This window comes from Mustela erminea, chromosome 2 (assembly GCF_009829155.1).
Source record: "Mustela erminea isolate mMusErm1 chromosome 2, mMusErm1.Pri, whole genome shotgun sequence".
NCBI classification, from domain to species: domain Eukaryota; kingdom Metazoa; phylum Chordata; class Mammalia; order Carnivora; family Mustelidae; genus Mustela; species Mustela erminea.
The window spans coordinates 78,477,168-79,053,883 of NC_045615.1; the positions used below are offsets into that span (position 1 = coordinate 78,477,168).

At 37.2% G+C, this 576,716-nt stretch overlaps 4 protein-coding genes, 1 long non-coding RNA gene and 1 pseudogene across 16 annotated transcripts; 4 read left to right on the forward strand and 2 right to left on the reverse strand.

Moving 5' to 3' along the window:
- The first annotated feature begins 25,061 nt into the window (after nucleotides 1–25,061).
- On the forward strand, nucleotides 25,062–84,952 carry FGF2 (fibroblast growth factor 2). The gene is made up of 3 exons (XM_032333350.1): nucleotides 25,062–25,348; nucleotides 75,734–75,837; nucleotides 84,670–84,952. Exons 1-3 carry the CDS (start codon nucleotides 25,171–25,173, stop codon nucleotides 84,853–84,855), a joined length of 468 nt encoding a protein of 155 aa, XP_032189241.1. The 5' UTR covers nucleotides 25,062–25,170; the 3' UTR covers nucleotides 84,856–84,952.
- An 88-nt stretch (nucleotides 84,953–85,040) lies between these two features.
- Nucleotides 85,041–134,656, reverse strand: NUDT6 (nudix hydrolase 6). 5 transcript variants are annotated; one of them, XM_032333342.1, is made up of 5 exons: nucleotides 134,146–134,656; nucleotides 130,585–130,788; nucleotides 126,368–126,423; nucleotides 90,085–90,139; nucleotides 85,041–85,723 (listed from the first exon to the last, which is right to left on the reverse strand). In XM_032333342.1, exons 1-5 carry the CDS (start codon nucleotides 134,381–134,383, stop codon nucleotides 85,326–85,328), a joined length of 951 nt encoding a protein of 316 aa, XP_032189233.1. In that variant the 5' UTR covers nucleotides 134,384–134,656; the 3' UTR covers nucleotides 85,041–85,325. The 5 variants fall into 5 exon arrangements, with proteins under 5 accessions (XP_032189233.1, XP_032189237.1, XP_032189234.1 ...); XM_032333346.1 differs by having other exon boundaries at nucleotides 134,277–134,365; XM_032333343.1 differs by lacking the exon at nucleotides 130,585–130,788.
- A 110-nt stretch (nucleotides 134,657–134,766) lies between these two features.
- SPATA5 (spermatogenesis associated 5) lies at nucleotides 134,767–472,228 on the forward strand. Of its 6 annotated transcripts, none has more exons than XR_004283282.1 (16): nucleotides 134,767–134,975; nucleotides 140,027–140,148; nucleotides 141,408–141,565; nucleotides 145,891–145,949; nucleotides 146,580–147,224; nucleotides 148,190–148,319; nucleotides 148,591–148,647; nucleotides 151,655–151,778; nucleotides 154,041–154,296; nucleotides 178,366–178,520; nucleotides 203,982–204,191; nucleotides 221,380–221,433; nucleotides 223,499–223,578; nucleotides 251,981–252,107; nucleotides 280,739–280,891; nucleotides 288,929–290,737. XR_004283282.1 is itself a non-coding variant. In XM_032333335.1 (16 exons), the coding sequence occupies exons 1-16, from the start codon at nucleotides 134,813–134,815 to the stop codon at nucleotides 472,116–472,118; spliced, it is 2,682 nt and encodes an 893-aa protein (XP_032189226.1). In that variant the 5' UTR covers nucleotides 134,767–134,812; the 3' UTR covers nucleotides 472,119–472,228. The 6 variants fall into 6 exon arrangements, 5 of the variants coding, with proteins under 5 accessions (XP_032189226.1, XP_032189227.1, XP_032189229.1 ...); XM_032333335.1 differs by lacking the exons at nucleotides 280,739–280,891; nucleotides 288,929–290,737 and adding exons at nucleotides 405,656–405,820; nucleotides 471,942–472,228; XM_032333336.1 differs by lacking the exons at nucleotides 280,739–280,891; nucleotides 288,929–290,737 and adding exons at nucleotides 261,837–261,907; nucleotides 405,656–405,727.
- On the forward strand, nucleotides 442,728–443,425 carry LOC116584684 (annotated as a pseudogene).
- On the reverse strand, nucleotides 468,874–485,624 carry LOC116584686. Its single transcript, XR_004283283.1, has 4 exons — nucleotides 485,576–485,624; nucleotides 483,422–483,562; nucleotides 471,580–471,743; nucleotides 468,874–469,309 (listed from the first exon to the last, which is right to left on the reverse strand). It is a non-coding gene; the product is annotated as an uncharacterized LOC116584686 (long non-coding RNA).
- A 72,690-nt stretch (nucleotides 485,625–558,314) lies between these two features.
- On the forward strand, nucleotides 558,315–562,625 carry SPRY1 (sprouty RTK signaling antagonist 1). 3 transcript variants are annotated; one of them, XM_032333351.1, is made up of 2 exons: nucleotides 558,315–558,416; nucleotides 561,302–562,625. In XM_032333351.1, exon 2 carries the CDS (start codon nucleotides 561,357–561,359, stop codon nucleotides 562,314–562,316), a length of 960 nt encoding a protein of 319 aa, XP_032189242.1. In that variant the 5' UTR covers nucleotides 558,315–558,416; nucleotides 561,302–561,356; the 3' UTR covers nucleotides 562,317–562,625. The 3 variants fall into 3 exon arrangements, with proteins under 3 accessions (XP_032189242.1, XP_032189243.1, XP_032189244.1); XM_032333352.1 differs by lacking the exon at nucleotides 558,315–558,416 and adding an exon at nucleotides 558,948–559,466; XM_032333353.1 differs by lacking the exon at nucleotides 558,315–558,416 and adding an exon at nucleotides 559,477–559,893.
- The last annotated feature ends 14,091 nt before the right edge of the window (nucleotides 562,626–576,716 follow it).

Sequence of the window (576,716 nt, forward strand, 5' to 3'; positions counted from 1 at the left end):
AGCCCCACGTCAGGCTCTCTGCTCAGCAGGGAGCCTGCTTCCCCCTTCTGTCTATGCCTGTCTCTGCCTATCTATGATCTCTGTCTGTCAAATAAATAAATAAAATATTTTAAAAAAATAGTCTGAACAGCCAAAGTCAAGGTCATTATAGCTATTCAATTAATTTCTTGGATTTTACATAAAAGAAAATGGATTCTTTTACAAAATAGAATTAAACTTACTCTAGATCAGAGGTGAAGAAATGTTTCTCCTGAGCTCTAGTCTGACAACAGGAAACTACACCCACATATACACTTAATAAAAGGTCATATAAATTAAATTCCCATTTAATGAGCTAAACATTGCCAGAGAACAGAAACAGATGTAGTATATTTCAACATAGGTTTCTTTGAGTCCAGAATCCCTAGGATAAGAGAGGTGGGATAAGAGCCCAAGGGGATGATGCTGACACTGTCCCTGCAAGGTAGGGTTTTTCCACCTAGAAGCATCATTCTGGCTATAATTCTTTTTTTTTTTTTTTTCCTTAAGATTTTATTTATTTGGGAGGGGTAGAGCACAAGTTGGGGGAAGGGACAGAGGGAGAGGGAGAGTCAGACTCCTCTCTGAGCAGGGAGCCCAATGCAGGGCTGGATCCCAGGACCCCAGGGTCATGACCTGAGCTGAAGGCAGAGGCTTAAGACCAAGCCACCCAGGAGCCCCTACAATCTTGTCCTTTCATACTGGTGCTCAATTTCCATGCTAGAACTTACACTAACACCATATGTCATTACATTCAATGAAAGACTCATAAATACCAGGTTTTCCTGGTTATTTCATCAAACTTAGCATCAACAGGACACATCAGTGTACAATCAGTGCCCAGGAGCCCCAGATAACAGCCCTACTTCTTGTTCTCAGTATCCTAGAAAGTACATTTCCTCTCTATGCCAGAAGTTATCTGGTGCCCCATGCATACCTTCTCCCTCCTGCTATGTGCCCTGGGAGGCAGATTAGTATGGACTGCATCAAAGGAATTTATCTTGCCTCCTCCTTGGGTTTAGCCATTGGGAAGAACTGAAAGGACACTGGAGTATATGGGGAGAATGAGGAAGGTCAAGGACTTATTCTCACATCTCTCTCCCAGAAGGGTCTTTGTAAGTTAGCTGCAGCCTTCCACCCAGACCATAACTCCTGGCAGCAGTTAGATCTAGGTTCTAGAAACTAACTTCCCCCTCTCCTTCAGAACTTGAATTTGTATTCATTCCCACTGTTAGTAACTCTGGGATATAGCCATTGTTGCTTCCTTAAACCCTACTCAGACTTCTGTAAATAGAATATTATACTCTCATCAAATCACCCAAGTTTGAGGTGCTGTTTATTTCTTGCAGGACTGGACTTCTACCACCATCCCATGGCAAGTAGGTTTCCGCTCCCATGCCAATTCTAATCAATTAATTGGAGCTACTTAGAGCATCTTTGGTGAATAATTCTGAAGACCACATCCAAGATTTTAGTGCTTGATGGGTAGTGATGACAAGTAGCTCTTGTTGTAATGGCAGTCCTTGTTCTAGATTTTCACAGTTATGATCACCTCCTGTCCAAATTCTTAGAAGATTTAAAACAAAGCATTTGTTACAAGTGGGTACACTGAGAACAGTTATAAAGGGTTGGTTGACAGACTAGTAGAAGAAGAGTGAAAGGAAAGCTCAAAAGCAGATGAACAAACATACGAGCAAACAGAACCAAATGTGTGGACAACGCGCAGATTGTAGGCCAATCTAGAGTTCACTCTGCCCCATTAACGACGCTCTTGAGCAACTATATAAAAAGCTAAATATGTTTGGCATCCTTCCTTTGAAAAAGACAAAAAGCATATCACACATTTGATAAAGATTTCTATCCCAAAGGGCTAAAATGTTTCTCAGTGATCTGAAAAGCTGTCTTATACCTCACTAGCTGGTTTGTACTCCATGTCAGTTCATCAGTATCTAAAGAGAGTTCATGAAGAGATTGCAATTACCCTTTTATTCCTCACTATTGCCATTGCCAAAGTTCCTAAAATTCTGGTTCATCACAATAGACACTGAGAGCTGATGATTCCAGCCCTACTGTGGATTAAAAGCCAATGATGCCAAACTAGTGACCAGGAGACAACGAGCTGTCTGTTCTTCCCCTATGGTACTTGAGGCCCTAGCTTACTCTGCACCCCCCAGATCTTGTTGTTACCATTCCCTTTTTCACACCATTGAAATGTATTGCTCAGGGCACACTCCGTGTTTTAGGCAGTGTAATACGAATAGTTTCAATTAGCAATAATCGTGCATCGGCCAACTCTCCTGATCTTTGTATTTTGGTTGGACACTGGAAACATGCCAATAAAATGGATGCTGTAAAGAAGTGCCAGCTGATCTGGACTGTGAAGGACAGGAAGAGCTCCGATGGGCGAAGAAGAAAAGTTAGCGTCTTCGAGAGTCAATACTTCATAGCATGACCTCTAGTGTGAAGGAATGTAACATTTAAAATTTTTTTATAACTAAACTTAGTCTTTACCTTTTGACATAAGAGTTACTTCGAGCTAGGGTGCCTGGGTGGCTCAGTCAGTTAAGGGTCTGAATCTTGATTTTGGCTTAGGTAATGACCTGAAGGTTATGGAATCAAGCCCTGCATCAGGCTCCTCACTAAGGGTAGAGCCTGCTTAAGAGTCTCTCTCTCTCTCTCCCTCTCCCTCTACCCCACACATGGTTGCTCATCGCCTCCCCACCCCAAATAGAATTACTTTGAGCTAGAGGCATTAGAGTTCCTCAACCCCATTATCTACCTAAAAGCAGAACCTCTCAAAAAAATTCAATTTTCATAAATTTCCCCAGGAGCAAATACATCTAATCTCTTCCCAGAGAGAAGCTGAAAATTTGACAACATATCCAAACATTGTCACAAACTGTCATATCTCCCATCTGTTCTCCTAAGTGTCCTTTCATCTTGTAAAAAAAAAAAAGTCATCTGTGTTTCCCTAAGTGCCTTCTGTCTTCCCTTCTGAGAAGTCATTTGTTCTCCCAGAAATGCCCGTCTGCCCCACTGCATCCCTTAGTAACATGGTATATATGCTCAAATCTTACCACTTCTTTAGATATTCATTTCTTTCTGTGATGTTCCCATGCATGTAAAATTTAAAATTAATAAATTTGTATGTTTTATCTTTTGTTAATTTGTTTGTTGTAAATTTAATTCACAGGCCCCCCAGCTATGAAACCTAAGAGGGTAGAAGAAAAGTTTTTTCCTCCCCTACATGAGTCACCTGATATCTCAAAACATAATCAGGTTGGCTCCAGTTAACATTTCAGTTAGTTTCTTACTTATTTCAAATTTAAACTTGGTCATTCATTCAAGAATTCACCCCCCCACCACCCCAATTCTCCCAAAGTGACAACTTTTTGAGGGAGTGTCTTAGATTTTCTCAAAGCAGAACCTAAAGTAGGGATTCTTCTGTAAGTGATTAATTGGGGGAATGCTCTCAGAAGAAAGTTTTAAGTAAGTGAGGTTAAGTAGGACTCCCCAGGAAGAAGCTAAGAACAGTGAGATTTCTGTTGAAATCTAACCTCAGCTTGCCATCAAGCCCTGGAGTGTGAATGACACCACAAAGTTGACACCTCTGAGGCAAGGGAGACAGGTTTTTGTACCCATGTCAGTCAGTCATTGGCTCCCTGGTTGGGATGGGGTAGAGGTAACCTCCCAGATAGTTTTGGGCAGTTCCCTGATGAGGACACTTCTCTGGAGAAGGGTGCCTCCAAAAAGTGAGTTATTATCAGCCAACACTCACAACAGCTAAGGGTGGTATACTGGTCAAATAAAGGGGATTGGATAAAACTAACAGTGTCTACTAGAAGGGACTTCTGAGGTGTCTAGGCATGAGGCCAATGTTCTACAAACTTGTTCTACCACTCTATCATGTAGTAGTCTCCGCTTATCAGCAGTTACTGACACCTCTGTATTACACAGATGTGCTAGAACATTCAGTTTTCAAGTGGCCATCAACTGAGATAAAACTGAGAATTCAACTGATTCCTAGATGTAGCCAGTGTAGAACATCTACATCCTAGTCCTGAGAGCCCTAAAGCATAGGCCTATAGCCCTGAGAGCTTTCCCTCCCATAATCCTTTCGTTCCTCCCAGAGCTTGGAGAGCATGAACTGTGCTCTCTGCACCTTGCTGGGTGAACAAGGTGTATGAGGCTGCACCAAGCTTATTGCCATCAGAGAACTACATCTTAGGACATGAGGCTCCCCAATCTTGCCATTCTGAAAACTTTTTGGTAGATTCTTTTCAGTTACTCTCCAGAGGTTCAACCCCATCAGGAAGTAGGACATGCCCCTTTTCTGACCCATATGAAAGCCATTTCCTCTTCTCTGCTGGGGCAATGCTTTTCTAGGTTGTGGCCTGGGTGATTCTTCATCTACTCTTTATATAAGATATTGTTTCTGTTAAACTTAATTTGGGAGATTCTTTTTATTAATACTCAAAGTCAGCCTTTTGGAACTAAAACAAAAAAAAAAAAATCTTTTCTCTCTTAAAAAGCCCTGATTGTTTTTCCTTTCTTAACTATAGTCCCAGCTATGGGTTTCACAATCTATTCTTGAATCACAAAAGCTGAATGGTAATTGCTTCTTTGTTTTTGCATTCCTGCTTTAAGAATTCTAATCCTCCTTGAGGCACTGGATGCCTCCAACCAAATTAATAGACCCTCTGGAAACAACAAGGTTTTCAGAAGAGAAGGCACAACCCTCCCACAGCCATGAGAAGCACAGAAAAATGCATGTCTCATCTTGGAGACACTTGAAGGATGGGAAGTTTGTTAAAGATGAGGAAGTGTGTCAGAGAGGCAAATGGAAAATGAATGTGGAAAGAAGTCAAGATGAGAGTTTTTAGAAGTTTTAGTTTCATGCTCAGTAGGGGAAATCCCTAGATCACTTCACCTCCCCTAGGGCTGTCCTCAGGAAGGCATGTCCAGACTTGCAGAATCTGGACCCTGATGAAGAGAACAAGATGGAAAAGAATAGGAAGAGAAACCATTAAAGTTGTTCAAGATATTTAAAACAGGCAGCAATGAATATTTGGCCTACTAATTCCTACTACTAGAGAAGAATTTAAAAGACATGAGAGTTTAATTCAAAATATGTGTGACCGCTAAATAAAGAGAGTAATATGGAATCAGTCAGAGGAAAATATTACTTTTCCTCATTCTAGGAAACACAGATGAAGATGGGATGTTATTTTGGTTTAAAAACCAAAATTAATGGCATGTTTGAAAATGGGCTTAGTAATTTAAATAAAAAATACAAGTATCCAGTGTATTCCAGAAACTCACCAGTGTAAACTAAAGCTTGGCCGCATAATTCTTCTTAGCTTCAGATATTTGGGTCAAAGAAATTTGGCAGAGGAAAAATTTTATCTACCTTTCAGGATTCTTCTAGCTGGTCTAAGAATTAAACTGACTTGAGATTGATTAACAGGAGAAAAAAAACCCAAGTTTAATTACATACTCATGGAGGTCCAATAATGAAATCAAGATCTAAATAAAAGACTAAGGCAAGCAGTTTTTATACTTTTTAGACAAAGAAGCAGTAAGTGAGGGAATTAAGAGGACCAAGAAAATATACGTTGGGAGCTCCAATCATTAAGGAATCCTAAACAAAATTTGGGTTGGGGTAGTAAATTAGTAAATTAGTAAAAGTAACAGGTTTTGTTTATATAGCCTTTTCAGCTCTAAATTCCCTATCTCTGGTGAAAAAGGATGGCTCTTTACCTTCTAGTATAAGGAGAGTACCTTTCATGTGGGATATTCACTTCTTGCTTTTTGGAGACAAAAGGGGGTCAGAGTGTTCCCCCCGTACTGGCTGTTTCTTAAGTAACTTTTACTTCAAAATAATCAATATGCCCAAGTGGCATATTTCATTTTTTTAATTTTTTATTTCATTTCATTTCACTTTCGAGAGCATGAGAGTGATTGGGTGTGGGGGAAGGTCAGAGGGTCAAGGAGAGAGAGAATCCCACGCAGGTTCTATATCCAGCACAGAGCTGGAGCTAACACAGAGCTTAATCTCAGGACCCTGAGATCATGACCTGAGCTGAAATCAAGAATGATATGCTAAACTGACTGAGCCACCCAGGCACCTCAGCACATTTTAGGGCTGGCTGCCCACGGCCCCTACAGAAACATTTGCAAAAATTTTAAAGCATTTTTGTCTATTTATAATAAATAGGAATTTGTCTTTTACTTTTTTTAACTGATAATTATCATTCAGCTCTGAATTGGTTTGTAGTAGATAATCATATTGTTAACATTTACTGAATATTTATTATATGCGCTTCACCTGTAATAACTCATTTAATCCTCACAAAAAGCTGGTGAGATGGATATCATAGTATGGCCATTTAATAGATGAGGAAAGTGGAGAAAAATTAACTAAAGCAAATACTATGTATAGGTACTGCATGCTTTGTATTTTTTCATTTACTCCTTTAAAAAATAGCTATGAGAGGTGCTGGGTGGCTCAGTTGCTTAAGCATGTACCTTCGGCTCAGGTCATAACCTCAGGGTCCTGGAATCAAGCCCTACATCAGCTTCCCTGCTCAGTGGGGAGTTTGCTTCTCCCTCTTCCTCTACCTGCCACTCCCCCTGCTCGTGCTCTTTCTCCCTCTCTCTCAAATAAATAAATAAAATCTTTCAAAGGTTTAAAATAGCTATAAGATTCTATTATTTTTCCTATTTTATAGATAAGGAAATTGAGATGCAGATGAATTTGTTTTGGAGTAGTTCAACTATTAAGTGATGGCAGAAGGATTTTTAACGCAAATCTACCTATTAAACCAAGTTCCTGGCCCATGTAATGTTGAAAAGCTAGAAACAATAATAACAACCCTTACTAAACAAGTCTTGGCTCCTGTAAATTTCCTAATTACCTTCACCCAATTGACCACCATTAGGAGCCCAACCCCCCTCTTCCTTTGTATGTTCACTGCTTCACAATTTATTGCCCTTTGTTAAAATGATATGTAAAGGGGTGCCTAGGTGGCTCAGTGAGTTAAGCCTCTACCTTTGGCTTAGGTCATGATCTCAGGGTCCTGGAATTGAGCCCCACATTGGGCTCTCTGCTCAGCAGGGAGCCTGCTTCCCCCACCTCTCTCTGCCTGCCACTCTGCCTACTTGTAATCTCTCTCTCTGTTACATAAATAAAATCTTTAAAAAAAAAATAAAATAATACATAAACACCCAGGTCTAACTGCCTCTTTGGGTTTTCCACTCTTTTCTGTGGAGCCCCTTTACACATAAGAATATTAACATTAGTGAAGAAACATGTTTTTTCTCCTGTTAATCTGTCTTCTGTCAATTTAATTTGCAGGCTTCCAGTAACTAAACCTAAAAGGGTAGAGGAAAGGTACCCTGCCCCCCATATACTTGTCAGCATTGTGTTACTTGTATACCTTGGTAATAAGAAAAAAATAATTAAAGTAGTAATAAAAGAAAAAATAAATAAATAAAAGGAAAAAAGGCATTGAATGTGGTGGGGAGAGTATCAGTATATATATATATATATACACGCACACACACACACACACATATATAGAGCCTTTTTTTTCTAATTGCCTGCCTGTCTTCTTTCTTTCTTTCTTGCCTAAATAATTCGGTCTCAAGGCCAATAGGTAGAGTCGATCAAAAGTAAGCATTCATACTGTAAAGTGGGTGTTAGTGGCCCAGCACAAAGAGGTGGAACCCAAGAGGGAAGAGAAGGGCATCCCCATGGGAGTAGGGTAGTAGCATGGGTATGGCAAGTAGAGCACAAGCAAGATAAGGACAGCATCCAGACAAGGGGAAAACCGTCCAACATGGGATACTGGTGTCAGAATGAGGTGAAGAGGGTGCCCACTCAGGGGGCAGTGGTGGTGAGAAGAGATTAATTACGGGGGGGGGGGGTGATCCAACAATCAAGTACATTGGGTTAATGGAAGTCAGGTTTCTTACTGCTAGAATAAAGAGTTATAAATATGGAAAGGGATAAAACTGAAATAAACCTTCTGGTTGTAAGATTAGAATGGATATACCAGTGATTTTGTGTTTCCCATAGGGTATGTGTCTGTACATGTGTGTGCACACATATATGTAGATGTATATTTCCTAGCTCTTTTAGCTGAGAAGTACTGAGAACTGTGTTGTTGCAATAATACTGAGCATACCTAGTGTTCAGATCTCAGTTTCTAAATAATAATGATAATAATAAAACAAAATCAAACAAAAAAGCAGAGGTCTTTGAAGAAATACTCGATTCAATGGCTGGGGCAAGAAAAGTACAAAGTAAGACTAACATTTTCATGTATATAAGAGAAAATAAAGAAGTGTTCAAAGATGATGGGAATGTGTCAAAAACCATGAAGAACAGTGGTGAGGTATAACAAGGAAGGTGAGGCAACCATCCTCCCACCCCAGCTCTAGCTGGATGTGATATTATATAGGGCCTTGTACTTTTTCCATAGCAGAGAAAATACGAGTCTCTATGTCGTTGGGTAGTTACACTGCATTTTAAATGACTCCTCTACAACATACATGAACAAACAATTCACGTAAGGACTATTGGTAAATTATGTTCATGAATTACTTTACCACAGTGGTAACAAAGGTAAAACACCATCTAAATGGCTTGAATTAGTGGATAGTGAAATGAAGTATCCGCATACCAACCTGATGACATTTAATTTTTAAAATATGAATTCTGTAAATAATGTAGCAAGATAGGAAATTACAACGGTAAGTAAAGAGGATAGAAAATAAAAGTATTCCTAGACTATGATTGCAACACTGGAAAAAAAAAAAAAAGGACACTAGCCAATGAGCAAAATAAGAAGGGAACACAAATCAAATGAGAATATCTGATGTATGAGACCAGTGGAATGTGGGTGAAGTCTTTTTTGTATTCATTACTTTGTTGTCATAGAGTTGCTTAAGCCATAGATGAAATCAAAGGTCTAAACCAGAAACAAATGGGTGGAAGTGCAAGAGGCAGCCATTAGATAGTTCTTTCGGAATTTTACTGTAGAGGAAAGCAGAAAATGGTATCTGAAATGTAGTGGTGTGGGGTCAAGGAAAGGGAGGGGCTTTTCTGAAGATAGGAAAAAGTTCTACATGTTTTTATGTTGATGGGAATAATCTACTAAAAAGGAGGAAAAGTGATGCTGGAGAAAATTCCTTCATCAAGGGAGAGGAATTGTGACCCAAGGCTTAGGGGGGAGTAGGGAGAGGGCGGGTCAGGGTGCAGGTGGAGTACATGAGAGCAGAGCAGATGCAGGTGAGAAGGTAAGGAAATTCTATTTTGATTGATTCCATTATCTTCAGTAAAATAAGAAGCAAGCAAGGTGTCATCTAAAAGGGAGGGTTGTTGGAAGTTCAAGAAAAAAGAAGTGTGAAATGGTCTTAGAGACTGAAAGAGTTAACGGATCAACACTATATGGTCAGATATTCTGAGAACCGAGGGTCTGTTGGAGGTTTGGGCAATTACAGGTCTTATTGACATATCCCAGGCAAGACAACCTGTCTCAACTATATAATGGCAATGCTTTGCACACAGGCTTTCTCTTTTCTATGACTCTTTTTTTTTTTTTTTAAGATTCATAGATTCATTTATTTATTTGAGAGAGAGTGAGCAGTGAGAGGGGCAGAGGGAAAGGAAGAGAATCCCAAGCAGACTGAGTGTGAAGCCCGACACAAGGCTCGGTCCTATGACCCTGAGATCACAAGTGCAGTCGAAATCAAGAGTCAGAAGTTGAACTGACAGAGCCACCCAGGCTCTTCTCTTTTTCCTATTGATTCTTAACGAAAAGAGTTCAGTTTCAGTATGATAAGTTGCTCTTATACTCCCTTTTCATCCTATGTGTGAGCAGTGATATTGAAAATACACTGTGAGCATTGTCTTGAGGTCTCAGCTTATATTTACTCTTTGAATGTTTGATCATTTTACAAGAACACCCTCTAGAGACATCAGAATGAGCTGGCCCCAGGCACTGACAATACCGCCCATCAGAAGCCATGACCTGTGATTTATGGGTGTGAATTAGATTGTAGATTCTCAAGAGAATTAATACCCCTCAGCAACTGCAAAAACATAAGGAGGTCTGTATCTATTTGCTTCATATGAATGATGTAGTTTTGGTTTTTTTAATTTGACGACTTTAAGTGAAGACAGGGCCACACAAATTGCATGACTAACCCCTCTCAAGAGTTAAGATACTTCTTGTAGCCTACGCACTGATGTCATTAAGAGTTCTTAATACCAGTGATGTAGATATGATTGCACACTGGAATTTATTCTAAGTGGATCAGGAAATGAAGAGAAATGAATAGGGACTCTGAGAGAAAACAAACACATTAAAAGAAGTAAATAAAGTTAAGATTAGATAATTGACCAGAAGAATGGTCGGTGTATATTTTATCTTTTGTTCCTTTAAAAATACCTGTTATATGGGGAACACAATGAGAAGAAAAGAACAGTTAAAAAGTAAATGTACCTGGGGGTGCCTAGGTGGCTCAGTGGGTTAAGCCTCTGCCTTCAGCTCAGGTCATGATCTCAGGGTCCTGGGATTGAGTCCCGCATCAGGCTCTCTGCTCGGCAGGGAGCCTGCTTCCTCCTCTCTCTCTCTCTCTCTCTCTCTCTCTCTCTCTGCCTCTCTGCCTACTTGTGATCATTCTCTGTCCAAAAAAAAAATAAAAAATTATTAAAAAAAAGGTAAATGTACCTGACTGGGATATCCTTTATATTCCCCCAAATGTCCAGCTCATAAGGACCTCTATGGTTCATCTTTGTGTAGAGATGAGACTCTTTCCCTTTCAGACTAAAAGTTAAAATTCTTGATGTTTATAGCATAAAGTTATTGCGTGTGAATCTGGCAATTTAGATCAGAGAGTGTTGCTTTGAACATTGGTGTTTTATGTACTTCTCAGATAACACTGAAATGACTGTGCCTTAGGACTTGTCACACTTAAAACCAACAAAATCAAAACAAAACAAATAAATGTTCAATAAACTCATGAAAATAGTGTTCAGTTTCTATAATAACTTTAAAATCCAAATTAAAGCAATAGTGAACTGTTATTTTTTTAATGCAAAGTTGTTCAATGATTATATTTAAGACAATACCTAAGATAAAGAGAATGTAGAAAAAGAGAGATTCCCACCAGGCTTTTGGGAAAAGTGTCAGTTGACACAACTTTTTCAGACCAACTTGATAAAATGTACCCAGTGTCTTTATACAGTCATCTATTCCATCAAAAGTACTATTAAGTGTTTTCTATATCAAAGACTGGAAATCACAGGCTATCAGTGAATTACATAAATTACATAAATAATTACAAGTACAAAGAGTATTGTGAAAGGGAAATCGAAAGGAAATAAAAGCAAGAAATTACTCCTAAAAAGTAGGCAGCATATTGCGTAAAGTATAATTGAAACAGTGAGAACAACTTAAATGTGCACAGTAGATTAAATACATCATGGTATATCCATGCAATGGAATAATGTGATGGCATGAAGAGCAAACTTACAGGAAAATACTTAATGACACATCAAAATGTTCATAATATACTGACAAATGGATAACAATGGTATAGAAGTGTATTCAGTATGACCCAATTTTGAAAAACAAAACAAAACTATCTATATAATCGGTATCATTATCCACTTATCTAAGAAGGATATCCCTGAGAAGTGTTACCAAATGATAATTGCTGTAATAGTATTTCCTTCTTTGTGCTAATTGTTATGAACATTCTTACAGTTTTAAAAAAATAATAAGTATTTACTTGAACTCAGGGTAACTGATATTTGCAAGAGAAGACTTAAGGAACATATTAATCAGCCACCCTTCCAAATTTTCTAAAATCTGACCTAATTTAAACAAAGTCAACATAATACAATGTTTCTGTAAGGCATTTTTAAATTTCCTACAGAAATGCTTTTACAGAGTTATGACTGAATGTTGAATTCAGCTTTATTAAGGTAATCTGAAGAACATTTTCTTAATCTTTGGCAAAATTACAGTCCATTTAAATTGACCCTTATGTTACTCACTGCTCCTTTTATAAGGAGCTGCTCAACACGTTTGTAAAGAATTCATGCTAGGAAAGCCTACTTTCCAGTAAGATTTGTTAAACAACACAGATTTTAGATTAATGTCTTGCCTTTGTTATTTCCTTATCTGCCACAAGACTAGAGCTAAATTCAATGTTTGATTAATGTAAAGTCCAACCCTGGTATAATTAGTTCTGTCTGCTTATTTTTATAATTTTGAATTCTGTCTTTTCATAGACAAATTACCTCAAATTATTTTTCAAAATAGACATGCTAAGTAGAGAGATGTAGAATTGGAAACCAGTACTCTTTTGCTGTTTGTATATGTGCAGCATGCTAAAGCTGTAAAATAGTTGTCCTTGTAATAGTCAAAATGTTTTTCCTGATTTGCTTAGCCTTTTACGTGGACAGTGAAAACACTAACTTTAGCTCAATTTGAATTGCAGTGGTTCTAAATTGAATCTTCACTGTAATTTCATTTTTCATTGAGTAAACTACTGGCCAAAACATTAGCTTTTCAGAAAGCGTAATGTTCTAGAGAATTTGAATTGGTAAGATACATTTTTTAAATTTATTTTTTATTTTCATTCCAATATAATTAACATACAGTATTATGTTAGTTTCAGATATACAATATAGTGATTCAGCAACTCTATACATTACTCAGTGTTCATCATGGTAAGTGTACTTATTGTTAATTCCCTTCACTTATAATGAAATGCATTTTTTTATTATAGAGGGAATATTGAGAAAACATTTGAAGATTTCAAGTCTAGTTAACTCCTGTTCCAGCTTTTTTTAAAAAATCATTACTCATTCTTTCTGCATTTCTTTTGTGAGAAGACCTTAACCTTAAGAATACCAATTTGAGATAAGATTTTGTATTCTCCTAATGACTAGGGGCTGAGGTGCTTAAATGACCTTTTTCATCCCAGGGGATGACTGCTGTAGGTCAGGCTTGAGGTCATTGGCCGAAGAGTTACAAAGTCATAGATTTGGCCGAGGTTATAGTAAACTTGGACTACAGACAAAGCTGATTCTTCCTCACTGATGAAAGAAAAAAATATTCAGTCCTGTTCTCTGAACACAAACCCTGGCTATAATCAGCCAGTTTTGGTGGGTTGGAGTTTATAATATTTCTAAATGTGGTATGCATTGATGTTTGACCATATGTGGTCAGGTTCAAGTTAAACTTTGGGAAGATTTCTGGGCAAATAGAATTTGGGCAAGTTAGAATCTGAGCAAATAGATTTCTCCAAGGAAGGAGAAAGACTCTTGTAACTGAAGAGATAGAAGAATCCGACTCTTGGTCTGTTCTACTCTTTTGTAACCAGACAGACAAACAAAGTAAGAGTCTGTAAGAAGATACTATATTTGGAGAACTGCAGGAAAAGTGTTCTTGTAACTTCCTGCTGTAATGCACCCTAATTCAGTCTTTGACTAAAAGAAGCTGATGATACATGGGAATTTGCAGGATTACCGCAATACCTGATTATGGTAATCAGAGTTGCCCAGTCTGGAAAACCATCTGTTGTATCGATGCCCCTTTAAGATGTGAATGTTTTCAGATGTGATCTGTTCAAAGTTCAGAGGAACTCTAACCTTTGATCATCTGATCACTAAATATCTAATAAAGCCCAGTTATTTTAGCTTTTTCTTTCTTTCTTTCTTTTCTTTTTTTTTTTTCTTTTGGCAATTATTTACCCTACTGGTTTCTACTAACCATGTGTTCTTATAGGGAGATAGGGGATATGGAAGTCATCCGAGAGCTGTCCCCTGAAATCCTGCAGGACATAGTCAGAGATGACTGACACAGCATCTTTACTTTCTGGACCCTCTTCCTTTACTTTTTGGATTTTTTCAAAAAAGGAATTTGACATCAAATTCTTATATTTTTCTTACTACATGTATTCTAAACTAAGTTATTTAACTGGAAAAATAATGCATGTAGTACATGCATGTGCATGCATGTGGTTAAAAAATCAAGGAGCACAAAAACAAGATAGTTGGGAGGTCTTTTGCAGTTTCTAGTCCCCAGCCCTCCCCAGAGACAGATAATTCCTGAAATACTCTAAGCCAATAAAAGCATATATATTGCGGATACATGTATGTTTTCCCTTTGTGAAAAATGGAAACATACAATACACATGGCAGCATGCCTTGTATTTTTCACTTGTTTTCCACTTTTTCAATGTATCTTGGAAATCATTCCATTGCCATACCTAAAGATCAACTTCCTTTAAAAAAAAAAAAAACTACAAAAACCTACAATAGTTTATTACAGAATTGCATCTGGTAGTGATAGGCTCGGAAAAAAATATTTATTAAATGAATGACTCTACCATAATTTCTTTTTCAGGCCTCTACTGATACCTCCTTCTCCCCTCTCTGCTTTTTTTCTTCTATCCCAGCATGGAGCCCAACAAGAGATCAAGACCTGAGCTGAAATTGAGCATTGGATGCTTAACCAACTAAGCCCTCCAGGTACCCCTGGTAACATTTTTTATTGCTTAATGCCAGGCTTTTGCAACCATAAGCAAAGCTGAAGCACATATATTCACATATCTTTGGACACACGTGTGAATATGTTGGTAGGATAAATTCCTAGAAAAGAAATTGCTGGATTAAAAGACACACTTACTTCAAATACTGAATGCTCTCTCGAGTTTGATCTCCCACCAGCAGTGACAGAGAGTACCTGTTTCCTCCTGTTCTCTGATGCTATATATTAGACTTTCTGACTATGTCCATCTGAAAAGTAGAAAAATATCTTTCATTCTAGTTTACTTTGCATTTCTTTTATTCACATGTTTGATTATTTCATTTATATATTTTATAAGATTATCTATGTAAAGATCATGTGCTTATCTACATATTTGGTCTCTATTTCTTTTTCTATGAACTACTTGTTCATATTCCTTTGCTCATGGGTCTTTTCTCAGTGACATTTAAGGCATCTTTACATATTTAGAAGGTTCACTTTGATGTCCTGGACACTCCACATTCTCCCAGTTTGTCATTTATCTTTTGAATTTGTTTAGAACAGGAGCAACACTGGTGGTGGGTACTTGTACCAAACCTACATAATCGAAGGCTTCATTCATAGTACTCTCCCCAAACCAAGGAGCAGTTTGTCCCAAAGATAAATTCAGGTTCCCGCTTCTTTCAAGGGTGCTTTAAGATGACAGGGTTTTTTGTTGTTGTCCATTTTAAAGTCCCAACTGCGAGCCATCCCAGGCTGATAGAATGTTGAGTCCTAGTGGTTCCCCCATGCAGTTTGTTCCTACAGTCATCCCCTCCGCTATCAAGCCCTCAGGACTGTTGGATAGGCCATGCCATAGCCCACTGGGACATCTTGGGAAAGTATTTCCTGCCCTGCACCCTTGATGGGTACCTTTGAATGCTGCTTCCAATAAGTCTGCATGTGTGGGATTAGTGGCCAGTCAGGCCATCTTGGATTCCCAGGTGTCTCCCGACTCACACAGTCCAATTCAGGCCCAGCATCTAAGACAACAGATATTTTTCTCTTAGTTTTGGCACATTAAAAAAAAAGTACCTTGATTCGAGGGTCAGGATGCTCCTTTAAACAAATGTCAAAAACAAAACAAAACAAAACAATGAAATTAGCATCTGAGCAGATTACACAGAAGATAAAGAATAAGAAGGCCTTCAAGTAAGGACCATCTTTGTATTATATTTATTACTAATAACAATTGTTTTGAATGGAATTAATATAAGGATGGCTGAGCTCCTCCTTTGGTTTGCTAGCTATTCCCACATAATTCTTACTCTAGAGTTGAGCTAATTAAAAAATAGAGACCATATGAATAAACCTATTCCTCCTAGCACCCGTCTCTTTAAAAAAGTAAAAGAAGAACAAGTCTTTGTGGTTGTCCATTGACCCTCAGGAGAGCCCCACAGGTAGTTTAAGAGTAAAAGACATCATGAAGCTTTAATTTTTTTGAACTTAGGGGTTGAAACTGGGAAAGCAAAATCAAAGAATCTAATGAGAGAAGACTGATTACTCAATTAATAGAGTCACACAGATGCCTGAAAAGAGTGAATGACTAGGTTGGCTGTTTAGTTAGGGTGACCATACAATATGTAAGAATAAAAATTGCCAAATGCACCATAATTAAGCCTTGACTATCTCAGGAACCCTTAGATGTTTATTGTTTGTTTGTTTGTTTTTCAAAATCAATAATACAATGTCAACATAAAGCATGGAACATTATTCTGGTGAGATCAGGATCTGCTAACTGGGCATAAAAGGTGAAAAGTAACTTTTTATTACCCCTTGTAGAAATAAAATAGAGTGGCTCACTGTATTATATCACAGCTGATATTCATAATGATGACTTGAGAAGCAACAAAATTATTTTTGATGTATAAGGTTTTAGAAGATAGTTATTTCTGCATTTTAGAGGGATTTCATAAAGAAATAAGTTTAGTGTTAATAAACCAGTTAACATTTAGAGTTCCACAGTCACTGCCACACCATACATAATGTAGATGAGGAGTGGACACCCTGTGTCTCTATTGATTTGCTTAGTTTGGACATTGTGTATACATTGTGTATGTGGACTTTTCCATCTGGTTTCTTTGATGTAGCATAATGTTTTAAGGCTCATCTGTATTTTAGCATGTATCAGTACTTCTTTTTATTGCCAAATAATATTCCATTGTATGGACGTACCACATTTTGTTTACTTATTCACCATTTGACAGGTAGACATTTGAGTTGTTTCTACTTTTTGGCTATTATGAATGATGCTGCTATAAACATTCATTGACTTATTCTTGTGTAGCCATATGTTTTCATTATATATATGAATAGAATTACTAGGTCATACGGTGACTCTGTGTTAATTTTTTGAGGAACTACCATACCAAACTGATTTCTACATTTTTATGTTCCCACCAGGAATGTACAGATGTTCCAACTGTTCCACACCCTTGACAACACTTGTTATTTTCTATTTTTCAAAATCATAATGATCTTAGTGGGTGTGAAGTAATATCTCATTGTGGTTTTGATTTGCATTTCGCAATGACTAATTATGTTGAACATCTTTTCATGTACTTTTGGCTATTTTTGCAAAGATTTATTATGTGTTCATTAGAGAGAGAGAGAGAGAGAGAGAGGAAGAGTGAGCAGGAGCATGAGCAGATGGGAAGATCAGAGGGAGAAGGAGAAGCAGACTCCTGACTGAGGGAGCCTGAGGCAGGGCTCCATCCCTGGACCCTGGGATCATGACCCAAGCTGAAGGCAGATGCTTAACTGACTGAACCACCCAGGCACCCCTGGCTATCTTTATACTTTGAAGAAATGTCTATTCAAACACTTTGCCTACTTTTACTTTTAAAGTGGATTATCTTTTTATCGTTGAGTTCTAAGAGTTCTTTATATATTTTGGAGACTAGATTCTCATCATATGATTTACAAATATTTCCCCTTATATTCTCTGGGTTCTTTTTCATTTTCTCAACAGTGTGATGCACAAAAGTTTTTAATTTGGATGAAGTACAATTTATCTTTTTTTTTTTTTTCTGCTTGTTGTCTTTAGTGTCACATCTAAGAAACCGTAGCCTAATCCATGGTTGCCCAGATTTACACCTATGTTTTCTTCTAAGATTGTTATAGTTTCAGCTCTTACATTTAAGTCTGTGATATTTGTTAATTTTTCTATGTGGTATAAGGGGTCCAAATTCATTTTTTTTTTCACGTGAATATCAGTGTTCCAGCACTGTCTGTTGAAAGGACTATTCTTTCCTCATTGAATGGTCTTGACATCATTGTTGAAAGTCAGTTGATCATAAACATCAGTTTATTTCCTGTCAATTGTATTCCATTGATCTGTATGTCTATTTTTATTCTAGTATTATATCATTTTGTACATTGTAGCTTTGTAGACAATTTTGAAATCAAGTATTTCAACTCTGCTCTTCTTGTTTAATATTGTTTGGGCTATTCTGGGTCCTTTGTATGTCCATATTAATTTTAGGATGAACTTACCAATTTCTCAAAAAAGAAGTTGGAAATTTTGACAGAGAATACATTTAGTCTGTAGATCAATCATCTTAACAATATTAAGTGTTCCAATATATGAATACAGATGTCTTTACATTTATTTACATCTTCTTTAATTTCTTTCAGACAATGTTTTCTAGTTTTCAATATATAAGTCTTGAACTTCTTTGGTTAAATTAATTCCTAAATATTTTACTCTTTTTTGATGACATGGTAAATGAAATTGTTTTCTTAATTTCATTTTTAGATTGTTCTTTGCTAGTATAAAGAAGTACAACTGATTTTAATATATTGATTTTCTACCCTGCAACCTTGCTGAACTCATTTATTGGCTCTGATTGTGTATGTGTGGGTGAATTCTTTAGGGTTTTCTATCAGATTCTATCATCTGCAAATATGATTTTACTTCTTCCTTTGTGTCTAGATGCCTTTTATTTCTATTTCTGGCCCAATTGCCCTTGTTAGAACTTCTACTATAATGTTAAGTACAAGTGGTTAGAAAAAACATCCTTCATTTGTTCCTGATTGTAGGAGGCAAGTTTTTTCTTTTTATTATTTTATTTTATTTTATTATTTTTTCTTTTTATTTTTTTAAATATTATGTTAGCTGTGAGTTTTTCATAAATGACCTTATCAAGTTGTGGGAGGCTGCAATAAGGCTTGGGACGAGGACCAAACCAGGCCCTGACTTGTGCCTCGTTTAAAGTCCGAATAACCTAACAGAAGGTTTAGGGCAGGAAAAGTTGAGTAGTACTGAGAAAGGGTCTGTGCTATGTGTTGCACGCTCGCCTACGTGACTTCCCACACGCTTGCTAAACAAATGAGAACAGTTCGGTTGGGGTCTAAAGTTCGTTGCTGGTCCTTGCTGCCCTCCTACAGCCCATAAATTACTTTCAGGTTTGCTGTATCAATACAGAACCATTGTACTGGCATCAGCCATTTGGCATCATGAGGTCTGCTTATAGTTAAATGTGAAACTTATTATGGGAACTCGTGGTTTAACTAGACACAGGTGTATTGCTTCTCCTATCATATATATATGGCCTTAGTGCTTTGAATAAACTTAGCACTGTTGGACATCCTCCTCGGTGCTCCTCCTGCCCCCATCTCTTTGCTTCTCGAGTTCTTTTCTTCATCCTCTTACCCTCACGTTCCTGGTTGATTTGTCGCGCCGGCCGCGACATCAAGTTGAGGAAATTCTTTTCTATTCCTAGTTTGTTGTGTGTGTGGTTTTGTTTTTATCATGAAACAGTATTAGATTTTGTCAAAGACTTTTAAAGTGTCCATTGAGATGATAGTGTTTTTTGAAATTTTAAACCTATAAACACCTATTAAAATGGTGTTTTACTTTGACTGATTTTGCTATGTTTAACCAACTTGAATTTCCGGAATAAAACCCACTTGGACATGATGTATAATCTTTTTTCTATGTTACTAGATTCTGTTTGATAATCATTTATTGAGGATTTTTGCATCTAAGATCATAAGGAATATTGGTATATAGTTTTGTATTCTTGTGATGTCTTTGTCTGGTTTTGGTGTGGGTAAAATAGTAGCCTCTTGAATGAGTTAGAAACTATTCCCTCCTCTTCTATTTTGTTCTTGTTTTTGGAAGAATTTCTGAAGGCATGGTGTTAATTTTTCCTTAAACATTCGGTAGATTCACCAATGAAGCCATTTGGTCCTGGGCTTTTTTCTGTGGGGGGTTTTATTACATGACTTGCAAATTTTGGTTGCTAATGACACTAAAATTTTATTTCTACTGTTGTTTCTGGTTGTTACTTTTTTTTGGTTTTTCTTTTTAATTTTAATTCCAGTATAGTTAACATTCAGTGTTCTATTTGTTCTATTTGTTTCAACGCTTCCATACATCATCCAGTACTCCTCACAAGTACACTCCTTAATCCCCCTCAACTATTGACACTAACATTTTAAAATATATTGTTTTCATTTATAATCCTTTTAGATACATCTGAAATCTTAATCCTTGCATTGATCTTTCAATCACTTCATGCATCAGTTCCCAATGTTTTATATAAAAGAGGTTTATAAACATATCCTCCCCCCCTTTCTTCAAGATTTTATTTACTTATTTATCAGAGAGCAAGAGAGAGAGCGAGCATGAGCAGGGGGAGAAGGAGGCTTCTCACTGGGCAGGGAGCCTGACATGGGACTCAATGCCAGGACCCTGGGATCACATGACTGGAGCCAAAGGCAGCCGCTTAACCATCTGAGCCACCGAGGCGGGACGGTATTCCCCACTTTTTGAAATTTCACATGCTACTGCACTTTTGTGAAAGACCTACATTAGTACTTGTTTTAGTTACTGAAGGAAATCTGAAGATGATTTTCACTTTCACAAAAAACGTGCAAATGTTGAACACTGCACTCAGCGCTGGTTTTGCAGCAAGTCCTTACAGAAGCAGTGCACACCCCTATCAACGGGAGTGGCCCTGCCAAGCTCCTTTCCAGAAACTGAATACAGTATGTCAGCATCGAGCTCCCATAGCTTTGAGCTGTGAGCATCTGCGCTTTATGTCCATTTATTTTCTGCATGTATTAGCAAGATGTGTCCTAAGGTATCAGAAAAGGCTTTACAAGGTTATTTATTTGGTCTGGGAATACTCAAAAAATTTTCCACATACATTAATGGTAATTGCTTCTTCACTTTATATCATTTCGACTTAAAGTTTTCGCAGAAATGGTCTACTTTTGGAGAGTGGAGGAAACCTGTAATACTTTTGGAAAGTGGAAGAAATCTGTAAAGGGCAAATTCTCCTCATTACTCTTACAATTTTAAAGGATAACATTTTTAAAAGATAAAATCATAACTGTCATGCAGACAAAAAGTGAATATTAACATTTATATCTTATAAAATATAGAGTTGATATTCTCTCATTAATTCATGAGGAAACCAGTAAGATGTGACAACAGGTTTGAAAGAGAATTCAGAGCCACACATCTCAAGGCAGAAGGAATGCTCAAGTGAATTTACGAATAGGTGCAGAGCTAGCTTATTCCATAGGCAGAAGAGGTATATTCATTAGAGTTCTCCAGAGCTATATAGATATAAGATATATAGATATGTAGATAGGGATGACATACATATATATATATATATATATATATATATATATATATATATATATATATCTCAGATTTTTATAGGACCTGGCTTACATAGTCATGAACACTGAGAAGTTTCATAGTTTGCCATTTTCAAACTGGAGGACTAGAAAGTCTGGTTTAACTTCTTCTGAGGCTGAAGGCCTGAGAACCAGGAATTTCAGTGTTTGAGGGCAGGAGAAGATGGATGTCCAAGCTCAAGGAAAAGAGAAATATTTCACATTCCTTCACCTTTTTGTTCTCTTCAGCCCTCAAGGGATGGATGATGCCTACAGCATTAGTGAGAGTGGATCTTCTTTCAAATGTTAATCCCTACTGGAAACACCCTCACAGACCTACCCCAAAACAATGTTTTACTAGCTCTGTAGGCATACCTTAGCCCAGCCAAGTTGACATGTGAAATTAACCATCACACAAGGGAACTCAATGTCCTTCATTAGATATACTTAATTTGTGTATTATTGGTTATTGTGTTAGTCTGCTCAGGGTGCCCTAACATAATGCCATCAGACTGGGAAGGTTTAAACAGTGGAAATTTTATATTCTCATAGTTCTGGAGGCTGGAAGTCCAAAATTTAGCCTCTGCATGCTTGGTTTCTGGTGAGGCTTCTTTCCTTGTCTTGCAAACAGCAGCCTTTTTCCTGTCCTCACATGGTGTTTTCTCTATGTGCACACTCCTGGTATCTTTCCTTTTTGTATAAACACATCATTCATATTGGATTAGGAAGGCCTTATCTCGAAATATAGTCATATTGGAGGTGAGAGCTTCAACATAGGAATTTGGGGGAGAGTAGGACACAATTCAGTCCAGGACAGTTATCTATAATTTATAAAAGTTGTAAAGTTGCTCAAAGATGATTAAACATATAGAGACCTTGTAGAATCAGATACTTAGATGATGCCTAATTTTCCATGGAAGATATTTAATAATCATTTTCATCCATTCAAAAGTCATTCACATTTTCCCCTACATGAAAAAAACATATTTGCTATTATGTTTATTTCTGAATGCATTTTATAATACTGTTGCATAGTTTTAAAAATTGTGCTAAAATTTAAACTAGTATGGTTTAAATTTTTAAAACATGGTGAGAGGAATTTTACATTGTTTTTTTTACTACATGTTTCTACCCAGGAACTTTTGAGAGTGTTTTGGTTTTTTTGTTTTGTTTTGTTTTGTTTGTTTTTTTTAAAGCTCTCATTAAATATTTGTATATAGGAGACACTCTTTGTATATAGGAATAATTCTTAATTTCAAAGTAACTCCTCTTGGTATTGTAAGGGAAATTCCTCTTTCCTTTGTAGTTTTGGAATAATTATCACTGGAACCTAGTGGTTTTTAAAAATGATGAGTTTTGTACCCACCATCTTACATTTATTTTTATATTCATCCTTATAGCTGGGAAATTGAGAATGTAGGTAATTTGACTACTCATGATTCCAGTAAGAGCAAATTGATTGCATCTAAGAATAGTGTCTATCTCTACATGTGTACAAGTGTGTGTTGGGAGGAGGCTGGGTGGGAACTTGAGACAACTATCTTAAGGAGGTCTTCTTGGAATTAACGCTATTTATCTTGGAGACAGTAGATTCCCAGAGCTGGTTTAACCATTTCCTGTAATGGCCTTTCCTGGTTTTGGAAGGAACTAGGAAACAAGGGGTTAATTGTACAAGTTCTTTGAGATCCTTAAGCCATTAGCATACAAATTACTTAACTGCATGTAACTCTTCCCCCAATTTCTGGATACTACTGTTACTTTTTTGTTTTTGTTTTTTAGATTTTATCCCTTTCCTCTTGGAATACTCAGCTTTCTCTGACATAGAGTTCCAGGCTTATTCAAGTCTACTTATGTCAAAGTAAGTGGCAACCTCAACCAAGTCCTACAGAGGCATTAAGCATTCCTTGGGACACCTACAGAGATCATCTGGAAGAGATTATTTATCTTAACAGATTTTCAATGTAGATAAAACCTGTCCATTTTGGAGAGAGAGGTCAGAGAATATATACCAGCCCAGGGAAGAATATTCTGGGTTTTAAAGCTCCAGTCCCTTCATACTTCTATTTAACATCCTAGAAATGCATCTAGAGTTAAACTCCTCACAGAGACGTATGAAAAATATTTTCATCTTTCAAAAAAATTTTTTTTTTAATTTTTAAGAATTTATTTATTTATTTGACAGAGAAAGAGAGAGCACAGGCAGGGGGGAGTGGCAGGCCGAGGGAGAAGAAGAAGCAGGCTCCAGGGAGAGTAGGGGGAGCCGGATCCCAGGATCCTGGGATCATGACCTGAGCCGAAGGCAGTCTCTTAACCAACTGAGCCACCCAGGAGCCCCTACTTTCATCTTTTGATGCACTATTCTTTTGAAACCAAACCTGTTCCCAAATAAAGGAACTACTGTGTTCTCGAATCTTCCTAGAAGCTTTTCCTAACAGTCAATCTACCCCCCAAACTGAATTACCTTTTGTCTGAAATCTTACAACACCTCATTTTATTCTTGTATGGCCTTGGCACCTCTCCCCGGTATTTGTGTTGTTCATGCTTCGGATCTTACCTCCCGCACTGTGTGGGACAAGATCCTGCCTGACTGAGCATCTCCCACCGCATTACCCAAATGCTTCGTATATAGGAGACACTCAAGATTAGAAAACTTTCTGGACAGATATTTTGCTCATCTCTAATACCTTTTATATTCCACTGAAAATTACCAATGTCCAGCTAACTTCAATTCTGTAGTTTGGGATTTTTAGAAAACTACCCTCCCTTCAAGAAACGCCCAACAGTTTAACCAGGGCTAGTGCCCGTTTAGGAGTAAGACATCAATGCACTTCTATCACATAAGAATTTGAGGCCTATTTTCATCTTTCCACGTCGTCTAATTCAAGTTAGGATGGTAAAAACTTTTTTTTTTTTCCCTTTTAGCTGTCTGGTCTGCTCCCCTCCTCTGGCCTCATACTTTCCTTTTGTTAGTCAATGATTTCAGCCTCTGCCTTCAAGTTTAACGGTTTGTGCTCCACGCATGCCCCTCTTTTGGTGCGTTCAGAACTTATTTTTGGGGCGTTCAGAAATTATTCTGACACGGAATCCTCCCTCATTTCCGATTCCTTTACTTCTTGGGGGTGGAAAGAGTTTCTTCGCTTTGAAACGCTGACAAGGAAAAAGAATGGGGGAGAAAGTTGCATTTAAAACGTTTAAAAGTTGAGTCACGGCTGGTTGCACAGCAAAAGCTCTGCCGTGTGGAGGAAGACTAAATGTGGCTTGGGTGGCGCAGGGCTGGGCTGGGGCGACTTCTGAGGGGCTTCGCCGGAGTCGAGCCCCTAGAGCTGCGGCGGCCTCCGCGGTCGCCTCCCCGCACGCCCTCCGCACCTCCCCCGCGCCCGGGTGCGTTCGGGCTCCCCCTCGGACTGATGTCGCGCGCTTGCGTGCTGAGGCCAAAGCTCCCGACCCAGAGGCCGGCCCCAGAAAGCCCGCAGCGAGTAGGGGGCGGCGCGCAGGAAGGGAGGAGGGCCGGGGGCGTGTGTGGGGGGGTGGGTGTTCGGGGGTGGAGATGTAGAAGATGTGACGCCGCGGCCGGGCCGGTGCCAGACCAGCCGACGCGGTGCCGCGGTTGCTGCCGGGTCCCGGGCGCTGCAGCTACGGCAGGCGGCCCTCCCGAGAGCCGCGGCCGCGGAGACACCCAGCCCTAAACCCCAGCTCCCGAGCCCCGCGGCGCCCCGCGCTCTAGGGCAGCGGGAGAGCGAAGCGGCGGAGCGGCTCCAGGCTGGGGGCCCGCGGGCGCGGCCGCGCGCTGCCGGGCGGGAGGCTGGGGGGCCGGGGCCGGGGCCGTGGCCGTGCCCCGGACCGGGTCGGGGGCCGGGGCCGGGGGGCGGCGGCTCCCCGCGCGGCTCCAGGGGCACGGGCACCCCGGCAGAGCGCCGGCGGGGCCATGGCAGCCGGGAGCATCACCACGCTGCCCGCCCAGCCGGAGGACGGCGGTAGCGGCGCCTTCCCGCCCGGCCACTTCAAGGACCCCAAGCGGCTGTACTGCAAAAACGGGGGCTTCTTCCTGCGCATCCAGCCGGATGGCAGAGTGGACGGGGTCCGGGAGAAGAGCGATCCTCACAGTGAGTGCTGGCCCGCTCTTCCTCCCCCATCCCATCTCCATCTCCTGGGGTTCTCTCCCCCGCGCCTTCATTCCAGCTTCTTCCTTCTCGTCACTCTGACCTCAGTGGGACCTGTGGTTTCTTTCCGCGCAGCCCTCAGCGGTTTCGGGTTCACCACTCGCCCCCACCTCCCCGGAGCTGCGGTGTCGGGTTAGACACTTCCCGGGGCTTCGGAGTGTGCCAGTTTCCCCTGGTAAACCAGTCCCCTGGGCCCAGAGCCGCAGGGTGCCTGGGCCTGGCCTTCGCGCAACCTGTTGCTTAGGGGATGCCCGGCGGCGGAGAGGTGAGCGGGCTCGCTGAGATGCCGTCCGGGTCCCCACCCTGAAGTTCCAATCCCTTTTGTGTTGGGGGCGCGCAGCCCCACTGACGGAGACAGAGGGACTAAACTTGAATTAAGTGTTCTTTTTTGGAAAAATACCTTCCCAGAGTTGTGCCCTTAAACTCCGATTTGGTAGGATTCGAGCCAGCTGGCACACTGCTCTCACCCATCTATTTCTAATTTTTTCTTAATTGCCGAAAGCTTTGAGAGCAATAGATATGGACTTTGTTAATAAAATGCGACACACTTCTGTTTTAATAGTGACGAGAACCGCAAAAGCTTTAATCACCCGCCTGCAATTGTTAGCTTTGGGACCTTGAGCCTGTTTCCTCAGATTTAAAGTGAGGGCAATGTCTATCTTGCATCAGGTTTGAGGCTCAAATGAGAGCTTATATACAGAGCTGGGAGGTCTCATTTCATTAGTGTACACTTTTGTGTTCAGTAAAAAGTAATCTATTAATGGTTATAGAAATAACCCTGGCCTACAGTCATTGGTTCTCAAACTTGAGGGGTGCATTAGAATCCCGGGGGGGTGGGGTGGTTATAACAAATTGCTGAACCTTGTCTCCTGAGTTTGAGTCCTTAGGTCTGGAGTGGGGCCTGATGATTTGCATTTGTAACAAGTTCCCCAGGTGGTGCTGACCTGGGACCACACTTTGAGACCAACTGGTCTATAGAAAACAGGAAGAAAGGGGTGTAAAATGGGTTGATTAACAACACTGGTGGAATCTGAAATGGGAGAAAGAAGATCAGAGTATATTTTAACTGGCATCCTGTAAGTGCAGGTGAAACAGCTGTTTTAAAAGACCTGTGTTTGGCCTTCCTTTCTGGGTTTCAGATGAAGACTCTGCTCTTCTATTTTCCTGAGAAAAGACCTCCCCAGGTACGGAGCTTCACTCCCCAGTAATTACCTCTTTATCACAAGATGCTGATGGAACGTCATTCACACCTGTGAGGTGACACAGGAAGAGGCCAAAGCTTTGCCACCAAACCTGGGTTGATGAATGGGAAATGTGCTTTTTATATTGGATCTTTATTGATTCCAAAATAGCAACCAGCAAAAGATGCAGCTCTTTAATTTTTTTGGGGTCTGATGTAATTTTTAAATTTTATCAATCACTTACATTATCCAGTAAAACTGCAAAGGTACTTGTAACCCAATATATATGGGTTAGTGCTGTTTCTCTATTTTAGTAACTTGAATAGGTTTCACAAAATCAAGTTTTGTTTTCATTTTTTTAAAGATTTTATTTATTTGTCCAAGTGAGAGAGAGAGAGAGCACAAGCAGGGGGAGCAGCAGGCAGAAAAAGAAGCAGGCTCCCCACTGAGCATGTAGCCTAATGTGGGTGTGGGGCTTGATCCCAGGCTCCTGAGATCATGACCTGAGCTGAAGGCAGAGGCTTAACCCACTGAGCCACCCAGGCATCCCCCAAATTAAGTTTTAAACTTTGTGCTTGAAGTTTGTTTTGCATTTTTCTGTTAGGCCAGCACAGCTGATTAGGGTCAGGTGCATGTATGTCCCACATAATTTTGTTCTTTTCTAGTAGCGCAAACTGTCTGTAATGATAAAGGAGCATGCTCTATGACTAAAAGAACTCTCCACCAGGCTTCTCCTATGCTTTTTTTTTCCTTGAAGCTTTTGATATTCTTTCTTTTAGAATAAAACTATATAGAGGATAGTGAGTTAGGATAATTCTGAATTGCATAGCATACTACTGCCCTTGTAATAACAGCTGTTAACTTTTTCTTCCCACCTATGAATTTTTCATCATCTTATTTAACTCACTGGTTCTCAAAGAGGGGGGGGTGACTTTGCTCCTGCCCGCCACCCTTAACATTTGGCAAGGCCTGAAGACATTTTTGGTTCATATTTGGAATGGTACTACTAGTACCTAGTAGGTAGAGGCCACAGATGCTGTTAACTGTCCTACAATGCACAGGATACCTCCATTATCTCCCACAAAAAATTTTCTGACCCCAAATGTTTATAGCGCTAAGGTTGAGAATCCTGCCAACTTGACAACAAGCTAAAAACAGCATGTTGAAACTGAAGAGTAGAAAGAATACTCATCCAGATTTGTGGAAGGTATGGATTTTTTTTTTAATTTACTTTTTACATTAAAATTTTTTTTATTAACATATAATGTATTATTAGCCCCAGGGGTACAGGTCTGTGAATCATCAGGCTTACACACTTCACAGCACTCACCACAGCACCACCCTCCCCAATGTCCATAACTCAACCACTCTTTCCTTACCAACCCCCCCGCAACCCTCTGTTTTGTGAGATTAAGAGTCTTATGGTTTGTTTCCCTCCCGATCCCATCTTGTTTCATTTATTCCTTTCCTACCCCCCCCCCAAAAAATCTCCCCATGTTGCTTCTCAACTTAAGTATGGATTTTTTAAAAATCCCCTTTTACCAGGCAATAGACTGAGAAGAATAAAAACCTAAAATGACGAATTTAGACCACTTCAGTGTAGCACAACCTGGAAATAAGTTTAAGTACAGTATATTTTTCTGGCATGTCAAAGATGTACTGATAGCCGACCAAACCAAGACAAGACTGATGGGAAAGATACAAGAAAAAAAATGATTATGAACATGATATAACAATATTTTCCCAACCACGTCTCCTCCATTACCTAAACAAACAAGACTGACCAGAAAACATGGAGAAAGGAAAGCAGAGTTAATGGTCGCCACAGTTTCCTATTGAATTATGGCTCAGATATGCAGACATACTTGAAAAGTTGAAAAACCCAGGGTCTCATTCCTCAAACGGTTTTGTCCAGTTGACCTGAAAATCTCCGATTTTGCCAATTACTTTGGAATTAGAATTTTCTGCCCAGATGTCTTCTAAAATGCAAATAGCTTTAGAAAGAAGAGTTCAGTCATTATCAGATGTTAACATTTAGCGTGAGTTAAATTGTGAGTTTAATTTCTTCCCCATACCTGAGTAGGACTGGAATTTAAGGAGGGTTTGTATAAACGTGAGGTGCCAGTTAGGTATGGGGGATGTGGCTCAGGTGCTAAAGGGGAGACAAGGCAGGGAGGTGTGGGGCAGCGGGCAGAGACAGAAAGGAAAGGGGAGGGAGATGACTGAACACGAGTTTTCCTTCTTCTCAGTGTTGTTGAAGGGCACTTTTGCTTCACACCTGAGTATCCTCCTGTGTTGTTTTCACTTGAAAGGGCTGATTTTCCTGCACGTTCCTCATAGTCCTGGAGTAACTTTCATTCGACATGAGGGTTTTGATAAAGGCAAGATGTGATAACAGAGTCTATATTTCTCCAGCATGTGTGCTGCTCACCCGGCTTCCTTTTGGTATCCTGGATGTTTTGATTGGCCTCTTCAAACACCTATGGGATTGTGGAACATTAAGTATATTCTCTAAAGTTGTGATGTAAAAACTTAGGAAGAGAGAACATTTTATCCCAAGGAGCACGTACATACACCCTGTGCTGGAGAGCAGTGAGTGAAATGTATGCTGCTTATGGAGATTTTAGCATTAAATGTGTTCCAGATGCTCTTATTTAGGAAAAAAAAAATGGCGGTAGTTAGCTGGGCCGTTTCTACCCTTGGGCTTCTCCTAGGAGGTGGCGGCCTGTTTGCTGTACTTCTCTGCTTCCAGGCCTAGAGAACACCGAGACTTGGAGAGGCAGAGGCACACAGGCCCACTCCTGTGTGGAGCAGAGATGGGATCCAGGCCTGCCTGACACCCATGCCCTTTGCCACGGCACGTATTCCAGGCAATTCCAGTCATAAAAACAAGGGCTTGTGAAATTCAGAGGGAGGCGTCAGACCTTGTAGTTCACCGATCTTGTTTTATAGAAGAGAGGATTGAGGTTCAGAACAGTGACTGATGACTTGAGTTCCTCAGCTACTTTCCCCGGTGATCATCTGAGTGAGCTTCTTACCCACCTGGTCCCTTGCCTTGTCTTCCTGCCCTCCCCCAGCCTCACTGCACTCTTCCATTCAGTCTCCAGAGCCCCCTCAGGGCCCCCCTTTGTGGGCTTCCTTTCTTAGCACTGGCCAAGCCAGCCCTGCTGTGTAGTGGAGTTTTTCACTAGTTCATAGGTTGCTTCTAGATGTATTCCTGGGATATTGGATAAAGTCACCTTTCTTCCCTCCCTTTATGTAAATGGCACCATTGATGCAGTGATACTAGACTCTTTCCTACCATCTCTTTTGGGTAATATCTGGCAAGTGGATCCCACTAATTTGCCTTATTAAGCACAATATTTACTGTAATGCTATTTACACGCAGTACACAAATGAAGTAAGAATCTAATAGCTCATTTAATCATGGCAATCATGTAATTGGTAGAGCAATGAAAGGACAATTCATGAGTCATAGGTATTACCACACCTTAGAAGCCTTTTAAGAAGAGTTTGATGCCAAGTGACTTCAGTGTAGAAAAGGCAGTATCCCCTGTGACACACCCTGAGGGCTCTCCTTGTATTTATAAAATGGCCCTTACATAATTAGACTTCGACGATGGTGTAACAATGGGGTTCTAAGTATTCTCACTTAGATTTATGATACTATTTTAAATGGATGGCCATGATTTTTAAGTTTAATTTGAAAATAAAGTATTACAGATACAATAAATGAGACACAAATGATTCTTTATATGTTATGAAATTGACTTTATTCATCCATGCATTGATTCTTAGAAATCACCGTCTGTGATACCGAAAGAGGTAAGTTTTGAGTCTCACATCATTGAAACTGTTGTTTTTCAACCAAAAGATGCCTGTACAACAGGATAATCACTACACATGTGCCATAGCCTTTGCTTGTTTTTCCAAATTCCAGTGTTTGTTGATTTTCCAAAAACCCTGCTTGGGCCCCTTTGTCCTGTAGCACGCATCTGTTAGAAGGCTGGTCTGGGGTAAGAGTCAAAGACATGAACTGGAACAAGGCAAATCAGCACATTCAGGGCAAAAACTTGAACCCTATGACTGTATTCTATCCAAGCAAATGTATTTTGTTCTGCTTGGTTTTGAGCTGGTCATTTTTTGCACTCTGAAATCCGAGATCCAGTCTCGTAAATGCTCTCAATGCTCAATAAATATTTAATGCTTGATTGTTTTCAAAATCATTTGGAAGATTATGTCATTAAGAAATGCGGTTGTGGCAGCATGATTTTCAGTGTTTTCTTGTTGTATCTATTGTTAGATTCACTATTGTGTTCTCTTTTGCTATAATACTCCTCCTCTGAGCTAGGTTATTTATAGCCCCAGAAATTTAGGCGAGGACTAAGAGTGGTGACTCCCAGAAAACCTCACCCCTTGAGCCATAGACTGGTTCTTAGAAGCCAGACTAGTCCCATTTTAAATTCCTGTAGGATATTTTTAGTTTGAAGAAATTTGGAGGACCTGGAGGCAACAGATAGCCAATATTCAGTGTTTAATTTATGTCTCATCCCAGCTGTTCTCTGTCACTCTTCCTGGGCAAGGTGACTTTTCAATTGACCAGTGTATGTTTAATGCTTGCTTATTCATTTGCAGAAATCTGTGGTGCATGCGTGTATTTTTATTTTCAAAGGGCTGCTTATTTCCCCATATTAATTTACCTTCTAAATGGAATTATTCTATAGAATCCCGAAGTGAAAGTTTTCCAGATTTTTAAGATATTTCAGAGATGATAAAAATGAGGAGGAAGTTCCTCGTATAATTGAGCTGTTGAAAGGAATTTTCCTGTTTAATATATAATTAAATTAATTAATTAATTTAGTTAATTTACTTCTCTGACAGAATGAGAGAGCACAAGTAGGGGGAATGGGAGAGGGAGAGGCAGGCTCCCTGCTGAGCAAGGAGCCCCATGCAGGGCTGAATCCCAAGACCCTAGGATCATGACCTGAGCCAAAGACACTTAACCATCTGAGCCATCCAGCTGTCCCTATTTAATTATTTAAATTAAGCTATACATTAATTTGCAGGTGAAATTTATAATTAAGCAATAAAATGAGTCAAGAAAGAAATGTTTGTGGTTTTTTTCCTTAAAGGAAATTTGTACAGAGTGGTAATGATCTGGCTCATTCTCTGAGTACATTGTTCTCTGTTTATAATTTAGGCACTTTGAGAAGATGCTGGCACCTTAGGGTAGGAACCATGAAGTCTCCATATAAATAAACATTATAAAGGCTTAGGACCTTTTCCTCAGGGAGTGCTTACTAATTATCAGTGGCCAAGAAAACATTTTGTGTGGACCACCCAACCCTGTGTAGTAACTACTCATGGGCCATGTGCTGTAGAAAGCTTAGTAAGGTTTCTTGCTCTCTTAGCTTGCTCTTAGCCTTTCTTAGAGTAATCTCTATAGAAAGTTAAATCATTTTTTGGGATTAATAGTTTAAACTTGTTAGGAATTCTGTTTTCTTCAAGAAGCATTTGGATTTTTATCATGTACTCTGTGGAACAACATAACATTTCTTAGTTGTGCTGTGCATTGTTTGTTCATTCTTTTGAGGCCAATATCCTGGAATCCTGTGCTCTCTTCTTCTAGTTCATCTTCTTTTCTCTTTTTAACTCTGGATCCTGCCCCCTGGAATTCTGTTTAATCATTGTGGGCCAGCAGCCTTTCACTTAAATCATGTGGCCTACTTGACGCTTGATACTTGATGCCCTACAATTCGGCACTTGATATTATTCCCTGTCTCTGTCTTCTTGAGAATTCTTTGGCTTCTCTTACACCCCATCAACCTGGTTTTCTCACCCATCCAATGGTCCCTTCTTGTGGGTTCTCCTATTTTTGCTCTTTTGCTAACATATTCCCCAAGGCTGTGTTTTGGGCCTTCTGCTCTTCTTTCTGAGTACTCCCATTTCTCCAGCAGATCATTGGTAGTCTCTATCTCAGTCCCCGATTTCCCATCTCTGTGTTAAGACTGTGTTGCCCTCTGCTTGAAGGACAGATAAACTGCCGTAGTCACAGTCTCAACTCAAAATGCGTAAAAAAGAACTTAACATCTTTTTCTCAAACTTACATCCCTTTCTACCAAACTTCTATTTGTAGGAAAATTATTCTTCTAGTCTTCAAAGCTAGATGCCTCAGAGGCTTCCCTGCCTTAGTGATTTTTCTTTGCCCTGTCTTTTGATTTCCCCTGCCCTTTACTTACCTACAACCAGACCCTACCTGACTTCCCTTTTCACATGTGATCTACCTGCTCAATCTTATTTCCAAATATTTACCATCCATACTCTCCTGATGCTGTTGACGTCTCTCATCTGACAGGCCGTCACTGTGAAAGTGATTGGCCTTTTCTCATGTGAGCTTGTTTTTGGAAAATCCTTTTTCTTATCAATTCCTCTCACACACACTCTTTCCGTTCCCACCTTTCTCTTCTTTTTAAGTCTTTTAAGACTTTAGCTCAGCAATCTTCTCTTTTGTGAAAGTTTTGTGAAAGTCTATCCAAGGAAGAATTGTTTGGATCTCTGTTTTCCCCACACTGCTTGGTACATATTCTGCTGCAGAACCTAATGATTTCTGTTGTCAGACATGGTTGATGTGTTTCTGTCCAGCAGTGGGACTGAGCTCCTTGCAGACAAGGACTGGGATGGATTATTTTTTATCTGACTTCATGCACAGTGGCCACTCAAAGAGTGTTTGTTAAATTCTGCATGTACCTGACAAATTAGCTGAGTGTTCTCACTTCCATTCTGACCTTCTCACATCTTCCTCCTCTTCGTTTTAATCCGCTGTTTACTTGAGTTGGAAAGTCCTCTCAATCATTTTACCTTATCCTAGTCTGAATCATGCTTTAGGTTACATTTCCTTCATATCACCCTGGACCATCTTTCTTTCCCTGTATGCTTCTAATAGGTTAGATGTGTTTTAATTTCATGTTCCCTAATGTTACTGGAAATTCCTAGTTGAGAAGGATTTTTTTTTTTTTTTAATCCGAACATTACCTAGCAATTTCTTATTCTCTTTTCTTGTCTGAGGGTCTGAGACTGAACTGACTCATCCCAGATCCTTTTGGTTCCATTTGCTGAATGAATGACCAGGCTGAAGCCTAAGAAGAGGTTCAAACAACATTTGTAGAACAAGTTAGAACTTCAAATAAATAAACATAAATACTAAAGTATGAGGCATGTAAAGAGGATAAATTGAATGCCCTATCACTGTAGTTCTTTCTTCAGACACATATCACATTATCAAAAGAAGTACTAAAGGTAAAACATAATCATTTGGGATTACTTTTTATGGTGGAAAGTTTTCTTTTCAGCTGTTGAATAACATTAACATTCCTCACCAATTCCAGAATTAGTTCTAATCCTCTAAATAAGGATTACTGATCTGACAGTTCATACTTGAATCAGACACTTTAATCCTTAAAGCTGTCTCTCTCAAGCTAAAACCAGTGAATCATTTTATAAATTAGGATTAAGAACTATCTGGTACCATTGCTAGTATCCTTTTTGGCTGTGAGGGAACTTCTTGGCAAATAGTTAAATCCTAATATTCAGAATTAAGAGCCAAAATTCATCACCACAATCTTAAAGCTCTTAAAAGGATACAAATTGTATGACAAAATGAGTCATAGTCTTTGTGATGTGATGTCTGTAAGGGTGGGTGGGAGAAATTGCTGAATGACCAGTCTTATTCTACTCCTTTCTAAGCTGAATCATTTTACAAACAGAAAACAATTCATAGGTTTTTCAGTGGTCATTCCGGAAATGGAAAATGGAAGAGGTTAACAACATCAAATAATACTTCCATTTAAAAAATGGCTTTTTGAAATGTATCACTTGATGAACAGTCTTTGTCTTGAATTAGAAATAAAATTAATTTACTGCTTGATAACATGTATCTTTTAATCTAACACCTCCAGTCTCTCTCTTTCTAATCTATTAATTGATTATATTAGTTTTCTTGCCTAGATTTTTTTTTTCATTTTCCTGTGTAATTTGACCTTTCTTCTCATAGCTATTTCTAGAGTTGACTCATTTGAAGATGGTGTATGTGTGTTGGGGGGGCTGTGCCATTTACTTACTGGCTTCATGGTTATTTGGATGGGGACTCAAGGAGAGAAGGTCTCTTTAATCTTGGAAATTATGATTTTGGGATGGTATAATCTTGCATTTAAAATGTTTGGTCCTCTTTTGTTACTTCTTATTAGAAACAAGTTTGAAGAGCCTTTTTCAGGTCCAATTTAGTCATTAATGTTCAAATGTAAGATTAATTAACCTTATTCCCTTATCTTCTTTGGGGATAGGGCATTTGTCCAAAAAGATATGTGAAAAAAGAAATAAAATACTCTATTTTGAGTGTGTTTCTAAGTTTTAGAAGTTCTTTTTACATACTTACATTTTTATATTACTCTAAACTGAATAGTTTATAGTAATGGGAATATAAAGCAAGTAAAATTGGGAAGATAGTCTTTCTAACTGGTTTAATAGAGATATTATAAATAAGACATATACAGTAAGTTTTGGATTTAAAAATAATGAATTACAGCAACTCTTGGCTGTTACACAGTTGGAAAAGTGAGGCACAGATTATTTTGTATGGTGGGTATTAAAGCCACAAAGTATTCATGGGATCTGTCCAGCGTTGGCCAGGTGCCTGGGGAGATTGCCATGTCATTGGCAAAGTCTCTGGACCAGGCAGTAGAGGAGAGGCCAGTTGTTTGGCCTTCACGTCTATATTCCTAGGACCTTGGTACTTATGGGGTATTTTTTGAATGAATGAATGAAATTCTTGAGAATATGCTGTATGTCAGCTGTACAAATAATGTGTTTAATCTTGATTACAAGCTTATGAAGCACAAGTGTTATTAACCTCATTTATAGATAAGAATAAAGTTTTGCTTCCCAAAAAAACAAGAGCCCAGGACCTGATGGATTCCCTGGAGAATTGTACCAAACATTCAAGGAAGAAATAATACCTATTCTTCTGAAGCTGTTTCAAAAAATAGAAACGGAAAACTTCCAGACTCTTTTTATGAAGTCAGCATTACATTGATTCCCAAACCAGGCAAAGACCCCACCAAAAAAGGAGAATTTTAGATGAATATCTCTGAATATGCATGCTAATATTCTCAACAAGATCCTAGCTAATAGGATCCAACAGTATATTAAAAAGATTATCCACCATGACCAGGTGGGATTTATCTACGGGATGCAAGTTTGGTTCAACATTTGCAAATCTATCAGTGTGATAGAATAAATCAATAAGAGAAGAGAGAAGAACCACATGGTCCTCTCAATTGATGCAGAAAAAGCATTTGACAAGATAGAGCATCCATTCCTGATTAAAACTCTTCAAAGTATAGGGATAAAGTGAACATTCCTCAAACTCATAAAATCTATCTATGAAAAACCCACAGCATATATTATTCTCAGTGGGGAAAAACCGACAACCTTCCTACTGAGATCAGGAACACGACAAGGATGCCCACTCTCATCACTGTTGTTCAACATAGTACTAGAAGTCCTAGCAACAGCAGTCAGACAACGAAAAGAAATAAAAGCTATTCAAACTGGCAATGAAGAAGTCAAACCCTCTCTCTTTGCACATGACTGATCCTTTATATGGAAAACCCAAAAGATTCTACTCCCTAACTACTAGAACACATACAGCTATTCAGTAATGTGGCAGGATACAACATCAATGTACAGAAATCAGTTGCTTTTTTATACACTAACAATGAAAATATAGAAAGGGAAATTAGAGAATCCATTCCATTTATTATAGCACCAAGAATGATAAGATACCTGGGAATAAATCTAACCAAAGAGGTAAAGGATCTGTACTTGAGGAACTACAGAACACTCATGAAAGAAATTGAAGACACAAAAAGATGGAAGACCATCCCATGCTCATGGATCAGAGGAATAAACCTTTTTAATACATCTGTATTGCCCAGAGCAATCAATACTTTCAATGCCATCTCGATCAAAATTCCACTGGCATTTTTCAAAGAGCTGGAACAAACAATCCTAAAATTTGTATGGAATCAGAAGAGACCCCGAATTGCTAAGGAAATGTTGAAAAAGAAAAACAGGGGAAATCATGTTGCCTGATTTCAAGCTTTACTGCAAAGCTGTAATCACCAAGACAGCATGGTACTGGCACATAAACAGACACATAGACCAGTGGAACAGGGTAGAGAGCCCAGATATGGACCCTCAATTCTATGGTCAAATAATCTTCGACAAAGCAGGAAAAAACATACAGTGGAAAAAAGACAATCTCTTCAATAAATTGTGCTGGGGAAATTGAACAGCTATGTGTAGAAGAATGAAACTCAACCATTCTCTTGCACCATACACTAAGATAAACTTGAAATGGATAAAAGTCCTTAACGTGAGGCAGGAGTCCATCAAAATCCTAGAGGAGAATGTAAACAGTAACCTCTTCAACACTGACCACAGAAACTTCTTTCAAGATATGTCCCCAAAAGCAAGGGAAACAAAACCAAAAATGAACTTTTGGGACTTCATCAAGATCAAAAGCTTCTGCACAGCAAAGGCAGTCATCAAAACCAAAAGACAACTGACAGAATGGGAGAAGATATTTGCAAATGACATATCATATAAAGGGCTAGTATTCAAAATCTATAAAGAACTTATCAAACTCAACACCTAAAGAACAAATAATCCAATCAAGAAATGGGCAGAGGACATAAACAGACTTTTCTGCAAAGAAGACATCCAGATGGCCAATAGACACATGAAAAAGTGCTCCATATCACTCGGCATCAGGGAAATACAAATCAAAACTACAATGAGATACTGCCTCACACCAGTCAGAATGGCTAAAATTAACAAGTCGGGAAACAACAGATGCTGGTGAGGATGCAGAGAAAGGGGAACCCTCCTACACTGTTGGTGGGAATGCAAGCTGGTGCAACCACTCTGGAAAACAGCATGGAGGTTCCTCAAAAAGTTGAAAATAGAGCTACCCTACCCAGGCATCACACTACTGGGTATTTACCCTAAAGATACAAATGTAGTGATCCGAAGGGGCACATGCACCTGAATGTTTATAGCAACAATGTCCACAAAAGCCAAACTATGGAAAGAACCTCTATGTATCAATAGATGAATGGATAAAGAAGTGGTTTTATATATATATACACACACAGACACACACACACACACACTATGGAATACTATGCAGTCATCAAAAGAAATGAAATCTTGCCATTTGTGACAATGTGGATGGAACTAGAGGGTATTGTCCTTAGCGAAATAAGTCAATCAGAGAAAGACAGTTATTATATGATCTCCCTGATATGAGGAAGTTGAGAGGCAACAATGGGGGGTTTGAGGGGTAGAAAAAGAATAAATGAAACAAGATGGTATTGAGAGGGAGACAAACCATAAGAGACTCTTAGTCTCACAAAACAAACTGAGGGTGCCGGCAGGAGGTGGGTAGGGAGAGGGTGGTTGGGTTATGGACATTGGGGAAGGTATGTGCTATGGTAAGTGCTGTGAAGTGTGTAAACCTGGTGATTCACAGACTTATACCCCTGGGCTAATAATACATTATATGTTAAAAAAATTAAAAAAAAACCCTATATTGAGATACCACCTTACACCAGTTAGAATCGCCAAAATTAACAAGACAGTAACCCTTAAAAAAGGTTTTATTTATTTGTGTGTGTGAGAAAGAGAAAGAGAGAGAACATGAGCAGGCAAAAGAAGAGGGAGAAGCAGACTGCCCACTGAGTAAGAAGACGGACATGGGGCTTGAACCCAGGACCTTGATCCCAGGACCTTGATCCCAACAAGTGTTGAAGAGGATATGGAGAAAGGGGAACCCTCTTACACTGTTGGTGGAAATTCAAGTTGGTGTAGCACCTTTGGAAAACAGTGTGGGTAGTCCTTAAATTAAAAATGGAGCTACCTTATGACCCTGCAGTTGCACTACTGGGTATTTACCCAAAGATACAGGTGTAGTGAAAAGAAAGGCCATCTTTACCTCAATGTTCATAGCAGCAATGGCCACAGTTGTCAAACTGTGGAAAGAACCAAGAAGATATGGTCCATATACATTATGGAGTATTATGCCTCCTTCAGAAAGTATGAATACCCAACTTTTGTATCAACATGGATGGGACTGGAAGAGATTATGCTGAGTGAAATAACTCAAGCAGAGAAAGTCGATTATATGGTTTCACTTACTTGTGGAACACAGGAATTACACAGAAAATATTGAGAGATGGAGAGGAGAAGTGAGTTTGGTGAAATCGGAGGGGGAGACAAACCCTGAGAGACTGTGGACTCTGAGAAACAAACTGAGGGTTTGGGAGGTTGGGTGAGCCTGGTGGTGCATATTAAGGGCATGGAGCACTGGGTGTGGTGCATTAGCAATGAATTTTGGAACACTGAAAAAAATAAAAAAAAAAAAGAATAAATGTTTGATATTACCTCTTCAAAACATGATCTCAAGGCGCCTGGATGGCTCAATCCTTAGGTATCTACCTTTGACTTAGGTCATGATCCCAGAGTCCTGGGATCAAGCCCTGCATTGGGCTCCCTGCTCAGAGGAAAGCTGGCTTCTCCCTCTCCTCTTGCCCCTGCTTGTGTTCTCCTCTCGCTGTGTTTCCCTCTGTCAAATAAAGAGAATCTTTAAAAAAAAAAAAAAAGAGAGAGAGCTCTTTGTGATAACAAGTAATGAATTATGCCTTCTAGACTTCTTGGTGTTTAGAATACAGATTCATGGTCAGAATTCTAGATAGACAATGTAGCAGAAATTTAAACAGAAAGAGCAATTAAAAAAAAAAAAAAAGAATTTAGACTTTTCCCAGAGGCTTTGCCATGTCCAGCAAACTTAAGGTCTTTGCCATCTTTGCGTTATTTTTGTTTAGGAAATATTAATCATTTAATATAAAACAATTCCTTGGGTGGCCAGATGGCCCAGGCAGTTGAGTGTCTCTTTGGCTCTGGTCATGATTCTAAGGTCCTGGGATCAAGCCCCATGTCCGTCTTCTTACTCAGTGGGGAGTTTGCTTCTCCCTCTTCTTTTGCCTGCTCATGCTCTCTCTCTTTCTCTTTCTCACACACACAAATAAATAAAACCTTTTTTAAAAAAGATTTTAATTAATTTATTTGACACACAGAGAGAGATCACAAGTAGGCAGAGAGGCAGGCAGAGAAAGAGAGGTAAGCAGGCTCCCTGCTGAGCAGAGAGCCCGGTGTGGGGCTCAATCCCAGGACCCTGAGATCATGACCTGAGCTGAAGGCAGAGGCTTTAACCGACGGAGCCACCCAGGAGCCCCATAAATAAATCTTAAAAAAAAAAATTCCTTAAAATTTAGGGGTTGTTTTCTGAAGAACTCAGAGGTTCTTAAATGGCACATACAAATATAGACTAGGAAATAATTAAAAGTAAATACTGTGTAAGAATAGAGTGACCCTTGAAGATAGGGTCTGGAAGATTAAAATGCAGAATAAACTGGGGCATACAGAAAGTGTAAAGAGAATAACTGAAAGGATGTTTTAAGAGTTAGTTCCTTTCAAGTAGATTTGAGATAGGCTTGCTATTTAAGAACATGTGGTGTAAGACCAAAAACCAACCTCCCCCGCAAAGCAGATGTAGTTGGACCTATTTTATTTTAATCTTCCATTTCATTTTAAACTTCTTTTAATCTGGTCCATTAGTAATTTTTTAGTATCTGCTATGTGAGGAAATAAAGACCAAGATCAATAGACGTGTCAAGAAAGCACTTATAACCAGACACATCCAGAAACGTGTCTAAAATTAAACAACTCTTTCCTTGAAATCACTTGCCCCCCTTTTTCGACTGCCCAATATTTTTAAATAGTGTCACCATCTTTCTTGCCAGCCCAGCCCATCTCTTGGAGCAAATGTTTACTCTTTGTCTTCCTCAATGCTCACATCCTCTTCTTGAGCCCTATGCATTTCAGTTACACAATGTCTTTTACATTCACCCTGGTCTCTGTACCCTTGCCACAGCTGTTCTGTCCCTGACTGTTGCAACTGCCTGCTAATGCATCCCATCTGTATGAGTCTGCTAGGATTGCTGTTAACAAAATACCACGGCCTGGGTGGCTCAAGCAATAGAAATCGATTTTCTCACAGTTCTGATGGCTACAAGCCTAAGATCAAAGTGTCTGCAGGTTTCATGTCTTCTGAGACTTCTCGTTTGTTAGCGGATGGCTCCCTTCTTGCTGCCTCTTCACTTGGTCATCCCTCTGTGCACACACAAAGTTTGTCTTGTAAAAAAGACACTAAGGTTGGGTTAGGGCTGTCTCTAATGACCTGTCTTTAATCACCTCTCTAGAAGACTGGTCTCCAAATACAGTCATTTCTGAGGTGATAGGAGTTAGGGCATAAACATATGAATCTGGGGGGAGGTTGGTGAGATATAATTCAGGCTGAGTAATCATTCTGAAGACCTACTCTGATCATGTTTTTCCTCTCCTCCATGAAGCTTATGGACTTGAAAGTGTCCAACCCCTGGTATACAGATTGCTTACAGATGTAGGCACTGTTGAAAGTCTGTAAGAATCCTAGAGAACAGGAAATTTACCAGCAGATGGGTAGTTATCTTAGATATCAAAAAGTGGAATAAAGATGTTTTCTGGAAACTAAAGACAGGTAGTAAGCTTAATGTAGGTCTTTGTTAAAAAATAAATCCCAAAAGACTTGAGAATACTGAGAAAATAACACATAATAAGTAGTATATATGGTAAAATAATAGAAGAATAGTAACATGTATAGGCTTGATATGTTGATTTCAATGGGCTATCTGACCAAATTTTTTTCAGGTTTTGCAATAGTTATAATGTTTTTTAAAGTTTTTATTTTAATTCCAGTAGCATACATTGTTATAATAGTTTCAGGTGTACAGTGAGGTGATTTAGCCCTTCCATACTTTACCCTGTGCTCATTACGACAAGTGTACTCCTTAATCTCCATTATCTATTTCACCATCCCTCTCCTACCTCTCATCTGGTGACCATCAGCTGTTTCTCTACACTTAGAGTCTATTTCTTGATTTGTCTCTTTTTTCCCCCTTGCTTGTTTGTTCTATTTCTTAAATTCTACACATGAATAAAATCATATGGTATTTGTCTTTCTCTGACTCAGTTCTCTTAGTAGTATACTTTAGCTTTATCCATTGTTGCAAACAGCAAGGCTGAATGATATTCCATTGTGTCTGTATACACACACACAGGGAGACACATACCACATTGTCCTTGAGCTGCTTTCATATCTTGGCTAATGTAAATAATGCTGCTATAGACATAGGGGGTTCAGGTATCCCTTTGATTTAGTGTTTTGTATTCTTTGGCTAAATACCCAGTACTGGAATAATAGGATCATGTGGTAATTCTATTTTTAACTTTTGGAGAAATCTCTGTACTGTTTTCCACAGTGGCTGCACCAGTTTGTATTCCCGCCAACAGGATGAGGGTTCCTTTTTCTCCACATCCATGCCAGCTCCTATTGTTTCTTGTGTTTTTTAGTTTTAGCCATTCTGACAGGTATGAGGTGAATCTCACTGTGGTTTTGATTTGCATTTCCCTGATGATAAGTGATGATGAGAATCTTTTCATTTATCTGTTGGCCATCTGTATGTCTTTAGAGAAATGTCTATTCATGTCTTATGCCCATTTTTTTTTTTTTTGGATGATTTGTGGGTATTAAGTTTGTAAGTTCTTTACATATTTTGGATACTAACTCTTTATCAGCTATGTCATTGCAAATATCTTCTCCTATTCCATAGGTTGCCTTTTACTTTTGTTGATTTTTTCCCTTTTTTGTGCAGAAGCTTTTTATTTTGATGTAGTCGCAATAGTTTATTTTTGTTTTTGTGTCCTTTGCCTCAGGAGATATATCTAGAAAGAAGTTGCTAGAGCTGATGTCAAAGAAGTTACTGCTTATGTTCTCTTCTAGGATTTTTATGGTCTCAGGTCTCACATTTATGTCTTTAATCCATTTTGAATTTGTTTTGTGTGTGGTATAAGAAAGTGGTCCAGTTTTATTCTTTGCATGTTGCTACCCAGTTTTCCTAACACCATTTGTTGAAGAGACTGTCTTTTTTCCCATTCATTATTCTTTCCTGCTTTGTCAAAGATTAATTGATCATATAATAGTGGGTTTATTTCTGGGTTTTCTGTTCTGTTCCATTGATGTATGTATCTGTCTTTGTGCCAGTACTGTACTGTTTTGATTACTACGGTGTTGTAATAGAACTTGAAGTTCAGAATTGTGATGCCTCCAACTTTGTTTTTGTTTTTCAGGATTGCTTTGCCTATTTGGGGTCTTTTGTGATTCCATTAAAATTTTAGGATTTTTTTGTTCTGGTTCCGTGAAAAATGTTGTTGGAATTTTGATATGGATTGCATTAAATGTATAGATGACTTTAGGTAGTATGGACATTTTAACAATATTCTTCTGTTCACTGAGCATGTATTGTCTTCTCATTTCTTTGTGTTGTCTTCAACTTCTTTCATTGGTGTTTTTTAGTTTTCAGAGTAACAGGTCTTTCACCTCTTTGGTCAGGTTTATTTCTAGGTATCTTATGTTGGGTACAATTGTAAATGGGGTTGTTTTCTCTCTTTTTTTTTTTTTTCTTAAGATTTTATTTATTCATTTGAGAGAGAGAGAGCATGAACAGAGGGGAGAGGCAGAGGGAGAAGGAGACTCCCTTCTGAGCCAGGAGCCCCACGTGGGGCTTGATCCCCAGACCTAGAGATCACGACCTGAGCCAAAAGGCAGGGGCTTAACCATCTGAGCCAGCCATGCACCTCAAAATTGGATTGTTTTCTTAATTTCTCTTTCTGTTGTTTCATTATTGGTGTATAGAAATACAACAGATTTCTGTACATTGATTTTGTATCCTGTAACATTACTGAATTCATTTATCAGCTTTAGCAGGTTTTTGGTGAAGTCTTTAGGATTTTCTATATATAGTATCACATCATCTGTCAATAGTGGAAGTTTTACTTCATCCTTCTGGATTTGGATGCATTTTATTTCTTTTTGTTGTATGAGTGCTGTGACTAGGACTTCCAGTACCATGTTGAATAAAAGTGGTGAGAGTAGACATCCTTGTCTTATTGCTGACCCTAGGGGAAAAGTTCTCTGTTTTTCCCCATTGACAATGATATTAGCTGTGGGTTTTTCATATGTGGCCTTTATTATGTTGATGTATGATGCCTCTAAATCTACTTTGTTGAGGAATGGATGTTGTACTTTGTTAAATGCTTTTTCTATGTCTTTTGAAATAATCATATAGTTCTTATCTTTTCTTTTATTGGTATGATATATAACATTGATCAATTTGCAAATATTGAACCACCCTTGAGAATAAATCCCACTTGATCATGGTGAATGATTTTTTTAATGTGTTGTTGAATTTGGTTTACTAGTATTTTCTTGAGAATTTTTGCATATGTTCATCACTATTGGCCTGTAGTTTTTTTTTTTGTTTTTTTTTTTTAAGTGGTGTTTTTACCTGGTTTTGGTATCAGAGTAATGCTGGCCTCATAAAATGAATTTGGAAGTTTTCTGTATTTTGGGATAGTTTAAGAAGAATAAGTTAATTATTCTTTAAACGTTTGGTAGAATTCACCTGGAAAGTCATCTGTTCCTGGCCTTTTGTTTGTTGGGAGGTTTTTGATTTCTGACTTCTTTTTTTTTTTTTTTTTTCTGGTTATCAGTCTGTTCAAATTTTCTATTTCTTCCTGTTTCAGTTTGTATGTTCCTAGGATTTTATCCATCTCTTGGTTGTACAATTTGTTGGCAGTGTTGTTATTTCTCCTCTCTCATTTGTGATTTTGAGCCATTTCTCTGTTTTTCGTGGTAAGTCTGGTCTAGAGTTTTATCAGTTTTATTGATTTTCTCATAAAACCAGCTCCTGGTTCACTTATCTGTTCTATTATTTTTTTAGTTTGTATATCATTTATTTCTTCTCTGATCTTTATTATTTCCTTCATTCTGCTGGTTTTGTTTTTGTTCTTTTTATAGCTCCTTTAGGTATAAGTTTAGGTTGTCTATTTGAGATTTGTCTTTCTTCTTGAGGTAGGCCTATATTGCTATAAACTTGCTTTTAGAACCGCTTTTGCTGCATCCTGGAAGTTTTGGACTGTTGTATTTTCTTTTTTATTTGTTTCCATGTACTGTTTTGTTTCTTCTTTTTTTTCCTGGTTGACCCATTCATTGTTTAGTATCATGTTATTTAACCTCCGTGTATATATGGTCTTTCCAGATTTTTTTCTTGTGGTTAACTTCTTGTTTCATAGTGTTGTGGTTAGAAAATATGCATGGTATGATTTTGATCTTCTTGAATTTGTTGAGGCTGGATTTATGAACTAATATGTGATCTATTCCAGAGAATGTTCCATGTACACTTGAAAAGACTGTATTCTGCTATTTCAGAATGGAATGTTCTAAATATATCTGTTAAATGCATTTGGTTCAGGATGTTATTAAAATCAATTGTTTCTTTGATTTTCTGTTTAGATGTTCTGTGTATTGATATAAGTGGGGTGTTAAAGTCTTTTACACTTATTCTGTTATTATTGCTTAGATCCTTTGTGCTTGTTTTTAGTTGTTTCATGTGTTTGGGTGTTCCTGTGTTGGGTGCATAAATATTTACAATTGTTGTACCTTATTGGATTGTCCTCTTTATTATTATGTAGTGTCCTTCCTTGTCTCTTGTTACAGTTTTTGTTTTAAAGTCTACTTTGTCTGATATAAGCCTTGCTACTCTGGCTTTCTTTTGACATCCATTTGCATGATAGATGTTTCTCCACCCTCTCTCTTTCAGTCTGCAGGTATCCTTAGGGCTCAAATAAGTCTTTTATAGGCAGCATATGAATGGATATTTTTAAAAAAATCTATTCTGTCACCTTATGTCTTTTGATTAGAACAGTCAGTCCATTTATAGTCAAAGCAATTACTGATAGAAGTGTATTTATTGTCATTTTATTATTTTGTGGTTCTTTTTGAAGATTTTTTCTGATCCTTTCTTGTCTTTCTCTCACAGTTTACTGATTTTCCTTAGTGATATAATAGGATTTCTCTCTATTTTTTGCATATTTATTAGAGGTTTTTGATATATGGTTACCATTATGTTTGTATATAATTTCTGCATGTAGCAGTCTACATTAAGTAGATGGTCATCTAAGTTTGAACCCATTCTTTACACCTCTCCTCTCCATGTGCTAGGTATATGCTGTTATATTTTATATCCTTTTATTTTGTGAGTTTCTGGAGTAATTTTTTTTTTACAGAAATATTCTCTCTTTTTTTTTTTTAACTACTTTTGTGTTTTGTACCTAATGCTGTCACATTTAGTTTCTCCTTTCTACTCAAAGATTCCCCTTAATATCTATTACAGTGTTGGTTTAGTGGCTACTTTAGTATTTGTCTGGGAAACTGTCTCTCTCCTTGTGTTCTAAATGATGGCCTTGCTGGGTAGAATATTCTTGAAAATAGTTGAAAAAAGTCCTGTTGAAAAAAGTCCTGTCAGCCTTATGGTTTTCTCTTGTAAGTTACTTCCTTTTGTCTTGCTGCTTTTAAATGGTTTTTCTTTATCAGTGTAATTTGGAAATTTAATTATAATATGTCTTGGTTTGGGTCTGCTTGTTTTTATTTTGATGGGAGTTCTCTGTGCCTCCTGGATTAGGATATCTGTTTTCTTCCCCCAGATTAGGGAGTTTTTCAGCTATTATTTCTTCAAATAAGTTCTCTGCCCCCTTTTCTCTCTCTTCTTCTGGGATGCCTATCATGCAAATGTCACTATGTTTGTTTGATGGAGTCATTGAGTTCTCTAGGTCTATTTTCATTGTGTATAATTCTTTTTTCTCTTCTTTGTTCAACCCGATTACTTTCTATTACTCTGTCCTATAGGTTATTAATTCATTCGTCTGCTTCTTCCAGCCTGCTGTTCATTCCATGAAGCATGTTTCTCACTTCATTTTTGTGCCCTTTATCTCTACTCTGTTATTCCTTATCTCTGTGGTATAGGTCTAACTCATGTCTTCCACTCTTTTGTCAAGTCTAGTGAGTGTCTTTATGATCATTACTTTAAATTCTCTATTTGGCATGTGAGTTATATCTGTTTCACTTTTTCTGTGGTCATGACCTTGTCCTGTTCTTTCATTTGGGATGAATTTCTCTATCTTCTTATTTTGTCTAATAAGTTTCTTTGCGTGTTTATTTGTGTTAGGAAAGTCAGCTACATCTCCTGTTTTTGAGGGTAATGACCCTATGAAGAGGTCCTGTGGTGTTCTGCCATGTAGTGTCCCCTGCTCCCCAGGGCTTGCTGCTTCCAGGAGTGTCTCCACTGTGTGCTGCATGTGCTCTGCTCTTTTATCCTGGCTGTTTGATCCTCAGGCTGGTTGTCGCAGAGGCTCTCTATGTCTGTTTTGGGCACTGTTTGGTCCCTATCCTGAAGGTGGTGTATTTTAATTAGGTGTGCCTGGTGTATTTGTGAAATGAGCCTGTCACCTCCACTGCTGAACTGAGGCCCTGCAATACTCCTGTCAGGAGCTATGGTGTGAGCAGGGGTTTCGGACGGTCTTCTGGGGGAGGGGTCTTCCGTGCTGGGACTGAGGCAAGTGTGATTGGAAGGGGTGGTTTAACTGGGGCGAGGTGGGGCTTGGTGTAAGCAAGTTAGGTAGCCAGTGTCTGAGCTGTGCCCATTCTTGCAGGTGGCTAGGGAGGGAAATGTTGTCTACCAGTTCCTTTCTTTCTTGAGGCAGCCCTCCATGAATGCTGCCTCTCTGGACATGCTCTGAGATAAGCAACTTACCTCCCCATGTGTGCTCCAGATGCTCTTAAGATCGCTGTTTCTGGGGTGCCTGGGTGGCTCAGTGAGGTAAGTGTCTGCCTTCGGCTTAGGTCATGATCTCAGTGTCCTGGGATTGAGCCCCACATTGGGCTCTCTGCTCAGCAGGGAGCCTACTTCCCCTTCTCTCTCTGCCTGCCGCTCTGCCTACTTGTGATCTCTCCCTCTGTCAAATAAATAAATAAAGTCTTTAAAAAAAAAAGATCTCTGTTTCCATGCTGTATGTCCATAGGCTGTTTGCGCTGCTTTTTGTACAAGAGCAGAACAATGCCTCTGACCTCTCCCAGAGCCAAGCACGCTGACCTTTAAAATTGTAGGCTTTAAGTCCCACTGGTTGCAAGAAGTCATGAAATTTGCTTTCCAAGCCAATTGCTGTGGTGATTCGTTTTCCCCTTGGGGCTCCCCTGTGTGTTAGTCTGTCTCTCACCCTTCTCTACCACTACGACTCCCTCCCCGCCCCACTGGACATGATCCATTTCTCTCCCAAACCATGTCTCTGTGCTTCCTACCTTCTTTTTATGTTCTCTTCCCTACCCTTAGTTGTAGAGTCTGTTCTGCTAGTCTTCAGGCCAATTTCTGGTATGATCTGATAATTCTCTGTTGTAGTCATGGGACAAGGGGAGCCTAGGGTCCTCCTACTCCACTGACACTTTTTCTGTCTCCTGACTGAATTTTTCATACCAGCCTTTTAAAAACAAGTGTGTTTTCTTTGGAAGAGAATCTAGAGATTTTCATGTTTGGCCTTGTTAGGCCAGGGCCCATGAACCCCTTCACTTTTAATGAACATACAGGTAAAAAAAATTAAAGATAAAGAAAATTGGTGATATGGATTTATTTTTATGATCTAAAGGTATTCTTAATAGACAGCTCACCCCATTACCTAATTACCACCAAAGTGATATTTTAGATTCTTATTCCAAATCAGAGTTACAATTTTGGTGAGACCCTTCACTCAACTTTTAACTGCAATGTAGCTCATCTCCCTGTGCAACAGAATAATTCATTTAGTTATTTACATATGTGTTTTGCAACAAGTGATTTTTCTTGGAAGTCACTTCAGGAAGTTATATTACTCAAAGTTAGATATTCTTTGAGTATTTTAATGAGATTAGAAGAAAAAATAGTTGGGGTATCTATGGTTACATCTACATTGCATATTTTCCAGACTTAAATTATTTCTGGTCTTGTTTAATGTTGTAGAACTGTAGAGCTCTTATGTTGTAGGATTCTGAAGAACTTTGGCCTTACCCATGGTCGCACCTCTGTTTTTCCACCTACCATGGCTGACAGTTAAAGCATCTGGTCCTGCTCTCTAGGTAGCACAGAGAGAAGAATCTTTTAAAAGGCCTGCTATGGTGAATAATATTTATGGAAGCCTGACTCAAGGATATATAGTATAGCTTTACTCCAGGTTGGAGAGTCTAAACTGAGGGGTTCACCCATGGACAAGCTTTAGGTTTCCATGATTCCTTAAAAATAAGTGCAAGATATTATGCCAGGGTGTTTTTCTGAGAGGATACATAGCATTTTATCAAGACTCTCAGAGTTGTCCATGATCCAAAATACGTTAAGAACAGTACACTAGAATCACTAAAGTATATCTTCTATTTAGCTTGACCAGCAGAGAGAGAAACAGTTTGGATGTGTTGGTTGGTGTGAACCTTTAGCTTATGGTGAATTATTTTTGAGTATAACAACTGTGTGAAATTCATCTCTGTGTTCGTTCTCAGATGTGTTAAAACTGCTGTTTATCTCATTTCGTAGTGTCTACTTTGAGGTCCTTTGGGAAAAATTTCTCTTTGGTAACTGTGTCAGGAGTACTTACCCTTCTCCTTAACAGCCAATTTGTTTTAACCTTGCTTTCTCTGAGAAACTTTTTCCTGCTATTGGTTTCTCCGACTATTGGTTTTCCTGCTATTGGTTTCTCACCGTAGGTCTGCTTCTCGTGTGTATAATGATCTCAATCCTGGCTTCACCAGTTTTCCACACTTGAATTTGTTTGCCTCATTTAAAAACCATTTTTAAAATTTTCTTTTTTGTCTTGGTGCATTGTCAATATTTTTGTAATTCATCTTACATATTATTTGGGACTTGACAAGTTTTATCTCAATAAACATAATGTATTTATTGATGTGTTATTTTAACCACAGGTGTCTAATATATTGTCATGTATAGCATTAGACACTGGAGTTAAAAAGTCCAATAAGATAGGTCCATACCCCCTTAAAACATGTTGTCTGGCAGGACAAGAAGAGATGTAAAATGTTATGCTTGTTTTGCTTCTATTTTGTCCTTGGGTTGTAATAGCGTGAGGTCATTCCAAGGAGAGATGATCAGTTCTGACAACAAAGTCGGAAAAGGCTTGGGATAGGACTGACTGCTGAACTGGGTCCTGGGAGGCAAGTAGGTGTTACCACCAAAAAGTGATGCCATAGACTTTTACTCTAAATCAAAGTTAGAACTTTTTGGTAGACCCTCACCCGACTTGTAACAGGGATGTGGCTAATATCCCCATTGAGCAGAAGTCATTTAGTTATTTACATTTATGTTTTGCAACTCAACTAATTTTTGTTGGAAGGCAAATAAGGGCATGAAGGCCAAGGAAACAGAGCCAGGTCTGGTATGTTTTGGAAACTGCAAATAGTTTGGCATGGCTGGAGTGTAGGGTTATGGTAAACAGCAAGGCCAGCCTCGTAGGAAGGGACTGGGTTTTGATGGGCCTTGTAAACCATGCTGAACAATTTGATCTTTATCCTCAATGCCTTGGGGAGTCAATGAAATATTTTAATTAGGGGATTGATAGTATCAGATTTGGGCTTTTATAAAATCACTGGGGTGTGTGGGATAGGTTGGAGGGTGAATGGCTGGGAGCAGGGAGGACAGTTAGTAAATTCTTAAGGTAGTCCGATTGAGAAATGTGAGTTTCACACCATTGCCTGGCACACTCTAAAGAATGTATGTGCTAGAGTGGAAGGATCTCCATTTTGTTAGGAGAAAAAAGGCAATTATTGGAGCAATACTGAAAATATTACCCCATTTATGAAAATGCATACACGGAAAAGGGTTAGATTCTTAGGGACTATATAAGACAAAGTTCTGAAAAGGATACATCCCGAACTACTAACAAGTGTGGAGAGAGGAATGAAATTAGGAGAGAAGAGACGAAGGGGGGACAGAGACAAATGAGACAGTGAGCTACAGGTTGCTGCTGTCTCGAGGTACAGGCCAACACAACACGTCACCACTTGGGAGCAGTGCTCAGGCCTCTGCCTTCCTATTAGAAGGAACCCACTTCTCATTCACCTGTCCCTTGGCTTCTCGCCTCTTCACTCCCACTCAAGGGATGAATGGCCTTGGTTACTCTCACTGTAACTGCTTTACTTTGCTAAGGGAAATGATGCTTAATTAGTACTTGAAAGCAGAGCATTATTTCTAATTCATTGTACAATCTAAGTCAAAGCACACCAGAAATCTATATCGGAATGTATTTTGCACAATACGTTTTATGTTTCTAAAGTGTGAAAATCATAACTGTTGTTTGGGAAACTCCTATACTGATGGAACGGTGGTTTGGGACATATACGAAGGGACTGGATCAGAACACACAGGGAGGGGCACGTCCTTGCACTGGGTGTGATGTATGAGCAACCGTTCACCAAAGGTCAGCCTGGCTTGGGAGTGCCGTCAGAGGCCAGCCCTGCTGGGGGAAGACGCTGCTGCCTAGGGCTATCACCGGACAGATGCCATCTCCTGAGGACATAGCAATTTGATTTTTTGGAGGCCTGTATGAGTGAGGGTTTTTCAGGAAAACAGAAGCAATAGGAGAAACACACGAGAGAGAGAGAGAGAGAGAGAGAGAGTGTTATTCTAAGGAATTGGTTCCTGGGATTATGGAAGCTGGCCAGCTGGCAGGCTGGGCATCCAGACAAGAGCCAATGTTGTAATTCAATTCCAAAAGCCATCTTATAGCAGAATTCCTTCTTATTCAGGGAAGGTCAGTCTTTTGTTCTCTTCAGGCCTTCGACTGATTAGATGCCTTCCCCCCACCCCCATGGAGGAGGGTAATTTGCTTTACTCAAAGACTAGTGATTTAAATGTAAATCTCACCCAAAAACACCTCTATAGAAACATCCAGAATAATGTTTGACCAAATATCTGGGTACCATGGCCCAGCCAAAGTGATACATAAAATTAGCAATCACAGGGCCCTTACGGCGTAAATTCTAGAATGGACTGAGGTATCCAACCCTGTCTTGGATAGGACCAACTTACTCATGTGATGCTCCAAGAATGTGAATCAGAGTGTTCCTGACAGAGGTCTAGACTGGCCTCCTGTTAATACCGAGAGGGTTAGTTTTGCCTTGGTCCCTAGCTCATCACTGAGGCCCTAAGGAGGCTCCCCCTCATATGACTAGTGCTTGCAATGGAGCATGGAGTCTAGCTTCTTTCTTCTCTCTCTCCCCCACTACCTTCCTCCTCCTCCTTTCCTTCTCCCTCTTGTTCATATTCTCTTTCTTCCTTCTCTCCCTCTTCCTCTTTTCCTCCCCACTTTTTTCCCCCTCCTCCCCCCCCCTTCTCCCATCTTCAAGAGTTGAGAATAGCATTATGTTAGTTTTAGGTGTACGATATAATGATTTGATATATGTATATATTGCAAAATGATTATCACAGTTTAGTTAATATCCATCATGTCACATAGTTACAGATTTTTTTCTTGTGATAAGAACTTTTAGGATCTACTCTTTAGACACTTTCGAATATATGATATGGTATCATTAATTATAGTTAACATGCTGTATATTATAACCCAGGACTTATCTATCTTATAATTGGAAGCTTGTACCTTTTGACCACTTTGACCCGTTTCGCCCACCTTCCCACCCCCTGCCTCTGTCAACCACTAATCTCTTAATCTCTTCCCTGTGTCTATGAGTTCATTTGTTTTTTAGATTCCACATACAGTATAGTATGTCTTTGTCTGTCTGATGTGTTTCATGGAACATAATGCTCTCAGGTTCATTCATGTTGTCACAAATGGCAAGATTTTGTCCTTTTTTAAAAAAATTTTTTAAAAGATTTTATTTATTTATTTGACAGACAGAGATCACAAGTAGGCAGAGAGGCAGGCAGAGAGAGAGAGAGAGAGAGAGAGAGAGGAGGAAACAGGCTCTCCGCGGAGCAGAGATCCCAATGTGGGGCTTGATCCCAGGGCCCTGGGATCATGACCCGAGCCGAAGGCAGAGGCTTTAACCCACTTGAGCCACTCAGGTGTCCTGATTTTGTCCTTTTTTATGGCAGAATAATAATTCATTGTGTGTGGGTGTAGGTGTGCAGATGTCTATCACATTTTCTTAATTCATTTACCCATCCATGGGTGCTTAGGTTGTTTCCATGTCTTGGCTATTGTTAATAATGCTGCAATGAACATGGAGATACGGTTACCTTTTTAGATGGTGATTTGTTTTCTTTGGATACATACCCAGACAAGGAATTGCTGGATCATATGGTGTTTTTAGTTTTAATTTTTCAAGGAACTTCCATAGAGTCTTTCAGTAGCTCTTCCTGGTTCTTTTTTCCTTTCCCGTACATGCATGGGTTACTTTGCTTCTTTAGGATTCCTGAAACCCAGAATGATGATCCTATTGTAGAAGAGAGAGTATATTGTTAGAGCAAACAGATTAACAGAGGGTTCCCAGCAAGATTACAGTGATATATGGGAAGCTGGTTCGGCTGTGATCGTGGAAGGACCACTGCTATCCCCGGCCTCTGTCTACCATCCGCCCCAAGGGCCGCCTTGCTCTTCTCTTTTCATACAACTGAACTGGGCCTCAGAGGCTATTTATGAAGACTGGTCAGCAGAGGGGAGTGGAGGCTGTAGTCTGATTAGGGAGGACAAGTGCTAGTATTTTTTTTTTCTTTTAAAGTCTTATTCTGGACTGTTACGGGGAATGTCTGTTGCTTCTATTATTGCATCATCCTCTTTTCTTGGAGAGGAAAATCACCATTGATTAGAAGCATAACTACATACATTTCTGCTCTAGGTTTTTGATGCTTATGGGAAGTCCAAGATGATCTCTCTCTCACTCTCTCTCTCTCTCTCCGTGACATTGCTGGGAGAGAGCTGGGGATGTAAGAGAGTGGGAGTAGGTGCTGGACCAGCAGCAGGGGAGTTCTTCCATGGTCTGCAGGTCTTCCTTACCTGCATCCTGGACACTTGGATGAGGGTTGGGTCTCCTTGACTGGCTCTCCTTATCTTTATGACCTCAGGAGCAAAGTGACTCTCCACAGGAAAGCTAAAAGGCCATAACAGAATACCACCAAATACACAGAGATTTAATTGTGCCACTTTTGTAGTAAAATGGCACAGCATGACCAACTCTCTTTGGCAGCTTAGTTGCTGTAAAAAAAAAAAAAATAATAATAATGTGTTCCACTAAGTTATGAGCCTAGCGTGGCTAGCACAGTGTGGGCAAATAAATTTTTAGTATGGGAACATTTAGAGACTTTATGTCTCTGATAATCAGATTTTTCTTTGAACTAAGGGGCAACATTATGTCCAGGAGAGAGGTGTGACTATGGGCTGAGAGCCTTATAGCGTGGTGTAAGTTTATACGGCTGCTGTAGAGAATGGGAGAGGAAGAGACCTGGGCCAGGCCCGTGGCGGCTGAACACTTGCCGAAAGCCCACCCACAGCTGGAGACCCCACATTTCTAATATCACCTAATGACACTAATGATTGTGTCATTTCCTGATTGACTTCCATTGTGTATGTTAAGTAGTTTGAGCACAGGAGTGGAGAAGTTAGATGGCTATACTGATCTAAGATTGGGGATGGCCTTTAGAAGTGCTAGGAAGAAAAAGCAGGAGAATTGAATGATACCTCACAGAGTTTAGACTGGTCATGCAATGAAGCCCAAGAGACTAAGAATTGGGAGATCAGTGGTGGAGTCTAGGTCAATAAAGTCAATGCAGCTGGAAAACTGGCAGAGGGAATTAAGGCTAAAATGTATTGAGGTGAAGATGAAGCAGCAACCCTCAAATGATTTCATGCCCACGGGAGGTGGTAAGTACAGTGTGCTGGTTTGATAAGCTGAGGATCTTTGAAGCTAGGTTGTTTGGGCTTCTGCATGGATGGTGAGGTCTTCCAGAGAAAAGATGTGGGGTGTCAAATCCCAAGGTTTTCAGTGAGTAACAGTGACCAGTCAATGGATGGCACCAACAAGAGGAAGTGAGGGTTTGAACCTTGAAGGAGGAAAGGCTTCATTCAGGATGGTGGCAGGAAAGTGAGAGTTGTAAATGCTGGCACATGTATGATGTACATTCAATAACTGTGATTTTAGGCTCCTTTTTGGGGGTCAGAAGTATAACTATTAGAACCTGAGCTCCATTTGCTTTACTACTTGTGTACTTTATGACTTTTTAAAACAATTTACAAACTGCAGTAATTAACTCTATGTCTTTTGATTATAAAGAATAAGGAGAGGTCATGTAAGATTTTCTGGGAACGTAAGACCAGAAAAAGGCTTCACACTGTAGGAGGGGAAAGTCCTGATCCCAGTTGAAAGTGGCTGTTCAGAAGAATTAGCTGGACCCCAGTGTGCTTAGCTTCCAGTGGTGTTGCAATGGCCTGTGGTAACTGGCTAGCCCTTAGGATTTGAGTGTCACAAGGGAGAAAAGCCTAGATGGCGTAAGAGAACATCTTCGGGTAGGGAGCCTATTTTCTGTTTTTTTAAAAACATCAGCATTGGAACAGGTGATCTCCAGGGTATGTTTCTGGCTTAAAAGTCCTTTCTGTGAATCTGAAAAAAATGCAAATCAGGAGTTTGATCCCTTGTATTGCTCAGCTGAAAGGCTATGGCTGGATTCTGAATAATAACTTCTTATGTGAAAATTACTGTTCCCAAAGAGGTAGAAATGTAGTGTACTTTTGAAATTTTTGGGAAAAACAGATGGTTATAGTAAGAGGTGTGGGTTGGGAAAAATGAGATATATTTGTGTCTGGTCATGGAACAGCGTAACTGGGAGGGCCAGACTTCTTCCATGCCTGAGATAAGAAATTTCAACTCAGAGCATCTCAAATGGGATCACTTTCTGTGCCTAAAACCTTTCTTTATTCCTCCAAAAATAATACTGAGATAAAGGTAGATGCCTTTATAGATGTCTGGGGTTTTTTGTTTTTTGTTTTTTCCTCGTGCAACCTCATATATCTTTTGAAAGAAGCAGAAAGAATAAGTCAGGGGAGCAGTCAGAGTAAGGGAGGTAGAAATTGGAAGAGGGAATGGAAGAAAGAAAAAACAAATACAAGCCCAGATGCCAAAGAAAAGATCTAGGCTGAAGTAGACTTCCATATCTAGAACTTGTAAGTAATGAGTTGTATAGGACTCTTGGTTCACTCTTTATAGAGGGGTTCTAAGTCTCACAAAGAGAAAGGAGCAAAAGAAAACAAAGTGACAGATTTGTAGCACAGGGGAAGGAAGTACATTGTGATTTTAGGCTCCTTTTTTTTGGGTTGGAAGTATGACTACTAGAGCCTGAGCTCTATTTGTTTTTCTACTTGTGTATTTCATGGCTTTTTTTTTTTTAACTTTACAAACTATTGTGATTAACTCTTTGTCTTTTGATTATAAAGAATAAGGAGAGGTCATATAAGATTTTCTTTGGGAACATAAGACTTCTTATTTCTTGGTATTTTTATCTATTCCCTGCTTTTCCACCACCCCCTTTACCCCTGCACATCTAATCACTTGGAACAAGGCACAGTTTTAGCATTATTTCAGCCATCTTCATTCCAGGCAAATGAAATAATGATAATGACACGCTTCACAGGAACAGTGTGGTTCAGCGTCCAATGACACGCTTCACAGGAACAGTGTGGTTCAGCGTCCAGCAGTAGACGAGGACGGGGACTGCTGATCTTTGGCCTTAAGTCACTACCAAACCAGGTCTCTGCTTCCTTATCTCTAATTGAAAAGTTTGGACTAGATGATTTCTATGGACTAAGCTCCAAGGTTTTTTGGCTCAAAATCTGCTGGAGGTTTAAAGAATCAGTTTCTGGGAAGGACTCATAACGTCATAAGAAACAGGCATGTCCAAAGGACAGGAATAGGAGCCCAATGAGGGCACTTCATTTTCTGTCCCCAGAGATGGACCCAGAGATGGCCAGAGTGATCCTGAAGTGATAAACATGTGAGATCAGACTCCCTGAGCCCAGAGGTAGCTCTGAATGTACCTCCAGGAGCCACTGTTATTATCAGAGTGGAAGTACAGATGTAGAATGACAAGCAGGAACTGACCTTCTAAATAGGGACTAAAATGGATTCCTTAGCAAGAATGTGTTGAGCAACTATTCTTGAAATTAGAGGAAAATTTAAAAATGTGGTCAAGTGATTGTTCTTTCCAGCCCTAGCCCTACCTTCCGTACTTGTCTTTATTCTCACTTCTTTGTTAAGGTCATTCTCGTGGATTCATCTTTCACATTTGTGCAGGTAACTGGTAGATCTGTGTTCATGTCTCTGCTCTGCTTTTTTTTTTTTTTTTTTTTAAAGATTTATTTATTTGAGAGAGCATGCCGTAGGGAGGGGCAGAGGTAGAAGAAGAGAATCCCAGGCAGACTTTGTCCTGAGCGCAGAGATGACACAGGGCTCGATCTCATGATCCTGAGATCACAACCTGAACCAAAACCAATAGTCGGACACTTAACTGACTGCTCCACCCAGGAACAGTTGTATGATCTTGGATATGTTGCTTAATTTCTTTAAATACCAATGCACCCATCTGCCTAATAGGGATCCTTGCTGCTAATAGGTACTGTGTTAGTACTGTTGTGAATATTAGCACCGAATGACACAGGCAGAGTATTCAGTATCCTGCTGCCACGTAGGAAGCCCTAATGGAAGTTAGTGGGAACAGGTTATTATTTCTGATTCTCCCTTTTACCCCCTTGTCTCTCTTCCACCTCCAGTGCTGCGATTAGCTACTGCTGTCTAACAAATGTCTCAAAACATAATGGCCTAAAAGAACCATTTTGTTATTTCTCATGATTATGTGGATTGACTGTGGTTCAGCTGGGTGGTTTTTCTGCTAGTATAGTTGGGGATTTCTCATGCAACTGGAGTCAAATGGTGGCTGGGTAAGGAATATCTAAAAAGGCTTTACTTACATGTCTGTCCCCTTGGCAGGGGTAGCTGGAGGCCTGGGGATCTCTTTATGTCTTCGTGTGGTCTCTCCATGAGACCATCTTGGGCTTCTTTACAGAGTGGCTGGATGTCATGAGCAAAGTTTCCAAGAGAGCAAGCTCCGGTGTGTAAGTGCTGTTTACATCATGTTTGCTAATGTCCCATTGACCAAATTCGGTCAGTGTGGGAGAGGCTACACAAGGTATGACTATCAAAGGTGTGGTTCATTGGAGCCACCAAAATAAGTCTACCACATCCAGTTTCAAAATCTCCGCTGTCTGGAAAACATCTTCATTTGGACGTCACTCTGTTAGCTTGAATCTAACTAACCTCCCTTCCAATCAAATGAGGAATTCATTGTTTATTTGCTTTTTTTTTTTTTTTTTTTTTGGGTGAGCTTAGAGCTGCTGCTAGATCATAAACTGGATATTCTTATTTTGTCAACTTTATTCCCAAATTATTTCATCTCACTTTTCATTTTTTCAAGTTGAAACCTAAACACAACTTTTCCCTTTCTTGTTTTTTTTTTTTAACCAAAATTTCATGAAACCCTGGCATTTATGTCTTTGTTCACCCCCTCATTGCCATCGTCATAGTCTACATCCTTATTATCTCATACATGAACAGCCCCAATAACCTTTCAGTTAGGTTTTCTTTAAGCTCTACTTTTAGTCTGAACTAAAAGTAGTTCAGACTACTTTTCAAGAACCTGCAGTATGTTTATCATTCTTGTTGTCTTTTTTTTTTTAATATTTTATTTCTTTCTTTCACAGAGGGACAGTGAGAGAAGGAGCACATCAGGGGGAGGGGCAAAGGGAGAGGAAGAAGCAAGCAGACTCCTGGCCCAGTAGGGAGCCCAATGCAGGACTCCATCCCAGGACCCTGGAATCATGACCTGAGCCGAAGGCAGATGCTTAACCGATTGAGCCACCCAGCCACCCTAGCCATTCTTATTGTCTTACTTATTATCTTAACCTAACCTTTTGCTTGTTTCTGAGGCCCTTATTTATCTGACCTTACTCTATTTCTATAACTTCTTTTTTTCTTTTTTACTATTGTATGTCATTCACACTCCAGAATCAGAGAGTGAGGAGGGAAGACACTTAAAGTATGTTTAAATCCATCTACACATATATATCTTAGAACACAGAGAGGAATGGAGGGAGCCGATGTGGAGACAGAAAAAAAGTTCTGAAAATAAGAGATAAAGTGGAAGATACCTTATTGTTGCCATTTGTATTTTTGAGTAGGAAAAGGGGGGAATCAAATCTTTCAGGGGACTCGAAATTAAATCCCTTTTAGTGGAATTCCTTAATTTAAAAAAACTCATGGACCGTCTTTTGGTCATTGCTCTGCTCCTAACTCCGTTGGGTCATACAGCCACAGTCTTTTCTATTGTCATCAATGGTGGCAGGGTGTATGTTCTAGTGCCGGGCTTGGTACACAGTAAGTGCTTGATAAATGTTTTTTAGATGCAGAATGTATATAAGACAGTTAAATCCAGACATGTCTAAACTAAATAGGCACCGACAAAGTCAAATAAAAAGGTGCATTTTTCATATATTAAATGAGGAGAGATGTAGAACCTAGGTTTATGAATTCACCATGAAATACAGACATCTGTTAAGCTCTCAATACAAATACTCCTGACACTGAGACCAAAGCTAGGGGGGAACGAAGTCTTCAGTAGTTAGACCACACAGTGAGCATACTTTTCTCTTCGGGCATAGGGCCCTTAAAACAAGTTAGAGTTAGGAACATGGGAAGAGAAAGCCATTGTATTTGTTTTTTTTTTTCTTTTTTAGATCTATGAGTCTTTGGATCAGATAACATTTTTAAAATGGGCGTTGATTGAATAGCTTCCTGTTCATTTGAGGAAATAATATTTTTAAAGTGATAAACATAGAAAGACATTAACCCTAAGGAGGTTTAACATATTCAGTTATTCACTGAATTATTTTGATACATTCATTTCCATCCCAGGGCATAGTATTTTTGTGCAACCAGTCAAAGTATTTAACTTCAGTAATTGAGATACTGTGTAAGGACATAAAGATTTATTTATTTATTTATTTATTTATTTTTATTTACTCACTTGACAGACAGAGATCACAAGCAGGCAGAGAGGCAGGCACAGAGAGAAGGAGGGGAAGCAGGGGCCCCGCTGAGCAGACAGCCTGATGCAGGGCTCGATCCCCGAACCCTGGGATTCTGACCTGACCCGAAGGCAGAGGCTTTAACCCACTGAGCCACCCAGGCGCCCCGGATATGGCAAACACTTTTGAAGAATTTTTCCCACTCTTCCACCTTTTAACCATTAATTTCAAATATCCTATTTTAGAGAACTCAACTGCAGAGTAGTCCACTTAACTTTATTAACCTGGACCTCAGCGCAGGGACATTCTTGGGGGTGGAGCCATGATCTTCTTTAACTGTGATCTGTTTTTTTTCTAAATTCTTAGTGCTGCTCAAGAAGAGGCCCTGTTTCTTCCTAGAGACTTTCAGGCAAAGGAGCTGTTTCCAGCTTCCTGCTAAATCCACTCAGCTATGTCATGCAGGGGATGCAGGGAAGAGTTTTCCTTGGGAGGGCCTCCTCAGAAGTTTTGGAGATGGGCCTTGAGCTCTTGGCTGGAATCAAGGTTTTCCAGAGCAGAGGCTGTAGTACTGCTCGTCACTGATTGGGAGACGTGCTGCCTGGGCTATTTTCATGAGAGTCAAATAAAACTCTCTTGTCTTAAGCCTGCTTTGAAAGGTGTTTTCCTAATGATTTTACCAGTCAAATAGAATGACTGTGTGGGAGAGCGTAGTTGAATAACTGGAACACTCTGGGCAGCTTCCCTTCTCCACCCTGTGCCCCTACTTGGCTCTCCTCCCCCTCAAGCTCCTCCTTTCCCAGGAACACACTTGCTACTCTGTTTTCTGTTCTGGAGCTGCCTGAATTGTATGATTTTTATAGATGACTGTGAACTCTTCAGAAAGAGGTGCCAGGAACACAAACAGCCCAGCTCACTGGTACTCACCCTGGGGGGCAGGGGAGGGGAGTGACCAGCCAAGCTGGTTGTGTTATCTCCATGGGGCGCTTAACTCTGAGAGAAACCTCAGGCTTTCTCACATCATCCAAGAAGCATTTCAAAAAGAGAAAGAATCACCAAGAAAAGGCTGTCATCAGGAGGTGCTCCATCTCTTGGGTATGTTGGATTGAGGGCAAAAACACTTGCTTGTGGCAGCTTATATTTTTACTGTGAATCTTATACGAGCTGTTTGTGATTTCTGGGTACTCCAGCCAGGCCAATAGCCTTTGGGAAGAGGGATTTCAAATTGGTGATCCACAAGCCAAATCAAATTACTGTCATAGACCATAGGTGTGGGGGGTGGGGAGCGGGGAGAGAGAGAGAAGGGAGATGGGAAGGAGTGAGGGAGAGGAGAGAGAAGGAGATGGGGAGTAGTGCAGATTCAAACTCTGTATTTGGCTGGTACTGAGTAGTGGCTGCCCTTCTAGCTGGGGACATGCGTCCTGTAGTCCATGGTCCCTGACCAAACCTACTCCTCACTGTTCTGTGTTACTTGCATGGTCCCTGTAGGCCTTTGAGTTGGCTACCCTGCTTTTAGTACAAGTATTTTCATTTTTCATAGTGTTCCTTGAATGCTGAACTCTATTTTTCTGAGACAAACCAAAGAGGTTAAGGACTTTTCAAGAACTGATTGGTATTATAGAACGAAAATTTAGGAACATCAGCAGTTGTTTTTCAGTGAAAATATTTCTCAGTTGTAGCAGTGGCCGACCCTGACTGAAGGTCTTTCAACTATCTGTTCCATGTTAGGCTATTGATTTCCTCCAGGGCCTGTCTGCTACTGGCCTCCCACAACAGAGCAGCTCTTCTAGAGCTTCCGAAGGCCTCTGCTAGAAAAAGTCTTCTCACAAATAGCACAGACGCCTGCCACAGGGGCCAGTGAGCTTCCTGCTAGCTCACTAGATGTTGTAGGAGATACAAAGAAATGTGAAGTGATCACATGTTCTGTATTCACCAGAGCAGTTCTTGGAGTTCTTTTGCGAATGAAAAATATGAAAATCTGTAGGCATTCAGCTTATGTGAGGCACCAAATATTTTTGTCTTGTCTTTGTACCTCTTCCCCCACCTAATGTTTTAATATGACCACAAACAAGTAGCACAAGTGAGACAGGAGCATATTTCTTTCTTCTGACCCTGTATCCTCACCTTTCAGCGGAAGTATTCAGAGGCTGCGAAGAAGAGAATGGAAGAAATGGAGAACCCGTGGTTGCAAAATAGGCCACAGGCCACATAATCAGCCTCTGAATAATTTGATAAGTAGTAAAAGCTAACAACAACAAAAAAGAATTTTCAAATACTGATTCCTCTTTGAATCATCTCATGTATTTTCCCCACGATTATTAGATTAAAATTAAAATTTAGTATTAAATGAAACTTTACATAAGGTTTTTATGTTGTAAAATGCAGTTGACATTGAACACCATGGAAGTTAGAGGTGCTGATCCCCCACCTGACAGTCAAAAACCTGCATATAACTTTTAACTGCCCGAAACCTTAACTACGAAGAGCTACGGTCAATCAGAAGTCTGACCGATAAAATAAACAGTCAATTAACACCCATTTTATATGTTGCATGTTTTTGTATACTTTGTTCTCAAAGTAAGTTAGAGGAAAGAAAATGTTAAGAAAATCATAAGGAAGAGAAAATACATTTCCAGTGCTGTACTGTGAAAACTCTGTGTGTAAGAGGAACCACACGGTTCAAACCTGTGCTGTTCAGGGGTCAGCTGTATCCTCTTTTATTCCATGTGCCCAGATAGGACTGAGCTCATAGTTGACAGTAAGCTGTAGAACGAAAATACCCATGTACTGTGGAGGCCAGTTATTTTGTCTATGGACTGTACTACTCTGGGTTCTCAATTTCTTCCGTTTCTGTTTTACCATAGAAATTGAAGTTATAGTAAAAATAATGTCTGGAGGCTTCTATCTTCTTGATATTCTTTGACTTTTATTTTTCCCCTCAAATAATTCTATGTATTTTAAAATACCTGTATCGTATGTTAATTATTAAACTAGATGAGATATTTAATTAAGCTGACATTTTAAAATAAATTTTACTTATTTTGAGGTAATGATAGATTCACATTCAATCGTAAGGAGCAATACAGAGAGATTCTATGTACTCTTCGCTCAGTTTTCCCCAATTATAATGTCTTGTAGTACCGCAGTACGATACCACAACCAGGGTATTAACTTTGACACAGTCGATACAGAACATTTCCACCATTACAAGGATTTCTTGGGTTGCCCTTTTATAACCACATTCAGTGCCTCAACCCCACCTCTGGAAACTACCAGTCTGCCCTCCATTTCTACAATTTTGTGGCCAAATTATTTTTTTAGAAACATTTCTCTAACTGTTTGGCTCTAGAGAGAAAAGACCATTGAGAACTTACATAGGGTTGATGACTTCTATAGGTGGAAGCGTACATTTCTAGATGTGTACTGTCTTGGATGTTTTGTGTTGCTTTGCCAGGAGGCAGTGTGGGCTCCTGAAATCCAGATTACTGAGACCTCAGTACTGCAGCTATTCTTGCCAGAAAATGCCCCTGCCAATGGTTGACAGAATTTTCCTGCCTGATTATGCTACCTCCATAAAGCCAGCTAAGAATTGCCCTTGGTGCCTGAGCAGTTCAGCCCTCTTGATGCTGGGATAGTCAGATACTGTCTGGAGGTGCTGGCAGCTGTGGAAAGGGTATGGGAAGATGTTTTCTCCACCTATCAACCTGTTGTGACTATTTACTGAGGAACACTGAGACTGCGCACTCTTTCCTTTTCCCTTCATCTTTGAAGTTACCTGCAGCTCTGCTTTGACCTTGTATTACGCTTGGAACTTCTGGAATGCCTCAGGATGCCAAGTAGTCTTTTCTTTCTTGCTGTCAGTCTGACTCAATTATCTGGTGCCACTATAGAAGTAAAACCAGTTGCTGTTCTTAAACTAGCAGCTGTGTTATTAGAAGAGCCAGTAATCATCTGACGTCCCCCACCTTTTGGGCCTGGTGTTACACTTGCTCTTACGTGTAGCTCAGCTAGCCTGACTGCTTCCATTTTAGGTCATGACATGAAGTATGACATCCAGTTGAGGAGATATTGGAAGAAATTGCTTTTTGTAGATTTTTATGGATTAGAATTGCTTATGATAACCCCCTCTTTGGCATAAATCAGCTGTACATTTTAAATTTTTTATAATTGTGGAAATTGAATAGTATAGTATAGACGCAAAATAATTATGGAAAGAAATTTGGTATTTTTGACATAATATATTTCACTTTTATTTAAATGATTTTGAATGTTTTATCATTATTGAACATAATAAAAACAATTTTTACTTTATGGATATAAGAGTTGATGTTATTGAGCTCATAAAGCCATGTCCTGACTGAGTAGTAATGAAGGAACTCAGATTTCTGAGGTTCTTCCTGCCCTTCTTTTCTTCCTGTTTTTCTTTCTCTCATATTATATTCCATTTAATCTTCTTTGCAAACTGAAGAGTTGCTGAGAATTTTAGTGAACCCTCTGTGTGCCATATGTTCTTATCTATAACTTTTATTTTTATTTTTTTAAAAGGTTTTATTTATTTGTCAGCAGAAGCATGGAGATCTGCAGAAGACCAGGCGGAACAGGCAGAGCAGGCAGAGGGAAAAGCAGGCTCCCTCCTGAGCAAGGAGCTAGATGTGGGACTCAATCTGAGGACCTTGGGATCATGATGGGAGCCAAAAGAAGAGGCTTCACCAACTGAGCCACCCAGGCATCCCATTATCTATTAATTTTAACATTCAGTTGAGTTGTGAAGAAAATGGAGTATGGGTTTTGGGTTCTGGGATGAAAGACAAAAGGAAATAATAGAAAATGAAAGTTTAATGAGAGTGGCTGTGTGGAATTTGTTAGTCGTTCGTGTTCACATCAAAAGGAAGAAATAAAATATAGGTTGCTGATCTTTGTTGACTGTTACCTCAAGTACTCCACATATATATGGAGATTTTACATTTTTCATTTTCATCAAATGAGTTTCTTGTGTTACCTAGGCTCCTTTGTCAGTAATCTACATTAAAAAGTTCTTAGTGCCTGGTCTTCAGCATTAAATTGGGTGATTCCAATGTATTTTTAAAAATATTTTTAAAATTTATTTGACAGAACACAAGTAGGCAGAGTGACAGGCAGAGGGAGAGGGAGAAGCAGGCTCCCTGCTGAGCAGAAAGCCAGATGCAGGACTCCATCCCAGGACGTGAGTCAAAGGCAGACACTTAACGAACTGAGCCTCCCAGGCTCCCCAAACAACATAATTTTTTGACTCAAAAATATATTTCTAGTGGAAAGCTAAAACATTCTATCACTCAGTTTTAAGTGTTAAAGTTGGTTTTGAATGAATAAGAAATTAAAATATGTTCAGTGTTCTGCGATGAGGATGCTGGGAAATGGCAGTACCTGTCATCTGCAGACAAGTAATACAGCATAAGAGAATCTGAAGCAGGCTTCATGCCCAGCACAGAGCCCAATGCGGGGCTCAATCTGATGACCCTGAGATTATGATCTGAGCCGAAACCAAGAGTCAGCACTTAATGACTGAGTCACGCAGGTGTCCTTAGACGCCTGCTTTTTGATTACCTTCATGTATTGAGAGTTTCTGTTTGCTTTCATTTCAAATTATTTAAATGAAAAATCACATTAATGCTAGCCCATCTAAGAAACACTGTGCAGTTGCCAATAGAAAACTTCTTCAAGAAGTTGTTTGCATTCACTGTTCCCAAATTCTTACTGTGGTTAAATCCAGTGAATTCTTTTCAGTCATGTTAGCCATCTCCTTTTGTACCATTTGACCTTATTTGAAGGTCCCACTTGAATTGTGTCTTCAGTTGGTTTTTTTTTTTTTTTGAAGATTTTAAAAAAAATTTATTTATTTATTTGACAGACAGAGATCACAAGTAGGCAGAGAGGCAGGCAGAGAGAGGAAGAAACAGGCCCCCTGCTGAGCAGAGAGCCCGATTCTCCGGGCTTGATCCCAGGACCCTGAGCCAAAGGCAGAGGCTTTAACCCACTGAGCCACCCAGGTGTCCCCTTTCAATTGGTTTTTACTCTTCCTGGTTTTCTACCACTGACTACTCCCTTGGGGTTTCATTAAATTTATGGACCATTTGAAGGGAGAAGTGACATCTTCATTATAGTGAATCTTCCCATTATTTATAAGCATTCATACCTCCCTTTTTAAGTCTTTTGAAAATGACTTTTGATAAAGTTTTATAATTTTCTCCATAAAAGTGTCCTAGGAACCTTTAGTTATTATCACAAATGATATCTTTTAAAGAAATAATTACATGTTGTGAGTTACAAAAACTCAATTGATTTTTATATATTTTCTATCAAGCTGTCTTGCTGAACTATTTCCAATGGTTTACTTGTATTTTATTTTGACATTTAGAACACATTATTTAGAACTAATCTTAGATTTATGGAAGAGTTGCAAATATTTTTAGAGTTCTCCTATACTCTTCCCTTCATCCAGCTTTCCCTAAGGTTAACTTCTTACATAACTGCGGCACTTTTGTCAAAAAAAAAAAAAAAAATCATATGAAACATTACTGTTAACTAAACTACAAACTTTATTTGGATTCTACCATTTTTTCCACTAGTGTCCTTTTTCTATTCCAGGATCCAGTCTAGAATATCACATTGCATTTAGTCTTTGATTTTTAATGTAGAAAATTTTATCACCTTCAAAGAATAAAAGTTTTGTCCCTTAGTTTCCATGTGCGTGTGCGCATGCATACATGCGTGGTATCAGGTATACCTTCCTGTACGCTTGGGCTGACCACTGTTACCCAGGCTGTACTTACTCTACACACTCTACTCCCCCTAGAAATGTTGATGCTTCCCAAGACTGTATCCTTTGTCCTTAATCCACACCTAATATACATGGTTCTGGAGGCTCTCATCCATTTTATATCTCCCTGTGTGGATTGGGTGTAGCCTCTGTGCCCCGCAGTCACTTGCTTGCTACAATTACCAAATCTTGATTTCTAGTATAGATTTCTTTTTTGACCTCTAGGTTCATATGACTGTCTTCGGAATATCTCTATCTGGATTTTCCACAGACTTCCAATATGTCTTAAGGGAGCCCATCTCATTGTCTTCTCTTGTCCCTCCTCTTGCGTTTCCCATCTACATAATCTCCCAGTTATCCAAGACAGAGAAACCTGGGACTCATTCTGAACTCTTCCCTCCCTTTCTTCCTTTCCTTCCTTCTCTGCCTTCTCTCACCTCCATTCCTTTCCCTCCCTTTATGTCTGCTCCTATTAATTCTATTTCCTTCATTTCTCACATATTTATCAGCTTCTCTCCATTCTATTTCATTAAAAGCTCTCATCATGTCACACTATCAAACTCCTTAACATATTATCCAGAGATTCTGGCCTATCCATCCCGTCTTGTCCCATGATGCCCTTTTCCACAGCACATACAACACCTCACTCTCTGTGCCAGTTCTACCTAATCACCTGACATCCCTTGGATATGCCGTGTTCTTCTCTTACTTCTTTGGAAGTTGTATATGGACTTTTTCTTTTTTTTTTTTGGTTCCTGCTCTCTTTTCCTGACTAACTCCTGCTAATTTCCTTGGTCTCCAGTCAGTTGTCACTGTTTCCAGGAAACCTTTAACTTCCTAGCCTGGGTTATAGCTACTTCTGAGAACTCTAAAGGTAGTTTGTCTGCATTTCTCTCCTGGCACTTAAAGTATGGAGCTTGTTTGGTTATGTCTGTATACCATTGCTCTACTCTTTGACAATACTGTATGTTCGACAAGGTCAAAGAACAATGTATTTTGCTTTGTACTTCCTATTGCTTAGCACAGTACCTGGCACATAGCTGTTACTAATAAATGTTTATTGAATGAATAAACAAACATATTCACCATTCTTGGAAACACAGACTTGACTGTTTCCAAGAATGATGTCTTTCAACAGAGAAAGAACTCTCTAAATGTCAGCTTCCTTATTTATAAATGAGAAGGGTACACTAGAAGATCTCTGAAGTCCTTTACAGCTCTAACAAATTGGTATTTATGATTTTAAGATTTATCATCCTTGAGGATATTCAAAAGAAAACAGTACAAATTCTGGGGGAAATTCCAAGGGAGTTCCAAAATATTTTGCCAGTGACAATAACCCTGGAATAATAATTTGGTTTTTTGGTTATATTGCGTAGATAAATTGTCAAGTGCTAATAATCCGAGCACGTGGACATTTGAGTGGTTTATTTAGGATAATCAGAGTTTCTTTTCCTTTGCTAACATAGCCAAATCATTTTAGGAAGACTATAAATTTTCCTTGGCTGAAGATTTTCAAGTGAAAGCAAGATGGCTATTTCTCTTGGATATTGTAGATGAGATTTAAAATGTAGCTGTATAATGATGGGACTAATTGACCACTAAGGTCTCACCTGGTGATAAGATCCTTTAATGTTGTGGTTTACAGCTTTTGGTTTTTTTGTATTATTTTGTTTTTTGGTATAACAGGAAAAATAAAAAAGAGTTGGATAGCACACTGTTTTTCCAAGTTCATCTTACTGGATTAATATCAACATTAGAAAGCCACCAAAAGTTTATGTTTATCAAAATTGTTGACTTATGTGTATCCAAAAACTTAATATTGTGAGTGGTCTCCAGCTTGCTGAAATGACCTGGGTTAAATCAGCGTCCAAGGCCCAGTTTAAAAAGGTCTCTTAATGTAGTGGATTTTTAAAAATAGCATATATTTATCATTGATATAGAAAACCACATAAAACAGGACCTTGGGATCATGCCCTGAGCTGAACGCAGACACTTAATGACTGAGCCACCCAGGTGCTCCCCTTATATATCTTTTAATTGAGAAATGTCCTCTCCCTCTTGGAACTCATGAACTCATGAATGTGATTATTTCCATAGTCGTGTTTACTATGGTACACACTTATATTTTATTCTAGATTATTTTAAAATGCTGACAATGCTAACATTGTTATGTTCCTATAAAAGGAATGAAGAAAAATTCTCCAATGAAGAAAAATTTCAAAATATCAAAAGTTATATGAAAATAAAATATTTTTGTTTCATTATTCCATAACTGTTAACTCTTTGGGATAGTTCTCTACTAAACTGTATATAGTCAAGTGTATAATTTTTACATAGTAAGTATTCCCTCTGCTGTTACTTTGGGCTTTTAAAAATTTCTAATTGAAATTAGAGATCTTAATTAGAAATCTTCTCATAGGGATGCCTGCGTGGCTCAGTTTGTTAAGCTGCTGCCTTCTGCTCAGGTCATGATCCCAGGGTCCTGGGACTGAGTTCTGCATTGGGCTCCCTGCTCAGCAGGGAGATTGTTTCTCCCTCTGCCTGCCTCTTTTCCTGCTTGTGCTCTCTCTGTCTCTCTGTGTCTCTGACAAATAAATAAAATCTTTAAAAAAAATCTTTTTGTAGTTGTTTCTCTTAATAATAGGGAACAATTTGGCTACCAGAGGGGAGGTGAGTGGGGGGATGGGTGAAGTAGGTGATGGGGATTAAGGAGCACACTTGTGATGAGCACAGGGTGATGTATGGAAATGCTGAATTATTATACCGTACACCTGAAGCTAATATAACACTATCTTAACTGGAATTAAATATATAATATAAAGTAGTAATATGGCAAAAAAAAGAGAGGTATTTTTCTAGTTCTCATCATAGAGGCTTTGATTCTCACATTCTTTGCTTTTTTAATATAAATACATAAAACTGTAGATTTCCCTTTAAGCATGTTGAGGTTATATTATCAGGCAATTGGGAAATGTTTTCTAATTTCCTTTGTATTTATCTGTGGTTATGTTTTCTTTTCTTTTCTTCTTCTTCTTTTTTTAATGTATTGCTTAATCTCTAACTATTAGGCGGATTTTCCAGATAACTTACTGTTACTTATTTCTAATATACTACTTTGTTTGATTTTTAATCCTTTTAAATGTATTGAGACTTGTTTTATGGTCAGTATATAATTTATTCTTGGGAGTATTCCTTAAAAAGAATGCATATTTTGTTTGGGTGTAGTGATCTTTAAGTGTCAGTTTGGTGGGCATATTCACATGTAAAAGAGTGAAGTTGGATTTTCATCCCTCATACAAAAGTTAACTCAAAATGAATCAAAATCTGGATAAGGTAAAACTAAACCTCTAGTGGAAAAGCTTAGTTGTAAATCTTCATTCATGACCTTGGATTATGCAGTGGTTTCTTAGGTTAGGACAATAAAAGCACAAATAATAACAAAATTGATAAATTGAATTTCATGAAAATTGAAAGTGTTTCTACTTCAAAGGACAACATCAAGAGAGTGGAAATTCAACCCAGAGGATGGGAGAAGATATTTGCAAATTAGATATCTGATTAAAGATTTGCGTCTAGAGTAATTGTGTCTTAACAACTCAATGATAAAAAGACAACCTAATTTAAAAATAAGCCAAGGATCTGAATAGCTATTTCTCTGAAGAAGATATACAAACAACCAAAGAGTACATGAAAAGATGCCTATTATCATTACCCATCAGAAAAATGCATTTCAAAACTATGAGGTATCACTTCACACCCAAGTAGGTTGGCTATAATAAAAACAGAAACAGAGACAGAAAAACAGGGAAAAAAAACCCTACCAAGAACAAAAACCCAAAACACAAACTATAACAAATGTGGTCTGGATGTGAAGAAACTGGAACCCTCAATTTCTAGTGGGAATGTAAAATGGTTGCTTTGAAAAGTCCAACAATTCCTAAATGATTCACCATAGTCACCATATGACTTAGTAATTTGAATTTTCAATGTATATCCAGAAGAAATGTAAATATGTCTACCCAAAATCTTGCTTCTGTAGCATGTTCACAGCAGTCTAATTCATAGTAGCCCCAAACTGAAGACAAAACAAATGTTCATCAACCAACGGAGGTAAATCACATGTGGTTCATCTATTCAATGGAATGTTATTTGGCAGAAAAAAGGAAGTAATGGCTACCACATGGATGAACCTTGAAAACCTTATGCTAAGTGAAAGAAGTCAGTCATAAAAGACCATATATTGCATGACTCCATTTATATGAAATATCCAGAATAGGAAAATCTATAGAAACAGGAAGTAGATTAGTGGTAGCCTAGGCCTGGGGATGGTGGTATCTGGGAACATGGGAGGTGAGTACTAAAGGGCATGGGTATGGGATGATGAAAATATTCTAAAATTGATTGTAGTAATGGTTGCACAACTCTGACTATACTAAAACCATTGAATTGTATGTACATTTTAAATGAATTATATATGCGTTATTATAGACTGTTAAAAATAAAGGAACCAGGAGCACCAATAGTTCAGGGTAAGAGCCTTTGATATTACTTAGTGTTATAGTGACTTTAGAAAAAAAACTTGTCAGCTGGAGTTAACTGATTTGAACAATTCAACTTCACTAGGCAATAAATAAGCCTAGAAGAGCTTACAATGCTGGCAGTTAAATATTTTTTGCACAATTTTCAAATGACTGTGATGTTAAGAGAATAAAGTCTCAGGTGAATGAAAGCTACATGATGTAAAAAGAAAAAGGTCAAGTTGGTAGATAACTTTTTTAAAGATTTTATTTATTTGACAGAGAGAGATCAAATGTAGGCAGAGAGGCAGACAGAGAGAGAGGGGGAAGCAGGCTCCCCGCTGAGCAGAGAGTCCGATGCAGGGCTCAATCCCAGTACCCTGAGACCATGACCCGAGCCGAAGGCAGAGACTTAACCCACTGAGCCACCCACGTGCCCTAGTTGGTAAATAATGTTATTCATACATTCCATATTCTTATTGATTTAGTCAATTTTTGCTTAAGATATTTTAGGCTTCTATTATTAGGTGCTACATATCTAAGATTATTATGTCTTCTTGGTGTATCTGACCTCTTATCATCTGCAATCACTTCTTCATTTCCATATTACTTGCCTTGAAGTCCACATTATCAGATATTAATATAGACATAACAGTATTCTTATACTTAGGGTGTGCATTCCCCCCCCCCACATTTTTACTTTCACCCTGCCTTTGTCTTTGTATTTAAAGTGCTTTTCTTATAAACAACACAGTTGACGGTTTTTTCCCTTAAATGTAAAGGTTTGTTTACATTTAGTGTAATTATTGATAATGTTGGGTTTAATCCGCCATCCTGGAATTTGTTTTCTAATTTCCCCATCTATTCTTTGTCCAGTATTTCTTTTCCTTCCTTCTTATGGGTTAATTGAATAGTTTTTGTTTTGTTTTGTTTTTTAATATTCTATTTTGCCTTATAGCCCAGCTGCCAACTGTTTGGGTAGGTCAGGAGTTAGTCTTGCTCTTGAACTGAACCCCTGCCTTGTCTTGGAAGATCTCTCTCTCTCTTTTTTTTTAAGATTTTATTTATTTGACAGACAGATCACAAGTAGGCTGAGAGAGAGAGAGAGAGGAGGAAGCAGGCTCCCTGCTGAGCAGAGAGCCCGATTTGGGGCTCCATCCTAGGACCCTGAGATCATGACCTGAGCTGACGGCAGAGGCTTTAACTCACTGAGCCACTCAGGCGCCCAGAAGATCTCTCTTGATCCTGCTTTGCATTTGGTGAAGGCTCAGTGCTTGTCAGAGGGATCTTATTCAGAGATTGTCCTGTTCCAAGCCTTCAAGGAACTGCTGCTTTGCACTCAGCAAAGGCCTGGGGGTACTTCAGGAATATTTCCCAGCCCTTCTGTTTTGTCCCAGCCTTTGATGTGTGGTGATTGTGTACTAGGTGCAAACTCTGTGCAGGGAACTCACAGGTGGGTATGGAGTTGTTCTTTGGTTAGAGCTCCTCAGAATTCTAATTCCTCACATCAACAGCTGTTAAAAGTTAATAAAGTTTTAGCTGGTTTCTCCATACTTCCCTTTTGGCAGGTTTATTCTTTCTCCTGTCAGAGATAAAAGCAGTTAGGCATCTCTTTTTTGGGAAGAGATCATTTGTATGTGAAAAATAGTTCATTTAGGTTACTTTGCATCTCAGCTTTAATGGGTTTTTAAAGACAATTTATGAAGCTTGTTTTAGGCTGTGGTTATTTTTAAAGTGTATTTTTTTTCATAATTATATGGCAATGCAAACATTTTTTTGAGCATCTACAGCTAATGTTTACTTTTTAGTGGCTTATTGAGTGATAATCACCTAGTGTGGAATACCCAAGGAATCTGTGAAAGGTCAATGAGTAAATGAATGATGGTATTTGCTTTAGGTATTAAGTCGCTGGTATTGGCCCCACATTAATATACATAATCTTTCTTATGGCCAGTAATACATACTTAATGATGGTGACCTACAGATAGGCTAGACTTTACTGATAAAGCATCAAAAGAAAGTATAGTGATTATGCAATCTTGCCTCATGAGCATTTATGTAGCCTTCTGAGTTAAAAAGAGATACAAATACATTCATAATTAATATGGCTTATCTGGATCACTTTAGAGCTGTATACAAGGTTTGGTCATACTCATTAAGATAATTTTGGTTTTATTTGTTACAAATAAAGCTTATTTTTTACACTCTGAGATGTTAAGAAAAAGACTTTATGCTCTCCTTGGTTTAGTTTTCATGTTTTGATTGTATTTCTTTTACCTTATATTATCTTTTAAGATTCTGTAGAAGAATTTTGTCTGGTAAGTGCAGGTTTACTTAATCCTATACTCTCTGAAATCTAGGAGTGACTGGTACACAGAGGAGAGTCAGGCATTGAATGTTCGATAGATTTTTTTCTTTATGTAAATTCTCAAACATTCATAAAGTAAGTAGTGCAAGTAGAAAAATAAACTCCCATGCTTCTAATAACTGTTGACATAGGTTAATCAAGATCTTTTTTATCCTGACCACTTTATAAAAACAGTTGAGCGTCTGCTAGAGTATTTATTTATTTTTGATTGCTAAAATATTTTATTTTATTTTACTTTATTTTATTTTTTTTTTTAAAGATTTTATTTATTTATTTGTCAGAGAGAGAGCGAGCGAGAGCGAGCACAGGCAGACAGAGTGGCAGGCAGAGTCAGAGGGAGAAGCAGGCTCCCTGCGGAGCAAGGAGCCCGATGTGGGACTCGATCCCAGGACGCTGGGATCATGACCTTTGTATGTGAGCCGAAGGCAGCTGCTTAACCAACTGAGCCACCCAGGCGTCCCGCTAAAATATTTTAAAGTTAATCCCAGATGTTATGTCTTGTTTTACCCGTAGATTGCTTTGCCGGATACAGAAAATTTTAAAACGTAATTACAGTGACATAATAGTATCTAACAAAGCTAATAATTTCAGAATTTTTCAAACCTCGCTTTTTCATGTCCTGTTTGAGTCCATTCCACTCATACCTGAAAATACCTGGGAAAATTAACTTACTTTGTTTCTAATCTTATTTGATTAATATTATAATTTCTAAACATTTGAATATTGACTGCTTCTTTTCTATTGCTTTCAAGAATCTCCTAGCTAGATATGTTCATAGGCCATATAATGGCCTATGAAAAAATTCATTCTGAGACCAGGTAAATTTTATAAACAATGTATACTTGACCCCTTTATGGTGATTTATAAGGTATATAATGCAGGTTATAAGTAGCAAAGGTCTGAGTTTGGCAATAAAGAGTTAACTTGGCTTAACCAAGAATTTCCTAAATTTATTTAGCCCCAGAACCCCTTTTTTAATGTAACCTCTATTAACTAAAATACATTTTGGAGAATATTATTTAGGCAGGGCATTGCTACCTCTGAATAGCAAAAACAGAAGCTGTTAAATTCATTTTTATTTGAATTAGATAATTATCCTCATGGAATAATCAGAATCATGTAATATCTGTTTTTTCCCCTATAATATGCTTAATATTGATAACACAGTATAATAGGTTATCCTCTTCAGGATCTTACATTCTGAAAATCTTTAAAAATACTGTAAAAGCAAATCAAGTATGAGCATTTTGTTTTTTCATGGGATAGATATTTGCAAAAAAATATAGGTATACCTCACAACCCATCTGTAAAGAAAGATAAATGCATTGGTATTGTATTAAAGGGGAAGGTAGAAACAATATGTGTAGAAACGCAAGGAAATAGAAACCAAAAGATAATCGTGATCAATTAGATTATATTTTATTTGTGAAAAATTAGTTAAAAATATCTTAAAAGGGGCACTGGGGTGACTTAGTTGCTCAAGTGTGGGGTCTTGACTTCAGCTCAGGTCATGAGCTCAGGGTCTTGAGATTGAGTCTGGGTCAGGCTCTGCACTCAGTGTGGAGTCTGCTTAAGATTCTCTTCCTCTTCCTCTGCCCCTCCCCCTACCCCACTATCCTGCAAGGATGTGCACTCGCTCTCTCTCTCAAAAAAAAACAAAAAAAAAACAAAAAAAAAACAACTCTTAAAAAAAGTTTAAACTCAGGCAGTAATGTGGAAGTTCTCACAAGTGGTTTACATTTTCATGTACTTTTATTTTTTAAAAAGATTTATTTATTAGAAGGAGAGAAAGCATGAGCAGGGGGTCAGGCAGAGTGAGGGAGAAAATCCACAAGTAGACTCCCCGCTGAGTGCAGAGCCTGAAGCCAGGCTCAATCTAGGACCCTGACAGTTTGACCTGAAGTGAAAGCAAGGGTCGGTGGTTTAACTGACTGAGCCACCCAGGTGCCCCTACATTTTTATGTACTTTAAAATATGTTCACTTTTTTAAAACATGTAAGCAGTTAACAGGGCCAAGTGGAAGCTAACTGCACAAGGGAAAACATTCTCCATTCTGCTGCTCTTCTCACTGATACTATTATACATATTATACAGTGAGAAGAGATTCTACAGGTACTCATGTTCTAAAGGTTCTGCATCTCATCCCGATATGATCTAATTGACACCCATCCCCGGCCCCCCACCTTGCCAACCCTCCCGAGTGGATTAGCTGGCTGCCCCTGTCTTCATATCATGTAAATGTGCAGACAGGTGTTTTTTCTGTGATGCCACAAAGGTGATTTTTTTCCATTACAGTCAAACTGCAACTTCAAGCAGAAGAGAGAGGGGTTGTGTCCATCAAGGGAGTATGTGCAAATCGCTATCTTGCCATGAAGGAAGATGGAAGATTACTGGCTTCTGTAAGTAATACTCTTTTTGTAAGTTTTTTTTTTCTTTGTGAGTTTTGTTGCTGTTAATTTGCTAGTATTGGTATTTATTAAGGATTTTGTAAGTATTATCTAATTTAATCTTCATATTCACCTTATAAAATAGTACCACTCTCTTTATTTCATGGATACAAAAACTGAAGTTCTGAGGGAGTAAGTAACCAGGGAAACACAGCTCACATGTGGTAGAACCTGGATGGCACTTGAGGCAGTCTTGACTCTAGAGCCTGAGCTCCAAGTCACTGCATTTCACTGACTTATATGCAAAGCTATTGAACTAGAGTTGTAAAAAAGAATTTTTATATTGTGCAGTTCTTTGAAGATCAGTGGGATGGATCTATATATACAATTTTGAGTATCAGTTTTTAAGTTTCTTCTTTCAGATTTCACGTTCAAAATGTTTGCAGTATAGAATAAAGCTGAGGAAGTGGATTCTTAACCTAGATACTGATAGTGGCACTGCCACATATTAGCTGTGTGTTCTTGAGCAAATTATTCTGAGGTAGTTCCCTTACCTATAAAACAGAGATAATAATGATCCTATCAGCATAACAAAAAGCATGGAGGACATGGGGAGTTAGAGAGGAGAAGGGAGTTGGGGTAAATTGGAAGGGGAGGTGAATCAAGAGAGACTATGGACTCTGAAAAACAATCTGAGGGGTCTGAAGTTGCGGGGGGGATGTGGGAGATTGGGGGAACCAGGTGGTGGCTATTATAGAGGGCACGGATTGCATGGAGCACTGGGTGTGGTGAAAAAATAATGAATACTGTTGTGCTGAAAATAAATTAAAAAAATAATGATTTTATCAATATGAGTTTTTGTGAGGACTAAATTAGATAATTTATATCAAATGCCAAAATCCAGGTCATGCATAATAAGTCCTCAAAAGTTTTACTTCCTCTTCCTTTTCTCCTTTATATATAAGCTCATTCAGGACAAAGACTGCACTTTTTTACTTTTTATCACAGCCAGTTAGGAGTATTAGCTCCTGGCTAGTATTCTTTTCACTATGGCATCCTCCCTGTCAACCCCACCATTGTCATTAGAAAAGGATTACATGCCTGTTGGGCAGACACAATACATGGGAAATACTGCAGAGAAATAAACCAGTCTCTGATGGAGTAGATGGGACACTTATGTAAAAATGTGCGCGCGTGTGTGTGTGTTTGTGTGTGTATACACAAACCACAGCCATGATACCAATACCAGTGGCCAGTTACCATTGGCTATAACTTTCTCCCATTAGAGATCCAATATTAGAGCAGTTGTGGTATTTTAAGCTATACAGAGTTTTTTTTTTTTTTTAAAGATTTTATTTATTTATTTGACACAGAGAGAGAAATCACAAGTAGGTAGAGAGGCAGGCAGGGGTGGGGGAGCAGGCTCCCTGCTGAGCAGAGAGGCCCATGTGGGCCTTGATCCCAGGACCCTGAGACCATGACCTGAGCTGAAGGCAGAGGCTTAACCCTCTGAGCCACCCAGGTGCACCTACAGATAGTTTTGGAAATATTTTCCGAGTGACAGCCTTTGGATTTCTGAAGGTACCAAAACAGACTTACAGAGAAAAAGAATATTTCAATCATCTGATTGATCGTTTGACAAGGATATATTTCTGTTGATATATCATCAATTTGTGTGACTTTTACAGGATAAATAACTCTGGGTATAATGGTGTGCACTCCCGCTTTGGTAGTAGAATAAACTTTAGAATCCTCTTCACGAATAGCCAATACTTACTGAGCATACAATGTGCCAAATGCTGTGCTATAGGCATCTGGGTTATAAAGTTGAATACAAAATTGTCTGTGCCCTTAAGGAATCACAGTCCTGGGGAGGCAGAAGTGTAAGTATTTGTAATAATTGTAAGGGTTTTGATGTGGTCCTTCTATACCTTGGTTAAATGCACAGTAATATTGGATAGGAGGTTAGAAGTATTATGACATAGGAAGTAATACAGGAAAGGAAATGATTAAACTTGTCTTAGAAGGGACCCATCAATAGGATTTTAGGTAATGTAGAGGAAGTAATTCATCAGGCAGTCAGGGAGCAGAGGAGTGGAGATGAGGATACAGAGAACTTTTAGAACATAATATGTGCAAAGACATGGGTGCAGAAGGCTTAGGAGGTGTTTCTGTAGCATTACAAATCACTACTGCAGGAGTCTAAAGTGCAAAGGAAATGCAAAGTGGAAGGGCAGAGAGAAGGCTGGAGAGGTAGATAGACTGCCTGCTGAAATGCATTCTACACCGTGTGTTACAAGCAGTGGAAAGCCATGAAGAGTTTTAAGAAGAGACACAATCTGTTTTGAATTTGAGAAACATCACTCTGGCAGCAGTGGAGAGAAGGGTCTGAGGGGGCTGACAGTGCTGGAGACAAACCAGTTACTTAGAAGGCCATTGTAATAGTCCAGGCAAGTCATGATGAAAGCCTGGCAGTGACAGAGCACAGGATTGAGTGAAGTATTAGCACTTGAAATTGATTGGATTTAGGAGTGAAGTAGAGAGAAAAATCCCAGGTTTCTGGTTTGGATAAGAAGGTAGATGAGAAAGGGGAAGGAGGAAAAGAGCAAGTTTTGGGAAAAGGTAACACAGGTTCAAATTTAGACTTACCTCTTTTGAGTTGCTGAAGAGAAATTCAGGTGGAGATGTTCACTACATAGTTGTAATTGTGGGTCTGGAACTTGGAAGAAGGTCTGTGTCCATATAGAGATTTGGGTGTCATCAGCACATAGATAATAGTCAAATTCAGGAAATGGATGTGGTTCCTGGGCAAAAAATACAGTCCCAGAAGATTGACTACTTGGGACTTGTACTGTTCTTGTCTTTTTTCCTACCAGTCTGTTGTCAACTTAAAGCATGATGTAATATGTTAGGAATCTACCAAAGGAGCATTTTAAATATTTCCAGGACAGTGAATCAGTAATTTTGGATGACCTTGAGTTTGTTGAGAGGAGAGTTTATTCCGACTCTTCTCACGTCAGGATGTGACAAAACACATGTAGTGTGAATCATGATGGCTTCCTCAAAGGCTTGGTGTTGTTTTGCCTATTGTCAAACAGTGAAGGTGGTGGAGAAAATAAAGGAGATGCATATCTTTGCTTTTGTTATGACTAACTGTAGACAGTACTAGTCAAGTGCTTTTAAAGCTCTCACTTTTTTTCTTTCTTAATCTGGCTCAGTGAATGATTTGAAATTCTTATCCTGTAGTTTTCCACTTACTGAGATTAGAAGATCCAGTAACCTGGTAATCACGGTGGCCTGTAAGATACTCATGAGAGGGATTCTTTATCTCCAGAACATAGGCTGGAATTTACGTTCATCTGTAATGATGAAAAGCTTCATACTTGTCAAAAGTGATGAAAACAGAAGGTGCTCTACTTTAAAGTGCATCTCTGAAACTACTGGGGTCCGTAAAAGAGGAGATGAATTTAGAACAATAGACATGAAAACTGAACTGTCTTCTCATTCTTACAGAATTCTCTCCAAGTTAGAATTAAGGGAATTGTGACTTCTTCTCTTGGTATATAGTCGTTAAGCTTTCCAAACTGTTTTTCCAAACTTTCGCAAAGTTTTTTTTCCCAAAATGTTGAATCTGTGCCATCAGAAGTGGAAAGTGCTCTGAAAGAAAGTGTTTTATAGTTTCTTCCTTAACTCAGTGGGACCTTTCACAAGCTTAAGGTATTTTATTTAGTCTTAAATATGTTTCTATCTCTTTGGATATATGCTAATTCATATATAATACACCAGATTCCCTTCAAGTTGACATATTAAGAGTTACTTTAGCAGTGCTTAGAAATTTATCACAAACTATGTAGGAACATATAAATAGAAAATTCGGGATTTATCAGTTTCCTTTGAGCATTGGCACCAGCCAAGATTCAGTTGTTGTCCTTCGCATCATAGGCTCTATTCTTGCCAAGTTCACAAGTTAATCTCCAGTCTTACCTAATTCAGTGTATGTGGCTTGCTTCCTTGACTTTTCAGCAGCAGTCCTCCCTCTTTCAAATTAGTCTGTCAGTTTTCAGGGGAGAAGTGCCCCTACCATCAAATCAAGGAGGTGATGTTGGTGGGTCAGTGACATATTTCTCTCTGAGTCAGATCCATAGGCAGGGAGCTGTTAACAACAGCAACTTTTAGGCAAAGAATTAAACGTCTTGACCCTTGGCTATTAGTATTATCTGTGCCAGACATTTAATTGGTTTAGACGAATTACTGATGGTAAAAGATACCATCACCAGGGATGTCAGCAGAGACCTCACTCAGGTGACAATGAGAAGAGACAGCTAGCTTATAAAAAGCCAAACAGAACAAAAAAACCCTAATAGCAACTTTTGGTATAAGTCCAGTATTGTGACCACTAGCCATCGTGGGAATGCAGATGCCCCTTATAACCTGAGAAACTGGGGTTTATGAACTTGCACTTGCCATAGGCATAATTCTTTCCACTCTTCTACATGGCCCCATTTCAGACTGTTGTGTTATGGCATATCCCTGGATTCCTCTGCCTTCTCCCCTGCTTATGATTCCTGCAGTGATTTGCAAAACATTCTCATTTCCTTTGGACACGTAAAATATTTTGGTTTCTAAGAGTCATGCTATGTCGATTGCTACCAATTGAGAGTATGAAAGAAGACGGGTTTTTTCCTCCAATACCTTCACATAGTAATTGTGAAGGCTAAGGAAACCTCACTGTTTGAAAACATTTCTGAAGGGTCTTTCCCCCACCCCCTTTTGAAACTAGAAAATCCAAAAGTTTAAAGAGTAACTATTTTTAACTGCCAAAGCCTATAGTTAGAGGCTGAACTTGAGTAGTTTTTTAATACACAACAGACTCTACTCCTTTCCATAGCGGGATAAACTTTGGTGCCATGAACAACAGAGGTCCAGAACAAATATTAGGATTTATGATTTCTTATGTGTTCACAAAACTGTAGGTTTTTAAAACTGCATATAGTGAGGTTAACTGTAGTTTTACATTAAAGTCCCCAAACAACATCATTGTTGGCATTAGTAAAGAAAGTGTGCCTGGTCTTTATGTGCTAGAAAACTGCCTGTTGATTTCTCTATAATGCTATAGATCGTGATATCCTGAACAAGATATCTCAATATAGAAATGTGTATATAACTTGTGTGGACCATAATAGTGAAACATAGAAAAAAATGTATTCTCTGAGGATATATACATTTAATTACTGTAAAAGTAAAATATATTTTTTTAACTATAGAATAACTTTCTTAGTTGAGGGGCCTTAAAAATGAAATGAGACCTACATATACAGCAAAGTAGGGAAAATAGATTTTTGAGGGCTTAGTTAGTGAGACTGACAATATATACTGATCAGGTTTGTCAGAAAAATACAGTAATTGAAGAGGAATGTATATTATTTTTGAGAGATAAAACACTAGGTTAAATGCAAAGTTTACTACTTAATGAGGATTATTGCTTTTAGAAACCAGTCTTATAAAATTTTACACAACCTATATGCATATACAAAGATTAAGGTCAAATTTGCTTTTAACTTTTCACAATTTGTGTGTTTTATTTTGTTCTGAAGTAATCAACCCTGATACTTACATCATGTCTGTTTTTAATTCTCAGAAGTGGTGTAATCAAAGCATTTTTGGATCCATGTTGAGCAAACTCCCTCATAAGCCAAAACTGAAAAATCAAAGTACTGTAAAAGAATAAACAATCCAAAAAACAGAACATGGGGGAAGGGCCATAAAGTTCAAATCTGACATTTAACAGAGGACCAGATTTGTGCAATTGATGCGTAAGTGGAAGAGATGGTAGTGAGGAGGAGAAATTACCCTGCTTCTTATTTCTTTTCTCATTGTGTCATGACTTATGTAAATTTTGATAATCTGGCTGAAGTATTATTTGTCTTTACTATGAAGTTATTCTTTTTCGCCTCTTTCTACCCTGTAATTCTTTGGAAGTAAGTCATTGTACATAGTCCACATTTAAGGGATGGGGCTAATGCTCCATGTCCATCTCCCTTGAGGGAGAAATAGTTACAAATTTGGAATTCTTTTGCATGAGAAATTTGTCTATTCTCCATTTATTTATTCAATCACTTATATCAGTATACACTCATGGGTGTTTATTTTATATTGTGGGTTATAATCCAATACTGTGTTATTCATTTTGTTCAAAATGTTTTTGCTACGGTCATTGGGAGCTTTTTTTTCAATTGGAAAAATTGGCTCCTATATTCTCTGACACACCCCCATCAATGCTGGGAGGATTTTGAGCACTTCCTAATGGCCTTCAAGATGCTCCACATTCATCCTCTATATTCCTTACTATAGTCTAGGATGAGCCATTTCTCTAAGGAGCCCTCATTGCTCTTATGGGCAATGGTATTAGTGCTCAGTTGGTACTCCCTACAATACCTGGTCTATTGGGATACATACCATACCAACAGGTTCTGCCTTCTCAGCCAGTTCCTAGTATTTCAGAGGAAAGCAATAGTACTGGTGATTAAGTGGATAATACATCATAAACCCACTTTTTCTTTTTTTATAGAAGTTACTTGTACCTTTACAAAACAAAGGGGAAGGAACAAAAACTTGCATCTGTGCTGAATGTTCAGATACGTAAATTTATTAAACTATTACACACTTGAAAACGAACTACATTTTCAAAATGGTTTATGTTCTAGAATGTGGATTTACCATCAACTAAGATAGAGAAGTCTATGAGTGGGAACAGGTTTTATGGGGAAAGATGAGGAAGTCATCAGTTTTGGACATGTTGCATTTGAGATGAATATTGGGCATTCTAATGAAGACAATGTGTATTGACCACATACTGTATGTGTCGGGCACCCTGGAGGCTGACAGAATATCCAAAAATCGACGTAGTTAGGTCTCCCTCTGGGGATTTAGCCTGTGAAGCTTAGTGATGATCTTTCATGTTATCTTTATGATCATCATGATTTTTTGACTCTTTACTTGTGCTTGCTTCTTCTACTCCTGATCTTAAACCTGGAATAGGGGAGAGGAAGATTTTTATCATTGGCACTGAAAAGTGACAAAGTAACACAGATTGACTTCAATTAACATGAAAAGCAAAATAAATTTCACCAAAGGTAAAGTGAAAGTATTGGCTACGGAATATCCACATCTTCCTAGGTATAAGTGTTTCATGTTATCACACTTTTATCTTTACTCCACATGGATCACATAGCTGTGTCCTTGTGCAATGTATGCTTCTTTGTAATGCTACCTGTCATTTATTTGCATCACAAAGACAAGTTGCTTTAGTAATTTCTTGCAAAAAGTGGGCAAGTTAGATAAGCTTATATATCCATTTTTAAAAGTTAACGGTGATCAAAACATTAAAGCCAAGTAAATATTTAGTAAAATTCTTATCCCTAGAAGCAGATTATAGGATCTAATACCACACCCTTTTTTTGGATGACTGAGATGCCTGTTACATTCAGATCATTTTCATTTTGGTTGTTATGCCAGCTCTTTTCATTGTTCTGTTCATTGATTTATGTTCTCACAGTTTGTGCCACTGTTTAGTTTATCTTAGAACTAAAGAATCTGGGAAAAGATTCAAGTCTTTTGAATGTGTGTTTTCCTAACCCTGAAGTTTCCTAGATTTGAGTATATAGAAATAAGCTGGAATCTGGTAAACTCATTAAGGTTTATGTCATATACCTATGTATACATGTTGTATTTATATATAGATATAAATAGGTATAAATTTATATGGTTTTCTATGAGTTTATAATTCTCTCTTCCTATCTAATTTAAAATGAAAAATTATTTTTCCTTTCTTCCCTTAGAGTAAATAATTTGTTGACAACCACCCCCCCGACCCAGCACATACCCCAGAGGCCAGTAACTATCATCAGTCTACCCTGTGAAGTTGATTTTTGAACATTTACTTGAAATAATGTAGCAGCCTACTAGACTCCATTACTTGGAAAAGTATTTCCAGGTCTAACTATTTGTAAAGCTAGCTACCCCTACCCCATTAATAGCCGAACTGAAATAAAAAGGGCGAATAGTCTCCTCTCCCGCAAGACACTGCCAGAAATCAATATGGTCTACGTTACTTATTTGCCGTTATCTACTAGTGTTTTGAGAATTCTAATCATATAATGTTCCAGTTTAGTTTTTGGGCATTATATACGTTAGCTATTTCCTATAAAATATTGTTTTTATGCCTTAGAAATGGTAACCACTAGAAAAAAATCGCTATAATTTAAGGAATTGGTTCTGTTTCTGTGCGTAAAGTATTAACAAAATCCTCTTCTTTAGGAAGGTTACCTCTGGGTTACTCTTCCATCACTGGCATGGAACCCTGATAAAAGTAAAAATGACCCCTGACTGGTAACCTGCCTGTGGACTGGGAGGAATGTGGATGCACCATGAATACCAAGCTGGAAGCCACAGCTGTGGGCTTCACCAAGTGTAGTGTGCTCTTTGTTAGTGGGTGTAACCCCCTTTGTGAAAGCTGTTCACGGGGTGTTTCAAGTCTGAGGCAGGGCGGCTCCCATCGAATCTGTGTGCTCTTGCTGCCTAAACACCTGGTCTGTTCCCTTGGCGGGGCTGGTGAACACGGTCCTTGGATTCTTCATCTGAGGAGGCGTTTGAAAGCTCTTCTGCTGACTTGCTGTGTTCCTTCCTGCACCCCACCGCTGAGCTGGTCTGTTGAATCTTGCAAACTAGTTTGTCCCTCTCAAGCGAAGAGCACTGCTGCTGGTTGAGCAGAATGGGCAGTATAGTGTCATAAGTATTTCATATGAAAATATAAAAGTAACTACTAATTTTTCCTTTATTTTTCAGAAATGTGTTACCGACGAGTGTTTCTTCTTTGAGCGATTGGAATCTAATAACTACAATACTTACCGGTCAAGGAAATACTCCAGTTGGTATGTGGCACTGAAACGAACAGGGCAGTATAAACTTGGACCCAAAACAGGACCTGGGCAGAAAGCTATACTTTTTCTTCCAATGTCTGCTAAGAGCTGATCTTAACGGCAGCATCTGATCTCATGTCACATGGAAGAAGACATATATTTTTGAAATTTGTTAATGAAAGAAAAGAAAAGAAAAATGTGTACAGCTATCTGCTCAGTTTGGATGAATGGTCAGATAACCTTTTTATCTAAGAGTAAACATTTAACCATTGCCTTACTAAAGAAAAGCAACAAAAATTCCCGGAAAATGTATAGACTTCCACCTTTTGTATTGCATTTTCCTTTACCCAGTGAAGCTTACTTAGTGCTACAATCTTTTTCATACATTTGCTTCCTTTGGAAAGAGGCTTTTAAAATTTGCATGTTTTCATCAAACAAGTTTTCTTATGAAAATTATAAACATTAGAATATTAAAGTCAGATATTTAGTTAACCCCAAATGTCCACTACTTTTTATAGTACGGCACACATTATTCTGCATGTGCAATTTACTTAAAATTTTTTAAAACATGTAACTATGGATTTAATCCATTCCTGTCATAGTTCTGTAATTGGCTGGCAGTTCCTTGTGATAGAGTTTATAGAACAAGCCTGTGTAAACTGCCGGAAGTTCTTCCATGGTGAAATCAATCTTGTCAAACCCTTCTCTGTACCCATAGAGCAGCAGCCTAGCAACTCTGCTGGTGATGGGAGTTGTATTTTCAGTCTTGGCCAGGTCACTGAGATCCATCCATTCACACCTTAAGCATTCATGCTGGCAAAAATCTATGGTGAATGAATGTGGCTTTAAGCGACAGATGATATACATATCTGACTTCCCAAAAGCTCCAGGATTGGTATGCTGTTGCCGAATGCTCAGGAGGGACCTGAATTCTGATCTTATACCAGTCTCTTCAAAAACTTCTCGAACTGCTGTGTCTCCTACATAAAAGAAAGATGTACAATTCAGTAAGAATCACATTTTTAGAATTTTAATCATCAAAGATTTTCAGATAAAGTAGCATTATCTAAAGGTTGAGAAACAAAAAACCATCCTAAGAAAGTGTTCAACATAAACTCTTTGCCTTCTGGACATCCTGAAACACCAAAGAATTTTCTTACCAGTGTACATCGTAGAAGCTTTTGAAATATTGAATATTTCTTTGGCTGCTATGTGCAGGCTTACCTACCTGTATACTTTGGGAGTCGTATTTTTAACTTCTTCTGGCTCTATTTCCCAAAAATTGAAAACACAGGTTCCTGCAGTTAATATTCCCACATATTTCATTATTGAAATATGTTTGTGATATGATATATATGATGATATATTTCATTATTGAAATATATCAGTTTGTGGTCATACATCAAAACCGCCCAAACTTATACACATCAGTATTGAGAAAAAGTGATTCATTCTTCCTCACAAGTCTGTAGAGCTACAGAATGTATTGAGCTGTGAACAGTTCAAATCCTTCCCGGTGATCCTGGTTGGGGCTGTCAAGCCTCTGACATCTAGAGCAGTTTCATTTATAACCATTCTGTTATGCTCCCCTAGTTATCCTGTCAGTAGAATCCCAGTATGGTAATTTTTGGCATTTCCTTTGTTCCTTGAGATTCCAAAGAACTATTTTGTAAAACTATTTGTAAAAACAAACTTGTATTAAGAAAGTTTGTAAAAACAAACTTGTATTAAGAAAGTTTGTAAAAACAAACTTTGTATTAAGAAAGGTTTTGTATTAATGTCTTGTAATTTACAGAATTTTATAATACGACAAAGGTTTCACATTTTATAAGGTTGGTTATTTTCAATATTATGCAAATTTCTGGAGCAGGATTTTGGTTGCCATTAACATTTTTGCGGTTGCTTTTCCTAAATCTCCAGAAGAACCCCCTAAATGGGCTTTCTCTAATTTTGGGATGTTCTGTCACTGTCTCCCAGAGTGGTCATGAGAAATTCTTTAAAAAGCTGTGTTCTTTGCTCAGTTTGCTAGAAGCTTTCCAATTTCACAATTGCCACAGGCATAGATTTTTGTTCAAAGACCTCTATTCAATGCTGTGTCCTTGTTTGTCAAATAGAAAATTATATTTGCCTTCTCAGTAGTCCTACTGGTGAAGAATAGGCAAGGAAGGGGAAGTCAAGGACAAAACAATCTCAATTTCCACATATTCTGACTATAGATTGTCTTAATTGCCTACATATGCTTGTGGGTGTGTCTCCTCCCTACCCCCACCCCACTAAGAAACAGCTCTGGAAATATGCACAGGAAAAGCAAAGTGTTCTAAAATATAAGACATTTGTCTGCCATTTTGAACTACATGCTGACTTCCCCTTCCCTTGAGGTTTGCCATAAATTAAAACAGTAAGTTCTAACCATGTTTAAATTAAAAACATGAAAGAATGTATGTGAATAAAAGGAAAACCTTTCTTAATACAAATAATTTTCAGCTTGGAATACAATATATGATTGTTATTAAATCTGGTAGATTTAATAAATCTGAGATTGTGGCACTAGTCTTAAATTTGCTGATTTCACTTAGCTATTGTTTAAATGTTTATTTTTTTAACACCTTGAAAAATGACCATGGGGGTTCTGTTAAACTTTTAGTACCACTAATCCAAAGTCTGGCATTTCATTTGGAGTCTAGCCTTTTTATGTATCATGGAGGCACAGGACAGACTAGTGAGTGGATCTACCCTACTAAGCAGTCACCTTAGCAGCTGATTGGAAGCCAGCACTGCCTCCATAGTTTGATCAGTTTAATTTGAATCAGCATATCATTGGCTGGACTAAAAACTGAATGAGTAGATAAGTGCTTTTCCAATCAGGGTATGAGTGACTCCTTCCACCTCAAGATGGAAATCTTTACCCCAAGGTTTTTTTGACAAGAATTAAAAAAAAAAATTTTATGCAGATAAACTGCTTTATTCTGTTGTACTTTTATTTTAATGTACTGTAAGCTGAACTGAAATAACATTTACTGTTTTATATGTTTAAAGAACCAAGAGGGTTTTGTTTTTATTTTTGCCAATTGAGAGCTATGTTTAAATATGTCACACAGTGTTTTGTTTAGTTACAGGACAGTGAAATGGAATTTATTTTGTTATTTCTATTTTGTAATATTTAACAATAGGATTAGGTTGAAAGAAAATAGGAAAGACTGTGCAGCTTGTGGGTTTTCCTGGCGTTTCCCTCAGATTCTGGTGCACTGATGAGCTCTGAGCAGCCCCCACTGCTTTATGGTCCTTTGACCATGCAGGAGATTCTCTTCCTGTCGATGGTAGTGAATTTTTTTAGGAAGGCAATTTCTCTGTTTTTAACCTTGCAGATACTTTCGTACTATTAGGGTATTATATTAAAGCCCGAAGATTGCATTCTGTTTTGTATGTGACCCCCCTTAGTTTTTTTAAGCATTATGGATAAGAGTGTTTCATTTACCTAGTATTATCAAAGAATGAAGGATTCCAAACAAATGCGTTTCCCAGTTAACTAGTGTTTCTCAGTTAACTAGTATTTACTACTTAAGAGCTAATATGAATGTGTGCACATTTGTGATGGCTCTATTCCTAAAGTATATTACATACTTTCCTAAATACGGAGTTTAAAGAAAATAATTTTGATAATTATTGGGTAATTTGACTTTATCCTTAAGAATAATCTATTGTGTTGGAAGACGGAAATGCTCTAATATAGACAGACATAATCCTTCAGAACTCTATTGTCAGTTATCATTTCTAGCTGTTTCAGGATTTTATCAGCTTTAATTAATAATACTCCTACACAATACAAGGAATGCCAGTGGCTGCTTTTCTTATAACTCCTCATGGCTGAGTAGGTGGGTTGTTGTACCAACCACAAATACTTAATTCAGAGTTCACTTTTTTTTTTTTAAATCTGGACTTGAAGAGTTCTGGAATATACTTAAAACTAAAACTACGCATACTTGGCTTGGAAATGTGCTTCTTTGTTTGCATTAAAATGTAAGTATCTTGAAAATTCACAAAATCTGAAAAAACTCAAAAGGAAAAAGTCAACTGACTTTTTGAGATGGCAAGATGCAGAGGAGGAAGCTAAACATACCTCCTGTAGCCTGATTTTTGCCTAATATAAATTGGGTAAGGATGTAAGACATAAATTTAATTAGCTCACACACACTCTCATATATCACATAAGGGTAGTGTGAGATTAATTAGGTGTTCCAAAATAAATGGCCCTCTCTTTTAGCACTTGTACCACCACAAAATCTTTCTACGGAAGACCCAAGCAATGGACTCTAAGCAGAAGATCCATAAGTACCTGAAAACCAAAATTTGCTATGGATATATCTCATTGTAGTAAATTTACTTATGGTTTGTTAGGAGTTGGCTATGTACTGTGTATAGGGCATTTTAATCTGTGTAACATTTTTAAAAAATGAAGTTTCAAGTATATATACGTTTTCAAATAAAATATTTAAAGATAACTTAGGAAGTTGACTTTATATATAAATGTTGGCTAAAGAGGGGACATGCATATGGAGGAAAAATCATGGAAAATTACGGTGATACCAAATGAGGCATCTATTGATTTCTTATGACGCAGACTGCATTTGACCCAGTCAAGGGTCAGGAATAGGGAGGACTTCGTTTTTATTCTTTCTTCTATTTATTGTAGATTCAGTAACATAGAGTTCTTAGCTTATGTCACATTTCTGTTTGAAATACTGAGCTCAGGAAGTTGCTTTAAGGAACTCTCAGTTGAGACTCACTTGTATGAGACATTTTATTACATTTTGGCTTCCTGACTATTTAAAATAAATAGTAGACAGAATTTTTATAAAGGGGAATTAAGTCACTACTGCTCTATAACTGAGTTTATAAATACTTATTTTGAAGTTCATTGAAAAGTTATTTAAAAGTTATTCATTTAAAAGTTATTTCATCCTTGTGTGGTGAAATGGTCAAGAATTTGTGTTTTCTTATAGTTTAATTCCAGGAACAATATTAGTCATATCCAAAATCACCCTTAATGCTAAAGTTTACTAATGTATATACAAAGCTTTTTATTTTCAAACAAATTACTCTAGAAGCAACCCTAAGCAAAATAGGTGGTATGCTCCTAATGGTATTTTTTTATACTAGTGAGATAAGTTGTAATATTACAAGTTTTGCTGCTAATTTTATATAAGCCCTGAAGTAACTTCTCTGAAATTTCTCAGTCTAAACCCATTAGAAAATTTAAAATCTTATTTTCAGCTATAGAGCAAAGTAAACATAAATTTCCAAACATTTCCAAGCCAATTAAAAATATGTAAGGTATACATACCAATATCTTCTCCGGGCTCTGACAGGCCTCCTGGAAACTTCCACATATTTTTCAACTGCAATATAAAGTCAGAAAATAAAGTTAACATAGCTTCATTCACTAACACATACATAGAGACCCCACAAAATCCACCCATAATTGGTCAATGCGTTGAGAATTTATCTTTTGGTAATGGCATGCAAATTTCCTTCACCTTCCTTTTTCTACCCTTCTTCTTCTTGGGTGGGGGAAACTTGTTACTTAAGAAATCTTTTCCTACCTTTTTCTTCAGGAAATAGAAGTGGTTTTGTTTGGTTAATGTGATAAATTCTGTATGAATAAAACAGTGGAGGGAAATATCTACTGAGTTTGTATAATTTTAAAAATTTTGCTGCTAGTTAACTATTAACAAATAGATGGATCTTACAGATGCTGCTATAAATAAGTAGAAAGTACAGTATAAATTTAATAACTAAAGTATGCTATTTTTAATTTTCACATTTATTTTCTGTATTGTGTGTCTAATCAGATTTCTCTTGTTCTGTGTGTTATGATTTTATATACATATGTAATTGCTTTTCATGGGTAGTATGAATAAATTTGATTAGTTTAAGCTTGAATTATTTTCTGTGTTTGTGTGTATCATTTCATATTTTGGTGGGGGGCAGGTGGGAAGATATGTTCTTAGAGTGAGAGCACATATGGAAAAAATGATTATAAATATCAAATGGCATGGGACAATATTCTGAAGGTGGACATGGCTTTCTTCCTGTTACAATTCTGTTTTATATATATATATATATCTATTAACATGACAAACTGCAGAATGAAAAATTATTATGTACTTGTAAAGGTCCTACAGCTTGGAAACTGTACACTTCAAGCTTCATTCATAAAACAGGTTTATGGACCTTTTACTGGTATGCTTTTTGACCCACTCATTTCCTGGATGAGTGCTTCATAAAGAATGTGTCATTTCCCAACTGTTCTAAATTGGAGACCAATGGCATGGTTCCCAGTTTCCACAGACTGTTGATTATGTAGGTATAGAATTCAGGCTTTCCATCCTTCCCCATCTGGCTCAGACTTGAGATTAATTTATAAAGCATATTTTATTAATGTATAAATATATCTCTATGCATATCTCTACATTAATACACTGTCTTTGGGATTTTGTTATGAAATCGTTCCAGAAGCTATTTCTATAGAAACTATCCAGTCTTTTTCCTGATACAATGTTAGATTTCACCACCATAAATTCTATTTCTAACAAAAGAAATGTTATAATGGGGGCGGAAAATGCTTCCCCCAAACAATAACTTAAAATCTTTATCTAGACTTGACTATAGAGACTATTGATTAAATTATGAACTTACTAGAAGGGGGAAAATTGTAGATATAAGGACTACAAACAGCTTAAATTAATTTCATTTTATTATTTCATAAAACACAGGTATGGAAAGATTAACTATATATTTTTGTGGTACTCTGTGGCATTTTCTGGCAGCACTTGGGTTTAAAGAGCTTATGTGAAAAAAGCTTTCTCCTCTCTTGCAGAAAGCTTGAGCCTGCACTTAGTTCAAAGTGGTAGATAGAAAGGCTTAAGTTAAGTGGTTTGGAAAACCTGGTTATGTTGCAGATATGATCAGTGGAGGGTTGAGTTTATCTTCTCACCTTTTTTAGTATTAAACTTCCACTTAGGTCTTTTTTTGATGTTGTTAAAGATTTATTTATTTGGGAGAGAGTCTGTGTGTGCAGGGTTGGGGGAATGGGGGTGGCAGGAGAGAGGCAGGGACAGGGAAAGAAGCAGACTCCCCTGAGCATGAGCCCGACTCAGGGCTTAATCTCACAACACTGGGATCACAACCTGAGTCGAAATCAAGAGTGGGATGCTTAACCGACTGAACCACCCAGGCACTCCTTCCCATTTAGTTCTTTAATCCATTTTGAGTCTTTGTATATAGTGTCAAAAAAGTGGTCCAATTTTATTCTTTGACATGTAGCTCTCCATTTTCCTAGCGCCATTTATTGAAGAGACTGTCTTTCTCCATTGTATATTCTTGCCTCCTTTGTCATAAATTAATTGAGCATATAATTTTGGGTTAATTAAAAAAATTCCCATTAACTGGGCTTAGCAATACAAATAATAATAACAGCAATTTCCAGGGAAAATGGTGGAGTAAGAGGACCATAATCTCATCTCATCCCAACCCACACCTAACTAACACATGAAGTACCCAGCAGTTTGATGCTATTGCACCTCTGATAAATCCCTGGGAAACAGAAGGACAGCACCCAGCAGTCTGATGCTATCACACACCTCTGGCAAATGCCTGGTCTGACTCAACTCAAGCCCAAGGCAGCCCCAGACTGGCGCAACAACATAGGGATCAAACTCTGCCCCCACAACAGAAGGAGAGAGCCATGCTTACACTATTGCAAAAGCCACTCAATTACAACAGCAGGGCACATGGCAATACACATAAGAGACACCCCTGAAGAGTAAGTTCCAGTGAACAGGGCCCTCCAGGACCTTCAAAAGGCCACTACTTTCAAGAGCAGGAGACATAACTGAATTTTGAAACACATAGATAGACACAGGAAGTCAGACAAAATGAGGAGAGAGAGGAATACGTTCCAAATGAAAGAACAGGCCAAAATCACAGCAAGAAACTAAATGAAACAGAGATAAGAAATATGTGTGATAGAGAGTTTAAAGTAATGGTCATAAAGATACTGGACTTGAGAAGAGTTGGGGACCTCAATGAGATACTCAAGAGATAAAAAACACATGAAAGAACCAATCAGAGATGAACAGAAGAACTGAAATTAAAAATACACTAGATGGAATAAATAGTAGACTAGAGCAAGCAGAAGAATGGATAAGCAGCCTGGAGGACACAGTAATGGAAAGCAATCAAGCTAAACAGGAGGGAGAAAAAGTAATAACAGAAAATGAACACAGGGAACTTAGCAATACTATCAAGCATTTTAACATTTACATAGATGTCCCAGAAGAAGTGAGAACAGGGGGCAGAGAATTTATTTGAAGAAGTAATAGCTGAAAAATTCCTGAATCTGGGGAAGGTAACAGAAATCCAGATGCAGGAGTCAGAGAGAACCTTTAACAAAAGCAAATTAAGAAGGTCCACACAGAGACACATAGTAATTAAAATGGTAAAAAGTAATGATATAGAATTTTACAAGCAGCAAAAGAAAGCAATTTAGAATTACAGAAATTAATGCACAATATAGCAAGACCAGACACTCCTTCTCCATGTACCACTACATTTTTCTTAGTAACACCTACTACCAACTTACATATTATTTATTCATTTATTATTTGTATCTTATTCATTTGAATTTAAGATGTAGAAATTTCACTTTGTTCACTAATGTTTGCTTAGTGCTTAGAACAGAGCCTGCAAAATAGGATATGTAGTATCAGTAATCTTTAGTGAATGAATGCATAGGCTCCTACTATTAACTCAGTTCTTTAGTCACTGTTAAGTTTTTTATTTCAAAGGATTGGCATATATAGATAGGAAAGGAGAAAGGATGAGTTTTAAGGGTCATTTTTGGACTTGTGTATAAAAGCTGCCATATGTATTTAACACAGAAGTCCTATTTCTCACTTTCCCTTTTTTGCTTGGGGTGAAGGTTAAACTTTCCTCTACAAGAAACACTTTGCACTATTCCTAGGGAGAATGAGGCACTTAAGGGAAAGGAGAAAAACTGGCTCAGATGTCTGAAAATAATGCTATTATTTATGGTTAATAGCTATCATTCATGCTTAAATTCCACTTAATACCACAATTACAGAACTGAGATATGATTCAGTGTCTCACTTTGCAGTTTTTATTACAATATTGAACTATACACAAATACTGTTTTTATATTTTATTGCTCAAAAGATACTGTCATAACTTAAAAAGAGGTAAAAACCCTAAGCAGGAGTATCATTCCTACTTAATTCGTAAGTCTTAAATAATTTGAATTTGTCCTATCAGCAGAGGGGGATCACAGATTCTGAAAAGTAGCACTTTCTCATTCTTAACCAATCATTAGCAAGTTTGAAAATCAGCAAATGAAGAGATTAGAAGCTCAGTGTTATCATTTACTGGCTCTCTAACTTGCTTGTACCTTAATCACCTGGGGGTGCTTCTTAACACAAAATTGCTGAGCAGCATCCCCAGCATTTCTAATTCATCAGGTCAGGAGTGAGGCCTAAGAATGTGCACTTCTAGTAAGTTGATGCTGCTATTGTCTCTCAGCTCCACCCTCCACGCTCTTCCTTCCCTCCTCCAATACTGGAGCTGGGACCCATCCAACCAGCCTCTGCTTTGCCAGCTCACTCCCTCTGAGGCTCCAGGAACAGACTGCAAGGCTGGAGCAGGAAGAAGGGACCAGCCCTTTCTGTCTGCCTCCTCCCGGCTTCCCATACGCTTGTGGCTCTGGATTGCCTTAGAAACGCCGCTTCCTTCTGGCAATAGCAGTTCCTTTCCAGAGCATCGGCCAAATGCAGTTTGCAATTCTCCTAGAATTTCCAACATAAACTTCACTGTGTACCCCTTCCCCAGAGCCACCAGGCAGCTGAAGCCTCCTTTTCAGGGGTGTGGATTCTAGGCCCTTTGAGTTCAAAGATACCAGCAGCAGCTGAATAGCATTTCTTATTTTGCATTAGCTATGTGTAGCCCCAAATGAAGGGACATATAACTCACCAGAATGGCATAAAGATTACTTTAAACTGAAGACATCTGAGATATAGCAAGATGAAGAAAGAAGCCTTTTCTGAGTTGCCCTTATCTGGTTAAAGGCAGAACTTTCTGAAAAGAAGCTGCCATACACCCCTTGCTGCCAGCTTCCAGCCAGGAAGGAAACAAATGTTTAGCACTCAGATGGGCCACAGCGTAATCAAACATCAGAAGCTGCCATATGTATTTAACACAGAAGTCCTATTTCTCACTTTCCCTTTTCCTGATATACAAACCCCTACTCCTGGTTGTTCAGGGAGTACTCCCCAAACTTTCATGTTAATCTGCTGTCAGTTAATTCACAGGCTCCTCAAGCACCTAAGCTAGTAGAGGAAAAGTTCTTTGTAAGAGTACTTTAAGACTTAACTCTGGTTATGTTTCCCAGCCCATGAAATGAGGATGATAATAGGTTGCTATGATGTTTAAAGTAGCTACATAACATAGAGCACAAGTCATAATCTTTTCACAGGTGTAGGGTCAAGCCTCAATTCTGATGACTGCTGATTAATCAGGGTGGTAGCTGCTGAAAACTGGGGTAGTTGTGGCAATTTCTTTTTCTTTTTCTTTTTTTTTTTAAGATTTTATTTATTTATTTGACAGACAGAGATTACAAGTAGGCAGAGAGGCAGAGAGAGAGGGGGAAGCAGGCTCCCTGCTGAGCAGAGAGCCCGATGCGGGACTCGATCCCAGGACCCTGAGACCATGACCCGAACTGAAAGCAGAGGCCTTAACCCACTAAGCCACCCAGGCGCCCCGCAATTTCTTAAAACAATAAAAAAGTTTGCTATATCTACTGACTCTTTCATGAATGATTTCTCTGTAGCATGAGATGCTGTCAAATAGCATTTTGCCCACAGAACTTTTTCCAAATTGAAGTCAATTCTCTCAAACCCTGCTGCTGCTCTATCAACTCAATTTATGTAATATTCTAAATCCCCTATTGTCACTTCAACATTCCTCAAAGCATCTTCACCAAGGGTCCATTCCATCTCAAGATTCAAGATGGCTACATACACAACAGATTTTCAATGTAGATGAAAAATTCTGATATTGGAACGTTTTCAATTTGTCCAGGTCTATCAGAGGATTCAGTAGCTATGGCAGCTGTAGCCTTAAAAAATGTATTTCTTAAATAATAAGACTTGGAAGCTGAAATGAATCCTCGATCCATGGGCTACACAATGGATCTTGTAGTAGCGGGCATAAAAACAACATGCATCTCATTGTACATTTCCATCAGAGCTCTTGCATGTACAGGTGCACTGTCAATAAGCAGTCATATTTCAAAACGAATCTTTTTTTCTGAGCAGCAATTCTCAGCAGTGGACTTGAAATTTTTGGTAAAACTATGTTGTAAACATTTTACATTTAGACTTTGTTGCTCCATTTATAGACCACAGGTAGAGTAGATTTAGCATAATTCTTAAATGCTTTGGGGAGTTCCACCAAGATGGCAGAGAAGTGGGGGACTTCTTTACAACCGGTCCCTGAATTTAGCCAGAAATCTACCAAGCCACCCTGAACCCACCCATGAAGTCAGCCTGAGATGTAAGATTATATGTCTGGATCTCCACGGGGGGCAGAGGATCATCAGTCAAAAGGTACACAAGATGTAGCTGGGATGTGCAGACAGATATCAGAGGATAAACAGAAGAGGGAGGGAGCCACCAGAAGCAAGCCACTGGAAAGTAATACACCAGTACAAATGTGTCCTGCACTTGGGGACCCACAATAGCTTGGAGACCAGAGGCTGCAAGACCGGAAGGGACTGATAATGGGGCTCAAACAGAACAAAGGGGCTTAAGGGGCAAATGCTGGGGACTGGGTGGTTGCAGGTACAGACCTAAGCCCATGGTACAGGGACCGGCTGCAGCCGTCACCACCAATCAGGGAGGGACTTGAGTCAGTGGTCCCTGGGGCTGGTGGCTGGGTGCTGCTGCAGCCAAGAGGATCCAGCTTGGACTGGAGCCCATGGTCCTGGGAACAGCAGCCACCTTGCCCACACCAGGATCACCCTCAGTTTTGGTGGCACGGGGTACAGAGACAAGTGGGGGCCTCGGTCAACAACTGAGAGGTTTGCTGGGGTGTGCACTGCCTGTGGGAGCTTAAAATCCATGAAAACACATTTATAGAAATAATGCCATGAAACATTCCAATGTCACAGTTATAGGGATCCCTGAGGGGGTGGAGAGAGAGAGAGGACTAGAAGATATAGCTGACCAAATCATAGCTGAAAACTTCCCTAATCTGGACTATGAAATAAGCATTTGTGTCCTAGAGGGAGAGAGACTCCTTCCCAAGATCAAGGAGACCAGATCAACCCCCAGGAATGTAATAGTAAAACTCGCAAATCTTAGGACCAAGGAAACCATTTTAAGGGCAGTTAGGGGGAAGAGATTCCTTGGGCACAGAGGGAAAAACATCAGAATAATGTCAGACCTGACCACAGAGATCTGGTAAGCCAGAAAGGGCTGTCAAGACATATTCAGAGTACTAAATGAAAAGACTATGCAGCCAAGATTTCTTTATCTGGCAAGGAGCTTCTAGGACTGGCAGAAACAGAAAGAATGTCACCAGTAAGCCAGTCTTGCAAGAAATATTAAGGGGGGGTTTACAAAAGGATAAAGACCCAAGAGTGATATAGAACAGAAATATACAGAGACAATCTATAGAAATAAGGACTTCAGAAACAATAACAATAAAATCTTATCTTTCAATAATCACTCTAAATATGAATGGTCTAAATGCTCCCATAAAATGGAATGGCTGATGACTGGATAAAAAGATAGGATCCATCCATATGCTATCTTCAAGAGACTTATTTTGAACCTAAAGATACATCTAGACTGAAAGTGAAGGGATGAAGAACTATCTTTCATGCCAACGGACCTCAAAAGAAAGCTAGGATAGCAATTTTCATATCAGACAAACTCAATTTTAGGCTAAAGACTGTAGTTAGAGATACAGAAGGACACTATATCATTCTTTTTTTTTTTTTTTAAAGATTTTATTTATTTATTTGACAGAGAGATTACAAGTAGGCAGAGAGGCAGGCAGAGAGAGAGAGGAGGAAGCAGGCTCCCTGCTGAGCAGAGAGCCCGATGCGGGACTCGATTCCAGGACCCTGAGATCATGACCTGAGCCGAAGGCAGCGGCTTAACCCACTGAGCCACCCAGGCGCCCTGACACTATATCATTCTTAAAGGGTCTATCCAACAAGAAGATCTAACAATTGTAAATATCTATGCCTCCAACATGGGAGATGCGAACTACATAAGCCAACTGTTAACCAAAATAAAAAGACATATTGATAATAATACATTAATTTTAGGAGACCTCAACACTCCACTCTCCGTAATAGATCATCTAAGCAGAAAATCAACAAAAAAACATAAGCTTTGAATGATACACTGGACCAATGGACCTCACAGATATATACAAAACATTCCACCCTAAAACAACAGAATACTCATTCTTCTCGAGGGCACATGGAACTTTCTCTAGAATGACCACATATTGGGTCACAATTCAGGTCTCAACTGATACCAAAAGACTGAGATCATTCCCTGCATATTCTCAGACCACAATGCTTTGAAACTGGAACTCAATCACAAGAAAAAGTTTGGAAGAAACTCAAACACTTAGAAGCTAAAGACCATTCTGCTCAAGAATTTTTGGATCAATCCGGAAATCAAAGAACTTAAACAATTCATGGAAACCAATGAGAATGAAGACACATTGATCCAAAACCTATGGGATATGGCAAAGGCAGTCCTAAGATGGAAATAACCTAGCCATCCAAGCCTCACTCAAAAAAAAAAAAAAAAAAAAAAAGAAAAATCCCAAACAGACAAAATATCTTTACACCTTACGAAACTGGAGAATCAACAACAAAGTAAACCTAACTCATGGATGAGATGGGAAATAATTAAGATTAGAGCAGAGATTGGGGTGCCTGGGTGGCTCAGTGGGTTAAAGCCTCTGCCTTCCAATATCCTGGGATCAAGACCCACATCGGGCTCTCTGCTCAGCAGGGAGCCTGCTTCCTCCTTTCTCTCTCTGCCTGCCTCTCTGCCTACTTGTGATCTCTGTCAAATGAATAAATAATCTTAAAAAAAAATTAGAGCAGAGATCAATGAATTAGAAACCAGAGATACAGTAGAACATATCAATGAAACTAGAAACTGGTTCTCTGAAAGAATTAATAAGATAGATAAACCTCTGGCCAGACAAATCCAAAAGAAAAGAGAAAGGACCCATATTAATAAAATTATGAATGAAAGGGGAGAGATCATGGCTAACACCAAGGAAATAGAAACAATTATCAGAAATTATTATCAACAGCTATATGACAACACATTAAGCAACCTGAAAGAAATGGATGCACTCCTGGAAACCTATATATGACCAAGACTGAAACAGGAAGAAACTGACAACCTGAATAGACCCATAACCAGTAACGAGATTGAAGCAGTGATCAAAAACCTCCCAAAAAAACAACAGTCCAGGGCCTGACGGATTCCCTGGGGAATTCCACCAAACATTCGAAGAAGAAATAATAGCTATTCTCCTGAAGCTGTTTAAAAAAATGGAAATGAAGAAATACTTCCAGACTCCTTCTATGAAGCCAGAATTACTTTGATCCCCAAACCAGGCAAAGACCCAAAAAGGAGAATTTCAGATCAATATCCCTGATGAATATGGATGCCAAAATTCTCAACAACAAGTTCTAGCTAATAGAATCCAATAGTACCTTGAAAGGATTATCCACCATGACCAGGTGGGATTTATCCCTGAGATGCAAAGGTGGTTCAACATTCATAAATCAATCAATGTGATAGAACACATAAATAAGAGAAGAGACAAGAACCACATGGTTCTCTCAATTGACACAGAAAAAACAATTAACAAAATACAGAATCCTTTCCTGATTAAAACTCTTCATAGTATATGGATAGAGGGAACATTCCTTAACTTAATAAAATCCATCTATGAAAAACCCCATCTATGAAAAAACAATATGAAAAAATATTATTCCCAATGGGGAAAAGCTGATAGTCTTCCCATTGTGATCAGGAACACAAGGATGCCCACTCTTGCCACTATTGTTCAAAATAGTACTAGAAGTCCTAGCAACAGCAATCACAACAAAAAGAAATAAAAGATATTCAACTTGGCAAAGAAGTCAAACTCTCTCTCTTCACAGATGACATGATACTTTATGTGGAAAACCCAAAATACTCCATCCCCAAATTATAAGAACTCATACAACAATTCAATAATGTGGCAGGATACAAAACCAATGCACAGAAATCCATTGCTTTCTTATACACTAACAATGAAACTGTAGAAAGAGAAATTAGAGAATCAATTCCATTTACAATAGCACAAAAACACATAAGACACCTTGGAATAAACCTAACCAAAGAAGTAAAGGATCTATACTCTAGGAACTACAGAACACTCATGAAAAAAATTGAATAAGGCAATTATCTTATTATCTTTCCATCTTAAAAAGATGGAAAACCATTCCATGCTCATGGATCAAGAGAATAAACATTATCAAAATGTCTATGCTGCCCAGAGCAATCTATACTTCCAACACCATCCAGATCAAAATACCAACTGTATTTTTCAAAGTGCTGGAACAAATCCTAAAATTTGTATGGAACCATAAAAAAACCTGAATCGCCATGGAAATGTTGAAAAAGAAAAACTAAGGTGGGGGTATCATGTTGCCTGATTTCAAGCTATGTTGCAAAGCTGCGATCATCAAGACAGTATGGTACTGGCACAAAAACAGACACATAGATCAGTGGAACAGAATACAGAGCCCAGATATGGACTCTCAACTCTCTGGTCAATTAATCTTCGACAAAGCAGGAAAAAATATCCAATGAAAAAAAGACAGTCTCTTCAATAAATGGTACTGGGAAAATTGGACAGTTATATACAGAAGAATGAAACTCGACCATTCTTTTACATCATACACAAAAATAAACTCAAAATGGATGAAAGACCTCAATGTGAGAAAGGAATCCATCAAAATCCTAGAGGAGAACATAGGCAGTAACCTCTTTGACACTGGCCACAGCAACTTCTTTCAGGACATGTTTCTAAAGGCAAGGGAAATAAATGAAAGAGAAAATGGGCTTTTGGGACTTCATCAAGAGAAAATGCTTCTGCATAGCAAAGGAAACAGTCAACAAAACAAAGAAGCAACCCACAGAATGGAAGAAGATATTTGCAAATGACACTATAGACAAAGGACTGATAGCCAAGATCTATAAAGAACTTCTCAAACTCAACATCCAAAAACCAAATAATCAAGTTAAAAAATGGGCAGAGACATGAACAGACAGTTCTCCAAAGAAGACATACAAAAGATGGAATGGCAAAAATTGACAAGGCAAGAAACAACAAATGTTGGAGAAGTTGTGGAGAAAGTGGAACCCTCTTACAGTGTTGGTGGGAATGCAAGTTGGTGCAGCCACTTTGAAAACATTGTGGAGATTCCTCAAAAAATTAAAAATAGAGCTATGCTATTAAAAATAGAACTACCACAAAGATACAGATGTAGCGAAAAGGGCCATATGTACCCCAATGTTCATAGCAGCAATGTCCATGACAGCTGAACTGTGGAAAGAGCCGAGATGCCCTTCAACAGATGAATGGATAAAAGAGATGTGGTCCATATACACAATGGAATATTACTCAGCCATCGGAAAGGATGAATACCCAACTTTTGCATCAACATGGGTGGGACTGGAGACGATTACGCTAGTGAAATAGGTCAAGTAGAGAAAGTCTATTATCATATGGTTTTACGTATTTGTGGAACATAAGGGATAGCATGGAGGACATTAGAAGAAGGAAGGGAAAAATGAAGAGGGGGAGAAATCGGAGTGGGAGATGAACCATGAGAGGCTATGGACACTGGAAAATAAACTGAGGGTTTTAGAAGGGAGGGGTGGGAGGAAGGGTGAGCCTGGTGATAGGTACTAAGGAGGGCATGGATTACATTGAGTACGGGTGTTATACATAAACAATGAATAATGGAACACTACATCAAAAACTAAGGATGTACTGTATGGTTACTAACAGAATAAAAATAGATAAATAAATAAATAAAAATAAAAACATGCCAAAGGCCTTGGGATTTTTATAACAGTAAATGGATACTGGTTTCAACTTAGAGTCACTAGCTGCATTAGCCCCTAACAAGAATGTAGGTCTGGTATTTGAAGCTTGAAGCCAGGCATTGACTTATCCTCTCTGGTTAGTAAAGTTCTAGAAGGCATCTTCTCCCAATAGAAGGCTGTTTCATCTACATTGAAAGCCTGTTTCTTAGGATAGCCACCTTCATTAATGATCTGAGCTAGTCTTCTGGATAACTTGCTGTAGCTTCTGTATCAGTACTTGCTGCCTCATCTTGGACTTTTATGTCATGGAGATGGCTTCTTTCCTTAAACCTATGAAACAACCTCTGCTAGCTTCAAACTTTTCTGAGGCTTCCTCACCTCTGTCAGCCCCCAGAGAACTGAAGAGAGTGAGGACCTTGCTCTGGATTAGGGTTTGTCTTAAGGGAATGTTGTGAATGCTTTGATCTTCTATTCAGACCACTGAAACTTTCTCCATATCAGCAATAAGGCTGTTTCACTTTCTTACCATTTGTGTGTTCACTGGGGTAGCACTTTTCACTTCCTTCAAGGACTACTCCTTTAGCATTTGCAACTTGGTTAACTGTTTTGTGTCAGAGGTCTAACTTTCACCCTGTCTTGGGTTTCAACATGGATTACTAAGCTTAATCATTTCTAACTTTTTATTTAAAGTGAGAGATGTGTGACATTTCATTTCACTTGAACACTTGGAGGCCACTGCAGGGTTATTAGCCTAATTTCAAATTGTTGTGAATTGTAGAATAGGAAGGCCTGAGGGAATAAAGAGGGAAAGAGAGAGATATAGAGAAGTGGGGGGTGCAGAGGAATGGCTAGTAGGTGGAGCTGTCAGGACACACACAACATTTATCGATTAGGTCTGTGGTCTTATATGGGCACACTTTGTGGTGGCCCAGAACAATTACAATAATAACATCAAAGATCAAAAATCACAGATCACCATAACAAATACAGCAATAATGAAAAAGTATGAAATATTGTGAGAACTGCCAAAATATAACAAGAGACATGAAGTGAGCAAATGCTGTTGGACAAATGGCACCGACAGATCTTGATGGTTGCCATAAACCTTCAATTTGTAAAAAAACACAATATCTTGGGAGAAAATAAAGCAGTACACTATAAAAGGAGGTATGCCTGTACATAGTTTTGACTAATTGTCCTATTTTAAAAGTATAACTCAACTCAATTCTTTCCTTTTGAACTACTGTAATACATATCACTCTAGAAACTGATTTCTACAAACTGAACCTGTTAAATCATTTTTCTCGGTAGGTTTTGCAAGGAAAAAAACAACTTACCTCCAAAAACATCATGTTGTATAGGTTTGGGGTAAGACAGTTCAGCTATAGCTGCCAGGGAAGCAGCTATATTGCAACCAATTTTTAAATAATTAGACCTAGGTTTGTTTATGAATTTCTGTATTTTAAAAAAACAAGTAACTACACAGATTCTATTTGATAGCTCAGCCAACTCTGAAAAACTGCTTAGAGTGGAGTAATCTTATTAGTCTGGCTTTTAAATAAGAACAAGAGATCAAAATTGTTGAAGAGGAAGGGAAGAAATTACTTTATCAGGGAAACAAGGTCAGAATGGCTAAGCTGCCATTGAATATCCCTTGGCTGGTCAAGTTGGCAGATGCTGATCATAATTCGGCTTTCAAATGTCAAACACAAACATACAAAGTAAAAAAAGTAGAATAAAGGATCAGAGTCTAGGTCTCCACATATAGAGCCAATTTCTTCTCTAAATGATATATCTTGTACCAAAATGGAGTATGTTTACATAATTAATAATTTAACTTCGGTCCAAAAGGTAACCTACGTACAGAGAATAAGAGAACTCATGTTCCCCCACATTCTATAAAATGTTAACTTTCATTACTACACGTAGAATTTGGGGCACAACTGAAGTTTAACATATTCTAAAACAATTAAGCTCAAGCTTTTCTAAAAAGGACACATACATATTCACAATCCATGAACTGCACCAGACAAAAAGCTCTCTGGGTGTTTATCTTGCATTCCTTTTTTTTTTTTTTAAGAGAGAGAGAGAGCGTGCATGCATGCACACACTTGTGTGCGTGACTTGGGGGGAAGGTCAGTGGGGGAGACAGAGAGAATCTTAAGCAGGCTCCATGCCCATTGTGGAGCCCAAAGCCGGGCTCAATCCCATGACCTAAAATCTAATCCCATGATCAAAGATCAAAAGTTAGACGCCTAACTGAGCCACCCAGGTGCCCCTATCTTCCATTCCTAAAGTGGTATCAGAGAAGTCTTCACTTCCAAATAGTTTACTTCAAAGAATGGTTAACTGATTCAGATCTAGACATGTGAAGAATATAGATTATAATGATTCAACTATTATCATGTCTCAACTCCTCCAACCTCTTTGGCCTATGACAGACAACAGGTGTGGTTGCTCTTCTTCTTTTTCAACTACTTCATCCCTGTCAACTATTTATACCGATGATGCCTGAAATTATTTTCCTTTTATCCTTTATGTTTTTAGAACATTGTGTTCAGTTCTCTCTTTCATATGTTTGGTATGTACTTATTTTTCCTGGAGTGGCACCGTGCTATATGGCATGACTCCACAGAGCACAATTTTATAGAATAGATAGAACTGTAGCTATGGAAGCCATGGAAAGTCCCCCCACAAAACCTCTTAAAGAGACCAGTGGGGGGGCGCCTGGGTGGCTCAGTGGGTTAAGCCGCTGCCTTCGGCTCAGGTCATGATCTCAGGGTCTTGGGATCGAGTCCCGCATCGGGCTCTCTGCTCAGCAGGGAGCCTGCTTCCCTCTCTCTCTCTCTCTGCCTGCCTCTCAGTCTACTTGTGATTTCTCTCTGTCAAATAAATAAATAAAATCTTAAAAAAAAAAAAAGAGACCAGTGGGGCTAGGCCATGCAATTTTAGACTCAGAATATCAATATCTTCCTTGTATCCACTCCTGTGAATGAAAGACACTGCTTAGAGCTTTAAAATACTGTGGGTCATGATGGTGGAAATTGTAAAAGAAATTCATTATTTAACATGTTTCAACTCACACACCTTTTTCGTACACAAAAACTCATCAGGAGGAATGAGAAGAAATGTCTGGGTACTCCCACTTAAACATCTCTTTCAACTTCACCTCATATTCTCTGTAATGAATTCATCATTTCCCCTCTACCAATATCCCTGTATCTGTAGAGATAGCATTACTCCAGTCCCACCCTCAACTCAAAAATACCAAATGATTTAAAACTCTTCTTTTTCTTAACTGACAAATTAGCTGTCATCAAATCTAACATTTAAGAGTGGACCAGATTTTTGCCATCATTTCATAAGGGTAAGAGATGGAGATGAGGGAGTGAAATTACCTTATTTCTTTTCTCATTGTATAACAACAGAAAGACTGTTGGGGTACCTGAGTGGCTCAGTCATTAAGCATCTGCCTTCAGCTCAGGTCATGATCCCAGGATCCTGCATCATGGGAAGCATGTCCTGCATTGGGCTCCCCTGCTCAGTGGGAAGACTGCCTCTCCCTTTCTCACTCCCACTGCTTGTGTTCCCTCTCTTGTTGTTTCTCTCTCTGTCAAATAAATAAAATATTTTAAAAAGAAAGACTTATAGACTGTTTTTAAAGGCTTTAAAGGCTTAAAGATTGTTAAAGATTGAGAAGGTGAAAAGAAAGCCAGAGTAGCAATATTCATATTGGGCAATTAGACTTTAAGGCAGACATTTTAACAAGAACAATATATAATAATAAAGGGGACAATCCAACAAGAAGATATAACAACTGTAAATATTTGTTCACCCAACATGGGACACCCAAGTACATAAAACAGTTAATAACAAATATAAGGGAACTAATGGATAATAATACAATAATGGTATGGAACTTTAACACCCCACTTACATGAATGGACAGATCATCTAAGCAGAAAATAAAAAAGAAACCATGGTTTTGAATGATACCTTCGACAAGATGGATTTAACAGGTATATTCAGAACATGCCAACCTGGGGAGGAGTCAAGATGGCGGAGAAGTAGCAGGCTGAGACTACTTCAGCTAGCAGGAGATCAGCTAGATAGCTTAGCTAAAGATTGCAAACACCTGCAAATCCATCGGCAGATCTAAGAGAAGAAGAAGAGCAATTCTAGAAACAGAAAAACAACCACTTTCTGAAAGGTAGGACTGGCAAAGAAGTGAATGCAAAGCGACGGGAAGATAGACCCCGGGGGGAGGGGCCGGCTCCCGGCAAGTGGTGGAGCAATGGAGCACAAAATCGGGACTTTTAAAAGTCTGTTCTGCTGAGGGACATAGCTCCAGAGGCTAAACCGGGGCAAAGCACACGCAGGGTCAGTGTGGCCTCAGGTCCTGCAGGGTCACAGAAGGATCGGGGGTGTCTGAGTGTCGCAGAGCTTGCGGGTATTGGAACGGGAAAGCCGGCTACAGAGACAGAGCCGACAGTGAGCTCACAGCTTGGGGTTGCCTTGAACCAGTCCCAGGCTCGTTGAGCTCGGGGCGCCGCCGGAGGTCAGGCAGACGGGAGTTACTGGGCGCTGTTCTCTGAGAGCGCACTGAGGAGTGGGGCCCTGGGCTCTCGGCTCCTCCGGGCGGGAGACCAGGAGGCCGCCATTTGTATTCCAGTCCTCCAGAACTCTACGGAAAGCGCTCAGGGAACAAAAGCTCCTGAAAGCAAGCAGATTACTCAGCCAGGTCCCTGGTAAGGGCAGTGCAATTCTGCCTGGGGCAAAGACACTTGAGATCATTACAACAGGTACCGCCCCCCAGAAGATCAACAAGAAATCCAGCTAAGACCAAGTTCACCTACCAAGGAGTGCAGTTTCCTAGGAGAGCAGCAGAACTCCAGAGGAGGAGAAAGCAAAGCACGGAACTCATGGCTTTCTCCCTGGGATTTTTTAGTCTTGCAGTTAATTTAATTTTTTTCTTTTTCATTTTTTTTTCTCTTCTTCTGCTAAAATTTTTTTTAACTTTTACCCTTTTCTTTTTTAACGTTTTTAAACTAGTTATCTAACATATATATTTTTTCTTTTATACTTTTCTTTATTCGTTTTCTTTTTTTAATTCTTTTTTTTTTCTTTCTTTTTGAACCTCTTTTTATCCCCTTCTCCTCCCTCACGATTTGGGATCTGGTTAAAGCATATTTTCCTGGGGTTGTTGCCACCCTTTTAGTATTTTACTTGCTCCTTCATATACTCTTATCTGGACAAAATGACAAGGCGGAAAAATTCACCACAAAAAAAAGAACAAGAGGCAGTACCGAAGGCTAGGGACCTAATCAATACAGACATTGGTAATATGTCAGATTTAGAGTTCAGAATGACAATTCTCTAGGTTCTAGCCGGGCTCGAAAAAGGCATGGAAGATATTAGAGAAACCCTCTCGGGAGATATAAAAGCCCTTTCTGGAGAAATAAAAGAACTAAATTCTAACCAAGTTGAAATCAAAAAAGCTATTAATGAGGTGCAATCAAAAAATGGAGGCTCTCACTGCTAGGATAAATGAGGCAGAAGAAAGAATTAGCGATATAGAAGACCAAATGACAGAGAATAAAGAAGCTGAGCAAAACAGGGACAAACAGCTACTGGACCACGAGGGGAGAATTTGAGAGATAAGTGACACCATAAGACGAAACAACATTAGAATAATTGGAATTCCAGAAGAAGAAGAAAGAGAGGGGAGTAGAAGGTATACTGGAGAGAATTATTGGGGAGAATTTCCCCAATATGGCAAAGGGAACGAGCATCAAAATTCAGGAGGTTCAGAGAACAGCCCTCAAAATCAATAAGAATAGGCCCACACCCCGTCACCTAATAGTAAAATTTACAAGTCTCAGTGACAAAGAGAAAATCCTGAAAGCAGCCCGGGAAAAGAAGTCTGTAACATACAATGGTAAAAATATTAGATTGGCAGCTGACTTATCCACAGAGACCTGGCAGGCCAGAAAGAGCTGGCATGTTATTTTCAGAGCACTAAACGAGAAAAACATGCAGCCAAGAATACTATATCCAGCTAGGCTCTCATTGAAAATAGAAGGAGAGATAAAAACCTTCCAGAACAAACAAAAACTGAAAGAATTTGCAAACACCAAACCAGCTCTACAGGAAATACTGAAAGGGGTCCTCTAAGCAAAGAGAGAGCCTACAAGTGGTAGATCAGAAAGGAACAGAGACCATATACAGTAACAGTCACCTTACAGGCCATACAATGGCACTAAATTCATATCTCTCAATAGTTATCCTGAATGTTAATGCGCTAAATACCCCAATCAAAAGACACAGGGTATCAGAATGGATAAAAAAAAACAAAACCCATCTATGTGTTGCCTCCAATATACTCATTTTAAGCCCGAAGACACCTCCAGATTTAAAGTGAGGGGGTGGTAAAGAATTTACCATGCTAATGGACATTAGAAGAAAGCTGGGGTGGCAATCCTTATATCAGATCAATTAGATTTTAAGCCAAAGACTATAATAAGAGATGAGGAAGGACACTATATCATACTCAGAGGGTCTGTCCAACAAGAAGATCGAACAATTTTAAATATCTATGCCCCCAACACGGGAGCAGCCAACTATATAAACCAATTAATAACAAAATCAAAGAAACACATCAACAATAATACAATAATAGTAGGGGACTTTAACACTCCCCTCACTGAAATGGACGGATCATCCAAGCAAATGATCAACAAGGAAATAAAGGCCTTAAAAGACACACTGGACCAGATGGACATCACAGATATATTCAGAACATTTCATCCCAAAGCAACAGAATACACATTCTTCTCTAGTGCACATGAAACATTCTCCAGAATAGATCACATCCTCGGTCCTAAATCAGGACTCAACCAGTATCAAAAGATTGGGATCATTCCCTGCATATTTTCAGACCACAATGCTCTGAAGCTAGAACTCAACCACAAGAGGAAGTTTGGAAAGAACCCAAATACATGGAGACTAAACAGCATCCTTCTAAAGAATGAATGGGTCAACCGGGAAATTAAAGAAGAATTGAAAAAAATCATGGAAACAAATGATAATGAAAATACAACGGTTCAAAATCTGTGGGACACAACAAAGGCAGTCCTGAGAGGAAAATATATAGTGGTACAAGCCTTTCTCAAGAAACAAGAAAGGTCTCAGGTACACAACCTAACCCTACACCTAAAGGAGCTGGAGAAAGAACAAGAAAGAAACCCTAAGCCCAGAAGGAGAAGAGAAATAATAAAGATCAGAGCAGAAATCAATGAAATAGAAACCAAAAAAACAATAGAACAAATCAACGAAACTAGGAGCTGGTTCTTTGAAAGAATTAATAAAATTGATAAACCCCTGGCCAGACTTATCAAAAAGAAAAGAGAAAGGACCCAAATAAATAAAATCGTGAATGAAAGAGGAGAGATCACAACTAACACCAAAGAAATACAAACTATTATAAGAACATACTATGAGCAACTCTACGCCAACAAATTTGATAATCTGGAAGAAATGGATGCATTCCTAGAAACATATAAACTACCACAACTGAACCAGGAAGAAATAGAAAGCCTGAACAGACCCATTACCAGTAAGGAGATTGAAAGAGTCATTAAAAATCTCCAAACAAACAAAAGCCCAGGGCCAGATGGCTTCCCGGGGGAATTCTACCCAACATTTAAGGAAGAACTAATTCCTATTCTCCTGAAACTTCCAAAAAATAGAAATGGAAGGAAAGCTTCCCAACTCATTTTATGAGGCCAGCATCACCTTGATCTCAAAACCAGACAAGGATCCCATCAAAAAAGAGAGCTATAGACCAATATCCTTGATGAACACAGATGCGAAAATTCTCACCAAAATACTAGCCAATAGGATTCAACAGTACATTAAAAGGATTATTCACCACCACCAAGTGGGATTTATTCCACGGCTGCAAGGTTGGTTCAACATCCGCAAATCAGTCAATGTGATACAACACATCAATAAAAGAAAGAACAAGAACCATATGATACTCTCAATAGATGCCAAAAAAGCATTTGACAAAGTACAGCATCCCTTCCTGATCAAAACTCTTCAAAGTGTAGGGATAGGGGACACATACCTCAATATCATCAAAGCCATCTATGAAAAACCCACCGCAAATATCATTCTCAATGGAGAAAAACTGAGAGCTTTTCCGCTAAGGTCAGGAACACGGCAGGGATGTCCATTATCACTACTGCTATTCAACATAGTACTAGAAGTCCTAGCCTTAGCAATCAGACAACGAAAGGAAATTAAAGGCATCCAAATCGGCAAAGAAGAAGTCAAATTATCACTCTTCGCAGATGATATGATACTATATGTGGAAAACCCAAAAGACTCCACTCCAAAACTGCTAGAACTTGTACAGGAATTCAGTAAAGTGTCAGGTATAAAATCATTGCACAGAAATAAGTTGCATTTCTCTACACCAACAAGAAGACAGAAGAAAGAGAAATTAAGGAGTCAATCCCATTTACAATTGCACCCAAAACCATAAGATACCTAGGAATAAACCTAACCAAAGAGGCTAAGAATCTATACTCAGAAAACTATAAAGTACTCATGAAAGAAATTGAGGAAGACACAAAGAAATGGAAAAATGTTCCATGCTCCTGGATTGGAAGAATAAATATTGTGAAAATGTCTATGCTACCTAAAGCAATCTACACATTTAATGCAATTCCTATCGAAGTACCATCTATCTTTTTCAAAGAAATGGAACAAATAATTCTAAAATTTATATGGAACCATAAAAGACCTCGAATAGCCAAAGGGATATTGAAAAAGAAAGCCAAAGTTGGTGGCATCACAATTCTGGACTTCAAGCTCTATTACAAAGCTGTCATTATATAGACAGCATGGTACTGGCACAAAAACAGACACATAGATCAATGGAACAGAATAGAAAGCCCAGAAATAGACCCTCAACTCTATGGTCAACTAATCATCGATAAAGCAGGAAAGAATGTCCAATGGAAAAAGGACAGCCTCTTCAATAAATGGTGTTGGGAAAATTGGACAGCCACATGCAGAAAAATGAAATTGGATCATTTCCTTACACCACACATGAAAATAGACTCAAAATGGATGAAGGACCTCAATGTGCGAAAGGAATCCATCAAAATCCTTGAGGAGAACACAGGCAGCAACCTCTTCGACCTCAGCCGCAGCAACATCTTGCTAGGAACATCGCCAAAGGCAAGGGAAGCAAGGGCAAAAATGAACTATTGGGATTTCATCAAGATCAAAAGCTTTTGCACAGCAAAGGAAACAGTTAACAAAACTAAAAGACAACTGACAGAATGGGAGAAGATATTTGCAAACAACATATCAGATAAAGGACTAGTGTCCAAAATCTATAACGTACTTAGCAAACTCAACACCCAAAGAACAAACAATCCAATCAAGAAATGGGCAGAGGGTATGAACAGACATTTCTGCAAAGAAGACATCCAGATGGCCAACAGACACATGCAAAAGTGCTCCATATCACTCGGCATCAGGAAAATACGAATCAAAACCACAATGAGATATCACCTCATACCAGTCAGAATGGCTAAAATCAACAAGTCAGGAAATGACAGATGCTGGCGAGGATGCGGAGAAAGGGGAACCCTCCTACACTGTTGGTGGGAATGCAAGCTGGTGCAACCACTCTGGAAAACAGCATGGAGGTTCCTCAAAATGTTCAAAATAGAACTGCCCTATGACCCAGCAATTGCACTACTGGGTATTTACCCTAAAGATACAAACGTAGTGATCCGAAGGGGCACGTGCACCCAAATGTTTATAGCAGCAATGTCCACAATAGCCAAACTATGGAAAGAACCTAGATGTCCATCAATAGATGAATGGATAAATAAGATGTGGTATATATACACAATGGAATACTATGCAGCCATCAAAAGAAATGAAATTTTGCCATTTGCGACAACATGGATGGAACTAGAGCGTATCATGCTTAGTGAAACAAGTCAAGCAGAGAAAGACAACTATCATATGATCTCCCTGATATGAGGAAGTGGTGATGCAACATGGGGGCTTGAGTGGGTAGGAGAAGAATAAATGAAACAAGATGGGATTGGGAGGGAGACAAACCATAAGTGACTCTTAATCTCACAAAAAAACTGAGGGTTGCTGAGGGGAGGGGGTTGGGAGAAGGGGGGGTGGGGTTATGGACATTGGGGAGGGTATGTGCTTTGGTGAGCGCTGTGAAATGTGTAAACCTGGCGATTCACAGACCTGTACCCTGGAGATAAAAATATATGTTTATAAAAAATAAAAAATTTGAAAGTGAAAAAAAAAAGAACATGCTATCCTAAAACAGAATACACATTCTTTTCAAGTGCACATGGAACATCCTACAGAATAGATCACATATTAGGCCACAAAATAAGCCACAACAAATTTAAAAAGATAGAAGTTATACCATGTATCTTTTCTGACCACAATGCTATGAGACTACAGGTCAACTGCAAGGAAAACTCTGGAAAGACCACATACACATGGAAATTAAATAGCATGCTATTAAACAATGAATGGGTCAACCAGGAAATAAAAGAAGAAACACAAAATTAAATGGAAAAATAATGAATACTGTTATGCTGAAAATAAATAAAAAATAAATTAAGGAAAAAAAGTAAATGGAAACAGATAAAATTGAAGACATAATGGCTCAAAACCTTTGGGATTCAGCAAACAAGGTTATAAGAGGGAATTTTATAGCAATATAGGCCTATCTCAAGAAGCAAAAAAAATCTCAAATAAACAACCTAACCTTACACATAATGAAGCTAGAAAAAGAACAATAAAAAACTGAGTTCACTGAATTAATGTTGAAGCCTCTTGCTCTCCTAAGCCAAAAGAAGATATTACTTTGTTTCTATTTTTAATTGTTACTTAGAAAAACAGAAATTGAATGACAAGCTCAAATGAATAAACCAGTGGCATATGGACCAAAAAAAGAAAGAAAGAAAGGAAGAAAGAAAGAAAGACCTAAAACCAGCAGAAGGAGGGCAACAATAAAGATTAGAGCAGAAATGATACAGAAACTTAAAACAAACAAACAAACAAAAAAACCAGAACAGATCAATGAAATCAGGAACCGGTCCTTTGAAAAAAAATCAATAAATTGATAAACTTCTAGCCAGATTTGTCAAGAAAAAAAAGGAAGGACCCAAATTTTATTTTAAATAAAATCACAAATGAGAGAGGAGATATAATAACCAACACCACAGAAATGAATATTATGAAAAACTAACGTCAACAAATTGGACAATCTAGGAGAAATGATTAAATTTCTAGAAACATATAACCTACCAAAACAGAAAACGGAAGAAACAGAAAATTTCAACACACCAATTACCAGCAAAGAAATGGAATCAGTAATCAAAAAACTCCCAACAAACAACAGTCCAGGTCCAGATGCCTTCACAGATGAATTCTACCAAACATTTAAAAAGTTAGTACCTATTCTTCTCAAACTGTTCCAAAAAATAAAAAAAGAAGGAAAAACTTCCAAATTCATTCCATGAGACCAACATCACCCTGATACCAAAACCAGGTAAAGCCCTAAAAAGGAGAACTACAGGCTAATAACTCTGATGGACATAGAAGCAAAAATACTCAACAAAATACTAGCGAACTGAATCTAAGAATACATGAAAAAAATAATTTATCATGATCAAATGGGATTTATTCTTGGGGTGCAAGGATGGTTCAACATTCACAAATCAACAAATATAATATACCACATTTATAAAAAAAAAAAAAAAAAAAAGAAATGATGGGGTGCCTGGATGTCTCAATTGGTTGAGAGTCCAACGTTTGGTTTCAGCTCAGATCATCGTCTTAGGGTCATGACACTGAGCCCCATGTTGGGCTCTGCACTCAGCGGGAAGTCAGCTTTGAGATTCTCTCCACCGCAACTGCTCTTCCCCTGCTTGTGTACGTCCATGCTCTTCTAAAATAAGTAAATCTTTAAAAAAATAGGGTAAGAACCATATGATCATTTCAATGGACAGAACTTCCATTCATGATAAAAACCCTCAACAAAGTAGGTTAGAGGGAACATACCACAAGATAATAAAAGCCATATAGGAAAAACCCATAGCTAACATCATCCTTAATGGGGAAAAACTGACAACCTTTCTCCTAAGGTCAGAAACAAGACAAGGATGACTCACCACTTACATTCAACAGAGTACTGGAAGTTCTGGCCACAGCAGTCATAAAAAAAAAAAAAAAAAAAAAAAGGATCTAAATCTGTAAGGAAGAAGTAAAACTACTATTTGCAGATAATATGGTCCTATGTATACAAAATCCTAAATATTTCACAAAAATCTGCTAGAATAAATTCAGTAAAGTTGTAGAATATAAAAATCGATGTACAGAAATCTGTCACATTTCTATACACAAATAATAAATCAGAAGGTGAAATTAAGAAAACAATCCCATTTACAATTGCATCCAAAATAATAAGATACCTAGGAATAAACCTAACCAAAGAAGTGAAAGATCTGTATACTGAAAATGAAAAAACACTGATAAAAGAAATTGAAGGTGACACAAAGACGTGGATAGTCCATGCTTACAGACTGGAAGAACAAATATTGTTAAAATGTCCATACTATCCAAAGTAGTCTATAGATTCAGTGCCATCCCCATCAAAATACCAACAGCATTTTTCACAGAAATAGAACAAATAATCCTAAAATCTGTATGAATAGTGAAATATTTCTTTCTCACTGAATAGTGAAAGAAATCTTGAAAAAGAGAAGCAAGGCTGGATGCATCACAGTTCTGGACAGGTTATACCACAGAGCTGTAGTAATCAAAATAGTATGGTATGGCACAAAAATAGACACATATATTAATGGGATAGAAAATCCAGAAAAAAATCCTACAATTATATAGTCAACTAATCTTTGACAAAGAAAGTATATCTAATAGGAAAGAGACAGTCTCTTCAAAAAATGGTATTGGAAAAACTGGTCAGCTACATACAAAAGAATGAAACTGGACCACTTTCTTACACCATATACAAAAATAAATTCAAAATGGATGAAAGACCTAAATGTGAGACCTGAAACCATAAAAATGCTAGAAAAAAGCATATGCAAGAATTTCTTTGGCATTGGCCATAGCAAATTTTTTTCTAGGCAGGTCCCCTGAGGCAAGTGAAACAAATGTAAAAATAAACTATTGGACCTTCATCAAAATAAAAACTTCTGCACGGCGAAGGAAACAACAAAACTTAAAAAGCAACCTAGGGAATGGAAGAACACAGTGCAAATGACAGAGGAATAAAGAGTATCCAACATACATAAAGAACTTATAAAACTCAACATCCAAAAAACAAATAATCTAATTAAAAAATGAGAAGACATGAACAGATGATTTTCTTTTCTTTTTTTTTTTTTTAAAGATTTTATTTATTTATTTGACAGAGAGAGATCACAGTAGACAGAGAGGCAGGCAGAGAGAGAGAGAGGGAAGCAGGCTCCCTGCTGAGCAGAGAGCCCGATGCGGGACTCGATCCCAGGACCCTGAGATCATGACCTGAGCCGAAGGCAGCGGCTTAACCCACTGAGCCACCCAGGCGCCCAACAGATGATTTTCTATAGAAGACATATAGAAGACTAACAGACATATGAAAGATGTTCATCACCATTTATCATCAAGAAAATGCAAATCAAAACTACAATGAGCTATTACCTCACACCTGTCAGAACGGCTAAAATTAAAAATACAAGAAACAGCAGGTGTTGCTGACAATGTGTAGGATAAGGAATCCTCATGCACTGTTCGTGGGAATGCACCCTGGAGCAGCCACTCTGGAAAACAGTATGAGATTCCTCAAAAAGTGAAAAAAAGAAGTTCCCTATGATCCAGCAATAGCACTACTGGGTATTTATCCAAGGAATACAAAAACAATAATTCCAAAGGATACCTGCACCCTGATGTTTATAGCAGCATTGTTTACTATGGCCAAGATATGGAAGCAGCTGAAGTGTCCATCCATTGACGAATGGATAAGGAAGATGTGGTGTACATACACACACACACACACACACACACACACACACAGGAATATTATTCAGCCATAAAAAAAGAAGGAAATCTTGCTATTTGCAATGATATAAATCAAGCTAGGTACTATAATGCCAAGTGAAATAAGTTAGTCAGAGGAAGAAAAACACCAAATGATTTCACTTTATCTAGGGAACTTAAGGAACAAAACAAATGAGCAAAGGGAAAAGAGAGAGAATGACAAACCAAGAAAACATTCTTAACTACAGAGAACAAACTGGTGGTTATCAGAAAAGAGGCAAGTGGGGGGACAGATGAAGTAGGTGATAGGGATTAAGGAATGCATTGGTCAAGATAGGCACTGAGTGACTGAAATAAAAACTTAAAAAAAAAACCTTTTATAAGCAATAGTAAAACTTTTGTTAGTTACATATAGTAAAATGTTCAGAAAAACATATGTCATTATAAAGTTTAGGTGAGCACTGGAAATGTTAAGGTATTATAGGCCTAGGGCAGAGGTTAAGTAATTAAATAGGACTCTGCCTCTCTTTCAGTAATTAGATATTTCTCTAAAAAGACATCTTTACTTATTTTCACATTATTCTTAGCAAGAAAACGAAGAGCTTTCTTGGCTTTTTGTTACACAAATTCAAAAAAAGAAAAACAAATATAGTGCTCATCACTCTGTTGTGTATTGATATAAACTGATATAAATGAGAGCACAAAGCATTAAAATTATAGTTAAGGTAATTCTACCCAGCATTGATTTACACTGCTATACATTTCTTGTGTTACACTTCTGTGTGTTTCAAGTATGTATGGATTCAGTTGGAAAAGAGAGCTAACGGATCCTTTCTACGAGAAAGGTATTTTTTTTTTTAAAGATTATGTTTATTTGACACAGGGAGAAAGAGCGAGAGCGTGCACATGAGCAGGGGGAGGAGCAGAGAGAGAGGGAGAAGCAGACTGTCTGCTAAGCAAGGAGCCCGATGCAGGGCTCAATCCCAAGACCCTGAGCTCATGACATAAGATGAAGGCAGATACTTAACCAACAAAGCCACTCAAGCATCCCACTAAAGGTATTATTATATAGATTTTAAGAGGAGGAAACTAAGGCTCAGAGACTTAGCCAAGGTACTAGTGGCACAGGGTTTGGAACTCAGGTCAGCCTGATTCCAAGTCCATTCTGTTTATACCAATTTCTCTCATTTAGCACATAGTTAACAATCTATTTGCATATTATTACTAATTTTATGTTTGCCATATATCTTCTTCATTACTTTGCCATCTCAGTCACAATCCTCAAGAGTTACTAGTTCCATGTCAAATCTAAACTCCCCTGACAGGCTCTCAGGCTCCCTTTTAATGAGGCCCAACTTGTACCACTCATTCATGCTTACTACTCTCCAGTCATTCCCATCAAATGGTCCAACTCAAATATAAAACGTACTAAAGAGAGGGAAGAGTTAAGATGACAGAGGGGTAGGAGACCCTAATTTTGTCTGGTTCCTGGAATTCAGCTAAATAGTTACCAAATCATTCTGAACACTTGTGAAATCAATGGGAGATCTGAGGAAAGAATTGCTATAATCCTACAAATAGAAAAGCAAGCACTTTTTGGAAGATAGGAAGTGCAGAGATGTGAATCTTGAGTGATATATTGGAAGATACGGAGGAGGGAGGGAGCTTGCTTAAAAGGCTACCACAGGGGCGCCTGGGTCGCTCAGTGGGTTAAGCCGCTGCCTTGGGCTCAGGTCATGATCTCAGGGTCCTGGGATCAAGTCCCGCATCCGGCTCTGCTCAGCAGGGAGCCTGCTTCCTCCTCTCTCTCTGCCTGCCTCTCTGCCTACTTGTGATCTCTCTCTGTCAAATAAATAAATCAAATCTTTAAAAAAAAAAAAAAAAAGGCTACCACAGGGACGCCTGGGTGGCTCAGTTGGTTAAGCGGCTGCCTTCGGCTCAGGTCATGATCCCAGCGTCCTGGGATCGAGTCCCACATCGGGCTCCTTGCTCAGCAGGAAGCTTGCTTCTCCCTCTGCCTCTGCCTGCCACTCTGTCTGCCTGTGCTCACTCTCTCTGACAAAAAAAAAAAAAAAAAAAAGGCTACCACAAAGTGTTATAAGCAGTTAAGTACAAAATTGGAACTTTTAGAAGTCAGGTGCAATGGGGGATGTCCCTGGCTTAAAGGTGCTCAGGCAGCAAAGTGGGACAGAATCCCAGGTTGGAGAGTGGGGCCTCAGGATCCCCGGGTTCACAAGAAGTATGGGGTCCCGGAGAGTGGCAGATTTCTCAGGTACTGGAGTGGAGAAACTAGCTGAAGACAGTGAGTCTAGGCACCAAATCTCTCCTCTGTGTTGCCGTAAACTGTGAACCACTACATGGTCTTGTGACTACTCTCTAGGCAGGGGCCCAGGAAAAGGCAGGAAGACTCCATCCCTCCTCTGGGAGGAATGGCATGGGTTTGTGCACAAAAGTCCGTAAAGTCTGGAGACTCGAAACTGGGTTACATGCCTCAGATAAAAATGCTCAGTCACATACTAGGTAAATACAAAGTTCGAATGGAAGCCAGCGAGACAATAGTGATTGCTTTTCTATGAGGGCTCACTGAAGAGTGGGGAGTGCAAGCTTTAAGCTCCGGGGCTAGAGAGCAGGGTGCCACCATTTTCATTCCCCCATTGGTGTTGAACGCCTTCAGGGAGAAAAAGAGAGCCATATAGAGTAATCTGGAGCTGTTTGCACTGAGCCTGGCTGCCTCACAAGGGAAGCTCAATTCCACAAGGGCAAGGACACTTGAGAATCAGTGCAACAGGCCCCTCCCCCAGAGGACCAGAAGGAACAACTAACAAGCCAAGTTTACAGAGAGAACTGCAAAACTTCACTCTTGGGATAAACAGTATATAGTTTTTTCATATTATTCTTTAGTCTTTCAGTTTTTTTTCAGCTATTTTATTTTTTCAATTTTTATTCTTTTAAAATTTTTATTTTTATATATACACGATGTACGCTTAAAAATATTTTGGTTTCCTTTCCTTTCATTTTATTTTATTTTTGTTTATATATAAAAGTTTTCCTTTCTTTCCTATTTTGAGATCTAGTTTCTTTTAACAAACAGACCAAAATACAGCAAGGATCTAGTTTAGTGTTTTGTCCTGTTTCATTTTTTGTTTGATTTTTTTTCTTATTTTGATTTTTTTTTCTTCTGGTTTGTTTTGTTTGTATTTTTCTGGTGTTGTTACTTTTGTCTCTTCTTTCTCTTTCTTCTATTCTTTTCCAGACATAATTACAGAGGGAGAAACTCACCCCAAAAGAAAGGAGGTAGTATCCAATACAGATAAAAATAAAATGTGAGAATTAGGGGTGCCTGGGTGGCTCAGTGGGTTAAAGCCTCTGCCTTTGGCTCAGGTCATGATCTCAGGGTCCTGGGATCGAGCCCCGCATCGGGCTCTCTGCTCAGCGGGGAGCCTGCTTCCTCCTCTCTCTCTCTGCCTGCCTCTCTGCCTACTTGTGATCTCTGTCTGTCAAATAAATAAATAAAATCTTTAAAAAAAAATGTGAGAATTAGAATTCAAAACAACAATTATAAAGATACCAGCTGGGCTTGAAAAAAAACATAGAAGAACTAGACAATCTCTTACTGTAGAAATAAAAGAACTAAAATCTTATCAGGCCAAAATTAAAAATGCTATTACCTAGATGCAGTCACAAATGGAAGCTCTAATAGGGAGGATAAATGAGGCAGAAGAGAGAGTCAGTGATATAGAAGACAAAATGATGGAAAATAAGGAAGCTAAGAAAAAGAGAAAAGCAGCTACTGGATCATGAAGGGAGACATGGAGAAATCTGCAGCACCATAAAGAAAAATGATATCTGGATAATAGGGGTCCCAGAAGATGAAGAGTGAGAAAGAGAGGCAGAAGGTTGTTTGAACAAATTATAGGGGTGCCTGGTGGTTCAGATGGTTGGGCATTTACCTTCAGCTCATGTCATGGTCCCAGGGTCCTGGGATCAAGCCCTGCATGGGGTTCCTTGCTCAGTGGGAAGTCTGCTTTTCCCTTTTCCTCTACCCTTCCTCCCAGCTTGTATTCTCTATCTCTCTCTCAAATGAACAAATAAAATCTTAAAAACAAACAAACAAACAAACAAACAAGTTATAGCTGAGACCTTCCCTAATCCAGGGAGGAAACAGGCACCCAAGTCCAGGAGGCAAAGAGAACCTCCTCCTTCAAATATCAACAAAAATAGGTCAAAACCATTACATATTAATAATAAAGCTTGTATATTTCAGAGATAAAGAGAAAATCCTGAAAGCCACTCAGGACAAGAGGTCCTTAACCTACAAGGGTAGAAACACAAGGTTGGCAGCAGACCTGTCCACAGAGACTTGGCAGGCCAGAAAGGACTGGCATGATATATTCATCGTGCTAAATGGGGAAAATATGCAACCAAGAATACTTTATCCAGAAAGAGAAATATTAGGAATTTTTATTAGGAATAAAATTTAGGAATAGAAGAGAAATAAAGAGTTTCCAGGACAAACAAAAACTAAAGAAATTCATGAACACTAAATCAGCTCTGCAAGAAATATTAAAGGGGATCCTTTGAGAAAAGAGAGGGCCCAAAGATAACAAAGATCATACAGGAACAGAAGGAATCTACAGAAACAGCAACTTTAAGATAATACAATGACACTAAACTCATATCTTTCAATAATTACTCTGAATATAAGTATACTAAATTCTCTAATCCAAAGACATAAGGTATCAGATTCGATAAAAAACAAGACCCAATGATATACAAGAGACTATAAGAGACTCATTTTAGACCAAAGACACCTCCAGATTGAAAGTGAAGGGGTGGAGAACCATTTATCATGCTAATGGATATCCAAAGAAAGCTGGAGTAGCAATCCTTAGATGAGACAAACCAGATTTTAAACCAAAGACTGTAGTAAGGGATGAAGGACACCATATTATAACAAAAGTGTCTATACAACAAGATCTAACAATTGTGAATATTTCTGCCCCTAATTTGGGAGCAGCCAAATATATAAACCAATTAATAACAAAATTAAAGAAACATACAGATAATAATACAATAATAGCAGGGGACTTGAACACCCCACTCACAGCAACAGATAGATCATAAGTAGACAATCTATAAGGAAACAAGAGCTTTGAATGATACACTGGACCAGATGGATGTCATAGACATATTCAGAGCATTCCATCCTAAAGCAACAGAATACACATTCTTCTTGAGTGCACATGGAACATTCTGCAGAATAGATCACATACTGGGTCACAAATCAGATCTCAAATTGTATAAAAAGACTGAGATTATATTATGCATATTTTAGACCACAATGCTTTAAAACTTGAACTCAATCACAAGAGAAAATCTGGAAGAAACACAAATACATGAAGGTTAGAGAGGTTAAAGAATAAATGGGTCAACCAAGAAATTAAAGAAGAATTAAAAAAATACATGGAAACAAATGAAAATAAAAACACAACTGTTCAGAACCTTTGGAATGCAGCAAAGGTGGTCCTTAGAGGGAAGTTTATAGCAATACAAGCCTTTCTCAAGAAACAAGGTTAAGTCTCAAATATACATCCTAACATCACACCTAAAGAAGCTGCAAAAAGAACAAATAAAGCCTAAATCCAGCAGGAAAGGAGAAATAATAAAGACTAGAGCAAAAATTAATGAAATAGAAACCAAAAGAACAGTAGAACAGATTGACAAAACCAGGAGCTCCTTCTTTGAATTAATAAGATCGACAGACCCCTAGCTAGACTTATCAAAAAGAAAAGAGAAAGGCCCCCCCCCCACCCCCAATCATGAATGAAAGAGGAGAGATCACAACCAACACCAAAGAAACACAAACAGTTGTAAGAGAATATTAAGAACAATTGTATGTCAACAAACTGGGCAATCTGGAAGAAATGGATGCATTCCTAGGAACATATAAACTACCCAAACTGAAATAGAAATAGAAAATATGAATAGACCCACAACTAGAAAAGAAATTTAATCAGGAATCAAAAGTCTCCCAACAAACTAGAGTCCAGGGCCAGATGGCCTCCAAGTGAAGGCCTACCAAACATTCAAAGAAGAACTAATACCTATTCCTCTGAAACTATTCCAAAAAATAGAAATGGAAGGAAAATTTCCACACTCTTTCTATGAGGCCAGTACTACCTCGATTCCAAAAACAAAGACCCCATCAAAAAGGAGAATTACAGACCAATATCACTGATGAACATGGATGCCAAAATACTCAACAAGATACTAGTTAATAGGATCCAGTAGGATATTAAAAAGATATTCACCACAACCAAGTAGGATTCATTCCTGGGCTGCAAGGGTGTTCACATCTACAAATCAATGAATGTGGTACATTACATTAATAAAATAAAGGATAAGAACCATATGAGCCTCTCAATAGATGCAGAAAAAGCACCTGACAAAATACAGCATTTTCTTGATAAAAACTCTCCACTGTGTAAGGACAGAGGGAACATACCTCAATAAAATATAAGCCATATATGAAAAGCCCATAGCAAATATCATCCTCAGCAGGGAAAAACTGAGAGCTTTTCCCCAAAGGTCAGGAACATGACAGGGATATCCAGTCTCACCACTGCTGTTTAACATAGTACTGGCAGTTCTAGCCTCAGCAATCAGATAACAAAAACTAATAAAAGGGATCCAAATCAGTAAAGAAGTCAAACTTTCACTCTAAGCAGCTGACATGATACTCTATGTAGAAAACCTTAAAGACTCCACTAAAAAATTGTTAGAACTGATATAGGAATTCAGCAAAGTAACAGGATATAAAATCAGAGCACAGAAGTCAGTCACATTTCTATACACTAACAATGAGGTAGAAGAAAGAGAAATCAAGGAATCAAGCCTTACAATTGCACCAAAAATCACAAGATACTTAGGAATAAATCTAACCAAAGGGGTAAAGGATCTGTACTCTGAAAACTATGGAACACTTATGAAGTAAATTGAGGAAGACACAAATAAATGGAAAAATACTTCACGCTCATGGATTGGAAGAACAAATGTTCAAATGTCTATACTAACCAAAGCAATCTACACATTCAATGTAATCCCTACCAAAATACCATCAGCATGTTTCATAGAGCTGGAACAAACAGTCCTGAAATTTCTGTGGAACCAGAAAAGACTCTGAGTAGCCAAAGGAATATTGAGAAGGAAAACCAAAGCTGGAGGCATCACAATTTCAGACTTCAGGCCACATTACAAAGCTGTAATCATCAAGACAGTATGGTAGTGACATAAACAGACACACTGATCAATGGAACAGAATAGAGAACCCAGAAATGGACCCTCAACTCTATGGTCAACTAATCTTTGACAAAGCAGGAAAGAATGTCCAACGGATAAAAGTCTCTTCAACAAATGGTGTTGGGAAAATTGGACAGCCATATTCAGAATAATAAAACTGGACCACTTTCTTACACCATGTACCAGTGACAGACTCAAAATGGATGAAAGACGTAACTGTGAGACAGTTCTCTTGCCTTTGGAGATGTATCTAGCAAGAAGTTGCTGCTGCCTGTGTTCTCTTCCAGGAGAAAAAGCAAAAATGAACAACTGGAACTTCATCAAGATAAAAGCTTTTGCACAGCAAAGGAAACAGTCAACAAAACCAAAAGGCAACCTATGGATTGGGAGAAGATATTTGCAAATGTTTTGTCAGATAAAGGGCTACTATACAAAATCTCTGAAGAACCTATCAACACCCAAAAACCAAAATATCCAATCAAGAAATGGGCAGAAGACATGCACACAGACACTTCTCCAAATTAGACATCTGAATGGCCAATAGACACATGAAAAAAATGCTCAATATTACCTGGCATCAGGGAAATACAAATCAAAACCACAGTGAGATACCACCTCACATAGGTAAGAATGGCTAAAATAAAAAAAACTTAGGAAACAACAGATGTTGGCAAGGATATGGAGAAAGTGGAACCCTCTTTCATTGCTGGTGGGAATACAAACTGGTGCAGCCACTCTGGAAAACAGTATGGAGGTTCCTCAAAAAGTAAAAATAGAGCTGTACTATGACCCAACAAGTGCACTACTAGGTGTTTACCCGAAGTATACAAACATAGTGATTCGAAGGAGCACATACACTCCAATGTTTATAGCAGCAATGTCCACAATAGTCAAACTATGGTAAGAGCCCAGATGTCCATCAGCAGAAGAATGGATTAAGAAGATATGATATATATATATATATAATCACTCAGCCATCAAAAAGAATGAAATCTTGCCACTTCAGTCATATGTGGATTTCACTCACATGTGGAATTTAAGAAACAAAGGAGACAAACATAAGGGAAGGGAAGGAAAAATAAAACAAGACAGAATCATAGAGGGAAACAAATCCTAAAATACTTAATTATAGGAAACAAACTGAACGATGCTAGACAGGAGGTGGGCAGGGGATGGATTAACTGAGTGATAGACATTACAGAGGGCACTAAAGTAATGAGCACGAGGTGTTGCATGCAACTGATGAATCACTCAATTCTACGTCTGAAACTAATAATACAACAATATACGTTAATATAAAAAAATAAAAAATAAATAAATAGTAAAAGTTCTTGCGGGCTAGGCACAATATTACTTCAGGTACTCAAAATATTTGTTGACAATCAATCTTCGTTTGAGTCAGAGATCCTGCCTTAACTAAAACTTTGAAAGTTCCTTATAAATATGAACATGCTTTTTAGATAGCAATTCTGAATACTTTTAGATATTGTTACAAATATTTAGTTTAAAATTTAAGAGCATATATATTGAGGAAAAATGTTTGACTCTGTCTATCAATATTACTGAAGTCTCAGAAAGTATCAAAATAATTATTCTCTTTCACTTTCAGTCCTAAATATGAAAACATCTGATGGTAACCATGGTACTTCTCTTAAAAGTTTTTGTTGCTTCTGGTTGACTAGACTTATTTTGTTGTACAAGGCTTTTTATATTCTGTTCTTAATCTACCACTCAAATAAAATATTTTACCACTCCCTATACTTCTAGCCACAATGAAATTCTTAACCATTATTTATACACTACATGGAATGGACCCAAATTCACATGCTGAAATCCTAATCCCCAGTGTGGCATCACCTATGAGAGGTGATGATGTCATGAGAGTGGAGTCTTCATGAATGGGAATAGTGCTCTTAAAAAGAGACCCCAGAGAGAACTGTTGTTCCTTCTGCCATGTGAGGACACTGAGAAGATGAACATTTATGAATTGGGAAGAGGGACCAACCAGACACTGAATCTGGTAGGATCCTGAACTTGTCGCAGCCTCCAAATAAGAAATAAATGGCTGTTGTTTAAGCCACCCAGTCTATGGTATTTTTGTTATAGTAGCTTGAACAAACTAAGATACCGTGTTAGGACATTTGTAAATTCTCTGTGCCTTTTTATTTGCCATTTAAATTTTCTGTTTTTCTCTCTCCCACTCCCCCTGCCACTTTTTTTTGGCCTGGTAAGCTCCTATTCATTCTTCAAGACCCAGTTTGAATGTTATCTCCTCTGAGAAGTCTTCAGGGATTTTCTAAAGGCAAAGTGAATGTTACTGTCTATTGTATGACTGCTTTCCCAAATAGGTAGTAAACTGCAGGACATGAGGGAAACTGTTTTATTAATCTTTGTATTCTCATCGCCTGGCTCAGAATGGGAGCTTACTGAATGCTTAATGAATGGAAGAATATCTTGTCAGTCTCTGAGAAACACAGTTGTCTTCCCACCTAAATATAGCCATTTATAATTTTTCTGTAGCCATAAAATAATAGTGAGGAACGTGAGGTTATCCTGACATTTTCAAGGCCTCCATAGTTATATTTTTGAATTAAAAAAAAAATCCTGATCCACAACTGCTTAGAAAGAATTTTTAAAGTATCTTTCTGTAATTCCTTGAGCATATAAAAATTTCTGTATTTTATTTTCCTCTAGAGAGAACTGAACATTTAGAAAGCAATTTACAAAGTAGAAGCAACTTAAACAAAACAAATGGTTGAAGGAAAAAAGAGGCAAACCAAACAACAGATTCTTCACTATAGAGAATAAACTGGTGGCTACCAGAGGGGAAGTAGGTGTGGGGATGAGTAAAACAGAGGAAGGGAATTAAGAGTACACTTACTGTGATGAGCACTGAGAAAATACAGAACTGCTGAATCATTATATTGCACACCTAAAACTAATACAACACTGTAGGTTAATTAAACTAGAATTTAAAAAAAATTTTAAAAAGAAAAAGCAACTTACTTTGTTTCGATCTTGTACAACCAATATTTTTCCAGTATTTTCATCAAATACAGCTCCTGTTGGGGGAAAAGTAAAAGATAATTGAGAAATATTTCTTTCACCTTCGACTCCTCCCATATGCCTATCTGTGGTCACCAAAATCGTACCCATCCTGGAAGGCCTGGATAAATTACTACCTCATCCATGGACACTTTTAAAATCTCTCCAGCAATAAACTGCTCAGCTTCTCAGGTTCTTTTAACAACCTGGAATACTAATGATGGTTCTAGCATATGCTTAATTGTAGGATAACCAGTCCCATAAATTTCTTCTCTATATCATCTATTCTTGATGGTACATAGATAAAGAAATTAATTTTTCTATCCTTCCGTAGCACTTATTTTAATGTCATATTTTAAGTGCTTAAAAACATTTATTGAATAAATGAAGTGACTTTTCTATTCTCATTTTTTTTTTAAAGATTTTATTTATTTATTTGACAGAGAGAGATCACAAGTAGGCAGAGAGGCAGGCAGAGAGAGAGAGAGGAGGAAGCAGACTCCCTGCTGAGCAGAGAGCCTGATGCGGGACTTGATCCCAGGACCCTGAGATCATGACCTGAGCCGAAGGCAGCAGCTTAACCCACTGAGCCACCCAGGCGCCCCTCTATTCTCATTTTTATTCCTTGTATAGAACATGGGTTGTGCCCCTGATAATCTAAGTCTCAAATATCTCAATATTCAGTTCAGGATCTCCCTGAAGCCACTTACATGTATGTATTTTTTTTTTATCATGTGTGTATATGACTTTTATAACATACCAATATGTTGCTTTGGGATAACTGTTTATTTTATATATGTCCTAAGTTCTAATCCTTTCATTTATTCATTCAGTATATACACTGCCAAGCATACTACACATTTGGCTAGATGTTAGGGACTCAAATAAAGAAGGTCTATTAGTTTTTTGACAATCCTGGGTCAAAAATATAAATGATACCTTAATGATTTGCATTAAATCCTTTAAATGCTGTAATTTAAAAATACTTATATTTACATAATATGAGGAAATATTGTTAAAAAGATATATTCTACACACCCTTTTAAGATTAATTAAGTTCCTATATATAATACTTATGGATTCTTTATATAGTAATTGACCCCTGTTATATGTCAGGCATTTATTGAGGTCTAGGGATATAGTGGTAAACAAAACAAAATATCCTAAGTGGGCTTACATTCTGGTGTGCGTATGAGAAGGTAACAAATTATATAGAACATGAGGAGCCAATGCTATGTAGAAATAAAATACAGAAAGGTATAGGTATATATAACACAAGGAAGGGCAAATTTCTCTGAAATGAAAACTGCACATTTTAGTGTTTAAAAAAAGGAAAACCACTAAGTGAGATATAATTAACATTAATGCTGGCTTCCATTAGAAAGCATAAACTATAATTTAACTGGACTTTATAAGGTTAGAATGCCAAAGAAATGTCAAGGAAACCTACTCTTAAATTTTAATAACTTGTGATTACTCAAATTGCAATTTTCCCTAATGAATTATAAACAAAAGCAAAATACTTCAAAGACAAAATCAGCAAAGCTAAAGTACAATGCGAGCGACCCCTGCTGGTCACAACTTAAAAGATAAATAAACACAAAGAGATCAGGGATTAAAGAGAAATTATTATTTTATTATGATTAGTCAGGTACTGTGCTAAGTGCTTTATGCACATTATCTCAGGTATTCCTCACAATACTCATGTGAGTGGTATCATTTTTAGTGCTTATATTCACACAGCCCTAAAACTGTCTGGATTCTGAGCTGGTATTTGCACTATGCAAGTGTCCCTTCCCTAGACAACCGTGCTCTCTGGGGACTTAAGTTTCTAAGAGCTATCTAATCATTCAAGAAATATTTATCTACTTTATGCCAGACACTATCTTGAACCTGACAAGACAGTGGTGGAAAAGACAGAATACCTGCCTTCACAGACTTTATATTATTGTGGGGGAAATTAAGTACATGGTATAATTTTAGATTGTCATGGGTGCTATACAGAAAAACAGACCTGGATAAAGGGGCCACGAATGATGAGATTGGCATGCAGGAGGACTGTATGTTAGAGAGGAGGGTCAGGAGACTTTTGAGATGTTGGAGCAGAAACTTCAGCTCTAAAGAGCTAGATAAAGCCCTGGCAAAGACCATTACAGGAAGAGGAGCCAATAGGTGTTAAAGTTCCGAGGCAGACACAAGCTCGCTGTGTCTGAAGAACAGTAACAAAACCATAGCTCACTCCATTCCAGTGTAGGGGAGGAAAGAATTTTCCTCTACCCGCTTAGGTTATGTATCTAGGGCTGTGAACTGAGCTGACAGAATGTCTTCTGTCAGATTAATGGAGAAAAAAAATACATATATTTTTAATTTATTATATTTACATATATATGATTTCATATTTACATGGACTGGCTGGTGATGGAAGATGATTAAAAGGAGTGAAAATCCCAAAAAAGTGTTTAAGCCCAGGGGTATATATATATCATTTTAACAAAGAGCAATGAATTATGGAGCCAAGACAAAAGAAAAAGGGGGTTGGGATAAGGGAGGTAAATGGTGGGAAAATGACTAGGACATATATGGGGGCAAATTAGGGATACAAGGGTTATTTTAATAAGGTTTATTTGTATAGACTCGACTTGGTGTCAGCTCGCCATCTTCCATAAGAATGTCTCCTCTTCCTGGTACAAAAAATTTATGCCCTGCTTTTAGGTTAAAAAAAAAAAAAAAAAAAAAAGACCCTTCCTGTATCTAGTGTTTCTCGAGCTCAAAATAATCAATATGGCAGATATTCAGAGTGGTGTATTTTATGGTGATATGTTCATCTGCTATACCTACCTCCTGTTGCTTAGAACAATAAATGTCAATTATTTTCCCTTCACCTAAAAAATGCTATACCTTTTCAAAACAATTTCTTATATGATTTCATTGCCACCCCTAATAGCCACTTCATATCCTAGTTATACTTCAAGACTGTTCAAATTCCAGATCTCTCATTGCCTGAACTCCTACGGTGTATCTTATCTATAATATATACTGTAGTATTTAGTTACAAACAAGGGCTTCATAGTATATTCTTTATGCATATATTACTAATTCTGTAGTAATAACTGGATTTAAAAATCTAATTTAAAAAGACTGTACCAATGAATTGATAATTGCATGACTTTCTAATGAAGTGTGAGGGTGTCATCAAATTGCCAAGTAGTCTTTTGAAGTAGAGCAGAATGGAAATTTCTATGTCTCTATTTGTTACAAGTGAGTGAGATCATGGATACAGAAAACATTAGGCATCTTTGAACAACTCCTTTTTAACCTCAAAGGTGCACACTACCTTTGAAAACGCTTGTAAGTTGTATGAAGGCAAATAAAATTATTAGTTAAGTTACTAGCTTACATATAATACTGTTTTCATCAGGAGTCTTTACTATTTCACTTTTCCTGGAAGTCTAAGAATTTTCTTAGTCCTGGTTCTCAAAGGACGGTCCAGGGACCAGAATTAACATTACCAGTAGCAGCAAAGAATTTATTAGAAAGGCAAATTTTCTGGCAACATCCCACACCAGCTGAATCAGAAACTCTTAGATGTGGGGCCCAGCAGGGTGTTTTCAGCAAGTCCTCCAGGTGATTTTGATGCACCCTACAATTTGAGAACTCCAGTCTTAACCTGGAGCGAATTTCTCAAGACCACATCTTTGGAGTTAATCACTGGCTTGAAAAATCCATAATATACTTAAATTGTGTATCTTAAACAACTGTTTCACATCATAACTTAATGTAAATATCCTTAAGAAGTAATGCCCAAATAAAAAATCTGCTTTCCTTTACCTTAAATTTCACTTAAAAGTTATCTTGTACTTAACACACTTACATAATTAGTACTAATATGTTTTACCATAATGACTTACTCCTGCTCCTAATTCAGTGTTAATATTTGAATACTGAAGTTCAAATACCTATGTAAAAATGTTGAAAATTATCCTCTGGAAAACTAAACACCAAACTTGCTTTGTGTGCTGCCCTCTGCTGATTCGTAAGACAAACTTCTGTTTAAAGCACTCCTTAATAATCCCAAAGATCAAGCTGTTCATTACACATGAATAAAATACCACTTAGCTGTAAGAAAAAATTGGGCGAAACTGCTAAAAGGTCAATTTTACTGTTAGTTTGAAACTGACCTGCAACTCCTACTTGATGTGTAGCATATCCTGGTAATCTGCTGGGTCCCTCTCCCAGCCACAGGGTCAGCGTGGATGAATCCGATTCTGCATGGTGAAAGCAGAAACCCAGGGAAGCAGCAGGGGCAATAAATCGGCTTTGGAGGATGGGGATGTGCAGCCATACTGCTATCCTACCTTCTGATCTCCATTGCTGTATTGCAGCTAAAATGCAAATGAGGATAAAAATCTGTAAACATTTTCTAGTGAAAAGAGCGGAAGAAATAAAAAACTCATTTCAGGTATCACCCCTTCCAAAAAGCCATCCTAAAACATCCACCTCCCTTTGCTGTTAGCTAGGAAGGGTTGGGGGAGGGGAATCCTAAATTGCTCTGCTTATATCACAGCACAGGAGCTATGTTTTATTGTAATTAGTACCGTGTTATGGGATTTTTCCAGCAGACTGAATTCCTTAAGGATAGAGTTAGTAATTCATATCACCTGACACACTGCGTGGCGCAAAACTGGTGTTCAATATTTGTAGAATGAACAAAAAAACTTGATTTAAACAAAATAAATTGCTGTTCCCTTTAACATCCTTAGTTTTAATCTTTATAAATGACTCTTATGGGCTTCTACTTACACTTTAAGAGTTCTGTCATAATTATTTTGGCTTATAAATTTCAAGGTGGTTAAAACTCTACGGTTTTTTTTTTTTTTTTAAAGATTCCATTTATTTATTTGACAGACAGAGATCACAAGTAGGCAGAGAGGCAGGCAGAGAGAGAGAGGAAGGGAGGCAGTCTCCCTGCCGAGTAGGGAGCCCGATGCCTGTGCCGATGCTGGCCTGGATCCCAGGACCCTGGGATCATGACCTGAACCGAAGGTAGAGGCTTTAACCCACTGAGCCACCCAGGCACCCAAACTCTATGTTTTTAATAACGTATACTAGTCCTAGAAAAAAAAATGAAAATATAATGAAAAAATCAAAACTTATCTTACTAGCATGCAGAGATAAAAACTTAAATTTTGACATTTTTCCATGAATATAATTTTGGAATTGACATCACACCATATATAATTTACAGCATATCTTTTACTACTTATTATAAACATTAAAATTTGTAAGGAACATAAGTTTTTAATGACAGTATAATTTTCCTCAGATAAGTACACCAAAAACTACTTAACAAACCTCTTACTCCTGGATAAATTATTTCTACTTTATAAGTAATACCAAGATAAACGTACATTTTTGTTTTGACTTCTGTAAATTCTCTTAAGATTGAACCAGAAGAAAAAGATGCCAATATTTCGTCCTCACTAAGCTCCAGACACTGTATATATATTATATATAATATATATATTATCTTGTTAAGTTCTCACAGCCTGAAAGGCAAGTATTATCACCCCTAATTTATGCGTGAAGAATACAGCAGTATTCTCAGATCATTTTCTCCATCAATCACCTCATTTAATCTTTACAATAATCTTGCAAATTGTGTGCGTGTGTGGTGGTGGGAAGGCTTGATTATTCATTTAATGGTTAATTTCTTTTTCTGCCTCTTCTCTTCTCCAGCTGTGCAGTGACTCCCTGTTAAGGACCATGTTCTCTACTTCTTTAAAAGGCAGTGGATCTATTACAGTGACAAACACATGGGAGCCTTTCACAAAAGCTGCTTGATTTGGGACTATGGAGTCAGATCCTTCTCACCCATCTCTTTCTGATTTAAATCTTTTTAAAATTGATGTACAATTACATAAAGGGCACAAATCTTAAGTGTACATTTAAGGAGTTCTGACACATACATACACCTGTGTAACACACTCCAATAAAGATTACAGAACATTTTTATGACCCCAGGAAATTCCCATATCCTCCCTAATCATTCTAATCAAGTGAAAAGCTAGTTTGACTTAATAACAAAATTTGCACTAGCTCTTAGAGGCAGCATAATGCATTAAGAACAGATTCCAGGGAGGAGGGTTGGGAGAAGGGAGTGGGATTATGGACATTGGGGAGGGTATGTGCTTTGGCGAGTGCTGTGAAGTGTGTAAACCTGGTGATTCACACACCTGTACCCCTGGGGATAAAAATATATGTTTATAAAAAATAAAAAATTAAAAAAAAAAAAGAACAGATTCCAGAGCCAAGGGAAATTAATCTCTCTGTGCCTCACTACCATCACCTTTAAAATAAAGGTAACAGTATTTACCTCAGAGTTGTTATGAGGATTAAATGAATTAATATTCGTAAAGTTTTTAAGTGTCTAGCAATAGGAATTCATAAATGCAATAGAATATTTTATTTAAAAAAACTATAAAAAGTATATAGCACTATGTAGATTATAAATTAGTTTCCTATAATTTATCTTTGATCACCACATGTATCCAGTAAAATAATTAGGGTTGGCATTATTCACCTAAGCAACCTAAGAGGCAAATATTTTTAGTGGTGGTTTGCCTAATGGCTAAGCACCCGTCAGAACCCGGGACCTGAAATCTGGATGTGTGACTTTAAACCCAACACCCACGCTTTGCCTTTTAGACTAAGGAAGTGCTTTAACCACCTGGCCACTGACAAGTAACAAGTCTATGCAATAAACACCTGTGTCTTCCCACACATCGGCAGATACATTAGAGGATGAACATTCGCTTGATTCTTCTATGGCGGATACTGTTGGAGTCAGCAATTATTCACAAGCAGGAGAGAAAATGCGGTGAAGAGGCAAGTAGTTTGGGAAGGAAAATGATTAAAGAATGAACTAGCTGAATTATATTTACATAGATGCTCATTTGCCATATTCCTCATTATCTGAAGTTTTGAGTGAAAGGATCTCTCCAATGCTGAATTTCCGTGCTAGGCCTTCAAGTCGAATAGAAGAACCTAATCACCGGCTTCTCTCAAAGTGAAAGCGCCTCCATCTAAGCTGTCTTTCCTATCTTTAGACTTAAGTTCAAGGAAAGCAGAGTTTTCTTATTGAAGACTGAAAGCGCCCACTACCCTCCCTGGTTAATCATAAAAGATTTGTTGCTTTGTCTCTAGCAAACTCCAGTTCTTGATGCGTCAGCCTGACCCAATTGGTGTACAAAAATGACCCCTCTGGTCCATTCATTGTTCACCACCCGTAGAGCTTTGTCTCGGGCAAAGAGCCCCGCAGAATTAAGTCCCGGTAAATATTAACACTATTGAGCGTATGTGGTAGAGGCCAAGCTACACACATTATATGCATTACCCTACGTAACGCCCCAGCAACCCTAACCGGTTACTAACCGGTTTTATGGAAGGGTAAATGATAGTTTCCAGAACTTGCCGAAGGTCACACACTAGGAAGTTGATCAGAAACTAGGGCTGCCGATCAGCAAGTCTGGAATAGTTACAATTTCAACCAAGTGCCTCAGAAACCTCCCTGCAAAGGGCCCAAGAAAGGAAACAGGGGAAACTGGTACGGGTCATGCCTGCCCTCTCTCCCTAGGACTCGGTACTTGATTGACGGAGACCGTGTTAGGTGGATGGGGGACCCGGTTACTTTATTAGAAAGGTTCCGGAGCCAGGGAACCCCACGGCCCAGGCACACTTGCCCTGCAAGCGCCTCTGGAATGAGGCGGCGTCCAGGCGGTCCAAGGCGCCGAGCCGTGCCAGGCGCACCGAGACGCCCCCGAATCTGTCCAGCTCTCCCCGCAGTTCTTCCGCTCCGGCGGGGGGGTCCCACCTGCAACGCGGACCGCCCGAAGCCCCGCGGTGGCCGGACAACAGCCTCGTGCTGCGGATTCGCAGGAGCACTGCGCGCCGAAAACTCCCGCTAGTTAGAAGCGGCATTTGCGCGTTGGCGTCCCACCGCTAGCTCGGCCCTTAAATCAAGTTTCCTTTGAGTTCCCAGAGCGGAGGTCGCTCCCGTAAATATTAGAAGAGTGCCAGCCAAAAGTTGTGCTGACGTTACAGCATTTTTTTTTTTTTTTCCGGCGCTATACGGAAGTAACCGCGAAGTCCTGTCCACCAGCTCCTCTCAGAAATTTGCCCGGTTCCAGGAAAGCCAGAGAGAAACTTTTCCACCACTTTCTTTTTCTAGTTTAAGTCAACAGACGTTTGTTCAGGGATAGGAAAGGCGGGACGAAGCACTGCGCTCCACTTGGGGGATTACGGTGGAGGGCGGAGTCTCGTTGACTTCTGCCCCGGAAGTTTTTCTTCCAGAGACACGAGCACGTTGAGCCGGCTTTGCTGCAGCCTTTCCTAGGCTTCCTTGTGATCATGTCTTCCAAAAAGAACAGAAAACGGCTGAATCAAAGCGCAGACAATGGTTCAACCTCGCCCTCTTCTGCTTCTTCTCTTTTGGGGCCCTCGGCATCTTCTGCTGGGCCAGGAGCGGCGGCAACGGCCGGGATTCTGGTTGTGACCAACTTCTTAGAAAAGGGTAAAGCGTTTTGGGTGGAGGCGGAGGGGCGGCAACTTAAGACGTAGACCTTTAGGTGATACCGCCTTTAAGGTGCTGAGGCTTTTGAAAATCGGGCGACACAGAGGTGTGACAGTGGCACGCAAGTGTGTACACCCGAAGTCGTGCCTGCAGAAACGGCTTATCCGTGGATAAGTCACGCCATCACTTTTGTAAATTGTTTTGAATTTGTAAATTGAGCTTGAAACAACTTTTCCTCGTTTAAGATTTACGACGCATTTAACTGCAAAATTACTTAAAACTACGAGCATAGGATATATATACCAGAAAACTAAACAGTTCAGTAAAGATGTGGATCCATCTTTCCTAAGAGAGATTAATGTGTCTCCAAGAATGAAAGACTTCAGGATTTGTTCTTTTACACAGATTCTAGTATTTAATAACAGCTACTGATTACATAGTATTGTTGTCAGTAGTTTGGGTATGTCACATACATATCTCGTTTAACCTTCATAGGAGCCCTGGAAGATGGATGCTGTATTATTATGCCTATTTGAGAGAGAAAGAATAGTTAATGTGATTGGCTCCAGGTTCCACAGGTGCCAACTGCCAGGCAGAATTTGACTTTAAAGCCTTTATCCTAGGTCAGAGCTCCCTTGAGTTAGGAGAACGGATTTATCTGAAAATTTAGTTGTTAAAGCTTCTATGTGTGGAAACGGTGTCATAGCTTTGAAAAAATGGAACACCAGCTAAACTGGGGACAAGAATTTAATGTCTAATATACACCCTAATGACAATCTTAGAATTAGCACAGTGTTTTCAGTCTCATTTAAGGATCAGAGGATAACTTGTTCTGGCCTGCGTATTTAATCTTACAACTGGATCCTTCCCATTGAAATTTAAACCTGCCGATTTCTCTAACATCTTAAAACAAAAGTCCCACATTTTCTTCTTACCACCACCCTACCTCTTTCCATTCTTTCATTTCCAAATTTCTTCTCTTTTTTTTAGATTTTATTTTTAAGTAATCTCCCAACGTTGGACTTGAACTCAGAACCTGAGATCAAGAGTTGTAGGCTCTGCTGACCAAGCCAGCTAGGTGTACCTCATTCCCAAGTTTCATAAATGGAGTAGTCTCTCTCCTCATCTCTCACCTACTCCTTAGCCTATTAAAATTTTGACGTTTAAGTTCTGACAGTATCCCATCATTCTATGGAAACTATCCCTGTCCTGGTCACTGATCATCTCCATGTTTATAAATATAAAGGACAGTTTTTCTTTACTTCCCTTACTTGACCTCTCAGCAACTTATGGCATTGTCTATCTACCCTTTCCTTTTTCTTAAAACACTTTAATTTTGGGGAGTGCTTGGGTGGCTCAGTCAGTTAAGTGTCTGCCTTTGGCTCAAGTTATGATCCCAGGGTCATGGGATCAAGTCCCTCATTGGCCTCCCTGCTCAGTGGGAGGTCTGCTGCTCTCTCTTCTCTGGCCCCTCCACCTGACTTGTGCTCTCCCTCTCACTCACTCTAATAAAATCTTAAAAAAAAAAAAACAAAAAACCCTCTTTAATTTTTGGCTATGTGCCCTTAACTTTCCTACTTTTTCTCCATCCTTTTCGTTGGTAGGTAGATTTTCAGTTTCCTTTGCAGGCTCATTTTCTACTTGGCTGCCAAATGTTCCTCAGTTCTTAGTCCTAACACCCTTTTTTCCCCTGTATAAATCTTTTTTTTTTTTTTTGGCAAGTTCATCCAATGTCCAGAGTTTTCCGTCTATACGCTAATCATTTTTGAATTTATATTTGTACTTTATACTATTTCTGAATCTTGGTTTGGGTACCTTCTAGGCCAATACTATTTAAACTCTGTAGGTAAAGTTGTGTGTGTGTGTTGTGTATTTGTTTGTTTAAAGATTTTATTTATTTATTTGGCAGAAAGAGACACAGGGAGAGAGGGAACAGAAGCAGGGGTGGGAGAGTGAGAAGCAGGCTTCCTGCCCAGCAGGGGGTCCGGTGCAGGGTTTTATCCCAGGATACTGGGCTCATCACCTGAGCTATAGGCAGTTGCTTAATGACTGAGCCACCAGGCACCCCTAAAGTTTTTAAAATACGATATGTAGGGGTCGGTTAAGCATCTGCCTTTGGCTTAGGTCATGATCCCAGAGTCCTGGGATCCAGCCCCGCATCAGGCTCTCTGCTTAGTGGGGAACCTGGCTTCCCCTCTCCCTTTGCCCTTCCTTCAGCTTGTTCTCTCTCTCTCTCACTGATATGTCATAGCACAGCACTGTTGTAAAATACAGTAAAAAGAAATTACTAGAAAAATAAGCTCAAAAATAGAAATTTCTATTAGATTCAACAGATGTAGGATTACTCTGCCCAGTTGTAATAAAAGCTTCTAAACCCTTATTTGTTGTACTTAACCCATCATGACAGTAACAAATAGTTTGCTGACCACACTTTGTATAGCATTGTGCTGTACATCTTTTCTTGGATTTTTCTTCCTTTTTTTTTTTTTTTTTAACATTTTATTTATTTATTTATTTATTTAAAGCTTTATTTACTTATGAGAGAGAGAGAGAGAGAGAACAAGCTGCTGCTTGGTGTAGCCTACTGCCCTGGGAGATCTTGATCTTCCTTACATGGCCCCTTCTTGTCTCTTGACATTTTGCTTATACTTGTTCCTCAGATGGACTATGCTGCCCTCTGTTCAGACCTCTCTGTACAAGCCAGGAATTATTTTCTTTTTCATCTTTGTTTTGTTAATTCCTACTCTTCCTTTGGATCTGAATTTTTAAACATTACTTCCTTGGAGAAGCATTCTGTTTCTTCCAAATTAGATTCCGCATAATAGGCTCTCTCAGCACTCTTAGTCATTCTTTTTTTTTTTTTTTTTTAGTCATTCTTGCATTGTATTAATTTTAGTTTAAAATTACACAGTTACTAAGTGATTGTTTAATAACTCTCTCATCCTATTAGATTTTAAGCTCTATGAAGCCTAGGACCATCCACTTCTGTTTACTTTGTATCCCTAGTGCCTAAAATATTATCTGCTGTGAAGTAGGCACATAATAAATGTTTGCTGGATGAACCAATGAAGAGGTGATGGTTGTTTGAAATTACCTTTACTAATCTGGCACATGAAGTGCTCAATTAATATATAGTTAACCAATGGGGAAAGTGGATGTTGAGATGTATTTTTAAAGTACAGTATTGGAGCAATGAGGACTGCTGAAAGGAATTGTGTGGAATACAGCTTGAGTAGATTTGAATGCTGTGAGAAAATACATGGAGATATGTTAGGAAATAGGGCCAGTGGATGAGAATTTGAATGTGATTTTCATAAGGAGGAAGTGGAGGTATTTAGAGAACTTGTGATTTGTCCAACCCTGGTGCACAGTGAATGTGCAGGACAGGCTGGAAGTAAGAGAAGAAAACCTAGAATCTTGCCAAGGATTTAATACATCTGTGAGGTACTTATCAAGAGGGAAGGGTAATTCATTAAGGTTTAGGAAGAGAGAAGTGGCAGAAACTGAACCTTATGTGATCACCAAAAGGATGCTTTGCTGTTATTGATGAGTAAACTTTGTAAGAGGCCTAATGCTCATAGAAAAGTTGAATTTCTTTTCAGCTTCATATTATGAAATATGCTTATTTTATAAATGCTCAGTCCTGTTACTTTTAGCTCCATGAGATGCTTTGTTTTCCTAGATTTGTTCAGCTGATGACAGAAGGAAAATATGTATATGGGGTAGTTATTTTGTAGTGGCAAAAAATAATTAAATGAGACATGGTTCTTGGTTTTGCTTTCATTTACTTTGTTCCTTTTAAATTACAAAGTAGTTGTGTATTTATTATTAAGGAACATTAATATTAGAGAACTATGATTATGGTATATGTGTCTAAAAATAAATTTTATGATACAGCTTGAGACGGGCTTAAATTTCATAAGTGTTTCATAGATTTTGTGCTGAGAAGAAAAACATTGTGTAGTTACCTACTATGTTCATTGATTTCATGGATATTTATTATGTAACTTCTTTTTTAAATTTTAAAAAGATTTTTATTTATTTGACAGAGAAAGACAACGAGAGAAGGAAAACAAGCAGGGGGAGTGGGAGAGGGAGAAACAGGCTTCCTGCTGATCAGGGAGCCCATGCGGGGCTCAGTCCCAAGACCCTTGGGATCACAGCCTGAGCCAAAGGCAGACGTTTAAGGGCTGAGCCACCCAGGTGCACCTGTTATGCAACTTCTATGTTTGATGCACTCCTGGGCATTGGAGATACAAAGATGAATTTGACCCAGTTTGTGCCCCAAAGCAGCCTATGGTTTAGGAGAAAGTCAGATTATAAAACAAATGTATATTATGATGATAAATGCTAATATTTGTCAGCATAGGGTGCTGGAAGAATCAGAGGAAGGACCAAATATGGACCTTGAGGAAGTGGAGGGGGCAGGGTGGACATGTTAGCACATCATTTTCAGAGGTGTTGCCAGCTGGGTCCCCTTTGTGGCCAAAAGTTGAAAACAATAATGGTCATTTTAGTCTGTTTGTGCTTGCCTAAGGAATAAGACTTGTGCTATTATTTTACCCATGTATTCTTGAGATTAAAAAAGAAAAATATCTGACGGTATCAGGTGGATCAGAAGTAGAAATGTAATTTTAACCCTCTAGAACTAAATGCCAGTTTCCCAGCTCAAGTCTTTGAATACCAGTAGTTGACTCAACTAGAATCTGTAGTACAAAATGTTACTATGTGAGTATGAAAAGACTATTGCAGGTATGTTCAGTTTTTAAAGAAATTAGAGTTTATTTTTCTTAGAGGGTGAAAACGAATACCTATCCCATAAGACATTTTTTTACTTAGCGCTCATATTGTCAGTCAGTGGACCCTCAAAAAGGTTTGGTTTTAAGTCTTTTTGGTAAAAAGAAGAAAGAATTGGAACTGGTTTCTCTAGGGTATGGTAAGTGCATTCATGTGGTTATGTGGTTAGAAGATTTTTATTTATACCAAAAGAAAGCAGGCTTTAACTTCAGCTATAAAATAGTATGAAGATAATTTTCTTTCCCTTTTGGTAGATGACAAAGTTCCTAAAACATTCCAGAATTCCCTTGTTCAGCTTGGACTCAACACTATGAAATCTGCAAATATATGTATAGGTCGACCAGTGTTGCTTACCAGTTTGGATGGAAAACAAGAGGTAAGAGTCTTTTTCATTTCCTTAATTTAGAAAGATCTGAGATTTTTTTTACTATGATTTTCAACAAAGCAGTAATAAATGAAAAACTATATTTTAAAAGATCCTTTCATCTATATAAACTTTTCCTTCCTTTGATATCTGTGAGTATCCTGGGAATAGTAGCCCGTAAATGTCATAATGTAGAGAGATGCCTTTTCTCCTGAGGTAGTGACACACATAGTATCTGCCCTATTCCCCCCAGTTTGTTAGTTATATTTTTTTCCCACAGAAATGCTGTTCGGGAGTATGAAAGTCATCTCTTCTGTATACAAATATTTGATTGCCCTTCCTGTTTTCAGCTGTTTGTTCTTGCTACTATTCATCATACTTGAGGCTGGAAGCCCAGAACCTTGCCTGGTTCTGCCCTGCTGCCAACCTCTGCCTCTGCCATTTCCTCTGCTGCTTCATTAGCCAGGGTACTCTCATTCAGCGAGGTCCTCTGAAAATGATTTGAAAGCTGTTATGTGCTGGGGCGCTTGGGTGACTCAGTTGGTTAAGCAACTGCTTTCAGCTCAGGTTGATCCCAGGATCCTGGGATCGAGTCCCACATTGGGCTCTCTGCTCAGCTGGGAGCCTGCTTCTCTCTCTACCCGCCACTCCCCCTGCTTGTGCTCTCCAGCTCTTAATCTTTTAAAAAAAAAAAACAAAAAAAAACCCAAAAGCTGTTTTGTGCTGATGGCACACCTTTCATTCTTTTCATTATTCTTAAAAAGAAAAAAAAAAAAAGTCCTTTGCTGTGTCTTGTGGAAGACTATAAATATATGAGCTCAGCCCACTATTTGGAGCTAGAAGTCTTTGCTTCTGTCCCTTAACATTTACTTCTGATGAAATCCAGGTTCTCATGAAGCTCTTGTGCCAGGTCCTTCACTATTTCCTGGATGTATTTTATGCTTCAGGCTGGATTACCTTACAGTTAGTTTGTCTCTAGTATTTTTTCCTATTTTCTATTTATTACGTGTTAATGCCTTTGTCTCTTTTCCTAAATTACCTTTCAAATATTCAAATCATTTTCACTGTGGGATCATTGCTAATCTTCACAAGAAGATATAATTTTTATCTTAAAAGTTTTTTTGTAACTTGTGAGGTTGTAACTCCTTGGGGTTAAGGACTGTGTTTTGCAGATCCATCTGATTAGCTGTGCTTAGTTTTCTGCTTTATAAATTAATGATAATCTGTGAATATTTCTTTTCTTGTATTTTTGTTTCCTGTGTTCTGGGCAGGTCTATACAGCCTGGCCTGTGGCAGGATTTCCTGGAGGCAAGGTTGGCCTGAGTGAAATGGCACAGAAGAATGTGGGCGTGAGGGTTGGTGATGCCATCCAAGTCCAGCCTCTGTTGGGTGCTGTGCTACAGGCTGAGGAAATGGACCTGGCACTCAGGTTTGGCTCTTTTCTTTGGTGACATTTTGAATCAGTGCTGCCTAGTAGAAATAGAACAAATGTGAACCATATATGCAATTTTGCATTTTCTGGTAGTCATATTTAAGAAGGAAAATGAAATTGGTGAAATAGTTAACATTTAATTTAATTATTATTTAAGTATTATTTAATAGTTAACTAGTTATCATAAACTTTTAACTTATAGTAACTATAAAAAACTATTAATAAGATACTTTTCAAACTAAATCTCGAAAATCCAGTGTGTGTGTTACACTTGTAGCACATCTCAATTTGGACCAGCCACATTTAAGTGCTTGATAGCCTCATGGTGAGTGGCTGGTGGTGTGCTGTATTAGCACAAGCTAGATGAGTCCACCTAATGTATGGACTATAGACTCTCTGGTATCCTGTGGTTAGAGTATGCTCTGATATTTTAGGCGAGAGGAGTTAGTATTAATGAATATTTAACAATGGTTTTCATCTTGTTTAACAGTGTAATTAGGGCTGTTGTGAAGGAGGGAGTAGAGTACTGTGAATAGGCAAGAAACAAGTTTTAATCAAGACTGTTCCAGGGATGCTGGGTGGCTCAGTCAGTTAAGCCTCCAGCTCTTGGTTTCAGCTCAGGTTATGATCCCCTGGGTCATGAAATTGAGCCCCCCACCTTCCCACGGGCTCTGCCGCTCAGTGAGGAGTCCACTTGAAGAGTCTCTCCCACAACTCCTGCGTGTGCTCATGTGCTCTCTCTCTCAAATAAGTAACTCTTTAAAAACACCAAATATCTTCAAGCAAAGTACCTGATTATATACTTTAACTCCGTGATGATTCATTCCAGTAAAATAGTTATTTCTATCAGTTTTTGAAATGTCCTTTACCAAAGGCTAATTGAATCACCTTATCAATATAGTTAACCTTTATCACTCATCCTCTTGGATACTCTATATCTAATAGGATTGTAACTCAGTTTGCATATGCAAGTCTTACCAAAATTTGTTCATAAAAAGAATCTTTTGATACTTTAATACTACCTTACTAACAGTTTTGAGGATGTGTTTACTTTATATGCAAGAATCACAAAACATTTAACAATCATTAACTTTATTTTATTTTTATAAAAATTCTTTTTATTGGGGCCCCTGGGTGGCTCGGTGGATTGAACCTCTGCCTTTGGCTCAGGTCATGATCTTGGGGTCCTGGGATCGAGCCCCTTGTCGGGCTCTCTGCTCCATGGGGAGCTGCTTCCCCCTCTCTCTCTGCCTGCCTCTGCATACTTGTGATCTCTGTCTGTCAAATAAATAAAAAAAATATATTTTTAAAAAATTCTATTTATTTATTTGAGAGAAAGAGCAGGCGCACAAGCCGGGGGGTGGGGTGTGGGGCAGAATAGGATGGAGAAGCAGACTCCACACTGAGCAGGGAGCCTCACTTGGGGCTCAATTCTAGGATGCTGGGATCATGACCTGAGCTGAAGGCAGACACTTAGCTGACTGAGCCACTCAGGTGCCCGTCATTAGCTTGATTTTGTTTTCTTTTGCTACTTTTGTAGATTCCAAGCTTGAGCTTCAGCATATATATATATATGTATATGTATACATGTATACGTGTGTGTGTGTATGTGTGTGTGTGTGTGTATTTATAAGCCAGGAAACTTTTTTCAGAGGAATTAATAATACTTTAACAATAAAATTAAAAGAGGAGAAGAGAACTCAACATATGTTGTGTACCAGCTGTGTACGAGCACATACGTGCACACACACTTTTCCCTCTTCTTTCATTTAATCCTCCTTCAAAATGCCCATATTGCCCCTTTCTTAAAGAGAGGAAATGGGCTCCATTATTATATGGGTTAGGTAGTAGTTCTACTCAGATTAAATAATATTAATCTTTAGACTGTTTTGAGGCAGTGCTGCAGGTTGCAGTCATCAGTTGACTGGATTTTTTTTGATGATTTTTTTGTGACCTCTTGAGGGCGCAGCAGTCTTAGGTGATAATGATTGTCTGCTGTAGAGGAACTGTATGTTTTAAAAAGAAGCTTGTTTTTTTTTTTTTTTTTAAAGATTTTATTTATTTATCAGAGAAAGAGGGAGATAGAGAGCATGAGTAGGGGGAAAGGGCAGAAGAAGAGGGAGAAGCAGGCTCCCCACTGAGCAGAGTCCAATGCTGGGCTCAATCCATGACCTAAGCCGAAAGCAGGTGGAAGCTTGGTTTTTAAAATTTTACTGAAAAAAACCCTTGTGTTTTAAACTTAGCGGCAGAGTTTAGGTAAGAAACTTAATTTCCAATAAGAAAAATCAGTTATTTTATTCTGCTGATTAAATCCTTCATTTGCTTCGGAAAAGATTTATTAGTGAGGTTAGAGCTCCTTCTAGTGGAAGTGATTTTATCTGCACCCATTCTTTTTTTAAAAGCAAAACTTTAAAGTTAATTTTTTACTCTTCTTATACACATTTGCAAGTATCTTCTATTCAGAGTTTAATAAATAGGAATGGTTTAAGTAAGTATAACTGGTTTCAGAGTTCTATAAACAGAAGTGAATTTAAGCATTTAAGGAGCTACAGTTTCCTAAATAGTCTGAATATATATTTGATTTGAAATTTCCTTCTTGTTCTGTTTTTCTCTCTCTCCTTTATATGAATATACAGTCAGTTTTCATTATTAGCAGTATGTTTTATAAAATTTCTGTGAACACTACATTAGCAAATACTGAACCGTTGCTCCTAGGGGTATGTATGTTTACACATACATGGAATATATGTTTATGTTTAATGTTACATGTTTATATTTAAATGCATATTTAATGTATATTATAAATAATATATTAATAACATTAATATATTTGGTGTATATTTAATATAGAAAAATATGTATATCTTATATACATTATAATCTTAAAACAACTCATTCTAATAGATTTTATCTTTTTTATTTTATAAAAGAGCAGCACTAGTTTTAGAAGTGTTATGTGACTTGCCTGAGGCCACCTCACTAACAGATGTCAAAGTTGGGATTCAAATCTCCGGCTGGTACAGGAGCTGGGACTTTTTGCTGTACACTGCACTGCCTCCTGCTCTCCACCCTCTAGTTATCTCTGAAAGAATTGAAATAAGAGTACTTTCTCGGTTTCAGCTAGGAAAGTGCTTAGTGACTTGAATTTTTTTTGCCTGTTCTGTGCATGTCTATGAATGACTAGGAAAGCTCTGCTGATACTGATTTTAGGGTTACAAATAAATTTTACCAAGTAGGTGAATCTGGAAATAACGAGGTTGGCTATATTGGTTTTGTTTTTGCTAATAAAGTGTTTGGAGAACAAGGCTTAGGTTTGGACTAGATGGGTCTGCTAATATACCTCTTTCTGAGCTAAACTATTACTTCTCCACTGATCTCTGGCAGAGCTCACAATTCTAGGCCTCCTGTGCTGGTATGGGCTACTTGCATGTGGGGAAGAAGGAAAAATGCTCATATTCTGAGAACTCTCCAAGAACATGTTTCTTTACAAGTGTAATGATTTTAGGATATAGCTATTTGTACTCAAGCAGCCTTCTAGGAAGACAGTCGTTAGTAGGAGAAGGAGTTCTCATATTTCTCTTTCTGGAGAAAGGTATGTCCTTTCTCTGGAAGTAAATTCCATTATACCATTACTCTCCTTTTTTCTTATCTCTACCTTTTCAGGTAATATCCTATAAAGGACTTAATTTTCCTTGAAGTTAATTTATAAATTATAGAAAGGAAATAAGCTATTAATAAAAGCCTTTCTCCAAGCTATGCAGTTTCAGAAAGGGAATGATTAATTTAGGCCAGTGTTTTTCAAGTGCTTTTTGGCTATGACACATAATAAAAAATACACTTTATTGTGATTCAGTGTATGCATACATCCACAGATACAGGGCACATATGCACTCACATGTGTGTAGCTGTATACATGAGTATATAGATGTGTGTGTGTAAGATGTGTGTGTATAAGAAAGTAATGCTTTTCTAAGCGGTATTTTCCCTTTTCATGTGTGATGTACTTTGACATTTTGTGTTCTATCAAAAAAAAATGCTGGATGGGATTGACTGAAATGATTTCATGATCCACTAATGGATAGCATTCTTAATTTTAAAGAACATTGATTTAAGTCATTAGGATACCAAATTGCAAGTGATATTTTCATGGCTATTAGAAGTATCTAAGAAGCATAAATTATTCCCAAATTGTATAAACGATTTCCAGTTTGTAAATTATTCTTTTGACTAGGTCTATAGTACAGCTGTGTACACATAATTTTATATTACATTTAGTCTCTGGTATGCTTAATTCTGATTTTTATTTCCTCCATCTTTTATAGTGACAAAAATGTGGACATTAATGAAGAACAGCTGGCTGGTTGTCTTCTGAGAAAGCTGGGTAAATAGTTTTTCAAATTGTAAAAAGCAAGGTAGCAGTAAATAAAGTAATGTGTCTTTGAGGTCTTGTATAAATCATACTTTTATTCAACATAATGTAGAGTGTTCTTCTCAATGAACTAATGCCCTTTTGGGACAGGAATTTTTTCTCCCCAATTAATTGATTGGCACTTAAGCAAATTTTTTCTCCCCAATTAATTGATTGGCACTTAAGCATTGAAGAGAATATTTGATTTATCTATGGATAAAGTCAGTGGGAGAACTGATACTTTTAACCCTTGAGTTCTTCCTCTTTCCAGTGAGAAATGTTATCTTGGAGTATTAGTTAGGTGTGCCATTTTAGGTTCGTTTATTATTGGATGTGGAATGCCAGTCTATTTGTTGATATAGTTGATAGAATCCTAGATATATTGAGTGTGGAGAATTTTAAAGAATTATCTTGTCCTTTTGTCCCCAGATAGTGCTCTATCAAATGGGAATTGTCTCCTTTTTATGGCAATTATTTTGTTAATACTCTTTGATTTAGTCTTTTCAGTCAGATAGTTTTGTTAACAGATGGAATAAGTTGCGTTTAAACATGAAGTGGATGAAAAGTTATGCTTACACATATATTTAAAAAATTATTTTCTAGATGGCAAGATTGTTTTACCAGGCAACTTTCTGTATTGTACATTCTACGGACGACCATGCAGACTGCAAGTGTTGCGAGTGAAAGGGACAGATGGCATGATATTGAGAAGGCCTCAGAATGACTCTGACACTGATGCCCAGGGAATGGCCTATGAACAGTCCAGCATAGAAACCAGTACCCTGGATGTATCCCTACAGCTAAGCCAGTTAGATCTGGAAGAGCCTCGGGACCCAACATCCAGCAGTACTCCCTGCAAACCAGCAGATGATAAAATGTTAGATAAAACTAGTGACATTTTGTCGGATGTTACACAGAGTCCTGGGAACAGCAGCAGACTTGGACTAGAGGAAGTCACAGGACTTAAGTGTAGTTTTAATTCAGCCAGAGGAGAAAATGAGCAACTTGTCAATGAAGAGAGATTGCTAAAGTCAGCATGTGTGGGAACAAAGTGCAACACTGATATTTTTTATTTTATATCTTCAACAACAAGAGTCAATTTTGCAAAGATTCATACAAATTCAAAAGTGCAAGAGGACCACTTCAAAGTAACTTACGGCATGATAGGAGGCTTAAGTAGTCAGCTGAAAGCGATTAGAGAGATGATCGAATTGCCTCTCAAACAGCCTGAACTTTTCAAGAGTTATGGTATGATTTCTTCAGTGTATTGCACCAGAAGTATTCAAACAAAAAGCAGTTGGCACATTCCACTTATGTAATAATTGCTCACCCTCTTTTCTTGGTTTTCTTTCCAAATGGTAGGTATGGTAGGAGGTGTGAGTTGCTTTGGGAGATGCCCTCAGTTAAGTGAGCCTTTTTCCGTGCTTGATCTCTTTAGGTTGTAATGTGAGTTAGTTGCAGCCTTGTCTCTTCTAATTGCATACTTCCACAGTTGTTTGTATTGGATCTAGAACTAGTATCTTGTCATTCTAGATCAGCTGTAATGACCAAAGAAGTAAACCAAACATTCAAATATGTTAGATAAAACTTCTCTGTTAGGAAATATAACTCTGTGAGGATTTCTTTGCATTGAAGCAAGTGGTTAAGGGAGTGATTGGCTTGAAGGAAACTCAGGGCTACTTCTTTATGGTAACTACCCAGATGCTCTGCATGTATTTGGTGCCTACAGTTTGGTGCTTCTTTTTCTGCCTTTTCATTTTTCATGAATCTTTATATATAAAAATATATGAACCCTTTGACTGACATTTTGCTAGTAATGCTTATATAATCTAGATGACTAGTTAGGTGAAAATTAGGATTGATGGCTTGCTTTGGGTGGCCTTGTTCTTGTCTGAGCTTTGTGTTCTGATCATTGAGCTGTGTTGTGTGGGATGGGGCATAGCAATTATGTGGCTGTCCAGCCAGTTTTTCACTAGTGTTCCCAGCCTGGTTGGGTCTAGAGAGAGGAAGAGAGAGAGAAAGTCATTTCTTGAGATCAGTGTTTGGCTAGTTAGTACATTTTTGGAGGAAGGGGGCAGGGGCAGGAGGTCTGAATCTTACTTTAGTTTTGTGATACAAGGTAAATTTATATTTTATAACTCATATTTGCAGTCATATGATAACACAAGAAACCTAGTAATGCTGAATCCATTGTTCTCTTCTTTTTCTTCTAGGAATTCCCCCTCCTAGAGGAGTGTTACTCTATGGCCCTCCAGGTACTGGAAAGACAATGATTGCCAGGGCGATTGCTAATGAAGTCGGAGCCTATGTTTCTGTAATTAATGGTCCTGAAATTATAAGCAAGTAGGTGCATAATTTAATGGAATAAACAGTGTTATTAAATACTTCTTAAAGGTGATTTAAAAAAATAACTGCATAGCATTCTGTCTGGATATTTCATATGTGAAAATAATTTAAATTTGCTTTTGGTTGTGTATACAAATTAAGTTTGGAAAATAATTTTCAAAAGTAAGTTTAAGTACTCTGGAAGTATTTGAAAAGTTAGATGAGCTTTTATAGACGAAACTTTAAAAACATTAAGCATTGATTCTTAAATGCATTTTATTTGTTATAGATTCTATGGGGAGACAGAAGCAAGGTTACGTCAGATATTTGCTGAAGCCACTCTACGGTATTTACATGTGGATTTGTAATTAGTAATCTAACTAGTAACTAATCTGTAATTAGTAGTCAAGGCTGTGTTTAAGTAGAGTTACTAACAGTTAGAGTTACTAACTGAGTTATTGAATTACCTGAAGTAGGAGAATTAAGACACTGTTGTTTGGTAAATCATATGATTTTACTTCAGATATGCATTTCTGATGTTCTTTCTTTAGAGTGCCTATAGTACTTTAGGATATTCAGTTTATCTAATTACTTTAGTAGATTGTATTATAGTATCTCTTTATGCTTTTTTCTTAAATTATAGTTTGCTTCAAGGGGACAAATCTTTTGCTCTTTAAAAACAATTTTTATTGATTATACCTCAGTTTAGGCTACCATATTACATTACAGTGAGTATAAGAATGTGGCCTATAACTTGGTCTAATATATTATTCATAATAAGGCTATGTCTTTGCCATTGTTTTGGCATTTAACTAGCAAAATTCTGCTCTCATCAAAAGAACTATTTTTTTAGAGATTTTATTTATTTATTTATTTGCGATAGAGCAGGAGCAAGTGAGAGAGAGAGAGAGCAAGAGAACACAAGTGTAGGGGGAGGAAAAGGAGCAGAGGGAGAAGTAGGCTCTCCACTGAGCAGAGAGCCTGACACAAGGCTCAATCCCAGGAGGGATCATTATCTGAGCTGAAGACACTCTCAACTGACCAAACCACCCAGGCGCCCCCAAAGAACTTTGATTTTTAGTTGTTTTTTCCCAGAGATTGTGTATGAAATAAGGTAGTCCCTTATAAGGTTTGTAGTCCCAATATTGAAAATTTGAGAACCAGTGGTATACTGTATTGCATAGTGTGTTTTCATTGTTGTTTTGTTTCTGGCAGTTGAATCTCTCTTTCGTGAGAGAATGCACATCTTTTTATGGGAGAACTGATCACTTTGAAAGTTCTTTTTTTAATAGACCAAAAAAAAAAAAAAAGAGAGAGAGAGAGAGCACCTTTGGAATTTCTGTACCTTGGACTTTACATCTGCTCCAGGGGACATTTCTGGCCTCAGATTCTGAATTGATGCAGTCATAATAATTTACTGGGCATTAGAGGGCAAGTTCTGTTTGGGCATAGACTTATCTCATGAGCCAATAGACTTTTCTTAGTACTCTGCTTTTTATTGTTCAGATGTGCTAGAATGTGATGAATTAATAATTTGGGCTAGAATTAATGTAAGGTTTTTCAGTTTAACATCCTGTTGCATTTGTCTTTAATATTATTACCTGAGTCCTGGGACGCCTGGGTGGCTCAGTGGGTTAAGCCGCTGCCTTCGGCTCGGGTCATGATCTCGGGGTCCTGGGATCGAGTCCCGCATCGGGCTCTCTGCTCAGCAGGGAGCCTGCTTCCCCCTCTCTCTCTGCCTGCCTCTCCATCTACTTGTGATTTCTGTCTGTCAAATAAATAAATAAAATCTTTAAAAAAAAAAAATATTATTACCTGAGTCCTGAATTTGATACATTGGATTTCTTTTTTTTTTATATTAAGTTTTTATTTTAATTCCAGTATTATTTATGGTGTTGTATTAGTTGCAGGTGTACAGCAATGATTCAACAATTCTGTGTGTCACCCTGTGCTCCTCATGACAATTGCCCTCCTTAATCCCTGTCATCTATTTCACCCTTCCCTGTGGTAACCATCAGTTTGTTCTCTATACTTAAGAGTCTGACTTTTGGTTTCTCTCTCTCTCTCTCTCTCTCTTTTTTTCCCCTTTGCTCATTTGTTTTATTTCTTAAATCCAACAGAAAATCGTATGGTTTTTGTCTGTTACTTATTTCACTTAGGGTTATACTTTCTAGCTCCATCTATGTTACTGCAAATGGCAAGCTTTTATTCTTTTTGTGGTTGAATAATACTCCATTGTGTGTATATACCATATCTCCTTTATTCACTTATCGGTTGGTGGACACTTGGGCTGCCTTCCTAATTTGGCTGTTGTAAATAATGCTGCTGTAAACACGGTGGGGGGCACATATCCCTTTGAATTAGTGTTTTTGTGTTTTTTGGGTAAATACCCAGTAGTGTGATTGCTGGGTTGTAGGGTAGTTTTATTTTTAACTTTCTGAGGAACTTTCTTAGTAGCTGCACCAGTTTGCATTCTGACCAACAGTGCGTGAGGGTTCCTCTTCCTCCACATTCTCAAATACACTTGTTTTATGTGTTTTTGATTTTAGCCATTCTGACAGCTGGGGGGTGATAGCTCATTGTAGTTTTGATTTGCATTTTCCTGTTAAGTGATGTTGGGCTTCTTTGCATGTTGCCTGTTAGTCATCTGTATATCTTCTTTGGAGAAATGTCTGTTCATGTTTCTGTCCATTCAGTTGGATTGTTTGCTTTTTGGGTATTGAGGTGTATCTGTTCTTTATACATTTTCGGTAGTAACTTTTACTGGATATGTCCTTTGCAAGTATCTTCTTCCATTAATTTTGTTTGTTTCCTTTGCTCTGCAGGAGCTTTTTATTTGATGTAGTCCCAATAGTTTATTTTTGCTTTTATTTCCCTTGCGTCAGGAAACATATCTAGAAAAATGTTTCTATGGCTTATATCAGAGAAGTTACTCCCTGTGCTCTCTTCTAGGATTTTTATAGTTTCAGGTCTCACATTTAGTTTTTTAATCCATTTTAGATTTTTTTTTTTAAAGATTTCATTTATTTATTTGACAGAGAGATAGAGAGTTTACAAGTAGGCAGAGTGGCGGGCAGAGGGAGAGGGAGAAGCAGGCTCTCCACTGAGCAGAGAGCCCGATGTGGGGCTTGATTCCAGGATCCTGGGATCAGACCTGAGCCGAAGGCAGCCGTTTAACTGACTGAGCCACCCAGGCACCCCTAGATTTATTTTTGTATCTGATTAATTTTCATTCTTTTGCATGTGCATTTCAATTAAAAAATTAAACGTATTCAGTTTCAACTGAAATGCAATAAATCAAATTTAAAAATCAGGTGTATTTTAAATAATTTATTTTACTTGTTTGTTTTTAGGCACCCATCAATTATTTTTATTGATGAGCTGGATGCACTTTGTCCTAAAAGAGAAGGGGCTCAGAATGAAGTGGAAAAGAGAGTGGTAGCATCGCTGTTAACATTGATGGATGGTATTGGTTCAGTAAGTATAGCACCAGTATCGACTCTGTGTAAGAAAGGGTTGGCTCCTAATAATATATGTATGTAGTAGCAAAAACTACTAAATATGTCTGAGTTTTGGGGTATTCTAGGATAGGGAATAATATTAGCCATAAAAACTAAAGGAAAGACCCAAAAAATAATTTTCTTCAGCAGATATCTTAGTAACTTCTAGGAGGATATACTGCCATGTTTTTCTAGCATATAAAATAATAATATGCATTGATGGATTTTTTTTTTTTTTTTTGGTAGTAATGGTATTAAAAACCTGAAGCAAAAATCAGTAAGGGTCAGATCAATAAGAAATTTTTTAAGTCTTATATACGCATGTAAAAATGGATTCTTTTAAGGCTTTAAGTTGGACAAGTCAAAGAAATGAGTGAGAATAATGGAAAATATGTTTGTACAACGTTTAAAAAGAATCTACCCATGTTACCAGATTCTCTGATAGGGATACACTCGCATATTAATAAAAACTATGTGCTGATTATGAAAGGAAGATCCATAGGAGTATGACAGGAATGAAGAAAAATTCTCTCAGACCCCTGACAGCCATTTGCCAGAATACATTTCTTATTCTGGATTGTAAATAATTCATTTTTTAGAGTCATGTTAGAACCAAAAGAAATTTTAGAACTCATGTGGTCCCAAACCCTTTTTTTGCACATCAAATGACTGGACAGTTGACACTTTCTGATTTTTACTATCTATTGGTAGAAACTAAACATGGGAAAATAATGTGAAGGTTGGGTTTTAAGTCTCCATTATTTGTTAACATGTGTTACCGTTTTTTAAAAATTATTTATTTTAGAGAGCATGCACAAGTGCTCATGAGCACATGTGCACAGGCAGGGGGAGGGGTAGGGGGAGAGGGAGAGAGAACAATGTTAAGTAGACTGCCCACCGAGCATGGAGCCCAATGTAGGGCTCAGATCCACAACGCATGAGATCATGACTTGAGCCACAGTCAAGAGTTGGCCACTCAACTGACTGAGCCACCCAGGTGCCCCAACATGTGTTACAATTTTAAGTGTAACAGAAGACTTGATACCTGAGGGAGGCTGGATGACCACTTGGTTCTCAGTCTTGGTGCAACTATTTGGTGTGATTATGTCCCAGGTTTGGTTCTCAGCCCTTAAAAATTGGAGACTTCAGTGATGCTAGTATGTTGGAGGTGGCAGGGCTCTGAGGACTGCACCTCCGTAACAACACTAACAACAGACATATGTAAATTGGGATGCCAGTTTGTCCATTTACAATAAGATGTAGAATCATTAAGCCAATCACATATCTTTGTTTATGGATGACTCTTTCCACCTTGAAGGCAAATATGTATGGAGAGCTATATCATAATTAGAAGAGTTCTGGTGAGTATGAGATCAGATGGAAGGCTTTATTTTGGAGGCTATTAATTGCTGCCTCTTTCTCTGCTGCCGGGATAGGTCTGCGGTGTACTGGTGGTTTTGCCTGTGGGCAGGACTGGAAGCATGTGACATGGATGTTAGTATGAAAATGCTTAAGGGCCATTGATTCTAAATTCATAACTTACAGATTTTTGTAATCCATGCATTTTCTGTTAGCACAGCCAATATAAGTGAATAGGTTTGAGTTTCCTTATTTTGAATTACGTGTCAGTTAAGTTTGTGCCTGTGCGATTATACATGGGTCATCAGAATAAAATGTCAGATAACTTTCACAGATGGCTGATCATTATCATAGTTCTTTATAACTTGTTCCAAATGTCATTCCTATGTGAAAAATCCATATGTATTCAAGGACGGCTGATGCTCAGGTGTTGGTTCCATTGTCGTCTATATTTCTAGAAATTTAAACATTTATCAGAATAAAAAAAGTACAGTCCACATGTTTATAATATTTTTTAAAACAACTGTGTAATAGAGCCTTGTTCTATTTGAATAATATGCAGGTCATAGTCTTTGCCTTCAAGTAGGGGAAAAGGCCAACTTAAAGTAAAACAACTATATGGTAGGATATTATGAAAATGGTGACGTTTAGATACCAAAAACGGGAGAGACATCACTTAGAGTTGGAAAGGTATGTAGTGGAAAACTTTCTAGGTGAGGGAGTATGTAGGCTGAACTTAGACAAATGGGGGATGAGTAATTAAACTGTGAAGGATAAGACTTAACAGCCTGGACACTTAGAATCTTGTTTTTGTAGCCAGTGCCTATATACATACTGCTTTTAGATGAATGTGTAATTTATTCTCATTTTATTTTGTAAGGAAGGAAGTGAAGGACAAGTGTTGGTCCTTGGGGCCACAAATCGCCCTCATGCCTTAGATGCTGCACTTCGAAGACCTGGCCGATTTGATAAAGAGATTGAGATTGGAGTTCCTAATGCTGCAGATCGTCTAGATATTCTCCAGAAACTGCTTCAAAGGGTACCCCATTTGCTCACTGAATCTGAACTGTTACAGCTGGCCAATGGTGCTCATGGGTACGTTGGAGCAGACTTGAAAGCCTTGTGTAATGAAGCAGGTGAGAGTGCTTTGCTACTGTGAGTCTGTATTGATGGGCTTCATAAATCTGGTTTATTTGCATACTTATTTCTTAATAGAAATAGCTGATATTTTTCCTAATCATAAGATATGTATTTATTGAAAACTAGATAATTCAGAAAACTATAAAAAAGAAATAAAAATCACTCATACCTCCTGAAGGTAACCACTATAATAGCACACCTCCTTTCACACTTTTCCTAAGTACACACAGACACACACATACACATATATCATCAGATGCATTTATGGCAGTACTGACGATGACTATTTATTGATACTGTGCTGTGGAAATTAGGGAGAAGAGCCTACAGGTGGATCAGAATTTCATTAAAGGAGCAGCTTTGTATTTTTTGAAGTGCTGAAAAAGTACTTAGCAAAATCCAAGAATTCTATGCTGCAGAGTATGTGATGGTGATGTTTAAGTCTGAAAGTGAATAAGGGCTGTGAGTTGACTCTTTGACTTTAAGAACGTCACTATGGCGTAAACAGTCTTTGCTTTGGAAGCCCTTAGGATCTTTTAACATTTTTGTAATTTTTCAGAGTAATTTTAACCATGAAAAATGTGCCCATGAAAAATCAGGGCAGTTTTTATAAGCTATTGAAATATTTCATCAGGTAAATAAGTATTTACTGAAAAAAAAAATCTGATTGTTGTTTTTGTTTTTGTTTGTTTGTTTTTTGGTCCTAAGAGAATGTGTTTATTTTCTGGTAATCTGTAAAGGCTGGTGGGCATATACCTCAAAGCATGCCTGGTTTGCCAGTAATCCTAGGTTCCTTAAATTTATTCCCTTGGGTATATATTTCTAGGCCCTTTTATACTTCAGAAGAAATTTTTTTCAGTTGTTGTGTTCTGTTGTTTCAGTTTGTGACCTATCCAGGATTTTCAAAAGGTTAAGTTTTAAAAAAAGTTTAGCCCCTTTAGGTAATGGAAGAAATGGAATTTTTGAGTTGGAGCTTTAGTTATTTTAGAGATTTAGTATAGAAATATGGTAACTTCTTCCAAATTATGGATTCATAGTTAATATAGTAGGCTTTAAAAACCCTTTCTTTAGTCCTTTCATCTTTCTAGTCTGGCTCGATATATGCAGAGAAGAGAATATAGAACAAAAAACAGGTTGGGAAAGAAAACCTGGAAGGGATATTTAGGGTTCTTTTTTTTTTCTTTCTTTCTTTCCTTTTTTTTAAAGATTTTATTTATTTATTTGAGAGAGAAAGAGAGCACGGTGGGGGTTGGGGAGGGCCAGAGGGAGAAGCAGACTACCCATGCTGAGCAGGGAACCTGACATGGCACTCCATCCTGGGACTCCAGGATCATGACCTGAGCCGAAGGCAGTCGCTTAACCAACTGAGCCACCCAGGCACCTGATATTTAGGGTTCTTTGAATATCTTACTCTTGGTGGAGAAAATCAATTTTGTTTTATTCTTTTTGACCATTATCACAGTTTCCATGTTAGAGGTTTCACAGATGGGGGAAACCATAGGTTATGTAGATTACAAGGCCAAAAAAAATTTTTGGTGCATTTTGGCCTAGGATTCATTCTTTAGTATCTTTTATAAGACATTTTTCTTAATTTCTCATATATTTCATGCACTCTGGAAGGCTCTGGGATTCTTACTGTTCAGAAACATACAGTCTAATGAAGGAAAGAGATTTGTGAATAACTGCTTACACAGTGAAATATGTACTCGTAAAACTTTGGAGAATGCAGTGACTTTCTCTATGGGGAAAGGAAATGCTATGGTTATTCAGAAATAGCCATATCTAAGAAGAAGCTTAAAAAAAGCTCTACATGGGGCGCCTGGGTGGCTCAGTGGGTTAAAGCCTCTGCCTTCAGCTCAGGTCATGATCCCAGGGTCTTGGGATCGAGCCCCGCATCGGGCTCTCTGCTCAGCAGGGGGCCTGCTTCTCTTCCTCTCTCTCTGCCTGCCTCTCTGCCTACTTGTGATCTCTCTGTCGAATAAATAAAAAAAATATTTAAAAAAAAAAAAAAAAAAAAAAAAAAAAAAAAAAGCTCTACATGCAGAATGAGGGGGGTGAGAATGTGGGAAAGGGTAAACATTTTTTCCACTGATCCTTACACCAGCCCTGTGATATAAGTATCAGATAGACTCGAGAGAGGTCTCACAGCTGGTAGGAGGCAGAGCTAGGATTTAAACTTAAGGTCATTTTATTCCAATCTATGCTCTGCATCAGAATTAAATCCTAAAAGAAATTTTTGTCAAAGTGGCGGAAGGCTTTTTTGATTTAATTTCTTATTTCAAAGGTAAGTATGTCTATAAATTTTGTCCTAAGACATTAAGGGGAAATGTGATAATGTAAATTTACATACCAGATGTAAATAAACCATCTGCTTTCATGGGCACTGTAGTACCCCCAAGATCTTTAGGAGCATAACAAGAAAAGTTGAAAGATTCTACCCTTTACTCTCTTCTATTACTTGAAAAAGTTGTGAAAGGATAAGAAGGAAGGATGGAGAGGGGCCTCCACCCTGAAGATAAATAGATAGATAGATAGATGGATGGGTAGGTAGGTATCTGGGGTATACTTGGCAAATACAAGTAGCAAATAAATATTAATAGTAATATCAGATTATCAATATTGAACTGATCTTCTTTTTTCCTCTAGTCTAGCAATGAATTGGTTTATGAGAACATAGTTTTTAAAAAGATTAGCATTATAATTAAAGTGTCCAGTAAGGAAAGTATGTGGTTTTGTGTATACTGTCTTAAATACTTACATATGTTGTGTTATGTAGCATCATTCCATATATATAGCAGAATACAGTTTAAGAACAGTGCACTAGAATTTTTTGCAAGGCATTTTTCTAAAGAAGCAGAGAATGTAGTAGAAAATGGAAAAGTGGAGTTGGACAGACCCGCTTTTAAAATCAGGCTTGTGATCCTTGGACATGTTCTTTGCCTTATCTGGGCCCTAGTTTTCTCTATGGGTAGATTTAGGTGGTTTTTGCAGATGATATGTAAGTGCCCTTGTAAATATGACATTCCCTAGATATAAGGGAGGATGAGAAAGAAAGGGGGAGATTTAAAAAAAAGGATAGGAAGGATTAGAAAAAGGAAAGTGGAAAACAAATACCCAAGTTATTTACTAAATGTGATCTGGCCTCATTAGCTACCTTCTTCATACACCTGGCCTTCCTGCCCTTTATTTTGTTCTCTTTTGTACCTGTTTTTCTGAATAACTTAAGTGACTCGTCAGGGCTTTCTCCCACAGCGTTCTTAGAGATAATGCCACAAAGCAGACTCATGTTAATTGTGAAATAAATTGCATTTTCTCATTGAAACAAATTTATAATTTCTGCCTATAGACTTGACATGAGTAAATTATAAATTTGGTAATAGTGCAACTCAAAAGGAAAGATAAACCAACTCTAAAACTCAATAAGCATTAAAAATAGTAGAATTATATTTCAGACACCCAGACATACCTGGGTGTCTCAGTTCATTAAGCAACTGCCTTCAGCTCATGTCATGATCCCAGGGTCCTGGGATCGAGCCCCAAGTCGGGCTCCCTACTCTGGGTAGGGGGAGGGGTCTGCTTCTCCCTCTCCCTCTGCTGCTCTGCCTGCTTGTGCTCTCTCTCTCGTTCTCTCTGACAAATAAATGTTAAAAAAAAAGAATTACATTCCAAATTCTATAGAATAGGCATAAGTGTATCCTACATATTGAACACACAGAGATATCTCCATATATTATGATGAGTATATTGAGCATAGGAAGAATAAACTCAGCTCTGTGGTAAATTTGAACTAATCTCCTAGGTATAAATAAAAAGAATTGAGGACTTAATATTGCATCCTACTTAAATTTAGAGGGGCAATTAGAAAATAATTGGAATGCGTCTCTGTCTTTTAAAATGACCACTTAGGGAAGTTTGAATTGTTGCCAGTTGTTGTTGTTTTAAGCATGTTAAGTTTTCTTGGGTAAGTAGAAGTAGTTGCAATCATTACATTGACCTTAGAATTATACACAAAGTTAGAATCACTGTTTTTTAAAAAAGAATCATGTTAATATCTTAATATTTGGAAGTAGCAGTAATAACTTCTGGCATGTAGTAAGTGCTCAATAAATATTTGATCTGAGAAATACATGTGAAAGCTGGGAGACATAATCAGACTAATTACCACCCCACTGCCCCTACAGATCAATAAAAATGTTTATTAACCTGAAAGTTGAATCAGTTTTGTTTTTAAACCCCTAGTGAGATTCATCTCTCTCTCTCTCCTCTGTTGCCTTCACAAGTCCCTGTCTGTGTTGAGGAAACAACTCCAAGTGGTTCTTGCTACCTTTATAGGTAGCAGTAAATAAGGTATTAGTGTTTTGTGATGCCTAAATCACTGCTGCTATTTTTTTTTTTTTTGAACATTCCAGTCCATTTTAGCTTTCCACTGACAAGATTTCTCAGCCATGGCTCTGACTGTAGACTTTGTATTTTGTTTAAAACCAGTGCTTTTCAGGAGGTGTTTTCAGTGTTAACCAGTTGTGCTGTGTTTACAGCTTGAGAATGTCCACTGGCATATCTGGGAAGGAAGGCACTTTAACTTCCAGATTTGTGAGGACAGTGAGGTAGTCTAGCTCCAGGAGATATATTTCTGAGTATACAAATCAATTCTGTCTCTATTATTTATTCTTCTCCATGAAATCCACATTCATTTCATATGTTCTCAATTCAGGGTGGATCATTTTGAGAAGAGGTTCTCAGACTTTATCATGTATCAGAATCACCTGCAGAACTCAGTAAAACAGATTGCTGGGTGAGCTCCACCTCCCAGAATTGCTGATTCAGTCTTGGCCGCTGCTTGTGAATCCTGACAAGTTCCCAGCTGATGCTATTGGTTTGGGGACCACACTTTGAGAGCCACTAACTTAGGACATTGGTTCTTAAATGTCATACATCAGGTTCTCCTGGGAAGCTACACGCACATTCCCTCTTCATATTAATTAAGGGAAGTAGGGAACTGGAGCCAGTATTTATGTTTCCCAGCTGATTTTGAAGCAGCCAGTCTTGCAGTTGCCTGTGAGCAAATTTTCTAAATTACTGGTTTAGGCCAGTAGTTCTCCAGTTTAAACCTGTCTAAGAAGTACTTGTAGAGCTTGTTAAAACACAATTCTGGGCCCCATCCTACTGGTTCGTTAAGTCCAGGTGGGACCCAAGGATTTGCGTTTCTATCATGTTATGGGAGATACCAGTGCTTTAGGTGCAGGGGCTATATTTGGAGAAGCAGTGATCTTGGCCCACAAACCCTAATTTTTGGAGACTCTGTAATGGATTTAAATAACTGGATAAATTTAGAGACTGTAAATCTCTGCCATCCTCTGATGGTGTTGAGTTTTTCCCAGAGTTTTTATGTGACAGTAATGTACTATTCTGAACTATAGTCATTCAACTCTCCTTCTAGGACAGTAAGTGTTTAGGTTTGTCTTGGAGGTACATTACCATATAATGGTTCTGAATAAAACTTAAAAATAATTCTGAAAGATAGGAAAGCCACAATTAAGGAAACAATTAAGAATTAACAAGCATACAAATAAAAATATAGACATATGTTTTTCCTAGAACATTTGCTTGCTTACGATTTGTGGACCTGTGTGTTCTTTGAGTTTTTTGTGCATTGACTGTCTGATGGTTTTCCTTCTTCCTGGACTGCCTTCTAGTCAGAGCAACCTTGCCCTTTTTAACAAACGGTGGGACACAGATGTCTAATAATAGCATACATTGAAGTGATTCAGAATTTCATATAATCGTGGATTATGTTTCCCATTTTTTTGTAATCTAATGGTTGTTTGTGGGATACTAATACAAAAGATCAAAGTCCCTATCGAATATATTTGTTTGTGCATGCTTTTTCAGAGTCTAGAAGGTTTACAATCTATTCCATAGTTTGTGAGAGTCGTACTACACTTGTACTACAATTGTGCTTATCTCAATTTTTCTAATCTTTTATTCCAATGTTACTAAATATTTTCTGTATTTTTTAACTTGTTTCCATATGAATGTGAAAATTGGAAATACTACAATACTGTTACTTTCAACACTTGGGTCTTTTATCTGAGCAGATATAATGTTTAATGTTGAGAGTTGGGTGTGAAAGTTATTTTCAAATGTTATTTTTTTTTAATCATTAATTTTTGAGCTAGAGTGTGGTATGATATGTTGTGACTTGTCCAAAAGCCTAATGTTTTGTAGCTCACCTTTTTAAGCAAAGAGCAGCTGCATTTTGAAATGTTTTATCTCAAGTGGACAAGTTGTTTACAAGCTCAACTCAGACACATCCTGACATTTAATATCTGTATTTGTATTCTTCCTGGGATTAGTCTGCCTTTCTAATTAATTAGTTGCATAGCCTTTTATTAATTCCTTCAAAATTTATAATGTTTTAAATTAACAGGATAGATAAGCATACCACACTTTTTTGGAAAACATGAAATGTTAATTATGTAGCAGAGACATGAGTTATATAAACTCTGCTGAATGTTAGAAGATGCTTAGCAACAATGTTTTCCAAATATAGGGATTTATTATAAACTTATCCTTCTAAGGCTGCCTGTGCCATTTCAGGAGGGTGAATATAAATAGAACTTGATTTCTTTAAGAAGTGGACTCACTCAGTCATTTTGTTTACAGTGAAAGGAAGTACTTGCTTCACATTCTAAGAATTTATCTTTAGCATCCTTGTTGATTACACATCATTTCAACATGTTCATACCAAATATTTGGGCATTGATAAGATAGCATCACATACAGGAAAAATTAAAAGTCTTATTTAAACAATGATTTTGTCATTATTACTGTTAAGTGGGGCTGGTCACAGTACTGAGTCTAATTACTATAACATAACTTTTTTTGAGGTGGAAAATTTGATCTGTCTTATACCAGAATTCTGAGTTATTTTTATCTTTTATTCCCCTCTCCCACCCTTCACTAGCTTATTTTAACAGGAATTTATGGAAGATCTACTATGTACGAAGTATGCAACAGTCCAGCTCTTATGAAAGGATTTTTCTAAAATTTTCCACCATTTTTTGAATTCTGCTAATGTTTTCTAAGTTAGAATTAAAATATTGATTCTGCAAAAATTCAGTATTTTTAAGTGAAGTTCAGGGAAGTGATGGTGTTTTGTGGAAAGCTTATGATGAGCTATGAGCTGTAGATTCAAATGCTACACTACTCATTTAATTTCTAAAATTCTGTTTCCTCACCCGCTAACCAGGGATACCATATTTTTTTAAGAGTTCTTACGACGTTTAAAAATGTAATATGGCTGCAGTAGTCATGATTTATACAGAATCTCATATTGTCACTTTCTCTCTTTTAAAAAAAATTCATATTTTGTGTGTATTTGTTTATTCCTCTGGTGGATGCTTATTTGAATTTTGGCAGTACTGGTAGTTTATGAAGTATTCTTGGTTATCCTAGTACAGGAGGTGTTAGGGAAGCTGTCAGGGTCCTTTACCTTGCTGGAAAAGTAATTTTTCCTGAATTTGTATCAGTAAAAGTCTGCAACAAATGCAAACTGTAGATAATTTGATAGGACTTGTTTTGGGGTCCTCCTCCCTGACAGATTTTTTTGCTGAACTTGGAAGCTCTCATGTCATACATAGGCAGGGTCATGGTTTCTTCCCTCTCCCCATCCCCATGTGAGTCTGCTGCAGGCCTGCAGTAGAGCAACAAAATTAAATCAGTGTATCATGATCATCACTCTAAGTAATGCATTTTGTAATGGATCATATCCTTATTCATTATTGTAGCTTGGTAAATAAGCAGTAATTATGCAGTATAAAATCTCATGAAACAATGAATTTTCTCCTCTGTTTTGTAATTATGAAATGTAGTGATAGTTTTGTGATGTTATGAATGACACTGCATAAATACTGATTATTTTTATAAGAGGTAAAATTTTTTTTTTTTTTTGTCAGTGAATTGGGTATCTTAATACTACTTTTGCTCGTCATTTGAAATGAGTGGAGCCGAATGGTTTGTTTCAGAAAAACAGGTGGTAGTTTTGATTCTGTTTAAGCTCTCAGTAATACATTTACTTCACTAGTGGAAACTTTTCCGAGTTGCCTTGCCAAGACTATAAAAGTAGGAAACTTGAGGAAAGGTTTTCTTCCTAATTAAAGCAATTACAGAAATAAAAAAATCAGTCTAAGTAAGTTATTTCTAAGAGCTATTTTTTTTTAAATTCTTTATCAGATCCTGTCAGTTTCATTTTGAAAATTTATTCAGAATTTGAGCTTTAAAAAAAAATTTTAACTGTTTCCATGCTCTTGTCTGGACTGTCGTGTTACTTGCTTCCTGCCCAGTCTGTCTTCCATGCCCCACCCTTTCTTATCCTTACATTGTCTGAGGTTCAGAACTTTGAACTGCAGACTTTGGAGATGAGGAGTGTTTTGGTTAGAGATAGGAACTTGGGAGTGGTCAACAGTTAGGTTGTGACTGAAGCCATTGAAATGAATGAAATCACTTAGCGTGAGTGACATTCAGACATTTAATCATTTATTGAGCCAGAGACTGCTCTGGGTGCTGGGGCTGCCTCAGGGAACAAGAAAGACTTGGACCCTGTCTTAGAGCTCAGAGTGCCCAGGCAAGTACTGCAGAGTAACAGGTAATCATGGTACCTGTGTGTGTTGGGTGTTTGTGAGTGATCAGGGAGGTCTTAGAATGCTGATAAGGAGAGTAGAGGAGTCCTGGGGAATACCACCATTCAGTGGTTGACTTGTTAGAAAAGATCTGGTATAAGAGACTGGGGAGGGGCCAGGAGATGGGAAAAGAACTGAAAGAAAGTGGTGACTCAAATGAGAGAAGATTGCAGAGAGGAAGCAATTAGAATTAATTTTGTGTTAGTTACCACTAATCCAATATGTTAGCCATTGCTTGAAGTGCCTTATACATATTAATGTATTTTTTACTCACCACAACCCTTATAAGGTTATTTTCATTTTATAGGTGAGGAAACTTAGGTCGGAGAGGTTAAGGAATTTTCCTAAACTCACATAGAGAATAAGTAGTGGAGCTAGGATCAACAATATTAGAGACCACAGTGATATCGATTGCTTAGTTTCTTACCTGGGAAATGGGGGCCTTGTAAGAGAGTAGTTCTAGTGGGGTCCTGTGGCTAGCTGCTAGACTGTGATAAATTGAAGGGTGATTAAAAGTGGAGAAACAGAAATAGTGCTTGTGAATTACTTTTTCAGTTTAGAGTTTTGTACCTTCCATAAAAAAGTCCTGAATATAGTTGGCCTCCCCTCTGCCTTTGCCACATCTGTGCCCCCTTTTCCTCCTCATCAGGTTATATTCCATCATTATTTTTCTGGTTCCTCTTCTCCGACCTGGGCCTTGCTCTAGTCCACCAGGCCATAAATCTTCAGCCTGTCTTGGCTTAAGAATTGTGCTGTAGTCCGCTATCTCTTTTTTTTTTTTTTTTAACCCAACAGGTTATAACGTTGATAAGCCAATTAAGTAAATAATTTGATATTAAAAATTTAACTGAACACAGTATTTTTAGGAAAGTTTGTTAAACCTGGGACTGGTGAAGTGAATTAATCTTGATGTTTTAGAACTAGAAGACCCTCTCAGAAATCATCACTACATTTCCTTGGCCCAGGGTTCAGGTCTTAAGACCAGTATTCCTTCTCTAGTCCCATTACTTTTTTTTTTAAGATTTTTTTTTTTTGACAGACAGAGATCACAAGTAGGCAGAGAGGCAGGCAGAGAGAGAGGAAGGGGGGCAGGCTTTCTGCCAAGCAGAATGCGGGGCTGGATCCCAGGACCCTGGGATCATGACCTTCGCCTAAGGCAGAGGCTTTAACCCACTGAGCAACCCAGGCACCCTGTCTAGTCCCATTATTTTTAAAAGCAACTTTGAAAGTAATAGTGGCTTTAGAATAGACCTGGCTTCTGTGATCAGCTTATGTTACACCAATCACTTGAAGTGTAAATAAAACAAGAGCCACAATACCCTCTTTGAGGGTATTTATTTGATTTCTATTAACGCAGTGAGAAATGGAACTCTCTCAGTGATATATCAAGTGATACTTATCACCTTTTCTGTACTTAATATTGAGTTGAGGGAGAGTAAAGATTCCAGATAAAATAGAAATTTTCTATAGTTTGAATATTTTGAAGAAAATGTATTTTGAAAAAGGAGACTTAGATTTATTTTAGTTGCTTTCAGTCTTCATGTGCCTGAGGAAATTTTACGCTTAACTTTTATAATTTAAATCTGACATCCAGATGCCATGTTTCATGTTACTTTGTCATATAACTAAATGTCTGTAGGGTAGGTAATATTCTAAAAAGCATTATTATTTCTGTGATCAGTCTAAGTTCATTGTTAGTTTCCAGTGAAGGAACTTAATTGCAGTCTCAAAAATAATTTTATTTAGTAAGCACTGGGTATAAAATTGTTGTATTCCATATGTGTAGGGCAAGATGATGTTTGTTGATTGAATTTGGAGCAGATGGTTTTGAAGAACATGAATTTAGAGTAATTGCTCTTATCCGGATGTGATTATCTCTGGATAGTGATGCAGAGCTTGAGGGGGAACATGTTTTAGACTGGAAAGAATGTGTTGGCATTAGGCTTGCCTGAGGCATTTTGACTTTTCTTCATTGTGTCTTGTTTTCCATTCTCAAACTTTTAAGAGCATTGGAAAATAAAATAATTAAAACAAAATGACAAATTTATTGTTTAATTAACTACACCTGTTTTTTGGTCTCAAAGTTGTGTTTTTTAAGAACATAGATGTACTGCTTCTGTTTTTGTGAAAAAGAAATGTCATAGATTGCTTGCCCTAAGCTATATTCGCTGATGGTGTACATGTGTCCAATTGCTCCTTTAGTTAATTGTGTTCTACTGGTTCATAAAAATACATGTATTTTAAAAAATTTAATTTCTTGTCATAGATTCTAGTATGGCCTCATTAGGAATGGTTGATGTCCAGTCATTTAAGCTTAGCATCATAGAATTTTAAAGCTGAAAAAATAATTTGGATAAAGTATATTTTATTTTTTCCATTTAGTAAGTGAGATAACATATGACCTAGAAGCTAAGTTTTATGTAAAGTGACACTCAAGCTAGTGGCAGACCTATGACCACAGAGAATTGGTTGCATTAATATGATAGCTCTAGAGATGTTTAAGTTTTGCAACCTCTGATATACATTTAACATTTAATTCATGTAAATTCTGTTTCAACTTGTACATTATTTTCAAAAAGCATTTGTGTAAAATACAGTAAGTAGCTCTATATAGAGTTAGAGTCATGGAACATTAGATTGCGAAAGAATTGGAAGGCCTATGGCAGGAATTTCATGGATCTCTTAAGTTTTTGTAGCTTTTGCAAATTTATTATTTTCCATATTTTTTTTTTTCCATTTCTGACAGTACAGCATGTTGTCTTAAATATCTGCAAACAAATTAATAAAGATGGATTTAGGTTTATTTAAACCACGTTTTTTTATATTTCTAGGTGTGAATTCTTTTAAGGTCAGAGATTTTGTCTTTTATTGTTCTACAGGGCCTTATAATCTCTAAAGTTATGCTCATTCTTGTCCCTGGGTTTCGTGTATAGTATTCCCTCTGCCTTGAATACTCTGTAGCCTCTGTGACCTCAAATTCTTACGTTAACAGTTTAACATCAGCTCATTTTCAGGTCTGCGTATTGAGGTAATGAGGTTGGACCCACATTTTAGTCTCTCTTCATTTGTGAAATAGAAGAATATACTAAATGATTTCTCTGAATGTTGTCTATCTCTGAACTGTTACTAATTCCACAAAACTGGGTTAGATATCCCTGATGTGTTTTTGTACCTCTTTGTTCTTTCCACTCATACTGCTCCACACAGTTTATAATAGTTGTTATTATGTGTCTTCTCTATTAGACTGTTAGACTACGAGAGGCTTATCTGCTTGTTGCTCTTGTGAACTCTTACATGAAAGAGCTCAATACATTTGTTGAATAAATTATGTTTAGGAGGTACTTGGTCAATGAATATTTTGAATGAGCGACTAGATGAATTAAAATTGAAGAAGAGTGCCTGTGAAGGGGTAACTTGTGGTTGATGGATGTATATTTTCTGTGAATATATGATATAATAAGTGAATTCATGATATAATATTTTAATAGTTGCCTTATTTTAATATGAACTGTAACTGAATTAGCAAGTAAGTAATGCAGGTATGGCATAGTGTTAGATGGAAATCAGCTTGGCTGCTTGGGTTTCTCTCTCCTTGTATTCTCCCACACTCACTCTCTGTCTCTATCTGTCTCTCTTTCTCAAATAAATAAATCTTCAAAAAAAATCAGCTTGGTAGGCTACCCCCACACCAAACTGGATTTCAATTAGAATTTTTAAGTCTCTTGATCAATTTGGGGAGAATTAGAAAGTTGACATCTTTGCAGTCCATGAATATGGTAGATCCCCTCACTTATTTTAGGTCTTCAATTTCTCTCAAAGTTTTTTGTGAAGAAGCCTTGCATGATGTTCATTATATTTATTCTTAGGTATGTAGGGTTTTTTGAATATGGTTATAAGTGGCATCTTTTAAAATTTTACCTCATAGGGGCATCTGGGTGGCTCAGTCATTAAGTGTCTGCCTTCAGCTTGGGTCATGATCCCAGGGTCCTGGGATCGAGCCCTGCATCGGGCTCCCTGCTCAGCAGGAAGCTTTCTTTTCTTCCTTTCCCACTCCCCCTGCTTGTGTTCCCTCTCTTGCTGTGTCTCTCTCTCTCAAATAAATAAATAAAATCTTTAAGAAAAGGAAAAAAGGAAAAATTTACCTCATAGTTCTGTTTTTTTCTTTCACTGTTACCTAGGGAAAGTAAATTTTTGTGTATTGACTTTGTGTCTGCCTGTCTTGCTAAATTCACTTATTAGTCTTAATAGTGTATATGTAGATTCTTTGAGTTTTTTATGTTTTAATTATGTTATAGCTTTACATGTGTTCAGTCTACTGATAATAAGTTTTATTTTATCCCTTTTAATCTCTATGCTTATTACTTATTTATTTTTTTAAAGATTTTATTTATTTATTTGAGAGAGACACAGCAAGAGAGGAAACATAAGCCGGGGGGTGGGGCGTGGGAGTGGGAGAGGGAGAAGCAGGCTTCCCGTCAAGCAGGGAGTCTGATGCGGGGCTCCATCTCAGCACCCTGGGATCATAGCCTGAGCCAAAGGCAGACGCTTAACGACTAAGCCACCCAGGCACCCCTATTTCTTTTTGTGCCTTATTGCACTGGCTAAGATTTTTAATATCATCTTTAGTGTAAGTAATAAATTATTCTTATCTCATTCCTGATCCTAGGGAGAAAGTTTCTAGTATTTTGTAGTTAAGAAATATATTCACTCTCTGTTTTTTGTAGCTACTCTAGTAGAGAATTTCCATCTAGTCCTGTTTGGTTTTTGTAACTAACTGTTGATTTTTTTATGATATACTTACCTGTGTCTTTTGAGATAATCATATTGTTATTTTCTAATAACGTGGAGAATGGTGTTCATTGATTTTTTTCACATGTGAAAACAACTTCATATTCTTGGAACATAACCATTTTGTCCTGATGTATAATCCTTTATTTATGTTTTTATGGATGTTTTGTTTGGGATATTTGCATGTATGTTCATGAGAGAGATTCACTTACAATTTTGTTTACTTGTAATGTACTCTTAAGATTTGAGGAACATGGCTATGCTGGCCTTATGAGTCAACTTGGGAATTGTTCTGGCTTTTATTTTTCTCTGGAAGAGTTTTTGTAAGCTTAGTGTTATAGTCATTCTTAAATACTTCATAATATTTTCCAATGAAGCCATTTGTGTTTGGAATTTTGTCTGTGAGAAAAGTTTTAATTACAGAATAAATTTATTTAATAGCTTTTGGAATGTTCAATTACGTACTCTTTCGTTTGTAGTTCTGATAAGCTTTTTTCTCCTAGAAATTTCTTCATTTCATGTAAATTTTCAAATTATTTGCTCAAGGTTATTCCAGGTATTCTGTTACTGGCTTTTCAATATCTGTAGGTTCTGTAGTGATGTCTTATTTTTCATTCTTAATATTGATAATGTGTCTTTTCTCACACTGGTGAAACCATGTCCTGATTCATCTGGCCAAAGGTTTATATGTTTTATTAGCCTTTACAGGGAATACAACTTTGGCTTTAATTTATAATTTTTTTTAATACAATTTAATACAATTTTAAAAAATGCAATTTTTTAAAATTGTATGTTTGTTTTCTATTTCATTAACTTCTTCATTGTTTCCCTCCTGCTATTTTTCTCTTTTGGTATATTTTATTGTTCATTTTATAGGATGAGTATCTCATTGACTGTCATTCCTAATATGTGCATTATGCCTGGCACTATGTTTTTAGTACAGCTTTAACAGCACATCACAAATTCTCATGTTATATTTTCATTATTATTTTAGTTTTTAAAAATTATAATGTTTTATTGGATTTTTTTCTTTGACCCATGAATTATTTGGAAATTAATTAATTTCCAAATATTTAATGTATTTTTTGGTGTCTTTTTGTTACTGATTTTGATATTAATTCTTACTGTGGTCCCAGAACATATACTTTGATTTCTCTACTTAAAATAATTTTTACAGACAGTTATTTTGTGTCTCAGCATACGTCAGTTTTGGTACATCTTCCAGATACACTTGAGAGCATGGATATTTTATTATTTTAGATTTTTTTAAAAATATATGCCAATTAGGATAGATGGGCTAATTTTGTTTTTATACCTTCTGTAGATATGTATATTTATGTATTTATAAATGTATATGGGAAATATGTTAAAATCTGTAAGTTGAGTTGCTCATTTGTCCATTTTTCCTTTCAGTTCTACTTAATTTTGCTTTTTATGTCATGAGACTTTTGTTACTAGGCATGTATTAATATAGAATTTTATATAGTCTTGGTAGATTGACCCTTTTATTATCCTGAAATGTTTAGTAATACCTCTTGCTTAAAGTCTATTTGATAGTCTGTATAGAAGCACTGTTTTATTTTTGTTTATGTTTGCATGGTAGTTTTTTCTCTGTTTTTTTTTTCAAGATTTTATTTATTTATTTGAGAGACAGAGAGAGAATGAGCATGAGCAGGGGAGAAAGGCAGAGTCTCCACTGAACCTGGAGCCTGATGTAGGGCCTGATTCCAGAACCCTTGGACCATGACCTGAGCTAAAGGCAGCCCGTTAACCAACTGAGCCACCCAGACACTGCCCCTCTCTATTCTTTTACTTTCAATCTTTCCATCTTTGTATTTTTAGAATACATCTTTTATAAATGGCACAAATTTGGGTTTTATTTGTTTATTTTGGGACAGGGTATTTTTTAATCCATCTGTGCTGTCAGTCTTAATTCACATACATAATACATTTAAATTTGGGTGATATCTTAAATACTTAGATTTAATCTACCTTTTTCAGTTTGTCCCACCTTTTCTATGTTCCCCCATCTTTGTTTTCTTGCCTTCTCTTGGAATAGGCAGGTATTTTTATTATTTTATCTCCCTCCTGTTATCTTTTTCATTACACATTTTAACTTGTTTTTCAGTGGTTATCCTACATATCACATTATGTCTCCTTGGGTTATTAGAGATTAATGCAAGAATAGTACAAAAACTTTGGGAATACTTCGATTCTCTTTATTCCCAAACATTGTTGTTTTATACAGTTGTCATTCATTTATATTTGTCTATATATATGGGGTCTCTATGACCATGCCTAAGTTTGATGCTTCACCAGGAGGAGTCACAGAACTTAGCATGTATTTATATTGACTGCTGTGATTCATTATAATGCAAAGGATACATGGTAGAGTCAACAAAGGGAAAAGGCATATGGGGCAAAGTGTGGAGGAAACCTGGTACAGATTTCTAAGAGTTCTCTCCCAGTGGCGTCACATAGGACATGTTTAATTCCTCCAGCAATGAGTTGAGACAACACGTATGAAATGTTGGCTACATGGATAATTCATTAGAGACAGTGCCTCCGGATCCACACAATGAATCAATTTTCCCATTATTCAGTTACCAACTACTAAATATTCTATGATTTCTTCACTGATTGATGATAGATTATCAGAGGTTTATTGTGTATTAAATTCCTATACATATGGATCTGTCTCTGAACCCTGTGTCCTGTTGTGGTCTCTTTGGTTTTATGACTTTTACATGCTATTTTTAATAGTATTAATTACAATATATCTTACTATATGGTGAGATAAATCCTATCTATTTACTTGCATTATTGTTGACTTAGCTATTTATAGATCTTTATTCCTCATTACTATTTTTAGAGAAAGTTTATTCTGATTTACCAAAAATATACAATTGGTATTTTGATTGGAATTACATTTAACATAAATAGTGTTTTGAATGTAACAGACATTTTTATAGTATTGTCTTCCCATTCAAGAACCTGGAATTTCACTCTTGATTCATATTTTTCTCTTTATTAAAATGTCTTCATAGAGGTCTTAAATGTTTTTGATTAGGTTAATTCCTAGCTAATTTATCAATTTTGTGATTATAGCAAATGGTGTCTTTTTTTTTTTTAAAGATTTTATTTATTTATTTGACAGACAGAGATCACAAGTAGGCAGAGAGGCAGGCAGAGAGAGAGGAGGAAGCAGGCTCCTTGCTGAGCAGAGAGCCCGTTGCGGGGCTCGATCCTAGGACCCTGGGATCATGACCTGAGCCAAAGGCAGAGGCTTTAACCCACTGAGCCACCCAGGCGCCCTGTCTTTTTTTTTTTTAATTGTATTTTAAATTTGCTCCTCTTGGTGTAGAGAAGTTTTATATTAATAATTTTTTTGTCAGTCTTAAGCCTTGTTTAACTCTTATTAATTCTACTAGTTTTCTTCTGATCTTTTTGGCTTTCTGGGTGGATGATTGTTATGTGCAAATAATGGAAGTTTAGTCTCTTTTTCTCACTTTTATTTTTTTATATTCTTAGTAGCCAGGACCTCCACGATTAAATTATCCATTCATAGTAATAGTGGCATCTTTGTTTTTTTGCCAATTTAGAGAGTGCATCTAGTCTTTTCATTAAGTGTAATGTTTGTTAAAAATTTCTGGAATAGAATATTAATCAAATACACTTTGCTAAGAGCATTTAAAATTATTTTTATCATTATAAGCAGATGTCGAATCTTAAATATATTTTTTCTATATCAATAAAAATAATAATTCTCAATTTAGTGAGTGCAGTGAGTTTATAGTTTTTCTGACGAACTGGCTTTTTATTTCAGAGATAAACTCTTTGTGAATATATGGATTTTTTAATACACTATTAGATTTAGTTAACTAATATCTTATTTAGAACTTTTCCCCATACCCATAAGTGAAAGACATTTTTTTCTTGTTCAAATTTGGATTTTGGGAGTCAAGTTACATTATCCTCCTAAAATGTTTGAGTGATTTTGCTCTTACTTACTAAAAACTTCAGTCAATATGTATAAATCAGGAAAGAGAAAAAGGATAATTCTAAAAACATCTCATGGGATTGTTATTCCTGTCATGATCGAGTTAGGAGATAGAACCTAAAAACTTCAGTCAATAGGTATAAATCAGGAAAGAGAAAAAGGATAATTCTAAAAAAATCTCATGGGATTGTTATTCCTGTCATGATCGAGTTAGGAGATAGAACCTATACCTGTTACTTTTACAGAGAAAATTTCATATAAAGAATTGATAGCCAATTATAAAATTGTGAACTAGGTAATTGAAAGGAAGGTAGCAACTACAGGAAGGAGTATCACTGCTGAGGCTGAGAATACAAAGGGAAAAGGTTGAAATTATTAAAACCTAGGAGATGGGCTGTAACTCAGACCTTTGAGGAGAAGCAACCTGATACTCTGAAGGCTAACTCAGTCTTCTGAGAAGGTAGCACTGCTAGGTTTGTGCTGGTGTTGGTAGAATGATGGTCACAGGAATAGCAAATGGATAGGAAGTCTATGGGACATCAAGTCCCTTTCTTCCTTTTCAGCTTTGCTGTCTTCCTCTAGAGATTTGCTCTATCATTGGCAAAGTCTACCATGGAACAAAAAAGTAGTTTGCAGTGTCAGCCCTGGAGCTAAGTATAGAAGCATGATTTTCAAGCTAAGTGTCAGTAATTTAATAAGTAGTACAATTGAAAACTAAATCAGATAATACTTAAATAATCTCTCTGAGCTATAAAACACATCATATGGTAAATTAGATATTAAGAATAGAATAGTAAAATTATGTTTTAAATATTCTCTAAGATGAAATCATAACAAATTTATTAAAAAGAAGGGTTAAAAATAACTGCACTCAGCTTGAGTATTTGGAAGAAATTAATAGAATTAACCCAAGAGGAGGGAAACTAAAAATATAAGGTTAGATTTAATGGACTAGAGAACAGAACAACAAAGATAAAAAAAAGTTCATTCTTTGGAAAGACTTTTAAGATTATGAAGTCAGAAGAAGGTCTATTCAAGAGACAGGAGCATACTGTTGATATTTTTGGTGAAAGAGAAAAGAAGATTCAAATGAAAGGACACCTGGGTGGCTAAGTGGCTGCCTTCAGCTCAGGTCATGATCCCAGGGTCCTGAGATTGAGTACCACATTGGGTTCCTTGCTTAGTGGGGAGCCCACTTCTCTCTCTGCTTGCCACTCCCCCTGCTTGTGCTCTCTTTTTCTCTCTCTCTGACAGATAAATAAATAAAATCTTTTTAAAAAATATTTTTAAAAAGATACAGATAAAATACAGAGATCAGAGGTAACTACAGACAAAATAAAGATTTAAGAAACAAACAGATGTTCTTCCTAGATGTTAAAAACCCTCTGTGCAGTAGAATAATATCAATTTCACTGACTTTTCCTATTAATTTCCTGACAGCCTCATGATTGACTTTACTTTGATTCACTGTGCTCTGTTCATGTAAATACATGCATTAACACTTCCAGTATAATTACTAAAATAATAGAAAAAGAGTATATACCTTCAAAGCTAGTAGAAGGCAAAATGGAATGTAAAAAGAACAAAACAAAAAATCAGTGTGAAAAAACCCAAGAAAAGAAGGTAGGGATTAGACTACAGTCATGTTAATGTTAGACCAAGTGACTTTAAGGCAAAAAACATCCCCGCTGATAAAGATGAGTACTGCATATTCTTTCCGTTCTTTGGGAAGGCATAACTATTTTAAAGGTCGCTGTGAAATCTATAAAGCAAACTTTCTGTATCTACAAGGAGAAATGAACAGAATAGAATTTTAGTGAGATAATTTTTTTTTTAAAGATTTTATTTATTTATTCGACAGATAGAGATCACAAGTAGGCAGAGGGGCAGGCAGAGAGAGAGGAGGAAGCAGGCTCCCCGCTGAGCAGAGAGCCCGATGCGGGGCTTGATCCCAGAACCCTGAGATCATGACCTGAGCCGAAGGCAGAGGCTTAACCCACTGAGCCACCCAGGTGCCCCTAGTGAGAGTATTTTAATGCATCTTTGTCAGTGGTGTTGAGGATAGAGAAGATTTGAACGACAAAATAAAAAAACTTGACCTAATGGATATATGTTTAGAATGCTGGAACCAGCAACGTATATGTTGAAGCATACAAAGAACATTTATGAATTCATTGAATTCAACATTTATGAATGTATTCATTTAATACATCTTATTCTCTGACCAAAATTCATTTAAGTTAAAAATGAATAAGTTAGAAAATTTCATAGTTTGGAAATTAGAAAACTCTAAATAACTCATTGGTTGAATTATAATATGCAAATGAAAAGCTGTTTAGTATTAAACAATGCAGATATATCAACATTTATGGATATATAGCTAAAGCAATGCTTATAGGGGAACTTATAACCTGAAATTCTTAAATTAAAAATGAGGAAAGGTTGAAAAATAATGAGCCAGGCATTGTCAAAAAATAATAGGCCCTAGAAAACAGAAATACTTAATACAGATTGGGCAGAAATGAACAGAAAAGGGAGACAATTACAAGAAAGAAGCAGAGTGTTTTGTGTACTCTTTCATACTAACTGCATGCTCCCTTCCTTGCTACCTCTGCATGGTCCTAGTGGGCTCCGGGGTTATCTCAGCCTCTGCTCAGCATCTCTTGTTGATTTTATTACTTCATTAGAAGCTAATCTTGAGCACATTCTTTACTTCTATTTAAAGGCTAGTTCTTGGTTTTATTGGGGAAGGAAGGCAAAACCTTGCCAGCCTTTCTCTGGGTCGCAGTTGGCTTGCAGTCCTTTCAGAGCACCACCGCTCTTGTATTTGTTTCTTCTTACATTATTGCTGGTTCTTTTAGGGTGCTTTTTTTTTTTTTTTTTTTGGTCTATATACTTCGTTTCTTATTATAGTGCTTGTTAGAAGGCATTCTTAGATATCTAGTGATCTTTGGGTGTTTTCTCATATTTGAAAGTGGAGCTCCTAAAAGTCGATTAGGTACTCTGAGCTTGTGGTCTTTCATGTAGTGAGTGCTGCATGGGCCCTTTCCTTGGGTGAAGGAACTTGTCGGTATCCTTAGTCGGGCTGATACCTTTCTGTGAGAAGGATCTTAGCTTCCTATGTGGCAGGTGTATCTTGATAGTAAACTCTGGGAGCAGCAGGGAAGAGCAGAGTGGAGGAGGTGGGGAGTCTTACTAATTTCTCTATTCGGTGTGATTCCCTTGTCTCTAGCTGTGCTTTGTGTCCCCTCAATTCAGAAATGGTTTGTGTTACTTACTAAGAGAAGACATCTTTAGAGATAGGCTACAGGAAACGTCATCTGACTCCATGCAATTAGGGAGGGGATCTTGAGGAGCTAACTTCTTCCTAACAGACTTCTCTCTGAACCTTCCACTTTTTATTTCTAACCCGATTTTTCTATTTTTTTTTTTTTTCCCAGAAGTGATTTGTGCTATCCAACTTTGAGCTCTTTTGATTATATGTGGGTAAGGTGAATAGGAGGGGCATCTATTGGCATAAATCTGGTTCCTCTCAGATTTTCTCACTGTATGCTAGTGTGTCAGCTTTCCTGGGTCAGTTATATGCAGTTACTACTTGTTCATTTGCTGTTCAGTTTCCAAAATTTTTGTTGTTATTTTATTGTTTCTTTCCTATATGCTGTTCCAGGTTTGTTTCTTTAAAAAATCCCTTTATACTCACAGTAGTGGGGGCTTGGGAGGGAGCAAAAGAAAGTGTTTGGATTTAATCTTATGTCTTTACTAGCTTGAATGACTTTACTTCATACCTTTATTTTTCAACTCTTGATTCATATGCTCTGTAGTGGCTCACTTTCATCTTTTAATTTTAAATTTATTTGAGAAATAGTAGGTAAATATATGTTATCTATCGTTTGGATATATTCATCACAGAATCAGTCTTTCTATTTTACTATTTCTTAACTTTTAAAAAATCCTGTCTTTATTTTTTCTCCTTTTCTGTCTTTGGGAATTACTTCTCTTTTTCTTGCTATCTTCATAGATGTGGAAATTTTTGTCTAGCTCTAAATTCTGTAGTTTGCATTTGAAATCACAGATGTTTTGCAAGTTTATAAATATATTCTTATTGTAAATGCTTTAGCCATATATTGTCTTTTTTCCAGACCCCTTCCTCACATGAAAATAAGTGATCTTTCTTGTCAAGCTTTATGATTACATGTCACAAATGTGGCAGGGAAATTATTTGACTGCTTCCTTTGTTTCAGTTTTTAGTATCTCGGTTCTGGTAAGAGTGAGGTATCTGGTTTAAATTTAAAATGTTGACCAGTATTGCTTGAGAGCCATTTGAAACATGAAGAAGAGTCAGATTCTTTTGATTACTTCCATTTATGTAAGATTTATAGGAATTTCTTAAGTTCTTTTGGGCCACCAACGTGCTCCTTAATACAACACAGCACTTTAGTTACTGCAGTTTTATCCGTTTAGGCTTCTTTTTTATGCTACTGTACCATTTAACTAAAAGGTATATTAGGCAATGAAACAACCTAATTTAATATTAACTTTTATTTTTGTGTCGAGAGTTGTGAAGGGTCTGAGGTTTTACACTCTCCTTGCAAGCTAGTAAGTTTTTCAAGTGCTTGCAGAAGGTACAATATTCCTGGGTCGTGGGGTGCCTGGCAGGCTCAGTCAGTGGAGCATGTGATTCTTGATCATGGGATTGTGAGTTCAGGCCCCATGTTGGGCATAGGACCTTTAAAAAAGAAAAAAATAAATAAAAATCTTGGGTCATAGTCAAAGGCCAGAATACTATAGCAACAGAAGTAGCCAGAGCAGCAGCATTTGAACCAGTTCCTTGAGCCTCACTTTTCACAGAGTGACATGAAGAAGGCTGGGTGTCTTCTGTTTCAAGACAAGACATTATAGGAGGAGAATCTTGAATTCAGGGAACCCGAATCTTTTGTATCAGACAGTAAGCATGTCTGCTGTTTGCTTTGCGGGGAGACAGTCTATCTTCCTGTGTACAAACATCCTTGAAAATATATCTGGAACAGAGACAGTGCTTTTGCTCAAAAGATAAGCAGAAATGCTAGAGTGATGTAAAGAATTATCTTTCAGCATATTGGAAGGCAGAAAAACCCACTGGGTGTTTGTAAGGTGACCTAAGACATTTTCTATAGAAAATAATGATTTTTTTTTTTTAATGTATCTTCAGTTTCTTCTTATGTAGCTATTTTTGCAGGTTAGCTTACTATCTCCGAGTCCTCCGTGAATATTAGGTTCACACTGATAGTTTCCTGGGAAAGATTGCTGTAGATTGATTTTCTGACTATCGTTGAGGTATTCATTTTTTTCTTACTAGTCAAACATAACTAACCTTCTGTTTTGGGAGTTTGTGTCTGCCCTCTTTGCACCAATGCTTCTGTTTCTCTATAAAAGTTCAAATATATGAAAGTAAGTAAAATGATAGTTATGGTATCTTTTTATCTTTGTAAAAAATTCATGGAGGCATAGCATCCATGTTTTAGGCAAAAGATCTTTAACATGATGGAGCTAGCTGGTGTCCCAGGACAAGTTTGGGTATTCAGACTGAATATCTAAGGGGTGTCTGAGACCGGAATTCTAAGTGGACCTTCATCATTCACTGGAACACAAAAGTCTCACTTTATTAAAGACTCTCAGGCAAAGAGCACTTAGATAGGGACTCTGCTGCCTAGAGGTCTTTGTCACAGGTCAAAGGGCTCTAAATCTGGCAACTTAGCTACGAAGGAAGGGGAATTAGGATGTTTAGTTCTGTTAGTGTTTAAACTGCAAGCAAATAGCAAAAATAACGAATTTACATCTGTCACTTTCAGGTCAGCATCAGTACTTTCCAGGTCAGATCTCTTTTAAGCTATTCTTGATTTCTCTACATTTGACATGCTTGAACATCTTTTTGGCTCCTGCAGTATTTTACTATTCTGATTCTACTCCTGTATCTCTTTGTATTCTGTCTTTTTAAAAAACCATCATTTCTTATGCTTTTCAAATGATGGGCTTTCTTAAGATTGAGCCTTTAGCTCTCATTTTTTCATCACTGGTCTCTTTCTAAGCTCTTTTTATAGGTCTCTCCTGTTCCTGTAATATCAGATCTCATGTGTATGCACACAACTCTAAAGTCTGATTCTTTCTTGACTTCCAAAACCACATTTCCATCTGCCAACTGAATATTTCCTTTAAGATATTCTGCCAATACCTTACAAAAATTTATAACTCTGGGTTGAATGCATTAATAAAAAGGGCAGAAGCAAGAGTTTTGTTATTCCCTAGGTTATTTAGATAACTCCTTATGGTCTTTTTTGTGGATTTTTTTTGTAAGCGTTATTTCATGTTTATGAAGTATCTGTCTTTTCATATTTCATATCAGTTTGTCATATTTTTACTGCCCAAACTAAGCATTTGGATTTTTGCCTTCATCTCCCATATTCTTCAGGCACCTACCCCACCTCCATATATACACACAAGCACAAACAATTTTAAATGCTATAATATGTGTGAAGTTTGGGTTTGTTATTAGTTTTTTGGTAATGATTCAGTCTGTATTTATGGGGCAGAAGATAAATCTTGTATTACTTTTCTCTTTACAGGTCTCCATGCCTTACGGAGAGTCCTGAAGAAACAGCCTAATCTCTCTGATAGCAAGATGGCTGGTCTGGTGAAGATTACTCTGAATGATTTCTTACAGGCGATGAATGACATCAGGCCCAGTGCGATGAGGGAAGTAGCAATTGATGTACCAAATGTAAGTCATTTGTGCTCCCATGCTAGCTAGCTACACTGTTTGAATAGAACTCTAAAAGAAACTGAGACTCCAGGGAAACAACTGCTTAGGCTAAACTTCAAAAAACCCTTTTTTAAAATTAAAATTTTTATGGATGTAATTGGAGCTTCAGTGTAATTGTAAGAAATACCTGTGTATTCTCACTCCCCCACCCCCATCCCCCCAAGGTAACATCTTGTAAACAGTATTACAGTATCATAAGCAGTGTATTCATATTGATATAATCACTGAACTTATTCGGATTTCCACGGTGTTACGTGTACTTGTGTGTGTGTGTGTTTAGTTCTATGCAGTTTTATTACTTATAAAGATTTGTGTGTCCATCACCAGAATCAAGATACTGAATAGTTCCATCACCACAATGATCCCTTGCTTTGCCCCTTTGTAGCCATACTTAGCTTGTTCCTGCACCCATTTCTAAAATTATGTCATTTTAGAAATACCGTAAAATGGAATTATGGTAGCAAGCATTTGGTATTAGTTTTTCCCATTTAGCATAATTCCCAGGAGATTCATCCAAGTTGCTATGTGCAACAGTAGTTTGTTACTTTCTATTGCTGAGTAGTATGTCATGGTATGACTGTACTATAGTTTGTTTAACCATTGGTCTGTTGAAGGACATCTGTTTCTAGTTTGGGGCATTTATGATTAAACCTGCCATGGACAGTCATGTGCAGGTATTACGTTAATGTAAATTTTTATTTCTCTGGAATAAATGCACAAGAGTACAACTGTTGGGTTGTATGCTAATTGTATATTTAGTCTTATAAGAAAATGAATACTAGGCTAAGTTTAGAACAAAAATAAAAAGTCTTCTAGTTATGATGCCTCTACTGTTGATGCCTGATGTTGTTTCCTTAGGTTCCTTTATGTTTTCTTCATCATTGACATGCTTTGCAAAGTTCACAGTCAAATCACCACAAGGGCAACAGAAACTACATTTTATGGGTGAATTATCTGCTAAGTTATCACCTGAGTGGGCCTAACATTCTGGGGAAAAAAATGGCCTTATAGTTCTCTTTGAATATATGAATATTTCTGGAAAATGAACATTGAAACAGAGCATTGATGGCATGTCCTATGTCATATTGGAATAGGGGGTAGACTGTTAAATTTGGCTTGATCATCAGGAGGTTTAAATCTTAGCGTAGCTGGAGGAAAGTTTACAGATTGCTCTGTGACAGTTTTAGGAGAGCTCTGATGGAAGAATGGAATTTTGTGACTATTCTTTCCCTCTGCTTCAATCATATTACTCCATTAGTTTTTCTTTTTTGAGTTAGTCTTACTGCTTCTGAGATACTCCCTTATAAAGCTCTAACATTACAGTTATTTGAAAACTTAAAGCCTTGTTAGAGAGTCAGGCATAGTTTTGTGCCTTTGCCCCATTGTGCCCATTGTGTATATATTAATAGTTATCTTGGTAATGAACTAATGTTTTTTTAATTGCTGCAAGCTAAAACAAAAATATACAACAAACTTAAAGAGAGTACAAAGATATTAATTCTGTGGAATAAATATAGTCTATGGAATGATATAGTGGGGAAGAAGTCAGTGGATTTGTTTTCTCCCTTTTTTGTTGTTTTGTTTTGCTTTTTTTGTTTTTACTTTTAAAAGTGTTCTTGGAAAATGTGTTTTGTGGCCACATAAGTCTTGGAAATGCTGTTTTAATAAAATCAGTTATATTTCTTTGCTGCAGAGCTTTTCACTGTCAAAAGAGAGCTGTTATGGAAACTTACTTGGCCATGGACCCTGTAGAGCAGATACCTTCTGCATTTTACAATGTGGTAGATTGCAAAAAATGACTGCAGATTCTTCCCATCACTGTATGTTTGCTCTTTTTGCACAGCAACTTTGTAGCTCCTACCATAAAAGAGATGAAGTCGAGTTTTCCATCCTTTGAATTTGTACTTGGCCATGTAACTTGCTTTGGCTAATAGAATATTAACCATCATGATGCAATCAGGCTTGAAAGCACTGGGGCTTGCCTTTTCTTGCTGCTCTTTGAAACCCTGAATTAGTTATGCTAAGAAAACTGTGGTAGTTTGTTGGAGGATGAGAGACCATGTGGAACGGAAGTGAGCCCTCTTAGCTGAGATCCCCTCCTTTTGGTCACCCTGCCAGTGGTCACACATCTGATAGACACCATGCTAAACTGTTTCATCCCAGATCAAAAGTTTACCCAGACCAGAGGAGCCACCCAATTAACTCTTAGAATTGTCAGAAATAACAAATGTTTGTTCTGAGCAACTAAGTTTTATGGTAGTTAGCAAAAGCTTCCATGGCAAAGAGGTTTGTTGACTTCTTATAGAACACGATTGTTTTGTAAATTAAGGTGAGAAACACTGCCCTGGAGATAGGAACATCCCTAAGGACTAGCTTCTAGTTTAGGCAACTTTATGTGATTTTAAATTCTTTTTGAAACTTTTTCAGATTCACTAATGAATTTACAGCTTAACATTGGGGGCTTACCAAAGCTGTGTAACACAATGTGCTCATGTAGTATGAATAATTTGACAACTGGAATTATGGAATAATGAATGATAGATGTTGGATTAGTAGAAGCTTTTCATTTCTTTGGAATTTATGGTCTTAAAAAGTATTCTTTTTACTTGTAGTATTTACCTGTATTTATTGACTACTGTTGCATAATATAATGGGTCAAGTAGAAGTCATCAAATGCCACATGTGAAAATTTCAGGTGATAGGGTTCTAAACCAACCACACTATCCAAAAACACTTTAGTGTTTAAAAAAAGTTTAGGAACTAAAGAAACACAGTTAAGTTTTTTAAACTTAAAATTACTGCCAGTGGAGAATGTGTTTAAACAGTGGCTCTCCACTCTTGGAATTGCTGAACTGATTTATTCATCACAGGAACTGGTACTACAACTGCATTTTTAATTGCTCTAATGAAAGATTTTTTTTTCCTTTATTTTCTTTTGATACAGTATTTACAATCCATGGACTTGTGCCATTTTCCATTTGGTACTTTATTACTTGGCGTAAGGCCATGGTGTACTGTGATGTTACTCATGAGCTCCAGAGTGATTAGCCCTAGTCAAAATACTTTTTTACATTGCTTTTTATGTTCACTTCAGATTGTAAAAATTTTCCTGAGAAATTAGCATTTCTGTAATTGGATTCCTAAACTTTACTCTTCTGCTTTCAGACTATTACATTGACAAAAATATCTCCAAATTTTTTTTTTGCAGGTGGTTTAGTACTTATACTTGTAGTAACTTTGCTAACTTTGCTTAAATTTGCTATAGAAAACCTGTTTCAAGTCGGTAATTAATTGTGAACATTTTTTAATAGTAAATTGAGCATTCATCATCTTTTGAAAAAAGATTTCAGTGTGTGAAATTAAAATTTGTAAATCACACTTGGCCTGGTTATATTCTCATTTTAAGATTATAATGCATTATTAATTTCAGAACACCACAAGTGTTAGCCACTTACTTAAATGTAATGTTTCCTTTTTGTGGACTTTGTGAATTGGTGATTATACCAGTTGGTGTATTAAAAGTCAAGTATTAAAAAAAAAGAAAAGAAAAAAAGTCAAATATATTTGACAGTTGATTGTTAATTAAAATCAAATGTATTTCTTTACCACAGGAATCCTCAGAATCTTTGACTATACCACAATGAAATTTGAAATTTCAGTTTTTCACCCAGAAATAGCAACTATTAACATTTTATTATAGTTCCAGTAGATTTTTGAAATTTTGATAAGTTGTTTTTCTGTGCATAAAGTTAATCTTAGGATACATATGGTTTTGTATTTTGCCTTATTCACTTAAAATTATGCGGTAATCATTTTACTTTAAAATTTCTCAACAAACATCTTTTTAATGACTATATAATAGACTGTTTTGTGGATAAACTGTAATTATTTTATGCTTCTTCCATTATCAAATATCTGGGTTTTTTTCTGTTTTTCTTTACTATGATTATACACACATTTGTATCCAAATGTTTGCACCTATGATTCCTAGAAGTGGAATTACCACACTAAAATATGTGGTTTTAAAGTTTGGGACAAATGTTACTAAGCTCTTTTTTCCCCCATAAAGATTGTCTTAATCTATAATTTTGCAGTTAAAAATTTAAAATTATAAAGAGTTTAAAAAAAATCTCATTTTATTTTTACTTTAGTTCTTTTCTTTTTTATTTGCCACTAGAGTTCATTTTCTTGACTGAAAAGATCTTTTTCATTATGAAGAGTAATACTTTTAAAAAAAGTAATAGTCCTTTAAAAGATTAAAAAAAGAAAATGAGAAAGAACTGTCAATTTATATCTTTTCCTTTCTATAAAAATGTTTAATTTTTAGACAGTGGGTGTAAACTGGATGATGTTTTTTTCCATGGGATTTTTAAGTTCCATGAGAGAAGTTCTTATTTCTTATTTTTATCCTTTTATTTTTATCCTAGTACATAATAGATGTCCAATTAATATTTGTTCAGTGGACAAGTAAAAACTATAATTGTCATGAAAAAATCCAGATAGATTCACATATATTTAAATATTGCATCCTTCTTCTGTACTAAAGTATAATTTAGTAAATTATTACCTTCATGTAACATTCTTCAGATTCCTCATATTTTATAAAGCAAGCTGTTTCTTTAGTGAATTTTAACCTTAGTGAATTTTAACTTAACTGTTTGGTGAATTTAACAGTTTTGGAGTAAAGTCGCTCATAATTGTACTAAGCTGTCTATTCTGGAAGGATACAAAGTAGTCCTTTATATTTTCTGCCAAAACATGCTGCTTTCTTGATCTATCGAAAATTCTCTTTTTATTAAGGAAACCCCCCCCCCAAAATACAGTGCTTTTAATAGTTGTATTTACATATTATCTTTGCAATAAGTCATTTGATATATACCATAGAAATTATCACTGATAAATGGCATTCTTAACCAAATATATACAGGTTGATTACCATCAAGTTTAATTCATTTATGCATCCTAAACCATCCCCACCCATACCCCCTGGCTTTCCCTGTTTCATTTTATATAGCTTCAGGTTGTTTTATGATTTGGAAATAATCCATCTTTATACTTTCGGTATTGCTTTTGGACTGCAGTGTTCAGAATTTGGACATTTGGTTCAGAATAAGCTAAAAGCCAATAAAAAGAGAGGGCTCTACTTTCATGTGAACCCACTTTTATAAAATTAACTGTAACCAGAGCCTCAAGACTAATTGTATAGCACTAAACTTCTTTGTAAGCTTGGATCCAGGTTAAACTTAGAGGTGGAGTGGCAGTCTAGTTACCTAGCATTAGAATCATTACAGTCAAGTTGAGTGTTTACCAAATGTCATTAGTTAAATAAACGTACCTCATTTACTCTCATTTTTAAAAGTAGCAAACTTAATTATATGAATAATCAAAAGACTGTCTCACTAATTACATATTCAAAATTTACTGATGTATTTTCATTTGGCATCTTTTCAGATGAGAATAGAACATCAGGATGTGACAAGGCAGTTGAATTTCATAGGATGAGCTCATTAGCATTACTTTTCTTGTGCAGAGATTTGAGTTAAATAGTTTAATTGACTATAATTACATTTCATTCTTCAATGTACCCTCAGGATAATTAGAAGGAATTTGAGTTTCTATTCTTTAAAAACAGTACTTGTATTCTGTGTGTTATTTATTTTTTACAGATTCAAAGGATCGAGGGTTTTGTGATGCTTTACTAAATAACAGATTGCTTTTTTTGGAATAGATACACAACCTGTGGAAATTCTATTAATTCCATATTGGTGCTTGGCAGGGCTTTTGAATTCGGTTTCTTTTGATTTTGCTTCTTGTTGTCTAGACAGAAGAGTGTCTTCTATCACTCCCAAGATCCCAGTCTTCCCTGCCAACTTGTGCGTTTTTATAGTTTTAAGTAATAACAATGAATAGGAAAGCACATTTGGGAAAGTAGATTACTTTTAACCAGGAAATACTCTGTGCCAAAATCAAGATTGTACTTTTAACTGTATTAAATATTTTAGAAGTTTAACTCTTTCACTCCACTTTTTTTTTAATACCTTACTTTTCTCAGGCTTATAGTCTAGAGGAGGAATGAGAGAGATACAAAAGTTAGTGTAAAGATCAACAGTTTCTGTTCTCAGCTCTGATCCTGGTTAACTTTGGTGAAATCACTCTTCCTTTCAGATGACAGAAGGAAAGAAAGCTCTTAATTTGCTGTTTCTGATGTGTGCCTTCTTTTGAATTTATAAATAATGATGAGATTATCATAGAGGCATCTGCTGCACTTGTATATTATAGTTGGTTGGTACTCAGTAAATACTGATGAGTGTTTGCTAAAAACACCGATTTTCATTTAGTGTAAAGGAACTCACCGGTAGGATGGGTGTGCTTCATTTGTAGAACTACACATCTTTGCTTCACCTCGTACAGAACTGCACACACATCTGATCTTGTCCTTTAATCAGTCCCTCCCAACACTTCATTGAGTAATTTTTCCCAACAGCAATTACTGATCTGGCTTAAAAACCATCAGCGTGACTACCTGTTGATCATCTCTAGAATGAAGTCCAAGCTCTTTAGCTTACTATTTGTAACCTGGTTCATGCCTCCTTCACTTTGTTCTGCCATTATGCTCTCCTGTTGAACCACTCCTGTTTTTGCATCTGTTGTCTTCTCTGCCTGAAAAGTTGTTTTCTGATCTCTCAGTTAGCAAAAATCTTGTAATGTGACCCCTTTCATACACACACACAAAATACACATATGTCCCTGCGGACCTTTCGTCTATTATGTTTGTATCCCCACTGCTGGCAAATGGTAATAACTAAATAATAGAAGTTTGTTAAATGACAGAATATTTTGTGAAGGATTTTGGTTTATAAAGGTTCTTATTTTTCAGTAATAGTTCTTTTAGCCTTCCATATAAATATATGTTTATTTGTTTTTTTGGTAATAGCTTTATTGAGACACAATTCACATATCAATTCAACTATTTAAAGTGTATATTTTCATGGTCTAGTATATTTAAAGTGCTGTATAGCCATTACTGCAGTCAATTTTAGAACATTTTTATCATCCCAAAAAGAAGACTTATACCCTTTACCCATCATCTCCCAACCTGTCCATCCTCACCAGCCTTGGACAAACATTTATCTACTTTATATCTCTATAGATTTGCCTATTCTAGACATTTCATATAAATGAAATATAAGATATTTGATTCTTTGTGGCTCATTTCTTTCGCTTAGCATAAAACTTTTGGGGTTCATCCATGCGTCATTATGAGTACTTTATTGCTTTATTGCCAAATAATATTCATTTTTATGGATGTAGCAAATTGATTTATCCATTCATAGACATTTGGATTGCGTCTGCTTTTTGGCTATTGTAATTAAACCTGCCTTTGTTGTTGTTTTTTTCAAATTTTTTTTTTTTAAAGATTTTATTTATTTATTTGACAGAGAGAGATCACAAGTAGGCAGAGAGGCAGGCAGAGACAGAGAGGAGGAAGCAGGCTCCCTGCTGAGCAGAGAGCCCAATGCTGGGCTCAATCCCAGGACCCTGAGATCATGACCTGAGCGAAGGCAGAGGCTCAGGCCACTGAGCCACCGAGGTGCCCCTTAAAGCTGCATTTGAACATTTGTGTACAAGTTTTTGTTTGAGCAACTCTATTCAATTCTTTTGGATCTATATCTAATAGTAGAATTGCTGGATCATTGGTGATTCTGTGTTCAAGCTTTTGAGGAACTAACAGTTTTCCAAAGTGGCTACACCATTTTCTCTTTCTACCAGCAGTGTATCCAGTGTTGTTGCTTAGTGGGTGTGAAATAATAGCTCATTGTAGTTTTTGATCTGCATTTCATTAAAGGCTAATGATATTGAGCATCTTTTCATTTGCTTATTGGCCATTGTGTGTATATTCTTTGAAGAAATGTCTCTTCAGATCCTTTGCCCATTTTTAATTGGGTTGTCTTTTTATTATTGAGTAGTAAGAATTCTAATATATTCTGAATAAAGTCTTTTATCTGATATGTGATACCTGATATCAGATATGTATGATTTGCAGTATTTTCTCTTATTCAGTGGGCTGCCTCTTTTATTTTCCTGGTAGTGACTTTGGAGGCACAAGTTTTTAATTTTGATGAAGTCCAGTGTACCTTTTTGCTTTTGGTACTTTGGTACCACATTTGAGAAACCATTGCCAAATCCAAGGTCATGAAGATTTACCTTATATTTTAAGAGTTTGTAGTTTTAGCTTTTACATTTATGTCTTTAGTAATTTTAACCCCCCTTACCCCACAGCTAGGGTTAACTCTGCTCTGTGTTTGTAACCATAACATTATAGAAACTATGGTTATAGCCTGCAGCCATGAAAACCCAGTATGGGAAAAGTGTTGTTGTTGTTGTTTTAACCTGTGATAAAATATACATAACAGAAAATTTACCATTTTAACCATTTTAAATGTATAATTTGGTAGCTTGAAGTATGCTTTCATTGCTGTGCAGTCATTACCAGCATCCATCTCCAGATTTTTTTTTTTAATTTTTTAATTTTTTATAAACATATATTTTTATCCCCAGGGGTACAGGTCTGTGAATCACCAGGTTTACACACTTCACAGCACTCACCAAAGCCCATACCCTCCCCAATGTCCATAACCCCACCCCCCTTCTCCCAACCTCCCTCCCCCCTCCATCTCCAGATTTGCACTTTTTGCTCTCCCAAACTGAAACTCCATACCTATTGAAACCACTCTTTATTTCCTTCCCTCGTCATTAATTCTTATGTTAGCTTTTATTTTCTTAAGAAGTTCTTTATTAAGTTTCTTTTTCTTTTTTTTTTTTTTTTAAAGATTTTATTTATTTATTTGACAGAGAGAGATCACAAGTAGGCAGAGAGGCAGGCAGAGAGAGAGGAGGAAGCAGGCTCCCTGCTGAGCAGAGAGCCTGATGCGGGACTCGATCCCAGAACCCTGAGATCATGACCTGAGCCGAAGGCAGCGGCTTAACCCACTGAGCCACCCAGGCGCCCCTTAAGTTTCTTTTTATTTCTAGTTTGCTGAGATATATATTTTTTTTAAATCCTGAATGCATGTTGAATTCTGTTGAATGCATTTTCAGCATCTTTGAAATGACCATAATGTGTTTTTTTAGTTTGTCAATATAGTGAATTACATTGATTTTCAGTGTTGGATTAGTCTTGTATTTCTGGATTAATTTCACTTGACTGTGATATAATACCCTTTTTATGTAATTGCTGGATTTTATTTGCTAGTATTTTATTGAGAATTTTTACATACATGTTTATGAGAGATAATTGTTCTGCAGTTATTTTATGTAATTTTTAAATCTGGTTTTGGTGTTAGGGAAATGTTGGCATTATGAAATGAGTTGGAAAGTGTTCTTATCATATATGTGTTGGAAGAAATTGTGTAGAATTAATATTATTTCCTTAAATGTACTCCACTGAAACCATCTGGGCCTAGAATTTTCATTATTTGGAAGACATAAGTACAATTTAATTTTTTAATAAATATAGGACTATTCAAGTTGTTTTTTTTCTTGAGTGAGTTTTGATAGTTTGTATCTTTTAAGGAATTGATCTATTTGCCTTAATAGTTGGATTGATGGAGTTAGTCTTTTATAGATTTCTGTTATCATTTTACTGTCTGCAGGATCAGTATGATGTCCTATCTTTTATTTCTCATTTCCCCCCAAGTTGCTTTTGCTCCACTCTTTCTTGTGGTCATTTTGAAAAGAAATCTGCTGTCTCCATTTTCTTTGTTTTCCATATGTGATATATCTTTTTTCTTCTGTTTGCTTTTAATATTTCCTCTTTATCACTGGTTTTAAGCAATTCAATTATCATGTGCCTTGGTAGTTTTCTTCATCTTTCTTATGCTGGTTCATTGATGATCTTGTATGTGTGGGTCTATAGTTTTAATCAAATTTTGGGGGGAAAAAACTTGGCCATTATTTTTTATATTTAGTTTGTTTCTTGCCTCCCTCCCTCACTGGAGCTCAAAATATATGTACATTTGCCTGCCTGAGATTGTTCTGAAGTTCAGTAATGTTGTATACATTTTTTTTGAAAATTTTCTCTTTTTTTAATGTCTGTTGTTGTGTCTACCAGTTCACTAATCTGTTTTACCACCCCCCACCCCACTGAAATATCTAATCCACTATTAGGCTTATCCATTGCATTTTTAAAATTATAGACATTAAATTAGTTTCTTCTCTAGAAATTTGATTTTAACCTTTTTATATTTTTTTCTACTTAGTGTTGTCAGTGTTTCCTTTATTTGAACATATGGAATACATTTATAACAACTGTTTTAATGTCTTTATTCTGTCATCTGTAATTTCTGGATCAGCTTCAGGTTATTGATCATCTTCTTATGGGCTGTCTTTTCCTGCTTCTTTGTATGCCTGGTACTTTTTTATTAAATTCCAGAAATTTTGAATTTTACCTTATTGGCACCTGGATAATTTTTATATTCATAAAAATACTCCCTGGAGTTTGTTCTGAGATGTGGTTATATTACTTGGAAATAGCTTGATTATTTGAGGGGTGGGGTGGAGTGTGCATCTTGCCTTTAAAGTTTTTTTAGGTAGGACCAGAGCAGTGTTCTCTCTAAGGTTAATTTTTCCCTAGTACTGGGATAAGATTCTTTCTGGTACTCCACTTAATGCCTGGGTAATTATGAGGTTTCTGTTGAGAGTAGACACTATTCCTTCTATTCCTTTTGGGTCTTTGGCTCCTCTCACACACCCTACCCTGCTTCATTTTGTTTTTATCACATGTTTACACTGATAATAAGACATATGAAGGAGACCCTCATCCGAATTCAGGATTTCTCTCCCCGTGGACTTCTTTTATCTCTAATCCTCTGCTCTGTGATACCTATCGTCTGGCTTCCCTATGCTCCTCCCTTTATCTTCTCATCTCAGGGAGCCTGTGGGTTCTTCCTATGTTTCCCCTTCATTACTATAACCTGTGACTTTTTTCCAGGCAGCTCGTTGGTTTCCTTTCTCTTAGGGATCATTGTTCTTTGTTGTTGTGTTCTGAGAATTAATGTTTTGTATATTTTGTCAGTATCTTCAGGTTTCTTTCTTTTTTTTTTTCTTTTTCAGACAGAAATGTAAATCTTACCTCTTTTACTCACTGACCAGAAACAAATGTCTCTCTTTGGCAGGGTTTTTTTGTTTCTTTTTATTTTTAAAGATTTTTATTTATTTGTGAGAAAGAGAGAATGGGATGAAGAGAGCACACACAAGTGGGAGAGCAGCAGGCAGAGGGAGAAGCAGGCTCCCTGCTAAGCAAGGAGCCGGGATGCAGGACTGGATCCCAGAACTCTGGGATCATGACCTGAGCCAAAAGCAGATGCTTAACTAGCTGAGCCACCCAGACATCCTTATTTGGCAGTTTTTAAAAACTGCCCACAGGGTGGAATGTGTTCAATATCCCATGTTAAAACTGCATCAGAATTTCATGTACTTTTCAGAGAAATGCTTTCTAGTTTTTTATGTAACTTGTTTTTGTTTGTTTGTTTTGTTTTGGGTATTAAGAATGAACCTTCTGGTTTTGACTCAGTAGAAAGACCAGTGCTATAAAGTCGAATGGGATGCTAAAGTAGGAAAAATACGGTAGAGTGATTAAACTTAATCTGAAAATTAGCAGGTGTCTGAGAACTCCACTATAAGCTGGAGGTAAATTAAAAAAAAAATAGTAAGTTTAAAGGCCTGAGGTAAGAGTTTTTTCCTGATGTCCAGGGCTATAGATGGGTACTAGGAGTAGGACTGGGATATGTGAGAATATGAGTTCTAGAGAATTCTAAGTTTATTATGATGTAATCATCTGTCTGTCTTTGTTGGGGAGCCCCAAGAACACCTTCAGGCTTCATTCACTATGATGACTGACTGGACTCAAAAGCCATTATAGTTAGGGTTATGATTTATTACAGTGAAAGGATACAGATCAGTATCAGAAAAGGGAAAAGACCCATGGGATGAAGTCAGAGAAATTAGGCACAAGCTTCTAGGTGTCCTCTCACAATGGAGTCACATGGGAGCATACTTAATTCAACCTGAAATGATGTGACAGTGTGTGTAAAATGTTATTAACCAGGGAGAATCATCTGAATTTTGGTGTCCAGAGTTTTATTTGAGGTCAGTCATGTAGCCATACACCACTTGCATGTCTGACTTAGCTACTTAAATTCCAGCCCTTTCTGGAGCAAAAACGGTTGTTCTTAAATCACATTGTCAGAGTAAGCTTATCTGGTCAAACTGGTATACATTAGCCCAAGGCTTCATGTACAAAATCACTCTTATCAGGCACAATATTTAAAAGGCCAGAGATTATCTCCCAGAAGGGTTCCAATGGCCAGTCTGGTGATTCCTTAGAATGCACAGGGTTTAAGTAACCCAGGCCTTCGGAATTAAACCTTTTTCAGCACGGTATTTACTAACTCCATGTGTTATTTGGCTTTCATTCGTTTTTTTTTCTTAACGTCCTTTGTGTATTTCAGGATTCCATCTAGGTTATCACATTACATTTAGTTATCATGTCTCCTTAGGCTTCCCTGGGTTGTGACACCATTTATTCTTAGCTTGTTTTTGATGGCCTTGACAGTGTTGAGTATACGGTCAGGTGTTTTGTAGAATGCCCCTCAATTTGAGTTTGACTGCTATTTTTATTATGGTTAGGCTAGGATATTAAGGGATTTAGAGAGGAATGCCACTGAGGTGAAAGGCCATTTTCATCCCGGCTTGACAAGGATGTATTACTAATTTTGAACGTTTAATTATCTGATTTAAAAAATCCCTCAGCCCCTCATGAGTACTTAACTAGATTTTAGGTGGATGTGCTGCTCATATGCAGAATTTGTTCTCCATGGGTTTTTTTTTTGTTTTCTTTTTTCTTGTTGATGTTTTTAATCCATGTTTAACTGTCATACTATGCTTTTTTCAATAAAGTGTCAGGATGTCTAACGTACACAACTTTAGATTTGCCTAGCGATAGCAAAGAAAGGAAGCCAAGAAGGAGAGGAGTAATTGCTCAAGTCACAGATTAGGGAAGCTAAAATGAGCCTCTTTTATCAGATTAGAATCTAGAGTAAAACTCAGGTCCCTCAGTATGATTCTGCCATTATCCTCATATGCATCTCTTCTTTTATGTTATTCAGTTGTTAATGCACTTTTTTAATGTCTGCCTCTTCTTCCAGACAGTAAGTTCAATGATGTAGAGACCGTGTCAGTTTTGTTCATTCCTCATACCTCATTCTGTGTACCTACCTGTATTCTTAGAGTCTGGCCAGACATTCCAAACATAATAACCTTTAAGTAAAATGAATATATCAGAGTGAGTGAGTGAGTGAGTGAATAAATGAGTAAGTGAATGGATATTTGATATTTAAACCTCTACCAACTATACCTATGGGAGTCTGGCTCTCTTGTTGATACTTGTTAACATATAAGCCCCCATACCTATCAGAAGTTATAAAAGACAAACAAATTTTACTCTAGGAGAGTCAAGTTTTGCTCAACGGTCTACCACGTAGGCTTGCTTATTAGTTCCTGAGACTTGTTTGACCTGTCTCACTGAACGCACAACATGTGTAAAATATATGTCTCATTTCTCTAGGCAGCTTATTCCCCAGAATTGTCTTGTGGTGTCTTTCAGGCCTGGCTCCCAAGTTTGTTCTGTCCCACTAACATTCATACCCTCATTTGTTACATGTAGCATATTCAGCATTCAATAGAAGCTTTAACTATAAGGTAAAATCCTTTGTTCTTTTTCTCAATATTTACTATTAGGACTGTGCTCTAAGAAATATTTTCTGATATCCCCTTTCCTCTGTCAGGGCATTCTCCTTTTACCTGTTGCCTCAAGCCAAAATCAACAGTAATCTTTTTTCCCCAACATCTTGACTTTCTGGCCAGCGTTGGTTTTTTTCCCATGTCAGAACTCCCTTTCTGGTCTGTATCTCAAGAGACAGAGTTGAAGCTCCTTAGGAAATTTGCTTATACAAGTTTGCTCAGTTTTCTGACATAGAGGGGGCCTTTTCCCTTTGTTTCCTATTTCACAAAAATTTGGAGCATCTCTTTGTACAGTCTTGGCAGGGGAGGGTTTTTATTTCCATTATGCAAAAATTTTTATTGTCAACCAACCATCAAAGGAGATCAGAGGAAATGGTTTGAATTTATGATTCAACTATTTGGACAGATCTGGGCTAGAAAATGTCATGCAAGGCATACGTATAGCCTTTGTACACTTTTACTTGTTAGCAACATTTTTTCATTAGGTCTGACTACACATTCTGGTTTATTCCTAATTCTGTTTTTTTCATCTCACCTCCTACCAGCCCACCTCCCTGCTAGTTCTCCCTCTTTTGCCACTTTATTTATTTTTTAAAAAGATTTTGTTTATCTGAGAGAGAGTGTGTGTGAGAGAGAGAGAGCCTAAGGAGTGGAGGGTCAGAGGGAGAAGCAGACTGATCAGGGAACCCAATGCGGGACTCAATTTTCAGACTCCAGGACTCAGACTCCTGCGCTGAAGGCGGTCGCTTAACCAACTGAGCCACCCAGGCACCCCTTGCCACTTTATTTTTAAAATAATACAAGGGATGTATGTCTGCCTATTAATTTATTCCTTTGCTACACATTGAGCATGTGTAATACATAGGCACTATTTTAAGAAGGTCCTGGTGATACATGCATATATAACAAAAGAGACCTTCTGTTTGATTATTCACTTGTAATTCCCATAGAACAATAATCAGGACAAAACTCATTTTAAAATTTTTACTATTTAAAACTTTTTTTTCTGGACCTTTTATATTTCTTTAGTATTGGGACATTTTGTCACCTATTACCTGTGGTTAATTGAAAATTCACTTGAGAAACTTGTGGAACAACTTATGCTTGTTTAGCGCCTGGGTTTGGGGGGCTAGTTTGTAAAAAGTCCCTTTCTCTTTGTTCTGTTCTTACATTTTTCATTTCCTTTATCTTTTCCCAGTTCTGCTATGCCAGAGTAAGAATGGCAGGAATTTTCTAAGCAATTTCCTTAAATTTGAATTCAAAGCATTTTTTTCTCTTCACAGTTAGATTATTTAAGGAATTTGGTAAATTAGAAAAAATATAAAATTTTTAATGAGATATGAAGAATTTTCTAGGTGAGACTTTATATCATTTTCATAGTGAGTTTTCTTTTTTGTTGTTGTTACTGCTGCTATTTTTTTCTTGTTTAAAGTTTCCATTTTTTATGAGATTTTTCCTGGACTTGCTTTTGTGGCAAAAGTAGGTTGTGTTTTAAAAGCTCATTTTGGAAATGAGTAACTATTTTTTGTTTTTTAAGATTTATTTCTTTATTTTAGAAATAGCACAAGTGAGAGAGCATGCTCACAACACGGAGGGGCAGAGGGAAAGGAGAGAGAGAACTCCAAGCAGACTCCCTGCCAACTCTGGAGACCCTGGGAGTGGGGATTGATCCCACCACCCTGAGATTGTGACTGGAGCTAAAATTAGGAGTCACTTAACTGACTGAGTTACCCAGCCACCCCTATTGTTTTTTTTTTGTTTAAGATTTTATTTATTTATTTGACAGAGATCACAAGTAGGCAGAGAGGCAGACAGAGAGAGAGAGGAAGGGAAGCAGGCTCCCTGCTGAGCAGAGAGCCCGATGCGGGGCTCGATTCCAGGACCCAGAGACCATGACCCGAGCCCAAGGCAGAGGCTTAACCCACCGAGCCACCAGGCGCCCCACCCCTATCTATTTTTAAGTTTAATTAATTTGTATGTTTTTGTTTTCTAAGGGAGGCTTATTTAAATAATAATATGATCTTATATTTATAAGGTTCACGAATAGCCAGTTTTCTGAAAACCGATCATAGTAAACCTAATTAAAGTTTGATTGTAAGGTAATGATATTTTAGAAATTGAACTTAGATTTTATGTAACCATTCAACTGATTATGAAATTTAAACAGTTTGAAATTTGGTTAAAACACTTGCCTTTAAGTTGATCGTTATTTTCCATGATATCTATAATTTGGGAGGATACCTATAATTTTTTTACTTGACTAGTTTATTTCTTCTTTGCCTTAATTTGTTTTCCTTATTAATTAGTAATTATAGGAGCATCTGTCTCCCATAGCCTTTATATGTTCCAGTGAGGTCCATAATGTGATTTACTAAAGAACAACAAAATCATCCAGATTAGTGGCAGTTTGCAATTAATGGCAAAATTTTGGAGTGCAGTTTGTTTTATTCTTTCTCATCTACTTTTTTAAGCTTCATGTACTCTTACCTCTGAAATTGGTAGGTATTTTCAACCAAGTGTGAAACAGGAAGAGGGGGGAGAAACTGAGTGGAGAGAGAAAAGAGAAGGAAAACAGAGTTGGAATACTCAGCACCCCTTACCACCCTGTGCAGCACTTCTCTATATTTGTACTTCCCCTCGCAATTCACCTACTTTACTTTTCGGAGTCCTCACTTAGTTGTCTTTCTTGCTGTTGTATTTTTTTTTCTGAAGTTTTTATTTTTAATGGATTGGGTGGAGAGAGAGAGGCTGTAGTTTATAGCACTATAGTACAATTGAAAAGTTGACTATTTTTTTTTTCCCCCAAGAACCTCCATAGAATGTGTTTTGAAAGCATGGGGGAAAATATTTTTTGTCTTTTCACTCTATAAAGCTAATGGCTTTCACTTATTTTCACTTAGATCTAAGAGCACAGTTTGAATATTTACTGCTTCCTAATTTTGCTTTACCTCCATTAAAGAAGCATCTGCAAGTGTATTGATCTTTCTTTTGGATCTTGGAGGTTGGGTTTTCTCAACTTACTTCTTTCTGCATTACTTAGTATCTTTAGTAATTTGAGATGTTTATGATTTCTAAACAAAATAAATATTTAATAATATTTGAATTGGTTGAGCGTTAACGTGTGACCCCGCAGAGAATTTTGAACAGGTGCCAACTCACTTGCTAACTCCTGGCTTCTTGTCCTCCTGCTGGGACTTGTTAGCATGAAAGAACAAAATGAAAAGTACTCTTTGTCACAATATTTTCTATAAAAATAACACTTTGAAAAGAATTTTTTTGTACCTGGCAGTATAAACCTTGGCATGTAGCAGATATGAGCATCTTGACTCACAAATGTGTAAAGACAGTGTCAGTGCCTCAGGAGCTACTGAATTCCTCTCTCACAGTGTATCTCCTAATATCTGCAGTTGAGTTCATTAGTTTTTACTTTGTCCTTGTGGAACTTCTTGCTAAGTTGTTTTTTTTGTTTGCTTGTTTTTGTTTGTTTGTTTTTTAAACCTCATCAAGCCTTTTGGCCTCTGTGGGTATGCACTTTGAGGGGTTGTTTTGTTTTGGTTTTGGTTTGTGTATTGTTGAATGGATGCTTGTCCAGAAAGTACTGTAAGAGGTTTGTGGAGGGCATTTCCCTTGGGAAATTTATCTCGCTGCTCTGTCTGTACTTGTTTGACAGCTGTTCCTTTACTTCTAACTTTCTTATTAATTCAAAAACTTATAAGGCCACATGTGAGCAGCTGTTCACTGTTTTCATAAGGACCAAGTAAGAAAGAAAGGACCCAGCTATTATCAGAAGTGATTTAAGTTAGATTGTAGGAATAATTTTCTGGCAGTTATGATATAGTGTAACTTATTAAAAAGAGAGTTACAGAATTTTTTAAAAATTTTTAAAAAAGCATTAAATAGTATTTGTTGAAAGATGAGAGAGTTGAAAGATGAAAAGCTGTCTGAAGGTGGAATAGTGAACCAGCTAGTTTTTGAATTCCTGCTCTAGTTTTAGGATTTTTTGATTTCATGCTGGTATTTATTCTTCTCCGACAGACTAACTTTTCCCATGGCTTTCTTTGCTTTAAGATTCTTCTGTGCAATAGCAAACTCTTTAAGCTGATTTATATTCATTTTTGAATTAATATTTTAGCTGTAGATTTATTCATACTTTATTTGTTTATTTATTTAGCATTTAGGTGCTAAATTAAAATGCAAAACTTATTTACCTTTAGTTTAAGAAATGTAAATGATCAGATGCAAAGCTAAAGAATAGAAAAGTTATGGTAGTTCAGGATTGCTCATGAAACTACAAATTCAGTTGCCTGATTGGCTTTTATCTTTTGTCACTAATCCTTCAAAATATAACTGTTCATTGTAATCATCTTTCAGACATTTAAATAAGCTAATACCTAGTATTTATTAGTTACTGTGTGCCAGGCAAAGTGCAATTAATATAAACTATACTGTTTAATTCTCACAACAAAACTGAAGCTTAGATTTTATTATCCCCATATTCTAGATGAGAAAGTTTAGAGAGAGCAAGTAAATTACCCAAAGTCATACAATAACTGGAAGATCTATAATATAAAAAAATATGAAGTTTAAAAAATATATATAAAATTGTGAATACCTTATGATCTCAGTGAAAACATATACACATTTGAAAGACTAGAAGGTACCATTAACAATGGCTATTTTTAGGTGTTGGGAAAAAAGATAATTTTTATATTGTCCTTTGTAATTTCTTATAGGCTATATATCATATGAGGTAAGAATTGCCAAATTTTTCTTTTCAGGAGTTACCTCTGATCCCTCTCATTCCCTCACATTCTAATCAGTACGTCTTATTGGTTCTGCCTACAAAATACAGTCTCATGCCCAAATTGGCCCTCCTTGCCATCTCATTGCTGTAATCCTGCTCTAAGCCACCGTCTAACTGCATCTTCCATATCCAGTCTCGCCTACCTTCTCTACTAAGTTCATTCCCCATGCAATAATTAGAGTGAATTTATTTTTGATCTTCTGTTTACTGTGTTTTAATCCTACGAGCAAGGATTTTATAGACTGGTACCTGGTATGGGACTGAGTATGAGATAGACACTTACTGGTTTTTCTGAATGGTTGATGGTGGCATGGAAAGGTGGTCAGCTTCATTGCTCCCAGCTCACCTTGCAGCCAGTTGGCAAGGGACAATAGGAAACTGCTTTAGACTTAGTTGTAGCGAGCTGTCTATGTGATTGACCACAGTAGTGGGTTTTTTGATGAATTTCTTTTATTGCCTTTCCTTTTCACTCATTTCCTATTATTTTCACATTCTAACACCTTGACATAACTCTTATATATACGCACAATTTCCAAATGTCTATCCTCACCATCTCACGTTTGAGAATTGTGGAACTATTTCGTATTTTTTTTTCAGTAGTTTTTGTATTACTTTGTGTAAAGAGAGCTATTTTATATCTTTAGACAAAGACTGTGTCTTTTAGGATGGCTTTTCTTCTTTCTTTTTCTAGAGAATAAAATTTTGAGGACATTTTCCTATTCATCTTTGTGCCCTTACAGTTCCTAAAAGAAGTTCAGCACATAGAAGACGTTTCTTGGTTTATTGAATTTATTTCACTTGTAAATTCCAACCACAGTATAATAATTGGAAACTATTCCTTAATTTCCAAACATGTTGCTTTTTCTCTTTTAATATAACTTTCTTTTTTTTTTTTTTTTAAGGATTTTTATTTATTTGAGAGAGAAAGAATGAGAGAGAGAGTATGAGAGGGGAGAAGTCAGAGGGAGAATCAGACTCCCCTCTGAGCTTGATGTGGGTCTTGATCCTGGGACTCCAGGATCATGACCTGAGCCAAAGGCAGTTGCTTAACCAAGTAAGCCACCCAGGCACCTCTCTTTTAATGTAATTTTCAATTACTTACTTGCCTAAGTCTGAATCATGGCTATTACCCTTGATTCCATTTTCTTTTTCATCACCCCTTCTTCAGATCTAATTAATTTTTAAAACTCATTGGCTTGCCTTATTTAATATAGTTTACTATGGTTTAATAAAGCTTTAATATTTTTTTTTCTGTATAGCTCCAGTGCTGTTACTTTAGTGCAGATAATTACCATCTCTTATCTGAATTACTGTAGAAATCCCCTCCAAGTTCTAATCCCTACTCTGTCTTGTAGCCACAGTCATCTTCCAGAAATTTGATCTTGTCATTTCCCTGATTAACTTGTTCTTTATATCTCTCAAAATAAGGTCTAAACTTCTTGATGCCTTATGAGTCTTCAAGGTCAGACAGCTTCCTCTGTTGCGAACTAACTTTCTTTGTTTCTACTCCTTTCTGTCCTTTCCTGGCTCCCTAAATTCTAGTCATACTGAATTACTTTTAGTTCTTCTAATGTATGATGCTTTTTTGACTCTCTTTTCTCCCATGGCACCTGTTGTTATTTTCAGCTGACTAGTGCTATCAGATCCCACTTCGTATGTCACCTTTGAAAAGTTTTTTTTTTTTTGACCATGCATTTAAATTCTGTGACTATAGCATGTACCATGCCATATAGGAATTGCCTAATTATGGAATTACATCCCTTTAAGGGAGCATTCCGTCAGGTCAGAAGCTCAGTAGGACCAAGAACTATTTTGTCTCCAGCATCCAGCATATTATGAAATAGGCATTTAGTCAGTATTTGTTAGATTAATTGATATTTCTGCACATGACATCGCCTTATGTTTTCCTGAGAGGCTACAGACCTTCTGGTGTAACTTCCTCAACTCCCTGGATTCCTACCAGTCTTAACCGTTTTATCTTTATCCTTTTTCTTTTTTGTTAAAGATTTTATTTATTTATTTGAGAGAGAATGTGCATGAGCAGGGGGGAGGGGCAGAGGGAGAGGTAGGCTCTCTGCTGAGCAGGGAGCCTGATGCAGGGCTCAATCCCAGGACCCTAAGATCATGACCCCAGCTAAAGGCAGACGCTTCACCAACCAAGCCACTCAGGCGCCCCTATCTTATTCTTTTATACTCCTTTCCTACCACTTGGCAAGATAAATACTTAAAACTAAAGTATAAAGTGGGAGATATAAATACAGTAGAATAGAGGAGTATTAACTCTTTCAAAAAGTTTAGTGGTGAGATAAATGACGATAAAACATTAGATAGATACAATATCAAAGTAAGGTTTTGCAGGATAGAGAGAAACAGGGAATATTTGTAGGCTGAGGAAAGAATATATGAAAAATACAATCAAAACAGTAATAGAGGAAGAACAACTGATGAAACAAGAGCTCTCTCTCAGCAGAGATAGGGTACAAGGTTGTTTCACTTCTCTTTTGCTGCAGCTTTCAGAGCAGTGGGCCAACTCCTCCACACAGATTACTAGGTCCATACAGTGGCATCTGTGTTTTGACATCTTCCGTGCCAATGAACACTCAGTTTTCCTATTAAAAGCATCCTAATTTAGCTTGGCGGATAAGCCCTCTCCAACTCTGGTTTAGTTGACTCTGTTTGCTCGTACTCCCTGATCCTTATTAACTACAGAGATCATCTTTTAGCACATGGATTTCTTTGTGTTTATATTGGTGATTTCCATGTGTGGTTCATGGAAGTACTTAATATCTGATATTAAGTTATTTTAAAAAACTCTTTTTTCAAGGCTCTTTCTTTAAAAGACTGATTTAAAACTAAACACACACAAATGTATTGAAAACCAAATTTTATTGTAATGAAGTTTTGCCGGGTTTAGTTTCATAAAAACCTGAGAAAAAATACTCCCTAGGCATTTATAGGCATATAATTGAATTTTTTATAAAATGTCATTGATTAGGAAAGTAATTCTGGATTAACCTTTAAGAAAATTTTATCTGTGTATGTGTACTTATTTAAATTAGCTTGAGTAAGTGTTCTGCTTTAAGGCTACATTACTTAAAGTAAAACTCGGCACCTGGGTGGCTTAGTTGGTTAAGCATCTGACTCTTGATTTTGATTCAGGTCATTATCTCAAGGTTGTGAGATCAAGCCCGGAGTTGGGCTTACACTCCAGGTGTGGAGCCTGCTTAAGATTCTCTCTCTCCCCCTACCCATTTCCTCTCTTCTCTTTTTTTCTCCCCCTCTCTTTAAAAAAAAAAAAGTAAAGCTCAAACATGCTCCAAGACATGGAAAGTCTGCTCCTAGTGGAGCACATTGACATTGTGCTGTTCTCATTGTACAGGTATAATAATTGCATAGTAACAGTTGAATGGGCATCATGTAAGATTATTATTTTAATTTTCACAGGTTTAAGGAGTGTTCCTTTACTTTTACATTTCTGGTAGTTATTATAAATATAGCTTTTATACATTATATTATAAATGTTATAAATATAGCTTTTATACATTATATATAACATGTATATACTGTCTGTATGTGCTCCTGTGTGTTTGCGGTTTGTGTATGTATATTCCACTGCTAAAGGCATAAAAAGGCATAAAAACAAAAACAAAAACAAAAACTGATTTGATTAAACCACTCAATTCAGTAACCTTGTTGCTGTATCTATTGACCACTGTTTCTTAAATACTGTGTACTTACTGATCTATTTAGTTTTTTTCTTTTTTTAAGATTTTATTTATTTATTTGACAGAGAGAGAGATTACAAGTAGACAGAGAGGCAGGCAGAGAGAGAGAGAGAGAGAGAGAGGGAAGCAGGCTCCCTGTTGAGCAAAGAGCCCGATGCGGGACTTGATCCCAGGACCCTGAGATCATGACCTGAGCCGAAGGCAGCAGCTTAACCCACTGAGCCACCCAGGCGCCCCTCTAGTTTTTGATAGTTGTTGACTACCCTCCTTAACACTCTTTTACCAGAATGTTTCCTTCTCTTTTTTTTAAGATTTTTAAAATTTATTTATTTGACAGACAGAGATCACAAGTAGGCAGAAAGGCAGGCATGGTGGGGAGGGGAAGCAGGCTCCCTGCTGAGCAGAGAGCCCAATGTGGGGCTTGATTCGAGGACCCTGGGATCATGACCTGAGCCGAAGGCAGAGGCTTTGAGCCACCCACCCCCCACCCCAGAATGTTTATTTCTTTGAGAGTACGCTGTACTATTCATAAGTGTCCTGATATCTGCATCCTACTTTTTTTTTTAAAAAAAAAAAGATTTTATTTATTTATTTGAGAGAGAGAATGAGCAATGGGGTGGAACAGAGGAAGAGGGAGAAGCAGATTCCCTGCTGAGTAGGGAGCCCAATGCAGGGCTTGATCCCAGAACCCTGGGATCATGACCTGAGCCAAAGGCAGATGCTTAATCAACTGAGCCACCCAGGCGTTCCCATCCTACTTTAAAAAGATTCAGTGGCAAATTTAAAAATTGATAAAATGTGTGTGTGTAGAGAGAAAGCGAGAGCGTGCAGTAAAGCATATGTGGCAAATATTAAAAATTGGCAAATTTTGGCAAAAAGTGTATATACACATATGGTATTGATTTTTCAATTTCTGTGTATGTTGAAATTTTTCAAAATTTAGTTTAAAAAGAAAAATAAAAATCAGAGATACCAGAAAGCAGAAGCAGCAACTACCCCTCACTACAACTCACTACATTTTGAGTTAGTGTGACAATTCACTACATTTTTAGGCAGGCCTGGTTTTAACAGTAACAGTTATGTAAACAGTCTTGTTGATCCTGTATTTTTAGGGCCATAGGCTTATGTGGATTGATCTCAAGTTTGATTTTAGCTTTATTAGTTGGTGAAATCAGAAATCAGGGGGGAAAAAGGCAAAATAAAACCCAAGGCTGATGATACTAAGGGAAACTTATACACGTATCATTCATGCTACTAAAATAGATAAAGTAGTTGGGATAGCAAACTGACATCATGCATCCAGAGACCTAAAAATGTTCATGCCTCTTAATCCAGTAATCTTACTTTTTAAAAATAAATTCTAAGCAATTTAGAAAAGAATAACTAAATCTGATCCCAGGATTGTGGTTGGCAATATAGCATTCTTTGGTTCTGTGGACAAAAAACGAAAACAACAGCGAAGTATCCCCTCTCTAAAACTCACAAGTTCTTTAAAAACAATAACAACAAAAAAACCTTTTCCTGATATTAACAAACAAAACCTTTCTCTTTCTTGGGTTTGTGAATTGTTTATTTTTCTGAACTTTTCTTTCTCTTTTTTTCCCCCTGGCCTCTGGAATGTAGGTGGTGCCCAGCAATCTGCCCCTCACCCACATCTCTCCCCTCCTGGTGGCAGTTTTTATGCAGATCTCTGAAATTGAAATTCCAGTTCTGTCTTCTTTCCAGAGCTCCATTTATGATGCTTACATTCCAACTGCTCCCTTTTTGTCTCTTGAATATCCTTGTCTATGTTTCAACTCTTTATATCCAGAAATAAAGATCTATCTTCTATATTTCCCCCTTAAAGTTATTTTTTATTCATATTCTATCAACTCATCTTGAAATCTTCAGCTTGAAATTCTCCCTCTTTCTTACTCTAACCTCAAAACCCTCGTGTTGTGGGCTTGTAGTATCACTCTGGTGTGTCTTCACTCTGCATGTGGTTACCTTCATTTCAGTTTGTTTTTTATTTGAATAATGTTTGTGATAGGTCCTTACTTGATATCCCTGCATTCTCTCTTCTCTCTAAAGCAATCTTGTCAGAGAAGTCTTCCTAAAGCACAGATCAGACCATATCACTTTCCAGATTAAAAATTTTCAAGAGGTTGAAGAGAGAGGTTCTTGAACTCCAGCATCTAGTCTTCAGGGTCCTCCACTACATAGTTTCAACTTTCCTTTTTAAAATTTTCTCCCTCATATCTTTTTTCTCTTACTCCTTCATACTTTCCTCTGAGCCTTTTGTAATTTTCTGGCCTCTACCCGACTATTGCCCTGTTTTCACATTTCCAGATCTCATCCATGCTTTAGAAGTTGACTTTCAGATTTGCCTTCCAGCTGGAAGTAATCTTTTCTTCCTGGGAACTCCCAAAAGCTTTTTCTGTGTCTTTGTTACTGTGCTTAGCATCCTTTCCATTGTACTGTGATTATTTATGTACACATTACTGGTAAGGTTGTTAAGTTCTGTAAAGCTTGTACTCATGTCTTATTTTTCTATTCCTATGTATGTTATCTGATATGTAGTTCTTAATGGATATTTACTAAGTAAACAGCATATAAAGAGTTGTCTTATTTTGGTAGGTGTTTCTTTGTTGAGAAAAAGGAACAAAATTTTGAGGATACTTCTTGAATATGTCAAAGATGGAAAAAATCGTATGTTCCCTAAGGATCTACAGAAATATTTTTGGAAGTAGTACATAATGCAAATAAATTTGCCCAAAAGATATATGTAGCTGCGACCTTAGATCACTAATTCAGGCCGTTTTCAGACAGATGTAACTTAATTTTTTAAGCCATCTAGAATAGAAGATAGACTTAACAGTTTGTTCAGTCATTTAAACAGTTATTGATACAAGCAGAAACTTTTTTCTTTAGTATTTCTGTAATATATAGCTCACATTTCATGTACTGTCTTTTACTTCTTGATAGAACTTTTTAAGGATCTTCTAAATTCTTAAATGGTTCTAGTACCCCTCTTGCACTTTTTATTGATTTTTTTTTTCCTCTCTATTTCTCCTGGCAAAACTTACATTTAGATAATGCTCTGTTTTACAGGTATCATGGTCAGATATAGGAGGACTGGAAAATATCAAACTGAAATTGAAACAGGCTGTGGAGTGGCCCTTGAAACACCCAGAGTCTTTCATTCGAATGGGTATTCAGCCACCTAAAGGTGTTCTTCTGTATGGACCACCTGGCTGCTCTAAAACAATGATTGCAAAAGCTTTGGCCAATGAGAGTGGCCTGAATTTCCTAGCTATAAAGGTAAGGTGTTAAATTTTTTAATTGCCACTTTCTCATTCCAACCCCACTAACACCCATCATCTGATTCTTACCCTTAGAAAAACATGAAAAGGCATCTTAAGGAGTAGCTGATTTTTTTTTCTTTGAGGTTGATGGCAATATAATACAGGGGGATGAGCTCTAAATAAACTAGTGCTTGCAATCAGCAAAAATGGTGGACTATAGAAGACTACTTTATTTAGTTTTGTGATTCTCAGTATTTCTTATATCCATGTATAATAGGAACCAGTCTTGTTTAGTTCCTGTTTTTAATTGTGCTAATAATCTCTTTTGCTTCGTTAAGACTTAATTATAAATATGAAGTGGATTTAATATTTATATAAAGTTTTCAAAGAAATTAAATAATTTATGTGATAAAACTAAATTCCTTAAAACATGTTTCTAGTCAAGGAATATCTGTACAAGTTTTATATTCTGAAACACACACATATGTTATTTGTTCATTGCCCTACCCTATTACTTGGGGTAGATCATCTTACTTGACATGTAGTTTTTTTTACTTTAGGGCCAATTTTTTTTTTAAGGTTTATTTATTTATTTTAGAGAGAGAGAGAGAGAGAGAGAGAGAGAGCGAGCGCGCATGTGGACAGGTGGAGGGGCAGAGGGAGAGAGAATCCTCAAGCAGACTCCCCCACTGAGTGTGGAGCCCAACATGGTCCATCCTAAGACCCTGAGATCATGACCTGTGCTGAAATCAGGTTGGATGCTTAACCAACTGAGCCATCCGGGCACCCCAGGGCCAGATATTAATTTCTGATTAATTTTTATGCAATATGATCATCTACCCAGTTACTAAATATACATAAATAAATCCTTAAATCCATTAGTGGAATGGACTTTATCACAAAAATATGACTTCATTCTGTTAAATATTAAATTCATTTCAGAAAAAGCACATGATAAAAGGCTCTGTTTTGATAGTATCAAGGAATTTTTTTCATAATAAAATATGTTTTCAATCTTAGAACACTGAATGAAATCCTTGGAAATTGAAAGCATAAAATTTATTTCAGTGTAGAGTCAACTTTTTACTTAAATTTTTTTTTTGGAATAATGTTTAGATATGTTTAGGCTTTTTAAGAATCAGTATCTTCACAATCACTAGTGTTTACATATTTGTTATTATCTTGTGAAATATATTAAATACTGAAGATAGGGTCAGAGACCATTTTCACTATGATCACTTAAACTGAATCACAACCACAGTTTTAAAGTTTGCAGCTTTAAATGTTGGGGTAATGAGTGATTTTGAAATTTCAGAGGCATCTTGATTTCTCTTTGGTCCCTGTTCTCTTATGTCATGGTAATGGACATAGCTATTTTACTGGAACTTCCTACTCATTTTACTGTCATCTCCCACTTTTCTATGCCTACCTTGTTGCGTATTCCACAGTAGTATATTTGTAACCCTTAATTTTTTTTTTTTTTCTTCTGTCTGCTGGATATCTGAAACTTATTTGATGAGGTCTGCACTGACAGTTATTTACACTGGAATCTCAAAGAAGAGCACATGTATTTCCTACGAACTAATATCTCATTCTTATGTAATCTAAGATAACTGTTCCAGATGTTACCAGGACTACTTTCTGGCATATTTTAGGATTACTTAGAGACGCATTTATCACTGTTTTTGAGTATGAAACACTTCAGAACTTTAGGCAGTTTTACTTTTTTCACTGTGAGAAAATGTACAAAGATTTTTTGAAAGGTTTATCTTGCACACTGTTCATGTAAAATAGCCATGCTTGTGTTAACTTATTTGAGCTTTTTTACTAAACTCATGTTCATTTTTCTTTTAGCTCATACACAAGGATAAGTGATGTTAAGAAATTTTTTTATTCAATTGAGTTCATACTTGCTTAGTATCCTACTTACTAGTTTTTATTTAAGGTGGATTTTTTTTTTTTTAAGATTTTATTTATTTATTTGACAGACAGAAATCACAAGCAGGCAGAGAGGCAGGCAGAGAGAGAGAGGAGGAAGCAGGCTCCCTGCCGAGCAGAGAGCCCGATGCGGGACTCGATCCCAGGACCCTGAGATCATGACCTGAGCCGAAGGCAGCGGCTTAACCCACTGAGCCACCCAGGCGCCCCTTAAGGTGGATTTTTATTCAATATACATTTTAATATAGTTCGGCAGTGTTATTCAATATTTTAATCTGGCTGGAGATTATATTTAATAAACAATGAACGTTCATTCTACTATTTTTAAAATTTTCCTACATGTTTAAAAATCTCCAAAAGAAAAAGTTGGGAACATGAAAAAATTTGTTTTTCTCTGCATTTTCATCAGTCTTTTCATCTTGTCTCATCATTGCTTGTGAGAAGGGTTTAAAGTAGCTATGTCATGTAGCTTATGTATGCAGAAATGAAGTCAAAGAAGTTGGGAGTTTATAATATATTTTTCCTAGTTTTGTGTTGTTGTTGTTGTTGTTTTCTATGAAGAAAAGTTGGTTTTTGGTTGCAACATATGTGTTTCTTTTCCCAGGGATTTAAGTGTTAAGTTTGAGCTTTTGAAATCACAAGTCTGACAGATTTTGAAAATGACTGGAGAAATGTAGATAGTGCGTTTTTCTAGCCTATTGGAAAATACAAGTATCTTACATGTATTGAAAGAAAAAATTCCCTAACATTTTTTACAGTTGTAATTATCTTTAATTCCCAAAATAAAGAATTTAAAGATTTGAAACATTTCTTTCTCTGAGTTTATGAAAGAACCATTTGGCTTCCCCTCTGCATCTTTCCTAAACAGTGATTAAAAGATGTATACTTAGAGTTTAGACTTCACCTTGGCTTATGTGGACTCTTAATATCTTTTGGCACCTATATGTGTTTTTGTGTAGACTGTAGCACTTGACATATGCTTAAGTTTAGTTTGTCATCTGTGTCAATTATGTCAAAATATTTTCCAGTTGAAATTTCCTTTCTGCTTCTCTTGCTTTTGTCTGGAGTGCTGCAACAGATTAATTACCCTTGGGTAGTTGGGCTGCTTTACCTTGTGAAGAACTGTTAACTGATTCTGGAAGAAGGGTGGTTAGGCATTTGACAAGGATTTTGAACAAGTCCTTTAGTAGCTGTTATTGGTGAGTACTAGAATGTAATGAGCTTAGGGTATGCTTGACTTTTGGGGGGAAATTTTCTTCTGTTACTTGTCTCAAGGAGGAATTCTATAAAATACATCCCATTTTCAGGAAACTGTTTTATTCAAAGTATGCACGACTCTAAGTACTTACTGTTCTTTATTCATCTAGATCTCCTACTGTTCTATTATTAAAGGTACAAAATAATTTGAATTTGGTACGTTCCAAGTTTATCTTTAAGCTTTTGTTTTAAAATTTTGTGGGGTAGTCTATAAATCATAGAGTTTTCATTTTGCAGATACTGTGTGGAAAACTGTATAGAGACAACTCTTTATATACTTAATGCTTTAAGTTTAGTTTCTAGGATTGCAAAGGAGGATAATAATGTTTAATAGTGAAATAACTTTTCCAAGGTTGGAGTTGTGGAGATGAAACCGTAATTTGGTCTCAGGACTTTCTGAGTGTAGAGTCTAAGCTGTGAACCACTGCATTATACAGTCTTTTATTCGCCTCCCCCCTTCTTTAATTTAATGCCCAGTCCTTTGTTTCACTAATTACACCATGATACTGGAGAAAGTAGTTCAGGCAGTTTCTATAGGAGAGGTTCAGAGAAGTGGAAAGATGTTTCTGGGACAGTTTAAAAAAAAAATTTTTCGTTTCTGTAGGACAAAGAAAACTGAGAAAAATAACATGGCTTTGGGGTAGGAGTTGGTGAAATTAATAAGAAAGAGTGATCGCTGCCAAAGAAACAGGAACCTGATAAATAAGATGGAAGTATATGGAAGGAGACTAGTGGTTGAATAAGGTGGAGCTTGAAATTTACCTATGACTGTATAATTTATGATCTTGAAATTGTGTTACAATGAAAAGAGTACTAAACCAGGATTCAGATAGCTTTGGTTTGATTCTTAACCCTTGGACTTTTAGCTCTGTAGCCTTAAATAAGTTCTCTTGGTCTCGGTTTTTTGTTTTTGTTTTTTTTTTTAAATCTGTATAAGCTCTTTGAGAGGATTAGTATATTAAGAAGTAACTGAAAAAGTTTTGAAAGGCGTAACTACTAATTCTTTAAGTGCAGGCTGCGTACAGTTAGGACTTCCTATCAAAGAGTTCAATATGAAAGGGAATTGGGGAAGAGTTTCTTACTTGACAGTGTAGAAACTGGCACACATTACCTCAGCCAGGTGGTCAAGGTTAATGTATTCAGTGATTAGTCATGTTGATGGTGTATACCTTTGTATGATGTGACAAGAATGACACTTTATTTTGGGGGTCTTCCTCTATAAGACTTATAATCTGTAAAAAAAAAAAAAAAAAAAAAGACTTATAATCTGTGTCTGACCATGAGAAAAGCTTCAGGCAAAACCAAATTGAAGACATTCTATAAAATATCTGACCATACTCCTGAAACTGCCAAGGCCATCAAAAAGAAGGAAAGTCTGAGAAACTCAGGGCAAAGAGGAGCCCAAGGAGACATGACAGCTAAATATAATGTTACAGTGGTTCTCTGGATGAATCCTAGAACAGAAAAAGGATATTAGATAAAAACTAATCTGAATAAACTATGGATTTTCATGAGTCAGTATTGATACATTATTATTAGTTGATTATAACAAATGTACCATACCAATATATGATGTTAATAATTGGGGAAGCTAAGTGTGCAGTGGGGGTTGCGAGGTGGTATAGGAACTCAGTACTATCTTAATTCTTCTGGAAATCTTAAGCTTTACCAGAAGAGGTCTGTTAATTAAATAAAAGAGTTTTAAGGTCAGTATCATGGATCCAGACATAGTACAGACATTTAATGAATGTAACTGAAGTTAAAAAACTTGGCGCATAGCTCTGTACTACACTGTATGGGAAGAGTGGAATGTATGGAAGGAGAAAAGCCATGGGGGAGATTGCCAATTCCATGGGTGAGGGCTTTGGGGGAGACCTTCTTTCCTATTCATCATCCTGCTGTTCATGGTGATAATGGAAAGTTCCTGGGAAAAGAAAACCCTGAGAGGAAATTGGCTGAGGTATCTGGGTTTAGGGCTTCCCTGAGCTTGCCTATTTCACTGCAGTTCTCAGTTGAAGCCTATAAAGGAGTGTGTTGGTTCTGGCCCCAGACCCTATCATTATAAAGAATACTTTCTTTTAGTGTTTTGCTTATTTTTTCTTTCACCTAGGATATAGCTTCTAATTTAGTCTCACCAGGAACTATGTCCAGATTCATGCCTTTTGTGGACCCTAACTCATTATTCTCTCCTTCTATAGGTTTATTGCCATTTGGGCTCATCTAGAGTCTGAAACCTTTTGAGTTTCTATTTAATTTCCTTTCAGGCTTTTTTTTTTTTTTTTAAACTTTAATAATTCCCTCGACTTCTCCAAATAGTGTTGTCTTATGTGCCCCATATGCTTAAATTGGCAGTTACTAGTATCATTATTAAATATATATACTTAGTTTTATCACTGCTTGAATGGCTATTAGGGAATAACTAATGGTAATTGATTATTAGGACAAATAGAATGATGTGCCATTATGTAGAAGTTAGATTGGATTTATTTAACTTTGGCATTATTTGTGCACTATATAAGCTGACATGTTAAAGTTGAAACATCATATGTTATAACTTAATGTTAACATATTTTTGAGTTGGGTTTGTATCAGTCAATAAAAGTGCTATGTAAAAAAGATTCCTTGACATGAAAATATTATATAACATTTGGCTAAAAGCAAAAAATAATAATAATATGAACTATAATAACAGAACTTTCAACATTTGGAGTCTTAGAAGACTTAGATTTAAAAAGAGAAGAATGCCTTCAGACGTCTAAGAAGTTTACTTAATAATAGAAAGAAAATTTTATTGTTGGATTCATTTAACTTTTTATTCATGGAATCCAGCTGAGAGAGATTAGTCATTTTTTCCTTCTTTTAAATCTCTTGAATAAAATTTAATTAAAGAAATATTAAAGTTTCATGTCTATAATGCTTTGGAAACTATTTGTAAATGTTTTATAATTGCAACAGTTATGTAACTCAGATTATTAAGCTCCTTCTTTATGTTATATATTCTCTGTTTCTGTGCATGGTAAACAAAGATGCCTTAGATGGGCTCCTCGCTATCTGTCAACTCATAATTTAGTCAGACATTTGATTAAAGAAGTGATATAATGAAATGGGTAATATTTAGAATCTTGATGATTAAATGTATGTGAGAAATGAAAAAGGGAGAAGTCAGAGGTGATTAAAATTTTCACTGTCAGTGACTGGTAGATGGAAGTACCCTGACTCTTGTAAAAGTTAGCATGTGAGGAAGAAAGGCAGATTAGAGGTGGGAGAGCAGATACCAGACTGGGATTTAGACATGTGGAGTTAGAAATGCCTGTGGAACAACATGGCAGATAATATGTAAAAGGCCATTTTTAGTATGGGTTTGCAGCTCAAGAGAATGGTCATTTCTAGTGATGAAAACATGGCAGCTGAAACCCAGTGTTTGCACTTCTGCATATTAGTCAGTAAAGGAGTTGGAGAGTGACTAGAGTGGTCAGCAGTAATGTAAGGGGATTCTGTGGGCATGTCTACATTCAGTCTTTATAGGCAGCCAAATTGTAGGCAGCATGTTGCTGCTATGTAAATTCTGAAGTGTGTCATTTTTGTTTCCTGAAACAATAAGTTGTGGGGAAGGTTTGTGTTGTACTTTTTTTGAGAGGAACGTCTTGAATTCTGTTCCCTTCTCTGCTAGCCCCTTTTGCTTTTTAGGGTTTTTACTTACCAAGGTAAGGTATTTCTTGCCTCGTACTTAATGCCTGTTTTCAAACCCTTTGAAGTACTTTCCCAAAATGGCCTTCTGTATGTGCCGATGTCGTACTTTTTATTAATTTTCAAGATCCTTTACTCACATTACATATATGTAATTCTATCTCATGCGAGTTTGGGTTTTTATGAGTATATTCCATAGTATTTAACCATAGTTAACACTTAGGTTAACTTACCTTCCCTAGACATTTTAGAACTTATAAAAACTTGGTTTGAATTGTAATAGCCAAAAGCAACAGGCAGGTGTCAGACACATTTAAAAAGCCTTTGGGAAACTGGAAAAAATCCAGTACTGATTAAAGGGGCAAAATTGCCTCACAATTTTGCACGAGGTGTAAGTATTGAGTTTGTGACTGATAGGATATAAAATCATGAAACAATAAAAGATAAGTCAGATTTAGTTCTCACTGGATTAATAGCAGAGCTGGACAAAACTTTACATGAATTTATGTTATTTTTGTTTTGAAAACTTGAATGCTTGAAATATTAACCATGGAAACTTGGAAAATAACATTACTGCAAAATAAGCCTACTTATGATACTTTATTTATTTTTGGTAGTTTTTCTTGATCACCCTTATGAGTGAAGCACATTACTGGGCAGGTGAAATGTGACAGGGCTAACATATCACAGTTATTTGGTAATTAAAATTGGAAAAGAAATAACTTTATCTAGTTCATCTATTTTATGGGTTTATGTATTACTTTTTTAAAGAGTTAAAAAACTCATGAGCAATTGTGGCACTTATAAACCATACTATTTATACCTAACCCTTATATTTTGATGTAAATTGTCTCTTGTTTATAATAGAAATCAATAAAATTTTTATTTCAAATTAAACCATGTTCACAGCTATTTATTGAGGATTATACTTTGCACTTGTCACTTGTTCTGCTCCCACAAATACCTTTGAATTTGAATTGCTAGTACTATGCAAAATCTTTTTTTTTTTTTTTAAGATTTTATTTATTTATTTGACAAAGAGAGAGAGAGTGCACGCGCACACACACAAGCAGGGGGAATGGCCAGCAGAGGAAGTGGGAAGGGAGAAGCAGGTTTTCCTCGCTGAGCAAGGAGCCCGATGCACGGCTTGGTTCCAGAACCCTTGGTTCCAGAACCCTGGGATCCTGTGACCTGAGCCAGAGGCAGATGCTTAACCGACTGAGCCATCCAGGTGCCCCAACATGTAAACTCTTAAGGGCACATTTCCTTTTTATTTATTTATTTGTTTGTTTGTTTGTTTGTTTTGGACTGGCTTGGAACAAATGGAACACATCATGGTTTTTAGAAAGAATAATTGTCTAGGAACCAAAATCCTGCATTTTTCTCATTTTTTCTGCCATTTAACTTTTTTGGGCTTTTGGCATTTCATTCAACTTCTTCACACTTGGTTTTCCTCAGGTTTTAAATGAAGTAGGTTAGACTAAATGACTCCTAAAGCCCTCCCACTAACATTCTGAGTATGTTTAACATAGTGCTTATATTCTAATCTGTTGCTTGTCCTTTATTCCTGTTGATTGCTAAACTTTTAGGGCCTTTCCTCTAATTGTTAGGTATGTTGGTTAAGAGACTTGCATGCCAGTTCTGCCATTTATTAAGCTGTGTGACTTTTCATAAATCATTTAAACTTTTTTCACTTCATATTTTTTTTCTGTAAAGTTATGATATTAAGAATATCCATCTCAGGGTACTGTTGTAAGCAGTGGAGAATAATACATATGAGACATTTAGCAAGATTTCATGAAATTAATTGACCCTAGTTGCAGCTTTCTTCTGTTTTTAAGAATTGCATGTATATTTGGTTTCAAATAGAACAAAAAATATAGCATCATAGCTTATGATTCCTTGTTTCCCATTAGAATATAATGTAATATATGTCTTGAAAGCTGAATTTAATCTTTTGCAACTCGTTGTACCAGAAAACAGTGATTTTTGGCTATTTGAACTTTAAGCTCAAAATAAACCTTCCTTGGTTTTGATATTGCTTTGAATTCTTATAAAATTCTGGACCCATGTAACATATTAGTGTAGCTACTGGGTTGCATTTTGTAGGCCAGTCATCTAGGTAAGATTCGTCAGCATGGTGGTCTCTGCAACATCATATGTTCTCTAGGGGCCCTATGGAACTCTTTTTTTTTTTTTTTTTTTAAAGATTTCTTATTTATTAGAGAGAGAGTGCGTACACACTACAGAGAGAGCAGGGGTTAGGGAGGGAGAGGGAAAGGAGGGAGTCCGAATAGGGGCTAGATTCCAGGACTCTGGGATCATGACCTGAGCCAAAGGCATCTGCTTAACTGACTGAGCCACCCAGGCTCCCCTCCTGCAGAAGTCTTTTTTATTACTGCTATGACTTATTAGTAATACTTGAATTATTCCAACCCATATTTTCTTTTAGTGCAAAATTCTTAGGTTAGATTTCCAAATCTTTTTTTTTCTTTTTCTTTTGTTTTTTGAAGGAAAAGGAACATTATTTATTTACGGGTTTCCTGTAGCTAAACTCTATTTAGTAGAGGAATGACTCTTTACTGGTTGAGGTTATCTGCCATATTTTCACATTTCAAAAAAATATCAATCTGTTTGCCTAAACATCATATATTTAAAACATTAATTTTTCTGTTATTGGTAGCAGGATATTGATATTGTATTCTCAGAGATCACGAAATGATCATAATCTTGAACATTTCAACACTGATGTTCAAGTCATCTTTTTTAGATAATCTGTGGAGAACAATAATCATTTCTCCCGATTCTCTAGTAACTTTCCTTCAGTTAAGCCAAATAATTAAAAAGCAGTAAATATGCAATGTATATATTGCCTGAATATAAAGTTATGTCTTCACTGGGTTATTATTTTATGTCATGCCCTTGACTTTTATGGAGAGTTGCTGTAAGAATAATAACAATAATTCAAATCCGCATGATAGTAATTACATTAAAAACAACAGTGACATCAGCAATTTCCTTTCTGATTATTATCAGGGCACACTTGCTTAATTAATTACCCTAAATAGAATAACATTCTATATAAAAATTTCTCACCCTGTCCTCACTCTACCTTCTCTGACCTCAACCCATTTTCCTAATTATCGAAGGTTTGTTATATTGAGTGGGTCCTGATTCTTGTTTTATTGTTCACTGTCTTAACTATTTGTCCACGGTCTTCTTTGGGTAAAAGGGTAATTTATCATACTGCAAATGAATAGTACCTACTTTATTTATTTGACTGTCTATATTATGAACTGGCAGACATTGTTTTGCCCTGTAGCACAGGAATAAAAATGATCAGGTGAGGTGAAACCATGCAAAAATGATCCATGGGGAAAACTACAACTGTTCTACAATCTTTAAAAAGTTGGCAAAACAACTCTTACTCTTGGTTGTAAATAATATATGAGCAGTGCATTTTGGCCACGTAACAACAGCTTTCTTGCTGGTCTCCTTAGTATAGCCATTCATTTACACTCTGATGGTGGAAAACTCCATTTTATGAGGACATTGCAATTTATTTACTCATTTATTTTCTTGAAGTATTCTTGGCAAAAAATGTTATACTAGTTTCAAGTGTACAGCATATTGTTTCAACAATTCTGTACATTACTCAGGGCTCACCACAACAAGTGTAGTCACCATCGGTCACCGTACCATGTTATTACAGTATTGACTATATTCTCTATGCTGTACTTTTTATGTCCATGACTTATTTTATAATTGGAAGTTTATACCTCTTTAGCTATTTCACCCATTTTTATATTCATGAATTCCAGGTTTAGGATTTGTTTTTGGTTGCAAACAATGCTTCTGTAATATTCTTGCATATATCTCCTTTGGTATATGCATAAGAGTTTCTCTACGGTGTATATCCCTAGAAGTTATTGTCATTGGGCATGAACATCTTAAACATACTAGGTATTTTGAAATTGCTTTTTAAAGTATCATTAATTTTTTTCCTTAATGTTTTGAAATATTTCTTAATATTTTTAAGGCCAGGTTTTTTAGTCACCAATAATGTCGTTGCTATTTTTGGTGACTTTTTGATCTTGTTGACAGAAATGAACTATTTCAAATTGTGTGAGGTTTATCTAGATAAGGGGTCAGCAAATTACACAGCCTCTGGGTCCAATCCAGCCTGCAGCTTGTTTTAATCTAACCCTCTAGTTAAGTATGAATTTACATTTTTAATGGGATGTTAAGAAAGAGAAATATGTGACACAAGCCATTTGTGGCCCATAGAGTGTAAAATATTTACTGTCTGGCTCTTTATATTTTTTCTTCTCAATTCCACAGTACTCAGGAAAATGCCTTCAGGTTTATTTATCTCATTGATGACTATAAGTGTAAATTTTGTGTTCCTATTACATGGTCTAATGTGTGTCTTAAAAACAAGCTTGTAAAATTGATTTGATATTAAGACATTGCTATTCAAAATCCTTTAAAAGGGGAGAACACTCTGCTTCAGCATAACTAACGTTTCATCCTTTGTCTTCATTGAAAATAAATCTGTTTCGGATTGCATTATTTAACAAATTAAGATAATTAAATCACTGGTGATGAGATTAGAGTCATGAAGTCTCTCTGTAGTGTTTTTGGGGAAACAAGTTAAAAAACAATTTCATTATGTAAACATGATTGCTTGGAGACAGTGTAGGTACCAATGTATAGACAGTTGGTGTACTAGTTATAAAGTGTAGTCATCAAAAGGACTGTCCCAAGCAAGTTTTCTTAAAAGTGTGTTTGCTTATCGACGGTTTATGTGTTTCCTGGTTGTTGGTAGATTTCAGTCAAAGATGTAGAAATACCTTAAATGTTACATAATATTTTATAATATGTCATAATTATGTTTTTAATACATCTGCCCCCTAAATACCCTCAAGAATTAATTTTTTAGATTATATATAATCTATTACTTTCAGATTATTTTGAAAAGATTATTTTTAAAGAAAAGAGGAAAACAGGCGTAAGAAATAGATGAGAATCTTTATGTTTTGTTTTTTAGGGAAAACTTTGTTAATGTTATAGAAAATTTACTAATGCATCATCTTGGATTAATTAAAAAAATCAGGCAGAAAGATAAAACTGCTTCTCTTATTACTTAAGGATTTCTATGTTGATGCTATCAAATAACTCCTCTTAAGTGAACATGACTAAAGGCAGTATTCTTGGAGCAGCTGGATTTTGTTAGCCTGAATGTTGAGAGACTCTTCCTATTCTTTTCTTATTCTTATCCTTGACTGTTCCATCCTGATCCCTCATGTGTTCTAATGCACTCATTTGTTGCCATTCTATCATACTTGAATATTTTTGACCACCTATTGTGGAGGTAGTATATAAAAAAAAGTAATAAATATTGTCTCCTTTTTATCAGACATATTTATAATTTGCCTTTTAATGCCCCAAATTTTTGTCTGTTTTTCCCATCTTCCCCCCCCCCCCTTCTTCTGTTTTCTTTTGGAATAGTTGAATATGTTTTGGTATCCTGTCTTATCTCCCCTATTTTATTAATAGCTAAACCTCTTTGTTTTATTTTTTTTTAAATACTGACTCTAGGTTTATAGGATACAAATTTAATTTATAGTGTATCACCCAGTACTGTATTACTTTATGTTATAAGATTCTTACAATTTATTTTCCTTTGTGCTATACTCTATATTTTATCTCAACATATGTGTAAACCCCGCAGTATATTATTATTTTTGCTTTGGATGTTCAGTTGTCTTTTTAAGAAATTAATGAAAAATATTTAGCTATATAGTACCATTGCCGACACTTTTCATTTCCTTGTACTTAATACAGATTCCCTCCTGCCTTTTTTTTTAAGAAAGGGGAGAGAGATGGGGTTAGATGGAGGGGAAGATGGAGAAGGAGAAAGGGAATCCTAAGTAGGCTCCACACCCAGCACAAAGCCCAACGTGGGGCTCATTCTCACAATCCTGAGATCACGACCTGAGCTAAAATTAGGAGTCTGAAGCTTAACCCACTGAGCTACCCAGGTGTCCCGCCCTTCTGGCTTTAGAACTTCCTTTAAGTTCTCGTAGTGGAGATTTGTTGGTGATACTTTCTCTTAGCTTCTGTTTATCTGATACAGTCTTTTGTTTGCTTGCACTGTTTAAGGATATGCTATTCTAGCTTGATGGTTGTTTTTTGCAATACTTTTGTTGTAATGTCATCTGGCTCTAAGGTTTTGGATGAGAAGTCAGTACTGATTCTTTTTGTTTGCTTGCATGTTAGGTGGCTTTTTGTTCTCCACCTTCTCTGAAGTTTCTATCTTTTTTGCTGGTTTCCAACAACTTGATCTCGATGTGCTTGGTATGATTTTTTTTTTTCTCATATTTGGGGTTTGTTGAGCTTTTTAGATCTGGGGTTTCATTGATTTTATCAAATTTATATATATTTCTGTTTTTCTCCTTCTGCTTTTTTCTGAATCTCTAATTATACATATTTTAAGTCTTTGGATATTGTTATATATATCCCTGAAATCTCATCATTTTTATTAAAAATTTTTTGCTTCAGTTTGAATGGTTGCTGTCTTCAACCATTTGACTGTTTCACTACAGTGGCTATTATATTTATAATACCTGTTTTTAAGACATTGTCTGCTAATTTAATAATTTCCATTCTTTCTGGGTCTGTGTATATCAAATCTTTTTTATTTATCTCACTGTAATAGTTCTGTTTGTGGATCAAGTGTTTTTTCTTCTATTTTTATGAACTATCTAAACTTTATAGAAGGATTGCAGGAGTAGTCAGAATTTTTTTTTTCCTTAAAGCATTTGAGAATAAGTTGCTGCTGTATGCCCTATCACCCTGAATACTTTAATGTATATATCTATAAAAAATACATTCTGTCATGTAACCATAGTACAACCATCAAGTTAGAAAAGAACATTATTATTACCATTTAAGTTTTGTCACTTGGCCCAGTATTGTCCTTTATGACAAAATGAGCTGGTCCATAATCATGTGCTATATTTAACTTTCATGTCTCTTAAGTGTTCTTCATTCGGGAATGGGTCCTCACTTCTTCTTTTACTTCTGTGATCTTGACATTTTTGAACATTATAGGTCAGTTATTGTGTAAAATATCTCTCAATTTGGTTTTTTTTAAAATATTTACTCATGATTAGATTCAGATTTTTCATAGAAACAATGCTGTGTTCTTCTCATTGTGTACTGTCAGGTGATACTTGATTTTAAATGGTCTCATTGCTACTGATGCTAACTTTGATTATGGTTGTATCTCCCAAGTTTGCCATTGTAAAATTACTGTTATCCCCATGAAGTTAATATTGCTCTGTGGGTAGTTACTTTGAGACTGTATAACTAACTTGTTCCTTAACAAATGTTATCGGCACGTTTCCATATCTTTGAGCACTTTCTTACTATCTAGGCAGTAAGATTTCCAGACTCATTTTGTACATCACCTATCCCAGCCTTGGAATCTGCTATTTCCTTTTTTTTTTTTTTTTAAGATTTTATTTACTTATTTGACAGACAGATCACAAGTAGGCAGAGAGGCAGGCAGAGGGAGAAGGAGAAGCAGGCTCCCTGCTGAATGGAGAGCACAATGTGGGGCTCGATCCCAGGACCCTGGGATCATGACCTGAGCTGAAGGCAGAGGCTTTAACTCACTGAGCCACCCAGGTGCCCCAGAATCTGCCATTTCTTTAAGAGACCCTGATACCTTTATGGTGGAGAATTTGGAATCCAAGTTTTTAGAATTTAAAAGCCATGCTCTGGGTGCTAGATGTGCTTATTATTATTGGGATATGGCACCTCTCAGGTTCTCTGAGGGAACAGAGCTCAGGAATATGAATATGTTTGTATATATATGCACACACATACATACACATATGGACACACACATGGGTATATATATTTGCACACACTTTTTTATATTTACTTACCTAAATATATTGAAAGTCTTGGATTTATTCTGATAATTCCAATTTCAGTTCAGTACAGCAGAATTCATTCTCATTTTCTTTATTTTTATATTGAGGAATTTATATATGAGGAACCTGGCTACTATTATCCTTAATTATTTATTTGATCAGTCCTTCTAAATATAATTCCCCTTTACTGCCTCTGCCCCTTTTCTTCCTGAACAAACATACTCCTCATCTGTCAGGGTGATGCCACCATCTTCCTTTGCCACCTCTCCCCACCTCTTGTAGCACCCTCCTCATCCCACGGACTTTAGTGATCTTTGCTGTGCTGTTCTTCCCCACGTGTACTTTTCTTACTCGACTAGAGCCCTGGTACCCAGTATAAGACCATCTTGTCACCTCAGTGCTTTTCTTACCCTATTCTGCCCCTCCATGTTCTTCCTTGATATCTTCCATACTGTATACCTTGCCACGTCCTACTATTCCAGGAGGATACCTTCCAGGAGGATACCTGTCTTACCCACTGGGGCTGCATACAATATTCTGTATAATATTGCACCGGGATGCCTTCTCATGTGAACACTTTCCTCAGTTCACTTTGCTTTAGTACTCCATGCTGTTCTGCTCCCTTGCATGGGAACTCTCCATCTCAGTTCTCATCCAAACCCTACAGGAATGTCCTCCTCATTCCCCTCAGACTGTGACACCTCATTTTGAGCCACCTTCCCACGGTGAAGTTCTCCTTACCCTCTTGATCTCTGATACCTCATGTTAGGTGGCTGCCACCACTACCCCTGTGCTGATTTCTGCTTGTTAATCTGCGTTCCTTCCAACCCCCCTCCAGCCAGAGGAGATAACTCCCTTAGAACAAAGTCTCAGGACCACCAACACTGGTAACTAACCCTCATCAGTCAGAGCATCACATCATGACAATGACAATGATTCTTGTCACCTTCTAACTTTCCATTCATTCAGCCTCTCTCTGAATCTCCCTTCAGATATCTGCCACTCACCATTTCATCCAACTGATAGAAAACCTCTTTTCTCTTCCTTTGTCCAGGTATTTTAGAAGGGGTACCAATGGTGAAACATGTGCCCTTCTAGTAATAAAGTTCTATAGACTTTTACTAACTGGCCATCAACAGGAGAATCCCTATAAAAGTGGCTCATCTCCAAGTGATACACTGCATATCACTGATTCAAAGATGCACACTTTTTTGTTTGTTCTTGGGGTTCTTTTTACATTTAACATTTTTGAATGTTAACATTTTTTCTTTCTTAAATATATAAAGTATCATATATTGTGTGAAAAACAATAGGCTTTTTTTTATTGCACACCTACCTACTGTCTAATGGCACATAATCATCACATCACAAAAGTCATGGGATATTGAAAACAAAACAAGGGGTGCCTGTGTGGTTCTTTCAGATGAACACCTGACTCTTGAATTCAGCTCAGGTCATAATCTCAGGGTTGTGAGATTAAGCCCTGTGTTGGGCTTACACATTGGGCATGGAGTCTGCTTAAGATTCTCTTTCTCCCTCTCCCGCTCCCTCTGCCTGTGTCTTACCCCCCCAAATTAAAAAAAATAAAAACAAAAAACCCTGCTGTCCTGAGAACTACAACTATTCCCTTCAAATATTGGTATAAAGTTTGTCCTATAATGCTAAGTGTCTTTCTCAGCTATGGGAAGTTTCTCTCACTGTACTCATTTAAATCAGCTGAGAAGAGCATGTTTGGCCCTGCAGTTTCTTAGAGTCAGTGTCTACATGGCCCAGTCAAGTGAGAGCAGAGTCTCCAAGAGTGGCATTTATATAGGAAACACTCAGGGACTATAAAATAATATCACGGATTACATGACTTCCATTCCATTCTCAGGAATTATTATGGAGTCCTAAGAAGAATAGCCCTGAGGTCTTGTTTCTTACCAGAGAAGGATATTGATCTAGTGGACCGGGATCCAAAATGACATGTAGACCTACTCAGAACCAGCCACTGATTACATCTAGGAATACATGGATGATATCTCTTTGTTGGTCTTCCAAATTAGACTGTTCTGTCTTCAATACCTAGCACCATGCCTGATATATAATAAAAATATGCTTTGATAGGTAGATGAAGTAGAAGTTAAACTATTATGTTTAGTCACAGCCTTTCCTTTATATTGATGTGTAGTTTTTGAAATATAGAATGGCTTTAATTTTGAGACATAAGTAACACCCAATGAAAATAAGTATGCTAAGAGAACCAATTTAGTTGAGAGAAGATTTTTATTTTTTCCTCTTTTTTTTTTCTTTTAAGTATTCATTTTATCTTTCATCAAAAGACACACATGTGGTTACATTTAAAGGACATTGAACAGTTGTTTTCTTTTCATGCAGGGGCCTGAATTAATGAATAAATATGTTGGTGAATCTGAAAGAGCGGTTAGAGAGGTAAGATGATTATGTCTTGAAGTGGAACTCTGTGTAGGGGAACCATCCTTCTGTTCTTCTGTATGGTTTCCATTTTGTTTTGGATTGTAGATGCTGAAATTTCCAAATCCAAATTCTAGCGGTATATTTGTCATTCAGGCAAGCATTATTTTATTATTTAAAAATGCAATTTCGATCATCTACAATACTTCGTCTTTATATTTAAACATCATAATACTATGAACATTTAGTTTTACCAAATAAAGATTTTAACAACTGCCCTCATTTCATTTAAAAAAAAAAAAAACAAACTCCTGTACTTACAAGGAATGCTTGATCTCAGAATGAGATTTAAATCCTTTAAATTATGAAGTCCTTTAAATTGAATAAGCTTAGTATATGAAAATTTCACTGTACTGTTCTTATTTTAATTATTTTACCTTTGCCTGGTGACTTAGATAATGCATCCCCCGCTTTTTTTTGAGTATGATTCCATGTATGTGCAATGTCCAGAATAGGCAGATGTATATATGTAGGAAGTAGATTATTAGCCCTATGTATATATTTTTAAATCTTAAAAATACCTCCACACATACTTACAATGTTTACATGTTACGTTTCTAAGTTCTTATAAAAATTCGTGTACATATCAGCAGCATATTATAGACCGTATTCGAAGATCTTTAGTAAGTATTGTAGCTCTGTCAAATAATGTAGGTAAAATAGTTAAGCATTATTATGCTATATAATAAATGTCAATATAGTTAGTATGTAATACTTGAAAAGGATATAAAATTTTTTGTGATTTTACCATCACATTTTAGTACCGTATATGGTGTATAGATAGTGTATTATATTTAATTAAAGACTAAATGAATAAAAATATAAATATACAGAATAGAAAAAAAACCTTAAAACCTTTGAAATATTTAAATCATGTTTTCCCCCAACTCAAAGAATTTGGTGCTGTACCTGTAAATATTACCTCAATTATGATGCATCCCCCTTCTAAGATTTAAAGCCAGTACCTAATTGGTAGGCCACTCACCCATATTGTGGAAGCTGCACAACTGATAAACTCATGCAAAATCAGGGCACTTGGAGTCGGGTAACTATAGGAATTTGACCACAAGTCTTGGCTTTCCTAAGCAGAGGTTGGTCTGCCTCACATAGACGCCCTGTATCCTTACAGAAGCTAAACAAGGAAGAGAATACACCAACAGCAATGGAACAGATGGCCTCCATTTGTGAATACCTGGGTACCAACCCAAGAGAATTAGAGATTGGAATATTTGGTTTTTCATCTAAGAAAAAATCTTAAGTTACTCTTTGTCCTTTTTCTTCTTTCTTGAAAATGTAGACAGTGGTAATTGTAGGAAACAATAACAATAACAACAATAGTATCATCATTGATTAAAATAAGAAAAAGGCAATATTTATTAATATTAATTGTTTTATTTTTATGGTCATGATCCTTGTGACCAGAAGATGGGGGCCTATATTGCAGACTTCTTTCTGCCTGTGCTGACTTTTTCTAGCCCGTTTCCACATTTTTTGCCCTCGTGACTGGCTAGCTGGCCAGTCCCTGTTGTTGGTAGCGTTTGACTTCTGGTCTTATCAGTCTGTGCTCTTCCAAGGTTTGGTCATTTTTCTTGTCCTGGCTTTACATCAGCCATTATTTTTCTGCACAGTCTTCAGAGAAATGAGTAAGGAAGGTGGCTTTTGGGTTTGTGGGTATTTTATATGCTAAGCTATAACTGATTTTACATGTTTGTGGTTTTTCTTTTAAATGTGTGTTTATGATTATTAATAATAACTGTCATTTACTGAGCTCTTATTATATTCCTGGCACTGTGCTAAATGCTTTGCATTCTTTTTTTAAACTCAGTTCTTAAAAATAATCTTCTGAAGCAAATATTTATCATTATCTCCATTTTCTAGATGTGGAAATTGAAGTTTGGTCATGATTGGGCTGGTTGGCTTGCACATAATAGATTTAGTTCCTAACATAGTTTTCAAACTAAAGCCAACTGCAAAATTTTCTGAAGTTTGCTATCTTTAGCTAATGTGGCATTCTTTTCACCAGATCTTCCGAAAAGCGAGAGCAGTGGCCCCGTCCATTATTTTCTTTGATGAACTTGATGCCTTAGCAGTTGAAAGGGGCAGGTAAGAAATATTTAAAAGGATTGCTATTAAATATTAGCAGTTACATTGTAAAGTAAATTAACACTTCATATATAGATTTTATTTATTAATACATTTAGACTAAATAAAAACTTTTTTTAAATTCATGTAGTTTTTTTCTCTTTTACCCAACTATTTCATGTTATCACTTTATAATACTTTCATATACTTTTTTTTTTTAAACACTGATATCCATTTGGGACATTTGAGTTAATTTTTATATCTTATTATTTATAGTTTTTACATTATTTACCCTAATACTGCCAGTCAAACTTTCGGTTTTTATATGCATATGATAAAAACTGTAAACAAAACTTCATTAAGGATAATTATACAATATAGAAAAACCAATTGTAATAAAAGGTGTTATTTTATAGATTTTAGTATTCTCTGGATTATGTTTCCTAAATAGAGTTACAGTAGAATAAAAATTAGTACTAATAGTTTTGTTCCTGAATCTCAAGCTATAAAGATTATTTATATCATTTCAAACAGATTGTGTGTGTGTGTGTGTGTGTGTGTGTATACAGATGTATATGTGTGTGTATGGGTATGTGTGCATGTATCTTAACTGTTTACGAGTTTGATTTTTTTCCTCTACAAATGTTAATTTTTTTATTTTTTTATCTTTTTAAAGATTTTTATTTATTTGTCAGAGACAGAGGGAGAGAGAGTGAGCAAGCACAGGCAGACAGAGGCAGGCAGAGGCAGAGGGAGAAGCAGGCTCCCTGCCGAGCAAGGAGCCTGATGTGGGACTTGATCCCAGGACCCTGGGATCATGACCTGAGCTGAAGGCAGTTGCTTAACCAACTGAGCCACCCAGGTGTCCCCTCTACAAATGTTTAGAAGGCCTTTTAAAGATTATATATTACAAGTACTTCATATGGAGAATGTTAATTTGTATGCTTTGTGCGTACTTTCTTGATCTATATATTGATTAGAAAAGTTTTGCTTGGGATGCCTGGGTGGCTTAGTCAATGAAGCATCTGCCTCAAGTCCTGAACCCGGGGTCCTGGGATGGAGCTCTACTTCGGGCTTCTCTCTACTTTGGGAGTCTGCTTCTCCCTCTGCCTGCTGCTCCCCCGCTTGTGTGCTCTCTCTCTCTCCCTGACATATACATAAATAAAATATTTTAAAAAAAAGAAAAAGTTTTGCTGATAATAATTACAGTGATGGTAGATGGCACCTTTTAGTCCCAGTGTTAAAGTCTGTAACAGACATTGGTGCTCTTTTCTTTCCTGGGTAGAGCTACCTCATCAGATGAGAATACGAACTATCATGAGGAGACTATTACTGGGTGGTAGTCTGCCCTGCTCTTCACTCTACCCATTGGATAACCTATAAATACCTACTGTCTTTTTACTTTATGAGTTGAAGTACTTAGACTGTCTTAATACTTCTGAGGTAAAGTGTCATAAAAGGTTACAAGTAGCTCAAGTTAGCACCTAACTACAAGAGAAGAAAAAGAACCCAGAGAGGTTTGCTGAAGCAGTGTGACCTGCCACATTTATGTGACATCAGAGACATTTTTGGAGCCTAAAAAGGAACAGGGTGGGATACATTGTTAAATATGAACCAGATGTGAGGTAGTATATATAGCAGAGTTCTCATAAAATGCTTTTGAAATAAAATGGTGTGAGAAACCAGACAAGGCACTTGATAGGAATATCCTGTTTTTGTGGGCAATTTGGCCCAGTAGAAATTTGCAGATATTTTAGAGATGCTAGTGATTTGCAGCCTCCAGATATCATTTCCCCAATAGTCTTCATCATTTTGTGAATTGTGTACCTCCCTCCTTCAGTGGCTTATTCAAACCAAGGTCAAATAAATTCTGTGGTATTTTCTTTGTATAGAAAAATTTTTGGTCATGTTCATTGATGTTTCAGAAAACAATAAGTGGTACCTTGGTGGCTCAGTTAAATGTCTAACTCTTGATCTCAGCTCTGGTCTTGATCTCAGGTCATGAGTTCACGGTCATGAGCCCAAGCTCCTCGTTGGGCTCCATACTGAGTATGGAGCCTACTGAAAAAAAAAAATAGAAAGAAAGAAAACAACAAAACAGCAATGAAGCTGATTAAAACAAAGGAAAAAAACATAATGCTAATGGTCCAAAGTAGAGACTTCTAGTTGGTTATATCTTAGGAGCACTAAGTTTTTTATTTAGGAGCACTAAGTTTTTTATTTTTGATAGTCATAAGAATCTCAAAGAGTGATACTCTGTTTTCTCTTGTTTATTTGTTTTTTCTTTCTGTATTTCTTTTTTAAAATTGTGTTATGGCCAGCATTGCCTAGAAAATAATTGTTTTATCTAATAAGAATGCGGGCACCTAAAAACCAAAATATGTAAAACCTCCACATACATATTTTTGTTCTTCAGCTACTTGAATTGGACAGTTCCTAGAAATTGAAAAAACAGTTATTGATATATACCAAAAGTATAAAATTCCCAAGATACTAAACCAATTTTATGCTTTGTTAAAGAAATAGAAAACATGGAAAAATTTAAAATTCCATAAACTAGTAGGCATTTCTACATAATATTGGGCTATAGAATAGTTATTGCTTTAATTTGTTAATTGTTTTTATGTTTTCTATGATAACATTCAGGTCAAACCCATATGACTAGTTCAAAAATAATGGTGCATAAAAAGACTGTTTCTTCTTATCAAGACTTTAATTTCTAAACTTAAAATGTTTAACAAATTGAGTAGAGAATTATTATATACTCTAGTCCCTATTATCTTTTGTTTTTTAAATCAATTATTTTGACTATTTGAAGTTACTCAAGTTAGCCATGGAACTGAGGTTTGCAGCCAGGAAGCACATTGTAAATAGAACATGGGTATATTGTTTGCTTAGCTTTAGAAATATTTGTGCTTTCAGAACGAGAGATTTTTTTTTCATGCTTATCAAAGTATCTAATTACAACCACTATTTTCTCCTCCTCCCTGTCCCATTTAAATTTCTTTGGGGTTTGAAAAATAAATAAGCCTAGTGTTCACTTCTTTTTTTCTGAATACCATTTAAATTATGGGTGTTCTGAATTCATATTGTGAGTTAGAGAAAATGTTATAAGGTTCCCTTTATGAAGTGCTTTAATGATCTAAGATTTGGGAAAATTGAAAATGTTGTTAAAGTAGCAGAGCTCTTTGGAAAAGAGGTATTATATCAGCGAGTAAAGCACTGAGATAGGGAAGAGGCATAAATTAAACTGAGCTAATAATATTAGGTAATACTCATTTAGTGCTTGTTATGTATTGGAAATTGTTTTGAGTGCTTTACAGGTGAAGGAAAAAAACTCAGAAAGGCATCTGCCTTAATGCAAGGTAGGATATCATACAATGGACAGTTGGCTCCGGTACTCTGCCTGAGCTTCATACTAGCTTAAATATTTACCGTTTTCAGGGTTGTAGTCAGGAGGCGAGAGCAAGCTGGGCAATAAATCATTGGTCAGCCTTGTCCTGGGCAGTAGTCCTGTCCTCAGAAGTGGAGAGATATAGAGCAAGTCTCCATATGCTGTATTCTCTTAGCCCAGTCTTCTTTAATAGATAAAATAGCCACTGACTAACCTGGAGATGCCTAGAAGATCTTCCTTGTTTAGGACATTCTAGTTAGTCTCAGGATCCTGAATCATCCTCATTTCCTGACATTGATTGCCTGGTAATGCCAAACCTTAAGCATGATTAGAAGAGGTTCGAAATTAGGAACTTACCCCTAGAGCTAAAGAGGCTTATCTTGTTTGTTTAATTAACTTCTAAATAATGTGACTCTCTTTGTTTGACCTCACTCACTATGTTACGGTCTTTTTTTATTTTGTTTTAGCATGTACTCATTACAACAGCCTTGTGTAGGTCCTATTTTCATCTCAGTTTTACAGGTGAAAAATCTTAGACATATAGGTGCATGAATATGATAGCTCAAGGTCATCAGAGCTGGGATTTGAATTTAGATATTTTGACTCCAGGGCAGATATTCTGAGCCACTTTTTGACTTGACTACCATAACCACAGATTCTAGGATTCAGATATTAGTAGCTAACTAACCTTTCAATCTTGTATTTATTGTGCATTTTCTCTGTGAGTTACTTTAGTAATGCTAACTGGGCTGTTTGTCTAACTGGGCTGTTGTTACATTCCTTTGCCAGCATTCATTCATTCGTTTGTTCAGTAAGTATTTATTGAATGCTTAGTCTGCAACAGGCTTTATGTTGGGGTTGAAATAGTGACCAGGACCTAAGGCAATTTCCTTAACTTCTCTATGCCTTTTTTTCTTTATTTGTAAATTGGAGATGATAGTACTAACAAATTTTAGGTTGTTAGAATTAAATGCACGTAAAGTGCTTGACACAGTGCTTGACACAGTAGCTGGCATGTTAGTAACAACTTAAAAAACTTTAGTGTTTCTTATAATGTCTGCATAGATATTCTACTGTTAATAGTAATAATTTCCATATAGATAGAAATATAGTAATAGACATAGAAATAAATCCTGTCCTAACAGAGTTTACATTTTAGTGGCTGAAACTGAAACATTTGGGAAATTAGAAAATAAGATCTACAGATGATGGGTACTATGGTATTTCGTCAGTCTAAGATGCCTTTAGTTGTAAGACACATCATTATTTTTCCTCTCCCTTTACCCTACAACCCCCTGCCCTGCCTCTCAAATTCATAATATCAGAGAGATTATATGATAATTGTCTTTTTCTGATTGACATATTTCGCTCAGCATAATACCATAATACCCAACAACGTTCCATCCACGTCGCAAATGGCAAGATTTTGGGGTTTTTTTTGGTGGTGGTGGTGGTGGTGAGTTTTTTTTTATGGCTGCATAGTATTCTAAGATGGGACCAGGGAGGGAGACAAACCATAAGAGGCTCTTAATCTCAGGAAACAAACTAAGGGTTGCTGGGGGTGGAGGGAAAGGGATGGGGCGGCTGGGTTATGTATATGGAGGAGGGTATGTGCTAGGTGAGTGCTGTGAATTGTGTAAGACTGATGATTCACAGACCTGTACCCCTGAAGCAAATAATATATTATATGTTAATAAAATAAAATAAAAAGATACATCATTATTATATATAGCATTACTGATGAAAAATGTAGCCTTAAACTGTGATATGAAGCCAAGAAGTCACCAACTCCAAGAGACATCCGATTTCAAAAATTTAAAATAGGAAGAAAGATTTATCTTAGAAATAGAAAAAAGTGGGGTCCCTGGGTGGCACAGTCATTTTGAGCATCTGACTTTTGGTTTCAGCTCAGGTCATAATCTCCTGGGTTGGGGGATGGAGCCCTGTGTTGGGCTCTGCACTCAGCATGGAATCTGCTTGATTCATATGCACGCGTGCACTCTTTCTCTCTCTTCCTCTCTCTCTCTCTCAAACAAATAAAACCTTAAAAAAAGGAACAGAAGAAAGATAGTAACCTTGTTATTTGGGAGAAAGAAGATAATCTGTTCTGTTTTATAAAAGCGATGCTATTAAACACAAAAAATATTCAGGATTTTGTTTTATGACTAGAATGTAAAAAAGATGATTAAATATATAGAAAAATGAAAAAGATTAAGTTCCTAGGTAAAAGCTGACTGAATGAGAGTTTCTGTAAGGTGTTGGGAGAATTAACTACTTTTTTGTTACTGCACTTAATCATCTACAATTGTTACTTGGAGTGGTTGGGGAAAAAAGAAGTTCTGAGCCAACTTTCATTGAAAATGAAGGTTTCAGGCTTAGCAGCATTCTGAAAAGAGCGCTGAATTTAAAAATAATGATCAGGAAATGCAATATCCTCTTTTAATAGCATATCCAGATTTCAGGTAAATTCAGTGATTTCACAACACTAAGCACTGTGGAAGAAATTTTGTGGGTATCATTTTTCTAAATGACACTTTCAAGGAGGGTAGTACCTTTTTCTAATGTGATATTTATGGTACTTTTAAAAATTTCATAAAATCATAAACTTTTATAGCTGAAAAAGTTGTTATAAGTCATCTTGTGCAACTTTTGTTCTTCAGAACAGAAGCCCCTGGATTTTAAGACCTTAGGCACATAATGCCTTTGTGGCCTGGGCAAGACTAGAATTCATGTTTTCTGATTCAGTGCTCTTTGAACTGTACTACTCTTGTCTCTTATACAGTCAGGATTTGAGATAGAAAAAGTGTGTTTATGTTGTAGTAAAAATTCTCATGTAAGTAAATATTTAAAGAATATTTTTATGTTTAGGAGATTCTAACAATAACCGCTTATTAAATACTTTAACCCCTGTTTTGTAAATCTGTATTTCAAATCAATGAATTAAATGCCTAGTTCCTTGTATGCAGATTTTCCTAATTTATACTTGATTACCCCAGATATAACATGGTTTTCACATTTGTAAACTCTTAATATTAAACAGAAATGCTGGGGAAAAGAGAGCAAAAGAAGAAATGCAAAATGTCTAACATTTTTCATTATAATAGTTCCATGAAATGTAGCAGAGTTTTGTGATTATTTTTGTTTTGTGTTTGTCTGTGCACTGTTGAATACCATACCACAGATTAAAGGTACAGCTTTCCTTAGAGAGATGGGCTGTTGCATCATTTTATCAGAAATTGGGAATTACTTTTTGTTCTTGTAGGACACATAGGTCTCTTATTGTAGTTGTGTTGTCTTTGAAATGAAAGCTTGCTTGTATTTCACATCCATTAAGAAAATTGTCATAGGTATTCTTCATGTTCAGAGTAATGCATATTTGGCTAGCCTTCTTTAGGCCTTTCTTAGGCCTCTTCCAAGCATCAGTACTGACTATGGGAGTGTGCGAGGTAGTTTTTAAGAAACAAAGTCAGATGCCTACCATTCAGAACCCCATGATATTTAAAAATGAATACTAGAAAAAATTTAACTTGGATAGATAAGATGCTGGTCTGTAATTTAGAAATCATATGAAGGGACAAATGATGGGGCATTTCATTTTATTGAAGGAGTTAAAAAAGGAAATGTTTATATCATTTTTGTGAAAATTTTAGTATTGAAGAATACATTCTGTTTAATCCGTACAGTCACGGCAGTGACATTTTTTTAGGATAGTGGTTTGCACACCTTTTCTGTACCAGGCCAGTGAGTAAACATTTTTGTCTTTTTGGTCCATGGTCTCTATTGCAGCTCTTCATCTCTGCTTCTATATTGCAAAAGCAGCGATAGAGAATATGTAAGCCAGTAAGAAAACAGTTGGCTGGCCACATTTAGCCTGTGGCTATAGTTTACTGACCCATTTTAAGATACCCTAAACGTCCCTTAGGTCCATGGCACTGTATGACTTTTGAATAAGAATAATTTGGAAAAGGGACTTGACTTCTGAAGGGAAAAGAGAATTAATGTTTTAGGAAAGTCTAGCTTCAGTATTTTCTACAACTGAACATCTTTTTTCCATTGTTGTGTTGCCTATCTCTAGCAGATAATAAAGTTTTATAAAATCATTTCATTATGTTAGTGATTACACATTTGTTTTTAAACTTTTTCTTGGAGTTGGTTTTGATTTCCTAGGATGTCAGTTTTATGGTTTTTGTTTCCTACTGCAGCTTTGAAAGTCAGCCAAGAATATTTCTCAGCCCATAAAACATTTTCACTGTGCTATTCTCCAGCTGACTCTCAATGATCTGTGGAAATAAAGGGCAAAGGCAGCTGGGTAATGGGAATCCAAAGAATTTCCTTCACCTAATCATCAACATTTAATACAGCCACCATTTCCTCCTATAATAAATAGCAAATTGGACAAGTAGGAGTTTCACTTCTTTTCTGTTTGGAAGTGCCAATTGGAGGTATAAGTAATAAGTTTTTGACTATGAATATTTTTATTAAAAATAATGAATTAAGTAAGTTTACTTGGGGTCTACACAATACCAACACAGAATATAGAATTTTAAAACTAGAAGAATCTATCTATATTTTCTTTTTTTTTTTTTTTAAAGATTTTATTTATTTATTTGAAAGACAGAGATCACAAGTAGGCAGAGAGGCAGGCAGGGAGAGAAGGGGAAGCAGGCTTCCTGCTGAGCAGAGAGCCCAATGCGGGGCTCGATCCCAGGACCCTGAGACCATGACCTGGGCCGAAGGCAGAGGCTTCAACCCACTGAGCCACCCAGGCGCCCCTCTATCTATATTTTCTAATTCAACTCCCTTGTTCATACATGCCAGTAATTACAAAATCCTCAAAGGAACAATAATATCTTCATGATCTTATCTCAGATGTCTAGCACAGTGCCTAGCAAAGAAGCACCCAGACGTTTATTTTTTGAATAAAGGAATGAAGGCTCAGAGAAACTACAGATTATGATGTTCACTTGGTTGTTAGTGGAGTCTGACTTCAATATATTTTAGTGTCCTTTGTGAACCAATTTTCTTTTAAAATTAAATACTAAGACTGTCTTTCAGAATTTTCTCACCTGTCTTATGTTCATAGAAGCACCATCATTTTCATTATAAAGAATCATTTGTAAGCTTTGGAATATATTCATTCACCTGTCAAAGAGCTCTAAAAAGAAATAAATTAAGTGCTAAGTGATACTTTTTTCAAAAAAACTCAGTAGTTTTTATACATACTAAAAGTGGGTGTGGGCTCACCAAACTTTGTCAGTTGTGCTAAGGATACAGAATGATACATATTCTTTATAATGTACCTGATTGCAAAGTAATCAAATGATAACAAAGGATAGCAATAATAATGAAAATCGTATTTTTTAGGTTAAGTGAGGAGATATTTTGAGAAAGATTCTTGCCTTCCTTGGTATACTAATTAATTTATTAGAACGGTCACCAAGTTACTCTCTACCCAGACAGCTATTCAGTAAGACTTATTTTATTGTAGTTCAACTTACTTTAATCAAGTTTTTTTCAAGAAAGCACCTAAATCTTTGGGTACCAAATCCTAGGTGTCTGTAGCTATACTTAGAGCATATAAATGAAGATCCTGAATCAGTATCCATACCCCTCCACACAAAAAAAGCAAAAGTTCATTTAAAAGACAAAAGAGAGCAGGGAAAAAAAAAAAACAAAAACAGATGAGAACTTCTTTTGGTATAGATCCAAGAAATCAAACAAGTAGAGATTTTCTTCTAATTAGTGTGTTTCTTGATCCAAGCATTTCTGTATCTGCGAACAATCCTATAAGTGTATTATATTTCTCTGTTTTAGAAAGTTTAGAAGGTTTTTCATTTTTTTAAAAAAATCATTTAAAAAATCTGAAAAGTCTAAAAATACTCTTATCTGGAAGTTTTAGCTACTCAAATCATTCCTTGAGGACTCCAAGGAGCCCAAGCTACTATTACATTTGAACAGCTAATACATAGTTAACATTAAAATGTAAAGAACTCTAAGTACCAATGTACAGCAATCTCCTACTAATATGTCTTACAGAAAGAAAGAACCTTAGTTTAGTTTATTACAGTTACTGGCTTTGGCATGCCAAATAGTTATGAAGAGCTCCAGAAGAGCAATTTTGTCTTAGTATTATGTTGGTGGTTTTCATGGCAAAATTAAGGAATTTTGATAACTTTCTACCATGTTGTAAGTAAATCTAGGTAGGGAATTGGCAGTATGAATCTGGATGTATGTACTGACGTGTGCTGTACTAACTTCTGAAAATCAGCAACCGTTTATATACCATACATCCCTATTTAGTTTATTTGTTAAGGTAATGTTAAAAAGTTAGAGATTTCTTTGTTAAACCAATTATAACAGTGATAATTATAATAATGATAATGTTTATAATTACTGCCTGTTAACATTTTCTTTGTGCTGAGCATTGTACTAGATCTTCTATACATTTTATCTAATTTTGAGGAAGGTATGAGCCTACTACCCAGGTTTTGAGAAAACTGAGGTTCAGGGAGATTTACGTACCTTTTCCACAAGATTACACATAAAAATAAGTGGTAAAGCTGGCATTTGAACCCAGGCTTATTGAATATCAAAACTCTTTCCCCAATTCAAAGCAGTCTTCCCAATGAGTACTAACCAGGATGATTTTTAAACCTTCATGTTATATAATAGTTCATTATATCCTGTGACTTTAACTGAGTTCATTTATCAGTTTTTTGGTTGAATCTTTCTTTATATAGAGTCATGTCATCTGCAGGTAGTGAAAGTTTTACTTCTTCCTTGCTCATTTGGATGAGCCTTTATTTGTTTTTGTTGTTGTTGTCCGATTGCTGTGGCTAGGACTTTCAGTACTACGTTAAATAACAGTGATGAGGGTGGATGTGAGGGAGTCTTGTTCCTGACTATATAGGAAATGCTCACAGTTTTTCCCCATTTAGATGGGAATTAGTGTGGGTTTTTCATATATGGCCTTTATTAGGTTGAGGTAGGTTCCCTGGAAACCTACTTTGTTGAGGGTTTTCCTCATGAATTGGTTGTATTTTGTCAAATGCTTTTCTGCGTCTATTGAAATATTCATATTTTTTAATCCTTTTATTAACGTGGTATTTCATGTTGATTGATTAGCAGTTGAATGACCCGTGCAACCAGGAATAAATCCCACTTGATCATGGTGAATGATTTTTTTAATGTATTCTCAGATTTGGTTTGCTAGTATTTTCTTGAGAATTTTCGCATTTATGCTCATCAGGGACATTGGCCTGTAGTTTTCTTTTTTTGTGGTCTCCGTACCTGGTTTTGATATCAGGGTAATGCTATACAACAATAATGAAGCAAGAGAAAGAGAAATTAAGGAATCAGTCCCATTTACAACTGCACCAAAAACCTAGGAATAAACCTAACCAAAGAGGTGAAAGACCTATACTCTGAAAACTATAAAACATTGATAAAGAAATTGAAGTTGTCACAAAAACAGGAATGTTATTTCATGCTCATGGATTGGAAACAAATATTATGAAAATGTCTATACTGCCCAAAGCATCTACACATTTAATGCGTCCCTATCAAAATACCACCAGCATTTTTCACAGAACTAGAGCAAATAACCCTAAAATTTGTATGGAACCACAGAAGACCCTGAATAGCCAAAACAACCTTGAAAAAGAAAAGCAAGCCTGGAGGCATCACTATTCCAGACTTCAAGTTATATTACAAAGCTGTTAGTAATCTAAACAGTATGGTACTGGCATAAAAATAGACACATAGATTCAATAGGATAGAAAACCTAGAAAAGAACCCACAGATATATGGTCAGTTAATCTTCAGCAAATCAGGAAAATATCCAATGGGAAAAAGACCATCTCTTCAACAAATGCTGTTGGGAAAACTGGATCGCACCATGCAGAATGAAACTGGTCTGCTTTCTTACACCATACATAAAAATAAGTTCAAAATGGATTGAAGACCTAAATTTGAGATCTGAAATCATAAAGCTCCTAGGAGTGAACCCAGGCCACAACCTCTTTGAGAGTGACTGTAGTAAATTCTTTCTAGATATGTCTCCTGAGATGAGGGAAACAAAAGCAAAAATAAAGTATTGGGATTTCATCAAAATAAGAACCTTCTGCACAGCAAAGAAAACAGTAAAACTAAAAGGCAACCTATGGCATAGGAGAAGATATGCAAATGATATGTCTGATAAAGGGTTAGTATCTAAAATATGTAAAGAATGTGTTAAACTAAACATCCCCCAAATGAATAATCCAGTTAAAAATGGGCAGAAGACATGATAGATGTTTTTCCAAAGAAGACATATAGATGGTCAACAGACACACGAAAAGGTGCTCAGTATCACTCATAATCAGGGAAATGCAAATCAAAACTGCAGTGAGATACCACCTCACACTTGTCAGAAAGTCTAATATCAACAACACAGGAAAGAACAGGTGTTGGTGAGGATGTAGAAAAAGGGGAACCCTCTTGCTTTGTTGGTGGGAACGCAAACATTGGTGCAGCCACTCTGGAAAAAGTATGGAGGTTCCTCAAAAAGTTAAAAATAGAACTACCATGTGATCCAGCAATTGTTGTACTAGTTATTTACCCAAAGAATACAAAAATACTAATTGCAAAGGCTACATCCACCCCAGTCTTTAAAGCAGCATTGTCTACAGTAGCCAAATTATGGAAACAGCTTCCCCCCTCAACACACACACAGTGGAATATTATTACTCAGCTATAAAAAGAATGAAATCTTGCCCTTTGCAAGGACATGGATGGAGCTAGAGAGTATTATGCTAAGTGTAATAAGTCAGAGAAAGGTAATACTGTATAATTTCACTTATATGTGGAATTTAAGAAACAGAACAAATGAGCAAAGGAAAAGTAGGCAGGGCAAATCGAAAAACAGACTCTTGGCTGTGGAGAACAAATTAATGGTTCCCAAAAGTCAGTTGAGTTGGGGCATAGGGGTGTGTGTGTGTGTGTGTGTGTGTGTGTGTGTGTGTGTGTGTGTTTGAGGGGGATTAAGGAGGGCACTTGTTTTGATGAGCACCTGGTGTTGTATGGCAGTGTTGAATCACTGTGTTTATCTGAAACTAATATTATGCTGTATGTTAACAAGTGGAAGTTAAATAAAATCTTTAAAAAAATAATTCATTATAATAAGTACAGAATTGTAATTTTCTGTGTCACCATTTCTAGATCAATGGCACTAAGAAATGATGCATGTTTAGAAGCATTTTCTCTGCTTCAGTTACTAGACCACATTTTTCAGAAAATTAGTTTGAGCTGACATATGTTCATTTTCCTTATTATTTATTTTATTGGATTATGTTTATGATAATAGTGTGGGGATGTCAGGAGTGTGAAAAAAATTCTCTTCAAAAAACTGCTTTTGCAATGAGTAAATTGAACTGTGGGGTTAAGAATCACTTGTTTCTCTAACATTGTATTTTAGTCAGACTATACAGATGTAATGAGTATTGCCTTCGTTAGCTTGGAAGTTTTACTGGGAGTCATGGCAAAATGGAAAAATACATACTTTTATGTCATTCTCTATGTTAACAGTTTATACAAAGTTACAGTTATGCTGAGCACATGCTGCTCACAGAGCTAAGGACAGCTGGAGAATATAACTCACTATGTATGTCTCTACTTTTATAGGATATCCTGTGAACCTAAAATAGCTTATTTACTGTCAGGCTCATGCTGAATATTGATCACACTCTGACAGCATAGATTTAAGCTAGAAAACTCAAGGCATTATTGATTCTTGACATTCATTAGTTTTTGCTTTCAGGTTTTGAATTTTGGTGGTTCTTTCTTTTAAATTGGCATCTATTTCTTCAGTACAATTAAGTGTTTTCTTTCAACTGTAATCAATAGGTCTCTCTTACTGTGTGATGGTTTGAAAGATAGCTGTTACAGGTATTTCAACCTACTTTGGCACATTGGTGTATTTGGTTTGCAAAACTCTGAAGTTATTTATGCTTTATAGTATTATGGAAAGAATATAGACTCTGGAATCAAGTACATATGTGTTCAGATCCTGCCTCTGCCATTTGCTAGTTGTGGAATCTTAGGCAAATTACTCAACCTCTCTGTGCCTCAGTTTTCTTTTTATATATAATGAGAATAAAAGTAGTATTTACCTCACAGTGCTGTTATTAGGATGAATAAAGTAGTCCATGGGTTACATGGTACAGAGCAAGTTAAATATGTGTCATTTGTTATTAATACAGTATCTGGGAGGTATTAAATGGACAGTAGGTATTTTTTTATGATTACTTATGAAGGTTTTCCCTCACATCTTCTATGAGACATCAGAACTCTCCATATTCCTGAGGCTATAGGCAAGGCATAGATAAACTGCCTGTGTGGGAAGAATATATACTGAGCTTTAATAATGCTACAAGCAAATGGTTTATCAGGAACAGAAGAGCTTAATTTTTTTTTTTTATGGGAATCAGAGATCTTGTTCAAGAGATTATTTTTAAGTCAGCCCAAAAAGGTGAGCAAGGAATCTTAAGAAATCTCTGATTTTGATAGACTCTTCAGATGTTTAATTTTTAAATTAAATAATTATTTATTAGTTATTGTCGGCTGGACAACATAGGTAGAATTTTAAATATGTGTAATATTGTTTAAAAAAGTGGAATATGATAGTTTTTCTTTAGAATTTTTTTTCAAAGACTAGTCTAACATGAGTCAGTTTAAGAGTGCGTGGTATTGGAAATGACTTATTAAAAACAATTCATTTGTGGGGCTCCTGGGTAGCACAGTCAGTTAAAGCGTTTGACTCTTGGTTTTGGTTCAGGTTGTGATCTCAGGGTCATGAGATGGAGCCCTGTTTGGGCTCAGTGCTGAGTCTGCTCTACTTTCTCCATCTCCGTTAGCCCCTCCTACTTGTATGCTCTCTCTCTCTCTCTCTCTAAAATAAACAAATCTTAAAAAAATAGATAATGCATTTGTTTATGGAAGAGCCAACTTCTTTCTGAGGGATAGAGTTGTGTTCTGTAGGTAAATTTATTACTATAATATCAACACATTTTATTGAAAGTATAAAAGGCTTATGTTAAAAAAACTTTTTAATTGTTTAAAGCATGTTTAATTATCAAAACAAATTGTTTAAACTGGTTAAATGTTTAAAACTTTAAAATTGTTTTAAAGTAAAAAAAAAAAAAAATCTGCTTACCTTTCCCAGCCTCTTTTTTTCCTTTTTCTTTGCCTAAAAGAAAAGGTATTAATAATTCTAGTGTTTTCATAACTTACAAGCTCTATCTTTATAAGAGATTTTTACTTTTTAAACAGAATATTGACAAAACGAATGTGTTGTGTGATTTTATTTTTTTTAAATTTTATTTATTTATTTGACAGACAGAGATCACAAGTAGACAGAGAGGCAAGCAGGGGAGGGAAAGGAAGCAGGCTCGCTGCTGAGCAGAGAACCCAGTGTGGGGCTCCATCCCAGGACCCTGGGATCACGACCTGAGCCAAAGCCAGAGGCTTTAACCCACTGAGCCACCCAGGTGCCCTATGATTTTATTTTTTATGGATTATAGCTTATTTAAGTACTCTTATGCTTGGAATTTTTTAAAATATAAAATTGTTTCTCCCTTAATTTTTTTTTTTTATTTTAAAGTTGTGTATAGAGGAGCCAGAACTATAGTTATTGTTCCAGTGATGTTATCATCTTCATGGTATTTATTTGAAGAAAGTATAATTCATACTCTTTCTGAATTTTGCTTTAAAAAGGGCAAAAAAGAAAAATCTTTTGGTATTTCTTCCTCTCCCCAGTTCATTTTCTTTCAGGTGGTTGTATCCACTATTCATAAAAAAAAAAAAAAATTCCCAATTCCCTCCCAAGTATATAGGTTTCCTAATGAGATGATTCATTTTAAAACAAGTTCACATTAGGCTTGTCAGGATCAGGTAAAGAATGTAAAAGCAAAATTGGACCTAGAACACTTGGATCTATTCTTGACATTTTTTTTTTTTTTAAGATTTTATTTGACAGATAGAGATCACAAGTAGGCAGAGAGGCAGGCAGAGAGAGAGGGAGGAGGAAGCAGGCTCCCCGCTGAGCAGAGAGCCCAAGGCGGGGCTCGATCCCAGGGTCCTGGGATCATGACCCGAGCCGAAGGCAGAGGCTTTAACCCACCGAGCCAACCAGGTGCCCCTATTCTTGACATTTTTTAATGAGTAAGCAGTTATTCGTATGTATGCAAACAAATACAGTTTCTATTACTAGTGGAATTGATACTTAAGACTGAGAAATACCTTGTTTGTACCTTTTTCAGTATTAGCTGCTGATTGTAGAGGTCATTTTATAAAGAAACCTTTGAAATAAACCTTAACTGTAAATTTTGGCTATAGACTGTTATCTTAAGCTATGAATAATTGTATTGGCTTCAGTATTTGAGAATCCTGAGTACACGCTTGATCTCTTTGATTCCTTTTGATAGTCTTAGGGAAATTCTCAGGTTTTAGTTTGTCAGATATGGCTTTTATTTTATTCTCTTTTTTCTCTATGGAACTGTCTCATATGGTACTCTCTGTTTCTTAGTTTTCCACTTGATTCCATATGTCTGTTACACTGTTTTCATTCTTTTTTTCCCCCTCTTCTTTGTGCATCAGTTTGGATATTTTCTACTTGCCTGTTTTCCAGTTCAAGAATCCTCTGTTCTCCTGTGTCTAATCTGTTACTCTCATCTTTTCTTTTTTTTTTTTTTTTTATTTGGCAGAGAGAAATCACAAGTAGATGGAGAGGCAGGCAGAGAAAGAGAGAGGGAAGCAGGCTCCCTGCTGAGCAGAGAGCCCAATGCGGGGCTCGATCCCAGGACCCTGAGATCATGACCTGAGCCGAAGGCAGCAGCTTAACCCACTGAGCCAGGCGCCCCTGTTACTCTCATCTTTTTAATTTTTAATTACAGCTTTTATAGTTTTGGGGTTTAGAATTTTCATTTGAATTTTTCTTATGGATTCCAGGCTCCTGATGATGAAATTCCCCCCCACCTTTCTTGGACAAATCTTGGGAATTTTTATTTTTACTTTCTCAGTTCTATCCCTTTCTATATTACATATTGATTTAATATTGTTTTACAGATTCTAACTCTTTAGCATCTCTCCTCTTCTTAAAACTAAAAGAAATATATATATTATGATTTTGTTGATAATTGGTGTCTTGGGCTTCTCTCATTTGTTTAATTTTTTTTTTATTTGGACTCTATACCTAATACTTGAGTTTAGTGTCTAAAGCAGTTATGGTAATGGCAGGTTTTCTATTTGTGAAATTTTTTATCCATTCTCAAATTAAATTTAGATTAGTTTATGTTAATAGAATGTGGTTGTGTGTCATGGGCTTCCAGCATCTAAATATGGTGTTTGAAAAACTCCTAGAGGAGCATCTGGTTAAGTGTCTGCCTTCAGCTCAGTTCATGATCCCAGGGTCCTGGGATTGAGCCTGCTTCTCCCTCTCCCTCTGCCCCTCCTCTCCACTCATGCTCTCTCTCTCTCTGCTCACTCTCTCAGATAAATAAGTAAAATCTTAAATAAATAAATAAATAAAAGCTCCTTGATTTTTGTTCCTAATCTGTGAGCCTAAATTTAGATTCAAAATGAAAAATGTTTAAATGGTGTTTTTACTTGTAACTTTCATGTAAAAACTGCTTATAATGAAGCTGATGTATACTGTTGTTTCAGCTTTAAATCTGTTAATTTGTATAGCAATTTGTGTTCACAACATTAATCCAAAGCTATAATGTACTGAAATTTTTTTTGAATTATATGATGAAAATTCAAATATATTTTGGATTGTATTCAAATTTTTCATTTTAAAAGATTTGAGAAGTTAAAATCTATATGTTTAGTAATAATCTATATTTTTTGTTAAAATAACTCATTTTCCTATCCTCTAACATAATTGTTTTAATTTTCTTCTCAAATATTACCACTAATGAAAGTCTGTATTGAGTGGTATTCAAATTCAGTGGTAGCCCTGCCCAAATCTAACACTGATAGTTATGAGATTGCTCTTGTTTTTCTAGAAAGGATTCTAAATGTTCTATGTAGTATGATTATTCATGGTTATAGTTAGAACCACTTTATTACTGATAGGGTAAGTGGCCATCTTAATCTAGTTTTATTTAGTTTCATATATTCTATTCCAATTCTTGATTTACATTAATAACATAAAATCTATAGTTCTTGAGTCAGTCTTTGAGGATCTATTCTGTGTTTTTTATTTTGGAGAAGAAAGTAAACGTGATGTTTTCTTTCTGCCTTCTAGATCCTAAAGTCCTTGAGGGAATAAACTCCTATTGGCAAGAGTTTTTGGTTGATGCATAATTTTCTATATAGACAGGCGTTTCATCTTCAGGCAAACACAGTTTTATTTATTCCTTCCCAATATGGATACAATTTCTTGCCTTTTCTTGTCTTCTTGCACGATATGGGATTTGTAGTACATTGTTGAAGAATAATGGTGAGAAGGAACATCTTTGTCTCATTCCTGTTATTAGTGGGAAAGTTTTTTGTTTCTCAGCACTAAGTATGATGGTATAGTTTTTTCGTAGGTATTTTTTTTTTTTATCAAGTTGAAGTAGTTCTCTTTATTATTAGTTAGCTGACTTTGTATCATGACTGGGTGTTGGATATTTTTATATGTTTTTTTATTGAAGTATAGTTGACATACAATGTTAAATTAGCTTAAGGTATATAACATAGTAATTCTAGAAGTTTTATACATTATGCTGTACTGTCCACAAGTGTAGCTACTGCCTGTCATCATACAATGCTATTTTAATACCTTTGATTATATTCCTTGTGTTTTACCTTTCATTTCCATTGCGTATTCATTCCATAACTAGAAGCCCCCTCTCTTCATCTACCCTTCTTTACCCATCTTGCCTGACTCCCTTTTCCCCAGCAACCATTAATTTATTCTCTGTATTTTTGGGTCTATTTCTGCCTTTTATTTGTTTGCTTATTCATTTGTTTTGTTTTTAGGATCCATGTATAAGTGAAATCCTATGATACTTGTCTTTCTGACTTTTATAATACCTTCTGGGGGTCCATTTATGTTGTCACAAATGGCAAGATCTTACTTTTATCATGACTGTGTAACATTCTGTTGTGTATGTGTGTTTTTGTGTGTATGTACATCACTTGGGTTGTTTCCATATCTTGGCTGTTGTAAATAATGCTGTAATAAACATAGGGGTGTATATATATATTCAAATTAGTATTTTCATTTCCTTTGGGTAAATATCCAGTAGTGGAATTGCTGGTACTGAATCAAATGGTATTTTTTTTTTTTTAAGATTTTTTATTTATCAGAGGGGGGGTGGAGAGAGCGAGCACAGGCAGACAGAATGGCAGGCAGAGGCAGAGGGAGAAGCAGGCTCCCCGCCGAGCAAGGAGCCCAATGTGGGACTCGATCCCAGGACGCTGGGATCATGACCCGAGCCGAAGACAGCTGCTTAACCAACTGAGCCACCCAGGCGTCCCTCAAATGGTATTTCTATTTTTAATTTTTTGAGGAAACTTTATACTGTTTACCACAGTGGTTATACTATTTTACACTCCTATCCACAGTGCACACAAGGTTTCCTTTTTATCGATATCCTCACTGATATTTGTTTTTTCTGTTGTTTTTGATTTTAGCCATTCTGACAGGTGGAAGTTGATATCTCATTGTGGTTTTGATTTGCATTTCCCTGGTGATTAGTGCTGTTAAGCATCTTTTTATATGTCTATTGGCCATCTGTATGTCTTCTTAGGAAAAATGTCATTTTAGGTCCTTTGCCCATTTTTTATTTGGATTATTTGTGGTTTTTTGGGTTTGAGTGTTTCAGATTATTTATATATTTTGGATATAACCACTTATCAGCAGTATCATTTGCACATATCTTCTTTCATTCAGTATCTGCAAATAACAACTCCCATTAAGTTGCCTTTTTGTTTGTTCATAGTTTCCTTCACTTTGCAAAAGCTTTTTATTTTGATATAGTCTCAGTAGTTTACTTTTGCTTTCATCTCCCTCGCCTTAAGAGAGATACCTAGAAATAAATTGCTATGGCCAATGTCAAAGAAGTTACCTCTTATTTTTTTCTCTAGGAGTGTTACGGTTTTAGGTTTTACATTTAGATCTTTAATCTGTTTCAATTTTATTTGTATAGTGTAAGAAAGTGACCATTTCATTCTTTTGCATGTTTTTTTTTTTTCCGGTTTACCCAGCACCATTTATTGAAGAGATTTTTTTCCATTGTATATTCTTGCCTCTTCAGTCATAGATTACTTGACTGTGTAAACATAGGTTTATTTGTTCTGTTTTATTGGTTTATGTGTCAGTTTTTGTGCTAGTACTGTGTTGCTTTGATTCCTGCAGCTTTATAGTATATCTTAAAATCTGGAATTGCGATACCTCCAGCTTTATTCTTCCTTCTTAAGATTTCCTTAGGTATTTAGGGTTTCTGTGGTTCCACAGAAATTTTAGGATTATTTGTCCTAATTCTGTGAAAAATGCTGTTTGTGTTTTGGTAGCAATTGCATGAAATCTGTAGATTGTTTTTGGTAGTATGAACATTTTAATAATACTTGTTTTTCCAGTCCATGAACATAAAAAACCTTTCTATTTGTGTTTTCAATTTCTTTCATCAGTGTTATATAGTTTCCAGAGTACAGGTCTTTTACCTCCTTGGTTAAGTTTATTTCTAAGTATTTTATTCTTTTTGATACAATTACAAATGTAATCATTTATTTCCCTTTCTACTACTTTGTTATTAGTGTATAGAAATTCAACCAATTTCTGTGTATTAATTTTTAATTTAACTTAATAATTATAATTAATAATTTATCCTGCAATTTTACTGAATTCATTTATTCTAATAGTTTTTTGGTGATGTCTTTACGGTTTTCTATGTATAGTATCATGTCATGTGGATAGTGACAGTTTAACTTCTTCCTTATCAATATGGATGTCTTGTAATTCTTGTGGACTGCTGTGGCTAGCCTAGGATTTTGAGCACTGTGTTAAATAAAACTGGCAGGAGTGGACATCCTTGTCTTGATCCTGACCTAGAGGAAAGCCTCTTAGTTTTTCACCATTGAGTATGATGTTAGCTGTGGGGTTTTCATATATGGTTTTTATTATGTTGAGGTATGTTCCTTCTAAACCACTTTGTAGAGAGTTTTTGTCATGCACAGACTGGGTGTTGGATTTTGTCAAATGCTTTTTCTACATCTGTTGATAGGATTATATGATTTTTTTTTCTTTTAGCCTGTTGATATGATAGATTATGTTCATTGGTTTTTGAATGTTGAACCAGTGATTCCACTTCATCACAATATATAAATTTTTTACACATCATTGAATTATACACACTTATTATACTTTGCTCAGTTCAGTTTGCTAATATTTTGCATGTTTATAGAGTTATTGGTCTGCATTTTTCTTACAATGTCTTTGGTTTTGGTATTAGGATAATGGTACTCTCATAGAATGATTTAACAAGTATTCCCTTTACTTCTATCTTCTAATAGAAATTGTAGAAAATTGGTAAAATTTCTTCCTTAAATGCTTGCTAGAATTTACTATAAACTCATCTGGGTCTGATTCTTTCTGTTTAGAAGATTATTAATTCTTGATTCATTTTCTTTATTTGGTATAAGCGTATTGAGATTGTTGTTCTCGTGTGGATTTTGGCAGATTCTCCTTTCATCTAGATTATCAAGTATGTGGCTATAAAAATTTTTTTGTATTCTATTTCATAATGTAGTTTACTCTTAAATAATGTGGGGGTTTGGGTTGCTGACCCCCTATGCAGTTAAAAATCTACATATAACTTTGACTTCCCAAAAACTTAACTACTAATAGTCTACTATTGACCAGAAGCCTTCCTGGTAACAGAAACAGTCAATTAACACATACTTTGTATATGTATTATATACTGTATTCTTACAATAATGTAAGGTAGAGAAAAAATGTTAAGAAGTTCAGAAGGAAGAGAACATACATTTAAAGTACTGAAGTGTATTTATCAAAAAGGAATTGTCATATAAGTGGACCTGCACAGTTCAAACCCATGTTTAAGTGTCAACTGGAAATCCATTATTAAGCTTTTAAGGTCCTTGGGACCTGCAGCAATATTCTTTCTTTCATGTCTGGTATTAGTAATCTGTGTGTTCTCTTTTTTTTTGCTATTGTTTTTTTGTTGTTGTTGTTTTTAGTTATCCTGACTACAAGCTTATCATTTTTATTGATCTTTTCAAAGAATGAGCTTTTGCTTTTGTTGATTTTTCTCTCTTGACTTACTATTACCAATTTTATTTGTGCTCTAATTTTTGTATATTTTTTTCTTGTATTTTCATTGGATTTAGTTTGCTCTTTTTTTTAGTTTCCTGAGGTAGAAGCTTAGATGATTGCCTTTAGGTCTTTCTTTTTTCCTAATATATACATTCAGTGCTATAAATTTCTTATTAAGCACTACTTTTATTACCACATTCCACGAATTTTGATTAGTTGTATTTTCATTTTCATTTAGTTCAAACTATTTTTTTAAAAATTTCTGTTGAGACTCATGTATTATTCAGGAGTGTGGTTTTTTGTTGTTGTTGTTTTTGTTGTTTTGACAGACAGAGATCACAAGTAGGTATAGAGGCAGGCAGAGAGAGAGGGGGAAGCAGGCTCCCTGCTGAGCAGAGAGTCTGATGTGGGGCTCTATCCCAGGACCCTGGGATCATGACCTGAGCCGAAAGCAGAGGCTTTAACCCACTGAGCCACCCAGGTGCCCTGGAGTATGTTTTTTAATCTCCATGTGTTTTCTTATTTTCCAAATGTCTTTCTGCTGTTGGTTTCTAGTTTAATTTCACTGTGGTCTGATAGCACACATTGTATGATTTCTATTTTTTATAATTTGTTAAGGTAGATTTTATGGCCTAGAATGTAGTCTCTCTTGATCAGTACTCGATATGATCTTGAGATGAATGTGTATTCTGCTTTTGTTGGATTAAGTGGCATTTGGATAGCAATTATATCCAGTTGGTTGATGGTATTGTTGAGTTCACCTGTGTTCTTACTGATTTTCTGCCTGTTAGATCTGTCCATTTCTGCTGGAGCAGTGTTCAGATTTCCAACTCTGTGAGTGAATTTGTTTCTTTCTTCTTGCTATTCTATCAATTTTTTCCTCACATATTTTGACCCCCTACTATTAGGTGATGCATATTAAAGATTGTTAATGTCCTCTTGGAGTATTGACCCCTTTATCGTTATGTAATACCTCTCTTTATCCCTAATAATTTTTCTTGGTCTGAAGTCGGCTTTGTTTGAAATTAATATAGCTACTCTAGCTTTATTTTGATTAGAGTTAGAATTAATTGTGCATCTTTCTCCATCCCTTTACTTCTCTCTATATCTTTATATTTAGAGTGGATTTTTTGTCCTCAGTATATAGTTGGGTCTTGTTCTTTGATCCTCTGTGACAATGTCTGTCTTAACTGGTGTGTTTAGACCATTGATGTTTTAAATTGATTATTATATAGTTGTATTAATACTAACGTATTTGTTACTGCCTTCTATTCCTTGTTCTTTGTTCCTTTTTTTGTCTTTGACTATTTTTCTGCCTTTTCTGATTTTTTTTTAAAGATTTTATTTATTTATTTGAGAGAGAGACAGTGAGAGAGAGCATGAGAGGAGAGAAGGTCAGAGGGAGAAGCAGACTCCCCATGGAGCTGGGAGCCTGATGCGGGACTCCATCCCGGGACTCCGGGACCGTGACCTGAGCCAAAGGCAGTTGCTCAACCAACTGAACCACCCAGGCACCCCGCCTTTTCTGATTTTAACTGATCATTTTATGATTCCATTTCCTCTCCTTGCTTGGTGTATGAAATGTATATTTCTATTTTTTCCCTTTTTTCATTGATTGCCCTGGAGTTTGCAATATACATTTACAACTAATCTGCATGCACTTTCAAATAACTCTCTTCTGCTTCACAGGTGGTACTTTATAATAACCAAAATTTGAATTTCTCTCTCTAGTCCCTTATATTATTTCTGTCATTCATTTCAGTTATACATATACTGTAGTCATTGGCTACATTGTTCTTACCATTATTTTGGACAAATTATTATCTGTTAGATCAATCAAGGATAAGAAAGTTGAAGTTTTTATTTTGTCTTCACTTATTCCTCTCTAGTGCTCTCTTTTTATATAGATTAAAGTTTCAACCTATATCATTTTCCTTTTCCTGAAGTAACTTTTTGAGATTTATTTGTTTTAGAGAAAGAGAAAGTGTAAATGGTGGAGAGGTTCAGAGAAAGAGAGAGAGAGAGAGAAACTCCAGCAGACTCTCTATGTGAGATTGGTCCCAATCTCAAAACCCTGAGATCATGACCTGAGCCAAAATCAAGAGTAGGACATTTAACTGACTGACACAACTAAATGCCCCACCTGGAACAACTTTTTAAAACATTTCTTGCAAGGCAGGTCGACTAACAACAAATTCCCTCAATTTTTGTTTGAAGTCTTTATTTCTCCTTCAATTCTGAAAGATAATTTCCCAGAATACACGAATTTAGGTAGGTGTTTTTTCTCTCTCTCAACACTTTAAGTATTTCACTCTATTCTCCTTGGTTGCATGGTTGTCGAGGAGTTATCTAATATATTTCCTATTTTTTGCACCTGTAATGTGAAACTGTACTGTTCCTCTGGCTTCTTTCAAGATTTTTTTTTTCCTTTGCTTTTCTGTAGTTTGAATATGATGTGCCTAGAGATAATTTTTTGCCAGGTGTCCTACTTGATGTTCTCTGGGCTTCCTGGATCTGTATTTTGGTGTCAGACATTAATTTGGGGGAAATTCTCAATCATTATTACTTCAAATATTTCTTCTATTCCATTATCTTTTCTCCTTCTGGTATTTCATTCAAACATATTTTACACCTTTTATAGTTTTCATAATTCTTGGAAATTCTTTAGTTTTTTTGTTTGTTTGTTTGGTTTTTTCTTCAGTCTTTTTTCTCTTCAGTCTTTTTTTCTCTTTGCTTTTTCATTTTGGAAGTTTTTATTGACAAATAATTAAGCTCAGACATTTTTTCCTCAGCCATGTCTAGTCTAATGAGCCCATCAAAGGTATTTTTTATTTCTGCTTTAGTGTCTTGATTTCTGCCATTTCTTTTTGAGTCTTAGAATATCCATCCCTATGTTGTCCCTTTCTTTCATGTTGTCTCCTTTGTCTTTTAGAACCCTTAGCATATTAATCATAGTTTTAAAAAAAATCCTGGTGGCTCACTGGGTAAAGCTGGATAAAGCTCAGGTCACGGTCTCAGGGTTCTGGGATCAAGCCTGGCATTGTGCTCTCTGCTTAGCAGGGAGCCTGCTTGCCCTCTCTCTCTGTCTGCCTCTCTGCCTACTTACGATCTCTCTCTCTGTCAAATAAATAAAATCTTTAAAAAAAAAAAATCCTGGTCTGATTATAGCATTTTTGCTGGTTCTCTGTTTTGTTGATGTTCATTCAGCTTCTTCAAATTGTGTTTGGTTTGTCTATTAGTATGCCTTGTAATGGTTTTGATTTTGTTTTATTTTGTGTTTTTGTAATGGTTTTGATTTTATTTATTTTTGTCACATGTAAATGGACATAATAATACTGCATAAAAGGAACTATGTTAAGTAGGCCTTTGGTAATATAGTAGTAAGAGTATAAGAGGCCAGGTGTTCTTTGGTCCTGTGATTACATTGTAGTCTTTTAGTGAGTCTGTATTACTGGACCGTGAAGTTTGCAATTGCTTTTTAGTAACCCACCTTCCCTTAAAGTAATACAAGATGGCTTGAGAGGGCTAGAGTTGGGTATATCTCTTCCTCTACCTCAGTTGGGCTCTGATAAACTTATCATAGTTTAGGCTCTTCTAAAATAGCTTCTCTTGAAAGCAAGACTTGTTCAGAAGTACAGACTATTCTGGCATATTTCAAAATAGCTACTTTTCCCTTCCTCCTGCTGCATGCACAAGATTTTCCTCAGGTCTTCATTGTGAGAACCTGGTATGGCTTCTGGAGGTAAACTCACAAAAAATGTAAGAGTCCCTCAGTGATTGTGTCTTCTGGATTATTTAATTCTCAGACTTGTCCTCACTGCCTCCAGAAATTCATAATTTACATTTCCTTACCCTTACATTTACAGTATCCTTACCCCAGCCCTGGTTCTTGTGGAGGTTCCTACTCATTGGTTTCTTTGTATTCAGCTTGTCTGTCTTTCCAGTTTGGGGGACAGTGGTTTGTCTTTTTTTTTTTTTTTTTTTTTAAGGTTTTATTTATTTATTGGACAGAGAGAAAGATCACAAGTAGGCAGAAAGGCAGGCAGAGAGAGAGGGGGAAGCAGGCTCCCTGCTTAGTAGGGAGCCTGATGCAGGGCTCAATCCCAGGACCCTGAGATCATGACCTGAGCCTAAGGCAGAGGCTTAACCCACTGAGCCACCCAGATGTCCGGACAGTGGTTTGTCTTATTTCTATGGTCTAAATATTTGTGTCCTCCCCACATTCATATGTTGAAATCCTAAGTGGTAGAGCCTTTGGGAGGTGCTTAGGTCATGAAGGTGGAGATCTCGTGAATAGGATTTGTGTCTTTATAAAAAGAGGCCTCACAGAGCTCACCCACCATCTTTATGTGAGGATGTGAAAAGGTGTCAGTTATGAGCTAGGAAAAGACCCCTCTCTTAAAACCATGCTAGTGCCTTGATCTTGGACTTCCCAGTATCCAGACAGAAATAAATTTCTATTGTTTGTTGTTGTTGTTTTAGATTTTATTAATTTGACAGAGGGAGAGACAGTGAGAGAGGGAGCTATAAGCAGGGGGAGTGGGAGAGGGAGAAGCAGACTCCCTGCTGAATTGGGAGCCTTATGCGGGGTTCAGTCCCAGGACCCAGGACCCTACACGGGCCGAAGGCAGACAGGTGCTTAATGACTGAGCCACCCAGGTGCCCCAAATTTCTATTGTTTATAAGCCACCTAGTCTATGATATTTTGTAATAGTGGCCTGAACAAATGAAGACACGTGTGATTTCATGTCCCAGAAGGGTCTAAGAAGAGTTGTTATTGGACTGGAAAACAGACCAGTATTGCCTTTTTATAATCTGTTCTCCACACTGTCGCTGTAGTGGTCCTCAGAAATATGAATCTGGTTTTGTCATGCCTCTAGGTAAAACATCCCATTTAAGTTAGGATAAAATCCAAACTCAGTGATTTCAAAACCAAATCCTATTATCTAGCCTTGATTTATCTTTTTGTAGTTAGTTATCTTTTGCATTTTTCACCTTAGCTTCTGTGCCCATCTATTCTGAACTGATTTCTATTTTCAGTATTCTGTGTTCTCTCTTTCCTTTTACCTGTTTGGTCCTGTTTTCAAGTTTAGAAACCATCTCCCTGGACAGCCCACCTTGACTCTACCAAAATGTGTTCAATGTGACCTTCCTTAGTGTCTGAAAATATAGATAGATCATAACTAATTAGCATAGTAGATTCAATTAAAGGCCTTAGATGTAATCTGGTGGCAGCCTTAAATATTTAAATGCTTGTAGTCATAATGAAGGTGACCTTAGAGCTTTTGCTAACAATGTTTCTATCTGGTAAACTCTCATGTGGAAAAGTTTTATTACGGAGGATATTAATCCACTTATTCAGAATGTTCAAAGTTTATTCTTATAATCAGATTAGCGAATCCATGCACTTGCCAATTAGTTACTTGCAAGAATTAGGGCTAGCCAAAATAAATCTCAGTGGCCTCTCTGGTATTCCGTGGTCCCAAACTTTTTAGACATGGGGAAGAACTATTTAATTTAATTGACAGTGTGATTTACATAACAACCTCATATGTGTTTGATTGATGTTGAGTTAGAGGCTACTCTCCTATGTATATACTACATCAAGTTTTTGAACTTGCAATGCATGCTGAGATCTACATTCTGTTAGAGATCCTAATTATCTAATTATATATGTTACATGATGGTTATACTAAGGTACACTTGCTCTGTCACTGGTGATAGAGGTGTGTACCTTCTATCCTTTTTTCCTCTTCTTCCCCTCACCCCATACATCTGGTTGAATTTATATGTTTAATACTCTTACAATGTTGCTATACTCTGTAATTTTCCACTCAGGTTTATTACATGTATTACTTGTATGTATATGTTTATTACATATTTCTCAATACTCAACAGTTCTTAGTAAATCCTACCTGCTGCTAATAAGAATTGTTATTATAGGACCTTGACTATGTAATATAAGGGTTTTGTTCATTGGTAAGACCTGTTGAATTTCCTTATTAATAATCAATATTGGGTTTTGTTTTGGATTTTTTTGTCAAAGGAAATGTGATTAAATTATAATTTAATTATTATATTTAATTAACTATAGTATGTCTAGTAGTAGCTTTGTATTTGACCTGATACATTAACAAAAGGAACACAATAACATACCTTTCTTTGCCTGCTTCTCCACATATGGGGATTGTGATCACTACCTACCTGATGATGTGCTTAAAAATATTAATATTTTAAAATATCAAGATACATCAGAAGTATCCCATGTGTTGTGTATGGGTAAAGAGTGTAGAGTTTTTTTGTTTTGTATGGGCTTTAAACTTCATGTGAAGAATGGGTTTCTATTTTATTTAGTTTCTTTATTCCCAGTTAGTGTCAGTATACTTGCCATATAAAAAGTAAATATTGATTAAATTACACAGTTTTCTATGTATTTGATGAATTGCTTTACATGATCTTATATCTTACTTATCTTACTTCCCAGATCTTATATATTTCATTCTTGGAGAGAAAATGAACATGGCTGTTGAAGGAGGAAAAGGAATGATTTGAATATAGTTAGTTTTGGGGTATGGTAATTTCAACAAATAATGAATTCTGAAGCAGGCATTTTTTATTTTGAAACAGACATAATTTTTTTTTGTTATTGGATATATAGTTTTTTAAAAGTAATAAAGTACTTGGGGATTGGTATAGAGTTGTTTTAAAACTCCATTTTTAAAAATCAGTTCTTCAGGTGCCGGGAATGTAGCTGACCGTGTTCTGGCTCAGCTCTTAACGGAAATGGATGGTGTTGAACAGTTAAAGGACGTGACAATTTTGGCAGCTACTAACCGCCCAGATAGGATAGACAAGGTAAGAAACAAAACAGTGTGAGTGTTTTAAAATCAAGAACTGGGTCATTTGATTATGTTAGGGTTTTTTTCTACCAAATTACTCTGAAATCAGTTTTTCATTTAGAGGATCCTGAAAATCTTAAACTAAAGGAGATATAAAGAACAGAGTAATGCTTCTGTGTTTTTATTGCTTATGGTTTGGTATTAATGAGACTATTTTGTAACCCCTTCAGTTTCCCCCCCCGCTTGTTGTTGCGTCAAACTTTCAGAGAACTGAAGTTCTGAAAATCTTTGTTTATGTAATCTGATTTATTTTTGAGAAGTTTTTAACATTTTCAGTCATATTAATGTAAATTTCTGGGTATTTAGAATAAGTCATACTGAAGTTATTATTAACAACTTGTTAGAATTCTTTGCCTGCAGTTGCTTTCAGAGTGATGAGAATAAGAGTGACAATGGATTTTAGCTTTCTAAGAAATTACTTAGGCTATAGCATTAAACTAAGCTGCACAATTGGAAAATTAACCCTTTTTAGATATTGCTACCACTTTTTCTCCCTAAGTCATAGTTTAATAAAGAGAATTCACTAAATTTTAAATGCCTAATTTATACCTAGTATATAATTTCTTTGCAAAGATTTAAATTAAGAGTAAAAATTTTCTCCTTTAGCATGAACCATTTTTTCTTTTTTCTGTTCACATTATTATTTCATATATATGACTTTATGAGCTCCTCCCTCCTTTCCTATGCACATATACACAGACTTTCAGTTTTAAAAATGGGATTTAGAAAAAATGATCCTTTTAGAGTTATGAAAGGAGCTATTATGTGGAAAGCAAGCTTTGCTTTCGTTCAGTTGGGTATTTTGTTATGCGATAAAGACCTTTGGGTCAAATACAGGTGAGAAAGCTTTGGACTTTAATAAATTGTTCCCTTTTTGCTATAGTATTTTTCAAGAGGATAGGTGTGTTCTGAGCACTTTATATGATCTGGGTGATGCTCAGATACCTCTGATGTCTATGGAGAAAAAAAAAAAAAGTAGGACTTCATTTTAACAAGTATCATAGAAAGTACTAGAAGAGCCCTAGAGATTACCTAACCCCACCTTTCAGTTTCACAAATAGAAGTGCTGAATACAGAAAAAAAAATTTTCTCTTGGTAAGAATACATTGTATTTTTATGACATTTTCTCCTGGTTACCCCATGGCTAATGAGCTCTAAATTTTCTTTGGTTTCATTCTCTACAATGCCTAATCTAATAGTTGTCTTCTTGGATTTCTTAATAGAGTATGTCTTCACTGTTAGATACATTTCTTGAAATAGGACTTTTGGGTTTACAATAAACTTCTCTGGGTTCATCTAAATCAAGCTATATGATTCAGCTTGATTGGTGGTTTTGTTAGTTTTCTTTTTCTGTGTTACAGATTACCTCAAATTTAGCAGTTCTACACAACACCCATTTATTAGTATTTCTGTAGGTCGGTCAAAATCTGGGAATGGCATGACAGATTTGTCTGTTCTAGAGTCTCACTACAGGCTAAAAACAAAGTGTTGGCAGGACTATATTGTTGTCAGGAGCTGGTATTCCTTTTCTAATCTCACAGGAATGGGACAGGCCTAAGGACTAAATTTTTTTATTGGCTGTCAGCGGGGAGCTACTGTATCTCCTAGAGACCATCCACATGGCCTCTTCCATCTTCAAAGACTGCAGTGAAAACTGGTGTCTTTGTAATGAAATAAAAATAAGTAAATAAATAAATAAATAGATAAAAGAAATCACATTTTATTCCTCTTATGCTTTAAGCTTCAATTGCCAGAAAAGCTCAGTCTTTTAGTCTCATCTGATCAGGTTAGGCCCAACAAAGGAAAATCTCTCCACCTTCAAGTCAGTAGATTCGGGACCTTAATTAATTACATTTGCAAAAGCCCTTCACAGTAGCACCTAAAGTAGCATTTGATTGAATAACTGGGAGAAAGTACTAGCTGTCTAGAGGACCAAAATCTTGTGACTGTACTAGAAGTCTTCCTACCAGAGTGCTCTTCAGCGTTTTCCCCCTACTCCTATCTGAATTCTGTTCCAAGTACTAAGAACAACTTCTGACTTTCTCAGAGACCAGCTTTTCCTTCTTCCTTGCCTGTCATATAATTGGCTATGAACCAGTTCCTCTGAAATGTTCTTGTTTTGTGGAATCTGCTTGTTTTCTCAGATGCAACATTTCTTTGCCTTGCCCTGTCCACATATATCTTTCTTCAAATTATACATATAATCTTTCTTAAAATAGAAAACGATAAATAGATTTAAACTCCTTTTGTAAAGGATACAATTTTTTCGTGTTCTTTATATATGTGACACTTTGTAAGTTTGTTACTTAATATGGTGGAATTGTTAATTTATAATCTGTTTTGCTTACTTTTCCCCCTGTAAGACCTAAATTGATCCCTAACTGTTGTGTTTTACAGTAGATCTAATTTATCCTAGTTTTTTTTTTTTTTAAGATTTTATTTATTTGTCAGAGAGAGCACTGGCAGACAGAGAGGCAGGCAGAGGGAGGCAGAGGGAGAAGCAGGCTCCCTGCTTCTGCTTCTGCTGAGCAAGGAGCTTGATGTGGGACTCAATCCCAGGACCCTGGGATCATGACCTGAGCCAAAGGCAGCTGCTTAACCAACTGAGCCACTCAGGCGTCCCTATCCTAGTTTTTTTTTTAACCAATACCTGGTACAAAAGACCTTTAGAAATTTTAAAGATAAACCTAGAGATTAGAAGTTACTCTTGGGCCACTGCAAGGTCTGCAGCCTTTTTTTTTTTTTTTTTTCTTTTTACTCAGCTTTCTAAATTCAAAATCCCCAAGGTAATGGTAGAGAATTTTCATTCTCTTTGGGATAGTTTAGTCTGAAGATATTTGGATCTCTTGGAGAAAATACTTAACTGGATTTGGGGCAGAAGTTGTCTCCAAAGACAGAATATTGAAGGGATGGAAGTGGTTTTTTGTTTTTGTTTTTGTTTTTTTACATTTCAAGGATTTTGCATTGTTTTTGTGTTTCTTGCCTGATGATAATAATTTGCCTTAGGAAGGCAAATGTTGTATTTCAAAACAGTAACTCATGAGTCTTCATCATCACACAGTTTCAGAAATTGAAGTTTGGGAAATAGCTTGCCGAACTTCTAGCCATGTTTTTTTTAATCCTTTATAAAATGTTACCTTGAATTCATCAGTTCTAAAAACATGTAATTGTGGAAAGTAACTGTTTTAAGTATCAATATTAATTGTTAACACCTTGATTTATTGACCTCTTTAAGATGTTTCAGAGAGAAGTATAAACCTATACAAACATATAGTATGTATATAGCGTACTTATATGTATGCTTGTATGTTTGTATGTATATGTACATATGCATTTACACACATACTTTGATTAGTTTTTGAATACTAGAAATCCAACTTTTTTTAACCAGCTAACTTTGGATGAGCACATTTAAATCAAGATATTGAAAGTATTGGGGTACCTGAGTGACTCAGTGGGTTAAGCCTCTGCCTTTGGCTTGGGTCATGATCTCTGGATCCTGGGATCGAGCCCCACATCTGGCTCTCTGCTCAGCAGGAAGCCTGCTTCCCCTCTCTCTCTGCCTGCCTCTCCATCTATTTGTGATCTCTGTCTCTCAAATAAATAAGTAGAATCTTAAAAAGAAAAAAAAAAGATATCAAAAGTATTTGCTAACTGGACTTATTTCCACTAGGTCAGGGGGATCTAAGTGTTTTTAATTTAGTATTCAAATTTTTCAAAATTTACAATGTTTAATTTGTAAAGGAATTTTTATTGATGCCCAAAATAAAGTTATTCCTGACAGCAAAACATAAAATTGGTAAATGGGAAAAAGCATTTTTAAGTGGTATAAGAATGGTTTCAAGATCATCAGTTGATGTGCTGTGCTTTCAAGTACAACTTTGAATTTAGTACAACAGAGTCTAAACGTTCTGCATATTGTATTCTGTAATAGTGCAAAAAACAAACAAACAAACAAACAAAAAACACTTTAAGTAATCAGTGATTTTTGTAAAAAAAATAAAAAAGTTAATTCTTTTCTATTTCAGGTAGAATACCGTATTTGTGTGGAATATGGATTTTATTCTTAATTATACCTTTGTTACTGCTCATATGATACATACTACATCAAAAGTCATTTTTCTTTGCAGACTTTTTCCTTTGAAGAACTATTTTAGAGCATTATTTGTATATCATTTAATAGTACTATAAAAAAAGTTTCAGTGCAGGTATGATTATAACACGTTCAAAGTATGTCCTGAAGGTCCGTCCTGGTAGAATCAAAACAGTCTTAAGAGATAATATAAAAATGAAAAAACTTCCTGTTATGAAATGAATAGACAGTTTCTACCACCTGCCTTGTCTGGAGGAAACTATAATAGGAAGAGTATGGGTAACAGAAGAATTAAAGTAAATTTCATGTGCTGCTAAAAGGTAGAGGGATTTTTTTTTTTTAGCTTAAAAAAGACTGTCCTAGTGCCAGAGAAATTATACATTTGGTCTAACTTGTGCTAAATTTAATTAAGGTGTTTGGCCTTGTAAATTAGCTGGCATACTTTACCATCCTATTGTCTGTTGAGCCACAACTTCTGTGTCATGGTGACCTTAAGTTAGTATATTAAAAGGGTGAGAATTCTTGGACTGCCAGAGGAGTGAAATTGACATCATTATGTGACCCTTATATTGTGTGTATTTAGTGGCTTTTATGGACAATATCTCAGTTTCATGTAGCTTGGGGAAACTAGAGCTGGAGTTTCTTGGGGATTCTGGTGATTCAGCTAAAGGAAGTAAGACACACAGCTCAGTAATCACATTATTCTCTTTCCTGCAATGTCATAGTTACATGTCAAATACGTTAGATGTGATGTAGCACACTAGGCTAAGTAAAGTGATTGCTTGTGGTTCCTGGTGGTATCCTGAAGTCTCCATAGACTTTTTATGACTTAACTCTCTCCTCCAGCTGCTAAGTGAGGGAAGAAAAGTCATATTCCCAAGTGTCCATTTTGCATAAGAATGACAAGATGTGAAGGATAGATGAAGATTAATGAGATTGTATAATGTCAAGTTGACACATTGTCTTTAGATGGATGATGGTCTGGATTTCCTCAGCAACAAGAGACTTTTTAGAAAACAACTGAATTTTTATTGATGCCCAAATAACAAAGAGTCTAAACTGTAGGAGTTTATATTGTTCCCTATTAGGCTCTTGTTTATGTGGCCCCTTTAGAAGAATATAATGTCCAATCCATGGCATTTCAAGCACTTGTGTTAGATATTAAGAAATGGTCATGTCTTCTTTCTCAGACATTAAAAAAACCTCAAAATAGTTTAGTTTTATGAATATTTTTTCATTTAGTCACTTGGGTACTTTTAGTACTGATGCCTAGTATATAATAGGCTTTCAATAATTATTACTACTATAAAGTATATAGCCTATAAATGTTGTTTTCTTATAATAGTAAATCTGTAGAATTTTGAAAATTCTGCTGAGTCATCTATGGAGAAGATTGTTCAATTGACAAAAATTTTGGAAATAATATAGAAATATTGAATAATTCAGGGTTCAGAATCATTTTCTAACTTCATATGTTTAGCTCATGGATATTATAAACTGGCATTAATTTTCCAGTAGAGGAAATGTGCTTGAAGAGTTAAATATGACATAATATTTTTATTTCTTAAGTATTGCAAATTAAAAGTTGGTTTTATGGATATCTTTGTAACATTGGTCCCTGGTGGTCTAGTGGTTAGGATTCGGCGCTCTCTTTGTAACATTGGGAAAACTTAATTAGCATATTTAGAAATGTTGGCAAGTGAGAAGAAAAACATATGTGTCTCCCAATTTTCAAGTGAATTGGGTTCCAAAAATACCTATAGAATAAATATGTTTACAGATGGCTTTTCTCCTTACCTTTCCTAGTTGCAAGTGCCATTCTTTTTAATATTGCTGTTCTTAGCTAAGTTGGAACTAAAAAGCTGCTTGACCTAACAGACATTAAAATTTTAAATATTATAATTCTTTACTTTCTTGTATTTTAGGAAAGGATGTTTATAATCCTTAATATTGTTTATCAAAATGATGTGGAGAGTCTTGGTGGATTATAAGGTGAGCTGTAATGTGGTCAGGCCTGCGAGGCCTCCTCCAAATTCACCTTCCAATTTTAGCTTTACCTTCATTTTACAGGACTCTCAGAAGTGGCTTTATCATTATTGATAGGTGTTTGTGTGCTTGTTTGTTTTAAAGCTTTAAGTGTTTTCACCGTATCTATTATGGTAGCTTCTGTAAGGGTTTCAGTTTTGGGAATGGACGATTGGGAAAAGCAAGTCAGAAGAAGCAAGAGAGAAGCAAGTCAGAAGTTGTATGTATATATGTCATACCTCATTTAGATGCTAATTAGGTAGAGTCTGTTTATCCCAGCGGTCAACAGACTGGCCAATCACTTGATTTTGTACCTCTCATGATCTAAGAATGGTTTTTATATATTTAAATGGTTGAAAAATATGAGAAAGAAAAATAATTTTGTGAGATGTAAAAATGAGATGAAATTCAAATTTCAATATGTAAAACTTTAGTGGAACACGGTCACCCTAATTTGTTAATGTATTGTCTATGACTTCACTTGTACTGTAGTACAGTATCACACAGTATTTATGGCCCGTAAAGCCTAACTTATTTACCATTTGGATCTTTATGGAACAAATTCACTGACCATTGATCTATCCTTATAGGCTTTTAGAAGTTTAGTAATGTCTCTTAATGTGTGGTGTCCATACATGAACCACGGTGTCTTTCTAAAGATTGTTCAAATATATTGCATTAATTTTCTGGGGTGCTTGGGTGTCCCAGTTGGTCATGGCTCAGGTCTGCCTTTGGCTCAGGTCATGATCCCAGGGTCCTGGGATTTGTCCCTGCGTCAGGCTCGCTCTCAACTGGGACCTGTTTCTCCTTCTCCCTGCTCATTCTCCCTCTCCCCTACTCTCTCTTAAATAAATAATAAATAAAACCTTTAAAAACATATGTATTTCATTAATGGCTTAAAATAAATAATAGGAAGGTTGTATTATCTTATTGTTCTTTCAAGTACATTCCATCTCAAAAGTTGTTTTAATATTTTAAAATATGTCTTTTTGGACTAAATCATTATTCTTTTCAGTTGAATTACTCAACAAAATCCATAGATCTAGAAGTGTAGTTTTTTAATTGTATAGATAATGTATTTCTTTTTGTTTGTTTGTTTAAAGATTTTATTTATTTACTTGACAGACAGAGATCACAAGTAGGGAGAGAGGCAGGCAGAGAGAGAAGAGGTAGCAGGCTCCCCGAGGAGCAGAGAGCCCGATGCGGGGCTTGATCCCAGAACCCTGGGATCATGAGCAGAGCCGAAGGTAGAGGCCTTAACCCACTGAGGCACCCAGGTGCCCCGGATAATGTATTTCTTAATGGCACTTGAATGTTAAAGTTTTATTGGTTTTTTAGTTTTTTATAACCGTTGAGTTGAATGCCCATTTTAGTATTATCACAGGAATTTTCAGGCTGAGATATTTAAATTTTGAGAAATTAAGATTCTATATTTAGATGTTTGGTGAATAATATTTTATTTTCATATGCAAATAAGAGTAGATTTAATCTTCTGTTAGAGAAAGTATAAATAACACAGTACATATTGCCCTTGATACCCAAGTTGTGAAAGAAACTAATTTTTTCAAGATTGGAGTGAACTTGGAAGTTGTATCCTTCTGATATATTAATCCTCCCCTCTCATTGTAAAATATTGTAGATATTGCCCTTGATACCCAAGTTGTGAAAGAAACTAATTTTTTCAAGATTGGAGTGAACTTGGAAGGCTTTGATAGTCTAGTTATCCTTCTGATATATTAATCCTCCCCTCTCATTGTAAAATTCTACCCCCCACTTCTCCGTCATTTGCTTACTCTCCAAACTGATGGGAGAGAGGAGATTATTATCTCATGAAATAGACCGCTCCATCTTTGTCTCAGATTATTTTTAGGAATTTTCTTGTTCTACTGAACCAGTTGCTGTGTGTCTTCCCAAAGCTTCAACATACCAGCCACAAGTACAGTTTTTAATCTTTCTTCTAATATGGTTCTTTATTTTTGAAAACTGTTATGTGTCTTACATTCTGTCTCACCAACTAGTCTTCTCTTCTCCAGGCTTGACATCTTGTTTTATTTCGTCTTTGGCATTCTTATCCTTTTTTTTACCCCTTCTGAACTGTTGTTCATTTGTTCCTTTCTCTCTGAAATTACGGCATCCACAGATGAATATACTGTAGTAGGTTGTAGTCGGATCAGTACAGAGTTTAGTAAGACACTTAATGCCTTCAGTCTGAATATCATGTCTTCTGCTAATGCATTCCAGGATTGTGTTAGATTATTTGCCAGCTGAATCACTCTGTGGACTGCTGTTGAATTTAAAGTCATCAAGAACAAAACAAAAACAAAACCAAAAAGCCCGCATTTCCTCAGAGTCTTCTGCTAAGTTATAGCTTCCCCGCCTTGGGCTTGTGTTATTAATTTGATTTAAGTCTTAGAAGTTGAGCCATAGTGCGATCAGATCTAGAGGTCTTCCTTCAGGTACAGCTCCTCCGAGCTATTCCTACTTTTTATATGCTTCCCAGAGATTTGTTTTTCCTTAAGTCCAAGTGGTTTCCCAATAGTTTCTGCTAGCCAGCTGCTAGGGCTTTAGGCCTTAGAAGTAGAGGAATTAATTCTTGCTAAATTCATCAAATTACATCCAATCTTTCTAATTTGTCAAGTGTGGGATTCTGTTTCTGCCATTCCCTATGTGTGTCTTATAGGTATTAATAGCAGAGGCATTATATATCTTAATTATCAAGAAGAATTTCTGTAGCTTTCTGACTTTTTGAAAAATAGTTTAACCTATGTAATTTAAGAAAGTAAAATTCACCTAATTTACCTTAAGAATACATACTCTGAAATGCTTTGTTTTCTCCAATGGAAATAGACAAGGTAAGACTTAAATTATATTCAATGAAATTTAGAAATGAAATTATTTTTGAAATTATTATGAAAGTTTTTTTTAGCTTTAAAACAGTGCTGAAATAGGTAGTTAGTGTCCTCATCACTTCCACTTTTATAGGTACAGTTTCATGAGTTTGTGATACTACAGATATTTTATTGTACGAGGAGTTGTATAATTTTCTTATTTGACCTTTTTATTTATAGTGCCTTGGGCACGGGCCTTCCCAATACTTAGCATTTCTGATTGAGTTTTTGGAGTATGCATAGCATTGGAGAAGGGCTTCTGCATCATGTAAGCAGTTTAACTATAGAAATGAGTCTAGGGGAAAAGGAGATTAGCGTATGTAGATGGCAAAGATGTTAAGGGCTAGAATGTTATATGTAGACTGTGATAGAAAGACCTGAAATTGATAGTGAGTAATGAGCAATGGGAGAAATGAGGCAGACAGATACAGATTTGGGGATCTTTGTTTCTTATTCTAGCTCTGTTGCTAACAAACTGTATCCTTTGAAATGATTCATCCTCTCTGGACCTCTATTTCTGTACCTGTCAAAATGTAGTAGATAATCCAGGGTATGTCATTAATGTCCCCAAATTCTCTTATGTCGTGACTTAGAGATAGTTAATAATAGATTTTCCAAATGCTACATAAAAGCATGCTATTTACCAAACACATTTCTGAGGTTTGTTTTTTTTTTTTAGGCTTTTTCAGGTGTCACCTCCCCAAACTTTCATGTTGCTGAAAAGTTCTTTTCTTCAAACATGTTATAAAAGTAAGCAAATATTATCCAGGTGTGCGAAAATGACTTTTCTTTTTAACCACTTGATTGTCAGAATAGGGGGAAAGCCATAAATCAGCCTTAAGGCTGTTGTTGTGTAATAAAAACTTCGGTTGACAGTTGAAGAACACCTTAACGTTTTCACTGAAAATTTATTACTCTTAGAAAAAGAAAACTTGTTGAGCTGCATATTTTCTCCTTTCACAGATGTCTGATCAGTTTTACAGTATCTGTAATGTTTTGGTCTATTTAATACACTGTTTTTGAAAACTTAAAATGAATGTAAAAATAATTTTGAGTTAGAACAGAAATGTCTAAACATATGATTATTTAAAGTTGAGTCACTTTTAAATTTGAAAAAGCTTCTTCCCATGTATTCTTAATGCTCCTAGGATCTCATATTTGATGTTCAGTGAAGCCAAGAACTAAATCGGAAGCTCTGTATTCAGTATTTTAAGATTATTTGTAGAAGGGCTAATTTGGTGATTATTTTTAAAGTGCATAGTGAGTATTAACAATAATGTGCCAGTTTGATGCCTGGCATTCTATTCAGTGTGTGTGTGTGTGTGTGTGTGTGTGTGTGCACGTGCGCACGTGTGTGTGCGTGTGCACTTTGGAAGGGGTGTGCAAAAGTATTAAGTACGTAATAAAGAAAACTCAGTTCTTTTCTTTAGGATATGTATCATCAAATATAAATACAGGCAGGTTTTTAAGTATTATTATCATAAAACATGCCTTGTTTGCAGTATTATACTGGCATGTACATTCACCATAGATTTGGAAAAACTGGATCTTAGATCTGGTCTTTTAAAACCATGTATATGTTGGTCTCAGTGAATTTGGTATTGCAGTTACTCTGTCTGGACACAAGATGGTGATACTTACCTGAAATGTTTTCTGAGTGCAGCATCTGTGGCCTTTAGAGGAGGCTTCCCCTCCTCTGTCCAGAGGATGAGTGACTTAAGGAAATGAGTGGAATTGGCTTTGTTTTAAAAAATAATAGTTGAAATTTGTGTGTATGTGTGTGTGTGTCCTACTGTATATAATTTATTTAACAAATAGTGATTTAATATTAAGTATAGGTTTGTGTAAGTTTGAGTTGGGGTGAGGTAGGAACATTGAGAAAAGGGAAAGTTGAACAGTGGAGAGGGACTAGCTGTCATTAGGTATATACTAAGCATCCAGTGTGTGCTGAGTGATTTGCTTATGAACTCTAATTGATTCTAATCAAATATAAGCATATGTATTTTACACAACACCAATGTATTCCTTAGCTCAATAAATTGTGTAATATTGGGCGCCTGGGTGGCTCAGTGGTTAAGCCGCTGCCTTCGGCTCAGGTCATGATCTCAGGGTCCTGGGATCGAGTCCCGCATCGGGCTCTCTGCTCAGCAGGGAGCCTGCTTCCTCCTCTCTCTCTCTCTCTCTCTCTGCCTGCCTCTCTGCCTACTTGTGATTTCTCTCTGTCAAATAAATAAATAAAATCTTTAAAAAAAAAAAATTGTGTAATATTGGTAGTGCTATGTATGTTCTCTCTGATAAAAACTGTGTATACCATCAGCCAGTGTAGTATCTTTTTTTTTTAATTTTAAGTGAAGTTATCAATCTTTTCTAATAAAAAAATTCCCTGTATAGTTAAATATACATTTACCTTAATATATAGCGATTCTACTTCTAGGTTATTTGTCTGAAAGAAATGAAAACTTTTGTCTACACAAAGACCTCTAGGCAAATGTTTATAGTAGTTTTATTCATTATCACTAAACAGCCCCAAATGTCTATCAACTGATGAATGGATAAAGAAGTTCTGCTATGTTCATACAATGAAGTACCACTTAGCCATAAAAAAAGAAACAGATTTCTGGTATATGCAATAAGATGGAAGCATTATGCTAGGTGAAAGAAGCCAAACACAAAAGGTTAAAGAGTATACTGACTGGTTCTGTTTATGTGACAGTCTGGAAAAGGCAAGGCCACAGGGACAGAAATCAGATCCAGGAGTTGGGGGTAGGGATTGACCACAAAGTGCCATGAAGAAACTTTTGGGGGTGATGGGAATATTCTACATTTTTGTTGTGGTGGTGATTATAGGACTATATATGTTTGTCAGAACCCTTCTAACTATAAAACTAAACGTGGTGAATTTTACTGTATATAAAGCCTACCTCAAAACCTGACCATTAAACACACTAGAAAAAAAAACCAAAACTTGTTAATCGCAAATGCAGAGGAAAATGTCAGCTCTGCTTCAGCAACAGTTTCTCTTCACTTGGAGGTAAAGCATTTTGCATTTCAGCTCTTTCCGTCCTTTGCTTGTCTTTTGATAACCCCCTTAGGCAGACCTCTCTTTCTCACTGCCTTAGCAGACTCGGAACTACCCCAGCAAAGATTTTGCTTTCAAGTGTTGCTACCCAGCTTTCAGTACAGAAGGAGGTAGAATTTTAGTGCTAGAAAGATTCTTAGAGAATTTGGCTGGCAAACTAGAGATTTTACAAATAAATCTTTTAGAGAACTTATTCTCAGTAACAAAAGTCAGTTTGTTATGCATATATTAAGGACAGTTTTTAATCTGGTTCTTACTGTAATAAAGTATAGCTAGAATTATGAAAATATATTTTTATCCCTTCCTTCCCTCCTTCCCTTCTTCCTTCCTGTGCTAGATTCTACTTCTGTCTCCTGGAAGGGACAGTGCAGGTGAACCAGACAAGTGCTTTGGATCATTATGTTGCATATCAAGTAAGAGTGTCTACCTTTTAGCAGCTTTTCAGTCTACGGAGCTGGTAACATCTATGGCCTGGGGCTTACATGTTTGATGACAGACTTATTCAGAAGTGTGTTTTGTTATAGAAAAAATGCTAAGCCAATTAACACTAGTGTCTTTTGGAAATCTTGATTCTGAAGCTTCTTTTTTTTTTTTTAATTAAAGTAGCAAAAAAAGAATATTTGATATAATAAGATAAAAGCAAGGGATAGTATATTTTATTAAAGTAGAAAGGTAAAGAAAACTATTAATGTTTGAGAAGCACATTTAGGATACTTTTGGGTATTTAGGAGTTCTTCATTAACTCCATATTTTTAGGCTTAATGATATACTTGTTGTTCCCTCTTGGTGAAATATAGGTGTGTTTTTTCAGAGGCCAAGTAGAAGGCTCATATTTTATTAAAAGTAGTATCCTGTGAGGTAGTCATAGGTCATTACTGCTGAGGAACATTTACTTAGAAAGATTTAGTAAACAGCCTGATTCAATTGAGCTGACAGTTTAACAATCCAGGCAGTTTAATTTAGAACTTATACTTTAAACCACAAAACTAAATAAATTCTTAAGTTCTGTGTTAGATTTAATGTCTTTGACTTGATTGTATATTTAATATTCTGATCAGCTTTTGCTTTGTATTTATAAATTTGAATTCAATCTCTGATATTTGCGTTGTATTAGATGACTGGTAGACCTCCGTGTATGTGTTCTCGTAAAAACTGTGGTATACCGTCAGGCAGTGTAGTAGCTTTATTCACACTTTAAGTGTGGTTATGAATTTTCACTTAAAAATCAAAAAGGGAGACAGGAAAGGAGGGAAAGGAGAGAAGGAAGGAGAACTGGAGTTTGTGTATATTGTTATTGTTGAAGTTATGTTTTGTTTTTTGATTTAGTTGATTAGAATTGGGAAAGTAAGCATTAGCAAGTAAGGAATAAATTTACTTTTATATATCTAGGAAAATCTAACAAGATTTAAAGCAATTAGGTACAGAATAAACTAAGCAGAGAATAGAAAACTTCTGAGCTCTCCGCTTATTTTTATAAAGTTTTATTGAAACATAGCCATGCCTATTGTTGCATAGACTATTTAGTCAATAAGATAAAAATGTTTACTATCTGGCCCTATGGGAAAAAGTTTGCCAGCCCTTGAACTAAATTTTGGATCAGTACTATTCAGATAAACTGTTTGTTAGTTGTCTTAGAATGAGTCAGCCATCAGATATTCATTGAGCACCTGTTATGTGCCAAGCAGTGTGCTAGGTGAGGGAGAGGCAAAAACAAACATGTCCTACAAAAATGTTTGACTTTCTTTTTTATTAATAGTTACAACATAGGTTACAAATGCTAGAAATTGTAAGACTGGGAAATGCTTGTAAGACAGATCTCTTTTATCTGAACCGACAATAATGCTGCATCTCTTGGGCAGTGACAATATTAATTATCTGATTCTCCAGCTTCTTTTCTCTCTCTTCTGAAGATCCCCTTTTATATTACTCAGGTTTTTTTTCTATAGATTTATTACCACACAGTTTACTTATTTATAGCATTTATTTTTGTGTCTCCCCACATAGGCTTCATAAGGGCAAGGATTTTGTTTACTGATTTATCCAAGTGCTTAGAACTCATAGTAAGCAGTTAGTATGAAGGAGACCTGCCTTACATATTCTTATTAACTGTATCAGTCAGTGCATTTGGAAAATACCAGCTTTTTTTATGTCAGCTATAATTTTGCTGATTTGAAATGATAATTTGCTGAGGTAATTTGTATGTCTTTTTAACTTGTTCTCTGTCCTTCATTGAGAAAACTAATATTTCTTACGTTTTTACCTCCTCATTTTATCACCAGTAATACACTGTTTACGTAGTTTTTTCTTGGGAGTGATAAATATTTAGTAAAAGATGTTTTGGGTAGTTCAGTAATATATTTATTGAACAGAAAAATGCACACTAAGATCAAAGCTATGTTAACTACTCCAATGGCCTTGTGGATGTAATGTAGGTGCACATTTAATCATGATCAAAATAATTAAAAATAATTTCTCATAAAACTTCTTTCTTTTAGTTATACTCATGAGCATATTTTGGTGATAGTTGATTTTTCTGCCTACACAGTTTGCAGAATAGGTAAGAAGAAGAGTGGTTTTGTTTTGTTTTTTTTTTCTTTAACGATTTATTTATTTATTTGACAGACAGAGATCACAAATAGGCAGAGAGGCAGGCAGAGAGAGAGGGGGAAGCAGGCTCCCTGCCGAGCAGAGAGCCTAATGCGGGCCTGAATCCCAGGACCCTGGTACCATGACCTGAGCCGAAGGCAGAGGCTGTAACCCACTGAGCCACCCAGGTGCCCCAGAAGAAGAGTGTTTTGTAGCCAAGTCTCTGACATTCATATTTGTGACCTAAACCTGCGTCCCATGAGAAAAGCCAAATGTTCTCATAAGCAACAAGGATTTTCTTCATGGAAAACAAAGAAGTAAAAATATAGTCCAAACAAAGGTATAATGTGTATACTGAATATTATAAATCTATCTATATAGATATGAGTATATTAATATAGGACTTATGCATTTAATTGTAGGATTTTTTCCTTTGGTATTATATTGAAAGAAAAAATACAAAATTGAATACATGCAGGGAATCAAAAATCCAGAAATATAGCTGATAACAATTATTGCCACTTTTAATTGAGCACGCATATATCATCTGTAATTCTAATGAGCCTGCAAAGTATTATTTCTGTTTATATTTTGAAGATCAAGAAATTGATATTCAGAGAGATTGAATGACTTGCCATCGTTCAAGAACTAATAAGTCATAAAGGTAGTATTGCAAGGCAGGGCTTCCTGTTCCTCTAAATACCTTATGTTTTATCCTACAGCATGTCCATTTCTCATGTATTATCAAGATGTGCTACAACCTGACTATATTCTATACCTGTATTTGTTTAAAAATTTTACATTTTATAACATTTACACTACGTAGTTATTGTTTTTAAAATTTTTTACCACTGTTTTATTATTTATTTACTTTTTAGTTTTCAATTTTATTTTAATTCCAGTATAGTTAACATACAGTGTTATATTTATTTCAGGTGGACAATATAGTGATTCGTCCATTCTATACATTACTCAGTGCTCATCATGATAAATGAACTCTTAACCTTCTTCACCTGTTTCACCCATCCTCCCATCCATTTTCCTCTGGTAACTATCAGTTATCTTTATTAAAAGTCTTTTTTTTGGGGGGGGGAGGAGTCAAGATGGCGGAGAAGTAGCAGGCTGAGACTACTTCAGCTAGCCGGAGATCAGCTAGATAGCTTATCTAAAGATTACAAACACCTGCAAATCCATCGGCAGATCGAAGAGAAGAAGAACAGCAATTCTGGAAACAGAAAAACAACCACTTTCTGAAAGGTAGGACCGGCGGAGAAGTGAATCCAAAGCGATGGGAAGATAGATCCCGGGGGGAGGGGCCGGCTCCCGGCAAGCGGCGGAGCAACGAGCACAAAATCAGGACTTTTAAAAGTCTGTTCCGCTGAGGGACATCGCTCCAGAGGCTAAACCGAGGGCACGCGGGGTCAGCGTGGCCTCAGGTCCCACAGGGTCACAGAAGGATCGGGGGTGTCTGAGTGTCGCAGAGCTTGCGCGTATTGGAACGGGAAAGCCGGCTACAGAGACAGAGCCACAGTAAGCTCGAAGCTCGGGGTTCCCTTGAACCAGTTGCAGGCTCGGTGAGCTCGGAGTGCAGCCGGAGGTCAGGCAGACGGGAGTAACTGGGCGCTCTTCTCTGAGGGCGCACTGAGGAGTGGGGCCCCCAGGCTCTTGGCTCCTTCGGGCCGGAGACCAGGAGGCCGCCATTTGTATTCCCGTCCTCTGGAACTCTACGGAAAGCGCTCAGGGAACAAAAGCTCCTGAAAGCAAACCCGAGCGGATTACTCTGCCCAGCCCCTGGTAAGGGCGGTGCAATTCCGCCTGGGGCAAAGACACTTGAGAATCACTACACCAGGCCCCTCCCCCAGAAGATCAACAAGAAATCAGCCAAGACCAAGTTCACCTACCAAGGAGTGCGGTTTCAATACCAAGGAGAGCAGCAGAATTCCAGAGGAGGAGAAAGCAAAGCACGGAACTCATGGCTTTCTCCCTGTGACTTTTTTTCTTTTTTTTTTTTTTTTCCCTGTGATTTTTTTGAGTCTTGCAGTTAATTTAATTTTTTTCTTTTTCATTTTTTTCTCTTCTGCGGCTAAAAATTTTTTAAACTTTTACCGTTTTCTTTTTTAACGTTTTTTAACTAGTTTATCTAATATATATATTTTCTCATTTTTATATTGTTCTTTATTCGTTTTCCTTTTTTAAATTCTTTTGTTTTTTTTTTCATTTTTCTTTTTTTTTCTTTCTTTCTTTTTGAACCTCTTTTTATCCCCTTTCTCCCCCCTCACGATTTGGGATCTCTTCTGATTTGGTTAAACCATATTTTCTTGGGGTTGTTGCCACACTTTTAGTATTTTACTTGCTCTTTGATATACTCTTATCTGGACAAAATGACAAGGTGGAAAAATTCACCACAAAAAAGAGAACAAGAGGCAGTACCGAATGCTAGGGACCTAATCAATACAGACATTGGTAATATGTCAGATCTAGAGTTCAGAATGACAATTCTCAAGGTTCTAGCCGGGCTCGAAAAAGGCCTGGAAGATATTAGAGAAACCCTCTCGGGAGATATAAAAGCCCTTTCTGGAGAAATAAAAGAACTAAATTCTAACCAAGTTGAAATCAAAAAAGCTATTAATGAGGTGCAATCAAAAATGGAGGCTCTCACTGCTAGGATAAATGAGGCAGAAGAAAGAATTAGTGATATAGAAGACCAAATGACAGAGAATAAAGAAGCTGAGCAAAAGAGGGACAAACAGCTACTGGACCACAAGGGGAGAATTCAAGAGATAAGTAACACCATAAGACGAAACAACATTAGAATAATTGGGATTCCAGAAGAAGAAGAAAGAGAGGGGAGCAGAAGGTATACTGGAGAGAATTATTGGGGAGAATTTCCCTAATATGGCAAAGGGAACGAGCATCAAAATTCAGGAGGTTCAGAGAACGCCTCTCAAAATCAATAAGAATAGGCCCACATCCCGTCACCTTATAGTAAAATTTACAAGTCTTAGTGACAAAGAGAAAATCCTGAAAGCAGCCCGGGAAAAGAGGTCTGTAACATACAATGGTAAAAATATTAGATTGGCAGCTGACTTATCCACAGAGACCTAGCAGGCCAGAAAGAGCTGGCATGATATTTTCAGAGCACTAAACGAGAAAAACATGCAGCCAAGATTACTATATCCAGCTAGGCTATCATTGAAAATAGAAGGAGAGATTAAAAGCTTCCAGGACAAACAAAAACTGAAAGAATTTGCAAACACCAAACCAGCTCTATAGGAAATATTGAAAGGCCTTCTAAGCAAAGAGAGAGCCTACAAGTGGTAGATCAGTAAGGAACAGAGACCATATACAGTAACAGTCACCTTACAGGCAATACAATGGCAATAAATTCATATCTCTCAATAGTTACCCTGAATGTTAATAGGCTAAATGCCCCCAATCAAAAGACACAGGGTATCAGAATGGATAAAAAAACAAAACCCATCTATATGTTGCCTCCAAGAAACTCATTTTAAGCCCGAAGACACCTCCAGATTTAAAGTGAGAGGGTGGAAAAGAATTTACCATGCTAATGGACATCAGAAGAAAGCAGGAGTGGCAATCCTTATATCAGATCAATTAGATTTTAAGCCAAAGACTATAATAAGAGATGAGGAAGGACACTATATCATACTCAAAGGGTCTGTCCAACAAGAAGATCTAACAATTTTAAATATCTATGCCCCCAACGTGGGAGCAGCCAACTATATAAGCCAATTAATAACAAAATCAAAGAAACACATCAACAATAATACAATAATAGTAGGGGACTTTAACACTCCCCTCACTGAAATGGACAGATCATCCAAGCAAAAAATCAGCAAGGAAATAAAGGCCTTAAACGACACACTGGACCAGATGGACATCACAGATATATTCAGAACATTTCATCCCAAAGCAACAGAATACACATTCTTCTCTAGTGCACATGGAACATTCTCCAGAATAGATCACATCCTCGGTCCTAAATCAGGACTCAACCGGTATCAAAAGATTGGCATCATTCCCTGCATATTTTCAGACCACAATGCTCTGAAGCTAGAACTCAACCACAAGAGGAAGTTTGGAAAGAACCCAAATACATGGAGACTAAACAGCATCCTTCTAAAGAATGAATGGGTCAACCGGGAAATTAAAGAAGAATTGAAAAAAATCATGGAAACAAATGATAATGAAAGCACAGCAGTTCAAAATCTGTGGGACACAACAAAGGCAGTCCTAAGAGGAAAATATATAGCGGTACAAGCCTTCCTCAAGAAACAAGAAAGGTCTCAGGTACACAACCTAACCCTACACCTAAAGGAGCTGGAGAAAGAAAAAGAAAGAAACACTAAGCCCAGCAGGAGAAGAGAAATCATAAAGATCAGAGCAGAAATCAATGAAATAGAAACCAAAAAGACAATAGAGCAAATCAATGAAACTAGGAGCTGGTTCTTTGAAAGAATTAATAAAATTGATAAACCCCTGACCAGACTTATCAAAAAGAAAAGAGAAAGGACCCAAATAAATAAAATCATGAATGAAAGAGGAGAGATCACAACTAACACCAAAGAAATACAAACTATTATAAGAACATACTATGAGCAACTCTACGCCAACAAATTTGACAATCTGGAAGAAATGGATGCATTCCTAGAAACATATAAACTACCACAACTGAACCAGGAAGAAGTAGAAAGCCTGAACAGACCCATAACCAGTAAGGAGATTGAAACAGTCATTAAAAATCTCCAAACAAACTAAAGCCCAGGGTCAGACGGCTTCCCGGGGGAATTCTACCAAACATTTAAAGAAGAACTAATTCCTATTCTCCTGAAACAGTTCCAAAAAATAGAAATGGAAGGAAAACTTCCAAACTCATTTTATGAGGCCAGCTCACCTTGATCCCTAAACCAGACAAGGATCCCATCAAAAAAGAGAGCTATAGACCAATATCCTTGATGAACACAGATGCGAAAATACTCAACAAAATACTAGCCAATAGTATTCAACAGTACATTAAAAGGATCATTCACCACGAACAAGTGGGATTTATTCCAGGGCTGCAAGTTGGTTCAACTACCGCAAATCAGTCAATGTGATACAACACATCAATAAAAGAAAGAACAAGAACCATATGATACTCTCAATAGATGCTGAAAAAGCATTTGACAAAGTACAGCATCCCTTCCTGATCAAAACTCTTCAAAGTGTAGGGATAGAGGGCACATACCTCAATATCATCAAAGCCATCTATGAAAAACCCACCGCAAATATCATTCTCAATGGAGATAAACTGAAAGCTTTTCCGCTAAGGTCAGGAACACGGCAGAGATGTCCATTATCACCACTGCTATTCAACATAGTACTAGAGGTCCTAGCCTCAGCAATCAGACAACAAAAGGAAATTAAAGGCATCCAATTCGGCAAAGAAGAAGTCAAATTATCACTCTTCGCAGATGATATGATACTAGATGTGGAAAACCCAAAAGACTCCACTCCAAAACTGCTAGAACTTGTACAGGAATTCAGTAAAGTGTCAGGATATAAAATCAATGCACAGAAATCAGTTGCATTTCTCTACACCAACAACAAGACAGAAGAAAGAGAAATTAAGGAGTCCATCCCATTTACAATTGCACCCAAAACCATAAGATACCTAGGAATAAACCTAACCAAAGCGGCACAGAATCTATACTCAGAAAACTATAAAGTACTCATGAAAGAAATTGAGGAAGACACAAAGAAATGGAAAAATCATCCATGCTCCTGGATTTGAAGAATAAACATTGTGAAAATGTCTATGCTACCTAAAGCAATCTATACATTTAATGCAATTCCTATCAAAGTACCATCCATCTTTTTCAAAGAAATGGAACAAATAATTCTAAAAGTTATATGGAACCAGAAAAGACCTCGAATAGCCAAAGGGATATTGAGAAAGAAAGCCAAAGTTGGTGGCATCACAATTCCGGACTTCCAGCTCTATTACAAAGCTGTCATCATCAAGACAGCATGGTACTGGCAGAAAAACAGACACATAGATCAATGGAACAGAATAGAGAGCCCAGAAATAGACCCTCAACTCTATGGTCAACTAAACTTTGACAAAGCAGGAAAGAATGTCCAATGGAAAAAAGACAGCCTCTTCAATAAATTGTGTTGGGAAAATTGGACAGCCACATGCAGAAAAATGAAATTGGACCATTTCCTTACACCACACACAAAAATAGACTCAAAATGGATAAAGGACCTCAATGTGCGAAAGGAGTCCATCAAAATCCTTGAGGAGAACACAGGTAGCAACCTCTTCGACCTCAGCCGCAGCAATATCTTCCTAGGAACAATGCCAAAGGCAAGGGAAGCAAGGGCAAAAATGAACTATTGGGATTTCATCAAGATCAAAAGCTTTTGCACAGCAAAGGAAACAGTTAACAAAATCAAAAGACAACTGAGAGAATGGGAGAAGATATTTGCAAACGACATATCAGATAAAGGACTAGTGTCCAAAATCTATAAAGAACTTAGCAAACTCAACACCCAAAGAACAAATAATCCAATCAAGAAATGGGCAGAGGACATGAACAGACATTTCTGCAAAGAAGACATCCAGATGGCCAACAGACACATGAAAAAGTGCTCCATATCACTCGGCATCAGGGAAATACAAACCAAAACCACAATGAGATATCACCTCACACCAGTCAATGGCTAAAATCAACAAGTCAGGAAATGACAGATGCTGGCGAGGATGCGGAGAAAGGGGAACCCTCCTACACTGTTGGTGGGAATGCAGGCTGGTGCAACCACTCTGGAAAATAGCATGGAGGTTCCTCAAAATGTTTAAAATAGAACTGCCCTATGACCCAGCAATTGCACTACTGGGTATTTACCCTAAAGATACAAACGTAGTGATCCAAAGGGGCACGTGCACCCGAATGTTTATAGCAGCAATGTCCACAATAGCCAAACTATGGAAAGAACCTAGATGTCCATCAACAGATGAATGGATCAAGAAGATGTGGTATATATACACAATAGAATACTATGCAGCCATCAAAAGAAATGAAATCTTGCCATTTGCGACAACATGGATGGAACTAGAACGTATCATGCGTAGCGAAATAAGTCAAGTAGAGAAAGACAACTATCATATGATCTCCCTGATATGAGGAAGTGGTGATGCAACATGGGGGCTTAAGTGGGTAGGAGAAGAATCAATGAAACAAGATGGGATTGGGAGGGAGACAAACCATGAGTGACTCTTAATCTTACAAAACAAACTGAGGGTTGCTGGGGGGAGGGGGTCGGGGGGGGTGGGGTTATGGACATTGGGGAGGGTATGTGCTTTGGTGAGTGCTGTGAAGTGTGTAAACCTGGCGATTCACAGACCTGTACCCCTGGGGATAAAAATACATGTTTATAAAAAAAAAAAAATTAAAAAAAAAATAAGTTAAAAAAAAAGTAATCATTTTGTCTTAGGTCTTGCAAACAATAACAGGTTACTAAAAGTAATTGCTTTGTCTTTAACATCACTTTACTCAATAAATATGTATGTAAGCTCAATAGATAAATTTATTTTAAAAAGCTTGAAGGAATTTTAAAAGAAAAAAAAAAACAGTCTTTTTTTTTTTTTTGGTTTGTCTCTTTGTTGTTCATTTGTTTTGTTTCTTAAATTCCCCATATAGTAAGATCATATGGTGTTTGTTTTTCTCTGACTTACTTCACTTAGCATTATAGCCCGTATAGCCATCCATGTTGTTGCAAATGGCAAGATTTCATTCTTTTTTAGGGCTGAATAATATTCGTGTGTGTCTGTGTGTGTGTGTGTGTGTGTGTGTGTGTGTGTGAGTTTCTTTATCCCTTCATCAATCAATGGGACACTTTGTAATTCGGCTACTATAAATAATGGTGCAGTATGCATAGGAGTGCCTGTATCTTTTTGAATCAGTGTCTTTGTGTTCTTTGGGCACATACCCTGTAGTGGGATTACTGGATCATAAGTAATTCTATTTTTAATTTTTTGAGGAACCTCTATACTGTTTTCCTCAGTAGCTGTACCAGCTTGCATTCCCACCAAGAGTGCAAGAGGGTTCCTTTTTCCTCACATCTTCTCCAACACTTGTGGTTTCTTCTGTTATTTTGTTTGTTTGTTTGTTTGTTTGTTTTTTAATTTTAGCCATTCTGACAGGTGTGAGGTGATACCTCATTGTGGTTTTGATTTATATTTCAAATGACTGATGATTAATGATGTTGAGCCTCTTTTCATGTGTCCATTGGCCACCTGGATGTCTTCTTTGCAGAAATGTCTATTCATGTCTTCTGCCCATTTTAATTGGATTATTTGTGTTTTGAGTGTTGCATTGTATAACTTCTTCATGTATTTTGGATACAAGCCCATTACTGAATATGTCATTTGCAAATATCTTGTCCCATTCAGTCGGCTGTCTTTAGTTTTGTTGATTATTTCCTTTGCTGTGCAGAAGCTTTTTATTTTGATGTAGTCCCGTAAGTTTATTTTTGCTTTTGTTTTCCTTGCTTCAGGAGACATGTCTAGAAAAATGTTGCTATGACAGTGTCAGAAAAATCACTGCCTGTGTTCTCTTCTAGGAGTTCTAGGATTTGAGGTCTCACGTTTAGATCCTTCATCCCTTTTGAGTTTATTTTTGTGTATGGTGTAAGGAAGTGGTTCAGTTTCATCCTTTTGCATGTGGCTGTCCAGTTTTCCCAATACCATTTGTTGAAGAGACCATCTTTTCCCCATTGCATATTCTTGCCTCCTTTGTTGAAAGTCAACTGGCCATGTAATCATGGGCTTATTCTGGGCTCTCTGTTCTGTTCCATCGATCTATGTGTCTGTTTCTGTGGTAGTACCATTCTGTTTTGATTACTACACCTTTGCAGTTTATCTTTAAATCCAGGATTGTGACACTTCCAGTTTTTACTTTTTTAAAATGGCTTTGGCTACTTGGGGTCTAATGTGGCTCCATATGAATTTTAAGATTTTTTGTTCTGGTTCTGTGAAAAATGCTGTTGGCTAGTTTCATAAGAATTGCATTAAATTTGTATATTGCTTTGGGTTGTGTGGACATTTTAACAATATTTGTACTACATTGCATAATTTAAAATTTTAAGTACATAAAATTTTAAGTACAGAGAATAGTACATGGAGGGGACAAATATCTCTTTGTCATTTTTAAAGTTGAAACCACTGCTGTCCAGAGGTGCCTCAGGGGCTCAGCTGTTTAAGCATCTGTCTTCAGCCCAGTCATGATCCCAGGGTCCTGGGATCAAGCCTTGAAGTGGGCTCTCTGCTAAGCAGGGAGCCTGCTTCTCCCTCTCACTCTGCTTGCTGCTCCACCTGCTTGTGCCCTCTTTTTCTGTCAAATAAGATAAATAAAATCTTTAAAAATAATTGTTGTCCGCTTTTAAGCTGACATATATTATTTTACTTTTCTCATAATATTTATTAGGCCTTATATAGCCATGTATGTACATACATATAATTACCAACATGATTTTTAAAGTTGATTTTTGTTTACAATATTTAATGACTCAAAAGTTTTTAAATAAGAGTTTTATACATAAAGGACTTACTCAAAGAACATCTTTTTTTTTTTTTTTTAAAGGAATTTATTTATTGCAAAGCGTGAACATGGGGTGGGGCTGAGGGAAGAGGGAGAAGCAGACTCCCCACGGAGCAGGGAGCCCGATACAGAGCTCGATTTCAGGACCCTGGGATCATGACCTGAGCTGAAGGCAGATGCTTAACCAACTGAGCCACCCAGGTTCCCCCAAAGAATATCTTCACTACATAAATTAATTGATGAAGGGACTGAGATGTTCTTTGGTACTTTTATCACTGTAGTCTATTTTTTCATGTCATTAATCAATATTAGCATGCCATGTTAGCCAGGAAATTGAGATGATTTCATTCTGCAGCCCTTAATATAAGATTCTCTTCTAGTTCTTCTAAATTCAGATGTGTAGTTCTAAAAATGAATACTTCGCTTCATTGATGTTTTCCTTTTTTAAACTATTAAGAAATAATGTATTGTGTTCACCATGATTTGAGAGTATATGACCTATGAACACTTGTATTCTGATTGAGTATAGAATTTTATATTGTCTGTTTAGCATAGCCGAATTTGTGGATGTTCTTCAAATTTTACTTTTAATAAGACAATGAAAAGGACTCATTAAGCTATTTGGTGGAAGTGACTGAGAAGCCACAGGGCAGTGATGGAAGAAGCATTTCTGATAAAGGTTATACATTAAAATCTTGTGGTGACTTAAGAAAAAGAGCACTAGTCTTGAAAAGCTGAGAAATTTTAACTTGAAGCAGTGTATTTAATTCTTTGACTTTCAAATGACTCCCTATGGCTGTTTCCCATTCCTACCTATCACAAATTTAACTTTTCCCCTTTTATAGTACATTATAAGGTCAGAAAAGAGTAAAATGTCAATTATATGGTGAAGATGTTTTATACATATTTAAATATGATGTAAATGTTTTTATTGTAATCATTATAATATAAGGATCTTATGAATACTGTTCCTTAATACCAAAGATTGCTGTAAGTTTATGTGTTGATGAATATATAGATGAATGAATGAATGAATGAATGAATTTATTTGGGGCTCTGGACTACTAAATTATTTGGAGCCTGCCTTGGAATGGAAGATCCTTCTCCTTGGTTTTGAAAACATTAAATTAAAAGGTATCTTAAGGGTGCTTAGGTAGCTCAGTTGGTTAAACATCTGGTTCTTGATTTCAGCTCAAGTCATGAACTCAGGGACTTAGAATTGAACCCTACATTGGTTCTACATTCAGCGTGGAATCTGCTTGAAATTCTCTCTCTCTCTCTCTCTCTCTGACCCCCCTCCCCTTCTCCCCCTCCTCCCCTCTCTCTCTCTGCTCCTCATCCTGCTCAGGTGCATGCACTGTCTCTCTCTCTCAAATAAGTAAATAAATAAACAAAATCTTTTTCTTTTTCTTTTTTTTTAGGTATCTTAATGTTGGTTTTTAGCTATTATCTGTAATTGTCAAAAAGAAGCTATATTGTCCTCCTAAAGATAAATAAGGAGATAAAAACACAATGAGCTAAACTGTTAATTTTTGTTTATGCATTCCTTAGTTCATCAAGATTAAAATTTGACCAGATTTGACCACCATTTACATACAAACCTTTTGAAATGTAGCATTCAAATTGTCCTCTAAATCCACGAAAGAGAATCTAAAGTTACTCTACATTTATTAACTTCATCAAAAGTAAATGGCAGGGGCACCTGGGTGGCTCAGTGGGTTAAGGCCTCTGCCTTCGGCCCGGGTCATGATTCCAGGGTCCTGGGATCGAGCCCCACGTCTGGCTCTCTGATCAGCAGGGAGTCTGCTTCCCTTCCTCTCTCTCTGCTTGCCTCTCTGCCTACTTGTGACCTCTGTCTGTCAGGTAAATGGAGGAAATCTTTGAAAAAAAAAAAAAGTAAATGGCAAATTCGTCCTGCAAAATAAAAATATCAAGAAAATAAAGCACATAGGAAAAATCTAAATAGAGCTTCTTTGCCCTAAGGACACTTTAGAAGTACCTTTAAAACACTGGAAACAAATGAAAAATTATTAATGCCTGGGAAGCAGATAAAAAAGAACTAAAAACGTCACTATTCTCTATTTAAGTTTCTATCCTCCGCATTTTGTATCTTTAGCCAACCATTCAAACAAAAGGAATCTATATCACTGTTCTTTCTGACAGAAAAGAAACTGTAATTTTCTTAAATGATACAGATACATAGACTATCAAAAAAAAATCGCATCTTGAAATCAAGAACTATATTATTACTGTCCGATAACAAGAACACCAATGTGAAACACTCTCATATGAACTCAAAAGGGGACTGCATCCCTGCCTGAATTCAGTTACTAGAAACTAATGGGGAGTCATTTACATGTTTATATTTTCTCTTTCACATATTTGTAAATATCTGATGATTGTTAATTTTACTTATCTTTTTGTGCATTTCATTACATTATATTCATTGGTTTTGAGTAACTTATTATATGTATAAGTGCACATTTTAGAAGATGGTCCTTCTAAAGCTTTGCTTGTGGTCTTTGCTAGGAAGATGATTTAGATGCACGGAGAAGGTTGCTTGCTTTACTATTTATCATTTTCCCAGACAAATCCATGGAGACAGGCTGCTGATAGGATAGGAGAAAAACAACAAAAACAAATACAGTGCTTTGGCCTGGAACTGAATTGTATTATCTGTGCTGTCAGCTAGAGTCTTTGCTCACTTACCCAGACAATCTCCACAGGGATTAAAACTTCCCTCTGCATTAGTGATAGCCTTTAGTATACTGCAGCCTCATGTGCAGTTTAAAAAAAAAAAAAAAAATCTGGTTATAAACAGTTTTTAATAGTTTGCAAAATCCTCACCAGTTCAGCCTTTGGGGAGAGTGATGAGCTGATAAATCAGATAGGTATATCATAATTAAATTGCTAATCACCTGGATTTTAGTTTTAGTTTCTATATATAACTCCTCACAACCCCCAACTCTGGGCCTGATTTGAATACTTACAGTGATGGGTGTACTGCTAATTCAAGTTATTTTTGAGGATATTTTTAAAAAATAAAGTTTATAAGAATTTTGATTTTGCATGAATGTTCAGAAAGGTAGGATAATAGAAACAAAGAACAACAACAAAAACATCTCAGAATTGTGTAAACCAAACAAAACCAGTTAGAACCAGCTTCTTCATTAAGCAGTGAATGTCTGAACTAACCAGGAAGGTGACTATCTATTCTTAAAGATTTCTGCTAGTAAGGATTTTATAGCCTTCTATAGTTTTCAACCTGATGATTTTTCTCCCCACCCCATCCCCTGCCACTTGGCAGTATCAAAAGTCATTTTTGGTTGAGGCAAATGGATTGGTGATATTGGCCTCCAGTAGGTAGAGGTCACAGGTGCTGCTGAACGCCTTATATAATGTACAGGAGACCTCGGGCACCAAAGTATTATCCAGCACCAAAGTCAGTAGTGTTGAAGTTGAGAAACTGTGCTCTGAAGCATGGATTTTTTATCTTGATGGGAGTTCTTCCAAATGAATATCCCCACTGATGTTTACAATGTTTTATAGGGAGTTTATTTGTTTGGGTTACAATAAGAGAAAAAAGAGGATTTAGACATTGACTTGGGGATTTATGAACATGGTAAACAAAACATTCTTTGAAAAATGCTCATGGAGACAATATGCTGATCTCATGATACAAAGAAATGGAAAACAGTGCTATTTCATCATAGAAGGACATGGGAAACTTTATATATATTTTTAACCTTCCTAAATATTGAATGAAAATTCTACTTTGTAGGAGATAGGGTTATATAGAATTATTTCTGTATTGGTGAATTAAATCATTTAATAATAAAGTAATCACAATATGTAAAATTAATTATTTTGGTAAAATATTCAGTATCATGAAGCTCTGAATTCATTTCTTAGATGTGACTGTTGGTAATTTATTTGCTAAGCTTCAGTTAACACATTCAGAAAGTCAGGTGGTGTTTTAAGCTTATCAGATGGGTGTTTATTAATTTCTATTTGGTAGTTTGTATTGACACTAAAGTTTTGGGTTTTTTTTTTTTTAGATGAATTTAAAAAATTGTCCAATCTTTAACCAATTGCTGGGCCTCAATGTAAGGAATAGGCATGCCCTTGTTCATTTCTCAAGTGGAGTATGATAGTGTTTCCATTCATTTTTATATTGTCTACTCAATCAAAATAATCTACAGTAGAAAGAAGTATATGTAAGGCCGCATGTATAAACACAAACATACCTAGTAACTTAGTGGTGGTAGGAAAATTAGAGACTGACAAAAAGTGTTTGTTTACATTGCCTTCTAGAGATTAAGGATTTGGGAACCTGAACTGGGATCCAGGGGATGCCCATAACAACCAGTGAGGTTCATGGAACCTCATGGAACATATATCTTCTAAAGAGATTTAATAATATTCCATCCATCATGCTAAAACAAAAACAGACATTGGGGACTAGATGTAAGTGATATTCTTAAACACACTCTATTAAAATTGCAGTTGATCTTATGTTTTAAATAATCATGTTATCTGCCACACCACCCACACACACCCCATTAATGAACTGAATGGAAAAAGTCATACTTTTTGTAAAGGAGAGGGTGAAAAAATGCAGCTTGAAGTGAAAAATCATAGCCAATCATTTTACCTTTGTTTACGTGTTTAAGAAGTTTTCTCTTTGCTGGAGACAGATAGAAAAACTACATTCTATTACCAACAAAAGTCCTCTTGGGTTTTTGTTTTGTTTTGTTTTTTAAATAAAGAAACCAACCACAGTTATATTAGTGTAGAAAAAATTCAGAGAAGAAATTGTATCTCAGCTAGAGGTGAAAAATGCAAAGTTTATTGATTAGAGACTAATGTATAAAAATAAGTTGTTCTGCTAACAGAAAACAAAGGAATGAATTTGTTGTTATTCTGTATATTCTTTTAGTTATTATTTTTTATTTCTAAATAATATTTTGTTTACATGATATTTTGAATAGGTAATCTATATTAAATGATGTAAAAATCAAATCTGCAGAGAGATATACATAGTGATACCTTACTCTCACTTCTGTATCCCGTTCTTGTCTCCCTCCCCCTCACCTCATTTTTTATTAGTCTCTTTATTCTTCTAATGTTGTTTTTAATACAAGCAAATATGTATATTTATTTATTGTTTCCAATACCCATATTCCCCAAAAATCTAAGATGTAGGAAACTATGCATATGCATCAAATGCTTTGCTTTTTTTCACTTAGCACCATATCTTGGAGATCGTTCTCAGTACATGGGTATTTTCTTCATCCTCTTGTAGGCAGCATAAGCACAGAACTACATACAAATAGTCCCCTATCAATGGACTCTTGGACTGTTGCCAGTCTTTTGCCATTACTAACAACCTTGTCCAAATGTTATTTTGTAGTTGTGTGGGTTTGTCATAAAGTGGGAATACTGTGTTAAAGGGTAAATGCTTTTGTAATTTTGGTAGATGTTGCCTTATTTCCTTCTACAGTGGTTCTACCATTTTGCTGTTTTACCAGTAATTTTTTTTTTTAAAGATTTTATTTATTTATTTGACGGACAAAGATCACAAGTAGGTAGAGTCAGGCAGAGGGTTGGGGGGAGCAGGCTCCCTGCCGAGCAGAGAGCCCAATGTGGGGCTCGATCCCAGGACCCTGGGATCATGACCTGAGCTGAAGTAGAGGCCTCAACCCACTGAGCCACCCAGGGGCCCCATGTTTCACTGGTAATTTTTAATGTGTCAAGATTTCCAGGTTGGTTATTTCCAGGTAACTACTGGTTGGTAACTAATAGTTAATTGAAAAAAAAATCAAAAGAGGAATTTTTAAAATATTTTAGGTAAAGTTTGATCTTTTTCCTTAATATAGACATTTAAATATGCATTAATTTGTTATTCATTTGTTTCAGGGCAAATGACTTTCTTTGAGAATAATCCACTGATTGAAGTTGTATGATATCCCTTATCTAAACGTCACTGTATTGATTTCAGTGTTTGACTCTAATGTAGTGAGAACTTAGGGCACTCTGAGTTCTTTTACAGATGTTCTGCTTATACCAAAATAGTTATTTTAGTTATTTACCTTGATCGAATTTTCCTAAGGATTTGCCTTGGTTTTTACAGAAATAGTCATGTACTTGTTAACAGTCATATTTTATTGGTTTATACAATATTTATTTACATCGCATTATTTTAATATTAAATGATTGTTAAGCTAGAATTTTTCAATCATGGTTTCTTAATTATTTTTCTTCACTGATATTATCATTGTGCTTATTAATCTCCTGGCCATATTAAGTGCTCAGTAAAACTTATTGAACAGAAGACAGGCAAGGAAGAGGTAGTGTGGGAACAGGCTCAACTGACTTTTGCTTTGCACCCAGAACGAGAGAGCAAAGGTTTGTGAGGAGGAGGAAGTGGGGCTATAGCAGAGGTAATCTTATCGGCCAGTGATAGTTAGCCTGCCATGACAGGTACAATCATGTGTTGAAAAATTAAGACTTCTACAGTACTTCTTCCATAAAGAAATTGAAAGGGCGGTGGCCTAAAGGAAGCCTTAATTCCAGGTTCTAATTTATTTACTTAGGATAAGTGCCAGACTGGGCTAGACATCTTTATATTATACTCTTGCCCAGCCAGCAGCTTATTTTTTCAAAAAGATACTAGGACTAGTTGAATGTTTTCTAAATTTTCTTTTTCCCCATGCATCACCATGAATTTGCCATATTCATATACCACTTTACTACTCTTTACTTTATATTTTTCTTCAATTAGTATTTTAAGCACTTAGATAAATTTAATAAATAAGGATAATTTATATCTCCCTAAAAGGACTGCTCACCATAAATAAAAACAACAGTAAAAAGTAAATGCAATAAAACAAAACAGTGCTATTAAATGAAAGTTGTGTGATCTTTACAGAGGGCTCTGAGCAAAACAAGATTAGCAAGTGTTATGTGTCCCTCACATACACCAAAAAAAAAAAAAAAAAAAAAAATAAGGCAGAAAGGGTAAAATGTTAATAATAGCTGAATTCAAGTAAAGGTTATGTAGAGGTTCTTTGTACTGTTGGCTTTTCTTAAAACTTTAATGTGAGGGGCGCCGGTTGGGCCTATGCCTTTGGGCTCAGGTCATGATCTCAGGGTCCTGGCATAGAGCCCCGCATCAGGCTCTCTGCTCTGGCAGGGAGCCTGCTTCCCCCTCTCTCTCTGCCTGCCTCTCTGCCTACTTGTGATCTCTCTCTCTCTCTTTGTCAAATAAATAAATAAAATGTTAAAAAAAAATTTTAATGTGAATTTGAAATAATCTCTTAAAAAGAAATTTAGTATATATAATAGAATATTACTCAATATCAAAAATGAAGTTTTGCCATTTGCAACAATGTGGATGGAACTCTAGAGGGTATTTTGTTAAGTGAAATAAGTCAATCAGAGAAAGAAAATTGTCAGATGGTTTCAATCATATGTGGAACTTAAACAAAACAGAGACACATTAGAAGAAGGGAGGGAAAAAATAAAACAAGGCATAATCAGAGAGGGAGACAAACCATAAGAGACTCTTTACCACAGGAAACAAACTGAGGGTTGTTTGTGGGTAACAGGGTGATGGGCATTAAGGAGGGCATAATACCCAGTGTAATGAGCACTGGGTTTTATATACCCAGGAATCACTGAACTTTACCTATAAAACTAATAATATACCAAATGTTAATAAAGTGAGTTTGAATAATGCAGATAAAAAATAACATGAATTTGGATAACTCAAAAAAATGAGCCTGTGGATATTGGAAAATTAAAAGGGGAATAAAATTTTAAAGTTACTTATTTAATGTAGTATCCATGTATCATCTGAAAACATTTCAGGTTATTGTAGGTATTCCACTCTTCCAGACATAGCATGCTAGATTGTCTCTAAGGTCATTTCTGGTTCTTATCTTCAATGACACAGTATACATTATATTAAGGCAGCATAATTAAAACTACATGCACTCTCAATTCAGTATTTCAATGAAAGAAACTTTAGAAGAAGTTTGGTTTTAAGATTTATTTTTAGAGAGAGAGCATGGGGGAGGGGCAGAGGGAGAGAGAGACTTAAGACTTAAGTGTTAGTTGTGATCTCTCCCTTTTCTTTCATAATTTTATTAATTTGAGTCCTCTCTCTTTTCTTTTGGATTAGTTTGGCCAGTGGTTTATCAATCTTATTAATTCTTTCAAAGAACCAGTTTCTAGTTTCATTGATGTGTTCTACTGTTCTAGTTTCTAACCCCTTGATCTCTGCTTTAATTTAATTATTTCCCTTCTTGTGCTTGGGGTTACCTTAAAATTATTGTTGATTTTCCAGTTTTTTAAGGTGTAAAGAGAGTTGGTGTATTCAGGATTTTTTAATGTTTTTGATTGAAGCTTGGGTGGCTATGTATTTCCCCCTTAGGATTGCCTTTGTTGTATCCCATAGGTTTAGGACCAATGTGTCTTCATTCTCATTGGTTTCCATGAATTGTTTAAGGTCTTTGATTTCCTGGTTGATCCAAACCTTCTTGAACAGGGTGGTTTTTAGCTTTTAAGTGTTTGAATTTCTTCCAGACTTTTCCTTGTGATTGAGTTCCAGTTTCAAAGCACTGTGGTCTGAGAATATGCAAGGAATAATCTCAATCTTTTGGTATCAGCTGAGTCCTGATTTGTGACCCAGTATGTTGTCTGTTCTGGAGAAAGTTCCATGTGTGCTCAAGAAAAATGAGTATTCTCTTGTTTTAGGGTGGAATGTTCTGTATATATCTATGAGGTCCATCTGGTCCAATGTGTCATTCAAAGCTCTTGTTTCTTTGTTGATTTTCTGCTTAGATGATATGTCTGTTGCTGAGAGTGGCATGTTACGATCCCCTACAACTAATGTATTCTTATCAATATGACTCTTTATTTTGATTAACAGTTGGCTTATGTAGTTGACAGCTCCTGTATTGGGAGCACAAATATTTATAATTGTTAGATCTTCTTGGTGGATAGACTCTTTAAGAATGATATAGTGTCCTTCTGTATCTCTGACTACAGTCCTTTAAAATCTAATTTTAAAATCTAATTTTTCTGATCTGAGAATCGCTACCCCAGCTTTCTTTTGAGGCCCGTTGGCATGGAAGATAGTTCTCCATCCCTTCACTTTGAGTCTGGATTTATCTTTAGGTTCAAAATACCTCTCTTCTAGACAGCATATGTATGAGTCCTGTCATTTTATTCAGTCTGCAACCCTGTGCCATTTTATGAGAATATTTTGGTCGTTCACATTGAGAGTGGTTATTGAAAGATAAGTTTTTATTGACATCATGTTGCCTGTGAAGTCATTGTTTCTATAGATTGTCTCTGTAAATTTCTGTTCTATGTCACTCTTGGTTCTTTCTTCTTTTATAGAACCCCTCTTAATATTTCTTGAAGGCCAGCTTGGTGGTCACATAATCTTTTAAACCTTGCCGGTCTTAGAAACTCTTTATCTCTTCATCCATTCTGAATGTCAGCCTTGTGGATAAAGTATTCTTGGCTGCATGTTCTTCTCATTTAGTGCCCTGAATATGTCTTGCCAGCCCTTTGTGGCTTGCCAGATTTCTGTGGACAGGTCTGACATTATTCTGATGGTCCTCCCTCTGCATGTAAGTAATCTCTTCCCCCTAGCTGCCCTTAAGACAGTTTTTCTGAATTTATGACTCATGAATTTCACAATCACATGCCTGGAGGTCTTTCTACCCTTGTTGATCTTGGGGGGTGTCCTTTCTGCTGCTAGGACATGAACACTTGTTCCATTCCCCAGATTAGGGAAATTTTCATCTAGAATTTGTTCAACTATATCTTCTAGATTCCCCCCCCCACCCCATCAGGGATCCCATTAATTCTGACACTGGAACATTACATGGCCTTATTTATTTCCCTAATTCTGTTTTTATGGCTTGTAAGCTGTTTGTTCCAGGGCTCTTCCTGATCTTTCTTTTCTATCAGTTTGTTTTCTAGATCACTAATTTGATCTTCTGCCTTGTTTACCCTAGCTGTTAGAGTATTTAGATTAGATTGGATCTCATCGATCACATTTTTTAGTTCTGCCAGATCAGCTCTTGCTTCCTCCCTTAGAGATTCTATGTTACTGCTAATGGTCTTCTCCAACCGAGCCATTGCCTGGATAATTGTTACTCTGAATTCTATTCCCGACATATTGCTTAGGTCCATATCCAAAAGTTCTGTGGCAGAGGTCACAGTCTCTGAATTTTTTCTCTGTTAGATGTTACTCCTTCTAGTCATTTTGGTGAGGGGTGGTTGAGGGAATATATAGCTGAATATATCAACCATGATCCAGGCAAAGTGCACTCTGAAAAGTTTTGGAGCAATCAGAAGTTACTACCAAAAAGAAAAAAGAGAAGAAAATACAATTTATAATGTATAAAAACAAAGGACCAACCAAAGTAAAAGAAAAAACAAGAATAAGATTTATATAGTACAAAAAAAAAAAATACACAGAAACACTGACAGAAGAATAAGATGGGAAGGTGCTTATAAACCCTTGATGTGGGCAAGGAAGGTTATTTCATTTCTTCCTGGGTGTATCTTATTGTCTTTGTTAAAAGACTCAACTTTCCAGAGATACAGGGAAATTAAAACTGGTTTATATATAAGGGTAGTATTGAATTAGGGAAAAAGGACTACCTTGAAGCTTATAGCTATATATGTATTTAAAAAAAGAAACAGGTATATATATGAAAAAAGTTTAAGTTAAAAAGTTATTATGGAAGGGCGCCTGAGTGGCTCAGTGGGTAAAGCCTCTGTCTTTGGCTCAGGTCATGATCTCAGGGTCCTGGGATCAAGCCCCCCATTGGGCTCTCTGCTCAGTGGGGAGCCTGCATCCCCCCTCTCTGCCTGCCTCTTTGTCTGTCAGATAAATAAAATCTTTAAAAAAAAAAAAAAAGGGCTGTTTTGGGGCACCTGGGTGGCTCAGTGAGTTAAGCCTCTGCCTTTGGCTCAGGTCATGATCTCAGGGCCCTGGGATCAAGCCCTGCATCGGGCTCTCTGCTCAGCGGGGAGCCTGCTTCCACCTCTCTCTCTGCCTGCCTCTCTGCCTACTTGTGATCTCTCTCTCTGTTAAATAAATAAATAAAATCTTTTTAAAAAATTTATTATGGAATATGTTGTATTAAACATCTAGTTGTAATGGTAAGTAGGTTAAAAAATAAAAGAACAAGGATCATGAGACGAAATTAAAAAAAAAAAAGTTGTATCTATGAAATATACAGGTTTGGGGGCAATGCCAGGAACTTAATGTATTGTTTTCCCCTGATGTGGGGTTTTACAGTTTTATGAGGACCCTATGGTTGTTATCCTCTTGTTCTTTTGGCTTGTCTTCTGGGGGTGGGGCCTGCTGCATTGTTTTTCAGTCAGTCTTGCTTGGGCTGAGTTGCCCTGCCCCCCTATTAAGGGGCTGGGCTCTGTGGAAACCCTTTTCTCAGGCTTTTGTTCTGTGGTGGCTTTTCGTACCTTTTTGGAGGGTCAGAGCAAAGTAAACTGTCTGTACCCAGACCTCTGCCTGAGAGAGAAGTGTTAGTGTGCTCCCCTCTGGGTGGTCCAGAACACACAGACTCCCCCTCTGCAAACTCTGCTGAACACTCCAACCTCCCACAGGTGGTGCACACCCCCAGCCACTGTCCCAGTGGTCGCCGGAGGTCCTCACTTGTCTCTGCATCCCCATGCCACTAAAACCACTAGCGATACTGGCCTGGGTGAGCCCGATCCCAGTGTCTGCTGTTGGGGAGCAGCTGTCTGGAGGCCATGCCCACACCCATGTGGGGTGGGCTCAAATCTCTTAGCTACACAGGTTGTGGAAGTCTGCAGGCCCAGGGACCAAAGACGAGCCCCTGCCAGCCTCTCTCAGGTACAGTTGGGCACCGGCTGTGACCACCCTGGGACTGTGGGTTTAGGTCCGTGCTTATGGCCACCTCATCCCACCAAATTGCCCCTTAAGACCCTTTGTTCTTTTTGAGTACTTTTAACCTGACTCCATGCTAATGCTGGCCACCAGGCATAGGGCACTTTCATATTGGGGTATTACTTTTCAAAGGATTGCTTCTGGTGGCTCCCTTCCCCTTCTGTTTATCATCTGATATCATTCCAGCACTCCCACTCCTCTGTACCTCTCCACTGATGATCTTCTGCCCCTGTAGAGATCCAGAAGTGTACAATCGTACATTTCAGGCTGGTTTCATGGGTGTTGAGAGTGTTCTGGTGAATATTTAGCTCAATTCAGGGGACCAGTTGAAACAGGGTCTCCTATTTCACCATCTTGCCCCTCCTGCCATGGTTATATTTCCTATGGGGAGTAGCTTTATTCTTCCCCTCTCTTGCTCTTTCACTAAGAGCAAAGGCCATGTTGGCATATCCCTTTAGTTTCCTCTGTAGACTGGGTTTAATTCAGATGACTACTAAAGGTATCCCTCCTTAAAATCCCTGTCCTTTATTCTCTTTCTGATTCAGCTATCTTCCAAGGCCAGCCCTTGATGATGACAACAACGATGATGATGATGATGATTTTACCTTTACAGGTGCATGGAACACATTACAACTAAATTCCTAGACCACAAGGAATTCTCAGATACTCAAGACAAATGACTGCTTTAGAGCTAGAGATTTTTCATTAGTGTGCCTCTATAAATTTGTATTTTCTTATTGTTTCTTGAGAGTTCTCTTATTGCCTTCACTGTTAAAACAGTTTTTGTGGAGTCTGGGGAGTCTAAGCTCCCCATGTCCCCACAACTGTGGGGGAGGAGTCTAAGCTTACCATGTCTCACAGATACAACTGTGGGGGAAGAGTGTAATTTTACCATGTCCCACAGATACAACTAGGTAACTCTCACATCAGTGTGAATAACCCAGAAAATGACCCAAAGACTGGCCGAACAGATTCTCCACAGCTATGTAGAGAAGATGCCATGTTAAGGAGGGAAGGAAGGTTGGAGACCCAGTTATGACCCACAGGATGGTCCCTGGGAAGGAGTGGTGTCACAGGCACAAAAAGGGGAGATAAGCAGACTCACACCAGGGAGCCCACGCAGGAAATTTCACAAGTTCTTACAATGAAGCAGACTTTAAATCTGAACTTAAAAAATCAGCAGACTTAGCTCTGGGAGAGCTTGGAGGGCTAGAGGAAATAGTCCCTGCCCTTAAAGAGACAGCATGGCAGACATCACCCTGGAGATATAGCATAGATGCAGTAGTTTGAAAATCACATGCGGTATAGGGGAGGGAAATTTGTTTACTATTCTCAGAGCATGTGCTGGAAGTACAGGGACCTATGGGGGCATCTCCAGGAATAGAGGATTTTCCCCTTGCCTACCCTCAGCTTGAGAACATGGCACTGTGTTGACACTCTCTACCTAACTTGAAAACAGTGTGCTCTACCCATACATTCCCCTGTGGACACACCTCCTCTCATGTGTCCCCAGCACAAGGTCTCTTCCCACAGCAGATCAGTGCAAACTGTGCTAACACCTGCCTGTCCTGCTAGCTTCTGTGGATTCACCCTTCCCAATACTCTTTTGGCTAGAGCCTGTCCAAAGCTATGCCATAAACCTGGCAGTGTGTATGCAGCCCCAAAGGACCAGCACCACTTCAAAATGACTCTTGCCCCAGGAAGAGGGAAAGTTAGTCACACACACACCCTAGGAGCGGGTGGCCCTAGGAGCAGGCTGGGAGCAGACAGCCAGTCTGACTGCAAGCCCTGCCCACCAACGAAAACTTCTCAGGGGACAAAAGAGGGAAAGTGCCCTGAAGTTCATTGCTACTGCATTTCTGACAAATGCCTGATCTGACTCAACTCAAGGCCAAGGCATCTCCAGACCAGCTGATCTGCAGCACGACAAAGAAACACTGCCCACAACAGACAAAGAGTGCCATTGTAGACAACTGGACTAAAGGAAAAAAATGGGTCAACCACAGTAGCAGGGCACACAAGACACATAGGAGATACCCCTGAGGCACCATGTTCTGGTGAACTGGGGACACTGCTCTGCAGAGCACTACAGGACCTCTTCTTCATAAGGCCACTTCAAGAGCAAGAGATGTAGCTGACTTTCCTAATACATAGAAATAGACGCAGTTAAGAAAAATGAGAACATGGATCAATATGTTCCAAATGAAAGGACAGGAGAAAATCACAGCCACAGAAGTAAGTGACACAGAGATAAATATGCTTGATAGAGGACTGAAAGTAATGATCACAGAGGTATTTATAGGACTTGCTAAAAAAAGTGGAGGACCTGAGACAGGAAACAAACAAAAAAAAAACCAGTCAGAGATGAACCCAATAACTGAAATTAAAAATATATTAGATGGACTAGTAGACTAGAGGAGACAGAAGAATGTATCAGCAACCTGAAAAACAAAGTAATGGAGAGCAATCAAGCTAAGCAGGGGAAGAAAAAATAGGAAATGAAAATAGGCTTAGGGAACTCAGCAACACCGTCAAGTGTAGTAACATTCACAGTACAATGATCTCAGAAGAAGAAGAGAGAGAAGGCGGGGGGAGGGCAGAGAATTTATTTGAAGAACTAATAGCTGTATCTAGGAAAGTAAACAAATTCAGATCAAGGAGGCACAGTGACCCCCCAACAAATTCAACCCAAGGAAGTCCACACCAAGACATATAGTAATTAATATGGCAAAAAGTGGTGATAAAGAGAATTTTAAAAGCAGCAAAAGAAAATAGTAACATACAATGGAAACCCCAAAGGTTGTCAGCTGATTTTGCAGCAAAAACTTTGCAGACCAGAAGGGAGTATCATGATCTATTTTAAATGCTGGAAAGAAAAAAACCTGCAACCAAGAATACACTATCTAGCAAGGCTATCATTCAAATTAGGAGTGCTTATGAGTTTCCCAGACAAACAAAAAATTAAGGAATTTGTTAAACCAACCTTACAAGAAATGTTAAAGAGAATTCTTTGAGTGGAAAGGAAAGACAGTAAGTAGAAGAAAAGTGGGAAGCACAAAAGCAGTAAAAATAAGTATATCTATAAAAATCAGTGACAGGACTCAAAAATAGAAAGAAGTAAAGTATGACATCATATACCTAAAATGTGATGGGGAGAGGAATAAAGAATGGGTTCAAACTTAAGGGACCATCAACTTAATATAGAGTGCCATATGCAGATCTCATATACAAACCAAATGATTTATATACAAATGACCTTATATACAAACTGAATGATTATGTATAAACTGAATGATTAACCAAAATCAAATGATTAACCAAAAATCAAGAACCAAAGAGAAAGGAAAAAAAACAAGGAGAAAGGAATCCAAGTATATCACTAAAGAAAACAAACTAATAGTGAGAGAAAAGAGCAAGAGAAGGAAGAGAGAAGAATCACAAAATAACCACTAAACAAGTGACAAAACGGCAATAAGTATATACCTATCAGTAATTACTTTGAATGTAAATGGACTAAACACTCCAATCAAAAGACATACGGTGATGGAATGATTAAAAAAAGCAAGACCCAACCACATACTTCATATGGAAGATTCCTTTCATACCCAAAGACATATGCAAATTGAAAGTGATGGGATGGAGAAGCATTTATCATACAAATAGTAGTCAAAGAAAGCCAAGGCAGCAATACTTACATCAAACAAGATAGACTGTAAAACAAAAACTGTAAGAAGACAAAGAAGGATACTATGTAATCATAAAGGAGACAGTCCAGCAAGATGTAACAATTGTTAATATATATGCACCTAACACAGGAGCACCTAAATACATAAAGCAGTTAATAACAAAGGAACTAATCCATAGTCAAGTGCACATGAAACATTCTCCAGAATAGATCATGTATCAGGCCACAAATCTAGTCCCAGTAAATTAAAAAAGATTAAAGTCATCCATACATCTTTTCTGACCACAATGCTATGAAACTAGAAATCAACCACAAGAAAAATTCTGGAAAGAACACAAATCCATGGAGGTTAAATAACATGCTACTAAACAATGAATGGTTCAACCAGGAAATCAAAGAGGAAATTGAAAAAAAAAAAATACATGGAGACAAATGAATAGGAAAACACAGTGGTCCAAAATCTTTGGATGCAGCAAAAGCTGTTCTAAGAGGGAAGTTTATAACAATACAGACCTATCTCAATAAACAAAAATTTAAAAAACAACCTAGTATTACACCTAAAACTGCCAGAAAAAGAACAAACAAAACCCAAAATGAGTAGAAGGAAGAAAATAATAAAGGTTAGGTGAGAAATAAAATAGAAACTTAAAAAACCCCAGTAGAACAAATTAATGAAACCAGGAGCTGATTCTTTAAAAAGATCAAAAAATTGATAAACCTTTAGCCAGATTTATTAAACAGAGGACATAAATAAACAAAATCAGATATAAAAAAGAAGAAATAACCAACATTACAGAAAAAGAAATGATTATAGAGACTATAAAAAATCTGCCAATAAATTTGACAACCACAAAGAAATGGATAAATTCCTAGAAACCTATAACCTCCCAAAACTGAGCCAGAAAGAAATAGATTTGAAAACAGATGGATTACCAGCAAGGATATTGAATTGGTAATCAAAAAACTAACAAAAGTCCAAGACCAGACAGCTTCACACGTGAATTCTACCTAACATTTAAAGAAGAGTTAAGACTTATTCTTTCAGAATATTCTGAAACATAGAAAAGGAAGGAAATCTGAATCCATTCTATGAGGCCAGCATTACCCTGATCCCAAAACCAGATAAAGACTCTATTTTTTAAAAAAAAGAGAGAGAGAGAGAGAACACTACAGGTCAATCTCACTGATGAACATAGATATAAAAATGCTCAACAAAGTATCAGGAAACCCAAGTCCAGTGGTACATGAAAAAAGTCACTACAATCAAGTGGGATTTATTCCCAAGATTCCAGGGTAGTTCAATATTGGCAACTCAGTAAGAGTGATGCATCACACCAACAAGAGAAAGGATGAAAAACATAATCATTTCAATAGATGCAGAAAAAGCATTTGACAAAGTACAACATCTATTCATGAGGAAAACCCTCAACACAGTAGGTTTAGAGGGAACATACCTTAACAAAATAATGGCAGATATGAAAAACCCACAGCTAACATCATAGTGGTGAAAAGCTGAGAATTTTTCCCCTAAGGTTGAGAACGAGACAAGGATGTCTACTCTCAACACTTTTATTGAACATAGTACTGGAAGTCATGGTCACAGCAGTTAGACAACAAAAAGCTATAAAAGGTGTCCAGATTGTTAAGGAAGAAGTAAAACTTCTAATATTTGCAGATAACATGATATTACATTTAGAAGACCCTAAGTACTTCACAAAAAAACCACTAGAACTGATAAATGAACTCAGTAAGGTCACAGGATACACAAATCAATGTACAGAAATTTGTTGCATTTCTGTACAATAATAATGAAGTAGCAGAAAAAGAAATTAAGGAGACAGTCCCATTTACAATTGCACCAAAAAGAATAAAATACTAGGAATAAACTTAACCAAGGAGGTGGAAGATCTGTACTCTAAAAACCATAAAATAGTAATGAAAGAAACTGAAGATAACAAATGGACAGATATTTCATGCTCATGGATTAGAAGAACAAATATTGTTTAGATGTCCACACAACCCAAAGCAATATACAAATTTAATGCAATTCTTATGAAACTAGCCAACAGCATTTTTCACCAAACCAGAACAAAAAATCCTAAAATTCATATGGAGCCACATTAGACCCCAAGTAGCCAAAGCCATTTTAAAAAAGTAAAAACTGGAAGTATCACAATCCGGGTTTTAAAGATATACTGCAAAGGTGTAGTAATCAAAACAGAGTGGTACTACCACAGAAACAGACACATAGATCGATGGAACAGAACAGAGAGCCCAGAATAAGCCCATGAATATATGGTCAGTTGATCTTCAACAAAGGAGGCAAGAATATGCAATGGGGAAAAGATGGTCTCTTCAACAAATGGTATTGGGAAAACTGGACAGCCACATGCAAAAGGATGAAACTGAACCACTTCCTTACACCATACACAAAAATAAACTCAAAAGGGATGAAGGATCTAAACGTGAGACCTCAAATCCTAGAACTCCTAGAAGAGAACACAGGCAGTGATTTTCTGACACTGTCATAGCAACATTTTTCTAGACATGTCTCCTGAAGCAAGGAAAACAAAAGCAAAAATAAACTTACGGGACTACATCAAAATAAAAAGCTTCTGCACAGCAAAGGAAATAATCAACAAAACTAAAGACAGCCGACTGAATGGGACAAGATATTTGCAAATGACATATTCAGTAATGGGCTTGTATCCAAAATACATGAAGAAGTTATACAATGCAACACTCAAAACACAAATAATCCAATTAAAATGGGCAGAAGACATGAATAGACATTTCTGCAAAGAAGACATCCAGGTGGCCAATGGACACATGAAAAGAGGCTCAACATCATTAATCATCAGTCATTTGAAATATAAATCAAAACCACAATGAGGTATCACCTCACACCTGTCAGAATGGCTAAAATTAAAAAACAAACAAACAAACAAACAAACAAACAAAATAACAGAAGAAACCACAAGTGTTGGAGAAGATGTGAGGAAAAAGGAACCCTCTTGCACTCTTGGTGGGAATGCAAGCTGGTACAGCTACTGAGGAAAACAGTATAGAGGTTCCTCAAAAAATTAAAAATAGAATTACTTATGATCCAGTAATCCCACTACAGGATATGTGCCCAAAGAACACAAAGACACTGATTCAAAAAGATACATGCACTCCTATGCATACTGCACCATTATTTATAGTAGCCAAATTACAAAGTGTCCCATTGATTGATGAATGGATAAAGAAACACACATACACACAGAGGAATATTATTCAGCCCTAAAAAAGAATGAAATCTTGCCATTTGCAACAACATGGATGGCTATACGGGCTATAATTCTAAGTGAAATAAGTCAGAGAAAGACAAACACCATATGATCTCACTCATATATAACTTAAGAAACAAGACAAAGGAACAAAGAATACAAAACAGAGACAAACCAAGAAACAGACTCTTTACTATAGAGAACAAACTGAGGTTACCAGAAGGAGGTGGGTTGGAGAGTGCATGAAATAGGTGGAGGGGATTAAGAGTACACTTATCGGGGCATCTGGGTGGCTCAGTGGGTTGAGTCTCTGTCTTCGGCTCAAGTCATGATCTCAGAGTCCTGTGATTGAGCACTGCATCGGGCTCTCTGCTCACCGGGGAGCCTGCTTACCCCTCTCTCTCTCTCTCTCTGCCTGCCTCTCTGCCTACTTGTGATCTCTGTCTGTCAAGTAAGTAAATAAAATCTTTAAAAAAAAAAAAAAAGTACACTTATCTTGGAGCACCTAGGTGGCACAGCTGGTTAAGCATCCAACTCTTCATTTTGTCTTAGGTTGTGATATCAGGGTCATAAGATGGAGCCTTATGTCAGGCTCTGCTCTTGGTGTGGAATCTGCTTAAGGCTCTCTCCCTCTTCCTCTGTCTCTCCCTCCTCACCCCTGCATGCTTTCTCTTTCTCTGGAATAAATAAGTTTGGGGGTTTTTTTTTGTTTTGTTTTTTTAAACTACACTTATCTTGATGAGCACTGAGTAATATATAGAATTGTTGAATCACTATGTTTTGCAACTGAAATTAATATAACATGGATAACTATATGGAATTGAAATTTTAATAATCAGTAAAAAGAAAATAGAAAAACTAAAAGACAGCTTTTAAGTTTTGTGTCTAATACTGTTGTGTATAACATAGAAGATTTTCTCTTTTACTGGAAAGAATAAGTCTTCATAATTTTTAAGTTAGAAATATTTGAGACTCTTCAATGATTTTTCTTAAATTATTTTTAAAATATTAACGTAAAAACCAAGATTGGATGGATGTCTTGCAAAGAAGGAAGTTACTTATGGTGAGTTTTTAGTGTTGAATGTGAAAAGGTAAGTCTAAGTGTAAGCACGTTTCTTGTATCATTTAGATGGATTTGTTCTACCTCTTCAGTGCATGTCCTGTATCTTACTTTCATCTGTGAGGAGCCTGTGAATCTATCTTAACACTGGCTTTCTGAGAAAAGTGAGATAAGCATTAAATATCCTTGATCTTTTCTGAAAGTGTCTAGGAAATCATGTATTTTGCTCTCCATTTCCAAACTTACTCTTCTTAGACATATAAAAAATATTGGTGCAGTAGTGTATTATGTAGGGCCAATGAGCGTCATTTGGCTCTAATCTTCCACCTTGTTTGTTCTTGAAAATCATAACCTTTCCTGCTAGAATCGACATTAGGATGTGCCAGGGCTTACCTAACTTTAAACCAGATTACAAAGATGAAGGTTCAGCGTGGATAATATTCTGTTAATGAGGCCATAATTATGGAATATTTCCTTGTGATTTTCATCTTCTACCAAATTTAACAGAATTTTTCATCAATCCTGACCGGCCATTTTGGTTTTGTCTTAGTGGTTGAGAGTATTGTTCAAGAGAATGTGAATGGATCACTGTGAATGAATCACTCCTGTTGAACAAACAATCCATTATGTTTGAATTTCTGTAGTGAGTGATTAACATAATTCCCATAATTAAAGTTCTGCTTTTACCTTTTCTGACCTCTTTTTCCTTGTGTTTATTCAAATAACTTATCAGAAAAATCCTAAGAAAATACAATAATAATTAAGAGTTTATAATGAAGAAATAGCTTCAGTGTGCTAGTGATACCATTTTATCCATTACTGTTTATCAGTAAAACTGTTCATTAGTATTAACCATCCTTTCGGTTTATATATACATAAATTATTTTTCTTATTGTATGTACTGCCGTCATAAACATGGCATGTACATTGCCCTCAGGCAAGACTGTCTTGGTGAGTCAGGATTGTTATTGCTGTCAAATTGAAGATATAACCTTCTTGTCCAAATAGACTATTTTAATTGAGTCAAATTCAGTAGGACTTTTTGAGTCTCCTTGGAGTATAATTACCCTTTTCCTTCTAAGTTCTTAAAAGATTAATAAATTCAAGGATGAATGTTTATAAAACTTCATAGAGGGCAAATTTGACTTTTTATTTTAAACTCGTTTGTCACCCAGGGATGTCATTGCCCTGTATCTTGAATTCTTGACACAGGTCCCATTCTACTTTCACAATTGTCTGCTTGGTTTTTGTTTGTTTGTTTGCTATGTTTTGATGCCTTACTCATTTTCACACATCAGCCTCTACTTCAGTCTTTAAGTTCAAAATTTATGTGTTTTAGTGTCCAGGGTAATATTTAGATATTCAGATAAATATTTCCAAAGAATGTGTGATGGGAAAGAACTAGTTGTGCTCTGAGATTTTTTTTTTTTTTTTACACTCCACACCTTTAGATATAATACTGCCTGCTTTGGTTGTCTAACCCAGTAGTAACTAATGAAAAATACCAGGAAGATTTTGAGGTATAGATAAACTGTTCTTTTACACATAAGACCCATCTCTTTGCATTTGTAATCTCCTTTAATGAATGGAGTATAAAGCTATTATTTTGGCCATGTCTTCTTTATTGATTACACATTTGTTAGACAACATATGCAGTTGTTGGTAGTATTTTGAAATCTACCTCTACTCTATCTAGATGTGTCCTACATGCACTGTAGATTAAAATCTGCTTTTCATTCCTCAGTTTTAAATTGTCATTCCTATTGTTTTATTGTGTACTTTGTGAAAATTGACCTCTATTTTGTGTGCGTGGGGCAGTGAAGGAAGGAATCTCCTCAAAGAATTTTTGTTTCTCAAAAGACAGTTAACTTGGAAGGGGCATCTGGGTGGCTCGGTGGGTTAAAGCCTCTGCTTTCGGCTCAGGTCGTGATCTCAGGGTCCTGGGATCGAGCCCCGCATCGGGCTCTCTGCTCAGCGGGGAGTCCGCTTCCTCCTCTCTCTCTGCCTGCTTCTCTGTCTACTTATGATTTCCATCTGTCAAATAAATAAATAAAATCTTAAAAAAAAAAAAAGACAGTTAACTTGGAAAAATTCATTTTACTTGAGTTTGTAAATGGAAAACTGACACTTTTAATTAGAAAGGATGTAATATCTAAAGTATAACCGTTGCTATAAAATATGTTCATGTATCTGAATACTAGAGGTTAATATTTAAAGAGGGAAACAATAGTTAATTCTTTTTTCTTTCTCTGAAATTTTATTTAATAATTTGTTTACTCTTTTCTTATTGAAAAGAAAAAGGTGTTATCAGATCCCTGCCTATTTAACTTTAGAGAGCTTAGTTTGGTCTTTTGTATGGACATGTAATCAGTATAGCACTTTTATTCATTCCATAAATACTTATGAGGTTTTGATGATTTTTAGTCTTTTCTAGTAAATATTAATTAGTGCTAACATCTCTATCAATTTATTGTAATATTTGGAATATTTGGTCATAAAGAAGAACAAGGCCTTGCTTCAAAACAACTGGTATACTCTCCAGTAAGTGTATTATGTTCTATTGGACTTATGTACATCCCAATGTTTACTTCATTACTTTATGAATGTTAGTCTTGAGAGGAAACTTTATTATGATTTTTTTTAACAGTGACATTACAATGATATAATATAGTGATCTTGGGCCAGAATAATTACAAGTGGATCTGCTCTCAAAATAAATGAATTAATTGAAATCTAGCTTCAAATATTATAATTCTTTTAACAAAAATTCTTTTGCAAAGAAAAAAATAACATAAAGTTTAGAAATTATGATTTTCCATAAGGTTTATTTTGGTAATTCTAGAATAAGGCTACTGTTTTATCTTTAGAAACATTACTTTTCCATGAGGTCTTAACCATTACCACTTTTACCTGTGGCCTGTGAATATGGTCTACTCTTGAGTTGCATACTTGATTCCAGATGTCTTCACATAACTGTGTTTGGAAAGACTATATATGTGTAGGAAACAATGTCATCAGTGGGTCAGGTTTGAACATTTTTATGAAATAGCACACAGATTTTTCTAGACAAGGATAGAAAAATGACAAGTCCTGGGCAAGGACGCCATCCCTTGGGAATAGACATCTCTAGGAGAACTGCACTCCTGGATAGAAAAGTGATACCAGATATTTTCCAATTTTGCTGAGTACTAATCTATCATTCTTATTTGAGAAATGAGTCTGGAAACCAGTTTTTGAGATAATTGAGACCATTTGCTGTGAACTTCCTTATGTATCCCCAGCTTTAACTAAACATTGCTATGCCCTGTTATTTAAATGTTCCTCCTTTACTCTCAGAGACAGACATATTCTCCTTAAAGTAAAATGCTCCCCTTAGTTTCTCTGTCTTATCTCAATTTTAAAAATTTTCAACTCTCTGGGTGACTGGGTGGCTCAGTCAGGTAAGCAGCTGCCTTTGGCTCAGGTCATGATCCTGGAGTCCCAAGATGACCCTGCTCAGTGGGGAGTCTGCTTCTCCCTTTTTTACTCTCCCTTCTTTTGCACTCGTGCTCTCTCTCTCTCTCTCTCTTTCTCTGTCAAATAAATAAAATCTTAAAAAAAAAGAAAGAGTTTCAACTCTCTAGTTCCTCCTGACTATACTTTATTAAGAAAGTGAATTTATGTAAGTCACCAATGACTACCAAACAAAATTTAATGGCTTCTTAATGGTTCTTATTTTCTCGAATTCAACAAACTTGATCCTGCTGAGTACTCACATTTGAAGCTCCAGTGATTCTCCAGTTTTCCCTTCTGTTAACTGTTTGTCTCCTACTTTTTCATTTCAGTTGAATTCAACAGTCACAATATGGCATAAGAATCAGACAAAAATCTGAGTCCAGTCAGACACCTAGTTTTGGTTTTGACTCAAAATCTATCTCAATATCATTATTGTTTTTCATTCCCATTGCTTCTGTTCTAGTTCAGTTCTTTCTTTGGATTGTTAGAGTTGTCTCTTAAACAGTTTCTCTGCCTCCTAACTTGTTTCTCTGCCTCCAGTCTCTTCTTTCCTCCATTTCGTCTTTGTTTTATTTCACAGTACTCTTCCTAAAGGAATGTCTTTAACCAGGTTGTTCTGCTGCTTTACCAGATTACCATAGTGCTAAGGAAATTAGAGTGGCTCCCTGTCCTTTGCCTGAAGTCTGGCTCTTCATTCTGACCATTCTAACCTGCAAAAGTTGGGCCCACGTTTCACCATTATTTTCTGTATTCAGGGAACATAATTTTATCCATTTTATCTGGCAATTAAGTCTTCGAGTGTCATGTGTTCTGCACATGCCATGTTCATGAATTCCTCCAGGCTTTTGCTGCTTTTTTCTTGTTTCCATTTATCTAACACCATCCTCATTACTTTTTCGTAGTTGCCTCAGTCTTAACAACATTTTCCTTTAAAAAAAAAAAAAAACAAATTTGGCTTTACCAGTATCTTTTTCTCTAGCTTGCTTCTCTTGAGGACCACTTAGTTCAGTTCTTGATTTTTGTCTAATAGTTGATTCTTTTCCAAATGTTTCCTAACCATCTAATAACTTCTAGGTATTTTAAGGTCAGAGACATGAAACTCTCTAAATGTCAGGTAATATGCCACAAATATATGACCACTGAGTGAAAATAAGCTACAGATCAAATATTATATCTTTTTAGTTCTCACTAAAAAATTGAAAATAATTTGAGTAGAAGCAGTTTTTTAAAAAAAAATGATTAATATCATAATTTTATCAAATCAACTTTTATATTTTTAAAATTGTCACATCAGCAGGGGGCACTCAAACCAAAGTTCATTCTGCCATCTTATGGTAGATTAAAATTTCTCTCTGTAAGAGTTTATTCTGCTTGGGGTACCAGCTATACTTTATAATCGATTTGTAAATAAATTTTAAAATTCTTAGGTAGGTAATTCTTTAGAATTGTATTTTTTTTTTAATCCATAGAAAATATATTGTGTTTTTTATGGAAAAGTATGTTTTAGAACATGAAATGCTTTATCTGGTACTTTTTTTGGATGGCCACTTTACACAGAAATCTGTTTTTCCTGCCTCAAACAGTATTTCAGTTAAATTAATATATTATTAAGCTGTTTTTCATTCAATAAAATATTAACTTTTATAGAATAGTACTTTCATTTTCCCCTATGAACTTGAGAAAAATAAGTTTTTATTAGCAGCTATAGTTTAACACTGACTAAACTGTAGTTTGATAAATTCTTAAAGTTTTATTGAATTTTTCTTCCTGAGCCTTTCTTCTGGCAGACTGCAAACAGCTAGTGGCAAGTGTTTATAGATGTGCTCATTTTCTCCCCTCCTCTTGGAGGTTAACCTAGTACTTATTAAGGGAGAAACACAGTTTATACTAAACAGTGTTTAACATATACTGATGGTATTACTGTATTTCCTGTTTTGTGTTCACAATTAGAAGATTCTGAAAAACTGCCTTTGTATAAATACTTCACTGACATTCCAGACAAGTATAATCTTGTCTGCTGGTAGGCAGGAAAGAGTGATGTCCTGGAATGCTGTTACAGAAGGAAATCTCTTTGTGTTCCACAAATGATACCCCTAAACCTTTTAAGAATATAATTTAAAAATGACAACTCTATATTTGCTTTTCCTTCCGTTTATTAACTTTGCATGCATTTAGTTCAGAAATGCAATTAGTCCACACACACAAAAAAATTCCATTATGTCTGAGAAAGAAGCGTCTTCCTGGTGGTTTGCTTGAAATTTGCTGGTCGATATGTCAGAGGTAAACATAAAAACTGATTTAGTAAGTCATTACTAGTTTTTGTTCTTTTAGCTTAAAACTATTTTTGATACTTGAATGAAGCTTTCGTGACTTCTCTACAGGCTTCAAAGGTACAGAGTTTTCTACTCCCTTCCAAAATTTCCAGTGAAAAAATAATTTGGAGATTGTTTTTAGAATACAGATTACATTTTTTAAGAGTTAGATTTGGAGTTTTTGTGTTATTATTTAATGTGAGTCATTAAGATATATAAATACCACTTGTAACTTAACCTTTAATGTGCTAATGAATAGATTTTCTTATACTTATGATAGCTAAAATCAAAATTGCATTGCAGTTTCTTTTCAATGACTGAAAAAAAATATATATGATTTAAACCCCTAAATGCCAAAGCAGACGTCATAAACTAGACCTGTGTCTAATTTCTAGGTGGGTGGTTCTTTTTCTTCTGTCTCATTACTTCTGCCATTAACATGGAAAGTAACAATTAATTGTATTGATTCTCTACCTCAGCCCCCACTCAGTCTAAAACCCAGCAAAATGGAGAATCACCTGTAAGAATTTCCAAATACAAGGTTTAAAATGCTTGTTGATCACTTTCAAAGTGTAAAAAAAATATGCTTTTTATGATCAGATAGTTCTTATGTTATTAATGTACTGGCCATATGTTGTACCTTTCATTTAAATATTTGCTTAGGAATATATTGACGTTATCCCTTGTATGTGTCCCTTCTCATAAATCTGCTGTGTTGAATTCTGAAATACTAAAGCTATTCATCTTCAGTTAAACAGAGTAGCTTAAGACAACAGAGCTGTTAACTGATTTGGTGGTTCTTTTAATGGTGTCAGGAACTCCGATTCCTTCAATCTTGCTGCAGTACCATCCCTTTGCCACATGTTTAAAAATCTCACTGTTACCTCAATTGGATTCTCATTCATGTGAACAGGAATCAGGAGGTGAGGTAATCGAGAACTTACTCCCTCACTTCAAGAACATAGCCCCAAACTTGCATGTATTGTTTACATCCCATTGGCTGATTTTAGCTACATGACCATGTTCAGGTACAAGGGAGGCTACAAAATAAATATGTTCTCTATTTTGAGTGGCTGAGCACACAGCTTAAATTGAGGGGTTTTATTACTAAAGGAAAAAAGAAAAGCTCGCAGTCTTAGTCATTATGTGTTAGTTTTGTTCGCTTTCATTATCTACGCCTTTTTCAAAATACTCCTACTTTGTTTCACGTGACACAGCAGTCTCCTGATTTTTCTTCTATTTCTGGCCCTCTTGACTCCTTTACATATTCTCTGCCTAATCATGACATGTTGCAGTTCATCAAGGCTCATTGCTAGGACCCCTCTTCTTCTTTGTCTTCAGGCAATCTCATCTGCATCTGTGGCTTTAGGTATCATGTGATTGCGGTTGATTTAGCCGACCATTGCTCTGACCTCGCCAATGAACTGCCTACTGAGCTATCTCAAAGGCATTTCAGTTCAACATATCCTAAAATTTAGTCTTCCTCTAAGTATTTTAATCAATAAATCTTAACTTTACGAGGTAAATACAATTACTATAACTGATCTTATAGATGAGAAATTGAGATACAGAGAGAAATTAAGAAATTTGACCAAGTCACTGAGCTACTAACTGGTGAAGGGTCTGAGGTTTTGACAAATGTGCAGAACTGGGTAATGACAATACAAAGCAGTTTTTCACCCCAGTAATTTCTTCATTCTACCCCTTGGTAGTTAACCCTCTTTCCACCACTAATGCCTGACAACTACTGATCTGTTCCCCAAGTTGCCATTTTTCAAATGTTATATAAGTGGAACCATGCAGTATGTAACCTCTTGAGTATGGTTTCTTAACATGTTTTTAAGAGTTGTCTGTGTTGTTACGTATATCAGTAGTTTGTTCCTTTTCTATTGCTGGGTCATATTCCGCTATATGGATGTACTGCAGTTTGCTTATCCATATACCCATTCAAGGACATTTTAGATGGTTTCCAGTTCTTCTGTGAATAATGCTACAGTAAACATTAGCAGACAGGTTTTTGTGTGAACATAAGTTTTCATAGTTTAGGATAATTACTAAGAGTGGAATTAACTGAGTCATAGGTTACCTAACTGTGTGTGTAACAACTTTATATTGGTTTCTAGATTGTCAGAACTTTGTTGCCTCACCAGCATCATATGAATTCCAGGTGTTCTGCATTCTTGCTAGCACTTTGTGTTGGCATTTTTAAAAAAAAATTTAACCATTGTAATAGGTGTGTAGTGTTATCTTACTTAAATTTGCATTTCTGTAATGACTGATGATATTGGACATCTTTTCATGTGCCATTTTTCATTACAATATTTTCTTTGGAGAAATGTTTTAGATTCTTCTAAGCAATTTTTACTTTTTTAATTGGGCTGTTTTTTTCTTGCTTTTTTCTTTATATTCTGATTACAGATCCTTTGTCAGGTATATTGCAAGTATTTTCTAGTGTATAGCTTCTCTTTTCTTTCCCTTAACAGTGTATTTTACAGAGCAAAAGTTCTGGATCTTGAAGAAGCTCAATTTTTTTTTTTTTCTTTTTGTGTTTTTTTTTTTTTTAAATCAACTCTTTGCTTAACCCAAATTTTTTAAGTTTTTTGTCGTAAAAAGCACATAACATAGAATTTATTATTTTACCATTTCTAAGTATACAGTTCAATAGTATTAAGTATATTCACATTGTTGTGCAGACAACCGCCAAAACTTTTCCACCTTGCAGAAGTGAAACATTCTGCCCATTAAACAATTCTCCTTGACCCCCTCCACCCAGTACCCGGCAATCAACCATTCTGTTTTATGTTTCTATGAATTTGACTACCCTAGGTAAGCAGAAGTATGTGTCTTATTATGATTGGTTTCTTTCTTTTCCTTTCCTTTCTTTTCTTTTCTTTCTCTCTCTCTCTCTCTTTATTTCTTTCTTTCAGATTTTATTTATTTGAGAGAGAGCCAGAGAGAAAGAGAAAGAGAGAGCATTATAGGGCCGGGCAGAGGGAGAGGGAGAGGAAGAAGCAGACTCCCTACTGAGCAGGGAGCCTGAGGTGGGCCTCAATTCCAGGACCCTGGGATCATGACCTGAGCCACCCAGGCGCCCCAGTGACTGGTTTATTTTACTTAGCATAATGTTCTCCTGTCATCCGTGTTATAGTAGATATCAGAATTTCTTTACTTATTAAGGATGAATAGTATTCTGTTGTATGTATATAGTACATTTTGCTCATCTGAATAGAAGTCAGTTGTCAGTGGACACTTGGATTTCTTCCACCTCTTGGTTATTATGAGTAGTGCTGCTATGAACAAGAGATTATGCAAATATCTCTTTGAGATTCTGTTTTCATTATTTTGGATATACACCCAGAAGTGGGATTACTGAATTTTTGATGACTTAATTTTAACTTTTTGAGGAACTACCGTCGTCTGTTTTCTACAATGCCTGTACCATTTTGTATTCTTCCCAACAGTGCCCATGGTTTCTAGTTTACCCCATCCTTGCTAACATTTGTTTGTTGTTTGTTTGTTTTTTAGTTAATTATGTATTTATTTATTTATTTTTGAGAGTGAGTAAAACTATAGGAGTTTATTAAGTAAAGATACAGAAAAAGCTCTCAAGAGTGAGAGGGGTCCGGACAGGGTTGCCCTGTTTGTTGTTTTTTAAATAGCCAACATAATAGGTACCTCCTAGTGATTTTGATTTGTATTTCCCTAGTTAGTGATGTTAAACATCTTTTCATATGCTTATTAGCCTTTTGTGTATCATCTCTGGAGAAATATCTATTCAAGTCTTTCACTCATCTTTAAACTTGTTTTGTTGAGTTGTAGAAGTCCTTTATATCTTCTAGATATTAGCCCCTTATCAAATACGTGATTTGCATCCCATTATGTAGATTCCCTTTTTTACTCTGTTGATTTTGTCCTTTGATTCATGAATTTTTTTTTTTCATTTTTATGTCAAATTTGTCTAGTTATATTTTGTTGACTATTATTTTGTTGTCTCTGGGAAACACCAAATCCAGTGTCACTAAAGACTTTATATTTTCTCTTTTGGGACCTTATATTTTTTTAGGTCCTTGATCCATTTTGAGTTAATTTGTGTATAAGGTGTAAGTTAAGGTTTCAGCTTCTTTTTTTGGTATGTGATGTCTAGTTTCCCCAGCACCATTTGTTGAAGAGATTCCTATATTTTTTGGTAAAAGTTTTACATTTCACTTTTAGATCTGTAATCTAGTTTTGATCTAAGTTTTGAATCTAGTGTGAATTGAAAGTAAAGGTCCATGTTTGCATATGGATGCAAAGTTGTTCCAGCATTTAACTTACATATTGTATTAAAAATTTTAAGCTTATTATTTAAATGAATGTTTTCCTGTTTTCAAATTGAGATCCAGTTCTTTTCAGCCATAGCAAAGGAATAGGTTTCCAGGATAAAACACGTAGTTTAAAATACTGTGCTCCAATAGGGATAGGGCTAAAGTTGGAGAACTCATATTCTCCCTTCCTTTCAGTACACACAAAGTATAAAACAAGGTAATTTGCTTTGCTCATTGCCGTCAAGACATGTCAGATTTGTATGTCAAAGTAATAGCCCCACTCTGTCAGCCCTGTGTTGAGTACTCCCCAGAATACTGTGGTAAGTCACAGGTGGATTGTTCAGCTGCTCAAAGAGCCCCCAGGAATAGGCAAATAATCAACTGACAGGTTATTGTTGGATCAAGGATTTACCCTTTTCTTTGGCATATCATAGCTCATGAAGGCTAACTTTTGGTAGCTGTTTCAGGAAAAGAAAAACTGTAGTATATTTTCTTTCTTCCCTCCAGTCCCAGTTACACAAACAAACTTGTTTACAGAACATCCAGCATTTAGTTGAGTAAATGACGAGTAGGAAATTAAGCTGTTAATACAGGAGGATGACTAAGTGAGGAAATCCGTCTTTTGTCAACTACTCTTATATTATTATTATTATTAAAATAGAATCTCCTTTCAGTTTCACTGCTTAGGAGTGTTAGATGTACATGGTTTAATGGATTTTGTACTTAAAATTCTGGTTTCTCTCTTTTACTTAGAGTTCAACATAATAATAGAAAATAATGCAAATAGTCTTCTAAGTGATTGATATAGGATGATGGCTTAGGCTTAGTTATTGAGTCAAAGCTCCACACCTGTTTTGTGTCATAACAACTTCCTCAGAGGATGTGTTTAAAAAAAAAATACCATTCTTTCTTACAATGCCAGAAGCATTATAAATCTCTAAATTAAAGAATGCTGAATTCAATTTGATTCTTATTTAAATCTGCTTAAAATTAACTCCTTGGGTACTTTCTGGTTCTTAAAATGAACTACTTGTTGCCACATTGCTTTCTATATATTTCCTTTTTAATAAACCTTGATGAGATATTAATCTTGATATTCACGGTAATTTGGAGAATAATCTTAAAATTATATATATTCTCCCCCTAAAATGAAGTTTACTGAAACAAATTAAAAATTTAATAATTAAATTCACTAAAGTAAACACACTCTAGAATGAAAAAGATTTTACTTGTTTGGTGGTACATGGAAATTTGAGCTCATATTTAATATAAGTTAATAATATCATGAACCTACTAAAAAATACTCATGTCATTTTAGACTGCATTAATTATAGCATCCAGATTGCATAAACTTACAGTTTTGTGGTACTCTGTCCTGGTCAGATCTCATCTAGAATATAATATACAATTTGGGGACCTCATAGTTTGTAAATAATTTTAGATATAACTAACAGGTATAGACCAGAGTATGTTTTTACTCAGGAGAAAAGAAGAATACATGCAGTACAGTTACTTGTTTAAAGAACTTTGTATGTTTAAAAGCCTATCCTGTAGAAAAGACAATTAAGAAGATTCTGGTTAAAACACATGGAATACCTTTTCAATGAATGACCGTTGTTCGTTCAGTCAACTTGCTTGTTCTGGGAGGCATTGCTCTCCCTGCTACTCCACGTGTTTTAAAAAAAGAGTTTTGCTGAATCTCTGCTGTGTTGATCAGGAATTTGGAAAATATAACTTCTGATCTCTTCGGTTTTAAATTGAATTGGCAAGCATAAAATGATTTCATGACCCAGTCACTTAACACATATGTGAGTATTTGCAAATTTGGGGGATTTGGAATTTGAGATTAAGAAAATTATGTTTGTTTGGCCCTATGAACTCTCCAGATATTTTTGCTTTTCTATATTTTTCCTCTTTTAAAAAATAATTCAAAGTATTTATCAAAAAGAAAAAGAAAAAGTCAAATTTTGGCCCAGGTCCTATAAATCCAGTCTGAAGTTAGAGGTTGGAATAAGAATGAATAATACAGGTCCTCTGTTTAACATGGGAACCCCACTTACCCTGTCATGCAAGTTGCATGTAAGGAACTTAGTAATAAGAACTAAAGTCTAAGAACTTGATACTTTATTTGTAGCAAACATGGCCCTCCTAACAAGGGGGGAAAGGACAATATATTAGAAGATCATTCCTTGGCAGTATTGTCCTTTGAATGGATAGGCTTTTCCCATCATACAGAACATCTTGACATTCTTCTCCCCCCCCACCAAAGATTTTATTTATTTGTTTGACAGAGAGATAGCGAGAACAGGGGACACCGGCAGGGAGAGTGGGAGAGGGAAAAGCAGGCTTCCTGCTGAAGAGGGAGCCCCATGTGGGGCTCAGTTCCAGGACCCTGTCAGATACTTAACAACGGAGCCAACCAGGCACCCCAACATCTTGACATTCTTAATGTTACATGTATTTAAGAGAGCAGACAGTGAATAGAGCTATTGTGTTTCCAGAATACAGCAAGAGAAGTTGGCTATTTAGCACTGAATATCTATATTACTGTAGTTTTCCACTGCATTTAGATACTAATTAACACTGAGTAGCACGCAGAAAATTCTTATGTGAGTTGTTCATTTGTGGAACACAGGCTTGAAAGAATGAATGTATATATGCATGCTGTTCATTGGTAGTACATTAAGTACAGTGATCACTTTTTATTCATGACTAGTCTAGAATAGTTCTTAGCACTCTTAAATCTTGGTGAACATTTGTCATGGAAATAAATACATTCAATTTAGATAGTATCAGATGTTAGCATTGAATAAAGCAAATATATTATTATTTTTAAATTTATATAAATGAGTAATTTTATTTCATCTTAAGATTATGATTGTTCTAAGGAATATATATTATATATATACTGATTATATATTGATATATCAATATACTATATATTGATATATACATTTATATATTATATATATTTATGGATTTCATTCTAGTCTAAAACATATTTTATATAGCTTTTAACTTTGGCAATCTTCTGTAAATGTCATTCCACTCTTGTGGTCATTAATTTAGAAGAATGACAGTTCTTCTTAATCTCTCAGTATTAACCTCCCAAGAGCTAAAAAACCAAGAGCAGTTATAAAAAGTACTTACATAATTCTTACAAAATTCTTAGAAAATTCTTACAAAAATTCTTACATAATACAGGATGGAATAGCTGCTTTTCCTTTGTTTTTCCCATAAAATAATCTACAGTATAAATAGGTCTTAAGTCATTTAAGCCTGGATTTGAATTCTGTTTAGGCCTTTACCAAGTAATGAGAAGTACTATTTGTTCATCTGTAAAATAGGAATACTCCCTTCTTTGCAAAAATGTTAGAGGATTATATGAGGTAACTTACAAGAAGTATTTAGCATAGAGCCTGTTAAAAAGTGAGCCCTGGAGACACAATAGCTATTGTTACTATTTTCTCCAGGGAATGGGGGGATTAAAATATCATGGAGAAATACCTGGCTCTTTAAATTTTAAATTGTAATGCCTTTAATTTTACTTAGTTTTCAGTTTTATTTTTCTTCAGCTTTGTTTTTCTCTTTGAATTCTAATGTTGAAAAAATTCCTCCTGTTATACAGAATATATCAGCAGTTTCCCATTAGTCAACACTATTAAATGAATTGTTCATTAAGTATTCCTTTGGGATACTGATGACATCTTGTTCTCTCACATTGTGATGGCCAATGCATGTCATATATGTTTCCCTTCCTTACTCCGTTCTACACAAAAGTTTCTGAGTTCTCAAGGAATCTGCAGTGGTTATAAATATATGTATGATCTTCATCCATTGTCAGGAAATAAGGTTGTTAGGGGCTTTTCTGGCTTTTTGGCAAATACCTCGATAGAGGGGCACCTGGGTGGCTCAGTTGATTAAGCCTCTGCCTTTTGACTTGGGTCATGATCTCAGGATGCTGGGATGACGCCCCGTAGCGGGCTCTCTGCTCAGCAGGGAGCCTGCTTCCCCCCTCTCTCTCTGCCTGCCTCTCTGCCTACTTGTGGTCTCTCTCTTTCTCTCTCTCTGTCAAATAAATAAAATCTTTAAAACAAATACCTAGATATATTGTTCCAATTACCTAAACTTGGAGACTAACCTTTTTGTATTTTTTAAATGGCCTGGACTGATAGGAGTCTGTTTAGAGCAGGGTAGGCTGGAAAGTGTTAAGCTAGAAACAGGAAGACTGAAGATTCAACCACCCTGGTTGTACACATTCATCATACACATTATTTTTTCTGAGGTTCCTTTTAGCCTATCTGTGGCTCAATATTGACCCAGCAAATTTCCTTTTCTCTTCTTCCCCCCACCCTGTGGTTTGCTTTATACACATACACACATACACATTTGCCAATATAATCTATAATACAAACTGAATAAACTACCATCTGTATCTTTTTATTCTAATTTTGGTTAACATCTGCACAGCACATCTGATAGAATTGCATGGAACTTATAGTTTAAAATAACCATGATGAAGTTTTAAGCTTTTTTTTTAAGGATTTTTTTTTTTAATTTATTTGACAGAGAGAGATCAGAGGTAGGCAGAGAGGCAGGCAGAGAGAGGAGGGGAAGCAGGCTCCCGGCTGAGCAGAGAGCCCTATGCCGGACTCAATCACAGGACCGTGAGATCATGAACTGAGCTGAAGGCAGAGGTTTAACCACTGAGCCACCCAGGCGCCCAGAAATTTTAAGCTTTTTATCTTTATTCTAGGAACATTCATTCCCATCTCCAAAATGTTATTTTCCTACCAATAAATCATAGAAAAAATATTGTATCATCTCTTCAAATCAGAACCTTTTTCAATTAATGACTATTTGATACAAGAACAAGTGTTTAAGAAGCCATGGTTTTTAAATATTAAATTTAAATATTAGTAGGGGGAATGTGTTATGTTGACGAACTTACATTGTATGCTCATTGTCAGTCTCCCAGTCTGTATAAATATGAAGATTAAAATCCAGTGATTTGCATGTCTCAGAGAATGAAAGACCAATTGGATTTTTTAACGTAACTGGAGGAGAAAAGAAAAAAAAAACTTTCGAACCTGAAGCCTTGCTTTATCCAGGGATGGCATGAGTTTTTTTCTTTTTCTGGCTTTAACCTTAAAAGTATATTCATAACGTCAGGGCTCACCAGAAGCACTGCAGATGCTTTGTAGGGACTGTAGTTTTATCAGCTTATATTTCTTAGCTCAGACTTTCTTTTACCACTAGAAAGCACTCACACAAATGTTGAATAAATGAATTTATGTGAAAATATATGCCTGAAGCTTTTGATATTTAGTATTTTTCCTAATTATTCTGACCTTCCCTAATCTTTTTTTTTTTTAAGATTTTATTTATTTATTTGACAGAGAGATCACAAGTAGATGGAGAGAGGGAGAGAGGGAAGCAGGCTCCCTGCTGAGCAGAGAGCCCGATGTGGGACTCAATCCCAGGACCCTGAGATCATGACCTGAGCCGAAGGCAGCAGCTTAACCCACTGAGCCACCCAGGCGCCCCCCTAATCTTTCTGTTGTCTGAACTATATAACATTTACTAGTACTAGGTGGAACTATGTAATAAATATTACAATTCAGGTAACAAAGAGATTATGGAAATTTAGGATAGTTAAGAAAAGATAAACACATTAAGTATTTTCTAATTTTTAAAAATCATTTTTGTGTGTCAGACTAAGTGGCTTGCATATACTATCTCATTTCAGTCTGCACAATAAAACAGTTAAGATAGATGTTTTTTCATACTGTTTTGTAGATAAACAGGCTTAATAGAGATGAAGTAACTTGTTCACTAACAGCTAGTAAATGACTCTACAAGGAATGTTACTTTTGTACATTTAGATATTCTTCCCAGAAATCGGTTTAGATAGATTTTGATGGTTTTCAAAGAATTGGATTGCTTAGCAGGGTTGCTACTGACCTTGGGAATTGGTAATGGATTTAAAGACACTGAGAAAATCTTTTGATGGCTCTTGAGCAGAATGTTGAGCAATCAATTTAAATCTGTTTGCTAAAATAAAGCCAATTATAAAATATGCCTTTACCACTGACCTAAGAGTGTCTAATCCTATTATAAATGATATTTATCATCTAAAATTGCTTTATGTTTGTAATGTACCAGTCAAATTAAAGAATTATTTGCTTTTTATTTGAGGTTTTAATTTGCTTGAGAGACAAAAGTATATATTTACAGCTTGAGATGTTTTTCATGAGTGAAGTATCCAGTAATGTCTTTCATATAAGCATTTCTTCTTCTTTTTTTTTTTTTTTAAAGAGGGTGCTTTTATTTATTTATTTTTATTCTTTTAAGATTTTATTTATTTGACAGAGAGAGGTCACATGTAGGCAGAGAGGCAGGCCTGGGGCGCGGGTGGGGGAGGAGAAGCAGGCTCCTCACTGAGCAGAGAGCCCGATGCAGGGCTCCATTCCAGGACCCCGAGATCATGACCTGAGCTGAAGGCAGAGGCCTAACCCACTGAGCCACCCAGGTGCCCCTATATAAGCATTTCTTAGTATCATTAACAATGACATTTATGAGTTGAAGTAGAAATAATTTTATAATAGGCACTATTAAGGGTGCCTTGGTAGTACAGTCAGTTAAGCATCCAGCTCTTGGTTTTGGCTCAAGTCATGATTTCAGTGCCTTTAGAAATCTGAGATCCTTCCCAATATCTGTATACAATGAATTCCCAAAAGGAAAGCAAAGTGTAATGTGCAAAGCTGAACATCAGATTTATAAGATATATAAGGAGGTTCTATTCCTAGAGAGTTAATAATTACTATGAAATTCCCAATTATACTTTGTCATTGATAAAAATACTTCCAACATTTTGAATTTTTGTCTGTTGCTGGGTTTTGTGTTTGCTTGTTTTTACCTATTAAAAGTATTTATTTGAGGCTTTAGTATTCACCATGCCAGATTGTGGGAATACAAGAGTAAATAGAAGATAAAGTCCCTTCTGATCAGGTGTACGGTTTAGTAAGTGGTGTTTATAGACAAGTGGGGAACCACGCCAAAGGATGCTAAATAAATTCTCTGATGGAAAAAGCACAGAGTTCTCTAAGGGAAGAGAGATGGGATAAAGAGACTACTAAAACTAGATTAGGGAAAACGAAAAAGTTTCTTAGAATGAGTTTCCAAAAGGACTGGACGTGATGGGATGGAAGGGATTGGATACTTCAGGAAGAGAGTAGCATTAGCTGGAAAGGCCTAAAATAGAGAGAGCACCTGATACATTTGTAGTTCAGGATGACTGGGCCATATTGGGAAAGCTGAGAATGGCAGAAGTGAGGCTGAAGAGATAATCCATGGCCCGGGAATGAGAGTCTTTGAATGCCATTGCAAGGAATTTTTATTTTATCCCAGAAGCAAGGATAACCATTAAAGCTTTTAAGCAGGGAGTGATATTATCAGATTTGTGTTTTAGAATTCTCTTGTACTAAGAGGACGGACAGTGAGGATCTTTTAGTAAGAGTAATAGTTCAGCAATCTAGGGGGAGAATCAGTAGCTGGAACTAAGGATGATGAAGATGGGATGAAAGGAAGTAATTGGCTTTAAGAGATCCTTAGGAGTAGAATGTGCAGAAAAGCATAGTTGGTTAGAGTCAGTCTCATTTTCCCTAGAGATTTCCAATATGTATTCCAAAAAATAAATGTGCAAGGATATTTGTGTATATGTAAACCTTTGTTTGTAGAAAAATCTAAAAGGATATATATGTCCAAATGTTAAAAACTGATTAGCTGTAGAAATAATTTTATATATATATATAATATATAAAATATATTATATATTTATATTTTATATATTATATATATATTTTATATATTTAAAATATATATCCCTCTGCTTTCTAATTTTTCTGCAGTGGACATGCATTTCTCTTGAAATTATTTTTAAAAGAGTGATTATACAATACAGATATAAAAACCTACTATCATAAAATTTTGATAATGTTGTAAATTAAGTCTCCCAGGCGAAATTTTCTACCATACCCTGGCACCATAACTAGACACACACACTCGATCTCACTTTCACAATGAGTTAAAGATAAGTTCAGCAGTCTTCGGGCAATGAAGAACTTATTCAGATGAAGCAAATGATCTTTTCTTTCTATTTTGTATAGGCATATTATTTTTTAGAGGACACTTAGTTGACTGCAACTCATTATAATTGTCTCCACTAATTATTAAAATCTGATAGTTATTATGGGAATACCATAAAGACCTGTATCTCTGTAGTGAAAACTTACTAACATAACTGAAATAAACCAAGGGTTATGGGTCTTTAGATTTATAACTAATTCTACAATTCTTAAATATGTTATACTGAAAATTGGGGCTAGCAAAGTTAAAAATATTAATCTAACAGTCCTAAAAATGAAACTATATAAACATTTGGGTTTTGATGATGTTTATTACTGAATCATCTTTTATCTTTTTTGTACCTAAACCAAGCCACAAATAGTGGTTTCTATTGATTTTAACAATCACTATGTTTAATCAAAGTACTTTGAAAATGAAAACTCCTCTTACTCCTTAATGTTACTTTAATCTGTTCAAGTCAAGAGAGTACATTTTATAAATATGTATTGTCTCAAGAATTAAACTGTGTCCTATTTGTATCCCCAGAAAGAGACTAGTTTATTGTCTCTCGCCAGTAGCATCAGGACAATTGTCTTACTTTGCAAAGACGTACTATGAGTTATTAAGTGGTTGTTACTCCCTTTTTATAAATGGAAAGACAGGGACAGTTTGTTAGGCAATTTGCCAGGAGGCAAATAATAAACCAGTGGAAAAGCTCAAGTATTTTCTAGGCATGTGGAATTCACAATTTTTCTAGCTGCTCTAGGAATCATTGAAATAATTTTGTTATTATTATACTGCTTTACAGACATGACAAATTTTACAAAGAGCACACATCCTTGAAATTTTTTTTAACTCTCTATGTATGTTTCATTTACATTTTAATATTCTCTCTTACAAGAGAGGAATCCAAAGCTTAGAGAGTTTAGAACTTCCATAAAGGAATTGTTAGCAGTGAATAGATTAATATTGTGTGAATTCAAAGCTGATGATTTTAACAATATCCAGACAAGTACAATAACACAAAATGAGAAACATTGGTACCATTTCTTGAGAGGTCACTGAGACAGATATTATCTAACTTAATTTTCTCTGCAATTTGCTCACAAATACTTTCGTTTTATTGATGAGGAAATTGATCCCCAGTGAGATATACCCATTTGTTGTGCTGTTTTAAGAACTAATGTAGCTCATTTAAGAGTGTCATTCTAGGGGCAACTGGGTGGCTCAGTGGGTTAAAGCCTCTTTTTCGGCTCAGGTCATGATCTCAGGGTCCTGGGATTGAGCCCCGCATCGGGCTCTCTGCTCAGCAGGGAGCCTGCTTCCCTTCCTCTCTCTCTGTCTGCCTCTCTGCCTACTTGTGATCTCTGTCAAATGAATAAATAAAAATCTTAAAAAAAAAAAGAGTGTCATTCTAATGAATGATGACAGAACTACTAAATTTTTTAGACATAATTAGCAATCATTTAATTTCAAGTATATTTTATGCAGTATTTCTTAATCCTTGGAATTCTTTTTTCTTTTTGGAAGTTGGATATGGATTACACTTAATGATTTATAGCAATGCTTTGCAACAGTTTAGAAACTTCCCAGCCTGGAAATGTCTGTTTGTATAGGAGTAATGCAATTTTAGTATCTAGAATCCTGCTAACATATGTGATAAATGTCAGTAGAAAAACATATATTTCCTGTCTTTTTACTTACATTTTATGAAAGAAAGCATTTCTGTTATGTTAGAAAATAACCAGAATTTCTCGTTTCAAAAAGAATTCACATGTAAGCTACTGTAAGTTGTAACTTTATGTGTTTTATTGTTCTAGAAGCATTCAGAAATCATAGTGTTTATGAGTATGAATTGCTATAGATTCCCATGGCCCTCTCCGCCCCAGATCCTTGAAACAAATAAACAAGGCTTTACATAATAAAAATTGAAATAAAATTTAAAATATAACCCATAACAGGTGTGAACTTGCTTTAACTGTGATTACTTTCTGCTAGTGCATGAATTTTTGGGATGTCATCGTTAATTGTATCAGCACTTTGGGAGTCTAGTAAGAAATAATTTCAGAGCAAATCAGTAGTATGTTAAAAAGAAAAAAGAAAAAGGGAAAAAATTTACTCTTTACTCAATTTTAGAACAAGGAAACGTTAGACCTTGAAGAGATCTTAGAGGTGATCTTAGCCCACCTGCCAAATAGGGAAGTGGAATCAGCTTTCTCATGTAGGTGTAAGTCACCAACAATAAACCAGGGATAATAAACTAAGACAAACTGAGCCCCTTTCTCTACTCCATAATACCCCAGTAATTGCTCACCCTGTCTTTAGGATAAAGCAAGAAAGTAGTAGTCCATTTCCAGCTAGAGGCAGAACAGTAGATCAGGACAGCGAGAAAGTTGTATTAGCAATAAGTTTAGTCATTCCTACTCTCTCAACTCTCCTCACTCTGTGGATTTGACAACTATTATAGAAGCAGGAAAACCCCAATTAAAAAAAAAAAAATGCCTAGAGTGGAGGTCCTAAGAGATTTGCTAGTAGATAGAGGCCACAGGGAAGTGGAGGTGAGATTAGAGAGTAAAAATAGGAGGTAATTGAGTCCACATCGTGACATCAGAAGAACCCTTTATTTTTTTTTTAATTTAATTTAATTTTAGTGTCTGTGTTCCAAAATTCATTGTTTATGCACCACACCCAGTGCTCCTTGCAATACGTCCCCTCCTTAATACCCACCACCAGGCTCACCCAACCTCCCACACTCCTGCCCTTAAAACCCCTCAGTTTGTTTCTCAGAGTCCATAGTCTCTCATGGTTTGTCTCCCCCTCCGATTTCCCCCAACTCACTCTCCTCTCCATCTACCAATGTCCTCGTGTTATTCCTTATGCTCCACAAGTAAGTGAAACCATATGGTAATTGACTCTCTCTGCTTGACTTATATAAACTAGGGCTCCTCCACCCAAGCAGAAAGTTACTAGGTAAGTGAACTAAAAGTCACAATAGGATAAAATAAGCAAAACCAGTAGCACAGAATGTGAATTTACAAATAGCTATAGTAGAACTAAAAAGCAACAAAAAAAACCTCTAGATGAGTTAAATAACAGAATGGATGTAGCCAAAAAATGAATTCATAATGTGGAAAATCAAGTCCAGAAATTCTTCTAGGAACATTAGGAAAAGATAATAAGATGAAAATAATGTAAGAAAAGTCAAGGAGCTGCTGGTGGCTTAGTTGGTTAACCTTCTGCCTTTGGCTCAGGTCATGATCCCAGGGTCCTGGTATTGAGCCCCTCATTGGGCTCCCTGCTCAGCAGGAGAGTCCACTCTTCCTTCTCCCTTTTCCTCTGCCACTGCTCATGTGCTCTCTCTCTCACCTACTCTCTCAAATAAATAAATTTTTTAAAAGCTTTCATTTAAAAAGTTAAGGAATATGAATGATAGAAATAGACATGTCATCACTCATCTACTGTAAGTCTCAGAAGAAGAAACAAGAAGTAAACTGAGGGGAGGAGATGCCAAATCACTTAATAACTAAGACTTTTTCAGAACTGAATATAGCAATTGGGATTTGAAGAGTTCAGAGAGAGCTGAAGAGTATAGATAGGAAGAAAACCTACATCTATGGATCTATTCTATTCAAATACTTGGACATCAAAGCTTAGGGGAAAAACTCTAAAATCTTTCAGGTTTAAGGGAAAACAGATAACCTACATAGAGAGGCATGAATCAGACTGACATTAGATTTCTCAACAGTAACAGATTCGAAGGGAACCTGAAATGATAGCTTCAAATTTTTGGAAGAAAACAACTTTGAACCTAAAATTTTATCCAACTTAACTGAAAGTTAAATGTGAGCAATGAGGAAGAATATTTTCTGATGTACAAGATCTCGGAAAATCTACAAAGATGCTTGCTGAAAGCTCTCGGAACACATATTCTGACAAGAAGAGATATGTAATCAGGAGGAAGTAATGAGATATATAGATAGTAATAGAGAATACAGAATCCAAGGATGCATATAGTTTTATAGAAAAACAATGACCAAAAAAATAAAAAACCAAAACAGAAGAAGGGGAGAAACTAATAAACCAAGTATCTCATCCATCTAGAATAAAAATTCCAGGTAATATGAATCTTTTGGGAATTGTGGGGGCAAGAGTAGTAAGGGATGGATGGGGTTAGAGACCAGAGGAGGTCAAACTGTGATAAGATTCTTACTTTGTTTAGGGGAAGTGTGCAGGCATTGATTTTAGACATTTACAGTGAAAAATAAATACAGTTATAGAATTCAAAATTATTGTTTGCTTGGTAATAGACATCATAGATAACATGAACAGATTGTGATAAATCAGAAAAGTTCCAATATCAAATTAAACAAAGAACATTGATTTCCAAATGATTTATCATCTGCCATGTTTGAGAACCATTGTGTAACTAAAACCAGGGCTCTAATATTTTTATTCCTTGAGATCACAAGGGGTGGGCACCAAATCTCCGATTTTTACCTCATTATTACACCCCAGGTGAAGTGCACAGTATTTTAAGGGATCACAGTTGCTAGGAACATATCCTGAAGGGCTGCTAAGACAGTTTTATTATGTTGCCATGTTATTGTTTGTAGAACCTTGAATAAATCTCTCATGAGTACCCATCGGCAGTTCAAGACCCTTTTCTGTCTTGAGCCATTTTTCTCCTCCCAACTGGAAGCTCCAAGACACATAAGATTTTGTGAAAACCTTGATCTTGTTTTATTAATATAACATGTGTGTGTTACATTTTTGCCCCTCAGTTATCTTGGCTTTTTAACGATTAAATGCTGTATAAGCAACCCTGCAGAAGTTGGATTCCTTAATTTCATTAAACCAGGACATTCCGCATGTAGGGTTGCATGGTATACATAGGAATGATAGTTTAAGGAAATCATTTCTAAATCTCTGATGCCTCAAACTGATCTGCCTGAGACTCCATTTGTGATGAACGGGGAGATTTCCCCTTTGCACACTTCTCTTTGTAAACCTCAGAGGCCCAAACAAGAGGACAGTGAGGAATAAAGGTTATGGGTCTGAGAGACTGGATAATTCTGAAGCACCAGTTTTCTGCATATGGTCTGGAGATCATAATAATTACTCTTTGCCTTTTTCACTCTTTTTCTCAGGAATTAGGGTGAGAGAGGACTTTCCATTATCATTTGTTTGTCATCTTTTCTGTTACATAACTCAAATTGTAACAGACTTTCTTCTCTTCTCACTATTTATTTATGCATAGAATAAGCTCTCTGTACTTTATTATATAAAAAATTGAAATAGAATTGAAAGTGAATATTAGCAATATGTAATCATCTCCCATGTTTATAAGAACTTATCAGGAGGGAGGAGACTAATGAGATAATTCCATCTGTCTCATTAAGAAATGAATCTTGAATAAACTTCAACCTTTTATGCTTAATATTTCCTCTAAATCTTTAATAGATATGATTTTACATATATAATTGTAATTCTGATTCAATCCAGAAGAAATTTAATACTTAGAACCTTACATTCATATGAATTTTTTAAAATCAATGTATATACATAATTTTATTCCTGAGAATTATTACAAGATGATTAGTGAACAAAGGAAATTCCCTTGGGGTAGCGGATAGAATTAAAGAGAAAAAAAAGCAGTTCAAAGTTTCTCAAAGCTAGTTTTTAAATGGATGCTAGTATTAAATCACTGTGGTTTCAGATCTGAGTACATTGGGAAGAGTTGATGTAAAGGTCTTATTTTAAAATCTCAATATTTATAGTACTCTGGAAATTACATCCTTCATAGTTATTTAAACATGGATACATGTGAGAAGGCAACTATCTCAATTTTCTTTTTCAAGTATACATACAGTTCCTTTTTAGCACTAATAAGAGCTACATGTGCACACTGATTGAGACCAGAACTCTACATTTTTGGAGAAAGAAAGGGCAGTGAAGGAGAGAAATGCTTTTAAAATTAAACAGTGAAACTTTTCCAGGGAGTGGTGAAAAGTGGGTGGTTCAAAAAACGATTAAGGAAGCAGATAATGGAGTTAGTCCCTAGCCAACCTGTAGCAACTGCCGTATTATATTTTAATATGTGCCATTAAACTGTATATCTTGATTCCTTCAACTTTCTGCCAAAATGAGTGACTCTTATTTCAGTAGTAACTAGAATTGTGTTGACTAGACCACTGATAGAATCACAGCCTTTTCTAACCCATTGTGTATTTTTAAAGTGTGATAGGATGATGGTGTTCCTTAATTACCAATAACAAAGTACCCACCTTGGCAAAATTTGTGATGTGATAGAATTGAAGTCTGTATAGGACATAAGCACACACACAAATAAGTACTGGAATTTGCAGGTGGAAATGTGCTTTCATGTCAGTGGTATGGAAGTATAAATAGTATTTTTATCATACAGCAAACATACAAAAATTTTAACTTTCCTAAGCATGATTTTAGGTAATAGCTTTTTTAAATGCCTTTTTAAAAAAAAAAAAAAAGAACAGTTTATTAATTTTAAAGAAGGAGTGTGCACACATATAAAAGCTGGGGGGAGGGGCAGAGGGAGATGGTGAGTGCAGAGCCTGTTCTCAATCTCAGAACCCCTGAAATCATAACCAGAGCTGAAACCAAGAGTCGGTGCTCAACTGGCTGAGCCACTCTGGCACTCCTAAAATGCTTTTTTGAAAAGAAAGCTTTTAGCTAGAATAATAATGATACTACTTATTTAACTGAATTACAAGTAAAATATGAAGAAATATGGCAGCCGTTTAAAATATACAATCCCCAACATTTCTTAAAGGGAAGGGGGGCTGGTAGGTTGAATGCTTTCTACTCTGTGCTGCAATGGGTGTGTACAGGCACATCTGAAAAGAGGAAAGTTGGGATTGGCCAAATTGCTCACCCCAGAGAAGGGAATTGCTGACTTGACAGAGTAATAAAAAGTAGGGAAACTTGGTATATTTCTATGGCAGTAGTTATAATGGCTAACATTTATTGAACAGGATATGTCAGGCACAGTCTTAAATATTTTACACATGTTAAATTATTTAATTGCCACAGTAATAACCACACATCTATCTTACGGTCAAAGAAATGTCCCAGATTTTCTTATGTATTCTTTTATTGTTGAAATATTTATTAGCTCTCCTCTTGTCTGAATGGGCAGTTGAGCCCAGTCCCAACTTCCTCTTTAAAGGGAGGCTTGACTGGCCTAGAATGTCCACAATGGCTCCCCTCTTATGTCTGGTTCATCTGAGGCATTCTGCTAGAGGACCTTGGAACTCCTCCACATAACCTTCCCCTAAGCATAGGCTTCTACAGGTATGGTGGCTAGCTTCTAAAATGGAGCCGTTTCAGCCCAGAAAAGCAAAAGTTGCAGATCTCTTGAAGCTATACTCTGTCACTCGACCCTGTTCCTTTGCCCTTGTTTTGGACAGAACATCTCCCAGTGCTGGCCCCAAGTGAGTGGGAGGAGAATAGGTTCAACCTCTTGATGAGAGGAATGGGAAAGTTTTTGCAGCCATCTTTAATACACCATAGATAATATGATGCTTTCTATGCTGTTGTTATTATTCAGCTCTATATTTGAGAGCCAACCATCTCTTTTACTTGCAATACAAAAATAACTTGCCTATGACCATTTTCTTTTAAGTCTTTGGACTGTTTGATTGTTTGATAAAATTTTAGTTCTGGAAGGATGGAAAGGAGTGGGGCTGACGGTGCTTGTACAGAGTTTGCCTTAGGCCTACCTGACTCTTTACTCAGCCTCAACATTCAAATAAACTACTAACAAGTATGAGGCAGAGGATTTAAGATACTTTATCCCAGTACTTTATACCAATCCCAGAATGCAAAAGTTTCTATTTTATGGGGAGACAGAGACAGAGAGGAAAGTATTTCTGCTTATAAAACCATTTACAGGGGCACCTGGGTGGCTCAGTGGGTTAAAGCCTCTGCCCTCGGCTCAGGTCATGATCCCAGGGTCCTGGGATCGAGCCCCGCATCAGGCTTTCAGCTCAGCAGGGAGCCTGCTTCCTCCTCTCTCTCTGCCTGCCTCTCTGCCTACTTGTGATCTCTGTCTGTCAAATAAATAAATAAATAAAATCTTTAAAAAAAATTATTTACAGTATATGTGTCTATACTTTTCATTTGCATATCTATTTTGCATATCTATTTTCATTTAGTTTTCATTTAGTTTCTATTTTCATTTAGTTTTATCCATAGTAATACCTGCTCAAATTTTTCAAAGTCAAAAAGACCTACAAGGCTAAACAAACAAATAAACAAACAAAAACAAAAAAAGGCTAAGAAAGAAAACAAAAGTCTTCTGCACTTTCCTCCCCAATTCTCAAATTTCTGCTTCCCAAGATGAACCACTTTCTACTTACTCGGTTAGGTCCCTCCCTGCCCCACTTAACTTTTAAAATGCCATGTTCCTGCTTTTATTTCTTGAGAAAAGAACCAAATGAAACATATAGATCTGAGAAATGCAAAATCTGAAATGAAGCATTCACTGAATATGTCTTATAGCAGATGAGACGCTACAAAAGAAAGATCAGTATCTACTAACAGACTTATTCCAACTGAAGCACAGAGGGAAAAAAAGGCAAAAAACCAAAACGAAACCACACACACAAACATGAAAAAACAGAGCCTCAGTGACCTGTGGGACATAATATTAGATAAACTAACAGATGAAATTGAATTCCCGAGGGTAGAGTGGGAAAAGGATCAGAGAAAATATATTTGAAGAAAAAAAAAGCCCCAGATTTGTTCGAAAATCTCAACCCAACAGAAAAAAGTAGCTCCAAGGATAAGCAGTCACAACGATACTCAATCAAGACAAGTACAAGAAAACCATACCAATGGAGATCAATAAAGTTGCTGAAAATCCATGATAAAAAGAAAACCTTGGGGCGCCTGGGTGGCTCAGTGGGTTAGACCGCTGCCTTCGGCTCAGGTCATGATCTCAGCGTCCTGGGATCGAGTCCCGTGTCGGGCTCTCTGCTCGGCAGGGAGCCTGCTTCCCTCTCTCTCTCTCTCTCTGCTTGCCTCTCCATCTACTTGTGATTTCTCTCTGTCAAATAAATAAATAAAATCTTAAAAAAAAAAAAAAAAGAAAACCTTAAAAGCAAACAGGAGGAAAAAAAGCCATGTTGAATAATACAGGCACACAAGAATGATCAGAAACAGTGCAAGCCAGGGGACAGTAAAATGATATCTTTACAATGCTGAAAGAAAAACTGTCAACATAAGAAGAGCAAAACCTATCCAACTTAATGAAACATGTTCTTGTAGAAAGAATCCTTTCCATTTATAGTCACAGAGAGTGATGCTGGAAAGGACCTTTCAGCTAATTAGTCTGTAGCAATGAAAGTGGGACTGCAGAGGGGATTAGAGTGACTGCCCCATAGACACACTCTAGATTTATCAGATACACCTGGAAGCCTTGTCATAGGCGCACACACACACACACTCCACACTTACTCCTCATTGTGATGAGAGTAGTGAGCCTGTGAATAATGAGACTGAGTAGGATCATTGCTGGTATGTTGAGGCAGAAAATAGGATGAAAACCCCTGGCCGTCTTAATTTTCACTTTATGCATATGACCATTAAAGCTTTGAGAGGGTAAAATGACTAGTCCCAACTCACTTCTGGCAGAGAGTATAGTAAACCTGCATCTCAGATCAGGTTGTTCTCCTCCTTTTGGACATTTTAAAGTTACATAATCCCCTTAGAATTAGTCTGTGACTATACATTTGCAATGAAAGGTGAATATCAGGAGTTTCAGACCAAAGGCTGTGTTTATTTATGTGTATGATGAGGGTGGATACTTCTAGTTTTTGTATCAGTGCAGTTTTATATAAACTCTCAGTATAAAGGCTAGAGTTTATTAAGTTATTAATTTATTGAGGCATAACAATAGTAGGGATGAATAAAACATATTTTCATTTATTTTATCTCTGTTCTTGACAAGTAAAGGTCCGGATGTGGTAATACCTATTATGTAGTGGCTCCCTAAAGAAGTTCAAGTTGAGAAACACAGAGTACATAGGCAGTATATAAACATGCTTATTGTTGCATCATGTCAGTGGAGGAAAATACAGAAGGAACACTTGAGCACAATAAATCTCTCCTAAAGAGAGCATTACTTGCTACGACCTGTCTGCAGCAATCAGAGGAAGGAAGTTAGCAAGAAAGGGAAAGAATGCCAGGTTGCAAGTGCCAAAATGTCTCATCACTTGCAACTGAAGGGAGATTCCTTTAATTCAAAACAATGTTCAAATTCAACTGCTAAAATTACAGTAGTGTCCTAGATTTTAGAATCCATTTCCCCTCCCCCTTTTTTTTTACCAGTAAAGGTGATCCTTATCAAAACATCAATACTGAAAACCACAGAGATTAAGAATTGAGAGGGACTTAAATCCAGTGTAACCCTCTTATTTTCAGATGAGGTAACATGGATCAGAGAACATTATTTAACCCCTAGTCCAGTGTTGTATCCATTATATTCTGCTGTGAAGAATAATTATAATCAAATCACTTTGAGATTCCAGGTAAATCATGCCCCACCAAAGGTGTGTGTCTTTTGTTATTTGATTATAACTATTAAGTTGTTCTGAGAAACTAATTCAGAAGGATCTACAGATAATATTGAGGAGTTCTTGGTTTTGTTTTGTTTTTGTTTTTGTAAAGGTTTTGACAAGTTTTTAATCTGATTTTCTGAACCACTTGGGAGGTATGAAATGTTGCTTTTAGAAGTCTGTGTCAAACAAAACAAAACAACAACAAAAAGATGTTTGTGAACTGTACTTTAAAAAGTCTCATTTTTCACTCAATTACAGTTTTGATAAAACAGGTATGATTCCGTGGGGGAGTATTTTGGGTACATAGGAGTCAAGTTAGATGGACGTATAGAAGTGTAAAGAAGCCACTGATCAGAAGGTCCACCATTACTGTATAGTGCACTATGAAGAAAATGTAGCCAGACACATACTGATTTCTGTGGAGTTAAAGGATGAAGAATTGTGCTTCTTAGAATCACTGAAATATTGGATAGTTGATTAGGAAAATAAGAACCTTTCTGAAGGAGAGGAAGCAGAATGGAGACAGGAATGCCAAGTGGAGGCTGGGCTGCAGAGTAGAGGTTCCTAGCTGAAGCCCACTCCTCAGCAGCAGCACCTGGGGCTCCTTGGGGGAGGAGGGTGAAGAAAGCAAGGACCTTGCCCAGACCGGAGCCCTTGGTTCGGAGCCTCAGCCTTCTGCTTCTGTTCAGTCATGAACAGGGGAATGTATTAGAAATCGAGTCTTAACAATTTAAATGGGAGAGCAACTCTCAAAATCTTTGAGACTCTCCTCAAAGGATTTAGAAGACAAGTTAAAAGATTGACTGCAACCCCAAGGCATTTAACTCTCATTTTTTAGTCTATGACAAGCCTCCAAAAGAGCAAAATAAAGTTAAACAGTGTTTTAAGAAGATGGATCTGACTAGCAAGGGTGTGAATAAGTATAATCTGCCAGAAATCTTGTCTTTTTCTTTTTCTTTTTTTTCCTCACAGCAATACTCCCTCTGGAAAAATAGTAGTAGTGTTAGTAGTGTGATGACTAGCCTTTTTTCTATTTTACCAAGTTGTGCTACTTTTGAGAAAAATCCAAGTTCTACACATGATATAGCAAGGAAGCGAGTAGTTATTTACATGAGATTTTAATCCACCCTCACCAGTAAACTCTGTTCTAAAACACAACATTCAGTTACATCCTTAAAAAAATGATTCACTTTGGGTGGAGTACAGACTTGCCCATAGTCATCAGTTTTACTGCAGGCAAAATAAAGACACACCTCTTCCTGAAAACACAGACAACACAAATTACTGTGGCCAGCTTCTTGCATTATCACCTTCCCATCAGCTCATCCCAGCTGCTAATCACCTAATACTACTAATGTAAACACTGCCCTTTCCAAGCACCTGGCTTCCTTTGGTAGTATTCTGGGATAATCTCTCATTCTACAGTATCTTCGGTGACATTTCTAATTCCTACAAATTCTCTAATCTCTGATAATAGTTTTCATCACCTCCATCATATCACCGTGAACAATAACTTGCAGATTATTTGTTTGCTTTCTTGCTAAATTCCTACTCATCCTTTGAGGATCAGGTCTCTTAACCACCCAAGCAGAGATTTTGCCTGCTTCTGTGCACAGAAGAGTGTTTGTTTGTTTGTTTGTTTGTTTGTTTGCTTTAAATAAATACTTCAGTTCTCTCATTGTATTGCATGCTCCTCAGAGGTAAAGACTGCATTTCTTCAGATTCACATCCCGAAAACTTAGCAAAGTGCCTGGTATATAAGAGATGGTTACTAAATATTTGTTGAAACGATTGAGTAGATGGACTACAAAGTTTGTATTTGCCATACACAGTATTAGCTTAGTAGGATATATCTTCTAGCTTCAATATTAGAATGTAATAGAAGACTTAAAACACACAACTGAACTGAGGACAAGGCAGCATTGAAATAGCCTTCTAAAAAGAGGGTCAGGTTCCTAGATAGGACAGATTGCTCCTAACAGGGATGACTAAGAGATAGTAATTATATTAAGTCTTAGGGAAAAGGATGATATTTTAGGACACAAAAGAGAGGATTAGTAGGCATTCCATACGGAACTAACACTAGGCAAGGGACAAAGACGTGGAAAGCAAGGTATGGTGGATATTTTAATTGCATGGTTCAGAATTATAAATAGATCACGGGGTGCCTGGACTGCTCAGTCGATTAAGCGTCCAACTCTTGATTTCTGCTCAGGTTATGATCTTAGGGTTGTAAGATCAAACCACGTATCAGGCTCCATATGAAGCCTGCTTAATATTCTCTCTCTCCCTCTCCCTCTCTCCCTCTGCCCTTCCCCCACCCCATAAAAATAAGTAAGTTAAAGTAAGTAAGTAAATAAATAAATAAATAAATAAAGGAGATCAGTGGCTGATAAAGCTGGACAAGTTGAAATCAGCATCTAGGGGAAATTCAGGTTTTAGTGTAGGCAGTTGAGATACATAATTTCTGAGTAGAATATATATCATGAGGTTTTTGGAAGATTAATCAATGTTCAGCCTGAATTAGAAGAGGAGGAAACTATGGGCTAGAATGAAGGGTTATAGTGTTTCTTTAGGAAAGGAATTTAAGACAAGAAGCCAAACTAAAAACAAGAGGAGGATATATGTAAGTGGCATTGTTAATGTAAAAAGGAAAAAAAAAAATAAGTCTCACTGTATTGCATGTTGGTTGGTTTACATTTGAGTCACGACATTTTAAGAGAAACCAGACAAGCCAGAGTAAATCCAAAGGAGAGTAACCAGGATTTGGGCAGGAGGGAGAGGCAAGGGTCTCCAAATTCCAAATTTCTTACAAATTCTGAAGGAAAGTATGAGAGGCAGCTTCAGTTTTTCAGATGTCTCTCTTTGGAAGAGACAACATCCTTGCTCTGTCACTCCAGAGTATCAAGATACTGGACTGCATCCAGAAGAGTGTGACCTAGATGTAGAAGGATTTGGAAACCATGTTACAAAGGAAAAGTAACTGATGCATTTTGAGAGGTTTCGTTTATGATAAAGATTTATAAGAAACTTGAACAGTATCTATAAATTCATGAAAAGTTTGCCACATGGAAATGGGACTTGTAAACAGATTCAGTTAGCTCCATAGGTCAGAACCATTTGTAAGTTGTAGATAAGCAGCTTTTCTCTTTATCATCAGAACTATTAATTATAGTAGGCCATCCATCAGAAATATTAAGTGTGGGTATATTAAAAATGGATATTGATGGTATCAAACAGTTTTAAAAGGACATATTAATAATGTCCATTGGATTTATTTTATCAATATCTCTAATATTAGAGGATAAAAAAAGAAGAATCAATGGGCCCACCAACATCTTAGGACTTATGTCAATACTTTTTACTTACGTTTGTGAGTATTTCAGAATTTATAATTCTCAGATGAACAGAAAAAGCAAAGAGACATATAGTTTATGTACCCATGAATAAATAACAAAATTTCTTAAAATGCATACCAAATAAGAAGGTATGGCATAGTATGAAGAATGGTGGGTTGAATCAAGCATACCTGAATTTAAAGCCAGCTCTTCCACTTTGCTATTTTAACTTTGGCATATTATTTGGCCTTTCAGGGTCATGGTTTAATCATCTGTAAACAGGGATATAATTACTCTCTTTCAGGGTTTTAATACAGATTGATAATAATGCTTATTCAGTACATAGAAAAGAACCTAGAATATTTTGATATTAAAAACTGGCAACTATTAAAACTATTATCTAAAAAGGTAGACACATAGACACAAAGTGGTTAAGTGAAGAGAACATAGGCTTTGGAGTCAGACTTGACCTGACTTTGAAGCCTAGGTCAGTGATTTATTAGCAGTACATCCATGTTTAAACAACATGACTCAGATTCTTTATCTGTAAAATGATAACAGTACCTAGATGCAGAGTATCAGATTAGGTCATGTTTATTATTTCTTTGTTTAGCAGAGTCTGGTACATAGTTAAACCTCAGTGTTAATTTCATTTCATTTCTTCAAATGTATGTACAGGTAGTACCCCACTCATGACCTGTTAACACGAATTTTGTAGACTTAGACGGACTGGAAGTCTTGGCTGGGCTCCACTGTCCCTGAGGGAAGGGAGAGCTGTTCCTTTTGCCAGTGCCAATTCCTGGGACTGATTCATCTAATAGACTGCCCTCTGTTATGCAGCCCTTGAAAGGAAGTGTCTGAGATTTAATAGATGAAGAGAGGTTAGAGACTCATATCTTGTTTTATATGAAAGGAAAGAGTTGAAGTTACTAGATGTTCAGGCACACTTATTATAAATTCCTCCTCGCTAACCTTTATCCAATACTTCCAAAGCTCTACCTTTTCTAAAAGGTTATAGCAATCAGAGGAGAAATTTGAAGTATGCCACTTTTATCTATTTTTTTATCCTCTCATTTTCAGCCAAATATCATAGTCCACTTATACTGACTGTTCTAATCGGACTCATTTCTTTATGATTGAAATAACTTACTTCTTTCTCTATGCAAATTGACCATGATATTCTTATTTAGACCACCCTCTTTGGGCCCTTATGTAATCCTGAACCACAGTTCAAGAGTCACCCTAAGTTCTGCTTCCTCTGTGACCTCTAGTGATCTTTTTTGTTTTTTAATTTTTTATTTTTTATAAACATATATTTTTATCCCCAGGGGATAAAATCGCCAGGTTTATACACTTCACAGCACTCACCAAAGCACATACCCTCTCCAATGTCCATAACCCCACCCCCCTTCTCCCAACCCCCCTCCCCCCAGCAACCCTCAGTTTGTTTTGTGAGATTAAGAGTAATCTAGTGATCTTTCTAACCCACATTATTTTTCCCCAGCTGATCTCTCAGCCCCAAATCTGACTTCACATTTTATCACTTGTTCTCTATTTTGAGTTCTTCACTAAGTATTTCATGTGTGTGACTTATTTTCCCCAACAGAAATTTAAACCCTTGAAGGGTAAAATACTATCTTACTGTATTTTGATTATCCCCCCATTGTGCCTAAGGGGGAAAAATGTAGTTTTTTATGGTAGATATTTGATTAAGATTTATTGAGTTGTTTAAAATTTCTAGATATTTGTTAAGGTCTCTATGCCAATATCTCATTATTTTGGTTAGTTTATTTGCCTTTGAGAATTTTCTGAGCCCTTCTGATTTATTTTCATAATAGACAACACTTTGAGGTGTCATAAGTAGAAATCATTTAGTATGAAAAAAATTCTAAGTGTCCTGATTCCTAGTCCAGTTTTCTTTCTCCTTGATATGATACTGAAGAAGATAACAAGTGGAACTTATACTTAATGATTCTGTAATTCTGCGTGTATATTTTAATGGCAATAAGAATGTGAAGTTTGAAGGGTCTTTAAATTTTCATTTTCATTCAATATATGGATGGTTACAATTCCTAGTAAACATCTGGGATTTTCACTTTTAGTTAACTTTAGGTTAATTTTATTCTGAGAGTCCTATAAAAAAGTACATTGGGCCTTAGAAAAATTCTTCTTAGTATAAAAATAACAAATTATATGATTCCATTTATATAAAATGTCCAGATAAGGCAAATCTGTGGAGATAGAGTAGATCAGTAAGTAGTTGCTTAGGGCTGGGGTTACAAGATGCTTAGGGAATTAATTATAAACCAGGTATAAGGCAACTTTGGGGACCAACAAAAATATTCTAAAACTAGATATGGTAATGGTTACATAGAGTAAATTTCCTAGAAATCATTGGATTGTGTACTTAAACTTGATGAATATTATGGCATATAAATTATTTCTCAATTAAGTTTTTAGAATAACTTAGGAGATTACATGGTTAAGTTTTATTTTATAATAAATTATCTAGAGTGCTAATATTTCCATTATGAAAGACAAAGATGTTGATTCAAATTATTCCATTAGGAAAACTAATTATTGCTACTCTTTAATTGCTGTATCAATATATGTACTTCTCTTATATATTATTTCTATTAATAAATTTATATCGCACTATTTATTAGAATTTTCAAAAATAAAACTACTCATGTAAAAAAATATCAGATTGATCTTTTTATTTTATGTTTCTAACCTTTATATGTCATGGAATTCAGATGATTTCTCACTGTTATCTGTGATTTTCAGTTCTGAAAATAATTATCACTTGCCTTTGTTTTTTAATTTTTAATTTTTTTATAAACATATAATGTATTTTTTACCCCAGGTCTGTGAATCGCCAGGTTTACACACTTCACAGCACTCACCATAGCACATACCCTCCCCAATGTCCATAACCCCAACCCCCCTCCCCCCAGCAGGCCTCAGTTTGTTTTGTGAGGATAAGAGTCATTTATGGTTTGTCTCCCTCCCAATCCCATCTTGTTTCATTAATTCTTCTCCTAACCCCTTAACCCCCCATGTTGCATCACCACTTCCTCATATGAGGGAGAACATATGATATTGTCTTTCTCTGTTTGACTTACTTCGCTAAGCATGATACGCTCTAGTTCCATCCACGTCGTCGCAAATGGCAAGATTTCATTTCTTTTGATGGCTGCATAGTATTCCATTGTGTATGTATACCACATCTTCTTTATCCAGTCATCTGTTGATGGACATTTAGGTTCTTTCCATAGTTTGGCTATTGTGGATATTGCTGCTATAAACATTCGGGTGCACGTGTCCCTTCAGATCACTACGTTTGTATCTTTAGGGTAAATACCCAGTAGTGCAATTGCTGGGTCATAGGGCAGTTCTATTTTCAACATTTTGAGGAACCTCCATGCTATTTTCCAGAGTGGTTGCACCAGCTTGCATTCCCACCAGCAGTGTAGGAGGGTTCCCCTTCCTGCGCATCCTCTCCAGCATCTGTCATTTCCTGACTTGTTGATTTAAGCCATTCTGACTGGTGTGAGGTGATTTCTCATTGTGGTTTTGATTTGTATTTCCCTGATGCCGAGTGATATGGAGCACTTTTTCATGTGTCTGTTGGCCATCTGGATGTCTTCTTTGCAGAAATGTCTGTTCATGTCCTCTGCCCATTTCTTGATTGGATTATTTGTTCTTTGGGTGTTGAGTTTGCTAAGTTCTTTATAGATTTTGGACACTAGTCCTTTATCTGATATGTCGTTTGCAAATATCTTCTCCCATTCTTTCAGTTGTCTTTTGGTTTTGTTAACTGTTTCCTTTGCTGTGCAAAAGCTTTTGATCTTGATAAAATCCCAATAGTTCATTTTTGCCCTTGCTTCCCTTGCCTTTGGCGATGTTCCTCAGAAGATGCTGCTGCGCCTGAGGTCGAAGAGGTTGATGCCGATGTTCTCCTCAAGGATTTTTTTTTTTTTTCCTCTCAAGGATTTTGATGGATTCCTGTCTCACATTGAGGTCCTTCATCCATTTGGAGTCTATTTTCGTGTGTGGTGTAAGGAAATGGTCCAATTTCATTTTTCTGCATGTGGCTGTCCAATTTTCCCAACACCATTTATTGAAGAGGCCGACTTTTTTCCATTGGACATTCTTTACGGCTTTGTCGAAGATTAGTTGACCATAGAGTTGAGGGTCTATTTCTGGGCTCTCTATTCTGTTCCATTGATCTATGTGTCTGTTTTTCTGCCAGTACCATGCTGTCTTGATGATGACAGCTTTGTAATAGAGCTTGAAGTCCGGAATTGTGATGCCACCAACTTTGGCTTTCTTTTTCAATATCCCTTTGGCTATTCAAGGTCTTTTATGGTTCCATATAAATTTTAGAATTATTTGTTCCATTTCTTTGAAAAAGATGGATGGTACTTTGATAGGAATTGCATTAAATGTGTAGATTGCTTTAGGTAGCATAGACATTTTCACAATGTTTATTCTTCAAATCCAGGAGCATGGATGATTTTTCCATTTCTTTGTGTCTTCCTCAATTTCTTTCATGAGTACTTTATAGTTTTCTGAGTATAGATTCTTTGCCTATTTGGTTAGGTTTATTCCTAGGTATCTTATGGTTTCGGGTGCAATTGTAAATGGGATGGACTCCTTAATTTCTCTTTCTTCTATCTTGTTGTTGGTATAGAGAAATGCAACTGATTTCTGTGCATTGATTTTATATCCTGACACTTTACTAAATTCCTGTACAAGTTTTAGCTGTTTTGGAATGGAGTCTTTTGGGTTTTCCACATATAGTACCATATCATCTGTGAAGAATGATAGAGTGACTTCTTCTTTGCCAATTTGGATGCCTTTAATTTCCTTTTGTTGTCTGATTGCTGAGGCTAGGACTTCTAGTACTATGTTGAATAACAGTGGTGATAATGGACATCCCTGCCGTGTTCCTGACCTTAGTGGAAAAGCTTTCCGTTTTTCTCCATTGAGAATGATATTTGCGGTGGGTTTTTCATAGATGGCTTTGATGATATTGAGGTATATGCCCTCTATCCCTACACTTTGAAGAGTTTTGATCAGGAAGGGATGCTGTACTTTGTCAAATGCTTTTTCAACATCTATTGAGAGTATCATGGTTCTTGTTCTTTCTTTTATTGATGTGTTGTATCACATTGATTGATTTGCGGATGTTGAACCAACCTTGCAGCCCTGGGATAAATCCCACTTGGTCATGTTGAATAATCCTTTTAATGTACTTTTGAATCCTTTGGCTAGTATTTTGGTGAGAATTTTCGCATCTGTGTTCATCAATGCTCTTGGTCTATAGCTCTCTTTTTTGATGGGATCCTTGTCTGGTTTTGGGATCAAGGTGATGCTGGCGTCATAAAATGAGTTTGGAAGTTTTCCTTCCATTTCTATTTTTTGGAACAGTTTCAGGAGAATGGGAATTAGTTCTTCTTCAAATGTTTGGTAGAATTCCCCTGGGAAGCCATCTGGCCCTGGGCTTTTGTTTGGAGATTTTTGATGACTGTTTCAATCTCCTTACTGGTTATGGGTCTGTTCAGGCTTTCTATTTGCTCATAGTATTTTCTTATAATTGTTTGTATTTCTTTGGTGTTAGTTGTAATCTCTCCTCTTTCATTCATGATTTTATTTATTTGGGTCCTTTCTCTTTTCTTTTTGATAAGTCTGGCCAGGGGTTTGTCAATCTTATTAATTCTTTCAAAGAACCAGCTCCTAGTTTTGTTGATTTGTTCTATTGTTTTTTGGTTTCTATTTCATTGATTTCTACTCTGATCTTTATGATTTCTCTTCTCCTGCTGGGTTTAGGGTTTCTTTCTTGTTCTTTCTCCAGCTCCTTTAGGTGTAGGGTTAGGTTGTGTACCTGAGACCTTTCTTGTTTCTTGAGAAAGGCTTGTACTGCTATATATTTTCCTCTCAGGACTGCCTTTGTTGTGTCCCACAGATTTTGAACTGTTGTGTTTTCATTATCATTTGTTTCCATGATTTTTTTCAATTCTTCTTTAATTTCCCGGTTGACCCATTCATTCTTTAGAAGGTTGCTATTTAGTCTCCACATACTTGGGTTCTTTTCAAATTTTTTCTTGTGGTTGAGTTCTAGCTTCAGAGCATTGTGGTCTGAAAATATGCAGGGAATGATCCCAATCTTTTGATACCGGTTGAGACCTGATTTAGGACCGAGGATGTGATCTATTCTGGAGAACGTTCCATGTGTATTCTGTTGCTTTGGGATGAAATGTTCTGAATATATCTGTGATGTCCATCTGGTCCAGTGTGTCATTTAAAGCCTTTATTTCCTTGTTGATCTTTTGCTTGGATGATCTGTCCATTTCAGTGAGATGAGTGTTAAAGTCCCCTACTATTATTGTATTATTGTCGATGTGTTTCTTTGATTTTGTTATTAATTGGTTTATATAGTTGGCTGCTCCCACGTTGGGGGCATAGATATTTAAAATTTTTAGATCTTCTTGTTGGACAGACCCTTTGAGTATGATATAATGTCCTTCCTCATCTCTTATTATAGTCTTTGGCTTAAAATCTAATTGATCTGATATAAGGATTGCCACTCCTGCTTTCTTCTGATGTCCATTAGCATGGTAAATTCTTTTCCACCCCCTCACTTTAAATCTGGAGGTGTCTTCGGGCTTAAAATGAGTTTCTTGGAGGCAACATATAGATGGGTTTTGTTTTTTTATCCATTCAGATACCCTGTGTCTTTTGATTGGGACATTTAGCCCATTAACATTCAGGGTAACTATTGAGAGATATGAATTTAGTGCCATTGATTGCCTGTAAGGTGACTTTTACTGTATATTGTCTCTGTTCCTTTCTGACCTGCCACTTGTAGGCTCTCTCTTTGTTTAGAGGACCCCTTTCAATATTTCCTGTAGAGCTGGTTTGGTGCTTACAAATTCTTTCAGTTTTTGTTTGTCCTGGAAGCTTTTAATCTCTCCTTCTATTTTCAATGATAGCCTAGCTGGATATAGTATTCTTGGCTGCATGTTTTTCTCGTTTAGTGATCTGAATATATCATGCCAGCTTTTTCTGGCCTGCCTGGTCTCTGTGGATAAGTCTGCTGCCAATCTAATATTTTTACCATTGTATGTTACAGACTTCTTTTCCCGGGCTGCTTTCAGGATTTTCTCTTTGTCACTAAGACTTGTAAATTTTACTATTAGGTGACGGGGTGTGGGCCTATTCTTACTGATTCTGAGGGGCGTTTTCTGCACCTCCTGAATTTTGATGCTTGTTCCCTTTGCCATATTGGGGAAATTCTCCCCAATAATTCTCTCCAGTATACCTTCTGCTCCCCTCTCTCTTTCTTCTTCTTCTGGAATCCCAATTATTCTAATGTTGTTTCGTCTTATGGTGTCACTTATCTCTTGAATTCTCCCCTCGTGGTCCAGTAGCTGTTTGTCCCTCTTTTGCTCAGCTTCTTTATTCTCTGTCATTTGGTCTTCTATATCACTAATTCTTTCTTCTGCCTCACTTATCCTAGCAGTGAGAGCCTCCATTTTTTATTGCACCTCATTAATAGCTTTTTTGATTTCAACTTGGTTAGATTTTAGTTCTTTTATTTATCCAGAAAGGGCTTTTATATCTCCTGAGAGGGTTTCTCTAATATCTTCCATGCCTTTTTCAAGCCCGGTTAGAACCTTGAGAATTGTCATTCTGAACTCTAGATCTGACATATTACCAATGTCTGTATTGATTAGGTCCCTAGCCTTCGGTACTGCCTCTTGTTCTTTTTTTTTGTGGTGAGTTTTTCCGCCTTGTCATTTTGTCCAGATAAGAGTATATGAAGGAGCAAGTAAAATACTAAAAGGGTGGCAACAACCCCAGGAAAATATGCTTTAACCAAATCAGAAGAGATCCCAAATCATGAGGGGGGAGAAAGGGGATAAAAAGAGGTTCAGAAAGAAAAAAAAAAGGGGGGGGGAGAAAAGAAACAACTAAAAAAAAGAAAATGAATAAAGAAAAAGTATAAAAAAGAAAAAATATATATTAGATAAACTAATTAAAAATCATTATAAAAGAAAAGGGTAAAAATTTAAAAAAATTTTAGCAGAAGAAGAGAAAAAAATTTTGAAAAAAAAAAATTAAATTAAGTGCAAGACTAAAGAATCATGGGGAGAAAGCCATGAGTTCCGTGCTTTGCTTTCTCCTCCTCTGGAATTCCGCTGCTATCCTTGGTATTGAAACCGCACTCCTTGGTAGGTGAACTTGGTTTTGGCTGGATTTCTTGTTGATCTTCTGGGGGAGGGGCCTGGTGTCGTGATTCTCAATTGTCTTTGCCCCAGGTGGAATTGCACCGCCCTTACCAGGGGCCGGACTGAGTAATCCACTCGGGTTTGCTTTCAGGAGCTTTTGTTCCCTGAGCACTTTCGGTAGAGCTCGGGAGGATGGGAATAAAAATGGCGGCCTCCTGGTCTCCAGCCTGGAGGAGCCGAGAGCCCAGGGTCCCACTCCTCAGTGCGCCCTCAGAGAACAGCGCCCAGTAACTCCCATCTATCTGACCTCCACCCGTGCTCCAAGCTCACCGAGCCTGTGACCGGTTCAAGGTAACCCCGACCTGTGAGCTCACTGTCGGCTCTGTCTCTGTAGCCGGCTTACCCGTTCTAATACCTGTAAGCTCTGCGACACTCAGACACCCCCGATCCTTCTGTGACCCTGCGGGACCTGAGGCCACGCTGACCCTGCATGGGCTTCACCCCGGTTTGGCCTCTGGAGCGATGTCCCTCAGCGGAACAGACTTTTAAAAGTCTTGATTTTGTGCTCCGTTGCTTGCTGGGAGCTGTCCCCTCCCCCCGGGGTCTATCTTCCCGTGGCTTTGGATTCACTTCTCCGCCAGTCCTACCTTTCAGAAAGTGGTTGATTTTCTGTTTCTACAATTGCTGTTCTTCTTCTCTTATATCTGCGGATGGATTTGTAGGTATTTGCAATCTTTAGATAAGGTATCTAGCTGATCTCCTGCTAGCTGAAGTAGTCTCAGCCTGCTACTTCCCCGCCATCTTGACTCCTCCCCTCACTTGCCTTTTTTAATTGAAGTATTCTACCAGAGTTGACTATAAAGTGATTTTTTTTCAAGGGAAATCATAATTTTTCATATATTTCTAAGATTAAATTTGAGAGCTGTTCACACTGGGGGGAGAAATCTAATTTAGTAAGCTATAAATTTTTGACAATGGGAGATTGAACTACGGGCTTAAATATTTGTTAATTTTGCACACTGTTTTATTCCCGAGCATAATAAGTATGTCCCCTTCGTCTGATATCTTTTGGCTTCATGCTTTTCGCTTCTCTATTTCTATACTTGTGTTCTTATGTCTAGTTGAGCATCACTGCTGATTTTTTTTTTTTTTTTTTTTTTTACTTCACAGACATGTACTTTCAGAGCAGGGAAATTTAAAACCACAAGAGAATTTTTATATCATCCAGTCCAACTTATTAAATTGTTCATTTGATATGAGGCCCTCAGGGGTAAGGTACATTTTGAATATATAGAGTTAAATAGTTAGCTTAATTTTCAAGGAATATTTACAATAAACCAGCACAATTTCTTCATCTAGTCAAGAAGAGAGACTTATTTTTCAGTTCCTTGAACTTTGAATGGTATCATGCCTATGTGTGTTACTCTTCTTAGTCTTGCATAGCTCCGTTTGCAAGAAAGAGTATACCGTAATAGTAAGAGGTCAGGATTCACACTTTCTTTATCTGAGTAAGGTCTGCCATTCATTTACTCTGTGACTTTGGACAGATAGATATATTTTTTTAAATAATCTTTTTTTAAAAATTATTTATTTATGAGAGGGAGAGCTAAGAGAAAGCACGAGCAGGGGGCAGAGACAGAGGGAGAAGCAGGCTCCCTGCAGGGCTCAATCCCTGGATGACGTGATGACCTGAGCCAAAAGCAGACACAACTAACAGCCATCCAGGTGCTCCGAGGTCGATATTAATGGTTTTTTTCCCTATCCTTTTAAGCCTTTTTGTCTTCATAGATTAAACTCTGAGGCTATCTCTTAAGTTTTTAATTGCTTAGTGAAAATAACTTAAATTTTTTTCCATACTTTTATTAATTATTTGATTTTCTTTTATGAGAAAAACTTAAAAATAAGTTTACTTTTTATGCTCTTGCTCATTAATCTGTTGAAACATTGTTATTTTTCTTTATAAATTGTTTAAATTCTTTATATAGTTAGGTTATTAATCTTTTCTTGGAGATATTTTCCCAGATGGCTGTTTACTTTGGAATTTCATTTGTGATGTTCGCTAATATGCCTAAGACATCTCAACAGATTCTTCCTGTGCTTTTAAACTTGGAAAATCTTGAGATCTTCTAAGATCAAGATAGTTGGAGATATGATGGGGCTTCTATTACATTACAAACTATTAAGCTTTGTGTTTTTAAAAAATATAAACTTCTGTTCTTTTTTAAGCAGTTCATTAATGAAGAGACAATTTCAGAGGTCCATGTGGAGTCTTCTTAACTGTAGCAGATAAAGAGAAAATGAGAAAGCAAATCTCAACTAATTACACTTTAATTTTCATTTCGAATATTGTAGTAAATGGTGTAATGTCCCACTAAAAATGTTTTCATGGTAGGATTGCTAGTATTGAAAATAATTTGTCCAACTAAGGTAATAAGAGGCTAGCTTTCAAAACCTGGGGTAGTTTTGCAAAATAAGTATAAAGTTAAATTTTAAAACCTGACACATTAGTGGTATATCACTGTCATTAATTCTATTAGGAGAAAAGGCAGAGTAGCTCCCATTTTCCCTAAGCTTAATAATAAATTTAATTATTTTAAATAAATTTATTAGATTATTTTATATTATATTTATATTATTTATATTACATACTTATTAAATATAATACATTTAATAAACTAAATTCAATAATAAATTAATTTCCCCTAAGCTTAATATAAAATTTAATTTAAAATAATAAATAAAATTAATAAAATAAGCATATATAAATAGACTTATTTATATAAAGATACGGATCATAAAGAATTATTAATTAATTCTTGAAATGGAGGATAGGGGCACCTGGGTGGCTCAGTGGGTTAAGGCTCTGACTTCAGCTCAGGTCATGATCTCAGGGTCCTGGGATCGAGCCCCACATCTGGCTCTCTGCATGCCTCTCTGCCTATGTGTGATCTCTGACTGTCAAATGAATAAATAAGAAATATATATATATATTAAAAAAAATGGAGGATAATTATACATAAAATATTTGGGGTTTGTATTAAGATAGAAGTCATTTAAAATATAATAAGCATTATATCATTTTATAAGTTCCTTTCTATAATTTTAAGGGAGAAAGCCAAAGATTCCTTTTGTATACACAAAAATATATATAAATATTATTAATTTATGTCCATGGAAAAGAAAAAATTGGTATTTCCATAAACATGCTCTGTTCTTTATATGAATAGTTGAAACTAATTGTAGGTGATTGGGATTTCATTTTGTCTCTGGTTATCATATTTAGAGTCTTGTGACATGATTTGCTTTAGAGTGATGCCTACTTGCAGGTAAGTACATCCATTAACAGTAAGCCTGGTTAAATAGTGCTTGTCCTCAGTTGCTAAACATCTACTTGGATAATGATAATGCAGTAACAATCAAATGGATATAGCAACTGCAGTATTAAATCTGCCATGATGAGATAGAAACTGTCTTGTCAGCTTTCATCAGTTTCGGAGGCTTGTACTTTCAGTGGGGAATGGAAGAGGACAAAGTAGCAACTTCTTCTTAGAAGTGCAGTAAATAAAAGCTTATATGAAGATCTCTTACTTTCCTTGAATGACCCCTTAAAAGGTGACATTTTTCATTTTTGCTTTCAATTCTTGCTTATATAATGAGAAAAAATGAGGAACCTGGAAGTATGGGTTTAGTAAATTCTCACTTTTGTATTCACATGCTATTTTTTTTTTTATTTTAATCAATGAGGAAGAGAATTTATATTTAATACCAACTTATAGTGTGCCTATATTTTAAATCATTGACCCCCACAATAACCCCATTATGAGCACAGGGAGGATTAATGATCTATCCAAGGTTATATAATCCTGAACTGGTAGAGCCTGGCCTAGAGCCATGTTCTTTCTGACTGTAAAACCTGACTCCTTTCCTCTTAAAGAAGTAGATATGTATGATATGTGACACATAATATAAAATAGATGCAGAAAAGGTAACCAGTATAGTGTGGTTTCTGATTAGTGCCAAATGATTGGATCAAGCAGAGAAAGGAGAAATTGCTCCAAACTAGAATAATAAGGAGGAGTTATGTGAGGACGCAACTTGAATTGGACTATGAATTCTCCGTGGCTTATCACTAGATAGAGATAATGATCTCATATGGAATGAAGACTAAGAGATTTGGGGAAGATAATTATAAGTATGTGTTTGAAAACAAGAGGGAGGATGGTCCCTGGGTGACTTAAGGGTGCTCATCTCAGTTATGAGTGTCTCAGGACCTAACACAGTGCCTTACGCTTAGGTAGGTACTTAACAGTGTTTAAATGGTACTTAAAAGTGTTTGTTGAATTGAAAACATTCTGGGAGATAAGAGAAACATAGTTGAGAATGTGTAGTCTTGCAGTGTTGAAGGCTGCAGAATTAGTAACACTTTTTTAAAATTTGTTACCCTGATACTGAAGTTGGAGGGTGGGAGTGATGAAGAAGAAGAGAGTGAGGGCCAGTCAGCTTTTCCTCTAATTGAAAATAATAGGTCTAAAAAAGGAGGAATTTTGAGGTCAAGACCAACATGGATGAAAGAGTTAACACCTGATACCCTCAGTCAACTTTGAAGGATAGGAGACATCCTTGAAATTTTGAGGGAAATAGAAAGGATTTGTGTTAGCCACTGAGGCAAGGGTAAATGGGTTCATAAAAGAATAGCCCAAGAGCAAGCAGCAAAGACCAAGTGGAAATTTTAAGAACTCAGTTTGGATTATGTTTATTCCATGAAGTTTTTCTGTTTTCTTCTCAGAAATCTGAGGTGCACTGCAGAGCAAATAGTTCTGCCTTAATATTTACCATTACAAATCTAACATATGTAATTATATCAGGTTCCATCCTTTTTCAAGGTCATGGGATTTAGCTGCAAATCTATCCCTTTGTCTTTGTGCGGGGTTGAAACAGTGTGTAGGCACAAATGAAAAATATTCCCCCTAAACATTTTCTCTCAAGAACGCTTAGAAAAGCTTTTGGTCACACAGCTTAGGTAGCGGAGCTGGAAAAACAATTTGCTGGGGAAAGCTAATGGGTTCATTTTCTCATTTCTGATGATTGTCGTATTTTCAGTAGTTGTGATGTAGAGCTCTGTTTTTCCCATTATCTAACTATAATGGGCAAGGACTGTTTGCATGTGCTCTTTGACTGTAGTCCTTGGCACTGATAACCCTAAACAAAGCTGTAGGCGCTAATTACCTCCCTTTCCTAATCTGAATACTGATGTGCTTTTGAACTAGTAAGTCTTCTGGTGTTCTAAGAGGGCTTCCCTCCTCATTGGAGAGATATTTACTTCCCCTGAACTCAGAGAACAAGATTTTGAATTATATTTTGGAGAAGTTTGTAATGCTTCTAATTTTGTAGCAGCACAGATAAATCAGTGTATTTTTGTTGTTATATAACCAAATTAGCACTGCCTGCGTATAAGAAGGAGATGATTATTAAAGTTTACTTTAAGGGACACCTGGGTGGCTCAGTTGGTTAAGCGTTTGCCTTTGGCTCAGGTCATGATCTCAGGGTCTTAGGATTGAGTCCCACATCAGGCTTCTTGCTCAACAGGGCACCTGCTTCTGCCTCTGTCTGCTGTTCTCCCTGCTTGTGCTTGCTCTCTTGCTCTCTCTCTGACAAATAAGTAAATAAAATCTTAAAAAACAAAAAAGTTTACTTTAAGATATATTCTTGAGATGTGTGTGCTTATGGATAATGTAGAAACAAAGAGGGTTCATTATCTCTCCTGATTGTCAGATTCCATCTAACTTATCAATAATGTGATCCTGTGTCTCTTTTTGATGTGCTAGAACCTGAATTGCTTGTGATAGTACTAAGAAGATAGAATAAAAATTGACTTTGGGTGTATGTCAATTGAAAGGAAGGTGATTTGCTGAATTATTGAGCACATTGGAAAAATGACAAGGCAGAGTCTGTTTATTCCTTTTTGGCCAAAGAATCAGCAAACACTTTTGACTGATGACATTGCAATGAGTCAGAATTATTAGCTTAAAGCACAGAACTGTTGTTTTTCTTCAAAGCTTTGACCAAAAGAATATGGTCTACTGTGAAAATAAAGATAATTTAGTTTGTGATTTTTCTTCTCTTAAAAATTCAATTTTCCTAATTTTTTTTTTCACTTTTTAAAAATTATTTTTAGTTCTGTGACTTGGGCAACCCATTCTGCTTTAATTTCTTTATCTTTAAAATGGGGTTATTAACCTATTTAACAGGGCCATTGTAAGGATTAAATGAGATCCTATTTGTGGAATGCTTGGAATGACTAGAACAGCGCCTGGTAGTTACTCAGTAAATATCAACTATCGTTTTCATTTAAACCAGTATAGCGTCAACCACAGTGGCAGGGATAATATTCCAGCTTGGCCCTTTATTAGCTATGCAACCTTAGGAAAGTTACTTAACCTCTTTGTATCTCAGTTTCCACATCTGTAACATAAAAGTAATATTGATGTCTACCTGATTAGATTTTTGTGAAAATTTAGTGAGTTAATGGATGTTAAAGTGCTTAGAACAACCTGACACATAGTAATAAGCCCATTATTAAAATTATTTTCGGGGCACCTGGGTGGCTCAGTGGGTTAAAGTAGTGGCAGTGGGTTAAAGCCTCTGCCTTCAGCTCAGGTCATGTTCCCAGCGTGCTGGGATCGAGCTCCACATTGGGCTCTCTGCTCAGTGGGGAGCCTGTTTCCTTGGCTCTCTCTCTGCCTGCCTCTCTGCCTACTGGTGATCTCTGTCTGTCAAATAAATAAATAAAATTTAAAAAAATTATTTTCAACATTATCACTGTTTTTATCAGGACACATTTTTTAACAATGCAAAAAGGTATTTAAATGTACATTGTTCTGCATCATGGCCAAGTAGAGACATGAGGGACAAGAAGAGAAAGCAAACTGACAGGAATAGCCAGGAGAGTAAATACTACAGAAGCAAACAGTGTAAAACAAAAACACCCAGGAGAAGACAGATGAGAAAGGAGAGTTCCAGAAAGATCTTCCTACTTCTAAAATTCATTTATTTGTTTATACATATACACGCAGACAAGATAAAATCCTAGACTGGGTTATATGCTCTATAGGCTACTATGTCCCAACACTTTACAAATTTTTTTTACACTGTATTTATTCTGTTTACTTGGTTAACTGAGCACCTTCCTAGTCAGACTGCAAACATTTTGAAGGCAAGAAACACATATGTGTTGTTCATCGTTAGAATCATTGCATCTTGCCCAAGGAGGCACTCAGTAAAAGTTCAAAAATAGGGCTTTGCAATACTAATTTGTATTTTTCTTTGAAATTTTTACCTAATACTTCCCATAAATATGCCTTGAATATAAAACATATTTGTGTGTGTCGTACCTTTACTGCATGTAATATTTTTGTTTCTAAATTTTTACTTTCTTTTTAATGTGGAAGTCTCAGTATTTACTAAAATTACATAGCTATGCTATTTGCCATAATAATGCTGACCACATCTTTAGGAAAATACAGTTGTCTCATTCACCACACTTTGTGTCATATGTTAATTTTTCTATTATTTCTTTTCTTTTGGAGTCTGTTGTTCTTTTTGTTTGTAAAACAGTATACTTGATGCTGCAACCGTGGCTTTTTGCCATGCATTCTTAGTAGTTCTTGGAACATTTGGTTTAGGAAGTAGGATAATTAGTATATAAACATTGTGTAGCAGAACTACTCTAATTAGTGCCTTTTGGCTGGGATTGAGTGATAAACAAAGTAAGATGCATGTTAACATTCATTCTAAGTTTATAAAAATTCTGTTAAGGACCTATGGGACAGCACACCACAAGCTATATTGAATATTGTAGTAGTTGAGACCATGAGGAAAAGTTCCATCATCTCAATTTAATAGTCTCTATTAATAAATTAGTTAACCCTGCAGACTTTCATTAGTTTTAATTATTCAGAAATCTTAAATCTAGCCATCCAATTATATTCCTAATAACTTTTCACATCTTTATTGAAACTTTTCCTCTTTAATCTACACCTGAACACATTTCTTTATGTTCCTGCAATCTACTAGTTAAAAGAAGAGCATTGATTGAAACCATCAAAATGAAATAGATTAAAAACCAGGTACAGATGCAAAATATTTTCTCTTACTTTATGGGGCCTTCAATTTTCTTTAATTGAATTTACTGTTTAAGTCCTTTACTATTGAAAAGCACTCCTTATTTTTGAAGTATAAATAATCAGAACATTTTTCCCATTAAGATGTTGTCCTGTCGGTCCACATTATTCAAGCTGCTATCTACATACAGACAGATAATTTTTTATAGAGAGTGAGAACAGAACTTTCTGCTAGACAGCTCATTTTTTACGGGCACTTTCAGTTTCAGTTTGGAGCTAGGGTATGAAGTCAAGGTACTAGTTCTTAGGAATCTCATTTGTAGAATGTTGGTTGTCAGAAACTTCTTTGTGATTAATTTCCTTGTATGAAACTGATGAAAACAGAAAGCAAATATCTTTTAAAAAGTAGAAAACTTAATAAAAATTTGTCAAAGAAATAGAAATGATAATCAAAGCTTTCCCTAAATTTACACTTGAAATACACACTTGAGTAAACAGATATACTTCCCCAAGTTGAATAAGTTAAACAAGATAGTTCTACTAAACTTTCAAGAGATACATCTCCTGTCTCATGCAGATAATCAAAGAAAGAAAAAAAATTGACTTGAGGGAATGCTTTCTGGCTAATTTTGCAAGACTTGTACAACCTTAAGTCCAAAAGAATAGTACAACAAAAGAGAATCATAGGTCAGTCTTTTACAATTGTTTAAGTGTGGGGAATTCTAAATGAAATGTTAGCTAATTCCAACAGACTTTTTAAAAACACAGTTATTTTATCTCTGGAGGGCAAGGATAGCTTAACATTAAAAAAAAAAGCAATGAAATTAGATTAATGGTGAAAATATATAATAGACAAAAAACTACATAATTATCTAAAAGAAGATTTTCAAAGTATTTGATAAAATTTAACACCAATTTATGACTAGTAGTCATAAAGTTGAGAAAACTAGAAGTAGAAGGAAACTATGATTGATTAAGTTTAAATACTAAAGCCTATAGCAAATATCAAAACTGAATCTTTGAACTTTAAACAAGTTTTAGACAAAGCAAGACAATTATACTTAAAGACCGATATTCTTGATATAGATCCGGCTAATCCAAAAAGGAAAAAAAAGTGAAATAAAGATGGACAGAGAGAATAGGGGGAAGAGAGAAAAACAAAACAGTCTTTATTTGGAGATTATGTGATGTCTACACAGACATAGACAAAGCATTAGAACTAGCAAAAGCAACTTATATACTTTCAGAAATCAATAGTTTTGTTTTTCTACACTAGCAGTAACTACAGTCTAAAGTTCATAGTAGTTATAAAAATTATAATGCATTTAGGCATTAACCTAAAAATGGGTAACAGCTTTATAAAACTTTATAAAACAAATTGTAAAAATTTACTAAAGGATATAAATGAAAGCCTGAATAAATAAAGAGCTATAACATGTTCATTGGTAGGGCACCTAACTCAAAGATGTCAATTCTCACCAAATGCAATTCCAATTAAAATTTTAATGGGATTTAGGTGGGGGGAAGGTGGGAAGACTCAAACTGACTGTGATGAAGAATAAAAATCCACAGATAGCTAAGCCTGTTTTGAAATGTATCTAGAAGAAGAATGATATTTTGATGAGATTTTAATCGATATTAATAGAAGTAGTTTGGAACTGGCACAGAAGCAGTTGGACTAATGGAACAGAGGTCAGTGCTCAAAAATACTCAACATGGGGAAGACGTGTGTTGCTTAATAGGCTCTTAGAAAGACCTGTTTGCTAGATGAAACAAATAAATTTGGACCCCTCCCCCACATCATGTACTGTATGAAATCCAGAGAGAACAAAGACCTAAAAGTGACAGGTGAAACTGTAGAGCCAATCAAAGAAAATGTTAGAGAAGATCTTTGTGGCCTCGGTATATGGAAGAATTTTAACTCTACCCCTAAAGCACAAGTATCAGGGATAAATTGGTAAATTTACAATGGCAAAACTAAGGATTTCTATACAGTGAGTTCTAGGATAAAACAAACTTCACATGACAGTGACAGACTGGAAGCAGGTATCTCTAACGTCAAAGCTGAGAAGAGATAAACATGTGGACTCTATGAGAACTGCTTGCAAATTCAAGAATAAGAAAGGGAAACAAATCTATAGATAAAAGCAAAGTTATTACTTACCACATCTTGGAAGGAGCCTCCTGAATGGCCGAGTGCATGAAGAGATATTCAACATTATAAGTAATTAGAGAAGTGCTAATTAAAATAACAGTAACATATCACTTCATACCCATCTAATTGGAAAAACCATTTTTTGAAAACTCAATAGGTAAATAAAAATGAAGGATGAAGATTTAGGGTAATGGGACATTTAAGTACCCCTGGTGGAAATCTAGACTGATGCAGCTTGTCTGAAGAGCAATCCCATAATCCATAGTGAAAGTATGAGTATAACTTGTTACTCAGTAGTCCCATATCCGTGGACATACTACAGTGAAACACAGCTCAGGTCTATAATGGGGTCTACTCCAGGATGTTTACCTCAGAGTTGTGTCTGGTAGAGTTGAGGACAAAGTGTCTGCCATTAGGGGAATGGTTACAATCTGATAGATGTATCCTGTGGCACACTCTGTAGCCATCAGGAGCAGTAACGTAACTGCTGGCCATGCCCTCCAGCCAGAGACCCTTGTGAACACATACTATAGTGGAACAAATTGGATTTATTGGATTTATTACTTGTAGGGAGGGGGTAACCCCCACTGTGGGGAACTGTGGAACATCTCAACAAGAGGATGTTGGGAAGCACTTACAAGATCTGAACTTGTGTTAGGTGATTGGTGTGAGGATTAAAGGTGAGACTTTGCTTTGACTTGGATATTGTCAGAAAGCAGAGGTAATTCTAGGATTGGTTATCTTAAATCATCTATGAGGAAGGAAGAATAGAATGAGGCAAAGCTGTAATTGACAGAAATAACAGTCACTCTTACTAGCAGGGATACAGAATTGGGTTGTTTTTGTGGCTTGGACAATGTTCATATTTTGTCTTTATTCAAACATGATTATGCAGTGGTCTTGTGTTTGTCTTGATTCATTATGGGCACAGAGAGGCCTTTTCTGATGTTGATGTTTTGTGAAATGGCTTATGTTTAGCAGAACACCAACCAAGTGTCAGACCAGCTTGTAATAGAATGAAGGCCTTGCTGATAATACTGAGCCAGCTTCTAGATGTACTTTTTCTTTTGCAGGCTAAAACAACACAAAGAGAACTTAGAAACCTGATAGATTATTGTTTGTTTAAAAAGATAGATTATTGAAAAGGGCTGACAACAAGATGTATGACATAATATTATTTATGTAACTCAAACAGAAAAAATGAAACGATATGTATTATTCAAGGATAAATATATATATAAGGCCCTTTACCAAACACATACGTTTTCATCTTTATTGAGGATGGAGGGAAGGGACCAGTGGCCAGATACTAAAAGGAAACATTAAGTAAAAGAGGAACCTCATAACAGTGAGCTACAGCTTGAAGATTATAATAATTCAGTCTCAGCAACTAAATCCAAAAACCGGTCTCTACACCAGCAGAAACAGTAAAGGCAAGAGTGGGAGGCCGTGGCCCAAATTCTTATTTGAATTTACTGCTGTAGGAGGTGGGGGAAAAGTAATGCTTTCTTTAAGGTTTTTCCGAAATCTCTTTTATTTCCCGCATCAAGAATGAGCTACTGTAATGATAGCATGTTGATACTAGTTGAAATAAAGCCTGCCCCCCCCCAGCATAAAATGAGAGCATTAGTATTTTATGTGGGAACTTGATTCAACTTTAAACATACCCAAAAGCTTTGCATTAAAACAACAAAACAAAACAAACCCTCCCCTTCATATTAGTTGTAGAAAAAGCTAGTTTATTGCATTTCAGGTAAAAGATTTCTTCATAAGCCTTAAAATTAGTGTGTTAATATCTTAAGAGTACTTCTTAACTAGAAAAGAGCTTTTGAGAAGTAAAGAGACTTCCTATCTCCCATTCCCACCCCCAGCCTCTAATCAGGGATTCTTTAAAAATAAATTTCCTAGTTTCTTGAATGAATTTCCTTCAACTTCTGTAATAAACATTTAGAGATAGTATTATAGGTAGTAAGAACAAAGATTCTTTAATTTAGGAAGGGAAACTTAATTTTTACCTAAACACTTTCCTGCTCAGTTCTAAAGTGAACATGTTTAGGTGTATCTCCTGAGGTTCTTGTTAGGCTTTACTTTGCCCTTTCCAGTGTTTCCAGCACACTGGGCCCCCATGGCTTCCTAGGCATGTTTTCAAGATAAGCTTAATATACCTATGAAGGGCACGCTGCCTCTCTGTCTTGTCTTCTAATAGTTCTTATTCTTATTGGCTGTGTTTTGGAACATGTGTTTTGGTGTTATTTTTGAAACATTTGTTCTCTTACGTAATTTTATAGTCAGGCAGGGGCAATGGATACTATGATTTTTTTTAATTTTTATGTAAATTCCAGTAGTTAACATAAAGTTTAATATTAGTTTCAGTCTGTTTCTTGGTTAGCCTCTCTCTCTCACTCTCTCTCTCTTTTTCTTTCTCTCTCTCTTTCTTTTTCCCCTTTGCTCATTTGTTTCTTTCCTTAAATACCATATATGAGTGAAATCATATGGTATGTATCTTACTCTGACTATTTCACTTAGCATAATACTCTCTAACTCCATTCATGTCATTGCAAGTGGCAACATTTCATGCCTTTTATGGCTGAGTAGTATTCCACTGTGGAGATATATATACCACATCTTCCATTCATCAGTTGATGGACATTTGGGCTGTTTCCATAATTTGGTTATTGTTGATAATGCTGCTGTAAACATCAGGGTGCATGTACCACTTTGAATTAGTGTTTTTTTATTTGAGTAAATACCTAACTAGTGTAATTGCTGGGTCATAGATTAGCTCAATTTTTACTTTTTGAGGAACCTCAATATCATTTTCCAGAGTGCCTGCACCAGTTTGCATTCCCCCCAAAGGTGCAAGAGTGTTCCCTTTCTCCACATCCTCGCTAACACCTATTATTTCTTGTGCTGTTGATTTTAGCCATTCTGACAGGTGTGAGGTGATATCTCATTGTAGTTTTGATTTGTATTTCCCTTATAATGAGCTTCTTTTCATGTATCTGCTGGCCATGTGGATGTCTTCTTTGGAGAAATGTCTATTTATGTCTTCTCTCCATACTATGATAGTTCTTATGTCATCTAATCTTATTAATTCATCTAGTTATCTGAACTTCATTAACATTATAGGAACAAGTATATAATTTAGTCTGTAAGCATCCCAAACCCTAAAATTAGTTTTTAAGGGTAATTATTCTTTATTACACTACCTTTATAAATCCCTGTCAGATCCCTGGGTTTCTTCCATGTCTGCTAGAAAATATAACAAATTTTGATTTAAGAAACAAACATACCTCCATTTACATTCTTACACAATGCCCCAACTGGTGCATTACTCTGGAATTTCGCTTATTAAAACAGAAGTTATGATATCTCTGTATTGTGTAAGACCTCTTTTTTCTTGGGAAAAAGCACATTGTTTCCAGTAGAACTTACTCATTCAGACTTCTGGTTTTGATCTCCTGAAATATCTATGTGTTTCATCTCTAAAACTATTTAACAAATTTCACATTTGTTTTATGTAGATAGGGTTGTATATAAATTATTGTAATTCACGTTTTCGTGTAAAACAGTATGAAGAACTATAGCTTGCAACCTCTTTAAAACCCATAGCATGACGGACATACTGCCTTTGTAATAAAGAATAGTAAGAATAACATGTTGCTGCAAGCATACAGAATACTTTTTAATTCCACATGCCCCTGTACTTCATTAATACCTGCTGATAGGCTTCCCACAGCTGCATATGGTCCATTCCAGATTCTGAAACTTGGTTGCATTAAAATGTGAGTGAAAATGCTTGAACTGCCTTTGACCTTTTGGAATAAAGGGAGCGAGTGGACAGCATTATGATTTTATTCCCCTTACCCCCACCCAACTAGCTTGCCTTCCAAGACCTATTTATGTTCTTTATATCCCCTGCATCCTTGGGCCTAGCATTATAAAGCACAATGAGAAGCCCCCCCCCGCCCAAAAAAAAGAACATCTTTAGAGAAACTCTTTTCAAATTAGTGTACCTATATGGACAAGGACTGTAGGCAGTTTTTCCTGCAGATGCTAACAATCTGGAAGAAGGAGTAGAATAGGAGCAGACAGGTTGCCTCCTCACCTAAATTTCTGAATGTTGTGGGGCGGGGGTTGGGTTTTTTTTGTTTGTTTGTTTTTTGGGTTTTTTTGTTTGTTTGTTTTGTAAAATCTTCAAATCATCAACTCACACACCACACTTTAAGTAGGACTTTATTTAGTATCTCCTTATCAGGACTGGAACTTGACACAATTTTCCATACATGTGCACACACACATAATAAATGTCTCCCTCTTGAAACTGCTATAAGAATTAGTGCTTACAGTGTTGGGTATTCTGTTAAAATCATTAACTTGAAATACTGCTCTTTCCAAGGGAATTTTATCAGAAAGAATATAAGGTGTTTTGAGCATGTGATTCCAAAGGAAAGGGAAAGCTAATAAAGAACTTAGTAGTATAACCACTGATTTAACTATTTTACAGGTACAATTTGGAACTAAAGTAGTTTTTTTTTTTTTTTTTTTAAAAAGCTACCTTAGCCACTGTGGTGGTAGGAGACAGATTTAATATTTATAGAGGTTCATATGCGGTACCTTTGTCTTTAAAAGTAATTGTGGTTGGCACTGTAGTAGGAAGTCATCTTGGGTTACTACTGACAACTAATATCCAATGTTTCTAGTGGGTGTGGGCCAGAATTTGATTTGTTTTTTGAGGAGGTGATTATTTATCTATTTAGGGAAGGTAAGTTTTATTTTTGGCATTCATACTAGAATTCTCTATCCTGGTTCTTGTGTTTTGCACATTATAGATTCTCCAATAGAAATTTCTGATAACACAAGTGTATAAAATCAGAAAATAGTTCACTTTAAAATATTTTAGTGTTCTGAAGGAGAAAAGGGTATTGTCTTTAATTCCTTCTTTATGGAGAAGTTTTAACTACATTTTAAAATTATCCTTTATTACCTGATATACTAATGTGTATGGGTGGTATTCTTTTTGTTCCTCTGTCTCAATATCTCTGCTTTTCTTTAAAATGAGGGTCTGCAAACTTTTTTTGTAAAGGCCCAGATAGTACATATTTTAGGCTATGCAGGCCACATACGGTCTTTGTTGCATCCCCTCCCATGCCATCATCTTTTCCTGCTCTTTATCCTCCTCCTCTGTTTTTTTACAACCTTTTAAAAATATAGAAACCATTCTAAGCTTGAGTGGCCTACAAAAGCAGAGTTTGACCCACTGACTGCTTTAAGTGAGCCCCTAGTTTCCAAACCCAGTTCTGCCCAAGCTCACTGGTGATTTGGGGCCATTGGCACGTTTGGCTTTGGCTTCTCTGACCCTTTTATGAAGAGACCCTAAATGTCTTCCAGCTTACATGGTCTATGAAATACCTATACATCTGCTTTTGTTTTTTCATTTTAAGTACATAATGTAGTTGTTACAGAGTTTAGCTGTGCTTCAATTACATTTCATTAACGCCCGGGTTAGTATCATCTAGGGCTAAGCTATCTGGCATGTGAACTCAGTGTTAGAAAGTCTGAATTTGAGTCCTTGATTTGCCACTGACTAGATTCTGGTCTCAGGCAAGCCACCAGACCACTCTAAGTTTCAATTTCCTCTTCATCAAATGAGGAAATAACACCAACTCTGCCTACCTCTTAAAATTGCTTAATTTTTTCTAATTGAAATGGAGATACTGAAAATGCTTTGTAAACTAAAAGACATAAAATATTTTATTTTATTTTTTTATTTTTTTTAAAGATTTTATTTATTTATTTGACAGAGAGAAATCACAAGTAGATGGAGAGGCAGGCAGAGAGAGAGAGAGAGAGGGAAGCAGACTCCCTGCTGAGCAGAGAGCCCGATGCGGGACTCGATCCCAGGAACCTGAGATCATGACCTGAGCCGAAGGCAGCGGCTTAACCCACTGAGCCACCCAGGCGCCCAAGACATAAAATATTTTAAATCATTCTTTTAAGCTCAATGCTTTTTATAACTGTGAATTTCCCTAGAATTTTTTATTACAGGAAAAAATGTTTTTAATTTAAAACCACTAACTTAAATAACAGTAGACAATAAGGCCAATAGTTCTTAGTATAAGATTTGGAGAAGAGTAGACCTTCAAATGCCTAGTTCTTCAAGGTATCAGTAACTCTTTCAAACCAGATCTAATACTTAGATTTTGATTACATTATTCCTTTTCTAATGGTATCAGGTGTTTTCTAGAATATAGATAACATAGTTCTTAATATAATGCCTTGCACATGGTAACCTCTCAAATATTTGCTGACTTTCTCTAGGACCTTAGTCTGCTTTGGCATCAGATGTTCCTATTCAACCTCTCAGCTATAAATAATTGCATTTTTATACTTGGAGTATAAAATTGTTGGCTTTCCTTTCTTCATAGTTGTTATTGAATTCTCCACAGATGTTTGCTCCATTCCCTCAATAGTTCTCCTTTCTTCTTTCTTCAGTGACAGAAGAATGGAAAGAAAAATATTCCTAAGACTGGACAAGTTTTAACAATTACAAGATAGTTAATTCCCAGTTTGCTCTTTTTCTTAACCCTCCCTCGCATCAGTTTTTTCCATCAAAAGCCACTTTAAACCAATTTTCTTGTAATAAAAACTATACCTTGGTTAATGGAAGCTAATCTGAGTGGGGGCAGGTGGGAAGGAAACTCTAGAAATCCGAGATACTTAGTTTTGTGATATATACAACTTAAAGAGGAAAAAAACAGACTGACCTGATTCTGTGCTCCTCAAATCTGACTATACATTAGAATCATCAGATGAACTTTGAAAAACCAAGGATTTCCTGGCCCTGATGCAGACTTACTGAATCAGAATCTTTGAAGGAGTCAGGCCTAGGAAAATGTATTTTTAAAAAGACTCAGTTTGAAAACCAGTAAAGTAGTTGCTAGCATGGTCTTTAGGGTAGGACACATGTAAGTTTGAATTCTGGCTCTGTTATTTACTACCCATATAAATTTGAGCAAATTATTTTATCCAAAAAAGTAAAGATAATAATAAATTTTATGTTGTAGAAGTTTTCAAGGATTAAATGAGATAGTATAGCATTTAAGGGCTTGACACATAACACCCAATAAATTGTTTATTATTGTACATAACTGTAGTATTATTTTTCTTACAGATCCTGTATTTCTTAGAAAAATGATAAACAATTTAAATTTCGACTACAATTTTACTTGAATTAGAATTTGGATACAAATTTATCTCATCACAATCTCATGTTAAATTAGTTCTGCTACCTGTGAATTTTCACAATTGCCTTAATAAAAATATCAAGCTATATATTCACTCTGTAGTTTTCTTATGAAAACTGGGCACTTTTTATAGTAGTAGCAAGTACATGCTTCCAGTAGGCCGAGGAGAATAAACCTGTCCATTTGGCAGAAACAACTACTTCGAATTCTAATCTAATGCAGTAAAAAAAAAATTTTTTTTTTTTTTTGAAAAGAAAGAGTACATTTTTTTAATGTTCCTTGCTTGATTTCCATAAGGCCCAACTTGATTTTTTTTTTTTTTTTTAAAGACTAAAGCCATAGCTGAGTCAGGGGAAGCTAATACATGTGAGAATATGGGATATGGATGCTAATTTTAGCAAACATTTAGTTTTCTTTAAAAAACTGCTTTCAAATATTATAGCAGAAGAAATAAATTATATGTCAGTTATATGTGTTAAGTATCTGTATAGACTTCTATAGTTTTTAGCATCCTAAATATTGTGAGATCCATTAAGAAGATTTTTACCCTATTATGTTTGCCCATACTTTGAGGAAATAAGTCCATTCTTATTTTTCATGCTTCATGCATTATGCCATGCTAAGTATTGTCTTGCTTTAAAAAAGAAAAAAATCATTGGCCCAGTAGTTTGGATGTGTTCTATGAAACAATGAATTTCCTACCACAGTTATGTACTAAGAGGATTCCATTCAGTACGGTCTAATATAACCATTGCTAAAATAAAAATAAGCAGTGAAAAGCCATTATAAAATAGCCAGTAATGTTAGTTCTTTGTGTTAGAACAATAAATTCCTAGGCATAGCTGTATAAATTACTGTATCAGTTTAATTTGGCCAAGTTAAAGCTCTAGTTTATGGCAGAGGCAAGCTTAAAACTCTGGTCTTCTGGTGGAAGGTATCCCTTTATTTAGAGGATGAGGGGCCTCAGTTATAACAATTTGGTGCTCACCGCTTCCAGGAGATGGATTTGGTTGATGGATTCTTAGAGACTATTGAGACCAGGTATTTGAAGAATTAGAATAATATTAGTAATAACAGTTAACCTTTATTCGGACACTGAGTTGGTGTTTTACCAACTTCTAATTTAATTTGTATTCAGTCACCTTATGAGATACTGTTATTATGTCTATTTTAGAGTTTATTATCTACCTAATATTAATAATTTTGTAACATTAAAAACAACCATAATATTAAGCATTATTAGAGTAGCTACTGTAGGACCTCGTATTTGACACTGCCCTTTACTTTGTATTTTACACATTATTTCATTTAACAGGATGACCTTATGAGAATATAAGTATGAATATTCACATTTCAGACATACCTCCTGACACTAAACAGTTACAGTAACTTACCCAAATTCATATAAACTGAGGTTTGAACTCAGGTTTGATTCCCAATTTCATTCCCAGTCCCACAGCATTCCTCTTTAGAGCTATACTCAGTAAAAGTGGCATTACTTGGGCAATAGGGTAAGAGTGTCAGAGCAGGACATCCTCTCTTCTTAAACAGGTAGGAGTTTGCCCAGTTGGTATGCTTTAATATTCTAAGATAAAAATATGTCACGGTTTTACTGTTGTCCAATTGTAGAAAGTCAGTTTAGAGCTACAACACAAAAGGACTTTTAAAAGTTACTGGAAGCTAAGTGTTGTATTGGCTTTCTATGAATTACTCAGAAATCTTCTCCAGGTATGATTTTCTCCAGGTAAGATTGCTGAATTACTCAGAAATATTCTCCAAGGGGTCTTTTGTTAGGTGAAGTTGGAACATAGATTCAAAATGCTAAGCTTTGGCTCTTTTGTAGCTAATCTGATTAAACATTTAAAGTCTCACATTCAGGGACCAGGGCTCAGTTGGTTAAGTAACTGCCTTCTGCTCATGCCTTCAGGTCATGATCCCTGGTGTCCTGGGAAAGAGGCTTGTGTTGGGCACTGTACTCAGAGGGGAGTCTGCTTCTCCCTCTCCTTCTACCCTGCCCCAACGTGTGCTTGCTTGTTCTCTCTCTTGCACTCTCTTTCTCAAATAAATAAATAAGTAAAACCTTTTTAAAAAAATAAAGTCACAAATTCATGATAAGGATGTAATATCAAGAGGCTTCCAGGTGGCTCCATTGGTTAAGCATCTTCCCTGGACTCAGGTCATGGTCCCAGGGACCTGGGATGGAGCCCCACATCAGGCCCCCTGCTCAGTGGGGAGTCTCCTTCTCCCTCTGCCTGCTGCTCCCCCATGCTTGTGTACTCTCTCTCTCTCTTTCTGTCAAATGAATACATAAAATCTTTAAAACAAAAGAATGTAGTATCAGAATTTTTATAGGTTTTAATAATTAATAACATAGTAGCCCGGGAAATGCTGTGTAAGAATTATTTCGGAGACAGATCATACATATTTCTATTTTAGTTCACAACTGCTAATGATATGCTTGATACTGATAATATATTGATTCATCTTAGATGGATATTATGACTACAGAATAATTAAAATAAGGGATGATCTTAACAAAAAGCAGTGGAAAACCGAATAAAAATTATTAAGGATAGAAGTTTTGCTTTTACTTTTCCAAGATCATGGTTTTTCAGAACATGAGATGGTTCCACATTATTATATTCTGCCTAAGACGCTTTTATTTACTAAAATATACCTTTTAGTAAGTAATTATAACATGTTCCGGTAGAGGTTGGTGGGCATGTCAAAGCTGGATGCTTCATTTTCTTTAATGGTAATGTGCTTTTCTGATTTGTAGGCTTTTGTTTTCTAAAATCTAATAACCTTATAAAAGATACATCATTTTTAATTTGAACTCTAGTTGGAGTGTCTAACCGAATGCCTTCAGACATGGTTTGTAGTTTTCCTTTAAGTTTCATTCTTTAAAAATATTGACCTTTAGGATCATGAAAGGAAAATAATGAAAACTGTATTTATGAAAAGTAGTAAAAGAACTGAACATGTATGTCTTTAGGGATGAGGAATATGAAGCCTTTTGAGATGTTCCTAAAAACCCCACATGCTATTTGACCATTTAAAAATGGGAGTACAGGGGCGCCTGGGTGGCTCAGTGGGCTAAGCCTCTGCCTTTGGCTTAGGTCATGATCCCTGGGTCCTGGAATCAAGCCCTAGCATCGGGCTCTCTGCTCAGCAGGGAGCCTGCCTCTCTGCCTACTTGTGATCTCTCTCTCTGTCAAATAAATAAATAAAATCTTTAAAAATAAATTAAAAAATAAAAATAAAAATGGGAGTATAGGTGTGGGTGGGTGGGTGGGTGGTGTGCAGAACATGTATCTGCAAACTCTGATGAATGGCACCTGCTGGCATGTGAGAGGAGCACCACTTGTGATTGCTGAATTCTGCTTTTGACCAGGAATATGCTGAGATTTTAAATGTTCTCTTTGTAATTAGAGTATTAAGGAGATAGTACCATCTTTATTTATGAAGAATATTAATAAATGTTCTCTTGGATATTTCTATTTGAAGCTTAGAAAATTCTGGCATCAAAATTATATTTATTACTGACTCCAAGTAATAATTGAATTATTTTATCAATTGTATCTAAACTAAAGATCCTCCACAACTCTTTATGCTCTAAGGAAAAAGGCTGAATTTAATATTTAAGTTATATATGTAGAAATGTAATATATAATATTTAAATATTAAGATTATTTAAATTATTTAAATACTATTCTTCTGTTCTTTAAGAAAAAAAGAAAGAAATGAAATTACTCTTTTATTCTTATAAATCTTTCGCTTTTATTCCCTATTGTTAAATATATAGAATACAATATTATATAGTCCACATAAATTAAAATTTTGTGTATTTTTAGGATTTATATATTCTTGTATCTGTTCCTTAGTAGGATGGATACATTCCTACAAAGTTTGCTGTGTAGAAACTTTTTATTTGGGTGATTTTTTTCCTCAGTAATTTCCATTATAACGTTAAAAGTATAAGCCATTCTATTTCTGACCTCTAACTATCAAAATCATTTTCTTTATTGAAGTATAGTTGACAAATTATGTTTGTTTTTAAACATCTATATCCTTAAAAGCAGTGACTTTCCCATCCCATAAAATATTAACGACCTTGAAATATTAATAACATTTCTGCAGTGCACTCAAAAGCCAGAATCTTTGGCAGAAAGATTATCATTCTTATTTTTCTTCATGAAGTATTCTTTAATCATTAGACAATCACATGAGCTTTAGTGATTAGGCTACACTTATGCTAGTGTGGAACTACTTTGTCACTTCAAATATTATCTCCAGGTTAACAATATCTTTTCCTTAGTCTTTTTCCTTCCTCAGAACCTACTGATCTTTTCCAAAAGTCTTGACTTGAATTGTTCTATTTTAAAATGCCAGTCATAAAAATTAATTGTGTTTTGATGGTTTATTATATATCAAATCACAAAAGCATCAGATTATGTATCATATACATACGATATTATATCAGATTGTAGTTAGGCATCATAATAGGTGTGGACTATTAGATGTTGTACTGGGCCCCCAAGTTCTGAGGATCAGCTAGCCCTTGCTCTCTAGAACAATGCTGAGACAGTTGACAAGTATCTTAAATTTGCAGCTTTATCAGATAAATTACTATTCGTTATTCCTAAATGCACATCCTTCTTACAGGCTTAAGTATATGAGATAATTTCTGTAAAACTACTAAGGAACCAAATATAGTTGTTGGTTATGGCTGTCATGACTTCATGTCATTCTTCCCTGGGTCACACTTCCCCGTTTTTTCCAAGGACTTTCTGGAGCTTTTATATGCAGCTTCAAAAATACATTTGTTTTTCTCAAATCAGTATATCGCACACTTGTAATCAATATAACATTGTATGTCAGTAATTTTAAAAATAGCATTGTGTTGTGTTGTTTCAGATTAACTCAGCAGCTGAGCAGAGAGGTGAATGGCTGCAAAATGTTAAGAAATGCTGAGACTATTGCACAGATGCTTTTCCAGTGTCTTTCTTACATGAAAAATGTTCTTGTATTTATCTTTCTAGTAGTGTCACTGTAACCCATTTAATAATATATGAAAGAGAGGATCTTTTAGGTGGAATAAATAAAATGGGCAGAGGCAAGTAGTTGAAATTGCTTATTACTCCCCAACTTTTCTTTGAACATCACCCTATGTAAAACTATATTAATATAAAATAGCAGAAAAGTAATATTAAATATGAATCATCCCTGGTATTCCTGGCCAGGCTTGTTTATTGGCTTCTTGATATAATTTCTGAATTTTAGAATCCAAATATTAGTATGTGCTTAGTTAAATATTTTTGAAAATTTAAGATTCAGAAATTAGCGATCTATATTTGGTTTCTGGATTAAAATTCTAAGCTCCCAAACACAGCTTTATGTAACAGTCTCCCTCAATTTTACTAATTTACCATGTAAGGAAGGGTCTTAAGATCTCAGGAGCCAATTAATTGAAGTTAAACCTTATGCTCCAGATCCTTTGATTCAGGAAAATGATTATGTACATATCGCCATTGCTTTGCCTTTGTACCTTATTTCCCCTTCATGGAATGCCCTGCCTGCTCTCAGCCTAGTGAGCCCTGGCTCATCCAATAAAACACAGTGTAGGTGTCATATGTGTCCCAGTCTACCTTTCTGCCCTTCTCACACCTCAGAGATACCCAGATCAAGTTGTTAACAACAGGTAGATGCTTTCCCTTTGCACACATATAATAATATGGACTATCCAGTATAACTATACCCTGAATAAGTTTCTTGCCACTGTTTCTCTCTAATTCCCTGACCATGCCTGCTCACTTTGGCTACCACCTTAACCTTCATTCCTGATTGCTGTCTTCCCCTTGTCTATACCAACCTTTTGCCTTGATTACTTCTACCAGTTGGGTCTGAGTTCCTTTTAATCTTACCCATTTGCTAAAGTAATACATTCTTCCTAGATAATAGTCTCAGGATAGTATAACAATACTGTATTCTCTTTTTTATTAACATATAATGTATTATTTGTTTCAGGGGTACAAGTCTGTGAATCATCAGTCTTACACAATTCACAGCACTCACCATAGCATATACCCTCCCCAATGTCCATCACCCAGCTAGCTACCCCATCCCTCCCACCCCCTAAAATGCGCATCAGTTTAAATGTTTAAGAGATGGTAAAGAGAAGCTCCCAATGATGTTGTGTGCGCCAGTAGTTGAAGTAGTGGGTAAATCTCTGCTTCAGTAATAGCACTTTTGGCATCATACCAGCATCTGAATTAATTCCGGAAAAATATGTGTCACGTTTTGTTTCATCAGTTTTCCATCTCAGCATTAACGATCGAGGCAAAAAATAAAGCAGTGTATCTAACCTCATCTGATTTCATGGTCATGGCCAGATTTCACAGAGATGAATAGAGGACTTTGAAGTATCACTTTTCTAGTTAGATTTCCATCTTTCCTGTGTATGTTTCATAGAGCCAGCAGAATGAGAAAGGGTCTGAAGGGTACCTCTATCTTTTCTTCCTCCTCCTCCTCCAATGAAAAGACTTCCTCTCGTAGATTAGTGGTTGGTGTTAATAATACCAGTATTCACAGGAATAAAAGAAGAATTGATGACGCCTGAAGGAAGTCAGGTGCTACCCTGGGTAAGTTTATCAGATAGAATCATGACTTCTATACTGTCTAGTGATACTGGGGGTATTTTGTTGTTCATATTTGTTACAAAATCCACTCTTTGGTTGTGTGGATATTGTGAAGAATGTTCATAAGACAGAATACTGCCTCAGATTTCTTCAGAATCTATGCTTACGGGATTCATCCCTTAACCCTGCTGCAGAGTGGTTCCATCTCTTTGGTACCTGAAAATTGTGTGAAAGAGTACAGAGATTTAAAAAACTGTTTCCATGCAATATCTGCAGATATGTTACTTTCTACATATTATTCTAATAAATGCCCTCCTCGTGCTATCAGGAAGCACTTTCCACAGACTTCTAACTTGTTCGAGTTATGTATTAGTTATAGGCTGTTTAGCAAAATAATCAGAAAAGTAAAGAAAGAGACATTGTTGTTTGTATTCATTTAGTCATTTTAAAAGTGAAATTACTATTTGACTCATACAAGTGATATTACCACAGAAGAAATATAAACCCTGTCTTTAGATATTTTGGTCAAGTATTATCAACTTCATAATGTTAGCTCAATTCTATGAGAAGGAATTTTCTTTTTGGAACTGCCAGGAGTCAGAGAAGTTCTATGATGCCAACTCTTCCTTACTGTTAGTTTATAGAGAAAGTTTTGCCCCTGAGGAAGAGCTCACAAAGGCTGAATAGGCAAAAACATCTAATTCAGAGGTGAAATGTTAAGAAGCCCATGTGACTATACACATAAGCTATTCTCCAGTAAGAAAATACCTGTTTTGGTAAGTTGATCTCTGTATTTCTTTCTCCTCTGTGTTCTCTCATCCTCTCATATTTTTCCCTTCTCTCCGTTTCTCCCTACCCCCCATCAAACCCCTGCTATGTTCGGATCCATAGAGAAGATAGGATTGTATTGTAGTATGCACTCCCTCCCAAAACTTTAATAGGATCAGTGCCTTTTTTTGTTTTCTGTAATTGTCTTTTTCCTATTACTTTGTGGGTCTTCATATATTCTGATTACTAATCCTTTGTCAGTTATATATGACTCAGATATCCTCTCCCCATTATATTACTGAGCTTTACGCTTTGTTTATATTTTATGTAGTCTTAATTGTAGGGGAATTTTGCACTTTTGTGCAGTCAGATTTATCAGTCTTTTCCTTTTTGTGTTCTTTATGTCTTAAAGAAATCCTTCTGCACACCCAAAATTGTACTTACTAAATGCTTTAAAATTGCCTTTATATATAGATCTTTAATCATTCTGGAGTTTTGATATATTCAGTGCTGCAATAAATACTCATGCATCTCCTCATACAGACTTGCATTGTCTAATCAGAGGCTCCTAGCCACATAGAGCTCTTTAAATTTAAAAGAAAATTGAAGGGAATTTAAACTTCAGTTTTTCAGTCTCACACTAGCCTTATTTCAAGTCCCACAGTCCCTTGTGGTTAATGACCTTTCCGTTGGAACAGTATTGATACAGAACATCTCCATCACTATACTAAGGCATCTTTTGCTCTCTCCTAGTATCTTTACCAGGACCCTTTTCATAGTTGGCTTGAATTGCAGTTTCTCTCCTCCTAGACCCTTTTCAAGAGTGTTGAAAAGGCAGCTAGCTTCTCATCTTCCATTAGCTTCTTCTATGAATTAGAGCTGCTCCCAGGTGAAAAGCTGCCCTAAATACAGGACGCATCCCTGTAGTCCTCCTTCTCCCATTATTACTTGTTAGTTTTCTGATTCCTTCAATTAAATGTTTTTCCTCCCGTTTTTCTAGTTATTCTGAGTGAGCCAGAGGGTTTAAATTACCCAGATTCTCCATTTTTCAGAAATGCAAGCTACCCAGCATTCAGGCTCACATTTATTCCTTAACTAAAATATTGTTCATTTGTATAAAAGTTTGATTCTTTTACCCTTAATCTGGAGCTAACTATATTTGAATTAAATATTTTATTTTTAAGTCAATATGTTTTTCTTTCTAAATCCAAATCTACTTTTTTATCCTACCTTTAATTAGGCCTGTTTGTCAAGTAAACAAATTGGTTCATTAAAAAATATACCAATCCAGCATTAACTTTAAGCATAAACATAAATTAGAATATCTGCTTAATATTTCTGAGGTACTTGTGAATAAATAAGTCTCGGTTTTATCTGAAAAAGAACGTTGTTCATTTCTTTTTACATGTTTTGCTTGCTTGCTCAACTGTTGAACAACTTTAATTCTTCTGATGATCCCAGTAATACAAGTGGTCTTGGAAACCTGAAGCTTCTAGTAAAACTTTGCTAAAACATGATTTTGTGATGTGAATTATAAACTTTGCAGATTAACACAGTGAGGACAATCCAGCTTGCAGCATTAAAAGCTAAACTGCCTGATACTGATTTCAATAAGGCTATTGTTAATGCAAGTGCATGTTAACATCCTTAGTGACATTAATGCAGTACTACTGACATTAAAATAAATACTCCAGACTTCAGTGCATTCAGAAAGCGTGAAGGAAAGTGAAAACACTGTTCTTAAAGTTTGTTTTTCAAACACTCCCTAATGTTACAATATTTTTATACTTTTATTCAAATGTTTTGCTGGCCTACAATACAATATGCAGAGTATGACTGAAGATAACTGCTATTACTGATTATTGCTAATAAACTTTAAGTTGCTGAATGCTATAATAATAACAAGCTTTACTTTGAAGTACTGCATATCATAGATAAGAGAAAAGCATAATCATTCAATGGCCAATGAATAAATGATTTCACAGTTTAAAGCATTTAATAAGACTGAAATCCATAACAAAGCTGTTCTCTGGTGTACGATTACTAGAGAGGTTCACTAGGTCAGAGTAATAGCAAGGAAGATTGGTCTTAATATCCAGTATGCAGTGTACCTTTGTCTCTTAATCAAAATGTGAAAAAGTACACAAAATACAGACTTGTACTTTCATCAAGACTTAAACCAGAGTTGACATCTTTAAAATATGCCTCAAAATTGAGAAATATAGAAATGTCATCACTTACACAAATAAGAAAAAATAACCTTATAGAGCCCATCTGAATCATTCCTGAAAACAGACCACACACAAACTTAACATTTTAAGCCAAGAGGGCTTTAACATATAAAGGGGGAAAAAGAGACTTAATGGCATCAGAACTAATGTCCCCTGAGTATTGAATGGAAAGGTATAGTGTAATAGGGCAAGTATTCTTCCGTCAACCTGTCAGATTACTCTCTACTGTTTCCTAGAGTGAGAAAGTAATTAAATCTCTATACTTCATTGAATCACAAGGCTCTATTAAGCAACAATTTGAAATGACCATATAAAATGTCTTATTATATATGAACTGTAGTCTTGGATAAACTAATCATCAGAAGTCTTTTTATAAGGTAACTTACAGTTGTACGGTTTTTATGTTAATATGTAACTCACAGGCTGCTTTATGTTTTAGCATATTTTATAAATGATTCTTGGAAGTTTTAAAGAATTTGTACAATTCATTATTTGTTCTTGGGTGGCTTTGGGGATTTAAAGGGCATGAGAATGCCAAAGGGAATCATCTGCTTTCCTGCCATAAGAAAAAGTAGCATTAGTGGAGAGAAAGCATGTTTGATGTAAGAGCTAGATAAAAACTCACTGAAACCTCAGGATTTCTTTTTACTTTTTATAGTAGCTTTTTTTTTCTTTTAGGAATTTATGCACATCCTCAACAGAGAAACTATGAACTTTCTGAACTTTAAAAAAAAATTTATTTATTTATTTGACAGAGAGTGAGAAAGCACAAGCAGGCAGAGCAGCAGAGGGAAAGGGAGAAGCAGGCTCCCCACTGAGCAGGGAGCCTGATGCAGGGCTTCATCCCAGGACCCTGGGATCACGACCCAAGCCAAAGGCAATCACTTAACCAACTGAGCCACCCAGGCACCCTACAGTAGCTTTTTTTTTTTTTTTTAAAGATTTTATTTATTATTTTTGACAGAGAGAGAGAGATCACAAGCAGGCGGCAGAGAGGCAGGCAGAGAGAGAGAGGGGCGAAGCAGGCTCCCTGCTGAGCAGAGAGCCCGATGTGGGACTCGATCCCAGAATCCTGGGATCATGACCTGAGCCGAAGGCAGCGGCTCAACCCACTGAGCCACCCAGGCGCCCCTACAGTAGCTTTTTGAAGGGTGCTTGATACTGAATTAAGACTGGGCCACTTAAAAAAATATATTTATAGCAAAAGCAAATTTGTGTCAGGGAGTTATATAAAATCTAAGGGGTTTCAAAAATTCAAAAAGATATAGCGGAAATAATATTTCAGTTGCATTTTGATTAACAAGTTCATTTATTTGGATTTTTAAATAATGTCTAAAATTTTTAATACCTATTTAAATTTGATGATCAGCGTATTACCTTAACCATGAGATTTGCTAGTTTTATGGTGATGACAAAAATAAGTTGTTCCTCGGCTCTTGGGCAAGACTGGTACTGATTAACAGAAGTAGAAGTAGTAATGAAAATAATGATCTCTTATAATTAGAATAATACACCTTATTTAATTACCATCTATTTTCCAATTTTCTTTTAGGATACCCCCCATAATATTATTATTCCTAAACAGTAAATAGGGAAAATAAGGCAAAGACAAGTCAAGTAACTATAAATCTTCATCATCCTTTCATTCAATCACTCAATGAATTTTTAATTTCCTTCCTAGATATTAAACTAATAGTAGCTTAATAACAGACACCATATGGTGACTCAGGCAGTTAAGCAAAGCAGTTGACAAAGTAAAACAAAAGCATGAATATTTTACATACTTCTCTCATCACTAAGACATCATGCCAGTTAATCAAGTAAAAAATGTATCAAACCAATTTGTTTTATGTAGAGAAGAATTGATCCAAGACATTCCCTTTTCTCACATTTACTTGCTCTCCTGAGAATTCAGTCCAAATCATGTTAAAGCTAATGGATAAGATATGTACCAAAATGTATCACAAATATAAAGCCACATGAGGTCAGTCTATGATTTTCAAATTTTGTTTTTTTCTAAAATCAAAATACCTTGTTTAAAACTTATACTGAGTAGTATCAGATTCAATTAACAGGTAATACTTTTGCATAGAAGTAGTTCAGTGGAAGAATCTCAATAGTAAATGAATGATGAAAATATGCACATAGAGAAAGGGATTATAAGTTTATATATGTGTAGCATACATTTATGATTTTAAAATCTTGATTACAAAACTGATATAAAATTCAAGTTTAATGACATACTGCATTAAGAATCTTAATCCTCCAAGAAAAGAAAAACAAAACAAAGCCCAGGTAACAGGTTTCTTTTGGTGATGATCTACCAGGTATTACAGATGTGATTTCCCTCTTGTTCTGCTGTCTTCGTGTCCCTCAGTCATCATAGGCAGAGCATCAGTCCAGTGACTCTTCCTGTCAGTATTGGTGGCGACAGCCAGTCTGACCTGAAAAGAAACCAATACTCCTTCCCAACCTGGAAATGCTGGTGATTTATCTCACTGGCTCCCACTCCCTGAAACCCGCCCTCACGCCTACCACCAACAGAAGGTTTGTTTACTTAAAATGCAGAATTCCTCTTTCACATGTAAGAAGATTGGATTCTTTAAATACTAAGTGACTTAACTTAGGTTTCCTGAGCATTTCACATGAAAAGAAAAAGCGTATAATTTTTTTTCCCACATTAGACCATTACTTCTAAACTTTAGAGAATTTCATATGGTGCGTGCTCAATAGGATCTTGGTTTATTTGTTCTTTGTTTTTCAATTATAACCAGATGGGAGAATGAAGAGAATAAAGTGAAAATTACAGAAACATACTTCTGATACTCTTAGTTTGTTACCATCTACTAGTATTAGAAGCAGATAGTATTGGTGACTGTGTGAGTGGTGGGAAGAAGGGAGGTCATGTGTTTGTCGCTCCCTCTTGAACCCATTTATGAAGGCTTTAATGGTCTAGGGCTGTAAATATAAGCCTCAGTGGTCAGAGTTCATGCTTAACCTCTCTGGAGCAGGGCATGCTCCTTCTCTGATAGATCAGGGCTACTCCTTGACCTCTGTGGGTTATAGACATATCATCAGTTCATAGATGATAGGTACATCAAGAGAGCCTGGTTAGGCATATAGAACAAATACAAATCCTGATCCTTCCAGACTAAATATAAAATAATGTAAATGTTAATAATTATACAAAAAGACTTTTATACAGACTGAACTTAGAGAATTTAGATGACCCACAGACACTGAGTGATCTTCGGAATTATGGATAGCATCCTTATTTTGAAATTATGAAAGGAATTATACTGGTAATGTAAAGAGACTGTATAGCTCTAAATAGATGATGCCTCATTAACTTTTCCACATTAAAATTTTAATTTGAGATAAATGCTGCCATATTATAAGCACTAGGTATAATAAATTATAGAATTTTTTTAATGCTATGCCCAGATTTTTTATGTTTTATCTGTTGTCTTTCCTATAAACCCAAAGCCATATATAGACCTATTAATCCTTATGGCAAAGTATGTGCAAATATTTTACCTCCATTTAGCTCATATTTTATGTAGAATATTTGTCTAAACCACACTTTGGCTTTCTTCTGGACCTTTTCAAAGGTATTTTAACATATACATTTAACATTATTCTAAAGGAGTGAAAAATCTCTTTTAGATTCCTTTGCATACCACAGAACACTTTTGTTAATTCCGTGTCCTTACATATCTACCTCGCTACTTCTCTCTTTATTGATATGTGGAGCAAGACCTTAACTTTTCTCTTTCAAATTGTTAAGTAAGTGATATATAGTAGTTTACATGTTTTGATTATTGCAGAGATGAATGTGACTTCACAGGACTTTAGTACGCACCAACCCTGAAGAAAATGAATAAATAAAACACTAGCACAGATTTCTCTGTTCCAAGAGGAAAGTCCACATTATGTGGGTTAATTTATCTTCTGTCATAAGCATTTCGTATGCTCCTCAGTATCGTGGGAGGAGTGACACTTATTTTCTGTTGTGTTCAGAACAGCCATCTGTGCTTGGCACCAGTGCATACTGACCACACACTGAAGAGCTGAAGCATCTGTAATCTGCTCAGACATTTCTTTGAAGAGAAAACTTGGGTTTGCCGATGGTGCCAAGTTGGGAATGCTGAGTGTATACCATAAGCTTGGCCCTCAGTTTGTCATGGCTTATGGTTTGGAGTGGCTCCTCTCATTGTTTGAGTTTGGTTGCACCAAAAAAGTAAGCCTGTTACTTCATTGTAACAAGAAAGTGCTTGTCCAAGCACGTTGCATGTCGGCAGTTTAGAGCCTGCTCTTGCACTGTCTGGAACTTGGACAACTTTTTAACAAACTCTTCAAGGCAAGGTAACTGTGACAAGGTGTCAGTTACTTTCAAAAAGCAAATAAATCAGGGGCTTTGAGTCTCAGTATAATAATAAAAATCTAATGTCCTCACACGAGTGTCTTCATTCCATGATTTTGAATCATATTTTTGGTAGTGAAAGCTCCACCTTCAAAGTAAAATCCTAAAAAGCAGTTTAGAGAGTCAGGTATTCTAAGAGGATGCTTTTTAGGAATTCACAATAAAAGAACAAAGAGTTAACTTAATCCAATGAACTAAAGAACAAAACAATGAAGAGTGTACTTGAAATTTAATCCTTCCTTGCCTATTTTCCTCAACAAATCAGGAAAGACCGAATTGCTGTAAACGTCCTTATATCTGAGAAAGTGACTTCCAATGTCTTCAGTATTTTATAAGCCAGTTAATCACTTGCTATAAGTTCACCTAAGTTTTAACAAATTTCCATGAATAATTCTAAACTTACTCTGTTAAACAGTATCTCAAGAACTAACAAACACAGAAATACGAGTCTTTAGGGCTTAACTCTTTGATTAGCTAGTACCTAACAACAGTCTGCATTTTCCAGGTTCTACTCCAAAACCATAAATTGCCTTTTTTCAGAAAGGCATTAAAAACATTAATCATTAGTTGAATAAAGAGACTGGTTGAGAACAAAATGGTCTGCAAATAAATGAAGACTGCCTTTGCTAATCTTTAGCAGTAATTTCCAGTGCTCTTCAAGTATGTGTTGTAGAGCAAACATACCTTACTGAGCAAAAATTGGGTGTTTCAGTTTAATTTTCATGTGTTCTTGTAGCCTCCAAAACTATTGCTAATGTTAATTCTAAGTCACAAATTATCTAAAAAAGAATAAGAGTATACAAAGTGTTGCTGATAATAGTAACATACATAAATTAGATGAAAAAGGCTTTTTACAGCTAATAGAAGAGTATATTAGGATTGCTTTTTCTAGGAAGAAGCAATATAAACTACTAATTGCTAGAGCTGGTGGTGCTTCATTCCACTGCTACTTAGCATTTTTAAAATGTTTTTAGTATACTTGCTGTTATTGCTTAATACTAAAAATATCTTGGAGATGACACTCTATAGAAATGCCATATTGCATTTTGACTTTCACTGTTTAATAAAGATATGTTAATAATACTTGAGAGCAGTGGCCTCTAAACTTTTTTATTGCATGTATCTATGAGAAAATTATAGCGTGAACTACCAATAGATGCATATTTGTTTATTTATTTACAATTATACAAGTACATTATATAATATATTTTTTTAAATTAACATAAAAATTTAAAGACATAAAATTTTATATCTTAAATACCTATCTAGTATCTTCATTTTAGACACCATTTTATATACAGATTTGCTATAATTAAGAGCCAATAATAGTGGTGTATTTTTTTCACTGTTAGTTATACCATTTATAATTTAGAGTAAATGCTGAGAAATTCTTAGTCACCTAATAATTTTATTTTACTAAGACTCATTTGATTCTAAGACTCAATGAGGAATAGAATGAAGATTAATCTTGAAAATCTTGTTACTTTATATCATTGAAAGCACTGTACCCTCCTGCTCTCTGGGCTCAGTAGAGTAAACCTAAGGTTGTCAGATTGTGACACGGTCCTTTAAGACGCTGGGCAAAGATTGATGACCAACAGATTAAAAACAAGCAAGAAAGTATAATCTCATTTTGCCGGGTTTTGTTTGTTTTAATGGGCAGCTTATATATATCTATCTAAGAATAGAAAACGTCTAGAAGAAAATGGTTTCTATGAAAGGAAATGAGTGGATTGGAAGAGGAAACAGGATTTTTGCTTTTCACGCTGCACATTTCTATACGGTCTGTTCTGTTATTCTTTTACAATGAGCTTACATTACTGAATAAAGTAACAAACAGATGAGGACAGGAAAGCCTCCTTTTTTGCTCTATTGACTATTCTTGTCTCGTCCTTGGTTTACTGGTTTCCTCACTTCCCCTACTGGAGCGGTATTCTCCAGTTACATTTTTTTTTTTAGATATATTTATTTATTCGCGAGAGCCCGCATAGATGTGAGCACACATAGATGCAAGCACACTCACACACACATGCAAGGTGGGGAGGGGCTGAGGGAGAAGGAGAGAAAAATCGCAAGCAGGCTGCCTGCTGAGCGCAGAGCCCAATGTGAAGGCTCAGTCACAGGATGGTGAGATCAAGAGCTGAGCTGAAATCAAGAGTCAGACACTTAACCGAATGAGCCACCCAGATACCCCTTCAGTTACTTATTTTTAACAGCCTATAGGGACTACCCAAATTTTTTTCTTTTCTCCCATTCTGATTAACAGCCTTTCAGTTTATTTCTTAACACCTGCCTGCAACCCCCATCCTCAGATCATACATAAAACCTTCTCTTTATTCACTACTCCCACACGTACTTCACCCATCTCTTTATTATCTTAACTGTTCCAGTTATTCCATTAGTTTTGTTCTATGCCTTTGAGAATGTATTGTCTACAAATAACTTTGTTTCTAGGTACCCTCAAAAGATAACAGTGGGCAACATAAATACCTTAAGAACGTATAAAAATTACACTGAAAGGAGTTTATCATCACTAGAAAATGTTGGCTTTCAGCCTTCTATAAAATTGGAAATTGTTGCTATTTTATAGTGTAGCTCTAAGTCCTTCAATAAGGATTCAAAGCCCCAGATAGTCTGAGCCTCAAACTGAAGAGGAAAGTATATATAGATATGTATGATTTCAGAGATCCACAGTACCAGAGTGGCAGCTTTCACCTGGAGAGTAATTTGCAGGGAAATACACCATGGTTTGAGCTTAGCCTCTGCATCTGACTCCACTTTTCAGTCTCTGACCTCAGATGACTTACTTAGCTTTAATTTTATCATGTTAAAAAAAAAAATCAGCATTTTTAAAATGCCACTGCTTGGCAGATGACTAAATTAAAAATACGTATAAAATACTTAGCCCAGTGACTGTTTAGCTATTAACAGCATAATATTAAAATTAGAAAAAGAAAAGGCAAGAAATTTTACCCCCCCAAGTAAAAAAAGGTTTTACTCAGTTTCAGCATTTGAAGCTGTATCACCAGTATCTGTCTTTTCACTTCATACACCTACAAAATTAGTAGATTTTTTTTTCTTAAACTAAATATCATGATAGTGGTATTTATCAAACATGTTTCCAATGTTTGAAGTTTCGGTACCATTTCTTATATGCAAGCTGATCCTTGCATGCAAGATAAAGCTAAGCTCTGAGCTAACAATACATAATGGGCACATACCCTACAGAGGATAAAATCTTTTCCGAATACAATATTTTCTGAATTTCATTTTCCTTTTCGTGAATTTCATTCACATGTGCTTATGCAAATATATCTAAGCATACCTTTGTTGTGCCCTAACAGAAAAAAAAAAATCTTCTTTAAATTTAGACTCCATGTGATTAAAAGCAGATGTTTAGTCCCAAATCTACAAATGTATTTTTAACTTAGGAAAAAGAGGGTACTCCAAAAAAACTATTATTCATTGCACTTTTGAGCAAAGCACAAGTCATGCTGAGTTCAGGTGGATACAATTAGCTACTACTAAAAATAAGCCATTGGTGGAGTCAGTGAATACTGAATATAGGAATTGTAAGACTGTGGGAATGACAAATAATGGGAAGAACAGTTAGTGGTCTGATTCTAAGAAGAGCTGATACTGATCGGGAGGCTGCTGTGGCTGGAGTTGCTTGATGGGGAGTGGTGGGGGTTGTCTCTCTGTCCTGAAGGCTTTTGTTCTGTTGTTGAGGCTCACTACTCTCTAAAGCATTTCAGTGATGCCAGTAGGGAACTATTGTCAACCAGCGTTCTAGGTGGGAAATGAAACTTCCTAGCCAGCAAGTCCATATAACACCACTGCAGTTTTTACGTATAGATTATTTTTGCACATGTACATTCTACCTAATAGATATTAAACTAAAATAAGCCTATCTCATTCTCTTAAAAATAACCTTACCAGCAAACAGAAATTCCTCCATGTCCCATTTAACTCAGTTTAGTCTGATTTAGCGTGGAAGAGTAAACGTGTACACCAGTCATTTAAGCAAATATTTACAGAAGCTTTGTAGAATTTTTTGTATCAATTTAGTTTTTATATTATTTAATAATTAGTATAATTTAGCTTTTATGTAATAAGTCCTTTAAATAGTTGAAATTATTTCTAACACCACTGGATTTGCTTTTACTTAATTGTCCTATCTCAGGTTACATATATATAGGCAAGTACCTTTAGGTATTTTGATGCTAGATTAGTAGCTTCAACTGTCAGATGTATTTATTATTAATATCAACAAAGGTCACTGGGATTTAAAATAGATTAAGCAGTTGAGGAAAAGCATGGGGCGTAAGTAACACATATTTTCTTTCTTTCTTTCTTTTTAAGATTTTACTCATTTTATTTGACAAACAGAGATTACAAGTAGGCAGAGAGGCAGGCAAAGAGAGAGAGGAGGAAGCAGGCTCCCTGCTGAGCAGAGAGCCTGGTGCGGGACTCGATCCCAGGATCCTGGGATCATGACGTGAGCTGAAGGCAAAGGCTTTAACCCACTGAGCCACCCAGGTGCCCCCACATATTTATTTCAATGTCCTCAAATACTTTGCCATTAATGGAAAATTTGGTAAGCAACACACTACATCAGGTTTCATAATTATAATACAAGAGAGACTTTTTAGAAATATGGCATTAAATATTAGTCTCACTGATACTGTTTTGGCTGGATGATAACTACTTTTAGATATTTTTTAAATCTTAATATTATGTAGATACAGAAATATAGGTCAACCACTATGTTTTATTTTAATTGATAATAAATTAAAATTGAAAAATAATGCTCATTCTTTCCGTTTATCTTCCATATTGAATATATATGTAACAGTTTCACATATTAAACCCAGTCTCAAGATGAACCAGTTAAGACAAAGCTGACAAGTAAGATATGCCCACTTTTCTATGGAACATTTTTATGTTTTAATCAGGCCCTAAAATTATCTTCTAATGCTAATTGTAATGCTGTAGGTAATATGGATCAATATTTTTATTTTTTAAATGTTGGAAATTATTTAACAAATTGTGTTTTAATGATTTGTAGACTTTATTTGTAGAATAAAATCTGATCAGAATGTGTGAGCTAACGAAGATGCTAGATACAGTGGTCCAATCCCTCTCCTTAATGAGGAATCTAAAACTCCAGTACTGAATAGCTTCACCAAGGTCACACAAAGAGAGGAGGAGAACAAATGTGTGTGAACTCTAGTCTATCTAGTTCCTTTTTTTTTTTTTTTAAATTCTTAAAACAACTTTATTAGAGGGTTTTTATGATGATAACTGTTTTACAGATGAGGAAACTTAAGAATATGAAAGAAGAAGAAAATAATCTTACCAATTGATTGGCAGTTTTAATCAAGTATAATTATACTTCTAAGTCTTTCTTTTTTTAATTGAAATATAATTGACATATTAGCTTCAGGTTTACAGCATAACAATTCAATATGTGTATATATTGCAAAATGATTACCCAGACTATTTCTAAAGCCTCTGTTTTCCATACTACATTACAGTGCTTCCCACTTTCGACTTCCTACTGTTTGCTCTTCCCAAAGTGCTTCGTTCACATTCCAGGTAACTTAAACTGTTTTTCCTACCCTTCCTTAACACCTACGAAAGTCATCTCCATTCTCTATCTCCAGGGATGTTTATTGCCTGAATGAATCTCTAAGTAGGATGTTCAAAAGTGTAACAAGATGAAATGAGCCTTCTAATGTCAGAGGAGCTCTTTGGGGGCCAGTGGGTCACTCGTGTGGAAGCTCTTCTGTCCTGTGAATCTGTCCCAGTTCCAGTTTCACTTCTAATTTTCTCTTGTTCTTTAGCGCACTCCTGAACTGCACTGAGTCTCTTAACAACTTAGTAGTTTCCTTTTGTTTTTATTATATGATCTCCTAGTAAGGGCAAATATAAAGGGGAAGGCTTTTTTTTTTTTTTTTTAAACATATGTAGAGATCATTTTTAAGTGGTAAAAAGTGTATTACTGACATTTAGGACCTTGAATTTTATGCTCCAGGATAGCAAAAGAATATATACAGCATAATCATGAGATATGACCTATGGCAGATTTTTCTTGGATACTCCTAGAAGTCATTTCACATTTTTTTCAATATCAGACCACCAAATTACATTTATTAAAATATATATAGATAAAAGTAATTATAAGCCATAAATTAGTATAACCTTTCTGGAACATAATTAATAAATAACAAAAAACTTTAAGTTACTCCCTTTTGTTCTGTTAATCATACTTCTAGGAATTTATTCTGGGATATAATAAGACAATCAATACAAGATTTTAGTTAAAATGTTCACTGCAGTATTTGTTACAGGATTGACTCTGTAAAATAGGACTAATGGTACTACTTATCTTTGAGAGTTGCTTTGAGAACTAAATACTACATATGTACTATATATACATAACATAAATAATAAGTAACTATTAAAATGACGATATAAACACATTAATATTTTTAAAAGTTCATGCATTATATTTCCTGAGAAATAAAAGTAGGTTATAAAACAGTAATAAATGTAACTTTTATGTAAAACAATGTACATTACAGTGGTCTGGATATTGTTCCCCAAAATATTACTAAAGTCGTCATTTTGGTGATTTTTTTACTTTCTAATCAGTACTGTGTCAAAATTGTTTACAATAATATGAATCATTTTTATAGTCAGGGAAAGCAGTGAAGTTATTTTTATTTTAAAAATAAACTGTACAAAACCTTGCTATTTATTAACAGTGTGACTTTTAATTTGTTTTAAATTTCCTTGTGTGTAAAAGGAGAGTAAAAATAAACTTTAAGTGTAAATGTCAGTTCTAATTCCCCTCCCATCCTCCCCCCTATTTCAGAGTCCCAAGCCTTTCTTGGCTCCATAGTAGCTGAAGTGAATTCCTTCCCAAGGCGTGTGGGGTCATATTTCTCATCGACAACTTCCTTAGCAAAAGTAACACTACCAGAGAAGTGGAAGGGGGTAGAGGGAAACCGAGATATTGACAGAGCCCAGGGGAGAAGTCAGCAAGGTGATCCAGGGCTGTACTGGCAAGTCCAGAATTATGTGGCAATTTTAAAACTGTCTTTAGTTTTACTCATTGTTTAGAACTTGGTCACGTTTTAAACATTCTCTTTGTGAATTTCAGGAAAGGGACACCATCTCTTTCCATTCATTTGGACTCAGCAGTTTTATTTTTAGCTATGTATAGAGGAGAAATTTCCTTGGTTAGAAAATAATTTTTTGAAAAAAAAAAAAAGAAGAAAATAATTTTTTGAGAGAAGAAACTTTAGACAGCTAGCTGAAGTAAATGGTGCATTAAGCTTATGTGTGGAGGACATGGAGAGTGACAATATGTCATACCCCTCCCACCCACACCAGAACATTTACCTTGAGACATGAGTGCCTTTCCCTGACTATTTTTAGAAATAATCATGTTATTTTATTATATCATCAGTTCTGAGGGGTTTAAAAACTAGTCGGACAAGGTCTCCTGCATTGCAGCATATGACTCCAGCATTTATAGTTTTTTGGTTTTTTTTTTTTCTTTCCTTCCCTATTTAGTTAATAGGTAATAATAAACCCATATCAGAATTATTCACTGAGAAGGAAATGGCATAACTGTTCACAGCTGTAGCTGCATAGGTCCTCAACAGCTCTCTGGGACTTGGAATCAAATCTGAGCTGATACTATCAGAGTCCCTCTGCCCAAGATAATAAAATTTGAAGTCCCGTGTGTCAGGACAACTGCCTATGTGCAAGTAGTTGAGGAAGTTCATTTAAAAGCATTTCCTTTTCAAAAAGCAGGAATTTAGAGAAGCAGGGGTGCAGGACCAGGATGGTGTACTGGGGATTTTAGTTGAAGTTTTCCTTTACAGTTTCTTCCCTTGAGGAATTTTAGTTCTCTTTAGCGACCTGGTTGTCAAATACAATCATGAATCTTGCAGAAAATATGAAACTGGAGAAATGAAGACATTCATTTGCTATTCATACTGAATTGTGTGCAGGTGTAATAAAAGTAGGCAACTGAAACAAGAAAAAAGAGAATTCTGCTTTTTATTGAACTGAACTGAATCCCATCTCATGAGATGGTTTGACGTGTTAAAAGGTTTTTGCTATGATCATTTTGTTTTGGCAAGTTAACAGATTTTGCCTTTAAGAACCAAATTTTCAACTCTCCAAGAGGTCTCATCTTGAATTGAAATTATTTGTTTACCTGTCATGTCCATTCTTCTGTAAGCTCTTCCAAGACAAAAAGGGTATTATCTATCTTTGATAAATCCACTACCAGACTTGTAAATATTTATTTAGTTGGCTAACTAATTAAGTTGCCTTTTAATACAAGTGATTTCGCTGAATACATGGGCCTACCTTCTAATTTCTGCTCCTTCCAACTTCAGAAGCTTGGAAATGGCAATACTTTTTGCTATAGCAATTTACAAAATTTTAGCATTAAAAGTTGAAACCACCCTAAGTAGAGTGGGAATTCGATGGAACAGTAATACTGGGTGTTGCTTTTGTATTTTAATATCTATGTGCTAGACATTAGGAAATGGTCAGTTGTGGCCATCACTACATCCAAACATACCAAAATCTGTGACAAAATGAATTAGCCACCGTTTCTTCATATTGGCACTTAGTGTTCCAAGTCAACACAAATTATGGGACAATTAATTTACATAATTTCTGTCCATATTTTAATTCCTGTGGATAGTTTCTGTCCCATAATTTTTGTACATATAAAAATAAATATGGAAAAACACAGTATCTATTTCAGCAGTTAAAATATAATTTTATTTATTGTATGTGGTATGTGTATGTATATATGTATTTATAAGTAAATATATAAATACATGTGCATGTATTTCTAAAAGAGACCTTGGCCTTATTGCTTAAAATGAATACAGAGCTCTAACAATAGTTCATATCTCTGAACTATTCAACTGGAATGAGTTGAAAATCTTGAATCTGCACTATAAAATCTATGACAAGAATTTGGGGACCCAGTGTCAAAGAAACAATGCAATGCCATTATATATTTCTCTTAACAAGTATAAGTCTACCTGGTTTACAGTTTCCTTTGCCTTCTCTAACAATGAAGAGAATGAATCTAAACCAGATTTAAACCTGAATTTAACATATAACTGAACAATAAATTAAAATTCTACTTGGAACACATTACTTTTGTCACAGATTATAGTATCCAGTGATTTTCAGCAGTGATTATTTTCTTGTTATTAATGAACTGAATGTTCTACAGGTGACAATACTTAATCTGTTTTTTAATGAATTTACTCATTTTTTAATTTAACAAAATTGATCATCTTGGATATTTGGATGGGCCTCATACTATCTTTCAAATGTGATGTTGTATAGAAATTGAGATTCAGTGGAAATTGATCATTTGCAGCATGAGAAGACTGATCCTTCTATCAGTTAAGATAAGTAAAAGTCTTTGGAAGAGAAAGGTGCTCTCTTATGTGAAGGAAGTTGATGAGACTAGTCAGTGCTCTCATAAGGGTAATTTATCTAGTGCCCTAACAATTTATTATGTATTTGGTGATAGTCTCTTCACTGAAGGTCTCCACAAACCCTAGAGCTACCAGTTCCAATTTAGTAACCACTGGCCAAATGCAGCTGAGCATTTAAAATGTGACTTATCCAAACCAATATGTGCTTTAATTATAAAATACACTCCAGATTTCAAAGGCTTTATACCAAAAAAAGATGTAAAATGTTTCTGTAATAATTTTACATTGATATTTAAGTAACACTTTGGATATGTTGAATTAAATATATTAGTAAAAGTAATTTGACTTTGTTAAAAACAAAGTGTAGGGACTAGATACCTTTAAAATTATATATGTAGCTCACACTGTATTTCTGTTGGACAGCTCTGATCTAGAGTTTTACCTATTTCAGTTGTCAGAGTTTAAAATGGATGCTGATCTGTGATGCCACAGGTATAATCAGATTTGAGATGGCAAATGTTTTAGAGCTAAAAGGTCCTGGGTCAGAGGTGGGCTCCAACTTTTACTTACCTTTGTTCTGGCCTCAGTTGGGTCCTGTTTTTTATAAGAAAGGCAGTTTTCCCTGAGCTAATAGGATAATAGAATTTTTCTTCCCTTCTACAGATCTGGTAAAATAAGTTAGTATATTGTGTCAGGAACAGCTCTTTACAACATAACACTTTCTTGTATGTCTGTTATTTTAAAATTTCAAGTTCTCCTCTAAAGCTCTGGGATGGGTTTAGCACATGTTTCTCCTTTTTCTAAAAGGTGTCATTTTCAGGCACCGAAAATTCTTAAGCACTAATATTCTGGCGTGTAGTTGCTATATATTTTATAATGTTACTGTAATAACAACCATGCATGGTTTTAATCTTTGACATAGTATTATTTTTATAGTTTTGTTAAAGGACCTTCCTCATAATCACAACTGAACATCATTGCAGTGACTAAGTTTGGGGATTCATACTGAGCAAACAAAGGCCCCCAAATTTAGAGATGTTTAAACTACTTCTTACAGTCTTTCTTACTTATTATTAAGCTCATAGATTATTTATAGTTACTTTTTTATGCATATTACTGGACAGATAGATTTATAAGGAAGATAATTTTCAGTAAGTCTTTATAGTTAATTCTTTTTTTTTTTTTAAAGATTTTTATTTATTTATTTTACAGAGAGAGATCACAAGTAGGCAGAGAGGCAGGCAGAGAGAGAGAGGGGAGGAAGCAGGCTCCCTGCTGAGCAGAGAGCCCGATGCGGGACTCGATCCCAGGACCCTGAAATCATGACCTGAGCCGAAGGCAGCGGCTTAACCCACTGAGCCACCCGGGTGCCCATCTTTATAGTTAATTCTTTGACCACAGAGTGAAGGGAGGAGTTTGAAGATTAGGACAATATCAGATACGTCTGTGAACTGAAGAAATTAGAGCCAGCAGGACACTCTGCTTCAAGATAGAGGCCAAGTGGACCCATTTTTGTTACTGATTCTGTTGTACTCCTCCAGATTATTTTTTCCAAAGTTCTTGAAATCTCTAGTCAAACTTGAACTGATACCCAAAACTGATGGTGATTTGCTTCCTAGATTTGTGAAAGGATGACTTAGAGGCACTGCTCTTTCAACAGAGATCTGGCAAGTTCCTAAGTTCCATTAGCATTAGGGAATGGTTAAAGACCCTAAAGCATTTTGTGAAACTGGAGTTCTTGGAGTTCAAATTTGAGTGTCTGGCCCAACATTCTTTAATAAACTAAATCTTATGAAAAATTTGAAAGGGCAGGGGTGCCTCGGTGACTCAGTCAGTTAAGTGTCTGCCTTTGGCTCAGGTCATGATCCCAGGGTCCTGGGATTGAGCCCCACATTGGGCTTCCTGCTCAGCAAGGAGCCTACTTCTGCCTCTACCTCTGCCTGCAACTCTTTCTCTCTGTGCTTGTGCACTCTCTCTTTCTCTCTGTCAAATAGATAAAATCTTTAAAAAAAATAAAAATAAAAATAAAGGGTCTAATCCCTTTAGAGAAATAAAATTTTAAAAATATGAAAGGGCAGCCCATGTATTCCATTGGAACAAATATCTAACGGTATTATGGTAATTCCCATTGTGTACAATGATGACATTTTTTTCTTCTAATCTTTTGCTTTTGAGCTTCTTTCAATTTCTTAAAATTACTTAAAATAGTCAGATGCTTTATCTATTATTTTGAGACCCTCCTCCTCAAAAAAATATAAACATTTCATTGAAGTTCCTTAAAGGTAATCAAACTGTGATTTCCCAGGTTTTCTTTCCCCTAATCTCAGTCCCTTCTAGAGTAACATTTCATTTATTCCAAATCTATTTTCCAACTTTTAGACAATCATCTCATAAACTTATAGTACCATCTTCTCTAATCTCAGTCACACCTGATGTCTTTTTAATAAGAAAATGAATAATTAGGAAGAAAATCAGTCAACAGAAATAGACAATAACTGATAAGAATGATAGAATTAATAGAGTTAAAAATAGCTATTATAGGACGCTACTTCTTCTTCCACTATAAACCATATGAAGTAAAACATTTATATAACTTTAATGACTTACTTGGTACGTGATTGGAGGCTATCTGGAGGTTTGTATTTTGTAAACTGCCCTCAGTCAATCAGCAAATATTTATCGAGCACATAAGGTAATCCTGGCTGAATATTGGAATGAAATAATAAACAGTAGAATTATGGTTCCCCATTCTCATGGAGCTTATGGTCTAGCAAAGAAGAAAAATGTAACTCTAGCTATCTCTCAAGGGTTTTCTATAATTAACTGAGATAATGTATAAGAACCAGCACAATTTCTGGTATATAGCATTTTTTAAATCATTTATATTTAATTTATATAAGAAAGTAATTACAGGTATTCAAAGTGCTACAAACAAATACCTAGTGCTATGGAAGCGTGTAGGAGGGGGAATCTAACTTAGTCTGGGATATTAGAGAAGGCTTCCCTGAGTTACTGATTTTTAAGCCAAATCTGAAGAATGAAGAGGCTGTTAGCCAGAAAACAGTGGAGTGATCATTCTATTCAGAGGACCCAGCATTTGAAAAGAAATAGAGGTTGGAGTGAGCTTAGTATGTCCTTTATAGTAAAGACAGCTGAAAACAATGGAAGGTATTAAGGATGTGGGTAGAGAGCAACTACCACATCTGCATCAAAAAGCCATTTCATCCGCCTGTGCTCGCTCGCGCTCTCTCCCTGTGTCTCTGAAAAATAAATAAAATCTTTAAAAAAAAAGCCATTTCATCCTACCAGCACTCTGTGTGAACAGTCTCTGAGCAATGTGACACAAGGATAACCACAAGAAAGTGGTTCAAACAGTGGGAGTGGAACAAAGTGGACAGTTATTTATTTGGAATCCACAGAATCTGGCAGTTTGAAAGTGGGACGTGAGAAAGAAGGGGCATAGTTCCTAAGGTTCTAGGTGGGTGTAAAGGCTATTTTCTAAGAATGGGAATGTCAGGAATATCAAAGCTTTAGAAAAGAAAATTACGAATTAGGTTGGGGATGTTTCTTTGTATGTACCTATTTAACATCCAAGTAGAGATGTCAATAGAAAGTTTGACATGAGTCTGGAGTTCAGAAGACAGATGTGGACCTGATATGTAGATTTGGGGAATTACTATTTTGTAGATGGTAATTGAAGTCAAAGAATGGATGGGAAAGTGAATAGAAAGAAAAGAACATTAGGTGTAAGATCTGCAGAACTTCAACCTTAAAGTTTAGGTAAAGTAGAAGGACAGGAAACCCACCCCAAATGTGGCTGAATAAGAACATCCAGAGAAATAAGAGGCATAATATGGAGTGTAAGAAGCCAAGAGAGAAGTGTTCTAAGAACAAAGGAGTGATTTGGCTTTTTTTTTTAATTTTTAATTTTTTATAAACATATAATATATTTTTATCCCCAGGGGTACAGGTCTGTGAATCGCCAGGTTTACATACTTCACAGCATTCACCATAGCACATACCCTCCCCAATGTCCATAACCCCACCCCCCTTCTCCCAACCCCCCTCCCCCCAGCAATCCTCAGTTTGTTTTGTGAGATTAAGAGTCACTTATGGTATGTCTCCCTCCCAATCCCATCTTGTTTCATTTATTCTTCTCCTACCCCCCTTAACCCCCAGTGTTGCATCTCTACTTCCTCATATCAGGGAGATCATATGATAGTTTGCTTTCTCCGCTTAACTTATTTCGCTAAGCATGATACACTCTAGTTCCATCCACGTTGTCACAAATGGCAAGATTTCATTTCTTTTGATGGCTGCATAGTATTCCATTGTGTATATATACCACATCTTTATCCATTCATCTGTTGATGGACATCTAGGTTCTTTCCATAGTTTGGCTATTGTGGACATTGCTGCTATAAACATTCGGGTGCACATGTCCCTTCGGATCACTACGTTTGTATCTTTAGGGTAAATACCCAGTAGTGCAATTGCTGGGTCATAGGGCAGTTCTATTTTCAACATTTTGAGGAACCTCCATGCTGTTTTCCAGAGTGGTTGCACCAGCTTGCATTCCCACCAGCAGTGTAGGAGGGTTCCCCTTTCTCCGCATCCTCGCCAGCATCTGTCATTTCCTGACTTGTTGATTTAAGCCATTCTGACTGGTGTGAGGTGATATCTCATTGTGGTTTTGATTTGTATTTCCCTGATACAAATAGAGCACATTTTCATGTGTCTGTTGGCCATCTGGATGTCTTCTTTGCAGAAATGTCTGTTCATGTCCTCTGCCCATTTCTTGATTGGATTATTTGTTCTTTGGGTGTTGAGTTTGCTAAGTTCTTTATAGATTTTGGATACTAGCCCTTTATCTGATATGCTGTTTGCAAATATCTTCTCCCATTCTGTCAGTTGTCTTTTGATTTTGTTAACTGTTTCCTTTGCTGTGCAAAAGCTTTTGATCTTGATGAAATCCCAATAGTTCATTTTTGCCCTTGCTTCCCTTGCCTTTGACGATGTTCCTAGGAAGATGTTGCTGTGGCTGAGGTCAAATAGATTGATGCCTGTGTTCTCCTCAAGGAGTTTGATGGATTCCTTTCTCACATTGAGGTCCTTCATCCATTTTGAGTCTATTTTTGTGTGTGGTGTAAGGAAATGGTCCAATTTCATTTTTCTGCATGTGGCTGTCCAATTTTCCCAACACCATTTATTGAAGAGGCTGTCTTTTTTTCATTGGACATTCTTTCCTGCTTTGTCGAAGATTAGTTGACCATAGAGTTGAGGGTCTATTTCTGGGCTTTCCATTCTGTTCCATTGATCTATGTGTCTGTTTTTGTGCCAGTACCATGCTGTCTTTTTAAATCCTGTGGAAAGTTTGGGCAAGATATGAGCAGAAAAAGTAATTTCCTAAAATTTAACAATCTGAAGGTCATTGGAGATTGTAAGAAGAGTCATTTTGGTGTAGTGATAAGGACAGATTGGAGTCAACTGAGATAAGAGTGACAGATGAGAAAGTAGAAACAGAGATTTAACCACTCTTTAGCTATGCTTGGGGAAGAAAGGGGCTGGGCAGTAGCTAAGACCACATGATATGCTGAACAAGGATGTTTAGTAGCAGAAGGTGTTTGGTATGTTTAAATGAAGACGGAAAACATTAAATAGAGTAGAGCTTGAAGATACCCCAAAGGGAATAGATACTTGCAGTGCCACATTCCACCATGGCAGGATGAGGTAGGATTTGCAGAGAATGCTTTCTACATAAAGACAATACCTGGTCAGATATAAGTTTGGGTAAAATGGATAAAAACATACTGATCAAGTCTAAATGTCAGTTCTTATCATCACACTGAAATCATGAAAACCAGGCAAGCCCTTTGTGATTCCTAAAGAAAATTTTCTTTATTACAACAAAGAACAAAACAAAAGCTAAAGAAGATAATAAACTGACATGAAGGAGCAGTATCAAATAATGAAAAACAAAATCCATTTTTAAAATCATTTAAACAGAATTGCTTATTTGAGAACTTACATATCTTTTTCTTTCATATCTTTTTCTTTCATATCTCTTTCTTTCTTTCTTTCTTTCTTTCTTTCTTTCTTTAAGTAAACTCTGCGCCCAACATGGGGCCTGAACTCACGACCCCGAAATCAAGAGCCATATTCTCTATGAACTGAGCCAGCCAGGCACTCCTCTCCTCAGCCTTACTAATGTTATTGCCTGAGACATTGTTAATTCCTTGGCCCACATAAAAGATTTTTAAAAATACTTTGTCAGAGAATGTGGTGCATTTGTAATTGCAACTTCCAAACTCCTCTTTAAAGACTTGTAATATTTGGCTGGAGTTCCTTTTTTTTCTTTCTCTTTCATAGAAAGAAAACACTGCTTCCCCCACCCTCAGAGTTAGTCTGAGATGATACAGCCACATCTGTCAGAGCTATACTAAACTTGGTCACCCACCTGTTTTGGTTATAATATTTTCCTTCCCTTTCTGCTCTTCTCTCTCCTGTTCTCCCGTTTCTTAAGCAAAGGACGGAAGGGAGGAAGGAAGGGTTGGTTGAGGGGAAAAAACCAAATCATCTCTTTTTTTCATACTGATATTTAAGGTGAAATAAAACTGGTTATAAAAGCATCTATCAACACAACACTAACTTGCCAAGAAAGAAAGGAAGGAAGGAAGGAAGGAAAGAGGAAAGGGAGAAAGGAAGGAAGGAGCTGAGGGAAAATAAAGAAATTATCTTTTTCATATTGATATTTAAGGTGGAATTAAAGTGGTTATAAAAGCATCTATCAACACAACACTAACATGCCAAGCTAAGTATTTGGGTTGGAAATCATGCTTTCCCAACTGCTTAAAAACAGGAAGTATCTCTGGTAAATGACGGATAGCGCTCTATGGCTGTAAAAGGAAAGCTGCTTTCATTTCTTTGCACATATTTGAGCAATAAAATGAGTTCTTCAGCTTCATACATACTACACACATATATCCATACATATGTTGCTGAAATCCATCTGTAGTATGTATGCATGCACATACATCAATATATGTAAATATATGTTAAAACTTCTTCAAAGGCTTTAAACAGAATCTCTTCTCATAAGCTAGTCCAGACACATCTTATCCAAAGCGCTTGGATCTGTCAGAAACTGCCTATAGGTTTGCACTAGGTGATTAATTGCCAGGAGAATCTGGTTCTGTATTCCATTACATATAATGGTTATCTTTTCTAAAGGTATCCTTTTATTAAGATTCCATCTCAAACAGGGTTAAATGCATGCACATAACTTACATTCCTGATGTTTAGCACTTACTACCAAAAAAAAGGAAAACTTCAATCCGTTAACAAAGGCATATTTTCTGGATTCATAGACACTTTTTTCCCCCAATTATTTTCTAAAACTTGAATAATATTTTAATGTGCCTAGAAATTTTTTTAGGATAGCAGTATGGAATAATGGAATATAGTTTAGTTACCAAGGTCTGATGGTATGGAATCAGACCTTAGTTCAAATTTCAGCTTTACTGCTTAATATCCCCCTGACCTTTGGCAATTATTTAACCTCTTCAAACCTTATTTCCTTTCTTATAAAACTGGTAAAGAATATCTCCTTCTGGGTGTTAATGTGAGGATTGCATGAATTACCATAGGAAAACACTTATCCCAGTTCTGAATATATAGTAGGCATTCAGTAACATTATTTACATTATTAGACTGCTTCTTCTAAGCTCTCCCACTTAATCATGTATTATGACTCTTGCCATAATTTAACCTCTCTGGACCTCTGTCTTCTCAGTAAATGCAAGAGATTAAAAATAGAAGGAATCTTTGTGATACAAATATCCTATGATTCTCTAATTATCTTCATATCAAATTAAGAAAAGATGTTTGCTTTTTTTTTAAAGATTTTATTTATTTGACAGAGATCACAAGTAGGCAGAGAGGCAGGCAGAGAGAGAGAGGGAGAAGCAGACTCCCTGCTAAGCAGAGAGCCCGATGTGGGGCTCAATCCTAGGACCCTGAGATCGTGACCTGAGCTGAAGGCAGAGGCTTAACCCACTGAGCCATCCAGGCATCCTGAAAAGATGTTTGCTTTTGATAAAAATTATCATTACCTTTGGGGCACCTGGGTGATGCACTTAAGTCTGACTTAAGGTCTGACTCTTGATTTCTTCTCAGGTCATGATCTCTGGGTGGTGAGATGGATCTCCAAGTTGGGCTCCGTGCATATGAGGGAGTCTGCTAAGATTCTGTCCCTCTCCCTCTGCCCTTCTTGTTTATGCTCACTTGCTCTCTCTCTCTCTCTCTCTAAAGTGGATGGGTAAATCCTAAAAAAAGAAATATTATCCTTACCCTCATTATTGACAAAGTAAGGACACTGACTTCTGTTTACAGTATAATCTTTGCTTTACTTTTGACTATGAATCTGAAGTCAGGTGTATCTCGGGGTAGTGGCTGAGTGTGGACTCCACAGCCAGACTGCTCATGTACTGCTCCTGACTCTACTACTTAATAGCTAGCTGTATGACTTTAGGCAAGTTCTTTAACCTCTGCTCTCTCACTTTTGTTATCTGTAAAGTGGGACTAATAATACCTAACTCGCATTTGAGGATTAAACGAGTTAGCTTATATAAAGGACTCAGGAAAGTGTTAGGCATAGAGTACGTTTCACGTTGAAGCTACTGTTTGTCATTGTCACCGTCATCATCATCATCCTAGAACGGCCTCTCCATTGCTTCTTAACCATAGCTTGGGGATATTATAATAGGTGGATTAGGATTTGGTTCTCTGAAATACGAGATAGACCCATACCCTTTGATATATGCTGCCTATTACTTAGGAGTGAGATCTCTAAAGATTCATACTTACCATAGGGTAAGGGAAAAAAATACTAGAAACTTGTATTCATGATTGTTTTATGTACCATTTTATTCATTTATTTATTTATGAAAGAGAGAGCAAGCACACAAGTGGGAGAATATGGGGCCAGGGAGGGGCAGAGGGAGAGGGAGATAATCCTAAGCAGACTCCACATTGACCATGAGCCCAAGGCAGGGCTCAGTCTCACAACCCTGACATGACAACCTGAGCCAAAATCAACAGTCAGATGCTTAACCAATCTAGGCAGCCCAGATGCCTCTGTAACATTCTTTTAAAAAAATGTGTTACCACAATTTGCTTATGCATTCACCTGTGAATGGAAATCTGGGTTGTTGAGATATTTATAATCATAGGTAAAGCTGCTATGAACAGTCAAAAAAAAAAGTATGTGTGTGTGAGATAATATACATAATATATTAATATTAATACAGGGACATAGATATGCTTTTTGAATAAATATAGAACTGTTGGGGTAAGTGCTCAAGTTAATTTTAATAATATGAATGAGTGATCACAGATGTTTGGAGACAGCAGTCCTTAGGAGACAGTGTCTTCCAAAGGTGATAATAACGTGATGTAACTTTCAAACTCAGTTGTCTACTGTACTAGTTACAGATGAACACTTACTAAAGAGGCAAGTTAGACTTCTTTTTATAACTCCAGAGTGTTTGGAAAGACCATAGCCAGTGAATTCTTTGCTAAAGATAGGGTAAACATGGTGTGGAATCCAGGTTATTCTGGGTGTGTCAACTACTTGATGTGACTGAATAATGAGATGTCTGAGCAATTTCAGGTCCCTACTTACATTTGGACTTGGCCATGTAAGAAAATGCTGCTGTTTTCAATGGCCAAGAACCATAAAAACATACTCCCACAGGATAATCAAATTCCTTTTTTGCTTGTATTTAATAGCAATGAAACTGAGACTTTTCTGGCACATTAAAAAATTTTATTTTAAATATTGTTACTTTTACTGAAATGGAAAAATTATTATTAGTTTCTTTACCTACTTTGTTTAGAAAACACCAGGAAAAAAGGAAAACCAAAGATTTCTTTTTTAAATGGGTTTGTTTTAAACCAGGACACCAACATTTGGAAATAACTCACAACAGACTTTTTTCCTCACCATTAGAAGTTCTTATAATGAGCTGATATGACCCAGATCTTGGGGCATAGAAGCTTAGGGTAAATGACTGCCTTTATTCTCTTTTGGAGAGTGGATTCTTTGGGGAATCTGATATACTCATCTGAAAAAATTTGCAGGCAAAATTTGGCTTACAATTTCAAAAGTTTACAGGCAGTCCTTTCCCTAAGCCTATCCAAGAACCCTTAGGTAAGTGAAATCCTCTGGACAATGAAAAGGATTTAGCTATATTTGTGTTCCAACCTAGGAGCCACTGTGTAATCACTACAGTATGTGACCAGCTTTCTGGAAACCCTTCATTATCCAGGTTTGATTTCAGGAAGTCATTGACACAATTCTTGGTTATGTCTTGTTTTTATACTTGAAATAGTGTTCAAATTATGGTATATGCATTATATGCTTATTATGTGATATCTGCTTATTATATGTTGATTATCTGAGTTTTTTAGAAGTCCATATCAGATGTAATCTGAATCTTCCAAAAGCAATATTATCTGAATTTGGTCAGGGAATTAGAGACTGACAAATCTCATCGAGAACTTTTCATAGCAAGCTTATGAGATAGGCAAGGCAGGTAGAGAATAAGCCCCATTTTACAGATGAGAACCTGAGGCTTAAGAGTAATTAGAATGACTTGATTCATTACTGGGGACATGGGCCTGTTCAGATATACCTGTGAGGCGTTTTCAAAGCAATCTCTATAAGCCATAGTTCTCAAAATGGTGTCTACTGACTCCCTGCCTCAGAGTCAGCAGGCACACTTAATCAATACACAGAGTTCTGCTCTCTCTTTCCAGAAGTTGTAAGTCCAAATGGAGTGTAAATTCTCACGGGACTCTCCTGGATTAACAGATAAATCAGATGATTCCTGTGCACGCTGAGGTTTGAGAAATCCTGAGCAGTAGTTTGAATGCACATTAGAGTCACTTGAGCTTTGGGAAAATAATTTCCCTGGACTTGGGCTGATTGAATAAAAATCTCTGGAGAAAGAACCTCAAGGAAACCTACTTTTCAGAAGTTCAGCAGGTGATTGTAATGCCCACTAAGGATTAAAATCACTCTGTAGGGGCCTCAGTGGCTTAATGGGTTAAGCTCTGCCTTCAGCTCAGGTCATGATCCTGGGATCCTGGGATTGGGCCCCACATCGGGGTCCCTACTCACTAGGAAGCCTGCTTCTCCCTCTCCCTCTGCCTGCCACTCCCCCTGCTTGTGTGCTCTCTTGCTCTCTCAAATAAATAATTAAAATCTTTAAAAGAAGGGAGGGAGGGAAGGAGGAATGAAAGAAGGAAGGGAGGGATGAAGGATTGACCACCACCGTAAGGGATTTGGAAACTTGTTCTGTAAAGACCGAGATAGTAAAAATGTTGGGCTTTGCAATCTACATTCGTTATCAGATATCAGTTTATATCAGTTATCAGCTGCAACTACTCAGATTTGCTGTCCTAGAGTGAAAACAGCCATAGATAATCCTTAAATGACTGAACATGGCTGGGTTCCAATGCAACTTTATTTATAATAACAGGAGATGGGATAGATTTGTCCCATGGAGTGTAGTTTACCAAACTATAGGGTCCCATCCCACATGTCTCACAGAGCCAGAATTACGCGGTGGTCTCTAGCTCAGACGCTTCTGGTTACTGCATGTGAGTGCTGAAAACTACTATATTAAAATTCAATTAGTAAGAATAGAGCCAGAATTTTGAATTCTGAAAGAGTTAAAAATTAAATAAAAAGAAAGGCCTATAATGTGTATTATCAAAGACAAGATAAAAAAGAAAAGGTATGCTAGACAAGGAAGAAGAAAGTGCAGTGAATAGCCAAACCGGATGTAGTACTAATGGTCACAGAGCTCAGAAGTGGGCCAGCACCAGCCAGATAAGTTTTATTCCCCAGAAAGGGGGCAAAGAAAAAGGGTAAAACATCCCTGCACTCTTAGATGTTGGGATTGATAAGAAATACCTTCCCAGGGACGTGTGGGTGGCTCAACTGAGCATCTGGCTCTTGGTTTCTGCTCAGGTCAGAATATCATGGGTCATGAGATCGAGCCCACGTGGGGCTCCGCCTCAGCAGGGAGTCTGCTCGAGAGTGTCTCCCTTTACCCCTCCACCCACAATGTTTAAAAGAAAAGAAAGAACTTCCTATACTTGGATATTTTATACCCTAAAAATTGAGATGTTGGCAGGAGGGGAAAAAAATAATCAGTCCATTTGGTGAGGGAGGCAAGGAAACAGCCGTGTTCAGCTTAGTGACTGTAGAAAAATCATGAACCCTACAAGTGTGGACAAGGAGGCAGTCTGTCCAGCTCTATAGTGCTGTTCAGCAGTCAGTCCCATCGGTCCTGTGGTGTCCCTTCAAGTCACGCTGCATAAACCTGTCTTGCTACCTCTATCCTTAACAGTTTCCTTTAGCACCAAATAATGTTTAATTATAAGAGAGGTGGAAAACTGAATCAACAAGAAAAGTTTCACTTATATTTAACATATCATCCATTGTATATAGTGTACGTCAGAAGATTGCTATTTTAAGTTTTTAAAAATGATTTTTATATAGTTAGCTAAAAAAATCCAACTATCCAGAAAATTCATATTCTCAGCAATGTATTTTTGTTACAACCCGCTATCTTACGTATTTCTTGTCTGCATGTGTCTGCATCTGGTAGCTAGGTGTCTGCAGATAGATCACTTTACATTTTGATGAACTGATTTTTTTTTTTAATTTGGAAAAATGTTATGTCCCTTGAATACCTTATGGTCCAATGGAGACATTAGAGTATGTAAACAAATCTTGTAATTAATATGTGCAACAGACTGGCAAATGGTGTTTAGAAGTAATATAAAGAAGAAAATATTCTTTTGTGTGTGCAGAAGTGATTTGAAGAAAGAACTAGAATTTTCCTAGAGTACATGGCATAGGGGTGGGTAGGACTGTTCAGACAGAGAGATCAGCACATACAGAGGTACAGAGGTGTGTGGGGATGTGCTATTTTCAGGGAACTGTAAGGAGTTTGGTATTAGCAGAAGGTAAAGGGCAGGGAGGGGCCAAGTAATGGGAAATGATACTAGAGAAAGAAGCAGGGGACAGAGGATTTTTCCCCATCCCCACCACGCCTCACCGTTCACCCCTGTTTAGAGACTATGGGTTTGTTGACATTTAAATACCATAAAAATCAATGTGTACATGTAAGGAAGTCTATTCCCCATCCTTCCATCCTGTGGAGAACTTTTTTTTTTTTTTTAAGATTTTATTTATCTATTTAACAGACAGAGATCACAAGCAGACAGAGAGGCAGCCAGAGAGAGAAAGGAGGAAGCAGGCTCCCCGCTGAGCAGAGAGCCCTACATGGGGCTCGATTCCAGAACCCTGAGATCATGACTGGAGCCTAAGGCAGAGGCTTTAATCCACTGAGCCACCCAGGTGCCCCCTGTGGAGAACTTTTAAAAGATGGAATTTTATAGAGATCTTCCAAAGATTAACTGCATCGTTTTCAGTTTTTCTCTGTAGTTTATCGAAAAGCAAATACACTTTTTATAAGAGGAAAAATTAAGATTAGTTCTAGTTAAACACTGTTTTGGGCCTTTTGAATAGAAACGGATGAAAAACATTCTAGTAAAAGAACTTGTGAGTGTGTGTGTATGTATTGATGTTGTTCTCTTTTCTTTACTCTTTTGTATTCATCAGGGTCTGCCAGGGTATCGTGGTTCATTCCCCACCCCTGCTGTCAAAGGCATCAAGTCTTTTCTTGCATGGCACTGCGGGTCTTTACAAAACTGAGCAAGCCCAACATTAGACAGACAGCCTACAGACCAACTGACTTATTTGTTTTCATACAAACACATGCTTGGATGTTGTCATACAGAAATCCTTTTTAAAAGAATTATTTTCCCAAGAACAAAGAACATTGTAACCCTAGTGCCTAATCCTGTGCCTGGCACATAAGTAGATACTCGGCATATGTTTGTGGAATTGAACTGCTCTGTGAAGCCTCAAACGGAGTGCTAAAAACTCCTGCAACTCTAGGAGTAACTGGATGTTGTAAGTAGCTGTAATATGAATTGAAATGTTGTCTTAAAAAAGCATTTCCAGCAGTTGAAAAACTGCTTAGAAGATCCAGATTTAATTGGGCAAGTATTGTTCTCTTTGCAAAATACAAATACAAATCTATCAAAAATAAATTCCTGCTTTATCTTTATCTTCCTTTGCAAAATGGAGAGGCATTGTCAAAGGGGGAAATGTCTAATAATAAGTTGAAGACTTTGGGCAGTTTTACTTCAAAGATATTTCTTAAATCGTCCTTTACAGGTTCATTGCCTATGTTATTATTCATGTTCTAATTTAAGACCTCAAGATTGTATTAGCTTCCTAACTGGAAGTTATACTTCATTCCTGTGCCACCTCCACACTGCTGCCAGAATTGTTTACTTTCTTAAACAAAAATTGAGCCTGTCCTTCACTTGATTAAAGACCTTCCATGGTTTCCTATGGGCTTTAAGATAAAGACCACAGTCCTTGACATCACCCACTGTATGTATATAATCATACCCCTGGAGTTGTTTTTTGTTTGTTTTTACTTCACCTACTTTCATATCCCCACGTTTTCAAGAATCCTCCGCCAGTTCTTAAACTTTTTTTGTGACCTGTCACGTGTGGAAAAATAACCAGATAAAGTCACTGTCTGACTCCCTAGAGTCTCTGGCTTCTCTGGGCTTCTGGCCCACCTGAGCACAGAAGGAAGCAGAATCTTACTGTAATCTGTTCCCTGGGTAGCAGTTGGGAAGGTCTGTCTCACCTTGTGACCTCACTAAAACTTTTTCCTTCTCAGGAATGGTATTTACATTGCTGTACCTTTATTATTTGTGCAGAGTATTTGTTTGGCCTTTTCCTACCTTTTCAGCCCAGTAAATTTCCCCTGATTGCCATTTAAGGTCCAGCTTATTCAGATCAGGGAAGTGTTTCTGGATTTTTTAAAGGAAATTTGAAGTGCCTCTTTTCCAAAGTCTTAAGTCAACTAATTTTAACTCCTCTAAAATTCTCACTTTCCATTTTCTGAGCCAGATGTAATCATTTCATTTTAAGCTTAGACATTACTACTGCACCAATAGTGATTTTGTGTTTTTAAAAATACAAATAAAAAGTCTCACTTCTTTTTGTAAACCGTTTTTCTCCCATAGATTACATTCCCCATGGTATCAAATATACCATCTCAAAAGGGTTACTTATGTAAATGATGATGAGCACAGTATAAATATATATCATTACTACTTACTCAGTTATACTATAAAATTAAAAGAAGTCAAGTTATTTCTTATAAAAAGAGTTACTAAGCTAAAAGCTATAAAAGAATTCTAAAAATTGGTTTCCTTGGATCAACAGAGCCTATTGCTTATTTTAACTGTCATTGATCTTGATCTCTAACATCTTCCTCTCAGCTATTTCTGTCTTTCTAAAAATGTTTTATAGGGGCGCCTGGGTGGCTCAGTCAGTTAAGCATTTGCCTTCGGCTCAGGTCATGGTCCCAGGGTCCTGGGATGGAGTCCCATGACAGTCTCCCAGCTCCACAAGAAGTCTGCTGCTCCCTCTGCCCCTCCCCCTGCTTGTTCTCTCTCTCTCCTCTCTCCCTCTCAAAAATAAATAAATCTTTTTAAAAAACAAAAATAAAATAAAAATAAAAATATATATCAATTAGGTAAATGTTGCTGAATTTATCTCATTAAAATGATTGGTTTTTAGTATCACAGCATTTGTCAAGTTCCAATTTAATTCTCATCCTTAAATTTTTAGTTAATGTGGCAATTGTTCATGTATTTTGTCATCTTTTGTGCTACTATCTTAGCCTGTTGATTAAAACTTGTACTTAACTCTGTATGTTGAGTGTTTTCTGCTTTTAATATGTTAATATCTGAAAAGTAAGGGCCAAGTATTACCCTTCTTTGTATTGTTAATAGTGCTTTGCACAAAAAAGTTTATCAATCAGTGTTTTTTAGTTACTTTCAAAATATGTGGATAGTTAAGATTTTCTTTTCTTTTTTTTTAAATTTATTTATTTGATACAGAGAGAGAGAGAGGGAATACAAGTAGGGTAGTTAGTGGGAGAGAGAGAAGCAGGCTTCCCGCTGAGGAGGGAGCCCGATGATGGGTTCAGTCCTAGGACCCTGGGATCATGACCTGAGCCAAAGGCAGATGCTCAATGACTGAGCCAACCAGGTGCCCCAAGATTTTCTTTTTCAAATTTTATATAAAATCCATTTCGGTTTCCTGATACCTGTTCAGCAACTGTTTACCCAACTTAAGTATACTTTCTATATTTTTTTCCTCATTGTCTCAAAGTTTAATTACCAAATAATATAATGAAGAGTGTTTCTTGTAAGGCGTTGAATGGGTTTTGCAAAATATTGCTTATTTTTTTAGTCTCTAAAGCTATTCTTCCTTCAGTCTAATTAAACTTTTGAATTACTGAATTACATAAAATATATTATAAAATCGTATTCCCTGAAACATTGAGAACTTCAAGCCTTAAAAGATAGTAGCTAAAGTGAGATAAACCAGACAGAGAAAGACAAATACTGTATGGTATCACGTACAGTGTAATCTTAACACACACACACACACACACACACACACACACACAATTTCTAGAAACCAAAAGTAGAATGGTTTTTGCCAAGAGGCTATGGAGAAATGGGGACAATTTGGTCAAAGAGTACACTTTCAAATATAAGATGAGTAAGTTCTGAGGATTTGATGTTCAGCATAGTGAGTATAGTTAAAAATAAGATGTTGTGTACTTGAAATTTACTGAGAGTAGATCTTAAGTGTTCTCACTATATACAAAATTGAGTTCACTTTGTTGGATATATTGATGGTATGTTAATTACTTTGATCTTGGTAATCATTTCATAATGTATGTGTATGTCAAATCATGTACACTAAAATATATGCAATTGTATTTGTCAATTATTCCTCAATAAAGTTGGAAATAAAAATTCTTAAAGATAGCAGCTAAAGTCAAAGATAAAAAAATTTTCTAGGAGTCAACTATGTCCATCTCTAGGCTGAGTAATGTGGGCCAACACATGGGAAGATTTAATAAATATAGGCATGTTCTAGGGTCTCCTCTCTTTTAGTGATTCCTTTTTCAGGTTTCTCTTAATGATAAGAGAGCAAGCATGTTGCTGTAAGTTCTCCTTACTCTATTATGAAAAGGCTGTGAATTGAGAAAAGTAGAACTTGTCAGACAAGGAGATAAAATATTCTGAACAGAGAGAGAAATATGTGTGAGGACAAGGTGGCAGAGAGCAGTAGCATGGTGATTTTGGCTAACTGTGAGTGCTCAGGTGTGCTTAAGGAACTGCAGATAAGGTAGGAGAGTTATATCAAAATTATAGAGGCCTTGAAAGCCTATAATTTGACTCTTGCCCTTAAGGTGCCATTAGATGGTTATAAAATAGGTTACTGTATTTGCAGTATAAGAGTAATCACTTTTGGGCCACCTGGGTAGCTCAGTCCGTTAAATGTCTGCTTTCGGCTCAGGGCATGATCCTCAGGTTCTGGGATGGAGCCCTGCGCCCACCAGGCTCTTTGATCAGCGGGGAGCCTGCTTCTCCCTTTCCTTCTACCTGTCTCTCTCTCTCTCTGTGTCAAATAAATAATCTTAAAAAAAAAAAAAAAGATCACTTTTGCAGTGATGTAGATTAGGGGAGGAAGAAGAAGGAAAGAATTAGACTCCATGCAGAAAAAACAACTAGCAAGGCAGTTATGATATTCTAGACAAGAGATTGTGTTGTCTTGACTCACTGAGTGCCTTGTGTGTGCTGTTGCCGAGTCTACAGTGTTGAATAAAAGAATATGACCCCTGCCATTATATATAGCCTACAGCCTGTTGGGAAAGACGGACAGTAAACAAACACATAAATACGTAATGAAGAAGATGGAGGAAAGATGACCATTTCAGGATGGAATTAAGAAGTAGCATTAACCATGCCTACTGCTTATCCGTCAAATTTAGAAGGAAAGGGAGACGCCTAGAATAAGTTCAGGGTTTCTTTTAAGTAAATAGAGCTGTTACCAAGGATCCACCTCTCTTCCCAGTTTCCGGATCTGTTTTTTCCATGCATCATGATACACTGATATGTTTTTATTAGAGTAAAATGTAAAGATGTAATTAGAGTAATATCTAATATAATTAGAGTAAAATGTCTTTCCTAGAGGAAGGCACTCCCTACCATCACATACACACCCTGTTGAACATTCAAAATAAATGAGAGCCATGGGACCTGATTTTTCAAAGTGTCTGTTTTAATACCTTGTTCTGAACAAGTATTTCTATACCAACTAAATTAGATTTAAACATTTGATAGAATATGAAATTACAAGTGTCAAATTGCAGAATTTTATTTAAAAAAGCCGCCCTATAACTGTGGTAATAGAGTTGAATCATTAAGAATCCTTAATATGAAATACCAGAAATGCTTTTAAGTCCTTTTTGGAAAGGTCAGAAAAGAAAAGATAATGGTATTAATTTAATTAATTGGTATAATCAACTAAAATAACACATTTTCAGTAATCACCATGTAACATAAGCTGTGGGCACTTCCTTCAGAAAGATACTATAATGGAGTCCTAGAATCAGGGTTGGAAGTCCCATTTAATAGGTCATGTAATAATTTGTAGTCCTCTGTGCACCAAAAGATTTCAGGTGAACTTTATGGAATTATTTAACAGAATTATGTAGGGATATTTCTTCATCTGTATATTTTGAGGAGAATTCTTGTCAGATGTACACAGCCCTTCCTGAGTAAAGAACCACCTTCTCACACATGAAGAAACCAGGGCTGAGATGTAGTGACTTGCCAAGGTCTTGAATAAGTTCTCTTGAAAAGGCGGTTTACCCTATGATATTTTTAAGTAGAGTTTTAAGGTAGCAGCCACAGTATCTATGACCTTAGGCTAGAAGGGCTCAGAGTAGTATTAGGAAGGGTTGCTTATTTTTTCATTGAGAGTTGTCATATGTTGATTTTAAAATAACAGAACATGCCATCATTCAGAATGCATTCTTCCACCCTAATATCCCAGAACAGTATTTTTAAAGAAATTCTAGGAAGGGTGTTAACTCATTCAGGGTTCTACAGGAAGGAAAGCTCTTTCCTACTATTTTTTAAGCTAACTTTCACTGACAAGATCAGACCAGAAAAAGACCAGCTGGCTGTTGGCCCAGACGTTATAATCATTGAAGTATACTCAACCTGCACTGCCCAGGGACAGTTACAACTTGTGTATGGAGGGGGGGAACGGGGTGCACCTAGACGCATGCTGAGTGTTGTTCCAATAACTTAGATGACGTGTGTGCTCTATATCCTTTGCTGTGTTGTTGATCTATTGGAAAGGAAATTTTAAAATAGCCTGGAATATGAGTTTTCCCATAAGGGTGAAAAGGATAACTTCAACTTTAAAAAATAACCAAACCATTTACAGCTATTTCCCCAGCACCTAAAACAGGGCCTGGCCCAAGTAGTTACATAATATTTTTTTTGATGCAAGAATTATTTAAATTTCTTTTGCTATGTATATCATATTTCAGAACAAGAATTTTTTTCATTTGTCCATCTATACTGTTGTATCATTATACTGATAGGATAGTAAAGTAAAAAGAGAACTGATTCAACATGCAGCCTACTTCTGCCTTTTATTGTATGTTCCAGGGCTTTATTCTCTGTTTCATAATAGGTATATGACAATAACTACTTCACAGGATTTGGAGAAATATTAAGTAAAATACAGTATGTGAAAAAGTGGTTCATAGATTCTTAAGAGCTATATAAACATTAATGTTATTTGCCTTAACTAATACTTTTAATAATTTGAAAACATATATTTACTGGAATTATTCTACTTTACTGAATCCTATATATGTTGTAGGTAGGGGAGAAGTAATTCTCCATAATTGAAATGCAGGTTGAAAACTTAATTAAGTACATTTCAAGGAAGCTGATCATGTATCATTTTTACCTAATGTACTAATGTTGGGTACAGATAATTAAATAATTAAAACAGTCTTTTTTTTTTTTTTTAAGATTTTATTTATTTATTTGACAGCCAGAGATCACAAGTAGGCAGAGAGAGGTGGGGAAGCAGGATCCCCACTGAGTGGAGAGCCCCATGCGGGGCTTGATCCCAGGACCCTGAGATCATGACCTGAGCTGAAGGCAGAGGCTTGGAGCTACCCAGGCACCCCAAAACAGTCATTTTTAAACAAAGGAAGTTACCTTTACTGTGTCTTTGTTAATTGACTTTTTGCTTGCCAATTTATACATAACTTAAGAATTAATAGTTATCTATTAATATAATTATTAATAATTATATTTAATATAATTATATTATATATAATTATTCTATATCATATATAATATAATATAATTCTATATTATATTCTATATTATATTATACATATAATATAATCATATTATATATCATATGTGATTATGTATAATATATAAAATATATATAATATAATATATAGTTATATAATTATTATTATATCATTCACCGTATTGTAGATATTGAGACATATGCAGAAAGTACACACCAGCATTTTCCAAAGTGAAAATGGAATATTAACTTTTGAGATGTTTGATTAGAATTTGGGATAATATTTGTATATATTACTGTAGACTTCTCTTGGAAATTTTTATTAGTATGGGTTCCAAAAATTTTTGCATATGGAAGCCAAGCTGTTTAATTTTGCTTCTACCCATTGTTTCCCAAATGTTATTTAACAAGAAAAGCTTTTTCTGTATTACATCTGTTAACATTTACTGGAATGTTTTATGAAGCACTGGTATGAGATATAATGGAATTGATCCCATGAACTTTAACAGTCTATTTAGAACTCTAAACATAAGCACAATAAAGTAAATTTTTAAAAGAGAGAGAATGAGTTGACTATAGGATTGAAATGCTTGGTAATATCTGCCAATCTATCCTCATGGCCAAATCATAAAAATTGATCTGTTATTAAGTAAGTATTCCTTGTCTTATTGACCACTTCTTATTTTTTTTAATTGACCACTTCTGAGTGACTTTTTTCAAACTGCTTAGTTGAAGGAGGTAATCTTTAGAGATCATCTGAGAACATCTCCAATGGCCTTGAATTTAGTGATTGATTGAAAAATACCGAGTCTCTAACAAATACAAGTTACTGCTTTTTAAATCAACTTTATTTATAATTTACATGCCATAATAAACTGCATCATTTAAAGTATACAATTAATGTAAACATACGTAAACCTGGGGGTGCCTGGGTGGCTCAGTGGGTTAAGCCTCTGCCTTCGGCTCAAGTCATGATCTCGGGGTCCTGGGATCAAGCCCCACATTGGGCTCTCTGCTCAGCAAGGAGCCTGCTTCCCCCTCTCTCTCTGCCTGCCTCTGTGCCTACCTGTGATTTCTCTGTGTGTTGTGTGTGTGTCAAATAAATAAATAAAATCTTAAATATATATATATATATATGTAAACCTGTGTCACCACCTTTGCAATCAAGGTAGAAAATATTTCAGTCAACCCCAAAACATTACTTCTGCTCACTTGGTAACCCATCTTTTCTTCTGCCCCAGGTTCCAAACTACCACTGGTCTGATTTTCGTAATTATAGATTAGATTGGCTTTTTCTAGTATTTTAGGTAAATGGAATTATGTATGTAACGTGTATTCTTTCATGTCTAATTTCTTTAACTTAATAAAATGATTTGAGACCTTATGCATGTTGTTAAGTGTATCAATAATTCATTCATTTTATTGCCAGTTAGTGTTCACTTATATGTATATACATACTTTGTTTATCCATGCATGAATTGGTGGACATTTGAGTTGTTTACAGTTTAGGGCTATTGTGAATAAAACTGCTATGAACATCCATGTGCAAGTCTGGGTATATGTTTTTGTTCCTCTTGAGTAAATACCTAAGAGTAGAGTAGCTAGGTTGTTATGGTGGGAAATGTTTGACCTTTTAAGAAACTGACAGTTTTCCAAAGTGGTGATTGTATCTTATATTCCCATTAACACTGTATGAGTTCTTATTGCTCCTTATCCTTTTTCAATCTTTGGTATTGTCAGTGTCTTTAATTTTAGTCATTTTTATAAGAATGTAATTATGTCATCACATTGTGATTTAAGTTTGCTTTGGTCTGGTAACTAGTGATGTTGAGCAGCTTTTCATTTACTTACTTCCCAACCATATAGTTTCTTTTATGAAATTCTGTTCAAATTTTTTGCCCAATTTCTCTTGGTTGTGTTCTTATTATTTTATTTTTAAGGTTTCTTTTTATATTTTGGATCCAAAATTTTTTTGTCAGTTATGCCTATTGACATTTTATCCCAGTGTGTAGCTTGCCTTTTTATTTTCTTAAAGGTATCTTTTGAAGAGAAAAAAAATTAATTTTTTAAAGACCAGTTAATTTTTTATACTTCTAGAAGTTTGTAGTTTTAGCTCATACATTGAATTTTATGATCCATGTCAGGTTAATTTTTGAAATGTCAAGTAAGGATCAGTGTTCATTTTAAAAATGAGTTCTGAGGGGCGCCTGGATGGCATAGTTGGTTAATCATGCAACTCTTGATTTCAACTGAGGTCATGATCTCAGGGTCTTGAGATTGAGCACCCAAGTGGGCTCCATGCTCAGCCCAGAGTCTCCTTAAGACTCTCTCTCCCTCCCTTCTTTATTTGCTCTCTCACTCCCTAAAATAAAATAATAAAGTACTCCTGGGTGGTTCAGTTGCTTAGGCATCTGCCTTTGGCTCAGGTCATGATCCCATGGTTCTGGGGTTGAGTCCCAGAGAGGCTCCTTGCTCAGAGGGGATCTTGCTTTTCCCTCTGCCTGCTGCTTCCCCTGCTTGTGTGTTCTCTCTTTCTCAGACAAATAAGTAAAATCTTTAAAAAATCTTTAAAATTTTTAAAAATCTTTAAAAAAATCTTTTAGAATCTTTAAAGTAAGTAAATCTTTTTAAAAAAGTAAAATCTTTAAAAAAGTAAAATCTTTAAAATCTTTTTAAAAAAGATTTTAAAAAATCTTTTAAAATTGATTTTATTAAAATCAATTAAATAATAAATCATTTTTATAAATAAATAAGAGTATCTAGTTGTTACAGCATTATATTTATGCTTTCCTTTCCTAGTTGGATGCTGTAAAAATAAAAATCATTATGGACTCCCTTATCTATTCTGTTGATCTATATTTATATCCCCTGGACCTTATCACACTGTCTTGATTTTTTTAGCATTACAAGTTTTGAAATCAAGTAGTGTAAGTCCTTCAGCTTTTTTGTTTTGACTTGCTTTCACTATTCTCATTTGCATTTCCATGTAAATTTTATAATGTTTGTCAGGTTTTTTTCAAAAGCTCTTATGAAATTTTTATTGGAATTGCACTGAGTCTATAGATAAATTTGAAAAGAATGAATATCTTAATATTGAGTCTTCTACTTCATGAACATGGTATATCTCTCTTTATGTAGGTCTTTAATTTTTCTCAATAATGTTCTAGTTTCCAGTAAAGTGTTTATTAATTTTATTTCTGTCTTTTACATTTTATTCTTTTTATATAGTCTCAAGTGGATTTTTAAAACTTCATTTTCTATTTACTGTTTAATATGTAAAATACAATTTTTATAATAAACTTGTATTCTGTAATCTTGCTAGTAGTTTTGTAGGTTCCTTAGTATTTCTACATAAACAATCATGGCATCTGCAAATGAGGATAGTTTTACCTTTTCCTCTTCCAAGTTCTATATTTCCTTTCCCCCTGCCAGTTTTTGTCTTTTGTGTTTTGCCTTTTGCCTTTGCATAAAGACTTGGACCTTGAAAAGTGTTCCCTTTTCTTTATTCTGAAATGGTTGTACAATCTTACATTATTTCTGCTTTGGTAGAATTCAGAACTGAAACCATTTAGACCTAGAGTTTTTTGGTGTAAAACTCATAATAAATTAAATTTTTTATTAATTCATTTACATTTAAAAATATAAATATAGGGTCCTTTTTATTTTGTTTTTTTCATTTTGTGTCCATTTTGGTAACTGGATTTTTAAAGAAACTTATTTTTTATCAAAGTTGTTGAATTTATTGTCATAAAGTTGTTCACAGTGTTCTCTTGTTGCTATCTGTAGATCTGTAGTGATAACTTCTCTTCCATTTCTGATGTTGGTGATTTCTTCACTCTTATCCTTGTTCAGTCTAGTTAGAATTTAATCAGTTTTTTAAAATCTTTCCAGATTTTGGTTCAGGTCATAATCTAATGGGTCATGAGGACAAGCCCAATGTTGGGCTCTATGCTGAGTGTGGAATCTGCTTGGAGATTCTCTCTGCTTCTCCCCACATGTATACTCTCTCTCTATAAAATAAATAAATAAATCTTTTTAAAAAACTCTTTCAAGAAAATTACCCTTGACTTTCAATTTTCTCTATTTGTTAACTATTTAATTGATTTCTGCTCTCATCTTTATTATTTCCTTCCTTATACCTACTCTTGAACCTTAGGTCATTAATTTTGGACTTCACTCCTACTATTTAAAGTTATAAGTTTGGAGCACCTGGGTGGCTCAGTGGGTTAAAGCCTCTGCCTTCAGCTCAGGTCATGATCCCAGGGTCCTGGGATCGAGAAGCCACATCGGGCTCTCTGCTCAGCAGGGAGCCTGCTTCCTCCTCTCTCTCTGCCTGCCTCTCTGCCTACTTGTGATCTCTGTCTGTCCAATAAATAAATAAAATCTTTTTTAAAAAAAGTTATAAATGTGTCTCTAGTACTGCTTTTAAGTATATTCTACAAATCTTGATATGTTAGATTTGCATTGTCATTCAATTTAAAATACTTTCTAATTTCCTCGTGATTTCCTCTTTGACCTGTGGCTTATTAGGTTGGGTGTTGTTTAATTTTCAGGTGCTTGAGGTTTTCCTCTATGTCTTATTGTTTATTCATTTCTAATTTATTATAGTCAAAGCACTACGTTGTATGATTTCAGTCCTTTTGAATTTGTTGAGTTTTGTTTAATGGCTCATCATATGAGCTATTTTAGTGATTATACCAAGTGTACTTGAAAAAAATATGTATTCTGCAGTTGTTGGGGATAGTGGTCATTAAATAACTATCAATTCAGTCACAGTAATTGACAGTCTTGTTCAAATCCTCAGTCCTTACTGTCTTTACTGATTTGCTTTCTAGTTGTTCTGTAATTGCCAAGAGTTAAAATCTCCTATTGTGATTATGGAATTACCTTTTTATCTCTTTAATCCTGTCAAATTTTGCTTTATATTATTTAGAGGCTCCATTATTAGGAACATACGTATCAAGAACTATAAAGATTCTGAGACTTTACCCTATTTGAAAGATAAGAAGTTAGCCTGTCACAATTTCATGGGGACTTGGCTAATGACATGAGATTCTTGGGTCAGAGACAGAGGACAATTTATTACTCACAGTTTATTACTCACAGAATATCATGGTGTGTGTGTGTGTGTGTGTGTGTGTGCGCGCGCGTGCGCACAAGCTGATTCTCTAAGACCTGATTTCCGCTATGCACCCATATGTGGTTTCGATGTTTGTATTTTCTATAGTATTTTACATGTGGTCTCAGCTGCATTTTCAGGGTTTTGGTTTTTTGGTTTTTTAATTAAAAGATGTTCATGTTATAGTTCCTGTCTTTCTTATTTTCTGTATTTATATCTATCAAACCTTTTTTCTGGGTATTTCATTCAAAAGTGCACATATAGAAATATGCTGTGTTTCACTAATTATAAGTGAGTGTCTCTTAAATTTTCAAGAAATGCCATTTTTTATTATGTCAGCAGCAAGAGTAATTTTTTGGAAGTGGAAAGCATGTACAGTTTTGTAGTGTTTCATTTCCAGTACTCTTCATTTCTTCCTGAAGATTCAATTTTCCATCTTATGTCATTTCCCTTAAACCTGAAGAACGTCATTTAGCATTTTCTGTAGTGCCATTCTGCTCGAAACAAATTTTCTTGGTTTCTTTTATCTGGAAATGACTTCATTTTTTCTTCACCATTAAAGAATATTTTCTCTGGTACTAGAATTCTGGAGTGACATTTTTATTCTTTCAGCACGTTAAAGATGTCGTTCTGCTGGTTTCTGCCCTTCATTGTTTTGATTGAGAATCATTGGTGATTCAAATTGTTGTTCTCTGTATTCAGTCTGGCAGCTTTCAAGATTTTGTCTTTGGTTTTCAACAGTTTGCTATGACGTGTCTGGGTGTGGTTTTTTCTTTTCTTTTCTTTTTTTTTTTTTTTTTAAGATTTTACTTACTTATTTGACAGAGATCACAAATAGGGAGAGAGGCAGGTGGGGCGGGGTGGGGGCGGGGCAGGGGAGCAGAGAGCCGGATGCAGGGCTCGATCCCAGGACCTGAGATCATGACCTGAGCTGAAGGCAGAGGCCCAACCCACTCAGCCACCCAGGTGCCCCTGGGTGTGGTTTTCCTTATATTTATTTTATTTTAAATTCACTGAGCTTCTTGACGGTGTAAATTTGTTTACCAAATTGGAGAAATTCTGGCTTATTCTTCTTTAAATATTTTTTCTAGCCCATCTTCTCTTACCTTTTCTTCTGGGACTGTAGTTACACAAATTAGACCTTTGATATCATCCTGTGAGTGATCTTTTAATGTAAATCTTACCAGTTCACCTTCTACTTAAAACCTCTCAATGACGTCTTTTTACAACTAACATACAATCCACACTCTTCACCATGTCTTTTACGGCCTCATGATCCACCTATGACTATTTTTTGGAATTCATTCCTACCTCTTTTCCCTTTATTCACTCTACCGCAGATTTTTTTTTTTTCTTTCCCTGGAACATATTAGTCATTCTTGCTCTTTGTACTTGATACCTTGAATGCTCTTCCCCCAGATCTTTCTGAGGCTGACTCCTTTGGACATCTGAATAAGTTACCTCAGAGAGACTTTCTCTCACCACCCCAACTAAAAGTTGCCCAGTCCCTTAATACATATATACATTTTAGACCCATATCTGTTTTAATAACTTTACTGAGATAGAATTTATATTAAAAATTTAGCCCATTTAAAAGACACAACTCAGTGGCTTTTAGTATATCCATAGTCATATGTAACCATCACCACAATCAGTTTTATACATATCTATCTTACGCTTACACATATCTATCTTACACATATCTTATGCTGTTTTCTAGTACCAAGAACAATGTCTGGTATATAGTGCATGCTCAATAAAGTTTTATGAATAGATAAATTTTATTAGCTCTAAGATAATTTAGGCATTAGCCTCTAGTAAAATATGAGGGAAGTTCATTTGACTACTTTCAACTCTAGAAATATTCTTTGATCAGACCTATGCTATTTTGAGGGCTCTCTAAAACAGCTTAGCCCATATTTTAAGAGTTATTGCAGGAAGTTCCAAAAAAAGTCTTTTGATGTAATGAATATAAGTCATATTACACATTTCCCTAAGAGAAAATAGCCATCTTTTATTGACCTGACAGTTGCTGAGAAGCAGAAAGCCTCTCAGAATTATTGCTTTGCTATTCTCAAAAGTACTCTGAATATTGTTTATTTGTTTAGATCTTTGAAATAGATGATAGAATCACTAGGACTTGTTTTATGTACTAATCATGGGTAATAGTAGGTTATTCATGAGATTCCAGACATGCCCTTTCTTTGGTACCTTTCATGTGGAATGTCAGTTCTGAGTTTGGGTGATCTTCTTGGTATCATCTTCTTTATAGGCTTTGATGCGACCTGGAAGAATTGACAGAATCATCTATGTGCCTTTACCAGATGCAGCAACAAGAAGGGAAATATTTAACCTCCAGTTTCACTCTATGCCAATCAGTAATGATGTGGATCTGGATGAACTCATCCTCCAAACAGATACATATTCAGGAGCAGAGGTAAGATAGTTCTGCTCAAAATACCTTGGTGGCAGGAAAGCAGTGGGTTGGGGTCATTAGCAAAAAGACTGTTTTAAATAACTGTATGTTAAGAAATCTTCAAACAGGAAATGCACTATATGACAGGTGGTCACTAAATTTAATTGCGTTTTACTGGCCTCTATTGTATCTCAGTTGTTTTTACCTGGTTTCTGTCACTTCTCAAAATGTAGTCTTCAGAGAATTAACATAATATAGTGGGGAGAACATTGGACCAGAAGTAGAAGTTTCTTCTTTGGGGTTTCTTGATACATCAGCTTCCAACCATTCTACAGTTCTCTGAACTTTGATTTCTTAACCTGTCAAATGGAAATGAAACACAACTTTACATACTGTTTTCTAATAGAGATCATAAAAATGAAATTAGGATGTCATGCAAGTGCTCAGAAGTACAAGACTTGGCAGAGAGATTATATTATTACCATCTTTTATCATTTTGGAAAATTATGTTAATTTACTTATATATTAAAAATTCACAAAAACTGTAAAAGAGAGTGTCTGGGTGGCTCAGTTAGTTAAGCATCTGCCTTTGGCTCAGGTCATGGTCCCAGGGTCCTGGGATGGAGTCCCACATTGGGCTCCCTGCTCTGTGGGTACTGTGTTTCTCCCTCTGATGCTCCCCCCATTCATGCTTGCTCTCTCTCTCTCTCTCTCTCGCATATGCATGCTCTCGCTCTTTCAAAGCAATAAAATTTTAAAATAAATAAATAATAAAACTGTTAAAGGGACAGCCTATAATCTACCCTTAGCTGGGAAAGTATACTGCCAATAAGAACAGCAAGACCTCTGTGAAAATAATGAAAGTTTTTAAGTATAGCAGGTAAACATTTCTCCCTCTCCTTAGCAGCTTTTTTGCTTTGCATTTTTCTTTACAAAATAAAAATCCATTAAAATAATTGTGCTTCTTTTCTACATGCATTTCTCAAGAAGGGACAGACTGTAGTCCTCAACACAGAAATATCTTCTGAATACCACCAATATGGATTTGTATGGGGAAATTAATATATTTTCAAGTAAGAAATTATTTTTCTTCTGAATTATCCAGCATACAGACTCCACATTCTGTCTGCTTGCTATAGTTCATAATCTGTCCTCTGTAAAAACCAAAAAGAGATTAACACCTAATAGATCATTAGTGTACTCAGAATTGTAGGTAAATTTACATGTAGAATTGAACCGTGTGTATCATTCAGTCATAGTTAATAACAACAACTAAAATAGATCTAAATCTCTTCATTGTTTCGTCTCAACTATGAACTATGTATATTTGATTTCCCCACCTGAAGATTTTTCATTTTCACTGGGAGAGAGAAAAAAAAAAACAGTCATGTAGAAAGTACCTTGAGAAGCAGTTGAAGTACATACATTTTTAAGTCCTATCTGAAAAAATAATCCTTATGAGCATCTTCTTGACATGACTGTCCATTAAGTTAAAATGAACATACAGTTGCTGTTAACTGACTGCTCCAGCATTTCTAGAATTCAGTTTTTGTTGTGAGACCAAGAGCTGGTATCATGTATATATATCAGTTTACAGGAAGCAGCAAAGAGAAGAAACCATAAATCTTTCACTTGAGCTGAGTGAAGTGGAAGAGCAGTTAGCAAGGTATAAATGTGCCTTTCTCACTTTGAAGTAATTCACGGTAGTAGCATAGAAGTGCAAAACAAAAATCAAAGCCTATGAGGTTCTGTCTGGCTGAAAGGAAAAAACTCATTTGGTGCCAGGAATTATTGTACCAGCTTGCTAGTTCTTATGTAGTACATGTCTTACTCAATCTGTAATATAAGCACATTCATTTCTGATTAATTTTTATATCAGATCTTCTAAAAATAGTCACAAGGGAAAAGTAGCAGAAAATTCTGTCCCTCCTTGAACTACATTTTTAGGTCCTATAATGATTGGGTGGGGGAAGGATATCCCACCCTGGTCTTAATTATAGTCCATATATTATTACAACTTCATAGAAATTTTATTCAGAGCTATTTCTTAGTAGTTCTAAAAGTCTTAAAATTAATAAATAGGAAATTTAAGACCGACAACATTTAGCTTCAAGTAATATAAGATCCCATCTTTCCCCCACCACTTTCCTTCCGAATGAAAATGGTGCATCAGTGTTGAAAGCCAAAATTAGTTTTGATTTTTTGTTGTTGTTGTTGTTGTTGTTGTTTTGTTGTTGTTGTTGTTGTTAGCAGCAAGATAAATTCAAGCTGGAAACTGCGTCACCTGACTCTGGCAGAGCCAGTGCTTTACAGCTGATGTAACTAATTTGATTTAGTCCTCAGTCTAATGCAGATCCTTCAGCACAGAACCTATTACATTGTATATATTTAACAAGCATTTAACCACCTGAAAAAGAAAAACAATTTTAAAATTATATTTAGGAAAAACAGACTTCCCTTTGTCATTATCATAAGGTGAACCCTCTAACTTTGTAGCAACACACCTTGCTATGGCCATAGCTACTTTTTCGAATTTAGAAAGTATCTTGGTGGCCACTTTTGGTGGAAAATGAAAGTGCTGATAAATTAGTTGTCTTTACAGGAGTGTTGTATCATCACTATTATATAAGTAATATATATGAATTATCTATAATATATAGTAAATATTATATATTAATTTAAACTGTACAGTCTTAGCTGCATGAACAAGAATGTGAGCCAGAGATGAGGAAATTGCTGACACCAGTGTCTGTCTTTTAGAAACTTAACTGCTGTATTTTTTTAATGTTTAATTTTTATTAAAAAGCTATAGAGAGGGGTGCCTTTCTGGCTTAGAGGTAGATCATGTGACTCTTGACTTTGGGGTCGGGAATTCAAGCCCCACCTTGGGTGTAGAGCTTACTTAAAAAATAACAACAACAACAAAAAAAAAAACGACAAAAACTCTAGAGAGTGATTAGAAATGATATGGGTACTTTTAATGACTGAACTAAAGGAGTTACTTTTTAAAAATGTTTTCTTTCAACCTATTTTTATTTGTTTTCTTTCAACCTATTTATTTGCCCAGTGAACATTGTTTATTAAAAGCTTACATGGCCCAGTGTTTTAAATGGCCTCTTAGACCCCTGTGAGTTACCTCATTTTCCTTCCCTGGAGAGGGAATAGAGAGAACTGAAGCATTTTTTTAATTCTCAGGAGAGTCCCAAGGGGAAGTTTCTTGCCAACTGGAAGGGGAGTCAGGTCACTAGGGAGCAGCCTCCATGGAGAGGCTGAAGCAGGTAGCATCCTTCAGCCATCACTGCGCCCGTCGCTCCCTGGTGGCCAGAACCTCTTTGTCTGGCTTCTTGGCTGTAGCTCCCAGTTAAGAGAAAAACATGTTGCCATTTAAAAGCAGATGGGAATTCAGTTCAGGAGGAAATAATAAGTCTTTTTTGGTTATACCCATTGTTTTCTTTTACTTTGATTTTTGTTTTTTAAGTTATTTGTAGCAGATTCCACTTCGTTTTTTCATTTGTCTTTTATCCAGTTATCTTAGTTACTTTAGGAAAATTTTTATCTTACCCACCAACAGGAAATCAACAGTCACAAATATGTGCAGATGAAAGGCATAACCCAGCCCATTACCCATGTGCCATGTGCTTAGGAACAGAGGTGACGAATAAGATATATAATTTCCTCTCTCTATAGGAATTTGCTGACATAGGCTCATACATAGTATCTGTAAAATTGGAGTTGAATGTTTACTTGCATTTGGGTGTTATCCTCCTGTTAGTGACTATTTCATTAAGTGAAATTGATAATATGTCTAAGAGCCAGTTATCAGTTACATATTTTATAAATAATATAGGCAGTCAGAGCATTTATTTCATACATCAAGATTTGAGAATTCAACTTTCAAGACAAGCAATAAAAGGAAAACAAAGCAAAATTTTAGTGTTGCATTCGAATAGACTTTTAAAAGAATTGTAGTCTTATTCTTTCAGGGTCCTTTCAGCAAGTTATTGAACGTTGAACCTCCATTTTCTCATTTTTAAGTTATCTCAGTGACTGAAATCATTTTGAGGGTTAAAACAGGTAGCAAATAGAAAAGTACCAAGAAACAATGCATGACATTTAAAGAGTGTTTCATGAATGTTAAGTCCGTTTATTCTTTCTTCCTCTTATCTGTTCAGTATTTATATTTACCACGGAAGTATTAGATGATGTTGCTATAAGATGGTAATGTTTTCCATTGCCTCAGTAACCAGACAGTGTATCTGAAAGCTAAATTACAAATGAGTTGCTTCTTGTTCTTTTCTAAAGACTATTACATCTGCTTTATATGGTGATTTTTAGGGTAATCTAGTGAACCTATTGCAAGAAAGTTGTCTTATAGCAATTTGTTAAATACATTTCACGCTAAGTTTTTGAAAAGGTTTAACTTCATTTTAATTTACTCTGTCTATTCTTTTTTTACTAAAATCATGTGTCTTGCCCTGGATTTGTTTTGTAGTCTCTGTCTTTCTGGGTCTAATAGCTCAAGGTCTTAATGCCAGCTTGACGTTAAAAAATTACCTTCCAGTGTGCCTCATTAATTCAACAAGGTTCTAGTCACCATGCTTAACGCTATTATAGCTCATAAAGAGAGAACCTTAAATTAATTTTCTATCTTACTGATTAATATTCCTTCTGACATGCTCTCTCTTTTCTCCAACACAATGAAAACAGGAAAAAAATCATAGCCATTTCGGATGTCTGTACTCTTCCTACATGAAATCTCTTGAGGCAATTTTCCCCAAACTAAAAATCAGAACCAGTATATTTGAATTTGGCATAGATTGACTCTATCTAACAACCCATCTGAGATAATACTAGAGAACAGCTCATAGCTGGTTTCAGGCCCTCTGCTTAGTGTCAGAGAGCACCCTGGCAGCCCTGTTCCATCCCCAAAGTGTGCCACAGCACTTAGCAACACTGTCTGCACCTACTTGCCCTGCCTAATCAGAAGCTGCCCTGTGAATACATACTGCTGTAGCCAACCGGTCTACTGTTCTTATTTGAGATCCTTGTTACCACTCTACTCTTTTTTGTGCATTTTCCCTAAAATTCTGTACCCAGAATTTCAAAATCCTCTTTTCTTACACAACCTAGTGAAATCCTGTTTTTGTCATTAAAACATGACCACCGCACCAGAAGTGACTTCTCTTTTTGAACGGTTTTATACTGATTTCTGTTTTACTTGTTTAGCTCTTTGTATGTTTTTTTTTCCTTGTAGTTATTTTGATCTCCCCAAACAAACTGTGAGATTCTCTGCTGCGGAAACCAGGTTTTTCTTGTTCTTGGAGTCCAGCAAAGCAACCATTATCTCACAGTCAGTGGATGTTAATGTTGGATGAATCATAGATTTATGTGTTGAATCTGTCATTCTACCAACAAAAAATGTCAGCTCTAACATTCACCTAAAGTGGCATTTTCTACTTTTAAATGTGTTTTTGTATGCATTATCTATTTGAGTATCTTCACCCTATGGGAACAGTGCTATACCAAGAGAACCAGAGCCAAGCAAAAACAATGATTTGTCTGAATTCCCACAGCAAATAAGTGACAAACCCAGGACCAGAAACCAAATCTTTCAACTCCTCCTGAAAGATTTTTCATGATCTTTTCATGCTTTGGAGTCAACTGAGGAGTCTTTGAAAGTGTTTCATTATTCTCTTTGACATACCTGAATGTTTAGTAAAGGTTTGCCTGCTCTTATGGACAGTGACTTAGCAATCTAAGCAGCAGATATGAAACATCTTTACATTTTTATGTATATTTATCTTATATGTGATTTTAGTTACCCTGTTATCAACTTCCCAAATAAGTATAAGTTACTTGAAGTTAGGAACTGTGTTTTTCTTTATTCGTGTACTGTATTTTCCAAATATTGAGAATAAGACCTGAAATTTTAAAGGGAAAACATACAAATGACTAAGTTCCGTGTAACGTGTTCATATGGCATGATCTAATGATGTACAGAATACTATGGGAGAAAGGAGAGGGTGTGACTCACACTAGCTGAATCTGAGCAAGGGGGTAGTTGATCTGAGTGTCAGTGGGTGAGTAGGAGTTCCCTAAGTCAAGTGGGGCTGGGGATAGAGCATTACTGGCTGATGGAAAGGCAGAGACGCATAAAAGAGCATGGTATGTCCTAGATTTGGTTAAATGGTGAAATATGACTAGAAGAAAAAGTCTGCATATAGAAGTAGTAGGTGATAAAACAAGAAAAGTAAGACAGATATGAAGGACCTTGAATATCATCTAAACGTTCTCTTCTCCTTTAAGCATTGACAGCCATTGAAAAAGTTAATAAAAAATGTTGTGATCAAACTTCTGTTATCAAAGATTGGTGGTGTTTTGTGTCCAAAACCACCATTAGCCTACCCACTGCTATTATGTGAATTAGAAAAGGTACTCCGTTGCCCCACTTAATGAGAGCTACCTGCCTGAGAGAAAGCTTTGTCAAGCAGAGCATGAGCTTTATAAACTCCCCATTTCAGTCCGTATTCTCCCCCCTCATCTGGGCATCCATGTATGGACACAACCTTCACATCTCTAAAAGATTCTCATTTTTAGCTTACCCACTTTTAAATATCCTTCAGAGTGCCTTGCAGAGTAGCTCATATAAAGTTGATATGTATGCATTGAATAAAGAAATTTTGATTTTATATCCCAAGTAGATAAACTACTTTCTGTTACTTTAAGATTTGCTGCATGAACCCTGGACAAACATGTTATGTGAATGGGATAAATTATGGAAACTCATTATTTATTATGAATTATGGGAGAAGATGGAAGTATTAAAGTATTAAAGATATCTTTTGTATAATATCTTTTTGGATGTGAGGGCGATCTGACTGTGACATCTGTCACCCCACTGATCATTAAGGTTGATTGAGCTGATCTAGCTGGCTAGGCAGGTGTCTTCTTCCTCCTTCACTACTTGAAGTTAGTGCGTCCCTCCCAAAGCTGTGTGCTCAGTTGAAGAGGACCTTTCTTTGGTCAAGTGTAGGCAAGTAGCTGTGCTCCACTGCTAGAACCTCCAGACAAGCTCTCGGGTAACATGTGTAGGAGAACGTAGGGTAGTTAAGCTTCCAAGACTCTAGACACATACAAATGAGGCAGTGCATTGCAACAGTCTGCCTTTCTTCAAAACAACAACAAAATGGTGTCTTTTGTGCAGTATTAACCAGCCATGAGGTGCAGCACCTGGTATGAATGGCCACAATGATGAAAGTCAGGTGCGTTATGCCCTCTGAGCCATCTTATCCCATATAAGGTTGAACATAAGCTCTTACAGCCAACACCTTATCTCCACAACTCTTTTCAGTTGCTAGTGTGTAGCTATCTTGTTGCAAATGAATCATGATGGAATTCTCAGAGCAAAAATCAGCACAAACCAAAAGCAGATATTTAGGCTGTAACTTTTAAGCCAGCCCCACCACCCCTTTCCTTCCCCTGTCCCCACAATTTTACAATCTACATACTAAGTGAAGGAGTTTGGTAAAAGCCAAGACTTAAATTTTCATCCTATCTTGGCCATATATTACAGTATTAGTTGGGTCAAATCAGTTATCATCTCTAGAACTCAGTTTTCATATTTTAGCAGGGGAGGTGGTAATATGGTGTCTGTGATCCTTCCTAGTATTAAAAATCTATGTGTTATATACCTATCATACATTAAATTAATTGTATAAGGAATCTCTTAGACATTGGACTTCCAGGGATATATAACATGGTTTTGTTTCCTTTACAGTGCTTCTAGAAACCTGGGATCTTAGGCAGTCTCTATATACTTGCTACTACTGTGTCCTAGAGATCCAAATCATAGCACCAGAGGAATAAAAACATGAAAAGACAGACTGTGCATGAATTCAGATTTTAATAAAATTCTGCTTAGCAAACTTTCACAATTTTCCACTGAATGGAAATGAAAGTTTTACCTGCTCAGAGACTCCCAGTAATTTTTTTTTTCCCCCTGAGAAGTTTGGTTTCTCTGCTTTTCAATTTCCTCAAGAACAGTTAGTCAAGTTCAATATCTATGATTCTGGAGGCATTATAATAAAAAGTGTTGTAAAATGGAAATAAGCCACCAGCCCCCTTTTTCCCTAAACTCTTTGTCAGGGAATTTACAAGGTTACAATGTTCATTTTAATGTAGCTTTTAAAACTTCCAACGTGTGGAGATATAAACATCTTCTGTATTTCCAAACTTCAGCATCTACTCAAACTGGCAATACAAGAACCTTAATTCAACTTACCTGAAGGCTATTTCAGATAGGATGTTTACACCAAAGCGAATAATTTTCCAGAACACCTTGTTCTGTGATACCTGTATTACTGACTCCTTGCCAGATGTTTAAAGCTGCCATCAGCTTATAAGAAACATTAGTCAGAGAGGAAATGGATGTTGAATGAGAGGCTGGCTAGCAACAAACTTAATAGAGCATTTTATAGCCAAATACTGAAACCCTGTATAAGGAAGTAGTGTTTCAAGGCAAGAAGTTAGTCAAGACCTAATAATCTAGAACCCCAAACCTGGGTTCCAGGCTAAATATGTATCTGTGAAGACTTACTCAAGCCAGTAGTAAAGCTAATTAAGCATTTTACATTCTGCCTTGTTTCTCCTCAGAATTCTGGTTCCTCAGAATTTTTGCACATTTAATCTGTATTTCTTCATCTTCAAAAGAGTGATAAAATTTAGAGGTTCTACTAATGTGAGAGGAACACAATTTTAAAATGATGTGTAAAGCATGCTATAATTCTGTATATATAGATTCTAGTAGACTTGGATATTTTTGTTTGGTTATTTGAGGTGATGGAAGGCTAATTTCTAATAATTCTAATCAGTATATATACAAATATATGTAAAAACGGTTTATTCCTTCAAAAATATTTTTTACCAAGATGCCTGGCTGGCACAGTTGGTTAAGCATCCAACTCTGGATTTCAGCTCAGGTCATGATCTCAGGATTGTGGAATTGAGCCCTGCATCAGGCTCCTTAAACTGGACATGGAGCTGCTTATAATTGTCTCTCCCTTTGCCCCTCCTCTCTCACTCTTTCCCTCTCTTTAACAACAAAAAAAAGGTATAAAAAAATTTTTTTACCATGCAAATCTACATTATAGTTAAGTAAATGGGTTATGGAATGAGAAAGATCCAGATCCAAATGCCTCCCTAGTATGCCCATTTCTTACCCTTCCTTATATGTAAATAAGGATACAAAAAGTCTCTACTTCATGGATCTGTTGTCCAGATTAGATGAAATCATTCATATAAGGGACTTACCCTTGAAGAACATAGCAAGTGCTATGTCATTTTTGTTATATATTTTATTTTATTTTATTTATTTATTTGACAGAGAGAGAGAGATCACAATAGGCAGAGAGTCAGGCAGAGAGAGTGGGGAAAGCAGGCTCCCCACTGAGCAGAGAGCCCAATGCAGGACTCGATCCCAGGACCCTGAGATCATGGCCTGAGCCGAAGGCAGAGGCTTAACCCACTGAGCCAGCACCCCTGTTACATTTTTTATAATCGGCAAATTCAATCTAATTGATCTTTAATATGAAAAAATCCACAAAATTGAATTTTTCATATTTCACTGCTTGGGCTTTATGAATACTAACAATGAGTATTTCATGTATATTCATGTTTTTTTAGTCTTTATAGTGTATTCTTTAAATTTAAACTGCATTTCATAGTTACATGCAGTATTTATTTCAGCTACTTTATATTTATATACATTTGAAATCCCTGTTTTTATTTTTTTTCCTGTTAAACATGTATATACTCTTTTTTACTTTCAAGTGTGTAAAGCTAATGTTTCCTTACAAACTGTTAACATAATTTTCCTATATCAGCATATTCATCAAGGTAATACTAGTGACTAGTATACAACTTAATTCTAATTTGTTTTAACATAAATTTTGTTGATTAAGAGAAGTGAACCTAGCAACTTTAGAAAGTTGAGGGGTTTGGGGTGTTTTTAAAGATGTATTTAGAGAGAGAGGGAGAGAGCATGAGCAGGAGGGGCAGAGGGAGAGAGAGAATCCAAAACAGACTCCAGGCTGAGCACAGAGCCTGATGCAAGGCTTGATCCTTTGACTATGAGATCATGACCCCAGCCAAAACCAAGAGTCGGGTGTTTAACCAACTGTGCCACCCAAGCGCCCCTAGAATAATCACTTAGGAAATAAGCATTCCTAATTACTGTGCCCTTTCATTTAGGTTAGGATTAAACCCAGGTATCTAGGTAAGGCTCAGAAATCTAACACTAATGACATAAAGTACTATGTGTCATATAGTGTGTGATGGTGACAATGGGATGTTCTCATTCTTCATCCCCAAATGACAGTAATTCTGAGTTCTCAAAGGTGTCATTCTATTAAAATGTTACTAAAACTCTATCAAATGGTTGTTCAGAGTTGCAGTGCAGTCATTAAGTTCTTAAATATAACCTTCGCTATGTTTTGGAAATTTAAAAACAAAATCTAACCATTCCTTAAGCTAGAAAGTAAAGTAGAAAGAATTATTAAGATATTCAGAACTCTCTTTTTCTCCAAATATAATTGCTTGTGTTCTTTGACAATATTCAACTCTCTTTTTGCTATTAAAATCTGGAAAGTGGATTTTGCTTTTGTATTTGTAGGAAGGTTTCCTTATTCAAGACACTAGGCGTAATGTACATGCCACATTTACCACTGTGGAAGTTTCAAATCATTAATTAATTATCTTCTCTTTTTCTTCGGAATTAAAAAAAAATCACTTAAACTGATTTTGGCATTAGAACAAGACATTCTTTCAGTGGTAGCAAAAGTAGCCCTTTGGCATATTTTTTATTCACTTCAAAAGAATCCTGAAGGAGTGGTTTTATATTTAAAACCAAGAATTGTATTTAGTTTGCCTAACACTAACTTCTTGCCAAAATCCTTAAAAAAATAAAAGGTTACACAAATACTCTCAGATATAAAAATAGTAGTCCCCAGCATTTCTTATTTTGTTGTTGTTGTGTGCCATGGCTTGTGTCAGAACTGGATATTAGTGGGGAGATATGGCCAAAAGTTGTCAATTGAAAAATAACTTTCTTGTTATACAACCAAGTTGATCATAATTGGCATGAATTATGCACACATGCACAGGTTCACAAAAGCTGCTTTGGTTGTTCGTTTATGGCGTCCTTATATTTTAATAAAAGACACTTAAGCTATGATTTCACCTCTCATTCATTTATGAAATTAATATTGTGCATCTATACATCAAAAAATTCTTGCCATGTCTAGTTCACCTTAATTTTGAACCCTATACGATATTTTCATGGGTAGATTATGCCTTCATTGCCTTTAAATTAGGCTTTTTTTCCCCAAAAGTACTTATTTATAAAATTTTAATACATTTATTATGTAAAGCAATTTACATTAATACTTTAAATCATTTTGTACTTGTATATAAAACTAGAAATCAGTAATTGAATTTTAGGGACATAAAATAACTCAAGGACAAGAGTTGATGTTATACATTATAAATTATGTAAAAATTAAAGCACATTGAAGTTCACCTTTAACGATGTAGCTTAATATAGAATTTGGTTTCTGAGTTGATTTGGATATGTCTTGGATCCTACCCCAAGTGGTTCTGTGATGGATAGTTTCCCATGCAAGTCTCTTGAAATGTATTACATCCCTAGTATAAGTAATCCCAAAAGAGTAAACACAAGTTTTACCTCCTGGAAGCAGGAGAACACGCACTAGTAAAGCCAACCAACAGGAAAAAAGGGGATTTTGTTATCTTCTTTAGGCACAGAGCAAGTCCTATGCAAGGTTAGATTAGACAAAATTTGTCTTCACTTTTCACTGTTTATCATTCAAGTTTGCTGCCCCACCCACAATATCCTTTACACCTACTTTTCTGAGCGCTTTTTTTTTTTTTTTTGACAGTCATAATCAGTTGTCTCAGAAAATAATCTGATTGAATCAAATCACTATAAAGCCAAATAACCATTATTACTTCAGGGAGCATCTGCATTTTATTTTATTTTATTATTTATTTATTTGTTTGTTTATTTGACAGAGAGATCACAAGTAGGCAGAGAGGCAGACAGAGGGGAAGGGGGAAGCAGGCTTCCCACCCCCCCACCCCCCCACCCCCGCCTAGCAGAGCACCCGATGTGGGACTTGATACCAGGACCCTGCGACCATGACCTGAGCTGAAGACAGAGGCTTAACCCACTGAGACACCCAGGTGCCCCAAGCATCTGCATTTTAAAAACTTTACTCTCCCAATTAAATTTATAATTAGTCAGTGTTCAGGTTGTTTAAAAACAAGTGAGCTTTCTTGCTCTTAACTCCTTTACCTTCCCTCTTCTGCTAACTTTCAAGATACTTGAAGAGTTCAAATTTCCTTATAAAAAAGATTTATTCTATAACAACAACTTTTACATTAAAAAACATCCAGTGAACATAAATAAAAGTATTTACAATTTGTTGAAAGGACTTCCAATCTTTTCTATTGTATGCAATTACATTTTCACGTGGTTATAATCAAATTGCTTAATATGTTTTATTGACTCTGGTATTAGTCTAACCTCATCTTAAACACTGCTGTTATATTTTACTGAGCTTTATTAGCATTGGGGACTTTGGGGTGGAAGCTAAAAGGTAGGTAATGGTAATAGAAAACCCTGTAAGTGATTTTATAATTGGGAAATCCTTATATTTTAGAGGATAGTTTAAAATTTTGTCTCTGAAAACGTTAGATTCTTTGGCATTGTCTTAGGGCTAGATCCTAGAGCCCCTCACCTGGACTTCAGTTGGGGGAGCTCAATTTTAATCTGTAATATTTTGTCTGATAACAAGGATTTGTTCCTAAAAGAATTTTGGTTTGGGGCACCTGGTTGGTTTAGTTAGTGGAGCATGCCACTCTTAATCTCAGGGTCATGTTCAAACCCCACACTGAGGGTAGAGATTACTTTTACAAAGGAAAGAAAGAGGGAGAGAAGGAAGGGAGGGAGGGAGGGAGGAAGGAAGGGAAGGAAGGAGGAAACAAGGGAGGAAGGAATTTTGGGTTGAAGACCCCAGTGTAAGAGGAACTTTATAGTTAAAAATACAGAAAATTGAGTTTTCTACGCAGACACCAAAAAAAAAAAAAAAACTGAGATAGAGAATAAAATCAATAACCAATTTTTGCCCTTTGTAAGAAGCTTTCTTTCTTAGACATTTTTAGATAAAATTTTTAGAAATGTATTAGGTATAGAATTCATCAACTTAGGAACTTCCAAAGAGAAACATTTCATCACCAACCTTCAGCGTGACCCCTAAAAGTAAGATATACATACTTAACACCATATTTCTCTACTATTTATATATAAAATTTGAAAAGTAATATTTTCTATAATCAAAAGACCATTTTTTTCTTTTTCAGTGATACATTTTTATGACTGATAAGTTATGAATGGGAATTTCATCTCCTAACATTTATCTCACTAGAAAATGTAGAGGTGTTTCTCCTACCTTAGTATAAGATATGCTTTTAGTAGCTAGAATTATCTCTTAAATGTCATTTTTAATAATGTATATATTTCTTATTAATAGATTTTAGGTTTTTTTTTTTTAAGATTTTCTTTATTTATTTTGAGAGAAAGAGCAAACATGAGCAGGGAGGCAGATGCAGTGGAAGAGGGAGAAGCAGACTCTCCACTAAGCAGGGAGCCAGATGCAGGGCTCCATCCCAGGACCCTGAGATTGTGACCTGAGCCAAAGGCAGCCACTTAACCAACTGAGCCATCCAGGTGCCTGAAAAGATTTTAGTTTTGAGCAATTTTTGGCTTACAGAAAAATAAGTAGAAGATGCAGAGTTCCCATTTACCCTCTTGTTTCCTCCAGTTTCCCCCATCATTAATATCTTGCATTATTGTGATATGTTTGTTAAAAATTGTTGAGCCAGTATTGATAAATTAACTGAGGTCCATGGTTTAATATTAGGGTTTACTCTTGATGGTGTATTTTCTTTCTTTTTTTTTTTTAAGTTTTTATTTATTTAGTTGACAGAGAGAGATCACAAGTAGATGGAGAGGCAGGCAGAGAGAGAGAGAGAGAGAGAGAGGGAAGCAGGCTCCCTGCTGAGCAGAGAGCCCAATGCGGGACTTGATCCCAGGACCCTGAGATCATGACCTGAGCCGAAGGCAGTGGCTTAACCCACTGAGCCACCCAGGCACCCTTGATGGTGTATTTTCTATGAATTTGACAAATGTGTAATGACATTTGTATCCACCATTACTGTATCATGTAGAATAATTTCACTGCCCTAAAAATCTTGTGTGCTTTACCTATTCATCCCTACCTCCCTCATCCTAAGCCCTTGATCTTTTAATATCTCCATTGTTTATAACCTTTTCCAGAATGCTATATTGTTGGAATCTTCTTTCACATAGTAATATGCCTTTACATTTCCTCCATATCATTTTGTGACTTGATAGCTCTTTTTTTTTTTTTTTTTTACTATTGAACAATATTTCATTGTCTCCAAGTACCATAGTTTGTTTATCCATGTTTGGGTGATTAAAGCTGCTATAATCATTATGTGAAAGTTTTTTTTATGGACTTAAGACTTTAACTCTTTGGGGTAAATACTTAGGAGTGTGATTGCTGGATCATTTGGTATGAATATGTTTACTTTTTTTTTTTTTAAGATTTTATTTATTTATCGGGGGGGGGGGAGAGCGAGCACAGGCAGACAGAGTGGCAGCAGAGGCAGAGGGAGAAGCAGGCTCCCTGCTGAGCAAGGAGCCCGATGTGGGTCTCGATCCCAGAATGCTGGGATCATGACCTGAGCCGAAGACAGCTGCTTAACCAACTGAGCCACCCAGGCGTCCCTGTTTACTTTTATAAGAAACTGACAAATGTCTTCCAATATGGCTGTGCCATTTTGCATTTCCATCAACAGTGAATGATAGTTCTTATTGGTGCATATCCTCAACAGCATTTGTTGATGTCAGTGTCTTAGATCAGAGCCATTCTAATATGCATGTAGTGGTATCTCATTATTAATTTGCAATTCCCTAATGACATATGTTTAGCATATTTTCATATGCTTATTTGCTATCTGTATATCTTCTTTGGTAAGCTATCTATTCACATCTTTTGCCCATTTTTTTAATTGGGTCATTTGTTTTCTTATTTGAATTTAGGAGTTCTTTGTATATTTTAGATGCCACTTCTTTATTACATTTGTGTTTTCTAAAAATCTTCTCCCAGTCTGTGGCTTATTTTTTCACTCTAGTGTCTTTCATAGAGCAGAAATTTTTAATTTCAATGAATTACCAATTTTTACTTACAAAATATATTTAGTAAGGTATTAAGTGTATTATTTCTAGAAAAAGAGATCTATTTGGAATTGATTTATGCCTTGTAACTGTTTACAGATAAAAATCACCATATTTGCTCAGTGGTTTATTTTTGTCCTCATTTTATAATTGTGGTGATTTATAACTTTTAATGGCAAGGGAGAATTATTCCCTCAAAGAACTGTTAACCAAGAAGAAAACCATTCTATTTTCTTTGAACATTATGCTACTGTATTTGAATCAGATTTTCTGCCTGCATGAATAGAAAAACATTCCCCTCAGAAACTGGGACTCCCTACTCAACAGGAGCAGTTTCAACTTGGGCACATGTGGTATTTTATATGGAGATGACACACTACACAATGGCAGTACTATACAGCCATGTTTTAAAACACAGGAGAACTGTACAAGGATGTGGTAGATGAGGGGAGGGACATTTTAAATGAAGAAGTACACTATAGAAAGCAGTTTTTACATTTTTAAAGTTTTCTCTGATTCAAAAACCTTGTCACATCACATATTGGGAATGATGTAATGGAGTCTCATCTCTAGGTTCTGCTGCTGAGTCACTTTATGACCTCAGACAGGTCTTAATTTCTTTGTATTTCTGTTTCTTATATTGAAAGAAATAATTTCTGAGAGCCTTTCTATCTTTACATATATTTGTGACTCTTAGTTTATACCACAGTATTAGAACTAATGTTAGAGGAAACTGTCTAGAAAACACAAATATGCCCACATTATAAAATGGTTAAGACAGAAATGTAAAGCAACTAGTTTTTTTAACTTAACAGTATTTTCTGTTTTTAAAATCTTTTTCCATGGACGTCTGGGTGGCTCAGTTGGTTAAGTGACTACCTTCAGCTCCAGTCAGGGCCTTGGGATCCAGTCCTTCATGGGACCCCTTTCTCAGCAGGGAGCCTGCTTTTCCCTCTGCCTCTACCTGCCACTTCCCCCAGGTGTGCTTTCTCTCTGTCTCTCTGTCAAATAAATAAATAAATTTTTTAAAATCTTCAAAAGGTATCTGAGGATTTTTATTTTTAATTATGTGTTTTTTGTGGGTTGTTTGTTTTGTTTGTTTGTTTGTTTTTTAAGTAGGTTCCATGCCCTGTGTGGAGCTCAGTGCAGGGGTTGAAATCACAACCCTAAGATTGGAAACCTGAGCTGGGATCAAGGGCAGCTGACTGAGGCACCCAGGCCTCCCAGGATTTTTAAATGATAATATGCTGACCTGTCTCTTGGACATACATCTGTTTGGAATATATCCCAGTAGGTACAGGACCGCAATACACAATTATTCTTTAGTAATTCTATACAAATTAGAAAAAAATCAAAGTATAACATTTATAGACCAAGATTATTTTTTGCTTGACTCTATGAAGAAAACAGAGGGAAGGCAAATTTAAAAACTGAGGAATCATTACTAAATGGCATCCAGGTTACATAAAAATACTGCCCTAAAATACGGATTCTTTTGGCCTAATGTTTTCATGCCCCACCTTGGTCTTTTTTTTGATTCTAGCTAGAAATACATTATTAATATTTTGTGATTAGAACTCAAGTTCACTTAGCAGTTATATGCAGTGGGTCATTTACTGATTCATTCATCCATGAAGAACAAAATAACTGTCACATCTTATGGAACCCTGAGTTTCCTGTCTCAGTAAACAAAGGGCCGATTTGTATCAACAATACCCTTCTCCTCTCCCTAGCAATCTGTATTATTTTCTAGTGTCTTAATAAGACTTTGCATTGCTCCTCTTTAAACAATATGTGTTTTTAATTCTGCATCTTTCAAGTAAGTGAAGTCACAAAATTCTAGAAGAGATTCATAAGTTATCAGTGATGAAAACTTAGAAAGTTTGTCCATAAAACTTTACAGTTTGTGAGGAAAGTTTGGAACTTCAGATATGTTCCATCTTTATTTTTTTGTTACTTATTTTAAAATTTTTTTATTAAATTCAAATAATTAACATACAGTATATTCTTAGTTTTAAAGGTAAAGGTCAGTGATTCATCAGTCTTATATAAAACCCAATGCTCATCACATCACATGCCCTCCTTAATGTCCATCACCCCGTTATCCCATCCTTCTACCCATCTCCCCTCCAGCAACCCTCAGTTTGTTTCCTGTGATTAACAGTCTCCTATGGTTTGTTTCCCTCTCTGATTTTGTCTTGTTTTATTTTCTCCTCTCTTCCCCATGATTCTCTATTTTGCTTTTTAAAGTCCACATATGAGTGAGATCATATGATAATTGTCTTTCTCTGATTGACTTATTTCACTAAGCATAATATCCTTCAGTTCTATCCACATCGTTGCAAATGGCAAGATTTATTTTTTTGTTGACTGAGTAATATTCCAGTGTGTGTGTGTGTGTGTGTGTGTGTGTGTGTGTCTTCTTTATCGATTTATATGTTGGTGGACCTCTGGACTCTTTCCATAGTTTGGCTATTGTGGACATTGCTGCTATAAACATTGCGGTGCAAGTGCCCATTTGGATCACTACACTTGTATCATGGGGGTAAATACCCAGTAGTGCAATTACTGGGTCTTAGGTGACTCTATTTTGAAGTTTTTGAGGAACCTCCATACTATTTTCCAGAGTGGCTGTACCAGCTTGTATTCCCACCAACAGTGTAGTAGGGTTCCTCTCTCTGCATCCTCAGCAACATCTGTTGTTATCTGACTTAATTCTGACTGGTGTGAGGTGGTATATCATTGTGATTTTGATTTGTATTTCCCTGATGCCGAGTGATGTTGAGCATTTTTTCATGTCATTTGGCCATTTGGATGTCTTCTTTGAAGAAATGTCTTGTTCATGTCTTCTGTCCATTTCTTGATTGGATTATTTAGTTTATTTATTGTGTTTGATATGTTCTTATAGATTTTGGATACCAGCCTTTTATCTGATATGTCATTTACAAATATCTTCTCTCATTCTGTAGGTTGCCTTTTGGTTTTATTGACTGTTTCCTTTGCTGTGCAAAAGCTTTTTATCTTGATGAAATACCAATAGTTCATTTTTGCCTTTGTTTTCCTTGTATTTGGAGACCTGTCTAGCAGGAAGTTGCTAGGGTCGAGGTCACAGAGGTTGCTACATCTGTTCTCAAGGATTTTGATGGTCTCACATTTTGAGTCTTCCATCCATTTTGAGTCTATTTTTGTGTATGGTGTAAGGGAATGGTCCAGTTTCATTCTTCTGCATATGGCTGTCCAGTTTTCCCAACACCATTTGTTGAAGAGACTGTCTTTTTTCCATTGGACATTTTTTTCCTGCTTTGTCAAAGATTAGTTGACCATAGAGTTGAGGGTCCATTTCTGGGCTCTCTATTCTGTTCCACTGATGTATGTGTCTGTTTTTGTGCCAGTACCACACTGTCTTGATGTTTGCAGCTTTGTAACAGAGCTTGAAGTCTGGAATTGTGATGTCACCAGCTTTGGTTTTCTTTTTCGACATTCCTTTGATTATCTGGGGTTATTGCTGGTTCCACACAAATTTAAGGATTATTTTTTCCAGCTCTGTGAAAAAGTTGATGGCATTTTGATAGGGATTGCATTTTAATGAATACATTGCTGTAGGTAGCCTAGACAATTTAACAATATTTGTTCTTCCAATCCATGAGCCTGGAATGGGTTTTTCCATTTCTTTGTGTCTCCCTCAATTTCTTTCATAAGTGTTCTATAGTTTCCTGAGTACAGATCCTTTTCCTCTTTGGTGAGGTGTATTCCTAGGTATCTTGTGGTTTTTGGTGCATTTGCAAATGGGATCAATTCCTTGATTTGTCTTTCTTCTATCTCATTGTTAGTGTATAGAAATGCAACTGATTTGTGTGCATCAATTTTATATCCTGCCACCTTACTGAATTCCTGTATGAGTTCTAGCAGTTTTGAAGTAGAGTTTTTTGGGTTTTCCACACTGAGTATCATGTCATCTGCAAAGAGTGAGAGTTTGACTTCTTTGCTGACTCGGATGCCTTTTATTTGTTTTTGTTGTCTGACTGCTGAGACTAGGACTTCTGGTACTAGGTTGAACAGCAGTGGTGATAGTGGACATCCCTGCTATGTTCCTGACCTTAGGGGAAAAGCTCCAAGTTTCTCCCCATTAAGAATGATATTTGCTCTGGGCTTTTCCTATATGGCTTTTATGATATTGAGGTATGTTCCCTCTATCCCTACACTGTGAAGAGTTTTAAACAAGAAAGGAGGCTGTACTTTGTCAAATACTTTTTCTGCAACTATTGAGAAAATCATATGGTTCTTGTCCGTCCTTTTATTTATGTAGTATCACATTGATTGATTTGTGGATTTGGATGACCCTTACAGCCCAGGAATAAATCCCACTTGGTTGTGGTGAATAATCCTTTAATGTACTGTTGGATCCTATTAATGGGTATCTTAGTGAGAATTTTTGCAACCATGTTCATCAGGTATATTGGTCTGTAATTCTCCTTTTTGATGGGGTCTATGTCTGATTTGGGGATCAAGGTAATTTTGGCCTCATAGAAATAGTTTGGAAGTTTTCCTTCCATTTCTATTTTTTTTAAACAGCTTCAAAAGAATAGGTATTAATTCTTCTTTAAACCTTTGGTAGAATTCCTCTGGGAAGCCATCAGCCCTGGACTCTTGTTTGGTGGGAGATTTTTTTTTTTTTAAGTTTTTTTAAAAGATTTTTTATTTATTTGTCAGAGAGAGAGAGAGCGAACACAGGCAGAGGCAGAGGGAGAAGCAGACTCCCTGCCAAGCAAGGAGCCCGATGTGGGACTCGATCCCAGGATGCTGGGATCATGACCTGAGCCAAAGGCAGCTGCTTAACCAACTGAGCCACCCAGGCGTCCCTGCTGGGAGATTTTTTGATTACTGCTTTAATTTTCTTGGTTGGCTATGGGTCTGTTCAGGTTTTCTGTTTCTTCCTGATTCAGTTCTGGTAGTTTATATGTCTTTAGGAATGCATCCATTTCTTCCAGATTGCCTAATTTGTTGGCATATAGTTGCTCATAATATGTTCTTATAATTGTTTTTATTTCTTCACTGTTGGTTGTGATCTCTCCTCTTACATTTATGATTTTATTTATTTGGATCCTTCCTTTTTTCTTTTTGGTAAGTCTGGCCAAGGGTTTATCAATCTTATTAATTCTTTCAAAGGACCAGCTCCTAGTTTCATTGATCTGTTTTACTGTCTTTGGTTTCCATTTTCATTGATTTCTGCTCTAACCTTTATTAATTCCCTTCTCCCACTGGGTTTAGGTTTAATTTGCTTTTCTTTCTCCAGCTCCTTTAGGTGTAAGGTTAGTTTGTATATTTCAGACCTTTCTTGTTTCTTGAGAAAGGCTTGTATTGCTATATACTTCCCTCCTTTGCTGCATCCCAAAGATTTCAAACAGTTGTGTTTTCATTTGTTTCCATGATTTTTTTTCTTTAATTTCCTGGTTGACTCATTCATTCTTTTAGTAGGATACTCTTTAGCCACCATGTATTTGAGTTCTTTCCCAATTTCTTCTTGTCATTGAGTTCCAGTTTCAAAGCATTGTAGTGGGAAAATATGCAGGGAATGATCCCAGTCTTTTGCTACCAGTTGAAACCTGATCTGTGACCCAGTGTGTGATCTATTCTGGAGAATGTTCCATGTACACTTGAGAAGAACATGTGTTCTGTTGCTTTAGGATGCAATGCTCTGAATATATCTGTGAAGTCCATCTGGTCCAGTATGTCATTCAAAGTCCTTTTTCTTTATTGATCTTGTGCTTAGTTGATCTGTCCATTGCAGTGAGTGGAGTGTTAAAGCCTCCTTACTATTATTGTATTATTTTTAATGTGTTTCTTTAATTTTGTTATTAATTGGTTTATGTAATTGGCTGGCTTCCATGTTAGGGGCATAAATATTTACAATCATTAGATCTTCTTGTTGGATGGACGCTTTAATTATAATATAGTGTCATTCCTCCTCTCTTATTACTCTTCTTGGTTTAAAATCTAACTTGTCTGATATAAAAATTGTGACCCCAGCCTTCTTTTGATGTCCATTAGCATGATAAATTATTTCCCACCTCCCCATCCAATCTGGAGGTGTTTTGGGGTCTAAACTGAGTCTTTTACAGACAGCATATTAATGGCTCTTGCTTTTTTATCCAGTCTGATACCTTTGTCTTTGGATCAGGACATTTAGCTCATTTACATTCAGAGTAACAGCTGAAAGATTGGAATTTCTTGCCATTGTATTAGCTGTAAAGTCACTGTTTCTGTGTATCGTCTCTATTCCTTTCTGGTTTGTGTTACTTTGGGATTCTCTCTTCACTTAAAGGATTCCTTTTAATATTTATTATAGGGCTGGTTTAGTGATCACAAATTCTTTTAGTTTCTGTTTGTCCTGGAAGGTTTTTATTTCTCCTACTTTGAATGGCATCCTAGCTGAATAAAGTATTCTTGCCTGCATATTTTTCTCATTTAGCACCCTGAATATATCATGCCAGTCCTCTCTGGCCTGCCAGGTCTCTGTGGGTAGGTCTCCTCCCAGTCTAATGTTTCCACCCTTGTAAGTTACAGACCTCTTTTTCCAAGCTGCTTTCAGGATTTTCTCTTGGTCTTTGAGATTTGCAAGTTTCACTATTACACATCTGGGTGTTGAGCTATTTTCATTGATTTTGTGGGGGAATTCTCTGTGCCTCCTGGACTAAATACCTGTTTTCTTCCCAGATTAGGAAAGTTCTCCACTATAATTTGCTCAATAAACATCTGCCCCTCTTTTGCCCTTCAACTTCTTTCCTCTTCTTATGGATTCCCAATTACTGTAATATTGTTTTGCTTTATGGTATAACTTAACTCTCAAATTCTCCCCCTCACAATCCAGTAGTTGTTGATCTCTTTTTTTCTCAGCTTCCTTATTCTCCATCAGTTTGTCTTCTATATCACTAATTCTCCCCTCTGCCTCATTTATCCTAGCCATTAGAGCCTGCATTTTTTATTGTATCTCATTAATAGCCTTTTTTATTTTGATGTGATTAGATTTTGACATGATTAAATCTAGAAAGGGATTCTCTAGTATCTTTGTAATCATTATTCTGAACTATAGTTCCAACATCTTACTTATATCCATACTGATTAGGTTACGGGTAGTCAGTACTGCCTTTTTTATGTTTTTTGAAGTGAGTTCTTCCATCTTGCCTTTCTGTCCAGAGAGGAATAGATAGATGATTAAGAGAAGTACTAAAATGGCAACAACAACCCCAGAAAAAAATACACTAAACCAATCAGAAGAGACCCAAAAGTGGAAAAATAAGTAAGTAAGTAAATAAATAAATAAATTTTAAAAAGAGAAAGAGAATTTAATCATACAGGTGAATAGAATAGAGCAATATAATAGATCCTATGTATTTTGATCTGCTTTTTAGAAAACTAGATCCCAGAATTATAAAGAAAAAAAACTTTTATATGTACAAAAATAAAATAAAATACAATGAAAGGATAGAGGGTAACTGTAAAAATGAAAATTTTTAAAAAGAGAGCAAAAAGAGAAAGAAGGAGTATTAACAGACAAGTGAACAGTACAGAGCAATACCCTATATCCTGAGTATATTTTGGTTGGTTTGTTAGAAGAAACTATATCTCAAAATTGCTAAGAAAGAAAAATTTACATATATACAAAAGTAAAATTAAATATATTGAAAGGATAGAATGTAACTGTAAAGATGTAAATTTAAAAAGCCTTTAATAAAATAAACAAAAAAAAAGAAGGGGAAAAATGAATATATTCATACAGGTGATGAGAACAGAGCCATATAACAATAGTTAAGACCTTATTTTTAAGAAGGAAAGGACTTATAAATACGGAGATTTGAAAGTCACTTTATTTTAAAAAAATGAATTAGTATGAAAGTGAAAATTACTTTAATTATCTCAGGTAAAGTCACATATTACAGTTAATATGAAGATTTCTGTTTCCAAATGAGTATCAGTGTATCCCTTTATTTATTCAGCAGTCTCTTTTGGGGGACACAATAAAAAAAATCTTATAACAAAATCTTATATAAAATAATACAGAGCAATCTAAGGTAATTTTTCTTATTACATGGACTTAGTTTTACCTATATTTTGTGAAGTGTTTTGTTACCATAGCACATGTATGTTTATGTTCACCTGTTTATCCAGGTCATAAACAAATCATAGATATTAGAACTTCAAACTTAGCTGAAACCAAATTATTTTTCATACCATGCAAGTTTCTCGGAATTAACAAAGCTACCTTTTGGGAGTCACAGAGTAAACTAGTGTCTTTTATTACACTGCTAAAATGCCCATAGAATAGGTCATGCCCTGCATGTTACAACAACTCCGGAGAATGAAAGCCTGGCAGGAACTCTAAATACACAGTTGCATTTGAGTGGCAATAGCAGACAAGCTGTCATTTTGGAGTTTAGTATAGACAATAAACATTCTCCTTTGTGCTTTCTACTCTCCCTCTCCTGCCTTCCTTTTTTTGCCCCTAGCTCTACTGAGGTATAATTGACAAAATTATAAGATATTTAAAGTACACAATATGATGGTTTGATCTATATTGTGAAAGGAAACCCCCTTCCAAGTAAATTATCACATCCAACTCCTCACATATTTACTTTTTTGTGCGTATATGTCAGAAAATTTAGCTTCATTCTCTTAGCAAATTTCAGTTATACAATAGTTTTATCAACTTTAGTCATCATGATATGCATTAGATCCTAAGACCTTTTATTAATCTTATTACTGAAAGTTTGTAGAGCCTTTTACTAACTTCTCTTTCCCCATCCCCGGCAACCACTTTTTTATTCTCTGCTTCAGAGTTCAATTTACTTTTTATTTATATTTTTTAGACTCCACATGTAAGTGTCTCATATATTTCACTTAACATAGAGTTCTTCATGTTCATTCATGTTGTTGCAAATGGTGGGATTTCCTTTTTTGAGGCTGCATAATACTTCATTGTATGTCTATGTATGTGTATGTACACACACACATGCATACATCCCACATTATATTTATCCATTCATCTGGCAGTGGACACTTAGGTTGTTTTTATATTTTGACCATCATAATTAATGCTCCAAAGAACATGGGAGTACAGATACCTCTTCAAGATAATGCTTTCATTTTCTTTGGATATATACCCAGGCATGGGATTCCTGAATCATAGGGCAATTCTATTTTTTCATTTTTGAGGAACCCCATACTGTTTTCCATAATGGTTGTACCAGTTGACATTCCCACCAGCAATGAACAAGGGTTCCCTTTTCTCCACATCTCCACCTGAATTTGCTTCTTAACTTTTTGATGATAGCTGTTCCAACAGGTATGACATGATTTCTCATTATGGTATGGTTTGCATTTCCCTGATTAGTGATGTTCAGTACCTGTTTATTTGCCTGTATGCATTTTTGCGGGGGAAAAAAATGTCTATTCAAGTCCTTTTCCCATTATTAAAATGGGATTATTTGGTTTTTTTCCTTTTGAGTTATGTGAGTATATATGTATATTTCGGATATTAACCCCTTTTTGGAAATACATTCTGCAAATATTTTCCCCTACTCAATAGATTGCTGTTTCATTGTTTGATGGTTTTCTTTGCTGTGCAGTAGTTTTCTAGTTTGATGGAGTCCCAGTTGTTATTTTTACTTCTGTTTGCCTTTGCTTTTGGTGCCAAATTTAAAATATCATCACCAAGAAAGACCAATGTCAAGGAGCTTACCCCCTATTTGTCTTCTAGGGATTTTATATATAGTTTCAGGTCTTATGTTCAAGTGTTTAATCAATTTCAAGTTGGTTTTTGTGTATGGCGTAAAATAAGGGTTAGGGTTCATTCTTTTACAAGAGAATACCCAGTTTTCCCAGCACCATTTATTGAAGACAGTATTTTTCCCGTAGTTTCCCCGTTTCTGTTTCCTTTTTTAAAAATTAATTGACCACATATGCACAGGTATATTTCTAGGCTATTTTGTTCTATATACCTATGTGTCTGTGTCTGTTTTTATGCCAATATTATTGCTGTTTTGATTACTATAGCTCTGTAATATAATTTGAAATCAGGAACTGTGATATGACAGACTCCCTACTCAACGTGGGGCTGGATCTCAGGACCCTGAGACCATGACATGAGTGGAAAGCAGATGTTTAACCAACAGCCACCCAGGAAACCCTTTTGTTCTTCTTTTTTAAGATTACTTTAACTATTCAGGGTCTTTTGTGGTTCCATACACATCAAAGGATTATTTGTTCTATTCTTTGAAAAATGCCATTAGAATTTTGATTGGCATTGCATTGTATTTGTAGATCACTTTGTGTACTATGGACATTTCAAGAATATTAATTCTTTCAGTCCACAACATGGAATATGTTTCCATTTACTTATGTCTTCAGTTTCTTTCATCACTGTCTTATAGTTTTCAGTGTACAGAGGTTTTTTATCTCCTTGGATAAATTTATTCCTAAATATTTTATTCTTTTTAAAGATATTATAATTGAGATTTTTTTAAATTTCTCTTTCTGATAGTTCAGAACTGGGTCACCAGCCATGTACTAGGTTCTTCCAGGGAGATACTGGCTACTTAGTTTTATTGTTTGAGCAAGCCAGAAAGAGAAGGCTGGGAAATGTCTGCTGGCTTCCCCCAGGGATTACAGCCTACCCTAAATTCATGCTATAATTAGACGCCAGACCCTCAGGCAGCAGCTTGTAAAGTATGCATTAAGACCCCTCTCCGAGAAAGGCTAGAAGATGTGCATTTTTGTCTGTTCCCCCTAGCTTTTAGAGCTAGATGTTTTGGGGACACAGTCTTCAGGTGGGGCCCTAGATATGTGGTCCAAACCCCTCACTCCTCAGGGAGAAGTTGAGAGTTGGGGGTTTTCTGCAGATTGTATGATGCTGTGCCAGGAGTAGAGAATTTTTAGCAAGAGTGCCTGTCAGCCTTTCCTACCCATTTCAGTCTATTTTCTCATTAACCCAGTGTATAGGAGGCTGTCATAGAGGATTGCTCCATGTGTGTACATTTGGTCTATCTGCAGGAAGAGAGAAGTTCAGGAACCTCCTATGTTGCCACGTTGGTTGACTTCTTTGCTTTCTTTTTTATAGTTTAAAATAAAATTTCTTTTAATGATATCAGGCAATGCGAGGGATAAGTAAAAATCGGACCAGAAATGGATGTGTTTCTTTGCCAGTTGCCTACATTAAGAAACTAACAGATGCCAAATGGAAGTTAGTACAAAAGCAGAATGTAACTTACAATCTAGATTTATCTTTTTTCATTTTTTAATGAGTAATTTAAAAGCTTTGTTTAAGGACTAGTGCTCTTAAGCAAAACTCTAATAAATATTATTTCTTTAATCTGGGAGACAATTGAGCTTTCCCTTATTTCTCTGAAGAAACCCTTGGACTTCATTTGTGGACCTTATTACAACATTCATTTACATTAGCATACTAAAGATTGAAGATTAACCGGCTATCAGTTTCATTCCCTGTGTAACACCTTGTCATTAAAGTATTATGCTTTGCTTTCCCCCCTTGCCTATCTTCTGTCAAGTGCTGTTGCCTCCTTCATTTTAAAGGATACGTTCTCTCCACCTCTGAAATGGGGATAAATTTATCTTATTGGTTGAGGAATGCAAGGATATTTAGAACATTTTCTTGTATAACTACAACTTCATACAACTTTTCAATTGAATCTTCTGCAGCCAGTCAACGTAGATCCAGAAAGTCATTTCTGACCACCTCCAGCCCAGATTAGATACCCATACTCTTTATCCCATAATACATTTCGCTTTCTAACCTAGATTTTGTTTTTTTAAACCTTTGTTAAGACAGAATCCATTATACTAGTTATAACGAGTTTTGAGAATCTTGACTAATGAGTTAGCATCCACCCAGGCCAGTTCATTTTGGTGACTTTAAGCTAAAATGGGTTCCTCAACTTAACACTTGATTATGATGGGAAAAGTTATTGAAAATAACTTAACATATGCAGTGTAATAAAACTTCAGCAGATTTTACTGACATATCTGTCTTGTAATAGTTTCTGATAGTTTCTCATACCTGCAGTATGGCTATGGGAAATATTCTGGTTCACTTTTGCATCTCAGCCACATGTCTTGGTGCCATTATCTCACACTGTGTCCACAAGTCCTTTTCTTATTTCAGGGCTGTTATCACAAAGTCCTAGAAGGGTTGCTTCCTCAATGTAGCCTTTAAGAATAGAGCCCTTAAAAATTAGTTTCAAGGGCGCCTGGGTGGCTCAGTGGGTTAAGCCGCTGCCTTCGGCTCAGGTCATGATCTCAGGGTCCTGGGATCGAGTCCCGCATCAGGCTCTCTGCTCAGCAGGGAGCCCGCTTCCTTCTCTCTCTGCCTGCCTCTCTGCCTACTTGTGATCTCTTTCTGTCAAATAAATAAATAAATAAAATCTTTTTTAAAAAAATTAGTTTAGGGGCGCCTGGGTGGCTCAGTGGGTTAAGCCGCTGCCTTCGGCTCAGGTCGTGATCTCGGGGTCCTGGGATCGAGTCCCGCATCGGGCTCTCTGCTCAGCAGAGGGCCTGCTTCCCTCTCTCTCTCTCTCTCTGCCTGCCTCTCTGTCTACTTGTGATCTCCCTCTGTCAAATAAATAAAAAAAATAAAATAAAATAAAAATTAGTTTAAAAAAAGGCTTTATTTCTCCAGTTTGTACATCAAAATGTTGGTCAAGCCTATATGGTGCTATGTACCACTCTGTCTCTTCTGACTGAAACTTCGTGTCTATATCTGTGCTTTCTTTGGTGACCACGTCCTGCCTTCTGACCAGCATTGAGCTGGATGCCGTAGCAAAAAGAAAGATGTTTACATGCCTTTTGACAAAGAATTCCTTCTTCCCTGAGCACTAAACTGAAGTCAAATCCCCTTGTTTTATAGAAATATGATACTTTCAGTATGATACTATTAAATATGTGCCCAGAATTAGTATAACCAAATCAGCCATTAAGAACACATTGACTTCTGTTGCATGGGCCACTCAGCACCCTGCATCATAGTCACCAGCAGCTGCTGAACTGGAAGCTTCCCTAAGAGAGGATCTGTGTCACCTCTTTGTACTCGCAGAACTTAAGCACTTAAGAGATGCTTTATAACTTTTTTAAGAAAAGAATAAATGACCAAATGAAAAATTGAATGCCTCATGGGTCCAGATGCTGTGAAATTCATACCGACTCTCATCTCAATTTTTTCAGAAAATAGCAACTATTTATACATATACATATTTTTAAAAAATAATAAACCAGCAACTTATTATGTGCTGTCTGGTGATTTTATATACTTCACAATATGTTAACATACTAACCTGTCTTAACAGAATAGTAGAAGTTTAGTGGGAAAGTATTTCATCATGCAGAAGCTTGCTGGGAAAAAGAATTAGAGCAACTAAACTATAAGCACATAATATCTCTCTGCCACTATTATTAAGATTTTGTAAGCATTATTTTATTTGTGTCTTCCAATGACCCTTTCAGATACGTACTACCTTGTATCCTTGATTCTAAGATGCTAACAGTTGTAAGAGACATCATCAAATTTGTAATAATTTGCAGTGACTGTCTATGTTGGAGGCATAGAGACTTCCCCTACCATATGCATAGCTATTTCAGGACAAATACTAATTTTAAATGTTAAACATTCAGAAAAGTGTATCTTCAGAATGTCATTAAATACTTCAGAAATTGATGTCCAGGCCACAAGATACAGAATGCTGGCAAGCTTCTGCTTGCAGGTGGCTATGCATGTTGCATGCTGACTTCTGAGACACAGGTATGTTCAGTGTATGGGGTGACCTGTAGAAACTGTCTGAACATCATTAAACAAATTCATGAAACTTCTCATTTAACATGGTAACCTGAGGGGCGCCTGGGTGGCTCAGTGGGTTAGGCCGCTGCCTTTGGCTCAGGTCATGATCTCAGGGTCCTGGAATCGAGCCCCGCAATCAGGCTCTCTGCTCAGAGGGGAGCCTGTTTCTCTTCTTCTCCCTCTGCCTGCCTCTCTGCCTACTTGTGATCTCTCTCTGTCAAATAAATAAATAAAATCTTAATAAAAAAAAAAATGGTAACCCGAACACACTCATTTACATTTGTTCCCTTCTGAAACTGTACTAAAATGAAAGTAAAAAATAGAAAATGCATAAACCAATAATGACAAAGAGAATGAAGAAGATGACAGTGGATGAAAATATAGATTAAATTTTTGAAGCTGGACAATAAAGGAACAGATTAGAGAATGCTAAAACCTACAGACAAGAGAAACCAATAAGAAGCAGCTGATTGCCACAACAGAAGTAGTCAAGAAAGACTCAAGAAATTAGAATATAGGGCACCTTTGAGGAAAAGAAGGAAAGGTTAAAAACAGGGTTTATTGGGAATCTTTACATAATGGAGGTACACTCCTCAATCTTTCTCTTTGCTCCTCACAGATGGGAGACAATCCCCCACAGAAAACTGGAGCTTTATTATTATTTTTTTTTTAGAAAAGTTGAACTACAGAGGTTTTAGACATGAAGGCAACCAGTTCCATATAAGGGTGAGGGAAAAGGTACCATGTCAAATCAAAAACAAAGTATTAAATGACAAGCGATATACTTCATGCTAAGACTCCAGGCCCCCTCCCTTACTCTGACCCTGTCATGCTGTCAGACAGGCAGGTGATTGGAAGATTGTTCTCCTGGAGTCTGAAACAACAGCTCTGCAGACACTTATATTTGGGAGAATTACAAAGTACAGACCAACAACTGGCAAGCCTCATCATGCACACAGTTTCCAATTCAAATTTCAGTGCTTCATTCCTCAATATGAACAGAAAACTACGGATCGCCAATATTTGAAGAAAGCTTCCAATATGAAAGATACTCTAAAAGAAATACAGGGGAAATAGATGATAAGAAGTACAACCATGAAACAAGCACCATGGGCTCTACAAAAGAATATTCTATTTTTCTTCAATTCAGATTTTTAAGTGTTCAGATAAAATTTTTTTAAATGCAGTAGAAGAATTGGGAGAAACGATTGAGTAAGTCTCCCAGAAAATTAAACAAAAAGATAGAGATGAGAATCAGAGAAATGGATACAAATGACTAATAGTAGTCTAAGAGCAAACAGAAAATCAGAGAAGAAAAAACTGTCAGAATTTCTTTCTAAGAATTGAAGAATATAAGTTTCTTTATTAAAAGACTCTACCAGGGGCACCTGGGTGACTCAGTGGGTTAAAGCCTCTGCCTTCGGCTCAGGTCATGATCTCAGGGTCCTGGGATCGAGCCCCGTATCTGGCTCTCTGCTCAGCAGTGAGCCTGCTTCCACCTCTCTCTCTATCTGCCTGCCTCTCTGCCTACTTGTGATCTCTGCCTGTCAAATAAATAAATAAAATCTTTAAAAAAAATAATAAAATAAAATAAAAGACTCTACCAAGTGCCCAGCCCCAACCCATCACATACAAAAGACCAAGAATTTAGATTGCCAGAGAATTAATTCTTTATGGCAGCAGTAGAGGCCCTAAGACAGGAGAGCTACCCTTCTAAATTCTGATGGGAAATTATTTCCAACCTAGAGTTCTATATCTAGCCGAACTATGAAGTCAAATGTGAAGATGAAATAAATACATTGCAGACATGCAAGATCTAAAACAAATGTATCTCCATGTACCCCTTTTTAGGAAGCTACTGGTGGATGAGTTCTACCAAAAACAAGGAAAAGACATGGGATCCAGGAAATAAGCAGTTCAACACAGGAGAGTGGTGAAGGGAATTCCCAGGGTGATGTTGAAGAGAGAAGTTCCAGAAAACACACACACACACACACACATTTTTAAGCTTCTTTATATAAGCTGGCAAGGAAAAGACATTCTTATCAGGTTGTCACTATTTGGCTGACTTTGTTTTCCAATTGAGAATAAGTAATTACAAAGACTAGTACATGAAGATTATATTAGCTACACTTGGAAAATATAAAAGCAAAATATTGTTTCAAGAAATGATCATATGTTCTTTCCACCTCCTCATTCCAATACAGGACTATAGTTCTCCATGAAAGCTTCATTTCAAATTCAATGTTAGTTTTTTCTGTCATTTGTGAAACTAAACATGAGTAGGTTCCAAAAGATTATAGTAGCAGAGCCTTTTCCCCCCTCCTTCAAATAAAATGTGTGGAAAGACTATTATATAGAAAAGATAAGAATGAATCTGTTTTGATTGGGCCTGTCCCACCTACATACCTTTCCTACTCCTCCTGCCATTACTTCTAGGGCACTTTGGAGATTCTGTGGAGCAGTTTAAAATATTACTCTTGCTGAAACTACTGAACACAAGACTTATTTCACTATTATTTCTCAGAATTATAACCTGAGCACCCATGAGTTTTATGAACTCAAGAAGCAGAACACCAATGTAGCTTTGCTTACAGAGTGAGGTTGTGTGTATATGTGAAATGCCACTAAAATTCCATCTTGACAAGTGTGTACCGGTCAGCCTTGTTTTTAACAAAATGTCTTTGCCTGAGTTTCAAATAAAAGTTGGAACCTCCAATTTTTACCTTCCTGGCATTTTTTAATTTAAAATTAGTCATTCGTATTTCTTTTCCCTTGTAAGCATGAGCTAAGGCAAATAAAGCATCCAAATAACACTGTATTTGGGGTGGGAAGTCCTGTATTTCAAGTGTTCCTTGTAGTACATCTTTTGTCCCTCTTAATGCTATCCTTTCTTTTTCCCATGTCACTCCTGTAAAAGCAACTGTTGACAGATTTATAGTTTTAAATAGCTTTCCAGATACAATCTCCTCTGGTAAATAAAACTAAAAGATGAGATTAAGAATAAAAACATAACTTAATGCTATGAGAATTTGATTTTTTGTATAGTATGGTCGTTATGGGATGCCCATGACATCAGGTTTGAATCTGCCTGCATACCATGAAAATATAAAACCCTCAACAGTAGAGTGTAGCATAGCTTTTCCATCTGAAAGATTTATCATTTTTAGTTTTATCACTGGCAAGTATTAAAAATACCAACTTCATGGCCTTTATTACCTGCATACATTCTGTGAGGAAGTGTAGTCCCTAACCAAACATTTTGAGAACTTCTTGATGTTTAATATTTATTTGTAAATATAGAAATATAATGAAGATATAGCAGTAAGTGTTTTATGTTATGTGCATCAAAGAATTTAAGTTCATGTTGCTTTCCCATTAATCTATTCCTTTTAGAGTCTTCAACTAAATAATGCAGAAAACATAGCTTATGAAATTAAAAGTGAAGCTTAACATTTTAAAAACTCCACCTATAATTTTGAAGAATTAAATCCTTGAGCAAGTGCGTATCTTGGCAGACAAATCATTTTAACATGAAACTTGATCAGGTTAGAATTAAAAATACAATTAGGAGAATGCCCTGAATCATAGAGGTATTACTATCTTCTTATGCTCAACCTAAAAAGCAGAAACAAGGTTACCATTTCAACTCAGAGAGTGGGATTTTATCTTGAAGGCTATAAAAATAAGTTACATGTGAAAATCAGAGCAGTCCATCCTTTTTATCCCTTGGTCCTTCTTTGAGGACTTTTTTGTGACACATGTGAAAAAGCAGAGCCATGGAGTTATGCCACAGCAGTAATAGAATATACCCAGATTTAGCACAATTGATTATATTGTTATAGTCTACTGCAGCATAATGCTGGAGAGTGACGATAACCCTGGGGGGTGGGGAGGACTATTTAGGGCTATTTCAGGTCAAAGCATTAGATACACCTTTAAGGAAAATTGTACCTTCCCAACTTGGCAAGAAAATAGTTGGGATGGCTTGAAGATCAGTATCTTCAGGTCTTTTTTACCATCTCCTGGCTTTCCACCTGTAGAAACAGTTTAAAATATCCATCTTTGTTTTTTTGTTTTTTGTTTTAATTTTAAAAATTAAGTGAACATCCTTTTGTTATCAAAAGTTGATGGCATTAATGAATTCCTGCCAGTGGAACCCAGCAATACATAGCACCTGGGGCGGGGAGGGGGGGTGGTCTATGTGAATAATTTCACCCTTGACCTAGGCAGTGCTCAGACATTGTGGCCTTATTTGGTGGCCTTGCCTATGAGCCTCATTTTATCTTTGTATCTTTTCATGCAAGGTTCATGGCTTGAAGCATGTCCTGATCCCTCTGAGTTAAGCTTTCCTCTTATTCTCCTTTGGTTTCTAGCTGGCTTACTCATTCCTCAGCATGAAGTTGCCTGGATACTTGAGACTCATTGTGTATTTGAGGAATTATGATGTACCTATAATAAATCTAAGCTTTCTGTTTGCCGTGTGTAACTTACACTAGAAAGTTACCTGGGTCCTTTAGTTAAAATTCTACCCTGTACCTTATTCTTAGTATGTCACTGTTTTTGTTTTTGTTTTTGTTTTTCTTGCTCTAAAATGATACTGATAATTTTGGTTTTCTTACTGGAATATGAGTAAGACTTACCTATATTAGTCTTGAAAGGATTAGATAATCAGTATTTCAAATGCTAAGCATCATGATGACATTAATAAGAATACATTACAGTATGTAGTGAAATTCTTTGTGGTGCTGGCACAAATGTTCTTTCCTGTTGACTTGTAAATGCTTCCACTAGTCAGCAAAGACAGTGCAAAGTTTCATCACTTAAACTTGATGCTCAGGTAATACGAGTAGTCATGGTGACAGTGTTGAGCTTCGGTCTGTTACAAAACGTTTTGCTTTCTATTTTCAAAGATGACTATTGAGAGGGAACCCATTCTCCATGTATATGAAATGTAATGAAAATACCTTTGTGAATTTGATATACCTTTCCAGAGTACATACACACGAAGTCTATCTCTAGGATGTTACTAATGCAAAATTTGGAATACACAACTATGTCTTGAACCTATGAAACTTCCTTCCACATTTCTTGTGATTTGACAGTATCATTCTCCTTTAGTCTTCACTGGATGTTAAATGGCTGGATGCTGAACATTAGTTTACCATTGATTTGTGGATAGTCTTCTCACATTAGACCCTTACTTACCAGCTTCACTTATTTTCTGGAAAAAGCTCCAGAAGAGCTGGAACTTAAGGAACTAGAGACAAGTTACAACCAGAAGGGGAGCATATCCACCTGTAGAAGTTTAAAGGAACCATGAAATATAAGCCTCCTAGGCCACTCACAGTGACTTCCACTTGCATTAGGTTATAAGTCATTTTTGTTGGGGAAAATATGGTAGATAAATATACAGCCACTGGATTATTTATTGGCCTTCACTATACATTCAATAATAAGGTAATATAGCAATAATATTAGGAATGTTTGCCACAATTTTGTTGAGTACTTACTATGTGCTAGACATAATAATAAGTACTTTACATAAGTTATTTAATACAGCCCTCTAAGGTATTAAATTAGTATATTCATTTTTATAGAAGAGAAGACTATAGCTTAAAGTAACCTTTTCAAGTTCTCACAAAGTAACATCTAGTGAAATTAATATTTAAACCCAAGTGTGACTCCAAAGCCTATGTCCTTAAATTCTAATTTCCTTGGATATCCGTTGTTCCTTTGGAATGGTTTTGAATGTTTAGTAAATGGGAGTGGAGTGAGGGAGAGGATGGTTGGGAGAAGACAAAGGTACTGACAATGGATGATTTCCTTCTAAAACTTGAGGAAAATTATTTTTAACTTAGTATTATATGCCAAACCAAACTTTAGAAACATGAGGATTGAATAAAGGCATTTTATAATATTCTGGAAGGGACTCAACATGTACTTGTTTTTTTACAAATGTACTTAAGGTTGTATGCCAGCTAAACAAAGGAATAAATCAAGAAATGAGAAGACATAGAAAGAGTAATAATGTAAAGTCTCAGGATATACACTGTGCTGGAAGGCTAGAGAACAGGCAGTCCATATGGAATAGGAGGAAAAATTCAGCTTGCCTCTAGAGGCTTCCAGATGAAATCTAACCCTCACTGATGAAAAAGATCACAAAGTTTCAACATAAAGGGTGAGGAGATTTATAAGAGCCACACAGGAAGTCCAAAAAGGGAAATACATGCAATGAAACTCTAACAGAAGTAGAGAACACATGGTGCGGGCTGATGGGGGGCAGGGGGTTGATCAGAAAAGCCTTCATAGAGGAAGTAACATTTTAATGAGCCTTTAAAAGATAAGCCTAGTTTTAGGGCATCTGGGTGGCTCAGTGGGTTAAAGCCTCTGCCTTCAACTCAGGTCATGGCCCTGGGGTCCTGGGGTCCTAGAATCAAGCCCCACATCAGGCTCTCTGCTCAGCGGGGAGCCTGCTTCCTCCTCTCTCTCTTTCTCTCTGCCTGCTGCTCTGCCTACTTGAGATATCTGTCTGTCAAATAAATAAATAAAATCTTTTTTAAAAAAGAGTGTTAAAGGGCACCTGGGTGGCTCAGTGGGTTAAGCCGCTGCCTTCGGCTCAGGTCATGATCTCAGGGTCCTGGGATCGAGTCCCACATCAGGCTTTCTGCTCAGCAGGGAGCCTGCTTCCCTCTCTCTCTCTGCCTGCCTCTCTGCCTACTTGTGATTTCTCTCTGTCAAATAAATAAATAAAATCTTTAAAAAAACAAAAAGCCTAGTTTTATGAGGCTATAGGAGAGAATCCATTTTACGCAGAGGCAGAAACAAAGAAGGATATGTGATTCAATAGAGCCTAGACATAGTGAGAAATGGGTGTAGTGTTTTGGAGTTAAGGCTCTAATGATTGGTAAGGAGTATTTTGTAGGGTGTCTAGAATATGCACATTCTGGAAACTTATCATTTACCAGATAAGAACTAAAGAACTTCTGAAGATTTTTTAAGAGCTTTAATTTTGAAAAATTAATCTAGAAACAAGATGGTTAGTCAGGAAGCTACTATAAGAGTGGTATAAAGTAGAAAGAAGACAGTGTAAATGAAAGAAAAGAAGTCAATGTCAACAATTATAAAAGTTAGTAATTGATGAATAACAAGAACTAAAAGTCAAGCATCAAAACTGACAACATTTTCAGCCTGAAGACTGAACAAGTGGTATTTTTGTATCAGCAAGTATAAGAATGTAGTAGTTAAGGGGCATCTGGGTGGCTCATTCAATTAAGCCTTGGACTCTTGATTTTGCCTCAGGTCATGATGTCAGGGTCATGAAATTGAGCTCCACTTTCGGCTCTGATGAGCATGGACCCTGCTCTCTCCCTCTCTCTCTAAAATAAATAAAAAATGCAATCTTTTAAAAATTATATATGTATATGTACATATATAATATAAATATACATCATATACATATACATATATATTATATATATACATAACCATATATATATATATATATGTATGTATATATATGTGGTTAAGTTTCTATTTGTTGTAAGTAAAAGGTACCAGCGGGAACTGACTTGAGCCTAAACAAAACAAAGAACATTTTCCAAAATAAACTATGACACCTCAGGATTTAAGGAATAGGACTTTGTACTATCAGGGACTAGAAGGACTCCACAATCCTTAACAACAGAAATTGTAACTGTTCTGCAGCTGTGAATGTGAATCATCTACCCTCAACTTTTTTTTGTTTCTCCCAAGTCTATAACCTCTTAGTCTCTCCCCATTCTTTCTGTGGCTCCATCATGAGTCCATCTTGCCTGTAACCTTGCAAGATGCTATAACTTAGGTCTTTTGGCTTTCGACTTGGAGGCCTAGGTACAACTCTATTTGGTCATCTGGAATCTGACACCAGTCCCCTCCACCATGCATACCAAGTTTGATCCCAACAAGATCAAAGTCATATACCTGAGGTGCACCAGTGGGGAAACCGTTGCCACATCTGCCCTGACCCCCAAATTGGCCCCCTGGGTCTATCTTCAGTAAAGGTTGGTAATCACATCTCCAAGGCAACCAATTATTGGAGAGATTATACTGAAATTCATTATTCAGAACAGATAGGCCCTGATTAAAGTGGTACCTTCTGTCTCTGCCTTGCTTATCAAAGCCCTCAAGGAAGCATCAAGGACAGAAAGAAGCAGAAAAACATAAACACAGTGGAAATATCACTTTTGATGAGATTGTCAACATTGCCTGAAAAACACAGCACCAATCTTTAACCAGAGAAATCTCTGGAACCATTAAAGAGATCCTGGAGATCGTCCAGCCTGTGGGCCTCAATGTTGATGACCGCCACCCTCATGACATCAAGAGTCGTACAGTAGAATGCCCAGCTAGTTAAGAACTACAAAGGAAAATATATCAATAGAGGATCATTTGACAACAACAACAAAAATGCTGTAACTTAGGGATTAAATTATAAATTTAACTATCACTTGTATCCTCTATATATAATGGTTAGAGAAAGGAAGAGGATAGAAGAAAAGCTAATGATAAAGTATCATTTAAAAAGAGGAAAATAAATGAATGGAGTAAGATTTTTCTTTGGATAGCATAGCTAATAGCTGTAAGCAAGGACAAAGTGCTAAAGGCTACACTTATAATTTTGGCACTTGGCAATGGGGCCATACTATTTATGACTTACTTTCTCCACTGATGCTTCATGTTCTTCTTTGGCTTTGATTAGTATTTCATCAAGTCAAAGTAGAGTTTTTATGCTATTGGCATGAGACAAACATACATTCCTAAAGAGTCTGAGCTCTGGGTGGAATTGCTTGTTTAATGTTGTGATAATCATCAATTAATCCTAACCAATGGTCATGGTAGTACAAGATGTTCTGCCTCAGAGGTTACCAAGGTTCAATACTAATCCACTATTAACTCAGCTCTGTCCTTTTTCGCTACAGTATCTAGTACTGTCCCCATCCATCCTGAGATCAGGTCTATGAATAGCCTCAAAACAATATTTGGCCTAGTTGCTCTACTGGAAGCTTTAACAAATATCCCTAGTTATGATACGAAGAGTAGAGTTAAGATAGCCTAGGTAATAGCCCACATGAAGGAATATTAGAGCCTAAACTTGTATTTGTTAAAATATAGTGAAATTAGGGAAATGAATAAAACATTTAGGAAGCAAGATTAGTTAGAGAAAAGAATCAAAGGTGACTCACAGGTAGGTACCTTGAGTTGTGATAGTACTATCAAGTGAGAGAAGAAAATATAGGCCAGTTTGGGGATAAAAGTAGTATATCCAGTTTGGGATATATTCAATAGCAAGGACTTTTGAATCGTCCAAGAAAAGATGTCAGCAAGTGGTAGTTGAACATATAAATTAGGAGATAAGACCAAGAGAATATAGGAGATTACACTGTAAAATATATAAAATGAGAAGAGTAAAGGGTCCGAGAAAGAAATATGGAACACTAAAACCTAAAGGATAGACCTAAGAAACAGAACAGAAATGACTGAAGGGAGATGGGTTCTGGAAACCAATGGGATGAAGATCATTACCAAAAGCAACTGAAAGGTTCGGGTCTATTGAGTTTAGCAATATGAAAGTCATTAGTAACTTCCTTGAGAGCAGTATCAGAGGAGTAGTGAGGGCAAAATCTAGATTGTGGAAAACTGAAATGAAAATGGAAAGTGAGGTATTACTGTAGGTATCTCTTACAAGAAATTTAAACATAAAAGGATAGAGATTAGATTGGTATCTGAAGAAATATTGATGGGGTAGGGACTAGGATGGGAGAGACAAGCATGTTTATGGGCTGAGGAAGAAGAGTCAGAGGGAGAATGAAAATATACAGGCAAGAAAATGGGGAAGGGAAAAACTAATGAAGGAAGGTCACAGAGGACTGAGATTGTGAGCACAGAGTAAGGTTTGGCCTTCAGCTGAAGGAAGGGCGCCCTGTTCTCTTGCGTTGTTGAGAAAGTAGTAAGGATCATAGTAGATATAGATGATTTTATAGGTAGGGGGCCTGGAAAGTTGAAGAAGGGGATTGGATTCAGTGATCTGCAAGCCTCAACTTGAGTCTATTTCATGAGTCTTTGATCGGACCCAAAGAATTACTGAATCCATATATATATAATGGACTGTCACAAGATTGAGTTTTACCCTTTACCATGTGTGGTATAATATACGGACTTTACTGTCCAGTCCCTCTTTCTGAAAAAAATGTACAGAAATTCAAATTTTAAAAATGTAAACATACTGAGTTTAAGGTGTCTATGGATCCTCTTAATGGAGTTGATCATCTAGACTAGTTTTCATTTTGTTGGAATTTCTCCTCAGGTGAAAATATCCATTATGTAACATTTTAATTAATATAGCTCTATTGCATAAAGAGAAAAGGGAAGCTCTCTATGTGGATGATCATATACTTATAGAAGGATTTTTTTACTATAGATTAATACTGTTTTCTAGATAAGAAAGACTGAGGATACTAATGTCACAAATGATCCATCAGTCTCTTAGTTTTACATACTTCTATTTAGGTGAGGCCTGTTAGTGACTTTGTCCATGCAACCTATTTGCTCAAATGAAACTTCTACTATAGCTTTTTCTTACATTCTGACCTACTTGATAATCTAGTATCATATTCACTATCGCAAAGAATTATTTTATATAGTATGTTAGCTGTAACTCGATGTAGTTCTTAAAGGGTTTTCTCAATTATGTTAATACTTGACCTTTTGCAGTGATCTGAAAAGCATTCTCACTTTCCAGAAAGAATACCTTTGTAATAGTGTTAAAGCTTCAGGATCTTAGAATGAATTATTGATCAGAGAAGACTTAACAGTGCCTGGCTCACAGTTTGTACTCAATAAATATCTGATGAGTGAAAGACTGAATGCATGCAATTTCATTTTTGTGAAAATTTACTACACTAAAAACTCTGTCTCTGGAAAGAAGTAGCACATGTTCTTTTTAGAATATCTGAAACCATTGAATTTTAACTCTGTTAACAAACACTTTGAGTCCCAGGCACAAGACACTCACTGAAGTAAAGAGACCTTGTTTATGTCCTTTTACATTGGGTATAAGTTTTATTTTTTTATGATAACAAGTTTGGGTCAGTGCTGGTTTAGGCAAGGTTCAGAATAATTATATAAAAGAGTACATTAAAAAAAAAAAAACCTATCATAATCCTGTTACCCAGTTCTCTAGCACAATTGTTTTAGGCACTGATTTAATCTGGAAATGATCATTGGATTCCCCATTAGAATAGTTCATGTATTGAGAGACCACCTGGTAATGACAGGATGTCATTCTTACATGAAAGAACTTGAGGCAATAATTTGGAATGAAGAACCATCAGTGGGTCTCATCAGAGTTACCTGAAATATTTTGGTCAAAGTCAAGTTTACTGAAGGTCATATTTTCACTAAGGAGGAGATTGCCAGAGTACCTTCCAGGGTTGGAATAAAAACAACTCATATACCGCTGTTTTAATTGAATTATATCCACCTTAGTTTTCTCCATAGTATGTTTTCTTCAGACAGAGCTTTGGATGATTATTTTTCTTGTGTTGTGTTTTGGTTTGTTTTGTTCTTTTTTTTGTTTTTGTTTTTACCTCATGGTGTTCCAGTTACATGTAAACAACCACAAACGGTGATACTTTGTAAAATATCCCATTTCTATCCTTGAGTCTATGCATTCACTTACCTGGCAAATGACTTAAGTAGCTTACAGAAAGCAAATGATGAGACCCCTAGAAATAGTACAAATGAGTTTGCTAGTAGTGTTTACATAAAGTTTTAGTAGCCTCTTCTATTGGCCTTGGCTTATTCTTTTAAAAAGCTCTTACCTACAATTGTGTCTTCATTAGTTTAGCCTCTCTTGCAGCCAGGAAGATGACCTGGAGGAAATCTGACCTGTGGCAATCTGACTTACATTCTTAGCTAACTGACTTAATTGGCTTATGTCTTAATTTTTGTTTATGAAACCAAAATATAAAATATAAGATAAATGCATAAGTACAGTATGATGCTTTTTCTTGGGTATGTACATTCCAAAAAGTGGCTATATTTCCAAATTAGGGTGGCTTGTGTACTAAAGCTTTAAGTGGAAATTTTAAATCTTAATCTCTTTGTTTCTTACATAAATGGCACCTTGCATCTTGGGGATGCTTAAATAGACCTCAAGATTTAGGACCATGATAAAGAAATCTGACATTTTCATTATTTCCTTATTCTGAATACATATTGTCTCTGATTAAAAGGACAGTTTCTTTTAAAGCTTCAACTAGAAGAAATGTACATAAAATATATATACAAGTTGGCAGTATTGCAGAGATAGAGAGCTCAGTCTCAGGAATTAGGGTGACCTGGATTTGAATCCCATCTCTGACACTTCCTAGCCCTATGACTCTCATATGTGGAGTGGTTACAGTAATACTACCTACTTCCTAGAGTCATTGTGAGGACTAAATTATTACCTGAATATTTTATCTCTAATATGAACTAATACATGGCTGATAAATTTTCTAAAGGTGTATGAGTCTTATTACTTAAAATACTGGATTTATCAAAGCAAACTATTTTAAAAAGTGACATTTGGGATGCTAAACCTGGAGTGAACATCCAATACAGAGATAGCACGTCTTAGCCTGCAGGCTGCCAGTGGGCCCTGACAAATACAGCAGGAAGGGAAAACCTCCACGGGCCAGTCACTTAACTCCTAGGTCTCAGTTTCCTCATACCTGTTTTGAGGATTTTATGGGTTGCTAATTAAGTCTCTTGTCTACTTCTGATACTTTAAAGTTTTCTTGTGTATGATTAATCATGCATACTTTTTTTTTTTTAATTTGAGTATAGTTGACACACAGTGTTACCTTAGTTTCAGATGTACAACATAGTGATTTGACAAGTCTTTACCTTGTGCTGTGCTCACCATCTGTCACCATACAACACTGTTACAATATTATTAACTATATTCTTTACGCTGTACCTTTTAGTCCCATGATTTATTTCATAACTAGAAACCTGTGATACTTTGACTTTAAAGCAAAAGAAAGAAATGAAAATAAAAGAACAAGGACCACAAAAAGAATGGAAGTAACCAAGAAGTCTTTCAGTAGGTGAATGGATAAACTAGTACATTTAGACATTGGAATATTACTCCAAACTAAAAAAGAAATGAACTCTCGAGCCATAAAAAGACATGGAGAAACCTTGAATGCATATTACTAAATGAAAGAAGTGAATTCTGAAAAGGCTACATACTGCATGATTCCAACTCTATGATATTCTGGAAAAGGCAAAACTATGGATACAGTAAAGAGACCACTGGTTGCCCAGGGTTATAAGGGAGGGAGGGATGAATAGGGGCTTTTTAAGGCCGTGAAACTCTTCTGTATGACAGTAGAATGATGGATGCATATTATTATACATTTGCCAAAACCCATAGAATGTACGCCACCAAGAAGAGTGACTCCTAATGTAAACACTCACCCTTGGGTGCTAATGATCCAATGATCTGTCAGTGTGGATTCATGGATTGTAACAAATGTACCACTCTGGTGGAAAATGTTGATAATGGGGGATGCTGTGTGTATGTAGTTACAGGAGCTCTCTCTACTCCCCCACCCCCAATTGTACTGTGAATCTAAAACTACTCTTTTAAAAAAAAAAAGAGTCTATTAATTTTTAAAAAAAGAAGCAGCAGCAGCAGGATGGGAGGAAATAAAAGGCTGCTCACGGAGCCTGCCCTCATTGCCACTGCCTGTTTATATACTCAGCCTTTGCACTCTCTGTGGTCCTCCCTTTCCTCCAGCCTCAGTCACATCCATGTGGATGGTTCAAACAGTTTCTTTCCCTACAGTCAATTCCTAGAAACTGGGCCATAAAGGAGACCATCATGAAACAGATCGTTGTTGAAAGAATTACATTTCCTTATACAAACAATATTATAATGGAGAATTGCATTCCTGCCCAAAACTTGCCATCAAATAAAAAAGTATGCTCCAAGGTCTCTTTAATGAGTGTGAGTATACACTAACCACATCGATCAGGATCCTGTACACCATGGGTGATTGGTCCATAAAAATACAGCTCTGGAAATAATCATGTTATATAACCATTTTGGGATAGTGTGTTCCTTTTAAACCTTGCTCAGATCCTTGTTACCCTTAGGATGCAGCCTGTCTGCCCTAGCTGTCTCATGCAGCTGCCCTTGTGGCCTGAGGGACAGGGCACTATGACAGGGCTTACCAAAGGGTTGCAGTGGTTGCGGAGCAGTTCCCTAAAGAAGGGGGCTTCATTTGTTCAGAGAACTAAGGAGAAGTACTGGGATTATCCAACCCCTCCCCCTCAAAAAAATAAATAAAGGAAGAAGAAAGAGACAGGAAAGGGAAAAGAAAGGATGCCGTATTTCCCAGTTCAAGGTTGTGAGACAGCTACCAGGATGTTTTACAAGACTTTCTCTTTTAATACAGAAAGGGAAAGTTAGTTGTCTGTTCCATAACTGAACATTTAATATATAAAAATAATTTTGCTTTCCAAAAACTATGAACATAGATGCCTTGCACTTTTATATTCCTTTGTTTCTGATAGTCTAGATCAAATGCTCCATAAAGTTTTTATCACCATGTGATCTGTAAAGCATATGTTCCACCAGAAAATCCTTCTAGTCACCAGCTCTCTGGTTTCCAGAGAGGTGATGATGGAAACTTACTTATAATTCCAGACTAGCATTATGCTGCCAAGGATGTTTATAAGACGTTAAATTCTGATAAGGGGGATAATGTTTTATCATTCTTGATCCCTGAATAATACTGCATATTAATGGTTATGTAGCATTTGGCTTCAAAATTTCTTACTACATTAACTTTTATTTCAAAGTAGTATAAGTATTCTGCTACAAAAAAGGTAGAGATACTTGTCTTTTTTATAGGCTTAGAGAAGATCAGCTTTATCTTTCAAATGCTTCCTACCATTATTAGCATCTTTTTGTTCATCTACTGGGAAAAAAGAAAAGAAAAGAAACAAACCAAAAAAACTATCAGTTTCTCTTATTCAGAATCCAAAATTTGAGTCAAACCCATTTTCATAGGAATGTTCTGTGTAATGGGGAGTTAACTATCTAAATCAGGGGTCAGCCAACTATGGTGTGCAGGTCAAATCTGTCCCACAGTCTGTTTTTGCAAGACCTGTAGGCTAAGAATAGTTTTACATTTTTAAGTGTTTGAAGAAAAATCAAAAGTAATAATAAAATACATGAAATTCTAATTTTAGCATCCGTAAAGTTTTATTAGCACACAGCTACACACATTCATTTTCATATTGCCTGTGGCTTCTTTCACACTAGAGGGACTCAAGTAGTGACAGGAGGGACTGTCTTCTAAAAAAAAAAGTCTGAAACATTTGCTATCTGGCCCTTTCGAGAAGAAATTCGCTGGCCCCCCATCCAAATCATTTCATCTACCACTCTTCCCACATGCTTATACGCACTTTCCCTCCTCCTCCCCGCACACCCCCCCCTTCCTCTTTTCCCCTTCACACACAGACATCGTTTTGAATTTGGTAATTACAATTACAAAGACATCAAATCCTGAGCCTATAGTAATTCATAAGCGGAAACACGTTTTAATTTACCTTTGACTTGTAGCTCTCTCCTCCCTGTCTGCTTTCCGTTTCCTTTGCAGCCTTTATAGAGAGTTTCTAAGGCCACGCCATTTTCCCAACATGTTTTGTTTTTAAGGTGGGGGTTAGATCTTGATACATTTTTTAACTTCCATGGAAAGTTCCCTGTTAGTATGTGGTCCCATTTTTAACCTATTTGCAGACACCCCCGATTATCTAAAATCACTTTCACATGGGGCTGAGGTTAAGCTTTATTTCTCTTGGCATGTCTCTGCTGCAGCAGACACTTCCTCTTTGCCTTGAAAGGACAAAACGATGTTCAGCTGTCTGGGCTTAGGCCCAGTATTTGATTTATACATTATTTAATTTCCTCCTGAAAATTGGAAGCAGGGCTTTCAGGAATGGAAGTCAGTATTTTTCATTTGTTTAAGAACACTTTTAGGTCTAATATAATCATCAGTAGTAGATGTCAGCATGATTGGGGGTGACTTAAGGTAAAACAAATAAAACATGAATACAAAGGAAAATTATTGGACAGTGGAGAAGATCTGAAGTTTTTGAATAATCATTATTGTACGTGTTACTAAGTTTTTTTGTGCTAATGTTCATTCAACAAACTTTTTTGAGCTACATTTTGGCGCACCTGTCCTTTACCCATTGAAGGAAAGACCTTTCAGCATTACGTTAGAGTTGAAATTTCGGGGTGATTAGAAGTTCGAGGGGGACTTAATGTAACCATTCTAGTGATTTTACATTAAAAACCAGAGGATTTTTGGTTTCTGTCTGAGCTGCTACTGCATTTTGTCTCCACAATTAAGTTCATGCACATGCCAGGATATATATGCCAGAGTGGTTTGAAATTGTTACAGCAGTGAACTCAGGAAATTAAAAATTAACTCTGGAAATACCATTTCTTGTTCTACATCCCCTTTTGGGTAGTGTGTTCCTTTTTAAATTTTACTTAGGTTGTTATCACAACCTGTCTCCTTTTTACTACCGAAGTTCTCAAAGAGTTTGGCATACCTAGTGCCTCCACTTCCTCGCTTCTAATTCCCGTCTCAAACCCTGGCCACGGTCTCTCCCTCCCTCTGCCGCTGCTGACCTGATGGTGCTGTTTCCTCATCTCCAATCCAGTAACCAGCTCAGAGTCCTTGGCCTCCTGGCCTTTCTGCCTGTCTCCCAGAATTCATACCCCCTTCCCAAGACCTTCTTCCGATTTTCCTGGAGACTGTTTCAGTTTCCTCTAACTCTTCTTCTCTTGCACACATCCTCTCCTAGCATCAAGCTGAGCTAAAGTATTCCCAGAATTCTTGTTTCTTGGACCTCTTCTCTCCCTACACTTTCAGCCTTTTCCTTCTTATCCTTTCTTGGTGCCTGAGATACTCAAAGAGAACTTAGAGATGGTCTGAACTTCTGTGACAGAGGCCTGCTGAAGCTGGTGGATGTGACTGACAGACCCGACAGGCCTTGAGAGGCATTAGGAAAACAGCATAAATCCACTCAGTGCACTTTTAAAAAGTACCAGCACCCCATAGTCACTGAGATCTCCCCTGGTCAGGAATTCATCAGTCAGAAAGCCATTTGGAAGCTGCAGCTTTGCAGAGCTTAGTATTCATGGTGTCCTCAGAGCTAGGAACAAGCCGTGCTTGCCCAGGAGTCAAGATCCCTCTGCAGTGAGCCCCAGGATACTGTGCTCAGGGTAGTGATGGGGTCAAGAAAGGGAAGGCCAAGGACAGACTGACTTCACACTTTGAATATTTTCAGGAATTATTTGCAACCGCTCAGGAATATAAAATAATATCCCAGCTGAGAGCTTTGTTTAACATTCCATTTAGCACTAATCTCTACTTAATCTCTACTATTTTGATTTGGTTACTAGGTATTTAATGCAGCCCCGTGTTGCAGAAGACTAGCCAAGAGTACACTTGAAATCAATAGTAGTCATAGCTAGCTCTACTGAGTCTAGATGAGAACATGAGCACACAAGTTTAGTGGTTCTGAAGTTTGTGGGATAGTTGTTTTTTTAGCTTTTGGTAAGCCTTAATATTCTACCAAAGTTAAGTACAGCATCTGTTCTAAGGCATAAAGGCCATATTTAGTCAAAGAATAAATTGTTAGGACTGAAGTCCTAACTTTAGTTAACATTGTCAAATATCAGACCTTATTCTTTTCATTTGTTCTCCTTCTTTTATCCTCATTCATTCATTCAACACAATTTATCGAGTACCTGTTATGTGCCTGGTACAGTTCTAGGCACCAGCATATGTTAGTGAACAAAATAAACAGAAGTCTCTACTCTTTGTGTGCTTCATTTTTGTGAGGGGAACAAACCAACAAAATAAGTTAAAATGCAATACATGGTTGTTTCAGTCAGAGGAACACACACCTCTTGATTGCAGGGTCATGATTTCAAGCCCTATGTTGGGTATAGAGGTTATTTAAATAACTAAAACTTTAAAAAAATCATAAAAGAGTTAATTTAAAAAGAAAATGCAGGGGTGCCTGGGTGGCTCAGTGGGTCGGGCCTTCTGCCTTCGGCTCGAGTCATGGTCCTGGGGTCCTGGGATCAAGCCCCGCATCGGGCTCTCTGCTCGGTGGGGAGCCTGCTTCCCCCTCTCTCTTTGCCTGCCTTTCTGCCTACTTGTGAGCTCTCTCTCTCTCTCTGTCAAATAAGTAAATAAAATCTTTAAAAAAAAGAAAGAAAGAAAGAAAAAGAAAGAAAGAAAGAAAAATGCAGTATATGTGATGGCAGTAACAAGATAGGGAGCAAAATAAAGCAAGAAAAGAAAAGAGGATTTACAAGGGAGAAGGCAGCAGTTGTCAATAAGGTGGCCAGGAAGAACCTCCCTGAAAAGGAGACAAGACCTAAGGCAAGTTAGTTATGCAAGGAAAGGTCATTTCAGAAGAAGAAACAGGTGCCAGTGGTTTGAACAAGACTGAGCTTTTTATACTTAAGAACAGTCAAGAAGCCAGTGTCATTGGAGTGAAGAATGTGGGGGTGTTCCAGTGTTCAAATGAAAAGAAAGTGGGAGGGTGTGATTGGTATCAAATGCGGCTGATGGATCAAGTATATTGAGAATTAAGGACTGATCACTGAATTATGATCTTAACAGAACAATTCACTAGAGGATCTCAAGTCTTGTTTCAGTGGGTTTGAGTGAGAACTGGGAGGAGAGGAACTAGAGAACAGCAAATAAAGACAGCTCTTCCAGGGACTTTTGCTGGTGGTGGATTGAAGCAGGTATGGAGACAAGGGAGGGATTATGCTTTTAAGATGAGTAATTGCAACATATTTTTATGTTGGTGGGAAAAGTTGATTGTATGTGGAGGAAACAATTATAGCAGCAATCTTGACTTAGGAAAAAGAGAATGAAGTCCAGTACATAAATAGAAGGACTGATCTTGACAACCAAAATAGTTCATCCATTGAAACAAGAAGGAAAGGTAAGTGTGCAAGTACGAATAAATAAAATAGAGCAGATTGAGTGGCGGTGGCATATTGAATGTTCTTGTCTGCCATGTAAACAAAGTTTATTTCCAGCGTTTGAGTAAAATCTACTCAAAAAAAAAAAGTATCCCTGTCATATGTTCATTTACTCACTATCTCTAGAGCTATCTCCATATTTGGCCAGCTTGTAAATGATTCATCTATGTTTTCTTCCTTTTATTGAGCAAAAACCTGTCTCCTACAGCTTTGGTCCTACTTCTGCTTCCTGGAGCCTCATGAGAGTGACAGTGCCAATCCTTCTCCATGAGTCTTTGGAGTACTGGAGGGTTGACCTGATTTCTCACTGCTGACCTCATTTGCTCTGGCCACCACACCTACCCCTCAGCATTTCTGTTGGCATATGCTGTGAGCCCCCTCACACAACTGATCACTAGCTCTCCTGACAGGGGCCAGGCTTATCTCGTTGGTTTTCATTTGTTAATTAGGGCTCACTTGTCCTGGCCTTTGGGGCCTTTTTCCTCCTATGTTTGTTTTTTTCCCCCACATATCCAGTGTTTCTAACAAATATTTATACCTAACCAGCATGCTGGCAAGGTTTTTATCTAATGCATTTATCCTACAGACAAAGCATAGCTATTAAAGAATCACCTCCAATCCAACTGTTATCCACCAGTTAGTCCCTTGTGATAGGATTATCAGTTCTCAGTTTTCACATGACTCCAGGTAAATCAATATCTAATCCAGAAGATTTAGCCAGATCAAATGGTATGGGGCAAAGAATAAAGAATATATTAGCAATGGGTTTAAGCCTCGGTGGCTGGGAGAGTGGTATATCCCTGAAAATAAGTTCATGGGGCAGGCAATTTGCAGATCCAGAAGACACATTCGATGTTAAATATTTGGGGTGGTAGGTGCCTGGACAGAGGCATGACTTGAAGATGAGTATTTCAAAGACATTTGCATAGGAGTGATGTTTGAAGAGAGGAGAGTAGATTCATTTTTCAAGAGGTGATAGGTAAAAGACTAGAAACCAGAGGCCAAGTATAACGGATCTGTATTGGAAATGTCTACGGCACATAAACATGTGATCTTCTGAGAATTAGGAGCTACTCCTAGCATATTACCATGTACATGAAAAATAGATATAGGAGAACCACACTGGTTTGAATCACCAGGATAAGGAAGGGTCCTGATTTTCCTGTTTTCACTTCCCTAAGCCCAAGCATGCTGCTGTGTCTGAGTTCAGCTTAATTTCACTACTGTACTCATTACCACTAGGACAACCATTATAACAGAGTGCTTGTGGCAATAGTGATCACCAGGACGCAGTGACAGAGTGTGAGCTTCAATAGCCAGATTTCAAAGAAAAGCCAGATGAGTTTTGTAATGTAAAGCCTCTTGCCTATGTGGAGAGGTTGATTGGTGATGGGAGCTGGTAGAGACTGGAGGCCTTCACAGGCTGTTTGGAGCTGAGAAAAGTGGAAAATTGGAAGAATAAAGGCAAAAAAAAGGGGGGGGACAGAAAATGTGATTTTTAAGACTCACCTTTTCTAAAATTTTGAATGAGCAGTGGTTAAACAAGATTTCTATAATCATATCCATGCTACAGTGAATAGGAGCATCTTACCAGTTCTTTGCTTTTTACTTTTGTACTACCTGAGCATTTTAGGCTTTGACCAACATATAAATGAATCTTAAAAGGGAACAAAAGACTGGAAACAACTCAAATGTACAGTATTTGGGACCTGATTGAATAAACTGTGCAGTTGTAAATAAAATAAGAAACAGCTCTCTGTGTAGCTTTAAAGTGATTTCTAGGATAAAGTTGTTAAGAAAAGAAAGGCAAGGCAGAGAGAAGTGTGAATAGTATGCTAAGAGAATTGTAAGAGGCGGAAGGAAAGCTTCCCTTTGTAAATATATCCCAGCCAATAAATGGAGAAGGAATAACAAATAGCACCATTTTGTATATTTAATAAAGAACTTAGACATTCACAAGTGACTATAAACCATAAAAGATTACTAAACGCTATGTATTCCAACATCACATATGAAGAATTTGTTCCCAAAATATCCAACCACTCAAGCCTCTAGATCTTATTGTGAGTTTACAGAAAATACAGGACCCAGAGGAATGTGTTAAATCACACACAGAGATCCTGTCAAGAAAATAAAGAATGTGAGAAACTGTATAGGACATATAATCTAGTTTATTCAACATAAATTGTAAGGAAGAGAGGGAGAGAATTTTTTAGAGATGAAGTACAGTAACTAATACAAAGTTTAGGTCTTATTTTGATCCCAGTCTCCACAAAAATAGCATGGAATACATTTATGAGTAATTGGCAAAATTTTAATACTAAATATTGATAATATTAAAGAATTGCTGTTTTTAATGTGAAATAATGATGTGGTTATGCTTTTAAAAATTTTTCTTAAAAAAAAAATTCCTTTAGGGGCACCTGGGTGGCTCATTTAAACGGCTGCCTTCAGCTCAGGTCATGATCCCAGCATCCTGGGATTGAGCCCCCCATCGGGCTTTCTTCTCATTGGGGAGCCTGCTTCTCCTTCTTTCCCTCTGCTGCTTGCCTGCTTGTGCTCTCTCTCTGTCAAATAAATAAATTTTTTTAATTCCTTTAGATATATGCTGAAATATTTATGAATTGAATGTTATGATTCTGGGATTTGCTTCAAAAAGCTAGTGCTGTGTTGGGGTGAGGATTAGAGTGAAGATGAAACAAGATCAGGCATGGGTTGCTCACTGCTAAAGCTAAGTATCAGGCAAATGAGAGTGCACAGTACATTATTCTCTCTGCTGTGGTGTAGGTTTGAATTTTCTGTAATTTAAAAAGAAAATAAAGGGGGGGTAATTATTGTCTCCCTAAATGTTTGCTAAGGATTTCAGTCTCCTCTATCTCCCCTTTCTCCTCTATTCTCAGGGGCAAGAATTGGGCAAGTTTACAAAGCAGGGTGGCGCTGTTGTGAAAGACACTTGCAAGCATCTTTCTGCCTCTTAGCTGGTAGAATGAAGTCAGTTTCCAAGCTTCGAATGCTATTTCATTCCCCTTGCTCCGTAGGCCTTGTCAGCACGCATTTCCAGTTACATGCTTTTCCACTTACAATTGAATTTAGGTACTGTCTCCAAATGAAATTTCCATAAACTTCCAAACTAAACAGCTCCAGACTTGAGGCTTGTATCTATTAGCTATTTATGACCCCTCCCCCACAAAAAAAGTTGAGTTTTTGTTTGCTTTCTTTTCTGATTTTCACTGTGACTTCTCAGTTGCTAAGAAAGAGAATGAATTTAACATATAGATAGCATTGACCATAACCCATGTTGAAATCATCATTCAAAAGAACAGCTTTAATTTTTCCTATAGAGTCCATGGTCATTTCCAAAAAAAAATTAACTGGTGGCCCCTAAGACTTTTCAACTTTATCATATTTTGGATAATATCTGTGGCCTGGAAATCAGTTGTACAGCTCAGAATGTTATCTGGACCCCGATGAGCAGCGTGGTCTAAGAAAATGGCAGCTGGGAGCAAGGGAGACAGTTGCACCACTGGGCATGAGTTCCAGAGTGGCACCTTCTCAACAGAACAGTTAGAGATTATACATGTTGCCAAGACGGCATTTGAGAGGAAATGATATATAAGCCACATAAATTGACTTACATACAGAGGAGTATAAAAGCCACTTTTTGCATTCTCTCTCTCATTCCCTCCACCCACCAACATAAGCCTGCCTTATAATATTATCTGTACTTCCAGCCCCCAAGAATATTTACTTCCTGTCCCCAAAAAACCGCAGAGTTGCTCAGTCATCCCAGTGTGACCACACACACACTCACATACACACACAGTTGATCTGGGTACAGAGGAATGATCTCCCTCAATTTGACCCCAGCTCCATACCCTCTTCCCCAGTCACAGTGATTGGACCAGGCTACTCAGGCTCCTTTCCACAAGAGTTTTCATAACCGGAACTGAGAAAATGAGTACTTCGTGGTAGCTGAAGCTGTAAGATATAAAACATTTTTGCCATGTTTTCTTCCATGTGGGAAAAACCCCTATGTACTTAAGGAGGACTAAAACTCAACCCAACCAAGTACAGAGAGAAGCCAAGATCAAAATTAGGGACAGAGAGTCCTGATAATGTCCCAGTCTCTGGTTCCAGTTGGTCTGCTGAGCCCAGCCTCACTCTTGTCCTTAGGTTCTGTTAGATTCAATAATATCCTTATAATAAATACCTCCTTTTGATTCAAATTAGGTTTCTGTCCCTAGCAGTTTAGCCCTAATATACAGCAGATGTCACAGCTGATTACACATATTTGCAGACATAAGAGAAGCTGAGGCAGAATTCAGTCCACCTTGCTCAGAGGCATTCACAAATGTAGTGTGAAAACTACTCACGAGTCTCCTTTGATTAAAGTTAGCCTGGTCGCATTTGTTATGGCAATTAAAGAATACATGGCCTGAAAGTCTTTCAAGACTTGGGTTTCTTCTTAAAGAAAATAAATGAAAAGTGTTCATTAAAAGATTGATATAAAAATTTAATAATTCTGAGGTTAACCTAAAACTTAGCCTAATCTTCCATGGGAACATTTGTGTATGCGTGTGTGGGTTTTAAATTCCACAAATATTACTGAAATGAGCAGTCGGCAGAAAGATGTTTTAAAATATTTTGTTTCAGCATGTAAAATCTCGTTTTATTACAGAAATCTTTTGTTAAAGGCACAGCTATGCTGGGTTGCTGCCAGAGTGATGGGATTTTAAAAGCTCAGTTTATTTTTAAAAGATTTACAAATGCCGCGCTTCAGAACTACTGATGGTAAAATGTACATCACACTTTTTAAAGACTGTTTACTTATTTGTTTATTTATTTATTTTAAAGAGACAGCACAAGAGGGGGAGCGGGAATAGGGACAGCAGACTGAGCACAGAACCCCATGCGGGGCCCGATCCCACAACCCTGATATCACAACTGAGCTAAAATCAGGAGTCAGCTGCTCAACCCACAGAGCCACCTATGTGCCCCTTTAGTATAGTGCTTAAACTTACATCACATCTTGTGAACTTACATTGCATCTGCAAATGAGTGTGCACATGCATGTGTGCTTGTGTGTGTATGTGCACATACACAATTGTCTGCATTCCTATGTATATGTGTATATGTTGATGTAGAGAACATAGTGTAAAGTAGAGAACAGAGTAGGATGGGGGAGAGAACAGGAGAGACCTGTAAAATAATCCAACATTTCCCTTGGCTTGCATACTCTTTGGTGTAAATATGGAATGAGTACAATAGACATCTTGAACACATTTAGGAAAGATAGAATGGGTTTATTTCCAGTTAGATACCACTGTGCTAAAATGGAAGTGCTCAATTACCAGGTGTATTCTATCTAAAGTCTAGCAATCAGATCTGCAAATGAAAAAGTACACCCATAAGAGGAAAGTCTTGACACTTGCTTCAGTTTTCTCTACTTTACAACATTACAGAGTGCTTTTATGTCCATATTTATCATTTAAAATAGACGATACATTAAGATTGCAAAATCATTTCCATTGTATTATAATTCCCTTGTGTTCAGTTGATTCATCTCTATGAAAAAAAAATTACATCATTTCTCTGAGGAAAGCTCACCTAATATAAAATGAGGTAGAAGTATAGATACAGTCTTGAAATCCACATACTCAGATTCACTCAATTTTATGTCTTTAGGTTTTAAGAACTAGATGAATAATCTGTGCTTTAAAAATCCCTCATTAGCTCTAAACATGTACCAACTGCTACATTTCTCATAACTAAACCAGTCCCACTAAGGTATAATTTAAGGCACCATTTTAATTAATTTTTTTTGAAACATGATTTCTTAACTATCAATAAGTAGTTTCATCTATGTCTTTTCCCACAACTGTTTCCATGTCTGTTGATTGCTCTGAGGGCTTTCTCATAGTTTTTAGTTTGGTCTTTACAAGTAGACATTTTTCAGTCTTTCTTTAGGAGACTTTCTGGCTTTTTCATTGCTAAACTTGACAGAAGCCTTATTCTGTCATAAGCATCTTGCAAAGGAGTTTGGTTAACAGTAGTTAAGAAGGAATGGTTAGGTTTCATAGTCCATTATGTAATGGACTTAATGGTCAGAAGAGAGAAACATATGAGTGTTTTGGTTAAAGCCTTCATAAACGAAATTATCTTTATTTCCCACTTTGACTTGGATTATGAGTAACTAATGAAAGTGATTGTGCTATGTGGATTTTACAAATATTTGTAACTTCTTCTAAGTTATATCACACACACACACACACACACACACACATATATATATATATATATATATTTTTTTTTTAAGAGCTATATCTTACTACTGGCTTTCAAATCAGTAAAATCAATTTTTTTTTCTTTTTAATGGACATGCAGTAAGTAGAATTCAAAGTGTGTCTCACTCCTTACAAGACAATAGGCCATATAATTTTGCAGATAAAAAAACAAGCCCATCAGTTTCTAAATACCCAATGTATAATGTTATTACCAAATATCAAAACCTACATTAGTTATTTAAATCTAAAAATGCATTTATGGGTTAACTAAAATTACACATAGTTAATATTTGTCACTTGTAAATTCTAATCTTATCTTGGGTACTTGGCTTTTCATTCCTTAACTAGCATTCTTAAGTTTGCAGTCTAAGTGTATTACCTTAGCTTTTTTTAAATAAGCAAGATAAGATATTGGTCTTTAGGTTCCTCTTCATGTCAATAAAGACCTAAGAAAGTTATACCTAGGGGCAGCTGTTGAATGTTTATACGGTACAAGAGGAAGATCTAAAAAAGCAAAAACTACTTTCCCTTTACAGTGATTAACTCCATATTGCAACTCCTATACTCCTCAACTGTGATAATTCTAGACAAATACATTCTAGAAAGAGGAAGATAGATATTATGAAGCATTCATAGGATTTACGAAGGTATGAAATATAGAACAGTGGATCTTAAGACTTTTGGGGTAATGGTTTCTTTTTAGAATATGATGAACACTTTGAACCGTCTCTCTAGAAAAAAAAGGAAATTTTGTGTATAAGTTTTCATAGGTTTCAGTATATCCTTAGACCCATTTGGATATCTAAGGACTCTAGGTTAAAAATCTTTATTATATGGCCAATAAATGCACAAAAGTGACATTTTGTATAAAATGTGATATCCATAAAATAAGTACAAGATAAGTAATTGTATTGTCTTTTCACTCCCTGTCATGTGCTGGTGGTATACTTAGTGTTTGCTCCCCAGGACCTATCTTCAGATGCCCCTCAGTTAGCTACAAATTGTCAAGTCATTTTTTTTTTTTTCTGTTTAACACAGATAGCCATTAACACGATACCATACTTTTTTAAATGATTTTAGAGATACCATGCAAGACTGCTGATCAGTTAGAACAGCATGCAGCTGCTCAGAAAATGGAAAAAGAGAGAGGAGTTTATTAGAGATTAAGACTTGGTATAGCATGACTGAATGGGTGAAGGTGGTCAAAATTTACAAACTTCCAGTTAAGAAATAAGTATTTCCTGGAGAGGTAATGTATAGTATAGTGACCATAGTTCATAATAGTGTATTGTATATTTGAAAGTAACTAAGAGGTACATCTTAAAAGCCTTCATCACACACAAAAAATGCAATGATGATAGGTGTTATACTGTAGTTATCATTTCACAATAATAAATGTACTGAATCATGTTATATACCTGAAACTAATATAATGTCATATGTCAATTATAGTTTAAAAATAAAAAATAAAAAAGGACTGGCCATAAAGGCGGGGAAAGGTTCTAACTCCCAAATACTCCACTTCGTGAATGTTCAAAGATCACAAATTAGACAAAATTCAAAAAGGCTACCCAGGGCATCTCTGAGGCTACAGAGTTTCCAAGGAGGCATTTTAGGTTTGTGTTGGGGGTTGGTAGGGGCAAGATGTGGGGGATGGCAGTGAAGATGGCTGACAGGTGAGGAAACATAGGGTGTGGTTTAACACACTACCTAAATCCTCCACCCACTCACCTTGACCCCAGCCACTATTTCCCTATCTCCCACAACACTGGCATGAAGAATCAAACCCTCCAGACTTAAAGGGGAGTCCTTCAGCAGGCTGACCTTTGCTGGGTCTCATCTCCCAAGAACATGCCCTGCCCTGCTCTTTCTCTCCTCTTTGCCTGGGGCCAACCTCAAGCTCGCCCCATTCTGGATGCTTTTACCCAAAGTCTTGTGCCTCTTCTAGCTTTCTGGCCATAGCCTGGTCATCAGCCTTAAGACTCACAAATATACACCTCAACTAGGTTGACCCATTGTTCTCAAGACATTTTTACTTTTTTAGTCCATAGTAGATAATTATCTTGGCTGCAGTTGTCAACAGCAGGGGTGTGTGTGTGTGTGTGAAGGCAAAAATTAATTTATATCACTATTCAGAGATGACCTTAGTGGGAGACCTTTTTGCAGATTCCCAAAGGTCAAGAGACATGCTAAGCTGGTATGTTTGAGGAGTGGAGTGGAGCAAAGACTAAAGAGAATTCCATGGGAATTCCAGTCTAGTGAGGGAGATAGACATTTACCACAAATAACTTTATATCCCTTCTGACAATTGTAACATGATAGAATAGTTCAAGTTGCTACCAAACCATAAAACAAGTGATCCTAAAGCAATCAGGCCTGGGGAGTTAAGTGAAATTGCCTCCAGGAATGCCTCCCAATGGAAACATTTACACTGAACCTTGAAGAGTAAATAGATTAGCCAGTAGTCTGTACATCTTGTTCCGTGAAAGCATTTTGTTTTCTTCACCACTATATTCCCCTGGGTACTTTATTTCTGGGACCGTGTAGGTGGTCAATAAAGACTTCTTGGATAAAGGAATGAATAGGGGTTCAACCATCTATTTGCCCTCTCACCCCTCTCCTTCCCTGCCACGTGGTTCCTGCTTTCTCCATTCCTTTAACAGTTGGTATGTTTTCTTCAAAACTAAAAATACCCTTTTTGATCTTGTGTGGTTCAATTAATATTAGAAACACTTAAAATTCCCCTAAGTGCTGATGGTTGTAGAAACAATAAGAATGAAATCTCCACATCTTTCCTGCCCCAAGGCTCTGTGGAATGATGGATTCCTCTGTAAATTTTTTAAAAAGTAGGAACTAGTGTGGCCTCCGTGCAGAAGAAGGTTGCTCACTTGCTGTACATATACTTCAGCTATATATTTTAGAGACCTCAGAATAACTTGAAATCAGTAAAATTCAGCAACCCAGGGCTTTTCCCACCTTCTTTGATGTCATTGTGCTTTCATGTGTTTTTACAGAAATTCTTACTTTCTTTTGACTCAGTGGCATTCTGTGTTGCATTCTAAATAGTATGACCCTAACATAATCCCAGTTGGATGGATTATGCTAGGGTTTATTCTGCAGACAAGTCAAGGTACTTTAGCCCAAGGGCAACAGTTAGGTAGTTTCCTTAAATCTGGAATTTGCCCCCCTCAAAACCCTCACTTCCACCCCAGCGCCTTTGTGGTTAGGTGTCATTCAAAAGTACCCTAAAGAAGTGCCACTGGCTTCCCCTCTGAATTCCCGCCCTGTTTTGCGCTCCGGAGCTGCTTTCTTGGCAGTTTGGGGCGGCCCTGGCCGTGCGTGCCCGCCCGTGACAGTCGGACTTCCATCTGCTGCTCCGCGGCCAGGAGCCTGCTGCGCTCCCTTCAGCCCCATCTTTCATGCCCGGGCCATTCAGCCACCTTTCAGCGCGTCTCAATGCGCCGGGGAGAATGGGCCCTCGGCGTCCACGGGAGCACATAATCTCCCAGGTAGCCTCCTCCTTGAAGCACCTCCAGTGCACGCTGTTCGCAAACAGCAGGACACCACTCTCTACTGGGCTCCTAATCCCTCAGACACACAGGGGAAGGAGGTCGCGGGGCTGTGAAAGAGAAAAGAAAGGCGAGGGGGCGGGCGGGCGGGAGCGCACACAATGTCCGCCCGCGGCCGCCGGCGGCTGCGCACAATCAGCGCCAGCTGCAGCCCAATTAAGCTCAACAGGTCACAGGTGTTCCAGACAGAAGATGCTTTTCACAAAAACCACTTTCTTGAAAATACCTAAGACTTTTTAAAGCACTGCAGCCCATTTCTTTTGGTAGATTCTTTAAAGCTATTTAGTACACTTGAAATACAAAGAAGCTGAAAGCACATTTAGGCCTCACTGGAAGGCGCGCTTTCTTCTTGCCCAACAGCAGGAGCGGCCGCTGCGCGCCCGCCGCGGGGCCGGGGAAGCTCGGCTCTGCCTCCGCGTGGATTCCGTGCAGCTGCCGGGGCCGGCTGCGGCGTCTCTCCTCCCCGGCCCCCTCTCTAACTGCCGCCTGGCCCTGTCCTTGTCCTCGACGTTACAAATCCCGAGGCTGCAGTGGCCGTTGCCCCAAGAGCGTCGAAGCAGCCCTGCCAGGAGCCCAGGGAACTAGGTGTTCGCATTCAGCCCCCCAGAGCCACGTTTCTCGTCCCGGGAGGTCACCCTGTGCACACGCCTTCTCCTCTAGCACTTTTAAAATCGCCCACTTCTTTTTCTGCTCAGATCTGAGCGCCTTCTTTGCCTGCAGAGTGGGGTGACGGGAACCCAGCAGAACTTCAGCTGTGGGCTAAGCTGCCTTCGGGACTTTGTTACCCTCCCGCCTTCCTCTGGAGGACAGATAACCCCTGCGAGGCACTTGGGAGCTTCGTGAGGGCAGTTCTGTTAGAATGTCAGCCTGCCTGTGGGAAGTGAGCGGTTTTTAGCTCCCTGATTAGGCCTCCTTGGGGCGGCGTGCTTTTTTCCCAGCCTTATAAGCTGCTCGTGGATTAGTGTTCCTGATGTCCTTCCCATAATCTGCTTACAGTCCACAGAAAAGGAGGGCGCATACTGCCTACCCAGGCCTTACCTGGAAATGGAAGCAACTGTACTTAAATCAATAGTGGGGTCCTAGTCTTTCAGCGCCCCAGGAAAGAAGATGGTGCGACTGCCAAACTGGAACGAGCAGGGGCAGGGCTATAGCACCGGTCGGTGACTACCCGAAGTAGCATCCAACTCTTCAGGTTTTCCTTCCTACCGATTAGGTTTTGGTAAAGTCTTTGCCTTGACTGTTTACCACATCAATTTTTTTTTATTATTTTTAATTACTCCTGCCTGCTTAGAAACCATGTGAGTTTTAATTTTCGCAATATGCCTGTTTCTCTTTTGCTAAGCTGAGCCACCTGTTTAAACTCTTCTGGTCTCGTGGTGGATTGGGGGAAAGAACCGTAGGCTATGTATAAGAGGTTTCTTTTTTTTTTTTTTTTTTCCACAGTGAAGTAAGACATTGTTCTTATTCTTCATGGCATTCAGAATTCTGCACAATTGCCTCTTTTGCCCTTTTGCATTTAAAAGTGAGGTAATTAGATTTCCCAAGGTTCAATGGTCAAGAGCCTTCTCATCCTGGGAAGTTGCTTCCCCACACCCCTCCCAAGTGGAGTTGTCTCACGTAATCCAGTTACTGCTGTATTGTTGTTCGAAAGGCACTGCTTTTTTCAGCGGGCAAGCATAGCATGAAAATTCATACTTATATGTCCTCTTTCCTTGCTGAGGTACTTTTTGTCTGCATTTGAAAACGATTACTATTTTCCTCAGTGACTTTGTTTTGAAGATTTCTGAACATTTCATGAAAAATCTTTTCCTTTCCTACCTCTTAGGAACTCAGTTAAATATGCCTAACATCTTTCATATAGAGAGTTCCTGCTTATTTTATGTTGTTTTTTCAGATATCTGATAGCTCTATTATTATTACAGAATCCCTGGAAAGGGAATTTGTGACATGCTGGCACCAAATAAATGGGTGTCGTGGCCACCGCAACAACAATGTGTCTTAGTTTAGCTCTGATGGTGAAATCTTGGGCCCACTCTGCTTGTCTTTTGTCTCATTTTCTCATTTTCTCAACTGGTACTTTTGCAGCAAGGCATATATAGATCTTAAAAGGCTGGGTATTTGTTTTTTAATCAAAACTGAAAAAGAACACAGACAACAGACACCCAGTTTTACAGAGCCAGCCAAAACAGTTACAGCCTAATGGCAAAAGCAACCTTGCTGGTAGTTGGCTAATAATTCATTTAAATGATCTAGTCCGCAGCCGATGGGGGAAGAGGAGGACATGGTGAAGGGATTAGGGGAAAGCTTCCAAAATCTTTTTTGCCAAAGATGTTAAGGTGTTCTAGTGCCAAGAGTTTTCTTTCTAAACGGGTTGGTTTAACATTCCAGACAGTCTGTGATTCAAATTCATCTATTCTACACATCTTCTCATGAGATTCTTCTATAGCCTCATGGGAGAAATTCACCAGAATTCCATCACTGACCAGTCCCAGACCACGTGTGGTTTTGAATGTGATGCCAGCAGAATGATGAATTGTGTGGGCCCTGAATACACTGTCGTGAGATATATGCATAGACATACATGCACTTACCTCACTATGTTGTCTCGCAAACTTTAGAGATAGAGAAACAACCTACTTTGAATTGAAAGCCCTTCTTAGTTTCTATAGCAATCAGTCCACAACAGAGAGAGAGAGAGGTAATTTTTCTAAAATGCCCTCACCCTTTCAAAGCTTCATACAGAAAAGAAAACCCCTCAGCTGTTCATTGATGCCACATTATTTTCATCAAATGGGACAACAGATCACCATTTGTAAAATTTTTTTGTCCCAAAGCTTCCATTTCAGTCCTCTAACCCAATATGTATTACTGCATTCTTAGTAAATGTTCAAGGTTATTTCTCAATGACAGTGCACCTTTCCCCTTGACAACCCAACAGACGAGTTCCTGTCCCCATGTAACAAATTTTGATACCTAAGGAAGCATCCCTCAAAATAACACAGGCATACTTGTATTCTTGGCAAAAGTTCTAATTTATATTACTTCTAAAGCCAGAACTTGATTCAAAGTAGTACGCCAAACTGAAACATTGCTTCAGATAAGGTATAACTGTGTTAAACAATTTTTGTTACTGATGTTACCATTCCAGAGACTTAAGTATGACTGACAAAGTATAGGCTATATGTAATGTAAGTAAAAATATTATAGGATATGGACCAAATATGAAAAAGTTGCATATAATGTATACTTTGTAGAAACTTGTTTATAGTTAAGGGAATGTTCGGTTCTATTCGACAAATACGCATTGACCATTTGCGTCTCCAGAGCACAAGCGCGTGCTGTGGCTGCTCTTCTTTGATCCCGTTAAACAGACTGGTCCTTCTCCAGGCTCTTTTTCCCTCCCTTTCCCTCTTTTCTCTATTCTGCAATAGGAGAGAGCAAAAGGGGGGAAAAAAGGATATGTGAGAGGCAAAAGCCATTTTGTGTCCTGATTGAATTGTTCGGTGTGGGTTAACATCTCCCATAGTGTGTGCTGAAGATCATCAGTAACTTGAAAGATAGCCACCCACAGGTTGTTCTGCCATAACCAGGGCAGAGGGAGTCTTCTGTGGGAAACCGTGGGTTAAAGAAAATTAAGCAGATTACTACTGCCAGCCTTCACAAAAATCTTTCAAATTCTACGGTGCAGTGTGGGAAACAGAGTCTATGCACTGTTACCTAAAACTTATTTGACCATGAAATACTTCTTCCTCTGAAAAGACACTCATCTGTCAAGGGGAATGCTGGCATGGGCCCTGAGAGCAGGTAGCAAAGCGACACTTCTCCTGAGAAGTATGAGTGACTCCAGAGCAAATAGAAACCAGCCTTCATGAAATGAGCCTCCTAAGAATACTTCCGTTTTCAGGCATACCTTTTTATTTGGGTTAGGAGAGAAGAACCAGTAATCCATTTAATGATTCTCCCTTTGGAATTTCTAAGAAGCCCTTTCATGGGGAGAAAATAAAAACAAAGGAAGCTTTAGGAATTATTCTCTGTCAGCTGCTTATGCATCAGTCGCTTGTGAATTGGGTGTAGAGCTTTAGAGATGACTGTCATTGACTAGCCTTCACTGTTATTATGGCCCACATGACTTCTGAAAACTGTCATTTTATTTTTAGTGACATTTTGATGACAGAACTACTCTTCTCTCTTTCTTTTTTTAATTCTCCATTTGGCTACACAATCTCTGGTCTCTTTTGCCCCCACGGTGCTGTTTCTTTGCCCACTTTATTCCTCCTGCTCAGAATGCCTGTTTCTGTTCTATATGCGTATCTAGATTCTGTCCTTCCCATTTCGGTTTATGGAGCAGTAATTTCTCTCTTCTTTCCATACCAAAGCATTTTTCCTATAGCCTTGCTTAACAGTACCTCTAATACCATGCCAGATGGGGCAGTTAATTGACCTTGGTCCCCTGCTGGTGGGGGAGCACCAGAAGACTGGTAGCCATGTTGTAGACATCTCTGGATCCTCTGCCTGGCCTCATCTGGTGGTTGTACAGAGTTAGCTATCCAGTGGGTGTTGATTGATGAGTGACCTGTTACTTATTTGTAGTGTCCTACTTCCTCTTGGTTACTGGTTGTATATTGCTAAAGCAAATATGATAGGAAAATAGAAGTGGCAGAAAGTTTTTCAGGGCATCCCTTATAAATGTTATGAAACACGGGGCGCCTGGGTGGCTCAGTGGGTTAAGCCGCTGCCTTCGGCTCAGGTCATGATCTCAGGGTCCTGGGATCGAGTCCCGCATCGGGCTCTCTGCTCAGCAGGGAGCCTGCTTCCCTCTCTCTCTCTCTCTGCCTGTCTCTCCATCTACTTGTGATTTCTCTCTGTCAAATAAATAAATAAAATCTTTAAAAAAAAAATAAAAATAAAAAAATAAATGTTATGAAACAGGAAAACCTTTCTTGAAGCAAGTGTTCAATTCAGACTGTCCTCCAGCTGCTCTGGAAGGGCGAATGACTGTGGCCCTTCTGTACAGAGGAAGACACCTTCCTATGAGGTGCTTGAAAGTACCAGTATCCAGCTGCTCTGTTTCCTTGGCCATTGTCTCTCAAAGGCTCCCAGGGTCATCTCTATTGAATTCAAACATTTCTCAGTGTTCTTGTCAAAACTCCGTCCAAGTTTTCTATACCTCACAATTTTGTAGTTCTCCAGATTGGATGGAATTGTTAATTAAGGGTCAGGCCAGTAAATACTAAATATAGTAGGACAATTACTCTTGAATGTTAACATATGTTGAGGCTGTAAGTTACAAATATCCAGCTTTCAGGTGGCTGTTACTGCTCTGACCACATCTCACCACCAGTGTCCCTTCAGTCACAGTTCTGAAAGCGACCAAAGAAGGGCAAAAGGCAAGTTAGAAATTGGGAAAATCTATACACAGAGATACAATGGAAAGAAAGTTGATCTGCAGAGAGGATTTGCTCAGGGTTGCTGACCCCAAGGACAGACTTCAGGGCCCCAGTGACCCGTCACTTCCCACTACCTACATCTCCCTACCCTGCTTTGTTAGGCCACCTGAGATTCTGGTGATTAGAGAGGTATAACCATTCCTTTTCCAGTTTGATTACTGTGTACTGAAAAAGGAAGCCTGCTAGACCAGCAGTTCACTTTCTCAGATGTACCAGCAGCAGGAGCTACTCACTATGTGGCCATGTCACCAGATTCTGGGAACTTGCAAGGAACTTGAGAGGGTCCAGGCAACCTTGCAGTCACCTCTCTTTTCTTCAGCCCAGCCTCCCCACAGCCCACCCCACACCTTACACATGCTTGTCTGGCCACTCCATTGCCATCCTTCCATCAGATGGTGCACACTATTAGGGACATCACTGCCTTGTATAGAACCTGGGGGCGGGGAGCAGTGTTCACATAGCAATGGATTAGTACAGTCCTTAGTAATTGTCTAGCACATGTGGTAGGGACTCAGTAAATTTCTGTAGCCATCGTGTGCTGGGCCTGGTATTCTCTGAGATAAGTCTCAATTATGAAGTGTGCAAGACATGCATTGGCCCAGAGCTGGTGACTTCTCTACTCCACTTAGCCAGAGAAGGAGCCACATAATGGAACATTCCTTGTACTGTCTCAGAGAAAGAGCTTAAAGTCCACCAACCAGCAGGAAGATCAGGCCTTTTTGCCTCTTCCAGTGAATCTTCTTCAAACTTCAGCCTTGCAACCATTGCTTCAAATTCTTGCAGATAACAGGGGCACTCGAGGGACTCAGTCAGTTAAGTGTCTGCCTTTGGCTCAGGTCACCATCTCTAGGTCCTGAGACCGGGTCCTGGGATGGAGACCCGCATTGGTCTCCCTGCTTAATGGGGAATCTGCTTCTCCCTCTGCCCCTCCCCACCCCCACTCAGGTGTGCACACGCGCCTGTGCTCACTCTCTCTCTCTCTCTCAAATAAATAACTAAATAAAATCTTTTTTTTTTTTTTTTAAATTCTTGCAGATAGCAGAAGTGCTGCTCAGATGGAGGGAAGGAGAGAGTTGAGGCTTTCCCTGCTTGGTTGTTTTACCTGCCTTCACGGAGGTCCTCAGGGTCACTTTCTACAGAGTGGAACCATCAGATAACCATTTTACCATGCTGGGCATTTCATGTGCTTTTATTGTGCTTATTAATTATTACATCTTGTTTTCAAAATAACTCTTTTTGCACCAGAATGCGTGATGAGTTGTTTTTACAAATCCCTGGAAGTTTTGGCCCTTTCCTTCAACAGTTGGTAGCCACTCTTTTGGAAAAACATTAACGTGCATAACCACTGTAGTCAACTTCAGGGCTCATTAATGAAGCCCAGAACTAATAGTTACATTGTCGTAATTTGACAAAGCCATCTAAATCTATGCGTGTTTTTTGAAAGCTCCCTAAACATGCTGCTAAATCCCCTAAAAAAGCTACTAAACTGCTTTGGCAGCCATTAGCCCAGCATAAGCAGAGGAACTCTTTTCAGTAAGTGAACAAACAGAGAAAATATGCTGAATGGCTGGACAAATGTGTTTCAGCTGGCCCTTTCATTTACCGATATAAAGGTGCAGTCAGTATCAATCACTGTTGTCCCTGTTGCCCTGAAAATCACAATATCTCTTTTCATCCCACAAGCTCTTTTCACCACAGTAATGTGTCTTTAGAATGACACTGGCATCAGCCTGCTTCCGCTGTCTGAAGTCCAGAGAGCTTAAAAACACATTTCAGGATTCAAGACTTGAACCTTCCTCCCCTTCCGCTTTCCTACCGCCCACTCTGTCCTCCCTCACTCTGCATCCACTCCACCCCCTCCCCAGATTCCTTTCAATTCTTCCAGCTTTCCTCACTGAGTAAACAAAATTCACTTCTCTGTTCCAATGCAGCTCTCCAAAGTAAACGCAGACAACTTCTCTCAGATATTCCCAAGATCTAAGAACTCAGTTCGAGGGATGCACATAAAGAAATGCTTTTACGTGTGGGTAAAACCTCAGAGGTCAAATGGAATGTGGAAATTCTATGCCCTGACAAGTGTGCTGATGAGCAGGACCTTGCTGCATATCAGGGTATCTCCTTCCTCCGCCCTCACCCCCTTATCTCTTGGTTCCCACCTGCCCCCAACGCACATACACACTCACCTTTTGTCACCTTGTAGCAGAAATATGTGCCCGCACGTGTGTTCCACCTTTACCACTGCGAGCTTCTTAAGAACAAATGCCGTGTCTTACATCTCTGCTAGCCCCTCCTGATTCTGAGTACTTAATACATTGTTTTGGAATGAAGGCGATTACTTTTTATCCTTCTGAAAAATGAAGCAGAATAAGCGTGAAGATCCATGGTAGCGATGTGCTTCTGGTTGTAGCAGTTACCACAGATGAATATTTGAAATACTACATTTCTAAAAAAAACAGTACTGATTGTTTTTTCTCTCCCTTTCTTTCTTTCTTTTTTTATTTTTTTTTTTATGTTTTTTTTTTTTTATTTCATTGTTTTGCTTCAGGTTATAGCTGTCTGTAGGGAGGCAGCCCTTTTAGCTCTGGAAGAAGACATTCAAGCCAACTGCATTACAAGAAGACATTTTACTCAAGCCTTGAGCACTGTGACACCGAGAATTCCTAAATCACTGAGACGTTTCTATGAGGAGTATCAAGAGAAGAGTGGGCTACATTCAATCTGACAAAGGATACGTATTCATTGTGCTAAAAATGCTTTCTAGACAACACCTGTTTCTCTTTTAAAAATTTGTCTTGGGCGCCTGGGTCACTCAGTCTGTTAAGCATCTGCCTTCTGCTCAGGTCATGAGCCCTGGATCCTGGGATCAGAGTCCCACACTGGGCTTCCCTCTCTCTCACTCTCTCTTTCTCTCTCTCTCTCTGTCTCTCATGAGTAAATAAATAAAATTTTCTTTTAAAAGTTTGTCTTGAGAGTGTCCAAAAAAATCCTTCATAAGCAGAGTGTCTGAAATATGTTGACTGGAATTGAGAGGCTTCAGTGTTTAAAGACATTTTAAATGAAATAGATACAGTAAAACTATCCATAAAAATCTCTGGACATGAGTTTAAATCAGTTTTATCTGGAAATGTATGCTGATATTTAAAAAGCAAACTTTGGCTTTTTCATTTTTGACTTCTAGTTTATTCCTCCCATGAAATGCTTTCCTAACTCCAGAATCTGTTTCAGTCTACTCCTGAATGGCCAGCCTGTGAACATCAGTTTTATACAATACAAGATACATGTCGATTAGTCCATAGTGAGAAAGATTTACAGATCTTTATTTTTAAAGGTTAGCCAGTGAAATAGCCAAATGCACCAGCCAGGTTTATATGGCCTTGTTTCCAGGTATGTTTTTGTTCTTATTATAATGTACACCTACATTTTTGCTTTGGCCTTCTTAATCTGTACTAATGGCAATTTAAAAAAATTAAGAGTTATTTCATGTAATGCCCTTTGCAAATTTAAAAGAATAGGAATTATAATCCCAGTCCAGGCCTAGAGCAATAGACCTGTTTTGTTTCATACAACACTATAGATAAATTGTATGTTCGTGTGTTAATTTGCACCCATTTTCAGGTTACCAATAAACTTTTTCAGTTCAAAGATAAACCAAATTGTACTCGTAACCATATTGTCTTAGGCTGCATTTGAAATATGTATATTTGTGCTCCTAATTATCTTCAGAATTTCTTGACACTTGATATTCCATAAATATGTTTGAAAAACTGTCAGAAATTGATTCCCTGACTTCCAGTTGAGAAAGTGGCAGTGGAAAGAATGTGCACTGAGACATGCTCACTGTAGATCTTTGAAAATTTCCAGAAAGACAAGTCAGGCGAGAAATACCTGATTATCACAATAATGGGACTATACAGTCTTATATTCTGAAGTCACCTCTCAAATATCTTACCCTTTGACTATCAAAAATAGACTTGCAAGGCATTTTTTCCCCAGACTACATTACTTTATTAGTATATACATAAAACCACTCACGGGACAAAGAATATGACTACTACTTAGAGCTCTACTGTCAAATATAATAGCTACTAGCCACATACAGCTATTTAAGTTTAAATTTTAATGAATTAAAATTAAATAATATTAAAAACTGAGTTCACCGGACACATTAGCCGCATTTCAAGTGTCCAGTAACCACCTGTGACAAGTGTCTGCCATGTGGATAGAATAGATTATAGAATACATCTATCATTAGAACATTCTGTTGGTTTCTGCTGATTTAGAATATAAGGCTTACATGATGAAATAGGACCTCAGAATTACTATTATGCTTCCCATTTTCCCTTTGGTTATTAGGGGGCCATCCTTCTCTCTAAGTTCTGAGGGCACAGAAAATAAAGAGAAAAACCTTATCCACAAAGGCCTAAACAGAAAAAAAAAAAAAATTAAATTCGCACTGCCAATAAAATAAAAACCAGAACAGTAAGTCTGAACTGGCATAGGTTCTCAGGCTGGAGACTGGGCGGTGGGGAGGAAGGGGGGCAATCTCAATAAATGAGGAGCTCAGCTATTAGTCACCGCTCAGACCCTTCAGCCCATGTGACATAGAAGTCATAACCAGGCCTCATATATAATGTCCAGATCATTAAAGACCAACACCTGCAGCGTAAGGGCAAATTAGAAAAGACTTTCTCCTGCTGACTGGAGAGATCATGAGGATCCTCTCGGTCTGTGCTTTGGATTTGAAAAGAAAAGAAGCAGCTCCTCAGAATTCTGACTCTGAGCTTACCTGACCATGGCTTCTGGGTTCAAATTCACACCACCTTTGAGATTTAGACACTTGAAACCTTTCAACGTGAAAATATGGATCCACACTAGAAACATCCTTGGGATAACCAGCACTTCCAGTTGTTGGAGGAATACAGCCTCACTCAGGCCATGGAGGAGTCCAACAGCTAAATCCCTGCTTACAGAGTTTATAATCCCGAAGGGTGCACGCAATCTGCTGGTGGGGCATAAATTGGGACAGCTACTTCAGAGAGCAACTAACATATCTAGGAATGCTGAAGACCCTATAATCTCAGAGTTCTCTTCAGTGTATGTCTCAGAGCAAGTTGTTTTCAATGAGTAATGATTAAGAAAATCAGAGCCCTAGTATTTGTAAATAGTAAGAAACTGGAAACGATCTATCCGTCAGAGAATGGATTTCTATGGGATACCCATACAATGCAATATTTACAGCAGTAAAATTGTAATTGGAGCTACATGGAAAAGAGGAATTTCAAAAAAAGAAGCATTTCAGAAGAATACTTTCATTCATTTAAATTTTAAGACATGCAAGAGAATACACGTTGTTTACGAGAACCGGGGTAGTAGAGAACTACGTGGAGGGAAATGAAAAGCATCAAATACCAAGAGAATTTCCTCTGGGGAGAAAAGCTGAAATGTCCTATCTTAAACTGGGTAATGTGAATACAGGTGTTGATTGTAATCCAGTCTATACGTTTTATGCCTAAGTATGTCATAATAATGTAAAAGATAAGCCTTAAGTTGACACGTTATGGGGCAAAGGGCAAAATGCATCCCAGCCCTGTTCTGCGTTCCTAACCAGCATCACAATCTTGTCCTTCCTCCCAGTCCATGGACCTCCAGTGCAATCCACAATGCCTACCACCCCATGTGTCTAGAAAATGAGAAGTACTGGGATGATGGAATAAAACGCAAGAAGGCAGAAAAAAAAAAAAGCAAAAAAAAGGGAGGGAGCTTTTAGGATCCAGGAAACAAGAAATGTGTTGGTGAGAATTAGTGGTTAGGTGATCCTTGTTTGATGACCAAGGGTGGGAGAAATTAAGTCTAGAGTGAGACTTCTGTTTCCATGGTACTGTGGTTGTGCAAGGAGCAGGAAGTCAAGAATTTAAAAAGATTTTAGAGCATTACATCTTTAATCTATTACAAACCAATTATTTTTTATATCTTTAGATAGCTAATTATTACCATTGAAAAGGCAATGATTGTTCTTTATTTGAAGTTTGTGCCCTTTTTATAACAGGACCAGTAAAAATCTGAGTCAGAGAAAAGAACAGGTCAGGTGTCACTAATAACAGTTTACTCCAGCTTCGTCTGTGTGAGGGCTTTACTTCTGATGCCCAGGTCTCCTATGTGTGGATTTAAAATCGTGTATGATCCTATTATTTGGGTTTGTTTGTGATTGAATTACACAGTATAGTTCATGGAAAATTTAAGTGCAGCAAGAAAAGAAAATATCCAGCTTCCTGTCTTCAGAAAACAATTTGCTTTTTGGCATCTGGGCAAGTGTTTGTCGTTGGTCCAGATTCTCTTCAGGGTTTCAGGATACTCACAGTGACACTTATTTTTTCCCCCAGTGTTCCAAGAGGTTTTCATTTCAATAGTGAAATTAGTGTTTCTAACAACAAAATTTAGAGGAATGGCTTCTAACCTTTTACTCCTTTATGACTAAGAAAGTGTATTTATAAGCTTGATTCTGACTGCCCTAACATTGCTTGAGAAATATTTAGTTCTGTGTTATTTCTAATGTATAAAACAGGTTTTAAAAAATAATGTATAGGTTTTCGACTTTGGAAAAATAATTATTGAATTTATAGAAAAACCAAATTTAAGTGTATGTTTAATTTATCTTAATTAGGAGAAGGCTACAGAAAAGTTGCTAGAATAGAATGAAGTTATTTCCCTGGCCTGTTGTTACTTAAATTTCTGAATGAGGTTGTTAAGAGTTTTAGTTCATTTTGTCATGTTTCTCTGAGTCCTAACATTAAAGATGAGCATACACCAAAGCACACTTTGAAATTATATATGGGTTGAATTAGCAGTATTTTTTCAAATATGGTCCACATAGAAATTCTAATGCTCCAAATTGATTTACTTTCCTTCCTTCAGTTTTCATTTTAACAGTTGTATGCACGGAAAAGCTTTTTACTGAATGTTTATGTCAAATATACCCCAGTAGCCTGTATCTTTTAGGACTCACTTTTGGGGAAAAGAATTCATTCTAGCAAATTAAGGCAGAAAGAGATGTTACAAGGTTTTAAGTTGGTTACAAAATTATTGAGAAATTTGTAGACTCCTCTTTCAGGACCTAGTGATAAACATTTCCGGAAAGATGGTTAAAATGACACACTTAACATACCACACGCAACAAAACCCAAAGAAATGAAAAGAAAGAAAAATAGAGTTCATGTATGCTGAAATCAGGGAACAGATTAAACCCCAGGTAAAGTATTTCAAAGGCTATCTGTCAAGTACAATACATTTTGAACCTACTTAGAAAGCCGGTTAATTCCATGAATTCCAGGAATTTCAACATCTACTCTGCTTCAGAACACATATGATGTGATAAGACACCATCAATTATCAGACTATTAATTTAAAAACACCTTTTTCGGGAAAAAATAAATTACTTTGATTTTAATATTAATATTGTGATAATATTCAGGTAAGCATCCAACTTTTGGTTTCAGCTCATGTCATGATCTCAGGGTCCTGGGATCGAGTGTAGTAATAGACCCCCCACTCAGAGGGAGTCTGCTTAAGGCTTCTCTCTCTCCCTATCACCCTCTCCCTCTCCCCCTACCACACTCACCACTAGCACAGTCTCTCACTCTCAAATAAATATTTCTAAATATCCCAAAAATATTCATATTAAAATCAGTCAAATGCAGTTAAGTGAAATGGGAACTGACATGTAATAATATATTCATATGTTTGTCATAAACCCACAGCAATTAAATTACTGTTTACACCAACATAATCATAAACAATAATAAAAATGTTGACAGGTGAAAAGGAGAGTCAAGGACATGGAGAACAGATTATTTGGGGCCAGGAATAATCACAGATTGAGATATCCCAAAGGGAAATAGCAACAGGGGACCTGTGCCAAAAATCTGGGGAGAAAGTTTGGCACTGGGGGAGAAACAAAGTACTGAAAGATAAAGCTAGAGTACATTAGAAGAGACATTTTCTGAGGAACGGGGGAAATAGTTTAGAATACAACTGCTCTGAAATCTCAAAAATGTTAAAATATAGGCAATGTGATAGGGGATATCATAAAACATTTGAGTAAGTTTCAAAATGAACAGAGCTAATGGAATTTATTTATAATTTATTCCACAAATATGCTCCCAAAGGTAAAGAATAGCATATTATTGACCATCTAATGGTGAAGTATTTGTTATAATAGCAAAATACTAGAACAAGCATCTATCAATAGGTTCTATTTAAATAAATTATAGTACATCCATACAATGGAACATTGTGGTGCTATTAAAAAAAAAAAAAAGCTCTTCATAAACTGATTTAGTAATTATCTCCAAGATACAAAGAATCTAAGTAACTTATAACAGATAAATATTAAACTTTGCAAACTGAGAATGGACAATATTTTATTCTCTCATATAATCTCTCTATATAAATATATATATTTCTAAATATATAAATCTATATATAAATATATAAAATATAAATATATAAATATATATATAAATTATATAATATTGTATATACACAAACACATAACACAAAATATTTGCAAATGCAGGAATGTTGCAGAATGTGCCCTATAATCACCATGTAATAAAACTAAAATTAAGAAGGGGTACCTGAGGGCACCTGGGTGGCTCAGTGGGTTAAAGCCTCTGCCTTCGGCACAGGTCATGATACCAGAGTGCTGGGATCTAGCCCCAAAGCAGGCTCCCTGCTCAGGGGGTAGTTTGCTTCTCCGTCTCTCTCTGCGGCTTCCCCACCCCACCCCACCACTCCACCCCCTGCTGCTCCTGCACACTTTCCCTCTCTCTCTCTCAAATAAATAAAGAAAATGTTTTAAAAAGACACCTAAAACTGAGAAATGTAGAAATAACAAAACCCCAAGTATTTAGAAGTTCAAAATTCATCTGGAAATGATTCTTTGATCAAAGAGGAAATCAAAACAATATCTGAAAAATAATAGTGAAAATACTATATATCAAAATCTATGGAATTCAATTAACACCTCTACACAGAAGATAATTTATAAATCTAAAAACTTTCATTAATAGAATAAGATTAACCAAATTATGAAATCTCCTCAAAAAGTTATCATAAATAACTCCAAAATTAACTTTAGGAAAATATAAAGGTAAAAGCTTTAATTAACAAAAAACAACAGAAATGACTGCTCCAATAGCCCATTCTTTGGAGAACAAAATCCAAAACAAACTAATCTTTTTGTGGTGGACAGAATGATGCACCGTGTCCCCCAACACACAAAGATATCCACACTCTAGTCCCCAGAAACAGTGAAAGTCACATGTTACCTTAAATGCCAAAAGAGACTTTATAGATGTGATCAAATTAAGGATCTTGAGATGAGAGTACCCTGGATTTTCTGCATAGGCCCAACGTAATCATAAAGACCCATATAAGGAAGAAAAGAAGGAAGCAGGAGAATCAGATTCAGAGGAAAAGAAGTCAGAAAGAAAAGTCTGAAGATGCTTCTCTGCTGGCTTTGAAGATAGAGGAAAGGACGACAAGCCAGGGGATATGCAGACTCTGGAGTCTGGAAAAGACAAGGATTCCCTTCATAACGCCTCCAGGATGGCCCTGCCAACACCTCGACTTTAGTCCCATTTCCGACTTAATGCAGACTGCTACAGAAGTGTTACAGAGTAAGTTTGTGTGTGTGTGTGTGTGTGTGTGTGTGTTTTAAGATTTTATTTATTTATTTGACAGAAAGAGAGAAAGAGGGCACAAGTAGGGGGAGTGACAGGTAGAGGCAGAGGGAGAAGCAGACTCTCCAGTGAGCAGGGACCCCAGTGCGGGACTCGATCCCAGGACCGAGATCATGACCTGAGTGGAAGGCAAACCCCTAACCGACTAAACCATCAGTCGCCCAGTTTGTGTTGTTTTAAGCCACTGTTTGTGATAATGTATTAAAGCAGCAATAGTAAACTAATATGCCTTCTGGCTTGCTTTTTAAAAGGTAACGAAGCCACAACATAAAGTTGAGGGGGAAAGAAACCACATTTATGAATGAAATAAAAAGTTAAGAATTTTATATTATCGTGCCAATACAGGTGAAACCCTGTTGAAATTGTTAATTTTCATATAGCTACCTCTCAAAAATTCTTGAGCATGGATGGTTTTATAGGCTAAAACGAATTCAGGTCTTCAATCCAATCATCATTATGCCATTGAAACTGTTTCAGAGCCTAAAGGAAAAGGAAGTTTTCCCAATTCCTGCTGTGACTGACATAGTGCCAACCCCCTTTCACTAGCTACACACCTTTAAAAGAAGCACCTTTAAAAAAATTACTACTCAGAATCAAATAATTGAGCATATTAATAGATCAAAATAGAAAACAGTGCATTCAGTATGGAATTCAACATTCATTTCTCAGTTTTTCAAAAGGCAAAGGTAACATTAACCTGCTAAAAATAGTAATACTAAACCAATGGCCCATACCCTAATTAAATATCAGAAACTAGGCCAATTGTTTATCATTGTTCTTTGAGCGCTAGTGCATGAAGTCATACAAGGGAATAAAGTAAAAACCCCAAGATAATTAACTGAAGGGTTATTATGTAACTAATATAGTCTCAGACTTCACTGGCTCTTAACAACAAAATAAGGGCACATTTCCCTTCACACCTAGTTTACATCCTGAAGTTTTCATCCCCTACAACCAAAAGTCCATTCTACTGGTTTTACTCCTTCAAATGTTTGCTGGGATTCCCCTGATGAATACTTCAGTGTTTGTCCAGTACAACTGGCAGGAGTAACACCCTCCACACTGCTGCCCTCCATCCCCCAGGCTCCCCCACGTAAGTCACTCCTCATCCATGGGTCCTCAATCAGCTCTTAACAAGTTACTCCAGGTCACCAGTAATTCCCTACCACTTTGTTCCCGAGTGTGGGCAAAGACCCTGACTCAGCGACCTCAGAGCTAAGGCCAGACTATGGATTTTTACAAAACTACTACTAATAAGGAATAATTACAGGGGTGCCTGGGTGGCTCAGTCGTTAAGCATTTGCCTTCGGCTCGTCATGATCTCAGGGTCCTGGGATCGAGCTGACATCGGGCTCTCTGCTCAGTGGGGAGCCTGCTTCCCCCTCTCTCTCTACCTGCCTCTCTGCCTACTTGTGATCTCGGTCTGTCAAATAAATAAATAAAATCTTAAAAAAAAAAAAAAAAAGGAAAAATTACAATGATGAAAAGAAAACACTTTAATTTCCTGTTGGCTATCGGTGCTGCTAGTGTCTATGCGCCTGTTCCTCTGTGGGCATATGCTCTATTTTGCTCTCTTTCTACCACCCTGTTCAAAAGCCAGCCTATCACATACTGAGTGTCCATGGAGGATGGGACAGGGTTGAGGGGCTGGAGGTTGGATCCATGCCAATGGCCAATGATTTCATCAGTTGAGCCATGTAGCAGGGAGTTAGAAAACACATGGAGATTTGGGGAGAGTGGCTTAGAGAGCATGGAAGCTCCGTGCCCTTCCCCCATACCTTGCCCTATGTATCTTTCCCTTCTGGCTGTTCCTGCATTTTATCTTTTATAATGAGCCAGTAATCTAGTGAGTAGAATGTTTCTTTGAGTTCTGTGAGCAGCTCTAGCAAATTAATCAACCCAAAGGAGTGAGTCATGGGAACCTCTGATTTATAGATGGTCATAAGCACAGGTGATAACCTGGACTGTTGATTGGCATCTGAAGGTAGGGGGATGCTGTGGAGGCTGTGGTAGGGGGAAGCAGTCCTAAAGGATTAAGCTCTTGGGGCATCTGGGTGACTCAGTCATTAAGTGTCTGCCTTCAATTCAGCTCAGGTCATGATCCTAGGGTTCTGGGATAGAGCCTCACATTGAGCTCTCTGCTCAGTGGGGAGTCTGCTTCTCCCTCTCCTGCTCCCCCTGCTTGTGTTCACTCTCTAGCTGTGCTTCTCTCCGTCAAATAAATAAATAAAATCTTAAATAAATAAATAAACAAACAGACTAAGCTCTTAATCTATGGGAGTTGACTTTATCACCAGGTAGTGTTGGAATTGAATTGAATTAATAGGTCAATGGTTGGAAGAAAAATCCCCACATCAGAATTGGTGTCAGAATCATATTTGTTTTTTTCTGGACTTCTGAAAACGGAGTGCCCCCAAAATTTATGCTACATTAACTGTATGGTTGTGATAATAACTATGGTGCCGATCTTCGTATAATCATGATATATATGCTCTTTCATTATAGGAAGTACTTTGTTCCCTGAATTTCATTATTTGTTCAAAATTGTCTTTAAAATGCACAAAAGTATCTTTTTCCTCTCTCACTCTTTCTTTTTCTCTCTCCCTGTCCGATACCCATCAACACTTTGGTATTTGCATGAAATATGGTAAGTACCGTGGAGTTTACTTGGTTGGTTGTCTGAAATTATCTCAGTGGTGGCCTACATTTTGTAAGCTTTAAGATGCCAGAGCTTTCCTGATGTAATAAAGATGAAAGAATTTAGCGCTAGATCCGGTTAAGTGGCAGAGCCAGGGAAGAGGACAGGCCCCAGGCACTAGGGCAGGCTTGGCCTGGGACCCACAAACCTGTTTTATAGCTACAGAGAGAAAGGCAGGGTAGATCGTACTAGGCAATAAGTGGAGATACTTGATGAAAATTTGGGACTATTTTTCTTAATGAAATAGGAAGCTCTGTTCTCAGCTGAGAATAGGGATGGAGGAGGAAGTTTTGGAGGTTAGGAAAGAAAAAGTAAATGGCCTATAAATGTGTAGTAAGATGGTGGGGCAGCACTAAGTTCCCACAGAGGTCAGTGGTCAGGAAATCAGAGCGCAAAGAATTTCCTGTCTTTGGTCAAATTCTTATATTTTACCTTAAATTCATACTATTTTTATAGCTTTCCACATTTTTTTTTTCTTATTTTAACATGTAGCAATCTAAAACCAGTCCATATTTAATCCCCTATTTCCATCGGTAAGTGAAGGGAAATCACTTGGCTTCTGGGCCAAATAAAAAAAATTTTTTTTAAAGATTTTATTTATTTATTTGACAGGCAGAGATTACAAGTAGGCTGAGAGACAGGCAGAGAGAGAGAAGGAGGAAGCAGGCTCCCCGCTGAGCAGAGAGCCCGACTCGGGGCTCGATCCCAGGACCCTGGGATCATGACCCGAGCCAAAAGCAGAAGCTTTAACCCACTGAGCCACCCAGGTACCCCTCAAATAAAAATTTTTAAAAATCTTTTTTTATTTGCATATTTCCACAAAAATTTTTTGCGGGCTTCTATGCTTTGTCCCCTTCAAATAACTTCTCAGTAGGAATTCCTCAGAAAGCTTGATAAGGGTGATTGAATGAGTGCAGAAGCACCTATTGGCTGAGCGTTAAAGGATAATGGTTAGTCGTTTCAAGGGCTCCTGCTCAGCTCTCTTGCATTCAGTCAAAAAGGAAATCTGGTCCTTTGTCTCCTGGGTTCACCTTCAACAAATGGCCACTTTATTCCTCCACATAGCTCCCATTTTAGTAATGAAGTGTGAAGGAAAGGCTAGGATTAGAATCACCTGAGTAGATACAGAAATACTAACACACATTTTCAAACATTTTGTAAGTCGTAAAGTCCCACACTTTCGTAAAATGTTGCGACTTTTGGTAAGTTTTTTTTACAAAAAGCTGGTGGAAAAAACATATTACAGTGAAATTTTAGCACAGAGCAGATTGTACTAAACCTGAAGAACGGTGAGGATTTTTCCAGTGGCTTCTGGGGTAACGAGTCCTTTTCACTTCTTAAGGTAGGTTAAAGTTCATCACCACAGAGGCCACCAGCCCTGGAAATAGTCTAATAGCTCAGAGTCACAGGAATTTGCCCACCATTCCTGGCGGAAGTTGTCTGTCATCACCGCCACCCCCATCCCGGCCCTCATGAGGTTTCTCCTCTGGTCTCAGGGAAGAGAAGGTCCCCATGCACTTATCTCCTCTGCCCTTCCCCGGAGTATGAGGGGAGGTGGAGGATAAGGAGGGTCTTTCTACTCCCCACCACATGCTGGTCCACCAAGCTCTCTGTAGACCATTCTTCACATCTTTCTTTGATGCTTCCTTTTGCTGTGGTTCATTCCTTTACCAGGTACTTAGCTGACCAGCTCCAGACGACTAAAGGTGAATTCCATTAGGAAACACACTGGGGAAGAAAGGAAAAGAATTTTGGCAAAATCACAAAAAGTGGATAATAATATATCAATTGGAATGGAATACTCACCCATTTCACGGGGCTGCTGTGAGAACTAATTAATGTTTGTAAAGGTCTTTGAGTTCCTTGGAGGGAAGGTGCCACCAGAGTGCTAAGCATTATTGTGAAGGGATTATGTGCACAAATACAATACCAAGAGCCAGGATATTACTAAAAATAAAGCAGAACTTTCTGTGAGGAAGGTAAGGAAGGAAATGCCTCACTGAAAAAAGCTTAACTGTCTTTTAATACAAATGCTTAGGCTACTGGGTAATGGAACAGCAAATCTGAGATTCTATTCTAAGTAAAGGATTATGTTTTCTCGGCATTGTCAAGGTGCAGTGGAACAAAACAAAATGACTGCTTTACCCAAAAGAGGGTTATAGTCTTTGAAAAAGAGATTAAGAGGATGTTTGGCTCTTGCACTGGGGAGTCCATCCAGGAGGAAAAAGGCAACAGTAAAGCAAACGTTTGTTTGCACTTGAGGGGAGGGGAGTTTTAAAAATTAAAGAAAGGAGACTGTTTCAAGTTGAAATGACTACTGGTGATTGGTCCCAATAAATCTAGTGATAAAGATTAAAGCTTGTTCAAACCGTGAGTTTGAAATTACAGGAGAAATATACTCTGGCTTGTGTGTATACAGGGAAGGATCACACCAGCTGTATAAAAACAAAACAGAACAAACAAACAAAAAAACCCTCTACGTTGTCCGTATCGCCAGTAATACACGCCGTGTTTGCGGGCGGCCGGATTCTCCAGTGCTTTAGACGGCCTCTTTAGACGTTGGGTTAGCAAACCTGGGAGGGGAAACGGGAATGACAACGGTCTCCTTTTCAGTAACTTCTTCTTTCTGACTATTTCCTTCTCCTCCACCTGCTTATTTGTAACAAGGCCTCTGAGGTCTGAAGCAGATTAGCAAACAAATAAATCCTTTAATGTCATGGAGTACTTTCCCCTGCTTAAATGGGATTAATCTGCCAGCCCAGCAAATTCTACGTTTCACATACCTCAGCTGCATAATAAGCCATTTCTGCCAATCCCCTAATTTAAGGCACAAAGGTCATTTTATTTTCACGTTTGCCCTGCTTAGACTTTCTTTCTCCATTCTTCTTTCCTATTCCATCTCCAGCTCTGTTTTCTACCTTTGAAAATGTCCTGTACACAACGTTTAGAAAAGGATCAAAGAGCACGCACAATAACCTGTGGTTCTCAGAGAAGGCAGAAGGTGAAAGAATGTGGACCGTGAACCACCTTCCACCGGCGCACAGGGTCCATCTCCAGAAACTCTCCAGGCAGCTTCAGTCTGGCTCTGGCTGTGGAACTCTGGCTGGGAGGACTGAACATCATGGCGAAGCCTGAGGACTAGATAGCCATCAGTCCTTGTTGCTCAAAATGTTTGCTCTAATAAGGCGGAAACCCTGGGCTGGTTCCTACTTTGACATTTTAAGAACTAGAAATGGGATGGGGCACCCGGGCCGCTCAGTCAGTTAACGTCTGCCTTTGGCTCCGGTCATGATCCCAGGGACCTGAGATTGAGTCCTGGATTGGGCTCCCTGCTCAGTGGGGAGCCTGCTTCTCCCTCTGCCTCCCTCTCCCCCTGTTTGTACTCTCCTCTCTGAAAAATAAATAATTCTTAAAAACAAAAAAAACCCCTAGAAATCAGTTGAGTTTTCTACAAATAGAGAAGGCAAGCATCTTAGAACTAAAAGGTATTTCTAACAACCATTTAACTCAGTGACTTGCCCAAGATCACAAAGGAAGAGGTAGGGACAGTTTGATGGAGTACAGCCACAACTTCCGCCTACCAGAGCTATCCTGCTCTCACTACACCATACTGCTTCCCGAAGGAAAGGATCACCATGCTGCTCTCACTCAGGAATCCAAGGGAAAAAAGGCTATTTTGGGGGTATTTACTCAAAACCATTGGGTAAGTTCTGACTCATATTAACATTTCCCTTTACTCACCTTTTGAAATCTGAGCTATGTGAGTCACTGAACTATTCTGTCCTCTCGGTTAATGACCAAAGGGAAATGCTTCACTTTAAGAAGTAAGTCCTCATAGTTGTTACGGATACATTTCTAAGAGTCACAATGAACAAAGATATGACGAATAATGAAGCAGGAAGATCCCTGCAGCTGTGCGCCCCACAAGTCCTCATGGCACGTGGGCCAGAGAGACTTCTCTTTCCTGAAATACAAGGTCTCCACCAGGCCTTTAAGTTAAAAGAGTAGGAACAATGGGGTGAGGAAGACTGAGAATGTAAGCATGAGTCTAAAGAACAGTCATGGCATCAGGACATTTGATTTCAAAACACTAAAATAGAATAACAAATGAAGGGCAGCAACATGCAACAAGATGGTGAATCTTAGCAATGGGATATTAAATAAACAAGAAAGTCCCAAAAGATCATATATGACATGATACCCTTTATAATAGTTGAAAGCAACTAAAATTTTTAGAAGTATGTGCAGTTTAGGAATGCAATAAAACTTTGTAGGAAGAAAAGCAAGGAAATGGGTTCAGAATTTGGGCTGATGGGTGGGGAGGTCAGAGATCACGTTTGTGGGAGAATGTATGATTAGGTATGAGTCATTTTCTGGTCCTATTTTTGTTTCGAAAGATGGGTTCATAGATGTTTATTACATTATTGAAAATAATGAAATATATTTAGGCCAAATAATCAAAGCCCAATGATAGCAATATGTCACAAAGCAAGGATCTTGATTAATCCAGTTGACACAGACCAAATTTAAAAACTTTTATTATGTCATTTTTATGACAGTTACATTAGTTTCTTAAGGCTGCCCTAACACACTGAGTGGTTTAACAACAGAAACTCGGTGTCTCACATTCCTGGGGGATCTGGAAGTCCAAAATGAAGGATTGGTTCCTTCTCAGGGCTCTTAGGAAGGATGTGTTCCAAGCCTCTCCATGATTTGCAGATGCCGTCTTCTCCCTGTGTCTTCATGTCGCCTTCTCTCTGTGCTGTCTCTGTGTCCAACTTTTCACTTTTTTTAAGACACTAGTCACATTGGATTAAGAATCCCTCTGCTGCCTTAATTTGAACACGATTACCTCTCTCAAGATCCTTTGTCCAAATGAGTCACATTCTGAGGTGACTAGGGTTAGGATTCAATATATCACTTTTGGGAGGACACAATTCAGCCTATAACAACAATGTACAATACTTGACTTGTTACGATTCTTGGCATTGGGAAAGAAAGAAGATAGTAATTTTAAATGTGCATCAACAAGGCAGTTTTCAAAGTGGTTTGTTTTGTTTTGTTTTCATTTTGCCACTGCTGGCTTAAACACTGTTAATGGAAGAAAGCATAGAAAGGTCACCATAATACTCCAAGAGTTTGCGAGAGAGAGAGAGAGAGAGAGAGAGAGAAGAGACAGAACGAGAAAGGGAGAGAGGGGGCACGAAAGAGAAGGAATCTCATTCTTTGAAAGTCTTCTGACTCGATCACAGATTCACACATACCTCAAAGATATTGCAGCTTTGGGTCTAGACTACCGCAATAAAACAAACATTGCAAAAAAACTGTATTCCACAATACAGAGAATAGAATGAATGTGTGGTTTTCCCAGAGCAAATAAAAGTTATGTTTATACTATACTGTACTGTACACATAATACAAAGTTATGTGTATACTATACTATACTATACTTATAGTATAGTATACACCTATACTATACTATACTGTACTATTACATGTGCAATAGTATTGTGTTTAAAAAAAGAATGTACTATCTTAATTTAAAAATACTTCACTGGTAAAAAAAAAAAATTACTTTCTTGCTAACCATCATCCAAGCTTTCGGTGAGTCATAAAGACCGATCACAGATCCTATAAATAGAATAATAATGAAAATGTTTGAAATATTGTGAGAATTACCAAAATGGGACACAGAGACATGAAGGGAGTGCTTGCTGTTCAAATAATGGGACCAGGGTTGCCACAACCTTCAGTTAGTGAAACACACACTGTCTGTGAAGCACAGGAAAGGGAAGCACGAGAACATGATGTAGGCCTGTAGTGATTACAAATCTTTATGCCAACTTTGATTCATTCTCCTTAAACAGCTGCTGGATCCAAGTGTCCTTTCTGATATGCAACCTCTATCAACATTTAAAATGTGCCAACTTCTCTTTTTCAGAAATCAATTGATAACACGGGTTTTTAAAAGTTAGATATACAAGGTTGTTTATGGCAACACTGTTTGTACTAACCACAACAACAACAAAAGAAATACAAATACTGTCCTAAAAAGTGTACCAGTAAAGGAATGAACAATACAGAATTAATAATAATAGCCAAGTAATGATTGAGCATTTGCTATGTACGAGGTCTATGCTAAGCCAATTTATATAGATCATCTAATTTATTCCCAACAAGGTGGCTTATTTGCCCCATGTACCATTGAGGAAAGAGGGAACTAAGAGACTTGAGAGGCCAAGTAACTTGCCGGAATTCACACAGCTAGTAACCTAGCAGAGCAGGACTCAAACCAAAAAAGTACGTAAGTGAAGAAAAAAACACTTTGGAAAATGTGTACCATGGTAAAAACAGCATTTATCACTCTAAAGCAATAGGGGTTATGGCCAAATTTTGTTTTCTTTTTTAAAACTCCAAATGTGTGGGGCTCCTGGGTGGCTCAGTGGGTTGAAGCCTCTGCCTTCGGCTTGGGTCGTGATCCCGGGGTTCTGGGATCAAGCCCCGCGTCGGTCTCTCTGCTCGGTGGGGAGCCTGCTTCCTCCTCTCTCTCTGCCTGCTTCTCTGCCTACTTGTGATCTCTGTCTCTTGAATAAATAAATAAAATCTTAAAAACAAACAAACAAACAAACAAAAAAACCCTCCAAATGTGTATCTCTCTGATCCATTCCTTCCTTCCTTTCTGTTTCCACGGTTCCCAGTTTGATCCAGGCTTCATCATCCCATGCTTAGTGTACACACCAGTCTCCTGCTCCCCTCTTTCCTCTAAACATCCTGCATGAGCTTGGCACCTGGCAGTCACCTCCTGTCTTGCAAGGAAGTCTAACTCCCCAGGCTGGAAGTGCCTAGCCATTTCCTTGTAATGTTTTCCTCCTGGGTTCGGCGTAATCAGAGCTGCCACGAGAAGTCTTGTCTTTCTCCTGTTCTTCCTCATCCACATTTCCACCATCTCGGGGTCCTTACACAGTTTGTACCCTCAGCCACCATGCCCTTTTCTTCCTTCTCTGCTGAGCTGAAGCCTTCAGCTCACAGCCCAAGACCTCCCACTCCATGAAACTGTCCCCCACTCTACAGCCTTCAGGGTCCTCTCCTTTCCGTGAACACCAGTGTCATCTGCACCAATCATTTTGGCTCTCAATAAATGCTCTTGCATTATCATTTTACGATTTCACTTGTGCTTTCTTCCTTGTTAGACAGTAGCTCAGGAAGGCAGATAGGACTTATTTTCCTTTTTTGAAACTCTACCACTCCTCACCATGCTTTATCTCTACCCGGTGTCCAAGAAACATACATTTAATAATACTAATGAATTAAGGTTGCTATGTTTAAATAACAACTATATGAGTACTGTCCACAAACAAAATAATAAATAGTGTACATAAGGTAAGCTAGGAAGCATAAATTTTGCCCCAGAGTAAATCAACCTGGCACGGGTTTATGATGTAATGGTCTGTGATGCTCCTAGTCCTGTAATCCTCTAAACCTCATGCCTCATCTAACTGAGGTTTCCACCCCTTTGAGTAGAGGGAACAAATAGGACTATGGGTTAGTAGCTCTAATCAGTTTAACATGTAGACTTTGATATCCTAGCTCTTCCCTGTGACTGGGCTTCTTTCTACCTCTTTTCCAATGGACATACTTCCCGCTTGTTATCCTAGTTTTTCAGTGACTGGCTTTCCCACCCCTGTATTGATCCCTCTCCATGAGTAAGGACTCCCACCGCCTATACATTTCCTACGTCACCATCTGCCTGGCTGGACATCTGCAGAGTTTGTACCTAGACTTTTCCTTGGATTTGGACTAGATTTAAACCTTTAGTTAATGGCATTTAAATTCCATGCACCCTTTCCTGATACTTTCAGATAATCCTGAATTAATACCTAACATAGGATTGATAGTGGAGAATTATTGGAATCTTCAATTTTCAAAATGTTGCTCTATATAGGCTCAGGATTATATAAAGCCCTTTCTTGATGAAGGGATGCTGATTAGCTTGATCACTGGGGGAAGATAATCCCAGTTAGGTCAAGAGACAGACTGGAGGGAACAGCACTGTTGACAAGGGAGCAGATGCCAGGCCACGCCTCTGAGCTTGCAGCACGAAGATGGGGGCATTCCTCCCGGGCAGCCTTGCTTTGGTGACCTTGACTCTTGGCTGCCTCCACTGTCCAACCCACCCTTGAAAGTCGAGAAAATGTGAAGTAAACACTCATTCAAGGAGGAGGAACCAAAATATCCATGTGGCACCAAGAGCAATCCTGGTCCCCTACCCTACTTTCAGGATCAAGGTCATTCTGCTGAGGACAATGCAGGCGGAGCTATGGTAAAGAGCTTCAACTTCACATTCAGACGGTTCTAGAATTTAATCCCAGCTCTACTGTCGACCTCCTGTGTGATCCCTGGTAAATCTCCCAACCTCACCATTCTGTCCTTGGAAGACCTGTTCTTACCCACAGAACATTTCTGACATCAGATGTGCAGGCTTTCCAGATGGAGCAATTTTCTATGGGTGCCAACAGTGTCCTACAAGTCAGTTAGATCCAGACACTAACTACCTGAATTTAGCACAAATCCTACAAGCTAAAGTCTCATCCCATAAGGCTGCCCCCCACCATTTCATATGCCAATTGCAAGTCCGGGTCATTTGTATTTCTGACTGACTGCCTATTAATCAGAGATTCCCATGACCCCCTCTTCAGGTTCCACAATTTGCTAGAACAGTCCACAGAACTCAGGAAGACATCTATTGACTACCACCAGTTTACGATTAAAGGATATAGCTCAGAGGTATCCAAATGCAAGAGCTGCAAAGGGAAAGTTATGGAGGAAGAAAAACCGAGCTTCCATGCCCTCCACAGGTCCACCACCCTCCCAGCACCTTTACACATTTACCAACCCAGAAGTTCTCTGAACCCTGTTGTTTGAAAAAGGGAGGTTTACAGAGGTGCCATTATGGAAGGATGGTTGATTAAACCGTTAAACCATTGGCATTGTTGATTAACTCAATCTCCAGGCTCTCTCCACTCCCCAGAGATTGGGGGTGGGGCTGAAACTTCTGTGTAATCACATGGTTGGCTCCTCAGGCAACCACCCCCATTTGAAGCAATTTAGGGGCTCACCTACAGTCACCTTGTTAGCATAAACTCAGGTGTGTTTGATGGGGCTTATTATGAATAACAAAAGCTGCTCCTCTTACCCCAATCACTAAGGAAATTACAAGTTTTTTAGGAGGTCTGTGCCAGGAAACGCGATCAAAGACCAAATACGTATTTCTTCTTATATCCCAGTATTACACTCTGAAACACAAAACTCATAGTATCCACCTTTTAAGGTTGTGAAGAATGAAAGAAAATAACATATATAAAGTATGACCAGGCTCTCCTCTTAGTGAGAACCCGTTGGCCTACCGTTCCCACCTCTCTCCCAGCCGGGGCTCGGAGCACAGGGCCCGGCCTCCCTGAGTAGACATCCTTCTGCCCTTTATACACATCCTGTGGACATACGAACAATTCAGAGAAGTTTTTCTACGGCAGCAATCACCTGTTCCTTTTTGGAGGAATTATTTACGAGTGATTGACCTGACGTGGGTTTGCTATTTGTGTTTGCTGCTGTTTCTGCAGAATCCCCCCTTTCTCGGGAATGGTATTTCTGGTCAATGGGAGCATATCCATCATTTTTCTGAACTTTCTAAAGCCTGTTTTCCAAAATCCAGGACTCGCGTCAGCTCAGCCTGATGGTCCTTTTCCTCTCTTTGACCCAGAATGACGCAGTCGTTTTTTTCCCTAGGATCCTGGAAGTTACACAATAGCCATCAAGTTCTTTGCCGTCAGAATTAAGTCAAGAATAGCAGTTCCTTTGTTGTTTCCTCTGACTTTCTGGTGATGAGAGTATTATGAAGACTGGCCAGGGCTTACTACACCGTTTACTTTTAGCAGAACAAGACTTCTAGTAAACTCTGAACCTTTGAAACTGGTTCTCATCATCATCCAGTTTGTCTGCTTTTTATCTAGTATTGATAAAGCGTTTTCCCATACCACTTTCACAATAAACTGCAATAGCTTACATCTAGTGTGCATTTACAATATGCATATCAGGCACTTCCTAAGCACTTTAAATACATCATAATTTTTAAGCTTAAAAACAACCCAGTAAGCATATATACAGAGTGGGATATTGTACAGTTTTAAAAAAGAAGGGAATCCTAGGGGAGCCTGGCTGGCTCCACTGGCAGAGCCTGTGACTCTTGATCTTGGGGTTGTGGATTTGAGCCCCACTCTGGGTGTTGCGATTATTTGAAAATAAAATCTAAGAGGCACTGTATGGCTCAGTCAGTTAGACATCTGTTTTCGGCTCTGGTCATGATCCCAGATCCTGGAATCAAGTCCCACATTGGGCTCTTGGCTCATGGGGGGAGTCTTCTCCCTCTGCCTGCTGCTCCCCACCCTGCTTGTGCTCTCTCTCTCTCTCTCTGTGAAATAAATAAATAAATAAATAAATACAATCTTTTTAAAAATAAATTAAAGATAAAATAAAATCTTTAAAAAAAAGAAGAAGAAGGGAGTCTTGCCATTTGCAACAACATGGATGGAACTTGAGGTCATTATGCAAAGGAAAATAAGGCAAAGAAAGAAAATTATTTATATTATATATAAATAATACTGTTCAGTATTATTTATATATGAAATCTTAAAAAAATTCAAATTCACAAAAACAGAGTAGAAAAGGGGTTGTCAGAGCCTATGGAGTAGGAGAAATAGGGAGAGGTTGGTAAAAGGGTACAAACTTTCAGTTATAAGATGAATAAATTCTAAGGATCTAATGTATAACATGGTGACTATTGTCAATAACACTGTATTGTGTAACTGAAATTTGCTAAGAAAGTAGAACTCAAATGCTCTTCTCCAAAAAAAGGGGCAAATACATGGGATGGTGAATGTGTTAACACACTCAGTGGCTGGGTCCTTCGGATCTCAAAGATGGGGAGAAAAACAACACTCTAAGCGCCATTACTAGATCCCATTTCACAGATAGGGAAACTGAAGCACAAAGAGATTCTGTAATTTGCCCGCAGCTACACTTACAAGTAGGGCAGCCGGGACTCTAGACCAAGGGCCCATCCTAGAACCATCAGTTCTCTGCTGCTTCTCACACTTGGGTCCTAATGCCACTGGTTCCCTCACTCACCAGCTTTATGACTTTGGAAAAGTTGCCTAATATCTGTCTCTCAGTTTGCTTATTTATAAAAATGAGAATAACAATATCAACTTCGGGGGGCGGGGAGATGAAGCAAATGAAATGAGATCACGTTTGGGGCAGCTTCTTCTCTAGTGAGCAGATGCATGCCTGCACCAGCTGCCAGGAGTCCAAGTGTCCCCCCTACTCTTGTCACCGCATATCCCTTGCTCTCAAGCATCTCCTTTTCTTCGTATGTTCTTATTTATTTTTATTTATTTATTTATTTATTTATTTATTTATTTTTGTATTTTAGAGAGACAGAAAGTGAGCATAAATGGGGGGGAAGAAGAGGGGGAGAGAGAGAATCCCAAGTAGACTCTACCCTGAGCAGGGAGCCTGACACAGGGTCCAATCCCACAACCCTGAGATCATGACCTGAGTGGAAATCAAGAGTGAGCACTTAACTGAATGGGCCACCCAGGTGCCCCTCGCTGTTCACATTTCCGAAGCCAGATTCTATCTTAAAACCAATGCATGCATGTGATGAGATTTAGCTTTTTCCCTAAAAAGTTACTACCTGAAGGTATGTCTTTCTATAAATGGCATCTCTGAGTCAAGAAAATAAAGTATTTCCATGTGTATTTGTTTTCTTTGTCTAGCTAGTTTATGGATGACTTAAGGGCAAGAGGGGTTTCTTAAAATTTTCTGGGTTCTCTCAAGACCCAACACCAAGTCGCACACACTCTAAATGCTCAATAAATAGCTACAGAATGCAGTAGTGTTTGTCAAAAGTAAATTCAGCTGTCTGTGTTGTGCTGACTAAAACATCCCCCCAAGCCTTATCCCACACCCCCCAGTGCAGGGCCTGAAATCAGGGTGAGGCCGACAGGGTGTATTTTCCTGCAGAGTCCTTGCGCCTTCCAGCAGACTGGGCCCCCAGTGCTTTCCAGACGGATTTGAGAGAAGAGGAGCCAGAAGAGTCCCTGTGTCTACAGAGCCTTTCCCAGTCCTGGGCTTTACCAGGAAATGTAGAACATTAAAGCAGAAAAGCCAGAGAAGCCAGAGGGCAAAAGGAAAATTATCTGGGCCACCGTGCTCCACCAGGAGCGCTCCAGCTCCCTGAGTGCCCAGCGAGAGGCAAGAGGCAGAGCTGGCTTCTGCTTTACCAGGTCTGCGGGCACATGTGTGTGCTCGTGCTTCCACACCCTGCTCGTGATTAGGACGTGCTGATGCAAATGTCTTAAAGGGACTTTGGAAGACAGTTTCTGCATTCAGGAAGCGGGCCCTGCTGAGCGCGCAGCTGTCGGGCCCAGGTTCAAGGGGAGGGAAGGCGTTGCTTGTTGGACACAAGCGCGTGGGGCCGGTGTCCTCGGGCTGTGCCCACAGCTGTCATGTCCAGCCTTGTCAAGACTTTTAAAACTACAACTAGGGAGCCAACGAAGAAATAAAAGTGAACTCATCTGAAAGTCAGTCTGCTAACTCTCAAACCTCAGATCTTTTCCTCTGGAATTGAGAAAGCTTCTAAATTCGTGGTCTGTGACTGAATAAAAGTACAGTCTTGGCTAGGAGAACATTGTTGAAGGTTTCAAAATGAGAAAGAGCAGATTGTTGCATTGTACCTTCCTCCAGGATTACCTCCTCATTTTTATTAGAAAGTGTGTCGTGGGAAACAAACTTGCGCAGCATATCTCCTGTTTTTTAAAAACTTCTACAAAATTTCACTAATCGGATTTTGGGAAAGATCAAGCATCATCCAACCTCCGTTGTACACACTGAAACTTCTCTTGGGGTTTGCAGGGGTTTTCTTTGTCTTTTCTTCTCCAGTTTCTCTTTTGATTGACAGGGCCAAATGCCATGCTGCTTTTTTGTGTGTGTGTTTATAGAAATTGAGACATACTCCTTGATGAGCTCTACTCTCCCAATAAAACGGAGATAGATCTATTTTCTGCTGCTTGAGTCACGTAGCTCAGGTCAGGTGCAGAAATAGCCCAAATGGTCCTCACAATGGGGGTGACCCGTGGGGGATGAGGGGCAGCGTTCCCCCACCCCCATCCACTAGGGACTATTTGCTTTGATAATTAATGGAAGAGTCTTTCTCTGAACTTCTTTTGTTGTTGTTAAAAATTTACATTTTCACCTCTGCTCAAATATTTATCTTGGCCCTCTTCTTGTCCATTCTGCAGGACGACTGCATTGCCAAGTCCAGGGCCAGCATTCCCTCTGGGTTCCACGTGCTGGCTGTCCCTGGGCTGTCCCACCCCTGCAGGGAACTCACTGGTTCATAGGAGCAGCTGCCTTTCTCCCCGACCATGTCAGTTCTCTTCTTCCTGGTGTCCTCCCCATTGTGTCATGGTCAGGAAGTTCTTTCCTCCCTGCTCTTTGGCTTTCCCCTCCAGCACAGCTTTCCCTGAGGAAAGCCCCTCTCCTGGAAAAACACTCGAACCTCCTGATAGACTTCAGAAAAGAATTAAAGAGTCATGTTTTCCCGAGTGTCTACCTTGGGACATTAGTCCTGAGAAGTGCTTCTGCATAGAAGGGCTTTCTGGTCATTTTGGGGAAAGCCTCATAATCAAACTCATTTTTGGATGGTCAACCTTGTTAGTCAAGCTTAAAATAAGTGTGGGAGAAGTCCTTTGTTTTAAAAAGGATGAATCAAGTAACAACAACAAAAATAAATGGGGTTTAGCCTTGTTTACCCCAGAGTTTTCCAGGTGATTTGTACTAGCATGTTTCATGATAGCAGTGGCTTCTAGAAAAGGCTTCAGGCATTGCGGTCCTACAGCATCCCAGACACCTTCTCAGCCCAAGGAAGTCATAGCAATTTAGTGGAACTGTTTAATCAGGTTCCAGGGAGCTTCTTGTGATCTCGATTATGTTTAATCTTTTTCATCATTGTCCTAAAATAGATGGCACTTAGAAATCAAGTTGGATCATTAATCTTCCAGCCCCCTTATGCAGAGACCATCCTGCCTGTACACATGAGAAAAGGCAGTTGTTACACTGGACCAGATCTAAGCAGTGAGATTAGAAATAGACAAACTCGAAATATTGTAGACTAAGACCCGCTGAACCAAGAATAGCCTCTTGAGGAAAACAACACCCAAACGTGGTCCTCAGTTACATTCAAGTAAAGAAACTTGATTTTGCCAGTACACTCAGAAGTGATTAGTCTCAGAAAAACTGACTGCCATTAAGAAAGCACACACACAACACCTAAAGGGTTACGAGGATGTGGAGCAACAGGGACTCTCATTTATTACTGATGGGAAGGCAAAATAGTACAGCCACCTTGGAAGACAGTTTGGCAGTTTTGTAGAAAATTAAACAACCTCTTACATGTGATCCAGGAATCATGCTCCTAGATACTGACCCAAAGGAGTGGAAAACCTATATATCCACATAAAACCCTACATGCAGATGTTTATAATAGCTTTAATCATAATTGCCAAACCTTGGAAACAACTCAGATGTCCTTTAGTAAGTACATGGATACATCGTGGTAGGTCCAGACAATGGAATATAGAAGGCTAGAAAGAAATGAGCTATGGAGCTATAAAAAGACATGGAAGAAAGTTAAATGCATATTACTGAGTGAAAGAAGCCAGTTTGAATAGTCTGCATGTGGTATGATTCCAACTCTATGACATTCTGGAAAAAGCAAAAGTATGGAGACAGTAAAAAGTTGTGGTTGCCAGAGTTCAGGGTAGAAAGATGAACAGGCAGAGCACAGATAATTTTAGGACAGTGAAACTGTTCTGTGTGATACCGTAATGATGGGTACGGGTCATTATATGTTTGCCTAAATCCATAGAATTTATAACATCAAGAGTGAACCCTAAGGTAAACTTTGGCCTTGAGGTGATGATGATGTGTCAAAGTAGTTTCCTCATCATAAAAGTTTGGGGGGTGTGGATAATGGGGAAAGCTATGCTTGAGTGGGGGCAGGGAATAGACGGGAAATTTCTGTTATCTTCCTCTCAATTTTACTATGAACTTAAAACTGCTCTAAAAAATTGTCTTAATGATGGTGCCCCTGGATGGCTCAGTTGGTTAAGTGGCTGCCTTTGGCTCAGGTCATGATCCCAGGGTCCTGGGATGGAGCCCCACATCAGGCTCCCTGCTCAGTGGACATCCTGCTTCTCCCTCTCCCTCTGCCTGCCACTCTGCCTACTTGTGTTCTATGTATCTCTGTCAAATAAAAAAATAAAATCTTTTCAAAAATTGTCTTAATGAGAAAGAATGCAACTCAGGAAAAAAAAAATTCACACAAGATTCACTTATCAACCAGAATACTAATGATTTCTGTTTAGTAAAAACAGAAATGTGAAGGCTTGGCCCATGGTCACATTGGCGGGTCAATACACTCTTTCTCTATGGGAAAGATGCACAAAAGGCAGAAATTATAATCACAGCATAGCTTTGTGAGCAAGAAATCTGAGGAAGGGAATTTCTTTGGATAGAAATGTTCCATAGAAAGATAGACTTGATAAGTAGAAGGATAATTACATTGGCAGATCCAGACATACCTCTCCCCTGGAGATGCATTGAAATGTTCTTAGGAGAGACCCCCTTTTACTGCATTGGAAACCACATCTATCAGGAGAAAAGAAAGAAAGTTTCCAAATTAGACTCCAGGCCTGAATTCCAATACCCACACTCTAGTTGTCTGAGTTGTGCTTGATTCTTCTCTAGAACATCTGTACTTGACATGTCCAGGTAGTCTCCAAATTATTATCTTCTGCAGATGGTTGGTCCCCAAAACCAATCTCACTTTCCGAGATTATTTTTCTATCTGGGTTACCTTATTTCGTCCCATGTGTCCTGACTACTCTGTGGTCTACTCTGGTAGAGCAATCAGCAGAGACAGGAGAATGTATGGATAATGTTCCTTATAGATTTGATTATTCAGGAACTTCTCAGAACAAATAATTTTCCCCACAGTTTGTTATGCTTCTTGGGTTAATTCAGGGCAATTCACGTCAACAACTGTAACAAAAATTTGCTTACCATGCCTTGTGGACTGCATGTTTATATCCCCAGAAAATTCATATGTTGAAACCCTAAATCCAGTGGGATGTTGTTAAGAGGTGGATCTTTTGGAAAATAATTATATCATAAAGGCAGAGCGCCCATAGTGGGGTTAGTGTCCTCATAATAAGAAGAAAGCTGTGAGGAGTCAAGATGGCGGAGAAGTAGCAGGCTGAGACTACTTCAGCTAGCAGGAGATCAGCTAGATAGCTTATCTAAAGATTGCAAACACCTGCAAATCCATCGGCAGATCGAAGAGAAGAAGAACAGCAATTCTGGGGAAACAGAAAATCAACCACTTTCTGAAAGGTAGGACTGGCAGAGAAGTGAATCCAAAGCGACGGTAAGATAGACCCCAGGGGAAGGGGCCGGCTCCCGGCAAACGGCGGAGCAACGGAGCACAAAATCAGGACTTTTAAAAGTCTGTACTGCTGAGGGACATCGCTCGAGAGGCTAAACCGGGGCGAAGCCCACGCGGGGTCAGCATGGCCTCAGGTCCTGCAAGGTCACAGAAGGATCGGGGGTGTCTGAGTGTCGCAGAGCTTGAGGGTACTGGAATGGGAAAGCTGGCTACAGAGACAGAGCCGACAGTAAGATCGCAGCTCGCAGCTTGGGGTTGCCTTGAACCGGTCGCAGGCTCGGTGAGCTCGGAGCGTGGCCGGAGGTCAGGCAGACGGGAGTAACTGGGCGCTGTTCTCTGAGGGTGCACTGAGGAGTGGGATACCGGGCTCTCGGCTCCTCCGGGCCGGAGACCAGGAGGCCACCATTTGTATTCCCGTCCTCCAGAACTCTACGGAAAGCGCTCAGGGAACAAAAACTTCTGAAAGCAAACCCGAGCGGATTACTCAGTCCGGCCCCTGGTAAGGGCGGTGCAATTCCGCCTGGGGCAAAGACACTTGAGAATCACTACACCAGGCCCCTCCCCCAGAAGAGGTAATAATCCAGCCAAGACCAAGTTCACCTACCAAGGAGTGCAGTTTCAATACCAAGGAGAGCAGCAGAATTCCAGAGGAGGAGAAAGCAAAGCACGAACTCATGGATTTCTCCCTGTGATTTTTTTTAGTCTTGCAGTTAATTTAATTTTTTTCTTTTTCATTTTTTTTTCGCTTCCTCTGCTAAAATTTTTTTTAACTTTTACCCTTTTCTTTTTTAACGTTTTTTAACTAGTTTATTTAATATATATATTTTTTCTTTTTTTATATTTTTCGTTATTCGTTTTCTTTTTTTTAAATTCTTTTCTTTTCTTTTCTTTTCTTTTTTTTCTTTCTTTCTTTTTGAACCTCTTTTTATCCCCTTTCTCCCCCCTCACGATTTGGGATCTCTTCTGATTTGGTTAAAGCATATTTTCCTGGGGTTGTTGCCACCCTTTGAGTATTTTACTTGCTCCTTCATATACTCTTATCTGGACAAAATGACAAGGCGGAAAAATTCACCACAAAAAAAAGAACAAGAGGCAGTACTGAAGGCTAGGGACCTAATCAATACAGACATTGGTAATATGTCAGATCTAGAGTTCAGAATGACAATTCTCAAGGTTCTAGCCGGGCTCGAAAAAGGCATGGAAGATATTAGAGAAACCCTCTCGGGAGATACAAAAGCCCTTTCTGGAGAAATAAAAGAACTAAAATCTAACCAAGTTGAAATAAAAAAAGCTACTAATGAGGTGCAATCAAAAATGGAGGCTCTCACTGCTAGGATAAATAGGGCAGAAGAAAGAATTAGCGATATAGAAGACCAAATGACAGAGAATAAAGAAGCTGAGCAAAAGAGGGACAAACAGCTACTGGACCACGAGGGGAGAATTCAAGAGATAAGTGACACCATAAGACGAAACAACATTAGAATAATTGGGATTCCAGAAGAAGAAGAAAGAGAGAGGGAGGAGAAGGTATACTGGAGAGAATTATTGGGGAGAATTTCCCCAATATGGCAAAGGGAACGTGTCGTTCTCGACCCGCAAGAACGACCCGCAGACGAGGTTGAGTGGCAAACTTCTTTATTGTCAGTCTTCTACATATCTTGATCCGGGAACGCCGCTCCTCAAATTAAGCCCCTTATTATAGTATCAGTAGTTATAAATGCCCAATCACCATATCACGCGATTCACCTAAACACCAATCAGAAGGATTACTAGTGACCTTATCCATGAGCATGTGAGATGCTCGTGAGCACCTACGTGACTCCATAGGTTTCTATTGTTCTACAGATCTTGTGCCCTTCCCAAAACTATAAGTTAATCCTATACCTTCCTTGTGACTCCAGACATTGAACGTGCGTCGTACATGAGCGCACCCATTATCTTTGGGTTAAACATTCACAGCCCCTCCTCCTCAGGCATATCCATCTACGTGACTCCCAGCTCCTGCTGCATGGCTCCCCACAGGAACGAGCATCAAAATTCAGGAGGTTCAGAGAATGCCCCTCAAAATCAATAAGAATAGGCCCACACCCCGTCACCTAATAGTAAAATTTTCAAGTCTTAGTAACAAAGAGAAAATCCTGAAAGCAGCCCGGGAAAAGAAGTCTGTAACATACAATGGTAAAAATATTAGATTGGCAGCTGACTTATCCACAGAGACCTGGCAGGCCAGAAAGAGCTGGCATGATATTTTCAGAGCACTAAACGAGAAAAACATGCAGCCAAGAATACTATATCCAGCTAGGCTATCATTGAAAATAGGAGAGATTAAAAGCTTCCAGGACAAACAAAAACTGAAAGAATTTGCAAACACCAAACCAGCTCTACAGGAAATATTGAAAGGGGTCCTCTAAGCAAAGAGAGAGCCTACAAGTGGTAGATCAGAAAGGAACAGAGACAATATACAGTAACAGTCACCTTACAGGCAATACAGTGGCACTAAATTCATATCTTTCAATAGTTGCCCTGAATGTTAATGGGCTAAATGCCCCAATCAAAAGACACAGGGTATCAGAATGGATAAAGAAACAAAACCCATCTATATGTTGCCTCCAATAAACTCATTTTAAGCCCGAAGACACCTCCAGATTTAAAGTGAGGGGGTGAAAAAGAATTTACCATGCTAACGGACATCAGAAGAAAGCAGGAGTGGCAATCCTTATATCAGATCAATAAGATTTTAAGCCAAAGACTATAATAAGAGATGAGGAAGGACACTATATCATACTCAAAGGGTCTGTCCAACAAGAAGATCTAACAATTTAAAATATCTATGTCCCCAACGTGGGAGCAGCCAACTATATAAACCAATTAATAACAAAATCAAAGAAACACATCAACAATAATACAATAATAGTAGGGGACTTTAACACTCCCCTCACTGAAATGGACAGATCATCCAGCAAAAGATCAACAAGGAAATAAAAACCTTAAACGACACAGTGGACCAGATGGACATCACAGATATATTCAGAACATTTCATCCCAAAGCAACAGAATACACATTCTTCTCTAGTGCACATGGAACATTCTCCAGAATAGATCACATCCTCGGTCCTAAATCTGGACTCAACCGGTATCAAAAGATTGGGATCATTTCCTGCATATTTTCAGACCACAATGCTCTGAAGCTAGAACTCAACCACAAGAGGAAGTTTGGAAAGAACCCAAATACATGGAGACTAAACAGCATCCTTCTAAAGAATGAATGGGTCAACCGGGAAATTAAAGAAGAATTGAAAAAAATCATGGAAACAAATGATAATGAAAATACAACGGTTCAAAATCTGTGGGACACAACAAAGGCAGTCCTGAGATGAAAATATATAGCGGTACAAGCCTTTCTCAAGAAACAAGAAAGGTCTCAGGTACACAACCTAACCCTACACCTAAAGGAGCTGGAGAAAGAACAAGAAAGAAACCCTAAGCCCAGCTGGAGAAGAGAAATCATAAAGATCAGAGCAGAAATCAATGAAATAGAAACCAAAAAAACAATAGAAAAAATCAACAAAACTAGGAGCTGGGTCTTTGAAAGAATTAATAAGATTGATAAACTCCTGACCAGACTTATCAAAAAGAAAAGAGAAAGGACCCAAATAAATAAAATCATGAATGAAAGAGGAGAGATCACAACTAACACCAAAGAAATACAAACTATTATAAGAACATACTATGAGCAACTCTATGCCAACAAAATTCAGAATCTGGAAGAAATGGATGCATTCCTAGAAACATATAAACTACCACAACTGAACCAGGAAGAAATAGAAAGCCTGAACAGACCCATAACCAGTAAGGAGATTGAAACAGTCATCAAAAATCACCAAACAAACAAAAGCCTAGGGCCAGACGGCTTCCCGGGGGGTTTCTACCAAACATTTAAAGAAGAACTAATTCCTATTCTCCTGAAACTGTTCCAAAAAATAGAAATGGAAGGAAAACTTCCAAACTCATTTTATGACGCCAGCATCACCTTGATCCCAAAACCAGACAAGGATCCCATCAAAAAAGAGAGCTATAGACCAATATCCTTGATGAACACAGATGCAAAAATTCTCACCAAAATACTAGCCAATAAGATTCAACAGTACATTAAAAGGATTATTCACCACGACCTAGTGGGATTTATTCCAGGGTTGCAAGGTTGGTTCAACATCCGCAAATCAGTCAATGTGATACAACACATCAATAAAAGGAAGAACAAGAATCATATGATACTCTCAATAGATGCTGAAAAAGCATTTGACAAAGTACTGCATCCCTTCCTGATCAAAACTCTTCAAAGTGTAGGGATAGAGGGTACATATCAATATCATCAAAGCCATCTATGAAAAACCCACTGCAAATATCATTCTCAATGGAGAAAAACTGAAAGCTTTTCCGCTAAGGTCAGGAACACGGCAGGGATGTCCATTATCACCACTGCTATTCAGCATAGTACTAGAAGGCCTAGCCTCAGGAGTCAGACAGCAAAAGGAAATTAAAGGCATCCAAATCGGCAAAGAAGAAGTCAAATTATCACTCTTCGCAGATGATGTGATACTATATGTGGAAAACCTAAAAGACTCCACTCCAAAACTGCTAGAACTTGTACAGGAATTCAGTAAAGTGTCAGGATATAAAATCAATGCACAGAAATCAGTTGCATTTCTCTACACCAACAACAAGACAGAAGAAAGAGAAATTAAGGAGTCAATCCCATTTACAATTGCACCCAAAACCATAAGATACCTAGGAATAAACCTAACCAAAGAGGCACAGAATCTATACTTAGAAAACTATAAAGTGCTCTTGAAAGAAATTGAGGAAGACACAAAGAAATGGAAAAATGTTCCATGCTCCTGGATTGGAAGAATAAATATTGTGAAAATGTCTATGCTACCTAAAGCAATCTACACATTTAATGCAATTCCTATCAAAGTACCATCCATCTTTTTCAAAGAAATGGAACAAATAATCCTAAAATGTATATGGAACCAGAAAAGACCTCGAATAGCCAAAGGGATATTGAAAAAGAAAGCCAAAGTTGGTGGCATCACAATTCCGGACTTCAAGCTCTATTACAAAGCTGTCATCATCAAGACAGCATGGTAACGCGGCACAAAAACAGACACATAGATCAATGGAACAGAATAGAGAGCCCAGAAATAGACCCTCAACTCTATGGTCAACTAATCTTCGACAAAGCAGGAAAGAATGTCCAATGGAAAAAAGTCAGCCTCTTCAATAAATGGCGTTGGGAAAATTGGACAGCCACATGCGAAAAATGAAATTGGACCATTTCCTTACACCAAACACGAAAATAGACTCAACATGGATGACGGACCTCAATGTGCGAAAGGAATCCATCAAAATCCTTGAGGAGAACACAGGCAGCAACCCCTTCGACTTCAGCTGCAGCAACATCTTCCTAGGAACATTGCCAAAGGCAAGGGAAGCAAGGGCAAAAATGAACTATTGGGATTTCATCAAGATCAAAAGCTTTTGCACTGCAAAGGAAACAGTTAATAAAATCAAAAGACAACTGACAGAATGGGAGAAGATATTTGCAAACGACATATCAGATAAAGGACTAGTGTCCAAAATCTATAAGAACTTAGCAAACTCAACACCCAAAGAACAAATAATCCAATCAAGAAATGGGCAGAGGACATGAACAGACATTTCTGCAAAGAAGACATCCAGATGGCCAACAGACACATGAAAAAGTGCTCCATATCACTCGGCATCAGGGAAATACAAATCAAAACCACAATGAGATGTCACCTCACACCAGTCAGAATGGCTAAAATCAACAAGTCAGGAAATGTCAGATGCTGGCGAGGATGCAGAGAAAGGGGAACCCTCCTACACTGCTGGTGGGAATGCAAGCTGGTGCAACCACTCTGGAAAACAGCATGGAGGGTTCCTCAAAATGTTGAAAATAGAACTGCCCTATGACCCAGCAATTGCACTACTGGGTATTTACCCTAAAGATACAAACGTAGTGATCCAAAGGGGCACGTGCACCCGAATGTTTATAGCAGCAATGTCCACAATAGCCAACTATGGAAAGACCTAGATGTCCATCAACAGATGAATGGATCAAGAAGATGTGGTATATATACACAATGGAATACTATGAAGCCATCAAAAGAAATGAAATCTTGCCATTTGCGACAACGTGGATGGAACTAGAGTGTATCAAGAAGATGTGGTATATATACACAATGGAATACTATGCAGCCATCAAAAGAAATGAAATCTTGCCATTTGCGACAACGTGGATGGAACTAGAGTGTATCATGCTTAGCGAAATAAGTCAAGCGGAGAAAGACAACTATCATATGATCTCCCTGATATGAGGAAGTGGTGATGCAACATGGGGGCTTAAGTGGGTAGGAGAAGAATCAATGAAACAAGATGGGATTGGGAGGGAGACAAACCATAAGTGACTCTCAATCTCACAAAACAAACTGACGGTTGCTGGGGGAGGGGGGTTGGGAGAAGGGGGATGGGGTTATGGACATTGGGGAGGGTATGTGCTTGGTGAGTGCTGTGAAGTGTGTAAACCTGGCGATTCACAGACCTGTACCCTGGGGATAAAAATATATGTTTATAAAAAATAAAAAATTTTTAAAAATAAATTAATTAATTTTTTAAAAAAAAGAAGAAGAGAGCTAGGGACACCTGGGTGGCTCAGTGCATTAAGCCTCTGCTTTGGCTCAGGTCATGTGCTCAGGGTCCTGGGATCTAGCCCTGCATGGGGCTCTCTGCTCAGTGGGGAGCCTGCTTCCCCCTCTCTCTTCCTCCCTCTTTGCCTACTTGTGATCTCTCTCTGTCTGTCAAATAAATGAATAAAATATTTTTTAAAGATATTTTTTATTTTTAAAATTTTTAAAAAGAGTTTATTACCTCTGGAACGGTATAAAATAATTTTTTTATTGTTTAAGCCACCCAGTCAATGTTATTCTGTTATAGCAGCCCAAACTAAGATGCCAAGCTTCTATTATGTCCAAATAGCACTGGGGAGCAACTGGAAACAGAAAGTCAGGAATTCTGACCCACGTTCCAAGATTCTGCTCACATACTGACCTTAGCAAATAGTCGTCAAAACATCTCTGAGTGTGCACAAATTCTACTGATAGTGAGCAATTGAAAATACTTCCTCCTATCTGTATTGTTCTATTTCTCTGTCACCTTTACTATTTCAGTCTTGTTTTGTTTCTCTCTCATTACCAGACCTGGATGATTCAAACTTTTATCATTAAGTTCTATAACCACTCTGTCTAAAGTGGTGGTCCATCACTCCCCAGCCCTATTTTGCTTTTTGAAGCACTCATTAGCAAAGATTATTTCACCTATTTGTTAGTTGGTAGTCTCTGTCTTCCCCGTTTAGAAAAAGTAAGCTTCATGAAGGTAAAGACACTCATTGTCTCTTATTTATGGTGTTACTCTTGGGTCCCAAGAGCTTTAGGACACAGTAGGCACTCAATCAATAAACTCTACAGGAAAGTGTCAGTGAGTCAGTGAGACTTGTAACCACCGCACCTAAGAGCTTCAGTCAGAACCTGATTAACTACCAAAACAGGGAGTGCACATTCAGTGACTCCCACAAGACAACATATCAAGCAAGTGGTAATAGTGGTTGCTCTCTGCTCTGTCAAACAAGACACTCTCAAAGTCCCTGTTCTTTGGGCTGGGGGAGCCAAATCAGCCATGGAACTGCAGGACTGGCAGAAACAGGTGGTCCCTGATTTACATGGAGCTGAGTGAGAGGATAAATGGGAACTTGCCTTTGTTTTGCTCAAAGGCAGAAATGCTTTAATAGGAAAGAGAGAGGGGAGAATGAATTAAAGATAAGAAATATGGGGTGCCTGGGTGGCTCAGTGGGTTAAAGCCTCTGCCTTGGGCTCGGGTCATAATCCCAGGGTCCTTGGATAGAATCCTGAGTTAGGCTTTCTGCTCAGCAGGGAGTCTACTTCCCAACCCCCCACCCTGCTCTCTCTGCCTGCCTCTCTGCCTACTTGTGATCTTTGTCTGTCAAATAAATAAATAAAATCTTAAAAAAAAAAAGATAAGGAATACTATAGAAAGAGTATTGTCAGGAATGGAATAAAGAATTATGAAATTATCACTGAAGGGAGCCTTCAAGGACAGCACAGTCAACTCTCCACCTTTGCTTTCCTCTACCACCACCCTGATCCACCACTCTGGCCATCTTTTCTTAGTACAATTTTGCCCCATGATGGGAAGTTTAATAATCAGTGTTATTAAGAGCAGCTGTTATTTATTGAGCACCTGCTCTGGTCCTACTGGGCTCACAGGAATTCTGTGCAGAGAGTGCACTGCATTTTGCAGGGACCATGACATGAATAGTGGCTCCTGAACATGTGCAATACAATGCCTCTGATGGCGGATCACTAGTGTCCCCCACAGGGGTAGGCACATGGTAACCAGTGGCAAAGATGGGAGTTAAACCCCAAAGTTCCTCGTTAAACTGATCTGATCCCTTGACTTCCTTCTCCTCGTAACTTTCACCTAATCACCCTGACTTCACCCTCTGAGATCCTCCAAAATACCATTAACCCTTGCATTTCCCATGCCCAGCTCCTACCTCCACACACATACCTCACTCATTGATTCTTGAGTTCCTCCAAACATAAATTGGTCAAACCACTTCCCACTTAAAATTCTTCAGTGGCTGATCACTGGTCTTGAACCCAAGGCCAGATTCCTCCCGTGGTTGTTCCTAAGGCCTGTGTGACTTCCCCTGCCTCTCTCTCCATTCCCAGCCTGAGCCACTCTCTTGTCACCTGCTTCCCTGAAACCACACTGTCCTCTTCTATGATCCCAAATACACCAAGCTCCTTGCCACTCAGAGTTTTCACTCTTGGGCCTTTCTGTAGCATTCTCTTTCCCTCTCTCCTTACTTGCTCATTCCTTCTCTGTTTTTAGGTCTCCCATTAATATCACATCCTCAAAGGATTCTTTTCTAACCATAATAGCTAAATATTCCAAAAACATTTTCTTTCTCCTGTGGCTTTTTCTATCTCATTTTCATGCTTATTTCCTTCCCAGGATTTTAAAGTTCACATTAAAATAATAATCATAAATCTGCATTTTTTAAATCATTTTATCATTCTGCTCTACCTGAATGTCAACTCAAGAAGACAGAGACTGTCTTCTTGTACACCACCGAATCTCCACTTCACTCACAAAAAACATTCCATGAATATTTGTTGAATGAGTGAATGAATGAATGAATGAATGCTAATAAGTTGACTCTTGATGGGCCCCTAGAAAGCTGTGGGATGGGGCTGGTTGCCAGAAAACCACCCGTATAATTAGAGGATTAGGACCTTTGGCCCCACTCCTGACGTCTGGGAGTGAAGTTAGAGATTAAGTTATCCTCAGTGGGTCCATTCTTCTACCAGATGAAATGGGCTCAGTTCTTTCAAGTATTCCCCCTATGGGGGAAGTATTCCTGCCGTGGTACTTCCAGGGCGGAGTAATTTTTCTACGTTGTCCTTAAAGCACAACTCTCCGAGTGTGATTGAACTTGAGCAGAATACAGTAGGGTTGTCTTCTTCCCTCTCTGTCCATGCTGGGGCCTAAGAATTAGCTTTTGTTAGGGGAGGTAGTTGAATGAGTGAAAAGACTGCCCTGTCTATACAGTAACCTCAGTTTTGTCTAGACTCCTGCTCAGTGGTACACTAGTTAATAGTTATTTACTTTTCACTAGTTAATATTTAATAACCAGTTGTCTTCATTCCCTGCCAGCTAAATCCATAAACTATAGTGTTTACCATTTCAGTGGTGTGGATACTCCCACCGTGGCTGATTTCAGGCTACAGAATGATGTCTCTGGACAAGGATTTGGGGAGAGCTGCTAACTGTCCTAGAGCTGGCTCCTGTATACACCACTGCCCCTCCCCACATGCCTCCACTCCCGCACAGACCCACGAGCTCCCATGTTACTCAGAAACATCACCCAAGAGAACCCACACATCGGTCGAGCGCAAACACTCCGAGTTTCTCCATAAAAACAGAGTTCTATAAAAATCAAGCATAAAGGGAATCAGAAGGGAAAGAAGGAACGTATTAAATCTCTTTCAGGTCTACTGCTTGTGTCTCATTAGGCCTTTGGTCACATGGACACATGCCTATTTTCGTGGATTCCCTAAAACATGTCAACTTATTAAAAATTCTTTGTTTTCTTTTTCTAACCTAAACCAGTGGGCAAGAAAGAAGTGGTTCTTTTGTTGTTGTTTTGATTTATTTTATTCACTACATTCATTTCTTTTTTTACCCCCAAAGTCTCCCAACAGGTGGGATTACTTAAAAAGACATAATTTAGCATCAAGCTCTTCAGTGAGTATGCCGTGTCCCAACACATGGGCTGTGATGTCATTTGAATGCTAAGTTGTACATTTCTTTTCTTCTTCTTTTTCTTTCTTTCTTTTTTCAATTTTTTTGAAAGCGTGCTTCAGAACTATAATTCATTTATCATATTTTTTATTTGGGTCAGTGGGAAAAGACTGGAAATTTGTTATTTTGGCAAGGTTTCAGTTATGCCTGAAAAAGGAACACAGACTTAACATGTTATATAATCACTCTTAAACCACCTCTGGGAAGTTCTCCAAGCCCTGTGTGTCAGTCTCCATTGTGCATGTCTGGACATAACCTCTACAAGAATTTCCATTTTGTGAAGCAGGGTGGGGAAATGCTGTGAGACAGAACTGAGTTTAATTGTGAGTTTGACTTGTTATGGGAGAAGTAAAGGAAGAAGAGTTTTTCTTATCCTGAAGCCCACCACATGAATCCTTAGGCCATGCTGGGCCTCAGACTATCTTCTAGACCACTGGACTCCATGTTGTAAAATAATTTTCCTTCAGAATCTCATTGTGTCTATGGGTGATTTTTCCATTTTGTGTGGTAAACTTTTCATTTAAGTGTAACGTGCTTATGGAAAAGTGCACAAATCATAGACATAGAGCTCAATAAATTTTCAGTGAATAGACTCGTCTAACCTCTTCCCAGGGCAAAAAAGAACATTACTAGAAGTTCTCATGCACTCCCCCAGGCACTATCTTCCCACTCTCCCCCAAATGTGACCACTCACACTTCTGTGGAAAAGTCTTCCTTTTACTTCTCTGATTCTAAGTCAAAGTTTTAATTCTTTCCCCATAAATGTCTTAAAAAACTCAAAGTTTTTCATGTTTTTAAACTAGATATTGAGAAGTTGGGGAGCATGTTTGGGGGCATCACTGGTGTGGATGTTGATATCTAGTAGAGGTCAGGACCAGCCCTAGGGCATGCCAGAGACTGAACATAGATTTTTTGCAAGACCCCTGTCTATACACACAATTTAACTAGGAAGTATACTATGAGATTCATAGAGCCATGTGAGAGATAGTGATTTCTCATCAAGATTTATAATAAGGGTTACAGGACAAGTCCTTAAGTGTTTGTTTATTGTCCAATAGATGCAGTTAGAGAGTTAGTACCACACCGGCGCTATTTATTCTTCCATGGGTCCAAGAAATCTCTGTTCTTGTCCTTTATTGTCGAATGCCTTGTTTCTGGCTAATTTTACGTCTCCTACCAGAAGAAAAGATAATAATGCTGACATTACTTACAAACTGTCAAGGCTCTTCTGGACCATGAAACAATACAACTCTTCTTGACTGTTTCTAATTCTGTTTATTTAATTTTGGCTGCGTTATTCCTTGTGATGCTGCGTGGTTTACCATGCCGTCCTTAAATACTGGCTTCCAATGACATTCTCCATGTTATCGTACTTTGTCAAAATGCCTAAGAATGCAAATTTTACCCAAAGTGTGCAGGAATTTTTGAATAAATATTCATTTTTTGGTCATGCTGAATTTGCCTTTAGGAATTTACAATATTCACATAGAACAATACATCTTCCAATCATGCTTTCTTGAACTATGTAAGGCCGCATTGATCACATCTGTAGAAAGTGACATCTATAAGTGACATCTATCATGGTGACCGAACTTCTATACATGTCCCTGAGCAGGGAGAATGGGTGAAGTGACCTTGAACAGAGAAAAAATAACGGTTCCATTCTCAGGGTCATGTCTGTGCCTCACCTTGTACGGTTTAAGATGGACCTGAAGGGTAATAATGTCACCACATCAATAGGAGGCAAGAGAAGACATTGATCAGAACAATCTGTTGGCTTTGCTCTGCAAGGATCTTAAAAGTCCTTTGATGAGATAAATGTTGTCACCTCTGGAGGAGTGTCCAACCTGCAGGGTGTATAGATTGTCCTAGGTACCAGCAGTACACAAAGTAGAGGATGCTTGCCACTACCCGCACTGACTTCAGGTGCCGTAGATCAGAGGCACTACCACAGTTGGAAGATGGGCAAGAACCAATGCACAGGCTCAAACATCCAGCTCAATCCCAAGAACTCATTGCTGCTCACCCAAGAGCCTGAGGTCCTAAACTTTTCTTTTGTCTGACATGAGTGAGAATCATCTAAAATCAGTGTGTCAATACCACTCTTCTGAACCAGTTGAGCATGATTCCATGACTCAATACCAGATTAGCTGCAGAGTCCTATAATGGTGCATAGATGTGATCCCAGAGTTCCTTGGGGTCCCTGGTCAATTCCAAGAGTAAGGTAGAGGATCAAAGAATGCCTAAAGAGAAGCATGGGGTACATGAGTGTCCAGGCCCGAGTGTGGGTCTTTCTGAAGGGATCTGCAGGCCCTGGGTGGTTCCAGGCACCACGGCAAGACTTAGAAATTTTCAAAGAACGCACTTCAAAGTGTGGGGGCTCCTGAGGCTTGTGGCCTGGGAAAGGGGCCTGGATTTCACAGGTATAAGGAAGGTACTGATTTTGATAAGATTACTAAGATAAAGCTTTCTGTGTCAGGTTTCTTGATCCCAAGGTCTCCCCTATACCCCCTATTTCCTGAAAGATCTGTTCTTGTAGCAAGAGAGAGAAAAAAAGGCATGCTTATGTTTTGTTTTGTTTTGTTTTGTCTTGTTTTTTTTTTCAGTGAGGAAGTATGACACCACAGAAATTGTTTATGTCTTACGGTCAGTCTTGGCGACTCACTAGATCCATATCTTTAAGTATGATATTAACCACCATTTGACTTGGTTTATCTCGAAAATGGGCATAAAATAATACACAATAAAACTCACAAGGTGTTGCCAGAATTAATATGAGATAATGTGAGTAAAAAATATTTCGCAAGCTATAAAGCATTATCCAAATATATAATGTGGTTTTTAAAAAATGTTTGTATGTATACTAATTGTCCAGTCAAGATCTTTCAATTCACTCTCTTCTGAATCATAATTTAGAATTTATACTGATTATATGATTTGAAATCTATGTCCTGAGTCCAGTAAAGGATACACTGGTCCCTTTTTTTGTTCCCTTTCTTTCTTCTTGATAGTTCCTTGGCTTTGAGTCCTTGATTCTGGCCTGCTCCAAGCACTAACCTATGTGTTATGCTTGCACTGAAGTAGAATAAACATAATATCCTACCTATTTTTCTAACCAAAATGTATTATCAAACCTATCAGTCTTGATAATAAGGGATATGTACTTGCTCGACCCAGGTAGCTAAAAAGAAGTGAATGAGCGAGGGCACCATGGGCACAGCCTTGACTGGCCCTGAGCCTCTGGCACCAAGTGAGAAGGAGGAGCCTGGGGAGCAGAGTTTTTAAGTAAGGTGTGGGAGGCAGCCTTTAAAATGACCTCCAAGAATCCCCACTGCCCTCGTCTACCTCCTTCCCCCTAAGGTGGGCTGGCCTACTGCCTTGCTCCTAATGAAGAGTACATAAACAGAAACAGCTTTCCACTTCCAGGATTAGACTCTAGGAAGAGTCTCATCTTCCAATGGATTCTCTTCCTTTTTGGTTCTAATGAAGCAAGCAGTCATGGTGGAGAGGGCCATGTGGCAAGGAGTTGAGGACAACCTGTAAGTCAACAAACCTGTAAGAAACTGAATCCTACTGACAACCATGTTCTACGGGAAGGGGACTTTTCCTTAGCTAAATCTGATGGGATCCTACTCCGGAAGGACATACTGACTATAGCCATGTGGGGAACCCTCAAGGAAGAGATCCCGCTACGTGAGTCTGTAAGAATCTGAGAGAGAGTAAATGTGTGCTATTTCAAGGTGCTAATTTTGTAGCAATTTGTTATGTTGCAATAGATAACTAATACATTAAAAAAACTTCTAAGCATTATTAAATGTAATGAGTAAATGTAACTCTAACGAAGACAGTCCCCTACTGGAGAAGATCAAATATTTATTAGCTTTCAAACAGTCTAGTTTAATTCTGTTACAATGAATACTGCCACAAACACACTTACAAAATTATCCAAGTTTCATTTTTTAAATATTTCTAAGTGCCTGGAAGAATATTTCTTTGTCAAATGAATCAGCACAGCTGACATGAACTTACTGTGTCTACCTTCAGAACTAATTCCCCTGTTCGCTCAGCTCTACTGTTTCCGTCAGAGAAAATATTCTTTTGTCTTCACCTGGAGTCTACTCATCTGTTCATTTTACAGTTGAAATGAACTGGGATTCCCCAGATGGAGTGACACACCTGAAGCCACAGGCTCATGAAGGCAGGGGCAGTGCACAATGAATTCCAGCTTTTGCTGTGACTGCCTCTTCTTCAGGAAACACTGGTGATTCCCTGTGACCATGTCTGGTACCTCTGCGTCTTTCCCGGTTGTGCTGTGCCACTTCACACCTCCGTACTGCTGGAGCCTTCCAGCCGGTCCTCTGCATTCCTTCCAGTTCTTTCTGCATACCGTGTGAAGATGGATCTTCCTACAACTTCACTTTCATCCCGCCCCTCCCTTGACCAAGAATCACTAAACGACAACTATAGTTTTCTAAATCAGATTCAAACTCCTCTGCCTCATTGTCAGATCCTCCAGAAACCAGCCCCAGCTTACACACACACACCTATCTCTATTCCCTGCTCTGCCCAGCACACCCGCCGTGGCACCATCGCCCATGCCTGCCTTGTGCCCTGCTGTGATATATTTTTCCCCACTTGCCTTTTTAAACGTTAGGTTAGTCTCTCCTCTCCCCTAATGCCTTTCCTTCTTCCCGTTATGAGTCTTTAAAGAACAGGTTTAAAGAACAACTTTAGCTCCATTTTTTTCCCTCAATGCTTTCCATTACCTAACATACAATATACTTCCCCTGTTTATCCTGTTTATTGTCTTTCCTCTCCCTGTGGAATATAAGCTCCATGAAGACAGGGAAATTTTTACTATTTTATTCACTGCTATCATCCCGGGGTCTAGAATAATGTCTGGCACAGAGGAACCACTCAATACATATTTGAATTAACAAATGAAATTGTACTTGTTCTATGAAGTTCTCCCTCACACTTCTTTTAATTTGCAGACACCTAAACATTCTGTTTCTTTAGCACCCAGTCAGGCTTTAATTGTCTTAAGAGTTCTGTTTTGTTTCTCTGAACTATAGACTTATTTGTGTATGTTTGCTTGTATATGCCCAACCTCCTTTTCTCCCCTCTTGTTCTAGAAATAGACTTGCCACCCCATTTCACCTAACCCCACAGAGGTGGATCCTAGGTTGGGTCCTTCCTCTGGCCACAGACAATGGTCAACGGATGGGTATAAGACCTAGGTACGACTTCATTATTGAGGTTCCTATAGCTTTTCCTTCGGTTCTACAGTCTACCCTTCTAATAAATCCCTCTTTGTGCTTAAGTTGGTTTGAGTTAATTTTCTGTCATGTGCAACTTGTAGTCTGTGTCTTGTATTTTCCTTATATTTTTTGACTTGCAAGCCAATACATGTATTTGGTTGTATACAAACTTCTATATTTTAAATGACTGCTAGTTCAGGACAATGTATTCCCCCCACTTGTTACACAAGTGGTGAGTTACTACAGTGAAAAAGTATATCAATTACCTGATTATGTGATCCAGCTTGATCTATATACCAAACAGAAGAGAACAGCAATGGCAATAATGATGGGGGGGGGGGATAAATGCTCAAGGCAACATTTAAGTGTACTGTATACTATACTTCTTATGGTTCCATTTTCCAGATGGAAGAACCTGAACTCAAAGCAAATATAAGGTCTGGTTTTACAGGTGCTTGTTGCAGCCTTCTGAGCTTGTTTCTTTCTTTCTTCCTTCCTTCCTGAGTGTGCATGAGCAGGGGAGGAGCAGAGGGCAGGGGAGACGGGGAATCTCAAGCAGACTCCCAACTGCACATGAAACCTGACGTTGGGCTTCATCCCAGGACCCTGAGATCATGACTTGAGCCAAAAGCAAGAGTGGGCCACCCAACCCACTGAGCCACCCAGGTGCCCTGTAGCTTTCTGATTTCTTTAGTGGTGATGGACCTGGGTGAATTCTCGTTCAGTTTTTAATAGCTAGGCTAAGTTATTTGCCACCAATATTCTCATTTTTATCATTAGTATAAATGAAGATGATAGCCACTTATTTCTTGGGATTGTTTGAGGGTTTTTTCTTTCTTTCTTTTTTTTTTTTTAGGTAATATATGCAACTGATATAGCATAGTTTCGTGAGGAAACAGAACTTGAGACAAAAGCTTACATGCTAACACTTTTATGGGGAATGTGATCTCAGGGAAGCATGTATGAAGGTTAAAGGACAGAAAGGCAAGGAAGGAAGGAAATAAACCTGCCATATTTTGCTAATTCTCATGGTTCTGCTTCCAAATATTCTGCAACTCCTGGTATGGTCTATCTGGATGGAGAGAAAAGAAATCACATGCTGGTTCCTACTCCCACTGGTCAAAGTTGGGTAACAGAGTGTCTGTTCCTTGTACTTCCAGGGTGTATGACCTACCCTGTCTGACAACTGATACAGGAGATCTCAAAGTCCTCCTGATACAGGAGCCACAGAAAGTCCTTGGGATTCCTACTTGTGCGTCCTCACTCTGCAGACTGATGGGGCAACCAAGTGAGCTATTGAAAAAGCATGGACACCAAGAAGGCTCACAGAATCTCCCATCTCAGTGGCAACAAGAAGGCTCAGAACAGGAAACAGAGAGACTCATACAGCATGAGCAGAACCATGACAACACAATCCCACCAAAAAGGCAACAACAAGCCCCCCTCCTACCAACATCAAAATGTCTCCTCCAATCCATGAGAATGTGGCTGGTGCCAGACCTTCTGGGTTTTGAATGGAAAGCCATGGTAGACACCTCTGGGGAGACTCCCAAGCGGATCCCAGAATAGTGGCTATGCCCAGTGTGGTGGCTGGTGCTGGAAGACGTTCCATAATGTTGGTATTCTTCCTTGCTTGGGAATCTCAAAGCTCAGACACATGCTGGAATGTCCGTAGCTCTGACGTTCTTAAAATGCAATTCCATTAAGAACAAATAAGACAAGTGGCTTAGGCCGACTACAGTGGACATTAGCTTTAACACCATGAAGATCAGTGAGACTGTGTTAGTGAGGTACTCTTGAACTCAGAAGATAAAAAGACCTCAGCATAAGAATACGAGTATTACTATTTCTCTCCTTATTTTACCTAGTTTAGCGGTAGGTGAGCCATCCATTAGGTCATGTGTGTATTTTTGACAACACACGTGATGAAATTCCCCCTTTCTAAACACCACCAATGGTGTCTAAGATTTTATGCCTATCTGGGCAAAGAATGTCTTAATTTCTTAGACATTTGGTTCTCTGGGGTGAGTCCCTGAGGCATCGATGGCTTTCTAATTTCTATAATGGCCTAGGGGCTTTTTGACTTCTTTTTTCCTATTGAAATCTCTGCCAGAGTTGGCCCCTTTTCAAGAATGAGCTCCAGAAAAGTGTGAAAGTAGGCAGCTAGTTGGACTCTGACTGTTAAAACACCTAGAGTTGAAAGACCACCTCATGGACCCGATGAAGGGACATGGCAGCAATGATACCTACAAGCCAGGTAACCCCCCACAAGATGTCTTTAACATGCAGTTGGCAATTTCTCATGGAGACATTTGATCTTCCAAAATTCCACACATGATTTCCCAAACCTGTAATGTGAGTAATGTGAGTTACCAGCTTTTTCCTTAACTTGGAATCATTTGTAGTAGTTCTAAAAACTGCCTCAATGTGTGAGTTTCCTTGGACTAAAAGAAAAAAAAAATAAGACTTATAGGTTCCAACTGCCTGAACATTTTCTACTTAAAAAAAAAATGAATTATACAGGAAGATAAGGGTACATGACTCATGGTAAACAAACACCAGACACATGTTATCTTAATTATCCTGTACTAAAGTCAGGAAATTGTGTGAAACTAAAAAGGAATTGTCCAGAAAGGAAGAATGAGGGATATCCAGAAAACAAATTCAAAGGTTTTATTTTTTCAAATTGTCAATTTGTATAACTTCAAAGAACCACATCAATCAAAGTCAGTCAAAATATAGATAAAAGAACACTTAGATCCCTACTTCAACAGACTAGGTTTCAAATAATGAAGGCTCTATTAATGAAAGTCTCCACTAACTTTATGCAATCTTATCCTATTTTAAATGATCAGAATTATAACTCATTACTCCTATAAAAGCAACATCCCTTAAATCTATTGGCTGCTAATTACATTTCATGCATTCTGTTAGGTGATCTAACATACAAAAATGTTTAAGTTATCCTTGTCTTAGTGGAATTCTCAGTGTAGTTTTAAATAAGTGGACATTTGTGAAAATTCCATATTTCATAAAGCATAAGAAACTAGCTTGGAACAGGGGTAGAATTCCTCTCTACAAGGTAATCAATCTCATGTATGTCCTCCTAGAGGTAAGTCAAGGTGGCCAGTGAGGGATGGTGGCAGGTTACACAAAGCTATAGAAAACTTTCATATAGGATTGTTATTTTTATTAATATGTAAATAGACATACTTACACCCAGAACAATATAAGTAGCTTAAAACGTTGCATAAAGTATCTAAAGCCATATATTTAGAGTGAAAGAAGAAAAGTAAGAGGTCCCAAATTAGAACCAGGAATAAATGAAAACAAACACATACATTTAATGAGGCTAGGGAGGGGTGACAAATTTGAACTTAAGCTTTCTATCAGTTATTATGCAAAGGGAAATCCAGGCAGTTATGCAATTCATAATGTGCATGAGCTGAAAATCTACCAAGTGCTTTAAAGAAGTGAAAAAATTTTTTTAAAGATTTTATTTATTTACTTGAGAGAGAGAGAGAGTGAGAAAGAGAGCATGAGAAGGGAAAGTGTCAGTGGGGGAAGCAAATCCCCTGCCCAGCAGGGAGCCTGACGCAGAACTCGATTCCGGGACTCCAGGACCATGACCCGAGCTGAAGGGAGTCGCTCAACCAACTGAGCCACCCAGGCACCCAAGAAGTGAAATTGTTCTTGAGAGAAAGAGCAAAAAGGAATTTCTTCTATGGTTGTAGATACAGAAGACTGCAGGTGAAGTAATGAGCAATGCCTTTTAGAAGATATTATTAGAGTAGACACAAAAGTGAGTTTCATAGGCTGGTTCTCTTATATTGCCCACTCTTAATATATTCCAAGGGTATTTCACAAAATGTTCAGGAAGCAGTTGACTCTACAGGTGTGTAGGTATATAAATAAAATAAATTTTAAAAATTATCTATCTATTTATTTATTTACTTGAGAGCGAGAGAGAACACAAGCAGGGAAGAGGGGTAGAGGGCAAGGGAGAAGCAGGCTGCCCACTGAACAGGGAGCCCAATGTGGGGCTCGATCCCAGGGGATCATGACCTGAGCTGAAGGCAGATGTTTAACCAACTGAACCACCCAGGCGCCCCTGGGCTGATTTTTAATACATGCTCCAGAGCCTTGTTAGTCACTGTGGTCCTCAGACGAGCAGCATCAGCACTACATGGAAGCCTGTTGAAAATGTATCTTGGGCTCCACCTCAGAACTATGGAATTAGAATCTGCATTTTAGCAAGGTTTCCAAGTAATTCGTATGCACAATTATGCTTAAAAAATTATTGCTCAGAGAATGGAAGGTATATGCTCTCAAAATATTGTTTTTCTTACCTAAGCTTTTGATAAATAAAATTTTGACCCAGTCACAATTATTCCCTGTGTCTAGGTCATTACCTGGTGTATATTAGGTTCTCCCTAAATGTATGTTGACTCACTCATTGACCGATACAATTGTATTTTGGAAAAATATAATTAAATATACTTTGTTTTGGACATTAAATATAAATTAGAGTCAACATGCTCCCCAGGACTATTGCAAAGATGACTTCTTTGCCTTCCACTGCATGATATCCTCTTTCTATCATCTGCATGTTCTTTCACATAAAAGAGGACAATTCCTTTTTTGTCCCAGATGGTCCAGGTGCTATTGATGTATCAGGACACAGCTGACAAATATCCAGGGGAAGGAAGCACCGCAAACTCTACTTGAGCACAACACCCCACAATTCCATGGAATTCCTCAACCCTTGACCTACATCATATTATGTAACAAACTTGAGTGTCTATTTTGAGCATGCCCAAAGCTGATAAAAGCTCTTTTCTCCAAACCTGTTGAATTCCAGAATTTCGGAGGGAAGAAGAAGCAAAACCTCCAAAGCTCCTCCCCTCCCTCCCACTGCGTCTGAGGCTCCAGGGGTTCTGCCAGCGGATTCCTCACACAGACCCAGAAGCACCAGCTTCCTTGTCCATGATCCCTGCGTGGCTGTGAGTAGGATCAATACTGACAAAGTGGCCCATAAGTGTGTCTTCACCTTACTCTTTAAAACTCACCCGATACATTTTAAACTTCTATAAAGTTAGTTAGAAATGATCAGCCTAATTTTATTTGCAATTATACATTTTTATTTAATATACATGTCTCAATTACAGCCGAAGCGTATTATAAAATTTTAAAACAAACTTTCCAACTATTATAAAAGTCTTTGTCATAATCTTAAAAGCAAGACATGTGTCTTATTCATCTTTGTATTCCTAACATCTAGTACAGTGTTTAGAACATACTAAACACTCAATAAATATTTAAAGATTGAGTGGATAAATGAGCTAGAACACAGGCAGTCTCCTTACGGGCACTAAGCTCAACAGCCTTTCGGTCCCACCAAACACTGTAAGTGAAATCAACAGAGAATCAAGAAATGGTATCATACACCATTTTTAATGTAACTTGTATGAGACTCATCAACCATTTGATAATTAGAAATGATCAAAAAGTAAAAAAAAAAAGCTTCCGCAAAACCCAGTGACTTACACATTTACATTCCTGATTATAAAAGATTCTGAAATAGATTTTATATGGCTTCAGAGTATACATTTTATAACCACAATTAACTGGAGCATGTGTGACGTAGGAATTCTGACCTCTCTCTGCACTTGGAAGAGTTGGACTCAGGCCTCAAGGACACACATACCTAACGGGATATTTAGAATACAGCCTCCACAGGGCTGAGAGTCACAGAGTCTGATAACTTGGTGTTACAAACTACCTTGTAGTGCAGCATGACATTAACTTGGGGGAGAACTACATACAGTACTCTGACTGTTTCTGGAAAATTAAGGGGCATCTTTTGCAAATAAGTCACTGAAGGCCGTAGTGGAAGGACACCAGGACTCGGATGAATTTTATGCATTTTGAGTGTGGAGTTAGTAACAGGGGCAGACCCTGCCAAGAGAACGGCTTCTTTGCACAGAAACCCTAAAGGATGTGATTCCCCAGGGTGGTGGAAACCAGAAGACACAAACTGGAGAGTTGCAAAAAGCTGAGAAGATTAACTTAAAGGAGGTCTTGTTTTATCAGCATCATGTAAAGAAAACAGTCTTTGAGAAATGTTAGGGAAAGAGATGGGGGGAGACAGGTGTAATCCCTCTTCAGCTGCACGCTCAGGAAGAACTCCCGAAACTTCCTATAAAACACCAAATTAAGGAAGGGATGTGGAAGCAGCAAGAGTAGGCCAAAAGGTCATGAGAGCCGAGTGTGAAACTTGGAGCCACAGAGAAACCCAGCAGAAGACTGGGACAGAACTTGTCTCATCTCTGCGTGATAGTCCCGTACCTTTTGATGGATCGGCTCCTCCAGTTCAGGCTGAACGTTCCCACAGGAGTTTGAACCAAGCATTTCCCCCAGCCTGAGAGCAGGGGTCCGAGCACGGAGCAATTTTGACTGCTGTTATTTGATGCTCAAAATCGAAAGTGGTACTTTTTCTTCTCTTTTAATAAATCCACCTTTGACCTACTGTAGACATTATGTTTGCAAGTGGGGAATTAGTGCAGGTACTTACAGGAGTCTGTCCTTATCCATGGTTTCTGTTAGCTTCAGGCAACCGTGCTCTGGAAGCAGACAATCCTCCTTCCGACATGTCATCACAAGGTCAGTAGTGGCCTCCCACTAAGTCACAATGCCTACATCATTCACCCCACTTCATCTCCTCACGTAGGCATTTTATCATCTGACATCATCTAAAGAAGAAGTGGGAGTACAGTGCAATAAGACATTTTGAGAGAGAGAGAGAGAGACCAGTTACATAATTTTTATTACAGGAAATTGTTATAATTGTTCTATTTTATTATTTGTTATTGTTGTTAAGGTTTTGCTCTGCCTAAGTTATAAATTAAACTATCATAGATATATACATCCAGGAAGAAAACATAGTATATGTGGTGTGCCATCTGGTCTCAGGTATCCACGGGTGGTCTTAGAATATATCCCCTGCAGTGAAGTGGGGACTCCTGTGTGTGATCTTCTGGGAGACAGTCGCACAGTTTGTCCACCAAGACCCAGAGCCAGCAAAGTGCCCCATCCTTGTAAAGGGGCCTGGATAGTTTCTGAAATTGCTAGCATGATATAAACCCTGTCTGTTTCTTTATGTATCTAGGTCACACACAGGTGGCCCAGGGGTCAAACTGTGATTTAGCATGCAGAGTCGTTTGAAAAATGAAATGAGCATTTAAAAACCAGGGGACTTCAAGTTGAGAACATTGATTATACTTTTTCTGCAAAATTTGGAAAAGTTGCCTTCACTGGGCCCATATTCCCACCGGGTGGCATTGGGGTGGAATTGACTAGCAAGTACCTCCTTTAGAAGGGGCCCATCACATGCCCCGTCACTCTGGATTCGGTAACTGACCATTAGGCAGTGAGGGTTGATGGAGAAGGCCCTGTACTCTTACATCAGGCTTCCCTCAGCCACACACATCTCTGCCTGGGCCCCATAGCCTGTGATGTTCTTGTGTTCCCCTTCAGAATTTTTACTATTAGTGCCAGCCATCTCCAGTTTCTTGTTCTTCACACTTGCCTCCCCGACCAGGGAAGAATGCCTCATTGTCATTGCTTATCAACTCACACATTCTGTGGTTCCTACATATCAGAAGAGTGGGACAGATTCTTTTCTCCAGTTGGTAAATCTGAAATCAGAGAGTAGGAACTATATTGGAATTATCCAATTTTGACACCTTCAGCTTAGCTCAGAGGGAAGTGATTTGACAAACCTGAAGAGTCCCCACGGTGTGGTTTGGGAGCAGGAGGAAAGAGGGACCGATGTCCCAAATCATCTTATTTGCCACATCTGGGGTAACTCACATTCATGATTTGCTAGTCATAGTATTCCATGTGTTCATATCCTGGGGATCTTTTTTATTGAGCTTATAGTTGCAAATCGATTAAAACCAAGGAAGAAATCTGGATCTTTCTATGGCTTTCCCGGGCTCCGAAGTTTATCTTTGACGGTGAGCTAGAGATAAAAATATGATACTTGCCGCGCGCCTGGGTGGCTCAGTGGGTTAAGCCGCTGCCTTCGGCTCAGGTCATGATCTCAGGGTCCTGGGATCGAGTCCTGCATCGGGCTCTCTGCTCAGCAGGGAGCCTGCTTCCCTCTCTCTCTCTCTATGCCTGCCTCTCTGACTACTTGTGATTTCTCTCTGTCAAATAAATAAATAAAATCTTAAAAAAAAAATATGATACTTTCCTTTCCAGTCAACATTTTTTTAAAGTTTTTTCTTTGAATACCTGTCTATTTATGGTTGTAGTAGGAGAAAGGTAGTCTCTGGGGAAATTAGGCACAAGATACATATTTGCTAATTAAATGAATGAGTGAACATCAGAGGGAATATCTAGAAAGTTGATTTGTAGCCTGGAGCATATTGGCAGCAAAGACTGAGTGGCGGAGAATAGCGTTATGAAAGCATGCAGCGGTTATGATGACCCAGGTGGCATCAGTTACCAACCAAAGCTGGAAGGACAGAAAAAAAAATGAGAGAAAGGCAGGACAAATGACCGATTTTGTGCTGGTGATCACTTTTCCCGGATATTTTGCAGAATTGCTGTAGAGCAATCATAGAACAATGGTGGTAGTGTTCTATCGCAAATATCCCAACTGTACAAAGAAGGGAAAAAAAATCAGAGAAAGTAATGATCAGTCCTATTCACTTAAAAAGAAAAGGCCCAGCATGATTCTCCAAACGTAAAACTAGAAAAATTTTCAAGCATTTAATCCCACTAGTCAAGTTACAGTTTGTGGGCTTCTCATGTTCCACTCTAGCCTGCCATGACACAGTAAGGCAGCTCAAGAAGGTGTGGAGACTTCTGTGCGAATGTAGCTGAGAACATCAGCATTTCCCCCCTTGCCTCCTGGAAATCTTCCAAAAGCAACAAGGAGAATGAAAAAAAAAATGCATACCCCATTTTTGGTGAGATTAGGAGACAGGTATATTCTCCAGACTCCAAAATATGTAAAAGAACACCAAACGCCATGGAGTTAGTAGGAGAAAGGGAAAAATGCAGAGAAAGGCCTTACAGGGTAAGAGAACCCAGGATGGAAGATCTAGGTGAGAACCAGCAGAAATATACTATTAAAAGTGAGAGGCTGGTCCTGAGAGGTAAAATTTTCCCCATGTGTGACAGATTGTGTGAATGGTTCAAAATATTAACTCACCCTTCCTATTAGTCTCTCCTACTACCCTGAACTTTCTAGCCCCTTCCTAAACAGGGCTATCCTTGCTCAAGATCGATAAATCCCACTCCACTGGCATCAGTGTTGGCCATGAAACGTGCTTTAGCTAATGAAATGTGAGTGGGGTAACGGGTACCACTTTAGAGCAGAAGCTTTAAAGAGACACCGTATGGTTCTGCCACCTCTTTCCCCTCAGCTCTAGACCAGCAACGTCCCCGATAGGGACACTTGGATTAAAGAGGATGTGTTTCAGAATCACAGTCAACACCTGGGTCAACTGCTATAAAATGAGTGAGAAGCAAATCTTTGTTGAAGCCGGGAGGACTTGGTGGCCATTTGTTACAACACAACTTAGCCTAAGCCAACTGATGTGAATGTTTTCAACAAGAGACCAGCGGTTGTGGTGATCTAGGTTTAGAGCAGAGACTTCTCTGGGTGGGGGTTGGTTTAAAGCAGAAGGGAGAGCTTTACTCTAAGAATCACGCAAAAGGCTGTATGTACAAGAAAAAGTCTGTCTCTACAACAGAAGAAAAAAAGCAGTTAGCATGGGATACTTTGGGGAAATATACTGATGTTATCATTCTCATAGGAGGAAAGATTGTCTAGAAAAATAGAAGACTAAGGTTAGTAAAGGTTTGTAAATACAGTTATAATTACAGAAAGCAAAATAGAACAAAAGTAAAAAGGCTTCCTAAATATTAGAAGAACAACAGGCCTCCTCCCCCCACCAAAAGAAAGTCCACATAATGGAAGACTTCTTTAAACAGTACGAAAACAAAACCCACCAAGTTCTATAGTTCTGTAGAATGAAACCCAGATATACCCACGGATGGGCTTGACTCACAAATTAAAGAGAAAGACTTTCAGATTTGATTATTGTGTTGGCACACTGTAAGGTGGCTCCTTAGATGTCTGCTTCCTAGGGTTCATGCCTTTGTGTAGTACCATCACTTGAGTGTGGGAAGGAATGAGGAGTTGTGACTTGCTTTTAATCAATGTAATATGGCAAAGGTGATGAATGTAACTGCCATAATTATGTTCCATCTTGATAGCCTACTCCCTCTAAAGATTTTCTTTACTGGTTTGATGAATTAAACAACCACATTGGAAAGTCCATGTAGCAAGGAACCAGAGGTGGCCCCCAAGTACTGTGGAAAGCCTCTAGGAACTGTGGTTGGCCTCTAGCTGCTGAGGATGGCCCTCAGACTCCAGCCAACAGGAAGCTGGAATCCTCAGTCCTACAACCATAAGGATATAAATTGTGCCAACAACTAAGTGAGCTTGTAAGACTATGCTTCCCCAACGAAGATTTCTTCTCTGCCAACACCCTGGCTGAAGCTTTGTTAGACTCTAAGCACAGGACCTAGCTAAGGGATGCCTGAAATTTTGACCCACATAAATTGTAAAACAATAAATTTATACTGTTTAAAGCTATAATTTGTATGCAACAAGAAAAAATTTTAGTATAATCACAAAGCCAAGTTTAATGCTTTACTGTACACAAGAGAAACATCTAAAAGAGAATTATTCAAAAATGTTGAAAATAAAGGATGAGGAAAGATGTGTTGGGCACATGCACACAAAAGGCAAACACAGATTGTAATCATCAGACGAGTAGAATTTGAAATAAAAACATTAAGACAAATAAAAATGTGAAGAGTACAATTCAAAGTAAAGCCATAATAGCAATGACTATTATATACTAAACTACATTGTGGCAACATTCATAAAGCAGAAATAGAAAAGTCAAGAAGAAATGACATAAAAATATTAGTAGTAGATTTTTTTCTCTCAGTTCAGAAGAGATCAAGGGTTCAAAAAATGTGAAAAGGTATAGAAGACCTAAATAATGTCATTAATAAGTAAATAGTTCGATAATATCTATCAAGTTTCTTTCCTGATAATAGGGAACATATCCTCATCTTAAGTATCCCAGAACTAATACTTTATATTAGCCTACACAGGAAACTTCAACAAACCCCCAAAAGTTAAGTAATATATTTAAAATTCTCTGATTGTAATGAAAACCACCCAGAAATTAATAATGATAAAAGCCTCTGCAACCTAAAAATGAAAATACAAAACAAACGAAAGCATAAAATCTTCAACTGTTGGCTCAAAGAAGGGATACAAACTGAAGCATATGGAGAAAATATAAAGAAAATACAAGGAATAGAAAACATACATATCAAAACATAAAGGATAGAGCTAATGCAATTTTGAGAGGGACACTTAGTAGTGTCATGTGCTTATATCAATGAACAAGAGTGAAAACAAGCATCTTAAGAACAGGATAATATACTGAGAAATGCAAAAGGAGGGCATACAAAAAGAAAAGCAGAAATTAATAAATTAAAAAATGGAAAAACAGTAGCAAATGTAAATATATTCAAAATCAGATTTTGGAATATACAGCAAAATAGACATATAGATAGCTGAATAATTAGTTGACAGGAAATATTCACAGCTGTTAATATACACTGAAATGATGTTCAACTCTGCTTTTACTATAAGAGAAATATAAAATGAAAGCACACCTAGGTACCATTTTTTACTAATCTGATTGGCAAACATTCAAACACTTGATGACATATTGTGTTAGAGAGGCCTTGAGGAAATAAACTCTCTTTAACAGTTCTAATGTGTGTGAAAAATTGTACCATCTCTGGAGATGGGAATTTGGATATATCTAGCAAGACAACAACTCCATAAACCTCAACAATCCACTTTTAGGATTTTATCCTGCAGATATGTTCATGCAAGGATGAACAAGTTTATTCACTGAAGCATTGCTTGTCAAAACAAAATATGAGCAAAAATCCAATGCTCATGATTTAATAAATTATAATCATCTATGTAAAAATATACTGTGCACCTGCAAACAAGAAGGAGAAGGTTATTTATACACTGATATGAAAAGATCTCCAAAACAGAATGTGAAATGAAAGGGGAAAGGTAGGGGCTCCTGGGTGGCTCAGTGGGTTAAAGCCTCTGCCTTCTGCTCAGGTCATGATCCCAGGGACCTGGGATCGAGCCCCGCATCGGGCTCTCTGCTCAGCAGGGAGCCTGCTTCCTCCTCTCTCTCTGCCTGCTTCTCTGCCTATTTGTGATCTCTGTCTGTCAAATAAATAAATAAAATCTTTTAAAAAAAAGGGGGGGGGGAGTAAAGACCAGTGTGTAGAATATTCTGCCATTTATCTAAAAAGAAAAAAATACATATCTTCATAATTCCCTGTGTGAGCATTAAAAAGTTCTAAAAAGGATACCTAAGACTGTAATAGACGTGGTTACTTTTTCAGGGGGGTTAGGAAGTATGTAGGCGGGGAATGTAAAGAGTTTTATACTTTTTGGTCAAACATTTGAAAAGATAACTTCAAAAACTGTAGTTTTAGAATCTAATATGTGCTGCTAGATTAAAGTACAAATTAACAATATTTTTATGGCAAAATAAATCTCTATAGCACAGCATTTTGCAATTTATTTCTTCCATGATAAAAGTCTGTATGACTCAGAGATACTATTTCTCAGTAATAATTTAAATAACTAGAATTTTAACTATCACTATGGACCTGTTGATGGGAATGTGAAGATTAAAACTTGTCTTAAAATAAGTTGATTTTGAATCAATGAATATTATGTGAAATCCATTATGCATCTACATTTTAATCAGTTGTTGATTAAATTGTTAACTACCCCATGGTATATGTAAATACATAAATATAAATATATAAAGAAAATAGATATATAAAACAGTTGGTCAGCATCAGGGTCTGCAGTAGATCAACTAAATCAAAAGGATGAGCCTCAAATTAAATGTAAGTAGGGTTTTGGCATTATTAAGTGAGTTGTGTTTTTAGCCTTTGTGGCTAGAAACTGGGGAGTGGGAAGCTTTCAATATGAGAAAGATGCCCAGCTGACTATACCCGGCCCCACAGCACAAGAAGATGGGAAAGGACCAGCTCTAAGATAGTCTTGTCTCTCTGTGTCAGGAAGTAGACTGTAGGCTACCTGCACCCAAGTTCTAGAAGATGCTTATAGAACGTAGATTTTTGTGCCTCACGTCATCATCATACTCTCTGGGAGTGGGATCTATGAATTTGATCACCCTCTGCCCTATGGAAGCTAGAGAAAATGAATTTAATCCTAATCTTTTTAGGAATAGTAATAATGGCTCCCAGTGAAAACTTAGTTTATGAGAGCTCAGTTTATGCCAGGCATTGTGATAAGTGCTTGGAAATTTCCTGAAAGAGCTTTAATAAGTAAGTACATTTCTTTAGTACTGAAACTTACATTCAAAAGGAGGCAAGGGCAAGGGTGCCTGGGTGACTCAATTGGTCAAGGGACTGATTCTTAGTTTCAGCTCACGTCATGATTCCAGGGTTGAGGGATTGAGCCCCACATCAGTCTCTGTGCTTAGCAGAGTCTGCTTGGGATTCTCTCTCTCCCTCTGCCTCTGCCCCTGCCCTTACAAGTGTGCACACACATTCTCTCTCTCTCTCTCTCTCTCTCTCTGTCTCTCTCTCTCTCACACACATACACACATACACACACACACACACACACACAAGTAAAATCTTAACAAAAGAAAGAGGAGGCAATGGTCAGCTAATTTAAGTATTTCCATGTTACTGAGCAATGGAATAAAAAATGTACAGGCAGCTTTACATAATCTAGTTTAAGCTTAGTTATGTATATGTTTTAAATGTCTTAACTGGCAAAACGCTTTTGGCAAAAGTGAGGTGCAATGTCAGAAAAAATGATGTTTGTAAATATGACATTATTTTTTAAAATGCATTAAACTCACTGCAGAATGAAGATCCATGAAAGATAATTAAAGCTAGAAAATGGAATATGAAAGTATCTTTTGTCCTTGATTCAAATGACCAAAGAAACTAAAAGCTATTAACAAATCTTTTTTGCTCCTGTTGGGTTGAATGAACTATTCCATTCCAATAGGCAAAGGTTGATTTCATCTGTTACTTTATCGGTCACAGAAAACTCCTGTTCTATATTTAAGAAGTAGAAGGAAAGCTTTTTGTTTAAATTTAAAAAGAAGAAGTAGTATTAGGTCAACAATTCTGTCTTCTAATTTCTATATGTAATACCTAAAATTGTTAGTGTAGCTAGTGAGTATTCACCAAGTAATTATGTCTCATGAATTAGCAAGGCAGTACACATTAATGTTTTTTATATATTATGATTTCTGTTGTAACTTTTTATTTTTCTTCCTCAAGTTTAAGAATTCTGGTTTGGAAGACTGGAAAGTGTACTGCACCAAGAGTCACAACTTGGAATCTCATTACAGCTTTCATACCGGAAGCTGAATGTGTTTGGGAAAGGTTTTGCTTTTTTCTGCTGAGGAGGGAGGGGAATTGATTGAACATCTCTAATATTTCAGACAATTCACACATATACCTCATTTAATTATTATTCTTTCCATTTTGTAAAAAGCCACCCAAGCTAAGAGAGATATGTCACTTGCCCAGGTTACTCAGGTAGTGGATGCAAGAACTGGTTTCAAATCCTGCTTTGATCTACCTGATTCTAAGAAGTATCCCACGCAGACTCTCAGGTATTACAGGTACTTCTCTGTAAAAACCAAAGGATTGATGAACTTAAATTTCCTTTCAACCCTGATCCTGAACACAAACCATCCTCCGCTATCTCTCAGTATAATTCCCTTCTAAGGTCATTGAGGGTATCGATAGTTTGTTCCTTTTTATTGCCAAGTAATTGTCCACACTAAGTATGTACTACAGTTTGTCTAACCCTTCACCTAGTGAAGGGCACCTGGATTGCTTCCTCTTTTGGATTACTATAAATACAGCTGGAACACTTTTGTACAGTCTCTTTGTGTGTGAACATGTCTTCATTTCTATGGGATAAATGCCCAGGAGGATAAATCCTAGGTAGTGTGGTAGTTGCATATTTCATTTGATGAGAGACAGCAAATGGTTTTAAGATTTTATTTATTTGAGTTTTGTCTGGATGTTTGTTTAGAGAGTGAGTTGTGGGGAAGGACAGAGGCAGAAAGTGAATCTCAAGTAGACTCTGCTGAGCACAAAGCCCAAAACAGGGCTTGATCTCACGACCCTGAGATTATGACCTGAACTAAAATTGAGAGTGGGCCGCCTAACCGACTGAGTCACCCAGGTGCTCCTGCAAATGGTTTTTTAGGAATGGCTGTATCATTTCACATTCTCATCAGCAATGTATGAATGATCCAATTTCCTTATATCCTTACCAGCATATGTTATTGTTATTTTTTATTTCAGTCATTCTGATAAGTGTATAGTGATCACCTTCTTGTGGTTTTCTTTCTTCTTCTTCTTCTTTTTTTTTTTTTTTTTTGAGATTGTACTTATTCATTTGAGAGAGAGTGAGCAAGTGAGTGACAGAGAGAAGGAGCACAAGCAGAGGGTGTGTGGAGGGAGAGGAAGAAGCAGACTCTCCACTGAACAGGGAGCCTGACTCAGGACTCAATCCCAGGACTGCAGGATCATGACCTAAGCCAAAGGCAGGTGCTTAACTAACTGAACCACACAGGCGTCCCTTTCTTGTAGTTTTAATTTGCATACCTCTGGGGCACCTGGGTGGCTCAGTTGGTTGGGTGTCTGTCTTTAGTTTGGGTCATTGTCCCAGGGTCCTGGCATTGAGCCCCACATCAGGCTCCCTACAAAGTAGGGAGACTGCTTCTCCCTCACCTGTTCCCCCTGCTTGTGCTCTCTGTCAAATAAATAAATAAAATCTTAAATTAAAAAAAAATTGCATATTCCTGATAGCAACACTGAACATTTTTTCATGTGCTTACCTGTCATCTCTGTATCTTTTTTAGAAAAATGACTGTTCATGTCTTTTGCCCATTTTCTATTTGTATCGTTTGGCTTTTTGCTAATGGTATTCTAGAGTTCTTTATATATCCTAGACACTAGTCCCTTGTCAGATATATGTTTTGCAAATATTTTCTCCCTCATTTTCTTATCAGAAACTATCACAAAGTAAAAGTTTTCAATTTTGATGAGTTATAATTAGCAAGTTTTTCTTTTGTCATGCTTTTGGTGTTAAATTTAAGAACTCTTTACCTAGCTGTATATCCCAAAGATTTTTTTCCTTTATTCTTTTCTGAAAGTTTTATAGTTTTATGTATTGTGTTTAAGCCCATTATCCATGTTGGGCTAATTTTTACATCAGGCATGAGGTTTAGGCTTTTAGGTTGTTTTGTTTTGTTTTGTTTTTTAAGTAGGCTCCACACCCAGCGTGGAGCCCAATGTGGGGCTTGAATTCATGATCATGAGGTCAAGACCTGAGCTGAGATTAAGAGTCTGATACTTTGACTGAGTCATCCTGAGGTTTATTATTTTACCTATGAATATCCAGTTGCTTCAACACCATTTGTTTAAAAGATTATTCTTTCCACCATTGAATTGTTTTTGCACTCTTGTCAACTTGGGCATATATGTAGGAGTCTATTTCTGGGATCTTTATTCTTTTCCATTGATCTATATCTCCATCATTTCACCAATATCACATTGTCCTTGTTTACTGTTGCTATATAGTAAACCTTAATATCAGCTAGGGAGATTCCTCCTACTTCATTATTCTTCTTCAAGATTATTTAATCTAGAGGCGCCTGGGTGGCTCAGTGGGTTAAGCCGCTGCCTTCGGCTCAGATCATGATCTCAGGGTCCTGGGATCAAGTCCCGCATCGGGCTCTCTGCTCAGCAGGGAGCCTGCTTTCTCCTCTCTCTCTCTGCCTGCCTCTCTGCCTACTTGTGATCTCTCTCTGTCAAATAAATAAATAAAATCTTAAAAAAAAAAAGATTATTTAATCTATTTTAGGACCTGTGCCTTTCCATATGTGTTTTATTTTATTTATTTATTTTTAAAGATTTTATTTATTTATTTGTCAGAGAGAGAGAGCACAAACAGGGGGAGCAGCAGACAGAGGCAGAGGGAGAAGCAGGCTCCCTACTGAGCAAGGAGCCTGATGTGGGGCTTGATCCCAACACCCTGAGATCATGACCTGAGCTGAAAGCAGACACTTAACCAACTGAGCCACCCAGGTGCCCTCCATATGCATTTTGGAATACGTTTGTTTACATCTAGAAAACAACCTGTTGAGAATTTGATAGAAATTGTATTAAACCTACAGATCAGGGACGCCTGGGTGGCTCAGTTGGTTAAGCAGCTGCCTTCGGCTCAGGTCATGATCCCAGCGTCCTGGGATTGAGTCCCACATTGGGCTCCTTGCTCCGCAGGGAGCCTGCTTCTCCCTCTGACTCTGCCTTCTACTCTGTCTGCCTGTGCTCGCTCTCACTCGCTCTCTCTCTCTGACAAATAAATAAATAAATTCTTTAAAAAAAAAACCTACAGATCAATTTGGGGGGACTTTTCAACTTTACTATACTGAGTCTTTTAATCTGTGGACATGGTATGGGTCTTCATTTATTTAGATGTTATTTTATATCTTTTATCAGCATTTTGCAATTTAAACATAACAATTCTATACATATTATAAATTTATACCTAAATCTTTCATTTTCTTTGGAGTAATCATAAATGTTACTGTGTTTTTAATTTTGCTTTGCACTTGTTATTGTTAATATATAAAAGTACAATTGATTTTGTGTTTTGACCTTGTAACCTGTCCTGCAACCCTGATGAACTCATGTACTCATTCCAGGAGTTTATTTGTACATCTCCTGGGGTTTTCTATGTAGACAATTATGTCATCTCAAATAGAGAGAGTTTTATTTATTCCTTTCCAAGTTGTATTGCTTTTATTTCTTTCTCTTGCTTTTTTGCAGTGGCCAGAAATTTCAGCATTAGTTGCCTAAGAGCAGTGAGAGTGAATATCCTTGCTTCATTACTAATCTTAGAGGAAAAGCATTGTTTTTTTAAAAATTTAATTTAATTTAATTTTTCAGTGTTCCAAGTTTCATTGTTTATGCACCACACCCAGTGTTCCATGCAATACGTGCACTCATTAATACCCATCACCTGGCTCACCCAATCCCCCAACCCCTCTCCCCTCCAAAACCCTCAGTCTGTTTCTCAGAGTCCACAGTCTTTCATGGTTTGTCTCCCCCTCTGATTTCACCCAAATCACTTCTCCTCTCCACCTCCCAGTGTCCTCTGTGTTATTCATTATGCTCCACATTCAGTTTTGACCACTACGTCTGATGTTAAATGTAGGTTTCTTGTAGATGCTCTTTACCAAGTTGGGTTAGATCTTCTCATTATTAACTTACTGAGAGGTTTTTTGCTTGTTTTGTTTTGTTGTAATCATAAATGAGTGTTGGATTTTGTCAAATGCTTTCTTTGCATCAGTTTATATGATAATATGATTTTTCTGCTTTAACTTGGATTATATTGATTGATTTTCAAATGTTAAACCAGTCTTGCAAACCTGGAATAAATCCCATTTGGTCAAGGTGTATTATTTGCTAATCCTTTTAAAGAATTTCTGCATCTGAGTTTATGAGAGATATTGCTCTGTAGTTTTCTTTTGTATGTGTGTGTGTGTGTGTGTGTGTTTTATTGGTTGAGAGTAATATTAGCCTTCTAAAATGAATGAGAAATTGTTCTCCCCTTTTCTATATTGTAGAAGAGATGGCATAAAACTGATATTAATTCTTCTTTAAAGATATTATAGAATTTGCCAGTGGGGATATCTGAGCATAGAGATTTATTTTTCTGGAGCTTTTTTTTTTTTTTTTTTAAGATTTTATTTATTTATTTGACAGACAGAGAGCGATCACAGTAGGCAGAGAGGCAGGCAGAGAGAGAAAGGAGGAAGCAGGCTCCCCGCTGAGCAGAGAACCTGATGCGGGGCTCCAACCCAGGACCCCGGGATCATGACCTGAACCAAAGCCACCCAGGCGCCCCTTTCTGGAGCTTTTTAATTATAATATAGAAATACTTTTGATGGTATAAAATAATTTAGATTATGTATTCATCTTGGTTGAATTTCACTAGTTTCACTTTTTGAGTAATAGATTTATTTCTTCCAAGTTGTCTGATTAATAAACATAAAGTTGTTTATAGTAATCCCTTATTTTTATTTTAATGGTTGAAGATCTATAATGATATCTTCTGTTTAATTTCTAACATTGATGATTTACATCTTTTCTTTTTTCTTTAGTTTTTGAATACCTCTTTTAAACTTAATTTGCATTGTCTATAAAACAAGATGATTATATTACTTTCTACTTGCTATGGTAACAAATTAACATAAATTTAGTGGCTTAAAATAACACAAATTTATTAAATTACAGTTCTGGAGGTCAGTAGTCCAAAATAGGTCTAACTGCATTAAAATCAAGATGTCAGTAGAACTGTGTTCATTTCTGGAGGCTCCAGGGGAGAATCTGTTTTCTTACATTTTTCAACTTCTAGAGATTTCCCACATTCACTGGCTCATGGCTCTTTCCATCTCCAAAGACAGAAATGGTTGGTTGAGTCTTTCCCACACTGGATCACCCTGACCTCTTATTTTGCTTGCTTCTCTGTTCCACATTTAAAGACACTTTGATTACATTAGGTTCACCCCAAAATCCAGGATAGTCTTCCTGTGGTAAAGTCAACTGATTATGCCTTAATTCTGTCTGCAACTCTGATTCCTCCTTGTCATGTAACATAACATATTCACAGGTTCCAGGGATTAAGGCTTGGACATTGTTGGGGGACATTAATCTGTCTACCAAAATAATGTATGTAAGAGTGTTTTGCAAATTTTAATGCATTCATTTAATATTTATTGAGCATCAAATATGTGCCATGTACTATATAGCTAAGCTTTCTCTGCTGCAAATAAGCATTTGGCTCGCTCCGCCAGCTTTTTCATCCTTGACAGTCAATCGCATACTTCCTTTCACCAGGAGTACTGGATATTAGAGTTTTCTAAATCTATCAAGTTTTTCCAAACTTGCATGAATTGGAACATGTTTGTTTTTCATAAAATGTCACTTCCTGCCCCTCTTCTGCTTAATCAGAGGAACTCGACTCTCCCTCCACCTTCCTCCTCCAACCCCCTGGTCTCATGATACTGCTCCATATGCCACATCACCCTTAATACCCTCCATATGCCACATCACCCTTAATACCCTCCATATGCCACATCACCCTTAATACCCTCAAACACTAATAACTTAACATTTCCACTCTTTGCTGTAATTCTTGTTTTATTGTCCAATATCTCCACTAGACCTCTAAGGTATGTGAAATTAGGGACTGAGTTCTTATTTTTCCTATTTTTCTGGTGCCTGGCAAAGTGCCTATAGTAGGGACTATAATAATATTTTTTTGCTAAGTATATGAACAACCCGTAAATCCTAAAGTTGTTAGGTTTTTTTTCCTGGTTCTTTTCTTTGTCCTCTCCTTTAGGGATTCTCTCCATATATTCAACTATCTGCTCTGTGCCTGAAATTCAAATATTTAAGTTCACATAGATATTTGCTCTCCCAAGTTTTTGGTGTGTGCTAGATGAAACTCCACCTTTGAAGAATCCTTCATGTAATTTCAAGCTCACCATGTTCAAAATATTGTTTATTATTTTCCTCCCAAAAAAGCTGTATGTAAAATTTAGTTGACTGTCATTTCTACCTCTTGTTAGTTCAAAACTTTCATTCTGCCTTTCTCTCAAATCACATGTCCAATATGTTGCCAAGTGTCATGAATTGCCCCTTTCCCAAATACCCTCTGTTTTATTTCTTCTGGAGGTTTTGGCTCCAGCACCTCATACATGGTTATTCCAAAAGCCACCTAAAAAATCTCTGGTTGTTCACCCTTTTAATCCAGCCTACACTCCAGGACAAACTTCAGAAGTCATACCAACAATCAAGCCATTATCTTGCTGATAAACTTTGGATACCTGTCGACTTCTGCCATGTAGACCTAGGTTCTCTGTAAAATAGAACCCTCAGCTATCTTCTTGCTCTATTTATGTGTCCCTGCCCTACACAGGATTGCTGTATAGGCAGAATCATGATTTCATCCCCTCAAAATGTCCATGAACTAATCCTTGGAACCCATGAGTAGGCTAACTTACATGGCAAAAGGAACTTTGCAGATGTGATTAAATTAAGGAATTGAGATGGGGAGAATATTGTGGATACTCTGAGTCCAGTGTAATACCAGGGTCCTTTTAAGAGGGAAACAAAGAATCTGAGTCAAAAAAGATGTTATGATGAAAGTAGAAGTCGGGGTGATATGGGAACATGAATCAAGGAATGCAGACAACTTCTAGAAACTGGAAAAGGCAAGGAATGTGGAGTAGTCTGAAGGTCACCCTGCTGACCCATTTCAGACTTCTGACCTCCAAAATGGTAAGAGAATAAGTTTGTATTGTTTTAAGCCACTGAATTTGTGGAATTGTTACAGCAGCAATAGAAAACTGATACAACTATTTATCTGCTCTTCTCATTCTGTGATACTCTTCATGCTTCTTTCTCATTTTTTAAATTTGTTGAGTCTACCACCCAAATGCTGCTGCTTCTTCCCTGGGACCTGATCTGGAGCCACATCATTCAAGGACACCTTTCTGTTTACCATACCAACTACAATAACCTCCAATTAGTTACCCCCACCCCAGGGGTACTGTCTAAGATGCAGATCTAAGTTCCCACCCCTACTCAGAGTCAGCCAGACTTAAGGTTCAGGGCACACTCTTCCAGACTGCCAGCTGCTCAAGACTTCTTCTACCAGCCAAAAGTGCGGGGACCCAGTGCCACCCTCACTTCAGACAGGCTGACTATAAATTCAAGGGTCTCCACAGTCCCACTCAGGTTCAGTGATTCCCTAGAATGACTCACATAACTCATGAAAGTGTTACACTTAACAATTACACGTTTATTATAGAAAACAAACAAACAAACAAAAAAAACCCCACGAGTCAGAACTAGTCAAAGAAAGACATGCATAAGGTGGAATCTGGTGGGACTGGGAGGATTCCAAATGTGAAACTTTTGTGTCCTCAGGGACGCATTACCCTCCTGGCATCCATGTGTGGCACGATACATTCATCAAGTACTACTGTCAACCCAGAAAGCTCACCCCCGTTTTTATTGAGGCTTCATTAAGTAGGTGCGATTGATTGAATCATTGCCCCTGTGGTTGAGCTCAATTTCCAGTCTTCCTCCTCTCTTTGGAGGTTAGGCTAATGGCACAGGACTCAAAGCTCCAAACTTCTCATCACATGATTGATCTTTCAGTCATGGTCCACCCTCTACCCTAAGGCTATGGGTGTGGCTTGCCCTACACTGAATCATCTAGCTAGCACAAACTCACAAGTGCCCACTCTGAGGCACCTCATTAGAATAAACTATCAGATGTGGTCAGTGGGGCCCACCATGAATAACAAAGAAACCTCCGCCACTCAGGAAATCCAAGGATTTAGAGTTTACCTCCCCAAACTGGCAGTCAAGATCAGACAAATTCTTTATTACACACCCCCTGACTGGAATCTTTCATTGGCTTCCTTGCTTTGAAAATGCCAGCTAGTTAATAGGATATTCCAAGGCTTTCATGAGAAGCAGCGAGAGAAAAGGGACAGAAAAAAACCTCTTTGTAAAGAATGGAGGAGCTAATGGGCGGATACTTAACCAACGGAGCCACCCAGGTGCCACAAGGAATGAAGAACTTTATAAGAAAAAGAAGGAAAAATAATAAAACGAAGGTCTCTTTTCCATTGTTCTTAGAAACTGAACGTTTTAATTAGTAGTTTTTCATTCTGGCTTTTGGATTCAGCTTAGAGTTCAGAGATTTTTGTTTCCCCATTTCTAGACCAACTATAAGTCAGTCTTTCTCTTTTTCTTTTTATCTTTGTATGATGTTACTATAGCTAAATAGTGTGAAGTAACATCCATGTAAACTATTAAAATAGAAATTAATTCTTAGAGTAGACATTATCCAGTGTGTACAATAGAGACAGGAATCGGAAATGTGTATTCCTGAATACACAGCTAATTTGCTATTCTAGATCTCCCACCAAGATAAAAGAGTAATGTACGTAATGTATAATGAGACTTTCAGATGATGTTACAGGAATTTGTAACATCCGCTTGGTCATGCCGCTTTGAAGAATGAAGAGGTAGATCAGAAGAAGAGTGGTGGGCAGAAAAGCAAAGTTTATTGAGCAAGAGTATAAAGCTCCCAGAGAGGAAGGAGGGTCTGAGTGGGTTGCCCCCGGAGTTTCGAAGTTTAGGGTTTTTTATGAGCTCTTCTGCGGAATTATCTTGGGCAATCAAGGTGTGCTGAGCCATGCCAATCAGGACTTTCGTCAGTATCTGTCTGCCTATTAGGTTAATGTCTCTGTGCTGATGGTCTTTTTTTTTTTTTTCCCCGGCTGACATTTGGGGGCTTATATCTTAACTGCCTCTGGCCCGTGATAGTGACAAATGCTTTGTGGTTAATTGTCTTTTTTTAAGACGTTTTGCAGAAGTCATTTCTGCAAGGGCTGTGAAACACAATGTCTTGTCTAAGTGTGGGATTTTGTCTAAGCTGCAAAACAGGATGTTAGTACTGTTTTCTTTGAGCTGTCCTGACTCCATATTTTCTTGTTGGGGACCCTGGGCCTGACTACCTAACTGTCCAACTGACTCCTAACAATGACAGTGTCTTTGCAACAAAAATTAATTGATAAAATTCCAATTTCTTCTTCTTATTACTTCAAACACAAGCAGGAAGATGTCTGTTTATTAGTTTTATTACAATCATAGTTACATTGTTTTATTCTATACCTTTGTGTCAAATAAAGAGATATAACTATGGAATACATGAGTAAGAAAATGGGATATATAGGTCCTAATACGACTTTAGATTTAGAGAAAATGAAATCAGGAAAAGCAGCCTCAGCTTTTTCTTCTTCTCAAAACACCATAAAATACTTACCCCAAGATAAAATTATATGCCATAGCTGTTATAACATGAAGAATACAGCTATTATTTCTCCTGTCTTAGAGTTAAAAGATGTTTGTTTTTAAAGTAAATATTTCCTTCTGTACAATTAATAGTTTAAAGAAAAATGATTTTCATATTTTAACAAAGACTTTAAGAAATTCCTTTATAACTCAGACCTGGCTAGGGTTAGTACCAATACACCCTGCACGGATTTGATAAAACTACCTCTTCTTATCTTAATACTGCAAGAAGAGGCAAGAGAGGGAACCAGCCTTGATGGTAGATGGAAATAAAGGAGATGGGACAAACTGCTATTATTCTGGTTTCTCCCCATCAGAGCCCCACACAACTCCTTCCAAAACATGTAAACCTGATGTCAAAATAACATAATATGAACTGATTTGTGCAAATGATTGCAACTACTTTATAATTAAACATCTAGGGAATTATATATATGAAATAGATATCTCTACACATACCAGGGATTTAATTACATCCTGGATTAAAAGAAATTTCGACGCAAGATTGAAAACAGATGGTCAATCACCTCATGTCCCAATGGTTGCTTTGTAAGCAAGTGACACTGGATTCTGGGCCTCAAGAACATTTTCCCCCACCTCATTGTTTTTACCAAATACTCATTTAAAAAGATACACAAAGCACTCCACTGTTAGATTTCTCCTGGGTTTCTTGAATGGTAGAAATCAACAGGATTAGTAATGTTTGATTGGAAAATTGTCTTAAGCATTTACCCTTGTGATTTGTCTCTAATCTGAAAGGAAGTAGCAGATTTATTAAACCAACTTGTTACATTTTGTTTTTCCTACTTGGGAAAACCCCATATCTGGAATTGAGATTGTAGTTTGTCTCATTTTCTACCTTCATGTTTTTAATGTTGTGCAAATAAGCAAATAATGTGAGAGGGGGATATAGTGGATATACTCCTTATTTTGTTGATAGGCCAATGAGTCCCATCCTCCACAAAAGATGCAAAATATATTTGAACGGTGAAATAGACAAACAATTCTTGCTAATAGTTTGTTGATTTCAATATTATAGAAAAATAGAATAATTGGAATTTTCCCCCTTAGTCAAAGAATTAGATTTTTCCTGTGAGAGGGAGAGTCTTTGTTTCATTGCACAAATATACGTTTCAAGCCTTGGGCACTCTGTGGGTGCCGGGGATATAATGGTGAACACAATAAGCACATCCTGCAGCTTCACAGTCTAGAAAGAGACAGATTTTATTATTTTATTTTATTTTAAAGATTTTATTTATTTATTTGACAGACAGAGATCACAAGTAGGCAGAGAGGCAGGAAGAGAGAGGGAGGGAAGCAGGCTCCCTGCTGAGCAGAGAGCTCAATGCCGGGCTCAGTCCCAGGACCCTGGGATCATGACCTGAGCCAAAGGCAGAGGCTTAACCCACTGAGCCACCCAGGCGCCCCTAGAAAGAGACAGATTTTAAACAAATTATTCAAAATTTAAAAATACAATTGTGCAAAATTATGCAAAGAAATACAGTGTGTTGCAGCATCATATAACGGAAGGAAAAACAATGTGCAAAGCTTCTGAGGTTAGAAAAACCTTGGCATATTCAAGGAACTTAAAGAATTCCAGTGTGGCTGCAGAGTAGTGGAGCAGGATGTGAGGGAAGGGGGTGGGCAGTACACAGAGTGACCTGAGGCCATGTTACAAGTTGAGACTGGATGGTGTGGACAATAAGAAGCGATTGAAACATTTTTACATAAAGACAAAGTAATCAGATTTGTGTTTTATTGATGTCCTTTTTGAATGTGGGTGAGGTTTGGTGTGGTCCGGATAGTGGCCAAGAAAGATTTCTTGAGATGACTTCAGTAGGAAATGATGGTTTTATTAAAGCACGGGGATAGGACTGGTGGGCAGAAACAGCTGCTGCTCTGGGATTGTGAGGGGCAACTGATTATATACTTTGGGGTTGGGGGAAGTAAAGATAAGGGAAGTTCCAAAAGGATTTGCACATGCTGAAAGAAGACTCCTGGAAACCTGAGCCTTACTATTGTCAAACTAAGTTTGTTTCCCCCCCAGCGAGGCATTAACATTAGACAGGAGCTTCCTGGTGGAAACGTTCTACTCTGCCTGCCTCAAGTATGTGTCAATGGGTAGCAGGTAATAAGGACATTTAATTTTATCTGCCTTTCCTCATGCATTTGTTTCCCACAGCATTATGAAGATCACACTGGCTGCAGCATAGAAGCCAGTTGACGGGTAAGAGTTGACATAACTGGTTCTGGGGTGACAAGGGCTTCGCTGAAGGGAGGTGGAGGGCTCACGGAGGGCATAGGAAACAGAGCTGCCAGAATTTGGTGACGAACTGGATGTGAGTGGGCAGTAAAGGCTTTCACTTTGATTTGGTGGAGAGAGCTGCCTTTTTACAGAGATAGGAAATGGTAGAAAAGGAGTGAATTTGAGTGCGAATGTGAAGAGATGATATTGTATGTTCTCTTTTGAAGTTAATGAGTTACAAGTGCCTGTAAGACATCCCAGTGGAATAAACTTGTTATCTTTACTCGTCTAATGCTCAAAAGTGAAGTCCAGGCTGGAGATATTTGGCCTCCGTCATTTGGATAAATATGATAAGGAAGCCACTGGGGTCGTTGAGGTGGGGAGATCATGTGGAGTGAGAAAAAGAAGACCAGCCCAGGAATAGGATGACCATCAATCCCAGTTTGCCTGGGATGGTCTAGATTCACACTCATTGCCCCAAGATAATTATTAACTGCAGCCCCTTCATCCTCAAAAGCTGACCCCGTTTGGACAATAAATATATAGCCTCTCTATTTAAGGCAGAACCAGAGGAATGCCAGCATTTAGAGCTTGAGTGAAGCAAAACCAGAATAAGGAAAGAAGGAAAGAAGCCAAAAGGAAGTAAATGAGGGCAAAATGATGCTGCTGAAGCCAAGGGAAGACAATTTCTCAAAAAATTTTGCATATGGAATTGCACAGGGTGTTCTCTTGGATTTCATGATGATAGAATCGTATGATAGCCAAGAGCTCCGATATAATAATAAGGCAGAACAAATGCTGGTTCTGGAATTCAGGCAGAGTTGGGGGCAGTGGTGATCATTGCTAGAGCAAGATAAGTACCACTGGTACTGAAAGAAAAATGTGTAGAGCTTAGACGCTAAAAATACAAAATAATTTTCTCAACTTGGCAAATACGTTGGGGAGGCTGTTCAGAACGTTGACATCAGTTGAGTGGAATAGTACTTAACTGCTTCTAGTTCCTCCCTGGAGCCCTGCCATTCTTATCTACATGACTTTGTTGTGATTTTAATGTAGGCTGAAAATCCTTTTCCCCCCATCTTCTGTACTTTCTAGATAAGGTTCTAGCCTCCAGGCATCCTCCTTACTAGCATTCAGCAGCGACTGGGCTCCCTCCTCTGCCCGGCTCTTGCCCCACAACTCTGTTAAGGTCCCTGCTGTTTTACAGTGAAATTTGTCTCTTTTCTTTACCAGATTGTAAATTCTCATTCTTAGACTTTAAATTCCTTAAAGTCAGGGACAACGTCCTATTAATTTTTGTATCCTTGGCCACTACATAGGGTTTTTATGTAGTAGAAACTCAATAGCTGTTGAATTAAAGAAAAACAGGAGAGAAGTCAGAATCATTTTCTTTTTATTGAGGTAAGGTTTACATACAAAGAAATGCATGGATTGTAAATGTGCAATTACTGAATTTCCAAAAATGTAATTTAATGTAACTGCCATCCTAATAAATAGACCATTCCTATCAACCCTAGATTTCCTTGTGCCACTTTCCAATCAATCCCTGTTTGTCATAGGCTATCACTGTTCTGATTTCCGTTTTGTAGATTAGTTTTTCCTGTTTTGGAACTTCATAAAAATGGAATCCTCTGGTCCACATACTTTTGTGTCTGGCTTATTTCATTTAGCATTATGTTTTTAAAATTGATCCTTTATGATGTGTGTATCAGCAGTCCATTCCATTTTAATGTGGAATAGTATTTCACTGAATGAATACACCCCAATTTGTTTATCATTCTCTTGTTGACGGACAGTTGGGTGGCTTCCAGTTTGGGGATATTATGAATAAAGTTGTTATAAATAGTCATAATATATTGTTATGAATAATCATGTAGAAATCTTTTTGTGCACATATTCATTCTTTTTAAGAAAATACCTAAGAGGAGATTTGTTGATTTGTAGGGTCATAGGATGTGTGTTTACATGTGTGTATGTGTGTCTGTATGTGCGTGACTGTATGAAAACTGGCAAGCTTTTCCCAAAGTGATTGGACCATCTTTTTGTTTCTGCCAGCAATGCATGAGCACTCCACCTCATTATCACCATTTGCTATCGTCAGTCTTTTGTAACATTTGCCATTCTAGCAAGTAAGAAATGACATTGCTTTGTGGTTTTACCTCCATTTTCTTGACAAGTAAATGATGTGGAGCAGCTTTTTTGTGAGTTTTTTGGCCATTCATATATATTCTTTTATAATGTATTTGAGTCTTTTGACTATTTGGAAGAGTTGCCACTTGTCTTTTTGTTATAAATTTAGAGTTCTTTATATATCTATATTATATTCTGAGTACAAATCAGATATATGCATTTCAAATACGTTCTCCTAGTCTGCATCTTGCCGTTTTATTTTCTTAATAGTGTCCTTTGATAAGAAGATTTTTAAAAAAATTTTGACGAAGTCCGATCTACCTTATTTAATGTATAGTGCTTTTTGTGTCCTCTCTATGAAGTATTGCTTTTCTCAAAATCATGAAGATAGTCTATGCTTTCTTCTAGAGGCTTTATAGTGTTAGCTTTCATATTTAGGTCTATGACCCATTTGATAAAATTGAAAATGGAGACATTTTTAATAATTTAAAAAGTGCAATGGAGGACACCTGGGTGGTTCAGTCAATTAAGCATTTGCTTTTGGCTTAGGTCATTATCTCCAGGACCTGGGATAGAGCCCCAAATTGGGCTCTCTGCTTAGCAGGAAGTCTGCGTCTTCCTCTCCCTCTGTGACATCCCTTGCTTTTGCTCTCTCTCAAATAAATAAAAATAAAATATTTTCTTTTTTTAAGTACAATGGAGTCACACTCCATTATTTGGTTGACCTTATGAAAAAAGAAATGCCATTCTCTCATAAAGAGACTCGGGTCATCATTTTGAATATTGTGTGGGCTTTATAGTGATGAAGTATAATTTATCTACTTTGAAAAAATACCAATAGGCCTGGGCAGATAAGCAACAGACCAGAAGCTCCGTCACTGTGTTTTTTCCTAAACTTCTGTATTAGTTAACACTCACTAAGTTCACCTTGATTTTTATATCTGAGTTTTTAAGTAAAATGTGGTGTTATAATCAGCTTCCTTCATAGCACTGGCAGAAGCATATAAAATGGTCATAAAGCTCTCTTTAAATATCATATTATGTTATAAATCTGCATCAGGTGGTGATGATAAGTTGTGAACTGTATAGAAGTTCCTTAGTTACAGACTGTTCATAAATGTCCACAGAATCCCGTTTTGTGCTTGGGTATCTCTTAGACTCCAACATAGATGAAACTAACATCTTTGAAACCAACATAACTGCTTAAACTTTTTATGGCACTGCTACATAACGAACAGTTTCAACCCAGAGTCTCCTCTAACGAATAAGGATTGCTACAGTGATGTATGCTCGTGATCTTTACTGTCACAATGAACTGAGAGGTAGCCCTATGGGTGATGTTTGCTCAGGGCCTTATAAAAATACACCCATCAAATGGCACATTGTCATGGAGTGCAGGGCCGCTCATTAATAACACTCTTACTCCAGGATTGAATTCCCTGTGTAGTATAAAAAACTCTCATTAATCTCATTAATTCAGAACCCACTTTGTAATAATTCAGACCTGGTATATATGATTCTTATTCAGTAGAAAGGTCACAGTTAAAAATAGAAGGTGAAACTCAGAATGAATGTATTAAATAATTATTGGACAAGAAACTACTGTGAGTTACTCTTTTGGATCTTTAGTTTTTAATATGGAATGTACAAGACATAACATAAATTTATTCTTAATTATAATTTACTGTTTAGCCTTTTTACTAGTTAAGATACCCCCTCCCTCTTGTTGCATTTTTTTCCCTCCCTCACTTACTTCATCTGCTCAAAGCCCCAGAATGCATATGACCACACCGACTTACATGTATCAGAAGGGGAGAAAATTAATGTGGCAAGGAGGCTAGTTCTCACTGTATTAGTGAGGCTTCCTACATAAAATTAAAGGTATAATTGAGTAAGATGTAAATGCTTTATTTTAAAAAGTAAAACCACACACTCATTTAAAAAACATTTCCTGACATTTGCTTTTTTTCATTTTTAATAAATGTTTTACTTGGTACAGTCTTTTTATTCAACATAAGTCCCTTAGAGATAGGAAATACTTCTTGCTTTCGACAAATCATATAAAACGTTTCAAGGCCAATGCCATGGTTTTGAATGTTTAACGATTTTGCTTTGGTAAGAATGTAAGCAATGAGAAAGATGGGAGAGGAATGATCTACATTACAAGAGATGCTGAATATTCCATTTCTTTGATCACATCTTCATGAAGACACCAATAGTGGCATGACACAAGAGAAAGGGCTTATACAGTATACCGTTTAGTCAGAAAAAAAAAAAAAAAACGCGGGTATCTCATATATTTTACTGCCATGTGTAAAAGATTTTAAAGCAGTTCATAATTATCATGTTTATATATACATATATAATGCTCTATTGGTTATATCTGTTAAATGATAAGAGGGCTAGCAAATTAATTATCTGAGGGAAGAAATCATTCTATGAATTGTATCCCATACTCAGGTATTTTTCACTTATTTCTGATTTTGGTCTCATATCAACTACCCAGGAACCATATATCCTGATTATCAGTGCTGTCCTGTTTCTTACACTTAACCTGTGTGTGTGTGTGTGTGTGTGTGTGTTGGGGGTGTAGGTTAATAAGGGGAAGAACCCCTTTCTTTTTACTTCTTCATGTCTGTTGATTGAAACCTGATTGTTTTTCCTGTATTAGGTCTCACAAAAATAGTATTGAATTCAATGGTCAACTTGGGATATTAAGATAATATTTTAGCTACTAACATGGTACTCAATGAGCCCTAAAGAGGAATAAGATCTCTTCAGAAGTGTGGGCTGTGCTTGTGATCTGCCTCACAGGCACAATTCCCTATGATAGACAAGGCAAAAGAAATAGGTACCTAGGAAAAAACCAAGGAGCCAAAGCCTCAGGTAGGTGCTCTTTGATGTGAGAAATATGCTATTACCAATGACATCATTGTTTCCACTCCTGTGACTTAGCAAGCAGGGTTGTGGGCATAGCATCAGTAAGAGAGTGAAAATCAGGCTCATGAAATCTTGGTATCAGAGTTGAGATGCCACACCATGGAAATTTGTACTTTCTTCAATCTTGAAACTGGAGTACTTCAGCAAATTGTCATATATTAGAGTATATCCGTGGAATATCAGTAGTCAGTGTTTTTGGACAGTTTTTAAATAATAGAATAAAGAGCTGGTGTTCTATAGTCAGACAAATCTATTTTCAAATCTTAGTTTTGTCACTTGCAAGGTAGGCACTTGTTTGGGGTACGTTATTTAATCTCAGAACATCAGCGTCTTCCTCTATAAATTATAGTACTTAACTAATATGATCTTTGTATGGGTTAAAAGAGATGATGCATATCAAATTCTTAGCAAAAGGACTGTCACACAGGAAACTTACATATGTAATCTATACTAATTATGGATCATCGTAATTTTATAGCAATGCAGCAGGAAACAATCTTTTTCATCCATTTTCATCTCATACATAAACACATTAAGAAACATTCACAGAAAAAAGAAAAAGGTATCTACCGTCATTTTGTGTTCCTCCACTTCCACTTTGTGTAGAGATAACGGTCCTTTGTTTTCTGTCCTGGGGTATTTGTGGTCATCTGCTGTTCTTGTATAAGAAATCCCTCTTCACCTAAACTCTTGCAATCTAACCTTGCATAAAATATGGCATTCTTCACTTCTCAGTCTCTTCCCCAAAGGTTGCAGTGGCTTCCTAGTGACTGAGAGCAATAATCTACTCTGCACTTCCATCTTCTTTACTACTGACAGGATGTTCTTTCTCAGGTCATGCATTTTTAGCTCTAGAAATGGATTTAAAGCTGTGTTATGTGGAGTTGCCCTCACAGAGTCCTCTTCCCCTACTCCATCCTTGTTTCTTCAGTGCAGCGCCACCTTATTTCTTAGATATTTTGGAGCTTCATCTAGTGTTTTTTTTTTTTTTTTAAAATTTATTTATTTATTTTACAGGCAGAGATCACAAGTAGGCAGAGAGGCAGGCAGAGAGAGAGAGAGAGAGAAGTGGGCTCACTGCTGAGCAGGGAACCTGATGTGGAGCTCGATCCCAGGACTCGGGGATCATGGCCTGAGCCGAAGGCAGAGGCTTTAACCCACTGAGCCACCCAGGCGCCCCATCTAGTATTCTTTTTGAAGAAATAGGTCACTGCTAAAACAGGTTTGAGAATCACTCTTTTATGGGGTAGCATGCAGTTCCTTTACATGACACAGAGTCCCCATGTGCTCTGACGCCTGCTTTCCTACCCAGCCTTCTCTTGATCTTTTCTACCTCCTTACTTTCTGCTTTAACAATTCTAACTCCTTAAAATATTCCTAGATAGAGCTCAGGTCATAATCCTAGGGTTCTGGGATCAAGACCCTAGTCCATTCCCTGCTCAGTGGGGTGTCTGCTTCTCCTTCTGACCCTCCCCCATCTCTCACTCTCTCTGTCTGAATAAAACAAAATCTTTAAAAATTATATATTCCCAGATTATTTGCCCTCTGTAGTTTTGCACACACACTTAGCTCTTCTAGAATGTCCTGCCTCTGTTTCCTCCCCTCCCTCCCACCCTAATTTTGTCTCCTATCCAATGAATCTAAGCTCAGTGTGCCCTTCTTTGTGCAACATTCCCAGTTCTCCCAGGCATATATCCACGCTTATATTTATTAGGATTATTGGCTGTAAAGAGCAGATACTGAGTCAGTACTTCAATCAAATATGGTAAAAAGAGAGGTAGGAAGCTCATGGGAATCCAAGAAAAGAAACCACTGTATAGCTGCACTGTCATAAGAGCCCAGGAGCCTTGAGAACATCACCAGTAGGCAGCTGGCAGATCTTTGATGAAATGCCCTCTTATTACAACAATTTAGCTATCCTTTTCGGTCTCCATTTCTTTCTACCAACTCACTTCCTCACCCTCTATATTGGGTTCAAATCCTTGTTCCACTACTTGTCAACTATGTAAACGTGGTTAAAATACCAAACTTTTTGTGCATCATGTGTACAAAGGTTAGATAAGGAAAGCATAAGATCACGTAAAGATAAGATGCTAACCACTGCACTTCATCAATTCCAAGAGGCACATTTTCATCCTTCTGAAATTTGCTTGCATTTTATAATTACTGCCTACCAGACAGGAATCAAGTCATGAGGTAGTTATTGCCTACCCATGTGCAAACCTGGTTGTTATTCCTGGCTGCATGACTGGACCGCGGCAACCTCTCCACGTTTGTTTGGAAAACTATTTAAGGACCATTTGAGGCAAGGCTCTGAATTCTGGCTATTGTCTGAAAACTTTCTATTGGCACTTGTGATAAGATAAAAAAATACTACAGTACCAAAACTTGCAGAGTGTTAGTGGCTTAGGAGACATCCTAAAAATAATGGTGGAGTGCTCTTTTAAGAACTGTTCCATCTTTGAAGAACTTCTGCCAGTGTTCTTGGTGGCCATAGAATTATGTTGTATACAAAAACATGAGCGTTGATGACTGAGTCAGAAGTGATTCAGAAGAATTAGACTTTGAGGAAGTTTTAGGAACCCCAATCAACTTATTTTGCATGTATTTTCCATGTGTGCACAAGAATGATATATGATAAAAATCTATGTATAAGCCAGCATTGAAAGCCCTTCCAGGAGGGGCGCCTGGGTGGCTCAGATGATTAGACGTTTGTCAGTGGCTTAGGTCATGATCTCCAGGTCCTGGAATTAAGCCCCATGTCAGGTTCTCAACTCAGCGAGGAGTCTGCTTCTCCCTCACCCTCTGGTGCTTCCCCTGCTTGTGTGTGCTCTTTCTCTCTGTCTCTGTATCTCTCTCAAATGAAAAAATAAAATGTTTAAAAAAAAAAAAAAGAAAGAAAAGTCCTTCCAATAAATATAAAACTCTAAGTGATAAGAAAGCTTTGCGCTTTAGGTTAAACTGCAGCATTTTTTTCTTTCATAGCAGTCAATAAAATAAAAGTGTATCTTATGAGTGGTGACATCTTAGATTTGATTAGATGTTGTGTGTTGGTTATTATTACCTAATAATATTCATATGCTCATAAATTTTATTCACCCATGGTCCTTTGTTGCCTTTTTCTTTGTGAATTTGTAGCTTTATTTTATAAAGTAACTGCCTTGTTCTCTCTGTAATTATCAGACTGGCCCAGCTCATTCTTTTTTCTTCTTTTTTTTTCCCAGCTGTGTTTCGGTCCTGAGCCCACCCATAATCCAATCAACTGCACAGCATAGAGTTATACGGTAGAGACTGGAACTGTTAGGGCTTCTCCAGGAATTTTTTGTCATCTTTGTATCACCAGCACTTAGCACAGCATCAAGCACACTACTAATACATACTTGATGAATGAATGCATAAACTAAAATGGTCCTGCAGGAAAGGGAAGCCATGACTTATTTACTGCATACAGTTTGACAGTGAATTGTAAAGTATGAAATGATTTTTTAAAAAATCACAATTGAATCTCTAATTAACTTGTTATTATAAGTATTTGATCTCAATTTTTTTTTGTAATATAGTATTCAAGATCTTTCATGGATTGTTTTTCCAGTAGTTACACAATATATTGACTTGGGGGACTTTTTCAGTAATCTTTTCTTATGCCCTAATTGATTAATTCTATAATGGAACATGCATATTGCTTAATTTCTCTGAGATAGCAGCATAACATAATCTACATTTTATTCTGTGGGTTGGTCAATCTTGTGTATCAGTACTGTGTATGATAAGTGTATATATTACAAATAATATCAGTATTGGAAAAATATTTCCCTAAAAACAAAAGAAAAAAAAAAAAGAAAAAGAAAACGATTTCCCTTTTGAAGATGGATTTGGATTTTGTTAACCCATAAATCACTAGGAGCCAGGATATTGAGTAAGATGTGTGCTCAAGCTGAGTAGAAGTCTTAGAAGAAAAACAACACACCTAAGTAAAAATAACAAAACTGTTCAAAAATCTTAGAGGATCACTTGCTCTGGTGTGGAAAATCAACAGTGAAAGGAATGTAACATAAAACATGTATTGCTATAAAATATAAGGCATTAATTCTTATGGGAAGAAGAACTTGAATCTCATTCTAGAATAAGTAGGATTCATAAGAGAGGAAAAGTAAAAGACAATCTCTCTTTAGGGCATGGCAGAAGGAAACACCGGAAGGAGAAAATAGGCAATGGGCCCATTATGATCACATTGTTTTACAAGACTGGCATGACTGGAAGGAAGGCTTCTTTTGTAGAATCATAACTGTCAAAATTGGAAAAGTAAAGTAAGGACAAATTACAGAGGGATTTTAGTGCCACAGTGAGGATTTGGACTTGATCTCAAGGAAATCAAGAGCAAAGGAGTTACCTGACAAAAGAGTCTCTTCCTAAAAGATTCATCTGACTATGTGGAATGCCCCAAGAAAAGGCTGGTGTCAGATAGCTGCCTTAGAGATGAGTCAGTAATCTAATAAGTGGTAACCAGAACTTGGATCAGGGTAGCAGTGGAAAAAGAGGAGGAAGGGCCAGATCTAACTTGATGAATGAAAATTCATTACATGCCTAATCATTAAATGATGTGATAGCAATAGGCTGAAGATTTGCCCACAAAGCTTTCACGAAATCTTAAAGAATGGTAAAATATGTCTAATTTGGTCAGTTAATACTAAGGACACTTACTTTGAAAATAAACCATTCATGGGGCACCTGGTTGGCTCGGTTGGTGGTGTGACTCTTGATCCCGAGGTCATGAGTTCAAGCCCCACACTGGGTGTAGAGCTTACATAAATAAATAAATAATAAAATAAACCAGTCCTAAGGACACTTTGACACATAAAGGTTATAGAATTTTCCGAATGTTACGAACCTTCAGAGTAGACGAATTCATAATTCATCAAAAAAGTTAGATATTATATACTCATCTCTTCCATTTTTTTTTTTTTCTGTTCAATTTTGAAAGAAATAGAAAGAGACTTTCAGGGAGAAATCTATTCATAAGAGATGACTAATATTTATAACTATAATTGACCAACCCAGATGGTATTTGTAATTAAGGATTTTGAAGAAAGGTTTATCCAATTGTGGCATTATTAGAAGCAGCATATACCTTTTCTAAGTGACTACTTTGAGTGCAAAAGCAACTTCTTGGGTATATATGTTGTTTAAAAGTCAATATCATTACTTTATTATCTTCTCCATTGATATTGTAACTTCAGATAGATGCAGTGATTTTTTTGTTGTTGTTTTTGTTTGTCTTTTAGATTCTTCAAAAAGCATCCAATCTATTTAATGCATTTGTTGCAGTTTTACTAAAAACTAACACCCCAAGTCATAACACAATATTATAACTTAAGGGAAAGAAAGACTACAAAACACTGATCAGTGTAAACTGATGGGGACACCTGGGTGGTTCAGTCCTTAAACATCTGCCTTTGGCTCAGGTCATGATCCCAGGGTGCTGGGATGGAGCCCTGCATCAGGCTCTCTGCTCTGTGGAGAGCCTGCTTCTCCCTCTCCCACTCCCACTCCCTCTGCTTGTGTTCCCTCTCTCGCTGTGTTTCTCTCTCTGTCAAATGAATAAGTAAAATCTTTAAAAAATATATATAAATTGATGAATCCAATTCCTAGACTAATAGGCAGTTTTGTAGTTTTGATTGAAATATGAAATGACTTATTTTCAACAATAGGTGGCGCTTTACAGGTTTTGGGGTTTTTTTTTTTTTTTTTTGGTTTTTTTTTTGTTAGTTGAAAGGCATTGGCTGTATGTCAGACCTCTTTGCTAGCAATTTTAAAAATTAATGCAAACGTCAGATTCATATAGTTCTTTGGTAATTGACAGAAACTTTCTGCTGCCATATCTGCCATAGGCATTATCAAAATGAACTTTCTAAGAGATTATCAAAAAGAAGCAAGAGTATGAAAATATGTCGAAGTTTATGTTTTTTACTTTCCTTTTTTTTTTTTAAAGATTTCATTTATTTATTTCACAGAGAGAATAAGAGAGCACACACCCAAGCAGGAGGAGGGGCAGGCAGAGGGAGAAGCAGGCTCCCGTCTGAGCAGGGAGCCTGATAAGGGACTCGATCTCAGGACTCTGAATTCATGACCTGAGTCAAAGGCAGTCACTTAATGGACTGAGCCACCCAGGCATCCCTGCTTTTTACTTTTGTATTTAATTTTCAATTTTTAAAATGTTATCCAATTACTTTTTAAAAACACATATTTGCTTCATTTAATCTGAATGATCACAAAGGGTTTAGAAATTTTATAGAAGAGATTTTATTATTTGCAATGAACTTTATCTTAACTGGAAGTAAAATATAAATGATTAAAAATTCCAGGTAAATGTTAAAGTGATCAGGGCTCATCCAGTTTTTTAATCTGAAATTACTAGCAAATATCTGCTCCAAAACCCCACTTGACACACACACACACACACACACAGAAATGCAATTATTTAAACCTGAGCTCAGCCTTAGAAAAACAAAAGCAAAACTGAATTAACTTGAAACAATTATAAGATAAATAAATTCATTATTTAGGGATGAAGCACCTTAAAAGAAGGGACCTGAAACATTTCTTCATCACAGAGTGTGTTTGAGGCAATGCTAACTTGCAGAATTTATACAGAGCTATAAAGCTTACAAAACACTGCATATACATTGAGTTGATAGTAGCGCTACAATTAGGGAAGGTGAAAGACTGTTATTAACTTCAGCTTAATGATGAGAAAGCAGGCTAAGAGAAATTAAGTGAAGGTCATCAAGCTAGAAGATGGCAAAGCTGGGACCCGAACTTCATATCATCTGATCCTACATTAATTATACTTTTCTCAATATCATGCTGTTTTCATACTTGTAATATTAGCCATAGAGACATTTTGGACAAATATGGCATATTACCTGAAGTTATAGACCATGATATAGAAGAATGATATAGTAAAAACTCACATTTTCAATATATGTAGTCTATCAATTATTATTGCCACGTGAAATATTATTTAAAATGCTCTAAGAGAATTGCAAATCAAAGAAAACTCTAAGTATAAGGTTTTCAGAAAAATCTTCTTGTAAGTTTTTTCTTTTTTCAGTGTAGGAAATAAAGATTATAGTAAGTAAACCCCAGATGTTTTAAGTTGTTTTTCTTTTAACGAAAACATGATTTTGTTTTCTTGCTGTTCTATCTTTGGGGGCCATTACCGGTTTAAATTCACCTACATTCTTATGCATTTGTCTCTGAAGATGAAGATAGCAGTAAATAGTTACAGAAATGAGGATTAATAACTTTTGCCGAATCAAAGATGATACCAGGTGATCATTATTTTTTTTTAAAGATTTTATTTATTTATTTGATAGACAGAGATCACAAGTAGGCAGAGAGGCAGGCAGAGAGAGAGGAAGGGAAACAGGCTCCCCGCTGAGCAGAGAACCCGACGCGGTGCTCAATCTCAGGACCCTGAGATCATGACCCGAGCTGAAGGCAGAGGCTTAACCCACTGAGCCACCCAGGCGCCCCACCAGGTGATCATTATAATGAGGGCATTCAGACGTCAAATCAGAAGAGATTGCTAATTTTGTTTTCTTGTGAAAACAAGTCAAGAAGCTCAGAACAAGCTCAGAAGGAACATTAAATATGGAAGAGGAAAAAAGAGAGGACTTATTCTTCAATTGGCTAGATAAGAAATGAAGACTGTTTTGTGCAAGGCAAAGATGTTTCCTTATACAACCTTACCATGTGGATTTAGTTAGTAAAATCTTTGAGATAGAGTAGTGATGCAGTTTGTCTGAATTCTTGTGTCTTGGATTCTCTGTAAAGGAATATGACACTTAAGGAATAGAGGGCAATGCAGAGCCCTTCCATGTGCATTTCTTTTTTTCTTTCTTTCTTTTTTTTTCTTACAACTTACAGGAAAATAGAATCACTTGTGACAAAGTACACAAATGATTAGTTGTAGAATTATAGAGCGGACAGAAACTCTACAAATCATTCAGAGTAATTTACTCAACGTATTGTTTGATTTGCCCACTTCCAGAATTTAAAAGCAATACAGAACATTTGTGTTTCAAATAGGGCAGAAGGATGAGAATTAAGCTTATGAAAATAAAGAGAATGTTTATGGAAAATTTACAGAATGGGTTGGTCTATTTCTGTCAACTACAAAGACTGTTTACAAAAGGAAACTGAAAATAAAATGTCCTATCCTTGCCAGCTTTTCTTGGGAAGTATAGTAATATAGTGACTATTGCCCTAAAAGGAAAGTAGAGACTTAGTTTCCATTCCTGGTTCTTCATTAATTTATTAGGCACTTATAGGCTAACTTACCAACTTATGTGATTATTTTGTTTCTCAACAAGATAAAAGATTATGCTTATTATCATGACTTCACAGAAACACTGGGAGAATTAATAGGGTATTCTTTTTCAAGAGCTTGGACCACATTATGATTCTGCTACTTTGGCAAATAAAATAGATAAATGAGTAAGTTAAGCTTCTCAGTACTGTCCCTTTTTTTTTTTTTTTTTTAATCACTAGCAGTTGAGAAGAGTTTCCAGATTGTTTTTTCATTTTATTTTATTCTTTTTCCAAAAATCAAATCAGCAGAGGACATGGCTGTTCCTGTTTTCACACGAAAGTGAACAACATATCAGGGCTCACTCTCCATCCCACGTTATTCTTTTAGACATATCTTAATAGTGAACAGAAAATTATTTTAAGATTTTCCTATGCATATTTACGTTGTTTTTCCTTTCCAGGAAAGTTTCATGCTCCAGTTATCTATTTCTATCTAAGGTACGCTGAAATTAGACTTAATAAAGAACAATGTCTATTTTAAGCTAAAAGTTTAGAATTTCTACAGACTTAGGAGTTGTAGGCAATCAAGAGGAGAAGCAGGTTTTATTAAACATCTTCTAGATCAGGGTAGCAAGAGAATAGCTATATTTATTTGTAACCTAATATTGGAGAAAAACATGTTGATGTATTTTATTGCTAAATGATGTAAGGGGTCATTGGTCAACTTGTGCATTGTAATGTTTGATTTCTAAATAGAACATAACCCATAATGATGGTGTTATAGATAAAATTTCATGCACTTCTTATTGTAATTCAGAAATACTTAATCGCATGCAGATTGTAATTTAATACATCTGTGGTTGAAATAGTTTGAAGCTTATTTGTAACAGAAATCTTTCAACAATATTTTTGTAGGATTTACGGAAGTGTAGTGTTCAGTGCTCCCTCTCCTGGTTTTATCATATTGGTGAACTGACCTCTCATCCTAAAATTATGGTGATAGCTGAGAAGACAATTTTGAAGAACCAAGTAGGATGCTCTGAAGTGATATTCTAGTTCTGGTTTGACTATTCCAAATCCATTCATAATGGTCAAGAAACTTATCCATCCTTGGTTAAAGTTCATTACATCCCAAAATATGAGATCTAAGAAGAAACAGAAAATATGTACAATAAAAATGATTTTACCTGTTTAAACAGCCTATTTTAATACAGTTAATATTGAGTGGATATATAGCTTTTTGGCTTTGTTCTTGTTCTGTTTTATTTTCTAGTGTGCTTTCTTCTTGGTGCTGATCTTAGCAATACCCTTGCTTCCAAAGAGGTTAATTCCAAATACAGCTTTAATTTTTTAAAGTGCTCAAACATTTGAAAGTCTAAGAAAAACCAGTTTCCACAGAATCCTTGTTATAGTAAAGAAGGAGCTTAAGAATTGAAAATTTCCATACCCAAATTAATACATGATTTAGATTCTGGAGTTTTGTTTTGTTTCCTTTATTCTGTCAAAGACTTTAATTCTGATATCTAGTACCTGGAAAAACAAAAACAAAAACAAAAAAAAAACAAACTATCTCTCCACTTAGAGTATATTTTTGGTGTTAACGTATCTTTTAAAAGTCTCTGTGAAACCATAAATTTCACATATAGTTATCCTCACTGCAACATGAAGTACACAATTCTGAAAATAAATATCTAAAATCCCATAGTTTGTGAGAAAATAAAAAGCCAGCTTCCCACTGATTAAAATACTCTTTGCCCTCCACTAACACAACATAGATCATTAAGAAATAAAAAAATTTCTTCTTAAGTTATTTCTATTTTAGTTGTTTCCATTTAGTTGATTTTTTTTTAAGATTTTAAAATTTATTTCACACACAGAGAGATCACAAGGGCGGGGGCAGGCTCCCTGCTGAGCAGAGAGTCTGATGCAGGGCTCCATCCCAGGACCCCTGAGATCATCACCTGCCGAAGGCAGAGCCTTTAACCCACTGAGCCACCCAGGCGCCCCCATTTAGTTGATTTTTTTAAAAATAAATGAGTTTTTTTTTTTTCAAAATTATACAAATTGCAAAATTGAAGTTGGGATTTTTAAATTTGATTTTTAGGAAATTATATCACAAGCCAACATAGAACATTTATTATAAAATCTACAGCAGGAAATTTCACCTTGATGAGGTAATGTTATATACACTTGCAGTAAGGAGTGCTACCTTTTGAACTTTCAGATTTTACGTCTTCTGAATTTTGCTCTAAATAGAAACTGTAATGTCATATTATCATCTTTTTTTGTATAAATATACATTTCCTTTCTAGCTGATCAGAAGTGATGGCTTGGTATACGACTTCTTTATCTTCTTTTATTCTTCAATGTTATTTTCTAATTCGACCTTAACGGTTGTGTCCACTAATCCTTTAACTGAGACTGATTAAATTTAAAGGATCCTTCTATGACAAACTGCATTTGCAGGATTTTTAGAGGCAATCTCAAATTTTTAGAGGATGTTTATCACACTAGCGTACCAGGGCAACATTGTCAAGTAGGTACACATACAAGAAAGAGGAAACGACTGCTGGAAAAATCCTGTTCCAGGTTTTGGGGCAGCCCGTGTGATTGACATATGATATCACTGGAGGCGTGTCCTGGAGTGGAGGTGGAGGTGGAGGCGAGCTGCTGAAATTCTGCGGAGCTGGAGTGGGATTGCTCTGTAAAGCACGCAGTGGTTTGCAGAGTGATAGCAGCAGACAGAGCTCCTTACCCTGGATAAGGAACAGCTACAGTCGCTGTAAATGTGCCTGAAAAGCAATTTCCAATCTTTGCGTTAGGTAAGAACTGTTTCCTTCCTTTCATTCCGTAGATATTTAAGGAAAGATTAGGTGAGAAACTGCTGGCTGTTGCAAGAAACTGAACATTTCTTTGAACTCGCTTTAGATCTAAGATTACTGGTTGCATTGCAAATTACCGGTAGCATTCTCACTGCTAAAACTACTACTCTTAAAATAAATGCTACTGCTAAGAGAAAAAAAGCATGGTCCCTTTCGTTTTGGTTTTTTGTTTGTTTGTTTGTTTGTTTTTTCCTTATCCGAATGGTAACAAGTTTAAAGTCTGAAACGTTCGGTTGTGTGGAAAACAGGGTCGTTTTTGCCTAAGAGACGCTGGTACTCGGTGTGTGGACCAAATACATGTTTGTTTAGGCATTGTTGGCGACCGAGTCCGGGCGAAGCAATTGTTGAAAACCTGAATTTCCCGTCTCTGTGTATTGATTTCCAATGCGCAGAGGCGTTGCTTGAACGTTGTTTGAACTCCTAGGCATTCCAAGGGGCAAAAGCACTTCGGCAAAACGTGCAAGACTGCATGTTACTTTGGTTCGCTGCTGACACGCCGACTGTGCGCCGGCCTGTCAATCACGGAGCAGCAACAGCCAGCACATGGCAGCGGGCGGCGGGTGGCGGGCGAGCTGGCGGAGAGCCCACCCTGCTCCACTCTCCCGGGTGCCTGGGCGGCTGAGCGCGCTACGCGTCCGAGTGCCTGGAAAGAAGGCGAAATTAATGTTTCGTTTGTTTTATTTTCCAATCGCTAATCCTCTGTGGCAGGCATTTCGGCCGTGGAACAGAAGGGTCGGACGACTGGGAGCGAGCACTGCCCGGGAGAGGCTGCCCTGCCTGGACCAGAGTTCCGGGGGACGCTGTGCCCCCACTTGCCCAGCGTGCAGGATCGGGAAAGTGCCTCGACCTGCGCGGGGGCCAAGAGACGACGCCCCGCCTCTTCCCTTGAGAAGAATCCCCCAACCTCGCTCCCTTCACCGCTACCCCTAAAAAACTGGGTTAAAAAAAAAAAAAAAAAAACTCCCACTCACCCCCACCCCCGGGGGAGCGGCAGCCTCCGCCTCGCAAGCTTGCGCCCCCGGGCCCCGCCGGGGCCTGCACGATTCCGTGACCCGCCCGCAGACACCGGTTCGAGCCCCGTCCCGGGCGCCGCGGAGTCTCGAACGTCCGTGACGTGGATTTTCACTCGTCAGGGGGGTGCCACTCCTTCCTTTCCCGCGAGGACCGTTCGGAACCCGAGGAGGACTTTCGCAGAGCACAGCGTGCCAGTCGGGGGCCCGTCACGCACTCCTCTCTGCCGTTCCCAGCTCGCTTTTCTGAGAGACTCGAGCACCCTCCCGAAGGGATTTTTTTTTTTCCCCCCCCTGATTCGTGGAAGGGGGCTGCAGGAGAAAAGCCCCAGAGGTGGATGTTACTGAGCTGAGCGGCGAACGCGAGTCGTGAGAAGTCTGCTGCACTGGGCCGCGCCGAGTCTCCGGAGAATTGTCTTCTGCAGCCGGAAGGGGGCCGCGGGGAGCGCTCCTGCCCGGTGGGGGCGGGGGAGGCCGCGGGCCGACACGCCGCAGCAGGGGCAATGCCTCTTCGTCCTCCCTGCCGCGCTTGATGCGGCTTGTGCACGCTGCGGCTCGCACCGGGACCTGGGCCGGGTTGCACGGCTTGGCCCCGATCCACCGCTTCGGCCTAGGTGAGTGTCGGACCGTCGCTCTTGGCCGGCGGGGTGGGGGTGGGGGAGGCGCGGACCCCACTGGCTCCGCGCGGCAGGTGCGGGCTCCGGGGTTCGGTGAGGGGGGAGGGGAAGTGGAGGGGCTACCCCCGCCCGCGGCGCCGCCTCTCCCCGGGCCGCTCCGGGCTGGGTAACCTGGTGGGCGACCTTTCGCTGCTGTGGAGGGCGAAGAGGTAGGGTCTCCAATCCCCAGTTTCCCGGGGTGGTGGCGCGGTGGCCGGGGCTGTCCTCTTGAAGGAAGCCTCCACGCGAAAGATGGACTCAAGGAGGCTTTTGGGAGTGTTCCCCGGAGTTCTCTGAGGAACTTCTTGACTTGTGCCAAAGGCAGGCTTTCTGTGGAGTTTTCCTCAGACGGGGGACCGGGAAAGGCCATGTGTGTGCGCGCGCGCGCGTGTTTGTGTGTGTGTGTCTGTGTGCGTGCGCGCGTGCGCGCGTGTCTAGGGAGGCAAACCTCGGAATTCGCGGGTAAGCCCCTCGACAGAATTAGTCTGTGCCAAAGCGAGCTTCAACTTTATTCTTGTTTGGAGAGCGGCGGAGCGGCGACGGGAGGGGAGAGGGCGCTGCCACTTTAAAAATGGGAAGTCCGCCCTCCTGAGGTAATGGTAACCTCAGCCTCCTCCCCTCCTCCTGCCTGAAGAGAGGGAGAGAGAGAAAACTTGTTTTCATTCATAACTTTTTCCTTTTCCTTCCTCTCCGTCAACTATTTATTCACGGCTTCTCTCAGCTCGGATTGCAGAGGGCGCAGCTCCACCGTCGTTAACTTACAGTGTGGCGACGCTTCTCCGCTGCCCCTGACCCCGGCTCATTTCTGCCCGGCTCTTTAGGAACCCGGCTTTGCCTTTAAAGTAGAGAGAGATCTTTATTGATAATTATCCATGCTGTGGGCTTGCTTTGGGCGCCTGCGTTAGCTCGGAAGGCTCTACGCGATCTAAGAGAAACCTTGGCGAGATACGCGAAAATGGGTTGGAAATCCTCGGTGATCCTTAAGATGTGATGGGATTGTCGGAAAAGGTACTGGACTTGGGTTCCTGTTTCCGTGGGGGAAGACAGGTTGCCGAGAGCGCGCGAGGGTCTATGGGGATGGATCGAGGACTGTCAGTGCTGCGAAGGGGTCTTTGCTTCAGATCCGAGGCGGCTGATTTTCTTTTTATCTGCTTATCTAAGTCCCCAGCCGGCGTGGACTCTGTTACAACTGTCGTTGAAAACGCGGATGAAAGGTGTGCCTGGTGTTAGCACTACGCTCTTCGTATCCTCCACGGCTTTTCTGAACAGGGGGATCTGACTCCGTACTTTCGGAGCCTCTGCTTGTAAAGCCCTGGGTTAAAAGTGCTCTGCAAGGAGGAATGATAATTGTGTGTGCAGAGTAACGATGGAGTATTTTAACAGCCCTTAAGGATCCAGCACATCATGAATGTGTTTCTCCTCATGGACAGAGAAGGCAGAGTGAAGTAGAAACTTGGGAGATCTTAGTTGGGAGAACGAGGGAAGGGAACTCCAAGAAGTTCACATATAAGGGGGAGTCTATTATAGACTTTCAGTTCGGTTAAGAGATGAAATGGGTTTCTGCCTTATTGCCTAAGCTGGTGTTTTCGGCTCAAGGGTGGTAGTTGAGAATGGACATTTTTTTTCCTTTTCATTCTTGAACTGGAACGGATCTATGTGGACTTTAGGAGGAATCTGTGTGAGAAGTACTCTGCTTCACTATGATTGAAAATGGAAATGTTTTTATGTTTGGTAGCTTGTGTGTGTATGAAGAGTGCATTATAAATTAGAAATAACTTACTCTTGGTATGGAAATACATAAAATGCTTATTTTAATCAGGATTTTACTGTACTTATTTTATTACAAGAAGCACATTGATTCGGATTTGGCAGTGCTTTTGAAAATCAAGATCTGTCATGTAAATACAGATTTTTAAATTAGAGGAAATGTAGGTAATTAAAATGGCCAGGATTTCTCCATTACTGCTTTAAAGGCCTAATACTTAACTTGTTCATGAAAGTTACCTTGTTATGTGAGTGAGCCCTTAATTTAAACTTTTAAAAAATCCTTCCATGATTTCAAATGTGAATGCTTTTTAACATCACAGCATTGTACATTGGTTTTGTGTGTTTGCTTTAGGGCTATAAAACATCAAGAACTGTTATATTCATCTAAATTCACTTTTACATCTTATAGATAAGTAATGAGCAAGCTTTCAAATCCTGGTTTCTGTGGAATATGCCCTCTTATGTTGAGATTCCATTTTAGTTTGAAGTCTGTTGGATTATTTTTTTTTTTTTTTTTAATGCACAGAGGACACCTTGACTAAAATTTCCTCATTATTAATCTAATGCTTGCAACAGCAAACAAATAACAGAAAGGCAGGAGGACCAAAATCATTCTTAACTTTTTTAAAAGTGGGTATTTTCCTTTATCAAAAATACCAGTGAACTGAAACTGAGTTTTCTCTAGATGAGAGCTATTCCAGTGCATATACTCAATATTCTCTACAAGGACATACTCCATTTTAATTATTTGTTAGATTCATAAACAGGAAGGCATTGCTTCTTGATTCTGCTTTTTGGAAGTTGAAAAAACTTTTAACTTTTATGACGTGGGGTCTCTTGCTTGCATTCTTCTTCTATGATGTGGTCCTTTGCCTCTTGGAATTGGACTTTGGCCAGGACCCCAGCATCATTGTAATCCGCTGATGAAGGAGATCATTACCAGGTGGTTTAGGCAATTTGTGACTTGACAGCGTTTACCCCACCCCCCGCCCCCCAGAAATGCTTCCTGTCATTTATTTTCTCTCTCTCTCTCTCTGGTTTTTTTTTTTTTTTTTTCATTTTTGATTTCCTTTTAGGATTTCAGATGCATGCGAGGTTTCCACTGATTGCCAGAATTCGAGATCACTACACATGGATCCCCAAAATCAACATGGCAGTGGCAGTTCATTAGTTGTGATCCAGCAGCCTACATTGGATAGCCGTCAGAGGTTAGACTATGAGAGAGAAATTCAACCTGCTGCTATTTTGTCTTTAGACCAGATCAAGGCCATCAGAGGTAGTAACGAATACACAGAAGGGCCATCTGTGGTGAAAAGACCTGCTCCACGAACAGCACCAAGACAAGAAAAACATGAAAGGACTCATGAAATCGTACCAATTAATGTGAATAACAACTATGAGCATAGACCTACAAGCCACCTGGGACATGCAGGACTCTCAAATAATGCCAGAGGCCCCATTTTGAGCAGATCCACCAGCACTGGAAGTGCAGCCAGTTCTGGAAGCAACAGCAGTGCCTCTTCCGAGCAGGGACTATTAGGAAGGTCACCGCCAACCAGACCAGTCCCTGGGAATAGGTCTGAAAGGGTAATCCGGACCCAGCCCAAGCAACTGGTTGTGGATGACTTAAAGGGTTCTTTGAAAGAGGACCTGACACAGCACAAGTTTATTTGTGAACAGTGTGGGAAGTGCAAGTGTGGAGAATGCACAGCTCCCAGGACCCTGCCATCCTGTTTGGCCTGCAATCGTCAGTGCCTTTGCTCTGCTGAGAGCATGGTGGAATATGGAACCTGCATGTGTTTAGTCAAGGGCATCTTCTACCACTGCTCCAATGATGATGAAGGGGATTCTTACTCGGATAATCCTTGCTCCTGTTCACAGTCACACTGCTGCTCTAGGTACCTGTGTATGGGAACCATGTCTCTATTTTTACCTTGCTTACTCTGTTACCCTCCTGCTAAAGGATGCCTGAAGCTGTGCAGGGGGTGTTATGACTGGATCCATCGCCCAGGATGCAGATGTAAGAACTCCAACACTGTCTATTGTAAGCTGGAGAGCTGTCCCTCTAGGAGTCAGGGTAAACCATCATGATTTTTGGAAGTGGGTTGGACCTCCTGAACTTCTAACTTTCAAGCTGTGGCTGTTAAAAAGATTCTATTAGATACTGGTTTTATTTTCTTTACAATTTTCCTGCCTTTCTTCCCCTGTTCCCAAGGTTTGACTCATGGATCTTACTCTTCTCAAATGGATGATCTTCAGTAAGAGTGGACTGTGAAACTGCACCTGGCTCCCACTTATGAGAAGAGCCACTGCCATCCACTGAAGAGGGTATTGAGAGCTAGTGGGCTTTTGTGTAGCCTTTTTGTTCTACAGGCAACTTGTCAAAGTTGTTGTATACATGAACATACCAACACACATACCCAGTCAATCTACAATGATTTAGAGCTGTTTTGATTGGGTACTCTGGGAGCAGGGAAATTGGTTTTTAAAGAAGCAACATTTTATTGCTTAAATAAGCTATATATTAAGTTTATCTCCAGTTAGGGCTATCTTCATAGCATTGGACCCTTAGAAGCATGGGGGATATATTTTTGTTATAACATAAAAATTTTCCTTTAACCACTGCCCTCAAAATTTTCTCCCCTGCATTTTTTATTCTGGAGATGCCAGGTATTTTTCTTTTCCTATGTAATTTTAGATTTGCTTTACAATGTAAATCTTCACATTGGAGATATAGTGGTTGTATGTTGCTCGTCTTTATTCTGGCTTTCATATCTGTGAAGGACTCAACTGCTTTCCTTCCACACCCATTTTTTACCAAATTCTCATCATTGAGGGCACTTGGGTAACTAAAGTTGATATTTATAGCTGATTGACCTATAGGTGTCACAGAACTATGCTGCCTAAAGTGATCTTGGCCCCTTAATGGTCCTTTTGGCCCCTTGTTTAGTTAACAGCTGAGTAATTCTAATTTTTTCTGTGTTTTCATTGCCTTAACCACAGATTGTGGTGCTTTTTGTATATTTTATGTATAAAACACAAAGTTGAATTCTGACTATTTTTAAGACAAAAGTCTGTTAAACTTTTTTATTGTAAAGAATATTTATTATGCGAATCTCTATTATTTTATGATATTTATTGCAAAAGACTGTTGAAATGTACTCATGTCTGAATATAACAAAATATCAATACATAACGGAAAATAAGGTGACACGAAGAAAGTACATATGTTAACTATAATGCAGAAAATATATTAATTAATGAAACTGTCTCTTGATTTCTTCATTTATTAGCCTGTACTATTATGGTGATTTTTGTCATTTGCTTTGACTCTTTCTTCATATGCACCCATTTTATTGCTTTAACATACTGAATCTAGGCATAGGTGAGCTCAGATTTTGAACTAGATGTTTCCTGGAAAAGGCATTAGTCAAAATTTTGTGATCCAAATTCTGTTTCAACAAATGCCCAAGTCAATCACTTTTATAAAGTGAACTTTTTTTGCAATTAATATTAACAGTCACTCCATACTTTGGCTATTTTGTAAGCAAGATATCTTGTGTATATCATAATTTCTCAGAATGGAACATGTCTGTAATTTAAAAAATGTTTATTTTAACTCTCTCGGGTTAATCAAAAATTAATCTTCATCAGTAAAACTTAAAGAACTTAGTTCTCTAGGCATGCTAGGAGTCTCCGGCACTGTCACTTTAATAAAACATTCTAGATGTTAGAGTGCACCAAGGGAATAATTCACATTATCAAAGAGATGTTTTAAAAACATTCCTGCCCCTAACTTTTCCTTTTCTTTAAGTCTTTAATGTGGCCCGATCAAACTGCACATTGTCACGTTCTGTGGAATAAGAAATCTGAGGGCCTGAAACTTCATATAAAATATTTTTATTTTTTTAGTCTGCTGAAACCACTCAGGTAGAATCTTTGGGTCTGATAGAATTTTGTTTATGTGAATCTTGAGACTCAGTTTTACCAAATCCCCATTCCTAAGTGGTATGTCAAACCTGAATAATTCTGTGCTTTTCGGAATAAGATGCTGACATAATTTGGACCTTTGATTTAGACTACTAAAACTCTTAGCCAGCTTTTTTGTTTTGGTCATTGTCTTCTGGATGATTTGGCTGCTAATTTTAGGAGTACATGTTATTTGTAAATAAGCCTTGATTTTGTTTTAATTGGACAAGGCATAAGTGATAGAGATTTGTTTTAATGCTTTCTCTCAAACCACTAAACCTACTAGTTGGCATTGTGACATTTGATGTAATCAAAAATTTTCCCTGGTGCTTTGAAAGCCAGAAGCATTTTAGAAATGAATATTTGTATTGGAGGCTACTTCACAATCTATAGTATTTCAAAATGTGAAGTTATTTTCTCTTATACTCATTATGTAATGTTATCACTGGTCCCTTAAAATTGGGTTTCTGGTTGAGATTGGCCCCTTAACAAAGTATATAAACACAGACTCTCAAAATACCGTGTAATTTTTTTCTGTTATTATTCAGACTCTCGGTATAATTAGGATCTGGTGTAAGAGCTGTCTGTAGCTATAATAACCAGACTAAGAAGCTGTAGCTTTTATTGCAAGAAATTTATAACTTTTATGAGAATGAGGTACGTTGTGGAGTTTTAACTTCTGGCTAAATGCAGAATACATTAAAATTGCAATATTAAGATGGTGGTCTGCTGCTACTAGGGCTATATATGCATTCTTGCATAATGTTAGGCCCCTATTTGGAAGTAGCAATAAGTAGAAGTTCAGACTTCTGACAAGCTTGTCAGGTGGCAAAGCATAAACCAACCCTTTGATTCAAAACGTCCTCCTTTGTGATAGTTTAAACCTAGAAGGAAAAAGTAATAGGGTGTGTCCCCATAAGTGCTTATGAGTCCAAGACTTTTGTACCTAATATTGATCATCATGCTAAGGCTTCGAAAGCAACCAGCGAAGCTGAAATTTACAGTGCCCACTAGCATTTATTTGATACATATAAATGAAAAATAACATACCAAATAGATGGAATAGCCTTCTTTCCCTTATTCCATGATTTTGTCCCTATTCCTCAATTACTACAGCTTGACAGAATGACTATTTTTGTTAAGTAGTTCCTTTCCAGCATATTTTCTGAATGCCAATTTTTTCATTTCAGAGAAGTTTTATTTAGATAATTTAATTGTAAATAAAACCAATATGGGATTTCTATAATTGAGTAGTTTCCTATCAAAAGAGCTTGTAAAATATAACCCAGCAGGAAAATGAAATGCAAAAAAGTAGACATGCTGCTTTTTGTGAAGGCCTAAGGTGAAACCTTATAGTCTAATTATTACATGGTTTCCAAAATCCAAACCATAGAACATTCCGGTTATTACTAACAAAAGTGAAAAGTAAGAAACATTTTCCTTAAAGTGAAAGGAAGTGAATTAAAACTAGTCTTGTTTTTACCCTAAAATTGATACTGGAACCAAATTCAGAGGATTCATTTCCAGAAGATTACTTTAGTTGTTGAAATTGTCTCCTTTTCCTGAATCCCCCCATGCTGTTTTTAGATAATGTATTTCATGACATGTTTTGTATACAGCTCTTTAGCTGATACAGTATAGTCTCTTTTTGAAACACTGAAATATTGCAACAAAAAAAGAGGGTCAAGATAGTTTCTTAAAACCTATCCCACCTCCCACTGTATTTTATATATTTGTTTTAATTGCAAGAGAGAGTTTCAAGTTTTTAAACATCTTGAAAACAAAACTTTAAATCCTTCTTTGGCCAGTTGGCAGTTGTAGGACTTTTTTTCCCCCTATTATTTCACTGATTACATATATTAAAAACAGCCATGTACTTAATTGACAAGTTACTGATTTTTCTAATATTCTCTCAGACTATTACCAAGTCATTTTCCTATATTTATTGAACATCTGTGTATACTATTCTATATGCAGAAGAATTCTAGAGATAGAAATGGGTTTTGTATCTTGCATCATGCTTCTCAACCATGTATGAAAACAAATAGGTCACTAGTTAAAAATTCAGAAGTCTCTTATAGTTCAGACCTCTTACATCAGAAAAATCTCTAGGGGAGGAGCTTTGTATTCTGTATTTTTATCTTTAAAAAGCGTCTTGGGTTATTTTACCAAATGATTTTGGAACTGCTTTTTTAGCTTGAAGTCTTCATTTTGAGGATGTAGAAACACAGGCCTAGCTTGGAAGATAAACTGTTCATGATACTAGGATACAGCCAGGACTTCCTTCATCTGACACAGGATTTTCTTCATTTCTTAGCTTCAAGCTGGTACCTTAATGCTGCCCATTAGCTTTTACCGTTCCATACTCAACCAGGACGTTTTTACTTCATAATTAATGCATTTGACTATAATTTAGGAAGTGGGGGTATATTTTTTTTTGCAAATACTATTAGCCCTTAGCTATCAGGAATAAGTAGCAAATGACTTCATTGCCATGGTTATATTTTTATGTTAATATTAAAGTTAACAACTTCACTGGAAAACTGAGCCTGTGTGCTTCCTCTGGCCAGGTTTATGTGGCAATAATATAACAAATTGATTTAATCAGTTTGTTAAAAAGTAATACTAAGTTGGCATCTAGATTTAAGAATTTAGGTGATGTTACTTCTTACCATTGTTTTCGTTGCATTAGGACTGTAGTGATGAAAAAGCAAATTTAAATGTTCTATTTTGCACTGTTAAAAAGGTTGGTATTAGACGGCTGAATCCTACTAGATATGGTAATAACTCTAACTGCAAAAACTGTCAGAGAAACTAGAGCTGTTTTGAATTGGGCATATTTGGGAAAATGTACTAGAAGTTTCTATCATTCACTTGTAGGCCAAGAGTTTGTTTTGATAAGCATAGAATCATAATTTTAGTGCTAGAAGGAAACTTACAGATCATCTAATCCATCTTTGGAGAAGAGAAGTCAGGTTCAGAGGTTAGTTACCTAAAGTCTAGTTGCCAAAAACAAAAACTTTCTTAAAACTACTTGCTATATGTGAACATGTGGTGGTAAATTATTGGAAGGAAAGGAAGGTCGATTGGAAGGAGGATTTGAACAAAAGTTCCAGGTTAATTTATAAATTATAAAATTGAGCAAATTTGTTAAAGCACAACGGATGGATGTCAGTCCAAAGCAGAGAAATAAATGCCGTAAGAAGGGAGTCAGACAAAACTAGCTGAATAAATTTGATGTAAGGAAACAAAGTGTGTGTTTGAGAAAACTGACATCAGTTTGGCTAGCTAACAGTGAGTGGTTCTCAACTTTAGTTATACTTTAAAGTCATCTGAGAGTAAAACTAACAACAAACAAAACCTGTGCTTAGATCCCATCTCTGCCATTTCAATCAGAATCTCTGGGGGGAGGGCTTTGGCTTTTGTTTTTCTTACAAGCACTGAGATGATTATAAGGCACAGCCACAGTGCAGCACCTCTGAATTCGATTATAGGTATGTGGGGAGTTGTGGGAGATTAAAATGGCACGTATTAAGATAAGGAAGCCAGCCTTGAAAAAGAAAGCCAAAAGTATTAAGAGTCAGAAGTGGCTTGAAGGTTAATAGGAATGGAAAGAAGGGGTCAATGGGAGTAAGTATTACAAATGTTAAATTCATAGGACTTTGCAGTTATTCATATGTGGGCTTGAGATAGAGGAAAGAACTGAAAATGATTCAGAAGGTTTAGAGCAAGGTGAATATGTAAATGGTAGTTCTGTTAAAAGAAATGGTGGAATTAGTTTAGGAGGTACTTTGAGTGGGAAAAGTTCTATTGGGATAAACTTAAAGTGTGAGTGAGTTGCCAGCAGGTCACTGAAAAAAATCCTTGAAGGTTTAAGAGGTGGTGATGGCTGTCATCCACATGGGGGTGATAGGGAATCTGTAGCATAGATCCTCAGAGGAAAGAATAGCTAGGGACATACCTATATTTTAAGGGACAGAGGGAGAATGCAGAGTCAACAGATAAGAGGGTTGGTCAAAGAAGTATAGGCCCCAAGAGATTGGTGTGTTTTAGAATCTAAACACTTTCAAGATGGAAATTAGTAATTAGATGTCAAAAGCTGTGGAGACTCAACTAAATTTGGTGAGTGGTATTTGCGTGAAATAGTAATCACCGGATTGCAAGGGATTAGGAAACGAATGGGTGGTAAGTACATGCAGGTAACAGCTCCAAGTCTATTCATTCTAGAAATTCTGAGATGATAAGAAAGTAATGAGGCAGGTAACAGCTGAGGAGGATTTTTGGAATAATAAACCTGAGCCTTTTCGTAGGAGGAGAGCAAGGGTATTTGAGAAAGAGCAATGGGGCGGAGAAATAGCTGAAGGAACAGAATTCCGGAAGAGGAAGGAGGATCTAGAAGAGAAGGCACAAAGGAGTGCTTTAATCCTGGCAAGAATTGCTCTGCTCCCAGAGGAAAGAATAAAAGAAGAGAAGGAAGAAAAAGATACAGTGGAATTTTAAGAGGGAGAGGAACAAGGAAGTTGTAGAAACCTTAATTTTGGTTACAAGAGGGTAGTTGGAGGGCCTGGGTGGCTCCATCGGTTAAGCAATCTGCCTTGGGCTCAGGTCATGATCCCGGGGTCCCTGGGATCCAGTCTCTCATCAGGCTCCTTGCTCCTCGGGGAGCCTGCTTCTCCCTCTCTCTCTGCTACTTCCCCAGCTAGTGCATGCTCTCTCTCTCTCTCAACCAAATAAATAAAAATTTTTTAAAAGGGGGAGGGGATGATCTTCTATTAATAGGTGAGACCCATCCAGCACTGGAATTGGTTCTCAAGGGCAGAGGTCTAGAGTGGCTAAATGGGGGGATGCTAGTGCATACTCAGCGAGAATTGATGAGATGAAGAGCAGTGCTAGGAGCTCAGCTCTGGTTGAACAGAGAATGTTTTGTAGACCTCTAAGCTTTTTCAGATGTTATCTAGACATTGCTTATAGCTGGTTAAAGGGGCAGTTAAGGCAGAGAATAAGGAGCCAATAAGAAATGGTGAATTTGAAGGAAGTCAGGAATTTGAAGACAGTAGTCTCTATGCTGAAATGACTGGCCAGAGTAATTGGATGAAGATCCCCATGAGGATGAAACACAGGTTTACAGAGAGTGCCTACATGAGAAAGGTAGACAGCTGAGGACAGAGGTGAATTTTTAAGCCAAGATCTTAGAAGGTGGGCTGTTTTTAAATGCTAAAGAAAACTGGGGTTTCTCCATGCTGATGAGTAACTGAGGTAGAGAGGAGATTTTTGGAGCCAAAGTGGAAGAGAAGAAAACAGCCAATGTATTAAAAGAGTTGCTAATTTAGATATTAAGATGCCAGAGGTAGAGATGGAGAGGAAAATGTAGAGGCTGGTGTTTATGTTAGGAAAGGATGTTTTCAGACAGTTTAACTTGCTTTTAAAGTAATGGATTATAAATTAAGTAATTCGGATCTGATAAAAATATGAGATTTCTTAATAAGGAATGAACAAGTGGAGTAGAATTTATTTCAAATGGGATGTGCTCCATTTATAGCACAAATCGTCTGTTAAAATCAGTTATTGAATAAAGAAGAGATCTTCATGAAAATTGATTGACCAGTCAGTTCAGTCAAAATAATACACAGAGCCAAAAGACCTTTTCTTTCCACATTCCCTTCTTTAAGCTTTTGTGCACTTCAGAGGCACTTAAGAAGGCAGAGGGATTGAGTCTAAGATCTGTGCCCCGTCTACTTCACAGAGTTTGCAGGTTGCAGATTTGCAGTAGAAACTGTGAGTAAATCTGATTCCTTAACAGAAGTACATTTTATTCTTCTGGGCCACCCAGAATCTGCCTTGTACTCCAAATGTAGAGAGGCCTTATCTTTATAAAGAAAGCTGCCTGGTGTCAGAGTTATTTACAGAGTATGTGGAGTTCTTCTCACTGGTTAGTTCGTGGTTTATGGACCTGCTCTTGGAACTACCTATAATTTCTTCTTTATATCTGCCTTTGACCATTCGTGGCATTTGTTCTCTGGTATCAGAAATACAATTCAGGGGCACCTGGGTGGCTCAGTGGGTTAAAGCCTCTGCCTTCGGCTCAGGTCATGATCCCAGGGTCCTGGAATCGAGCCCCACATCCGGCTCTCTGCTCTGCAGGTAGCCTGCTTCCTCCTCTCTCTCTCTCTGCCTACTTGTGATCTCTGTCAAATAAATAAATAAAATCTTAAAAAAAAAAAAAAAAGAAATACAATTCAATTAGGGAAAATAGGATAAAGATGAAACTAAAACATATCAGTTTAACCTCTTGCCATCTAATCCCTAGAACAGTACTTATTGCAGGAGAGTAGACGCTCAGTAAATATTTGTTGTTGGCTGCCTTGCTAGGTTTATTCTTAAAAGCTTCAAATTAAGGAAACATGCTAAGATTAATAACCAAATTGCATTCTTATTTTTGCAGAGTTTTTGTCAACAATATAGGCAGTTTTGAGAAAAAAGAAAAATTGCTTGACTCTGTCAACCCTTTAATCATTTATTCAGCAACAATGTCTTAGGTGCTGAGGATCCCCATCTTGGCTAGTAATTCATAAGTTTTTAGCCATGAGATTGGAGCTGTTATGTTGGTTGGTAAGTGGGCCTATGGAATCAATCTAGGAGGAGACAGCCACACCTGTCTTTGCACACCAGGGAAGGCTTCATAAAAGAGGTGTGAAAGATGAGTAGTTATTCATGAGGGAGACAGGGGAGAGGAAAGCATTTCAGTTAATGCAAAGACATGTACGTGGGAATGAAGATGGCATGATGGGAAAACTGCAAGTGACTTAATATGTTTGAAACGTAAGGTGCCTGTGGAAAGGAGCCAGTCATGGAAAGTGTGAATGTCATGTTGAAGAGTTTGAGCTCTATCCTGTGGGTGTATAGAATCACGAACACTACAGATTATAAACAGGGGATTATAACATGGCCAGATTAGTTTCAGAATGATTCTTCAGGCAGCACTATGGAGGATAACCTAGAGTGGTAGAGGGAGACCAGCTAGATAGTTAATATAATGGCTGACACCTCAACCAGAATGTGACAAGGACAATGGAAATTAAAAGGAAGGGGTGGGTTTGAGATAATGCGAGGAGGATGAGGGAGGAGGAATCTGGGTGACTCAGAGCCAGTCAAGTTATTTTTGGTAACATAGGGCAGAGAGAACATTTGTATAAATGAAATGTATAAGGAGACCAAAATTTTCCACACTAAACATTCTAGTTGTGCAGATTTAAGAATCTTTTTTTCCCCTAGACCACATCCCTCTTAGAACACTTAATGAGTAATGAAGTCAACTGAATGCAGGAAACAAGGCAGAAAAGAGAATCAAAGCCTTTGAAAAATCAAACAGAAACAAAATTATTTTTTCTACTCCAGCTCCCTAAACAGAGTTCATTGTCTATCACTCAGAAAAGTGAATTATGTATCTGAACTTTGTTGTCAGAAATACCAAATTCCAAAACTAGGAAATTGAATAAGCCAACCATTTTCTCCTGATTATCTAAAAACATTAATTCCCTATTCCCTCTACACCCTGTCTCCTTCTTACCTCAGGCTTTACATCTTGAATCATTGAAGTTTAAAAACAGTGTTTGCAACCTCAGTGTCAGTTTTTATTTCCTGTGTTTTTCTCTGCCTGTTTGTCAAAGTCAAAAGTGGTGGTGACAATGGTGGGCAAAGGAAGGTGACTGGTTGGGGAATATGTGTATTAGGTGATTGAAAATTAAAATTACAGAATAATTTGGAGCCACTCAAAATCAAACTTGGAAGGGACCTTGAAAGCTACTTAGTTTCGTCGTCCCTCATTTCAAAGAAAGTGGACCTCGGAGAGATGAAATGACTTATCCAAGGATAAACATCTAATAGGAAAGTGAACCAGCAGAATGAGAAAAACACATGAAAACTACTTTAAAGAGGCCTATACTATAGATTTTGTGTATACTTGAGGCCTGGGAATTTAATTTACAATTCCTAAATAGAGTGCACCATAACAACAGGTGAAAGCAGTAAAATCCAAATGCTTGCAGAAGCTATTCAAAATGAAGGACAAAATAATTTTGGGATTGGAATTGGCTGTTTTTTTGTTTTTTGTTTTTTTTTTTAGTTTGAAAGGATTTTAAGTGCTGGTATTGGAGTTAAAATTTTTCTACATTTTATAGGTGGTATGTGGCTCATGTAGAAACTTGGAAATGCTATAAAGCAAAATAACTTGAATTTGAGGGAAGCTGGCATTGCTTGATTTCAAGAGTTTAGTTTAAAAAAAAAAAGTCAAGTGTGAAAGTTCACATTTCCTTGCATCCTATGATGATAATGGGATTTTTTTTCCTCCTTAGCAATGAAATAGATACCATGTAGTCCTTTAATTTCTTTTTTTTTTTTTTTAAAGATTTTATTTATTTATTTGACAGAGAGAGATCACAAGTAGGCAGAGAGGCAGGCAGAGAGAGAGAGAGAGGAGGAAGCAGGCTCCCCGCTGAGCAGAGAGCCCGATGCGGGACTCGATCCCAGGACCCTGAGATCATGACCCGAGCCGAAGGCAGTGGCCCAACCCACTGAGCCACGCAGGCGCCCCAATTTCTTAAGTAAAAATTTTAATTGGGTGGGGAGAGTCTCTTTTCCTTAGGGAAATATGCTTCCTATGGATTGTAAAATCTGGCAAATTTTGGAAAGAAGAAAAGCAGGCAGTTCTTTCGAGAAAAAAAAAAAAAAAGAAGATCTGCTTGAACTTGCCTTTCTTGAAAACAAAACAAAACAACAAAACCCAACATTCTTTCATAAAGCACTTTTTTCAAAAGTATTTGCCCTTGAGCATTTTTTCCTACTTACCTATGCTTATCTTTCAAAACAAACATTTATTTCTTTCTACTATAGAGTGTGAGGGAGTCCCTTTGAGGTTATGCCCTACAAACATATCCAAGCAGTAACTGTCACCTTCTTCCTATGGCACAACAAATGACTAACTCAACCACAGGCAACGCTGAACAGAGAGCCGTGATTTCACGATGGTGGCCGTTCAGATGTTACCTATGGGGCAGTTTCTCAAGGGGAAAAAACAGAACTGTATTTTTGTGTGCAAATAAAATGTTGGGTCCTTTTGACCCAATGGAAAATGTGTGTCTGTTGGTGGCTGCCTAGTTGGAATATGATGATTTACACTTGGAAACATTTGTGTCATTTATCATATGATGTTACTGGCCTACAGCATGACTGCATAACAAATAACCATATTAAAAATTAATCTTTTCCAGTTCATCAGACTGTATGTCTTTCTAAAACCCCAAGTTTACTCTTTCCTTCTTGCCCTATCTTTTCCTGCAGTCACCCCATGCATTAACTCTAGGATTAAGTGAAAATTTGGGCCCTGGGTTTTCATAGCTCTGCTATCAGACCCCCAACCAGCCCTGCTTGGGGGTCTTCTCCTGCTTATCCTGCAACATAAATCTTCTATCCAATGGAATTGGCCTCTGTTCCTAAAACATACCTTCAAATCCTGACCTCAGGGACTGCCTTTACCTTTTAAATTCTAGTCTTTAGGAGCAAGGTCTAAATCCTACTTCTCTGACTGAATCATGATAAGATAATCTCTCCCAGAATTTTTTTAGTAACAACATTGTGTAAACTGCTCATTAATTTTCATGTTTACTTTTTAATGCTGCAGAGGACACCAAACTTCACCACTGCCTTCATGAAGGTTTCTGACTGGGCCTGAGAATTAAATTGGCACGAGGCGGGTTAACAGGAAAAAAGCTATCAGATTTTTACATGTGCGTGGAAGCCCCCTTAGAAAAATGAACACCCAAGGAAGTAGCGAGGCCTAAGTACTCATATACTAGGTTGAACTAAGAGAAACAATTGTGGGAAAAGGAACTAAGACATATAGGGAGACCAAAGGAAGGAGAGTTATCTTAACTAGGTCCGTTTGCACAGATTTCTCAGCCTCCACTCCCCAAATCTGGTGTTAAGAATATTCCTTTCCTTCTGGTTCTGGGAGGGCATCTTTCTCAGGGGAGTTTTATCTCTTGCTTTCAGGAATTAAAGGGGAGATCAGAGCACTTGCTGTTTTTTAGTGCCTTTAGTTAAAAATAATTCTTAAGCTAAAGTGGAATATTTAGTAGAATTTTCTGGCACGCTTCAAAAATTAGATTTTATCTCTCCTTCTACATTGTAATTCTCTGAGATTGAAATTATGTTGTAGATTTACCTGCTCCCCAAAGGTCTTTGCTCATACTAGGCATTCAATAAATATGTACTGATGTTTTTTCCCCTCATTTTACAAAACCTTTTTAAAAAACCTATATTTAGGGTGCCTGGGTGGCTCAGTGGATTAAGCCTCTGCCTGAGATTGAGCCCCACATGGGCTCTCTGCTCAGCAGGTAGCCTGCTTCCTTCCTTCTCTCTGCCTGCTGCTCTGCCTACTTGTGATCTCTCTCTGTGTCAAATAAATAAATAAAATCTTAAAAAAAAAAACACCAAAAAAAACTATATTTGAGGGACACTTGAATGGTTCAGTGGGTTTAGCATCTGCCTTAGCCTCAGGTCATGATCCAATGCCTGCATTGGTCTCCCTGCTTAGCGGGGAGTCTGCTTCTCCCTCTCCCCCTTGCCCCTCCCTCCTATTCACATGCACTCTCTCTCAAATAAACAATATCTTTTTTTTTTTTTTTTAAGATTTATTTATTTATTTATTTGACAGACAGAGATCACAAGGAGGCAGAGAGGCAGGCAGAGAGAGAGAGAGAGGAGGAAGCAGGCTCCCTGTTGGCAGACAGCCCAATGCGGGGCTCGATCCCAGGACCCTGAGATCATGACCTGAGCCGAAGGCAGAGGCTTTAACCCACTGAGCCACCCAGGCGCCCCATCAAATAAACAATATATTTAAAAAAATAAAATAAAATCTTATGTTTGGATCTTGTTTTTCTAACCAGAGGGACATTTACTATGGTAATAAAATGCATATTCTGACATGATATGTAACCTACTTTAAACCATTTTAGTCTTGCATATTGCTAGTAAATAGAGTTCTAAAAATATTATGTAATTATTTGGTGTAGAAAATTTTGGTAATATCATTGATTATGTTCAAGTTTCCAGAAAAGAATAGTTTTAAGAATTGGGGTAGTAAAATTTTGGCACTGGAGAAGACTGACATTAGAGGTCACTGGAACAACTTACCTTTTACCCACTGTTCCTTTTACCCCACTGCATCCTCTCTATAACATCCCAAATAGGCCTGACATGGAAGTGCCTGTAATTACTCCTTCATTTAGCTAATGTATTCTAAGTTTTTCATAATACAAACCACTTGGTCTTTTTCATTAAGAGTCAAAAGTATCCCTAAGGGTAACAAATACTGAGTTGATTTGGGAGTCTTGGAGAATGCCGGAGCCCTGAGAGCTTCTTAGGTACTAATGGTCCTTCTCCTAGATACTAAACCATTGTTTACTCTTCTTGCTGAACTTGGCAAAGACACAAAACTCTTCAAAACCTCCCTTTTTTTCAAATGAACAATGGCTATAAATGCTTTTGGATGCTCTTTGGGTAGATCTATAATACTATTATGTAATTCAAGGTATTTCTCAAATTAGAATATTATTCTTTTTTTAAGATTTTATTTATTTTGTTGACAGAGAGAGAGAGAGAGAGAGCGCGCGCGCCAAGCAGGGGGAGTGGCAGGCAGAGGGAGAGGCAGAAGGAGAAGCAGGCTACCTGCTCAGTAAGGAGCCCAAAGTGGGATATGGGACTCAGTCCCAGCACTCCAGGATCATGACCCAAGCTGAAGGGAGACACCTGACCAACTGAGCCACCCCGGCACTCCAGAACATTATCCTTAGTAAATACAGTAATATTTTAAATTGCATGTTACATGTAATATTTTTATAAGTACTTAGGTTTATAAAACTTGGTATTTCAACAAACTTGTGAGTTAAGAAGAAACCAAATTATTAGCTTAGTTTTATAGATAAGTTTGACACAGGGAGGACATAGGATTTTCCCATTTATTAATAAAGTTAGGACTAAAACCTAACTTTGCTGACTCTGTTAGTTAATTCTAATGTCTCCCTGATGCCCACTCTGTAAGAACACATGAGTATGCCCACCAGCTGGTGAGGATGCAGCAGCATTCTGCCCATGACTTTGCTGTGATGGAACATTTCGTTGGAACAACTCTCCCTATATTCATACTTGGATTTTCAATTAGCAGTAATCGCACCTCGGATAAACCTCATCGGCTACAATACTGCCGTACTGGAATTTTATAGGGAGTTTCATTTTAAATTGTGCTGTTTCATATGAAAGATAATCTGGCCAGTTTCTTAACTGCATGCCATTCCTATGGTTTAGAAACAATGTTGTTGCATTGACAAGGAATGTATATAGCCCAAATACACAAAAGCAAATTTAAATTGTTTTGGATTTTGATTATGTTAGTATCCCAATTTATTATAATTCAGCTATCTATAGTGAACAGTTGGCCTCTTATTAGGTTGTCCCCTCCAACTCCAT

Bases quoted from the DNA above. Each gene is read 5' to 3' on its own strand.
- SPATA5 (XM_032333335.1), top strand. From the start codon at position 134,813: ATGTCTTCCAAAAAGAACAGAAAACGGCTGAATCAAAGCGCAGACAAT. The intron at 145,950-146,579 runs GTAAATAGTTTT...ATTATTTTCTAG, and splicing joins TTGTCTTCTGAGAAAGCTGG to ATGGCAAGATTGTTTTACCA. The intron at 178,521-203,981 runs GTAAGTCATTTG...TCTGTTTTACAG, and splicing joins TAGCAATTGATGTACCAAAT to GTATCATGGTCAGATATAGG.
- SPRY1 (XM_032333351.1), top strand. From the start codon at position 561,357: ATGGATCCCCAAAATCAACATGGCAGTGGCAGTTCATTAGTTGTGATC.
- FGF2 (XM_032333350.1), top strand. From the start codon at position 25,171: ATGGCAGCCGGGAGCATCACCACGCTGCCCGCCCAGCCGGAGGACGGC. The intron at 25,349-75,733 runs GTGAGTGCTGGC...TTTCCATTACAG, and splicing joins GGAGAAGAGCGATCCTCACA to TCAAACTGCAACTTCAAGCA. The intron at 75,838-84,669 runs GTAAGTAATACT...TTTATTTTTCAG, and splicing joins ATGGAAGATTACTGGCTTCT to AAATGTGTTACCGACGAGTG.
- NUDT6 (XM_032333342.1), bottom strand. From the start codon at position 134,383: ATGCCGCTTCTAACTAGCGGGAGTTTTCGGCGCGCAGTGCTCCTGCGA. The intron at 126,424-130,584 runs GTCAGTTTCAAA...TTCCCCCAACAG, and splicing joins ACATCAAGTAGGAGTTGCAG to GAGCTGTATTTGATGAAAAT. The intron at 85,724-90,084 runs GTATGTATACCT...TCTTTTATGTAG, and splicing joins AGAGCCCGGAGAAGATATTG to GAGACACAGCAGTTCGAGAA.